Source organism: Giraffa tippelskirchi, chromosome 6, assembly GCF_054371585.1.
Source record: "Giraffa tippelskirchi isolate mGirTip1 chromosome 6, T2T-mGirTip1v1.2.pri, whole genome shotgun sequence".
NCBI classification, from domain to species: domain Eukaryota; kingdom Metazoa; phylum Chordata; class Mammalia; order Artiodactyla; family Giraffidae; genus Giraffa; species Giraffa tippelskirchi.
The window spans coordinates 76,063,245-76,591,521 of record NC_137280.1 but is presented as its reverse complement, the minus strand read 5'-3'; the positions used below and the strand labels follow the sequence as shown (position 1 = coordinate 76,591,521).

Below are 528,277 nucleotides of genomic sequence, written 5' to 3'. Positions count from 1 at the left end.
ACCATGTGATCTGGCAGCCTGCCTTCAGTAAGCAGCACACTGACAGATAGTTTAATTCCTTAAGGGTTGAATTTCCAAAATGAAAGTCATAAAGTGAGCTTTCTCACCATAGGGCTCTGCTGCTGTGAAATGAGGAAAAATTTATGACAGAATGAGTCACTCTCCGCAGTGCAACTTCTGCTGCTGCAGAAATGCTGCCTGTGTACCTGTCTCCCACAGTCATCATACAGATGGGCTTGATCTCCACTGTGGAGTCTGTGAGCTTCCCTATGATTAATAAGACCTCTTCTCAGACAGAAGGTTTCCCCACATCTACTACACATGTAAGGTTGCTCTGCACTGTGGGTTCTCTGATGTTAAGTGAGGTGACAGCTTTGTTGGAAGGATCTCCCACATTCGGTGCATTTGTAGGGCTTCTCTCCAGTGTGGATTCTCTGGTGCTGGAGGAGGGACAGGAGTGCCCTGAACACTCTCCCATACTTGGTGCACATATAGGGCTTCCCTCCCTTGTGAACCATCTGATGCTGAGTAAACTGAGAATGCTGGCTGAAGTCCTTGCTGCACTTGCTGCACCAGTAAGGCTTCTCATCACTGTGGACTTTGAGATGCTGAACGAAGGAGGAGAAGACACTGAAGGCCTTCCCATACTTACTGCATGCATAAGGGCTCTCCCCATTATGTATTCTCTGATAGTAGATGAGATGTGTGCTCTGGCTGAAGGCTTTTCCACACTCACCACATTCATAGGGCTTTTCCCCTTTGTGTGTCCTCTTGTGCTTAATGAGAGTGATTATCTTTCCAAATGTCTTCCCATACTTGTCACACTCGTGGTGCCTCTCTCCAGTGTGAACCCTCTGATGCTGCACCAGGGAGGAGAGCACACTGAAGTCTTTGTCACACTCATCACACTCATAGGGCTTCTCTCCAGGGAGAATTTGCTGATGCTGAATAATGTGTCCCTTGTGACTGAAGGTTTTCACACACTCATCACACCTGTAAGGATTCTCCCTGGTGTGAATTTTCTGATGTGGGATGAAGCAAAGGTGAGCACTGAAGAGTTTCCCACACTCATTGCAGACACAAGGCTTCTCTCCAGTGTGAACCTTCTTATGTTGAGTAACCTGTAAGCACTGACTGAAGGATTCTCCACATTCATTACACTCATAGGTTTTCTTCATGTGTGAGTTCTCTGCTGTTGGATAAGAGAAAATCATGTGCTAAAGGCTTAACCGTACTCACCACAATCATGGGGCTTCTCTCCAGAATGGGTTATCTGATGCTGTCTCCAGAAGGCCTCCCCACACTCCACACATGTGTAGGGCTTCTCTGCACTGCACATCCTCTGATGATGGATCAGGTTGGAGACATAACTAAGGGCTTTTCCACACTGACTGCACTCACAGGGCTTTGCCCCAGAGTGAACTGTACAAGGCTGAATGTAAGGTGGATGTATACTAAGAGCTTTCTCACGTGTGTCACACTCATGGAGTCTTTCTCCAGTGTGAGTGTTACAGTGAATTCTCTGATGCTCTGAGCAAAAGCTTTTCCATACACAGCACAGTTTTCAAAGGGTTTTATGGACTGTTAATGCTCTGGTTCTCACTGAAAACTGAACTCTGCCTGGTCACTTTCACAAACACATCTGCATGACAGGCTCATTCTCCTACACAGACACCCTGGAAGTTAAGGAGGTCCACACTTGGCTGCAAGTTTTCTCCACATGACACACTCTGTGAGAGACTCTCCCTGAAGATGGCTTGCAGTTTTTGTCAGGATTCACATCTGCAGTGCAGTCTTCCTCAGCAGCACTGAGCTCTGGGCCCCTCTCCTCTTTGTAAGTCCTCACACCTGCCACTGTCACTGGCCTGAACTGGGTCTTCTGGTGGAATTCCTCCTTCAATCCCTCTACTGGAGGTTTTTCCCAGCAATTCTGTATCCTCCCTCCATTTTAGACATCTCTTCAAAATCAGATCCCTTGGAAATACTCCTTACGTGTCCTGATTTTGTTCTCTGGAAGTCCACTTTTTCAGAGATTTCCTGCTTTGGAGTCAATTCTGTATTTTCCATCCTATATTCACAGCATAAAAGAATGGAAGAAAGAGTTATTCATGTTTTATTGCAGAAAATACTTAAAAGCATAAAGTAGGAACACTATATGAACCAATTATCTCCTAGGATGATTTGGATTCTCAGAATACAAAACCAAAAAATGACCTCACTGGGAAGAGAAAAGAGAAGGCAAGGACAGAGAAGCAATCGCTCAGAGCCGTGAAAGCTGGCATGGGAGGGAGGGAGAGAAGAAACCCAAGGTCAAAGACCTCCCTCTGAGATGGACTAACAGGCACAGATGGGGCAGGAACTTCCAGGTGTGACCTGAGGGAGAGGTGCCCTCGGAAAGTGAGGAAGGAGACTGGCAGGCGTGGTTGTCCATGGCTGACACTCAGCAGGCATTCGAACATTTATTGATGTCGGGACCTGCCCAACATCGAACTGACCTGAGGGAGTGGTGCTGTAGAAGAATAAGGAAAACAAGACTCAGAAATAAAGTGGGGATCAGGGGACTGATGTGGCATCAGGGGATGCCATTCGCAGGCAAAAGCCCAGATCCTAATCCTTGCATGCTTTTTATTGCTAACATCTACTTCCTTGTACGTGCTCTAGAGATATGTGTTTTTTACAGTCAGATCTGGGATAAAGATATACAATTCAGAGTCCCCAATGTCAAACCTTCAGGCCTTTCATGACTCTGTTTAGCCCTTCAGCTAGTGATGACCCTTCTCAGCAACCCCCTCAAGGCTCTGGTTATGAGAACAGTCACTAATGGTTTTCCATCAGTCACATCAGTACTTCAATATCTTGTTTTCAAGATGTTTTTCCACGATGTACTTTTTACTGCTCCCAGCCCTTCACCTGGAGGTGATGAGAAAGTCATTCTTATTTTTCAAAGAAGCCCTGTTAATTATAGTACAGGCCTGTGTATAGCATATTCCCTACAGTTGAAAAATAAATGTATCATTAATAACTTATAATGAATGAAAGGCATACAGAGTTCATCACTCTATTACACTATTCATTATAGCAGGAAAAATTCTTTGATCTAGACAATTTGGTTACACAGAAGTAAATTATGGAAAATAGAAAAAAAAAACAGAAAGAAAGAAGTGATCTACCATTCAATAGCAGGTGCAGCACAAGGTGACAAAGCCAAACGTGTACATCAGTGCATACCACATGACTCCAATGTGTAAAAGTACCTGAAAATTTGTAAAAACTATGACACAACAGAATTCTGTGATTCAATGAAAGGGAATTTACCAAAAACAAAACTACCTGTCAAAAAGCACTGAATTATGTGACTACAAAGCCTGTGGGAAGATAAACCTTGTGAGAACTGTGAGAGGGAGGCCTGTTCTGAGAGACCATGAAAGCACAATGGACTCTCTCTTTTGAAAACAGTGGTTATTATTATAGCTGTGACTATCAGACTGTTTAGTCAGAATGGAGAGACTGGGCTGAAAATATTAACAGGGTAGACTCTAATATGGGCCAAGTCATCTTTGCAGAACTTCTTCCAGTGCTTCAAAGGCATTGATTCCACTATTCAAGTCTGGAAGGTAAAAAGCAAACAACAATTAATTCCAGAAACAAAGGAGAAGCCTAAGGGGGCAGGTCATAGATGGTAAAGGTCCTGAATTCTTGTGGCTTCTCTCAGGGGCATCTGAGGAGTTAAGAGTCCTCCACATTCTGGGACTAGAGTGTGAAAAGATGATCCTCATCAAGAGGTGTTATTTCACCAACTAGGAAGCAGAATGAAGACTGTGATAAAACAAGAGACCACAAAACAGAGTGACCTGTGAGTTGAGAAGCAGTGTCTCACACCAGTTCATGCTGCCTTGGATGTTGGGAGTCCTTGGTTGCCTGTTTGTATGTTATGTATTTTAAATTTTACTATTTCTTTAGCTCTTTTCAAAACATTGAAGTATAATTGATGCCTGTTTATATTTTATTAAAGCAATAAAAAATACTTGTGAACTCTACAAATGTTTTTATAAATCAGAAATGCATTTGAGTGAGATGGTGGCTATAAGGCCAGGACACCCCTAAATGACAAATTTTGGATGTCTTTACCTAGAGTTATTTGGTTTTTTGAAGCAATCCCCTTGTTTTTGCCCTATGTAGAAGATATTTTATTGCTGGGTGTTCTTTTTGCAGGACTAGAGGAAGGATATGGAAGGATCAGCTGTCTTCTGTATTTAGTTTTTTTAGCTGGTATCTAAGGATTCAGGTTTGACTTTTTTTTAATCCTTCATAAGTGATAGAATATTTTTCATCAGGAGGTGTAAAATGTCTTGTTGTCTCTCTTTTTGTGATATTAGTAGCCAATAAAAATTATAATTTATATTAAGTTTAAAAATTGGCACGTGCCACAATTACCAAAGCCACATACAACAACTACTGAAGCCAATTTGCCTAGAGTCGTGCTCTGCAACAAGAAGCCACTGCCATGAGAAGCCTGAACACTGCAACTAGAGTAGCCCCTGGTTGCCACAACTAGAGAAAAGTCCACATACATAAATGAAGACCCAGTGCAACCAAAAGAAATAAAATGAAAATTTGGAATTGCAGGAATTTCCTGGCAGTCTAGTGGTTAGGACTCAGCCCTTCCATTACTGGGGCCTGGATTCAGTCCTTGGTTGGGGGACTGAGATGTCACAATTTGAGAAGCACAGTCAAAAAATCAGCAAATTTTTAAAAATTGCAGTTTCAAAATACTAATATCTAATTTGGGCTTCCCTGGTAGCTCAACTAGTAAAGAAGCCACCTGCAATGCAGGACACCCCGGTTTGATTCCTGGGTCTGGCTGATCCCCTGGAGAAGGGATAGGCTACCCACTCCAGTATTCTCGGGCTTCCCTGGTAGCTCAGATGGTAAAGAATTGCCTACAATGCAGGTAGACCTGGGTTTAATCCCTGGGTTGGGAAGATCCCCTGGAGGAGGGCATGGCAACCCACTCCAGTATTTTTGCCTAGAGAATCCCCCATGGACAGGGGAGCCTGGCAGTCTACAGTCCTTTGAGGTCACAAAGAGTTGGACAAGACTGAGTGACTAAGCACATACACAATTTCTAATTTGGTCATTCACTCTTTTTTGGCTAGAACTTCTATGAAGGAACTTCCACTCATCAATTGTCTAGTTATCCTAAGAGATAACACACTTAGTAAAAGCAGAATCAATCCTTTATTCTTTTATTTGCCAGTTTTCAGAATAACAGATCAAGTCCCTAGCATTCCTCAAAGGGGACCAGTGAGTCAGGAAGTCTCCCCTGAGTATTGGACCAGCCCTAATAAGCCCTAAGACGAACCCCTAGATGTGACAAGGTGATCAAATGGCATTTTATCTGTCTACCAGAAGGAGACTTAATCCTCTTTCAAGAGTGTAACATCATATAAAGTCTCTATAGCTTTTAATCTATAATAATTAACAATTAAATGACAAGAAACCAGGAGGAAAATACACAACCAAAACAACTTCACAGATGATTCAGATATTATTAAGAAACAGTTTAAAACAAACCAAACAATGATTCGTGTATGTAAGAAAACAAAGAGCTACAGAATGCACTAGAAGTCAAAGGAAAATTAAAATTCAGAGTTCAATAGACAAGAGAATTCACTGGCAGATAGCAGGTAACAAAACAGAGGATTAGGTAACTGGAAAGTACATAAGTGAAAGTATTCAGATTAAAACACAGTGAGGAAAAAGCAGGATGGAGAATACAGAAAAGAGCATAAGGAGCGGGCACAACCAGGCGGAAAGCATGTTGTGAGTATCTCACAGTCCTGGGAAGAGAGGAGGAAAGGAACAAGTAAAAGAAATGGTTTAAGAAATGTTGGCCTAGGTGATCCAGTGGTTAAGAATCCACCTGCCAGCACTATTTACAATAGCTAGAACATAAAAGCAACCTAGATGTCCATTGACAGATGAATGGATAAAGAAGCTGTGGTACATATACACAATGGAATATTACTCAGCCATAAAAAGGAATGTATTTAGTCCATTCTAATGACATGGATCGGAGAAGGCAATGGCACCCCACTCCAGTACTCTTGCCTGGAAAATCCCATGGATGGAGGAGCCTGGTAGGCTGCAGTCCATGGGGTCGCTAAGAGTCGGACACGACTGAGCGACTTCACTTTCACTTTTCCCTTTCATGCACTGGAGAAGGAAACCCACTCCAGTATTCTTGCCTGGAGACTCCCAGGGACGGCGGAGCCTGGTGGGCTGCCGTCTATGGGGTCGCACAGAGTCGGACATGACTGAAGCGACTTGGCAGCAGCAGCAGCAGCAATGACATGGATGAAACTAGAACCTATTATACTGAGTGAAATGAGTCAGAAAGAGAAAGATAAATACCATATTCTAACACATGTATACGGAATCTAGAAAAATGGTACTGAAGAATTTACTTACACGGCAACAATGGAGAAACAGACAAAGAGAATAGACTTATGGACATGGGGAGAGGGGAGGAGAGGGTGAGATGTATGGAAAGAGTAACATGGAAACTTACATTACCATATGTAAAATCGACAACCAACAGGAATTTGCTGTATGGCTCAGGAAACTCAAACTGGGACTCTGTATCAACCTAGAGGGGTGGAATGGGGAGGGAGATGGGAGAGAGCTTAAAAAGGGAGTGGATATATGTATACCTTTGGCTGATTCATGTTGAGGTTTGACAGAAAACAGCAAAATTCTGTAAAGCAATTATCCTTCAATAAAAAATAAATTAATTAAAAAAAGGATCCATCTGCAGCCCAAAGTAATAAATAAATCATAATAATAAATAAATAAAAGATTTAGGAATTTATTTTTAAAAAAGAAATATTGGCCTACATTTTCCCACAACTGGCTAGTGTCTATAAGCCATAGATTCAAAAAGCTTGAAGAATCCTAAGTAAGATCAATGCAAAGAACACACTCAAGGGTATAATATGGTCAAACTGTAGAAAACTGGAAAAAAAAATATCAAAAGTAGCAAGAGGAAAAAGATGTATCATCTTCAAAGCAAAACAATACTGCAGACAGACTTTTCAACTTCAGAAGTGGGAGATAGCAGACAAAAGGACAATTTTAATGTACTGAAGAAAATAACTGCCAACCTAGTATTCTAGGTTCAGCAAAAATATTCTTCAAAATTGAAAGCAAGGACACTGTGATGACAGTAGGATGAACTCTGTGAATCTATATCACAGCAGAACACAGCTGGCAAGAATCATTAAAACAGAAAATCCAGCCCAAACTAACAACCTTCTTAATGTCTCTGAAAATTGTACTAAGGGTGAATAGCAAATGAAGAAATGTTTATTCAACAAAATCTACTAAAACTTGGTCAGAAAAGCAAGAGTGTGTGGCATCTGAACCATGACTCATTGCACACCTGCCCAGCTCAGCATGAAGGATGCTCCGCTGAGGTGTGACTGAGAAGGGGCTTCCTCTCTGCTCCACATTCAGGGAAAGTGCCCACATCTCGCCAGGTTAGGCTGCCAGCATTTATCACCCCCTCCAAGTCCATCTGTTGATATGTTGCTACTGGTGAAGAGCAGAAGGCAATTACTAACAGCTCCCAAAAAAATGAAGCAGCTGGGCCAAAACAGAAACAACACTCATTTTTGGATGTGTCTGGTGGTGAAAGTAAAGTCTGATGCTGTAAAGAACAATATTCCATGGGAACTTGAAATGTTAGGTCCATGAATCAAAGTAAATTGGACATAGTTAACCAGGAGATGGAAAGAGTGAACATCAACATCTTAGGAATCAGTGAACTAAATGAATGGAAATCAGTCAGTTCAGTCACTCAGTCGTATCTGACTCTTTGCGACCCCATAGACTGCAGCACACCAGGCCTCCCTGTCCATCACTAACTCCCAGAGTTTACTCAAACTCATGTCCATTGAGTCAATGATGCCATGCAACCATCTCATCCTCTTTTATCCCCTTCTCCTCCCGCCTTCAATCTTTCCCAGCATCAGGGTCTTTTCAAATAAGTCAGTTCTTCGCAACAGGTGGACAAAGTATTGGAGTTTCAACTTCAGCATCAGTTCTTCCAATGAATACCCAGGACTGATCTCCTTTAAGATGGACTGGTTGGATCTCCTTGCAGTCCAAGAGACTCTCAAGAGTCTTCTCTAACACCGTCAATTCAGTTCAGTCGCTCAGTCGTGTCCGATCTTTGCGACCCCATGAATCGCAGCAAGCCAGGCCTCCCTGTCCATCACCAGCTCCTGGAGTTTACCCAAACTCATGTCCATCAAGTCGGTGATACCATCCAACCATCTCATCCTTTGTTGTCCCCTTCTCCTCCTGCCCCCAATCCTTCCCAGCATTAGGGTCTTTTCCAATGAGTCAACTCTTCGCATGAGGTGGCCAAAGTACTGGAGTTTCAGCTTCAACATCGGTCCTTCCAATGAACACCCAGGATTGATCTCCTTTAGGATGGACTGGTTGGATTTCCTTGCAGTCCAAGGGACTCTCAAGAGTCTTCTCCAACACCACAGTTCAAAAGCATCAATTCTTCAGCACTCAGCTTTCTTCACCGTCCAACTCTCACATCCATACATGACCACTGGAAAAACCATAGCCTTGACTAGACAGACCTTTGTTGGCAAAGTAATGTCTCTGCTTTTTAATATGCTATCTAGGTTGGCCATAACCTTCCTTTCAAGGAGTAAGCGTCTTTTAATTTCATGGCTGCAATCACCATCAGCAGTGATTTTGGAGCCCCCAAAAATAAAGTCTGACACTGTTTCCACTGTTTCCCCATCTATTACCCATGAACTGATGGGACCAGATGCCATGATCTTAGTTTTCTGAACGTTGAGTTTTAAGCCAATTTTTTCACTCTCCTCTTTCACTTTCATCAAGAGGCTCTTTAGTTCTTCTTCACTTTCTGCCATAAGGGTGGTGTCATCTGCTTATCTGAGGTTATTGATATTTCTCCTGGCAATCTTGATTCCAGCTTGTGTTTCTTCCAGCCCAGCGTTTCTCATAAGGTACTCTGCATATAAGTTAAATAAGCAGGGTGACAATATACAGCCTTGACGTACTCCTTTTCCTATTTGGAACCAGTCTGTTGTTCCATGTCCAGTTCTAACTGTTGCTTCCTGACCTGCATACAGGTTTCTCAAGAGACAGGTCAGATGGTCTGGTATTCCCATCTCTTTCAGAATTTCCCACAGTTTATTGTGACCCACACAGTCAAAGGCTTTGGCATAGTCAATAAAGCAGAAATAGATGTTTTTCTGGAACTCTCTTGTTTTTTCGATGATCCAGCAGATGATGGCAATTTGATCTGTGGTTCCTCTGCCTTTTCTAAAACCAGCTTGAACATCTGGAAGTTCACAGTTCATGTATTGCTGAAGCCTGGCTTGGAGAATTCTGATCATTACTTTCCTAGCATGTGAGACGAGTGCAATTGTGCGGTAGTTTGAGCATTCTTTGGCATTGCCTTTCTTTGGGATTGGAATGAAAACTGACCTTTTCCAGTCCTGTGGCCACTGCTGAGTTTTCCAAATTTGCTGGCATATTGAGTGCAGCACTTTCACAGCATCATCTTTCAGGATTTGAAATAGCTCAGCTGGAATTCCATCATCTCCATTAGCTTTGTTTGTAGTGATGCTTTCTAAGGCACACTTGACTTCATATTCCAGGATGTCTGACTCTAGGTGAGTGATCACACCTTCGTGATTATCTGGGTCGTGAAGATCTCTTTTGTACAGTTCTTCTGTGTATTCTTGCCACCTCTTCTTAATATCTTCTGCATCTGTTAGGTCCATACCATTTCTGTCCTTTATCGAGCCCATCTTTGCAGGAAATATTCCCTTGGTATCTCTAATTTTCTTAAAGAGCTCTCTAGTCTTTCCCATTCTGTTATTTTTCTCTATTTCTTTGCACTGATCGCTGAGGAAGGCTTTCTTATCTCTCCTTGCTATTCTTTGGAACTCTGCATTCAGATGGGAAATATGAAGCATCAATTCCTCGGTGCTCAGCCTTCTTTATGGTCCAACCCTCACATCCATACATGACTACTGGAAAAACCATAGCTTTGATTAGACGGACATTTGTTGGCAAAGTAATGTCTCTGCTTTTGAATATGCTGTCTAGGTTGGTCATAACTTTTCTTCCAAGAAGCAAGCATCTTTTAATTTCATGGCTGCAGTCACCATCTGCAGTGATTTTGGAGCCCCCCAAAATAAAGTCTGTCACTGTTCCCGTTGTTTCCCCATCTATTTGCCGTGAAGTGATGGGACCAGATGCCATGATCTTAGTTTTCTGAATGTTGAGTTTTAAGGCAACTTTTTCACTCTCTTCTTTCACTTTCATCAAGAGGTTCTTCTTCGATTTCTGCCATAGGGGTGGTGTCATCTGCATATCTGAGGTTATTGATATTTCTCCTGGCAATCTTGATTCCAGCTTGTGCTTCATCCAGCCCAGCATTTCTCATGATATACTCTGCATATAAGTTAAACAAGCAGGGTGACAATATACAGCCTTGACGTACTCCTTTTCCAATTTGGAACCAATCTGTTGTTCCATGTCCAGTTCTAACTGTTGCTTCCTGATCTGCATACAGATTTCACAGGAGGTAGCTCACATGGTCTGGTATTCCCATCTCTTGAAGAATTTTCCACAGTTTGTGGTGATCCACACAATCAAAGGCTTTAACATAGTCAATAAAGCAGAAGTAGATGTTTTCCTGGAACTTTCTTGCTTTTTCAATAATCCAACGGATGTTGGCAATTTGATCCCTGGTTCTTCTGCCTTTTCTAAATCCAGCTTGAACATCTGGAAGTTCATGGGTCACATACCACTGAAGCTTGGCTTGGAGAATTTTGAGCATTACTTTGCTAGCATTTGAGATGAGTGCAATTGTGCAGTAGTTTGAGTATTGTTTGGCATTGTCTTTCTTTGGGATGGAATGAAAGCTGAAAAATGAATGGGAATGGTTGAATTTAATTCAGATGACCATTATATCTACTACTGTGGGCAAGAAACACTTGGAAGAAATGTAGTAGCCCTCATAGTCAACAGAAGAGTCCAAAATGCAGTACTTGGGTGCAGTCTCAAAAATGACAGAATGATCTCAGTTTGCTTCCAAGGTGACCCATTCAACATCACAGTAATCCAAGTCTATGCCTCAGTCACTAATGTGATGACTCTACTCATGGACATCACCAGATGGTCAATACTGAAATCAGATTGATTGTGTTCTTTGCAGCTGAAGATGGAGAAGCTCTATACAGTCAACAAAAATAAGACCTGGAGCTGACTGTTGCTCAGATCATGATCCCCTTATTGCAAAATTCAGGCTTAAATTGAAGAAAGTAGGGAAAGTCGCTAGGCCATTCAGATGTGACCTAAATTAAATCTCTTATGACTATACAGTGGAGGTGACAAATAGATTTAAGGGATTAGATCAGGTAGACAGAGTGCCTGAAGAACTATGGTTGGAGGTTTGTAACATTGTATAGGAAGCAGTGACCAAAACCATTTCAAGGAAAAAGAAATATAAGAAGACAAAGTGGTTATCTGAGGAGGCTTTACAATAGCTGAGGAAAGAAGAGAAGCAAAAGCCAAAGGAGAAAGGGAAAGATACACCCAACTGAATGCAGAGTTCCAGAGAAGAGCAATGAGAGACAAGAGAGCCTTCTTAAGTGAGCAATGCAAAGAAATAGAGGAAAACAATTGAATGGGAAACACTAGTGATCTCTTCAAGAAAACTGGAGATATCAACAGAACATTTCATGCAAAGATGGGCACAATAAATGACAGAAATGGTAAGGACCTAACAGAAGCAGAAAAGATTAAAAACAGATGGCAAATATACACAAAAGAACTATAAAAAAAAAAAAAGGTTTTAATGACCCGGATAACCATGATGGTGTGGTCACTCACCTAGAGTCAGACATCCTGGAATATGAAGTCGAGTGGGCCTTAGGAAGTATTGCTACAGATAAAGCTCGTGAAGAGGATGGAATTCCACTTGAGCTATTTCAAATCCTAAAATATGATGCTGTCCAAGTGTTGCACTCAGTATGTCAGCAAATTTGGAAAACTCAACAATGGCCACAGGACTGGAAAAGGCCAATTTTCCCAGTCCCAAAGAAAGGCAATGCCAAAGAATGCTCAAAGCACTGTATAGTTGTACTCATTTCACATGCTAGCAAGGTTATGCTCAAAATCCTCAAGGTAGGCATGAACTGAGAACTTCCAGATGTAAAAACTAGATTTCAAAAAGGCAGAGGAAGCAGAGATCAATTTGCCAATATCTCTGGATCATGAAGAAAGCAAGAGATTTTCAGAAAAACATCTACTTCTGCTTCATTGACTATTTTAAAGTCTTTGACAGTGTGGATCACAACAAACTGTGAAAAATTCTTACAGAGATGGGAGTACCACACCACCTTACCTGTCTCTGGGGAAACCTGTATGCAGGTTAAGAAGCAACAATTAGAACTGGGCATGAAACAATGGGCTGGTTCAAAATTGGGAAAGGAATACATCAAGGCTGTATATTGTCACCCTGCTTATTTAACTTATATGCAGAGCACATCATGTGAAATGCCAGACTGGATGAATCAAGCTGGAATCATTGCCAGCAGAAATACCAACAACCTCATGCAGATGATACCATTCTAATGGCAGAAAGTGAAGAGAAACTAAAGAGTCTCTCGATAAGGGTGAAAAAGGAGAGTGCAAAAGCTGGCTTGCAACTCAACATCCAAAAGAACTAAGATCATGGCATCCAGTCCCATCACTTCATGGCAAATAGGAGGGGGGGAAAGTGGGAGCAGTGACAGATGTTATTTTCTTGGGCTCCAAAATCACTGTGAATGGTGACTGCAGCCATAAAATTAAAAGACACTTGCTCCTTGGAAGGAAAGCTATCATATATCTAGACAGTGTGTTAAAAAGCAAAAACATCTTTAAATAACAGAATTGATAACTGAGCAAGGAAACGTAACTTGGATTGTAAAATTCTTGCTTTAATAAAAATTCCTTAAACAGTGCAAAAAAAAAAAAAAGCAAAAACATCACCTTGCCAATAAAGGTCCATATAGTCAAAGCTATGGTTTTTCCAGTAGTCATGTACAGATGTGAGAGTTGGACCATAAAGGAGGCCGAGCACTGAAGAACTGATGTTTTTGAACTGTGGTGTTGGAGAAGACTCTTAAGAGTCTCTAGGATGGCAAGGAGATCAAACCAGTCAATCCTATAGGAAATCAGCCCTGAATATTCATTGGACTGATGCTGAAGCTCCAATACTTTGGCCACCTGATGCAAGGAGCTGACTCATTGGAAAAGACCCTAATGCTGGGAAGGATTGAAAGCAAAAGGAGTAGTGGGGTGGCAGAGGATGAGATGGTTGGATAGCATCACCAACTCAATGGACATGAATCTGATCACACTCCAGGAGATAGAGAAGAACAGGGGTGCTGCCGTCCACGGGGTCAAAAAGAGTCAGACATGACTTAGCAACTGAACAACAACAAGAGAGACAGCAAGTCATACAAGAAACCTGGATCTACCTACAGAAGGGAGAAGATCTGAGAAAGAACAAGTAAAGGTAAAAGAAAATCTTTTACTTGTCTTATTCCTAATTAAAACGAAAGGTCACTGGTTTTCAGAATAATAGTCTTGACAGTGTATTGGGTAACTGTCGCATTTGTAAGGTGGATGGTAGCAGTGTCCTGAGGACAAGAGGGGAGTCGGGACTGGGTTCTAAGTACCTGTGTTGCCTATGAGGCAATGCAGTGTTATTTGAAGGTAGACTTACATTAGTTCTAATACACACTGCACACTCTAAAACAAACCTTAAAATTCTTTTAAAAGTATCATTGATATGCTAGGTAGTAGAAAAAATTGAATCCAATAAAATGTTCAGTTAAACCAGAGAAGACAGGAGAAGAGGGCGTGATTTCTAAAAATAAAACAAGTGTAATGAATAAAAAACAGTAACTACCATATTAATAATCACCTTAAAAGTGAATGTCTAGCTACACCAATTGAAAGACAGAGACTGCCAAAGCAGATAGAAAAGAAAACCTAATTACACATTGTCTGTAAGAAACCCACTTTAAATACAAAAACACAGATTAAAAATAAAGAAAGGAGAAAGGCATACCATGCTAACACTAACGAAAAGAAAGTTGGAGTATCTATATTGATTTCTGACATCGGAGCAAATAAAATTATCAGGGACAAAGAGGGGGTATTAAATAGGACAAAGGGATCGTGTCGACAAGAAAACACAAGGCTCCTTGCCGTGTATGCGCCTAACAACAGAACATCAAATACTTGAGACAGAAACTGATAGTACAGCTCACTTACCAACAGCATTTGCTCACATCCTGTTTGGGTGTCAGATTTTGGTATTCTTGCAATAGTTCAAACCTATCATTATTATATTTGTTATGGTAATGCACAATTAATGATATCTGATGTTTTTAATACTACATGACTTGCTAAAGATTCAGATTATGGTTGGCATTTTTAACACTATTTTTATTAATGTACGTACACTGTTTTTTAGACGTAATGCTATTGCACACTTAACAGACTAATAACTTTTATATTCACTGAAAAACTAAAAAATATATGTGACTTTTATTGTGTCACTTGTTTTATTGTGGTAGTCCACAACTGAACCTGTCATATCTCCAAGATGTGCCTGTATTTTAATTGCATTTTAATTACTTTTTTTATCTTTATGCTTTATGTTGGGGATTTCACTATTTAAAATTGCCCCAAGCATAGTGCTGAAGTGCTATCTAATGTCCCTAAGACCAAGGGAACTGTGATGTGATGCCTTTTTGGAGAGAAAAATGTGCTAGATAAACTTCACTCAGTAAAAGTCATAGTGCTGTTGGCTGAGTTCAATGTTTAGGAATCAACAGTATATAGTAAATAAGGTGTCTTTAGAGAGAAACACGCATAAAAGAAGGTCATGTATTGATTGGTTGATGATGTTGTGACCAGAGGCTCCTAGAATCCTAACTGCATTTCTCCCAGGAGCAGCGGTTTGTTATTCCCTAATTCACTGTTCTCAGCTACTTTATAGAACTACCAGGAATGATGAGAATTGACTGTACATAAATATTTATATCTTAAACAGGCTAGGGGAATGTGCCAAGGAAAGACTGTATCAGTGGAGACTAGTGTGTCTCAGGAGATAGGAAGCTGCCATGATGGTTGAGAGTGAAACGTTAGGAGTGGTTTCTGGAGTGGCTGTGGGGGTGCAGATAGCCAGGCACAGCTAGATGAAGGCTAGCTGTCCATTTTCTGAGCCTTTGTTACATACCAGGGTGGGAGGCAATGGAGAGGAGATTTGATGACATGGAAGACTAGACTTTCTACTTCTTTCTTGCTAAAGTTCTGCAAACACCTACTGCCTGATTCTGGGGGTTTGAACAGGTGCTCATATTGTCAGGGAAGCAAAATGAGGTGGCTGGTCAAGCAGAGGGCAGTGGAGGTTTCAGGGGCCTATAAGGAGAGGAAGTGGGGGGTGAGGCCCAGAAGGCTGGCAGATCAGCAGGACCAGAGCAGAGTGAGATCTGAAAATAGTTGCCTTCGCATGATTTATGGGGCATGTGCTGGCTGGAAGTCATGGACTTTATGCTGGAAGAAATAGAAGATTTCTAGGCAGGAGAGCAACACAGTTTTGTTTTCTAAAGACCACTCCCACCACATGGTGGTTCAGAAAAGACAGGAGGGAGGCAAAGTGCAGCCAGAGAGATGAACGAGAACTCGAACGCAGTTCAGGCCAGACACAGTGTGTGTTGTATGATGGAGAGGGGTGGAGATTATTTAGCAGATAAACTAGCAGATAGGTGGTGAAAGTAAAGTTCAGTTCAGTTCAGTTGCTCAGTCGTGTCCGACTCTTTGCAACCTCATGGACTGCAGCACACCAGGCTTCCCTGTCCATCACCAACTCCCAAGTCTTGTTCAAACTCATATCCATTGAGTCAGTGATGCCATCCAACCGTCTCATCCTCTGTCATCACCTTCTCTTCCTGTAAAATAAAGTCTGATGCTGTAAAGAACAATATTGCGTAGGAACCTGGAATGTGAGGTCCATGAATCAAGGTAAATTGTAAGTGGTCAATCAGGAGACAGCAAGAGTGAACATCAACATTTAAGGAATCAGTGAACTAAAATGGACCGGAATGGGCGAATTTAATTCAGATAACCATTATACCTACTACTGTGGGCAAGAATCCTTTATAAGAAAGGAGTAGCTCTCATAGTCAACAAAAGAGTCCAAGATGCAGTATCTGGGTCAAATCTCAAAAATGACAGAAAGATCTCTGTTCGTTTCCAAGGCAAACCATTCAATATCACAGTAATCCAAGTCTGTGCCTCAACCACTAATGCCAAAGAAGCTGAAGCTGAACTGTTCTATGAAGACCTACATGACCTTCTAGAACTAATACCAAAAAAAGATGTCCCTTTCATCATAGGGGACTGGAATGCAAAAGTAGGAAGTCAAGAGATACCTGGAATAGTAGGCAAATTTGGTCTTGGAGTACAAAATGAAGCAGGGCAAAGGCTAATAGAGTTTTGCCAAGAGAACGCATTGGTTATAGCAAGCACCCTCTTCCAGCAACACAAGAGATGACTCTACACATGAACATGACCAGATGGTCAATACTGAAATCAGATTGATTATATTCTTTGCAGCTGAAGATGGAGAAGCTCTATACAGTCAGCAAAAACAAGACCAGGAGCTGACTATGGCTCAGATCATTAACTCCTTATTGTAAAATTCAGGCTTAAATTGAAGAAAGCAGGGAAAACCACTAGGCCATTCAGGTATGACCTAAATCAAATCCCTTACTATTATACAGTGGAAGTGACAAATAGATTCAAGGGATTAGATCTGATAGACAGAGTACCTGAAGAACTATGAACAGAGGTTCACAACATTGTACAGAAGGATGTTATCAAAACCATCCATGAGAAAAAGAAATGCAAAAATGCAAAATGGTTGTCTGAGGAGAGCTTACAAATAGCTGAGAAAAGAAGAGAATCAAAAGGCAAAGGAGAAAAGAAAAGATATCCCCATCTGAATGCAGAGTTCTGAAGAACAGCAAGGAGAGATAAGAAAGCCTTCCTCAGTGATCGATGCAAAGAAATAGAGGAAAACAACAGAATGGGAAAGACTAGAGATTTCTTCAAGAAAATTAGAGGTACTAAGGGAACATTTCCTGCAAAGATGAACACAATAAAGGACAGAAATGGTATGGACCTAACAGAAGCAGAAGATGTTAAGAAGAGGTGGCAAGAATATATAGAAGAACTATACAAAAAGAATCTTTATGATCCAGATAACCATGATGGTGTGATCACTCACCTAGAGCCAGACATCCTGGAATGTGAAGTCAAGTGGGCCTTAGGAAGCATCACTGCGAACAAAGCTAGTAGAGGTGATGGAATTCCAGTTGAACTATTTCAAATCCTAAAAGATAATGCTGTGAAAGTGCTGTATTCAATATGCCAGCAAATTTGGAAAACTCAGCAGTGGTCACAGGACTGGAAAAGGTCAGTTTTCATTCCAATCCTAAAGAAAATGTCAAAGACTGATCAAACTACCGCACAATTGCACTCATTTCACACGCCAACAAAGTAATGCTCAAAATTCTCCAAGCCAGGCTTCAACAGTACATGAACCATGAACTTCTAGACATTCAAGCTGGATTTAGAAAAGGCAGAGGAACCAGAGATCAAATTGCCAACATCCGTTGGATCATAGAAAAGGCAAGAGAATTCCAGAAAAACATCTACTTCTGCTTTATTGACTACACCAAAGCCTTTGACTGTGTGGATCACCACAAACTGTGGAAAATTCTGAAAGAGATGGGAATATCAGACCACTTGACCTGTCTCCTGAGAAACTTGTATGCAGGTCAAGAAGCAACAGTTAGAACTGGACATGGAACGATGGACTGGTTCCAAATTGGGAAAGGAGTACGTCAAGGTTGTATATTGTCACCCTCTTATTGAACTTACATGAAGAGTACATCATGCAAAATGCTGGGCTGGATGAAGCACAAACTGGAATCAAGATTGCTGGGAGAAATATGGCAATTGCTGGGAGAAATATGCAAGAAAGTGAAGAGAAACTAAAGAGTCTCTTGATGAAGGTGAAAGAGGAGAGTGAAAAAGTTGGCTTAAAACTCAATATTCAAAAATCTAAGGTCATGACACCTGGTCCCATCACTTCATGGCAAATAGATGGGGAAACAATGGGAAAAGTGACAGACTTTTTTTCTTGGGCTCCAAAATCACTGCAGATGGTGACTGCAGCCATGAAATTAAAAGATGCTTGCTCCTTGGAAGAAAAGCTATGACCAACCTAGATAGCATATTAAAAAAGGTCCGTACAGTCAAAACTCTGGTTTTTCCAGTAGTCATGTATGGATGTGAGAGTTGGACCATAAAGAAGGCTGAGCGCTGAAAAATTGATGCTTTTGAACTGCGATGTTGGAGAAGACTCTCGAGAGTTCCTTGGACTGCAAAGAGATCAAACCTGTCATCCTAAAGGAAATCAATCATGAATATTCATTGGAAGGACTGATGCTGAAGCTGAAGCTCCAATACTTTGGCCACCTGAGGTAAAGTGCCAACTTGTTATAAAAGACTCTGATGCTGGGAAAGATTGAAGGCAGGAGAAGGGGACGACAGAGGGTGAGATGGTTGGATGGCATCACTTTCAGGAGTTTGAGCAAGCCCTGGGAAATGGTGAAGGACAGAGAAGCCTGGTGTGCTGCAGTCTATGGGGTCACAAAGAGTCAGACACTACTTAGTGACTGACCAACAACAAATTAATAGGACTCAGTGACTGACTGGGAGTAAGGGCTGTGGAAGAAGAAGCATCTGGAGTGAGGTGCAAGTTCAGGCACCCATATCTAGGCTAAGAAGGCTTCTGCAGGAAGTAGTTCTGGGCCAAGTCATAGAGAGATTTCACAGCCAAAGAAGGCAGGGAAAACCCCCTTAGGATCTGGAATTTAGTCACCTCCAAAACTCTCTCCCAGAACTTAAAGACATCCTAACTGTGGTTGTTTTAAAATATGTCTGCTGCTGCTGCTAAGTCGCTTCAGTCGAGTCCGACTCTACGTGACATCATAGACAGCAGCCCACCAGGCTCCCCTGTCCCTGGGATTCTCCTGGCAAGAACACTGGAGTGGGTTGCCATTTCCTTCTCCAATGCATGAAAATGAAAAGTGAAAGTGAAGTTGCTCAGTTGTGTCTGACTCTTAGCGACCCCATGGACTGCAGCCTACCAGGCTCCTCCATCCATGGGATTTTCCAGGCAAGAGTACTGGAGTGGGTCACCAGTGCCTTCTCCAAAACATGTCTACAAAAAAATAAATAAAAATAAAAAACGTCTAAAACATCTTTGGTATTACTCCCTGAAGAGAAAGCCTGAGCTAGAACCAACCAGCTATGCTTTGCTAGATTCCTGATCCTCAGAAACTATGAGTTAATGAATGTTTGATATTTTCAATCTGCTAAATTTCCTGGTAATTCGTTACCCCTCAATAAAAACCTAATATGTTAGCCTTTTGAGTTGGCCAAGAAGTTCATTCAGTTTTTTCCATAAGATGGCTCTAGTAGTGCTTAGTTGTCTTTAACTTCATTGTAAGCAATTTTGTTAGGTTGCATTGTGACAGCTGTTGTATGAGTGTGCATTTAAAACAACTTATCAAAATTGGTGAATCTTTCTTTTTTTTATTCAACCACTGTGAGCAGCATGTAGGATCTTACTTCCTCAACCAGTGATCAAACCTGTGCTTCCTGCAGTGGAAGCACAGTGTCTTAACCACTGGACAACTAGGGAAGTCGGTGATTTTTTGTGTAACCATTTTAATATTAGAGATGTTAGGGGGAAAGCAACATTTTTGGCCTATTATGCTTTATTATTTCAAGAAAGGTAAAAACACAACTGAAATGTAAAAAAAAGATTTGTTTTCAGTATATGAAGAAGGTGCTGGGACTGACTGAATGTGTCAAAAGTGGTTTGTGAAGTTTTGTGCTGGAGATTTCTCTCTGGATGATGCTCCACAGTAGGGTAGACAAGTTGAAGTTGACAGCCATCAAATTGAGACCAAGCAAATTACAGCATGGGGGAGATAGCCAACATATTCAAAATATCCAAATCAAGCACTGAAAATCAGTTACACCTGCTTGGTTATGTTCATCACTTTGATGTTTGGGTTCCACATAAGTGAAAAAACCTTGACTATATTTCCACATGTGATTCTCTACTTAAACATAATGAAAACTTTGTTTTCAAAACAAATTGTGATATGCAATTAAAAGTGGATACTATACAGTAATGTGGAATGGAAGAGATCTTGGAGCAAGCAAAATGAACCAACACCAACCACACCAAAGGCCAGTCTTCATCCAAAGAAGGTGCAATTGTGCAAATTGTGATGGGAGTGGAAGGGAGTCGTTAGTTATGAGATTCTTCCAGAAAACCAAACAATTAATTCCAACAAGTACTGCTCCCAATTAGATCAACTGAAGGCAGCACTTGACAAAAAGTGTCCATTAGTCAACAGAAAATGCAAAATCTTCCATTAGGATAATTCAAGACTGCATGTTTCTTTGATGACCAGGAAAAAACTGTTAGAGCTTGGCTGGGACATTCTGATTCATCTGCCATATTCACCAGACATTGCACCTTCGGATTTCCATTTATTTTGGTCTTTACAAAATTCTTTTATTATTTTTAATTGGAGGAAAATTCTTTACAATGTTGTGTTGGTTTCTGCCATACATCAACATGAACCAGTCATAGGTATACATATGTACAATATTCTCTTAATGGAAAAAATTTCTATTCCTTGGAAGACTGTAAAAGTCACCTGGAACAATTCTTTGCTCCAAAACATAAAATGTTTAGGAAGATGAAATTATGAAGTTGCCTGAAAAATGGCAGATGGTAGTGGAACAAAATGGTGAATAAATTGTTCAATAAAGTTGTCGGTGAAAATGGAAAATATGTCTTTTATTTTTACTTAAAAACTAAAGAAACGGGCCTCCCTGGTGGCTCCGTGGTAAAGAATCTGCCTGCCAACACAGGAGACACGGGTTCAATCCCTGATCCGCAAAAATCCCACCTGCGCTGGGGCAACTAAGCCTATGCACCACAGCTATTGAGCCTGTGCTCTAGAGCCCAGGAGCTGGAACTATTAAAGCCTATGGTCCACAACAAGAGGAGCCACCACAATGAGAAGCCCATGCACACAACTAAAAAGTAGTCCCCATTCAACACCATTGGAGACAAGCCCCTGCAGCAATGAAGACTCAGCACAGCCAAAAATAAATAAATAAATGGTAAAATTAAAAAAAAAAAAATGAAGGAACTGTCGGGATGAGCAAACTCTACTTTCTGATACCACCCATCCTCTTGCCTCAGGAAGCAACTCAGATTTCACTGACAAGAATGATGAACAGCACCGCGCACTCCCGTCCTCCTGATGCTTGTGAAAGAAAGTGAAAATGAAGTCGTTCAGTCGTGTCCGACTCTTGTGACCCCATGGACTGTAGCCTACCAGGCTCCTCTGTCTATGGGATTTTCCAGGCAAGAATACTGGAGTGGGTTGCCATTTCCTTCGCCAAGGGATCTTCCCGACCCAGGGATCGAACCCGGGTCTCCAGCATTGTAGGCAGACGCTTTTACCGCCCGAGCCACCAGGGAAGTCCCTGACGCCTGTGGTGCGGGGCCAACAGCGGCTGTGCAGTGGGGTGGCCCTGGGTAGGGAGCCTGGAAGCGCAGGGAGATGGTGCAGACCACACAGCAGCGTCCGGGGAAGGCCGCGACACTGCGACACTCCTCCGAGGGATGAGGGGGTTCCCTCAACCCCCGAACCCCTTCCCACCCCTGCTTCCACTTCTCTTGAAACAGAAGCCGCCTGCGTTGCGGTCCGGGGCCCCACAACCCGTCCACCTAGCCGTGAGGCTCGCCTCCGCCCTCCTTCCTGCTTCCAGACCAGCCCCGCCAGGGCTGCAGCTCCTCGGAGGACTTTGCTGACCACTCCCCGCCCTGCTGGGGCCACTGTTACAGCGTCGCTCTCAATGACAGCTATTCATGTCTGTTTACGGGCCTTCTTTATTTTATTATTTATGTATTTTTAGCCGCGCCGGGTCTTTGTTGCTGCACACGGGCTTTCTCTACTTGTGGCCAGCAGGGGCTACTCTCTAGTTGCAGCCGCAGGCCTCTCGCTGCGGAGGCTTCTTCTGTTGCTGAATTCAGGGTCTAGGCTCCGCTCCGTCACCAGTTGCCGACTGGGGGCTCAGCTGCCCAGGCACGTGGAATCTTCCCAGACCAGGGATCCAACCCGTGTCCCCTGTGTTGGCAGGCAAGTTCTTAACCGCTGGGCCTCCAGGGGAGCCCCCTGTTTTCCCACTGTTCCCGCCCCACTAGCAGGTGAGCTTTAAAGGTACGTTCCCTTGAGTAGCGTGCCTTCATCCAGAGCAGTACCTGCAACCTCTTCCGTATCTTGCCTGGAGAATCCCAGGGACAGAGGAGCTGGCGGGCTACAGTCCATGGGGTCGCAAGAGTCGGACACGACTGAGCGACTAACCTACCACCACCACCACCTGCAACCTAGTAGGTCCTGAGTGCATCTCATCCAGGCGGTGCTCCGAGCGCCCGCGCCCCGCCCACCGCGCGCACAGCCCCAGCGCCGCGGAACTCTGAGACGCAGACTTGTTTCCCAGGGAGAGCATTCGGCGAGGGACCCGAACCCTCCTCGATCCCGGCAGCAGCGGATGGCGGTGAGCGTTGTGCAGGCGCGGAGCGGATGGCGGGGCTTTGGTCGGTCGGCGGCTCCTCATGACCCTCGTTCTCTCCCCCTTTCCCCAGGCTCCAGGACATCCTGCTCGGGAGACAGCGGAAGCCCCAGGTACTGCCCGTGCACCCTGCAGCCCCTGGTTCCCCAGGCTGCTTCCTAGAGCCCCGAATTCTTCCACTGGAAGGCCTCATCCAGTCTGTCTGCTTAGGGCGCCCTACGTGCCGTGACGCTGCCTCGAGGACCACGCAGCAAAAGAAGAAAACCCGGGATGGGGCGTCTGTTGCCAATGGAAGCGGGAAGACCCCAGAAAAGCAGGCCCCAGAGGAAGCCCCCCTAAGCGCAGAGGCCCAGGCAAGGGCGGGAAGGGTGAAGTCCCGGGCGCGTTCTGGGCGGGAGCCCGCCTGTGGGTGTCGTCCCGGATTTACAGCGGGAAGTGAATGAGATGCTGCGTTTTGGGTTCCTGTGGTCTGAGACTGGAGGCCCCAGCGCCCCGATGCCCGCTCACAGTCACTATCCACAATCTATCACAGGCTGAGCAGCTGGCTTGGGAACTGGCCTGGTGCGTGGAAAAGCTGGAGCTGGGACTGAAGATGCAGAGACCCACCGCTAAGCAGAGTGAGGGCCCGTCTGTAGAGTTGGGGGAGGGAAACGGTGACAGTCCTGTGGCCTCAGGTGTTGCCAAGGGATGGAATTGTTGCCTTTGAGGTGGGACTCTTGGAAATGAGGATAGAGGTTACTAGTCCTTTGTTTACATCTGCAGGAGAACAAGCTCTTGGGGCAATCCGAACCCTGCGCAGCCAGAGAACCCCCCTTCCCCGGAAGAGGCAGCTGATGCGCTCTTTGTTTGGGGACTACAGGGCTCAGATAGAAGCCGAGTGGCGCGAGGCCCTGCAGGCTCTCAGGACTGGTGAGAAGCTGAGAACTGGTTGATGAAGAACTGCCTCGTTCAAGGGGGCAGGAGGAAAAGCCTGGGCAGTGAAAGGGGGAAGCCTAGAGCAGCGGAGCTGCCAAGATGGAAGTGGGCTCAGGGAAGCCGCGGGGAGAAAGCCTAGGGCGCCTGTCACAGAACTCTGGCTTGGACTAGGGAGGCGAGGCGGGGAGAGTTAGTGAATCTGATTCTTAAGGGTGTGTGATGATAGTACTTACCTTACAATTTTGAGAAGCCAGTAAGTTAATTTTTACAGTGAGGTTAGAGTTGTATGGGCAGTTAATGTTTGCTATTATATTCAACTCTGATACTGCCCCTGTCTTCGCTTACAGCTGCCCACTCGGCCCAGGTGCAGCCTGTAGGTGAGGCTGCCAGAAAGAAGAGCCGAAGAGTCTGCAGACCTCGTCCAGAAGGAAGGTCCAAGGGCACCTCGGATACTTGTGATGAAGAGTTTAGGTTTAATTTCTTTTAGCTTCTTCCCTATTCCAGAGTGGCCACCTCTGCAGTGGTGCAGGGTTTCTCTCAAGTGCAGCACTTCTCCAGGAATGCTGTGGGGCAGATGGGAGACCTGCATGTTGGGTGCTGACAAGCCCAGGACCCCGTTTACAAATGGGGTTTTCGGCTGAGATGTCCCTCCTGCCAGAAGAGGGAGGTTCCTTTAGATGGTTCTACAGTAGACTCAAGTAAGCGTGGAGAGTTTTTCCACAGAGAGAGTGGGAGGTGAAACTCAGGTCGTAATGCAAGCAATGGGGAGTGGATATAAATATAGATGAATCTTCACTTATTCACCATCTGTTCATCTCCTGCTGTGTGGCCTGGTTCCTAACAGGCCATAGACCGGTACTGGCCCAGGGGTTGAGGACCCCTGTTGTAGAAGACTCGCAGCAGTCTCAGGAGCAGACTAAGTCGGTGTTAATAAGGGTTAGTGGGGAAGCTATATAGTTGTACACTGGTGCTCACTTATGGAAGGGTGTCCTCTCAAGTGGTGTGGCGCTCCATACCATTGAGTCCCATTGCTGTAATAAAATTGTTTCTTATAAATGTGGATAAGCAAAAGCGTGTGCTGTCTAACTGTGCTGTTACAGGAAATGTAGATGAGGTGGTATCAGGCACTGCTGGGTCCAGGCTCTCACCCCAGGGCTTGGTCCTTTATATCGCCTTCATTCCTGAGCAGGTGTCATCCTCAAGGAGCCAGTGTATCCCCCAGCAGCCCAGGCTTTGTTCTGAGGAGCAGGTAGCTTCCTGCCCTAAGAATCCCAGCCAAACATCAGCACTGAATCTCTGGGCAAGCTCTGATGTCAGCTGCTCCCGGTGACAGTCCCAGGACTTATGCATTAAGTTGAGTTTTCGTGGTGGTTTCTCTTGTGACTGTGATGCCATCTTTGGTAGTGTCTCCCAAACTTGCAGTAGGCAGATACCCAGAGCCCACCTGCCTACTCAGCATCTCTGCTTTGGTGTTTCACAGATACTTCACACTTCACATGTCCACAACATCTGATTAGTCCCTAAATCTGTCTTCTGCTTTTCAGTGAAGGGCACTACTGCCCACCGAGTTTAGGCCCAAAATCTATGTCATTCATCTCTGCAAAAGGAGTTCCCAGATCCAGTTCCAAGGAGTGAGTGAGTGTGTGTCTGTGTATGTGAGCGTACCTTGGCTTCTTCACACCAACAGCAATTCCTGGATGTCGGCACCATGTCCAAAATTCAACTCAGTTATGACACTATCTACCCAGTCAGATTCCACAGGAAAGTGCTCAACCTCACAAGACCCAGCTCTGCTTCACGCACCAGTGGCAAGTCGAGGTTGTTACCTGTACTTCTGACCAACTGGCTACAAATCAGCTTCCTGTGACCCCCTTCTTTGGTTCAGAGAACTCAGGAAAACATGTTTACTCACTAGATTACCAGTTTATCACCAGGATGTGAGTAACAGGCAGATGAGATACAGAGTGCCAGGCATGAGGAAAGGCATGGAACTCCATGCTCACCACCCAGAAGCTCTGTTGGTTTCTATGGAGGCCTCATTCACAGACACCATCAGTTCAACCTCCAGCCCATCCCCGCTCCCTAGAGGTGGAAGTTTTTAACCCTCTAATCACAGGCTTCATTTTGCCAGCAAAGTGACACCTGACATCTCTCTCCACCAAGTGAGGACACACTGAGGTGGCTGTACTTTAGGCCTGGGGAAGAACCCTGACCAGGAGCTAAATCAGCCAGCACACTGGTCTTGGACTTCTCAGCCTCCAGAAATGTGAGAAATAAACGTAGATTTTAAACCACCTGGTCTGTGATATGTCGTTATGGCAGCCTGAGTGAACACACCGTTCAGTGGGTAGGGGAAAAAAAAAGGCTTTTCAAAAATGTTATAGGGAAACTGTATATCCACATGCAAAAGATTATAAAGTTGGACCCTTACCTGTTAAGATATATAAAAAATTAGCTCAAAACAGATCAAAGACCAAACCATAAGACCTAAAACTATAAATCTCTTTGAAGAAAAGATAGGGGCACATCTTCATAATAATGGATTTAATAATGATTTCCTGAATATGACACCCTAAGCACAGGCAACAAGAGAAAAAACAGGTAAGTTTTTGGTTTTGTTTTGGCTGTGCTGGCTCTTCACTGCTGTGCAGGCTTTTTCTCTAGTTGCAGTGAGCTGTGCACAGGCATCTCCCATTGCTTCTCTTGTTGAAGAGCAAGGGCTCTAGGGCGAGTGAGCTCCAGAGCACAAGCTCAGAGTTTGGTGCACAGGCTTAGTTGCTCCAGGGCATGTGGGCATCTTCCCGGATCAGGGATTGAACTCATGTCTCCTCCACCGACAGGCAGATTCTTTACTACTGAGCCACCAGAGATGCCCTAGGTAAGTTGAACTTCATAAACATTAAAAACTTTTGTGAATGAAAGGACACTATCAAGAGAGTAGACAGAAAAGTCATAGAATGAGAAAATATTTGCAAGTAGTATTAATCTGATAAAGATTACCCCTTTAATATGGATAGAATGCTAGATTTCTAATTAAAAAATAGACATGCAACAAAGGTTTACTGTATAGCATAGGGAACTATAGTCAATATCTTGTATAACCTCTGATGGAAAATAATTTCAAAAATAGTATGTGTATCTGTATAACTGAATCACCATGCTGTGTACCTGAAACATTGTAAGTCAACTTCAATAAAATAATTTTTTTTTTTTAAAAAAGGGAAATTACTCCTACACCTCAACAACAAAAACAAACAGCCTAATTCAAAAACGGGGAAAGGGCCTGAATAGACACTTCTCCAAAGAAGACAGAAATAAATGGTCAGTAACTGCATGAAAAGATGCTCAATATCATTAGTCATCAGAGAAATGCAAACCAAAAGCAAATGAGATACCACTTTACACTCATCAGGATGACTATTATCAAAACAATGGAAAACAACAAGTATTGAGGAACACATGGAGAAACTGGAACCTTCATGAACTGACAGTGGGGATATAAAATGGCACTGCCATTGTGGGAAAGTTTGGTCATTCTTCAAAAACTTCAAAGAATTATCATATGATCCATCAACTTTATTCCTGGGATTATACCCCAAAGTATTGGAAGGATGGAAAGTACAAGCACAGATTTGTACACCAATGTTCACAGCAGCATTATGCAAAGTCAACAAGCAGAAACACCCGTAACCCATCAACAGATGATGATAGGTGAACAAAACATGGTATCTGCAAATAATGGAGTATGCTTCAGCCGTGAAGAGACCTTACGCTAAGTGAAATGAGCCAGGACACAAAGGCAAATGTGTGACCTCACTTACACGAGGTACTTCAGAGTAAGCAAATTCTTACGAGAGAATAAGGAAAAGGGGAAGAGGACAGAGTTTCTGTCTGTAGTACAAGTTTTGGAAACATATTTGCTGATGGTCATACAACACTGTGAATGTATCTAATACCACTGAGTTGTACACTTAAAAATGGTTAAAATGGTAAATATAATGCTTTTACTGGAGAAGGAAATGGCAACCCACTCCAGTAGTCTTGCCTGGAGAAACCCATAGACAGAGGAGCCTGATGGGCTACAGTCCATGGGTCACAACGAGTCGGACATAACTGAGTGACTAATACACAATGTTAATACCACAATAAAAAAGGCAGTATCAACTCTATTAAATGACACAGGAAAGTATGAACAACATGCTGTTTTTAAATTTACAAGGTGTAAAACCACATAAACACGTAGAACTCTCCAGTGTGCGTTTTCCAGGACTGAGGAAACAGGAGCCGCACTTACAAGTTCCATAAGACTTCTCTTGTGGATGCTGTTCTGAGTGTCTGGACACAACCTACGCTGATCACAGTAGTGGTGAGTTCTCTTTCTAAGGGTAGGTTGCAGGGCTTCTCCCTTTTGCTTAACTTTTTCCACTCAATTTCTCTAAAATGAACATGCACTGCTTTTAAGAAAAGAGGTTTTTTAAAATTAGAAGTGCCTGTTCACCTGTGACACCATGTGGACAGTAAGTAAAGAGACGGTGGTCATGCAGGGGAAGTGCACCATAGACCTTGGGCCTCCCGACTGTCACAGGGAGAAGTCTTCCCGCAGGTGAATCCTCTGGTGCTGGGACATGTTGGAGCTGTGCCGGAAGGCCTTGCCGCACTCACCACATGTGTAAGGCTTCTCCCCAGTGTGGATCCTCCGGTGCTGCAGGAGGTACGTGCCCTGGCTGAAGGCCTTCTTACAATCAGCACACTTATATGGCTTCTCTCCGTGGTGTGACCTCTGATGGTGGATGAGTCTGGAACTGTTGTGGAAAGCCTTCCCACACTCACTGCACTTGTAGGGCTTCTCTCCCGTGTGGATCCTCTGGTGCTGGATGAGGTGGGTGCTCTGGCTGAAGACTTTGCCACAGTCATTACACTCATAGGGCTTCTCTCCGGTGTGGCTTCTCTGATGTTCAACAAGCTTGGTTTTTTGGATGAAGGCTTTCTCACATTCATTACATTTATAGGGTTTTTCCCCAGTGTGAATTCTTTGATGCTGGATCAGATTGGAGCTCTGGGTAAAGCCTTTGCCACACTCTTTGCACTCGTACGGCTTCTCTCCGGTATGGGTCCGACGGTGCCGGATGAGGATTGAGCCGTCGCTGAAGGCCTTCCCACAGTCACTGCACTTGTAGGGCTTCTCCCCTGTGTGGATCCTCTGGTGGTAAATGAGGGAGGAGTAGGCACTGAAGTGCTTCCCGCACTCGCTGCACTTGTAGGGCTTCTCCCCAGTGTGGATCCTCTGATGCTTCATGAGGTTGGGCCTCTGGTTGAATGTCTTCCCGCACTCATCGCAATGGTAGGGGATCTCTCCAGAGTGCATCCTCCGGTGACTGATGAGCTCACAGCTCTGGTGGAAGGCCTTCCCGCACTCTTCACACTTGTAGGGCTTCTCTTCACTATGAAGTCGCTGGTGCTTGACAAGGTTAGCGCTGTACCTGAAGGCCTTTCCACAACAACCACAATAATGCAACCTTTTCCCAACAGGAATTTTCTGATCTTCTTTAACAACTAAATTTGCAGGGAAAATTTCCCCTGAATCATGAACTATATTTGTTTTTTTGTACCTGTGTACACGTTTATGGTTATTAAGGTATGATCTCTGTTCAAAACTCTGCTCACAAATATCACATTTGTGAGGTCTTGGATCAGGGACAGGACTTGACCCCGACTTGAGGTTTTCTCCAGTCTCTAGGCCACACTCCTCATTGGCCAGTGTGACTAGCCTGGGGCCTCTCTGCTCCCCAGGCCTGTCCAGGTGCCCCACTGGCTCCCTGACACGCTCATGGGCTTCTCCTGGCTCAGGTCCCTGGAGAACACTCCCCCTGAGTGGGTCCAGTTCTCTCCCAAACAGCATTTCGCCTGAAGTCACCTCCTGGTTCTCAGTCCTGGTCCCATGAGCTGAAACAACAAACATCTCAGGGTCACCTGTTCTGACTCTGGAAGGAAGGTAAAAGATGCTGTCAACCACCTGTGGACTACCAGGTCCACCATCTCCAACGTCATGCAGACACAAGAGCCTGGCACTCAGAGGCTAAATGCCTTGCCCAGGGCTGCAATCACAGGGCAGCGCAAGCACTCGCCCAACTCTTAACACCCGACTTTCCCTGCACACCAGGCCCGCTGGGTGGGACTGCAGGACACCCGTCCTCGTCCCAAAAGGATGGAAGATGGGAGCTCCGCAGCATCACAGAGACCAGAGCAAGGAGGGGCCCTGGAGGACACTAAGGATATCTGACGAAGTGAAAGCTGAGCAAGTCTATGGCCGCCCGACAGCAGCTGATCCACGCCAACATCCACAGTGGGAAGCGAGCTGCCTCCCTGGGAGCAGAGAGCACAGCTTGCGCTAATGGAGGATGAGGGGGACAAGCACACAGGCGGGGTCCCTCAGGCTCCCTCACAGCCCACGTCCGTTCTCAGGGCTCTCCCCACGGTCCTGAGAGACCACCCATGAGCCACCAGCACTTACACTCCAGACGCCACAGAGGATGCCCTCATCTGAGGCCTTGTCGCCACCCTTCCTTTCCTGACAAGACACACAGAATGACTCCACGTGCGGGAACACACTCATCAGAAACTTGTTCTCTGTGAGCCAAGACACACACACACACAACACCCCCAAGGTGGGGACAACCAAATGCCTTGCAGAAGTATAGTGGACAATACCCTGCGGTATGTTCATGACAGAACAGCAAATGGTGATGAGACCAAACTCCACACAACACGGCAGCCCTGCCCTGCAGGAGTCAGAGAGAAGGCCCTGGGGAGCTATGGGAGATGACCAGAGGCCCTGTGGTCTCCCAGGGAGAACTAGGAATGTTCTCTATTTTGATCTAATGGGTGGACTGTTTGTATAAATTCACTGAGCTGTAAATAGGATTTGTCTCATTTCTGTAAGTATTTATATCTGAAGAAACAAATTTACAAAAGAGAAATTCAAGTCCTTTGAGCCAACAGTTCCTTCCAGGGACACTGGGAAGATACCTGCAAGACAATACTCTCAGGTCGTCCACAGCAGTGAGTCTAGAGAACACCCTTCCCAAGTACCTCCAGTAAGCACAGGAACACAGAAACAGAGATGAGTTCAATGAAAAATCAGCAACCCAGCAATGCACACAGATCACTGCATTCCTGCTAGCAAGTGATGTATGTGTGCAGGCGTGGACCAGATGCCACTGGAAAAGGGACAGCAGGCGCACACCAGCACACATCTGTATCTGGGTGATGAAATCCAGAGTGATGTGTACCCCCTGCCTTTCCTGCAAAAGTCTGTAACCATCCAGTGGGTTAACTTAGAGGAGGGCAATGAAGTGATGTTCTTCACTGTAGGCCCGTCTGACCACCTGATGCTCCTTGGAAGGCAGGACTCTGGAGGGCAGGGCTCCATGGGGTCCCTCACAGCACACCCAAGTGTCCTCCCCTCTTCTCCTCTATCAACACAGCCCCCTCTCAGCCTTCTACAAGATTCAGCTCAAGAATTACCCCGTAACTGAACAACAAAGATACTGTGCTACATGGGGTACACAGCCATTATTTTGTAATAATTTTAAAAGGCATATAATCTGTAAAAATACTGAATCACTAAATTGTACACCTGAAACTAACAGAACACTGTAAATCAACTATATTTCAATTAAGAGAAAGAGCACCCAGGTTTCGCCAGACGCCACATCCAGGGCCGCTGCACTGGCCATCTTCCTCCAAACCCATGAGTCAGTTTGGTACCACATTCTGTGGGCCTCCACACACGCTTGTTCAGCAGGTGAGTTGAGGTGGCAGCCCCCCACGCACCTGAGCCATCGATGCTTGGTTGCTCTACCCCATGCATGTCCAGGACCCACAGCTCATCCCCTCGTTCCAACTGTACAATCACCTCCGGCTTGGGACCTGCAAGTCCAGCTCCTGGGAAGGAGATGGGGCGTGGGGTGGGTGCCACGGACACAGTGCGGGCACACCCTAGACTGGCAAGGGAGAGGACATACACGTGCGGGGGTGAAGGGAAGTCTAGATACTCCCTGGAGGGGTGGGCATGGGCGTGCAGATGAAGATCTGAGCACAAGGGCTCTCTCCACCAGGAGGCTCATCTGCCTTGGGCCTGGGGAAGGAAGGCAGTCTTATGCGGGGCTGCCTAACCAAGCCACACCAGGGGCCATCTGCTGTGCAGACCAGGCCTGCCTGGGACCAGAGTCAGTAACAGGTATCTGTGAACCCAGGGGATGAGGCCCCCAGCTCAGCCCCTGCTCAGCCCTCAGCCCCCAGGGCTGTTTCTTGAGTTGAATCCCAGCGAGGGGCCTCACCCAGCGATACCAGGTTCCTGTAAGTCTCCAGCATCACTTCCTTGTAGAGGCCCTTCTGAGAAGGGCCCAGAAGGCCCCACTCCTCCTGTGAAAGGAGCACGGCCACGTCCTCGAAGGTCACTTCAGCCTGTAACAACAGGAGCTACTGAGGCCCAGGCATGGTTCAGGCTGGGCCCTGGGCTAGAGAAGTAGCACAGGGGTGACCTCAGGCCTGACCCCCGATGTGTGGCCTGGAGTAGTTGGGGGAGGGGTGGGCCCTGACCCTTTGGTTGCTGAGCCAACCCATTCAGGGAGGCTAGGCAACCCCAAGGTCACCCTCCCTCTGCTCAGCACCCCTCAGCATCCCACACCAGAGAGGCCTGATAGTTTGCTAAGGCCGAGTAGACAGGGAAGCCCTGGGAGAAGATCTTCCGCCTCCCAGGGAGGACAGATGCTCACCTGAGGCAGGGCACACAGATGCAAAGTTGCCATCCCCTGGTACCCTGGGCTTCCCGGGATGGATGCAGCAGCCAGTCACTGCCTGGCCCCTCCCGCAGTTGGCCTCAGCACTCAGCCTCCCAGGCAGACTCTGCTCCCTGCAGACACGTGCATCATTTCAGATCATCTGCCCTACCTCCTCCAAGGCACAGAGTTGTCTCATTCAGGTGGAGAATGGAGAGTCATTCACTTTATATGAAAGAATAAATATAACACATTAAGGGCTGAGAAGGAAAGGGAAGTTAAAAAAATTTAACAGAAAGCAAAAAGCAAAGGCAAAGATTAGGAGCCAAAAAATACAAAATGAGTAGAAGTCAGTCCAATGGATGGGTAACTGAAGCAAAAGGATTAAACTCACCTACTGGACGCAAAAAACTCCCCAAGTAGATACACAAAATGCACCTATATAACCTAAAATAAAATACAGAGAAAGGCGAAACATAAGGCGGACCAAAGAAACAGTAATTAAAATAAAGCTACAATGGCTATTATTTACCTTCTCTGTATTTTTAAAGCTCTTTATTGGAGTAAAACATTTACACAGCAAAGTCAACAAATCCTGAACACATTGCTCAAAGGGTTCAGCTCACAGAACCAGCCTGTCAGCCCTCCAGCAGCTGCAAGCTCTGCCTGCTTCCTGACCCAAGGGAGAGCCGCTACCCTGCCTCTCACCACCACAGACCAGGGCCCCAGGGACTCCATCAGACTAGCTATGCCTTCTACATTCTCTGCTGGCTTCCTCCCTTTGGCACACTATTTGCAAACTTAATATGTATTGCTGCATGTGGTTTAACAATATTTATACCAATCAAAACAAAACTCAAACCAATAATCATTATTAGGAACAAAAGCAGACACTGCATGTTAATAATAGGAAAAATCCGCCAAAAAGTTGTAACTATAAACACATGTATCTACCAACAAATCCTCAAAGTATAGATAGTCAGAGCTAAGTGCAGTGCCAACAAGAAACATACAAACCCTCCCCTGCAATGAGAGATTTTAACACACTTTCCTCAGAAGTGAGTGGATCAAGTAGAGAATACCTACTTAAAGCATAGAGACTACATACACATTTTTCTTTCAAAATGTACACTGAATATTTTAAGAAATACCACATACCAAGCAAAAAAGAAAGTTTCAAAAAATTCCAAAGACTGGTATTTTTTGGCAAACATTCATATTGTGGTTCTACTATCTGATTAAGTTTTTAAAGTACCCCTTCAAGGAAAACATAAGAACAGAGACTGAAGGGAAAACGGAAATAAAGCTTACCTGAGGAAAAATGTGCATCTTTAACACATTTATTTTAACAAAGGGATTGAAAGAATAATCTAAGCATTAAACAAGAAACCAGACACAGAATAAGAAAGCAACTCAAGGAAAGAAGATGAAGAAAATAAACATGATTTAAAGAAACAGAAAATAATCTCAACCTTGGTTCTTTGAAAATGCTAATAACATCTGGCAAGTCCAATATGGGGAAGGGGAAGAGATGGAAAAGGAAACACTATTTTAAAGAACAAAAAAGGGAACACAACTCTACATATCACATACAGCAGTGGTTTTCAGAGTGCGAGCCTAGCCCCTGGCAGTCCCAGCACTCAAGTCTGGTTGGTAGCAACCCTAAGGTAACACAACAGAAGCGTTTGCATTGGTCAGTGACAAGATGGGGATGCTTGCTCCCTCACTCCGCTGCTGTAACAATGCACCAAAGACCCCAGTCAAAGCATTAAGTCACAGAAAAAGAAGCAGATGCCATAGTTCAGTGGTTAGAGAGCACAGGTCTGATCTTGGGTCGGGGAACTGAGATCCTGAATGCTATCACTTGACCAGAAAAGAAAAGAAACACAAGCCATAAAGATTGGAAGAGAATAGACAAAATCATCATTGAGAATGATAAGACCATCTACATAAAAAATGCAAGAGTATTAGCCAAGTGTTGGGATGATAAAGTTCAACAGGACTGCCATATAGAAGGTCAACAGGCTAGTTAATATCACTCCTGTGTACTAGTAATCAGCAACCAAAAAACAGCTTTCACAACACCTACAAAAACTACACAGCACCTAACAAAAGATATCTATGTTTATGAACAAAACTTTACAGAAGGACACTAAAAAAAAATAACACCTATGGAGAAGTAGACAGTGTTCATAAACAGGAGGACTCAATATGAAAATATCAATTCTCCCCAAATGAATCTATTAATTCTACACAATCAAAATTGCAATAGGACTTTCCTGGTGATCCAGTCGTTAGGAATCCACCTGCAGGAGACATGGGTTCAATCCTTAGCCTGGGAAGGTCCCACGTGCCAAGGGGCAATTGAGCCCGTGTGTGACAACTACTGAGCCTGCTCACTCTAGACCCCAAGAGCTGCAATTAATTACTGAGCCCACAGGCCCTAGTACTCTTGCCTGGAGGATCCCATGGACGGAGGAGCCTGGTGGGCTGCAGTCCATGGGGTCGCTAAGGGTCGGACACGACTGAGCAACTTCACTTTCACTTTTCACTTTCATGCATTGGAGAAGGAAATGGCAACCCACTCCAGTGTTCTTGCCTGCAGAATCCCAGGGACGGGGGAGCCTGGTGGGCTGCCGTCTACGGGGTCACACAGAGTTGGGCACGACTGAAGTGACTTAGCAGCAAGCCCTAGAGCCCAGGCTCCACAAGAGAACCCACTGCAAGGAGAAGACTGCACCACAACCAGAGAAAGTCCAAGCAGCAACGAAGACCCAGTGCAGCCAAAAAAACAAAAAAACAGAACATATCATGATATCTGAGCACAATGACTAACTATCATGAGTCATGACCTAAGATTAACCAAGGAAATGCCAAAGAAGAACTCAGGCAGAGCCACGCCCTACCAGATATCAAGTCTTATCATAGGGCTGTAGTCATAAAAGTGAAATACAGTTGTCCCTAACTGTCCATAGAGAACTGATTCCAGGACCATGCTCAACTGGGTATCAAAATCCAAAAATGCTCAACTCTCCTATATAAGCTCCATGCTTATACTACGACACACTTGCAATGTTAACAGCAATGCACCATTCAATAAATGGGACTGGCATAACTTGATTCTCCACAGGCAAGTAAAATTAGATCCTGCCTTCCACAGCACACAAAAATGTATTTCAGACAGGCTGAAGGCCTGTTTCTTAAGAATGTTTATGGCTATTATAAGAAAATAATATAGAAAACACAGAAAAAATTGCTTAATTTTACTCTATCAAAAAAAACTTCTGTATGAGACACCACAAAATTAAAAGCAAATGGCATGATGAGAGAAGATATTTTCAAACATACTTAATAAAAGTTATGGGCTTCCCAGGTGGCTCTGCAGTAAAGAACCTGCCTGTCAGTGCAGGATATAGCAGGTTTGATCCGGGTGGGGAAGATCTCCTGGAGAAGGACATGGCTACCCACTCGAGTATTCTTGCCTGGGAAATCCCATGGAAAGAGAAGCCTCATGGACTACAGTCTACCAGATCGCAAAGAGTCGGAAATGATCAAGCGACTAAACAGCAGCAACAATAAAAGATATACATAGGATATATTTAAAAATAAACAAACAAAAATCAATATTTAAATCAGAATTCCCTGGTGGTCCAGTGGTTAGGACTCTGTGCTTTCACTGCTGAGGGCCTGGGTTCAATTCTGGGTCCTGGTCAAACTAAGAGCCCACATTCGCTGCCCAACTAAGGCCAAACACCACAACTACTGAGCATTCCCTCAACTAAAAAGAAGCCGGCTGGTCTCAAGGTAGATCATGCATGCGACAACGAAGACTCGATGCTGCCAAAAATAATCATTATTTAAAAATAAAAAATAAGGCCACTCAACACACACAAAATAAGCACAGGATGAAACCTAGTAAATCAGATAAAGAAATCAAACTGTCCAATAAACATCTTAAGATTTTCAGTGTAATTAAGAATTAGGAAAACGCAAATTAGAACAAGACTTCTCATCACCACAGATAAGGGAAAACATAAAATGCTTCACAATGGGCTTCCCCCCATGGCTCAGTGGTAAAGAATCTGCCTGCAATGCAGGAGACTCAGGAGACGCGGGTTTGATCCCTGGGTGGGGAAGATCCCCTGGAGAAGGAAATGGCAACCCACTCCAGTATTCTTGCCTGGCAAATCCCGTGGACAGAAGAGTCTGGTGGGCTACAGCCCATAGGGTCACAAAGAGTCGGGACACGACTGGGAGACTGAACACACGAAGGCCTGAGAAACAGGGACTCTCAGAGTCCCGCAGGCAATCTGCTAGTCACTCTGGAAACCCACATGGCCCTACCTGGCAGAGGTGAAACTCTTCGAAGCCCTGCGACAGGAAACCAAATTGAAGGTACGTGCCCTTTAGAAATTCCTGCTAATGCATAAAAGACGACGCACAAGCATGTTCCTGCATTATCTGTGTACAAGCAAAAAGGATTTTTTAAAGCGACATATTAAAAGCAGAAACCTATGGGGTAAATAAAAAGGTTTCAAACCTTGAATAAAAGCCTCTGAGAAGAGAAACGGAAATCTGGCTGCGGGCAGAAAGGTCTCAGCGTTAGAAGCAGAAACCCGTGGGGAGGGAGAAACGTGCGGGGGGCGGGGCCCGCAGGGGGAATGGGGAGGGGGCTGCTGCGGGAGGTGACAGGAGCTTGCGCGCGGGCGTGAACCACCCCCCGGCAGCTGGAGGCCCCCGAGTCAGGAGGCGGACGTGGAGAAGGGCCGCGGTAGGGCGAGGCCGGCGCGCGCGGCGCTTGGTTACCGGCAGCATCTCACTCCGCGGAAGCAGCCCCTTGGGGCGACGCAGAAGGGAAGTCCGGTAGAGAAACCAGGACTGGCTTGGGGCCGGTGAAGGAGGCTCCACCTCGGTAGAGGGACCCGGCGAGGAACGACCCCAGCGGGGAGGGACCCGTGGGGTTCGAGGCCTTCGGGTGGGACCCTCGGCGGGAGATTTGGTGTCGAGGGAACGTCCCCGCCCCGCGTCCGGGGCGCCCCGCGGCCGCCCCCGCCCGCAACCGCCCACACTCACCTCAGCGCCGCCCAACAGCGGCTGACGGACCACACCCCGCCTCCTCCTGATGCCCTGAGAACCTAAACCCGACCGGAAGTGACGATCCTTCCTCCGAGATCCCGGCAGGAGGCGCCTTCCGGTCGCTCTGGGAACAGGACTCCGCGTATCGGTGGTCGGCCGTCTAGAGGAACCTAAAAGCTAAGCCTTAGGTCCAAAAGCTGCCGCCAGTTGGCAGTCTGGACTCACGACCCCGAGGCTTTGCAACGAAGGCTAGGCGGAGGCTTTTGGTGCTCAAGATTCCAGAAATTCTTCTTTTCAGTGACAGGCTTCCTAGACAGCCTCTCAAGGCCCTACAACTAAGATCAGGAAGGCCCTTTCCTTTACAGCTAAAGGCAGAAAAGTACACCCATGTGATCACTCAGAAAATGAAAATGCTTCCCTGGTGGCTCAGACAGTAAAGAATCTGCCTGCAATGCGAATTTCATCCCTTGGTTGGGAAGGCCCTGGAGAAGGGAATGGCAACCCACTCCCATATTCTTGCCTGGAAAATCCCAGGGAAAGAGGAGCCTCATGGGCTACAGTCCATGGGGTCGCAAAGGTTCACACACAAATGAGCAACTAACACACACACTGGTCAGAGTAGCCCTTGTTTTAAACCACTGTCCCCAGCACCAGCTCCTGTAAATGGGGCCTTAATGCTCCTGGAGCAAACCCTCCCTATTGGCCAGCCCCCTGGACAAAGACCCAGGCCACTTTACCCAGTAAAACAAGCAAGTTATGTCCTGGCAAACATGTCCAGTGCCCTTTTCTCCAGGAAGTTTACAGTCCTCATGACAGAGGTCCAAGCAACAATGGGTCTAGGTGTAGGTGGCTGAAGGCAGGTGGGGCCCCAGAAAGGCAAGACCAAAACTGAAGTTCACGCTAGTGACAGGCATGGACCATGAGAACAAGGAGCCACCTGGAACCAGTGACACCCTGTCACCCAGGAGAGACCCTGCCACACAGCATCCCAAGACAGTGAAGGTGACCAGCTGCTGTGAACCACTTAGGAAGGCAGCTGCCAGTACCTTCCACCCAGGCTCTAGAGGAGCATCCTGCCTCAGCCAGCCCCATCCACCACGCACCCTGTCTCCGTACCATTACCTTACCCCTTACTGCTTACCATTCACTCCCATGGTCAGTTACCCAGTGGCTTGCAGCTCTTGCTTTCACATCAGCTCACATGCGGATCCACCAGGAGCAGGACACTCTAGATGGCCTCTGGAAGCACGGGGTCCTGTCCCTGTTGGGCCCTCACTCCACATTGGTGCCCAAGCCAGCATGACCCTATCAGGTTTGACCAGTCCATCATTTAAGTCCCAGACAAGGTGCAGGTGAGCTGTCACCAAAAAGGAAGCCAGTCTGGGGAGAAGTCAGTCTGGTCCTTCCACTGCAGGACAGAAAACCCTGACCCTTAGCCTGTGTGTGGCACCAGGGGCACCACTCATACCCAACAGCACCCAGACCCTCAAGACAAGTCAAAGGTAATGAACGGAGTGGGCTTCTCTGCTCTACGTGTCAGGGTGGGGGTGGGCGCGATTTCCAAGAGGCAAGGTGTGAAGCGACCCAGCAGCCTCACCCCGCCAGAGCCTCCACTGTTCCCCGGTGCACAGGGCACTCCTTGGAGTGGGGACCCTTCCCTCCGAAACCACAGAAACACACAGCTCAGTTGTGAAAAGAAACAAGCTTTATTGAGCCACAGCCCTAGTTCTCCTTCTCCTGCACAGTCTTGGTTCCCCGGAGACGCCCAGTCCGGCGGGCAGCAATGAGACCCACTTTCCGGCCAGCAGGGGCGTCTCTGCGGATAGTAGAGGGTTTGCCAATGTGCTGGTGGTTGCCACCTCCGAAGGGATGCTCAACAGGCTGCAGGAAGAAGGCGATGGTGAGGTGGGGCTGACCCTGATCTACCTCAGGAGGGCTTGGGAACTGGCAGAATCAACCGGCCTGTGCTTACAAACTATCACCCACCTCACACCACAGATCTCCCACCATAAAGAGGAGACACTCCAGGAAGGAACTTGTCCACCCAGTCTCACAGCGCTCATACACTGAATACTGACCCCACTGTCCACTTCTGGGCTACTTACGTTCATGGCCACACCCCGCACCCGTGGCCAGCAGTTCCTCTTTGCCTTATACTTGTGGTAGGCACGGCCGGCCTTCAGAATGGGCTTGTCAATGCGGCCACCTCCAGCCACCACACCTGTTGGAGACCAAGAGACTCAGGGAGATGTATCACCCACCCCACCCAGCACTGGGGGACACTCCCATCAGGCAGAGCATCCCCTGATGTATCCTTGCCAGTGCCCCACCACCATGTGTCGTTCAGGATCACATGATCCCAAGAGCCTCAAAAATGCCTGGAAATCATCACCAAGCAGTAAATCCTGTTACAGCCTGTCAGCTAGGGCTTCCCTAGTGGCTCAGACAGTAAAGAATCTGTCTGCAATGCAGGAGACCTGAGTTCGATCTTTGGGTTGGGAAGCCCTGGAGAAGGGAATGGCAACCCACTCCAGTATTCTTGCCTGGAGAATTCCATGGACAGAGGAGCCTGGCAAGCTAGTCCATGGGATCACAAAGAGTTGGACACAACTAAGCAACTAACACACACAGCCTGTCGGCTGACAAAGTTTCTTCAACTGCAGGGTAGCTAAACCAGGGCTTTACTCACATCGTCTGGAATGCCCACCTTGAGCCATGGCTCTTCAGAAGTCCTCCCCTTTGCAGGGTCTGACACTAGGCTCCTCCCCACCCCAAACAGGACAGCTGGCCCGGCCCACCACTTCTCTGCCACTGTTTTGCTTATTCTGTGAGCACACCCTCAAGAGCCTCCCCCAGGCAGGACTGGATTTGCCACACGGATTCAAAGTTGTTGTCAAACAGCCAACAAACTTGAGTACATGCATTTCAACATACTGTGTGGCTTTAACCAGGTAGCCCACAAAAGCAAAAATCATCTAAGTCTAGGTTATCCCAGAATGCAGCTAAGCCTCTCATTCAACACCCAACCAGGAGTTAAACAGGAACTACTGCGTCCACTTAACAAGTATTCTGAGTTAGACCACACATTGTGCTCAAGCTTAAAAAGCCCCTTGAGTGAAGCAGGCAGCTGGGCCCCTGTCTAGCAGCTGACTGTCCACAGGAGACCCACAGCATACAACCGCTGCCTTCCACTCACCGACCACAGCTCTGTTGGCAGAGGAGATGACCTTCTTGGAGCCCGAAGGCAGCTTCACTCGCGTCTTCTTTGTCTCAGGGTTGTGGGAGATGACTGTGGCATAGTTTCCGGAGGCTCTTGCCAGCTTGCCTCGGTCACCAGGCTTCTCCTCCAGACAACACACGATTGTGCCCTCAGGCATGGTGCCCACGGGGAGCACGTTGCCGATATTGAGCTGGGCTGCAAGAGAAAGGTGGTACGTCCTCGGCACTGCTTGCCAAAACCAAGGCCAGTCTCCTCCTACAGCTCTCCGGGACGCTTGGCCCAGCGGGTGTCCCCAAGTGAAGGCTGCTGCCTCTACGTTCCTCCCTCAACCTAAGCTATAAACCGCAAGTCCCTCCCCATCAAGACCCTTCACCTCGGCGCGGAGCTCACCCTTTTTGCCACAGTACACGAACTGGCCGGTGTGGATGCCCTCAGCGGCGATGAACAGCTCTGTCCGCTTCTTAAACCGGTACGGATCCCGGAAAACCACTTTGGCAAGGGGCGCTCCGCGGCCCGGGTCGTGGATGATGTCCTGCGGGTCGAGGCGGCGTGAGCGGCTTGGGGGTCCCGCTGGGCGCTCCGCGCCCCCGCCCGGCCCACGCCCCGAACCTTCACGATCCCCTTGATATATCCGTGTCGCTCGGCGAAATCCACGGCGCGCAGGCGCGCGGCGCCCTTTCTGTGCTTCACATGTGCGCGGAACACGGAGCCGGCGCCCTTCCTCTGCCCACGGATCACGCGGCCCATGGCGGCGGTCTGGAGGCAGCTCACGGTCAGCGGCCGTCCGGCCCAGGCATCCCCACAACCCGGGCTTCAGGGGCCCCGCTCCCTCAGCTCCTACCTCCCGCCCTCAGGACCCTCCGCGTCCCCAGCCCCAGTCGTGCGCCCCAGGGCTTTTTCCAGAGTCAGCTAGGGTCCTTGCGGAGCCTAGAACCACGGGGGGGGGAACCGGATGGCGCCGGATGGCACCAACACGTCCTACCTGCTGCGGAGCGCGGCCGAAAGAGGAGAGACGGCCTTTGAGAGCCGCCTTATCTTCCGGGGTGGGGCCGAGAGCCCTCAACCTTCCGGCCAAGGGCCGCCGCAATGCACGCCGGGACTTGTAGTTCTATGGCGGTCGCCCGCAGCCCCTCCCGAGCTCCCGGCCCTCTGCGCAGCCGCACTGAGTTAGACTGGCCTGCGCTGCAGTTAAGACCCGCGGGTCTGGCGGGGAGGCTGCTCTCTAGTAGAGGGGCTGCGGATTGGGCGGGCAAGGCTACCCGGCAGGGAGTCTCCAGCAGGATACATCTTTCTTTCTTTCGGAGAGGAGTCTTCTGGAGAAGTAGGAGGAGTCCTTCCAGAGAAGGTCCCTGGAGTTAGCAGAAGACGAGGTGGAACCCCTGAATGATAACAGAGTAGGCGCAGGGGAGAGTTTAGTGATCAGGGCTCGGGGTGTGCAGATGAGGCCTAAGGGGTGGAGCCGGCGAGGTAGGGAGAGAGGGAGGGCGGGGGTCTCACGGAGCAGAGGGGCTTGCGCTTGGGACTGCGGGGTGGTGTTTTTGCTCCAGTGTGGTCAGGTGGGCCTCGCAGGGGTGGATGCCAGGGAGACATCGGAAGATGACAGGAGCAGGAAGGAAGTGGCCATGTGGCCACCTTCTGAAGCCACGAGGGAGCAGAGGGGACTGTGCACGAGGCCCATTAAGAGGCAACAGGCTGGGCTTGTCAGGGAGAGCCCACCAGGGGCAGCACTGCCCACAGCAGGGCCAGAGCTGAGAGGCACCTGGATCTCCTTGGGGCAGGGTGAGGGGTTTTGGGGTCAGCTCCACAAAGGCCTGGAGGACCAGAAAGTCAGAGGGATGGAGGTGGGGACAGTGCTTGGACTTGTGTGCTTGGCACTTGTGACTTGTGTGGGGTCCCTGGGATGGAGTATGGGGGAGGGGAGGGGCAGAACACACGGCCCTCCACTCTCCCTTTGACGCTAAACTGGCTTCCCAAGCTGTGGATGCAGCCAGAATGAGGCTGACCAAGCCCACTCCAGGCTTGTGTCCAGGCTCTCACCACAGTCTGGGGTCGACAGGGGTAGCAGTGCAAGCACACGAGCCAGGGCGTGTTTGGTAGCTGTGAGCCCCCACTGGGGGCCATGGGCCCAGGGAAGCCTGAGACATGCTGTTCCAGGGGTCGTGCTCATGTGGACTCCTCCCTAAGGCCTACCTTGAGGCACATGTGTAGACTCAAGGGAGGGCAGCTGATGGTGGGGCTTGGAAGGTGCACACCCCTGCCTCATGCTTGGTGCATCTATGCAAAGATGGTAGTACTGGCTGGCGAATCTCCACAGTCCCAAGATCTGTGCCTCAGCTCCCCTCACTGGCCTGAATGTCGGCTTCCACATGAGGCCACTGAGCCTGACATACAGCCAGGTCTCTGCAGATCCGGGTCATTCAGGGTGGTGAGGACAGCCTCCCTGGGCATGGGGTTCTCAGACCTTCAGGAGGGGCCCAACTGCCTCTGTCCACAGATAAGGCATTCCCCACACAGTGCCTTTGCTCATGCTGGTCAGCTGGGGTGCCCTCTAATACCACCGAGGTCCATTTCCTTTAAAAGTTTTTCTTAAATATTTCTTCTCACACCTACACACAAGTAATTTGGGATAAACTCAAGTAACCATGCCCCTCTTCTGTCTTGTTCAGCTATGCTCTCCACGCTAGCATCTCTGGCAAATAACAGAACCCTATACTCCTGCTGTCTTTCATGGGAACAATAATACTACCTACCATAAGATCACTGTGAGAGTTAGATGAGTGAATACGCACGAAGAATATAAAGTAAGCCTACAAAAATCACCAGGGCTGTAGAAGTCAGAGGGGCCAAGCTCAGGCACAGACAGGAGAGGTGGCCTGAGAGAGTGACCAGGGAGAGCACAGGGAGCCTTCAAGGTCCTGGGCAGGATCAGCTTGTTGACAAGAGTTGTGCTGCATGCTGAAGGTGTTTTTATCTCCTTTCTGTGTATTCTACTTCTAAAAACGGTGTTTTTTTTAAAGTGTGCATGGGGGGCTTCCCTGGTGGTCCAGTGGGTAGGACTCCACACATCCACTGCAGGGGGCAGGATTCAATCCCTGGTCTGGGAACTGGGAGTTCACGTGGTACAACTAAAGAGCCCACATGCCTCAAGGAAGATGGAAGAGCGTGCATGCCACACTAAGACCCAGTGCAGCCAAATAAATATTAGAAGAAAAATTAAAAACCATTCTCTGAAAGTCCCACCTACAGCGATGAATGCTGGCCTGAGGTGCAGACAGGCTATTGCCTCTGCGCTGTATCAGACAGTGGGCCCTCTGGCTTCAAGGCTCCTGCAACCCCACAGCAGAGCCCCCCCCACACACACACACCACTCAGTGGTCATCTGGTCCCACACTGCAGGTCAGGCCAGCCGCTGTGATATTATCTGCATTTGGGGGCCTTCTGGGAGCCTCTTGGATATTTAGGGGTTGTGTATGGGGCCTTCTTAACTTACTTGTCCCTTTCCGTGAACAAATAGCTCTTCTGTTCGCTCCACCCTTTCCCGTGTTCTGCCCACGTGCTCTGTGTTGTGTATCTGGAAACTCATCCGCTCTCCTAATTTATTGTTCCACAGAAGAACTGAATATTCTGGAATTGTCCAGCAAACACACACAATAGAGCCTTTATACTTTCACTTTGAGTTAATTGCTGCTCATTAACATAACCATAATGGAGATTTTCTTCTGATTTTGAAAAAATATTAATGACTTCCCTGATAATCCAATGGCTAAGACTGTCTGCTCCCAATGCAGGGGCCTGCATTCGATCTCAGGTCAGGGAACTAGATCCCACATGCTGCAACTAAGACCTGGCACAGCCAAATATATATATAAATATATTAAAATATTAGCAAATTTCTGAAGTACTTGCAAAATGTCTTCTCACTAATAAGCTAAGAATGTACTTAAAGAGGTACCCTTTTTCCAAACAAAGTGCATTTTTAGCCCTGACATTTTTTTTCCAACTTTTTAAAGCATGGTAAAATACACATAATATCTGCCATCTTAGTCATCTATAAGTATGCAGTTTAGTGGTATTGGGCTTTCCTTGTGGCTCAGCTAGTAAAGAATCCACCTGCAATGCAGGAGACCTGGGTTCAATCCCTGGGATGGGAAGATCCCCTGGAGAAGGGAAAGGTTACGCGTACCAGTATTCTGGCCTGGAGAACTCGATGGACTGTATAGTCCATGGGGTTACAAAGAGTCGGACAAGACTGAGTGACTTTCACTTTCACTTTCGGTGGTATTAGGGTTAGGGTTAGGAGATGGGCCCCTGGGCTGGACACCTGGTGTTTGTCAACTGGAGTAAAATTCAAGCTTTGTTCTCACCCTGACACTTCAAGGACAAAGCTAGTGCAAAAAACTGAGCTTTGTTAAAGAAATGAAATGACCACTCTTGAGGTTAAGGAAGACTTCTCTGTCTGCACTTGCACAGGAAGGCTTCATGGGGGTCAAAAAGCAAGGGAGCCCCACTCCATTACAAGTGTGGACATGCACCCACAGTCCTCTGCCTTGGGATCCATCTTAGAAAAGAGTTGTGCACACATATTGGGGAGGGTCCAAAGACCAGTCAGGTGTGAAGAAAGAAACAAAATAATTGGCAAAATATAAACAAAGACCCCAAACACTAGGAGAGATAAGAAAGCCTTCCTAAGTGATCAATGCAAAGAAATAGAGGAAAACAATAGAATCAGAAAGATCAGAGATCTCATCAAGTAAATTAGAGATATGAAGGGAACATTTCATCCAAAGATGGACACAATTAAAGGACAGAAATGGTATGGACCTAACAGAAGCAGAAAATATTAAAAAGAGGTGCAAGAATACACAGAACTATACAAAAAAGATCTTAATGACCCAGACAACCACGATGTTGTGATCACTCACCTAGAGCCAGACATCCTGGAGTGCAAAGTCAAGTGGGCCCTAAGAAGTGTCACTATGAACAAAGCTAGTGGAGGTGATGGAATTCCAGTTGAGCTATTTCAAATCCTAAAAGATGATGCTGTGCAAGTGCTGCACTCACTATGCCAGCAAATTTGGAAAACTCAGCAGTGGCCACAGGACTGGAAAAGGTCAGTTTTCATACCAATCCCAAAGAGAGGCTATGCCAAAGAATGCTCAAACTACCTCACAATTGCACTCATCTCATACGCTAGGAAAGTAATGCTGAAAATTCTCCAAGCGAGGCTTCAACAGTACGTGAACCAAGAACTTCCAGATGTTCAACCTGGATTTAGAAAAGGCAGAGGAACCAGAGATCAAATTGCCAACACCCGTTGGATCATAGAAAAAGCGAGAGAATTACACAAAAAACATCTACTTTTGCTTCACTGACAACACTAAAGTCTTCAACTGTGTGGATCACAACAAACTGGAAAATTCTTCAAGACATAGGAATACCAGACCACCTTACCTGTCTCCTGAGAAACTTGTATGCAGGTCAAGAATAAACAGTTAGAACTGGACATGGAGCAACAGACTGGTTCAAAGTTGGGAAAGGAGTACGTCAAGGCTGTATATTGTCACCTTGCTTATTTAACTTATATGCAGGGTTCAGTTCAGTTCAGTTCAGTCACTCAGTCGTGTCCGACTCCTTGCGACCCCATGAACCACAGCACACCAGGCCTCCCTGTCCATCAGCAACTTCCGGAGTTTACCCAAACTCATGTCTATTGAGTCGGTGATGCCATCCAACCATCTCATCCTCTGTCGTCCCCTTCTCCACCTGCCCTCAATCTTTCCCAGCACCAGGGTCTTTTCAAATGAGTCAGTTCTTCGCATGAGGTGGCCAAAGTATTGGAGTTCAGTATCTGTCCTTCCAATGAATGCCCAGGACTGACTTCCTTTAGGATGGACTGGTTGGATCTCTTTGCAGTCCAAGGGACTCTCAAGAGTCTTCTCCAACTGATGATGCAGGGTACATCATGCAAAATACTGGGCTGGATGAAGCACAAGCTGGAATCAAGATTGCAGGTTAGGAAATCCTGCCTGCACAGCATCACTGAGCACTTCCAGCTGTATTAGTGCCATTGGAATAATAATCTTGACATGGTGGTGAAAAAAAAAAAGATTGCAGGGAGAAATATTAATAGCCTCAGATATGCAGATGACACCACCCTTATGGCAGAAAGCAAAGAGCAACTAAAGAGTCTCTTGGTGAAACTGAAAGAGGAGAGTGAAAAAGCTGGGTTAAAACTCAACATTCAAAAAAGGAAGATCATGGCATCCGGTCCCATCACTTCATGGCAAAAAGATGGGGAAAGAATGGGAACAGTGGCAGGCTTTATTTTCTTGGGCTCCAAAATCACTGCAGATGATGACTTCAGCCATGAAATTAAAAGACACTTGCTCCTTGGAAGAAAAGCTATGACCAACCTAGACAGCATATTAAAAAGCAGAGACATTACTTTACCAACAAAGGTCCGTCTAATCAAAGCTATGGTTTTCCAGTAGTCATGTACTGATGTGAGAATTGGACCATAAAGAAGGCTGAGCACCGAAGAATTGATGCTTTTGAACTGTGGTGTTAGAGAAGACTATGAGAGTCCCTTGGACAGCAAGGAGATCCAACCAGTCAATCCTAAAGGAAATCAGTCCTGAATAATTATTAGAAGGACTGATGCTGAAGCTGAAGTTCCAATACTTTGGCCACTTGATGTGAACAACTGACTCATTAGAAAAGACCCTGATGCTGGGAAAGATTGAGGGCAGGAGGAGAAGGGGATGACAGAGGATGAGATGGTTGGATGCCATCACCAACTAGATGGACATGAGTTTGAGCAAGCTCCAAGAGTTGGTGATGGACAGAGAAGCCTGGCGTGCTGCAGACCATGGAGTAGCAAAGAGTCGGACATGACTGAGCAACTGAACTGAACAGAACAGAAACAAAGACCCAGAAGGACTGTCCTATATAAGGGATTCACATCACCTCCATACTGTGCTCCTCCTCACTCAGGTGTGTGTCTCTGCCTAGCATCTGACTTACTGTGCTCCTCCTCATTAGAGAGCATCTTCATACCATTTCTCTCCAGGTGTGTATTTCTGCTCTGCTTCTGTCTTGAATAAACATTGTTTCTCTGTGTGCTTTCCCATACATTTGGCTGTCTCTAATAAACTTTGTACCTGTTTTTACAGTTTTCACCTCCTTGAAACATTCTTACTTTCAAACGGAGGAAAGAGCCAGGGTCACTTTAGTTCTAGCCCCTAGCCCCTGGTGGCTAGGATTCCTGGTTTTCATCCAGGCTACCCAGATCCAATTCCGAGGCAGAGAACTAAGATCTCTCTTCAGAACAGCTCACTGCTGTTTCCAAGATCAGTATTAAGTATATGCGTACTGTTGTGCAACCATCACCACCATCCATCTCCAGCACTCTTCATGTTGCAAAACTTGGGTGGTCATATGGTAATTCTATGCCTAATCTTTTTACAACCCCCCATACTATTCTCCATAATGGCTGTACAAATTTACATCCACACCAGCAGCATAAAAGTGTTGCAGTTTGTTCACATCCTTGCCAGCACTTTTTCTTCTGTTTTTGTTTTTTTACAGTAGCTGTAATGGGTATGAGCCCTGACTTTTTTAACTTGCAGGATCCTGAAAGGAAGCAGCTTTCCTCTGGGAAAAGAGTCCAAAAGCACTAGTGACAATCTGGTGAATGAATTTTTTGAAAAGTGCCTCTCTGAATCCCACTTGAGCCATATTTTTCCATATATCGGCTCCATCTTGATTAAGCATGAATCCCTGTCCTGAGCAAAGGACATGTTTCATTTCTGGAAATTCTGTTTTTCAGCTTTTATCTTCATCTAAGGAAAAGTAAGATTGCTGACCCACAGGTTAGTTGGTCTTTCAAACAAGTTTCTACCGAGCATGTGAGGTCATTGTTGAGCCCAGGAGAGTGAGGCAGAATGGAAACCTCATGGGCCCTGCCTTCAGGGATTCAGTTCCGAGTGGGAAAAAAGGTTGAGTACAGGGGCTGAGCCGGACAGGAATGGGTGGTGACAAGGCCTCTTTATGCTGGGCACACGCCTGTCACCTGGGCCCGCGGCCCACCTCCTCAGGCCACCTCCAGCACCTCGTTCATTTTGCTCTTAGGACCCTGAGCCCCTGACCTCAGATATACTTTCCTAGGAGACTCAGGGAACTTCTACTTCTGTTCAGGGTTCTAGGGTCTCCTGGTTCCTCCTGCCAGCTTTTGGGCCAAGCAAGGCTAGGTCCAAAAGGTATTCCTAGAGATAGCAAAGGAACCCTTAGAGCTAGGTGTTGACACAAACCAACCAATCCAGAGCCCATACTCCTGATTATCTCCTTTACAAGACTCTCACATCACACCAGTGCTTCCCTGCCCTAAGTCACACCAGGGTCAGGTATCAAACCACTGGAGATTACCCAGTAGCCTGCAGCCTGCTGAAATTATTCAAACATACAGCCCTAATCTTCCTCAGTGTCCTTGCCCTGCGTTGCCCATTCCTTTCGCAGAAATCCCAGTAAAGGCTCTTGGCCACCCCTTCCCTCCTCTCTTTCACTTCCTGACCAACCCAGTGCTTCCCTGTGTGGCCCCGCATGGTGTGCCCTGCCTCCTCCCATTTCTAGACACCTGTGAGTATAAAAATCCATCTGCACTTCTGACGTCTTACCCTTCCTGATTAAAACAAAATCCACGTACATTTTAACTCACCAGGAGATTCCTGAGTGTTCAGGGATAGTGACAGCCTTCAGCGGCTCTGTCCCACTTCACTGAAAGTGTTATTTCCCTGTGCCATCTACTAGACTACAGAAAGTGGTCTTGGAAACACATCTCTTTAAAAATATATATACATATTTTGGCCACACATCTTGTGGGATCTTACTTCCCCAACTAGGGAGTGAATCTGTGTGCTAGGCAGTGACAGTGTGGAGAACTAATGACTGGATTGCCAGGGAATTCTCGAAGATAATTTAATTATTTATTGATTGATTTTTGGCTGTGCTGGGTCTTCGTTGCTTTTGCGTGGGCTTTCTTTAGTTGTAGCAAGCAGGTCTACTCTTTATTGCCATGTGTGGGCTTCTCATTCTGGTGGCTTCTCTTGTTGCAGAGCACAATCTCTAGGCACGTGGGCTTCAACAGCTCTTGTACCCCGGTTCAGTGATTGTGACATACGGGCTTAGTTGTTCCGAGGCATGTGGAATCCTCCCAGACCAGGGATCAAACCTGTGTCCCCTGCTTGGCAGGTGAACTCCCATCCACTGCACCACCAGGGAAGTCCTCGAAAATAAGTTTCAAGCTTGGCTTTTCCCCTGGGAACACTTACAGCTCAGAATCCTAATCCCAGGCTGGAAATAGCTGGAAAGTGATCTGGGTTTGCCCAGAGAAGAGGCACTGTGACCATTTAGGGAACATGCAGGCCCCTGGCTGTTAACAGTCTGTTTGCTCAGTGGGTCCCAGGCTCAGTGAGGATTATGGAACTCAGGTGTGGAGGCCCTGGAATGGCCTGCAGTGGACAGACACAGTCTCCTTCACCACGCACCCACGTAGCACCCTCAGCACCCTGGTCCCCACACCTCCCACACTGCCCAGGTGTCTGCTGGGTGGACACTCTGGGTCAGACTCTTGTGGCAGCTGAGGTGGTTCTGTCATCGGTCTGAAGATCCCAGTGTCAGCCCTGGCTCCCCCTCTTGCTCCCTGGGTCAGCCTCACCTTGAGTAGGAGTGCTCCCCTCACCTTGAGGGGCTAGGCTGGGGCCCAGGTTTGCCAGGACCTCCTAGCTCAAGATGGTGTAGTGTGATGACACTCCAGCAGAAAGGGGACCCAGTAGGTCAGGACACCAGTGAGCTCAGGGTGCCTGAGTACTTGGCTAGGGGTTACGGTTAAGAAGCAGGTGTACACCCAGTCCTTTCCCATTCTCCATTTCTTCATCTATTCATCCTTTGCACAGATGATCTCAGAGTTATCAGGGAGGATGTGGAGAGGGGAAAGCTGAGAATTGTTCGCCATCTGGAGGCATGGGGTGGGAGACCCAGACCACATCGTGCAGGCGCCCAGGGCAAAGAGCTGGTTCCTCTGAGCATACTAGATTTTCCCTTCCACCTCCCCTAGGAGTCCGTCCAGGAACTGATTCTGTCCACCTCCTTCCTTGGGCTTGCGCCCATTCACTGCAGCTTTGCCAGGAACCCCAGGGTTTGGATCATCAGTGAGGCTGGTGTCAGGGGCCCTCCCCGCAACCTTGCCGCTCCAGGGCTGTCCAGTGTGAAAAGTTCCAAGGGCCCGGACCGCATGGGAAGCTGTGGCCTCCAAAGACGCCCACAGCGTCCTCCCCAAAGCTGAGGGAGCTGGCCGCCAAAGGGGAGGCTCCTACTGAGTCCCAAAGAAGTTGGGGTGCCCTCCCTCTACACACAGGACCGCGTGGGTCTGGGAGAACACCCAGAACAGGCTGCCCCAGGAGCCAGACGAAGCTGGGATGGGAGAAGGCACAGCGAGGAGCAGCCTTGACCTGACACCCGGGCGCACCGCCCTTCGCCTGAGGGCCCACCGCCTCCGGTCTCTCGGTGGGTCCTAGGTTGTCCTGCTGCCTCGAGCCCCGCGAAGCAGCCAGGGACCCCAGCCAGGCGTCCCGGTTGACGACCCTGCCCTGGGCCTATCCTCCTGGTGGTCCTCACCCTTCCTGCAGCCCTCCCTGCCTCATCTTTGGGCTGTTGGTGCCCCTCCACACTCTGCGGTGCCCGCGGCCCTAGACATCGCCACACCAAGGACAGGAACACCTACTCTCTCCACACGGCTCCTCCGCGCCCCACCTGGCCGCTCGCCCCCATACTCCACCGGGCACAGCTGGGGCAGCGGCGTCTCTGTAGTCCTGGAGCCTGGAACGGGCCCAGCAGGCGCGTTCTGCCCGGCAGCAGCCCGCACACAGACCCAGTGCGGGGACCAGCGGCCCGGACTGTGACCAGAGGTGCGCGGGGCCGGCGCGGGCGATCCTCAGGCCGTTCTCCTTCGGCTTCGTCCCGGTCTTCTCCCTGCCCCCAGGCCACACCGCAGCGGGCCCGAGCCCTCGCTTTCCCTCGGCTCCAGCCCCGCCCTCCTTGATCTGTGGCCACGCCCTTTACCGGATTCCTCCCCGCCCTCTCCGGGCTCTGTCGGTTCCCAAGCTACCTGGCCCCACCCCTTCTCCGGCTCCCCGGGTTGGGGGGCTGGCTGGGAACCACCGAGTCGGCTGAACCTCCGAACAGCCCAGAGCAACCGGAAGTCTGCGGGGCCGAGCGTCCGCGAGCGTCCGAGGCCCGTTTCCGGCGTCGTCGCGCTGCTAGAGTCTCTGGCTGGCCCCGGGAGGGTGAGTCGGTTCTGAGGGTGTAGGTTAGGGTCGGGGCGGCCCACGTGCTCTCGCCCTCATGCTAAGAGGTTTCCTACCGGCCCCCGCGTCCTCCCGCCTCCGATGCAGCGGGCCCCGCGCTCCCCCGGCCTCCGCGGGGAAGCGCTGGCGGAGCGGGCTGCTCTCAGAGCCCGTTGGCCCCGGGTAGGGCGGTGGTCGAGCCTTGGCCGTCTTGGCCGGGAAGAAGCGGCAGGGGTCATCCCGCAGATCCGGCCTCGCGGCAGCCTCGTAGTCTTCCCTCCGGTTCTAGGCATGCTCCGGGGCATCCCTGCTCCAGCCTGCATAACCATCATCTTCCTCGCGGGCACTCTTTTACCCTCCCTCACTGCTCCTCCAAGACCTAGACTTCGTGAAGGTGGCCAAAAGGGCTGTCTTGGGGTAGTAGGCTGTGTATCTTGTCTGAATTCTGGCTGCCACTTAGGGCCTGTACTTCTCTACAGAGGGCCCAGGATCCAGCACTGGGAAGCACATGCCTGCTGCTGGCCAGACCCAGGTGAGGAACCGCTTGACAGTGGTCACTCTGTCTGAATCAGTTCATGGCCTAAAGCTTCTTCCCTCAAGCCACTTTTGGAGTCAAAATCTCCCCTAGGAAGTCCACTTCTCTTTCTGACCTCCCAGGGGGATGCCAGGGGAGGGGTCAGATTTTTGTAGGATGGTTGGAGTGTCAGGGGGGTCAGGTGTCCCCTCCTCTTTTCCCTGCAGTCCATCCTTCTGGTTCCTGTCTACTCCAGCTGCCTGTCACATCATGACTCATCTTGCTGCCTGAGATCTTGCCCCACTGGCTCATTCAGCCCCAGTCCTTCCTGCCTCTGGCCCTTGCACACTCTGTTCCTGCTGCCTGCGAGTTCCTCCCCACCCCCCTTAGTACCGAGTTAGCACCTAGGGGAAGTGACCCATCAGACTAAGTCAGAGTTTCCTAGTTTAAATGCTTTCTGAGTCCCTTGTACTTGTGCTGTCATCACAGTTGTAATTTTGGTTTGTTTGCATGATCAGTTAACTCTTTCCTCCACTAGGCTGCTCCAAGAAGGTAGAGTCCCTGTGCGCTGTTCACTATCACATCCCTATTGCGTAGCCAAGCTCCTGGTACACGTGGCAACTACCCATTACATGTTTGTGGAGTAATTCTTCCATGTCACACTCTCTGAAAGATGCATGAAGTTTCGGAGGGCAGATACTGTAGTGCTACGGCCATTTTGGCCCCACCACAAGTCCCTGCCAGAGAACACTTGGAGTTGGAAGTAAAGGATTGGAGGACGCGGTACCCCCGTGATTAGTCTGGAAGTAAGAGGTTGGGGCTTCCAGGATCATGACCTCTGACTCTTTGGTAACTGCCAACAGGTCTCTCAGCCAGGACACGTGGATTCCCACCCACCGAGCCTCATGGTAGGAGTCTGACTTCTCCTGTTCCCTCCCTCATCTTGTGAGGCCCCTACCTGCTCCTCTGGGCACCCACCGTGCCCAATGGTCCTGGACCTAGACTCTCAGCCTCTTGCTGACCCCTTGCCAGTTTCGGGTGTCTCCAAGGTAGTGAGCAAACCCTGCTCAGATTGGGCCTGCCTGAGGCTCTTGGGGGAGCGCTGTAGATCCCCATGGTCTGGGTCCCTCCCTCTCCTCCATACTGTTCCTCCCCTTGATTTGATTTGATTTTGTGGCCACACTGCACAGCTTGCAGGATCTTAATTCCCTGACCAGGGATTGAGCCTGTGCCCCCTACAGTGGAAGCAGAGTCCTGACCGCGAGACGGCCAGGGAATTCCTTCCTCCCCTCGATTTTAAAACCAAAGGGGCCTGGTGACTGTCTCACTCAACCTTGTGGTCTGTGGGCTTGAGACAGCCAGGAGACTGGTGTGTGTCCTTTCAGGAGGCTGTGACATTTGGTGATGTGGCCGTGCACTTCTCGCGGGAGGAATGGCAGTGTCTGGACCCTGGCCAGAGGGCTCTCTACAAGGAGGTGATGCTTGAGAACCACAGCAGTGTGGCTGGACTAGGTGAGGCTTTATTCAAACACCCCTACCCCTTCCATCATCCGTCAGTACCCACCTATTTTAGCCTCTGTTAGAAGCTGCAGATCTGGAGGCCATGTGGTCGAGCCCTCATGGGCTAGGCAGGGGATGGGGCTGTGAGTCCTTGTGGGTCAGAAGCTGACCCCAGGAGGAGTCTTGGTGAGCCACGCAGGCTCCCAAGTTTGCATACGTCATGTGATTCAGTGCTTACAGGGTAGGTGGACTTGCGGTCTGAGTGAGTAGAAATACAATCCAAACTTGAAATAGCTTAAACAGCTACTCAAATTTTCAGTTTTTCTAGTGTGTACTTATTCAGAACACTCTTCATTTTTAATGTCTGTTATGTTTGTATTTGTTTCCCTTATTTATTTTATTTTTGCAGCATTTTTTCACAGTGTTGACCATGATTGATACTGCCATGAGACTGTTATTTCATCTTTCAGAGACCCAGCTTGTGGGTTTTGGGGAGCAAGAGGGGCAGGGCGCTCCGTCACTGAGTCTTTCCACCTTTCTTCCTTCCTTCCTTTTAATTTATTGGGTCTGCTGTGTTGTTTCTTTTCTTTCCTTCGTACCTTTTGGCTGTGCTCACAGTGTAAGTGGACTTCTAAAAATTAGATAGGTGGACTTTCTGCCTGAGTGAATAGAAATAGAATCCAAACTTGAAATAGCTTGAACAGCTACTCAATCAGATTTCTTGTTGTTTCTTGAGTTTAGTATTTTCCTGTTCTGTGTTTACCATTCTTGTTTCTAGTTGGTATATTTAAAAACATGAAATTTTATGCATAAATATCACTTCAGTGGCATCCTACATGTTTTGACTCACAGTAAATACAGTTGCCACTTACTAACTCATCACATAGTTTCCGGATAGTAATAGTTTTGAGCCACCCATTGTGATTGCCGTTGTGTCCAGCTGCGCTTAGATCAGGTGCAGTCTGTGGTATTGTTTCATGGCCTTTGCCCAACGCCCTTGCTGGCTGCTCAGGGACGTTTCTCTGTGAGCAGCACACGTGTGCTTGGCAGGAACCTGTTTCCTGTTGAGTGTGGGGTCCTGCTGTCACCTGAGCCTTTAACCTTCTCTGCTTGCTGCCTTCTCCACCCCATGGCTGAAAACCTGAGGAGTGCTCTAACCAGAGGGCTTGACCGGCCCTTGGGTGGGCTGGGAGCACTTCACACAGCTGCCCCATAGCATGGGGGCTACTGGCCCCAGAAGGCAGGTGCCAGGGGGGTGCCCGCTGGTCTCTAGCCCTCTGCTGAAGCCCTGGGCTCTGTGTGAGGACTCGAGGCTGGGGCTGCTGGCTGATGATTGGGCTTCACACCTTCTGATTTAAAACCCATTTTGTTGGTTGATTTGTTGTTGTATTGTTTCTTAAGCAACCCTACCTCTTGGAGCATCCCTGAGGGAACTGAGGGAAGTGCTGGCTGTGCCTGCTTCTCTCCCCGTGGGGGAGAGCTGCCCTGTGTTCTGCAGACTTGGGTGACAGGACTCCCTGGCGATCCTGGCCCTGTCTCCATTTGCAGCAGGGCCAGACTGGGAGTCCACGTGTTCCTCTCTGTCCAGCCTCAGGAGGCAGCAGGTCTGGACAGGAGGCCCCTGTACTCCAGTAGCCCCCAACCCTTCACTCCTGGGGACCAGGGAGAACTGAGCCCTGAGCTGCACTCCCAGCCACAATGATGCCGTCTCCTCCTCTGCTGCCCCCACAGCAGGATTCCTGGTCTTCAAGCCCGAGCTGATCTCCCGGCTAGAACAGGGGCAGGAGCCATGGGTCCTCGACCTGCAAGGAGCAGAGGGGAGAGAGGCAGCCAGGACCACCCGGACAGGTGAGGCTTCTGGGCACAGAAGGGATTTAGGGTCCCCATGGGGGACCGAGCATGGGCTCGGGTGGGAAGCTGGAGGGGGACCCCAGAGGCCATCCATGCAGCTTTGCTGAGCTGCCTGGGAATGCTGTGGGGTGGGCCTAGAGGCGTAGGCCAGTCATGGGGCAGCCTCAGGAGAGACTAAACTACAGAAAAGCAAGGGCATAGAACTCTTGTGCATTATGGCAAGACAGTTTGTTTTTGAACCACGTTTTGTTCAGTTTGAATTTTACTAATATTCTTACTAAGCAAAGGCATGCGTGTGACTCTGAGCAGCTGTTTGCCTGCCACTGCCATGCTCCCTCCAGAGTTTCATGGGGTCTGGGTGACCCCAGCCTCTCAGATAAAGTTCCAGGGCTGTGTTGGTATCCTGAAGCTGCTGTAACAAAGCACATAGACTGGAGGCTTACCACAGCTGAGATTTACTGTTCCTTAGTTGTGGGGACTACATGTCCAAGATCAAGTCACAAGCAGTGTCGTGTCACCTCTGAAACCTGTAGGGGAGGATCCTCCCTGCCTATTCCAGCTTCTGGTAGCCCCAGGTATTCCTTGGCTGGTGGCCACATCCCTCGAAACCTCCGTGTGGAGGGCAAGCAGGGAGGTGGGCCCTCTGGAAACCCCCAGGAAGGAGGCGTCAGTGTAGTCACTGTGGCCACCTGGAAGTGGAGGGGCAGGGCAGCAAGGGACGGACACAGCAGTGTGAGTCAGAGGGCATGAGTGGCAGCGGCTGGAGGGTGTGGAGGTCAGGCCTGGGTCCCTGCTCAGAACCCCGTCCTGTAGGCAGCTGAGGCTCACCTCTCTTGGACTCCCCCCTCCCTGTGTGCCCCTTAGCAGCTCTTGTGCCTCATTTTTCTTAGTACATAACACCCCTCTGTTCAGTTTTCAGTCCCTCTTTCCTCCTCACTCTACTTCCTCTCACAGGCACCCTAATCCTGCCTCTTATCCTCCACCGTCTTGGGCTCACTTGGCTTCTTTGTGGGTTTTTCGTCATACTCATTCCGTGAGATAACCTTTCCTCCACATAGAGTGGCTCTTTGCAGTCTTCCAGGTATATAGTAACTGAATGAATGCATTAAGCATGAACAGAACCAGATTTTGACCACTGTCAAAAAGCATTGACTTCTCATCACATCTTTCCAAATGCTCAGTACAGCCTGTCCTGGGACGGGGCTCAGTCCCAGGGGTGGTATGCCCCCCCCCACCCCCTAGTCTCCTTTTTCTGAGCATAGGGGATTAGCAGCAATTTGCTTCCTGTTCATTTCAGATTCTACAGTTGGAACTGATGGTGAGCAGGCCTGTGAGGACATGGACAGTCTTAAATCAGAATCCAGAGGGGTCATGGTCAAAACCTTGCCCCAGGACTTTCCCCAGAGTCGTGGCTTTGGAGACACCTTAGATCCTGAAGACTGTTCACAGAGACAGCCAAGCTCCCTCTTCCATAAAAACTTCTTGAACATGGGGACCACGGCTCCCAGGAAGGCCTTCGCCAAGGACGAGTTCCAGGGTCATGGCGAGTGGGGGATCAGTGGCTGCCTAGGTAATCAGCCTCATCAAAGTCAGGGGTCCTTCCGAAGGTGTGATGTATGTGGCAGGAGTTTGCAATCTCCTTCAGATGTTGCTCTGCACCAGGAAATGAATACCCAGCAGAAACCCAACATATGCCAAGAGTGCCAAAAAAAGTTATCTGATTGCTTTCAGGGGAGACATCCGAGTAGCTTGCCTGGAGAGAAACCGTATGAGTGTAGGGAGTGTGGGAAGGTCTTCAGGTTGTGCTCACAGCTTACTCAGCATCAGAGGATCCACACTGGAGAGAAGCCGTTTAAGTGCACCGACTGTGGGAAGGCCTTTCGCCTTAGCTCAAAACTTATTCAGCATCAAAGGATTCACACTGGGGAGAAGCCCTACAGGTGCGAAGAATGTGGAAAAGCCTTTGGGCAGAGCTCCAGCCTCATCCATCATCAGAGGGTCCACACGGGAGAGAGGCCCTATGGCTGCCGGGAGTGCGGGAAGGCCTTCAGCCAGCAGTCTCAGCTGGCCAGGCACCAGCGGACTCACACGGGAGAGCGGCCCTACTCATGCCGGGACTGTGGCAAGGCCTTCAGCCAGAGCTCAACCCTAGCTCAGCACCAGCGGATGCATGCTGGGGAGAAGCTTGAGCTCCCAAAAACCCCGGAGAGTCCCAGCCTGGGTGCACGTCAGAGGATGCATGCTCCCGAGAAGCCATTTAAGTGTGACGAGTGTGGGAAGGCTTTCCGGTGGGTCTCCCGCCTGAGTCAGCATCAGCTGACACACACTGGAGAGAAACCTTATAAATGCAACAAGTGTTCAAAAGCCTTTGGTTGCAGCTCACGGCTTATTCGCCACCAGAGAACTCACACTGGAGAAAAACCGTTTAAGTGCAATGAGTGTGGGAAGGGCTTTGTCCAGGGCTCACACCTCATTCAGCACCAGAGAATTCACACTGGGGAGAAGCCGTACGAGTGCAGTGACTGTGGGAAGGCCTTCAGCCAGAGCTCGAGCCTCATTTACCATCAGAGGATCCATAAGGGGGAGAAGCCCTATGAGTGCCTCGAATGTGGAAAAGCCTTCAGCATGAGCACACAGCTCACGATACACCAGAGGGTGCACACAGGCGAGAGGCCATATAAGTGCAGCGAGTGTGGGAAGGCCTTCAGCCAGAATTCCACCCTTTTCCAGCACCAGATTATCCATGCCGGGGTGAAGCCCTACGGATGCAGTGAGTGCGGGAAGGCCTTTAGCCGGAGCTCGTACTTGATCGAGCACCAGAGGATCCACACTCGTGCCCAGTGGTACCGTGAGTACGGGAGCACCCTGGAGGCTTCCACCCACACAAGTCGTAGGAGAGTTAATACTGTAAAGAAACTTCACAAATGTAATGAATGTGAGAAAATATTCAGGTGGCGGTCGCATCTCATTATCCACCAGAGAATTCACACTGGAGAAAAACCTTACAAATGTAATGAATGTGGCAAAGCTTTTAATAGGAGCTCAAGGCTTACTCAGCATCAGAAAATTCATATGGGCTAGACCACTTACCTTTACAAATGTGTATAAATGTGAATAAACTTACAGCCTTAACTTATTTGACATGGGATCTTTTACACTGAAGATTTAGAACACTGGGGAAGATTCAGAATTGCTCTCTTAGGGAGTGTTGAGATGCATACATGGTGTATGTTTTTGCTGACACGTTTGACCTTATCCCCTTCAATAAAGCTCGTGTCTCTCACATCAGGGTGACACGTGTAGCATTTGAGTTCTCAGAAGGATGACCCTGGGCCTTGCAGAAGAGGCATGAGAAGAGCCCCAGCAGCCCCACCAGATGAGTGGGATGAGAGAAGTTACCCAGGACGTCTTCCTTAGGCCCCAGGTACTCAGACTGGTTTCTGCAGCAAGGATGTGTTTGCACAGGGCTGCTGGAGGGGTGCCGGGATCCCCTTCTGCTCTCCTCACCGGATGCGCCTTGCAGAGCAGCCCTTCTCTTCGGGGTGGTGCTGGGTCCATGCGGGCACGCCAGGAGCAGCACCCAGGCTTGGGGACAGTGTTCCTGGCCTGCCATAAGTCCGGAACCCAGTGGCCTCCCTGAGTGTTGTCTTACAGTGGTTACAAGAATGAAAGAGCAGCCCTGAGGACGCCACCAGAGGCCGGGATGTGTGTGGTCAAGTTGCTGCTGGCCAGATATCCTCAAAACACCAGCCACACGGACCACCAGAACTGGAAGGTCTGCAAGCAGATGCGTGAGCTGGTGCCTTTGCACAGGCCGATGGGTGGTGGAGACGCCTGCTCACCAGGATCAGCATGGGGATGTGGCCTCACGGGCCCCACAGGTCCCAGGGCAGAGGGCCCGTGGGTGCCAAGCACTGGGTGCCAGTGAGCAAGCCCGCTCCGCTGGCATTGCCTCCTGCTCAGGTTTTCTCTGCCAGCACGGCCTGGCTTGGGTCGAGTGGTCAGAGCACGTGGCCATCGTGTCACCAGCGGGAAGAACGTGCAGGGAACATCACTGCTCTGGTTGACTGACAGGCTGGGCTGCAGAGCGGCTCCTGGAGCAGCTCCTCAAGGCCTGTGAGCCGCAGGATGAGGCTGACTGTGCAGCAGTGGTTCCCGCATGGCCTAGGGCCCTGGTCTGTGCAGGGGGACTCAGGATGAGGAGTGTCACCAGCTGCTACCCAGGACCACCCCCTGAGAACTGGCGATCTTTGGCACCATTACCTATAATCACAGGGCAAAGGGCTGTCTCCCGTAAAGGGGCCACTTCTCCCATGTCCGACAGGTGACCCTGAGGTCACGTGAGGATTTATTGCAGCAGGACTTGGGTCATGGCTCACAGGTTGGTTTAAGCCTGGGTCCGCCTTGTGTGACGTGGCCCAGCAGCAGCCTGTGGGTTTCTCTCCGGGAACAAGTGCCAGCCGCTCCAGGTGCCTGGAGAGGTTGAGACAGCAGAGTCCAGGATGATCTCAGCAAGTAGACGGGACTCAGCCCCCCAGCAGCTCAGCCTGATTGGCTGCTTGCCTGGCACAAGGTGTGTAGGTCGCAGCACTGTCTTGGGACAAGGATTGCCCCACCTGCGACTTCGGTGTGCTCCTGCCCTGGGTAGGGGGCACCATGCAGACAGTGTGCCCTCTGCAGCAGTTGTGACCCCCCACTCCACCCACAACTTGTGTCTGAAAGTCAGTGCAAGAGGGCAGGGACCTCTACAGATGCCAGAGGTTACGTCCCCACCTCAGGTGCTGTGCTCAACCAGGTGGTCACTGCTTTCAGAGCCGGGCAAGGTGGGCACCTCTAAGTGGGCCGTATCTTAGGCCTTTTGAGCCACCTAACAGTGGGACAAGATCAAGGTCCTGGGTGGACATGCCACACCCCCACCCTCTGCTGGTGCTAGGAAGGTGGTTTGTCATTGGATGGGCCCTCCCCACAAGGGAGTCCTGGCCACTTCCTGGTGATGATGCACAAAGGGGTGCAGGGCCTCTGGACTCCAGAGTCTGTGCCACAAGATGCTTGTCTTCCCTGATAGCACTTGCAGGCTAGCCAGAAAAGGCAAGGACCCAGCCTTAAACATGCTCCAGCACCTGGACTTGGAATCAACATGGTCCCGTTGGGGGCTGGCCCACTGTGTGCCCCGCAGGCCAAATGCAGCCATGTGCCCACGTCTGTGAGGCCTGGTGATCAGCCTGAGGACACTGACCTGGGACCTCCACAAAACCTGAGCTGGAGTCAGTCCTGTAAATGCCCGCATGTCTGAGAAATGTAATCACAGCCAGCCAAGGAGGCTTTGCTAATACGGCAGCTGCTTCTGATCTGACAGCCTCCTGCTTTTGCTTCCAGGCCAGTTGGCAGGGCTCCTGACCACGTGGGCTTGGTGCTGCTCACAATCCATGTGTGCTTTAATCACCTTCAGAATTTTCATGTCCCTGTTTACCTGGTAACAGGCCAAAGAACTAAGAATGATTGTTAACATTTTTAAATGGTTGGGGCGGGGGAAAGACTATTTTGTGACATTTGAAAACTACATTGAAATCAGATTTCAGTGTGACCAAATAAAGGTTCTTCGAACACAGCTGGCCCTTTGCTTGCAAGGTGCCTCTGACCGCATGGCAGTCCTGCCTCCAGCCTTTGAGGGATTATTTTTCCTCTGTTCTTTAGTGTGTTTTGTTCACTTAAATGTCCCAGGATAACCAATAATTCAATAGAAATAAATCTCAAGCCCTACATTCCAGCCTGGAATACTGGCTGCAGAAGTATTGGGTGAGGAGTCTCCTTAGCTGCAACCACGTGAAAAAGGCTTGTGGTGTCTGTGTCACCTGGCGACATTGCATTCAAACTGCTGCTGCCTAGGTCAGAGACCCCAGAGCACGGAGAAGGGTCTTCGTACTTTTGTGTGTGTGCTGGGAGGAGAGGAGAGGGCTGCCTGCCAGATGTGGGAGTTCTGGACTATTCTATCCTACTTCCAAGCTGTATTTCCCAATTGGGGCTTCATTTTTAGAATTTTAAGAATTTCTGGGACTTTATTGGCACTCCAGTGGTCAGGACTCAGCTTTCTCCTAGATCCCACAAGACACCCAGCATGGCCAAAGAGAATTTCCAGAATGCTTACAGAATAGATTTTAAAATACTTTGGATTTCTCTTTTGGAGACAATAAATTAAACTCATAATTTTGACCTGAAATTTGTCTTAATTATCAGATAAGCTTTATGATGCTTTGAGCATTCTGGAAGCTTCACTAATAAAGTGGGTTGTCTGTGCAGAGCCCAGTGGGTTTTCACATCTGTGTGTCTCCTTGTGGATGTGGCTTGCACTCAGAGCCCAGAGGTTTGTTGAATGAATGCTGTGTTTGAGGTACATCCAAGCTTTGAGGTGAAGCTTTAGAGACCCAGAGATGAGAGAAAATGCTCTAGCACCAAGAGTTTCTACAGAGGTCTACATAAGGTCAAACATCTGCTCTCTGCAAGGTCTTGTTCTTGTCGGGACAAGGGGGCAGGGCCAGCCCTGCATCCAAGTAGAGACTGAGCACAGGTGCAAGTGGACAGTTGCCCTGCAGCCTGAGGGAGCCCTGCAGGTGCGCAGGGAGGTGCAGCATTTAGAGCCACCCTCACCCCACCTGGTTTTGCATGGCCCTGGCGCTGAGAACGGTTTTTCTGGTTTTGGCTGTGCTGGGTCGCAGTTGTAGCATGCAGGATCTTTTAGTTGTGGCATGCAGGATCTAGATCCCTGACCAGGGATTGAACCCGGGCCCCCTGCACTGGGAGTGTGGAGTCTTAGACACTGGACAACCAGGGAAGTCCTAAGAATGGGTTTTAAATGGTTGAAACAAATGTTGTGACGTGAAATTAAAATTTCAGTGTCCATAGGACATTTTATTGGAACACAATCATGCACATTGGTTTCATTTTCTCTGGCTGTTTTTGAGCTACAGTGACAGAGCTGACAGAATTATGACCTGGAAAACTAAAATATCCTCTAGCCATTTAGAGAAAAGGTCACCACACCCAATGCAGGTGAGGAGGGCCACCTCTGCTGGCCTGCAAACCTGTGCCCCACAGCTGGAGGGACCTATTCCAGCTGGATCACGTCTACCTCCCTGCACAGCCAGAGGCTGTGCACGGTCTCAAGGCTGGTGGCCCTCATTACCTGGCTCTGTTCAGTGCCAGGAGCCAGCAATCCTGGGAACACCCTGCCTCGGCTTCTCACAAAACCTCTCTGTACAGTGATGCCTGTGTCAGTGTTTGCCTGTGTGCGCCTCCTTGAGACAAGCACAAGGGCTCACAAATGGACAACCTGGGGTTGGCAGTATTAGAGCTTCAAGAGCTCATCGGAGGGCAAGGTGAGAGGTCAGCGTAGTCAGGGCCCACCACATCCAGCCTTCCGAGGATGGAGGTCAATGTTCTGGTCCAGATGTTCCTGACCAGTGACTTAAAAGGCACAGATGGTGCCTTCTGGGGGTGGGGGAGAGAAGCAGGTGAGCAAGCGGAGCTCTTCACCTCCAGTTACTGGCCTGGACCCCTCAAGGGTGGAGATTACAGCACTGAGTCTGCTGACCCTCCAGGGCCTGGGGAGGGGACTAACAAGGTGGACACAGCCACGTTGCTGGCTGGGGAGACAGCTGGACTACCCTGGCTGGGAGCACAAGGACAAAGAGGTCTCTGTAGCCTGGCAGGCAAAAGGGTGTGCAAACCCTAGTCCTGATGTGTGGGGCTCTGAGCCTCTGTCAGAAAAGCACCTCTGCCTGCCAGATCGGCCAAGAGGATGAGGTGGGCTTCAGTTGAGAGCTCTTGTCCTCCCCCAGGGTCCCTCGGGAAGGGACCCTGTGTGTGTTCCTGCCAAGCACGTGCCTTAAAATCACGGAATCATAGCCATGGGGCCTTTCTGTGGCAGTGGAGCTCAGAGCTGGGGCCCCTGGGCCAGGCTTGGACTCCAGGCCTCGTTCCTGGTTGCACCAGTGAACTTTGCTATGCTAACCAGCAAAACAGACATCCCCCAGCCTGCGGACTTCTATCCTGAATGCGTGTCCTCATTCGGGCCAGCAGCCTCAGGGGATGGCAGCCAGCATGGAGAGCCTCTCTCACCACCAGGTTCACATGCCCAGAGAAGTCAGCAGATGGACAGGTAGGAAGGGAAGTTTGGCAGAGAACTGACCACCAGCTCCCCGATCAGCTGTCCTTGGGCAAGACTCAGACCTCTGTGCGCTTCATCACCACATCGCTGCCTTTGAGTTAACGGGTTACCATGAGCCTGGAGGAGCGCCTGCACCGGGTAGCCCCTTCCACCTGTACCTTCTCCCTACTCGGCTGCGTCGTCAGGGCTTGGCCCATAGGGGGCGCGCAAGGACGTGCTTTGGGAAGTTAGGGAAGTCATGTCCGAATCTTTGGGACTCCGAGGACTGCAGCCCGCCAGGCTCCTCGGTCTACCGTGCCATTGTTCCAGGCAAGAATACTGGAATGGGTAGCCATTCCTTTCTGCAGGGGATCTTCCCAACCCAGGGTTCGAACCCCTGTCTTCTGCATTGCAGGCGGATTCTTGACCATCTGAGCCACCAGGGAAACCCCTAGGGCTTTAAAATGGTCGCTTTTTTTTTAACACGATGCTAAGGAAAACGCCAACACAAAAGGCTACACAAGGTATGATTCAATGTGGAAAATGGTCACGTTCTGCCTTCTCTGTTCCTACTTCTGAACAGTTTTAATACATAAAATCCATTTACAACTTACTATTGATATCAGTGATTAAACCAATTTTGTTGAAATATAGCTGATTTACAATGTTGTGCTAATTTCTGCTGTACAGCAGTGATTCAGTTATACATACATATTTTCCATATGATTTATCACAGGATATTTAATATAGTTCCCTGTGCTGTACAGGAGGATCTTATTGTTTTTCCATCCTGTACATAAGTTTGCATCTGCTAATCCCAGAATCCCAATCCTTCCCTCCTCCACCTCCTCACCCTTGACATCCACAATTCTGTTGTGTCTGTGTTTTGTAGATGTGTTCATGTGGTATTTTAGATTCCACATGTGATATCATATGTCTTTCTCAGACTTCATTCAGTATAATAAAATTGAAAAAAAAAAAAAAGGAAACTCAGAAGTTGCTCTGCTCTGAATGTTTGTGTCAAATGATCTAATGCCAAATGTGAGAAGGGGGGCCTTTGGGTGTGCTCAGGTCATGAGGGTTGAGTTCCCCCCCTCTTTTTTTTGGAGTCCCCTCATGTGTCCTCTCTCCACATAAGGACACCGATGTCTGCAGCCAGGACCAGGGCTCCCTGACCCTGCTGGCCCCAACTTCAGCCGTCCGCCCTCCGCACTGTGAGAAATCGACGTCTGCTGTTTGACGAGCTGCCCAGTCTCTGGTGCTCTGTCTGCCAAGCCTAAGAGAAACTCAGCACGCCCACTGAAGGAGTGTGTGCTCTGCAGCCATTAGACCATCATATTCAGGGAGAGTTAAATGAACAGAGCTGTGTTAACACACAGACACAGCACACACCATAAGTTCAAATCTGGTCAAGACAGTTTCTCCATGGCTGTCTATGGGCAAAGGAGCTTTTTGATTCTTCTTAGTTTTGTTTTTATTTTTTAGGGTTTTCCAAACATACCATAATAAGTACATATTCCTGACACATGCCTGACGGTTGAGGAAGAAGTCATAGCAAAGAGAGCCTCCATCACTGGTTGAGGCAGACATGGTGCTCAGGTTACTGTGCAGGTCCTTTTGGGCAGGCCTAGGCAGCAGCGAGGATGGCCCAGTCCAGCTCCTGTCCTCAGGGAAGAAGGGCCCAGGATGCTGGCTGACGCTAGAGACATGGGGAGTCCGCAGCCCTCGGCTGAGCCAGGCCTGAGCCCCACTTGGGGCCTGGCTAGGGAAACCCCAGCTCTGAGTGCAGCCCCCAGGGTACCTCCTCTTCTCTGTCCCTTTGGCCCCAACCTAACTTGCTGAGACACTCGCTCAGGGAAAGGCCTAATTAATCAAGATCATGGGAGCATTCTGGAAACAGCAGAGGAAACACTGCTGCTCTTGATGGGTTCTGGCACAGAGTCGGGGCAGGAAGGGGGTGCTGGGGAAGGCTAGGGGCTTTCAACACAGACATGACAGGATGCCAGGTGGGCACACAAACCCAACTGCTATTTTTCAGAGGAAGCTCCTGCCTGATGCTTGGGCCTATTAATCCCACCAGGCTGTGACCTGGTTTTCTGGTAGAGCAAACCACAGAGGCAGGGACACTGCCAGGCCCCCTACCTGGGGTGCAGTTATGCCGGAGGGGACAGGGCTGGTCACGGGCTCTGCACACTGCTGTCCTAAAGGCACTCAGGAGAGACCTGTGCTTCCCCCCTTCCCAGCACTCTCCCACCCCTATGGACTCAACTGCTGAAGCCCAAATCCCTGCTGAGCCTGTATTTAAAAATGTGGCCTTCAGGGAGATGATTAAGGTTGGATGAGGTCAAAAACAAAGGGCCCTGATCCCACAGGACTGGTGCCCTCTTAAGAGGAGGAGAGCGCTCTCTCACACACACTCACACACTCTGTCACATACACACACATGCATACACATGCAAAGAGTGAAGTCCAAAGGTCGGGGGAGAGGCCTCACCAGGATCTGACCATGCAGGCACTCTGACTCCAGCCTCCAGAACTGCGAGCAAGTCATTTCTGTTGTTCAAGCCACTTGGTCTATGGCGGTCTGAGCTGCCTGAGCCACCCAGCCACAAGACACCTGCTCCCCTCTCCGCTGCCACCACCAACTTCAGACTCCCAACCCCTATCCTGTGGCCTGCCCTCTGCAGTCAACACAGTATCCGGTGTGATCCTCTAACATGACTATCGCATCACACGCATTTCACTCAAAGTTGAGCCGAGTTCCCAGAGAGGCAGGCCCTCGGCCTGCCCCTGCGCCTACACTCACCTTCTCCCACTTGGCCACAGCCCCGCGGCCACAGGCTTTCCCTCTGCGCAGTGTCCCTGCCTCCTCTTGGTTCAGGAATCACATCCTCAGGAGGCTCACCCCAAGACCTGATTTAAAGTGCAGCCCAGCTCTCTCATCGCCCTGCCTCCCATTTCCGGAGGCTACTCCACCTCCGGCAGCACTTACCCTCTCCCCAGGCTACACTGCTTGTTTTTATTACACATTCCGTAATGCCTTTAAGGTCAGGGATTTAAGACAGGAAATGAAATGTGCACCCTGACACACACAGTCCCCAAGAGCAAAGGAGCAATAGCTCGGATGCTGCACAGGGCAGGCTTAACAGCCTGTCTCCTCACAAAGGCCTTGGCCTGAACCCCAGACCCCATGTGGGCCCACCAGCGCAGTGGGTGCCCTTACCTGGCAGCAAGACTGACCAACCGCTGTGGAGAGGGCGCATGAGGTTTGATGCCTACCCAGGAGGACATACTTTTTTTTTTTTTTACAGTTGCTTTACTTCCAAAAAAAGGGAAAGACACAGCTGTCTACTTCACTTATAGAAAGACATGGTTACACTCCCTCACTGGAGTGCCTTCTCAGAAGGGCGGGCTTTGCTCTGGAGCCCCCATCTGAGACAGCCGCCTGGGCGACCAGAAGGCACTGGTGGGAGGCTCAGTCCTGCAGCTTGTGCTCGCACCTCTTCTCCAGGTCAGCCATCTCCTTCAGGACCAGGGCCACGGCAAACCGCAGCTCCTGGAATTTGGCCGTGGGAACCTCAAAGCGGAGGGCAGACCCGTCCGAGAGCTTCAGGTGCATCAGGACGCTCGGCTGCAGGGAGCGGGCCAGGGCGCTGGTGGAGATGGCGACATCCACCCTCCACCGAAAGTTGGCGACGTGGGGCAGCCAGGCCCCCTGCTGCCTGGCCACAGAGTCAAGGAGAGGCCGCTGGCTACCAAACACCACGCTGGCCAAGTCCACAACCAGGTCTTGGGGGATGCAAAGCTCCTGGAGCTGGTTCTTGAAGGTGTCGGGCTTCAGGCTGGCCGGGGGCAGCCGGAGGGCCTGCTGGAGCAGGGTGTGTGTGCCAGCTATCAGGGCACCCAGCTGCTCCTCGGGCAGGTCGGCGCCAGCCCTGAGGTGCCGCACAGCCTGCCGGCAGTCTTCTCCCTGCAGGCTGCTGACCACCAGCTTCAGCAATTTTCTGAACATGGCCCTGTCCAAGTCCCCCAGGAGCCGGGGCATTGCTGCCACTTCTGGGGGCAACTGGGACCCCAGGAAACTCACGCAGTCACTGTGACTGTCACCAGGGCGATGCAGATGTGCAGTGGCAGGACCCACAGCAGACATCGATGCTTCCTGCTCTTTGACAGGCAGCCTAGTAGGAGGTCCCAGCTGAGCCGGCCTGGAAGGGGTGCGAGAGAAGCCCAGTGACTCCCACACTCTTTGGGCCAGTGAATGAGGACTGACAGGGTCTCCACCTCCCAGATGCTGATGGTATGAACTACTGATGACAGCCAGTGTGACCGGAGGTCCCCTGGAAACACGTGGCAGAAGGCCCTCTCTAGTCCCTGCAAGAGGGGAAGCAGAAAGCAGCTGAAAATGGAGATGAGGTGAGGAGAAAAGGAAGAGAACCAGGAAAAGGAGAGCACACATGAGTTCTTCAAATAAACATCGGATTAAAGAATGAAAGAGAAGCGAGGTCCAGAGAACACAAGGACACAACAGCCACTGCCACTGCCGACTCTGAGGCCATTCATCTACTCTGCCTCCGCGCCTCGCGCGGCTCTGCCACCGACAAGGAAATCAGGCGCAAACAATCACTCAGGTCGAGGATCAGAACCCAGGCTCCTTCACTCAGAAGTCCCTGCTGTTTTCGCACAGCACTGGGGGACCAGACGGGGCCTCTCAGGCAGGACGGGCTAAGGTACACACGGCAGCAAAGATGGGGGCAGTATCTAGAGAAAAGGGCTGAGAGGTTACCTGAAGGCCGGCACAACGCCCCACCCCTGGTCCTGCAGGAGCACCCTGCGCACCGCAGCCGCGCCGAGTGCCGAGCAGAGCCGTCCTCTGCAAGACGGCCAGGGGAAAAGAGGGGCTCTCCAGGCTTCCTCGCACCCCGCTCTCCCAGGAAGGCCGAGCGCCCCTCACCCTGGCCATCAGCGACCAGCCACTGCCGGAACTCGGGGTTTTCCTTCAGGGCCTGGCCTGTGCCGGGACAGCCTTCCACTGCCCCGCCGCCGGCCGCTCGGGCTCCGCTCCCGGGAGACCAGTGCGCTGCCTCCAGGCTCGGAGGAAGGAGCCCCCGAGGCGGCCTCCCAGCTTCGCCAGAGCCACCGCCCTACCAGCGGTCAGCGATCTTCGGCCCCGCCCCGAACTGCCGTATCGGCTTCCTGCCTCCCGTGCGCTCGCCGTTCCACGGGCAGGGCGGCCCTCTCCCACCCTGCAGCCCGCTCCCCGCGTTGCCTCCACACCTTACACCCGGTCCCAAGCCCGGAGCAGCACCGCGAATAGCCGGAAGAGGGCCTGGTTCGCGGAACGGACTGAGAGGCGACGCTCGCCACGCCCTTCCCCTCTCCACGGGCCGCTCTAGGGCTGCTGGAGGACTGCTCTCGGTGCTCCGCGGTCGGAGGGGCGAGACCCAGGCGCCGAGTCCGCGGGAAGCTCTGCGGTGTCCGCGGCCAACTCTGCGGTTTCCGCGGCCGGCTGTGGACCCGAAGAGACGCGGTCGGCTCTAGGGTGTGGGGGCGCGGGAGGGGCTGAGTGCAGACTCTGGGCCGCGAGGCTCGCCTGCACAAAAATGTGAGCGAGCTTCGCCTCTCAGTTGTTCACTTTGAATGGGTAAATTGACGGGGTGTGCATTTATCTCCATGGAGTGATATTTTAGAAGTCAATGAGGGGCGTTCTTTGGCGTTCAAGTGGTTAGGATCTCGGCGCTTTCACTGCCGTGGCTCGGGTTCAAGACTCTTCAAGCCGCGGGGTGGGACCCCCCCAAAAAGTCAATGAAAACAAGGCAGACAAGTCCACAAAATGAGCAAGGGGGTTGAATAGACATCTCAGAGAAGGACAATATAAAATGCTGATGAGCACCTGAAGAGACGTTGGGCTTTGCTGGCCATTAAGGAAATGCAGGCAATGGCACCCCACTCCAGTACTCTTGCCTGGAAAATCCCATGGACGGAGGAGCCTGGTAGGCTACAGTCCATGGGGTCGCTAAGAGTCGGACACGACTGAGCGACTTCACTTTCACTTTTCCCTTTCATGCACTGGAGAAAGAAATGGCAACCCCCTCCAGTATTCTTGCCTGGAGAATCCTAGGGACGGCAGAGCCTGGTGAGCTGCCGTCTATGGGGTCGCACAGAGTCGGACACGACTGAAGCGACTTAGCATAGCATAGCATAGGGAAATGCAAGTGGAAGCCACACAGTTGCCATTTCACACCATCAGTGTAGATACAATCAGACAAATCATGTGTTGAATGTGCCCTACCCCTCAACTCTTATGTAGAAACCCTAATCCCAGTGTGACCCTATTTGGAAATTGGACTTTTTGGGAAGTATTTAGGTCAGGATGGGATTAGTGTCCTGAAGACTTAAAAAATTACACAATATGAGAGTTGTGAGTTAAATTTTATTGCGGGCAAAATGAGGAGTACAGCCTGGGAGACAGCATCTCAGATAGCTCTGAGAAATTGCTCCAAAGAGGAAGGGAGGAGGTCAATATATATGTGATTCTGGTGAAGAGGGAGTATATGTGATATTTGTTGCAGAAGCTTTCTGCTAGTCACAAGGAGAAGTGGTGACTTGTGAACCATGAAGGATTTTAGTGCTTTTCTAGATATGAGGAGATACAAGAATTGGGCTCATAAAATCATCTTCTGAAGATATCTACTTTAGACCTGTTCTGCCAGTTTTTCCCAGAGCACAGAGAGCCTCATTTCTGCTCTCTACTCTCAACTCTTTTCAGAGGGTGTTGAAAATCAGCAGCTCCAGCAGCACATGATTTAATCCTTGAAGAGGAAGCTGACAAGTGCCAATTTGTAGCTGACAACCCTTTAAGAAGAGACAGAGTGGTGACTAGCCCTGTCGACTCTGAGAACACAACCAAAAGCTGCCCTCTTCCAGGGGATCTTCCTGAGTTAGGGATCAAACCCATGTTTCCTTGCATCTTCTGCATTGACAGGTGGCTTCTTTACCAATAGCACCACCTGGGTAGTCCTGAATGGGGCATGTTCAAGCCTTATTCTCCACCATGGTCTGGCTCATCTCCCCTACCAAACCACAGGTAAAGAGTCTGCAGATGGGAGTTATGGTCTTGCTTGGAGCCCTAGTGTTTGCATTTGTAAAATGAAAGTTTTTTTTTTTTTTTTATCTCAAAGGGCTCTAGAGTTCAGCCAAGGAGGGTACCTCAGGAGCTAGCAAGGCAGGAGCTTCCAAGTGGTCCTAGTTTTGAAAATTGAAATTAATGATGTCAGGTTTACTGGGACAAGAATGTCTGTAGGAAAATTCACAGTTAAGCACCAAGGAGAGAGGGAGTACCCCCAGGGCTAAAAAAGAGGAGAGAAATAGAAACCAGAGCTTCAAACTTGGAAATGATGCTGTGGCAGCTCTGGGGCCTTGGCCAACATGGAAACGATCATCGAAAAAGCAAGAGAGTTCCAGAAAAACATCTATTTCTGCTTTATTGACTATGCCAAAGCCTTTGACTGTGTGGATCACAATAAACTGTGGAAAATTCTGAAAGAGAAGGGAATTCCAGACCATCTGACCTGTCTCTTGAGAAACCTGTATGCAGGTCAGGAAGCAACAGTTCTAACTGGACATGGAACAACAGACTGGTTCCAAATAGGAAAAGGAGTACGTCAAGGCTGTATATTGTCACCCTGCTTATTTAACTTATATGCAGAGTACATCATGAGAAATGCTGGGCTGGAAGAAACACAAGCTGGAATCAAGATTGCTGGGAGAAATATCAATAACCTCAGATATGCAGATGACACCACCCTTATGGCAGAAAGTGAAGAAGAACTAAAGAGCTTCTTGATGAAGGTGAAAGAGGAGAGTGAAAAAGTTGGCTTAAAGCTCAACGTTCAGAAAACTAAGATCATGGCATCTGATCCCATCACTTCATGGGAAATAGATGGGGAAACAGTGGTAACAGTGTCAGACTTTATTTTTTTGGGCTCCAAAATCACTGCTGATGGTGATTGCAGCCATGAAATTAAAAGACGCTTACTCCTTGGAAGGAAGGTTATGGCCAACCTAGATAGCATATTTAAAAGCAGAGACATTACTTTGCCAACAAAGGTCTGTCTAGTCAAGGCTATGGTTTTTCCAGTGGTCATGTATGGTTGTGAGAGTTGGACGGTGAAGAAAGCTGAGCGCCGAAGAATTGATGCTTTTGAACTGTGGTGTTGGAGAAGACCCTTGGACTGCAAGGAGATCCAATCAATCCATCCTAAAAGAGATCAATCCTGGGTGTTCATTGGAAGGTCTGATGTTGAAGCTGAAACTGCAATACTTTGGCCATCTCATGCGAAGAGTTGACTCATTGGAAAAGACCGTAATGCTGGGTAGGATTGGGGGCGGGAGGAGAAGGGGACGACAGAGGATGAGATGGTTGGATGGCATCACCGACTCGATGGACATGGGTTTGGGTAGACTCCGGGAGTTGGTGATGGACAGAGAGGCCTGGTGTGCTGCAATTCATGGGGTCGCAAAGAGTCGGACACGACTGAGCGACTGAACTGAACTGAACTGACTCCACGATAGTGGTGGGAACTGAGGCTCCTCCAGCGCTGGAACTCCAGAGGGCTCTTATCCTCTGTGTAAAGATGAATGAGAAAACATTCCATTTCCTTGCACCGAGATGCTGGGCATCTCCATGAGCAAAGGAGATGGAGCTGGGAGTGCAGGCAGGCCAAGGTAACTAGAGTTCAAAGGGAGCAGAAGAAACTACTGATACTGCAAACTGAAGTAAGCATTCACAAGCAAGCATTTGGAGGTATCAAAAACTTAAAATCATATCTTTCAAAACTAAAAATGAAAATGCACCGCCTCAGAAAAAAAAAAAAAAGAGAAAAAAGGAAGAAATGCAATGAGTGATCAAATGAAGGAAGGGAACTTTTTAAAAAGTTATTCTCAAGCCATATATCCAACCTACTTCCAGATGGTTCAGGAAAAAACAAGAAATATAAATGTGGAAAAAGTTAAAAATTGATTAACCTGAATTAAGGTTATCTGGGAGTTCTCTGCATTATTGCAACTTACCTGTAAATCTTAAATTATTTCAAAATAAAAAGGAATCTCTCTGCCAATGCAGGGGACACAGGTTGAATCCCTGGTCAGAGAAGATGCCACAGGCCTCGGAGCAATTAAGCCAGTGTACCACAACCACGGAGCCTGTGCTCTAGAGCCCACACTGAAAAAAGAGAAGCCACTGCAACAAGAAGCTACCACTCATTGCAACTAAAGAAAGCCCACGTACAGCAATGAAGACCCAGTGCAGCCAAAAAAAAAAAAATCTAAATCTATGTGATCTAAAAGCAATAAATACGGATTTGCAGAAGATAGCTATCCAAATACCACAATACCTGCTTCTTTTCCCATACTTATGAAACAAATTCCATGGAGTCAGGAGAAACAAATAAATAAATAAATTGTATCTCAATAATGCTGTTAAAAAAATTTTGTTTCAAGTCAGGCTGTCTTATTTTCCAGGCACAAAATCAAAGGATGTCTGAAGGCTGTTTAACATCTCAGCAGCCAGCCTTCTGCAGGGGAGGAATAAGAGTGGGTGTGGGTGCCACCAGTCACCTGTAAACTTCCTAGGACCAATGGAGATGAACCCCTGGCCCTGTCAGAGGACTACAGAGTGACTTGGGCCAAGATTCTCAATTCTGTGCTCAGCGTCTCCACCTGGAAGACAGAATGATGACAGTGCCTACAGAAAAGGAAAAATTAAGCCAAGCCTAGTATGCTGAGGAGTGTTTTGTGTGATGCAATATTCAGGAAAATTAGAGATACCAAGGGAACATTTCGTGCAAAGATGGGCACGATAAAGAACAGAAATGATATGGATGTAACAGAAGCAGAAGATATTAAGAAGAGGTGGCAAGAATACACAGAAGAACTGTACAAAAAATGTTTTAATGACCCAGATAACCACAATGGAGTGATCACTCACCTAGAGCCATGCATCCTGGCATGCGAAGTCAAGTGAGCCTTAGGAAGCATCAGTAGGAACAAAGCTAGTGGAGATGATGGAATTCCGCTGAGTTATTTTAAATCCTAAAAGATGATGCTGTGAAAGTGCTACACTAAATATGCCAGCAAATTTGGAAAACTCAGCAGGGGCCACAGGACTGGAAAAGGTCAGTTTTCATTACAATCCCAAAGAAAGGCAATGCCAAAGAATGTTCAAACTACTGCATAATTGCACTCATCTCACACACTAGCAAAGTAATGCTCAAAATTCTCCAAGCCAGGCTTTGACAGTACGTGAAACAAGATCTTCCAGATGTTCAAGCTGGATTTAGATAAGGCAGAGGAACCAGAGATCAAATTGCCAACATATGTTGGATCATAGAAAAAGCAAGAGAGTTCCAGAAAAAATCGACTTCTGCTTCATTGACTATGCAAAAGCCTTTGACTGTGTGGATCACAACAAACTGTGGAACATTCTTAAAGTGATGGGAGTACCAGACCACCGTACCTGCCTCCTGAGAAATCTGTATGCAGGTCAAGAAGCAGCCGTTATTACCAGACATGGAACAATGGACTGATTCAAAATTGGGAAAGGGGTATGTCAAGGCTGTATATTGTCACCCTGCTTATTTAACTTATATGCAGAGTACATCATGCAAAATGCCAGGCTGGATGAATCACACGCTGGAATCAAGATTGCCAGGAGAAATATCGATAATCTCAGATGCCCAGATGACACCACCCTTATGGCAGAAAGCAAAGAGCAACTAAAGAGTCTCTTGATGAAGGTGAAAGAGGAGAGTGATAAAACTGGCTTAAACCTCAACATTCAGATAACTAAGATTATGGCATCTGATCCCATCACTTCATGGCAAATAGATGGGGAAACAATGGAAACAGTGACAGACTTTATTTTCTTGGACTCCAAGATCACTGCAGATGGTGACTGCAGCCATGAAATTAAGAGACACTTGCTCCTTGGATAAAAAGCTATGACCAACTTAGACAGCATGTTAAAAAGCAGAGACATTACTTTGCCAACAAAGGTCCATCTAGTCAAAGCTATGGTTTTCTGGTAGTCATGTATTGATGTAAGAATTGGACTATAAAGAAGGCTGAGCACCGAAGAATTGATGCTTTTGAACTGTGGTGTTGGAGAAGACTCTTGAGAGTCCCTTGGACTGCAAGAAGACCCCACCAGTCCATCCTAAAGGAAATCAGTCCTGAATATTCATTGGAAGGACTGATGCTGAAGCTGAAACTCCAATACTTTGGCCACCTGATGCGAAGAACTGACTCATCGGAAAAGACCTTGATGCTGGGAAAGATTGAAGGCAGGAGGAGAAGGGGACGACAGAGGATGAGATGGTTGGATGGCATCACCGACTCAATGGACATGAGTTTGAGTAAACTCCGGGAGTTGGTGATGGACAGGGAGGCCTGGTGTGCTGTAGTCCATGGGGTCTCAAAGAGTTGGACACGACTGAGTGACTGAACTGAACTGAACTGAACTTACCCTCTCCAAGGTCATAAAGATTCACCTCTCTATATTTTTTTCTATTAGTATTTAGGTTTTACTTTCTTCTACTTTTCATATTTATGTAGATAATCTATTGGGAATCCAATTTTATACATATTAGATGTGGATCCAGCTTCCTCTTTCTTCATATAGTTCCTCAAGAAAGAATATATTTTTAAAAATAATATATTAAATAATCAATCTTTCCCCATTAGTTTTTATACATTAGTGAGATTCTCATTCTTTTTTTCTGTCCCATTTGTCTATTTGTGTTCCTGGGCCTATCAAGTACCACTGCTTTGGAGTAGCTCCTAACATCTGGTAGAGTACCTGCCTGTTGAATGTCCTCTTTCAAAACTGAACTAGCAGGAACTTCCCTAGTCGTCCATTGCTAAGACTGTTCGCTCCCAATGCAGAGGGCCTGGGTTCAATCCCTGATCAGGGAACTAGATTCCACCTGCTGCAACTAAATAAATAAATTTAAAAAGTAAAAAACTAGCTATTTGTAGACCTTTATTCTTCCATGTGTATTTTTAAAATATGTTTTTCATAGTCCTCAAAAAATCTTACTAGAATTTAGATTTTTAATATATGTATATATATTAGACCACTTTAGTGAGGATTGACATCTTTACGGTTTTACGGCATCTGGTCCATGAACGTAGTATGTTTCTCCATTTATTTAGGCTTTTTCTTAAGATACTTTGATAAAGCTTTTAAGTGTCATCTGTAAAGGTTTTAATTTGCTTAATTTCCACTTGGTTTATAGCTTCTATTGGTGAAGTGAAGGGCATTTCACTTTCCATCATATTTTCCAGTTGGTGGTTTCTCAACTGTAGAGAACCATGTTGGGTTTTGTGAGCAGATCTTATTGAACTTACTGATCCTGATACTTTGTTGTCCATATATTTTCTGTGTAGAATTTCATATTATCTTTAACTTTTGATACTTCAGGTTATTCACTTCTAATCTTTAGGCTCTTTTTTTTCTTTTATTGTTGCATTGGCTGAGCACACCCGCCTACCCCCAACCCCCCGACGTTAGTTAGCAGCTTTTCTTTTTTTAACATTTATTTATTTGGCTGTTCCAGGTCTTACTTTGCGGCACCTGGGATCTTCAGTCTTTGTTGCTGCATGAGGGATCTTTAGTTGCAGCATGCTAACTTTTAGCTGGGGAATGTGAACTCTTAGCCACAGCATGTGGGATGTAGTTCCCTGACCAGGGACAGAAACTGGGCCCCCTGCATTGGGAACACAAAGTCTTAGCCACTGGACCACCATGGAAGCCCCAGTTAGCATCCTCTCTCTCCTGATCTTAAAGGGTTTATATCCAAATATTCTTCATTGAAAATAATTTGTGTGGTATTTTGGTAGCTTTTATCCAGTTCATGAAGTTTCTTTTTTATTCTCAGCTAGGAATTTTTAATCATAAAGAGATGCTGACTTTTATCAACAATTATGAGGAGCTGATTTTATCCTTAGTCTGACCATATGATAAATTGCACTGATAGATTTTTCTGATGTTATATTCTTTTTACATTCTTGCATATGCTTCTGTATTTTTGTATGTGGACATTCAGTTAACAGTGTTTATGTAGGAATTTCACATATATGTTTACAAATAAAATGAGCTTAATTTATCCCAAACGACTAATGTATTCCTCCCTCACTTCCCCTTTGGTAACCATAATATTGTTTCTATGTCTGTGAGTCTGTTTATGTTTTGTAAATAAGTTCATTTATATATTTTTTAAAAATATTTATTTATTTATTTATTGGCTGCACCACATGGCTTGTAGGATCTTAGTCCTCTTACCAGGGATTGAACCTGGGTCACTGCAATGAAAGCACCAGGTCGAAACCACTGGACCACCAAGGAATTCCCTGTATCATTTATATATTTATTTATTTTTCCCATATCAGTTTTTCAGACCCACAAATAAGTGATATCATATGGTATTTGTATCTTTTTCTGACTTACTTAACATAGTATGGTAATCTCTAGGTCCATCCATGTTGCTGCAAATGGGATGATTTTATTCTTTTTTATGACTCAATAATATTCTATTCCCTGGAGTAGGAAATGGAAACCCTCTCCAGTATTCTTGCCTGGAGAATCTTATGAACAGAGGAGCCTGGCAGGCTATAGTCCATGGGGTCACACAGAGTCAGACATGACTTAGCACAGCACCAATATTCCATTGTGTGTGCATGTATATATATATATATATATATCACATCTTCTTTATCCATTCATCCCAAATTAATAGTGTGGGATTAACTGATACTACTACATATAAAATAGGTAAACAACAACGACCTACTGTATAGCATAAGGAACTATACTCAATATCTTGTAATAACCTATAACGGAAAAAATCTGCAAAAATTTGTATAACGGAATCATTTTGCTATACAATTGAAACTAACATAACATTTTAAATTAACTATACTTCAACAAAACAAAACAAAACAATATGATGGTGAAAGTGAAAGTGTTAGTTGCTCAGTCATGTCAGACTCTTTGTGACCCCATGGACTGTAGCCCACCAGGCTCATTTGTCCATGGAATTCTCTAGGCAAGAATACTGGGGCGGGTTGCCGTTCCCTTCTCCAAGAGATCTTCCCAACCTAGGGATCAAACCTGGGTCTCCCACATTGCAGGCAGATTCTTTACCATCTGAGCCACCAGGGAAGCCCCAATATGATGATGAGGTACAGGCAAGTCTTTGTGAAGAATGGTCATCTGGGGACCTGAGGACCTGGCAGGAAGAAGTGGAGTCAAAAGAGGTGTTTTGTTTTTAAATATTTATTTTTATTTATTTGGCTGTGCCAGGTCTTAGTTGCAACATGCAGAATCTTTTATTTTCATTGTCATATGTGGAATCTTTGATTTCAGCTTGTGATCTCTTACTTACGGAATGGGAAATCTTGGTTGCAGCATGAGGGGTCTAGTTCCCCAACCAGGGATCAAACCTGGGCTCCCTGGTTTGGTAGTGCAGTCTTAGTCACTGAACCACCAGGGAAGTTATGGGTTTTGTGTTTATAATGAGAAATATCAGAGTGTCTTTGTATGCACATCCAAATAATATTAATAAAACACAGAGAGACAAACAGATGATGCGGAAGAGCAAACAGCTGAAGAAAATCTTTGAGAATCGAGGAGGGAGTAGATTCCAGTTCACCAGAGGAGGGCCTGCCTTGTATGGGAGCAGGGAAACACTGCCTGCCCATTTTTAGGAGGGAAGGTGAAGGGCAGGGATGGATTTGGGCAGGCCTTTGGGTTTAGTGATAAGAAAAGGGTTTTTTTTTTTCGTATCTGCGAGGTTCAACTGTGCTTAGTACCTCAGTCGTATCCGATTCTTTATGACCCCATGGGCCGTAGCCCACCAGGCTCCACTATCCATGGAATTCTCCAGCCAAGAATGCTGGAGTGTGTTGTCATTTCCTTCTTCAGGGGATTTTCCTGACCTAGGGATAGAACCTGAGTCTCCTGCATTGCAGGTGAATTTTTTATCATCTGACCCAGCAGGGAGGCTCTACTAGAAAGGCCTAAGAAATACCTATGTTCACTTTGGAGGGTGGGAGACTTATCCTCTGTAGGAAAATCACAGGATTGCCAAGGAGGTATAGTGCTCCATCTGAGTTTAAAGTGAAGCCAGCCAGCTTAGTTACGTGATGTTTCTGCAGTACTTGTTATGGAGAATGGTGGGGTTCATCCAGACTGGGCTTTCTCAGGTGTACACAATGGAGGGGAGCTAGAGACAGGGGAGTAGAGACCACTGGTCCTGTCCATGGGAGTTCAGCATGAGGATGGGCCAAAAGGGAAGCCAGAGTGGTGATGGAGTCTGGATCAGGGAGCCAGGAGGCAGAGAACTGCTGCAGCAGAGCTCTGAGGGAGTGAACTGCAGGAGGGAGGTGGGACTGAACTGAGAGCTCTTGAGCTTGAGCTTTCAGCCTTTGTAGTTCCTGGTGTTGAAGGATCTGGGCTGTGGCCACAGAGTGGTATGGGCTTCTGTGTTTTGTTGTGAGAGTTTCAGGCTGGTTAGATTCTATCTGTACCAACATGGAAGTCAAATACTACAACTTCTGGAAATGAATATTGTCTATGTAATAACCATTTTCTAAAAGCCTGAAGAACAGGCTAAACGCAGGTTAGAAAACGCTAAAGAGAACAACGGTGAAACCGAACTGAACAATTACGAGGTTAAGATGACAGAGCAAACAGAGAAAATCTTAGAGACATGGAGGACACAGGCCGTCCAGTTTATCTGACAGACACATAGGGAGGTCCCATAGGATGGAAGAGCCGATATTTTAGAGACAATGGTCGGTAACTTTTCAGAATCGAGGAAAAGTGAAATATTTTCTGGGAAGGTAAAATTACACCAAATCCACACTGACACGTAGGAAATGTCAACTGCACCGTACAGAAGGGGATCGGAAGAATCTCAGGGGCGACCGCACAGGCAAGGTCGGCGGCGGTGCAGATGGCGGGGCGAAGGGGGCGCTTCGGCGTCACCTGGCCAGTGGCCGCCCCTCTGCGCCCACCGGACCCTGTGCGACCCGCGCCGTGGACGCCCTAGCCCGCCCGCCACTGCCCAGGACTCGCGCGGACCGCACGGGGGCCGCACCCCGCCTTGGGGGCGGGGCCAGAGCGAGTGTACGCCTACCTCCCGGCAGGCTGTGCGCGCCCCCGCCGGACCCCAGCTCCCGAGGTGCCGCGCGCGGCGCACGCGCCAGAGCCCCGCGGCGGCGCCCCCTGGCAGGCAGGGCCGCGCGGCGCGGGGGCGGGGCCGGAGGCGGGGGGTTGCGCTGGTGACGGGTGGACGCGCGGCCGCGGCGGACTGGGCGGCGGACGGGGCCGGCGGCGGCGGAGGAGGCGCGCGCCGAACGGGCGGCGGCGGCGGCGGCGGCGGCGGCAGCGCTGCGAACAGCTCCCGTGCGGCGGGCGAGCCGAGATGAGGGGTTATGGCGGCACGGCCCGCGCGCAGCCTGCGGGTGAGAGCGCGGGCGGTGGGCGGCGCGGGCCGGGAAGATGGCGGAGAGGCCGGCGCTGCGGTCCCCGCCCCTCCTCTCGGAGTCCCCCGGCCCGGCCCGTGGGGATTCGAGTCCGCGCCGCCCGAGGGGCGGGTGGGCTGCGGCCGGCGGGGGCCGGGGGCGCGGTTGGCCCAGGCCGCCTGGGGCCAGGGTGCGAGTGGGTGTGGGGTCAGGCCTGGGGGTGCGGGCGGGTGAGGGTGCCCGGCTCGGGTGCCGGCGTGAGGGTGCCCGGCCCGGGGGTGTGAGCGTGCCTGGCTGAGGGTGGGCGTGAGTGGAGTGCGGGGACTGAGCGCGGGGTCTCGGTGCGGTTCCGGGGCGCAGTCGGGGCGCTGCGGGGCCAGGGAGTCGGGACGCGTGTGACTAGGTGCCAGCCGTGGCCGCCGGCCCAGCCGATCGGGCCTCTGGAGCGGAGCGGGCAGGGGCGTCCCCGCCTTCCCCCCACCCCCGGTCGCCCTCCGGGAACTGGAATTTGCTCGATTGCCCACGGGTTGCAGGATTGGTGTGGGTGGAGGAGGTGTTCCGTGCGAGGGCCGAGATCGAGGCAGGCTGCGCGCATCCTGGGGGTCAGGACGTCTTTTATTTTAAAACGTGCAGCTGACTGCGAGGCCGTGGCAACTGTGGGTGTGTTACATGCTGCTCCCACCAGCAGCTGCTGTGGGCGCTGCGCAGCCTTCAGCAACTGAAATGCGGAGCCCCTCCACCCGCTTCGGTGTCGTAGGGTTTAAGCAAACCTCCTGTGACCTTTGCAGAAACCTACAGTTGCAAGGCTTCGTTTTCCTCCCCTACTGCAGACAATAGGAGATTTGTCTTTGAGGCCAGCGAGGGGAGTTGAACCCTGTACATCCTGGGTGCCTCTGTAAACAGCAGGTGGTTCGCGGTCAGCGGCTCCCCTTTCACAGTGAGCAAGGTGTGTTTCTCGCTGGGGGAGGGGAAGGAGATTTGATAGCTGTGACTGTAAAGCAAGGAGACTCATTCCGTAAAGCAGCTTGGCGTGGACTCTGTGACCTGAGCCCTAGCTGGGGAATGAGCAGGGCCTGTGTCTCCCTGCCCACACTTTGTCTAGTCAGCTGTCTTGCCCAGAGGCTGGAGAACAGAGAGGAGAAGAGGGTGGGTTCTGGAGCCAGACTGCCTGCCTTTGAGTGGCAACTCTTCTGGTTCCTGGCTTTGTACTCTGCCTCTGCTTACTCATCTATAAAATGGGTGGTTGTGGGACTCTGAATTCATCGTGCCTGGTACTGTGTCCCTCTTGAGAAAAGTCAGGAGCTATTTATTATGGCTGCCAAGGTCTGGTTTTCAGGAGGCACTTGCTGGGTCAGCTGTTTCATCTTGCTACTGCTGCTAAGTCAGTTCAGTCGTGTCCGACTCTGTGCGACCCCATAGACGGCAGCCCACCAGGCTCCCTCATCCCTGGGATTCTTCAGGCAAGAACACTGGAGTGGGTTGCCATTTCCTTCTCCAATGCATGAAAGTAAAAAGTGAAAGTGAAGTCGCTCAGTCGTGTCTGACTCTTCGCAACCCCATGGACTGCAGCCTACCAGGCTCCTCTGTCCATGGGATTTTCCAGGCAAGAGTACTGGAGTGGGCTGCCATTGCCTATCTTAGCTTAACACTGACTTGAGGTCTGTGGCTCTTTTTTCTTACACAAGCTGGGGAGAAGCATATTTGGAGAAGCAAGTCTTCATAAAGGTAAACAAGGGACAAATCGCACATGCTTAGATTATCATATAGAACTGTTTAAAAAAATCTTTTTAGAAGAGAAAAGCTTCTGATGAACTAATCTAGAATCTTGCAGTACTTATTGTCCTAGGAAGTAGGTAGGATCGTTGCTGACAGAAATGAGAGGCCGAGCAGTTCTTGGGTAGTTCTCTTCTTGAGTTAAACTACCAGAGCCATTGTTACACTTTCCAGTGTTACACTTGTGACAGAAAAGATACGTTATTGACCAACTCTAAGTAACAGTGAGGGCATAGGCACCAGAAAGCAAAGACTTGGCACTACCGGTGCTGTGATGTTCTGTCTTGCTCAGTGTTGGGAGGAATAACTTAACTTGCTTCAGAACAAAGTGGAAAAATTTGTCATGTTTCCCAAGGAGATGGTTCTCCTTCCCAGATCCTAGACTCACTCTGATCACTTCATCTCGTCCTCTTTGTCTCTGTCACACTGAGACGAGGGGAAACCCCCACTTTAAGTAGAGTCTTTTGGCATTTGTGGAGTTTAACATTGAGAAAATTTGATTTTCAGAACAAATGGTAAAGAAACAGCTTCTGTGAGCAAAGTTTAAAATATCTAAAGATAGATTTAAAAACTTCTCTCCTGCATGTGTGCTGAATGGGCTGCCCTCCAGCAGTGGTAACAATGAACACGGTGTCTTATGAAGCTTCTACATGGTTCTTTGGTGCTTTTGAGAAAAATGTACATGTAATATGTTCTCAGTGAAATACCTAGTTTTAGTAGTAACTGCCTTTGCTGTGCTTGTTCACTGACCCAGGTGGCCATTTGTTGTGGGTCTTATATGTTCCCTCTTAAAGTTAGTTCTGTGGGTGTCCTGTCTGAGAAGCATAGCCCGGGGGCGCAGAGCCCTAGGCCTGGGACACCTGGCAGAGCTGAACTGGATGGGCCTGCCCCCAGCCCTCTTCTGATACTTCCTTGTTCCTCTGGTGAAGTCTGCACCTTCAGCTGTTGGCTGGGCCTCCTGCCTCCTGCACCTGCCTCTCTGTGCCTTCTGCCAGCCCCTGGGACTGCCCTTGATGTTATCTGGCAGCTGTGGCCTGCTCCTGAGGTCGCTTCCGACCCTCCCTGCCATTCTGCAGCCACAGCGTTCCACCCTGTGGAGAAGAACCGCCCCCCTGCAGCCCTGGCTCACTTCTGCTTCTGCTGTGCTCCTGTCTGCACCTTCCCACTCTGCTCCAGATGAGGGTCTGTAAGCTGCAGCCACTGACAGCCCGCTGCCTGTCTTTGTAAATAAAGTTTTATTGCAGCACAGCCACACTGGTTTATTTTTATATCAGCTGTGGCTTCTTTGGCAAAATTGACTAGTTGGAACAGAGACTTTATGGCCCACAATGCCTGAACTGTTTAATTTCTGGCCCATTTCCAGAAAGTTTGCTCTAGAAGTTCAGAGGGAAAAGGCTTGCAGGGGCTGCACTGTGAGGGAAGGCTTCAAGGAAGAGGTGGTCTTTGAGCTACACCTCCCTCACAGCAGGTGCGTGGGGGCCAGGAGTGAGGACTTTGCAGCAACACAGACAGAGGGTGTGTCAGGTTTTGGAGCAAAGGCAAGAAGGTGAGTTATGTGTGGTTTGAGGGGTAGAAGGTTATGTGAGGAATAAGAGGAACTAAGAATAATGTGAAGATGTCTGAACTCAGCTGAAGGACTGTAGAGTTTAGTTCTCTGGCTATAGGAGCCACTTCAGGTCTGTGAGTAGGGGAAGTCCTGGTAAAATGATTCAGGAGGTGTGACTGGCAGTGACACATAGGATGGATTGGAGAAGGAAGAAATCAGGGACTTTGTTGGCCAGCTTTCTCTAGAAGGATTGCGGCAACAACTCAACAGAGTTTTATTTCTAGCTCACATTTCATTTGCTTGTGGCGCTTTTCTCTCAAGTCTTCATTTGCAGACTCAGGGGCATGCCCTTGTTTGGGAGATGCTGTTCTTATGACAAGAGAGTGGTAGAAACTGTCTCATTGAGCTTCAGTGGAGAACTGGCAACTCAGGTTCTGTGGCCAGAGCAGGTCACCTGGCCGAGCTTCGGAGAGGGGTAGGATGCTCTTCCCAAGGAGGGAGTGGGAGGCTGCAGGATGGACAGCCCTCTTCCAGGGCGAAGGTGGGCTCACACCTGGAGACAGGACTAGGACCCCCTGGTGGGGGAAGTGAGCCTGCTCAGTGCCCTGGCTGGGTGGCAGGGCCAGCCTCACTTCCTCTCTTGGCCTCCCTACCTCCTGCTTCACTTCTGGCTTTGGCCATGGGTGCCCTGGGCCCATCATCTCCAGGTTCCTGCCTGGAAGCTTGGTGCTCTGGGTCTTTCCCCAGCCACCGTCTCCTGCCCTCCACGTCCTGCTCATTGTGAGTCCACACTTCCTCTGTCTGGTCCACTTGCCAAGCGGGCCTGGGCGCTGTCCCGCGGGCACTCTGACTGTGCCTCTTGGGTGGGCTGCCTCCCTCTGTCTTCCTGCAGGTTTTTGGGGGATGTGTCAGGATGGTGGTTCTCATCCAGGGGTGGTTTGCCTCTGGAGATATTTTTGGTTGTTCCAACCAGGAGCAGGTGCAGCTGGCAGTGTACATGCGGAGGTCAACATGCCGTGACACCCTGGATGCTCCAGGGCAAGGAGCAGGCTCAGGGCGTGTCCGCCAGTCACACTGCTGCATGGTTCTCCTCAGAGTCCGGTGCCCCGAGACCATCCTCCATGGCCTGATGTGCCCCCACTAGCATCCTGTTCTCCGGCGACCCTGGCGAGTGCCACCAGGCCCAGCCCCGCTCTGCATTCCCTCCTCCCCTGAAGCACGCAGAGCTCCTCTGCCCCCCCCCCCCCCCCCCCCGGAGCTGTCCAGGACCTGCTCTGTCCCTGGGCAAGGCAGGCTCCACACAGCCTCCAGTCGTCCCCCTCTGCACAGGGAGTCCTCGAGGGCATTCTCACTTTTGTGTCTCAGGGCTTTGTGCAACAGTTCCATTGTGTGTTGGCATCAGCAGGGATGAGTGGCTGTGGGTGGGGGTCACCCAGGTGCTCTTGAGGTTGACACAGCAGTAGGCAAGATGCCTTTATTGGTTTGCCCTTTTTGGCTGCTTCCAGGTACCTAAGGTCTCTCATCTCTTGCTTTCCTAAGTGTGAATGTTTTAATTCTCTTAGATTTTCTTTATTTTCGCTCCGCAAGGGGTTAAACATTTTTTCAGCTCAATAGTGTATTCAGGATGTGAAGATATAGAGAGTGCATAGTTAAGCTGTCTGTTGCTTGCGTTTTCTGCCCTACAGGCCTGGTCTGGTGGAGGCACCCCCTACATCTCCTCCTAGACGCTTTGTAGCTATGCCAGCAGATACATATAGGTAGTATTTCCTGCTCTTTTCTTTTAACAGTTTCCCAACTTTGCCTTTTTAACTAAATGTGTTTGGGAAGTCACTCCATATCGGTACTTTTTTCAGTTCACTGTTTTTCATGACTGGCTGTGTGGAGGTGCTGTAATTTAACTAGCCACTGCTGGTGAAGAATATCGTCTTTTGTGCAGTTAAAATAAGGCTGCAGGAACAGCATGGTGCAAACGTGTGGATGTGCCTGTAGGGCCCATCCCTAGAAGTACCACCTCTTTCTTTAATCACTGTTTATTGTGTTAGATCAGGTTTTGCTTTTGTTCCTTTATGTCTTTAACTCTGTACTTTCTTTGGTCATTTGTTTCTTCCAGGTATCCGTCTATGTTTAAATAATATAGTATGGTCAGCCTAAATGAGCTTCTCAGTTGGAAACTGGCTCACCTTTCATGTGTTCTTATTGGTAAGAGTGACTAGGAAAACATATCCACACAGAAACTTGTATACAGATGTTCATGGCAGTATCATTCACAGCCCAAAAGTCCATCAAAAAGGGGAAACAGCCCAAAAAGGGGAAAAGGGGAAACAGCCCAAAAGTCCATCAATAGGTGAACAGACAAAGTGTGTTCCGTCCATATAGTGGAATATTAATTGGCAATAAGAAGACATGAGGTACTGACTTATGCTACAATGGGGATGAATCTTAAACATTATGCTGAGTGAAAGAAGCCAGACACAGAGATCTGGCTTTGTATGGTTCCATCGCTATGAAGGGCCCAGACAGGCAAATCCATAGAGACAGGAAGTGGGCTCGAGGTGCCAGGCCTGGGGGATGACAGCTGAGGCGTATGGGTTTTCTTTTGGAGCAGTGAAAGTATTCTAAAATTGACGTCGCTGAAGGTTGTGCATATCAGAGAATGTGCTAAAATAGTCCGAAAATCTATGCTTTAAAATGGGTAAATTCTAGGGTATGTGAATTATATCTCAATAAAGCTGTTAAAAATAAGAGTGACTAGGATGTTTCACAAGGGAGCTTTCCAAGGTGGAGGCCAAGGCCTTAGTGTTGACTCCCTCCCGGGGTCGTGGTGCGGAGTCCGGTGGGCTGCACGATAACCCCGAGTCAGTCCCTGAGGGGCAGGCCGAGGGGACGCAGCACTGTTTGCAGCACGGAAGCCTTGAATTTGGCCTTGCCACCGCCCTGAGGGGTGTGGTCCATCACAGGTGAATGAATCGGTCACATCACTTTGCAGCCAAGCCTTGGCTCGTGTCTGAGGGTTAAGACTTGCATCTACTCCATCTGTCTTCCAGGGGTGTTGGGCTGCAGCATGACTGAATTTCAGAGGATGCTGTACACTGCTGAGCATTACACGTGTGTTAAGGTCCTAAGAAGTTAATTTCAACAGCGGGAGGCCAAGTCAGCAGAGCATGTTTCCCGCCCTCTTGCAGGCTGATGGACCCTGAGCGTGGCTGCAGTGTGAACAGGACCGTGGCCGCAGAGTGCTGCCCCAGGCCTGGCACGCCTCGGCTAGCCTCCGCTGCTGGGGCCTGTGTGCTTCCTTGGCTGCCCTTCTGTGTTTGTTCTGCTGTCTCTCTCAGTCCTTTCCTAACGTTCCTGCAGGCCCGGTGTGAACCAGAGGCATGGGGTCTTCCTTCATGGGTTGAACTTCACAGGAATGTCATCCCGAGATACTGCTGGTAGTTCTGTGACAGCCCCTTCAGCCACTTGCTGGGACTTCTCTAGCGGCCAGCGTGTGTCCCTAGCCATTGGGATTGTGTATATTATGATTATACAGTGGAAGTGACAAATAGATTTAAGGGACTAGATCTGACAGACAGAGTGCCTGATGAACTATGGACTGATGTTTGTGACATTGTACGGGAGACAGGGATCAAGACCATCCGAATGGAAAAGAAATGCAAAAAAGCAAAATGGTTGTCTGAGGAGGCCTTACAAATTGCTGTGAAAAGAAGAGAAGCAAAAAGCAAAGGAGAAAAGGAAAGATCTTCCTATATGAATGCAGAGTTCTAAAGAATACCAAGGAGAGACAAGAAAGCCTTCCTCAGCGATCAATGCAAAGAAATAGACGAAAACAACAGAATGGGAAAGACTAGAGATCTCTTCAAGAAAATTAGAGATACCAAAGGAACATTTCATGCAAAGATGGGCTTGATAAAGGACAGAAATGGTATGGACCTAACAGAAGCAGAAGATATTAAGAAGAGGTGGCAAGAATACACAGAAGAACTGTACAAAAAAGATCTTCATGACCCAGATAATCACGATGGTGTGATCACTCACCTAGAGCCAGACATCCTGGAATGTGAAGTCAAGTGAGCCTTAGAAAGCATCACTACAAACAAAGCTAGTGGAGGTGATGGAATTCCAGTTGAGCTATTTCAAATCCTGAAAGATGATGCTGTGAAAGTGCTGCACTCAATATGCCAGCAAATCTGGAAAACTCAGCAGTGGCCACAGGACTGGAAAAGGTCAGTTTTCATTCCAATCCCAAAGAAAGGCAATGCCAAAGAATGCTCAAACTACCGCACAATTGCACTCATCTCACACGCTGGGAAAGTAATGTTCAAAATTCTCCAAGCTAGGCTTCAGCAATACATGAACCATGAACTTCCAGATGTTCAAGCTGGTTTCTAGAGAAGGCAGAGGAACCAGAGATCAAATTGCCAACATCCACTGGATCATCGAAAAAGCAAGAGAGTTCCAGAAAAACATCTATTTGTGCTTTATTGACTATACCAAAGCCTTTGATTGTGTGGATCACAATAAACTGGAAAATTCTGAAAGAGATGGGAATACTAGACCATCTGACCTGTCTCTTGAGAAACCTGTATGCAGGTTAGGAAGCAACAGTTAGAACTGGACATGGAACAACAGACTGGTTCCAAATAGGAAAAGGAATACGTCAAGGCTGTATATTGTCACCCTGCTTATTTAACTTATATGCAGAGTACCTTATGAGAAACGCTGGGCTGGAAGAAACACAAGCTGGAATCAAGATTGCCAGGAGAAATATCAATAACCTCAAATATGCAGATGACACCACCCTTATGGCAGAAAGCAAAGAAGAACTAAAGAGCCTCTTGATGAAAGTGAAAGAGGAGAGTGAAAAAGTTGGCTTAAAACTCAACGTTCAGAAAACTAAGATCTTGGCATCTGGTCCCATCACTTCATGGGAAATAGATGGGGAAACAGTGGAAACAGTGTCAGACTTTATTTTTTTGGGCTCCAAAATCACTGCAGATGGTGATTGCAGCCATGAAATTAAAAGACGCTTATTCCTTGGAAGGAAGGTTATGACCAACCTAGACAGCATATTAAAAGCAGAGACATTACTTTGCCAACAAAGGTCTGTCTAGTCAAGGCTATAGTTTTTCCAGTGGTCATGTATGTACATGAGAGTTGGACGGTGAAGAAAGCTGATTGCCGAAGAATTGATGCTTTTGAACTGTGGTGTTGGAGAAGACTCTTGAGAGTCCCTTGGACTGCAAGAACGTACAACCAGTCCATCCTAATGGTTGTTCATTGGAAGGACTGATGTTGAAGCTGAAACTCCAATACTTTGGCCATCCCATGTGAAGAGTTGACTCATTGGAAAAGACCCTAATGCTGGGAAGGATTGGGGGCAGGAGAAGAAGGGGACGACAGAGAATGAGATGGTTGGATGGCATCACCGACTCAATGGACATGGGTTTGGCTGGACTCAGGGAGTTGGTGATGGACAGGGACGCCTGGCGTGCTGCGATTCATGGGGTTGCAAAGAGTCGGACACGACTGAGCGACTGAACTGAACTGAACTGAAGCATGTAAAATACAAATTTCCCAGCCTGTAGACTTCACATTGTCTGTCTCAGGTGCACGTGTATGATACGCGTTAATCTGGCTGCACTGGATCTTCGTTGGAGCATGCGGGATCTTTAGTTCCCTGACCAGGGATTGAACCTGGGTCCCCTGCATTGGGAGCACAGAATCTTTTTCACTGAACCACTGGGGAAGTCCCTGATGAGTGTTGCCTTGTGGATGATTGCTCTAGTTATTTTATTCTCATTAACAAATCACCCCACAGCTTAGGGGCCTAAAACAGTCTTGTATTATCACTTCTCATGGTTTCCGTGGCTCAGGAATTTAGGAGACACTCAGCATGGGATATTGTGTGACTCCATTTCAGACGGCGCTAGGGAGGGATCATCTCCAAGCTCCCTCGGGTGCACTGGAGTCTGACTGAGGGGCAGCCAGGACCCACTTAGCGGGCTCCCCAGCACAGCACCTTGCAGCTAACGTCTTACTGGTGGCCAGAGCGTGTATCCCAAGAGCTAGCAGTGGAGCTGCAGCTTCTTTTGCAGCCCGGTTTCAGTGGTCACAGTGTCACTTCTTCCCCATTACGCCCGCTAGGAGGGAGTTAGGTTGGCCAGCTGTGGTCCAGGAAGGTGGATTCTACTCTGCCCTTTTGTCTAGGCCTGGGGTCCAGCAACCTGCTGGTGTGCTTTCAGACCACTGATCTTGCTCTCTTCGGTGGTAGCTGTTAGGACATTCAGTCCTTCATGCAGTGAACCTGGCTGTGGGTTTGTTTTATTTATGACAACAAAAATGTATATGCATGCATCATGTAATACTGTTGCTCCAGAAATCATTGTCTGGTGCTGCTCTCACTGTGTCTTCTTCAGGGGTTCTTCTCCCCAGCACAGTGCTTCCCTGCTTGTTTCTCAAGCATTCGACATGAATTTCAGTCCTGCCCTCTAGTTCACTTAACTTAAGTAGGTAATTCTTTTCCACATGCACCAGCACTCCTAACCCAACACAATTTAAAGTTGCTTTCAGGTTGCTGTTTTGTTTATGAGGAATGACGAGAGACTGTTTTCAGATGCGTGGTGCAGAGGCAGCCACGGCTCGCGGGTGGGAGACCAGGCTGCTGAGAGCTGGTGTCAGAGGTCACTTGGGGATGGTGAGCAGGGACTCAGGCACTGGGGGTTGGGGACAACATCCCTGGGGGTCTGCAGCAGTGAGAACGAGGACAGATAGCAGTTATAGGGGTTTAACATGTGGACAGACTGTCTCCCCCCCTTTCCCACACTGACACATAAGAAGGGTCAGAACAAACACTCCCAACTGTGCTCCATCGAGCCACGACCCCCAGGAAGTCCTGGGGCCAGGGTGAGGCTCAGTAGGAGGTGGGGCGTGTTCAGGGGGAAAGGACGGCATGAGCGAAGGCCCTGAGGTTACTGACATTGGGTGCAGCAGGAGCAGAAATACTCCCCTCGCAGCGCGGGTGCAGCGCCTGTGGGGTCAGAAGCAGGCTGATGGGGGTGGGTTTCCAGCCCAAGTCTTCTGACTGCAGGGCTCACCTTTCCCTGACGCTGGACGCCTCTGCCCAGTCCACCTCCCAAGAGGGCCCATGCGGCCTGTGCCTCAGCGGCCCGTGCCTCAGCAGCACGTGCCCAGGACACTTCGGACGTACACAGCAAGTGTGCTAGTCACTCAGTCGTGTCCAACTCTTTGTGACCCTGTGGACTGTCACCTGCCAGTCCTCTCTGTCCATGGGGTTCTCCAGGTAGTAACACTGGAGTGGGCTGCCATTTCCTCCTCCAGGGGTCCTCCTAAGCCAGGGACTGAACCCGCGTCTCCTGCTCAGCAGGCGGGTTCTTTCCTGACTGAGACCCCAGGGATGCTTCTCCCAGCTGAATTTCAAATCCAACCTGATGTTTTTTCCCCTGCATGTTGTTCTGAGGAAATGTTTGATTTAGTTTTTTTTTTTTTAAACCAAAATGGTTTATTTCTCAAAAGGTTTTGTTTTCTTTTTGGATTTACATTTTATTTATTTTTTAAAATTAGTTTATTTATCTATTTTTTAACTTTACAATATTGTATTTGTTTTGCCATACATTGACATGAATCCACCATGGGTGAACATGTTTTCCGCTTCCAGAATCCCCCTCTCACCTCCCTCCCCATCCCATCCCTCTGGGTCATCCCGGTGCACCAGCCCCAAACACCCTGTATCATGTATTGAACTGATTTAGTTTTTTGACATAAGTAAAATTTTACCCCTTTAATAACCATTAACTGAAATACATGTTAGAATAAATATATGATTTATGAACTTTAAAAAATTTTATCAACGTTTAGTTGATTTACAGTGTTAATTTTTGCTGTACAGTCACATGATTCAGTTATACATATATATGTATATATACTTTATGAACTTTTAAACTATCAAAACTCAAAAGATATTCTACCAAAAAATGTTAATCAGGATGATTTCCATAGGGGTATGTCTGTATTTGTAAAGTGGTTAATGTTAATAGATGATGAGGTTAGGAAATTATTCTTTATTTTGAAATAATTTCTGTGGTGAAAATGAAATTTTAATTAATTAAAATTTCTAAAATCCAGCTCCTACTTTTCCCGTAAAGATAATATTTTAAAGAAAGCATATTGACTTTCAGGTGAGGATGGCAGGTTGAACCTATGCACACAGTTTCAGTCTCCCAAACACCTGCTGAATGGACAGAAAGGTGACACTTAATAGATCAGCTCCCAGGGCCAGGGCGAGTAAGGGGAGGGAGACAGATCAGGACGATTTGGAAGCCAGGAGGAGACCTGAGGACACCAGGCTGTGTGCTGCGGCAGGAAAGCCGAGACTAACCCTGTTGGCACCCCAGGCTCATCCGAAGGCTCCCAGGAGCTCGAGGCAGCGAGAAGAGACCACAGTGAGGAGCAGAAGATGGGAGGCCGACAGGAAGGACCAGGGAGATTTGAGACAGACCAAATGGAATCTCTAGAAACAACCCTAACCCACTGGCTAAATGTCAGATTATAAGTAGCTGAAGAGAGGCTTTGTGAACTAGCTGAAAGGAATTTAATGAGAACAACACAGAGTTGACAGGATGAGAAGCATGACAGGGTGACTGAGCCTGGGGGACGGTGCACCCCTGAGCTGCCGTCCGGGGGTCACCTGAGCCCTGGCTGGGGCGCCACGCCAGGGGGGCAGGCGGTCTTTCGCTCTGGGTGAGCGCAGGGAGCCCGCTCCGGGGTTCTGAGTGAGTCCTGTGGGGGGCGAGCCAGCAGCTCTGGGGTCCAGACATCAGCATGACCCCGAGGAGGACGAGGTCTCTGTTGAGACCCCAGGGCTGGTGGCTCAGGACACGGCAGTGCGCATGCGGGGCTGGTGGCTGAGGCCAGGGCAACACCAGGGAGGGCTGGCCACACCTGGACCCGCAGGCAGTCTCTGCTCGGGACGGCTGGGGGCCTGAGAGAGTCCTCTGCTCAGGCTGCCAGTGATCTGGGGGAGGTTTAAGCTCTCCCGCCACAGCTGGATTTGGGTCTCCTTGCCCGGCGATGATGCCTGTGTTGTCTTCCCCGTGCTGGTCCTTTGTGGTGGGGGGCCGTCTCTGGGCACCGCTGCCTCCTCCAGGCCTGCTGTCCAGCTCTGAGCGTTTGCTGCTGTTTCCCCATCGTGTGTCCCAACCTTGATGAGCTCCAACAGTTGCTTTGTGCTGGACGTTACTGATGACCACGGTTAGGGCCGTCCTGGACGACATCCACCTTGAGGCCAATGTGACACAGGCTAGGTGGGAGCCTGTGTGTCCCCGACCTGCGTCACCGCTCCTGAAGCGCCAGCTCTTTCTGCGGCCTTGGTGAGCCCTCCTTACTTTCCTTTGTGCTGCAGCCGGGAGGGGCAGTGCTTGCCGCAAGCCAGGCCTTTGGTGCTGGAACAGACTGGAGATGCCCTTCTGCTGTGCCCTGGCTCCTGCTCCCCTCCTCACCCTTCCCTGCTCCCCGTGACAGCAGCAGGTGAGGGGCGGGGGCATTAAATGGCCCCTCGAGTGCTCTGTTCGTCACCAGTGTGACCCAACTGTGGGACAAGGGATTGTTGCCCTCTCATTTGGCTCCTCCCAGAGCTGTCTGCATCAGGCCTGGGTGGATCCAGGTGCCAGGTGGTCATTCAACTTTTTCTACTGTTTATTTCTGCCTCTTTTTTTTTTTTTTTTGAGCAGCCTCTCCCTGTTGGGGACAAAGCACCCAGCAGCTTCAGGCCCCAAACCCAGGCTGGGACTTAAGCAGGCAGGCCACGTCCTTCCCCGTGGTCCTCTAGGACGTTGCCGCTTCACTGCGCCTGTCACGTGGGGCGGAATGCAGGCAGGGCCTGGGCTCAGACACCTGGAAGGCCTCAGGGAAGGGATCTGCTAGCAGAGAAGGGAGAGAAGTATAGATGTGTAGATGGACAGCCCGGCCCAGCTGCAGGGCATGAGGTCAGACGCTGGCCTTTTAAAAACGGGGGTCTCATTTTCTATCCTGTGAGGTGAGGACAGACACAGCTGCTGTGTTCTGGATGAGAGGGGAAATGTGATCATGCTATTAGAGCTCTTGCCAAGTGTTTGCTGTATACAGTAGGTGCTCAGTAAGTGATGCAGCCAGGTCGAGGGCTGTGCCTGTTTAGATGCTGAAACAGGCAGTTTTGTGAAGGAAGTGTGTCTTCCGGGCCTGGTTCGGGCAGCAGCATGGCGCACTCACGCTGCCTGCTGAGCTGCGGGTTCCATACTTCCTGCCCCGTCTCACCCTTATAGTTGCTTGCGAGGTGACTGCTTGTGGTCTTCTTGTGCCGACAGAAGGCTGTCTCCGTCCTGACCTGCTGTCCTGGCTGTGCTGCCCGGGGAGCACAGACGCCCCTCCCAAAGCTAGGGGAGGGGCGGTGCTCAGGTGCAGACCAGTGCATCTGGGTGACTGCGCGTCTAGGTTTCTAGATTCCCGTAGAGGTGACATCCTGCAGTAGCTGCAGCCCCACCTGCTCGAGGCACCTCCCAACGCCCGCCCAGGCCCCTGCCTTTGGAAGCACTGCCTACATCTTCCTTTTTCCTGTGAGCTGTGACCCCAGACAACTTCTGGAGTCAGGTCTTCTCATTCACTGACCGCTGTGCCCCAAGGCTGGGGCTGTGACTGAGCAGCTGGTCCTTTGACCTTTGTTGGGACCTTCGACTTTTGTGCCCCTACAGAGTCTGTTTTCAGATGTTCCTAGGATGGTCCCTGAGATGAAGCCTGATTCGCATGTGGGCTCTTCTTTCTCACGGATGTGAGACCCCCACTCCTGGAGCTGCATGGCCTTCTCGCGGACCAGGATGTCTTACCCGTTCTTGACCGTTGCAGTTTCATCTTTATGTTGAATGTATCTGGATATTTAAACATATGGTTTGATGGTCTTTGTCTTACCTAGACCACCGCCCATTTGTGTTTATGAAAATTACTGTGTTTGAATTTATTTCTACCATCTTACCTCATACTTTGTTTGTCCTGTCATTGAGAACAGATTCCTCTTTTCTCCTTTTGGACTAATTCTTTTTTTTTTCTTATCTAAACTGGAATTCACTCACTTGACTTCCCTCGTGGCTGCCCTGGGTATTTTAACACACAAAATTCATTTATCAAAATTTAATGGATATTTGTACTCCTCTCCAAACAGTACAGAGCTCTTAGATACTTCCTCCCAGCTCCTGCTTCCTTTGGGTGGGAGGGCTACATTTCCTACCTGATGCCTTCAGGGTCTCAGCCTTGGGGTATCTCCGGGGGTCATCACCTAGGCACGTCCAGGGCTTTCTGTCCATTCCCCTGCCTTTCCTGAATGGTACAGATGCTCCTCAGATGCACATAGCAGAGGGGTGCCTTGATTCCCATTCCTGGTTTTACTTGGCTTTTGGCCTCCGGGGTTCTGAACTTTCTTCCCGTCTCATCAGCAGATTAAATTTTTTTTTTCCTTAGTTTAAAACTGTCATAATAGTGTGTGTTCTCTCTTAAGAGGGTTGGTCAGAGCTATATGTTTCATTATTGTGACAGAAATGGCAGTGTTCTCCAAAGTCTTTTCTCCCAGGAGGTCCTGGGGCTAGCCTCCTGTGTGTGTTTGGGGGGGCTTGTCTGCAGCATGAGGGCCCCAGTTTTCCCAGTGGCCTGGCTGGCTTGGACCTGCCAGGAAGGCACTGTCTCTCCTGTTATTGGAACTTGGCTCCTTGGTTTATTGGTGCACGCTGCAGTCACATGTCACACATGTGTCACATGTCACACATGAGTCACACGCTCAGGAGTCTCACACCCCATGCCATGCAGGCTGCAGGGGCAGAGAGGCCTGGTTGTGGGCCAGGGTACCGCTTGGCCCCAGCCTGCTGGGGGCAGTGCTGCTGGGCATCAGCTGGTCCAGCTCCTGGGGCTTGTGCTCCAAATGGAGCCCATCAGGAGCCAGCCCCGAGCATGTCTGTTCTGCAGCCCACGGAGGGAGCTGGGCTCAAGCACCTGCTCAGCCACTGGTGACTGAGGCGCTCCTGCAGCGGGGTGGTGAGGAGTGAGCGGCAGTCCCCGGGGCTGCAGCCTCGGCCTGGCAGGTCTGTGGGACGGGGAGGGGCAGCCCTGCCTGCAAGGTGGGGGAGGGTGCCCAGTGACCAAGCGAGTTCACCTGCAGCTGCACTGCAGGGGCTCAGCCAAGGGCGACTGTCCACACGTCCCAGTGAATTTTTTGTGAGTTTTTCGTGTGTCTCTACTTCTCCTCCAGCCAGATGCTTTTCAAGAGGTGGGGCTGCAGAGCTCAGGTGTGGAGCCGGCCTAGGGCTCCCATTGGCGGCTCCAGGGCCTGTGCGCAGGCAGGGAGGTAAGAAACCTCCTTCAGGTGTGGGGTGTGTGTGAAGCGTTTTGGGGAGCTGGCCAGGACAGAGTGAGGGTGGCCGGCGGCCATTCAGTCACCCGTGGAAACAGGTAGAACATCCACACCTGCAACTAGAGAAGGCCAGACCCGAGACTGAGCAGCAGGGCAGGGCAGCGAGGGGTGTCCTGTCTCCAGTCTCGACCACGGAAGCCTGGCGGAGGGCTGGGCTGACAAGAAGCGCCCTAGGGAGCAGCTGAGCGCCGACGCTCAGCCTGTTGCCGCTCCTGTGCTCTTGTCCCGCAGTGTTTCCAGGGGCTCCCTTTCCTCAGGGATGCTCTGTTTTCTCCTGGGTGGGGGCAGACGGGTCCAGGAGTGAGCACAAGAGAGTCTGATGCTGGATTTGCTGAGTTTCACTGGAAACTCAGGTCCTCTCACTGCAGTGAGTGCAGTGGACTCACTGAACGGAGGTCTGGGTGCTCAGTGAGCACTGGCCGAAGGCGGTGCTCTGACAGTCACAAGGAGGCCGTCCTGCTACAGGAGTGCCGCTGGCTTCTCCCGCTAGAGTCTAGGCTCGCTCTGCTCACAGCACAACAGGCCAGGGAATCTTCGAGGTGAGGTGCTGAGGCAAGGAGTACTTTATTCAGAGTGCTGAGTGACCAAGAAGATGGCAGACTAATGTCTCAAAGTGACCATCTTGCAGGGGTCTGGGTGCCAGGTTCTTTTATGGATCAGAGATGGGTGGGAGGTGAGGAAACAAAGTAAAAAGGCCATTAATCTTGCGAACATTTCCTAGAATGGCAAGCCTCCAGCAGGGGGTTGTGTCATTTTCGTCCTTCCTGCCGTCTACAGGTGGACAGGGTTCTGAACAAAGGCACTTTAGTTTAACAGTCAGGGAGAGGGGCAGGATTCTCTGAGACAGGCCACTATGTATGATTATAATAACAAGAGCAACGAAAAGCAAGTCAAAGAAACAGTTTCAGCATGGACTCAGAATTGACTTCTCCCTGCAACCCTGCCTTTGTAGGGATCCTGTCTCTGTCCTGCTGCCTGGGGTCACTGCACCACCCCACACCCCTCCCTGAAGCCCCCACGGGGTTTTGTGGGCCAAGGCAGCTGGGGGCTGGGGGCTCAGCCTGGGGGGGTAGGGACTGGCTGCCCACTGGTCTCTGGGGCGACAGGAGTGTCAGCGTGGCCCCCCGCGACCATGCAGACCACAGCCGTCTCGCACTGTCCTCCTAGAGCCAGGGCACCGTATGGGGCTGTTTCCGTCACGGGCCAGACCGTGTGCAAGACCCTGGCTCGTGAACACATGACAGAGACTCTTCTCTCTAAACAGTCCTGCAGGGGCCTCATGTCTGTTTTGTTGGTGAGGGAAGCCCAGGAAGGCGAGGAAGGGGACGTGCCCTGCGGGTGAGCAGAGCAGGGTCTGTGTGTCCTGATGGCCTGCGCTTGACCCCGAGGCCAGGCCAAAGCCGGGTGCTGGCCCCATGGTGGCAGCTTTCTGGGTGCTAGAAGGGTAGCACTAGCCTCCGAGATTCACTGCCCGCGTGTCCAGTTGACTCCACACAGCCATGTCCTTTCTGTATGGGTACATCAGACATCCTTTCCCAGAAGGGTCTGAAAAGTCAGTTCTGACCTATAGGTTGATTCTGTGACTTGCCGAGGGGTTGGGTCACAATGTGGAGCGTAACAGCGTGGCTGGGCGCGGGAGGAGGGGAGTCAATGAGAACAGCTGAGCGGGAGGCGCGGAGGCGGAAATGCCAGCCCAGCCTGTTCTGAGCCGGAGAATGGGGCCTTGTGCCTCCAGCTCAGAGCCAGGCTTTCAGAGCTTGAGACTGAGTTGGGCTCATTGTTCAGAACTTGGAAAACTTATTAAAAACAGCATGGAGAATGGAACGCAGGCCTTCTGGAAATGATGGCTGAGCAGAGACTTGTTTATTCTTCTTCCCTCCCTGAAACTCGCTGAAATGGACAAAAAGAATGAAAACTGGGTAACGGGATTTAATCTACAGTGAATCTGAGGGTTAAGCACAGCCGGAGAATGGTGTCGGCCAGACAGGGAGGAGGAGAAAGCCAGAGCCTCAAGCAGGGTGCAGTTTCCCCATTGGAGCACTTGGGAGGGACCGTTGATGACATTTACTTGGCAGAAAGAGGTCTGTGGTCTGGGTGGGCCTTGGGGTAAACCAGATGTAGGTGGGTGTCTGGTGAGAGATGAGCTGAAGGAGGAAGGCCCAGGTGTTCCAAGTGCATTTTCTACAAGAGCCAGATTCTTAGGGGGTGAGGTGGGGGAGGGAGGGGAGGTGGCCCTCTCCGAGGATGTGCTGGCAGGGCCTTGGGCCTCATCCCCCTTATGGTGGGGCTGAGAAGAGGCCCCCCAGTGAGTCACCTTGCAGGTGGGCAGGTGGTCACCTCAGAGGAGCTTTGGCAGGAGGGCCTCCGGATGCCCGTGGAGCCAGCTTCCAGCCCGTCCCCTCAGCGCTGCGGAGGTCGAGGCCCTGTCCTCACTCCGAGACCAGGCGACTCTTGATGGAACCAGAGGAAGAAACGTCTGGTGTGTTTGAGGTGCTGCTGCACACAGCGCGCCAGCCTGTGCAGAGCAGAGCCGCGCGGGGCTTCCTGGGAACCCAGACGGCCTTACCGGGTGCCGGTGCAACGCTGTCTTCAGTTGGAGTTGGGTTTCTGTCACTTGCAACCAAAAAATGTCCTAAGACCAGAAATTCATTTCCAGAGCAGAGCCCGTAAAGAAATTTGGCAATCAAGCTTTCAGGTCAGGAGCAGCACAGCCGGCGGAGGCTCCCCATCTCTGGCCTGTCCCTGTCCTCGTTTACAGACAGTGACCAGGAGCCAGAGTGGGAGCCTCGTGCAGATACCGGGACAAGGAGGGGAGGGAACTGAGCACTTGGGAGAAGTGGGGGGGGGCGGGTGCTGGCAGAGCCGAGAAGGGAGGACAGGTCTGTGGCAGCCACGAGAGCCCACAAGCAACGCAGACACAGGGCAGCTGCTGCACAGAGGACTGCGGCCCCGGACAGCTGCTCTGGTCAGAGAGAACGGCCGCACAGAGATGAGCAGACGGAAGATGGTCAGAGACTGCGGGGTGGGGAGCTGTGGTTGGTGCTGGAGCCTGGAGAAGAGGCCGTCCAGGGAGGGCCAGAGACGCCCTGGGTTGGAGGGCTGGCTTGCATATTGAAAGTCGGGTTTGGGAAGAACTGGGTGTGAAATGAACAGCACGGCCCAGGCCATGGTGCCCAGACAGAACCCTCTGCTCCAGAGGGAGGGCCGTGGGCAGGGCCTGGGGGTGCCCTTGGGAGGAGGGTCCTGGAGTTGGAGTGTCTGCAGCAATGGTACTCTGCAGGGGATCTTTGTCTCTTCTCCCCATCTTTCTTACTCGTGTGTCATTATATCATCTTGGACTTATGGACATTTACTTTATACTTCGCATTACAATTGAGTATGACTTTTTTTTTTCTCAAAACGTTCCAGCTTTGGTCACTGGGAGCTCTTTTATTTGGCACTGCTGTCCCTTTGACAGGCCCCTTCACTGTGGGGCTGTGTTTTTGTCTTAAGTCTTCCTAACCTTCTGACTCTGCACGACTCTCCCTCCAGGGTCATCATGTCTGTTTGCTTTCCGCAGTCTCCGAAGATTCTGGGCGTCAGTGTGGGAGCTGCTCTGCCTGTTGTTGCTTTTAGGCCCTCTCATGTGTTTGTGTGAACTGACCTATGTACACACGCACGTATGTCCAGATCTCCACATTACAGTAAAGGTGGGCGCCTGCCCAGGACTCCACCTCCAGTCCACCACCTTGTGGGTTCTGGATGCCTCCCTTCCTGGTTCCTCACTGTCCGCTGCTGCTGCTCCCTGCTCCTTCAGATGTCTCCCTGAAGCGGGAGGCATGTGAATGGAAAGGTGTGAAAGCAATGGCATGGAACCCGGAGAGCTTTTGTAAACCAAGACAAGCGCGATGGTGGTCCGGGGCGCTGGTGACTCCAGGTCAGGCTTCCGTCTCTTACCCCGGAGAGCCACACCCACACGCCGCTGCAGATGCCTGAGCAGGTCTGGGTGGCCTCAGCGGGCCCCCTGCACTGGAAGCAGCGTTGCAGAGGCTGGGCTGTGGTGCCCCGGTGGGAGGGCTCCCCTGTGCCCGCAGCCCCTATGTGCGCGCCCGCAGTGGGTCTCCCCTGTCTCTGCCACTCGGGTGGGCATGCCAGTGTCCTAGGGTGCTTTTGGTTAGCATTTCCCAGTGACGAAAGAGGCGGGCACAATTCTCTCTGCGTTTACTGGATGTTGTTTTAAGTGTGTTTTCAAGTCTTTTGTCTTTTTTTCTGTTGAGTATTTGTTTTCTCTTATTTATTTCTAGGAACCTTATATGAGTTGTGTAAATAGTCCTTTGTTACGTCAGATAGGTACACACGCATATGTAATGCATTATACATATTCTGTGCAGCAAATATCTCCCACCCAGGGTTTGTGTTTTTACTTGTAATGGGAAAAAAATGTTATTTTTAAAAATTTTATTGAATTATAGCTTATTTACAATGTTGTATTAATCTCTGATGTACAGTATGGCGATTCAGTATACATATATATTATGTTCTTTTTCCTATTCCCCATTATGGTTTATCACAGGATCTTGAATTCAGTTCCCTGCTATACAAGAGGAGTTTATCCATCCTATACTCCTGTACAGTAGGAGTTTATCCTTCCTATATATAGTTTGCATCCACTCATCTCAAATTCCCTATCCTTCCCTCCCCTACACCTCGCTTTGCCAACACAAGTTTGTTCTCTTTGTCTGTGAGTCTGTTTCTGTTTCATAGACAAGGTCATTTGTGTTGTAGTTTATATTTCACATAAAAGTGATATCATATGGGATTTGTCGTTCTCTTTCTGACTTACTTCCCTTAGTATGATAATCTCCAGGTCCATCCATGTCGCTGCAAATGGCATTATTTCACTGTTTTTTATGCCTGAGTAATATCCATGATGGTAAAGATTTATAAACAGAGGTTCTTAGTGTTGTAGTCCAATTTTTAATGCTTTTGCGGTGAGTGGTTTTGTGTCTGATTAAGTGTACCTACTCCAAGATCACAAAGATTTTCTTCTACGTTTTCTCTAAAAGTCTTATTGTTTCACTTTATTTATCTATTTTTGGCTGGGGGGTCTTCACTGCCATGCGCAGGCTTCTCCAGTGTGCGTGCTCAGTTGCCCTGAGGCGTGTGGGGTCTTAGTTCCCTGACCAGGTGTGGAACCCGTGTCCCCTGCACTGGAAGGCGGGTTCTTAACCACTGGACCACCACGGAGGTCCCCTTATTGTTTTGTCTTTAATGTTTAGTAGGGGTCAAGGGTCATTGTTTCCCATGTGTAAATTGTGCCAGTACAGCACCGTTTTGGAACAGCCCCTCGGTTGTAAATCCGGGCCCTGTGTGTGCGTAGACCACCCTCGAGTGCTGCCCAACCTCTCACTGTGGACATCCACCTGGAAGCACCAGTGGGTGGTGCTGTCCCTGTTCAAAGGCTGCTCTCAGAGGAGCAGGCAGCTCGCCCAGAGCCAGCTGGCAGGGGGTCTGAATGCCCTCCCTGGGGGCCAGGCAGGGGCCAGATTCTGGCTGGGTTCAAGGTCGGGTGCTACGTTCTCACCAGCAACCTGGGCCATGAAAAGGGCTGGGCTGGCTGTTACTGGTGCCCCAAACCCCAAGGCATAACAGTGTGGCTTCTGCTGTCTTGTAGGGCGATGCCTTCCTGACTGATGCTGGAGGGCGTCCCGATGACCAGCTGACTGCTGTCTGCCTGGGTCCTGAAGAAGAGGCTGCCATGTCCCAGACGCAGGACTACGAGTGCGAGAGCCAGCATGCTGGCCTGCTGGAGTCCCGCATGTCAGGGTCCAGCACGAGGTGAGGAGGCTGACCTGCGGGACCAGCGGAGCCGGGAGCCTTTTGCTCAGCTCGGCAGCAGGCACATGGGACTGGCCCGCTCCCTGTCCCTCAGCCACTGCGCTGCGGGCTGGGGAGGGTTTCTCCGTGGGCAGTGGACACCCTGCCAGCCCTCAGCTGGGCCCTGCCCCTTAGGCCCTCTCTGGGCGTCCATGCCGAGGCAGGCAGCCACAGATGGTCACTTTTGTTTGTGTGATTTATAGCATAACTTGGGAATAATTCCACAAGTTGAACAAAGAAGACTAGTGCAGTGTACATCAGGGCCCCTGACCCGGGTTCACGCTCTGGCGGCTGTGTGGCCACTGCTCCCCCAAGCCTGCTGTGGGTCACTGGCGGGGTGGGGCCTGTCCCCCAGCACAGGGTGCACCGTGTGGCCTGAGGCTCCAGTCTCCTGCACTGCCGTCTGCCTTTGGCCCCTTGTTCCCTGCCTCCTTCTTGGCATTTCCGGCCCCTCCAGCACTGCTCACCCACGGCTGCTGCATGTCCCCTGGAACATTTCCACTTCCTGTCTCTGTGTTTTGTGACACTGACATCTTTTCAGTGGACAGATTGAGCCCTTGGTTTGGTCTGTCGGCGGATTTCTGAGCGGACTGTGTTCCTCTGCACGGTCACGGCCACCTGCCAGCCCTGCTCTCGGGACAGTGGCTGTTTTTCCAGCCCCTGCGCTCCTCACCAGCTTTGGGGCTTCCACCCTCTCTGGGCCTTCCTGGGGTGGGTGTGGAGCCGGCCGGCCTCCCAGCCATGGCACCCGGCCTACTCTCGGTGGCCAGTGCTCAGCGTCTTGCATTCACTTGAACCTCTCCGTGTGGAATCTCGAGTTCTGTTGTTTTACGTGGTTTGTCATTTATTCCGCACTACGGATCCTATTGCAGGGCCCCGTGTCACAGGGGACATGTTTGGTCACACTCGCCTCCCTTTCTCCTAGTAGATTGCCTGGGACACACTTGGCACCCATTAGGCTCTTCTGGAAGTGAGTCTTTGAACAGGTCATTGTCTGAAGTGAAAGCCTCCAGGACTTGGAGAACAGAAAGGCGGTTGTCCATGCAGCCCCCTGGGCACTGGGGAGAGGCTGCTGCCGGTCATACCCAGAAATCGCCGTCATCTTGAGTCTTCTTCCCACTTCATGCCAGACACTGTTGCCAGATGAGCCTCCCTCAGACTCGACAGCTTCCACAGTGTGGCTGGCCCACGGTGGCCAGTCCGTCAGCCGCAGGTTCTGACCCTTCTCAGCCACATGCCCTGTGACTGAGCGTCCTGTGCCCTGCCGCTCGCACTGACTGGTGCTTGGCGTGGGCGACACTGACCCCGGGACAGGCTCGGTCCACTCGAGTCTGTACAGGGCCTGCTGTCCCCCTTGGCCATGGGGTCTGCTGTGTCCCACCTTGCTACCGACCCTCAACAGACTCCAGGTTCCAGCATATTCTCTGCCCCCTGGGTCCCTGGGGGTCTTCATTAAAAGTGCTGTGGGGGGCACCCAGAACGTTCTTCCGAGAAAACGGGGTCCTGCCCACATGCACACAGCAGTGTGCTGAAAAAGAACCAGCTTCTTTTCTTTATTCAGAGAGAATTACCACCAGTAAATTCATTTGAAAGTGTATTTAGAGCTGTAAAAGGAATTGTTACTGCTTCCCTGGGGCTCACAGTGTTCAGTCCAGTACTTTCTGAGCATCTCTGCTGCTTCCTTGGGCACCTCCGCCCTTAGTCCCGGCTGATCACACGCCGCAGCTTGCGGGGCAATTTAGGCCATCAGCTGAGGGCGATCGCAGAATTCAGAGCTTCCTTCTTCACAGGAGCGAGATCTCCAGGCCCTTTTGTCTCTGTGAGGAGTGCCCTCGGGCAGTGCCTTCTGGCTGCCAAGTGTGGGGGGCTGTGTCCTCAGGCCAAGAGTGGACGGTGACCTCTGAGCTGTGTTGGGGGGATCTCCATCCTGGGGGGACAGGGGGCACGAGGCTTCCCAGTTAAAAGAGCCAGGTTCCCAAGTTTAGAAGTTTGCTCTGTCCTCTGTGTGGAGAACAGCCAGCCAGCAGGCAGGAGCAGACGAGTTGGGCTTCACACCCTCGCTGGGCAGGTTGATGGCAGTGGAGGTTGGGTCCAGGAGGGGCCTCCAGGGACATGTATGACGTGGGCACACGTGAGCCCTCCTGCCCACTTTCCGCATGCACTGGCCTTGCAGGGTCACTAGAGATCAGAGGCCACGCGAGGCCTGTGGGGCCCAGAGATGCTGCAACCTGAGGGTGCTGCTGCGGGGCTGCCCTGCCCTCTGCGTCAAGGACACCCTCTCACGGCCCCGTCCCTCTAGCCGTCCGATCCCACAATGCCTGCCCAGCCCTGCCCCACCTTCTGCAGGATGGCGGGTTAGGCAGTGGTCCCATGCTTGCAATCACGGAGCCCCGGCGCCCTCCCCCACTGAGCTGCCTAGTAAGACCATGCCGCGGGGGTTGCTGCTCAGACATGGCCAAGCCCCGCAGGCTGGTCCCTCCTGTGTTCCCTCCTCCAGCCCTCAGGGTCCTCAGGGCTCTCCCTCTCTATTGCTCCCTCATTTCCTGCCCCCTCTGTGGCTCCACACCCTCCAGCTGCTGTACCCTGCCCACTCGGCCAGCCTGCCTTGGCTCTGAGAGCTTCCAGAAGATGCTGTGGATCCAAAAGAGGCCCCCAAGCCTGCAGGGCTGCTGCGTGGCATGTGTGTGTGTGTGTGTGTGTTGGGGGCTCATATCTGGGTGTGAATGTGTGTGTGTGTGTTGGGGGGGCTCATATCTGGGAGTGTGTGTGGTGGGGGCTCATATCTGGGTGTGAGTGTGTGTGTGTGTGTGTGGTGGGGGCTTATATCTGGGAATGAATGTGTGGGTGTGTGGGTGTGGTGGGAGCTCATATCTGGGTGTGAGTGTGTGTGTGTGTGGGGCTCATATCTGGGTGTGAGTGTGTGTGTGTGTGTGGTGGGGGCTTATATCTGGGTGTGAGTGTGCATGGGTGTGTGTGTGTTGGGGGCTCATCTGGGTGTGAGTGTGCGTGTGTGTGTAGGGGGCTCATATCTGGGTGTGAATGTGTGTGTGTGTGTGTGGTGGGGGCTCATATCTGGGTGTGAGTGTGTGGGTGTGGGTGTGTGGTGGGGGCTCATATCTGGGTGTGAGTGTGTGTGTGTGGTGGGGGCTCGTATCTGGGTGTGAGTGTGTGTGTGTGTGTGTGTGTGGTGGGGGCTCATATCTGGGTGTGAGTGTGTGTGTGGTGGGGGCTCATATCTGGGTATGAGTGTGTGGGTGTGTGGGTGTGGTGGGGGCTCATATCTGGGGGGGGTGTGTGTGGGGGGCTCATCGCCCTGCAAGGTTCTGCCTTCTCTCTTCCCCTTCCTAAGCACATCTGGCCTCAAAGGGCGGAATGAGGTTCTCAGAGAAGATTATCAGCACTGTCCCCTCAGCCCTCTTCTAAAGCCCACCTGTGCTCCCGCCTGGAAAACTGGGCCTGCAGCAGAGGGTAAGGAGCGGGGTGCTCCCCTTCTCTGCAGGCCCTGGAAGCTTCTGACCATCCTAGTGCTGGTGAGGACCAGGGCCATGACAGAAGTGGTATTTAAAGGATTGTACTAGTGTAGAAACTTGGAAGCAGAGTCAGCTGGAGCACACTGTGGTATCAGACACATTGGCATTCAAATTGCCTTATTCTGAATAGTTTTAATTTACACTTTTTTTTAAGGACCTTAGCTGGATGACAGTCCTGTCTTCAGGGCGGGGTGTACTTTGGGGGCTTCTGAGGGGAACCAGCTCTCCTTTTGACTGGGGCAGTGCAGCGATGTTGGCGTCCCCTCCCACTGCGGGTGACGGGTGGCACTGGCAGCCTGTGGTGGCTGCTGCTAAGAGCAGCCAGGCATCTGGGAGGGACGTGGCGCCGTCTGGGAGGACAGTGAGCAGTGCCCATGGCCCAGGCCCCTGAGGATGAGGAGCCAGAACCCAGGGCATCACTGATGTGGGGCCCGGCCGAAGACCCCGCCGCCCAGGGCTGGGCCCTGATGAGTGTTTAGAAAATCAGGAGTGGATGGAATTTAGGTAAGCTTTGCTTTTACTCTGTACGTGACGAGATTTCTTGCTTTTGAGGCTGGCAGACACGAGGAAGGTCTGGTGCTGGATACGCCGTTCCGCGGACGTGGGACCCAGAACATGTGGCCTGATCCTTGGTCTCGGGGTGGGTGGGGTCCCCCAGCCCTACTAACGCTGCCCCCTCTGCCAGGCTGGAGTGGGTGGAGATCATTGAGCCGCGCACGCGCGAGCGCATGTACGCCAACCTGGTCACCGGCGAGTGTGTGTGGGACCCGCCCGCCGGCGTGCGCATCAAGCGGACCAGCGAGAACCAGTGGTGGGAGCTCTTTGACCCCAACACGTCGCGCTTCTACTACTACAACGCCAGCACCCAGCGCACCGTGTGGCACCGGCCGCAGGACTGCGACATCATCCCCCTGGCCAAGCTGCAGACCCTGAAGCAGAACACGGAGTCGCCGCGCGCCTCGGCGGAGAACAGCCCCGGGCGGGGCAGCAGCGTCAGCCGTGATGGCAGCACCAGCTCATCCCTGGAGCCCGAGCTGGACCCCGGCGACAGGGTGCAGGAGCCTGTGGGCCGCGCCAGCCGGCAGGCCGCGCCAGGGGCGGCGAAGGACGAGAGTGGCAGGTGAGGCGGGCCCCTGCACCCTGCCGCCTCTGGGGGGCCACACGCTCCCCTGTGCCCACCGAGGTGGAGCTGGCCAAGGCCCCCAGGGCCCTGCCGGGGCTGGAGTTTCTCCAGCTGATCGTGAAATTGTTTGGTTCTCTCCACTGTGGGAAGTGCTCCCGTGATGGGGCACCCCAGAGCTGGCCCCCCAGAGCTCCTGCGATGGAGGGGTGCCATCCCCAGGCCCACCGGCCTGTTGTTCTCTGGACGCAGATCCATGGGGGTCTGTTGGCTGGCCCCACCTGACTCCAGGCCTCCCTGCCCGACCTTGAGTGACCTCGCCAGCACCGAGGGAGGGAGGCGAGGGCATCACCCCTGTTTTGCAGAGGGGCAGAGCACTGTCCTGGGAGCCCCTACAGTGTTGGTTTGTCCAGCAGCCCCTGTGGCTGTTTTCCCTCCTGGTCTTGCAGACAGTGAGGCCGTGGACACCTGGCCTCCCACCTCCTGCTGGCCTTGCATCTGGATGTCTCCCCCCACTGCTTGTGTGCCCCAAGTGCCCATACGGCAGAGCCCGAACCCCAGGGAGCTGTTCCCCAGAGCCAGCACTCAAGGGTCCCAGTCCAGAAGAAATGGCTGGAGGGCATGTGACCTGGATAAACCCAGACAGGCTGGAAGTTACCAGAAAGAAGCCACAGAGGAACAGGAATGGGACATGGGCCTTGGAGACCAGGCAGGCTGGGTTTCAGCTGAGAACAGTGAAAGTCACCAAGTAGTCGAAAGCCGACTTAGGCTGTGGGTCTGTTTGCTCCTGGGAGGGTGACATGCCAGGCCGGGGGTGCAGCACGTGTGCTGAGGGTGTGCAGGAGCCTGGCACGCACAGGGCAGGGCTGTGGGCAGGGGCCTGGGCACGCGGGCCGGAGCGGCCTGAGAGGTTGCTGGGGGTCGTCCTCACGAAGCAAAGCCTGGGATGGTCCCCAAGGTAAAAGCAAGCAAGTGAGGTTTAAAGACAGCCCTGCATCCCTCTGGTGTTCTGGCAAGCTCAGACCAGTGTCGCTGCTTGTCCAGCAGACGTGACAGCCTCTGGGCCCAGGTCACCCACGACAGCATTGCTAGTGGTGATTGCTGGCTCTTCTCTGCAGGCAGGTGAGGGACTGGACTCTTCTTAGGTTCTGTTAGCAGATGTCCTGGGGGAAGGGGTGTCCTCTTCCCAGAAGTGTCCGGGGTGTGATATGGTGACTCGGATCATGGTGTTGCCTTCGCATCGGCCTCCCACAAGGAGCTTAGTTGGAGGTGTATTAGAATTGTGTTTAAACTGTGGGGCAGGTTGGGGGACTAGGCACCTTCCTTGCGTCGTCTTCTCCTATTCATGAAGATAGTACATTTTATACATTTTTCCGCAAAGAACTTGCGTTTTTTAAAGGTTTATTTTTAGATACCATATAAAGTCATATTATGTGATCATTACTGGTATTCAGGTACTACTTTTTAAAAATTCGTTTTATTTATTTATTTTTGATATTGCTGCATGGGCTTTTCTCTCGTCTGGTTGTGGTAGCAGGCTTTTCATTGCACGGCTTCTCTTGTGGGCACGGGCTCTGGGGCGCGTGGGCTCTGGTAGTCATGGAGCACAGGCTCAGTAGTTGTGGTTCCTGGCTCTGGAGCACGGCCTCAGTAGTTGCAGTTCCTGGCTCTAGAGCACAGGCTCAGTAGTTGTGGTGCAAGGGTTTAGTTGCCCCGTAGCACGTGGGATCTTCTTGGGCCAGGGATCGAACCCATGTTTCTTGTGTTAGCAGGCAGATTCTTTAGCACTGAGCCACCAAGGAAGGCCCCAGATGTTATATTTATATGTCAGTTCTGTTTTTACCCTTGTTGAGCTCCCATTACAGTCAAACGCACTGTCTCTCCAGAGTTGCCTGTGACTCCACCAGCTGTCCTAAGCTGGCTGCTCTCTCCTAGGAGGCAGGGCCAGGGAGGCTCGACCTCGTGCCCAGGCTGCTGGCCCTGCGACACTGTGCGTCAGGCTGGGACATCCCTTTCTCTTACTAGGCTTCTCAGTGTGAATGGATGGGGAATCCTATCCAGTATGTTTCTGTGTCTCTTGTGGGTTCAATTTGCCGCGTCCTGTTCTCAGCACCTGTGAATGTGACCTGGAGACACAGGGTTGTTGTGGATGTCATTGGTTAAGCTGAGATGGGCCCTCCTGCAGTGGGTAGGGCCCTGATTCCTCAGGACTGTTGTCCTTGCAAGAACACGGAGATGCACAGGACGACACCCTGCCGGCCAAGGCAGACAGTTTCTCTTCTCTGTTAGCTCTAGGGTTCTCTGTGTGTTTGTTAGGTCAGATATGTTAATTGTTTTGATCTGCCGAGACATATGGATTCTGGAGGTGAAGTCCCCCGGGTGGTGGAAGTGGTCTGTCCTTTCTTCCTGTCTTGCACTGCTGCCACCCTTCTGCGTGGAAGCTGTGGGTCGGCTGCAGGCAGGTTTGCAGTCAGGTGTTCCCAGCACGTTTCCCTGTGTCGTATCGCTGATGCTTTCTGCCTTGACTTGTGCTTTGGAACCAGGGTCAGCCACTCCCCCATGGTTAGTATTTGCCCCTGAACAGCCGTCCTTCTTGCTGTGTTAGGTGTGTTTCCTCCTCAGGGGCCTCTAGGATCTGGTCACCTTCATCCGTCCTAACACTTGGCCTTGGTGGAGGATGTGGTGTCACCTCGGCTCCTCCAGACCAGGCCCTTCCTGCCCCTTCCTCCCATGCGTTCCCATGTGCCGCACACATGTGTTGCTGCCCAGCATGTTCCTGGGTGCCCCCCAGGAGATTGCCTTCACCCCGCAGCCTGGGGAAGCCCGCACCCCCGCTCTGCTTCTGGGGCCCACTGGGGGCCTGAGGCGAGTGCTGGGCAGGCAGAGCCTCGGGTGCGAGGTGGCTGCTTCTGCAGACTTGCTCCTGCTCAGTGTGCAGGTGGCCTTTCCTCACAGACCCCCTCATGCCTGCTGATGGGTCCCTGGAGCCCTTGATTTTGATGCAAGCAAGTTCACTGTAATTTTCACCTTGTTTGTTTTTAATGTTTTGTTTAAAAAGTTCTTTCCTGGCCTTGGTCCAGAGGTATTTGCTTATGTGTCTTGTGTTAACTAGTGGTTTCTTGCACGTTGCAGCCTGCATCCACCCACACCATGTGCCACTCTCTCCCCGGCCACGCTGTCCATGTGCTCTCTCAGGGACCATCACCTCTCAAGCCTCAGCGCTGGGAAACATTCCTGTCTCCCTTGGTATTTACGACCATCTTAGCTAATTGTGGGCTTTCCTTCTACCATTGAAGACCTGGAGTTCCAGCTCCTCAGAAAACCCAGGTGGCTTTGCATGCTTAATAGACTACAGTTCAGTGTGAACATAATGTTTGTTTGCACTGAGACACCAGAACATTCGTGTGACGGGCTTTATTGCACTGGTCTGGAACCAGTAGTGTAGCTCAGAAAGCATGTCTCCTGTGTGGGAATGGGGATCTTGTTTCTTGTTCCAATTTCTGCAGCCTGAGGAGATGCTAAAGCAGCTTGATGGTGCTTGTGACTCAGACATCCATTGTCATCAAAGTGACTCTGTTGCAGTCTTGATGTCTCATATAAGCACTGTTTGCCTTATAATTTTAGGTTGAATTCATTGAGAAACATTGTCAAATCTGAAAAAAAACCCTCACATTAGATGTTTGATGATAGTACTTGAGTAGAATCTTTTCTCAAACAGAAAATTTCAGTATTCGTTCCCAGGTTTCGGCACCAAAAAAAAAAAAAAGAAAGAAAATTTCAGTCTAGGCCATGAGTTTTTTAAAAATTGCAGCAAAGTTTTCTTTTTTCAAGCTTTTAAACTGCTGTGTAGTGGGTCAAGTTGGGATTCTTCCCATCTGTTTTTGACACAAAACTGTGGGATCAGTGACAGCCGAGTCTAGGAGGGCGGAGGATGCTGGTGGCCTGTGTTGCTGCCTCATGGCTCACGATGGGCTGCTGAGCGCCTGCCTGCTGCTGGGGCTCGCCGCGCCCCCTCAGCGCCAGCCTGCACCCTGTGCTGGTCCCCAGTGCACGTTGTAAGCATGGTCAGTCATGACCCATCTCAGCTGCACTTCAGGTTGGACTGAATTAGGTGTTTCCTCAGTTTCTTTGGTAGTGATTTCACCTGTAGTCGTTCCACAGAGATGACTCGCAAAGGCCAGTTCTCCAGTCCTGTCAAGCTCAGCTATGACTTCTTAGTGCAGTGACAGTGTGAGTAGCGCCAGGAGCCCCAGGCCCCGCCGGGCCCCGCTGACCGGGCTCTCACTGTGCTCCGCTCTCCCAAGCACTGTCCGTGCCCCGAGGCTGCTGGGCTAAAGCAGGCTTGTTTCCTCTGGACACGTCTGCTCAGCGCTGCACTCGGCAGAGTTTAATACTTGTTGTCGGTGAGTAGCGTGCTTGCTCTCCCTGATGGGCTAACATGAGCCGCTGGGACGCACACGTGGTGTGCAGGTCCCTCCCGTTTTCATTGAAGTAATGCTGCTGTGACGGGATTCCTGTCCTGGGCTCTGACTGCCGTGCACCTTGCAGACACTCGAGCAGGGCCGTGTGTCTTTCTGGCCCAGCGGCACAGAGCCTGCACGCCCCCAAAGGCAGAGCCGTCCAGGCCCCCGTCTGTCTAAGGCGTGGCACTGTGGGTGGCAGATCGGCCATGTAGGGGCACTCAGGCCGCTGAGTTGTGGCCGCACACTGGGACCTGCGGTGTGCTGAGTGGTACGGCCACCTTCTCTGGCCTCTGCTGTGGCCACACAGGACTGTGGTCCCATGACGTGTTCCTGACAGACACTGGAATTTGAATTGCATGTAAATTTCACACACCAAAAAATTTCAGTTTATAAACCATTCGTTGCCCACCTGCTGTACAAAACCAGCCACTGGAGCTGGATGAGGCTCACTGGCTGTAGTCAGCTGCCCTCCAGCCTGAAGTGGCCAGCACAGGGGGCCTGGCGACCAGGCCTGAGCCATTCTGCACCCCACTCCGTGTCCCCTGGGTCCCAGCCCAGCCTGGAGCCCAGCCCGGAGGCCACCAGGCAGAGCTCCAGCTCCTTGCTGGGCCTGGGGCTATCCCGGGTGAGGACAGTGCGTTCCACTGGGGCACCGTGGGATGGGGTGGCGAGGGTGCAAGAAACCCTGCCTGTGTGCGGGCAGACCTGCAGCAAGAGCTGTGGTGAGAACTAGAGGACCGCACCCTCTTTCTGAGAAGTGAGAGGCGTGCGCTATGGACCTGTTATGTCTCTAAGCGGTTGTACTTGTGTTCACGTCTCCTGTTCACTCTGCTGCATTTCAGCTCCTCACCGTCAGGAGTGCTCCTTGAGAAGGACTACGAGGTTTACCAGGACTACAGCACAGACGGCCACCTTTTCCACTGCAGGTAGGCCCTGCCTCAGGCCTGGCCGTCTCCTGGCTGCGAGTGCTTTTCCTGGTAGCCCTTGGGTGAGCTGGAGAAGGGTCTGGCCCAGCAGGAAGCGACCAGCTGGACATGCAGAGTGCTCTGGGCCCTGCCCTGGCCCGTGGGACACAAGGAGAGGCTGTCGGGCCACTGTGCGGTGTGGGGCACTGTTGTGTCCACGGTACTGGCCCTGGTGGATCCCTTGGAGGTTCCTTAGTGTGTGGTCCCCCCCTGGAGCCTCAGGCACATCAGAGTGATTTCCAGGCCACGTCAGGAAGACTGGTGCCCACCGAGTAGGGCAAGGAGGCTGGCCGCCCTCGGGCCTGGGTTGGCCTTGCTGGACATTGGGGTTTCCAGATACGATGCTCAGGACCCTGGGCACAGCAGCAGCAGGCTGAGCAGGGGCCACCCCTTGGTCAGCTTGTGTGTCCAGGCTGGAGCAGGCACCTTGTCCTGTAGCCGATGGGGGCTGCCCGGGGGTGCTGGACCCCTGGGGAGAGGGATTTGGCGGTTTGCTCAGTTGAGAGATCGAGACTGGGTTTGTTGATACAGGGAGGGATCTAAGCCTGTCTGGGCCAGCAGTGTGGCTGTGTCCATGGGAGTCCTCACTGGTCACCGGGAGACTCGGGTTTGACTGGGGTTTGTGGGCAGAGAGCTGATGTGGTCTCGTGGCCTGTGAGCGGGGCCTACGTCTGGGGTGGAGGCTTCCCTCTGAGGCTGTCCCAGGTCCCGTTTACCTGCTGCTCTTTCAGGGCACTGAGCATGGAGCAATGCTTCCCTGAGGAGGCGCCTCCTGATAACAGGCGAGAGGCAGTGGGAGGGGGTCTTTCCCCCGGGTGCCTCCTCCCCAGCAGAGCCGACAAGGAATTGGGGCAGAGAGAGAAGGCCAGGCCTCCTGCTGGGACTGGAGTTGGTGGTGAGGGACTCCAGGGGTCGTCCTGTGGGAGGGGAGGTGATCAGGGGCTGGCAGAGAAAGACAGGACTCTGGCTGGGTCTGGGGGCACTGAAGGGCATTGGCTCTCCATGACCCAGGCCGTGTCTGGGCTGCTGGGGGCATGTTTCCCTGAGACGGGCCGGCACCTCCTTCCTCCTGCCCCGTGGCTGCCTCTGCCGCGGCTCCTGGAAGTGCTCTGGGTCGGGTCACCACCCCACCCTCCTATCTGGCTGCTGCAGCCCTGCCCGCATTTGTCTCCCATGTGCCCCTGCTGAACCAAGGGCGTGATTTTCCACATGTCCTGCTTTCAGTCCTCGTGAGAACTCGTGAGGACACAGGGTGGAAGTGGGAGGTGATGCCCCACAGCCCAGGAACCACAGGCTGGAGTTCAGCCCCAGATCTCTCAGACTCCAGAGCTGGTTCTCCAGGTCTGCGGGCGCGCTGCCTGCCGTCCTCCTCTCTGCTTGGCTGGTCTGTGCGGCTGGCCAGGAGCAGCCTCGGGCAACCAGGAGCTGAATTCCCGAAGGGAGCTGCCTCCCAAGCCCTGCTCACTCTCACCCTGGTTCTCTCAGTCCTGCCTTAACCAGGGCCAACAGTTAGGACTCGTGGCTCAATCAGAGGACAGAGGCACAGGACCAGACTGCACAATTGGTTTCTTAGGACACTTGGGATTTCTACTCTCTGTGATGGTGGATTCACTTACCTTACACCAGCCTGTACAAGAACAAAATAGACCAAATTTCCGCAGGTGTCAGAGATCCAAGAGGAGCCAAGACCTGTGACTGTGGTCTGACAGTTGGTGCAGTCCAGAAGACGTGATACTGCCTCAGGAGCCTCAGAGAGGACAGGAATGCTCTGAACAAGTCTATGCACACAAGCTTGTTAACCTCTGCAAAATAAACCAATTCCTTAAAAGATACAGTCTGCCAAAACTCACAAAAGAAATAGACAATCTGAATAGGTCTATATCTGTTAAAAAGAGATTGAATCAATAATTAATAATCTTCCAAAAAAGAAAGCAGAAGTTCTGAATGGGTTCGCTGGTGAGTCTTACCAAACATACATGGAAGAAATTTTATGAGTTCTCTACAATCTCTTTCAGAAGATAGATGCAGAGGGAATACTTTCTCATTCTGTGAAGCTAGTATTACCTTAACATCAAAATCAGAAAAACACATTACAAGAAAAGAAAACTACAGACCTGTCTCTCTCATGAACATAGATGTAAAAATCTTCAAAAAAATATTAGGAAATGAAATCCACCAATATATAAAAAGAATTATATACCATGACCAAGTGAGATTTATCCTAGGTATGCAAGGTTGGTTCAGCATTTGAGAATCAATATAACCCATTACATCAGTAGGCTGAAGATGAAAAATCATAGCTCAGTTGGTAAAGAATCCGCCTGCAATGCAGGAGACCCTGGTTTGATTCCTGTGTAGGGAAGATCTGCTGGCGAAGGGATAGGCTACTCACTCCAGTATTCTTGGGCTTCCCTTGTGGCTCAGCTGGTGAAGAATCCACCTGCAATATGGGAGACCTGAGTTCGATCCCTAGCTTGGGAAGATCCCCTGGAGAAGAGAAAGACTCCAGTATTCTGGCCTGGAGAATTCCATGGACTGTACAGTCCACGGGGTTGCAAAGAGTTGGACACGACTGAGCAACTTTCACTTATGATCGTATCAACAGTTGCAAAAAAAGCATTTGATAAAATCCAACAGCTAATCATAATTTAAAGACAAACTCAATAAAGTAGGAATATGTGTGTGCTTAATCGCTTCAGTCCTCTTTGCAACCTCATGGACTGTAGCCCACCAGGCTTCTCTGTCCATGGGATTCTCCAGGCAAGAACGTTGGAGTGGGTTGCCATGCCCTTCTCCAGGGGATCTTCCCAACCCAGGGATCAAATCTGTGTCTCTTACGTCTCCTGCATTGGCAGGCGGGTTCTTTACCACTAGCGCCACCCAAAAAGAGAGGAACTCCCTTAACTTGATGAAGGATATTGATGAAGAATATCTACAAAAAAATTTACAGCTAATATCATACTAGTAGTGAGAAGCTCAAAGCTTTTCCACTAAGATCAGAAGCAAGGCAAGGGTTTCCCTTCTGACTTCTGCTGCTCAACATCATATTGGAGCTCTTTGCTAATGCACTAACACAAGAAAAGGAAATACAGGGTATACAGGTTGGGGAGGAAAAAATAAGACTGTCTTTGCTTGCAGATGACTTGATCACCTATGTAAAAAATCTTAAAGAATTGACAAACTCCTAGAACTAAGTGGTTGTAGCTAGCAGTAAGATATAAGCTAAATATGCAAAAGTCCATTGCTTTCATATATACTAGCAACAAACAAGTGGAATATGAAGTTGGAAACAGTAGCATTTATATTAGTATTACCCAGAATGAAATACTTAGGTGTAAATGTGACAAAATATGTACAAAATCTATATAAGGAAAACTGTAAAATTCTGATGAAAGATATCACAGAAGAACTAAAAATGTGGAGGAAGGACTCCAACTCTTTCCAACTTGACCTGTAGATTCCATGCAGTCTCAGTCAGAATCCCAGCATGTTATTTTGTGGATATTGACAAAGTGATAATAAGATTTCTCCAGAGAGGCAGAAGACCCAGGACAGCCAACACAATACTCAAGGAGGACAAAGTTGGAGGAATAATACTACCTGAGTCCTAAGACTCACTATAACGCTGTTGTAAGCAAGACAGGGTGGTGGTGTTGGTAAAGAATAGATAGACTAATGGAATAGAATGGAGAGACAACCAATAGACCACCATAAATATCATCAGCTGACCTTTGACAAAGGGGTAGAAGCAATGCGGTGGAGCCAAGATGGTCTCTTAAGAGACATTGCTAGAACACCTGGACGTCCACATGCAAGAAAGTGAATCTGAATACGGACTTTACACCCTTCATGGAAATTAACTCAAGATGGATCACAGACCTGAATGGGAACACAAAACTAACTCCTAGAAGGTAACAGAGGAGAAAACCCAGATGACCTTGGATTTGGCAATGACTTTTTAGGTATAACATTAAAGGCACAATTCATGAAAGAAACAATTGATAAACTGGACTGTGTTAAAATTAAAAATTTCTGCTCTGTGAAAGACGAACTAGGAGGAAACATTTGCAATAGACACAAATGATAAAGGACTGTAATCTGAAATATACAAAGAATTCTTAAAATGCAAGGGTAAGAAAACAACCTGCTTTTAAAATAGGCCAAAGAGCTGAACAGACACCTCACCAAAGAACCTATACTGTTGGCACAGAAAGCATATGAAAGATACTCCACATCACCTGTCAGCAGGAAATGCAAAGTAAAACAAGAGTGAGATACCTCTGCACGCCTATTAGAGGAGCCAGAAGGCAGACACTCTGACACCAGGCACTGGCGAGGGTGCCGAGCAGCAGAACCCGAGTTCAGTGCCCGTGGGAACGCAAGAGGATGCAGCCGCTAACACTGAACACAGGGACTTCCTTGGGGTCCAGTGGTTAAGAACCCCCTTCCAAGGCAAGGGGAATCAGGTTCAATGCCTGGTTGGGGAACTAAGATTCCACATGCCACAGAGCAGCCAAGCCCATGCCCTACAAGTACTGAGCCCGTGCACCACAGCTGCTGAGCCTGTGTGCCACGACTAGAGAGGCGCCTTCACACTACAGGGAAAGACCCAGCATGATGCCATGCAGATTTCATGTACTACAACTAAGACCCGACTCAGCCATAAATAATAAAGTATATATTTTTAAAAACCTGAATATACTCTAAATGATTTGACAGTACTGCTCCTTGGTATTTACGGAAAGGAGTTGACATTTTATGTTCATATCAAATCCTGCACACGGATGTTTATAGCATCTGTATTCATAGTTGCCAAAACAAGATGTCCTTCAGTAGGTGAATAGAGAAGTAAACTGTGGTCCACCCAGACAATGGTGTATACAACACTAAAAAGAAATGAGCTGTCAGCCGTGAAGAGTCACAGAGGAGCTTGAGTGCATGTCACGAAGCAAAGACGCCAGCCTGAGAGCCTGTACACTGTGTGATTCCACTCCTGACATTCTGGAGTCAGAGTGTGTAGGTTTTCAGATTACCTTCTTTGGAGGCCAAAGATTTGCTCATTGATTTGGCTTCAGATTTGCCTCCTACAGAGACAGTGGAAAAGATCAATAGTTGCCAGGGATTTGGGGAGGGGGATGAACAGACAGAGCATGTGCATTTTGGGGGCAAAGAAAATGATTTGTACAACACTGCAGTGGTGGAGTCTCTACATTCATGCAAACCCACAGAACGTACAACAGTAAGAGTGAGCTCTAACAGCAACTAAGAGCCTTGGTTGATTATAATGTGTCAGTGCTGATCCATCAGTTGATAGCAGATGTTCTGTCTTTTATGAGATGTTGATAATTGGGGAAGCTGTGTGTGAGTAGGGGCGGGGGTGCGTGGGAAATGTACATTTTTTTCTGCTCGGTTTTGCTGTGAACCTCAAAGTACTGTTAAAAAAAAAAGTTAAATATCAATAGATATTCTAGAACTGAAAAAACTATAATAAAAAAACTAAGAACTCAGTAGATGGGTTCTTAAAAGTTTAGTAAATTAGACGGTAGATCAGAAAAAAGTCTACAGTGCGGAGAGGCCAGGGGATGGGAAGCACAGGACACAGTCTGAAACCTTGTGGAGCTCAGTGCAGAGGACAGCACCTGACTCCCAGAGAAGGAGAGAGGAAGCGGGATGGAGGTAATATTTTAAAAGATATGGTCAGGAGTTTCCAGAAATCATAAAATATGTCAGACCACAGACTGAAGAAGTGCTGTGAAGCCAAGACACTGACACAAAGTTTCCAGATACTAAATGTAGAAAGTGAAAGTTGCTCAGTCTTGTCTGACTCTTTGCAACCCCGTGGACTATACAGTCCATGGAATTCTCCAGGCCAGAATACTTTGCCTTCTCCAGGGGATCTCCCAACCCAGGGATCGAACCCAGGTCTCCTGCATTGTAGGTGGATTCTTAGAAGGAAGTCTTTAAAGAAGCTGGGAGTTTCTTGAGGGGGCAGGCAGAAGCAGGGAGCCTCACGCACTGCTCCGGGCCTCTTGGTCTGCCCTGTCGTGGCTGGTACAGCTGTGGGACATGGGGCTGACCGTTAGTTGGTGGGCACGGTGTGTGGTCAAGTCCCTGTATTGCCAGGGGCAGTGTCCCCCATGTTGTCATCAGGCAAGTGAGACTCAGAAGAGCCTGAATGCCCCGGGTGCCCCCTGCTAGGTGGAGGGGCCAGGATCTGGGCACACAACTCCCCGAGGCCACGGGTGCCCTCAGGAATGGGGAGCGGTTTTATTGCCTCTGTCTAGGTGCAGAGTGCTGAGTGTGACAGTGGGCAGTGCCAGCAGGGCAGCCAGCCTTTCTGGACTCACAGGGGCCTGTGGTTGGAGTCCAGGGCCTGAGAGGTGCTGTGCTGCGGGAGCGGGCCGGGTGCTGAGCCCAGGATTCCAAAGCCACAGAGGCCTCTGGGAGTCCCCTGGCCCCCGGCGCTTCCGCCCAGGAGTAGTTCTGTGCCTGGTTCTGGCCTGGGACCAGAGCAGAGCCTCTCACAGGGGCCCTGGAGGAGCATCCCCAAGGGCAGCAGCAGGAGAGCCCCCGGAGGGCTGCCGGGCCGACCTGGGAAGTATGTGAGGGGGGCTCCCAGGCCAGGGGGGCAGCTGCTCCAGGTTGCACGACCCGGGGTCAGGGCCTCAGCAGTGAAAGGTTCACAGCTCATTACAGCACCCGGCAGTACCAGGCCCCACAGCCTGCAGCCCCTGGGGTGGCTGTGAAGAGGACAGTGAGAAGTGACAAGGCCTTCTGGGCCTGACCTCAGACCCCCATGAGGTCAAGGAGGGTGGTAATGGGTCCAGGCTGGCAAGGGGGTCAGATTTCCACTCCCCCACCCCAGGGAACTTGCTCCCACCAGACTCCCCTCAGGTAACCTGCCCCCCTTAGGACCTTCTCAGGTAACCTGTTCCCTCCAGGACTCCCCTCAGGACCCCTCCCAGGTAACCTCCCCCCAGGACCGCCCCCCACATAACCTGCTCCCCCCAGGGCTCCCTCCAGGTAACCTGCCCCCTGGCCAACTCCCCAGGTAACCTGCCCCCAGGACTCCTCCCAGGTAACCTCTCCCCAGGAGCCCCCCCCCAGGTAACCTCCCCCAGGTAACCTGCCCCCAGGTAACCTGCTCCCCTCAGGATCCCCTCCAGGTAACCTGCTCCTCCCAGGACCCCCCCAGGTAACCTCCCCCCAGGATGCCCTCCAGGTAACCTGCCCCTAGGACCCCCCCCCAGGTAACCTGCCCCCAGGACACCCCCCCCAAGTAACCTGCCCCCAGGATTCCTCCCAGGTAACCTGCTCCCCCCAGGGCTCCCTCCAGGTAACCTGCCCCCTGGCCAGCTCCCCAGGTAACCTGCCCCCCCCAGGACCTTCTCAGGTAACCTGCTCCCCACCCCCTACCAGGACCTCCTCTCTCCGCTGGAACTCGGGCACCAAGGAGCGCATGCTCATCAAAGTTGCCGACAGGGAGCCCAGCTTCCTCTCCCCCCAGGGCAATGGCTATGCCCTGGACAGCCAGCCTGGGGGTCGCTCCCGAAGACCCTCTGGAGGACAGCACTCGCCCAGCCTGCAGACCTTCACTCCTGACGCGGACAGCCCCGTCTTCTTCCCGGAGCGGAGGCCATCGCCTTTCCCAAAGCGGGCTGAGCTAGGGAGCTGCTCCCCGCTGCTGGCCCAGCCCCGCCGGCCCGCCGGAGACTCGCAGCCTTCCTCACCGCGCTACGCCTACGAGCCCCCCCTCTATGAGGAGCCCCCTGTGGAGTACCAGGCCCCGCTCTACGATGAACCCCCCATGGACGTGCAGTTTGAGGCTGGCTCACCCCGGCGGTCTCCTGCCCGCAAGCCACCTAAGCCAGCCTCCACGTCGCCCTACCAGCAGCTGGTGCTCACCAGGCAGAAGTGCCCTGAGCGCTACCTGAGCCTGGAGTACAGCCCTGCCGGCAAGGAATACGTGCGGCAGCTGGTGTACGTGGAGCAGGCCAGCTCTAGCCCCAAGCTGCGGGCAGGCCTGCGACACAAGTACACGCCTCACCCGGGGGGCGGCTCGCTGTCCCTGCAGCCTAGCCCCTGCCTGCTGCGCGACCAGCATCTGGGGGCCACGTCCTCGCTGGGGGTCGTGTCTGGGGACTACAGCAGCATGGAGGGGCCTGAGCTGCGGCCCGCCCCGCTGCCCACACCCCTGCCCCAGGCCCAGGACGATGCCATGTCCTGGTCTAGCCAGCAGGACACCATGTCTTCGACGGGCTACTCCCCCAGCACGCGCAAGAGGAAGAGCAGGAACCCCTCCGTGTGCCACGCTCCCAGTGCCCCGCCCGCTGAGGGCCCCGGGGACTGCGGCCCGCTGGGCCAGCAGCCCCTGACGGAGGAGCGGCCTCTGTGCGGACCTGGCCTGGTACCCCTGAAGCGCGCGGAAGGGGAGGCGGGGGACGGGGAGGGCCCCCGGGGCCCAGCTGAGCCCTTCCTGGCACAGGCCCGGCTGGCCTGGGAGGCACAGCAAGCCCACCTGCACATGAAGCAGAGGGGCAGCTGGGACTCGCAGCAGGATGGCTCGGGCTACGAGAGTGACGGGGCCGTGCCGCTGCCCATGCCTGGGCCCGTGGTGCGTGCCTTCAGTGAGGATGAGGCGCTGGCCCAGCAGGAGAGCAAGCACTGGCAGAGGGGTGCCTTGGACAGACTCGCCTTCCCACAGGTCCTGCTCGAGAAGAGCGTCTCTGTGCAGACCAGCCTCGCCTCTCCGGAGCCCTACCTGCACCCCTCTCAGGTAGGCGCTCACAGGTGGGTCCTGGGCAGGGGTGGGGCAGGTAAGCACCCCGAGACGTGGTGTGGCCTCACGGTTCCTGGCAGGCCTGAGGACAGACGGTAGATGGCCACCGGGGTCTCTGCCAGCACAGAGGTCTCTCACCTCGGCTCCTGGTGAGGCCCAGCCCGTGCAGCCTGGTCACTAGGGGGCCAAAGGCATGTCCTGATTCCAGGACACAGAGGCAGCCACCCACCCTCTGCGCCCTGAGCCTCTGCCTCCCAGCTGTGAACAGGCACAGTGAGAAGCTGTGCAAGTGGAGTGCCGGACGCTCCTTGGTGGCCAGAGACTCCCGGGGCCAGGCTCCTTGGGTGCACCCTGAGCCCTGATGCAGGGGACATGCCATGCCCAAGAACCAGGACGTCTTAGGTGGCCAGCATCGCCTGGGGTAGGGCCACTTTAGTGCCCTCCAGACAGGAGAGTTCAGAGCAGCGTCTCTGTCTGTGGCTTGTAACACAGGAGGGCATCAGGACAGATGGGCAGGGCAGGGGCGAGTGGTGGGTGGAGTGTGGGCAGCTGTGTCCTGTGGCACCCAGCTCCCAGCCTGATCTGGATGGAAGGACACGTGGGCTCTGAGGGCCTGACTGAGGTCCATGCCAGGTGTTGCCAGGGGAGGTGGCTCCCTGCTTTGAAGACCAAGGGTTGGGAAGGCTAGTGCAGGTGTGGCCACGACCTGCCAGGAGCCCCCCGAGAGTACTGAGTGAGTGAACTGTGGGGGCATCCCGGCCCTACCTCTGATGCCTGGGAATCCTTGTTGTGTCTTTGTTGGGGAGAGAGGTGCGGCAGTGCTGGCCCAGAGAAGGTTGCATTCCTCTGTCAAGCATGGTTGGCGTCTGGGGCTTTCTGTGTCCTTGAGGGGCTGCCCTTCCCACTTGAACCAGCAGAAGCTACAGCGCCCTCCCCCTGGGCCTCCCCACCCGGCCACACGAGCACCTCCCACTCCCAGACTGTGCTAGCCCCACGACCCTCGGTTTCTGGACCAGGGCGGGTGCCTCCCGGAGGCCGAGGCCCCAGGGAAAGGTTGGTCCCGTCTCAGCCTCGTGAGGCGCTTAGACCAGGGTGAGGAGGGCGGACCCTGGGCTGGGTGGGCAGATGGGTGAGGACAACGGACATGGACTGAGGTGGGCAGACGGGTGAGGCGGGCGGACAGGGGCAAGGAGGGCAGACATGGACTGATGGGGGCAGACAGGTGAGGAGGGCAGACATGGACTGAGGAGGGCAGACATGGGTGAGGTAGGCAGACGGGTGAGGAGGGCAGACATGGACTGAGGTGGGCAGACAGGTGAGGAGGGTGGATCTGGGGCGAGGAGGACAGACATGGACTGAAGGGGGCAGACAGGGGCGAGGAGGGCAGACATGGACTGAAGGGGGCAGACGGGCGAGGAGGGCAGACAGGGGCGAGGAGGGCGGGCAGGCACTGAGGTGGGCAGACAGGCGAGGAGGGTGGACAAGGGTGAGGTGGGCAGAGCTGAGTCCCAGGCTTCTCTCCTCCAGCAGCCTCGGGGCCCGTGTGGGGCGGGGGCCACAGCTCTCCAGTGGCTGGCTCACGTGGGCCCCTCTGTCCCCCAGTCTGAGGACCTTGGTACCTGCGTCCAGTTCGAGAGCAGCCGGCAGGCCCGGAGTGTGATGCCCAGCGCCAGCTGCGTGTTCCCCACCTTCACGCTCCGCAAGCCATCCTCGGAGACTGACATCGAGAACTGGGCCTCCAAGCACTTCAACACCCACACGCAGGGCCTTTTCCGGCGGAAGGTGTCCATTGCCAACATGCTGGCCTGGAGCAGCGAGTCTATCAAAAAGCCCATGATTGTGACCAGTGACCGCCACGTGAAGAAGGAGGCCTGCGAGGTCTTCAAGTTGATACAGATGTACATGGGCGACCGGCGCGCCAAGGCAGACCCGCTGCACGTCGCCCTGGAGATCGCCACCAAAGGCTGGAGCATGCAGGGCCTGCGGGACGAGCTCTACATCCAGCTGTGCCGGCAGACCACTGAGAACTTCCGCCTTGAGAGCCTGGCCCGCGGCTGGGAGCTCATGGCCATCTGCCTGGCCTTCTTCCCACCCACGCCCAAGTTCCACTCCTACTTGGAGGGCTACATCTATCGGCACATGGACCCTGTCAATGACACCAAAGGTAAGGACGGCCCGGGTGGGTGCTGGCTCTGCCACCAGCTCAGGGACGGCTGCGGCGGGGCCCCTGCCTGGGCTCAGTGCTGGGCACACGGGCAGCAGGTGCACAGAGGCACCGCCTCTCGAGGGCACACCCTTGGCCTCTGCACGGACGCAGGGTCCTCAGGGAGCCCTTCTCGGCACAGAGGCCCTGAGGAGCAGGCGTGCTGCCGTGCCAGCCTGGCTGACAGGTGCAGGTGTGTGCGCCCCTGCATCCCCACCAGACAGCGTCCGCTCCCTCTGAGGCCCCATCCCAGGTGCCCTGCCTGATGAGGGCACTTACTGCATCCACGCCGGCCAGGCTCACGCTGTCCCTTGAGGCCATTTCAGGAGGGCTTCTGAGAGCAGCAAGGAGCTGGGCACTTGGCCTAGTACCAGGTCTGAGGTGACCAGCAGGCTTTTGTGGTGCTGTGAGCTGAGATGGCCCTGAGCTGCTTCAGGGGTCAGAGGTTGGGACTGTCACAGACAGCGACCCGCCGACGGCTGCCTGGGGCTGAGTGCAGGCTGTGTCTGAAGGCCATGGGTCAGGTCTCCGTGGCCCCGACCTGACCCGCGTCGGGAGGACTCCGGGCCACAGTCCTCCCAGCCAGGTGGTGCACGTCCTGGGCCTGGGCCAGCGCCAGGGTAGGGCTGCAGGAGCACCTGCCTGTGCAGCAGCTGTCAGCCACCCTGTGCTCCGGAGTGTCCTCCGTGTTGTAGATGGCTTGAGGGGAGTGGTCACCTGTCCTGGTCTGGCTGGGGCCTTGCCCCTGCCCAGGTGTGGGTGCCGAGTCACGTGCACAGTGGGGAGGGCTGCAGGCAGTGTGGGTCCTGGGAGGCGCGTCAAGCACAGGGACTGTCCAGCATGCCAGCCGTTTGGAAGCAGATCTCGGAAGCCTTGACATTTTCACTCAGGCATGCGCCTTTGGAAGCAGGATCACTGAACACCACAGACAGGTCTCCCCAGGTTGCTCCCTGGGTGAGGCAGGCGGCTGGGTTTGTCTCGATCCTCTCAGACCTTCCCAGGAGCAGGTGGGCCCTCAGTAGCTTCATGGTTCACCTCACCCTCTTCCAAAAAGGCCTTGAAATGTCCCTGCTGTGAGCTGGAGGTTTGGAAGTGTGTATCCACCACTTAGCACGCAGCCCACGGGGCTCCAGCAGTGCTGGCTGAGTGGCAGGTGGGTGAGGGTGGACAGAGGCCAGAGGCTCCGGGCCGACCTCTCTCTTGCCGGGGTGCTCGTGCAGAGCGGGACACTGTCCAGCAGGACACGGCCGCTGGCTCTGAGGTCAGTGAGCCTCCGTCCTGATGGCTGTGGCATGGGAGCAGGGTGGAGTCGAGGCTCAGCCCGGCAGCCATGGTTTCCCAGCCCCGCTGGTCTCTGTCCACAGACCACACTCGATCTGTGTGGTTCTGCTAGATGGGCCCTGTGTCTGGGCTGTGGGGTCTGGTCTTACATCAGTGGCACAGGGTTGCCCTCCCGTCAGAGCCCTGTCTCCAGCTGTGAGACCCACTCCTGGGTGAGCAGCTGCTGCTTGTCACCAGCCCAGAAGAGCGGCCTCGAGAGAACGTGGGTGCTGGCTGCTGGTCAGAAAGATAGGCCCCCTCAGCCCAGGGGGACAGGCCTGTGCCTGGAAGGACATGCAGTCTGTCCCGGGAGCAGTGGTGAGGGCAGAGCTGAGCTGGCTCCCACGTGCGGGGCCTCACCCCAGCCTCTCCCTGCCTTGGCCTCAGAAGCTGTAGTTCGTCTGCCAGCATGGGTGTGACGTCTGCTGTGTGGTCATGATCTCGAGGGACCAAGGTACCCCACAGTGAACCCAAGTTCACGTGAGCTCCCGCCCCCTGGCTTAACCTTGTCTCATGTGGTCACACCTTTGTGCCAGCCACCCCCAGGTGACTCACAGCTTGTGTGCCCCAGACCCCCCGAGCATGCTGTCAGCACAGGCGTCCTGGGGGTTTGCGACAGCAGGCTGACGGCAGCTCCTGCAGGAGCACCCTGAGGGACACTCAGTGCGAGTGCCGCATGCCTGCAGCAGGTGTCTATCCTCCGGGTAAAGACGGCAGGCTGAACACGTGCATTCACTTGCTTCCCACCGTGAGTTCATGGTAAAAACAGGGAAGGAATCTTCTAAAGACAAACAAGGAAACCTCACAAGGAAATGTGAAATACTGCAATCACTGTGGACAATAGAATGGCAATTCCTCAAAAGATTAAAAACAGAATTAGCATAGGACTCCACACTTCCACTTGTCAGTATATACCCAAAATAATTGAAGGCAGAGACGTGAATAGATATTTGTACGTCTCTGTTCATAGCACCATGTTCACAACAGCCAAGAGGTAGAAAGCAGCCAGGTATCCATTGATGGATGAACAGATAAAGTAGAATGTCATGTGTACGTACAGTGGAGTATTATTGAGCCTAAATCAGTTCAGTTCAGTTTAGTCACTCAATCGTGTCCGACTCTTTGCCACGCCATGGACTTCAGCATGCCAGGCCTCCCTGTCCATCACCAACTCCCGGAGTCCACCCAGACCCATGTCCATCGAGTCGATGATGCCATCCAACCATCTCATCCTCTGTCGTCCCCTTCTCCACCTGCCCTCAGTCTTTCCCAGCATCAGGGTCTTTTCAAATAAGTCAGTTCTTTGCATCAGGTGGCCAAAGTATTGGAGTTTCAGCTTCAACATCAGTCCTTCCAATGAACACCCAGGACTGATCTCCTTTAGGATGGACTGGTTGGATCTCCTTGCTGTCCAAGGGACTCTCAAGAGTCTTCTCCAACACCACAGTTCAAAAGCATCAATTCTTTGGCGCTCAGCTTTCTTTACAGTCCAACTCTCACATCCATACATGACTACTGGAAAAACCATAACCTTGACTAGACGGACTTTTGTTGGCAAAGTAATGTCTCTGCTTTTAAATATACTGTCTAGGTTGATCATAACTTTCCTTCCAAGGAGTAAGCGTCTTTTAATTTCAGGCTGCAATCACCATCAGCAGTGACTCTGGAGCCCCAAAAAATAAAGTCTGACACTGTTTGCACTGTTTCCCCATCTATTTCCCATGAACTGATGGGACCAGATGCCATGATCTTAGTTTTCTGAATGTTGAGCTTTAAGCCAACTTTTACACTCTCCTCTTTCACTTTCATCAGGAGGCTCTTTATTTCTTCTTTGCTTTCTGCCATAAGGGTGGTGTCATCTGCATATCAGGTTATTGATATTTCTCCCGGCAATCTTGATTCCAGTTTATGTTTCTTCCAGCCCAGCGTTTCTCATGGTGTACTCTGCATATAAATTAAATAAGCAGGGTGACAATATACAGCATATATACAATACAATATACAATATACAGCATTCTTATCTATGATGAACTATGGGTGGAGGTTCCTGACATTGTACAGGAGATAGGGAGCAAGACCATCCCCAAGAAAAAGAAATGCAAAAAAGCAAAATGGCTATCTGAGGAGGCCTTACAAATAGCTGTGAAAAGAAGAGAAGCAAAAAACAAAGGAGGAAAGGAAAGATATACCTATTTGAATGCAGAGTTCCAAAGAATAGCAAGGAGAGATAAGAAACCCTTCCTCAGCAATCAATGCAAAGAAATAGAGGAAAACAATAGAATGGGAAACACCAGAGATCTCTTCAAGAAAATTAGAGATACCAAGGGAACATTTCATGCAAAGATGTGCTCGATAAAGGACAGAAATGGTATGGACCTAACAGAAGCAGAAGATATTAAGAAGAGGTGGCAAGAATACACAGAAGAAGTGTACAAAAAAGATCTTCATGACCCAGATAATCACGATGGTGTGATCACTCACCTAGAACCAGACATCCTGGAATGTGAAGTCAAGTGGGCCTTAGGAAGCATCACTACAAACAAAGCTAGTGGAGGTGATGGAATTCCAGCTGAGCTATTTCAAATCCTGAAAGATGATGCTGTGAAAGTGCTGCACTCAATATGCCAGCAAATTTGGAAAATTCAGCAGTGGCTATAAGACTGGAAAAGGTCAGTTTTCATTCCAATTCCAAAGAAAGGCAAAGCCAAAGAATGCTCAAACTACTGCACAACTGCATTCATCTCACATGCTAGGAAAGTAATGCTCAAAATTCTCCAAGCTAGGCTTCAGCAATACGTGAACTGTGAACTTCCAGATGTTCAAGCTGGTTTCTAGAGAAGGCAGAGGATCTAGAGATCAAATTGCGAACATCCGCTGGATCATCGAAAAAGCAAGAGAGTTTCAGAAAAACATCTATTTGTGCTTTATTGACTATGCCAAAGCCTTTGACTATGTGGATCACAATAAATTGTGGAAAATTCTGAAAGAGATGGGACTACCAGACCATCTGACCTGTCTCTGAGAAACCTGTATGCAGATCAGGAAGCAACAGTTAGAACTGGACATGGAACAACAGACTGGTTCCAAATAGGGAAAGGAGTACGTCAAGGCTGTATATTGTCACCCTACTTATTTAACTCATATGCAGATTACATCATGAGAAACGCTGGGCTGGAGGAAGCACAGGCTGGAATCAAGATTGGTGGGAGATATATCAATAACCTCAGGTATGCAGATGACACCACCCTTATGGCAGAAAGTGAAGAAGAACTAAAGAGCCTCTTGATGAAAGTGAAAGAGGAGAGTGTAAAAGTTGGCTTAAAGCTCAACATTCAGAAAACCAAGATCATGGCATCCGGTCCCATTACTTCATGGCAAATAGATGGGGAAACAGTGGCAACAGTGGCTGACTTTAGTTTTCTGGGCTCCAGAATCACTGCAGATGGTGATTGCAGCCATGAAATTAAAAGACGCTTACTCCTTGGAAGGAAAGTTATGATCAACCTAGACAGCATATTTAAAAGCAGAGACATTACTTTGCCAACAAAGGTCCGTCTAGTCAAGGCTATGGTTTTTCCAGTAGTCGTGTATGGATGTGAGAGTTGGACTATAAAGAAGGCTAAGAACATAAGAATTGATGCTTTTGAACTGTGGTGTTGGAGAAGACTCTTGAGAGTCCCTTGGACTGCAAGGAGATCCAATCAGTCCATCCTAAAGGAGAACAGTCCTGGGTGTTCATTGGAAGGACTGATGTTGAAGCTGAAACTCCAATACTTTGGCCACGTTATGCGAAGAGCTGACTCATTGGAAAAGACCCTGATGCTGGGAAAGATTGAGGGCTGGAGAAGAAGGGGACGACAGAGGGTGAGATGGTTGGATGGCATCACTGACTCAATGGACGTGGTTTTGGGTGGACTTCGGGAGTTGGTGATGGACAGAGAGGCCTGGCCTGCTGTGGTTCATGGGGTCGCAAAGAGTCGGACACGACTGAGTGACTGAAGTGAACTGAACTGAAAACCCGCCAGGACAAAGACAAGGGAAGAGGAAAAACAATCATGTTTTGGAAGCTGAAAAGCAAATGGACAAGTGGCTGGAAACTCACTTGGCAGACCAAGAAATATGGATCCCCAGCAGGTGGTGGCGAAGCTGAAAAGTTGAAGCAGTTGGCAAACTCTGAAAAGTTCAGCAGTAGGGGCAAGCGTCCTCCAGCAGTGGTAAGGAATTGGGAGTGACCATGGAACTGAAAACAGAGGGACTAGTTGAAGGTCTGTTTAAGAAACAAAGCACCTACAACGGAGCAGGCATAGTTAAAGTCTCTGGACCCCAGAGCAAGTGTGTTAGTCACTCAGTTGTGTCCGACTCTTTGGGACCCCGTGGACAGTAGCCCACCAGGCTCCTCTCTCTGTGGGATTCTCCAGGCAAGAATTGTAGAATGAGTGGCCATTGCCTTCTCCAGGGGATCTTCCCAACCCATGGATCAAACCCAGGTCTCCTACATTGCAGGGAGATTCTTTACTGTCTGAACCACCAGGGAAGCCCAGAGCATCTGGACTCAAATCTCAGCCACTTTTTAAAAATAGTCCATATCCTGAGCCATGAGGCTAGTCTCAATAAAAGTTAAAGAATATGAGTCAAAGAAAGTGTGGTTACAATGGAATTAAACTGAAAATCAGCAACACAAAGATATCTGGAAAATCCTTGAGTATTTGGAAACTAAACATGATTCTGAACAATTCATGGGTCAAATAAAAATGAAAAGAGAATGTAGAAAGTATTTTGAACTGAAAGAAAATAGAAACAAAACATGTTAAAATTAGTGTGATAGAGCTAAAGCAGTTCTTAGAGGGAAACTTACAGCACCTAATGTCTGTACTAGGAAACATCTTAAATCAAGTAGCTCCTACTTTGAGAAACTTTAGAAAAGAGAGAGAGGAGATTATGCCAAAAGGAGAAGAAAGGAAATGATTAGAGTAGAAATCAATGAAAGAGAAAACAGAACAAACAATGTGGAAAATCAGTGAAAGAAAAACCTGGTTACTTGAGAAGGTCAACAAAATTAACAAACCTCCAAACGGACTAACCAGGACAAAAGACATAAATTACCAATATCAAGAATGAGAGATGATATCACTACAGATTCAACATATGTTGAAAGGATAATAAGAAAATACTGTGAGCAACTTTATGTCAGTAAATTTGACAATTTAGAGGAAATGGACAAATTCCTCCAAGGACACAGGCTACCAAAGATCACTCAGTAAGAAATAGATAACCAGAAAAATCATATATCTACTAAAGAAATTAAATTAGGGCTTTAAAACTCTCCCACAAAGAAAATTCCAGGCCCAAATGGCCTCACTAGAATTATCAAATGCTTGCTTGTGTAGCAATTCTTTACCAACTCAGAAAACAGAAGTGGAGGGACTATGTCCCAGTTCTGTCTGTAGAAAAATTAGAATAGAACATTACCAAAAATTTGAAAAAAATTAAAAAAAAGCACAGATAGTATCCCTCATGAACATAGTACAAAAACTTGACAGTATTTTTAGCTAACTGAATTCAATAATATATTAAAACGATAACGCATTTTGTGTAAGTGGGGTTTATCTAAGAAAGGAAAAGTTGCTTTAACGTTCTAAAAATCAGTCAGTGTGATTTGTCATATTAGCAGAATAAAAAAGAAAAAATCATATGAGTGTATCAATAAGTGGAGAAAAAAGCATTTGACAAAATCCAGCATTCCATTCCTGACAAAAACTCTGAACTGGGAAGAGAAGGCAGCCTCTCCCACCTAGCTACCTGTTTATCTGCCCAAGCCCTGTCAGCAAGGGCAGTGCCACCCCGTAGAAGTGAGCACACCTCTCCGACAGCTCTTGGTCTCTAGCATTTTCCATGAGAAGGAACCAGAGCTCTGTGGAGAAGCAACTGATTCTAAGGCTGGAGTTGGGAATGTACATATTGTTCGGTTGCTAAGTTGTGTCCGACTCTTTGTGACCCCATGGACTGCAGCATGCACGCCAGGCTTCCCTGCCCTTCGCTGTCTCCCGGACTGTGCTCACACTGATGTGCATCAAGGGGAGGAAGTGCTGGAAGGGATGAGGGGAGACAGAGGGCTGTGTTACAGAACACAGCTCCCAGGGCCAAAGCTGGAGCACTGAACAGCAGAATAAAGCATATTGGATTATAACCCAAAGTGTAATTAGGTAGATAACAGCTTTCCCATGCAGAAGAATTACAAATAATTTATGTAGGTAAGAGGGCCCACCGTGACGGGAGGTAGCTCCCACCTCAGTGTGGACCGTGCACCCTAACTTCCTTCTGGAGCATGGGACGAGGGAGGAGGGGCTGCATCAATGGTGCGGAGTGGGAGGCGCCTGGACCGGCCAGAGAGGGGAGCCTGGCCCCCTTCTTGCTCAGCGCCCCCTCAGCCCTGGAGCGCAGCCATGTAGGAACCCCACGGCTGGCCTCCTCGGGGTTCTCCCCACCCCTTCCTTTCTGTCTGCCAGAGGGTCAGGAGCTGACCACAGTCCCTCCCCACTGCCCGTGGGCATCTTGCTGGCACCTCCCCAGACACATGGCCCGGACAGGCCCTCACACCCACCCGTGTCCCGAAATGTGAGCAGGACACTCACCCTCACCCCTTGAGGAGCCCCGCAGGCTGGGCCACCGCCCCCCAGCTGCAGGGGTCAGCCCCGCGTGGGGCCGTGGGGGCTCGTGTTCCTGTGCTCTGTGGCCTCACCCTCTGTTTGCTCCCCAGTGACCCAGCACATGAAAGCGCTCCTGGAAAGGAACACTAAGAAGAAGTCCAAGTTGAGAAAGAAACCCAAGCCTTATGTTGAGGAGCCGGATGGTAGGGCCTCTCCCGCAGCCCCGGGCGCTGCGCTACACAGCTCTGCTCTCCGGCTCGGCCACCTGGCCCCCTCTCTCTAACCACTTCTGGGCTGGGGCATGGGGGGGCACTAACTGCCAGGCCTCCTCCAGAGGGGGCTGTCGACAGGACTTCCTGGGAGAGGCCGCACCGCCCTGTCCCGGCCTCCGTGGTGCTCAGGATACTGCGGTGTGCATGCTGGGCCTGCAGTGTGGAGGGGCCTGCTGGAGGCGGCCCCTGGTGCGGGAGTGCCCTGGGGGCCAAGCCTGGCCTCAGTTCCCTGGCAGGGCCCCCAGCACACTCAGGGCTTCCCCAGCCTCCCTCCCCCAGCATTCCCATCCCTGATCTTCTCCTGGACCCTGGCTCAGGAACCCCACCCCTGCCCAAGCTCCAGGGAAGCCCTGTTAGCCCAAGGCTGTGCCTCCCCGACCAGGAGAGCCAGTGGTCCATTGCTGTGCTGTGAATTGCTTCTCTTGCCACCAAGGTCCTGGGACCAGCTCCCAGACCGCCTACACCCAGTTACCCACACTTGCCCCACTCTTCTTCCTCTGAGAAGTGCCTGGCTGCCTGTTGCCTGTGCCAGGAGAAAGGGGGCAGCTGCCATCTGGGATCCCAGGGCGCCCTTAGGCCACTGTTGTCAGGGGTAGGAGCAGGAGAGGTTCTGAGCTCCTATCCGAGCCTGTCTGTAAGAACAGTGTAGCCGTGAGGGGGCTGGGGTGATCGGAGCCCTGAGTGGGTCGGAGAAGGGAGCCAGACCCTTGGGGCCCCACAGAGCACATGCCAAGAGGCAGCAGGTTCTGGCCACACTTGGTGGCCTTTGAGGTTCATGGCCTGGGCCCTGGCATAGCAGCAAGGCTCTGGGAGAACTGCTTTGTCAGCTTCTGGACGCAGGGCTCAGAGCAGAGTCCCCCACACCTCCAGAGGGTTCCCTGGGCTCAGAGCAGGGTCCCCCACACCACCAGAGGGTTCGCTGGGCTGGACGCTGGGCACTCAGCAAACACCCCATAGTCCTGGCCCAGGAGGATGAGCCCTGGGACTCCAGCAGTGGTGGCTCTCGGCTGAGTCCTCACTCTGCCAGATTCTGAGGCCGGCCCTTAACGGGCCCCCGTCCCCATCCAACAGGTAGGGAATCAGGCCGGGAAAGGCTGCGCCGCCACCACCAGGTGAGAGGTGTGGGAAGCCTCATGAGGCCCTGTGGCAGGAGGTCAGGGCAGGTCTGCCCATGGGCCCCAAGCGCAGGGACAGAAGCAGTCGCCCAAAGGAGGGGGGCTTGCACCCAGGATGGGGAAAGTGAGCGCTGCTGCCTGCTGCTCCCAGTGCTCAGGGTGCAGCCAAGGTTCCTTTTGCTTGAGCGTCATCCCCTCTCCCTGAGCCCAGAGCTTGCCCACGTGGGCCACATGGGCCAGTGATGGAAGGTTCCAAGCTCTGTGTCCCAGGTGGGCTAATGGGAGGCAGCAGCTAGGATCTCTGCCAGGGGTCTGTGGGTCCCCAGGGACCTGAAACAGATTCTTCAGGGTTTAAACATCTAGAAGAAACATTTGTTTTCATTTTGGTTCCTCTAAAATAGAACACCATTACCAGTTACGACAGCTGTTCTGTGATAACTAGAAATGAAAAGGTTTTCATGGATGTGACATGTTTGTGTTCTTCACACTGAGGTTCAAGGATCCCCACGTCCTCAGACATCTCAAGAAACAGCTTCCTTTGAAAAAGACTCTGTGTTTGGATTTGAGGCTCGGGTCAAAGGGCCAGAGGCCCTTAGGCAGGTGGCACTCAGCAGAGGCTGAGTCTTACAGGGAACGGGCTTGACCTGACCCTGGAGGCACAAGGTCCAGCCCCTCTGTCTGTCCATGGCCTGGGACAGCCCGGCCCAGGTGGCTCCTCTGTCCTGTTGCTCCTTCCCTTGCCTGCCTGGGCCAGGAAGGATGTGCCGACATTTCAGACCTTCCCTGGACTAGGTCTCCTCCCAGCCCCTCTTCCCCCCAAATCTGGAAAGACCCCTGGCCAAGGTGCTCGAGGCCTTGCCCTCGGATCGCTGGCTCTGCCACCTCCATGACCACCAGCTAGGCGAGGGCTTCTGCTGCCAGGGATGGGGTGTTAGAAAGCCTCCCTCCTTGAGAAAAACGACACGTCCTCTCATTGCCTTCAGCCCTCAGGTAGAGCCCTGAGTGGTTCTTCCCCAGCCTTGCCCTCCCAGCGAAACCCAGGTTCAGGACTTGGGGCATCCACTCCACACTATCCCCCTCTCACATGGGCCAGGCCCTGCGCCTCCCTCTCCCAGACTCCTGCCCAGGCAGTCTTCAGCCAAGTGAGCATGGGACCCTGTGGGCTGAGGCCTCGCCCTGGTCTGTACAGGGCCTCCTGCTGGAATCAGGGCTACAAGAAGGGCTGCAGTCCAGCCAACCCAGAGCTCCGTCCTGTGTGGCCCAGGGCAGTGGGTGCCGAGTGCCCGCAAGCCGGCTGCACACAGAAATCTCCCTTCTCGGAGGCTCCCCAGGCCCTGCCCTAGACGGCCTGCCACTTCTCCAGGGAAACACCGCACCCCCAGCCTGCCCTTACTCGCTAGGGGGAGGGTTGGGTGGGTTGGCAGAGGGTTTCCTTCTGCAGTCTGGCTCCTCTGGAGGGGAGGGCAGTGCTTCCTTCCCTTCCACATAGGTTTACTTCAAAGCACAGCCCAGGAGAGTAAAGCCCTGGGTGCCCACGTTCTTGCAAGAGCCACCTCTCTTCCCACCTCTCGCTGCTGCTTCTCTTAGTCACTGGTTGGCCTGCAGCCCCTGCTCTTACATGTCCACACCAAGCCAACTGGTACCATTCTTTTCCAGGGGTGGCAATAAGCACATATGCCAAGTACTGTTACCACAAGCTGCAGAAGGCAGCCCTGACCGGGGCCAAGAAGGTATAAACTCCCTGCACCGCCGGGCAGAGGTGGGCGGGCACCCTGTGCTGGTGAGGCCCAGACAGAATCCAGTGGGAGGTGGGGCTGCAGACTTGGGAAGGGGGCAGGTGGTGAAGTGAATGGCTCACAGGGCAGAGGCAGCCACTTGGAGCTTCTGGTGCTGTAGGTGGCCCAGCAGGAAGCCGCCATGTTGACTTGGGGGCCAGGGAGTTGGGGTACCCTGGCTCTGGCTAGGCAGAGGCCCGGGGCTCACAGGAGAGGCGGGTGAGCCGGGGGTAGGCCTCGCAAGGGTGTCAGGATGGAGGGCTGGGCTCTTGGCCACACTGGCACGGAGCACTGGGCTGCCTTTGCAGGGGCTGAAGAAGCCCAACGTGGAGGAGATCCGACATGCCAAGAATGCGGTCTTCAGCCCGTCCATGTTTGGCAGCGCACTGCAGGAGGTCATGAGCATGCAGAAGGAGCGCTACCCTGACCGGCAGCTGCCCTGGGTGCAGACCCGGCTGTCGGAGGAGGTGCTTGCGCTCAACGGTGACCAGACGGAAGGCATCTTCAGGTGCCCTGCAACCTGGGCCCTGGGTGTGGGGGCCTCGGGCGTCTCCACCAATCTTGGGCAGTCAGGGCCACTGGGCACTGGGTCCCTGCCTCAGAGGAGCACTTCCAAGAGGCCAGGATGCCAGAGAGAGGCACCTTGGAGCAAATGGAGAGGCTGGGCACAGGACTGTTCCCCCTGAACTACATCATGCCCGAACCCAGGCAGGGGAGCTGGTCTGGGACAGTGATCCTGCAGAAATGGCCACCAGGGCCCCAGAGGGCACTTGGACAACAGCCATGGGCAGGGCCTGGAAAGATGCAACTCTCAGCAAAGGGTCCTCACCTGTGAGTGGCGATGATAGCCCTGCCCCATGGGGGTGGCACATGGCCAGTCACCTGCCGTCATGACTCACCTACCCAGGACAGGTGGGGAAACCAGCGTGTGGGTTTGGGCCTCGGGGGTCATTCTGAGGAAGGGATCTCCATGGGGGTAGTCAGCAGCAGGATGAGGGCCTGGGGCCGGGGGCCCCAGCCACACCTCCCCTCCGGTAGGAAGGAGGTCATTTGGGCAGAGAGGGGTCATGAAGCCCTGACCTGGAGCAAGCCCAGCTCTTCCTCCCTGAGACCTGCCATGTGCTCGGCAGAGTACCTGGGGACATCGATGAAGTGAATGCCTTGAAGCTACAGGTGGACCAGTGGAAGGTGCCTACAGGCCTGGAGGACCCCCACGTCCCAGGTGAGCCCCCAGCCCCCTCAGCAGCAGGAGCAGCTGGAATGCTTCAGTCCTCCCTGCTCCCCATGGAGAAGGGGCAGCCCTCTGATCCATTTCCAATGCAGAGGTCCGCTGCCGTTGGTCAGTCTCTGTGGCTCACAGTGGCTGCACAGCCCTCTTGATAAGTCCGCTCTAGAACATTTGCATGTCCTTCAGGACAGTGTACCCACGCTCAGGGTCAGTCATGGCGGTCAGGACTAGGAGCCCACTGGCTTCTGGCCAGGCAGCCCACACCGCTGTGTGGACACCTCCAGTCTGGTCCTGCCCCCTCGACGCCAGCACACACACACCGCCCCCCACGGCCCCGTTCACCCCTTGCTGCTGCTGGTCCCCGACCGCCCCGCACAGCTGAACACCCCGCGCTGTGTTCCCAGCGTCGCTGCTGAAGCTGTGGTACCGGGAGCTGGAGGAGCCCCTGATCCCGCACGAGTTCTACGAGCAGTGCATCGCACACTACGAGAGCCCCGAGGCCGCCGTGGCCGTGGTGCACGCGCTGCCCCGCATCAACCGCCTGGTGCTGTGCTACCTCATCCGCTTCCTCCAGGTAGTCGTGGCACCCCGCCCCTCCGCGCTGCGCCCCGCCCCCTCGCCCACCTCCCTCCGCCCCGCCCCCTCCACGCCCCGCCCGGGCCACTCCGAGCCCGGCTTTGGCCCACCCGCCACTCCCCCGCAGGTGTTCGTGCAGCCTGCCAATGTGGCCATCACCAAGATGGACGTCAGCAACCTGGCCATGGTGATGGCGCCCAACTGCCTGCGCTGCCGCTCAGATGACCCGCGGATCATCTTTGAGAACACTCGCAAGGAGATGTCCTTCCTGCGCGTGCTCATCCAGCACCTGGACACCAGCTTCATGGAGGGCGTGCTATAGCGCGTGGGCACCGAGGGACCGAGGGTGGGGACGAGGCCTGTCCGGGTGCGCCTGGGCAGGGGGGCATGCGGGGAGGGGGGGGGATGCCCTAGACGCGGAGGTAGCATGCCGGCTCCGCCCATGCCCGCCCCAGCCCTGGAACCCCCATCTCCCCCACCCCGGGCCCTCGGCCTGAAGGCGCAGCCGGGGCAGAGGGGCGGAGGGAAGGGCGCCTCCGCCCCGCCCCCGGCCTCTGGCTGGCTCGTTAGGCGCGGCCCCGCCCATCGCCAGCCGCAGGTCGGCCTCGAGAAAGTGCCTTCTGTTTCTTGGAGCTAAGTGACACTGCCCCTCCCGGCCGGCCCGAGAGCACAAACGGCCCTCCCTGGGGCAAGCCGTCTCGCTGGGGTGCTGTGCTTAGCCTGGTCCCGGCCCGGGCCCAGCCCGGCTACCCCTCCCTTCCTCTGCCCTCCCTCTGACCTGGGGGTCTCCTGGTCTGCGACTTTCACCCTCCCCAATTTCTCCCGCCCCTCTACGCTATCCCCCCCGCCACCTGTGGCTTCCAGCGTGGTTACTGTACAGGAATTTGGGGTCTCCAGGGTTCTGGGCTGTCCACTACCAGAGCAGAGTCCAGCCGGTCCAGGGCCCAGTAGGCTCTCTGGGCGGGAAGGAGCCTCCAAGCCAAAGTCCTCCGGGGTGGGGGGCAGGGTTGGGCAGGCATTCTTGGGGCAGGGTGGGGGAGGGGCAAGAATATTTTTTCTTCTTGTAACTATAAATTCAGAATTTATCCCGCATCCCAACCCGCCTGTGTATAGAGATATAAATAGAGCGAAAGATATAAGAACTAAATTTGCTAATGACATAATCTTAACCCAAATGCTATTTATTTCTGAGTCGTCCTCCCCCATCCTCTACAGACAAGTTGCCATCATTCCTTAATTTTCTTCTCCACCTTCTTGGCTTTGACCAAAAAGCGAATCCTGCTCTATCCCCGCCCAAGACCTGCAGCAGATAAGAAGGCAGGAGCCCAGAGCAGGGGACCAGAAGGGCACCAGAGACTGTCCTTCCTCAAGGCCAGAGTGCGCGAGGCAGGGTGAGGATAGGGAGGCAGAAGTACCTAGACTCTGTACATTTTCCATTTTGGAATTTTGAGTTTCAATCGTTGTAAAACTTAATTTATCCCCAGTTTATATATATATATATATATATTAGAGTTGAATTTTTATTTATTATTAAAAACAAAAAAGCCCAGCCCTGCCGAGGCCCGGTGTCCCCTGGGAGAAGGTCCTCGGTCCGGTGGTCTCGAGGGTTGGGTACCGGCAGCCCGGCCAAAGACTCGCTCTGACGCATGGACTCGAGAGGTGACAACACTTTGTGTGAATAAAGTACGTATGGATACTTGTGAGTCTGTCGCCTCCCATTCCTTCCAGTGGCAACGAGGTTGCCGGTGTGGGCACCCGGGTGGACGTAAGAATAGGGGGAGCAGGGAGGCGTTCGGGGAGGAGAGGAAGGTACCTCCTGGGGATGGGGCGAGGCACGTGAGATACTCCACTTAAGCCCGTAAGCTCTGCTTGACTGCCTGCTGGGGGGTGGGGGGGTGAGCGGGGTTCTGACCCATCTTAGGCCTAAGCTGGCATAGGCTTTCTGGGCGGTGTTTATTCACCACCTGCCTTCAGCCACCCTCACACGCTGGCTGCCCAGCCGGGCCGGCTTCCTGGGGGCGGGGGTGCACTGCACGTATCTCGCTCACGTGAGGACTGTCAGTCTCCGCGGGCGGAGGGACAGGGCCTCCATGCCCAGCGACCTCCAGGCCCAGCCGATGTCCCTGTTCCCGAAACCGACCGCACCTGCGTCTCACACTAGAACCCCAACGTCGGGCGGTCCCGCCCGCCACCCTTTCCCCAGCCGGAACGCTGGGCGGCGTGCCCCTGACACCAGAAAGGGAGAGGGTCGGGAACGCCTGGGGTTGGGAGGAGAGAGGAAGGAGTTGGAGTGGGCGTGGGACGAGTTCCGTGGCCGCCGACGGAACCCAAAGCACGAGGTTATGACCGCCGGGGGACCGGTGTTCCCACAGCACCTGCCCCTCATGACCTCCGGCCGTTTCCGGCGCATGAGGAGGATGTGGGCGATGAGCAGGGTGCTGCGGCCCTGGGCTCTAATCTTGGCGCGGTCCTCGGGAGTCCGGACCTACGCTGGGGGCGGGGGCGTCTCCTACACGCAGGGCCAGAGCCCAGAGCCTCGGACGCGCGAGTACTTTTACTATGTGGATCATCAGGGCCAGGTGGGCGGGGGCGAGGTCTTTACAGTTAGGCAACCCGGCCTCCCGGGTCGCGCTGGAAACACTGGGACGCGCGGCTATGGCCTCAAAGGGTTAGGCCCCCAGCGGACAACGTCCCACGCGTGGCTGCGCCCTCCGGGCTTTGCATCCCCCGCCGCCGCGCCTGATTCAGAAGCCCTGGCGGTGGCATCCACCATACACACAAGGAAGCAACTCAGAGGGCCTCTGCGGAGGAAGTGGCACATCTCATTAGAAACTAGAAGGGAGGAGGGAAGAGGCGTGGAAAGGGCATGCCAGCTGAAAGAATCTGTGCTTGAGGAAGTAAGGCGGGGGGCGCGGGATAGATGTGGGGGGGTCGGCAGGGCTCCCAGGTTTATCTTCCACGCGCCTTCCTGCACATGGTGTGCACGGACGAGCAAAGAAAGCGGACATCAGCCCGGGCTCAGGCCCACTAGGGCCTTCTCGCCCTGGGACAGCTGTCTCGGGCTGCTACTCAAGGGCCACGGTCTGCTTCTCTGCAGCTTTTCCTGGACGACTCCAGAATGAAGAACTTCACCACCTGCTTCAAAGGTACCTTTGCTCCTTCCACCCCCACCTTCCCTCTTCCTTCGGGAAAGGCTTTTAAGGGTTCGCGCTGCCCAACCTGCCAGCCGTCCTGCCCGCGTTAGGAGGCTGGCCGTACTGTGCTTAAAAGCCCCCTATCTAAAGTGAGGCCTGGGCGGCTGTCCGACAGCCGGCGCAAGCCCTTGGTGTGGCCCAGGGCGAGCTGCCTGCCTGGGGCAGTAGGGCCCCGGGGACTCGGGGTCTGGCATGCTGAGCAGTCACGCCCTTTCCCCCTCTTCCCCGCAGACCCGCAGTTCTTGGTCATGTTCTTCTCCCGCCTGAGACCCAATCGCAGCGGGCGCTACGAGGCCTCCTTCCCCTTCCTCTCGCTCTGCGGCAGGGAACGCAACTTCCTACGCTGCGAAGACCGGCCCGTGGTCTTCACGCACCTGCTGGCCGCGGGCCCCGCGTCCCAGCGCCTCTCCTACTGCGGCGGCGGCGAGGCCCTGGCTGTGCCCTTCGAGCCGGCGCGCCTGCTGCCCCTGGCCACGAATGGGCGTCTCTACCACCCGGCGCCGGAGCGCGCGAGCGGCGTGGGCCTGGTGCGATCGGCCCTGGCCTTCGAGCTCAGCGCTTGCTTCGAGTACGCGCCAGGCGCGCCCGAGCTGCCCTCGCACGTGCGCTGGCAGGGCCGCCGTTTCGCACTCACCATGGACCTGGCCCCGCTCCTGCTTGCTGCCCCGCAGCCCTGAACAGTGGACCAACAGCCGCTGGCACCCGCAGCGCCCCGGGCCGCCTCGCTGCGCACGCGCCACCAGGAGAGCGCGCCGGCCGAGTGCGCGTGCGCGGCGAAGGTGCGCCACGGCCCCGCCCCGCCAGCGCTGTCCGAGGTGGCGCCGCGGACCGAGTCCGGACGCCGGCAGGGGCGGGGTCTGGGGGGCCCTACTCCCTCCACACACCCCCCGCCTGGGGCGTTTTCGTCCTCTGGTCTGCCCGGCGCTCGCGACGGCTGATCGGGGCCGCCGGGCGGTAGGCGCGGGGGCTCCAGTGTGCGACCCCGAGCGGCGCCCGTCCCTACCCCGCCGGGTGCTGCTCTGTGGGCCGGGGTTCGGCGGGGGAGCCGCGCCGCCGGAGCGTCAGGTGAGGGGGCGCCCGGCCCAAGGTCAGCGGGCGTGGGGCGGGATCAGGACCCATCCCGGCTCTGTCTCTGGAGACTACCGAGAAGGGCGTGCGACCTGACGGGGACCACGCCCTGCCCTGAACCTGCCCTGGACAGACCACGCCGGAGGGGATGCAGGGGGCGCCTCCGGAGATCAAGGTTCGGGCCTCGCACTGCGCGGAAGAGCGAAGCAGGGCTTCCTCCATTATCCCTTCACTCACCCCTCCTCGCACAGATGGGCCCCCTGGAGACTGACAGCTGTTGCCAAATCCAGTATGTTCACCCCACTTCCTACCCAGTCAGATTAGGAGGGTTTCCGCTGGGTTAAAGTATTTCTGAGCTAGCCTCCCCTGCTCTTCCTGCTTGAGTCCTCAACCATGCCCAGGCCAGCTCTTCCACACGTATCAGCATCTAGGGGGTGTTCACGTGAGCAGCAATCCTCTTAAGTCCTTAAGAGGAGGCCAAGAATCTTCTCCGAGAGGCCTTGCTGCTGAAAGCTGGGTGGGCACCCTAGGCCAGCCCTTTTGCTGAGGGAAGTGGGTCCCAGGGGCTGAGAATGCCCCCCAACTTCTTGGGGTTCACACACATTCTGAGACATCTGGGAATTGCCTCTGCCTAGACCAAAGCAATTAAATTAAAACTTTCACTGTGCCTGCTCGTCTTCAGTGATTTTAAATAACCATGTGAGTTAAATTTAGAGCAAGATTTAAATAAACACCAAGGCCACTTGGTAACTTTCCACATGACACACTCTTCCTAGTAGGAGACCTGGTGAACAGGGAGGTGTTCAGAGCAGAGACCATTTGAAGTGGAGGATAGCTGATGGCACACCTCAGCCCCACCATCCAACTGGACTCATTGTGCCTTGAACTAGACTCAGGTCTTCTCTTTCTAGGATCACAGCTGCATGTGTATAAACCCCAAAACAAAACCCTACACACTTCAGAGTCTAGGAGGTCACTGAGCACAGAACCTACTTGGCAAACTACACTAGAAACTCAGTTGGTGACCCAAAGTTCCTTCTTTCACAGCCCAGTCATCCCAGGGACCCACCTACCCCCAAAGATGGATGCATCTTTCTAGGAGTCAGCATGGAGAACACAGGCCCCACAGATGAACCAGCTTTCCTATTTGTCTCATCCTCCAATTCCCTAGAAAGTTCCCTGAGAAAAAGTTCTGATTATAGCTAAGCTCTTCTACCCACTCCCACCCCAAGTAGGGCAGGGCCAGAGTCCTCCATTTTCCTGTGGCTGGTGCCCCCCTGAGATGAGTTGTGCCCATGCCCTCAAGTCACAACAGGAAAATCCGGGCATTGGGGACACGGCATGAGTTCTAGGGATAAAAATGACGAGAGTAAATTCTGGATCAAAATTAGGTGAGGACAAGGACAAACACTAGCAGCAGGGAGACTTGTGCCCTGTCCTGAGCTTACACAAAGGACCCCTGATCTGGGCTCTGTATCTTGAGGTCTCATGCCAGTGCTCAAGAGTGAGTTCATGCAGATCAGAGGATGTGTCTGCTCAGAGCCTATTCTTTCCCTCCTAGTCCATGTTTTGGTGACTGACCCCGAACTTTACCCAAGTGTTCCCAAGCCCATACCAGCCTCTTGCACCCAAGATCCAAGGAGAGGCTGGATGTTGGGTCGTAGAGGGCACTTAGTCCATGTGTCCACGTGCATGAGCAGGAAACCCTTCAGTACCAAGCAGATGGGGGATGGGGAGAGAAAAGTGTTGGGGTGGCATAGGCTTCCCTCCTGTGGCCTGCATGGCAAGACTCTGAAGACAAGAGAAATCCTAAACTGAAACCTGATGCTCCAGATCTTTGCCTTTTTTTTTTTAAGCTTTTTATAAAGGAAGGCAATGAAATTTTATTTTACCAATTTCTTAAACTGATTTCAAGCTTCAAAACTCAGGGTGTGTGCCTCCATTCATGCTTTTCGCTGGCTCTCAAATGTTAGGGACAGGCCTGCCAACCTGTGTTTCAGGAGGTGCATCCCATTGGGGCCGGACTGTAGGAAGGCTGCTGAAAAGGCTGCAGGTTCGTGGCCTGCGGCCCGTCCCGCGGGAGATGGCCCCAGGGGCGCCTGCACTGCTGCTCTTGTCGCTGCTGTCACTGCCGGGTCTCCAGCCTGGTGCTGCCGGTTGCCCCGCCGCCTGCCGCTGCTACAGCGCCACAGTGGAGTGCGGTGCTCTGCGGCTGCGCGTGGTCCCGCCTGGAATCCCACCCGGGACACAGGTGGGCACCGCGTGGGGCTGCCGGGCTGCGGACAAGGGGTGACAACGAAACGGAGGGATGGGTGTATCAGCCTCCCGGTGGGTGAGTGGGGCTTCCTAGGGAAAAGAAAGATTTCCGCCCCCCTCTCCTTCAGTGGGGTAAGCGCCGTCTCTCCCTCTGATACAGACGCTGTTCCTGCAGGACAATAGCATCGCGCGCCTGGAGCCGGGCATCCTGGCTCCCCTCGCCTCCCTGCGCCATCTCTACCTGCACAACAACAGCCTACACGCCCTGGAGTCGGGCGCCTTCCGTGCGCAGTCGCGCCTGATGGAACTGGCGCTCACTGGCAACCGGCTGCGTGGCTTGCGCGTCGGCGCTTTCGCAGGCCTGGCCCAACTGCGCGTGCTCTACCTAGCTGGCAACCAGCTGGTACAGCTGCTGGATTTCACCTTCCTACACTTGCAGGTAAGGTGGGAGGAGTGTGCAAGAAGGGTAGAGGTCCTTCTGCACTGCCACCTGCCCTACTGGGCTGGAGTAGTGAAGGGGAGAAAAGGCAGCCCAGGCTAGTCTGGTAAGAAGGGGACCTGTTCCCCAGGGCCCTTTTCTCTGATGATCTGTCCCTGCTTCAGCGACTGCAGGAGCTGCATCTGCAGGAAAACAGCATTGAGCTGCTGGAGGACCAGGCCCTGGCTGGGCTCTCCTCACTGGCACTGCTGGACCTCAGCAGGAACCAGCTGGGCACCATCAGCCGGGAGGCCCTGCAGCCACTGGCCAGCCTGCAGGTCCTGCGCCTCACAGGTAGCTCTTCTGGGAGCAAGGGGCTCTCATGAAAAGGTTGCTTCCTTGGCCACAGTGGTGGCAGTAGGGAGCCAGCCAGCTGTGGAGGGGACTCCAATGGCAGCCCTGGGGGGTGGGCAGCACTACCTACCCACAGCCATGATAGAAAGCTGCTAGAAACAAGGGTGCTGGTAGTGTCATAGTTGCCTAAGGAAGACAGAACATGTATAAGGCCCTGAACAAACTAGACAGAGCTGGGCGGCCTCCATATTTTTAAGACAGGAGAGGGCCTGCAGGAAAAAACTGGAAACATGACCAGGACTGGGGACATTCCCTCCAGACAGCGCCTGAAGACAAAGCTGGCAGGATGTGCAAGGTCTTAATGCTGGTGGGATGTCTATGTGAACACAGAGGTTCCCCTCAATAGCAAAACTTGTGGCAGGGAGAGATGCCAGGAACAAGAGCTTTCTCAGAGTCTGGTGAAATGAATCAGACATGCATCACAGAACAGAATTTGGGGGGTATGGGGGTGGTGGGTGGGTGCTGCCCACTCTAAGGAGCCCCCTGTCAGAGAGAGGTGGCAGGGGTCCCCCATAGTGTGAGGTAAGAAAGGGGCTCCTGCTCTTGCCAACAACCCCAACTGTACAGGCTGTGTTCCAGAGCCACCCCTGAGCTATATGCCTGCTGCTGCTCTGCCCACAGAGAACCCATGGCGCTGTGACTGTGCCCTGCACTGGCTGGGAGCCTGGATCAAGGAGGGAGGCCAGCGACTACTCAGCTCCAGGGACAAGAAGATCCTGTGTGCAGAGCCCCCGCGCCTGGCACTTCAGAGTCTCCTGGAAGTATCGGGAAGTAGCCTCATCTGCATCCCACCATCTGTGCACGTGGAGCCGCTGGAGGTGACAGCTAACCTGGGTGAGGACCTGCGGGTGGCCTGCCAGGCTTCAGGCTACCCGCAGCCCCTGGTGACCTGGAGAAAGGTGGCGCAGCCTCGCGAGGGTGCGCCGCGCGCCCAGGCACAGCCGGAAGTTGGGTGGCGGGGCCCAGGAGGTCTCAGGGCCTCCGACACCGGCAGCGGCATGCTTTTCCTCACCAACATCACCTTGGCCCACGCTGGAAAGTATGAGTGTGAGGCCTCCAACGCCGGCGGCGCCGCCCGCGTACCCTTCCAGCTCTTGGTCAACGTGTCCCGGCAACAGCAGCTGGCGCCCGCGCCGCCCCTGGCCGGTGGCCCTGTCAGCCACGAGCCCCTGCCCGAGGCGGGCAGCATGGCCTTCCGTGCCCTGGGCCTGGCCACACAGACGGCCATCGCGGCTGCCATCGCGCTTCTGGCGCTCACAGCTCTGTTACTAACGACCATGATCTGCCGCCGGCGGCGCAGGCGTAAAAAGGCGCCAGGGCCTCCCGGGGAGGGAGCGCTCTTCGTCAACGACTACTCCGACGGGCCCTGCACCTTCGCGCAGCTCGAGGAGCTCCGCGACGAGAGGGGCCACGAGATGTTCGTCATCGACCGCTCCAAGCCGCTCTTCGCCGAGGGCCCGGCGGAAGCGGCCGAAGCGCCTGGAGTCGCGCAAGGCCTCCCGCTGCAACCCCCCTCCGCCTACGAGATCCACTGCTGAGGGGCGGGGCGCGGACTGATGACGTAAGCCCCGCGGATTGGCCGGCCCTACCCACCCCGCGCATGCCCCAGCGTGGTCAGTAAAGGGTGGAAGCTGCGCAGTGTAGCGAGCTGTGTATGTGGGTTTAGGGCCCCGGGCGGGGAGGGAGCACCTGCGGACCCCTGCGAATCAAAGTCCTGGGACGCGAACGGAGGGTGCCCAAAGGTAGGCTCCCAACACCCGACTGAGACCCTCCAGAAATGATTCCCCCACTTCCCAAATTAACCCAACCTCCAGCTCTGCGGGTCTGCCTCTGGTCCCACCGCCCTTTTGTAGGCCTGGACCTCTGAGATGTGGGAGAGGACCGATTGTGGACATGCCCAGTAAAACGGAGAGGAAGCAAACCAAAGACACGGTCCCCAGTGACCAGGCTGGGGATGACAGAACAGGAGACAACTCACTCTAACCAATTAGGGCAGAAAAAAGTCACAGATTTAAGTTCTAAGCACACTGCACGTTTGTACCTTTAAGACACCCTCTGGCACCAAAACCCAGAAGAGGTAAGAGGCCCCAGAGTGCCTAAGATCCCAACCCTCCGTGAAGTAGGCCCCTGTCCCCACTTCCAACCCAGAGCAATCTGCTCTTGGGGAGGGCCTAGAGGAAAACATCATCTCTCAGCTTGAAGACCCCAAGACACTGAAGGGCAGCTAAGTGCAGCCAAACCAAGCAGGGCCATGTAGGCCTGGAATCCAGCCCTCGGGCCCACAGATGGTCAACCAGCCAGGGGAGCAGGCGCAGGACAAACTGCACACGGTGCTGCAGAAAGCATGGGGAGGCTCAAGGCAAGCCCTGGGGCAAAGAAATCAGAGGCCTCTGCCATTGTGTCAGGCCTCCAGCAGGGTTCCAGGATAGGCTCTGCCTACCCAAGGGGCAAGGGGCCTCCAGCAGCCCTGGACCCCGGGACAACCTCTCACCCAGAGCCTGGAGGTCACAGGCTGAAGTAGTCTGCAGCCAGGCGCCCGTAGATGTCTGTGGTCCAGAGCACGTGTGCACGGCCTGAGGCCAGTAGCAACTGGTGCAACTCAGCCTCCACACGGGCAAACTTCTCCTCATTGATGGAAGCTTCCAGGAGGACAGAGGCAGGTGGTGGCCAGGGCAGGCCCTCATAGCAGTCCACGGGGAAAGGGTGCACCACTGTGCGCAGCTCAGCCTGCACCACTGAGTCCCGCAGTAGCTCCCTGAGCCCTGCCACGGACAGTGGGTTGCCATAGAGGCCGAGGTAGCGGAGGCTAGCACAACGAGTTAGCACAGGGAGTGTGGCCAGCAGCTGGGTATCAGCAAGCTGGCACTCGGTCAGCTCGAGGTGCAACAGTGTGGCTGCTGCTGCCTGCAACAGACCCTGGAAGGGCTCCAGCTGGCTCCCAGACAAGTCATTGCCACTCAGGTCCAACTTCTTGAGGTGGATAGCATGGGAGCTCCGTGCCAGGAAACGCAGGTCCTCAGGCAGCAGGGCACAGAAGGCTAGCTCCAGGCTCTCCAGGGGGCTCTGCAGGGTGCTGGGGGGGGTGGGGACACAAGGGGTCACAAATAGGCAGAGCCAGGGGAGGGTCTGCTGGAGGTAAGGGAGAGGCAGGGCCATAGCAGGGTCCACTCACCTGAGCAGCTGGTCCAGCCGCCCTGAGAGGAGAGAAGAGCCCATGCTGAGCTCCCGCAGACAGGTGAAGCGGCCCATCTGGGCCAGAAAGTAGCGGAAGTTATCCTCACCGTCCACGGAGGGCTGCCGAGAGTCCCCATGCACATAGTGCAGCCGCAGGCTGGCCAGGTGCTGGAAGCGGGCCACGTGTGGGATGATGACAGATAGGCCACGCAGGCCCAAGTTGTTGAAGCGCAGGTCCACGCGGCGCAGGCAGCCTGCATCCAGAAGCTGCAGCAGGGCCACGGTATTGCGCATGGGCAGGTCCTCAGCCCGCAGGTCCCGACAGCAGAGCCGCAGCGGGCTGCCTACGCTGCTGCGGAGTGCCTCCCGCAAGAATGCATAGGAAGCCCGGTTCACCCGGAGGTCCACACGCACCTCCACAGGAACAGGGGCCAGGCCAGGCTCTGCAGTCCTGCCCTGCTGCTGTGCGATGCACGTGCGGGCCACAGCTGCCGTGCAATCCCACATGCTCATGGTGCCAGGGTCCTGCTCCACGCCGTCATCCAGGAGGCCCGTCATATCCAGCACCCGCAGCGCATGCTTCCTAGGAGCATAGGTTGGCTGAGGCAGGAGACAAGGGAACAGAGCCCACACCCACTCCCAGCCACCTTGGGACAGAAGCAACAGGCCTATTTCTGCACTGAGCCCTTGCACCAGCCTGGAACCTCTTGGGGGACCCACTCTGCATCCCCCTACCAGGCCTGAAGGTCCCTCCAGTGAGCACATACCTGCAGAGGGGCTGCGTGCCAGCCTCAGTCTCCGGGGTGTGGAGCCGGGCAGTCAGGCCCAGGATCACGGCTTGCATGCTCTCTGTGCTAGGCCGCTCCTGCAGCAGGGCTCGGCTGCAGTGGGCACACTCCTGCAGCAGCTGCTGGAAGCTGAGCAGTGGGAAAGGCCAAGTGTGCACCAGCTCACGCAGCACTACCGTCTTCTTGTCCATGAAGGCCACTTTGAACAGCAAGGGGAAAAGCTCTCGCGGCAGCAGGGGCAGGGCCTGGCAGGCAGCCGACTGGCACTGGAGCACCTGCCGTGTGCTCAGGAACACGAGGGTGTGCATGGCGCTGGGCCAGGCAGGTCACCTGCAGGGAAGTGCCCTTCAGTGGGGAGGACAGACTCCAGCCCCACACCCTCCATGCTGGTAGTGGAAAAGTTCAGCCTGGTGCTCGGACCAGAGCAGAGAACCATGGCTCTGATGAGCAAGTGCTAGATGCCTCGCAATAGGCTGAGTGAAGGAGAAAGGAGAACAAGGCCACCCTCCATCCTGGGCCCCCAGAAGCATGGGGGCCTCTCTAGGGAGACAGAGCCACCAAGCAGCATATAAACAGCAAGGCACCAGAGATGACCAGCCTGTCTAGGTGTGCTTTGATGGCTGCTGCTCTGCAGGGCACACCATCTGTTTTTCAGGCCTTCCAAATCACAAAGCCACTTATCAAGAGATCCTCCCCTTCTTAAACATAGGAAAAAGCCAACCCCCACCCACCACCCTCACCCCTGGCCAAGCACTAGAAGGATGAGATAATCCCAGGGGCTGGAAGGTGCATCACAGCACCCTCTCTCAGCCGCCTCACAAGCTCCTACAGGCTGCCCTTGGATTCTGCACAGCACAGCAAAGAGTAGTTGAAACTATAGATATAGTTTAATAAACAGCAGGACAAGTAGAAAGGACCAGAACCCAGTGAACTCGGAGTCTGAAGAGCTAGAGTAACCCAAGCCCTCAACATGTTCTGACTACTATCTTTCCGGAGCACTGTCAGGCGTGGAGACCCTTAGAGATTTACAGAAAGAAAGAATGCCTCACCCATCGAGGTCCTTGCCACCTGTGTAAATGTCTCTTTTCCCTGGAGAACCATGTTAAGTGGACAAGTATCAAACCCATGGGATTCAAAGACCCCAAACTAGGGGCCTTTCCTGAGATGGGTAGAGACAGCTGTCAAACGTATATCCAAGCTGACAAGAAGCACAAAAGAGATACCTGAGGCCACAAGGTACCTGCATGTCAGCTCTGCTGCTGACTTACTGTGTGCCAGGCACCTCATCCTCAAAACTGCCTCCAGGCCACTTCCCTGAAAATGTTAGGAAATTAAGACCTAGGCCTTGCCAGACAAAGGTCACAGCCCGGGTAACGAGCTTGGGAAGGGTGGCAGCCTGGCCCGAGCCCCAGCTCTTGCGGACCTCATACACAAGTCCTTAGGACGCTGGTTCCTGAGAAGCCCGGGACGTCAAACCTCGGTCTTGCTCTGCCTGAGGGCAAATCTCGCGAGGACGATTCATACCTCGCTGTGACAGGACAGACCAACCGAGCACCTGTCACAAGAGAAAATGAAAGCAGCCAGTGTGGTCACTATGGGAGGAGTCTCGGCGTGGTGGCCGCCGCCCCCTCCCACCGGCCCACCGCTCCAGCGTTTCCCTGAAGACGCCCCCGCACGGCTCCTCCGGGCCTCCAGCGGCGGGACCCCGTCAATTCGAAGCCCTCCGTCTCTCTGGTGGGGTCTGCCTCTCGAAGACGGACCGTCGGCCCCCAGGACCCAAGGCCGCTCAGCTCGGCAAACGACTCGGGTCTTCCCCTTCCCGCAGCCGCCCCGCCCGGGTCCCCCGCCCCCGCCCCCGCCCCCGCCCCCGCCTCCGCCTCCGCCTCCACCTCCGCCTCCGCCTCCACCTCCGCCTCCGGTGTGGCGCCGCCCCGAGTGCCCGCACCCTCCTTGTGCGGCCAGGCAGAGAAGGAGCCGCAAGCCGCCGTGCTCCGTCCCCAGCAGGTAGCCCGCGCTCACCCGGACCCAAGCCTCTGCCACCGCCGCCGACCCCGCCTCGCCGTACGTCGCGCCCCGCCTGCACGTCGCGCGCCGCGATGACGTAAACGCACCTCATTGGTTGCTTCAGCAGAGCCCCGCGGATTGGCTGCCCCAGCCCGGGGGCCGCCGCGGTGTTACGCCGCCAACGCCGCCGACCGTCCCCATTGGCTGGCGGTTGGCATCGCCCTCTAGGCGGGAGATTCGCGGGGCGCCAAGCTTCCGGCGACCATGGAGAGGCTGCAGGACGTGCGGGAGCGGTTGCAGGCGTGGGAGGGCGCGTTTCGGCGGCGGAGCGGGCGGCGGCCTGGCAAGGTGCGGGCTGCCCGTGGGCGGGGAGCTGAGGGCGCGGCATCCGCCTGACGCGTTCCTTTTACAGGAAGACGTGGAAGCGGCGCCCGAGGAGACCCGCGGTGAGCCCGCGGGCGCGGGGTGGAGGGAGTAGCCAAGGCCGTGGGCCGGAGGCAGGAGGCCTCCACGCCCCTTCCCAGGGGAATCCTGACTCCTCAACTCTAATCCCCCGACTCCGCTCTCAGCGCTGTACCGAGAGTACCGCTCCCTGAAGGAAGCACTGGGCCAGGCCGGCGGCCTCGAGCTTCACGGCTCGGGGCAGTCGCTTCCCGCGGCGGCCAAGCAGGTAACTGGGTTCGACATCCCAACCTCTGGGTCAACATCCTGTATGCCGGACCTGGGAGGAGTCATGACCCAACCTCTGTGGAGCACAGAGCAGGGGAAGGGGGGGCGTGGAGGAAGGGCAGCCCCTTCTCGGTTTTCTCGGGGGTGGAGACATCTCTGTTCCCCCTCGCACACCAGGTTCTCGAGTGGTTTAGGTCTCTACTGTCTCCTGCAGATGTTGGAGCCCAGTTGCTGGGGGCACCACTTGAATCGGGCTGCGACCCAGAGTCCCCAGCCTTCATCAAGGTGGAGCCCTGAGGAGTCTGCGCAGGACTATGGGAAGAGGCTTAAGGCCAACCTAAAGGGCAGTCTGCAGGTAAGGGTTGAGGGCCCTGCAGACAGTGTATCCAGCCTGGGTCCAGAGCTGCAGGTGGCCCCAGGCAGAATTACCAGATACCCATCCCTATCAAGTCTCTCACAGGTAGTCACATGCTCACCTGTGCATACAGCCAGCACAGCTCCTCAGAGGAGCTCAAGGTCAGCCTCTACCCTCAGCTTCCTTTATGTCCCAGCCTTTTGCTTCTCACTTTACCCAGCTGTTACAGGTGGGGCCTCCAGTACATATGAGTCTGTAGCACCCCAAGGGCCTGAGTTCCTGCTTGCTTGTCTCCCTCCCAGGCTAGGTCAGCCCTGGGCCGAATACCCCAGCTTGCACAAAGATCCTCCTCCAAGATCCCTTCACCGGAGCCACCAGGCACAGCAGCTGCCCCCATCTCTCCAGAAAACGTCAATGAGGTGCTCCCTCAGCCTCCCAGGCCCCAGCTGAGGCCAGGCCGGCTCCAGCAGCTGAGGGCATCCCTGAGCCTGCGACTGGGCTCCCTTGACCCTGATTGGCTGCAACGGTGTCACAACAGGACCCCAGATTTTCTGGAGGTTCCCAGGACCTGCCAGCCTGGCCTGGGTGCAGAGGATTCACAGCTTCTGACTCCAGCTGTTGTGTCTGTTCTCAGCCCCAGTGCTGGTCCTGAGGTGCCTTTGCAAGGCCCAGAGGCTCCAGCCCTACCAGCAGCTGGTGTCAGTGCAGGGAAGTGTCAGCCTGGTGACCGTCAAGGCAAGAAGCGGAGACAGAGTGGGGAGCTGGAGGGAAGCCTTGCACAGACCCAGCAGGGCACCGACCAAGCAGGACCCCTGCCTGAGGGAGCTGGGGACTGTCCAGAGCAGCCTGTGAAGGCACAGCCCCCAGGCAGGATGCCAGCCTCCAGGTATCATTGCTGTAACCTCCCAGCGAGGCTGCCCTCAGTTGAGCCAGTGTGGAGAGGGCTGTGGGCACTGCCGAACTGTGCATTTCTTCCAGATCTGCCATCCAGGACGGGGGGAACTATGTGCGGCTGAACATGAAGCAGCGATGCTATGTGCGGGGCCGGGCCCTGCGGAGCAGGCTCCTTCGCAAACAGGTGAGGAGGTGGTACCAGGTGCTCCTCCCACCTGCCCTGCTGCTCGCCCTGTGACCCTCTTTTGTGTTCCTAACCAGGCATGGAAGCAGAAGTGGCAAAAAAAAGGGGAGTGTTTTGGGGGTGGTCAGCCCAGAGCCCCAGCCCAGGATTCTTCTTCCCAGCGTGGGCAGCTCAGCCACTGGGCATCTCGATACCCTCAGCCCGGTGAGGCCTCTGCCCTGGACTCCAGCCTGCTTACAGGGGTGTCGTGCTCTTTGGGGAGGCAATTCTGGCTCAAGCAAAGGCCCTACTAACTCCCTGCTTCTGGTCCAGAACCTCTCCTGGCCCCTCAGAAGGAGGATGTCAAGGCTGCAGATGGCGTACAGACCCAGCCCATGTTACAGGAAGCGTCCCTGAGGACAGCTGCAGCTTGCTGCCAACTCTCTGGTGAGTGAAGAGGTGGAGGAGAGGCTGTAGCAAGTTGCTTTCTTGGTACTATGATGCCAGACCAGCCCAGGTTCCTATTCTGTTCATCTGTTTTCAGCAGGCGAAGACGACACTGAGCCTGGGGCGCCTGAGCTGCTGGTGCCCATGCCCATGGCACCCTGTCCGCCTCTTTCCGTGCCTCCACTCTACCCACCGGGGCCCTCGGGTCAGGTGGCAGGTCAGCAGATGCCTAACAGCCCAGGCCTGGATGGAAGGGTTAGGACGACTCAGAGCCGAGCTGACTGACACCTGTGTCCACAGACACGCCGGCTGAGGTATTTCAAGCCCTGGAGCAACTGGGACACCAAACCTTCTACCCTGGGCAGGAGCGTGTGGTCATGCGGATCCTGTCTGGTGAGTTGGCTGGCAGGAGCATGGTGGGGCTGAGGCCAGGCTGCAGGACGGCTGTCTTGACTCTTGGTCACACTCAGGTATGTCCACCCTGCTGGTACTGCCCACGGGGGCTGGTAAGTCCCTGTGCTACCAGCTCCCAGCGCTGCTCTACTTCCGGCGAAGCCCCTGCCTCACCTTGGTCATTTCTCCTCTCATGTCACTCATGGATGACCAGGTAGGTGGACAGGGCCGATGGACACATGCAAAAGGCAAGGACTGGTATCCATGGCTCTGCCGACCCACTTGGGCTGCTGTTTCTTGCCCCACCCCCACCCCAGAGCTGCATGTTATCAGGCCCTTGTCCACTCTGTCCACAAATTGGCAGTGGCCCAAAGACCCAGTCCCACCCACCAGAGGAGCAGCTTGGTAGGAGCACCCCCACTGGGACCCATCCTCAGTGTGCCTCAGTCAAGGCCCACAGGTAGCTCTGGACTCTGCCCCCGCAAAGGGCCTGGAGGGGAGCCAGCAGTAGTTGTTGGGTGAAACCATGCTGGAAGGCCTTTGGGAAAGGGCCAGGGCCATGCAACAGGCTGTGCTCCTGTACCTGCAGCTCTCTGGCCTGCCCCCCAGCTTGAAGGGGGCCTGCATTCACTCAGGGATGACCAAGAAGCAACGGGACTCTGCCCTGCAGAAGGTGAGGGGGCCTCCCAGGGCCAGACAGGCCGAGCAGCGGGCGGAGCCGGGTGCCGCTGCTGACCAGCGGGCCTCCTCAGGCTCGCGCGGCCCGTGTGCAGGTGCTGATGCTGAGCCCAGAGGCGCTGGTCGGGGCCAGGGGCGGCACCCTCCTCACTCAGCTGCCGCCGATCGCCTTTGCCTGTCTCGACGAGGCCCACTGCCTCTCGCAGTGGTCCCACAACTTCCGGCCCTGTTACTTGCGTGTCTGTCAGGTGAGCCTTGGGTGGGTGGGGCAGTGAGCAGACCAGGGAGGGTAGGTTGGCTGTTTAACCACTCCCCTGCACACAGATGCTGCGGGAACGGATGGGTGTCAACTGTTTCCTGGGCCTCACAGCCACGGCCACACGCAGCACTGCCCTCGACGTGGCCTGGCACCTGGGTGTGACCGAGGAGTCCGTGCTCAGAGGGCCAGGTACCATCCCTGCCAACCTACACCTCTCTGTGTCCTCGGACAGGGACCTGGACCAGGTAAGCGTGCGTGCGTGGGCCTGGCGGCGGCCCTGCCTCCCAGCTCTCTGCAGTGACCTTCGTCCCCACAGGCGCTGGTGACGCTGCTGCGGAGTGACCGTTTCCAGGCTCTGGACTCCGTCATCATCTACTGCCACAGGCGAGAGGACACGGAGCGTGTCGCCGCCCTGCTGCGCACCTGCCTGCGGGAGGCCCGGGACATGGGGCCCCACGGTGAGGTGGAGGCAAGCCTGCGCCCAACAGATGCGCCCCAGGCACACGCCCCGCCTGACTGCCCTGTGTCTTCTCTGCAGGCCAAGCGCTGGAGGCTGTGGCCGAGGCCTACCACGCTGGCCTGTGCAGCCGTGAGCGGCGGCGGGTGCAGCGGGCCTTCATGGAGGGCCGGCTACGCGTGGTGGTGGCCACGGTAGCCTTCGGGATGGGGCTAGACCGGCCGGACGTGCGGGCTGTGCTGCACCTGGGGCTGCCCCCCAGCTTTGAGAGCTACGTGCAGGCGGTGGGCCGCGCGGGGCGTGATGGGCAGCCGGCACACTGCCACCTCTTCCTCCGGCCCCAGGTGGGTGCCCACCCCACCCCTCACATTTCCCCCAACCCCGCCCGGGGCTGTACCCCACGTTCACACCACGCTGCCTCAGGGCGAGGACCTGCGGGAGCTGCGCAGACATGTGCACGCCAATGCTGTGGATTTCCTCACTGTGAAGAGGCTGGTGCAGCGCGTGTTCCCTCCTTGCGCTTGTGCCCGGCGGCCCGCAGAACAGGAGGGCGGCAGGAGTGGGGAAGTGCGCTTAGCTGAGTCCCCTGTGGCTGTGAGCACCCAGGATCCTGGCCAGTCCAGCATCCTACACACACCCCGGTGCCCGGGCCACGAGCGGGTGCTCCCAGTGCAGCCAACCATGCAGGCCCTGGATATGCCGGAGGAGGGTGAGGAGCAGGGGCATGTGCGGTGGGGCTGGGGGGTCCCACAGGCCCCGAGTGAGCTCTGCTCTGCCCGCAGCCATTGAGACACTGCTGTGCTACCTGGAGCTGCACCCACAGCGCTGGCTGAAGCTGCTGGCACCCACCTATGCCCGCTGCCACCTGTGCTGGCCCGGGGGCCCCACCCAGCTCCAGGCCCTGGCCCGCAGGTGAGCACATGTCCTACCTGAGCTGTCGATGGGGACAGAGGACAGGGCTGCCGATCACACGCCGCCCCCCCTGGCACAGGTGCCCCCCACTGGCTCTGTGCTTGGCCCAGCAGTACCCCGACATGAGGAGGGGATGCAGTTCTGTGGAGCTGGATCTGGTCGAGCTGGCGGACTCTATGGGCTGGGAGCTGAGCCCTGTGCGGCAGGCTCTCCTCCAGCTGCAGTGGGACCCAGAGCCTGGGACAGGTGTGCCCACCCCCAGCCCCGCTTGCCACCCGCTCCCCACCCCTCCGCCAGTTTCTGACACCCTATCTGGCAGGTGTGCCACAGGGCACAGGGGTGCTGGTGGAGTTCAGGGAGACGGCCTTCCACCTGCACAGCCCGGGGGACCTGACGGCCCAGGAGAGGGACCAGATCTGCGACTTCCTGCACGGCCGTGTGCAGGCCCGAGAGCGCGAGGCCCTGGCCCGCCTGCACCACACCTTCCGGACTTTTCACAGGTGCACGAGGAGGTGGGCAGGGCCTGGGCCACCCCACCCTGCCCCAGGCAGGCCCCTCTGACAGGCTCTTCCTTCCCCAGCGTGGCCTTCCCCAGCTGCGGGCCATGCCTGGAGCAGCCCGCCTGGGAGTGCAGCAGCAGGCTCAAGGCCTTGCTTAGTCACTACTTTGAGGAAGAGTCAAAGCAGCTGGGGGGCCTGGAGGCAGAGGACGACCCTGAGCTGGGACAGGACAGGGTGAGTGTGAGGGCCCAGAGAGGTGGCTGCAGAGTATGTGCCCATCTGCGGGCACACACGCGCCTCCTGGCGCCGTGGCAAGCCATGCGCAACACTGAGCTGTGCAGAAGAGCAAGCAGTGGAGGCCGGGCTGGCCTGACTATGCCCCCCACAGCTCCAGGACTGGGAAGACCAGATCCGCTGGGACATCCGCCAGCTCCTGTCCTCCTGGCCAGAGCAGCAGTTCTCAGGCAGGGCTGTGGCCCGGGTCTTCCATGGCATCGGTGCGGACCTGGGAGGCCTAGCCCTGAGGGAGGTGGGGGCTGGGGGCACACCTGGCCCAGAATCCTCAGCCGCTTCTCCTCCCCCTGCAGGGAGCCCCTGCTATCCGGCCCAGGTGTTTGGGCGGGACCGGCGCTTCTGGAGGAAGTACCTGCACCTGAGCTTCCCTGCTCTCGTGCACCTGGCCACGCAGGAGCTCCTGCTGTGGGGCCGCTGACCACCCTCCCGCAGAGGACCCAGTGCCCCCATGTCTCACACAGGGGCCTGAGAGGGGCTGCAAGACCACAGCATGGGGGTGGCGGGTGTAGTAGGTCCTCAGGGTAAAGATGGAGGGGGATGCAGTGATCAGGACAGTAACCCACCACCCCGAACACAGCCCACCATCAGGAGTACAGGAGCAGGGAGGCCCCAAAGTGCAGAATAAAAGCTGCTTGAGTTGTTTTCAGGATCCTTCCTTCCCCTGGGAACAACCCCATAGTCTGGGGATGACTCTGCACAGCACCTGTCCCAGAAGCACACTCCACTTTATTGATAAGTCCGGCCTTCCAGCTCAGGCCAGGGTGCTGGGCGCAAAGCCCAGGTACAGCATGGGGATGGCTGAGAGAGCTAAGAAGAGAGAGAAGCAGAGGCGTGGCCCCAGGCTATCGGCCAGGGCTCCCGCTAGCGTGCCCACCAGCAGCTTCCCCAGCAGCTCCAGAGTGGCCAGGAGACTGTAGTGTGTGGCCTGTGGGATGGAGGGAGGATGTTACATCAGGCCTGCTTGGACTCCAGGCCCAGAGCCCCCAATGTTGCAGCCATGTCCCTCACCTGCAGGGCACTGGGTGCCAGCTGACTGCAGCGCATCATCATGGTGAAGGTGGTGGTTGTGACCAAGCCCCCCAGGAGGTGCTGCAGACAGAGGCTCAGCAGGGCTGCCCCTGGGAGAGTGGGGGTCAGTAGGGCCCAGGACCCCAGGCTCCTCCCCGCTGTGGCCCACCCCTCACCTCTCAGAACAGTGCCAGGGACAGGGTTGGCTCTGGGGCTATTCAGCTGGAAGAGCAGGGTAGTCTGGAAAGCCAGGCCCCCAAGATGGAACTGAAGCACTGACCTCAGGAGGGGCAGTGGCGGCCTGAGGGGGAGACGGGGCAGGTCAGAGGGTACAGGGAAGGAGAGGGGAGCAAGTGGGTAGGGTGCACTGAGGGGCTCACCAACGCCTGGCCAGCAGGACCCCACCCAGGGATGAACCGGCGATGGAGCAGAGCACAGCACCCACACCATTCCACAGCCCCAGCTCTGGGGTGGAGATGCCACCGTCCAGCAAAAGCAGTGGGAACAGGCCACTGGCACCCTGCTCACCTGTGGAGAGAAAGTCAGTATGGGCGGCCTGCCCTGCTTCTCCACCTTGGCCTCATTCATGCTCCCCCAGCCCTGCCTCTGCTGAGCCACAGAAGCCAGCAGACAGCCCTCAGGTCAGACCCCACAGAGGGAAGGCAGTCCTGCACCAGTTCTGGGGACCCACCCGTGCTACTGCCTGACTCACCCAATTTGTAGGTGAGCACGAAGCCTGCTGTCCACAGGGTCCCAGGCACGGCCAGCAAGTCCTGCTGAAGGTGCAGGCTGGGGCTGGGGTGTGCTGAGAGCAGGGGTGCGAGCGGCTGTCGCAGGGCTGGTGCCACCCAGGCCGCAGCCGCGGCCAGCCAGTAGGTGGAGGCCAGGAGCAGGAACAGCAGTGTCCAGGAGAGCGCAGGCAAGAGGGCCAGCAGCCCGCCGCTGGCCAGCGCGGCCCCCAGCTTGTAAGCAACCACCTGCACAGTATTGCCGGGGCCCAGCTCGGCCGGCTCCAGGAGCCTCACGGCCAGCATGTCCAGAGCCACGTCCTGCACAGCCGCAGCCAAATTCAGTAGCAGAAGCAGTGCCGCCACCTGGACAGGCAGCGCGGCCCCGCCGGCAGGAGGCAGGGCTGCCAGCAGCCCGCACACCAGGCCCAGGGCAGCCGTGCTGAGCGCCAGCCAGCCCCTTGGGGAGCCCCACGTGTCTACCAGCGGGGCCCAAACGAGCTTGAACAGCCACGGCGCGTACAGCGCCTTGGCCAGCCCCACGCGCGTCAGGGAAAGGCCGCGGGCGCGCAGCAGCACGGGGAGCAGGCCTGACTGCAGGCCGTAGGGCAGGCCCTGCACCAGGTAGAGGCCGGCCAGAGGGAGCAGCTTCCCGCGCATGGCCAGGGGGCGCGGCCCTGGGGTGGGGGCCGCGTTCAAGGCCAGACGGGTGGGATGAGGGGTGCCACTAAGAGCAGGGGCAGGGCCGTTCCCAGGGAGTCCGGTCCGGTCGAGTCGCGACGGGGTTAGGCGTCACACAGCGGCATGACGGGCTGGGTCAGGGGTGGCCACGCTGGCATCCGCGACCGCGCCTTCGGGTCCCCGAGGAGCTGGCTGTCTCGGTGGCGGGGCTGGGTAGCCCTCGCGCGCCACAGCGCAGCCTGGAAACGAGGCGGCCATAGAGGACACGAGCGGGCTAGAGCGCCGACAGCCCGCGCGCGCCCCCGGTGGCCGACTGGCTTGGAACGTCGGAAACCGGGGTCCATTCAGGTCCCTCCCCGGCCGTCTGATCTGGCTCCCAGAAGCCCGTCAGCTTCCGAAAGTGCCGCAGGTGTCCCACCTGGGCCCTGGTGGCTGCAGGTTCCGCTGGGTCGCCTAGCAGCCCCCACAGAGAACCAGTCGTCTCAAGCCCCACTGTCTGCGGCTGCTTCCTTGGCTCCGGTGCCCCTCAGCTCCCTGAGCTCGTGGTCTCAGCGCCCTCTGTAGGCCGGTGGCTGAAGAGGGTCGTGGAAGGCCGGCGCTTGTGGGAAAGGCCTGAGCCCTGTTCATCCCAAGGATGCATTCGGCTGCTGCTCCAAAAGCCCTCGTGTCCAGTGAGGAGGCCAGAGAGCCTGTCTAGGCTCCAGCTGGCCTGAGCGGGGGGCGGGGGTGGGTGGGTGGGGGTGTGGGTCCTTGCCCCCCAAGGGGAAACCCGAGCCTGAGTGCGGGGTCTCACACAGCCTCCCCAGCTCAGAGCTGTGCTGATACTTGAGGACACCTGAGGCCCAGGGGAGCTAGTGGAGCATGCACTGTGGTTAAGAACCCCCTCCCGAGCTGAGCTGGGACCTTGTCCAGTAGTCTCCCCAAGCCTGTGGGTCTCTGAAGCCAGCCAACCCTTAAACCAACTCATAGGCACTTGAGCCAAGACCCTTGGTCAGCTATCGAGGCCATGTAGAGTGAGTTTCCTGTCATTTCTAGGCATTTTGGGGGCCCAGGTTTCCTCTTCTGTGAAATGGGGACTAAAGTGCCCACCACAGAGGACCCACAACAGTGATAGTAGGTGCTCGTCCTTGAGGGCCCGTGTCAAGGACTTATTGTTGGCTGCCCACCTGGGTCAGTCCCCAGCCTGGGTCCTTCAGGCTAGTGCTCCAAAGGGCAACTCTTCCTCACCATTTTCTGAGCTCTCTTCCCCCAAACCTGCCCCAGCTCTTTTCCAGCTCAAGGACTGCATTTGCACGTGGATGTCACACACTCCACACACAGCATGATAAAAGTGACCCATGTGCCCTTCCTGCCCCCACCCCTTAGCCAACATCGTTCCTCCTCCAGCCGTCAAAAGTGGCAGAACCACTGTCACCTGCACCATTTGGAGAACCAAGACACCTTCCTCACCCTCTCACGGTCACTCAGGTCAGTTTCCCGCTGCCAACTCTGCCAGTTCGCATCCAGCCAGCTCCATCCTGTAAGAATGTCCACTCCTCAGGAAACCCTCCGTGACCATTCCCCCCCAGACCCCCAGGCCTACACAGAACCCATACAGAAACGCAGTCAGGAGTGGACAGGCTGCGAAGGTGTACACGGGTGTGCACGCAGCCTCCAAGCAGCCTGGCCAGCCCATTGCTTTATTAGGGCCTGCGGAGGGGCAGGAGCTCGGGCACACAGCCAGCAGGAAGGAGCAAGTCCAGAGGCCCCAGGGCCGAGTGCCCTCAGTCGGAGGTCGTCCCTACTGGCCGGCCTCCGGCCTCTGGCGGGTCCTCAGGAGTACTCGCTGGTGAACTTTGCGTGGAACTGGCTCAGCTTCTCCAGCAGGGGTCGCAGCTTCTCCATGGGGGGCAGAATAGTCATCCTAAAAGAGGGAAGAAAGTAAGCGAAGGCGAAGGCGGTGGCGGTCGAGGGGAGGGGCTGCGCAAGCAGGGCCTCACCGAAAGTGGTAAGTGCCTTCCCGTTGTCCGAAGCCACTCCCAGGCACCACACAGATGCCAGTCTCCTCTAGGAGGCGCAGGCAGAAGAACAGGTCGGGAGCCAGGCCCAGCTCCTGGGGGGTTCGGGGGGAGGATGGGAGGGGACGGTCAGGGAGAACGTCCCCGGCCCCGCGCGCCCTGCCCAGCCTGTCAGTCCCGCACGTCGTACCTGAGCGCGCTGCACCGCACGCGGGGGCAGCTGCACGCGCGGGAAGGAATACATGGCGCCCTGCACTGGGTTGCAGCGGATGCCGGGAGCTTCGTTGAAGACCTGCTCCGTGAGCTTGGCCTTGGCCGCCAGTTCGGCCAGCACCGCCCGCCTCTCCTACGGCCGAGGGGGGAGGGTTGGTCAAGCCAGGCCGAGGCGCGGTGCCCCGACGCCGGCGGCCCCGCCCACTCACCGCCTGGAACCTCGCGAAGGAGGGGTCAGAGGGAGCAGGCGGGCTGACAGCCACGTCTAGGAGGACCTGGCCCGGGGTGGGCGGGCACAGCCGCACGCTCCGGAGCTTCTGCATCTGCTGCTTCACCGCGGCGTCCATGTTCACCACCTCCACGTAGCCGCCGCGGAAGCCGCACCTGCGAAGCGAAGGCGGGCGTCGAGGCAGGGCCGGCAAGGAGAGGGCAGCCTGGCAGCGAAGAGAGCCCGGGCCCCGCCCAGGTTCTGGGCCCAGCCGGCCCAGCCCGCACGCACTCGCCCATGTAGCCCTTGGAGATCGAGTGGAAGGAGGCGAGCTCCTGTCGCGCCGCGTACGGCGGCCCCATCTCCGTGAGCACTTTCTTGAACGAGTGGAACTGCGAGCCCTCGGCGTACACGTTGTCTTGGTACACCTGGACGGGCGGCCGGGAGACAGCGGCCGCGTCACCAGGGCGTGCGCTGCAGCCCGCCGCCCCCTCCCCGCGGGCGCCCCTCCAGCACCTCATCGGCCAATAGGAAAAGCCTCTCCTCAAAGGCGAAGCGGATCACGTCCTCGATGCACTCGCGGGTCTGCACCTGCCCTGGGGCGTAGGGGTGCGACAGGTCCGGGGTCAGCCGAGGGGGCGCTCTGCTCTGCGCAGGGCAGCGGGCGGAGGGGAAGGCTGACCCAGGCGCGGCGGACAGGGGTGCCTGTTCGGGCCGGGGTGGCGGGGCGGGGACGGGTGGGGTCGCGCACCAGTGGGGTTCCCAGGGTTGATGACGCAGAGCGCGCGGGGGCGGCAGTGGTCACGCGCCTGGCGCAGCGCGCGCCGCAGCTCGGCCACGTCGAGCGCCCAGGCACGCTCCTCGTCCAGGTAGTAGTCCACCTGCACCGCGTTGAACTCGGCCAGCGCGGCGGAGTAGAGTGGATACTGAGGGATGGGAATGAGCACGCCCGTGCGCGTGCGACCCTCGCCGGTTACCAGCAACTTCAGCACCGTCTGCGGGTGGGATGGGAGGTGGGGTTGGTGGACCCTCCCAGCTGCGCACTAGGAGCCGCGGTGGCTTCCCGCACTGGCCCCTGCCTACCACAATGGCATCGCTCGCCCCTGTGGACAGGAAGATGTTATTGGGGTCGGCGGGAATGCCTCCATCGCGCTGCTCGAGGTACCGCGCCACGTCCTCGCGGATCATCTGGACGCCAGCGCTGATGCTGTAGGCCCCTGAGCGGGGGGGACGGGGCAGGAAGGTCGGGGTGGGACAAGTGAGGTCCCCTCGCTGCCCTCGTGAGGAGACCCGCCCCCTTCCAGCGGCGGGCCCACCCCTCTACCGGGACAGCCTCCCTCCAGCTCCTGCTCAGGCTCCCCCACCCCCAGGGCTTGGGCGGGTTCTGGCGCTCACCCAGGCTGTGGCCCCCACACGCCTGCAAGATGCGCTCCGCCCTCCTCTTGGCGTCGTCGGGGAAGTCAGGGCTGTTCAGGAGATCGGGGTGGACGCAGAGGGCCAGGACCTGGGAGGAGCGAGTGCTGGGGCCAGGGTCCACAGGCTGGTAGGGGGAGGGTGCAGGGCAGCGCTGAGCCTCACCTGGCGCGGGAAGGTGATAGGGATCTGCCCCATGGCCTGTGCGTCCCCGATGTTGGCACGGATGACCTCGGTGAAGGGCTTCTTTATGCCCTGGAGGGAGGTGGCGTATGCAGTGAAGGGGAAGCTTATCACTTCCACAGGCCTTGTCTCCTAAGGCTGGGGGCAGGTGTGGGGGGGGAGGACTGCCCAGGGCCCTCTTGCCAGGCCCCGGGGTGGTGGGGGGTGGGACAGGAGAGGGGTGGGGGACCGCCGGGGCCCTCTTGCCAGGCCCAGAGGTTCAGGGGTCGGGGGGGGGATGCCCGGGCCCCTCTCGGCAGGTCCAGGGGCCAGGACCATACCTGGCGCAGCTCCTGCTCCAGCTCCAGGGCCCGCTGCACAATGGGGCCTCGCACCGCGTACTCTACCCTCCGGACACAAGGATTCATGGAGTCCAGTGTCAGCACCTTCTCCTTCAGCCCATTTGCCTCCTGGCTGTGCTCACCTGCCCTCAAGGCCATGACTCTGCTCAGATGGGCAGGAAGGAGGCTCAGGAGGCAGCAGATCCAGAAGCAGGGGTGAGGTCAGCCGGTCCAGGCTTGGTGGGCCAGGGCTGGGAAGGGGGAGCCTGGGAAGGGGGTGCCCTCTTGGCTGCAGCCTGCTGGCCCCACTGAGAGGACAGAATAGGCTGAAGAAGGAGCCGGGCTGCCAGGCCCCGCCCGCCTGGGCACAGTTCTGCCCTGGGAGCCACAGGGAGTGGGTGAGAAGGCAGGCGGGGCTTGGGGTGAGGCCCGGTGCCCGCCCAGCGTCCCCAGGACAGGGGGCAAGAGACCCACATGGGGCAGGGACAGGCAGAAGGTGCCTGAGGCTCCATGGGATGAGGCCTGGGGGCGGGGAGGGGGCTAAGAGTCCTGAGGGGTCTGCAGAACCAGGAGGGCTAAGCCCCGAGCGAGCAGGAGTGAGGCCCGGGGCCTCAGCATAGTTACCCCAGTAGGGCTTGGCCGAGGCCCAGCCCTCTTGGACCCCCCATCTTTGCTCCCGGCCAGCAGAGCAGGCCTGTCTCCCAGGTAACTGAGCCAGGCCTCAGGAAACTTGGGGCTGTTGGGGGAGGGGAGCGAGGCTTCAGACACGGGTTCCACTTGGCCCTCCTGCACTGGGGACCAGGCCTGGGCCAGCAAGAGCCCTGTGTTTGGACCTTGGTCCCCCATCAGTGCTGCAAGGCTGGAGTCTCTGGGTTGGGGTGCTGGTGGGGGGCAGGGCAGCTCCGCGCCTTCACAGGGCCCTTGGGACACCTCTGAGGCTCTGGGCTGCTGTCCTGCCCTTTCACCAAACACGTACCAGCCTGGAGCTGCCCTTGGGCTGCACCAGGGGCAGGGTGACCTAAGCGGCCCCTCCCTGAGGCTCCTGATTGGTGCAGAGAGTGGGAAGGGAGTTGTGATAAGCCTCAGGGCCCACCTCCGAAGGCCCTGCAGGGAGCGATAGGCCCCATGTGGCCTGCCCAGCCCCAGGCTCCGACCCCTCGCCGAGGGTCAGGGAGCACCCTCTCAGTGGAGCTGGGCAGGCCTGCGGCGCACCGGCCCCTCAGCTCCCATGGGCGGGAGAGGAAACCGGAGCCCAGGCAACTGGCCTCTCACCTCGCGCCTCCTGCTCCGTGGCCACCGCTGCCTCCCAGAGCGCAGGCCTCTCTAGCCCCCAAGCAGGAGCGCAGGCTGATACGAGCCCAGCCTCAGGCGGAGCCCGCCTCCTCCCGCCCCCTGGCAGCAGGGCCCAAGTGGCAGCTGTGGTGGCAAGTGGACCCTGGGCAGCCGCCCCGGCCCACACGCTAAATTTAACCTGCAGCCTCCCCCCAACCCTGCTCTGCTGGGGACACCCCTCCAACCACTCATGCTCAGGGAAGGGCAGGACCGCGGACCCTAGGCTGACCAGCTAAGTGTCCAGCAGAGGGGGTGACCCCAGCCCATGGCCCCCAGCACTCGTCGCCAGGCCAAGCAACCTGCTAGGGACAGACAAGCTGGCAGGACCCCAGCCCTCCCAAGTGAGGCCCCTAAGCGGCCCTGTCATCCCAACGCATCATGCCTGGCCAGCTCAGAGCCTCTTTGCCAGCCCAAGCACAAGCTGGCAGCCAGGGCCCCAGGGCTGCATGCCAGGACCCGGGAACCCACCCCCGACAGGGAGGCTTCTGACATGAGCCTTGAACCACTTTGCTCTGCTGGCTCTGGCCAAGATCCTTACGGGAAATACCCTCTCCTCTTCTAAGCCAGGATCCTTGCCCTCCAACGAGGATACCCTCAGCCCTGGCCCCCAAGGAGTATCCTTCCAAAGCTACTTCTTCCGCTCAAGAAAGCAAAGTATTACAGAGGGGCCTCCAGGAGCCTGGAAGGCAGGGTGCTGAAGGGCCAGGCTTCTTGCCTGATGGGCATATGCCCCACACCCACGCGAGGCTGGGCACCCCAAGCGAGCCCCAGCGTGCGCTATGGGCCTCGGGTGCTCATGGGGCAGGCGCACCCAGGCCCAGCAATACAGCCGCTCCCTGCTGGCAACAGAGGCCCAGCTGAGACACGCAAGGCAGTGGCAGAATAGCCCTTTATCGAGAGTCATAGAACAACACTAAGGTCTCTGCAGCCAGGTGCCTCCCAGGTACAGCTTCTGCCCCAGGTCTGTGCCTCAGGGAGGCTGGCAGCCTGGCCCGGGACACGCACTGGGCACGCAGAGCAGGGGTCCAGGGCTGGGCAGTGGGACCTTCGCCACCCCAGCCACCAGCCCCTCACATGAGCAGGCAGCACGGTCTCTTCTCCACGGGGGCCTCCTCTGAGGGGGCTGAGAGTTTGAGCAGGGGCGGGTCTCCACTCGCCCTGCAGCCACTTGCCGGCTGGGGGGCCTCAGTGTCCACAGGCAGGCCAGCCTCAGCGGCCTCGGGCCCCTCAGGTGGGAGTCGTTGCAGCTTGGCAGCGGCCCGCTGGCGCTTGAGCTCTGCCAGGGTGTGGTGGGCCTTGGCGCGCACCAGGGCATCAGGGGAGGCGCTCTCCAGGGGACTCAGCTGGTAGGAGACGCTCCGGTCCAGCCGCTTGGAGTACAGGTGCCGTCCCAGAGGGCCCCCCACTCGGCCGTTATGTGGCCTGGCCTCCTCGGGGTCCTCCTCCTGTGGGGAGCATGGCCCGGAGGCCATCAGCAGGCACCCCCTGGCCTGGGGCCCCAGGCAGCACGGTGGTCCAGGAGGCGAAACAAGGGTGGGGGCAGAGCTGACCCCCGAGCGTGTTGCTCTTGTGTTTGAGGACAGGGTCACTGGCCCCACCAGGGTGTGTGGGCAGGCCGGGCTCACCTCCCGGGGCAGCGGCTGGAGCTCTGTGTCCGTCTGGCGGTCCTCATCCTCTTCTGATGGCTCGGGGCTGGCAGGTGGGGGCTGCTGCCACACGATGGCCTCCTGGGCGTGCTCCCTGCGGTACAGGCTGGTGCGCTGGGTCAGGCTCACCCGCCTCACCACCTTCCTGGGGGCGCAAGGAGAGGGTGGGGTAAGACATCGCCTTCCCTGCGCACTCTGCCCCGGCTCCAGCAGGCACCCTGGGCTGCCAGCTGACCTCAGCAGGGACAAAGCCCCGGGCCTAGCCCACGGGGCGGGGCCGCGGGGGCCTGGCGGAAGGGGCGGGCACTCACCCACGGCTGCCAGCGCTGGAGGTGCGGCGGCGCAGCAGGGAGCGCTGGCGGCCCTGGGCGCGCAGGAGGGCGTCGTGCTTGTGCTTCAGCTCCAGCAGCTTGGCGCGCACCTCCTCGTCCCCGCACACGTCTGCGGAAGAGCACCGAGGGTCATGGGTCCCGCCACGTGCCCCCTACACCGCGAGGACACGGCCCCCGGCTCACCGAGAGGCGTCTCGTCCATCAAGGACTTGCTGTTCAGGTCAGCCCCATGTGCCACGAGCAGCTCCACCAGGCGCACCTGTGGGCCGGAGCGACGGGGCTGCTGAGGCCTGCGGAGCCTGCAGGCTCGTCAGGCCCCGCCGCCCGTGGCCGCTCACCTGGCCCCAGTAGGCCGCTGCGTGCAGCGGCTCCCAGCCGTCACGGTCCTTGGCACTCAGGCTGGCCCGGTGCTCCAGCAGCAGGGCAGCCACCTCGCTGAACCCGTTGGCCACGGCAATGTGTAGCTGCAGGCACACCGCCTGCACCTGAGTCCAGGCTCCGCTTGCGGGGAGCACCCTCCCCCGCCCGGGTCCGGTGCGGCGTCCTCACCAGCGTGGCCCCGTGGTCCTGGGGGGCCTCGAGGTCCGCCCCTGCCTGCAGCAGGTTCCGGATGTCCTCCAGCATGTGCAGCTCTGGCAGGGCCCGGGCCTGCTCAATGCTGTCCTGGGTGATGCCTGCAGGGCGGGGCACTCAGGGCTCACTCTCCCAGCGCACCCTCCCCCACCGGGGACCAGGCGGCCCGCACTCACCGCGGCTGGCCATGGCTGTCTCCAGGCAGTCCAGCGTCTGCTCATCTTCACACAGGTCGTAGGGCATGTTCCCATCCGTGTTGACTGCCAGGAGGTCAGCACCACTGTGGAGAGGATGGACAGGGTGCTGGTCACGAGGCCCCTGTGCCGGGAGGGAGGCCCCCGCCTCGGGCCGCACCCTATGGGGCTGTGTCCAAAGGGCCCAGGCCTCGGCTGAGGTGAGAGGCAGCCCCGCTGGATGCCCCTGCATCTGTCCTTGGGTTGCTGGACTGTCGGGTGGTCTGAGCTCCCAGCCCCTGGCTCCCGTGAATGTGTCCAGTGGGTCCACCTGCCCCAAGGGGTGCCAGGATTCTGGGTGCCCCGGGCACTCTGCAGGGAGCAGGGTGTCCTCTGTGGAGAGGAGTGGAGTGGGGCTGGGGGCTGCACATCCACCCCTCCCCACGCCCAGGCATCTGTGTGTGAGTGGGGGGACGGTCATCCACCGACACACCCACCACCGATGCCCTCCAAGGCCAGCCGAGGTGGGGCTCCTGGCGAAGCTGACCATGCTCTCCATTCACCAAGGCAGCCCAGCCCTGCTCTGCCTTCCCTGTTAACGGCCCACACTGGTGTCCAGGTATCCCCTTGCCAATTCCTCCCTTGTGACTCTGACCAGAGTAGCATTTCTGCACAGACCTTGGGAAGGTCAGACAACCAGAATGGGAGGTCAAGGCCTGGCCTCGGGGAGTTCCCGCGGGCGGAGCACCATGCTGCCCTGCGGGGTGCCAGTTCCCTGCAGAGGCAGCACCTTGGCCTCTGCGGGCCCCAGCTATGTGCACGGGGGGTGCAGGCAGAGCACGCCAGGGCAAGTGGAGATGGAGACCCAGGGGAGAAGCCTGAGCTGTCTCCCCACATGAGCGCCCCCTGCAGGGAAGGTCCTGCCTGCCCCGGCCTGAGAGAGATGCCCACTCCGGCCACCACACTCCCAGCGGGCCCTACCGAGCAATGAGCAGCTCCACCAGGCACAGGTGGCCACAGGTGGCCGCGGCGTGCAACGGTGTCCAGAACTCGCTGTCGCGGGCATTGACCTGGGCCCCAGCCTCCAGGAGCTGCTGCACCATCTCCCGGAAGTCGTCGATGCAGCTCTGCGGAGCACGTGGCCTGAGTGTCCGAGCCCCCACCGTGGCCCCGGCCTCCCCTCCCACTGCCAGCGGGGCTGACCTGATGCAGGGCCGTCAGGCCGTCCTCATTGGCCAGGTCAGGGCTGACCCCACTCTCGAGGAGCTGGCGGACTGCGGGGAGGACAGAGCGGTCAGGCTCGGGAGCAGAAGTTGACCGCAGGCCCGTGCATCCTGCTCAGGCCCCTGCCCAGGGCACCCAGGTCACGTGCTGTGCTGTAGCCAGGAAAGCAGAGGAGCACAGAAGGCAGGAGGGACCCCAGAGCCCAGGCCGAGGGCTCAGGGCTGGGGCCCCAGACAGGGTAAGAACAGCAACCCCCTGCCTCAGCCTCAGCCTCAGAATGCCTCCCCATAGGGCCTTCCAGCCTTCTGACTCCTCCCAGAAAGGGCCCCCCAGGCCTGAGGGCAGGCATGTACCCTCAGACATCCCTCGGTCAGGTCCCGTGTTCCCCCAGCCTTACATGCACACACACGCAACCCTCCCCTGGTACTTGCAGGCCACCCCCTGTACCTCGGTGGCCAAGACTGAAGGCCCAGGGTACCCAGGTCTGGCCCTCCCCAGCTGCACCCCCTGCCCACAGCTCCTGTTTGCTGGCTGACCCACAGCTGCCGTGCCCAGCCCCCCTTCCCCGCTCCAGGCACGCCCTGCCCCTCCTTGCCCTCTGCACCCGAGCTGCCACAGTAGTGGCCCCGCCCTGGAGGGAGACAAAAGAAGCCCTCAGAGCCTCCCTGGGAGGGCAGAGAGGCTGAGCGTGTGGGCACAGGGCAGTGGCAGGAGGGCGGTCCTGCCCAGCTTGTCCTCCAGGAAGGCTCCGAGGGGGAAGGGAGAAGTCAGAAGCAGAGCTGAGGGCAGGCATTGAGGGGGGCCTGCTGGGCAGCCCTGCACCCTGGGTCTAATCTGCCGGGGGAGGTGGAGGTGCGTGTCCTTTATGGAAGCAGAGGCTCAGAACCCAGTCAGGCAGGCGTCGTGGGCAACTCCTAGCACCCTGGCCAGAAGCAGAGAAGGCAGCGGCTCCCAGCCCACCCCGCCTCGGCCCCAGTCCCAACAGGGCTCTCTGCAGGCTGCCCTGGGCTCCCACCAGGGGGCTGCGGCTCCCGAGGCCTGAATGAGGAGTGGGGACAGGGCTGCCAGCCAAGCGGGCCCGGACTTCAGCCACACTCACCTTCTTCCAGGTCATTCCGGGCAGCCGCCTCAAGGAGGGTGACACTGGGTGGAAAGAGCACCCGCTTCCGCGGCTGGTCCTGTGGCGGCACCCCTGGGCCCCTCCGGCCCTGGGCCTCCTTCTCAGCCTGGGCCCACATTTTCACCTGCTGGGCCCGTCGCTTCTGGGCATACTTGAGCCGCTCCTGTGTGCTCATCCTGCCCACCACGGGCATCTCGGCCAGCAGTTCCAGGTGCTCGGCCATGGCGGGGGTTGCCTGCCAGGGGGGCTGCAGGGGGCACTGGCCGGGGCAGCGTGGGGGCCAGGCTGGGCCTGAGGTGGGGGGCAGCTGGCTGGAGTGGCGCCCTCGGGGGCATCCCCTCCCGAGGTTCGTGGCCTCTTTGCCTGGCAAGGCTGGGTCAGGAGGCCCCACACTGTGACCAGGACCGGGCAGGCGTGAGGGCCGCGGGCCCCAAGCAGAAAGGCAGCGTGGGAGGGCACCTGCAGCCTGCCTCCTGGGGCCCGAGCACCTTGTCCCCTTGATGGGCAGGGCCTCCCTCCCGTGTGGGGTCAGGAGCACACCCTGCAGGAAGCAGGCGGGACCTGGCCAGCGTCAGTCCAGGGTCTGAAGCTAATCACGCAGATGATGAGGCTGCAGCTCCCGGCTCCTCACACAGGGGCAGGGCAGGGCACACACCCCTGGGAACCCAGAGAGCCCTTGTCTTACAGTCTTAGGAGACCAGGTGGGGTCTTGGGACAGCCATGGCCGGGCCTTCCTCCCCGGCCTCCCCCCAGCACTCCCAGCCTTCTGAGGGTCAATGCTAAGAGGAGGTGCGGCAGGAGGGAGGGCTGGGCAGCCACTGGTCAGGTGTGTGTCCAGAGTCCCTGGGTCCTGGCCCCCGGCGCCCGGGGCTGATGCTCTCTAGGCAGGCAGGGCACCCAGGGCCCGGCAACCGTGTCTTCAGGAAGGGCCCCCTTTGGAGTAGCCAGTGGCCGAGCTGCACAGGCAGGTGCTCCCTCCCGCCAGCCTGAGAGAAGGAAGCAGGAAGGCATCAGCGCTGGATGGGGACAGGCCACCCCGAGCCCCGCCCTGCCCACAGAGAGCCTTGCACGCCTGCATCCTGGCCCCACACTCAGCGTTTCTCGGCAGCACGCCCGCTCACAGCAGGCCTCCGGCAGGGCGGCCCCTCAAGGCCCCACGTTGGCCCTTGACCCGTGTGCCCTCGGGCTGGGCTAGGCAAGGTCACTTTCTCCTGCAGCTCTGCCAGACTCCTGAGGGCTGTGAGGCCTACAGCCCTCCTGAGGGTGCCCAGGCCACCCTGCTCCTCAGCTGCAGAGGGTGGAGGGCACAGCCTGTCCTGGCCATGAGCTGCTCACCGCCCGAGTATGGGCCTCTTCTGTGCCAGGCTTTCTAGCTCAGGCCCCCTCAGCTGTCCTGAGCTACATGCAAGCCTTGGCGTGTGAACATGGGCGCAGCAGCCTGCCTGGCCTGGGAGCTATCAGGACAGACAGGCGGGCAAGCAGCCGGGCTGGGGCACAGCCCCACTATCCCCACCACGGACTGTCCTGCCCAGCACCCCTGGTGTGGTCACTGGGCACGGTCTCAGGACACTGCTCAGGAGGCCGTGGCTGGGCTCCACCTAGAAGGTGCCCCCCGCAGCTCAGCCTGCCCACTGGGAGTCCCCATTCCCACTCGGACAGACCTCCTGGCCATCTAGAGACTGACCAGCCTTCCTTTGACCAGACTTGTACTAGTGAGTGTCCCTTCCTTCTGGAAGGAAACCGTCCTGGGCCAGGTCAGGTCAGACCTCTGCAGCCCAGGGACCCCAGTGTACCCAGAGCCTCACTTCTCGGGTCTGCCTGGCCCTGGACTTGGCCGGCACTCCGCTATCCCTTCTGTGAGCCAGGCCTCAGAGGCTTCCTGGGGACAGGGTGGGGGACCAGTGAGGCCAGGAACGAGCTCTCCAGGGAACACCCCTGCTCCGGGCAGCCCACCCCCTGCTGGCCAGCTCTGCTGACTGCAGGGCCGGCACAGGAGCTGCCCAGACTGCCTGCTTGGGTCTCCCAGTCTCCATGTCCTGCCTCTGCCTGCTCCCCACGCACGAGGCCCAGGACAGACCCAGGTGTGGCAGGGCTTTCTGCCTCCCTGCTGGCCTCTCACAGGTCCCTCATGCTCCCCTGGAGTGACTGGGCACCCCCTCCTGCCCACATGTGGGACGTGCATCTCTCTGGAGTTGGCCTCGGGGCTTGCCAGGGAAGCCAACCTGAAGAGCCTGCCCCACAAGACCACAAGGAAGGAGTGAGGCCAGCTGCCTTCTGCCTGGGCCAGCCTGGGCCTCGCCCCTACCCTACCCCTACTGCCTAGGGGGGCAGGAAGGGCGGGGGCTCGACAGAGACCTGCTCCCTGTGGTCCCCACACCCTCGGCAGGCAGTGAGTGCTGGAGATGCTGTCGGCCTGCTGGGCTGCAGCGGTGGAGTCGGGCACTCACCCCCACTCTGGGGGCCCACCTGCCTGAAACCCCAGGTCCCCTCTGGGTTCCTTCAGCAGTGCTCCTTGCAGGAAGCTGCCTGAGGGCAGTCTCTGTATGACCTTGGGCCTCTGGACTGCCTCCCCTGAGAGAAAGGTGACCCATCGGCGTCCAGGGACCCCCGGCAGTGGGCGTCCATCCTGGGAGCGTCTCCATGGAAGGCAGCATGGTGCCCAGCCCCTGCGCCCGGCTAAGTCTAAGCTCTCTGCCCGCCCCTCCAACCCAGCCACTGCCCACCCCCCCACCCAGCCTCTGCCCTCCCCCCCACCCAGCCTCTGCCCTCTGTGCCACCTCCTCCAGCCACAGTCCAGGAACAGCCCCCCAGAGCCGAAGACTCACCCCTGACTGAGCCACAGAGACCAGCACAGCTCGGCAGAGTCTCAGCAACTGACCACCTCACCACACGCAGGCTGAGGGGGGCTGAGCAGGGCAGCTGCAGCCTCAGTCCACAAATCTTGCCCCAAGACTCCCTGGAATGTCAAACAGAGATAATATGGGCGACTTTTCCAGTTCTCAGCTCCACGCCTGGGGTGTGAGATGAGGTGGGAGGAGCTTTCTGGAAGGACCACTGAGACTGCCCCCCTCCTCTGAGCCAGCACCAGGGGAAGGTCTCAGAGTCTGTTGGGAGTGGCCCTGGGCCCTCAGGGTGGACAGACCCACGCCCAGCCTGAGTGCCTCAGGGACCCCTCTACACCCACAGCCACTCTGCTCCAGCGTCTCCATCCTCCACCTGGGAAACTGAGGCCAGGCCTGAACCCTGGTGCTCTGCTGAGACTCCCCCATGCTGCCTCACGCCCACACCCAGCATCTGTGTGAGAATCAGGGTCAGAGCAAGAGCCCAGCGCCAGGGCAGCCGGGACCTGCGGGGTGGGGGTGGGGGGGCAGGTGGGGTGTGACCTGCAGAGATGGGGGGCCGTAACCTGCGGGAGGGGGAGCCGGGACCTGTAGGGATGGGGGGGCCGGGACCTGCAGAGGGGGGGCCGTGACCTGCAGAGATGGGGGTCCGTGACCTGCAAGGATGGGGGGGCCGTGACCTGAGGGGAGAGGGGACTGTGACCTGCGGGGAGGACATGACCTGCGGGGTGGGCTGTGACCTGCAGAGAGGGGGCTATGACCTGCGGGGGGGGGGCGTGATCTGCAGAGAGGGGGAAGGTGGGGAGGGAGGGTGCCCACCTTCCCACAGGTTCTGGCTGCTGGGGCTGGTCTCTGTGGCTTTATTGACAAGAGTGAACGGTGGGGCAGGCGTGCTCCTCGCTCCAGGAAGGGTGAGCCGTTCGACACCACCTGCAGAGTCACACAGAGATGCGCCCTCAGCAGGGGAGGCCGTGGGGCCAGGGCTCCGTGGCCAAAACCCTGAGTCAGAGCTGACCCCGCCTGGTCACAGGCAGAGACTGGAATGCAGGACTCCCAGGTGGCCGGGCCTCATCCTGGGCCAACCCCTGACCCCACTCTGACTCTGGCCTCCCGGCCCCCGCCCAGCTCACCTGGGACGCCACCAATCCCCCCCTCACAGCAGCCGCCAATCCCCCCCTCACAGCAGCTGCCAAGGGCACGAGTCTGCCGGGGGTGCCTGCCGGGCCTGTCCCTGGGGCCGAGAGCCGGAACCTGGAGGGAGGCCTTGGGTCAGTGCTGCTTGGGGACAGGCCCGACTCCTAACCCTTGTCTGGCCGCGCCACTTTGGGGGGCCCTGCGTGGGGTGAGGGGCACGGGCCTCGGTGCAGGCACAGGCTGGCACCGCGAGGAGGAGGCCGCGGTACCCGGGCCCTGTGCTGGCCCCGCGATGGATCCACCTGGCAGGCTGGGGGCGCGGGTGGCCCCGGCTGCGGGGGGACAGTCTGCGGAGCCGTGAGTGGCTGAAGGCAGGGGCTGGGACCGAGCGGCTGGACAGTGGGCAGGGGTGCCCACGCTGGCGCGGCAAGCACGGAAGGCCGGGTCTGGGGGTGTTGCCAAGGGCGCCATCATCACAACACGTGTGCAGAGCAGCCCCCAGCAGGCCGGCTCTGAAATGCTCCAGAGGCTAGACCCACAGCAGCTCTCAAGCCCTCCTCGTCTACCTCAGGGTCATGACGTGAGGCCCTGAGGGGTGTATGAGGGAGCTACCTATACACCACCATGAAAGGTCACTAAGAAACAGTGTTCAGCGAAGAACCAGGGACTCAAAGTCTGTACGTGAGACACAGCTTTGCTGTGAATACACCTTTAAACCTGAAGCAGCGACACAGGACAACAAGAGACACCCAGGCAGGCCCAGAGGGCTGCGGTGCCGGTGGTGCCGGCGGCGGGGCGCGGCGGGGCGTGGAGAGCTCGGGCCACTCCTGCTGTTTGGCTTCTGAGCCGCGTGAGGGCAGATCTCCTCAAAACAATGCTAAGTGCTCTGTCTGGGGAGGGCAGGTGTGAGCTCGGCTGTCAGGTATCCGGCCAGGCCTGGGGGGGCGGGGACGGAACAGGCCCAACAGGCTGTGGGAGCCACAGAGGCTTCCAGATGCATGAGAGGTGTGATCGGATTCCGGAGCGGAGGCCCCGGAAGGAGACACGTGGGGACCCACATGCCCGCCTGACGGGGGGGGGCGTGGGGGGGCAGGGGAGCACCACGGGAGGAGGGCCAGCAAGGGGCAGATGGAGGAGGGAGGCCCCCGAGAAGTGGGATGGGGAGCATCCAAGGTGAGCAGGGCCACGGGCGCCCCTGAAAGAGGGTCTGGAAGGGAGGGGTCTGCAGAGGCACAGACGGGGGCACTGTGCAGGGCTGGGAGGGGTCTGCAGGGGGCACGCAGGGCAGGACGCACCACAGACACAGCCGTGCAGAGGGACAACCGCAGGAGGCCCGGACCATCCATGTGGCCCCAGTAAGGGGTGGGCCTTTCTAGCCTGACACAAAACCCAGAAACCAAAAGGGAAATTAACAAATCCCATCCTGCTAGGTTTTTTTAATGTCCGCACTGTGAAAACAAAACAAAGCCTATAAAATCAAAAAAAGGATGGTCAACTGGGTAAAAACACTTGCAGTAAACAAAACAAAGTGGTCCTCACATCAGTTACGACGGCTGCACACAGAGACGGAGCACAGATTCCACTGGAAACACCAGGCCTATAATCAATCAATACAGGCAAGCTGGAAGCAGGACACACCAGTGTGGGGAGAGCCCTGCCCACTTGTGGACAGCATCCACGGCTGGATCACAAAGATTGAGGGCATCAGCCATGAGAACGTACCTACTGAGTGCCTACTGAAGTGTAGAGAACCTTCGACCTGCTCAGCCAAGGTGCCACCCTGCAGGCAGCACGCCCAGCACGCAGGTGGTCTCCTCACGTGATTCGGCCGCAGTCCCGAGGCAGGGCCCTGCCACCCGAGAGCCTCTCCCAGCATGCGAGGCAGGCAGCACACAAACTCCAGGAGAGAAGTGGCCCTGCTCCCAGCCCTGACACCCCCCCAGAGTCAGGCACAGCTCAGTCTTTGCTCTCTCCCTTCCCGCCAGCCTTCTCTGAGGGCTGGTTTTTCTCTCCCCACCTCACCCCCAGGCCTGGAAGTGCCACCCCGTTCCTCACTGCAGCCTGCAAGCCCCTGAGTCCTGGCTGACACGTCCACTGGCTGCACCGACCACCCACCCCAGCCCTTGTGTGGGCATCGTGCCCCATAGCTGTGTCAGGTCCAAATTCCTGGTGGTCTCAATATCCCTGTGGACCACCCTTCAGCCCCTGCCCCTCGGTGATGACCTCATCCTCGGCCTGAGTGGTACCCTGGACCCCATCACCTCCAAGAACTCCCCCAACCCCCAACTTTCATTTCGGTTCCACAGCTGGGTTCTCTGCCGCCACCCTCTCTCAGCTCACTCCTGACCGCAGCACCCCAGAGCCCCAGCCTGTCTTATCCTCAAACAGCAGCTTCGAGCTCAGCCTCACAGGCTCCCAGGCCCTGAGCTTGTGGGAAAGTACTGCCTGGCCCAACACGATGGCTTCGAGTCGGAACATACCAGCCAAGCTGCGGACTGAAGACGACACTCAGACTTGACAGCCCCAAAGCCTTCTTTTCCCTTTTCCCTTATCCTCACATTCAGCTGCTGACATGTTTCCTGACAAGACAGAAGCCACCAGAAAAGGACATCCACCTCTATGAAAAAGCCAGCAACCACGGAGCCACCACAGGGCCTTCCCAGGCCTCGGTGCCCACCCACCCCCCCCACCCCCGTTCCAGGGCCCTCCGGCACCCTGGGGAGGACCCAGGACCCAGGCTCCCAGCACCAGCTCTCTGCTCCAGCCCCTTCCTGTCAGCAGAGTGATGATCTCAACATAATTCAAGAAACAACAAATACCACTGGAGGAGACGAGGATGCTTGCTACCACTAGCTCTACTCATATTGTATTGAAGGTTCTAGCTGATGCAACAGGGCAAGAAAAAGCAATAAAAGCAGTAAGAATAGGCAGGGTGAGGGACGTCCCTGACGGTCCAGTGGTGAGGACTCGGTGCTTTCACTGATGGGGCCCAGGTTCAATCACTGGTTGGGGAACTAAGATCCCACAAGCCAGATGCTAGGCCAAAATATATACACACACACACGTATATGAAAGAATAGGACGGGTAGGAAAAAACTCAATATTTGAGAATGACATATGGCGTACGATAAAACCTGCGAAGTCCTAAAAAACTATGAGAATATAAGAACACAGCAATAGTGATAGAGACTAGGCTGATGTACAAAAATCAATTATATTTGTAAACGCCAGCCAACAACAGTTAGAAGATAAAATTGTAACGACACTATTTATGTCCAAAAGCGTCAACGTGTATGAATAAATCTAATAAAAGATGTGCAAGGCCTCCACACAGAAGACCACTGAAACTTCTTAATGTTCACAAGAGAACAACCAAAAGGGACAGACCACACGTAGAGGTCAAAAGATGCTGAACCATAACGATGCCATTTCTCCCCAAATTCACCCAAGAATCCCACTAGTTCTATTTGAAACTCAAACTAATTCTCCATTTAGCAGGGAACGCCAAAGGGCAAGACTTGTCAGTAAAACCGTAAAAAAGGACAACATGAAGTACTTAGAGAAACAGAGCGAGGGGACAGAAAGGAGTCCAGAAGCGGCTACGCAGTTACGACAGTACCCTTCAGCAGAGCAGGGAGTCTCACTGAACATGGTGGGCTGGCCGCACACATGGAGACACTCACCTTCACCCCCGCCCCAAGCTGTGCATCCACACATGACAGGTGAAGACGGGACCATGAAGACCTGACGCCAAAAGCACAGCCTCTCGATGAATGAGACAGGTCTCAGCACACCCACAGCGTTCTGTCCTGCAGAGGAAACAGGCTGTAGACCAGGCAGCAGAATGTGCCGGACCCCGCGGCAGAGCCTCGCGCGGTGCCTGCCCCTTCACCCCACAACCACCCCCCACAGCGCCACAGCCGCAGCTCCTCCCAGGTGGACCTCCGAGGGACGGGCGGCAGGCGACCCACACAGTCACCTGGTGCCCACCTCCAGAAAAGAAGGAGCACCCAGGCCAAATGAAGTGTGGGCAAAGAGGCCCAGAGAAAGACACTTGGCTGGTCTGAGGACTTGGGGGCAGGTAGGCAGGTGTAGGGAGGCACAGGGCACGGCTGGCCCTCACCTGGAGGCGCAGTGACCACACTGAAGGTGAAGCCGGGCACCAGCCCAGGCCACTCCCTCCAGCCCGCTCCTGCCCAGCCCCTCTGGGCCTGCACCTCAGAGCCGCTCCCTCCAGCCCGCTCCTGCCCAGCCCCTCTGGGCCTGTACCTCAGGGCCACTTCCTTCAGCCCACTCCTGCCCAGCCCCTCTGGGCCTGCACCTCAGGGCTGCTGCCTGCTGCCTGCTCCTAGTCTGGGGTCCAGTGCTCTCCACACTCAGCCCCGGGGCATTGAAAACGCAAGCCTCAACCCAGTCACCTCTGGCCTGAAATGGTCCATGGGGCTTAGCCAACCCATCGAATCCCGGGCTGGGCCCGCTCCCAGCCTGGTCCTCAGCGGCCCTGCCCACCGCCCCACTATCAGGCCAGGCTGGACCTCCTGTCGGCCCTGCACGCCCTACGCCCTGCCTCTCAAGCCTGGAGGGACGGGGATCCCTGTGCCTGGGATGGGCTTTTCCACACAGCCTCCCGCAGGGTATCGGGGTGGCTTCTTAAAATCTTTTTATTGTGTGATACGGTGAAAATGAATAAACAGAAACCTTATTTAAAAATCCAGGCAGGGGACCTCCCCAGTGGTTAGGACTCCACACTTTCACTGCAGGGGGCCCAGGCTCAATCCCTGGTTGGGGGACTAAGATCCCACAAGTCATGGGGCGGGGCCAAAAAGATAAATAAAAATAAAACAAATGAAATAAGATGGAGTCCAGCGGCCAAAAGGGAGCACTCTCATACCCTGTCACTTCCCTTCAATTGCAGACCGCACAGGGGCAAGGTTACTACAACACTACCTGGCAGGAGGAAAGCAGATTTTCTCCCCACCTGGCAACAGTGCAGCCAATGAGAAGCCGCCACACCCAGTTTCCTCCAAAGGGCTCTGTTCATAACAGCCCCTCACACTCCCCTTCTCCTCTGTAAGTTTCCTCTCCTTTGTCCTCTGCACTTGCCTGTGGTTCCCTATGGGCTACAGGTCCTGACTTGCAGTTGTTTGCTCCTCTGAAATAAATCCATTTCCCTGATAAAATAACTGGCTGTTTTAAATCAGTAATACAAGTCCTGAAAGTGCAAAAGTCACAACACACATAAAATGGAGATGCAAACCCATCTGAGCTCCACTCCATCAGGATGGCGCCAAGCAGCTCTGAGCCCTCCTACACTACTCCATGTAGGAGGTGATCACCACCTCGCTTTTCTTCATGCCAACAACCTCCATGCCCCTCCAGAGCTCAGGCTGGTGCTGACAGGCTGGAGTTTCAAATGGAGCTGTGCCCCGTGCTCTGGGCTGCCTCACCCCCACTGTGTGGGACCCACCCACTCCAAAGTGTGTAGCTCCAGGCTTTCTGCCTTTGGCTGAGTAACAGCCCACTAGGGGCCTGTCTGCACAGCCCAGGGCACACTCTGATGGGTGTGGGCCTGTGAACACCCTGTCCGCAGACACTGGTGTGCAGCCCCCAACCGCAGGCTATGACATGAGTCAACAGACCTTACCACTGCTCTCCAAAGCTGTACCAGTTTCTACTCCCAAAAGCGATGGGGAAACATTCCAGTTGGTTTTATTCTTTTTGTCACTCTTTGCGCAGTGGTCAGTTTGCAGTTGTCTGAGTATTAATGAGATGAGACATCTTTCTGAAGACAAGTCTCCTATATTATCTTCTAAAAGGAGGCTAGTCTGCATCACATTTAGGTCTGTAGTCCACCTGGAGCTAATGTTTGTGTCTGGTGTGAAGAAGGGAATCTGTGGAGTTTTAAAATATGCCTACAGAGTAAGTGACACTCCTTCCTTCAAAAGGTAGACCTAGTTCCCCCCACCTTAAGCGTGGGTGGTGGCACTTCCACACTTGCTTGATACCCAAGGTTAGAGTGTGAAAGGCACCCTGACTGCACCCCTGCTCTCCTCCAGGCTACTCACTCTGGGGGAAGCCAGCCACCCAGAAGCAGACCCTTCCCCCCAGTCAAGCCTGCAGATGTGGGAGAGAAGCGCTGTACTTGGGGGCAATTTGTTGGACATCAATATATAACTAGTACAGGCTCCAATTTCATTTTTGTTCCATAAAAGTGATAAAGTGTTAGTCACTCCATCCTGTCCGACTCTGCAACCCCATGGGCTGTAGCCTGCCAGGCTCCTCTGTCTGTGGGGTTCTCCAGCAAGAATACTGGAGTGGGTTGCCCTTCCCTTCTCCAGGGGATCTTCCTGACTCAGGGACTGAACCCAGGTCTCCTGCATTGCAGGCAGATTCTTTACCATCTGAGCCACCAGGGAAGCCCCTTTTGGTTCTATATTTATATCCAATTGTCCCCGCACCATTATTTAAAAGTTGCTTCTCTCCATGTTGTTCTGCAGTGCCACTTTGGTAATAAATTAAGTTCCTATACATATATGTGATCCAATGGACGTGAGTTTGAGCAAGCTCTGGGAGATAGTAAAGGACAGGGAAGCCTGGCGTGCTGCAGTTCACAGGATCGCAAAGAGTCAGACACGACTTAGTGACAGAATGACAACATACATGTGCAAGACTTCTGACTCTGTCCCACTGGTCCCTACAACATCCTACCCGCTGTGGCTTTGTGATGAGTCTCCTCTCTGGCTCCCCAGCCCTCTTTCTTGCTGGGGGCGCTCAGTCCTGCTCACCTTCTGGCCTCAGCTGCCCTTCTGACCTGCCTGTGAGATCTGAGTCCTTTCTCAGACTCCCACAGGAAAGTGAAGCTCTTTCAAAGCTGTGACCTACAAACGTGACATGGCTTAGCTACAGCTGCCCAGCCTCCATCCTGTGAGGGACGATGACCCCAGGACACTGGCACATGTGTGTATGTGATGCTGGCAGCCCCCTTTGCCTGGGGCTGCATGCACTGGAGGTCATTTGGACCATGTGAGAAAGGGGCTGCAAGCTCAGCAGGAGTGTTGTGGGGGCTGGAAAATCTGGAAGAGTCCCTCACCAGAAACCAGGGGAGCCCCAAAGCTCCCTCCTCCATTGCCTTTCCCTCAGCCACCCAGCCCCTAAAGAAATCTAAAGACCAACTCACAGCAAGGTGTGAGAAGTCTAGATGGCCAAATGAAAGAAGTTAGGCAGCTGGAGGCATCTGCATGTCAAAAGAACCAAGGACAGATCCCAGCCCTGGCCACTCTCACTGCCGAGGGCCTGGGTTCAATCCCTGGTCGGGGAACTAAGATCCCACAAGCCACACAGTACAGAGGGGGTAAAAGCCCAGCTCTCTCTTAGCTAAGAGGAGAAAGGACGGCTTCCAGAAGCCTGAGCAGCACACCTTCCCAGCGGCCAGGCTCCAGGCTCGACGTCCTGCTGCCCACAGCCACACCAGCCTCATGATTCCCGTGCGGTCTGGAAACGAAGGCCTGTCAATTCAGCAGTGTCCAAACCAGAATATCGGAAGTGGGCTTTGGAGAGGGCAGCGTTGTGACCCTGGGTCTGCTCTCTGACTGGATGCTCGGCCTGAGGCAGCCCAGGGCCAAGAGCTACGAGAGGAAGAGGCGCCGAGGCCTCACAGCCTTAGAAGAAGCGATGCGTGGGCTCTGGATCGCCACGGGAGCATACACGTGTCCCCACGAACCAAGGAGAGCTAACGGTCAGCTTACAGGTGCCTGACGTGAGAGGGAAGGACGGTGAGGGCCCCACGGGCGGGGGGCGGGGGGAGACACGACGCTGCGCAGGGAGAGGGCTGCGCAGGGAGAGGCGTCTGGAGTGGCCTGAGGCCAGGAACTCTGCAGCAGACTGGAAACACAGGACACTGCCCGACTCTGAACCTGACTGCTCATCCAGGGTCCCGTGAGGGGCCAGCAGGTGCACAATGTCTGCATCTGCTCTGCAGACAGAAAGACTGACATGTCTCCAGAGTCTGCACCACAGGGCACTGCACTCGCGTGCAGAGTAAAACATCACTCTGCCTACCACGCAGTGTGAAACCAAAGGCGTGCTGCACTTCCAGGTGTACAAACAGAAGAACTGGAGGCCGGGACTCAGCTATTTGCACACCAATGTTCACAGAAAAACTGTTCACAATTACTACAAAGCAGAAACAACTCTAGTGCCCAATGCCAATGGACAGATGAAGAAATAAGATGTGGCACATATACATACACAATGGAATATTCAGCCATATAAAGGAATGAAATCCCACATGTCAGAAATGTATCAAATAAAAGGACACGTGTATGATTTCCTTTTATATAATAGGTAAATTCAGACACAGAAAGCAGGGGCTGGGCCAGGTGGTGTAAGGAAATAGTGTTGAATGGACAGAGTTTCTGTTTCAGGTCATTCAAAAGTTCTGGACATTGAGAGTGATGATAGCTGCACAGCACTGCAAATGTATTATTCAAGTAAACAGACCACATGCTGGAATGCAACACAAGATTCAGCGAGTTTACATGGAATGAAAGCATATAGAGAATGTTTACTGACCACAGCAGAATTAATCGAGAACTCAATAACATAAAAATATCTGGAAAAGTTCCCCAATATTTGGAAACTTTAAAGCATACTTTTAAATAACCTACAGGCTAAAGAAGGAATCAAAATGGAAAGTAGAAGATATTTTGAACTGAATGAAAATGAAAACACATCAAATACTTAGATGCATTTAAAGCAGGGTTTAGCACTTCCTTAGTGGAAGAATCCACCTGGTAAAGAATCCGCCTGCCAATGAAGAGGACACGGTTTGGTCCCTAGTCCAGGAAGATCCCACGTGCCAGGGGGCAAGAAAGCCTGTAAGCCGTGACTACTGAGCTTGTGCTCTGGAACCCTCAAGTTGCAACTCCTGAAGCCCACACACTACAACTAGAGAATAGCCCCCGCTCAGCAATAAAGACCCAGAGCAAACAAAAATAAATAAATAAAACAAAGCAGGGTTTAGAAGAAAACTTCTAATTCTGAATACATAAATAATAAGGATGGTCAAATCAATGACCAAAGCTTCCAACTTAATAAGAAGCTAGAAAAAAAGGAGAAAATTCAACCCTAAGTAAGTGAAGGGAATTAATAATAAGAACAAAAAATAATGAAACAGAAAATGGGGAATTTCCTGGCTGTCCAGTGGTTGGGACACCATGCTTCCACTGCAGGGGCCACAGATTCAACCCCTGGTCAAGGAACTAAGATCCCGCATGCCTTGTAGACCAAAACAAAGAGAAAGAAAACAGACAAAAAGAGAATATTGAAACTAAAAGTTGTTCCTTTGAAAATATTAATAAAATCAATATGACTCTCACTGAACTGATCAAGAAATGAAGACAAAAATGAACAAAATCGTAAAAGAAATACAGGCTATCACTACAGACCCTACAGACAACTAAATGGGAACGTTCTGAACAATTTATGATCATAAACTTAACAACTTAAGTCAGGGATCAACAAACTACAGCCTATGGATCAAATCAGCTTACTATCTCTTGTGTAAATAAAGTTTTATTAGAAAAAAACATGCTCATTTGTTCACGTATGGTCTGTGGCTGCTGTGTGTTACACAAAGAACTGAGCAATCACAACAGAGACCATATGGCCTGAAAAGCCTAAAATATTTACTATTTGGCCCTTTATATATATAAAAAAAAATTGCCATGTTTGACTTAGATAAATGGGTAAATTATCTGAATGAAACAAATTATCAAAATGGGGTCAAGAAGAAATAGAAAATCTGAACAGCCCTATAACTATTAAAGGAATTAAATTTCTAATTAAAAACTTTCCCACAAAGAAACTCCATACTTTGCTATTTAAAATAAACAAGCAAATCAATAGAAGCAGAAAAAGACTTGGAAAAATTCAGTATCCATTCATGATTTTTGTTTTTCTTTCTTTATTTTTTTTCCATTCATGATAAAAAAAAAAAAAAAAAAAAACCTTAGAAAACTAGGAATAAAAGGAAAACCTCTCAATCTGATAAAACCCTCCGGACTGAGAACAAGGTAAGAGCATCGACTCCTACCACTCTTACTCAACACTCAACCCCCAGCCCGCGCACTAAGGCACGAAATAAAAAACATACACATGGAAAGGAAGATAACTCCTTAGATGCAGGAGGCATATAGAAAGATCTGTAGAAAATCCTTAGAAATCTATAATAGGGCTACTCGAACAAATGAATATATTTAGCAAGGTTGCAGGATACAAAGGCCAGTACGCCAAAATCAAATTTATGTCTCTGAACTAGTAACAAAGGATTGGAACATGTAAAATGTTAAATATATCATTTGCAAAATTAGTGTCTCGAGACGGAATGGGCGCTGACACTGGCTGCTAAGGGCAGAGCCTGGTCTGCTGGTGCTACTGCTGCTAAGTTGCTTCAGTCGTGTCCAACTCTGTGCGACCCCATAGATGGCAGCCCACCGGGCTCCACCGTCCCTGGGATTCTCCAGGCAAGAATACTTGAGTGGGTTACCATTTCCTTCTCCTGTGCATGAAAGGGAAAAGTGAAAGTGAAGTCGCTCAGTCGTGTCCTACTCTTAGCAACCCCATGGACTGTGGCCTACCAGGCTCCTCCATCCATGGGATTTTCCAGGCAAGAGTACTGGAGTGGGGTGCCATTACTTCCCCTCAATACGGCTTGAACGCAGTTAATCAATCACTTCACTTGGACTCAGTTAACCACTTCTAAGGAACAAGCGGAAACAAAGCCTGAAACCAGGAGGTACCAGCTCCGGACCAGGTCCTGGAGGGCAGTGCAGTCTCTCGCTTGCTCGCTTTCTTCCGGTTCACGGGCCTGAGGGGTAAGGCTGCCCAGCGGCCGGGAGGGCGGGGCCAAGAGCCTCGCCCGCCCCCAGGGAGCCGCCTGGCGGAGCATCCCCACCACAGCGAGAGACCTGCAACCAGCACCACCCAGACAAGCCATTGTACAATTCCTGACCCACGGCAGCTGTGAGAGAAGAAAAAGTCATTGTTTTAAGTCATAATGTTTAAAGGTAATTTGTTTACAGCAATAGGTAATACATACAGAGACCTACATAAATGGAGAAATATGTACCATGTTCTACATTGTTACAATGTCAATTCTTCCCCTAACAGATCCCTAGCTTCTGGTACAATCCCAATCAAAATCCCAGTAAGCTCTTTTTGAGAAACTGACAAGCCAACTCGCACATTTACATAGAACTATATCATATCTTGAAGAGCCAAAATGATTTGAAAAAGAAAAACCAAATTGGAAAACTACATTATACTTGACCTCGACTTATTTTAAAGCTAAGATAATCAAATCTGCAGGATATGAGCAATAAGATCAATGTATAGAGAATCCAGAAGCCCACCCACACATACTGTCAGCAATGGAATTAAGGTAACACAATGGGGAGAGGGTGGCCTTTCAAAATGGTGTTGGAATGCCCAGATATCCAAGGAAAACAATGACCCCTGACCTCTTGACCATTAAAGAAAGCACAAACCATAAAGAAAAAAAATGACAAACTGAACTTCATCAAAATTATAAGTATCTGTCTAAGACACTGGTGACAAAATTAAAAAGCCACAGACTGAGGACATTTTTTCAATACTTGTATCTGGCAAAGGACTTGCACCCTAAACATATAAGGAATTCTTAAAGCTTGATGAGACAACCCATTTTTTATGGGTAAAAGATCGGGACACTTCACAAAATAAGATATACAAATGGCCAAGCAGGCAAATGAAAAGATGTGCAACACCATTCATCATTAGGAAATGGCAACTCAAGCCACAACAAGCCATCAACACTCACAAGAAGGGCTGAACTTTCAAAGAATGACAAAAGGACATGGAACAACTGGGAATGTAATATGATTTCCCATTTTAGAAAATAGTTGTGGCATTTTTGTATAGAGTGAAATACAAGTACGCACTTCAACCATCATTTCTGTCATCTCAACCCAAGAGAAATAAAGTGTATGTCCATACAAAGACTGATAGACATGAATATTCACAGCAGTTTTATTCACAATAACCAAAAACTGGAAGGAACCGAAATATCCATCAACAGGTGTGTGTATAGAGTAAATAGTGTACCTATACAATGGAATACCAAACTGTCCAACAAGAAAAACAGAATGAACTATGGAGACATGCAAGCAATCTGAATTTCCAAAACGTCCTGTCTGGCGAAAGGAAGTCAGACACAAAAGTGTTCATCCTGTATGCGTCCACTTATGTGAAATTCTAGGAAAAGAAAACAGGGACAATGAATCTATAAAAACAAAAGCAGATCAGTGGTTGCCTGGGGCAGGGAGGACAGAGGACTGAGCACAGGGAAAGGGACTTTCAGGGATGAGGGAAATGCTCTGTGTCTGGATTATGGTGGCGTTTACAAGGAGCATACATCTATCAAAACCCACCAAATTATTTTATATAGGTGCCTTTTATTATACATAAACTACACCACAATAAAGTTGGATGTAAAAAAATAAAAGTATACAACCTAAGTCTTCCCCTGGCCTCTAACTCCGCATGATCTGGCCCCTCCTGGCCTTGTCTCCTCCCACACCTCTCTCCAGTGCCCACTCAGCACTGGCCTGCTTCCTGCACCTCAGGGACCTCAGCTCCATACCACAGAGGCTGGGAGCTGAGCTCGGGAACCACACTCTGGGTTTAAAGTGCCAGGAGCTGAGGGCACTGGTCAAGTTTCTTGACCTCTGAGGAAATCAGTTTCCTCATCTGTAAATGGAATAATAGTACCTTCTTTATAAGGTTCTTACGAGGATTCAGTGAGCTAAGACACAGCACTTTTTGGTGTCTGGCACAGGGGCTGGTAAACTGACCCACTGTCTGTTTTGGTATGGTCCATGAGCTGAAAATGGTTTTGACTTTAATGATTGGCAAAAAAATAAAAAGAAAAAGAATATTTGGTGACACATGAGTATTATGTGAAATTAAAGTTTCAGGGTCTGTCAATAAAGTTTTGTGGAAACAGAGCACATTCGCTTGCATATTGTCTGTGGCTGCTCTTCCACAAAACGGCAGAATAGCTGCCACAGGGATCACATGGCCTGCAAAGCCTGAAACACTGACTCTCTGGCCCTTCATGGAAAAGCTCTGCCGACCCCTATCCGACACCTCATCGTCGCGCCCCTTTCTGTCAGCTGTGCCTTCTGTCTGGAAAGTTCTTCACAAGATCTCAGCATAGCTCCCTCCTTCCTGAAGCTCAGATCCCAGTTTAAACGTTGCCTCCTCAGGTCCCCTGCAGTCAACCCATCACTCTGCTGTGTGTTCACCCCGCTTCCACTGTTGGCACTAGTCACTGTTTTCTTCCCCAAGCCCCGGGCCTGACCTGCAGGAAGTACCCACGACCGCAGGAGCTGATGGGTTCCCGACACTGAGGGATGACGCAGAAGCAGATGCAGGTGACTCCGAGCCCAGGACTGAGCCACTGGGTGGATGAACTGTCACTCAGCTGTGAGTGCAGCTGTCCCAGGGCTGGGCTCGGCACTGGGATGCAGAGCTAGCGATGGTGACACATGCAGTACCCACTCGCCCTGAGCGCAGCCCGGAGCAAACGCAGGAGGCCCGTGGCCACAGCAAAGCTGGCCGCATGCCCTGCCAGCGCAGAAGGGCCATCCAGACCTCCCAGACGGTGGGAAGGGTCTGCAGGAGCTTCACCTGAGTCCTGGAGGCTCCCAGGGCTCACCTGCTACTCCTTTCAAAACAGGAGAAGGTTCTGGGGGTGGGTGGGGGTGAGTCTTACAAAGGACCCCACATAAAACCCACCCAACAGCAGTGATCAGATCAAAGAATGACCAAGGTCTCGGGCAGTCCTGGCAATCTTTGTGTCTGTCACAGCCGCCTGGGAAGCACACAGCCCAGACTCGCTGTCTGCCGGCGGGCCTCACCACATGGCCAGCACAGGGCCTAGCAGCCGAGCGCCTCCTCCTCCCTGACCCCTGCCATCCCAGGCGTCTGTGGAATTAGACTTGACTGTCCCTCTCTCTCCTTTTTTCTCAATCTGATGTGCTGGCAGGGCTGTTCCTAAGGACACAGAGCTTGGAAAGGAGGCGGAGGCTCACTCTCTCCCATCCCCGCCTCCTCCACCACTACTGCAGGGGTTCAGGAGGGTGGAGACCCAACACACATGGCAAGATGACAGGAGTGGGGCAGGGGCACAGGATGGGGGTGAGTGAGCAAAGACAGGCGTGTTGTCCTGCAGTCTCTGAGGAAGGATGTTCAGCAGGGACAAGGATCAGATCTGCATTTCAGACCCATCACTCTGGTGAGAAGGATGGAGTCAAAGCGCTGAGTCGGAGCCCGGAAGAGCGGCCAGGAGCAAAGGCTCCCATCCCAGAAGGAGGTACAGGCTGCTGGCAGGAGAGATTGACAGGATGGCCAGGATCTGGGCCACTAAGGAGGAAGTCTGAGGGAGGCTGGAGGTAAGAGAAGACACTACCACCCAGACATCTTGCTTTGGCTAACAGGTGGACTGGGGCAGAGGCACTGGAGTGGGGAACTCTTGGGGCACAGATGCCATGCTGGGTCACCACAGGCTCACCTGAGACTGAGGTTCCAAAGCTGCACACAGTGAGATTCAGAAATCCCTAGAATACAGACCCCAGCGTGGAGCCCACAGGTACCAGGGCCTCTCGCTGGGTGCCTGCCAGCCCAGGAACCCTCCGGGAGAGCAGAATCCAGGCAGGTGAGGGATGAAGCCAGGGCAGGTCCGCGGAGAGCCCACAAGGAAGGAAGGACAGACCTACTGATGCTGCTCCATCCCAGCTCTGAGCAAGAGCCGCTGGCACAGGGGAGGCAGGTGGGGAGCTGGCTGCTCAGAGCGCCCCCTAGGCAAGGATCGCGAGGCCAGCGCGGTCCAGGATCCGTCAGGGAGCCACCTGCCCGTGAGGCGACTCTCTCCAACCTAGGGCTCCCCTCGCTGCCACTAAAGTAAGCCAAGAAGCCAGCCAGGGGCACAGAGGCCCTCCACAGCTCTCCCAGGGGGAGCCCCCAGCATCGCCAGGGAGCATCTCAGGGAGCAGAGTGGGGCTGAGAAGAGCAGTGCGGGCCCCCACTCCACCCCCAAGCTAAGGACGGGAGAGGGAAAGGAAGGCCCAGAGCTCTGGGAAGGGCTAGCCAGAGCTCGGCCCTGGCTCCCGCTCCCCCACACCTGGAACGCCTCCGCACCCACGGAAACTAACCCCACTGTCGCCTCAGCCTCCACTGCAGGACAGGGAGGGGGCCCGCTGGCGTGGACATTCCCGCCCAGGCCAGAGCGCCTCCGAAGACGCGCGGGCCGGCGCTCGCCGCACAGCGGTGGCTATTCCCGCCCGGACACCAATCTGTGGCCTGGAGCCCAGGATCCCCACAAAGAGGTCACTGGAACCCCTGGAAGTTTAGGAACTTAGCCCAGAAAGGCCCAGGTTTTTCCTCTGGCCTCACTCCAAAGCACACACGAAACCTGGCAAGCCCCTTCTCCGCAGGCCCGAATATCCTCAGCTGAAACGGAGGTAACTGATGCTGCCTACCTGGCCAACAGGTTACACGGCTGAAAACAACCCCGCATTCGGCTCAGCCGCGAACAGGGCCCCGGCCGGGCCTTCACGGCCGCCACTCCAGGAGCCTTCCCGACCCTCAGCAGCGGCGCCGAGCCGGGCCTGGGCGGCCTCCCGCCGGGATCCCGGCCTCTCAGCCTCCCCGCCCGCCCGCAGGCCCCGGAAGTCCGCGCCTCACCTTCCGCCTCGCGCCAGCAGCCACCTCGCAGCCGATCGGAGCAGGTCCGCGGGTCCTTCTGCCCAGCTCTCCTCCCGGCGCCGCGGGGGCGGGCCCGCGCCCGGCCCTTGCCATGGCAACGCGAAACTTCCGGCCCGCGCGCCCCAGGGCCGGAAGCCGCTGCGCGGGGCGGGGCCGGAGCGCGCGGGGGCAGGGCTTGCCCAGAGCTACCCGGGAGGCTGCGGACCGCCGCGTGGGCAGGGGGCAGTGATGGCGGGTCGGACAGGGGAGGGTCTGCTGGGGCGAGAAGCACAAGTAGTCACAAGTTTACCAGGAGGGTGGTCGTCTGATTACGCTGATCTTTTAAGGAAGGGTCTGAGTTCACTCGACAAAGCAGGGGCATTACGGGGGGAGAGCATGCGCCAAGGTGGGAACAGTTGAGGTGGTGGTTTAGGAGGGCGGGGCCCGCTCGGTGGGGTATCTGCGGTCAGCGAAGAGTAGTCGGGACGTGAGGCGCCTTGAACGCCAAACCAAGAGCTGGACTTTATCCTGGAAGCAAGGGAGGGACAGTGGAGGAAAAGCGGTGACTTAGACGTGTTGGAGAAAAAGACCTCTCAATGACTGAATTGGGCTAGGAGACACAAGAACCTGGAAACGGACAGGACTTGAAGAGGTGACATGGGAGTCCAGAGGAAGCCAGATGAAATCTGAAGAATCTGATAATGGAGTTAGCAGTGTAGTACCCCAACAACATCATCTCAGCCCCAGGCTTCCTCCTCCAGAGCACCCATCCCCCATCCCTTCTCTTAGCACCTCAGTGAGAGCAGCGCACCCACTGTAGGCTCCAGATTTTCAGCCCTCTAAGGGTATAACTGGGGGCGGACTGGGCAGAGGGAGTGCTGCTGCTGCCCAAGAAAAATCTTGAGTAAAGTGATATAAAGTGTGTCCCTGTGCTTCCATGGCTTTCTTGGGTCTGGGGGTTCTAATAGCAACACCCCACCACTGCTGGTATCCTGGGCCTGATAAATCCCTTGTGCAAACTTGCCCAGTCCTCCTCAAGGGGGAACCCAGGCTTTGGGGTAGCATACAGAGCAGGGTACAGAGCACTTGAGAGGCAGAGACACAGATCGGGCCAGGGAGGAGGTGAGGGGACAGAAGGGTATGGGACCAGGAGAACCATGTCTCAGGGTTGCTGCCAAACACACTTTTCCAGGGCCGCACCTTTGGGCCAGGCCCTGTGCCTGGTAAAGCACTTAGAGGCTCTAGCCAGGCCTGAGCAGGGGGTGCTGGCACCACAGGCTTCATGGGGCTCAGCCTCCACTCCTCCCAGAGTGCCCCTTCTCCACTCAGGCCAGACCCCACCAGCCTGGGGAGCATCTCCCTCCTTCTAGTGTAAGCCACAGGGCACTGGGAAGCCCTGTGTACCCACACATAACACAGCTGTCCTCACTCCTGCCCAGGGTGATGCCAAGTGGTCCTCCCAGGCTCCCCTGGGCGGGGACCATGATCCACAGAGATGTATTCTCAAAGCATGGCCCCAAGAGGTATCCAGTAAACCCCTATGGCTAGAAGGCCTTCCCCTCCATGCACACCCACCCAGGGGCACTACCTGAGTGCCCCAGAGGACCAAGTGACTTCCTCCTCTGGAAAACTTACAAAGGATCTGGACCCAGAGGCCCAGAAGAGGGACAGAAAGACAAACGTGCTTCCAGGAAGTTCTCTCAGGCCAGGGAGGTCCAGCTTTCCCGGGGCCACTGAAGTGCAGAGTGAATGCACAGTGAGGACCCACTGTTGACCAGCACCAAGGAAGGAGGGAAAGTGGCCTCCAGGACCTGGGGAGCCCTCTGGGGCCCTGCAGCAGCCTGTGGGAAAGTCCCTTGAGTCAACTGTATCTGTCTCTTATTTATGAGGTTTCCTCCAGGAAACCCTCCCAGACCACCACTCAAGTCCTCCTAGCTGCTTGGCCTTGAACTCTGGGCAGGACCCACCCCTTCTTGGCAGCTCATCTTGGACCAATCACTCCTCTGCCAAATGGGAGCCTGAGATCTGTATGGGATAAAATGTGTGTCATAAGCCCCTTCCACGGACTTTTCTTTCCAGCTCTAGGGGGGTGCCCAAGGCAGCCCAGGGGTGAGGAATGAGGCCTGGGTGGCCGTCGCAGCCCCCACTGGAATCTTCCCTGCCCTTTCCCTCCCTTCCAGATTAACCGAAACTGCTAATTGTGGCTGCCCCCAGCACGCTCCCCTCCCCCATCGCGTATTTCTGCCTCCCCTCCCCTCCCCCTTCCATCCGAATGATAAAGGGCTTGGCCCGCCAGCCCCCGCCTGGCCTCAGGTCCCAACTCTGCCTCACCACACTGCCACGCTACCCTGTGCCCAGCACCCACTGCCCGGCTGGGCCCCTGCCCACGTTTCCTGCTTCCCCTGCATGGGGCCCTGCAGCAACCCCCGCCTGGGGCTCCCCGAGAGGGATTCGCCCTCCCAGCCCCCCAAGAGGAGGAAGAAGAGATACCTGCGGCATGACAAGCCCCCCTACACCTACTTGGCCATGATCGCCCTTGTGATCCAGGCTGCACCCTCCCGCAGGCTGAAGCTGGCCCAGGTGAGAGGACCCCCGCCCGCTTTCCCTCGCGCTCGGTGATCAGACCTGTGCCCCTACGCGTCCTCCAATGGCCTGAGGCCCAGGCTCCGGCCTCCACCCCGACCTGTCTGTCCCCAGCCATACCAGGGGGGGGCCAGTCCCGGCCTGGGCACCCAGGGAGAGAGCTAAAGTGCTTGGGCAGACCCCTTCTTGGCGAGGCAGGCCACACAGTGGCGAGGGGAGGGGCAGCGTTGCCCCCGCCTGCGAGCCCTGGCTCACGGCGCCCACCGCCCACCCGATGGTTTCAGATCATCCGTCAGGTCCAGGCCGCGTTCCCCTTCTTCAGGGACGATTACGAAGGCTGGAAAGACTCCATCCGCCACAACCTCTCCTCCAACCGGTGCTTCCGCAAGGTGGGGCAGGGCGAGGGTCGGAGCCTGGGAGCTGGACGCCGGCGGAAATCCTGATATCCGGGGTCGTGCGGCCCCACCCAAGCCTGCTCCCCTCCCCCACCAGGTGCCCAAAGATCCCGCGAAGCCCCAGGCCAAGGGCAACTTCTGGGCGGTCGACGTGAGCCTGATCCCGGCCGAGGCGTTGCGGCTGCAGAACACGGCCCTGTGCCGGCGCTGGCAGAGCAGGGGTGCGAGAGGAGCCTTCGCCAAGGACCTCGGCCCCTACGTGCTGCACGGCCGGCCCTACCAGCCGCCCAGTCCCCAGCCGCCGCCCTGCGAGGGCTTCAGCATCAAGTCTCTGCTAGGGGACTCAGGGGAGGGGACGCCGCGGAGCAGCAGCCCCAATCGGTCAGGCTCAGAGCGCTCAGGGGAGGGAGAGGTACCTGCTGCACTCCTGCCCTCTGAGAAGCCTCTGTGGCCCGTCTGCCCCCTCTCAAGGCCCATCAGAGCAGAGGGGAAGACTTACCAGGGGGACAACAGCAGGCCCTCCGTCCTATCCTCTGAGCCCAGGGCCTGGCCTCTCCACTTACTGCAGGGCACCTCAGACTCTGGGGTCCTCTCTGGTGGAGGTCACAGGGCCTCGTTGTGGGGGCAGCTGCCCACCTCCTACTTGCCCATTTACACTCCCAACGTGGTGATGCCTTTGGCCCCACTGCCACCCACCTCCTGCCCCCGGTGCCCTCCCTCCACCAGCACAGGCTATTGGGGGGTGGCCCCAGAAACCCATGGCCCCACAAGGCTGCTCTGGGATCTAGATGCTCTCTTCCAGGGGGTGCCACCCAACAAAAGCATCTATGATGTGTGGGTTAGCCACCCCCGAGACCTGGCTGCCCCTACCCCAGGCTGGCTGCTCTCCTGGTATGGCCTGTGATGCTCCCAGGGCAGAGGCTGCTTTCCTCTGCCACCCTCTCCTGCCACCCTTAGGCTTGTTGAGGAGAAACCAAGGTCTGTGAGACCAGCCACGCTGAGAGTCCACATGTTTATTGGCTGCCCCAGAAGAGCTGTGGCCCAGCAGGGCATCACCCAGCCCTGGTGGTTAGGTGTGCCTCTCCTACCCCTAGAGGCAAGGCTGGATGGAGCAGGGCTCTGCCTGGAGTAGCCCTTCCTTTCCCCTTCCTGGTCCCACCTCCAGTTCTCCCTTCTGTCCATCCACCCATCCATCACCAGCTGTCACCTCCCCACCCTGGCTCAGGCTGGGGGAGGGAAAATCTAATGGGGCTCCAGCCTAAAGCCCTGTCCTCCCTCAGCTGTTGCCTGGGAAAGAGGAAGCACCTTTGCGGGGAAGGGGATCGAGAATGGAGACCCTACTTGGCTTTGGTGATGGTGGTGGGGAGGTAACAGTAAAGAATAGACAACATTTCAACGCAAGTCTCATGTGGTGATGGGATAGTGACTCTGGTGACCACTTGGCTGCAGTCTGCCTCTGCGGCCCTGGGATCCCCTGCTGTGCGCGGCGATAACAGCAGATGGTGATAAGGGGTGGGGGGGAGGTGTGATCATTCCCCAGGCGAGCACTCCTCCAAGGCGGGAGAGGAGGGTGGGCTCCGGCAGTCTGGGGGCAGCGGCCCCCAGAGGTCAAGGAAGTCATGAGGGAATAGGGATTTTGCTGCCTCTGTCCGCAGAGATGTAACCCAGGCTCCATGGGCAGGACTAGGAAGGCAGGTCCTCCGGCGGTGCCAGGGCCGAGCTGGAGCCGCTGTCTAGGCCAGGGCTTGGAGGGCTGCCCGGCGACGGCGTAGGGGTGCAGAGGGTCCCGGAGAGTGGTGTGTCGGTGCTCAGGGAGGAGGGCGTCCCGGAGCGGGGGGCCCTGCGGGGCCTAGCTGGCCCCAGCTCCACTCGGCCCACACGCTCAGCGAACTTGAGCGAGCACACCGTTTCGCCGAGATCCTCGGGCCGCGTGGAGATCTGCGGGTAGCGGCGCTGGTAGGCGTGCCCTGGTGGGCGGCGCCTGGCATGCAAATCACCACCCTCCCCGCCGGCCGTCCCGCCCACCTGCAGCAGCAGCACAGCCGTGGCGCCCGGGCCCAGCGCCGGCTGCAGCAGGCGCGTGAGCTGCGAGTCGCGGAAGGGCACGTGGGGCCGGCGGGCCCGCAGCGCGGCCATCACGCCTCCCAGCGCCAGCAGAGAGCGGTTGATGGTCCGAGCCTCCCGTAGACGCTGAGCGCCGTCCCGGTCTTCCTGCGACGTGCCGGCCGCCCCCGCCTTCCAGGCGCGCTCGGACCCCGCCAGATCGACGAGGTGCAGCGTGCCTGCAGGGGCGAGCGAGCCCGGCGTGGACGGAGGCCCGGCGTGGGTGCAGCAAGGCCCCCGCAGGGCTCAGGCGCCGAGGTACCTGCGGTGCCGGGACCGCGCGATGCCGCCGTGCGCAGTGTCAGCGTGACCAGGGCGTGCGAGCGAGAGCTGCGCTGGTTCATGGCGGTGGCGGCGGTGGCCCGGTTGCTCCTCCCCAGGCTCAGCATCTGCAGGACGGGCGGACATGGGCTGGCCCGCGCCCCCGGTGCGGGTACAGGGCCGCGGCTTGGAGAGCTGCGGGGCCCCACTGGGCAGCCTCACCTGGTGCAGAGACTCCAGATTGGGCACGTCCCAGTGGGTGAGGCCGGCCACCTGGATTCCCCCCTGGCCTGCTGGGCCCTGCCTCACTGCCAGGCGCTGGGGAGGCCCTGGGGCAAGGAGGTCCCTGGTGAAAAAGGGGAGGGCTCCGTTGGGGAATCTGGGGGGTGGAGACAGAAGAGGTTTGGGCTGGGGGCAAGACGGGAGGCACCAGGTGCCTCTGACCTGACAGCCTCGTTGTAGATCTCCACCATGCTGAGGGTCACGCGGTGCTGCCCGTCTGTGCCCATCTCCCGGAACAGTGACTGCAGCGCCCTAGGAGCGATGCCGGGGTCCTCGGGCGGGCCCTGGGGATGGCGTGGGGTGCCTCAGCAAGCTCACATCCCAGCCCCTGGCCCCGGAGCTCCCCAACTGCGCCCTTTCCCACCTCCATGCTGTAGGTCTTCCCCGTCCCTGTCTGACCGTAGGTGAAAATGCAGACACTGTAGCCCCCGAGGCAGGACAGCACAGCAGACTCCAGCTCCCTGAAGACCTAGGGGTGCAAGGGGTTTGGAAGCGCCCTAAGCCTGGGGCAAGGTGTGAACATAACTTGATTCCCCTGGGAGGACACTGGCTTTAGGGGAACGTGGGGGAAGTGAGGATCTCCCAACAGACAGAGGAGGCTCCCTGGACAGGGTGGCATTTGTAAGAATTTGCCAGCCAAAGAGGGAAGGAACGTGACAAATAGCAGGAACAGGTGATGCAGAGTAATAGAGTCCTGACAACTGACTGCTTAGGAGACTTGGGGGTGTAGCAGTCAAGGGTCCAGACCCTAGGCTCAACGGCCAGGTTCAAACCCTGGGTGTGATGGGAGGCAAATCACTCATCTTTTCCTCTGCGAGGTAGGGACTGTAGCGGCACCTGTTGTGAGGATTAAGTGAGAATGTGGGAAGAGGGCTAGTGTAGCACGTGGCACATGAAGGATGAACCCAGAGGACCCATGGCTGGGGGGTGGCAGCAGCCAGGATCCTGAAGCCGGGCCCTGGGCGGGTACACAGAGGCAGATAAAGGGGACATGGAGCTGGGACTTGGCATCCTGCTGGCAGCTGGACACCAGCAGCAGCCTCCTGAGCAATAACATGGTCAGCTTCCATGCCCAGAAGGCGTCTGGTAACTGAGTGGTGCTGTCTGAAATGCTGAGTGCCAGACACTAGAGCAGAACCCAGAACAGCCAGTGAGGTGGCTCAGATTCCATGGCTAGAAAGGAGCACCGGGGGTGCTCCTGCAGAGAGAGGGAACACAAGTGAGGGAGCTCAGTGCCAGATGCCTTTAACTCTTTCCTCCAGAACCAGAGGGCCCTGTCCACCTGGAATACAGTGGACAAAGGGGCCCCTGTCCAGGGCTGCAGCTGGCATGGAGGCTGAACACAGGGTAGGGGTGGTGTGGGGGTAAATGGAGGTAGGTGGGAAACAGCTGTGGTGCCCCAGGAAGTGAAAGAGGGAGCCCTGGCCACCTGCCAGGCACTCTAACCATAGTCTGATCTCTGACAGCTCTGCCTCTCACCTCACCCTCCCAGCTCTCAGCCTCATTCCTAAGCTAGGGAAGCTCCAGCTGCACAGCGTGTGTGCACTGGAGAGGGTATGTGGGAAGCAAGGTGGTGGGCACTGGGACTTAAGCCTCTGCTTTCCAGCTCCCTGAGTCTGGCAGGAAAGGGGAGGAGGGCAGCATCTGAGCAGGGCATTGGGAGAGCCCGGGTGTTAGAAGCTCACCTGTGCTCCCCACTCCCCCGACCACAAAGCAAGGAGGGGTACCCCCCTCAGATCGGGCCAGTCTGAACGCTGGGCCAGGGGAGTGGACAGCCAAGGAAGCCTGAGGGGCGGAGGTCCCCGGGCACAGCAGGCCCCAGCCGTGCCCTGCAGCCCTGCGGGACTGTCACCTCACGCATGCTCTCCTGGCACAAAGTTGCTTTTGAAAACGTTAATCTTCCTTTAAGCCATAATCTGTCTTCCCTGGCCTTCAAGACCTTGGTGGGTGGATGTGAAGGAAAAACCCTGGGAGGAAAGCAGATGCCCATCTAGGATGCCGGCCCTGCTCCCAGGCCGTCCGGCTCCCCTCCCTTCCTTGCTGGAGTCCAGCCACCCTCTCTCCTAGGAGGGCGGACAGACAGGAGCCTCCTCAGGACTCCAGGGGATCTGAGAGACAGTTGACACAGACCCAAGGGTGGAGTATCACCTCCTCCTGGCTGGCGTGCGGGGGGAAGACCCAGTCCAGGCGGAAGCGACGCTGATGCCCTCGATAGCAGGTGGTGACTGTGCCCCCTGGGCCGGGCTCTAAGCTCACCAGGCTGGAGGGTGTCCCTGGCCTCAGCCGACACAGCACACGGATGTTTCCTGGGGTGGAGATCAGGTCCAAGGGCTGCCTCCTAAGTCCTGAAGTGTGAAGAGCTTCCACGTCCCCAACCTCTATCACGCCAGTCCTTTGCTCCCCAAACCTGCTGTACCCTTGAGCTCCAGCAGCCGCCCTGGGCATCCAGGGAGAGCCCCCTGACGTGCCTCCGCGACTTGAGTCCCAGCCCCATCAGCTGACAGTGCCCCCAGAGCCCAGGAAACCTGGGGGAACAGAGACGTGAGGGAGGGGCCGGCACAGGGAGGGGAGGCAGTGGAAACAGCTGGGGGATGCAGTGCTGAGGGCAGGATCTACTGTGCGGGTCCCCAGCTGCAGTGATCTACCACTTTCTGTGGCTTCAGGCCCCGGGGGCGGGGCGGGGGAATCTCTCAATGGCCTGGGATGGAGCTCAGGGACCTGAGGAGAATGGTGGCTCCTGGCAATCCTGTGAGAGATCCACCGTCACCCCAGTCTGCACAGGGCACAGTCACTCTGGCTCCAGAGCCCCTGGTCTCCATCGGAGCAGATACCACCCTGGGACTGGAAAGGAGGTGGGGACAGGGGCTCCCCAAGGGAAGGCCAATGAAAAGGCTGCCAGAGAGCAAGTGCGAGGGAGGGAGCAAGCGGTCCTGACCTGTCCCTGGGCTTCGCTCAGAGAACCCTGGCAGCTCTGGGTAAAGGTGCTGACGAGCCCCCGGAGGTCCCCACAGCCCTGACGCAAGCTGGCCATGCGAGCACGAAGTCCTGCAGGGGAAGCTGTGGTGAGGGGAGGCCAGACCCCACAGCTCGCCACGCGCTCCACAGCCCCGGAGCTTACCTGCCAGCTGCCCTCGCATCTGCTGCAGCTCCCTCCTGCAGTTCTGCTCAGTCTCCTGCTGGAGCTGCCGGAGGGCCCCCCGAAGGCCCTGCAGCTGCACCTCCTGCACCCCTAGCTGCCCCAGCCAACCCCACCCCTGTCACTGAGGAAACAAGCACTTACCAGGCTCTGCCTCAGACACCCCCTTCCCAGCGCCCCAGACTTGCCAGCCCCTGGGCCCAGTGCCCACCTGGACTCGGAGAGCTTCCGTGGTGTCCTGGGCTTCTTGAAGCCGCCCCCGGAGCTCCAGCAGGGCTTCTGCCTCCTCCTGCAAGGGGAGTAGGAGCCAGTCAAACTGTGGAGGCAGGAGGCAACTGGGGGGTGCACTCCAGCTGCCCCATTTTATGGATGAGAAAGTTAAGAGAGGGTTGCAAAACTGGTCATACATCCATGCCTCCCAATTCCATGCAAGGTTCCTTTCCCCAAGTCCTTCTGCTCCCCTGGGGTCAGCCACTGGGAGGAGCCTTGGAGTGAAATGAGGGGATTCTCAAGTCCCCCCCACCCCTTTTAAAAAAACACTTATGAGGCTCTGTGGGATCTTCAGTTGCAGCATTCAGACTTTTAGTTGAGGCACGTGGGATCTAATTCCCTGACCAGGGATAGAAATGGGCCACCTGCATTAGGAGTGCAGAGGCTCAGCTCCGGGAGCACCAGGAAGGTCCCGGCATCCATCTCCCGAACAGGGCTACTGGGCACTTGCTGCCCACAGCCTGAGTCCAGGTCTGAAGGGTCAGAGCGTGAGTCCTGAGAAAGCACAGGCAGTGCTGCTGGAGACCAGGTGTGTGGGAGCCCCAGGTTGTAGGGATGGTCACAACTGAGAAGAAGGATACCTGGGGGGCCCTGGTGTTGGGGGCAGGGCCCCAGTGCAGCAGGAGGTCCCGAGTAAGGCTCAAGCTCTGTTTCAGGGCTTTGTTCTCCAGAGTCAGATGCTGAACCCTTTTCTCTGAGTCTGTTGCTCCCTGGGAGAGGAGCAAACTCTCAGGACTCGCCTGGAAGCTGGGACCCTCTCGGGGCCTTCATCCAGCCCCCACCCAGCAGCCTCACCACTCCCAGGCGCAGCTGGCCCAGCTCCTCCTCCTGCTGTTCCAGCTGCTGCTTCAGCTCTTCCAGCTGGAAAGGAGGGAGGGGCACCGGGTGGAACACCTCTTTCCAGGCCCCTCCCAGACGCCCAGGCCCCACCTGCTCTGGACTCCTCACCTGTCCAAGGATGAGCTGTTCCAGCCGCTGCCAAGCCCTCTGGTCCTCCTCCAGCTGAGGAGGCTGCTGTCCCTGGGCCTCACCCCTTGACGAAAAGGAAGGGCTTTCTTCTTGCAGTGGGGACCCTGGGGTGGAGTGGACCCAGTTAGAACAGAAGAGCTCTGTGGCCTGAAAGGGGGCCCCTCACATCTGACTGCTTGGGTTCTGGGGGGCGTAACCCCTGGACAGACTCCCTCTTCAGCTCACTGCTCCTTACGCACCAGCGGGAGGAGGGTGCTGCATCCCTAAGACAGGCTGCGTCCCCTGGGACAGGGCCTGCCTGCCCCTGGGACTTCGAATCCATGCCAGGAGAGCCAAGAGTTGACCAGTCACCGTCAAGAGTGGGGGAACATCACCCGGCTGAGAAAGAAACAGATATCAAAGTGGAGAACAATGGGGGCCGGGTGGAGGGAAAACAGGGATGGATGGTGACCAGAGGACCTGGGGAGACAGAACAGGTTGCTGGAGGAGTTTCAACTGCTCACCTTGCTCAGGTCCGGAGGAGTCCCAAAGCTCTCTTCTGCCCCCAGCTGGACTGAGAGGAATTCGGCAAGACGCACGAGAGCCTCTTCCAGGGAGACCTCCGCCGGACAGCGCTCGGCTCTCCCTCCCAACCCATCCTCGGCCTCCGAAGAGCCTGCGAGGCCAGGGGGCGGGATGGGGAGGCGCGCTGGGTCTTGTGTCGGACACGAGGCCACCAGCCGGCGCCTGCCAGGTCCCTCCCTGCATCTCCCGACAGCGTTCCCGATGCACCAGCAGAACCTACCGACCAGGCCGGTCAGCTCGGTCCACAGCTCTGCGGTTGGCTGGTCGGCGCGGCGGCGACTCCCGGGCTTACAGCGGGCGCTCTAGAGAGGCAGCGAGGGAGAGGAGAGGCCCTGAGAAGAGGCCAGGCGGCCCGTGGGGTTCCTGCCTCCGGGGACTGAGCCCGGGGGCTGGCGCCGGGCTCTCAGCCTCCAACACCAGAGACAGCTCTTCGGCAGGGGGCCCTCCCCCGCGTCAGCGCCCTGGGACCTGAGAACCGTTCTCGGGAAGGGGGTATCCGGACGAGCTGAGCGCTCCCTCGCTCACCTGGGCAGGGTTCCCAGCGTCGGCGGCCGCCGTGGCCCCGCCATCCCTGCGGAAGAGGCTGTAGAAGATATAGATGAGCAGCGAGTAGAAGGCGTACATGGGAGCGCGGGGCGGCAGAGGGGCTTCACGCCGCCCCGCGTCCCCGCGCCAACACCGCGCCCGCCCGCTGCAGAGCCCGTGCGCATGCTCCGGCGGCCGCCCCCTCGGCGCAGCCCCGCACCCTCTCTTCCAGCATCATCGCTACCAGTCCTCCGCGGAGGACCGCGCGCGGCGCCAACTCTCAGAGGCTGCTACCCGCAGACGTCCAACCTCCCTACCCGCGAACCCCCTGCTCGGCTCCTCCCCTCAAGGCCCGTCCTCCGCCCTTTCCAGGCCCCGCCCCCGCCCCTTCCTCAGCCCCTCCCCTAAAAGCACCTCCCCTCATCGCCCCTTCCTCAGCCCCTTCCCTCACCACCCCTTCCTCAGCCCTTCTCTCCACCGCCTCTTCCTCAGCACCCCGCTCCCCTAAAAGCCCCTCCCCTCCCCGCCCCGCCCCTTCCTTCAACCCCACCTCAACGGCCCTCTCTTCACCGCTCCTTCCTCGAGCCCCCTCCCTCCCCATAAACCAAGGGCTTGCGCGTCCCTTCCCAAGCCGAGACCCACCTCCTCCTAGCCCCGCCCATCTCACTTCCAGCAGGCCCCATCTCACCCCCGGGCCAGACTCCCTGGCCCCGCCCCTCACCCCACCCCCACCCCACCCCCGCCGCTCTAGTCGCCACTCTTCTCGTTGGTCGCCGCAGGCCGGGCGCGAGAGGCGGAGCAGAAGCCCGAGGGCGGCGCGGTGGGCTGGTCTGGGCCTCCTTCTCGCCGCTGCGTCGTGGTCGCGCAGCTCTGCGGCCTGAGTGCTGGGCTGTCGCTGTTTCCCGACTGGGTTCTGAGGACGGCGCCTCCCCGAGCGCAGGGCCCTGCACCCTGACTTGGGTTCCAGGACGCCAGAGATAACGCCCATCCAGTCCAGGCTCCACACTGCATTTTCCCTTCCCGGCCGATTTAGGCCCTTCTTCCCCAAGGTTGTGGCGTCAGGGGTCCCTCGAGTTTCGGATGAGCCTACAACAGTATTTAGAAATGGGATTCTGGAACCTGGGAGTCCTGAAGAGACACCCTTAGGGCTCCCCATCGCCGGCTTCTACATTCTTCTCCAAAGTTGAGGCTCCATTTCCTGTCCCCTTAAACCCACTACCGCCTGAGGTGTCATGGCCCCCAGGCCAGGGGGCGAGTGGAGCTCCGCCCTGTCCCACCTGGCGCTGGGAGCGGTGTCTCTGCATGCAGCTCTGAGCACTGCCCAGGTGAGTACATTGGGGCGGGGCAGGGGCGTAGCCTACTCCCAAATTCCTAGAGGGTGGTGGGAGGTAAGTGTGTGGGCCAGGCTTCTGTGAGGCCTCCCAGACCCTCCCCTGCTTAAAGGGAGGTCCTGACCTCTTTTCCCCACATTTCCCTTCCCTGTGTTGACAGGCAAATCGAGGGGCCGCTGCTGGTTTCTTGCTCCAGGCCCTGGCTGCCGCCACCATGCTGGCTTCAGGGCTGGGCACGGAAGAAGATTGTCTTGCTGGAGCCTGGGTGGCCACTGTCATTGGCCTGCCCCTTCTGGCCTTCGATTTCCACTGGGTGAATGGGGACTGCTCTTCCGCCAACCTGCTTCTGGGAGGAGGCATGGTGCTGGCAGTGGCTGGTGAACACCTTGGTGCTGAGGGCCGCTCTGTGGCTGGTCAGGCAGTGGTGCTGGTGGTCGCAGTGACCATCCTCATTGTGGCCGTTTTCACAACCAACTCTTATGGAATGTGGGGGGGTGTGATGCTGGGTGCTGCAGGTCTTCTGAGCCGGCTGGAGGAGGACAGACTGCTGCTGCTGCTGCCGCCGAAGGAGGACATCTGTCGCTGGGCCCTGGCCGGGGGCAGCTGGGCCTACCACCGGGCCCTGCACACACAGCGCCTACAGTGGGAGTGATGGCTGGAGACCACAAGGCGAGGCTTCTGCCCAGCTACCACCTTCCCACTAGCGATAGACTCTCCTTCCTAAAGCCAGCTTTCTGCAGATTGACTATCTCCCTCTCTGGCTCAGTGTGAGGACTTGCCCAAAACCAAAATGAGGGGGACGGGGTCCCAGGCATGTTCTCAGGCTTGATTTGGGGCAGGCCATGGTTGTGGATCCAGAGAGGCTTGGTCTCCAATAAATTTTAGGGATTTAGCAGGAATATGGACTCTGCCTCTTCTTTAGCCAGATTGAGGAGTCTTGCAGTGAACTTTGTAAGGCTTCCAGGGCAGCAACTGGTTTTCCTGAGCAAAAGAAGGCAATGTGCGGGAACCAGCTCTGGGGGTCTCCCTCAACTTGGCCTGACAGGCACTGTTGTCAGGAGGATTCCTGGACTGAGAAGATACAGGAGCCCTTGCTCTCCTGGGACACGATGGAGTTATGAATATCCTTGCAAGGTCTGGCTGGTGGTCCTCTGAGGCACTGACCTTCACTGGCCGCCGGCTGGGATGAAGGCAAACGAGGTCCACAGCTGTTCACGGAAATGTACATCCCCTCCCAGGGTTGACTCAACCTCTACCCGTTTGCCCTTCGGCCTGTGCAAGGCAAGTCCTGATTGCCTAAGACCCTCGGTTTCCTTAGTAGACCGCTCTGCAGCTCCGAACCCCAGGGTTAGGAAATGAGTTTGGGCAGAGAGGGAGAGGTAGCCGGCAGTTTCTCGCTCTGGTGAGCTAGGCTAGAGCCCCGCGCACGCAAGCCTGGGTGTCTGGGGACAAAGGCGCAGAGACATGTAGACGTGGGAGTCCAAGGTTGCCCTCCGTCCCTGGGCACCCAAGGCGTTTGGTCTGGACCTGGAGTAGCGGGAAGCACAGCTCTCACCCGGTACTGGACGCCAGGACTTCCCCCGCTCGGGTGAGCACCCCTCTGGGGGTCGCCCGGGACCACGCCCACCTTCTGCAGGGGCGGGTCCTCGCGTGTCTATTGGGTCTGGACGACTCGCTGGCTCGCCCGAGAGGCCTTCCTATTGGCCTCACGCAGCTCACGTGACTGGGAGAACGAGGGGGCGTAGGCGGAGGTGGAAGCGGGGGGGGGCGGGGGAAAGAGCGCAGCGAAAACAAAGATGGCGACCGCGCCGGGGTCGGTGGCCGCGGCGGCTGCGGGGCTACGCGCGAGCCAGACCCACTGAGGCGGCGGCGCAGGGAGCGGGGCTGCGGGGTCTCGGCGGCGGCGGCGGCAAGAGGGCAGAGGGAGCGCGCGGCGCCCCTAACCTCCAGCCGCGGGAGCGCGCCGGCACCTGCCCGCCGGGCCGGCCGGCCGCAATGTCCGGCGCCGAGGAGGCTGGCGGAGGCGGCCCGGCCGCGGGGCCAGCCGGCTCCGTGCCGGCCGGGGTCGGGGCCGGGGCCGGGGTCGGGGCCGGGCCCGGGGCGGCCGCGGGGCCGGCGGCGGCGGCGGCGCTGGGTGAGGCGGCGGGGCCCGGGCTCCCAGACGAGGCGGGCCTGGCCGGCGCCCGGCAGCTGCAGGAGGCGGCGGGCGACCCCGACGCGCCGCCCAAGAAGCGGCTACGGGCAGCCGAGGCAGCCGAGGCGGCGGCGGCGGCGGCGGCGGCGGGCAGCGGGAAGCTGGAGGAGCGGCTCTACTCGGTTCTGTGCTGCACGGTCTGCCTGGACCTGCCCAAGGCCTCCGTGTACCAGGTAGGGCCGCCGGCCCGACCCCGATCCGGCTTGGCTCCAGCCCCGTCGTGGCCGGCCCCCCGGCACCGCGTCTCGGAGGCCAGGCCGGAGCCCTGGGGCCCAGAGATGGGACTCTGGCGTCTGTTCGGAAGCTCCTTTCTCGTCCTCTGGCAACTTTCTTGTCTCTTGCTCGCACCCCCCTTTTTTTCCCCTTGTTGTGACTGCCCTTATACCCTGATGGGACCCTCCTGTCTCCTACTTAGACACCCCTTCTCTTTCCCGCTTCCTCTGCTGCCTTCTCTTCAGCACTCTCCAGCCCACCTTCAAACTGACCCCAGAGAAAGCTGGCGACAGATGCGGGCTCCTCCCCACTTCCCTGCCTGCTCCCGGCAGCCCTGAGCTCCCTGGGCTCCAGGAGCTCCTGGTCTTGGCTCTTCCTCAAGAGTTCTTGTCAGTTTCTTTGCAGACACCCCCCCCCCCCAACTTGTCCTCATGCTCGTCCTGTATTCCTTTACCCTTTGCAGTGGAAAACTCCCCTTCCCCTTGTCATTTATTTCTGGAAAAACTTTGAGAAGAGAAGGGCTCACGTCCTTGCCTTCCTCCACCCCTACCCTCACTCTTGGTATGGATGAACTGCCTACCTCAAGCCCCACAGCCTGGGCCCCTTCCTCAGCCCAGCCCAGCGCCTTCTGGACGTGCTTTGCCTCAGACTGGGCTTCTGCCCCGTCCCTCCTCACCCACACCAAGCCTGGCTTCCTAGGCTACCAGCACTCCAGGAGATCTGTCCACTTCCTTTCTATCTGAAGAGGCAGCCTAGTGGCTGGACTCAGAGTCCTTAAGCAGCTCAGGCCTACCAGAGAGAGTACTTGACCCAGGGGGATCCTATTCATGCAGGGTCACACTCTGGTCCCAGGGTCACTGTGCAGTGTTCTGCTTTCTGTGCTGTCTGTCTTTCCACTCCAACCCCCATCTCTGATTTCCCTCCCCCAACTGCTTTGAGGAACTCTTGTCACCTTTGTTTGCATTTACAGGAGCTGGAAATGACTGATGAGGCCTTGTCCCCCTGCTTGCGCTCAAACTGGGGGTTGTGGTGAGAAGGCCATTTTTGTGTTAAACAGTGCAGGGCTAGTGTGGATTGTCATTTCCCAGCTTCTGGATCTCTGGCTCCTTCTTGCTCTGGCAGGAGGCTGCTTGGGATGACCCCAGTGTGCTTGGATGATGGAGAGAGAAAAGAGGAGGCATTGGTGGGGAAGTGGATTGTTCCTTGGGAGAGGACACTGGTTTTCCACCCACCTTCCTGGGCTTTGGGAAGCTCCTGGCCAGAGATCCTATCTCACGGGTACCACAGGCCTCCTGGCTCAGTACAAATGGGGGTAGTGCTTCTCATAACCCCCTCAGGCTTTGGGTAGCACCTGAGGACATGTCTTTCTTCTTACCCTTTTTGGTTGCCCATGATCTTTTGATTCTTCCAGAAGGACTCTTCCCTGGTCCTTGAGTGAGACTCTGGGAAGCCAAGCCGATGGTGGGGAGTCCCAGGGGAATTTGAGGGTGCCTCGTCTCCCCTCATGTGAGTGGGCTGGAGCTGGACCTGGCATGAGAACAGGCCATGCGGTGCTGGCTCTTGGTCCGCTCATCACAGCTGCATATCTGCCTTTGGCCAGAGCTGCTGATGACCGGGTCTCTGAATCTGGCTGGTTCAAACCGGCCCACACTTTGCCGGGAGCTGAGCTCTCTCCTGGCCTGGCTGGAGGCAGGCGGCTGAGCAGCTCTGATGAAGGATGAAGGCACTGTGGCCACGTGGTCCGTGGCCTTGCCCATGACCTCATGGGCTCTGCTCAGTGCTTACCCAGGAATGGGCCTGCTGAGCAAGGAGAGCCACGGATGGTGCCTTCGCTGGCCCTCTGCCTCACCTCCATCCTTCCCCAGTGACACCAGGCCTTGGCAGGGAGTGAATTTCCTCTCATCTCTAGAGGCTTGAGAAAGCTTTAGAGCATGTGGTCAGTGGGAGAGCCATTGGCTCTGGAAGAGTTGGCCAGAGCCCTGCAACAGGTCAGAACTCACTTTGGCTCCTCAAAGACTTGCTGTGGGACGGGGGCCCCTGGTGTGGATGCACAGCCGTGTGCACACTGGAGCCTGGGGTGAGTGGGGCCCCAAGGGAAGGCTTCTTGGTCATTCCTTGCTGCGAGCAGTGTTCCACGTCACCCACACAGCCAACCTGGGTGGGGTCATTGATGGGGGAGAGGTCGAGATGGACCTGGAGCCCTGCGCCATTTTCTCCTGGGAGGATCTGGGCAAGGATGGCATGGGTCCTGCATGTGCTGCCTTGAAATGAGTGGACGCAGAGCTCTCTGCATGTCCCTGGTTGGGGCCCACTGCTTGCTGTGTCTTCCTGGCCTGGGCTCGACCTCTCCACTTCTGCTGGCTCTCTTGGTGAGTTATGTTGACGAGCTGTCTGGAGCGCTTGCCTCTGGCGTTGTGGTATATTTTGCTGTCTGTTCCTATAGGCAACATTTAGCCTGACCCCAACCAGGACACGTGGCTTGGGGCCGGCACCAGCTGTGCCATGCATCTGAGGGCTGTTGCAGTTGGTGCCCAGTTCTGGGGTGAGGAGAAGAGCCAGTGACCGTGCTGAGCCCTCGTGCAGTGCCTGGTGCTGGGGTGACTGGGTGTCTCCATAGGCCTCTGGATGTAGCTGGGCACTCAAGAACTCAGGAGCTTGCTCTCTGGCCACCAGTTCCGGCCTCTGTGCCTCTGGGGAAGCCTGGGTAGTGCTGAGAGCAGACACGGTGGTGTGCGTGGGCTTGGTCACCTGTCCCTGATCGGAGCCCCTTGCCCACACACAGTCCGCCACACCACCTGGGTTGGGAATCTTGCTCTGGAGTCAGACCAGGGCACTCATGCAACTGGTTCTCACTGTGGCCTTTGTTAGGTTGGGTCAGGTCAGGATTGCAGCAGGTACAGCAGGTGCTGACTTTGCTGTTCTTATCTGGGTGTTAGATGCATCCTTGGTGACTGGCCTGACAAGGTATGCAGCCACTTTCCAGGCCCTTGGGTAGGCACAGCAGCGGGCAGCCAGGTGGGGGTAGGAGGCCAGGGGTGCAGCCAGGACAGAGGACAGGAGCTCTGCGCTGGGGGTGGCGGGCAGTGGTGCTGCACCTGCTCTGCTTGCAGTTCTGGGGCCCCAGGGTGCTGTGACCCGGCTCCTCTGCCATCTTCGGGGGAAACAGAGCTTCAGCAGGTGGGCCTGGGGTGCTGCTCCCACAGCTGACCCCTGACCCCCGTCCAGGCTCTCCCCAGCCCTTCACGTGAAGCAGACCTGTCCCTGACCCCGCTGATGTCAGCGAAGGCCCTGAGCTGCAGACCAGCCTCTGAAGGATGGGCCCAAGAGGCTCTCCCACCTCGACTTGGTTCTCAGCCAGGAGAGCGCCTGTATCCCCATCAGGGTGGAGGAATTGGGGCCTCTGTCACTGGCTGTGGCGCCAGCTGGCCTGGTACCTATGTCCACTGCCTCCGGCCTGAGCCCCCTCCAGCCCTTTCCTCTGGCGCCTCTTCTGCCTGGGGGCCCTCTCCGGTTCTTTCCCCTCACGCTCCCGCGGGCCCTGCTGAGGCAGCACCCCGGGCCGAGGCTATCGTCTCCTTGCTGTGGGATGCCTTTCCCGCCCCACCTGCCCGGCCAGTGGCACCATCTGCCCTGAGGGAGGATTGAGGCCGTCCTGCTGTGCCTTCTGTCCCCAGCAGGCCTTGGGTCAGCCCAGGGCCTCAGTCACCTGGTGGGCGGTCCTGTGGGTGAAAGACCCCTGAGGCAGGGGTGGCTCCATCTCTGCCTGGATCCTGGCCAGCGTGGGTACCTGCCTTGGGGATCGTGTGAGTGCTCCGCCTCAGCGCCTGTCGACCTGCCCTGTGCTGCAGACTCTGTTCACGGTGATGTTCAAGGGGTCTCCAACGGGGCTGCCCATCCACGTGGCTGGGGGTCCTCTTCTCCAGTGCCGAAACTGAGCCGGCTGCCTCTTTGAGAACCTGTCTGCTTAGCCGTCCACACCAGGGGAAGAACCAGTCTGTGGCCATGAGAAGTTGTGCTTGCTTGAGCTGGCAGTCACCTTGGTCCAGGCAGCAGTCCTGGTTCCCGCCCAGGTCCCCAAGCCTCGAGGGTGAGGGGTCAGAAGCTGCTGGCCTGGAGCTTCAGCCCTGAAACCTGGGGGAAGGTTGGAGGCCTGGCTTCCCCTGAGAAGGGGTCTTCTGCGTCTCTGGATGAAAGAGGTTGAGGAGACTTTGGACGGAGTGTGCAGAGGTGTGAGGTGCCATGAGGCTCTACTGGGCCAGGTGACGGGAGGGGGTGCGGCTCCAAGCGGGCTGAGAGGCACTTAGATGGTTGGTGCCTTCACTGTGCTTGGAGGGTGGGCTGGTCCCGTGAATCTGAGTTCTGAGCCTGCCTTCAGTGGTAAGCAGTGGCGTTTAAGGGGCACCCCAGGGTTTGAGGGGACCATGCACTCCAGGCTATAAGGCCTACTGATCAAGGACTTGGCCCCCAGAAGCTGAGGGCGCTTTGTAAGACCTGCTTTTGTCCCAGGGTGCAGGGCCCAGGGCTTTTCCTTGAATGCAGACACTGCCTTCAGCTCCCCCAGGGAAAAGTGGCTCAAGCAGAGGCCTGACCTGCACGGCCTGGCTGCACTGGCCAGGTGATGACCTAGGGGGCAGGTGCAAATGCCCCCTTCAAGGCTGTTGCAGAGGGACTTGGCTGGAGAACCCAGTGGGAGGGAGGGCGTTTGTTGAAGTCGCAGGCTTCTGCCTGGACCCCTTCCTGAGTCTCCTGACCTGGGCAGGGCTGTGCAGAGGCCCGCTGGTGGTGGCAGAGTTAGTTCTGTGCCTTCATGTGGTCCTGTCATACCTCTGCTGCACGTGGTAAGACCAGCTTGTTCTCATTGAAGTTTTTTTGGGGGGTGGGGGGGCCGCAAGCTTGTGGGATCTAGTTCCCCGGCCAGGGATCAAACCTGTGCTTCCTGCAGTGGAAGCACGGAGTCTTAACCACTGGGTCTCCAGGGAAGTCGCTTTACCTTACATGCTTGAGAAAATTGAGGCCGAGAAACGGAGGTGACCAGTCTGTGTTCGTACTGCCAGTGGCCTGTGGGGTCTGGCCAGCCAGGAGCCACCTCCCCAACCCTTCCTGTCTCTCAGGTCTTCCTGGCAGGTGGTGGGCAAGCAGCCCAGGCTGGGTGCTGCAGGAGCTACTCCGGGGCAGGCCCAGGCTCTCAGGGGCTTGGCCCTGGCAGTTGTGTGGGGCACTCGGGCCTGCCCTGGCTGCTGCTGTCCATCAGAGGCTTGGCACACAGCCAGTGCTGGGCTGAGCCCTATGAAGCCCAACTTCAGGCTGGGCAAGAGGCCCTGCTGCCTCGGCCAGGCCTGTGTGCAGAGTCAGGTCTTGCTTGGGGGTCCAGGGGGTCCTGGGTGGTGGGGAGGGCTCGAGTGTGGTGACTGCGGAGAGACCACCAGGCGGGTCACCCGTTGTCCACCCAGAGAGTGTCCTTTGGGTGGCTGGTAAGGGACTAGCTGTGGATGTTTGCTTGTCCCTCAGCCAGGCCAGCAACACTGGTTCGCCGTGTTCCATCTGAGAGCTGAGCTCTTAGGGCTAGAGGGGCTGTCACCCCATCTGCCCAGACACCAGGAGAGGGCTGGTGCCTGTGTTAGGTCTAGAGGCTCTGGGGGGCCAGACAGGAGCTGGCCTGGAGCAGGGGTGCTCCTGCAACCTCTGGGTTCTGAGGGGAGGCCTGCAGGCCACCCCACCTGCTCCCGAGCAGTGGGCTTTCAGGACAGGGCCGGGAGTGAGCGGTCACACACCGGGCAGCCTTGCGTCCCTCACGAGGTCCCCAGACCCCATCCCGAGGCTCTTGCCCTCAGGCTCATGCTCTGGCTAGACCACCAGAGACCAGAAAAGTAAGCTGGGCCAGGCCCAGCAGCAGCTGTTGCTCTCCACTCAGACCCTTGGGACCTGCCTGAGGGCATCTAGAACTAGCGTTGGCCACAGAAAGTAGTGTGGGGTCCACAGGCCCTGGGGTCTCAGCGTCCGGCGGAGCTCCCTCCCTGGGGTGCTGGGCAGGTGTGGTGCTGCCTTGCCTGGTGCTTCCTCCTTCCATGGGTCAGCGGTCAGGTTAGCAGGTTCTGCTCACCTCTCTGCCTCTGTAGACCACAGCAACCCTCTCTGTGGATGTGGCTTGGTGCAGCCAGGCCCTCAGGCCCACCCGCGCGGGGGCTTGGAGAACACACCTGACCTGGGCGGGCAGCAGCAGCCTGTTGTGCCCGGCCCCCACTGTCCTCGCCACTCAGACCACTCTGGCTTCTTCACTGACTCGGGGGGCGGTGGATGGGACAGATTCCTTTTCTGCCCTGACTGTTCTTGGAACCAGCCTCACCCCCACCCTCAGCCAGCCTGCATGTCCAGAGCAGACCCTGCCAGGCTCCCCCCTCATCTCACACACTTTAACCTTTCATCTGACTTAGAAATTGAGAGTTGAGTGTGACTGATCTAGGGCATTTGTGTGGACCTGAATTCTGTGTCTGAGGCCTTTGTCCCTGGCCCCGTCAGCCTTCAGCACGTGGTTCCCTCACCCACTAGACCCCAAGCATAGCCCGCGGGTGCCGAGAGCTCACTTGGCCTCCTGCAGCCCTCAGCTCCGTGCCTGGAGCGATGGGATGGAGGCTGGTGTTCACTGAGGACCCACCTTTTGTGGGCATGGCCTGGCAGTAGCCCTGGTCATCTCAACTTGCAGAAGGGTCCTGGGCCCCAGGGGAGCTGGTGGGCGCACTGTCCGCCTGCTCATCCTCTGCCCTGGGCGTCTCCCAGGGGAGGTGGGTGCCCAGAGGGGGGGCACCACACTCCCACCCAGGCTCAGCGACCACCCAGTGTGCCCCAGAGGACATGGCTTGTCTGCTCCTGCACCTCTGGTTCCCCTGTGGGCCTCTTCTACCCCAACCCTGTGAGTCCCTGCAGACCTGAGCCCACAGCCTGTATGTGTCAGTGGCACCAAGTGGGTGCTCCAAGGATGTGTGGAGCACCCTCCCTCAGTGAGGGAGCTGAGCCGGCAGCCCGCTGTCCACACAGCAGGCCCCCAGGCTGGAGGGGAGGTGGACCACCGCAGCATTTGGGCCTTGGCTCCACAGGCTCAGAAAGGGAGGAGCCGGCTCCGAGGCCGAAAGCCAGCAACCCCCTGCAGACGCACGCTGCCCATGTGCCCTGTCCCAGGCCAAGGGCCTCCTCATCTGCCCGGGCTGTGCTACCAGCTGTCAAGAAAGCTGCTGGCAGGAGCCAGCCCTTCTGGGGACGGCAGCTGCCTTGCCACCTGTGCCGGCTCAGGAGGCCAGTGTGGTGGGGCCTGGGTGAGGGTGCACCTGCCAAGGGTGGGAAGCTGGCCGGGAGCATGTGCGCTCAAGGTGTCCCTGAGTCAGGCTCTGCTGGCGGCAAAGGCCACCTCAAGACCTGCCCTCCCCCCATGGGGCCGTGTGGGCTCCGGAGGCCAGCCCTGTGCTTGGCAGACCGCTGCCTGTCTGCGGCCCCTGCAGCTGCAGCCCCGGGAGGGGCCAGCCATGGGGCGAGTGCGCCTCTGCCTGGTCCCGCAGGTCTGTGAGCTTCATCTCCCTTTCCTTCTCCGCAGTGTACTAACGGTCACTTGATGTGCGCTGGCTGTTTTATCCACCTACTAGCAGATGCCCGGCTGAAGGAGGAGCAGGCCACGTGCCCCAACTGTCGTTGCGAGATCAGTAAGAGCCTTTGCTGCCGCAACCTGGCTGTGGAGAAGGCCGTGAGCGAGCTGCCCTCTGAGTGTGGCTTCTGCCTGTGCCAGTTCCCCCGCTCTATCCTGGAGAGGCACCAGAAAGAGGAGTGCCAGGACAGGTGAGCATCTGGGCCATCTGGCCTGCCCGCCTCCAGGCCCTGACAGGGCGGGGTCAGCGGGCAGCTGCTGGGGCGGGCAGAAGGTCCCACAGACAGGGCTTAGATCCGCACCTGGCAGCCCCTGGAGTCACCCTGGCCCTCCAGGGTTCCTCGTGGCCATGTGGTGACTTCTTCCTTGGAGGCTGTCCTTGGCGTTCCTGGGCGAGTAGAGTGTGGTCAGCCTAAGGGCTCTGGGAGCGTGGCGTGAGGGGGCACTGGCTCCCCAGTCCCCTAGGGGGCCAGGCCACTGAGCCTCCCTGGAGTGGAGCCATGCAGGGCTCAGGACCAACGTGGGGGTCCCACCCCAGTGGGTGTGGGTGGTGTGCACACCCACAATTCACACACCCTGCTCCTTCCCAGGCCCTCCTGAACTTTGACCCCTTCTTGGGGCTGGCACACAGGGTATTTGTCCTTCAGAGAGCAGTTGGCATCAGCAGGGCTGGGTGGAGGCACCCCTTGGGAGGACCCCTGGCACGGCCACCTTGCATGGGCTGGGTGTGACCACAGTGCTCACCGCCTCCCCAGGGTGACACAGTGCAAGTACAAGCGCATCGGCTGCCCGTGGCATGGCCCTTTCCACGAGCTGACGGTGCATGAGGCCGCGTGTGCCCACCCAACCAAGACGGGCAACGAGCTGATGGAGATCCTGGATGAGATGGATCAAAGCCACCGCAAGGAGATGCAGCTCTACAACAGCATCTTCAGCCTGCTCAGCTTTGAAAAGATCGGCTACACAGGTGAGGCGCCCTGACACCCGCTGCACCCCACACGTGCTGGGGCGGGGCCAGCAGCCAGGAGCCACGGCAGATGCACCCGGTGGCCAGGCTCTGGACGAGCTCCTGGCGCGTGGGTGGATGCCTCGGGGAAGAGGGCTGGAGGCTGAGCAGGGGGGCTGGGCAGGACCCCGGGGGCCCTTGCATGGCTCTGCAGAGGCCCCTCTCCCTGGCATCCCCACCCCGGTCCCGTGACCCCGGCAAAGTGGTGTCCTCACTTCGGGGGGCTGCACGGCCTTGGGACAGGTGGGGTCTCACTGGAAGGTGGGTGTGTCTGGGGAGCTCCAGGAGCTGAGGGCCTGCCCTGTGGAGCCAGGGGCAAGAAGAGCAGTCGTCACGTCGGGTCCTGCCGACAGGCAGTTACTGCAGTGGTCGCGGGCTTCCTGAGGCCAGTGAGAAGATGGGCAGGGCCGGGGCACCAGAGCGAGCTGAGGGGGCCCGACTCAAACCGCAGAGCCGGGAGTGGACGCCCAGGGATGGGCAGGCTGGACTGCGCTTGGGCCCGCTGGATCTCCTGGGCTCTGCTGGTCAACACCACTGCGTTTGGACACTGGGGAGCAGGAGTCAGGCCAGAGCCCACTCTAGACAGAGGATGACAGGAAGCCTGTGCTCGCTGGAGCTCACGCCAGGCAGCTGGCTCCTCGTCAAGGGCAATCTCAGGCAGCAGTCAGACCGTGCTGCCTGGGCTGGGCCTGGCTCCATGCGGGCCTGCGGAGGCCCAGGAAGCCAAGGGTCTGGCCTCAGCAGCAGCAGGCCATGGCTCTGGTTAGTCGTAGTCTCGGCTGCCGTGGTGGGCACCGTGTCCCAGACCACCCAGGCCAGGCCTGGAGAGTCCCTGTGGACCAAGGAGGCATGACTGCGGCAGTGGCCGGGAAGGGAGGATTGGCCGCCTCTGCAGAGGGACTTGCCGGCCAGAGGCCACGGGCTCTGCTGTGAGGACTGTGTGGCAGCAGTCACCGCTGACCGAGGGGCCCTTCGGCCAGCCGGCAGAGCCCAGGACTGGGCCCTCAACGGGGCTGCGCCTGGAGGCTCAGCACGGGCTCCGGGGCCACGTGCCAGCCCGGCCACCGGCTTTTCTGGCAGCTCTGTATCGGAACCAATAAAGTGCACTTTTTCACAGAACTGCATCCTGTCTGTGTGTCTGCTTACCCCGGCCCCCTGGGTGGGGCCGCTCCCCCTGTGGGGCCCTGGGGGGTGAGGAGGGGGCCAGTGGGGGTCAGGCCACGCTGGCCACTCTCCCCTCGCAGCCTCTGGGCTCCCTGCCACTAACGAGTGTCACTTCTGTTTGTAGTTGTTCCCCCAAAGCTTGCGTGCGCCTTCGTTTGCCCTAATGGGTTTGATTTGCCTTGTGACAAGTAGAGCTGCCATGTCCGGGTAAGTTGCCTTCCTCCCTGGCCGAGCCCTTCTCCTCGGCCGGCCAGGAAGGCGCCACCCTGGCCCTGCCCACTCTGACCGCTGGCCCCCGGCCTGTCTGTCTCCACAGAGGTGCAGTTCCGGCCATACCGCACAGACGACTTCATCACGCGTCTGTACTATGAGACGCCTCGGTTCACGGTGCTGAACCAGACATGGGTCCTGAAGGCACGCGTGAACGACTCGGAGCGCAACCCCAACCTTTCGTGCAAGCGCACCCTCTCCTTCCAGCTCCTGCTCAAGAGCAAGGTCACTGCGCCCCTGGAGTGCTCCTTCCTGCTGCTCAAGGGCCCGTACGACGACGTGAAGATCAGCCCCGTCATCTACCACTTCGTGTTCACCAATGAGAGCAACGAGACGGACTACGTGCCGCTGCCCATCGTTGACTCCGTGGAGTGCAACAAGCTGCTGGCCGCCAAGAACATCAACCTGCGGCTCTTCCTGTTCCAGATTCAGAAGTAGCGGCCCTGCTCATGCCCGCCACCGCGGGTGCACCGCGCCCTTGCCCATCTCAGCGGAGAAGCACGGACGGAAGCGAACCCTGGGATGTCTGCATGTGTGCGAAGGTGGGAGCCCCCTCGCCCTCTGCCCCACCTCCCCTGTCCTGGGCGCCGGAGGCTGGGCCCCCGAAGAGGAGACACTGCTCAGGGACCCAAGGGGTGTGACGTGGCTCAGCAGCCTGGCCCCAGCCCCCAGCGTGCAGTGGGCCCCACGCCTGCTCTGGGCTGCACACCGGGCCACCCACAGCTCCTGGGCCGGGCTCGGGGGCACTGACTGCAGACAGCATATTTGATTGCAATTAAAAAGGCACCCTTGTTTCCTACTTTCTGTTTTGTTCAAGAGGAAGGCGTGGCTATAGTTGGACAGGATGGGGTCTTCAGTTTGGCCAGGGTCAGAGCCCGCCCCCCAGGAGGGACTTGGAGTCTCTGTCCCCTCTGTCGTAGGCCTGCGGGAGCGAGTGGTCAGTTTCCCCAGCACACCCACCCCCAGCTGCTCCAGGGAGGCAAGACTTAGCCACTGGGCTCAGCAGGCTTTTCGGAATGCAGGGTGATTTTCTGTCTCCTCCCAGGAAAATAAACCCTTTACGGGCTCTTGTCTAAGTTACACAAATTTAGCAAAAGAGAATCCCATCTTCTGTATTCAGCCTCAAGGACTCAGCGTCTCCAGGCCCTGAGGGGAGTTTTGGGGTGTGCTGGCGGTGAGCAGGCCTGGCTGGCTAAGGGTCTGAGTGGTCCAGCCGCCCCCAGGCTGCTCTCAGGGACCATCCTCTGGTCCTGCAACCAGTGGAAGTCAGCGCTGGGCAGGGTGGTTCCTCCCCCTAGGGAGCTGGCGCTGCCCTCCCCACTGCCGCCTGCCCCAGGGCATAGGCCTGTGGGCCTCACGGGGAGGAGCCCTGCCTGGTATCCTGAGGCCTGCTCGGAAAGAGAGAGTGCAGGCCCTGCTGAGACCAGGCTCCTCCTCCGTGCTTGTGGCTTCAGTACCAAAGAACTGGTTCCTTACCCCCAGGCCAGCTCACCCCGGCCAGAGCAGCGCCTACTGGCCTGGCCCCCTGCAGGCTCGGTGGGCAGGGCCACCCTAGCCTGTCTCGGGGGGCTGCTTGCTCTCCCAGCCCTCTGGTGGGAGCTGAGGAGAGGGGTGAAGGAGCTGTGGGATACAGCTTGAGCCCAGTTCCTAGTGGCCGAGGCAGCTCTCCCAGGCCCAGGGCTCCCCTGTCCCCCACCCAGGGCATGGTGCTGGCAGGAGACGACTCCTGCAAGGCCAACTCAGCCTTGCCTCCCCTCCACAGAAAGACTCCACCCCAGCCCCGGCCCTGGCCTATCCTGGTGTGCGTCTGGCCCAGGCATACCCTGCTGTGGTCCCACTGCTCTCCAGGGCTGCCCCCACTTGCTGGTGGGCACAGGCAGTGACATTCAGGTCCATGCAGGCTGGGTCTTCTGTGTGTGGAATGGTGCCATAACACCATATCAGGTCTTTTGGGGCCAAACACCCTCTCTGTGGGTTCCAAAGTGACTATATGGGGGGGGGGCGGGGAGGACAGGGCAGGCTTGCCTGATCTGTGTGTTTGGGTGCCTGTGTGAAGCTGAGGCAGCAGAGGGCCAAGCCGCCTGGCAGCTCTCGTGGGTGGGCAGATGAAGGTGTGTGACTGGGGCGAAACCAGGGCTGGGCAAGCCACGCTGCGTGTGTGGGGAGGGCCGGGAGGAGCGGCACTCTGCCGCCCCAGGCCAGCTACGCACAGAGGGGGCACGGTCCAGGAGCTCCAGTGGCCTGAGAGCCAGCACTGGGGTGGCTGGTGTCCAGGCAAGGCTTTCCCTGTAGGGGTGTGGGTGTCTAGGGGTGCCCGAGACCACTCATATACCCACGGCCCACCCTGTGACAATCGCCTCAGCAGCTGAGCCTGACAACCTATGGAGCCGGGCACCCTGGGACACTGTAGTGTGTTCTTGGCCACCGATGGAGGCTGGTGCCATGAACCTGCCTGTGGCATCTCACCAGGAGTCACTGGTTTACTGGAGGGTGTCCAAGTCATGTTGTTAGAAAGGAGAAGGCACCGGCAGTCTGTCTCCAGGATCCCGGTCCATCTTAGCATCCTGAGCTGGTGAGGGTGGGGGTGCAACCTCAGCAGATGCGGGGGCAGGCCTGGGGGCACAGGTCGAGCCCCACTTCCCCCTCTTACCCCACTTCCTTTTAAACACTACATTTCTTAGCCCAAAGTGAGACATTTACAAAAATAATAAAAAATAATTTTTTTAAAAGAGGAGTCAAGAGGTGTTTTTACCACATACTATGTTGCTTTTGTGGTCTGTATTCTCTTTGGATATTTTCTGTCTGTATCTATAGTTTTTAAAAAGTTCCAAGCCAAGTTTTGTTTGTATTTCCTTACAAGACAGCCTCACAGTTGGGCCTCCCAGCCAGGGGCTGAGGCTGGCCCCAACCCACAGTCTCCCCACCCCAGGCCCCCAGCTCTTGCTGGCAGTGCCTCGGATGCGCACCCCTGTCTGATGGGTGGGCAAGCCAAGGCTAGAAAAGCTGGGTCCTCTCTGAAAGGGGATCAGGCCCAGAACCTGAGCTGCCCTGTGGATGCTGGTGCTGGAGGGCTGGAGGCACAGAGGTGTCAGGTGGCGCCCTCCACGCTCAGCCTGTTTGGCTGGGACACTCTGTTCCCACGGCTTGACTCCCCCATCCCCACCCAGCATCTCACTGTGCCCCTGGAACCTCACTGCCCGGCTGCCAAGCAGCCACCTTGGTTTCCTGCCCCGTGGGATCCAAGTTGGGGGGGGGCAGGGGGCAGGGGAGAGCAGCACACCCTTCGAGGAGACTGAGAAGAGGCCCTCCTGCAACTCCTCAGGCTTGGCCTCACCGCACCCCTGCAGCCGCCTACTGGCCCTGGGCAACCCTCCCTGGACCCGCAGACCAGCCGCCCCCCATACAGCTCCCTCCCCAACAGGCCCTGCCCATCTACTGGCTGGGAGTTTTACCCTATTGAGTCTCATTCCATTTCTGATTCTTTGGGACCCAATGGACTGTAGCCCACCAGGCTCCTCTGTCTATGGAATTCTCCAGGCAAGAATACTGGAGTGGATAAGCATTCCCTTCTCCAAGGGATCTTCCTGACCCAGGGATCAAGCTCAGGACTCCTGCATTGCAGGCAGATTCTTTACGGTCTCAGGGAAGCCCCATTTCATTTACATTTGCCTCCCAGTCCTTCCAGACCTCCTCTAGGGCCTTTGGGGCGTCAGCCCTGGCACCTAGGGCCCAGGGACCCGCAGTGGCAGGCGGGGACAGAGCCCCAAGGCCTAGCAGGTGTTCGGTTCTCCAGGCACGGGGACGGGCATTTAGAGGTCGCCAGGGCTCCCCACGCCCCGGATCTCCTGACTCTGAGGCCACAGCGCTCCAGGCTTGGATCCTGCCCCCTTTACCTCTCATGCACACGACGGTTTTGCAGTTTTAACGAGCGCACGCTGAGTTTTCCAGGAATACAACCGTCGAGCACAGTGAGAAGTTCAGTTCATTTTGGAACTCAAAACCCCCCTCCCGCCGGCAGCACTGGGCGTCGGAGTCCCCGCGTGTGAGGACTCCGGCGCGTTCGCGGCTGATGCAGGTTCTGCGGGGACACAGATCCGAGCGCCCAAGTGCCCGTGGTCCCCAAGGCCTCCCTCTCCTCCCCTGCGAGGGCAGTGCGTTCCTCAGGCCAGGTCGCGAGGGTGTACAGAACAGCGGCAGCAAGCGGCGGGAGCCCGGGAGACCTCACCCCAAGGGCGGCTGCGATCGTGGGGCGGGGCCCGGGGGTCGCACGCGTAAGACCCGTGTGCTGAAGGTGCCTTCCGCGCTTCGAATCCCAGCGCAGCCCTACTACAACTCCCAGGATGCTCTAGGCGCCTGGACTACACTTCCCGAGATGCTCCGCGGCAGGGCCGGGCCTGCGCGCGGGGCCTGGGAGGGCGGGGCCGCCGCGCCAGCAGAGAGCGCGGGAAGTCCGGAACCCGGGGCGCGACGAGTGCAAGATGAACCTGGAGCGCGAGCTTCGCCGTGAGTCCGGGGAAAAGTGCCCGAGCGCGGGACCTGGAGACGGTCCTGGCCCTCCCGGGCGGAGAAGCTCAGCGCTCAGGCCTCGTCCCTCTCTCTGCAGAGCTGAGCAAGGCCAAAGCTAAGGCCCAGAGGAGCGGGCAGCTGCGGGAGGAGGCCTCCGTTTGCCACCAGCTAGGGGAGCTCCTGGCCAGCCATGGTGCGTGGGGTGGAGTAGGGGCCCTAGGGGCCTGGGACCGGGAGGACCGGGGGCGGGGGCTTCCTGAGTGCCGGCTGGCCGCCATCCCACTGGCCTTGCTGCCCCTGGCCCACTGCCCAATCGTACTGAAGCCTGTCCCGCTCACCCAGGCTGCTACGCGGAGGCACTGCGAGAGCACCAGCAAGAGCTGCAGCTCCTGGAGACCACTGACGACCCCCTGGGCTGCGCTGTGGCCCACCGCAAGATCGGGGAACGGCTGGCGGAGATGGAGGACTACTCCGCTGCCCTGCAGGTGGGCGGAGACTGGCCCGCCCCCACGCTGGCCACAGTCAACTCTGGGGCTCTCATCTCCTGGGGGCGGAGCCGGCGGGGTCTCTGCTGTCCAGGCCTCTGGCTGGAGGGAAGAGGGGACATGGTGTGATGAGGCTTCAGCTTCAGAGAGCCCTACACCAGCCGTGATTACCTGGTCCTTGGATGCACGCACCACAGCCTCTCCTGGGAGCATGGCTCCAGAAACCACTAATGAACATGTTACTGGAGCTGAAATCACAGGGGGATGGCTGGGTGGGGGTCCAGACCCTTTGTCCACACAGAGCTGCCCTGGCTTCTGTGGCTCCCGCAGCACCAATGACTCCCAGTCAGTCTCTCCTCGCATGTGGTGCCACCGTCCCCGCAAGCAGCGCTTGGCATAGAGGAAACAGTGTGTGTGCAGCCTGGCTTCAGCCTGCTCCTGGGGGTTTGGGGGACATGTGGGGCTTGCTTGCAGTGGAGGTTGGCTCATAGCGGCTGTTCTTCTGTGCCCCCAGCACCAGCACCGCTACCTGGAGCTGGCATGTGCCCTCTCCAACCATGTCGAGCAGCAGAGGGCCTGGGCCACCATTGGCCGCACCCACCTGGACATCTATGACCACGACCAGTCCCAGGATGCCTTGCAGCAGGCGCAGGATGCCTTTGAGAAAAGCTTGGCTATCCTGGATGAGAATCTGCAGGGTGACTGCCCCTGGGCCTGGCCCTTCCCCACTTTGCCTCCTGTGCTCTGCAGGGAGAAGAGGCTACAGCCTTGCTGCCCATGTGGCAGGTCCCTTGTCTAGGTTCCTCCCTTTGTGAGGCTGAGACTGGCTCTCAGAAGCCCCCCCCCAACCTTTGCAGCCCTGCAGAGCCCGTGCTCCTCCTGACTCTTGACCTCGGATCTGGCTGCCTTTGCTCTTTTCCCTCCACTCTATCTGCAGCAGAACCCCTGGTACCTACAGGGAGAGGCCAGAGGATGGTCAGGGAGGGGCTGGAGACCCCGAGTGGGGATGAGACACTGAGTGTCTGCAGGGGCGTCTTCCAGGTTCACTGCCCAAGCGAGAGCTGAGTGAAATGAGGACCCGAATCTACCTCAACCTGGGCCTCACCTGCGAAAGCCTGCAGCAGGTGTCCCTCTGCAGCGCCTACTTCAAGAAGAGCATCTTCCTGGCCGAGTAAGGCCCTGCCAGGCCCCAGAGGGAGCTGGGTTCCTGCTCCTGGAGGAAGTGGCTGGGGCGAGGGCAGCCAGCGGGCTCACTCCTGCGCCCCGTCTGTCTCCTGGGAGCGGAGGCTTGGCTTGGTTTTGTGGGCCCGGAACCCTCAGTGTGGTCAGTGGGTGCCTGCTCTGCTGTCGCTGTGCAGGAGCCCCGGCACCACCCCTGTCCCCCCACAGGCAGAATCACCTGTATGAAGACCTGTTTCGAGCCCGCTACAACCTGGGGGCTATCCACTGGCGGCGGGGTCAGCACTCACAGGCCATGCGCTGTCTGGAGGGGGCGCGGGAGTGCGCGCGCATCCTGAAGCAGGGCTTCCTGGAGAGCGAGTGCTGCCTGCTGCTCTCGCAGGTGCCCTGGGCTCAGCCTTCGGGTGGGCGTGGGCCTTCAGGGGCCTGCGGGCTTACCTTCCCTTGCCCCCCAGGTCCTCCTAGACCTTGGGGATTTCCTGGCTGCCAAGAGAGCCTTGAAGAAGGCCTATCGGCTTGGCTCTCAGAAGCCTTTGCAGAAGGCATCAGTCTGCCGGACCCTGAAGTATGGTGAGCCTAGGAGGGGCCCCGGGGGTTCGAGCCCCCAAGAGAGGGTAGGGAGGGCTCCTTCCTTCAGCAGAGGAGGCCTGGGCATGTGTCCTTGGGGAGGGGGCACCATCGGGAGGGGGCCTGTCCCCCCCACTTCCTGTTGGGAGGGGTCTCACTGTTCTCTGAGCGTCCATTCAGCAAGGAGTGTAGGAGGCACGCTGGGTGGTCAGGAGGCTGAAGCCGCCCTGCCTAACGGGGCTGGAGTGTTGACAGCACACGTGGCCTAGTGGGACTGATAAGTGGCCTGGTGTCCTCCACTGATAAGTAATGGTCACCAGGGCCCCTGCCTGCATCCCTGCCACAGGCCAGTCCCTACCCTGAGCTGACCGTAGGTGGTTCTCTTGCTGCAACCCCATGTGGTAGCCCCTCCTACCACCCCCTTACTGGGGGTGAGCAGAGACTGGGTCTGGTAGGTGGTGAAGCTGGGTCAGGCCCAGGCCAGCCACCCCTGCATAATAAGGCTCTTTCTGGCAGTGCTGGTGGTGGTCCAGCTGCAGCAGCAGCTGGAGGAGTCCGAGGAGAGTGACCCCCAGGTCGCCATGGGCGTCTGTGAGCAGCTGGGGGACCTGTTCTCCAAGGCAGGCGACTTCCCCAAGGCCGCTGAAGCCTACCAGAAGCAGGTGCGTGCCAAGCGGGCATGGCGGACGGCGGGGGCTATGGGGGATGGTACAGGCCTGGCCTCACGGCGGCTGCCCCCCAGCTGCGCTTTGCGGAGCTGCTCAGCAGGCCAGGGCCCGAGCTGGCTGTCATCCATGTGTCCCTGGCTGCCACCCTGGGGGACATGAAGGACCACCGCCAGGCCGTGCACCACTACGAAGCGGAACTGAGGCTGCAGGAGGGCAACCCCCTGGAGGTGAGCAGTCATGGCCCCGTCCCGCCTGAGGCTTCATCACAGGCCCGCCACCCTCGGGCATGGGCACGGGGGGCTTTTGCCCCCCCAGGGCAGCCACCCTCCATCTCGTGTTTGGGAGCGGGGACCACAGCCGTCAAGTTCATGCTTCTCCTCCAGGAGGCCAAGACCTGGTTGAACATTGCGCTGTCCCGCGAGGAGGCCGGCGATGCCTATGAGGTGCTGTCGCCATGCTTTCAGAAGGCTCTTGGCTGCGCCCAGCTGGCCGGGCAGCCTCAGCTGCAGGTGAGGAGCGCCCGCCCGCCTGCGCTGGGATCCCGCACACAGCTTCCCTGGAGCCCGACTGTCTGCAGTCCTGTCTCGCCCACCGCCCTGAGCTGGGTGCCCCCTCTCCTCAGAGGCAGGTCTTGCGGCACCTCCATGCTGTACAGCTGAGGCTGCAGCCCCAGGAGGCCCCCGGCACCGAAGCCAGGCTGCAGGAACTGCAAGTGGCTGGAGATGAGGACGAGGACGAGGGGGAAGGGGAGGACGAGGAGAACGACGACGCTCTGGAAGCCATGGAGCTGGAGCTCTCCGAGAGTGGTGAGGCTCGTTCCCTGGCGCCTGCTTGGGGCAGCTGGGGCCAGCTCATGGGCTTCTGACGCCTGAGGAGGGAACAGCTGGGCACTCGGCAGGTGGAAGAGGGACGCTGTCCACTCGGCAGTTGGGTGAGAGGAACCCACGGTGGAGAAGCAGGTGCTGGGAGGGCGGGCGCCCCGGAGGCAGCGGGGCTGGGCGGGAACAGGGGCATCATCGTGCAGTGGAGGACACCTGAGCGCCAGGCCAACTACTCTCACCGTGGGTGGGACCCAGGAAAGAGACAGCGGAGGTCTGTGCCTGGGGGATACTGACCCACAGAGCGGTCTCGGCTTGGGAGGCCTTGGCGCAGGGACTGGCTCACGCAGCGTGGCTGGCTTGGCTCTGCTGCAGAGGACGAAGCCGACACGTCCCTGCCACTGGAGGAGGACGAGGAGCTACGAGGCTGCTTGGGCCGGCAGAGGGTGAACAAGGTGAGGACCGCAGGCCAAGGACAGCAGTGACACCCTCCCGTGGTCACAGGTGCCATCTGGCCCCTCACGTCTCTGCCCCCACCCTGGGCTGTGCCCACAGTGGAGCCGGCGAAACGATGTGGGAGAGACGCTGCTGCACCGAGCCTGCATTGAGGGCAGGCTGGGCCGCGTCCAGGACCTTGTGAGGCAGGTAGGCACCCCACCCTGCAGGCTGGGCCGCGTCGAGGACCTTGTGAGGCAGGTAGGCACCCCATCCTGCAGGCTGGGCCGCGCCCAGGACCTTGTGGGGCAGGTGGGCCCCCCGCCCCCCTGCCGGCCATGCTGTCTCCCCAGGGAACAGGGCAGGGCTTGAGGCCAGAGCCAGCACTGGGGACCCTGTCCCTCCTGGTGGGGAGCATCTCCCTCTGCTGTGACCTGGGCCAGGCCAGGCTGAGGGGTGTGGCCATGGGGCCCTCCGCAGGCTTCCGTACTGGGGAAAGGCCAGACTGGTGTGGGCACTCGGGGCCAGGCTCTTTCCCATTCTTGGTCACAGGGCCACCCCCTGAGCCCTCGGGACTACTGTGGCTGGACACCCCTGCACGAGGCCTGCAACTACGGGCATCTGGGTGAGCATGGGACAGGAGTTCTGGCCTGTGATGGGGAGAGGAAATGGGTCCCTCCTGAGAGAGGGCCTGGAAGCCAGCTCACGCACCTGTCCACAGACATCGTCCGTTTCCTGCTGGACCACGGGGCTGAGGTGGATGACCCAGGTGGCCAGGGCTGTGAGGGTATCACGCCCCTGCACGATGCCCTCAACTGTGGCCACTTTGAGGTAGCTGAGCTGCTCATCGAGCGAGGAGCATCTGTCACCGTCCGAACCAGGAAGGTGAGTGGACGTAGGGCAGGTGGGCGTGGGCGGCGGTGGGTGGAGCTGCTGCTGCCAGCTGTGCCCAACTGATACCCCCAGGGCCACAGCCCGCTGGAGACACTGCAGCAGTGGGTGAAACTGTACGGCAAGGATCTGGATAATGAGACGCGGGAGAAGACAGCTGCCATGGGGAGGCTGCTCCAAGTGGTCTCCTTGGGTCGAGGTAAGCGGGGCCCTCCTCTGCCCCTGGGGATTCTGCTCCTTAGTCTGAGAGTCTTGGGCCCTAGGTGGCGGTCATGTGCCAAGACACTGTCTCACAAGAGATTGCTCTCTCCGCAGCTCCCCACAACTCCCGGGCTCCGCAGACCCTCCCAAGTAACCATCTGTTTGACCCTGAGACCTCTCCTCCCTCAAGTCCTTGCCCAGGAACCCCAGAGATCTGTGAAGCCAGTGCCAGGGTGTCCCAGGGGCTGACAGTGTCTGCTATGGCCAGACCTTGGAGGAGCAGGTACAAACTGGCCAGCAGTAGCAGCTCAGAGGGCGAGGACACCGCTGGCCCTTCCCAGCCCACCCAGAAGAGGCCCCGGCACGCAAGCCCATCACCGCAGACCAAGGCCCCAGTGCCCGGGCCCGCCAGCGACAGGGAGGCAGCCACAACAAGTGCCTCTTGGGCAGCCTACCGGGCGGCCATCCGCAGCGTGGGCAGTGCCCAGACCTGCCGCCTGGGCCCCAGTCCACTGCAAGGGCCCGGTGAGGCCCCCGTGCCCCAAGCGGCACTCATTCCTAAGAAGGAGTGCTTGGCCAGGGAGTGGCTAGAAGAAGACTTCCCGATGAGCCCCGGTCACCAGGGCCGCCGCCCAGCCCGCACCCAGAGTGGTGGGGATGGCGGCAGACACGGCGCCTCTGGCCCAGGCAGCGACACAGCACATAGGGCCTGGGCCCGGGCCTGGCAGAGCCGACTGCCCTATCTCGAGAGCTGGAGCACGCCAGTCAGAGCAGATGGAGCCGACAGCCTGGCCACACGGAGCCCCAACATCCCCAGGGCTGTGGCGCCCACTAGAGAAAACCCCACAGCAGGCCACCTCCCGGTGGGTGATCACGCCCGGGACGGAGTGCCGGCCAGGCTGCCGGAGAGGGGTGGGCAGGGGCTGGTCTCTCCTGGCTCAGCCCCTTCTTCCCTGTCCCCACCACTAGGGTCAGGCCCTGCCCCCTCCCATCCGAGTCCGAGTTCGAGTTCAGGATAACCTCTTCCTCATTCCCGTTCCACACCGGTAACGTGTCTTCTCCTGGCGCCTGCCTCATGGTGCCTCTGTGGGCTCTGTGGTGGGGGCGGTGCCCGGGGGCAGTAGAGGGCCCTTGTCAAGATGGTGTGAGACGTGTGATGAGAGCCCCCCCGGCCCTATCCCTCAGCCCTGGGGGACTGCTAGTAGGGAGGTGCCGGCAGGCCCTGGGGTCCCTAGGAGTGGCCCGGAGGTGCTCCGGTGTGCATGTCACTGGCAGGCAGGAGGAGAGGGAGGAGCTGCACACCCCCAGGTGGCAGGGCAGGAACCTGGCTGGGTCCAGTACTCAGCCCGCGCCCATGCCCACACAGGGAGGCCCACTCCGTGGCCTGGCTGGCTGAGCAGGCCGCCCAGCGTTACTACCAGGCCTCTGGGCTGCTGCCTCGGCTCTCCCTGCAAAAAGAGGGGGCCCTGCTGGCCCCTCAGGACCCCATCCCCGACGTGCTGCAGAGCAACGAGGAGGTGAGTGGCCAGAGCCAGGGCCCTGAGTTGCGGGTGTTCTCCAGGACTGGGGTCAGGGCTGCTCACTGCTGCTGCTTGCCAGGTGTTGGCTGAGGTGACTTCGTGGGACCTCCCACCACTGAAGGACCGCTACCGCCGGGCCTGCCAGAGCCTGGAGCAAGGTAGGGGTCCAGGCGGCCCTGTGGAGGCCTGGGCAGAGAACTAGGCCAGGCCCACGGCCTTCAGTCCCAGGACTCCAGGCATTGACCAGGGTCCCCCCGCCACACCTGGCCTCAGGGTTTCCTCCCCTACCTAGCAGCCACCTAGCGTGTAGGTAGTGGGGCCAGGAGGTGGCCCCGTTGGGAGGTGGGTCAGCACCACCTGCCCTGGCTCTGCAGCGTGTCTCGGGGCCCCGAGCTCCACAGAACTGTGGCTGCCCTGGAGCACGAGCTGGAGTGGGGGGCGGGGTGCTGCCTGACTGGCCACCGCTGAGTCCCAGGGCAGGACAGGTGGAACCTGTCCTGGTGACACCATGTCCTTCCCCAGGGGAGCACCAGCAGGTGCTGCAGGCCATGGAGCACCAGGGCTTAGCCCCCACGTTCAGTGCCTGCTCCCTGGCACTGTGCCAGGCCCAGCTCACGCCACTGCTGCGGGCCCTGAAGCTGCACTCGCCGCTCCGGGAGCTTCGCCTGGCCGGGAACCGGCTGGGTGATGGGTGTGTTGCTGAGCTGCTGGCCACCCTGGACACCGTGCCCAGCCTGACCCTCCTCGACCTGTCCTCGAACCACCTGGGCCCTGAAGGCCTGCGCCAGCTTGCTGCTGGCCTCCTGGGGCAGACCACCTTGCAGGTAAGAGGCGTGGGGAACAGTGGGCAGCATCTGAGTGTCCACATCCAGTCCATCCCTGACGGGGAGGTGCGGTGGAGAGCACTGGCCGGCACCCAGGTCCAAGTGGCGAACACCAGACCCTCTGGGGGCCCTGTGTCTCCCACAGAACTTGGAAGAGCTGGACTTGAGCATGAACCCCCTCGGGGATGGCTGTGGCCAGGCCTTGGCCTCTGTCCTGCGGGCCTGCCCCGTGCTTTGTACCCTGCACCTCCAGGCCTGTGGCTTTGGCCCCAGCTTCTTCCTGAGCCATCAGGCGGCCCTGGGCAGCACCTTCCAAGGTGAGCTGCCGGCACATCCACTCCCCAGCCCAGGGGTTCAGAGAGCCTCAAGCATAGGGCTCCTGGGGCACCAGCTCAGCTCTTGGGAGTAGGTGGTCATGGGGGTGGCTTGCTTGGCCTGGGCAGCCGCCAGGACCCAGACCCGGTCCCAGCTATACTGCAGGCCCAGCCCCATGGCTCCTCAGCTCTGAGCATTTTGTTTGTGGGAGACGATTCTACCTGCAGTCCCAGCACCGAGAGGCAGGAAACTGGGCATCTCCAGGGGGTTTTCCACAGAGGCCTGAGCTAGGAAGTGGGGCTCAGAGCTGGGAGCACAGCAGAGGGGAGGAGGGGCTGGGACTTGGGTGATAGATGGAGTGCCCCCCCACCCCTCCCCATCATGCGTGGGTGTCCCAGTCTTGGGGCCACCCTGTCGTGAGTAGGGACAGGTTGGGTACCCAGAAGTGGTGGGAAGAAACTGAGCTCAGCAGTCTGGTGCTGCCCCCTCCCCAGTGTGAGACCCTGGGCTGGAGACCCGATTTCCCAGTGCACAGAACCGCGGGGACAATGACAGCCTCCCTTGAGGGTCACGGGGGCTCTGGGCCCAGGCCTGGGGGCAGGGAGAAGCCTGATGGAGGTTCTGGCCTCCATGTAGACACCAAGTGCCTGAAGACACTGTCCCTGTCCTACAATGGCCTGGGCCCCACTGCCCTGGCCCAGGTCCTGGGGAGCCTGCCAGCCCACAGTCTCCTGCGTCTGGAGCTGAGCTCTGTGGCCACCGGCAAGAGTGACCTAGGCCTCACGGAGCCCATGGTTCACTACCTGAGCCAGGTATGAGTTCAAGCGGGGCACTAAGCCAGAAGCACCTTGACCCCCAGGACTGGGGGTGGGGGAGCTGGGAGAGAGTGCAAGTTGGGAGAGAACAGGGGTGGGGAAAGCTTTCTATAGACCTCCTTGCCTCGGGCTCTGAGGTCCTAGCCAGGAGGAAAGGCACCTGGGTGGGGCGGGTCTCCTGAGATCACTTCATGGTGTGCCAAGTATGACCCACTCCTCTGGGAAGAAGCATTTCCTTCTGATTTGCAGACATGGAGGGGGACGCCGACCCCTCTGGCTTCAGGGGTCGGACAGACTTCATCATTCTCAAGGAATGGGGGCGGTGTCTGGCACCCTGGGTGCAGGGCCTCTACTGGGAGTCAGGGAGGGCAGGTGTCCCCCTCCGTTGTCTAGGAAGGCTGCGTCCTGGAGCACCTGAGCCTGTCAGCAAACCACCTGGGCGACACAGACGTGAAAGCTCTGAGCAGGTAACGCTGCCACTATCCTGCGGGTATAGTCTCATGCCTGGGCGCCTGGGGAAGCTGGGGCCTCATGACCTGCATTCCTTGGGCTCTCTCATCCCTCTGCTGGGTCCTCTCGTCACCCTGTGCCATGGCCCATGCCAGGGCCACTGCTCCATGGCCTCCAGCTTCAGTGGCTGTCAGGAGTGTCTGGTGCACCCCAAGCCATGGGGTCACCGGGGCAGCTTCCCCTCGTGACGGAAACTGACCCCCAGGCTTCTGCCCTGTCTCAGATGTCTCCCTCTCTGCCCCTCACTGGTCTCGCTGGACCTGTCTGCCAACCCTGAGGTCAGCTGTGCTGGCCTGGAGGAGCTCCTATCTACCCTCCAAAAGCGTCCCCAAGGCCTCAGCTTCCTGGGCCTGTCAGGTGAGCTCTGGGTGTGGCAGCAGCACCTGCCCAACTGGAGCTGGTGACACAGCCCCTGCTTGGGGACCTGCCTGAGGCCCAGGTGCCTCTGAAGGGGCCGTCCTGCCACTAGCCAGACTGCAGGGTGGAGCTGGGGCCCCTGGGGTGCTCAAGTGGAGGACAGTGCCCAGCATGCCCAGAGGCAGGTGGGAGCCTCACCCCTCAAACCGCAAGGCGGGAGGAGCATGGGCCTCTGCCTCCAGCCTGCTCAGCTCGACCCTCAAGACCATGGCTGGGAGACCTGCTGCCGCAGGGACTTTTTCGTTCCTGTTGTCCAGAGGGAGGGAGGGGAGGTCAGCCTAGAGTGGCAATACCTGCCTCCGAGGGACCCTCCTGCTTCTGGCCAGGGCTACCCTGACTGTACCGTCTAGGCCTGTGGCCTGACTTAGGTCGTTCTCTGGCCACACCTAGTACAGGACCCCGTCTGGAGAACGACCCTAGGGAGGTGCATTTGGGGAACTGGTGCGTCCTGCTGGGGCTGGGGGCAGGGCAGACCAGACTTGGCCCTCCAGGAGAACCAGGGCTGGGAGTGGGTGTGCACACTGGGGACCCCTGGGTTCTTCCTGCTCCTTGCCCCCTGCCCTGCAGGGCCAGGCTGGCTCCTCCAGGAAGGCCCTCCTGAAGGCAGGCTGGTAGGCTACCTACCCTCACTCAGCTGTGGGGCTGCTCCCCACACATCTGACTTCCTGGCACCTGCATGCTCTCACCAAGCCCCCTGCTGGGTACTCTGTGGTCTCTGAGGATTGAGCCTTGGCAGTTCAGTGTCCTGAGACTCCCAGGAAGCCACGCTGGGTCCATCTTACAGACAGAGACATCAGACACTGTCAGAAGCACAGATACGAACGCAGTGTCTCCTATAGCCGACCTCCCTCCTGCCTGACCACTAGCTGTGGGAGGGGTCTGCAGTCCTAGGCAGCCTCTGGGAGAGCACCCTCCATCCTTGAGAATGACTGGGCCTCTCCTGGGCTTTGCTCATGCCCCTCACTGCAGCCCTCAGGGCCTCAGGGGAAGTGTATATCGTCCCTAGGGCCACGCTGGTAAAGAGAATAGTCCTATGAGACCCGAGACAAACCCCACTGGCTCCCGTGGGCCTCCCCGCCACTGCACCCTGCCAGGAGCAGCTCCCCAAGGCTGACTTCTGCCTCCCCTTTGCAGGCTGTGCTGTCCAGGGCCCCCTGGGCCTGGACCTCTGGGACAAGGTTGTGGCGCAGCTGCAGGAGCTGCAGCTGTGCACCAGACGTCTCTCCGCTGAGGACCGGGATGCCCTGCACCAGCTGCTGCCCAGCCAGCTGGGCCCCAAAGTGTGCACCCTGGACCAGGGCCCCAAGCTCTTCTTCAGGCACCTCTGACTGGCCAGCCCCATGGTGTGCCCTCCCCACCCACCCAGGCGTCAAATAAAGAAGCCACTGCTGCCTCCACCCCCTCTGCTGCTGCTCCTTGGAAGGCAAGTGGGAGGTGGAAGGCAGGGTTGTGAAGTTTAGAGCCCTCTGGAACTGAGCATATTACTGGAGCAGGTTCTTCTGCCCCTGTAAACAGCGAGCCAAAACCCAGAGACACCAAGGTTTGCAGCAGAGGAAGGATTTATTCACAAGGCAGCCAAGTGAGGTGACGGGAGGACAGGTCTCATATTTGCTTCCTCAAAGGCAAGGGGCTGTGACATTACAGTATAAAGAAGCAGGTTGGGGGAATTCCCTGGTGGTCCAGTGATTAGGACTCCGCACTTTCACTGCCAATGGCCTAGGTTCGATCCCTGGTAGGGGAACTAAGATCTCACAAGCCTCAGTGCCCCCCTCCCCCCAAAAAAGCAGGATGGTCTTAGGTGTGGGGAGAAAACCTTGGAGGCAGGGAAGAGGTGAGTTCATCTGTTCTGCAGAGGCACGTCTGAATTATTTGCTTCTTCATGGGACACATTAAAAATGGCGGCACATGATGGGGTGGGACTCTGCAGGCAAGAGGTCATTCACTGGACCCCGGAGCAGGGCCAGTTTTAGCGTCGGACATGCAAGCTTTTATATCAACAATTAAAGCAAGCTCGATCCATTAAGACAGGTTACAAATGGAGGGCCTGAGGGAAGGCCTAACCACTCCAGTGTTCTGGCCTGGAGAATTCCATGGGCTGTATATGGTCCATGGGGCGGCAAACCTTCACACAGTTAACTTTCAGTGTTTCTTCAGTTTCATATATGTGCGCATGCACATTCTTTTTCAGATTCTTTTCCATTATAGGTTATTACAAGAGACTGAATATAATTCTCTACGCTATACAGTAGGTTCTTGTTTATCGCGGGGTTCTTAACAAGCGGTAAGACAAGCTCTGAGGTTTCCGTTACCAGTTTCTGTTAACCCTGTGGGGCAGTTTGTGGGGCAGTTTCAAGGGGAGATCTGGCCGCTTAGAGGCGCTCCAGAGGAACGCAAAGCCGGCCCTCCGCAGCTTCCTTCCCAAGGACAGATTCACCGGCAGGCAGAGCTCTCAGGGGGCGGGGCGTAGCCAGCGCGCAGGCGCAGACGGCGGGGACTGGCTCAGGTGTAGCGTGCGCAGGCGCAGACGGCGGGGCCTGGCGCGCAGGCGCGGGAGCAGATGTCCGGCGCGCCCCGCCCCCGCGCCATCACTGGGACCTGCGAGGCAGTCCAGGTACTCCGGGCCAGGGACGGGTGGAAAAGGTTGTCTTACCAAAACCCGCGGTCTTCGCCACGCCGCGGAGGATCCTCTGCGCCCCTGCTCCTCGCTCCCCGTCTCGGAGGTCTGTGTCCCGGGCCCCCGGGTCTGCTGGCTCTACCCGGGACTCTGGGACCGTCTCCCGGGCCTGCGCGCCCGGCGCTCGCTGGGCTTTCTCTGGGAGCTCGCCGTCCTGCTCGTTCAGGGTGACGATGCTCAGCGTGTGGCCGCGGGCCTCCCCTTTTGTGGCTGAGTGGGGTCCCGCTGTAGGGCGACAGCCGAGCCCCTGATTGCTCCTGGCCGTCCGACCGCCTCACGGTTGCTGAGCGATCTCCGTGTCCCTGCCCCGCCCCCGCCGCGCCCTGCTGAACTCACAGCCTCTTCCCCCAGGCCTCATCCCGCCTTCCCGCTGCACTGCCTCCGCGCCGGCTCCCGGGGCTCAGCACGGGCTGCTTTCCCGCTACCTTGATTCACCCTCAGCCTTTTCCTGTAGGGTGCCACCCACCCCCTCAGTGCCACTGGGTCAGCCTGCCCGTCCGGGCCGCTCCCCTGACCTCCAGGCGCCTCTGCTACCTCCTTGGAGCCTGCGGAGCCTCTCAAAGCCCACACATCCAACCCGTAGTACACTCACCTACTTTCCGCACATACTCTGTTTACCTTCTCCGTGTCAGTTCATCTCACAGTCACGGTGCCTTTGGTCCGAAAATAAGGGTGTCGTTCTTGAGTGATTTTTAATTTTTACCCATTTTTAAATTCTCCATTGCACCTGGTGGTTCCATCTCCAAAGCACCTCTGAACCTGGCCCCAGCCACCGCATCAGCTTCTCAAGTGGGCAGGGTTCCTGCTTCCACTGTCTGCTCAGCTCACTGCCCATCTGGTTCCCTGAGGACTTGTCTCCAATCGTCCAGTGACTCCAGCTCGCTGCGCCAGGATAAGCCCAGACTCCTCTCAGCCTGTGAGTGGTGTGTTCTTTGACATCCCCCCCCAACCCGCCTCTGTCCTCATCCCCTGGACTGTCCTCACTCAGAAAGTTCACCCCAACCCCCGTTGGTCTGTTGCTCCAAATTCATTCCTGTGAGAAGACATGCTTGGGGTTGTTTTTTTAAGAGGTTGTGTCATATGTTCTCTTCCCCAGGTCACTCCTCCGGTGGCTGCAGCATCTTCCTCTCTCTCCCGGTCACCAGACTCAGAGCCAGCAGGATGTTTCATGGGATCCCAGCCACTCCTGGCATGGGAGGTGAGTATGGCCCATGCTGGGCCCAGGGACCCAGAGGGCCGAGGCTTCCAACTTGCAGAGGCCAGGGGTTGCCAGCAGGCTATAAGGTCCGACACTACAAGGTCCCAGGGGGTACCCAGGGGCCCAAAGACCTTCTCCAAGTGGGGTCAGCTGGACGCACCTTCTCCAAGTGGGGTCAGCTGGACGCAGAGATGACACCTGTATTGTGGCTGGACTTCAGGGTGTCTCAAGTATCCTGGAGTCCTCAAGCCAGAGAGATGGTTGCAAAGCATGTGACAGACATTGTGTGCCCACAACCATGTCATAAACAAGTTGTGGTCACTCAGCTGTAGGATCAGTAGCTGAGCAACAGGGGTGAAATGGAGCACCAGGCCTGGCGTGCAGCCCCTGGACCCAGAGGCCTATGCTCTGCTTGGTCCCCCCCAGATTGAGCGGGGCCTGTCCTCTGCTTGTGCCTGAGGGGGGCCTGTCCTCTGCTTAGGTCTGAGGGGAGCCTGTTCTCTGCTCGGGTCCCCTGCAGAAGACAGGGGGGCCTGTCCTATGCTCGTGCCTGAGGGGGGGTCTGTCCTGTGCTCGGGTCTGAGGGGAGCCTGTCCTTTGTTCGTGCCTGAGGGGGGCCTGTGCTCTGCTGACATCCCCTGCAGACTGAGGGGGGCCTGTCCCCTGCTCGGGTCCCCCACAGACTGAGGGGGGCTGGGACTGAAGTTCCTCCAGCTCCTATGGGACGTAGCACGGGGGAGGCTTTGGGAGGGATGCTGAGATGGGGCTGGGGCCAGGGTGGCGGCCAGGCTAGCTGGGGTGACCTTCCACTCTGCCTGTTCTGTCGCAGCCCCTGGAAACAAGCCGGAGCTGTATGAGGTGAGTGGTGGGCACCCTCCTGGCCACGTCAGCTGTGGTCCTCACCCGCGTTGTCCTCTCAGGCCCGGTAGCCTCGCCTGTGCTGCTGGCCGACCCTCCATCTGGTCTCCCAACAGGAAGTGAAGCTGTATAAGAATGCTCGCGAGCGGGAGAAGTGAGTCCAGACCCCAGGCTGCCTGCCTCCCCCACCCTGGGGGTCAGCCTAGGGAAACAGGTCCCCAGAAGCCTCTGCTCGGGGTGGGGTGAGGAGGCAGCCAGACCAGAAGCTCTGCCTCAGTGGCACCCAGGCAGGGCAGGCAGGTGTGCTCGGGACCTCGGCTTCCTGCCTGGACAGCCGCGCCTGAAGTCTGCGCCCCCTCAGGTATGACAACATGGCGGAGCTGTTTGCGGTTGTGAAGACGATGCAGGCCCTGGAGAAGGCGTATATCAAAGACTGCGTCACCCCCAACGAGTGAGAGCCCACCTCCCCGCACCACTGGCCCACCCTCAGAAGCTCGTTTCTGGCCTCCAGGGCCAGGTGCTCAGTGGGGAGGGAGGACAGGCAGTGCGGGGGCAATGCCTGTGTCCGGGCAGGGGTGAGCCCAGCCCTCTCCAGGGTTCTGCCCCCACCCTGTTCCCCGGGGCCTCATCAGTAAGAACGCTTTGAAGGTGAGGTGGGGGCTCGGGCAGTCAGTCCGTGGGGAGTCGCTGGCCAGGCCTGGCAGCCTGCAGGTATGTGGGGCTTTGTCTAGTGTGGTCGTGCCCCCCAGCAGCACTGTGAGCTGTCCATGTGGGGGCACAGCCAACACAGTCCAGGAAACAGACTCAGGGACCTGGCTGGGACCTGTGTGGTGCTGCGCTGTGTGTCATCTTGCATGGTCCAGGCTGGTCCTCTGTGGCAGCCATGTTTTGGCCATTACCCCCGCAGCCCACCCCCTGCACCTTTCAAATATTCATCAGGAAGTCTCTGCCCCCATGGCCAGTCTCTGGCCCTTTATGTCTTGTCCATGCGAGCTGCCCTATATCTGGAAGGGTGGAGGATAAGCAGGAGGGACTGGGAGGCACTGGCCTGGCACTGCCGGTAGCAGCCTGGCCTCTACCCCCAGGTACACCGCAGCCTGCTCCCGACTCCTGGTCCAGTATAAGGCGGCCTTCCGGCAGGTCCAGGGCTCAGAAATCAGCTCCATTGATGAATTCTGCCGCAAGTTTCGGGTGAGTGAGCTACTCCTTCACCCAGAGGGACGAGGGCAGGCGTAGGGGCCCGAGGCTGCGGCCGGACTGCCCTGTGAGGCCCAGCCGTGTACCCTCCCTCAGCTGGACTGCCCGCTGGCCATGGAGAGGATCAAGGAGGACCGGCCCATCACCATCAAGGATGACAAAGGCAACCTGAACCGCTGCATCGCTGACGTGGTCTCGGTGTGGGCCCTGTGCGCATGCGCGGAACCACCAAGGAGGGGGTCCTCTGGTGCGGGGGCTAGGGGGCTGCGCTGAGGCCCCGCCCCATCCCAGGCCCACGTGGAACGTGTCCTGCGTTCCCACCCAGTAGCCCCCTGGCTTGGTGGGGGGCGGGGCACATGACCCTCCAGCTGAGGCAGGCAAGGGGCTGGTTGGGGCGGCCCTAGGCCCTGCTCTGCAGAGGAACCAGGGTGGTGGGGGTCTGAGCCGAGGGTCCGGGTCGTCACACATGCACACACTCGCTCCCAGCTCTTTATCACGGTGATGGACAAGCTGCGCCTGGAGATTCGAGCCATGGATGAGGTGTGGCCCTGGGCAGGGGGAAGGGGGAAGCAGGGTTCCGAGGAGCCAGGCTCCGGGCAGCGGGTCCCAGTGGGCGCTGTTCCCTCAGATCCAGCCTGACCTGCGGGAGCTGATGGAGACCATGCACCGCATGAGCCACCTGCCCCCTGACTTCGAGGGCCGCCAGACAGTCAGCCAGTGGTGAGTGCCTGGCCTGCCAGGCCCCCCAGCGGCCCCCCCAACCCGCACCCCTCCCCGCACCCCTCCCCCCCCCGTGAGCACACACACCCCCCCTGGGTCTATAGCTACACACACACACACGCCCCATAGTCCCTCTCCTGCTCACACACACCCAGGCCTAACCCCCACCACCACAGACACACACCCCTGAGTCCCATAGCTTTACACGCACGCGTGCACGCACACACACACACACACACACACACACGCTGCACCCTGTGCCCCGCAGGCTGCAGACCTTGAGCGGCATGTCGGCCTCAGATGAGCTGGACGACTCCCAGGTGCGCCAGATGCTCTTCGACCTGGAGTCAGCCTACAACGCCTTCAACCGCTTCCTGCACTCCTGAGCCCTGGTCCCCCAGGCCCACCTTGTACCATGGTTCCCGCTTCCCCAGACACCTGCTGTCCACAACCACCTGTCTGTGTCTGTTCGTGGCGTCTGGAGTCCCCTCTTGCCAATAAAGGTGTTTTCTGACCTCTCTGCTGCTGAGGGCGCTCCTCCCCCTCCAGCCCTTCCCTGTCTGTGCTCTCGGCCCTGGGAGCAGGCATTGGCCTCCCTGGTGGGCACAGTCTGACGGGCAGGCAGGGCTGACTGAACTTGCCTGCCACAGCCACCCGCAGTCTGAGAGCAGGAGGCTGTGCCACTGGGGCTTGGTGGTCTGGCCACAGCCCCGCCAGCACCTCCTGGCCCTGGAGACGGGCAGCTGGGGCAGGCTCACACCTTTGCAGCAGGGCCCATCCTCAGGCAGGGCTCACCGGAGTCCCAGCTGTTAGCTCACGGTAGCGCAGTGTGTCCTGCCGTCCACTGCCAAGGGCAGTCCTCACCTGGGAGCAGCTCGGAACCCCTGGACTGGCCTTCCCCAAAGCCTCGTTGGGGAAGCACCCCCTGCTCCCTGTGCCCACTCCAGGGCCTCGGGCCCATGCTGTCCAGATCCATGTCCTTCAGGCAGATAGTAGCAAACCAGAGACCAAGGCTATGGGTGCAAAGGTAGGTTACTTTCAGCAGCTATGGCCTTGGGATAACGGACAAGCCAGAGTTTCACTGTAAGATTTTCTTAGTGGTGCTTCTTCGTATCCGGCTTCTAAAGGCAACAAGGTAAAGTGTGGTATTTCGAGGGGGCAGTGAGAAGGTACACTCCCTGTGGACTCAGCATGAGCAGAGGATGACGGGAATGAGTGGGGTTGCTAGGGAAGAAAGAGAGGGGTGCAGGAAGATAGGCGGGGGTGGGGACTGGCCAGTGAGGGCTTAGGGTTGCACCCAGGAGTTCTGGATGCCGGTGAGGGTCTCAGAGGGGTGTGTGTGTGTGTGTGTGTGTGTGTGTGTGTGTGTGTGTGTGTGTGTGTGTGTGTGTGTGTGTGTGTGTGTGTGTGTGTGTGTGTGTGTGTGTGTGTGTGTGTGTGTGTGTGTGTGTGTGTGTGTGTGTGTGTGTGTGTGTGTGTGTGTGTGTGTGTGTGTGTGTGTGTGTGTGTGTGTGTGTGTGTGTGTGTGTGTGTGTGTGTGTGTGTGTGTGTTGGGGGAGCACAGCTCATGCGTGTGTGTGTGTTGGGGGAGCACAGCTCATGCGTGTGTGTGTGTGTGTGTGTGTGTTGGGGGAGCACAGCTCATGCGTGTGTGTGTGTTGGGGGAGCACAGCTCATGCGTGTGTGTGTGTGTGTGTGTTGGGGGAGCACAGCTCATGCGTGTGTGTGTGTGTCTCTGTGTGAGGGCAGGGTGGAGCTGGGGGCTGACCTTGTGAGTGTGGACTGTGCTGGGTGTGGTACCCACAGTCTCTGCTGCTGGTCCAGAGACGGCAGTGGGGAGAGAACTCGGGAATTGCACTCAGGCTTGAGCCTGGGGAGGCCTGAGGTTCCTTTGGCCTTCAGGGCTCCTCCCAGTGACCTTCATGAGAGAGTGGGTGGGGCTGAGGCCCAAAGCCCTGCTGTCTAGGGAGCCCAAGGGGCAGAGGGCTAGGGGGTCTCACTGCCTCCATCGGTCTCCAGAACCCTTCTCATGGGCCCCCACTGCTCCCGCCACCTCCACCTACCATTCTGGATTCTGAAAACTCTAGAGACCTGTAAGTGTGAAGAGTCCGTTCAGTTCGGTCGCTCAGACATGTCCGACTCTTTGTGACCCCATGGACTTATTAATTGCTAATTGGCACTTACCAAGAGTGTTGCCAACGACTGAACAACAAAGGGATTTGCCATCTGCCTCTATGGAGATTGAACCCCATGCTGCTATAGCTGTTGCCCTTCAACAACCCTGAGGGAGTTCAGGGTGGAGTGAGGCACTCTGTGCTCCAGGGAATTTGGTGGGACAGGTCTTTGTATAGCTGGATGTTTTTAGGAACAGATTTTATGATTTGAATCCTTTCATCTCATCACATCTAGAGAAGCATTAAATCCCTTCCTGGTGACATAAGATCCTCATGACTAACAAAAACCTTTTGTAAAATGAATGCTTCATGGTATAGAACTCCCCCTTCACCAAAACCTTATATATTGACTTTCCCCCACTGCCGCTTTGGAGCAGTCTCTCAGAGCTCTCTGAGATGCTGCTTCCTGGGCTGCAGCCCTCATTTTGCCGCAAATAAAACTTGAACTCACAACTCTCAAGTTGTACACTTTTTTTTTTAGTCGACAGACTGCAGCACGCCAGGCCAACCTGTCCATCATCAACTCCTGGAATTTACTCAAACTCATGTCCATTGAGATGGTGATGCCATCCAACTATATCATCCTCAGTTGTCCCCCTTCTCCTGCCTTCAATCTTTCCCAACATCAGGGTCTTTTCCAATGAGTCAGCTCTTCAAATCAGGTGGCCAAAGTATTGGAATCTCAGCTTCAGCACCAGACTTTTCAATGAATATTCAGGACTGATTTCCTTTAGGATGGACTGGTTGGATCTCTTTGCAGTCAAAGGGACTCTCAAGAGTCTTCTCCAACACCACAGTTCAAAAGCATCAGTTCTTCGGTGCTCAGCTTTATAGTCCAGCTCTTACATCCATACATGACTACTGGAAAAACCATAGCCTTGACTAGATGGACCTTTGTTGGCAAAGTAATGTCTCTGCTTTTTAATATTCTGTCTAGTTTGGTCATAACTTTTCTTCCAAGCAGTAAGTGTCTTTTAATTTCATGGCTGCAGTCACCATCTGTAGTGATTTTGGAGCCCAGAAAAATAAAGTCTGTCACTATTGACCACCGTTTCCCCATTTATTTGCCATGAAGAGATGGGGCTGGATGCTATGATCTTACTTTTCTCAATGTTGAGCTTTAAGCCAACTTTTTCACTCTCCTCTTTGACTTTCATCAAGAGGCTCTTTAGTTCTTCACTTTCTGCCATAAAGGTGGTGTCATCTGCATATCTGAGGTTATTGATATTTCTCCCAGCAATCTTGATCCCAGCTTGTGCTTCATCCAGCCCAATGTTTCTCATGATGTACTCTGCATATAAGTTAAATAAGCAGGGTGACAATATACAGCCTTGACATACTTTTCCTATTTGGAACCAGTCTGTTGTTCCATGTCCAGTTCTAACTGTTGCTTCCTGACCTGCATACAGATTTCTCAAGAGGCAGGACAGGTGGTCTGGTATTCCCATCTCTTCCAGAATTTTCCACAGTTTGTTGTGCTCCACACAGTCAAAGACTTTGGCATAGTCAAGAAAGCAGAAATAGATGTTTTTCTGGAACTCTTGCTTTTTCAATGATTCAACGGATGCTGGCAATCTGATCTCTGGTTCTTCTGCCTTTTCTAAATCCAGCTTGAACATCTGGAAGTTCACGGTTCACGTATTGTTGAAGCCTGGCTTGGAGAATTTTGAGCATTACTTTACTAGGGTGTGAGATGAATGCAATTGTGCAGTGGTTTGAGCATTCTTTGGAGAAGGAAAAGGCAACCCACTCCAGTATTCTGGCCTGGAGAATTCCATGGACTGTTTTGTCCATGGGGTTGCAAAGAGTTGGACACAACTGAGCGACTTTCACTCACTTACTCACTTGAGCATTCTTTGGCATTACCTTTCTTTGGGATTGGAATGAAAACTGACCTTTTCCAGTCCTGTGGCCACTGCTGAGTTTTCCAAACTTGCTGGCAAATTGAGTGCGGCACTTTCACAGAATCATTTTTTAGGATTTGAAATAGCTCAACTGGAATTCCATCACCTCCACTAGCATTGTTCATAGTGATGCTTTCTAAGGCCCACTTGACTTCACATTCCTGGATGTCTGGCTCTAGGTGAGTGATCACACCATCATGATTATCTGGGTCGTGAAGATCTTTTTTGTGTAGTTCTGTGTATTCTTGCCACCTCTTCTTAATATCTTCTGCTTCTGTTAGGTCCATACCATTTCTGTCCTTTATTGAGCCCATATTTGCATGAAATGTTCCCTTGGTATCTCTAATTTTCTTGAAGAGATCTCTAGTCTTTCCCATTCTATTGTTTTCCTCTATTTCTTTGCACTGATCACTGAGGAAGATTTTCTTATCTCTCCTTGCTATCCTTTGGAACTCGGCATTCAAATGGGAATATCTTTCCTTTTCTCCTTTGCTTTTCGCTTCTCTTCTTTTCCCAGCTATTTGTAAGACCTCTTCAGACAGCTGGAGAAGGCAATGGCAACCCACTCCAGTACTCTTGCCAGAAAGTCCCATGGACGGAGGAGCCTGGTAGGCTGCAGTCAATGAGGTCGCTAGGAGTCAGACACGACTGAGTGACTTCCCTTTTACTTTTCACTTTCATCCATTGGAGAAGGAAATGGCAACCCACTCCAGTGTTCTTGCCTGGAAAATCCCATAGACGGAGGAGCCTGGTGGGCTGCCGTCTATGGGGTCGCACAGAGTCGGACACGACTGAAGCGACTTAGCAGCAGCAGCAGCCTCAGACAGCCATTTGCTTTTGTGTATTTCTTTTTCTTGGGGATGGTCTTAATCCATGTCTCCTGTATAATGTCACGAACCTCCATCCATAGTTCATCAGGCACTCTGTCTATCAGATCTAGTCCTTTAAATCTACTTCTCACTTCCACTGTATAATCGTAAGGGATTTGATTTAGGTCATATCTGAATTGTCTAGTGGTTTTCCCTACTTTCTTCATTTTAAATCTGAATTTGGCAATAAGGAGTTCATGATCTGAGCCACAGTCTTGTTAACACAGGAACCTGGAATGTTAGGTTCATGAATCAAGGCAAATTGGAAGTGGTCAAACAGGAAATGGCAAGAGTGAACATTGACATTTTAGGAATCAGTGAACTAAAATGGATGGGAATGGGTGAATTTAACTCAGATGACCATTATATCTACTCCTGTGGGCAAGAATCCCTTAGAAGAAATGGAGTAGCCCTCATAGTCAACAAGAGTCCGAAATGCAGTACTTGGTTGCAATCTCAAAAATGACAGAATGATCTCTGTTTGTTTCCAAGGCAAACTATTCAATATCACAGTAATCCAAGTCTATGCCCCGACCAGTAATGCTGAAGAAGCTGAAGTTAAACAGTTCTATGAAGACCTACAAGACCTTCGAGAACTAACACCCAAAAAAAGATGTCCTTTTCATTATAGGGGACTGGAATGCAAAAGTAGGACATCAAGAAACACCTGGAGTAACAGGCAAATTTGGCCTTGGAGTACAGGAAGAAGCAGGGCAAAGGCTAATAGTTTTGCCAAGAGAACACACTGGTCATAGCAAACACCCTCTTCCAATAACACAAGAGAAGACTCTATACATGGACATCACCAGATGGTCAACACCAAAATCAGATTGATATATTCTTTGCAGCCAAAGATGGAGAATGATGATCCAGACCACATTTAAAAAATGTCTAGAGCGCATTTTATCTCCACCCAGGGATGGGCTCTAGGGCTGCTGTGAATATCATGCAGTGAACAAGGGCTTCTGGTGCTTGCTGGATGGGCTGATGCAGGAGGGACCTGGGGGTCTGCCCAGCACTGGGGGGGACAGGCAGGTGTGCAGGGAAGCTACTGACATGCTCTGGCGGCCCTGGGCTAGGAAGGAGGGGCTGGGGCAGACATGAAACAGAAACGTGGGCCCACACAGGCGCTGAGGCCCAGGGCCGTCCCAGTGGGGTCAGGCTGCACACAGGACCTGGGGGGCTGACCAAATGTCTGGGCTGAGACCTCATCCCTGAAGCTCACCAGGCCCAAACAGTACAGGATGAGGTGGGCTCAGCTCTGGCCGGCCCCACGGCCGTGGTGAGGTGGGGTAGGAAAAGGGACAGTTTGAGCCGGTGGACTTCACAACTGTGAGGGGGCCTGAATCTTTCCAGCTTCCCTCCTCAGTGACCCAGGGGTCCGGGAACCCTCAGGCTCTTCCCAAGCCCGCCACTTCCCTGATACCCTCAGGGCCCACGAAGGTCACCCTGTGGTGTGGGAGGGGCAGGAGCTCCGCCTGCCCAGAGCTCTGTGCTTGGCCCGGTGCCCTGCCCCAGGCAGCAGGGGACGCTGGGACAGAGTCCCGAGGCCTGGGCTCCCAGCTCCCTTGGAGCTTCTCCCCAACCCCAGCCACACCCCACAGGGTGAGATTCAGGGGTCTGTCCAATCAGGTATGGAAGGGGCCACCTAAACACTCCCTCTAGAAGGCAAGGCTGCCCTGAGACCTGCCTGGGCAGAGGCAACTGGCTCCCTGGGGTCTGCCCCTTTCCCCAGAGGGTCTGCCCCTTTCCCCAGATCGCCAACTAGGCAGAGATAAGGCCCAGGGGTTCAAAGGCCGGAGTGGAAGCCTGTAGGGAGGGGCAGGGCTGGGAGCCACACTTCTCCCCACCCCGAGCCCCTTCCGGGGTGGTGCGCCTGGTGGCAGAGGCCTGGCTCCTGTTCCCGTCTGTTTATGTGGGGCTTTGGCCATTTCCTGGGGATTTTCCCTGGAGGCGGTAGAGGGAGCATGACTCAGCAGCTTATCTCAGTTCCCTCTGATTCTGTTGTGGAATCCAGAGTCAAAAACACACCTTGGAGGCCACTCAAGACAGTGGAGTACAGTTTATTACGCCAGCTGGTCCAAGGGGAATCAGTTCCCAACAAGGACCCTGATGTTTCTGAGAGGCCCAGTTTTATACCCTCCACCACGTGATTGGTTACATATTAGCAACCTCTTTGTTGCATATGATTGAGTTTTACAACAAGTAGGACCTAGGAGAACAAACAATTAAGGTTAAAAGGGGGGACAGAGATTATACATCAAGGGGAGATGTCTCCATGGTTAATCTAACAGGCAGCCTGACCTCAACTACAATCTCCGTTTGTCACCTGTAGGGAGAGAAGTCTCCAGGAGACCCGGTTTTCACTAGCAACGGTTTCCTCACTCTTGGGCAGGGTTCAGGCCCAGGTCACATTCTGTCTTTAAGACTGATGACAGGCTTCAAGACGGAGTCTCTCCTGCTTTCCTCACAGGGGCTGCAGCAATTCCACCCTGGGAAATGCAACACAGCTCAGGATCCATACCCCCACCCCCAGGAGAGCTGCGGTGTGTGAGCTGCCTTGAGGGGGAAGATGCTGGGGGGGGGAGCGGGGCAGAGCTGTACCAGAGCTCTCCAGTGGGGTGGGGGGCAGGCCTGGCGGTACTCTCCTGGAACCTCTGCCCCAGATGCCCTTGGCTTGGGGGCAGCCCCTAGAGAGAGGGCCACGGGAAACAACCCCGGGCAGAAACCGAGTCCCCGTAAAACCGAGCTCCTCTGCCAAGTCTACGCTTAATCTCTCCACCCAAAATGTTATTCCCTTTTTTGTCCAACACCTGTTGTCAAGATTGAGAAGTTAAAGGGGGTGTGGGGCGGGGATGGGAACTAAACTGCACCCTGTAGGGCCCTTGCCAGTAAAATCCTTTCCAGGTCCTCCATTTCTCCTTGTAGGAAACAGGCTTCCTTCAGTCCCCTAAGACCTCTCCTGAATTCCGAAGGTCACGTTCAAATAGCTGCTAATTGGGGAAGGGCGGGACACAGAAACCAAGGAGGGGCAGTGGAGAAACCAGCCTTGGGGCAGGGTCTCCAGCTTTTCTGCCAGGACTAAGGTCCCAGCCCCACAACGGAGCCCAGGGACACCACCGACACTTCTCCACCAACCAATTAGGAGAAAGCCCTCTCCCCAGATTCTGCCTATTACAGACTCCCCCAAAGCCATCCAGAGATTTAAGGGATTTTGAACATGAGTCACCTGTTCTCCTAGCTCGGCACCACAATAAACCTTTCTCTGCTGCAAGCTTCAACCTCACCATGTGTCAGGCTCACAGACTTGCGTTCACTAACAAGACCCTTGAAGGACCAGAGGGGTGACCCAGGTCCATCCACCCAGGGACCCCGGCCTCACCCTGGGGCAGTAGCCCCGGGCTCAGGGAGGATCTGCCACTGGAATGGTTAACCCGAGGCAACGCCTCTGGCAGCCAATCACAGGGCCCTGCAGGAAATGCCTGGAGAGCCTTGCCGGGGCGGGTGGCTCCCAGCCCAGCCCCAGTACAGCATCGGGCAGCCCACGCGGCCTGCAGCCACCCAGGCAAGCACGGCTTACCCTGGGCTCCAGGTGCCAGGGGGCTGCAGCATGGCGCTCCCGGGCCGGCCCAGGCTGGGGCCGCTGCTGGCTGTGCTGGCCGCGCTGGCGGTGTCTGGGACGGCGACCCCCCCTGCTCGTCTGCTGACCCTGCTGTCCTCGGGCCAGGGCGCTCTGGACCGAGCGGCGCTGGGCGGCCTGTTAAATACACTGGCGGCCCGTGTGCAGTGTGCCGACGGGCCGTGTGGAAAGGTAACACCCCCAACCGACGGGTCCTCCGGCCCGGCCCCAGCCCAAGCCCGCCGCTCCACCCCAGGCCGAGGCCAGCTGCAAAGGACCCGGGCAAACTCCAGGAGGCGGGCCGCGCGGGTGGCCTGACGCCGGGCCCTGCCCGCAGGCCCAAGCCCACCCTCCTCTGCTCCCTTTCAGAGCCCCCTGCCCTCCCTGGGGAGGGTGGGGTACGGCTCTGGGATCCCACGGCTGCCCCCCCCACCCTGTCAGTGCCCTGCTCTCCCCCACCCCAAAACTGGCAGTGGTTCCAGGCAGAATCCTCCCTGGGATGGGGGTCCCCCCGTGTATGTGCCCTCCTGTCACTGGGGAGGGCAGGGGTCTGTAAGTGAGCCGACGGTGGAGGGCACCGGCTTGAAGGACAGGAGGGTGGCAGCCCTTGTGTGTGGCCCCTGCCCGCCCATCTGTGCCAACAGTGCCTGTCTGTGGACGACGCCCTGGCTCTGGGCAGGCCTGAGAAGCCCGGGGCCCCCTCGGGCCCGGCCCTGGAGCCCAGGTACATTGCCCGCCTCAGTGCTGCCGCCGCCCTCTACCTCAGCGACCCGGTGGGCACCTGCGCCGAGGTCCGGGCTGGCCGCTGGGCTGCCCACGCCGACGAGCTCCTGGTCCTGCTTGGGAGCCCCGAGGCCCTGAGCCCGGCCCTGAGCAAGCTGCTGCAGCGGATTCAGGCCCGTGCCGCCGGCCAGCCCACTTCTCAGCAGGTGGGGGCCTGGGCTGGCTGCCCAGGGGCACTGGGGGAAGAGGGTCCGAGAGGGACTGAGAAAGGGGACCATTCAGGTGGGGCTGGGCCTCAGCACCTTTCTGGGTGCTCGGGGAAGCCTGGGCTGGGGGGGGTCACAAATGGACGCTCACCACTGACTCAGGCAGGGCTGCGGGCTCCCCGAGAGGGCCCTGATCCTCAACAGGGCTGAGAAAGCTCCCGGGGCTCCAAGGAAGAGCCCAGGATGAGGCGGGGTGGAGACCAGTGGGGCCGGGCAGGGGAAGGCTGTGGTACCTGGGGTCCAGCGGAGTCCGGGGGGCAGCAGGGGCACCGCAGACCGAGAGGCCAGTGTGGCCGTGCTGCTCGAGAGACTGAGGCCAGCTCCTCCCCAGGCCTGTGTGGACCTGCCTCAGCTGCTGGGGGAGGCGGCAGGGGTGGGGGCTCCCGGCAGCCCTGGCCTGGTGCTGGCTGCCCTGCTGGACCACGTCAGGAGCGGCGCCTGCTTCCGCGCCCTGCCGACCCCCCAGTACTTCGTGGACTTCGTGTTCCGGCAGCACAGCAGCGAGAACCCCAACATCACCCTGGACGGTGAGGCCTGAGCTGGGGTACAGCGCTCTGAACCCCAGCATCCGCGCCCCTGGGGAGTGCAGGGCTGGAGGCCACAAACTCAGATTTTCACCTCCTGCCAGAGCTGGCGGCCTTGATGGAGCACCTGGGGCTGGGTGGAGCTACAGAGCCCCACGACGGCCACAGCGACCTCAGTCTTCTGGGAAAGGGCCAGGGCCCCGTACCCCTTGCCACCCCCAATATCAGCGCCAGTGCGTGGGACACGGTGAGCCATCCGTGTGCCTGAGTCCCAGAGAGAGGTGGGGGCCCATGGACCACTCATGGCCCTGAACACCAGTGTGTCACCCCCACCCTAGCTGTGCCTGAGTGCTCGAGACATCATGGCTGTGTACGGGCTGTCTGAGCAGGCCGGGGTGACGCCGGACAACTGGGCCCAACTGAGCCCCGCTCTGCTCCAGCAGCAACTGAGTGGGGCCTGCAGCCCTCAGCCCTCACTCCCCACCCAGGACCAGCTCAGCCAGGCCGAGAGTGAGTGTCCACCCTACCCTATAGCTGCGTCTGCCCAGCGGTGCCCAAGGGGCTGGCAGCGTGGAGATGGAACCAAAAAGGGAGGAGAAAGTAGCCGCTGGGCTGCGGAGAGCTGGGGCCAGGTCTGGCAGACCAGGCAGCAGGGTAGAGGGGCAACAGGGAAGGGAATGCTGCGAGGGAAGAGGATGGGGGCTTGAGGCCAGGGGCCAGCAGGAAGCCGAGGCAAGGACTGCACCTGACCGCCTGCAACCTTGGGGGGCTCCTGCTCCTCCCAGACTCGGTCTGGATGCCCCTCCAGGGAAAACAAGGGGCCACGGTTGGGAGACAGGTGCTCACTGTCCTCCCTGTTCAGGGTACCTGTACGGCTCCCTGGCCACGCTACTGACCTGCCTGTGCTCCCTCCTCGGGCTCGTGCTCCTCAGCTGTGCCAGGTGCAGCACCGCCTCCCACTACGTCATCCAGGCCTTCCTGAGCATGGCTGTGGGCGCGCTCACCGGTGACGCCCTCCTGCACTTGATGCCTAAGGTTGCCCCAGCCCGCCAGGGCCCTCCCTGACCCCTAATCTCTATCCGCCTGTCTGGGAGGAGGAGGTCCCAAGACACCCAGCCCAGTGTCCTCTGCCCACACCCCCACCAGGTGCTGGGGCTGCACGCCCACGACGGGGAGGACCCTGCCTTCCAACACACCTGGCACCTCCTAGCTGTCCTGGGCGGGCTCTATGCCTTCTTCCTGTTTGAGAGCCTCTTCAACCTTCTGCTGCCCCTGGACCCGGAGGTCAGGTGCTTGGGGGCTGGACGTGGTGCGGGGAGGGGTGGGGGAGGCACGGTGGATCTTGAGCTGCCATCCCCGCAGGACCCAAAGGATGGGGCCTGCAGCCATGGCCACAGTCACGGCGGCCTCAGCCATGGCGTGTCCCTGCAGCTGGCGCCCAGCGATTTCCGGCAGCCCAAGCAGCTCCACGAGGGCTCTCGCGCAGACCTGGTGAGCCCGCCCTGCCCAGCGTCGCTCCCCCTGGCGGAGCCCTGTATGCACGCTCCCAGTCACCCCTCCAGAGCTTCCGCCCCTGGCCTGATCTGGGGACCTAGCTCCGCGCGCGCCTCCTCACCGTCCCGCCCTGAGCCTAATGTACACGGCCCACCCCCCACCCCGTCTCCCCTCCAGGTGGCGGAGGAGAGCCCCGAGCTGCTGAGCCCGGAGCCCCTGAGACTGAGCCCAGGTGAGCCCTTAGAGAGGCCCCGGAAGCGTTGGGGGTCAGGGTCTCGGTGCGCGGCGCAGGCACAGGGGCGGAGAAGGGGGCGGAGACGCGGGCCCGGGGCAGACGCGCACCCACACCCGCCGCGTCCGCAGAGCTGAGACTGCTGCCCTACGTGATCACGCTGGGCGACGCCGTGCACAACTTCGCCGACGGGCTGGCCGTGGGCGCCGCCTTTCTGTCCTCCTGGAAGACGGGGCTGGCCACCTCACTGGCAGTGTTCTGCCACGAGGTGCCGCACGAGCTGGGTGAGCCTTGCGGGGTTCCCGCCGGCCGGGGGCGGGGCCTGCCCACAGCGGGGGTATGGGTGTGGCTGGTCGGCCGCGCAGGTGGGCTGGACTATCGGGGAGTGGGCGCGGCCCTCGACCTGACCCCAGCCCCGCCCTCGCTTCGTGGCTCAGACGGTAAAGAATCCGCCTGCAGTGCAGGAGACCCAGGTTCGATCCCTGGGTCGGGAAGATCCCCAGGAGAAGGGAATGGCAACCCACTCCAGTACTCTTGCCTGGAGAATCCCATGGACAGAGGGGTCTGGGGGGCTATGGTCCATGGGGTCTCAAGAATCGGACACGACGGAGCAACTAAACCACCCCCACCGCCTGCCCCAGGGGACTTCGCGGCCTTGCTGCACGCGGGGCTGTCGGTGCGCCGCGCGCTGCTCCTGAACTTGGCCTCGGCGCTCACGGCCTTCATCGGCCTCTATGTTGCGCTCACGGCCGGCGTAGGCGAAGACGGCGAGACCTGGATCCTGGCGGTGGCCGCCGGCCTCTTCCTCTACGTGGCGCTCTGCGACATGGTCAGAGCTGGGCGGGCCGGGGCTGCCCCGGGAGGCGCTGGGCGGGCGCTCTGAACCGGCTCTGACCCAGGCCCGTCCTCAGCTCCCGGCCATGCTGAACGTGCGCGACCGGCGGCCCTGGCTCCTTTTCCTGCTCCACAACGTGGGCCTGCTGGGCGGCTGGACCGTCCTGCTGCTGCTGTCGCTGTATGAGGATAACATCGCCTTCTGAGAGCTTCTGTCCCCTCTGCCCTAGGCTCTGGCTCCTGACCCTGGGCCGTCGCAGGCCTTCAGAAGCGCCGTCTCCCGGAGCGCCCCAGCCCCTCCCCCGCGCCTCGCTTCCCAGCTTCAATAAACGCTCTTGTCCTTGGAGCCCAGCCTGCTCGCCTCATCTCGCCTTCCCAGGAGAGGAAAGTTTCCCACCAAGAAAGTTCGAAAGGTGGGGCAGCCTCTCCCCACAGCAGTGCCTGGTGCCTGATGGGGAGTCAGGACCCTTGAGCTCAGGGCCCTCCAAGAAGCCAGCCTCAGACCCGCGTCTGTGAGGCATGTGAAGCTTGGGCCGTAGGTAGGACCAGGCGTCCAATCAGGACTGCAACCTCCCGGCCCCGCCCTCCTCTTCTGCTTCCTGCCCGCCGGCTGCTGCTCTTCCCAGGACTGAGCTACTTCAGTGCCTCTCGCTCTGTCCACCCTGGGCCCCTTTCTCCCACAGACACATCGCACATTGTTAGGGTGTGTGCCACGTGCCAGGCTTGGGTCTGAGGGTTCTGTAGTCGCTGACCTGCTCAGCCAGCACAGTTGCCCTGTGATGTGAGTGCGTCACTGCCCGTCCACCGCCGACGCGAGGGCTAGTGTCCTGGCCACGGCCCCAGCTTTGCCCATTCCCTCCTCTAGCGCATCCTCGGGGTGGCTCTGGCTAGTTGTTTCTGTTTTTTTAATTATTTTATTTAGTTTTGGCTGTGCTGGGTCTTCGTTGCTGCTTAGGCTTTTCTCTAGTTGTGGGGACCGTGGGCCACTCTCCAGCTGCGGTGTGTGTGCTTCTCATTGTGGTGGATTCTCTTCTTGAGAAGTATGGGCTCTAGGACACTTGGGCTTCAGTATTTGCAGCACATGGGCTCGGTCTTTGCGTCTCCCAGGCTCTAGAGCACAGGCTTAATAGTTGTGGCACACGGGCTTAGTAGCTCTGCAGCATGTGGGATCTTCCTGGATCAGGGATCCAACCCATGTCTCCTGCATTGGCAGGTAGATTCTTTGCCACTGAGCCACCAGGGAAGCCCTGGCTCCAGTTTTTTTTTTTTTTTTTTTTTTTAATGACTTCTTTTTTCATGCTCTCAGAACTTTATTAGGTGGAGTTTGAGCAAAAGAGAGAGAAAACCTCTGAGACAGTCACCCATCTGTTTCAGCACAAGCAGAACAGAGAAGCCTTTGGTTGGAGATGAAAATATCTCTGATTTTTAAATGGGGAGATGACTGGCTGAATATCTCTGGGCACAAATTCAGATTATTTAAAATATTTAACAAATATTTTTTAAAATATTTAACAAATTTTCCTCCAGAAGAAGGCAAGTCTCTGAGGACAAGACCGGACCAGAAGCAGGAGCCCTGGCTCCATATGGAGACAAACCAGCGCCACTTTTATGTTGGGTGAGGGGCAAGGGATATATCTCTGCTATTCCCAGATCAAGATCTGGAGGGAGGGGAACATGACAAATGATGAAAGGACCATTTTCTCAAAAAGCAAGGGATAAGGACACAGGGATGAAACTCAGACGCTGCTTTTCAAGGAAGCAAGATAACTCGTGACTCTTCATTGCTGTCTGACCCCAATACCTAAACTACTTTAAAGCACCCCCTTCAGACACAGCCCTCCAGGGGGCCATGTAGGCCTGAGGGCTGAGGGGGACGGGGGCTTATTTTGCTACAAGTGAAGGGGCTTGAGCGGGGAGGGTAGCAGCTACTCCTCACTCCCCTATGACTTCTGTCACAAAAAAACACCTGTAAATGCATGACATAAAATAGTGAATCTGGGAGACAGGCTTCCCACACGGAGGGTCTGCTGACCTGTGGACACAGTTACAGGCCTCAGTAATTCTAGGAAGGGCTGCTGGGGGCCCTGTGTTCTCCCAGGCCCATGATAAGCCCTGCCCCAGTCGACCTCTCTCTTCAGGGTTCAATTTTGTTATGACTTTTAAAGGGGCTGGTGTGGTTCAGGAGTCACACACCTGCCCAGGCACCCAAGTGACCCCTTTGTCCACAGCTCAAGTCTTGTTGCTGACATGACTAAGTGGGCAGGTATGGATGCAACAAACACATACTTCTGTGCCATTTTCTTGGCTTTGCCTTTATTTTCTTGTTTTATTTCTTAAGATTCCATTTCTTGGAAATTCCCTGACAGTCCAGTGGTTAGGGCTCTGAGCTTCCCCTCTGCACTGCAGAGGGCACAGATTCCATCCCTTCATTCAGTTCAGTCGCTCAGTCGTGTCTGACTCTTTGTGAGTCAGACGGCAGCAACCCCGCCCCCCCACCCCGCTTCCCTGTCCATCACTAACTCCCGGGGCTTGCTCAAACTCATGTCCATCGAGTCAGTGATGCCATCCAAACATCTCATCCTCCGTCGTCCCCTTCTCCTCCTGCCTTCAATCTTTTCCAGCATCTTCGTCTTTTGTAATGAGTCAGCTCTTCCCATCAGGTGGCCAAAGTATTGGAGCTGCACCTTCAGCATCAGTCCTTCCAATGAATATTCAGGACTGATTTCCTTTAGGATACACTGGTTTGATCTTGCAGTCCAAGGGACTCTCAAGAGTCTTCTCCAACACCACAGTTTAAAAGCATCAATTCTTCCGCGCTCAGCTTTCTCTATTCGATCCCTAGGCAGGGAAATAAGATCCTGCAAGCCACGCGGCGGCCAAAAAGGAAAAAAAAAAAAAAAAAAATCTTTCCCTTTCTAAATCCCATACCTGTTGGAGGGTACCTGGGGCGCGTCCCTGCCGAGTGAAGAGAGGTCTGCCTAGCTGAGCGTGGTGGTCCTGGCTCCAGGGCCCTTGAAGCGGGCAACTACCAGGCCTGGGGAGGGAGCAGTGGGAAAGACGGGCGAAAAGGTGTCCTCAGGGGAGGGGCTCGTAGAGGGGCACGCCAGGGCCGCGCGTCGTGAGCTCGCCTCGGGTGGTGGTGTCGGGGGGTCGTCCTGCGGCGGCAACGCTGAGCAGGGACAGGACAAGACGCCTCCAGGAAGCTCTCCTGACCCCTGTGCTGGTCGGGCTCCGCCACACTTGCTGCAGCCGCTGGGGCCTAATTCGGCACGTGTTTGCGCCCGGGGGGCTCTGCTCCCCCGGCCTCCACACTGCTGCCAGCATCTGGCAGGGCGCCTGAGACCGCGCCTCTTCTTGCGGGAGAGACCCTCGGCAGTGACCCCATTCTGGGATCCGGGGGGCGGGCAGGTCCCGACCAGCCAGCTCTGAGCCGCCCAGCCGCCGTCCGGCTTCCAGCCCGCTCTGCGTCCTCCTCAGTGAGACCCTGGATCTCCCGCGAGCTGGATTTTCGGGGCTCTGTATGTGGAGCCCGGCAGCGGAGCCGCGAGGCTGCCCCCGGCCGCCAGGGGCCGCTGTGCCCCCCGCGGTCCCCGCGCCTCGGCGGCGCTGCGCAGGCGCAGAACCCGGAACATCGGCGCGCGGCTTCCGCGTCCGGGCGGGCCGTGTTCGGCGCCGTACAGGTTCCCCGTCAGCCAGTTCCAACTGCCAGGTGGGCGGCCAGTGGGCGCGGGCGCGCCGGCCGGGGGGTCGCGGGTGGGCCGAAGGTCTCGCGCGGGCGTTCCTGCTCACCCTGTCGCCTTCCTGTGCAGCCCGAGCGCGGCGCCATGTACGCCGTGTACAAGCAGGCGCATCCGCCCACCGGCCTCGAGTTCTCCATGTACTGCAACTTCTTTAACAACAGCGAGCGCAACCTCGTGGTGGCCGGGACCTCGCAGCTCTACGTGTACCGCCTCAACCGGGACTCAGAGGTAGGCAGGCCAGCTGGGGCCGCCGCGCTCCGCGGCGAGGGGTGCCCGGGACCGAGGAGGAGCGGGCCGACGGCCCCGCGCTTGGTCGTGTCCAGGAACCACGTTCGTCGACCTCACTCTCTGTGGGGATCGGCGGCCTACCCTGGGCGTTTCATTTGCTCTTCCGGTTTTTCAGCAAATCACATGAACATGTACTGTGTGCTCGGTTTTAGCGATACGGTAGAGAACAAAACCTGCACAAACTTGGAGCAGGAGGACACCTGCTGACTAAGTACACGCGTGAGAACACACACCTGCGGACACCCTGCAGGGACAGCGAAGGAAATAGATGAGGGCTGAGGGATCAGAGGAGCCTCCTTTAGACAGAGTAGGCATTCGTTGGGGCAAGAACATTCCTGGCAAAGGGAACAAGGCTGGGTGTACGGTGGGGCAGGTTGTGGGTTGGTGGTCAGTAAAGTGTGATGAATCCCTCGGTGACGAAAACACCGGGGGTGCTCTGATTGCCCCAGGTGTGAGGGTTTTGGTGTGTGTGGGGGGTGGCTTCTTGCAAGAGGCAGCTTCGCATTGTTCTTGAAAGGGGAGTAAGAGCCAGATGCAAGGATGGGGAGGGGTGGGTTCCAGGCAGACGGAAGGCCAGTGTGCTGGCCAGAAGCATCTGAGGGTGGGCAGGGTTGGACTGGGGTGCGGAGTGGAAGTGGGGCAGGAAGGGTTGTCCTCTGCAGGGCAGAGTTCTGAGTAGGGGCTGGGGCAGCAGGGAGGAGGCTGCCTTCCCTGGGCACTTACTTCAGGACACTAGTGTTTGTTTTGTGTTAAATGTGTGTACTGCTGTATTAATCTACACATGACGAAGCAAGCAAAATACAGAAGGATGTATGAGAGGTTTGTGACTGTTTGTGTCACTAAATAATCTTAGTTTAAGCTTTTGTGATACAGCAGTTTTGAGATCAGTATTTGGCTTTTGTCAACATTTCAGTCAAAACTGAAAACGAATTTTTGCAAATAAATACATATGGCTCTACATTGAATGAGAGCATCTTTGCTGTATATATCTGATACTGGTTTTCAGTCAACTTTCAGGGACAAATTTAACGTTTTTACATCTGTATATGTTTTACACATGGGTTCACAGCCCCTTAACAGTCACTCACTTGTCTTTCTTGGGGTCATCTGTTAAGAGCCTGTTTTGTGTGGGCATCTTGGGAGGGGTTGGTGAGCTGCCTTCATGGCTGTGATTCTGAGGGTGGGGGCCACACGCTGCCAGTGCAGCATACGCTGGAGGCCAGAGTGCCTGTCACACCACCAGGATGGGATGGGGAGTGGGGAGCCAGGCGAGGTCTAAAGCTCACCTCCTTGAAAAGGTGAGATTTGAGTGGGTGAGGAGGAGCTGATGGCGAGAGCCTTGCAGATGTGGGGAGAAGAGCTTTGAGGCAGAGCGAAGGTGCCAGGGCAGTAGGGAGGGAAGAGTGGCTGGTCAGGGGGCTCACAAGGCTGGGTCGGGGCATCAGCAGGGCAGCCTTGAGGGCAGTCTTGGGAGCTGAGTGTTGACCCGAGGCCGATGGCGAGTTAAGGTTTGGGCAGAGGAGTGAGCTGATCTGACCCTTGTCTCCTGGGGTCACTGTGGCTGCGACAGTAGAAGGCGACTGGGCTGGGTGGTCATTGGTGGGGCAGGCAGGCAGGCAGGATAGACGGTATGTGGCGCAGGCAAGGGAGCGGAGCCGTGGGCAGTGCAGAGGCTTTGCCAGGGTTGGGTTTCAGGCCAGACTAACACTGCAGGTGAAGTTGCTGGCACCTGCGGGGGAGATGGTTGTGGGGTGGGGGGTGTGGGGGCAGGAGTGCACTTTGGATGTTGTCGGAGTACGCATTGCTGTTAGCAGCTTGAAGCAGCCGCCGGCACCTCGGTGTCTGTGGTCAGGAAGCCGGGAGCTCACCGTCTGCAGGCCCCACTGGGGTATGGTTTCTGCCATCTCTCAAATGCATGCATGCAGCTACTGGAGAAAGCGTCCGTCCTTATGTTGTGGCCTCCCCCAGGATAAGGGCTGAGAGACCCACCAGACTGGAAGCCATGGAGTCTTTCGTGACCTAATCTGGATGCTGGGCCCCGTGTTTCTGAGCCTCAGATGGGTCCTGAGACCTGGACGCGCTTGGGGACCCTGACGAGGAAGCTGGCGTCAGGCAGGATGTGGGCTGGTGAGGCCAGGAGCCCAGAGCAGGCGAGGTAGCACCAGTGGACGGAGACAGCTCTGTGGGGGAGATCTGTGCAAAGGGAAGGGAAGGAATGCAGCAGTAACTGTAAGAAAAGCAGGGTTTTGTGAGGTGAGTGAGGGCGCATTAGTGCTCTGAAGGGAAGGAGCACTGGGCAGCCCCCGCGTGGATCCCACCGAGACCCTCAGAGGCTCTGCGCACCTTTCAAGAGATGTGAAGAATTCCACAGAAGACCCTCAGCAGACCGGATGCGGCTGCTGGGCCTGAGTCAGGTGTTTGCTCCACAGCCTTTCAGTGCAGGGCAGCTTCCGGCTCTTGGACAGAGCGCAGAGTGTAGTGGCAGGAGGCAGCGTGGTGCCTGGGCGGAGCGCTCGGTGGCTGAGCCCGCTGGGGCCAGCCTAGTCACTGCTGCGGGACAGCCCGCCCGGAGCCTCAGACATGCGGTCACCAGGGTGGCACAGTCCTGAGGGCAGCCGGGAGCCAGGACGGCACCACAGGGCCCATGCGGACAGACGCCCGGCCAGACGCCCGGCCTCTGCTCGGTGAGCCCCGGGCCCGGTCTGGGTGAAGGGAAGTCACCCAGTCTCGCTCCACGGGGCTAGCCTGGTGTCTGACCGGCGGCCTCGTGGTGGCTGAGCTTCCTGGGCAGTGAGACGAGGCCGGGGCCAGACCACCCGGGGGGCACGGCCTCCCTTTTGAGGCTCCTGTACTTCAGAGCAGTCCCCAGTGGGACTGAAGAGAGGATGGTGAGCCCCGTGGGGCCGTGTGCAGTCTCTCCCAGGGAGCCAGGTGCATGGGCAGGGCCTGCAGGGTGGCAGCAGGGAAGGGAGAGGGTGCCAAGCAGGTGGTGGGCCTGGCGCTGGGCGGCGCCTGGCTCCGATCCTGGGCCCGCAGACCCCGGACAGCGGCCGGGTTAGGGAAGCTGTGTGCGTGAGGCAGGTGAGTGCTGCCCTGGGGCAGCTGTGACCTTTGAAAGGAAAAGAAATGTAGGAATGTAGGGCACTTCCCTAAAATTAATGACAGTCCCAAGTAAATAGAAAAGGTATCATGGACGGGAAGTCTCAATATTGTGGAGATGTCACCCCCCCCAAATTAATCCAAAATTGTGTCCTTTTTCTCAAAGTTGCAATAAAGTTTCTCAGTAGATTTATTCATCTTGATTCTCAGATTTACATGGAGGAGCCAGAAATCAAGAATGTATAATTTTAGATATGAACAGATGGAGCACTTGCCCTACAGGGTTGTCAGGAATGGTGTGTGTGTGTGTGTAAGCTGCATTATTAGGTACAGAAAGACAAATTTAAAAGTCACTTTTGGGGACTTCCATGCTGGTTCCACTGCAGGGAGTGCAGGTTCCACCCCTAGTTGGGGAACGAAGATCTCCACATGCTGTGTGGCCAAAAAGAGTTACTTTTGAACTGACCTTTTTGTCATGAAATATCCCTCTTTAATACTTTTTGCCTTAAGATCTACTTTGTCTAGTAGTAACTTGGCTACCCTAGTTTATTTTTGTTTCTTTAAGTCCTTGCATAGAATAACTTTTTAAAATCTGTGTTGTTATGTTTAAAGTGAATCAATAGCAAATAGTTGGATGTTGTTTATTATTCTGATGGTTTTTGTTGTCTTCTGGCCTGAGTGTTTGGTTTATTTATTTATTCTGTCATGAATGGGTGTAGTCTGTTATTTGAGGTAATTTCTTGTGTAGTTGGGTTTGATGCACCATCTTGCATCTTGCTATTCTTTTATTTGTTGTTTTGGATTGATCAGATATTTTATTTCATTTTATCTCTTTAAGAAATATTTTATTTCTCCATTTAGTTTTATTTATTTGGCTATGCTGGGTCTTAGTTGTGGCATGTGGGACCAGGATCAAATCTGGCCCTCTGACGTTGGGAGCATGGGGTCTTAGCTACTTACTGGGCCACCAGAGGGGTCCCTTATTTCATCTTTTCTGTTGACTTCTGGTTGTGCATTTTGTCTTAGTCTCTAATGAGTCACATTCGAGGTCACAGCAGTCTCTGGCTCGAGGGAGCCTCCCCAGACAGCCTAGAATCCTTGTAACCCTTCACCCTCTTTCCCCGCTCACTGCGTTCTGTTGTCACAGGCTTGCTCCTGCAGAACATTATACTGTTGTTGGCATTTTGGTTTTACATAAATTCAGACTCTCGGAAAAGCTGCATAAGCACAAGAATTTCCTGCATACCCTCATCTACAGTCCTGAACGTGTTGCCGTATCTGTCTTTTTCCCTGGGCCTGGAGGATCCCCTTGGCTTTTCCCAGAGGTCAGCACATCTGTTCATCCAGGCAACACCGCAGCACCTGCTGGGACCACAGGCCCATGTGAGTCCAGGCCTGGCCAGATCCTTGCTGTGGTCCTGGGCGCTGGTGTCGGCGGCTTGGAGAGGTGGGTGGCCGGCCAGCCTCCCACTGAGACACAGGCTTGAGGTCGAAGGTGCCGCCTCGCGCTCAGACCTTCCTCTGCGCTCGGGGTCTGTGGGGCGGCAGGGTGGCTGTGGCTCCCCTGGCTCACCCTCTCCCCACCTCCAGGTGCGCCTCCCTCCCTCCTCCTAGTCCTTCCTTCATTTAGTATCACACGTTCAGTGGTTCACAGTGCTCAGGAGGCTGTAGTCTTTTTTTGTCATCTGGGGTCTTCAGCCTGAAGACCTTCCTTTGGTAATTGTTGAAGAGTGTTTCTGATGTTGATGATCTTGGTCCACTTTTGTTTGTCTGAAAATGTTTTTATTTCAACTTCCTTTTCGAGGGATATTTTCATTGGGTTTACAATTCTAAGTTGACTGTTTTCTTCTTTCATCACTTTAAAGATTGTCTTTGGCTCCTGTAGTCAGTTTTAATGGAGGTGGCATCTTTGTTCTCCTCTGACTGCTTTTATGGTACTTGTCTTTGTCTCTGTTTGGTCTTCTGTCTTTCAGCTGTGATGTGCTTGGCTGTAGTTTTGTTTGTGATTGTCCTGCTTTGGAACTTGCTGACTTTGAATCTGTAGGCCGATGCTTCTCATCAGGACATTTGGTTATGTCTTCAGTTAGAGGTTCTGTCCTTTTCCTACCTCTGCCTTCTAAACTGCCAGTGGTGCAGTTTAGATTTAATTACATCCAGGTGTGTCTTAAAATTTGTTACATTTTCCCTCTGTCTTGTTACTGCACAAGAGTTGCAGTTGGTCTGCGTCTTGACCTTGTGTCTGGCCAAGGGAGACGGTGTCCTGGATTGGACCCATCGCCAGGGGCGACTTTCACGTTTAGTCCAAGTGTGTCCCTGCTAGAGACTTGCTGGGAATGACTTCTACTGGATTAAGGAAGTTGTGTTCTGAGGTTTGCAAGGGGTCTCTGTCATGAATGGGTCTCGTCTAACTGTTATCAAGGGCTCGACATAGCCACTGAAAACAATGCATGGTTTTTCTCCCTGCTTGAGGGTGGTGGGTTGTAACAAGGGGTGTTCCTGGGAGGCAGCTCAGTGGTGGTCTGGCCGCCTTCCCTCACCAGGGTTGTGGGCCCCGGGCCCACCTGGAGGACACAGATGGGATGAGGCCACGTCCCCTGTAGGGTCACAATCACACTCAGTTGGGCTCAGCAGAGCCGGGGTTCCTTCTTCCCAGCAAGCACGTGTCATCGCTGGCTGGCCCAGGGTTGAGTCTGAGTGGTTTGGGGGGGCACATACAGTGCTGTCCAGCCTTCGACCCTGAGAGCCCCAGTGTCGGGAGAGCTAGGGGCGCTTCCTGCGGGCTGGGGGCCTGGCCATCTCCAGGAGTACCTGGTCACCCGCTCCCCATTGAGGGCTCTTGGCCACAGGGCCAGTCGTGGGTAAGGTGGGCCTCTCACAGTTTTTTCCTTCTTTCTTCCTCCTCCAGGCGCCGACCAAAAATGACAGGAGCACAGGTGAGTACGCACAGGGTGGCTGCCCAGCCGTGAGCCTGGGGGGGGCGGTGGCTGGGCGTGGGTCCCAGACCCCTGTCCACTGGCTCTCCACAGAGGGGAAGGCCCACCGGGAGCACCGGGAAAAGCTGGAGCTGGTGGCTTCCTTCTCCTTCTTCGGCAACGTCATGTCCATGGCCAGCGTGCAGCTGGCAGGCGCCAAGCGAGATGCCCTGCTCCTGAGCTTCAAGGATGCCAAGGTGGGGCGGGGGCACGGTGGGGTCTGGGGGCTGTGGGGGTGGGCCCTGTTCTGACCTGCTGCCCCCAGCTGTCGGTGGTGGAGTACGACCCGGGCACCCATGACCTCAAGACCCTGTCTCTGCACTACTTTGAGGAGCCTGAGCTGCGGGTAGGACTTGCCTCCCCACCCCCCAACCCAGCCCCATGCCTCTGGGGGGGGCTCCTGCCTGACACCCTCTCCCACAGGACGGCTTTGTACAGAACGTGCACACGCCACGGGTGCGCGTGGACCCCGACGGGCGGTGCGCGGCCATGCTCATCTACGGCACGCGGCTGGTGGTTTTGCCCTTCCGCAGGGAGAGCCTGGCCGAGGAGCACGAGGGGCTCGTGGGGGAGGGGTGAGTGCGGCGGCAGGGCGGGGGCCCCTGCAGAGCCCAGGTCCACCCCACGCGGGCCCCCGCTGATGCCTGCTGCCCCCAGGCAGAGGTCCAGCTTCCTGCCCAGCTACATCATCGACGTGCGGGCCCTGGACGAGAAGCTTCTCAACATTGTCGACCTACAGTTCCTGCATGGCTACTACGAGCCCACCCTGCTCATCCTGTTTGAGCCCAACCAGACGTGGCCTGGGTGAGGGCCTGGCTGTGGCCATGCACAGGGCCTGCCGCGTGGAGGAGCCTGGCTGGTCCCCCCGGGGAGCGGGCCTGCTGTGCTGGTCCCGTGCTGACCCCTGTCGGCCCCCAGGCGGGTTGCCGTGCGGCAGGACACATGCTCCATCGTGGCCATCTCCCTGAACATCACGCAGAAGGTGCACCCCGTCATCTGGTCCCTCACCAGCCTGCCCTTTGACTGCACCCAGGCCCTGGCGGTGCCTAAGCCCATAGGTGAGAGGGGCCTGGGTTGGGGGGTGGTGTGGAGCGTGCTGGGCCCTGCCACCAGCGTGTCTGTTCCAGGCGGAGTGGTGATCTTCGCGGTCAACTCGCTGCTGTACCTGAACCAGAGCGTCCCTCCCTATGGCGTGGCTCTCAACAGCCTCACCACTGGCACCACTGCCTTCCCCCTGCGTGAGTGCTGAGGAGGGGGCCTGGGGCAGTGGGGGCGGCTGCTGGGCCTGGCTGACCTCCCCTGCCCACAGGCACCCAGGAAGGTGTGCGGATCACGCTGGACTGTGCTCAGGCGGCCTTCATCTCCTATGACAAGATGGTCATCTCCCTCAAGGGCGGTGAGATGTGAGTCCCCTCTCTGGGGCCCATCCTCCCTGGCGGGGGAGCGGTCCCCCTGCCCCAGCTCAGTGTCCCCTCCCGGCAGCTACGTGCTGACACTCATCACGGATGGCATGCGCAGTGTCCGGGCCTTCCACTTCGACAAGGCTGCCGCCAGTGTCCTCACCACCAGCGTGAGTGGGGTCTCGGAGGGCAGCCCTGGGCCCCGGGCCAGGCGGACCACACCCTCACCTGTCCCGCCCCCAGATGGTCACCATGGAGCCTGGGTACCTGTTCCTTGGCTCTCGTCTCGGCAACTCGCTGCTCCTCAAGTACACGGAGAAGCTGCAGGAGCCCCCAGCTGGCACCGCCCGTGAGGCTGCCGACAAGGTGGGCGCGGGCCCGTGGGGATGTGGCCCCTGCAGGCGGCCTCCAGGGTACTAACCCCCTGCCCCTCCCACCTCACAGGAAGAGCCGCCCTCCAAGAAGAAGCGTGTGGATGCCACAGCGGGCTGGTCAGGTGAGGGCTGGTTGGGTGAGGGCAGGCTGGTCAGGTGCAGGCTGGTCGGGTGAGGGCTGGTCGGGTGCCGGCAGGCTGTTCGGGTGCCGGCGGGCTGGTTGGGCGTGGGCTGAGCGTCAGGTGCGCGCTGGTCAGGTGAGGGCCACCAGGTGGGCTCAGGTGGGCTCTCGTCATGCTCCAGGGGGCAAGTCAGTGCCACAGGACGAGGTGGACGAGATTGAGGTGTACGGCAGTGAGGCACAGTCAGGCACACAGCTGGCCACGTACTCCTTTGAGGTGAGGTGGGGCTCAGAGTGGTCGCCTGGTCCTGGCCAGCCTGCCACCTGACCGCTGCCGTGCCCGCAGGTGTGTGACAGCATCCTCAACATCGGACCCTGCGCCAATGCCGCCATGGGCGAGCCCGCCTTCCTCTCTGAAGAGGTGCCCTCCCGGGGGAGGTGGGGCGGGAAGGGCTGCACAGCAGAGGTCCGATCCTCACCCCCGCCCCCGCCATGTGCAGTTTCAGAACAGTCCGGAGCCAGACCTGGAGATCGTGGTGTGCTCCGGCTATGGCAAGAACGGGGCCCTGTCGGTGCTGCAGGTGAGGGGCGGCGAGGGGACATCTCCCTGGCAGGGCCTGGCCGGACTGCTGACCCCTGCCTGCCCTTCCAGAAGAGCATCCGGCCCCAGGTGGTGACTACCTTTGAGCTCCCAGGCTGCTACGACATGTGGACCGTCATTGCCCCTGTGCGTAGGGAGCAGGTGAGTGCGCCCGGGCGGGCAACATCCAGCGGTGGTGCTGGCTTGCGGTGGGTGCCCAGGGCCGCGGGGCCCAGGAGCCCACTCTGTGCTGCTCAGGCTTGGTGCTCAGGCAGCCCGGGCTGGGCCGGGAATGCCTGCTCTCTTCTGTCTTCACAGGAGGAGACCCTCAAGGGGGAGGGGACGGAGCCAGAACCTGGTGCCCCTGAGGCCGAGGATGACGGGCGGAGACACGGGTTCCTCATTCTCAGCCGAGAAGACTCTACCATGGTGAGGCACCTGGAGCCTGGGCTGGGGCCTCGCTGTGAGAAGTGCCCCTCACTCACCGCTGCCCACAGATCTTGCAGACGGGGCAGGAGATCATGGAGCTGGACACCAGCGGCTTTGCCACACAGGGCCCCACGGTCTTTGCCGGCAACATTGGGGACAATCGCTACATCGTGCAGGTGTCGCCGCTCGGCATCCGCCTGTTGGAAGGAGGTGGGACAGGCCTCGGGCAGGCGGACCAGGGCCCAGGGCCGACACTTGCCCGCTGCCCTGTGCTGACGGGCCTGTGTCTGCAGTGAACCAGCTGCACTTCATCCCCGTGGACCTGGGCTCCCCCATCGTGCAGTGCGCCGTGGCCGACCCCTACGTGGTCATCATGAGCGCTGAGGGCCACGTCACCACGTTCCTGCTCAAAAGCGACTCATACGGGGGCCGCCCTCACCGCCTGGCGCTGCACAAGCCGCCCCTGCACCACGTAGGCGCCCTGCTGTGCCCCAGGGCCTGCTGAGCCCTGCCCGCGCCCCTGCCCCCGCCCCCGCCCCTGCCCTGGCTGAGCGCCCTCCCTCCCCGCAGCAGTCCAAGGTGATCACACTGTGCGTGTATCGGGACGTCAGCGGCATGTTTACCACTGAGAGCCGCCTGGGCGGAGTCCGCGATGAGCTGGGGAGCCGTGGTGGCCCTGAGGCCGAGGGCCAGGGTGCCGAGACCAGGTGTGTGACAGCGGTGGGGCGGGCGGGCACGGAGACCAGGGGTGTAAGGGCGGCGGGGTGGGGCGGGCGGGCCACACCTACGGCCTGTGATGCTGGCCTGCTTCTGCAGCCCCACGGTGGATGACGAGGAGGAGATGCTCTACGGGGACTCAGGCTCCCTCTTCAGCCCCAGCAAGGAGGAGGCGCGCAGGAGCAGCCAGCCACCCGCGGACCGCGACCCCGCACCCTTCCGGGCCGAGCCCACCCACTGGTGCCTGCTAGTGCGGGAGAACGGAGCCATGGAGGTGGGTGGCACCCTGCGCTGGCACCCCCCAGGCCTACCTGGCACCTGCCCCCCGCTAACCATGCTGCCCTACAGATCTACCAGCTTCCCGACTGGCGGCTCGTGTTCCTGGTGAAGAACTTCCCTGTGGGCCAGCGCGTCCTGGTGGACAGCTCCTTTGGCCAGCCCACCACCCAGGGCGAGGCCCGGAAGGAGGAGGCCACGCGCCAGGGCGAGTTGCCCTTGGTCAAGGAGGTGCTGCTGGTGGCCCTGGGGAGTCGCCAGCGCAGGCCCTACTTGCTGGTGAGTGCACGCGCGCGCCGGCCTGCCCACCCACCCGCGTGCCCTGCCCCCTGACATCCTCTGTCCCCAGGTGCACGTGGACCAGGAGCTCCTCATTTACGAGGCCTTCCCTCACGACTCACAGCTTGGCCAGGGGAACCTCAAAGTTCGCTTCAAGAAGGTGCAGTGACTGGCAGGGCTGGGTGTGGGGGCGGTGAGGCAGGGCTGGGGGCCCTGGCCCTTACTGCAGCACCCCCCAGGTCCCTCACAACATCAACTTCCGAGAGAAGAAGCCAAAGCCGTCTAAGAAGAAGGCGGAAGGGGGTAGCACGGAGGAGGGGACGGGGCCCCGCGGCCGCGTGGCGCGGTTCCGCTACTTTGAGGACATTTACGGCTACTCCGGGGTAGGCCGGCCGCTCTGGGGGGCAGGGTTGGTGAGGATGGGGCCGCCCCACACTGTGAGGGGGCTTCCTCACACTGTCCGCCCCCAGGTGTTCATCTGCGGTCCCTCGCCCCACTGGCTCCTGGTGACTGGCCGGGGGGCCCTGCGGCTGCACCCCATGGGCATCGATGGCCCTATCGACTCCTTTGCCCCATTCCACAACGTCAACTGCCCCCGAGGGTTCCTGTACTTCAACAGACAGGTAGGGAGGCCCCATGAGGCCCAGCTGGGCATGCCAACCCTCTCCGAGGACAACTGGGCGGTATCAGGTGCTGGGGCCCAAGAAAGAGGCCCTCAACCCATGGCTGGGAATGGGGGCGCCCTGGCATGGAGAGTCGCAGTGCCCAGAGGGTGGTGGGAGCCAACGTCCAGGAGGTGATGTGGGGCTGAGCGCTGGAGAGGCTTGGAGGATGGGGAGGTCGGCGTGGAGGGTGTGGCCCACGAGGGCACCAGCCGGGTTCAGTCACTGGTCTGCCCACTGGCCACCCAGCTCTGCCCAAGGTGCCAGGTGACCGGTCGGGGTGCCCACATACTCTGAGCCTGAGCTGCCTCATGTCACGAAGATGACAGCAGCGGCCCCACAGGCCAACGAGGACTTGGTAGACACTGGGGCACTTAGGACCGGGCTGGAGGGGAACCGCTGGGCCCTGTGCCTGGGTGCAGACGCTGGCATGGCATGCGTGTGTGTGTCCCACCCTGAGCCCGGCCTCATACCACACCCATGGCCAGCCCTGGGCAAACCTGGATGAAGGAACAGGAAGCCCACAAAGCGCAGGACAGCAGGCCACAGCCTCTGTTGCTGCCCATTCCAGTGGAGCCGAGGGCTGACCTGAGGGAGCCCTGGAGGCCTGGGTTCTGCGGCTCGGCCTTCAGTGGGCGCCAGGCCTCCCTCACCCCTGTGCCCACTCAGGGTGAGCTGAGGATCAGCGTTCTGCCTGCCTACTTGTCCTACGATGCCCCGTGGCCTGTCCGGAAGATCCCGCTGCGCTGCACTGCCCACTACGTGGCTTACCACGTGGAGTCCAAGGTCTGCCCCTACTCGGCCAGGGACTGTCGGGGCTGGGGGGCGCTGGCTCCTGATGCCCACTCTCCCCCAGGTGTACGCCGTTGCCACCAGCACCAGCACCGCCTGCACGCGCGTCCCACGCATGACGGGCGAGGAGAAGGAGTTTGAGACCATCGAGAGAGGTGCGCGGGGCCCCGGGCTGGGCCTGTCCTCGGGGCTCCTCCTCCCTGATGGTCCCTCTGTCCTCGCAGACGACCGCTACGTCCACCCTCAGCAGGAGGCCTTCTGCATCCAGCTCATCTCCCCGGTCAGCTGGGAGGCCATCCCCAACGCCAGGTGAGGCAGCAGTGGGCAGGGCGGGCAGGTGGGGCGGGGCGAGGTGGGGCGGGCCCTGATCGGGGCTCCGCCCACAGAATCGAGCTGGAGGAGTGGGAGCACGTGACCTGCATGAAGACCGTGTCTCTGCGCAGCGAGGAGACCGTGTCGGGCCTCAAGGGCTATGTGGCCGCCGGGACCTGCCTCATGCAAGGGGAGGAGGTCACGTGCCGAGGGCGGGTAAGTGACCAGCGGGGCTTCCGAGGCGGCCAGTGCCCAGCACCCTGACTCACCCACCCACCTCCCTGGCAGATCCTGATCATGGATGTGATCGAGGTGGTGCCTGAGCCCGGCCAGCCCCTGACCAAGAACAAGTTTAAGGTCCTGTACGAGAAGGAGCAGAAGGGCCCCGTGACCGCCTTGTGCCACTGCAACGGCCACCTGGTGTCGGCCATCGGTCAGAAGGTGTGCACCCCAGTGCCCCCCTCGCCACCCCCCAGGCACCCCCACCTACTCACTCCCCTGCCCACCCCCAGATCTTCCTGTGGAGCCTGCGGGCCAGTGAGCTGACAGGCATGGCCTTCATCGACACGCAGCTCTACATCCACCAGATGATCAGCGTCAAGAACTTCATCCTGGCTGCGGATGTCATGAAGAGCATCTCGCTGCTGCGCTACCAGGAGGAGAGCAAGACGCTGAGCCTCGTGTCCCGGGTGCGGAGGGGGCCGTGCCACATGGTGGGGGCTGGGGGCTGGCCCAGGCCGTCCTGATGGCCACCTTCCCCGGCCCTCCTGTCCCCAGGATGCCAAGCCCCTGGAAGTGTACAGTGTGGACTTCATGGTGGACAACGCGCAGCTGGGCTTCCTGGGTGAGTTTGGGGGCTGGGGTCCCTGAGACCCCTGGGTGTGCACAGGGGCTGACTCCGCTCTGATCCCCAGTGTCCGACCGTGACCGCAACCTCATGGTCTACATGTACCTGCCGGAAGGTGAGTGCTCCCTCCCTCCTCTGCCGGGCGGGGTCAGGCGGGGGTCAGGCGGGGGCCAGGCGGGCAGTGACCTCAGGTCCCTGTGGCCCAGCCAAGGAGAGCTTTGGGGGCATGCGGCTGCTGCGGCGGGCGGACTTCCATGTGGGTGCCCACGTGAACACGTTCTGGAGGACCCCGTGCCGGGGGGCCGCCGAGGGGCCCAGCAAGAAGTCCATCGTGTGGGAGAACAAGCACATCACGTGGTTCGGTGAGCGTGGGGCCACGGGTGGGGGCAGTGGGCCATGGCGGGTGCACCAGGCTCATCCCCTGTCCCCGCAGCCACACTGGATGGTGGCATCGGGCTGCTGCTGCCCATGCAGGAGAAGACCTACCGGCGGCTGCTGATGCTGCAGAACGCCCTCACCACCATGCTGCCCCACCACGCTGGCCTCAACCCCCGCGCCTTCCGGTGAGCCCACCCCCAGCCTGCCCAGACCCCCCAGTCAGCCCAGATCCCTCATGGCCTGTGCCCTTCGCACCCCCCCCCCCAGGATGCTGCACGTGGATAGGCGCGTCCTACAGAATGCCGTGCGCAACGTGCTGGACGGGGAGCTGCTCAACCGCTACCTGTACCTGAGCACCATGGAGCGCGGGGAGCTGGCCAAGAAGATTGGCACCACACCCGACATCGTGAGCCACCCCCCGCCTGCCCCCCGCCCTCACCTGCCCGACCCTCGCCCTCACCCAGCCCTCTCCCCGCAGATCCTGGACGACCTGTTGGAGACGGACCGAGTCACTGCCCACTTCTAGACCCCTGGATACTGCCACTCCCCCCACCCCCTTTTTGTACAAAATAAAACTCTTGTTTTCAGAAGAGTGTTGTGATTATTTCAGGGCCCCAGGCCATCCCCTACTCTAACAAATCACAGTCTCCCCCGGTGCCCCCAAGTCTCAGCGGTCTGAGCCTTGGACCTGGCTGGGCGCGTGGTGGGACGAGTGCTGTGGTCCTCCTGCCTGGGATGCCTAGGTCTCCAGGTACTTGTACAGCCCCTTGGTGTCAGGCACGATGCCCAGGTAGACCAGAACTCGAACCAGGAGACCAGTGAGCCGCATCGACAGGGTCTCCAGCCTGTGTGGGAGGAGGTCGGGGGGACAGGTTGGTAGGGAGTGGGCCCTGGCCTCCCGGCCTCTGTCCCCACATGCCAGCTCACCTAAGGGCCACTTCAAACTTGAATGTCTCCCAGACGACCCTGATGTGGCGCAGGATGCCGGCGCCGTAGATGCTCTGGTACATGGCACCCGCAAGGCGGCTCCAGCCCCGGACCGCGCTGCACAGAGACAGCATGTGAGGTCAGCGCGGCCGCCAGCCCCCGCCTGCCCTAGGCTGCGTGGGCCTACCTCCTGGCCATGAGGAAGTAGCGGTCCACCGGGGCGCCCAGGCTGCTGTGGATGGCGCGCACGGTGTTCACGTTGCGCAGCACGAGCAGCATGGAGCGCGGCAGGGCCTTGAGCACGGCCATGACCTCCTCAAAGTGCTCGCGGGCCATGTCCTGCATGTAGGTCGCCTCCTCGTGGCTCAGCAGGCGCGAGCGCCACAGCTGCCCCAGGCGCACGGGCCGCTGCATGAGCACCTCGGAGAACAGGAGGTAGTCTGGGGGGGCCTGAGCCAGGCTGTGCCCCCTTCGGGCCGCACACCCACCCCCCGGCCTCACCTTGCACTCCCAGTTCGGCCGCGTGCACCTTCATGGCCGCCTCGTCCCTCAGGATGATGGCCCGCCACAGCTGGCACAGGGCAAGCCGGTCCCTGGGGGCCCAGCAATGAGCGGGGGAGCCCAGTCGGGGGACATGCCCACCCCGCCCACAGACCCAGCTTACTTCTCGTCCAGGAACTGGTACAGCCCATGGTCCAGCAACACCAGCTGAGCCTTCCCGTCCGGGCCTTTCCGCACCAGAACTGGGGACGGGCGGGTTCTAGTTCCCTGGTTCTGGGGCGCAGCCCACGGCGCCCGCCCCTAGCCCTGGGGCTTTCCTTACCATTGCCGGGGTGGGGATCAGAGTGGATGAAACCCGTGTAAAAGATCTGTTCAGCAAAAGCCTTGATCAGCTTCTCTGCAATCTGGGCCGAGGACAGGCAGGGGTGGGGATGGGATCAGACCACATGCCATCACCCCAGACCCAGGCCACATCCTCCAGTCCAGCCCCGCAGCCCGGGACACAGCACTCACATCCTGCACCGCCAGCCCCATGCTCTTGATGGCCTCCACGTCATTGACCTTGCAGCCCTCATAGAATTCTGCCGTCAGCACGCGCTGGGAGAGAGCAGGTGTCAGAGCTCCGTGAGCCTCCGCACCCCCACCCGGGGGGCCAGCCCACCTTACTGGACACTCCCCAGTGCACGCGGGCACCACCCAGGGGGGGCCCAGCCCACCTTACTGGACGTGCCCCAGTGCACGCAGGCACCACCCAGGGGGGGCCCAGCCCACCTTACTGGATGTGCCCCAGTGCACGCGGGCACCACCCAGGGGAGGCCCAGCCCACCTTACTGGATGTGTCCCACGGGGCCCAGCCCCTTACTGGATGTGCCCCAGTGTATGCGGGCACCACCTGGGGGGCCCAGCCCACCTTACTGGACGTGCCCCAGTACACGCGGGCACTACACAAAGGGGGCCCAGCCCACCTTACTGGACGTGCCCCAGTGCACGTGGGCACCACCCAGGGGGCCCAGCCCACCTTACTAGACGTGCCCCAGTGCACGCGGGCACCACCCGGGGGGGCCCAGCCACCTTACTAGATGTGCCCCAGTGCACGCGGGCACCACCTGGGGGCGCCCAGCCCACCTTACTGGATGTGCCCCAGTGCACGCGGGGCACCACAACGTGGCGGAAGTGTTGCAGCTCCCGTGCACAGCGCTCAGCATTGTGGCCCTCGTTCTCGAAGTCCAGCTCCTGGGCCAGGGTCCCCTTGAGGTCCTAAGGACCATACAGGCAGTTGGGGGTCCAGCCTGGGAGCCGGCCCACCCCAGCCCCCTGCCCGGCGGTACCTGGAGGACCCAGCTGAAGCCGAAGCTGGGGTGCATGAGCTCCACAAGGTGCAGCAGGAGCTCCAGGGTGTGGATGTCGCCATCAAAGCGGTCCCGCAGATCGATGTACTGCACCTGCACAGGAGGCTTCAGGCAGGGCCGGCGGCCTGCACCCCGCACCCCCAACGTGCCCTGGGGACCCCTCGTACCTTCACGGCCACCACGGTGCCATCGTGCAGCCTGGCACGGTGCACCTGGGCCAGGCTCGCTGCGGCAATGGGTTGGTAGTCAAATTCCTGGAAGAGCTCATGGGGCGGGGCCTGGAAGTCTTCGAGGAACAGCTCATCCACCTGGAGGCACGGGCCTTGAGCAGCGTGGGGGACGCCATGGGGCCACACTGCCCCGCCTCGTGCCCCGGGGGCGGGCTCACCTCCCGGAAGCCCCGCATGAGGGCCTTGTCCTCCAGCACCCGCAGCGTCCTGATGTACTCGGGGGGCAGCAGGTGGTTGAAGGAGCAGAGCCCCTGGCCCAACTTTACGTACAGGCCCCCGTTGCTGATGGCCCCCGCCACCAGGGCGTCAGCCGCCCGCTGATGACATGCAGACATCACCTCCAAGTACCTCGGGCTGTTCTGACCACAGGCAGAGAGGGCAGGGATGGGGGCAGGCAGGCCCCTGCTCTCTCAGGCATGCCCACCCCACAGGCACAGGACGGGCCGGCCAGGACGCAGGCACAAACCTCCTCCACCCCACGCAGGATGACGTTCGTGCACCACCAGTAGTCCAGCGAGATCTGCAGGCCGACCCGCAGAGACCTGCCGGCAGAAGACGCCCTCAGTCCCAGCTGGCCCATGCAGCAGGCACCCCACCAGTGCCTCGGACGGCTGTGAGCACCTGGGGGGCGCCACGGGGCTCTCGGGACTGCACAGCCAGCAGGTCCGTCTCAGCTCCTGGGCTGGGCACTGGGCAGCCTGCATGCACGCCATCCCCTGGCCCCTGCACACAGTCTGAGGGGTCCCCAGGACCACAGGGGGCCCGGTCCCTAATGAGCAGATGTGCTCCTTCATTCTTTGATAGCACTTCTTACACAGGAAAGCCCACCCTTGAGCAAAGCCGCTCCTTCTGTGCACACGCTCACTCGGCCGTTGCACAGCGGCCCGGCCTCCTCTGCACTCAGCTGGGCTCTGTGGGCTGGAGCCCCGGGGTCGAACCCCAGAGCTGAGGGCGCACCGCGAGCAGTCCCACAGGCCCTGGCCTTCTGGTGCGGGCTGGGGTCATCGCTCCCTTCCGCAACCCAGGCTGTGGACACAGAAGCCTTGGATCTGGAGAGGGGAGGATCCGAAACCAGATCCCAGACCCTCACTGAGCACCACAAACCAGGCCCACGCAGCCACTCCAGCAACAACGGTGTCTGAGCACAGCAGGGCAAGCAAGGACACGGGTTTCTCTGAGCTCCCGGGACCCAAGGGAGCTGCCCTCCTTCCTGAACACTCTGTCCAAAAGCCAATGCAAGGTCTGCACAGGGGCTGACGGTGTGGTGCAGGTGGTGGGGTGAGGTCTACACTCAGGGAGGTGACCTAATAAGTCACTAATTTAGGGACGAGGGCAGCTGGGTGTCTCCCAGGTAGAGAAGAGATTACAGACACAGAAAGAGCGGAAACCAGGATGACCTGTGTTGAAAATGGAACGGCACGTTTACCACTGACAACGGGCTACAGAAGCAAACACCTGGAGTGCACACGCCCACAGTGCTTTGGCACGGGGCAGCCTGGGGCACAGCCCAGAGCAGCAAACGCTGGCGCCATGCCAGGGTCCCTGTCTGTCCTGAGGGTGGATGGTTGCAAGACTGAGCCTGGAGTGACTGTGGTGCCAGTGGGAGTAAAATGCTCGAAGGATGGATCACGTCGGAAGGATTCAGAGATGTCAGAGATAAAATGTTATAGGTTTGAAATTATTTACAATAAAATTGTAGAGATTAAAATAGAGGGTCACAAGTCAGGTGCGGGGGCTCCTACAAACCAAGCCTGAAGAGTTGCAGCAACCAGCCGGCGGTGACGCCATGTGCCGGTCCAGGCTGATGCAACCAGGGTTGGGGGGACACACGGGAAGACAGAGCTCCCTGATGGCGGAACAGCCCTTGGGGGTGGATGGGACGGCTGAGCCGGGAGGAGGAGCTCACCAGAGAAGCAGCGGAAGGGAAGGCGCTAAACCAGCAGCGACAGGAGGGGGCAGGGCACCCGCGTACGAGGGAAGCCAAAGGCCAAACGTGGGACAAATCACGAGCACACATCAGACGTATGCACGTCAGGGTTCGGCAAAGCTTTTCTTGGAAAGGTTAGACAGTGAACACCGGGTCTCAGGAGCAGCCTCAGCAGGGGAGTGGGGCGGGGCTGTCCTCCAAGGAGCTTGCTCTACGGAGCAGGCAGCACCTCAGCTCTTGTATACAGCACAGGGCCAGAGTGCTGACCCCGTGGTATCATAAGGCCTATCGGCCCGCAGACATGTCACGGTCCTCACACGATGCAGAATTAATGTGACCCCACTCCTGTAAACCCAGAGGTGTCCTGAGTGAGGCAGCGTTTGCCACACGCCACAGCCTTGGCAGTTGATGCTGGCCAGAAAGGACAACCGCGGCATTAGAGCTCGGGGTCTTCGCTCAGTCAGGCCTCCGGAATGCAGCTCTGGCAGAGACTCTGGACACTACAGTTGGGGACCAGAGGCAGGGGTGCGGAAGCTCTGAGGTGGGGCCACCCAGACCCCTCCAGGGCACCTTGCTCTTGTGCTGATTCTAATTTCACCTTTTTACAGTAAAAACACCAAAATCAATATGGTATTTTCTGAGCTATCCTAGGAAACTATCAAAACTGAGGGAGGGTGGGGACCCCCCCATGTGTAGCCCGTGGTTTGAGGGGAGGGAACCCATGGGGACTCTGGGACTCATGGCTGGTGTCAGACGCCCTGGGCAAGGGTGGGTGTGGGGACCGTGCCCTGAGCTTGAGTTTAGCCATGAGAGCCGAGGAGACTCTGAGGGCTGTTTCAGGCTGGAGGAGACTAGACACGGGCCCAGACGGATCCTCATGTGGAAAAGGGTGTTACTGGAGGGCCTGGTGACACAGGATGGGGTCTGAGGGTTAGAGGGTCACAATGTGTCTGTCACCTTCCTGATTGTGGCTATGGAGGAGAATGTCCTTGTTTAGGAAATACTCAAGGTTTCAGGAATAACAGGGCATGTTGACAACATATTTGTCAACATTTCAAAAAGAAAAAAGTTGTATTAGTCCAACTTCTTTGGACGTTTAAAACTGTGTCCAAACAAAACAAAACAAAACCCCACAGGAGTTGTAAAGTTAAAATTAAGTAAGAGGTGGGGTCAGAAATCACCCTCAAGCATCCTGGCCCCGTGAGCCGGCCTGGAGCGTGCGCTGTGTCCCAGTCTCCTTGCCATAGCACGGTCGAGCTGGGCCCGGCTTCCTGGGCTCCTGCCAGCATGTCGCAGGCTCCCAGGTCTCCAGGGGCCCCATGGTTGCCCTGCATCCACCAGGGCTCCGCCAGGCCCGTCCATTCTGGCAACTGTCAGGGCTGAGAGCTGAGGAGGCCGCGCAGCTGGTTGGGAAGGTAACTGCTCTAGCGCCCTACCACTCAGTCCCAGCTCGGCTTCTGAAAACTGGCTGTGAAGACCCTCTGAAGGAGGGAAGAGGAGTGCGTGGGCGTGCAGAGCCTGCACCTAACATGGGGGACAGCAGCATGTACGAAGTGGAAGGGGAAACGGCCCGGGCCCGCTGAGGCTGCGGGGATGGTCCCCGCCATCCTGCAGGCTGCTCAGGGGAGAGCTGATCCCGGGCTCGGACCCCCTCACCTCGAGGCTGTGGAGACTGGGAAACCCTGCAGGACACAGAGGCTCCTGCCGGGGACCTTCTCAGAAGGGCAACCAGGAGTTCCAGGCAGACCCACAGGTGGAAGGAGGTGATGTGCTTGTCTGTCTGCCCACCTGCAGCTGCTGCTGGGGTAAATCTCAACGAAGCTGCAACAAAACGCCCCAAGTCCTAGGCATCCTAATCCTCCACTGGGCACCGACCCAGGCCACCAAAGGGCAGCAGGGCTCAGAGCTGGTGGAGCAGGACACCCGCAGCGGCCTCCTCACGCAAGGCCACACAGGAGCCGCCTCGGGCCCTCGCCTCCCAGCCCCTCGGCAGGTCTAGGTGGGCTGAGGTCTCTCCCACTACGGGAGCTGGCTCTCAGGCCTCTGTGGGCAGGAATCTTGGACCTGGCTGGAGCAGGACACCTGCCCAGGCCTCTCCAGAAGGAAGACCGCCCACACCGCCCCCAGAATCCTGCCTGGGAGATGCAGGAGCGTGAGGCAGCCTTCAGTTTAAGGAGCCCTGGGCTCCAGAGGCCAGCAGGCATGTTGCTGATCCAGGCCACTGCTAGTGGAGGCAAGCAGGAAGCCCCCCACACCCTGAGCTCTCCTTGGGAGAGCTGGGACGGTCAGAAGGGAGACAAGGCAGCGGTCAGAGGTGGGGTCTGTGGGGACCACCCCGTGCAGATGGCTAGGGTCCCGTGGTGCTCAGTTGTCCCCCGGGAAGAACAGCGCCCGGGGAGCAGCGTCAGCGCTCCCAGCAGAAGCCTGCAGCCCCGGCCCCTACCGCGGCCACGCCTGCCCTACCTGCTGAAGCGCCCGACGCCGTCCACCACCAGCCGCATCCGCCTCCTCTCCTGGGCTCCCGCCGTTAGGTACCGCGCCCCAAGCAGCAAGGGCACCCCCAGCGCCGCGGCCGACAGCACCTTCCTCCACAGGGGCTGGGGCCTCAGGGGCCTGCATGGAGATGGGCGCACAGCCCAGTCACCCGGGCTGCTCCGTACCCCCCGGCCAAGGCCACAGGTGCTGCAGCTGCACTAGGACCTCGGCAGGCGGCAGCGACTTCGGGCGCTTGACCTCCGGGTCCAGGCCACCCCACTGAGCACCACAGATGCCCAGACCCCATGCGGGCTCCATCCTGCCCACTGTCCACTCAGGCCTTGGACCATCCTGCCCGCACCCTCGCTGCCCCCTGGTCTCCAACAGGTCCCAGACCGGGGCCCTGGCAGTGGGGGGCCGGCACATCCCGTCATGGGGAGGCGCGCAGAGAAGGTCCAGCCTCACGCCCCCCAACAGAGAGCACCCTGTATGGTGATGGGCACGTGCCAGAGGTGCCTGTGGCGAGCTCCCCACCTTGCAGGCGGGGCTGCGAGGTTCCTCCTGAAGAAGGTGGCAGGGGACGGCCAGGGCTTGGGCCTGCCCTGCAGCAGGGCCAAGTGGAAGTGGCAGAGCTGTGCCTGTAAAGGGAGCAGAGGGCACAGGGCTGGCGGCAGGAACCCCCCACCCGCCGCGACTCGTCACTGAGGAGCGTCAGTGCTTTCTGGGCCCACACGTCTGACTTGGGAGCAGCAACGGCTCTGGGTTCAGAGCACGGCAAGGGCACAGCGCCACATGAGGGAAGCAAGGCCGCGTCTGCACCAGGAGGCGGCCCTCCACAGGCCCTGCCCCCAACTCCCTGCAGGGTCCTGGGAGCCCTACTGCCTAGTTCCCCTTCTGAGACCAGCAGCTTCCCAGGGAAGGGTCAGGATCAGAAAGGAGGCAGGGCCTCGGGGGCTGGCGCTGGGCAAGTAAACGGACACAAGAATTCGTGTCTCTGAGCCCCCATGGTGAGACCCGGGGTGGGGGAGCTGAGGGGGGGCACAGTCAGGCGCAGACAGAGAAGCTAAGGCCCCACGCACTGCCCCATCTGAGGGGCGTGGAAGAAACCACAGCGCTCCCACGGCCAGGGGCAGCCTTCATCTCCCGACCATACTGGAGTACGACCTGAAGGGCTCTCAACCACAGGTTCCCCAACTGTAACCAGTCTCAGTTTTGGGGGAAAAAAAGATTTCGCAAACTAAATCATAGCCCACAGCACAGATGTTAACATTATTATTATGAAATCTGAGCCAAACAAGGAACTGACTTTCCAATCACTTTCTGGCCAAAGCACACAGCCCTGGAGACAATTTCAAGGCTACAAAACAACACAAAAGTCAAAGGAAAAGGTCCATGACCTACTGTCCTCAGAGGAGACCAGGGGCTGACAGAGAGCTCTGCTTCCCAAGGCCACCCACAGTGAGTGCAGATCCTCAAGGAAAACCCCGCAGAGGCCACAGAGGCAGCCTCGGGCAGACGGGCAGTGAGGGGCAGCCGCCACAGATGGGGCCCCCCTTCCTCTCCCTCACCCCCAGCCCACTGACAACACGAGCCTGTCTCCTCCCCAGCAGCGCCCTCCGCGCTATGTCCGGTGGAGACACACTGGCGCAGGCTCCCCCGGGCCCTCTCACCGCCGCCGTCCTGCAGCAGGAGGCGCGTGCCCCATATGTGCTGTGCTGGCCCAGCCGTGAGGCCTGGTCCTGGGACACTGGAGCTGCAGCCAGGTGGGGTGTCCCTGGGGACCCCAGGGGTTTCATGCAGGGAGGGCGCAGGAACAGGCAGGGCCAGATGCCCAGCAAGACCGGCTGCCGCCTAAGGCAGAGCTGGGGCTCTGGGGCGCTCAGGGGCGGCGTGAGGAGCCAGGCAGGACGAGCCAAGGCTGGTGCCCAAGTCAAGGGGCCACGACACCCCTCACTCCAGCCGCCTGCTTCTCCACCAGGGAGCGGTCTGCTGCAGCTCTGGTCTTCTCAGAGAGACCACAGACCCACGGAAAAAGAAATTACAATCATCGGCAGCTGGCAGCCCTGGGGCTTCTGGTTCATTGTCTGTGACCCAGAGAACTCCTGGGCGTGGCATACGCTTTACACAGCAGTCTGGCCTCTCCGGAAAGCTGTTCAGATCCACGTGTTGAGAACTACTGGTACCCGGCACAGGCACTTATCAATTCTCTCTCCTTGTAAATATTGGCTATTTTTCACTAGAAGTTTAAAAAAGAGCCGCAAGAAAAAACCTGGGAGGACTTGTACCAAATGCAAAGCATGAACCCTGACTGAACCTCAGTCTGAAACAAAACACCTCTGAAACACCTGTGGGACCACAGAGAGCAGAGAGCCAGTCAGGACTGTGAGGTGTGACGGTTCCTACGGTCATATCAGAGGATGCCCTCCTCCTTCAGGGGTGCACAATGAAGTGTCAAGATTATGCGTCAAGAGGTCTGCGACTTACTTTCAAATGGTCCAATGACAACACAATACGCATGGTTTCAAACAGAAACAGGTCAGTTGGAGCCAGATGCTAACACTGGGCAGACCTAGGTGGTAGCACCTGGGTAAGTAACTCTCGGGGACCCTATGCTTGAACATTTCCACAGTCACAGGTGTAGTGCGTCTGCCGCATTCTCCAGCCTGACCGGGAAGACGAGGCAGCTGGAGCGGGTTCAGGCAGACCTGGCACTGCCTGGAGATGCTCAGTTGTTACAACCCGGGGCGGAGGTGCTTCTGGCATCAAGGAGACCACTCAATGCCAGACACTGGATGGGCTCCCCAGAGCCTCAGGTTGAGCCAAGGCTGAGACCCAGGGCGGAGCCTGGAGCCAAAAGGCTGGGGCTGGAGTTGGAATCTGGGCTCCAGCACTTGCCAGCCATGCAGTGGGGGTGAGTTCCTTGCCTCAGTTTCCCTGTGGGGTGGGGACCACTGCCCTGCTGCAGTGCGGGTGAGTGAACTGACACTTGGAAAGCCCTTGGGCAGTGCCCAGTGTGGGGGCAGGCGAAGCACCGCCAAGGCCAGCCTGTGGTCAAGGAGCTTCCAGGCTCCTTGCTGCACCAAACTGCCCGCCGGTCCCCAGTGCCCTCCTGGGGACCCTCTTCCCAGCGACCCTGCCCTCCCAGCTCCGCAGGCCACCCCACCTAACACAAACAAGGAGTTATTCGCTGGGTTGAACTAAACTGAGAAAATAGACTATCGATCTTCTTTGATTTATGATGGGGTTAGGGTTAAACCCATCGTAAATTGAGAATGTCAGAAGTCGAAAATCCATTTAACACACTGAACTTACCGAAGTTTAGCCTGGTCTTCCTGAAACCTGCTCAGAACACTCACAAGGGGGCAAAACCATCTAGCACAAAGTCTGTTTTACACTGAAGCGTGGACCATCTTCTGTAACTGACTGCACACGGCACTGACAGTGAATACAGAACGCTGTCAGGGCACCCGAGTGCACCCTGGCGATTGCAGGCTGATGGGGAGCTGCCGCAGCCGCTGCCCAACATCAAAGAGAGCATCCACCTCCTGCCACTGGCCCAGGAAAAGGTCAAACTCAAAGCTGGAAGTAGAGTTTCTACTGAATGTGTATCACTTTCGCACCACGAGTCAGGGATCAACACGTAGAAAGTGTGGAGCAGTTATACACGCAGATAAAGAAACCCTCAGCTCTGGAGTGGACAGGCCGCTACCAAGTCCCAGTGGGGACGCACCCGAGATAGCGAAGGAAAACGGCCAAAGCTGACTGATAACAATTACCCTGAGGCGTTAACATTCAGAAGAAAGGAAAGGACAGATCCACAAGTTATTCTAGCCCCCAACGATCTGCAGGGGGAGGTCCCCGGCTGCCGGCGCCAAGGCTGAGGTGAGGGCCTGAAGGGGCTGCCACACCAGAGGGCAGGCACAGCGGCTCCAAGACCACGGCTGAGCCCAGGGTCACACCTCCTCCACCAGGGACCCCGCACACGTGCTCCGGGTGTGTTTCAGGGGCAGCAGGAGACTGCGGGCGAGGAGGGTGCCCTCAGAGGGCACTGCCATCAAGGCCTCCACCTGGGGAAGGCCCAGAGTCCACCAGGGAGACTCAGCGGGGCACATGGCGAGGACACTGCTGAAGGAGAAGCGTGTGCAGCCCCCGTCAGTCCTTCTCCAGGGGAACGGCACCCCGGGCCAACAGGTGCTGCAGGGCGGGGCAGAGTCCACGACGGCTGAGCCCTGCACCGCAGCACGGGCCTCTCCACCTGCCTCATCGACCTCACTCTGTGCCTGGGGGGCGACTCCCTGCTGACGCCCTGCCAAGCTGGAAAGGTGAAAGATGGCAGCAATAAAGTGCCTTGCTCAGGGCCTGGCACCTAACAGGTGTTCAACAAAAGGCAGACATTTCTGATGGCGGGGCTTATTTCCTCACATGGCACACAGCATAGCAGAGATGCCAGAGGCTGGGAAATCGCACCACTTCCCCAGCCCACACCCTTCCCATCCCCAAACCAGCCTTCGGTGAAACCCCCCAGGCAGGTGAAACCCCCCAGGCAGGGGTCCTGACAGCCACCAGGCGGAGAACACTGTCCCTGGAGTCATTAGTAGGAGAGTCCAGTGAGAAAAAGTCAAGTCACCTCACAAGTAAGTTTACACATCCTGTTCGTATTAAACACAGTTCTTTTCACAGGAGAAGGCTGAACCTGAATCACTGACTCTAAAGCTCAGGGCCCTGGCTGCTCCCACAGCCTCCTGACCACTGTCCACCACCGGCTGCGGCTCTAGAAGGGAAGCTGAAGACCAGTGTCCACAGCCTCCAGACACACGGCCAATGCCAAGGGGGCACGGCCAGAAAAGTAACGGCCCCTGACCACAGCCCAGAGCAGCGTTCTGCCGTTTTCTGAGGAATCAGCACTGCAGCAGGAGCTCTGGCCGCACTGCCTCATTCCCAGCCCCTCCCTCACTCAGTCGCCTGGGACGAACATCCCTCTGGCAGACCCTGCACAGCCGCGAGGAGCCTGGCCCAGGCCTGCTCTCCAGGCTGCTGTTCTGCCTGAAGGCCCCCACAGCCCCATTCACCAGGGTTCCTTGCCCACCCCACCCCACTGTCCTTATCACAGGAGCAAGGGTTAGCCTGCAGCCTTTCTCCCCATCAGGCTGGGCAGGGCCATCTCTTAATCATCTCTGAGATACAGCAGAAATTCTTTATCACAAACACTTGCTGACCTGAGATAAACGGCAGCTAAGTGGAGAAAAAGCCAGAACCCCACATGGCCCAGGCCATGCTACTGAGCAACAGGTGGAAGGCCGCGATCAGGTGAGACAGCAGCAGCTCCCCGGGAGAATGAGGCCTCTGCTGACAACACCAGAGCCCCCACGGGGCCCAGTGTGCTGGCTCATGCCAGCTGGATGCCGGCGACTCCCCAAATATCCCCACCACCCAAGGAACACCCTACGGTCACAGAGCCATAAATGCAGCAGAGCCAGCAGCCAGACCTTCCAGGAACCAGTCCAGGGCAATATCCATGCATCACATGTAACCTGCACCACACCCAGAGCGGCAGCAAACAGGTACAGAGAGGGCGCCTTCTCAGCAGGATGAACACACACCGCAGCCCTCCTGGGGCAGTCCTCTCACTCCCAAAGCCTCCTGCTTTGGGACAACATGAGAGGGGCCTTTTCTCAGCCTGGGCACACTGTGGTCATCTGGAACTCAGCTAACAATCTATCAGGTAACATCACTCAGACAGACACAACAGAGCTCACACACTCCGTGTGCACATCAACACAGAGCCACGAGCACCTGCGCTCATGTTTTAGGCACAAGCTGAGATGTTGGTTTTTCTAACACCCTGTAGATGAGACACAGCAGATTTGAAAAGTCACTGCAGATAAGCCAGACCCCAGGAGGAAGAAGCAACTGCTGAATCTCACTAGACCTGAAACTACAAAGAGGTGATAAGAATCTGGGCCGTGTAAGGGCAGGTCAGCAGCCCTGCGCACACAGCAGGAGAGTAAACCAAAGCACTGAGCGGGCACTGTTCCCAAGGTCAGGAGAGAGGCTGGGGTTGGGGCCCAGCAGAGGCAGTGGGGATGACCGTGAACACCCTGTCCTTTTCTTTCCTAGGGTCTCTGACCCTCTCAGCACCAGTCAGGACTCAGAAGCCTACTGGGCTTTGCTCTACTCACTGGTCATGAGCATCTCTTGCTTAAGGGCCAAAGCCCGCCTGCCCACTCCCGAGAGCTGCCTAGAGAACTGAGTGACCTGAATGACTGAAGCAGCTTTATAAACTATAAAAGACCAACTCACTGTCTCTGCCTGATTCTCAGACTAACACTGCTTCATCATCTCACTCACAAAACACCCTTGTGTAATGGAGCCACTCTACAAGCCACAGAAGCTAATGGACATTCATTTGTATTAACACCTAAACCCACAAGGCTAGGCTTATTAGAAAACTACAAGGTCTACAGAAAATTCCATGTTGAAAATAGTGATGAGCCCCACTCAGTCTCCTCACCTCTAAACCAGCCACACAAGAAAACGGCTAGGTTTTTGGAGAGGGAGTGGCTAAGACCTGGGTCAACCACTATGACACCCAGTTTGAAAGGTGCTAATTCAAACGACAGAGATACAATAAAACGGGAGGTCCCACGCGCGGGGGTAGGGGTAGCGGGACTGGAAAGGCAGCTGCCATGTTCAGGATCAAAAGAAGCTGAGTTAGGAGGGCAGCCCAGGGCCAGTTAGAAACCTAGGAAGGCCTGAGAGAAGGGGCTTTCGGAGACAGGGCGGGAGGAGAGGTGGCTCAGAGCCGGGCCGCAGCAGCTGTCAGCCCACCTGTCGCCCCCTCAAATCCCATCTCCCCAGAGGCGGGGGGCAGCTGTCAGCCCGGGATGACCCCGGCTGGGCTGGTGACAAGGGGAAAAGGGCGTCCAAGGGAGCAGGTGAAGAAAGGGCGGGGGGCCCCCTCTGAGATTCGGGCAGAGCCTGCAGCGGCGAGGGGTCTGAGGCAGACACGGGGCGGGCGGAGGCGATGGGCACCAGGCAGTCGCCTCGGGAATGGGCGTCTCCCTTGGGGAAGGGCGTCCGTGAAGGGACGAGAGGGTCGTCCCTCGCGGGGAAGGAGGCTTTGGACAGCAGCCTCTGACAAGCGAGGCTGCGGCGTGCGGCGGGGAATGCCCGGCTTCTCCCCCACAGGGCCTGGGGGCTGAAGCGAGGACCCGAGGACAGGCTGCCTGAGGGCTGTGACGGGCTCCTCCTAGAGCCCTGTGGGTGCCGGCCAGCCGGGAGGATCCCTGGGGGGAGAGGCTCGGGCCCTGCGGGTTCCGACCGGGCGACCCGAGCCGCGGCAGGGGCGCGAGCGCGCGGGGTCTCACAGGTCTCCACATTTTCGGTCCGTCGCTCGGCTCCCGCTTGCCACACGCCGAACACCCGCCGCCGGACCAGCAGGCCCTGCGGGAGGGGCGCATGCGCACGCGCGCGCCGTCCCGACGGGCGGGCGGGGACTGGAGGCCCCGCCCCGAGGAGTCCCGCGACCGCGGTGGAGCAGCGCCCCCTGGCGGCTCCCGGCCCACTAGCTTGAGGGCCAGGACAGGCGCTCCGTCAAGGCACGCTGTCAGACACCACTCGGTTCAGTTTCGTCGCTCAGTCGCTCAGTCGTATCCGACTCTTTGCGACCCCATGGACTGCAGCACGCCAGGCTTTCCTGTCCATCTCCAACTCCCGGAGCTTGCTCAAACTCACGTCCATCGAGTCGATGATGCCATCAACCATCTCCTCCTCTGTCGTCCCCAGACCCTGCTGTTGGGGTCTTTTCCCACCCCCAGTGGAAGCTGAGGCTTGGGGAGGTCAGCTCACCTGTTCCCCAGGAGTTCACAGCAAGGGCGGAAGCCGGGAGGGAGAAGAGACTAGGGGGTCAGCGCCGACAGCTGGAGCTGAACCCAGGGCTGAGAAGGGGCAGCCGTTACAGCCCATCATTTCAGTGCGATAGGTTAGGATGACTGCTCAAGCCTCGCTTTTCTTGCTGCAAAATGAGGTCCTGGCTCACAAGTTAAGGGTGCTAAGATATCACGCAGGCCACCTTAAGTTTGCTTTGCTAGACGTTATTATTAAAACTCTCAGATTGGACTTTCAAAGGCCTCCATTATTTGTTATCCCAGGTGAGAAACAATGTATACTATATGGGTGAATTTCTGTTTGTGAGCCTGCTAGGAAGAGGCCTTCCTGACTGCCTGTAAGGCATGGAGCACGAAACCCTGGGAGTGTTCTGTAGGCATTCGCTCCAGGAGGTTGACCCAGGTTCCCTAGAAGTGGCTCACACCTGTTAATGAGCCACCCTCTCGGTGTGGCCATTCACCAGGCCTTGGGCACACAGCAAATTTCTCCAATTCTGTCTTGATAAAACGGAAGATAGATTCTAACTGAACTTGTGCAAATATCTATGCTGCTGTGAAGAGTAAGACTCATACTAAGTCTCACTGTCAGAATCAGGGAGGTGAGTTAGTGAGAAGCAAGTGTTATTTATCGATTGATTCCATTTTTTGGCTGAGTCAGGTCTTCATTGCAGCCAGAAGGTTTCCATTGCCATGTGGCATGTGGGATCTTAGTGCCCCAGCCAGGGATCGAAACTGCGTCCCTTGCTTGGAAGCACAGTGTTAACCACTGGACCATCAAGGAAGGCTCTGCTAGTATAACTTTGTAGTAAGTTTTGTAACTGGGAAGTGTGAGAGATTACTGCAACTTTATTCTTTTTTTTTTTAGTGCTTTTAAAATTTTATTGCATCTATATATATGAAATATATGACTATGTATTTTTACATTATCTTGTAAATCCCGACCAAGGGATCGAGCCCCAGTCTCCTGCCTTGCAGGCATATTCTTTACTGTCTGAGCCACCAGGGAAGCCCATATGTATATACATACATGCTGCTGCTAAGTCACATCAGTCGTGTCCGACTCTGTGCGACCCCATAGATGGCACCCCAGCAGGCTCCCCCATCCCTGGGATTCACCAGGCAAGAACACTGGAGTGGGTTGCCATTTCCTTCTCTAATGCATGAAAGTGAAAAGTGAAAGTGAAGTCGCTCAGTCCTGTCCGACTCTTAGCGACCCCAAGGACTGCAGCCTACCAGGCTCCTCTGTCCATGGGATTTTCCAGGCAAGAGTACTGGAGATATACATACACACATATATACATAAATGCTTTTGAAATAAAATGCTTTTTTTCTTCCAGTTTTATTGAGATGTAACTGATGCTGCACTGTGTAAGTTTAAGGTGTGCAGCATGATTAGACTCACATACATCGTGAAATAGTCACTACAATACATTCACTGAACATCAATTATCTTGTATAAACAAAATAAAAGATAAAAAATTTTTTTCCTTATGTTGAGATCTCTTAGGATTTACTCTGACAAACTTTCATATGTAACATTCAGCAGTTAATTAATCATGTTGTACGTTACATCCCTAGTATAATACTTACCTTTTTTTGGCTGTGCCACTCGGCATGCGTGGATGTTAAGTCACTTCACTCATGTCCAATCTTTGCAACCCTATGGACTGTAGCCCACCAAGCTCCTCTGTTGATGGGATTCTCCAGGCAAGAATGCTGGAGTGGGTTGCCATACCCTTCTGCAGAGGATCCTCCTGACCCAGGGATCAAACCCATGTCTCTTAGGTCTCCTGCATTGGCAGAAGGGTTCTTTACCAGTAGTGCCACCTGGGAAGCCTGCTGCTCAGCATGCAAGATGTTAATTCATACCCCCTGCAGTCAAGCATGAAGCCCTAATCACTGGACTGCCAGGGAAGTCTCCCTAGTACCTGTCTTATAACTGGAAATTTGTACCTTTTGCCCACCTTTATCCAATTCTGCATCCCCCCACCCCTTGCTTCTGGTAACCACAAATCAGATCTCCTTTTCTATGAGTTTATTCTCGATGTATAATTAACCTACAACGCCAGTAGTTCCAGGTGAACAATGTAGTGATTCAATATTTCTATACATTATAAAATGATCCCCAGAGTAAGTCTAGTTACCATCTGTCAATGCACGAAGTTACTACTATATTATTGACTATATTCCCCACTGTATATTTCATACCTGTTGACTCACTTATTTTGTAACTGGAAGCTTGTACCTCTGATTAATTTCCCTCACCTATCTCTCCCCTCTGGCAACTACTTTTTGTTCTCTGCATCTATGAGTCTGTTTCTGTTTTCATATGTTTGTTTACTTGTTATGCTTTTTATTCCACTTATAAGTGAAATCATACGGTATTTGTCTTTCACTGTCTGACTTATTCCACTCAGCAAAATCCATCCATGTTGTCAAAACAGCAAGATTCCATTCTGTTCTATGGCTAACCATTCTCAGTTGCTCAGCTGTGTCCCACTTGTGACCCCATGGATTGTAGCCTGCCAAGCTCCTCTGTCCATGGGATTTTCCAGGCAAAAATACTGGAGTGAAAAAAAAAAAAAGAACACTGGAGTGGTTTGGCATTTCCTACTCCAGGGGATCTTCCCGACCCAGGGATCAAACCTGTGCCTCTTGTGTCTCCTCCATCAGTAGGTGGGTTCTTTACCACTCTGCTACCAGGGAAGCCCAAGGACAGGGTTCTGTGGCTAATACTCCATTGTGTGTGTGTGTGTGTGTGTGTGTGTGTGTGTGTGTGTGTGTGTAGATATAGATATAGATATATAGATAGATAGATAGATAAAATATGTGGCACATCTTCTTTATCCATTTATCTGTCAATGGGCAATTAGACTGTTTCTGTATCTTGGCTAACAAACATATGCTGCAATTAACATAGGGGCTTATGTATGTTTTCTAATGAGTGTTCTTGTTTTCTTCAGTTAAATACTCAGAAGTGAAATTGCTAGATCATATGGTAACTCTATTTTTAACATTTTGAGGAAACTCCATACTGTTGTTCACAGTGACTGTACCAATTTACATAACCACCAACAGCACACAAGGGTTCACTTTTCTACACACCCTCTCCAACACTTGTTTGTTGTCTTGTTGATAATGACCATTCTGATGAGTGTGAGGTGAGATCTCATTGTGGCTTTGATTTTTCTCATGACTGATGATGTTGAGATCTTTTCATGTGCCTGCTCTCCACAGGTATGTCTTCTTTTGTCTATTTTGGTCTTCTGCCCATTTTTTAACTGTGTTGTTTGTTTTACTGAGGTTGCATCATGTGAGTTCTTTGAATGTTTTGGATATTAATCTCTTGTTGGATATAACCATTTCAAAGGTCCATTCAGTAGGCTGTTTTTTCATTTTGTTGATAGTTTCCTTTACTGTACAAACACTTTTTAGGTTGATGTAGTCCCATTTGTTTATTTTTACTTTTGTTTCTCTTGCTTGAGGAGACATATTCAAGAAAATTGCCAAGGCTGATGACAATGTTTTCTTCTAAGAGATTAATGGTTTCAGGTCTTACATTAAGTCTTTAATCCATTTTTGGTTTATTTTGTATCTGGAGTGGGAAAGTACTCCAGTTTGAGTCTTAATATTTGTAGCATCCAGTTTTCCCAACACCATGTATTGAAGAGGTTGTCCTTTGTATATTCTCCTGCAGTGGCTGGCAGATTCTTTACCACTATTGCCACCTAGGAAGCCCCGCCACTCCTTTGCAGATTCTTGTCTCTTTTTCTTGTAGATTAATTGATCATTAAGTGTGTGGGTTTATTTCTGGGCTCTCTATTCTGTTTTATTGACCTGTATGTCTGTCTTGATTACTGTAGTTTTGTAGCCAACTATATTCTTTTAAAGATTGTTCTGGGGAATTCCCTGGCGGTCTAGTGGTTAAAACAGCACTTTTACTGCCAAAGATCCAGGTTCAATCTCTGGTCAGGGAACTAAGACCCTGCAAGCCATGTGGCATGGTACACACAAAAAAAGGATTGTTTTGGCTATTCTGTGTCTCCTGCATTTTGTTTTGTTATTAATATTAGGATTAATTTTTTTTTTCCAAAAAAGCTGGATGGAATTTTGATAGGGATTACTAGAATCTGTAGATCAGTATTGCCAAGTTAACAACAGGTCTTCTGACCTATGAATATTTACTCATGTCTTTCATTGTTGTCAACATTTTGTAGTTTTCCATGTACAAGTTTAGCATTTCCTTTGTTAAATTCATTTTGAGGTACTTTATTTTTTTGACACTACTGTAAAAAAATTTTCCTTATCGGCTGAACGTGTATCAAGATACGACTGATTTCTGTGTATCGATATTGTATTCTGCAAATTTTGGTTGAATTTGTTTTTGGTCCTAACAAGTTCTTTGTGGACTCCTTATGCTTTTCTATACATATAATCGTCATCTGAGGATAGGTTTACTTTTTTCCCATCTGGATGCCTTTTCTTTCTTTTTCCTGTGTAACAACCCTTGCCAGGACCCACAGTGCAACGCTGAACAGAAACAGAAAACAGACACCTTCATCTGCAGATCTGCCTGTTTCTCCTCTGGATGCCTGAGCACCCTGGCCTCTGCATCTCTTCACATCCCTCTGACCTAAGTCCGTGTGGGGTGGGGTGGGAGCTTGTGGGGGGACATGGGTAGCAGGACACCTGTGAGGGGTCAGGTAGGGGCTCTTTTGCAATGTTTTCTAATGAGCTCAGTTCTCCTGCCACGCTTGCAAAAGGAGAGGAAATATGAAGACAGAAACCTCCTCCAGGGCTTTCTCTGGATAGTCCAGCTAAAGAAGGTTCTGCCTCCTTCCCCACCTGGCCTGGCTCAAGGTTTTCTGAGAGGGTCCGACCTCCAGGAAACTCTCCTTTCCAGGGTGGAAGTGGTCAGCGAAGCATTCTGCTCAGGAGCTGGTGGGAGTGCCTAGGAGAGCCTAGGGCTCTTGACATGGGGAGTATGACAGGAGAGCCTGCAGGACGGTGACTAATCCTCCCCCAGGCATGGAAAGGTCAGCCAGTGCTTGGCGTGCAAACTTCTGAATGGTTCCAGATGCTTCAGAGACGAGAGAGGACCTCACAACTCTTGCAGCTGTGACAAATAGAAACCAACTCAACTTAAATAAGCAAGAAATTGTGGGCTAACATAACTTGGAAGTCCAAGGGGTTTAGCTCCAGGCAGAGCTGGCTCCTGGCGGCTGCAGGACACCGTCAGGATCTGGGTCTCTCTGCCCCTTGCTCTGCTGTGTGCGCACCGAGTAGCTTGGGTAGTTTTTACAATTCTTGGGGCGACTGACACCCCCAGGACCAACCTACTGGGTCCTTATTTGCTCCACAGGGCCACCTCTCCTCCCCCATTTCAACTGGTGTGGGCATCACAGCTGGATCAGCTGGGTCACCCACCCAGCCACGGGGGCGGGGGCCGGGGGGGCAGAGGGGTCTGTGATTAATAACCCACTAGAACTACAGTTGTCTCTGAGACCCCTGAAAAGTGCAGTGGAGAGAATGTCTGGGGTCTCCTTCAAAGTCTGAGAGATCCTTTGGGCAGAGCTGGGAGGCTGAGTGGCTGGCCACATGCCATCCAGCTGGAAGCATGGTGCCCAGGTGCAGTCCTGGGGGACACTCTGCTCTGAAGGGCTGGCATGGTGGGCTGCCCCCCTTCCCGGCTTCATCCCTGGGTGGCTGAGAGCAGGAAGGGCGTGCCAAGCGAGCTAGTGGCTCTCTAGGATTTGGCCCTGCGACCTTTCCTCCCCTTGTCATCTGGGCCCCCGCTTGTTTCCTTCAGGGACGCTGGCCGGAATGTCCCGGAGACTTCAAAGGGTGGCAGCTTCCTCAAACCCCCTCCAGCCCCCCTGCCCACCCCCCCACTTTGGGAGACCATGCACATTCCACGGAGCCTGGCACACTGGGCAGACAAACAGGAGGGCAAAGCAGAGACTCCTTGGACTCTCAACACAAGGGAAAGGGGGCAGGAAGGAACTGCAAGCCGTCCCAGGGTGAGCAAGGGACGAGGGCAGTGTCAGGGGGTGCAGGGAGGGATACACTGCCCATTTCATGCCCTCGGCCTCTGCGCGCTGCAACCAAAGGCAGTGTCCCTAACTCACAGCTGCCTGTCACCTTGCTTCCCAAACGCAAAAGGCACGTCAAGCTGCTGCTGCCCCCTCCCCAGTCCCGTCAGGTCAGGTGGCCCGGCAGTTAGCATCACTAGGGCCTGTCTTCAGGGCTGGGTTGTCTGAGCCCCGAGGGAACCTGGCCCAACTGAACGCTGGTTGGAGGGTCAAGGCCTGGAGAGCCTTCCCTCCCGCCAGGAAGTTCTTCCTGCTCAGCTGGTCTGGCCAAGGCCAGGGCGGAAGGCCTTGAGAAGCCCATGTGCTTCCTGAGTCAAGGACAGCCGGCCTCTGAAGTTAAGGGTGGGCATCCGGCGGGGGCTGGATGGCAAGGCAGGCACCACTGCTCCCAGAGTCCACACCCTGGGCCTCAGGGCCCCCTGTGGAACTGGGTGCCTTGTCTGTGAGAACAGGGTCTCTGTACCAGGCCACTGACACTGGACCACAGCTCAGGGCCCCGCTGGGACGCTGTTGTCGACAGGCCTCTGCTCCCGACCCGCCCAGGAGGCACAGAGGAGACAGCAGAAGCCCAGGCCCGGCCCCACAGCAGCCTCCATCCAAATCCCCCCTCCCAGACCCTCCCGGCTCGGGGCTCTCTGCAGGCTGCGCCAGCCCTGAGTGGGAGAGCCCGCCAGTCCAGGACAGCCTGGCTCCCTACAGACGCCAACAAGCAGAGGCCTGGACAGCCATCCTGGGGCCTTGGGGGCAGAGTGTGGATTGTGCAGAGCCAGGGCCATCTGCCAGCAGCCGCTGTCACGTCCACCTGAATAAAGGCTTGGGGCTTGGCAGCTTTGATCACAGGAGCTAAAACGGGACAGGTGGCTTGGGGGAGGGGGCGACATCCTTGGGCAGAGGAATCCCAAGACTGGTGGACCCTCATACCCGTCTTCTAAGTCTTGCTCACAGAGCCCTTTCCACGCACGGAACTGGCAACAAGCCCCTGGTGTAAATCTGCCCCCAGGATCCCCCATAAAGCAGCAGGGAAACACTGCCACACCCCAGCCACAGACTCGGTGACCAGCAGGCAGCCCATGTGGTCTGGCCCTCGTGCCTGGCTCGCCTGGCCCATCTCACAGCCTCTGGCTGCTGTAACCTGTGTGGGTCCTTGGCCCAGACCCCAGGCCCTGGGAGCAGGCCTTCTCTGTCCCTCTGGGCACTTCTCTGTGTGTAGAGGACAGAGTTCCATGAACCTGGGAACTCAAGACACTGCCTCAGGGAGCGGCAGCCCCTCCTGAATAGGTCAGACTACGGCTCCGGCTCCGGGTCACAGGAGGTCTATCTGCATAGCAGAAGTTGTTCCTGGGATCGACTCCAACTCATGGAATAAAAATGCTTTATTGTACAAATCCCACACAGGTCCTGGACCAAAGTCCACATTCCCAGCTGGGCCCTGGCTCTGAGGCTGCTGTGTCCCCCACCTGGCCTGCAGGGCCAGGTCGGCCTGTGGAGTGTGCAACTGTCTGTGAGCAGGCTGCATGTGAGGCGGGTCTCCCCAGGGAGTGGGCAGGCAGTCTCTGTGGCAGCTACACCCTGAAGACAGGTGGGGGGAGCAAAGTACCCCCCCACACTAGGCTTAGGGGCCACAGGGGTCCACACAGTCCTTCCCGCTGCGGAACACTTGGTAGATGCTGGTGGGAGGGAACATGGCCACGGCGCCAAGCAGGGAGCCCACCTGGATGGCCACGCCAGCGGCCAGCAACGCCGGCTGGCCGCCACCATGCAGCAGCGAGCTGGCAGCCACCTTCACGTACGAGAACACGCCCAGACACAGAACCCACGACACCACCTGGGAGGGTGGACACAGTAGCAGGCTGAGCAGAGATGCCCTGCTCTGAGGCAAACCCCTCCCAACGGCCACCCTTTTCGTTGCCCTGTCCCCAGAGTACTCACCACAAGAACGACCCCCGCAGAGGTGCCCACCAGGGGTGGGCAGGGGCTCAGGACTGCCAGTGCCATAAGGTAGGCCCCAAAGACCACGCCCAGCAGAGAAAGACCACCCAGCCCTGCCAGGGACCTGCCAAGGGTGAGTCAAAACTCAGAGCTGGCTGTGCCCGGCCCAGGCCCTCACCCCTAAATCCCATCCCGAGGGACCTGGGCTCCCTGTGTACCTGCATAGAACACCCATGGCCAGAAAGCAGGCAAGTGGGTTGGCAGCACTGCCCAGCACCACAGCCAAGTGGTAGGCGAGGCGCCCGTAAGGCAAGCAGGAATAGCTCTGCACAGCGGGCAACACACCGTTGGTCAGAGCGTTGGTCACAGCCAGCAGGCCCAGCAGCAAGGCACCATGGGTGGAGAGCAGCCTGGGGGCCACAGGTTCTGGGCTGGGAGTGGTGTCTGCCGCCGGGCTGGGGGGTTCCTGCAGGGGCGAGGCCTCTTCCTCTTCCTCCTCCTCCACTCCTGGGGCTCCCACCCGCAGGCCAGGCCCTGGGCCGCCCGTGGGTACAGATGGCGGTGATGGCAACAGCAACAAGAGACCCTGGAAAGCGGCAGCTGAAATGACCAATAGAGTGGACAAGATCCCAAAGAAGGTGCTGGCGGGAAAACGCTCTGGGAAGTCGAGAGGGGGCCCAGGGGTGCCATTGGTGGGGGTCGGTGGGCATTCGAGGCGGCCCACACCCTGCACTAGAGCCAATACACAGGGCAGCAGGGCGCTGAGGCCTTGACCCAGAAAGAAAGATCGCAAGAAGGGAGGCGGCAGGTGGCTCAGGAAGGGCAGGAAAGTGATGTTAGAGGCACAGCAGGCCAGCGCCAGCACGAAGGCCAGACCCAGGAAGGCCACGGAGTGCACCTGCCCCGCCACTGTGGTCACCTGTGGCCACAGCGGGGCCAGCAGAGCCGTGCCCACCACACTCAGCGCCTGCACCACCTGGATGGGGACCCGCTCGCCCTTGCCCGGGGCCAGCCGCCTCCACACGGTCACCACCAGGAGACCCAGGTTCCCCAGAGCCACAAGCACAGAGAGGTAGGAGGGGAGACTCCAACCTGCAAGGAAAGAGGCAGCCGTGTCAGGGGCAGGATGCCCAGGGAAGGAGAGCAGCTGCAGCCTCGTCCCCCGCCCCACCCCCCCACCCCCACCCCTACTCACCCTCGGGTAGGTCTTTCACCACCACAGGCAGCTCCACCCAGATACCATTGACTGCAGCCCATGAGCCCATGCCAAAGAGGGCTACCAGCAGGTGGGTCAGCACCAGACGGCCCAGCGGGGGTGCTGCCATTCAGGCCAAGGCTGGGGCCTCCAGAAGAGCAAAGATCACAGCCAGCTCTTCTTTTCCCCACCTAGGTCCAAAGAAGACGCTTCGGCTCTGGAAACTGAAAACCTGGTCTGGCTTGCAGGGAACAGGCTCGCATGCAGGATCACAACAGAAAAACACAAAACAGGAGTAAGGAGAGGACCAGACAGCCAAGACCTGGGATACTGAGTGGGGTGCCAGGGGTGGGGTATGGGAAGTAGGAGGGGCCAAGCAAACCAAGGACCCGACACCAGGATACACGTACCCCGTAAGCAGTCAGGGTAGCGGGAAGCGCCGAAGCCCAGGGGAGAATAAGTAAAGAGGGAGATGACCTTCGGGTCTGAGGGGCCGAGACCGCCGCCGCCACCACACTCGCGCCTACGAACACGGAACAAGGACTCGGGGACAGGGCGCCGCACACCGCTGCGGCTTCTGCGAGCCCCGGGACAGTCGGAGCTGAGTCGGGGCTAGGGGTATGACCGCGGCGGGCACCGCCCTGCCCTACGTCGAGGAGCGGCGGAGCGCCGACCAGTGCGCCCAGGTCCCGCGCCTTCAGATCCTGAACCCGCGCGCTGCCAGGCCCGGCGGCCGTCCGTCCAGCCACACTCTGAGGGCGCCGCCTCCGCCCCGGGCCACGACGGTAGAGCTAAGACGCAGCTGAGCAGGAGCGAGAGTCGCAACTCACCCGCCCTAACTCGGCGAGCGCGCTCTCCGGGCCGGGCCCAGCGCCGGAAGCCCCAGCCCGGAAGTCAGGTGCGGAGCCCCAGCGAGGGTCCGGCCCGAGGCCCAGGCCCCGCCCCAGGCCCCGCCGCGCCTCCCGCCCACGCCCTTCCGGCGCAGGGCCCGCCCCTTCCGCTCCCCGAGGGCCCGCCCCTTCCGCTCCCCGGGCGGAATCTGGAGGCCGGCGGGCGGTTATGGCTTCAGGGGCTGCAGGGCGGCCCCGCCGGGCTGGGCGCAGAGTCCGGGTCGTGCACCCGGCCGCGGCGCGGACCCGCTCGGCGGAAGACTGGTGGTGGGATCGACTTGCTCCGAGCGGCTCAGGGTACCACCTGCTGCAGTCGGACAGCATGCTGCTGGTGCTGCCAGGCCCGGGGCCCTCCCGCCCCCGCGCGCAGAGGCGCGCCGCCCGCCGAGCTCAGCGGCTGCGGTCCCCGGGGTCCCGCGCGGCCAAGGCCAAGCCCAGGACCGCGCCCGCGCCCGCGCCCACGCCGCTTCAGGAGCCCGACCCGGGCTGGGGCGACCGCATCCCCCTGGAAATCCTGCTGCAGATTTTCGGGTTGCTGGTGGCGGCGGATGGGCCCATACCCTTCCTCGGCAGGTACCCTAGGCCCTTTGCACGCAGCGCCGTAGCTCAGGCCGACCGCCCAGGCACTCGGCGGGGGCCTGAGCGCCCACACACGTGTCCGCGGCAGCAGTCTCAGGGTCTAGTTCGAACCCCCGGGGCCACACTTTGAACTGACCGCGGCGCTGTGAAAGTTGGGGGGGTGGGGCAAGTTCCTCTTAGTAAACCCCATAGCAGCAGCCAATGAGGGCTAGCGTCGGCCACAGACGGTCCGGCCCCTGAGCAAATCCTTTCTCCCAGGGCTGCGCTCGTGTGCCGCCGCTGGCACGAGGCCGCCTCCCAGCCTGCACTCTGGCACACCCTGACCCTGTCTCCCCCGCTGGCTGGCCGCCCTGCCAAGAGTGGGGCCAAGGCTGAGAAGAAGCTCGTTGCTTCCCTGGAGTGGCTTATGCCCAATCGGTGAGGAAGTCCATCTTTTTCTTACTCCCAAACATCACTTTTTGTGTTGTGTGAAAGCCCCAGGCCCCTTCCTGCATCCCTGCACCAAGGGGATGGGCGGGGAGAACGCTGGCAGAAGGGAAGCAAGGAAACAGCCTGCAGCTCTGCCTTTGCTGTCCGCCCAGGTTCTCACAGCTCCAGAGGCTGACTCTCATCCACTGGAAGTCCCAGGTACACCCTGTGTTGAAGGTGAGAGCGCGAGGCTGCCCTACACACCAGCCATGACACTCTGGGGTTACCCAGTACTTCCAGGAAGTGAGTCAGGTACCGTGGGGGCCAAGTGATGCCCCATGAGAATGCCTGCTTGGTTTTCTTTTTCTGGCATTTCCTCCAGGAGGGAGGAGTAAGAAGTGGGAGCACCCAGGTAGGCCTGGCATGGCCAGAAAGGAGCTCATTGCTGAGACAGTGAAGTGGCATTGGCACTAGCCATTGGTCTCTTTCCCTTGCCCTTCTCCAACCCCAGCTGGCCCTCTGTCTTCCACAGCTGGTTAGCCAGTCCTGTCCTCGGCTCACCTTCCTCAAGCTTTCTGACTGTCATGGTGTGACCCCTGACGCTCTGATCATGCTAGCCAAAGCCTGCCCTCAGCTCCACAGCCTGGACATACAGCACTCCATGGTGAGCCCTATGTTCCCAGGGGCCCCAAGGAACCCTGGGCTGAGGTGGCAGGTACCCCTGTGCTGGGTCCCTAGGTGGAGTCCACGGCTGTGGTAAGCTTCTTGGAGGAAGCTGGACCCCGAATGCGGAAGCTGTGGCTGACCTACAACTCCCAGACAACAGCTATCTTGGGTGCACTGCTGGTAGGTTGGTGACAGCCAGGAGCAGAGCTGGGTGCCAAGCCAGGGACTGCCACACACCCAACCTCATGTTCTCCCCACCTCTACAGAGCAGCTGCTGCCCACAGCTCCAGGTCCTGGAGGTGAGCACTGGCCTCAGTCACAACATCACTCCCCTCCAGCTGCCTGTCGAGGCCCTGCAGAAAGGCTGCCCCCAGCTGCAGGTACCTGACGCCCCACCTCTTGCACCTGTCACCCCCCTCCCCATCTGCAGCCTGGGCTTCACTCCCAGGTGCTGCGGCTGTTGAACCTGATGTGGCTGCCCAAGCCTTCCGGGCGAGCGATGACTCCTGGCCCAGGTTTCCCCAGCCTTGAGGAGCTCTGCCTTGCTAGCTCAACCTGTAACTTTGTGAGCAACGAGGTCCTGGGCCGCCTGCTCCACGGCTCCCCTCACCTGCGTTTGCTGGATCTGCGTGGCTGTGCTCGGATCACGCCTGCCGGCCTGCACCATCTGCCATGTCATGGTCAGTGCTTCCTGGGTGGCAGGTGGGCAGGCGGGATGCAGGGATCCTTGCCCACCCAAAGCTCATGCCCACTCCTCACCTCCAGAGCTGGAGCAGCTTCACTTGGGCCTGTACGGCATGTCAGACCGGCTGACTCTAGCCAAGGAAGGCAGCCCTCTGCTCACCCAGAAGTGGTGTCACAGTCTGCGGGAGCTGGACTTGAGTGGCCAGGGCTTCAGTGAGAAGGACCTGGAGCAGGCCTTAGCTGCCTTCTCAGGCACCCCTGGGGGCTCCCACCTGGCCCTGTGCTCCCTCAACCTCAGGGGCACTCGGGTCACGCCAGGCACAGTCAGGTTAGCAACCTCCTAGTTCCTTGGAGCCAGTATAGCTTAGCCCCCACCCTGGGTGGCCTGCCAGCTCCAGGGGTCTGAAAAGGGAGCCCATACTGGCCAAGCCCCTGCTTGGGGTTGGCCTCAGGGACACCCAGGGTATTGAGGGTGGGCCTTGATGGGTGTAGGGGGCATAGCCAGCTGTGGTGCAAGGGTAGTGAGGGCTCCCTAGACTTGTTCAGCCTTGCTGGTGCCTCACCTACCGTGGCCTGCCCTGCCCCCACAGCTCTGTGATAAGCAGCTGCCCAGGTCTGCTTTACCTCAACCTGGAGTCCTGCCGCTGCCTTCCCCGGGGCCTGAAGCGGGCCTACAGGGGCCCAGAGGAAGTCCAATGGTGCTTGGAGCAGCTACTCACCAGCCTCCCCTCTCCCAGCTAGGCAGCTCCAGGCCCCTCTGCCAGCCAGCCCTGCCCTGCCTCTTTTCCCAGTTTTGGATATTTGAGTGTTTTGTTATAATAAAACCTTTTCTGGAACTCTTGTGTGGTCTTTGGGATCAGAGTTGAGGGGACAGGGGTTGTTCCTGGGGGAACTATTTGGGGATAGCCCCCAGAGTTCCTGAGTTTGCCTGTGGCTGTGCCTTGCCAGCTCACTCCTGGACTGAGTGTGTGTGCCTGTGCGTGCCGCACCCTCAGGCACTAAAGTGAGCTGCCTCTGATTGTACCTGAGGCTGACTAGGACACCTGGCAATGGAGAGAGGGTGACCACGCTCAGCCATGGGCTCCTTGTGGGCACCTGCCTTCTGATTTCTCTCCAACTTAGGCCTGAGGTGTCTCACTCTTAAGGCTGACGGACCCGAGTGAGGGACAGGGACTCGAACACTAAAAGGCCATGACGCGGCGCAGGGACTGGAATACAACTGGGGCGGGGGCGGAGCTGAAGCGAAGGGCCAGGCCAGAGCCCCTGGCCTGGCCGGCTGTGGCCGGACTTGGCGCTGGAATCGCAGGCTGGACCTGCCTGCAGGCGGCCCTGGGCCCTACATGGGGCGGGCTGTTCCGGGCCGAGCCTTGAGGGAGCACAGGCCAAGTGGGAGACCCCAGGGGTGCCTGAGAAGGCAGCTAAGGCCTGCTCCAGGTCCTCACTGAAGCCCTGGCCACTCAAGTCCAGCTCCCGCAGACTGTGACACCACTTCTGAGTGGGCAGAGGGCTGCCTTCCTTGGCTAGAGTCAGCCGGTCTGACATGCCGTACAGGCCCAGGTGAAGCTGCTCCAGCCCTGGAGGTGAGAGGAGTGGGCATGAGCTTTGGGTGGGCAAGGATCCCTGCATCCCGCCTGCCCACCTGCCACCCAGGAAGCACTGACCCTGACATGGCAGATGGTGCAGACTGGCAGGCATGATCTGAGCACGTGATGTGAGCCAGGCTGTATAGGAGGCCTCCAGTGGGGCAGGGGCTAGCCGGGAAGTTCACGCTAACCACAACAGAATGGTCCCTTCTAGAACCCACTGCCTGGAGCTTCTAGAACCCGGCGCCACGCAGCCTAGACCGCCACCTGGTGTCGCTCCCTTGCCTTCGCCTCAGAGCTCTTGCCCCTTCCTGACCGCAGCCCTGGAGGCATTATTCTCCCAGGTATGAGCGTAGCTGTGGGCAGTGGGCAGTGGCATCAGACGAGCTGCCCAGCTGACCGCCCGTACCCGACCCAGGCCCCCAAGGGCCGGATCAGCGGCCTGCCTACGACCTCTTTCGGTAAGCCCTTCCAGCTCTGGGCCCAAGGACTCTTCTGCACCGAGCGCAGCCTCGCCAGGCGTCTCAAGAACAACAGTTTCTACCCGTTCACGCAGCAGCAACCTAACGGTGCGCGCGGACCAGAGTCAGGGACCGGGACTCGAACGCTGAAGAGGGGAGACGGGGCGGGGACTGGAATCCAACTAGAGTGGGGCGGGGGCAGAGCCAGGGGCGGGGCGGGGGACCCGAGGGGGCGGGACCAGAGTCCCGGTCCCGGCCTGCTGCGGCCCGATTAGGCGCTGGAACCGCAGGCTGGACCCTGACCGTGGCCCCGGGCCCTACGTGGGGCGGGCTGTTCCGGGCCCGAGCCCTGGCGCTGCCACCTCGGGCAGCGAGCAGGAGCCCGGTGTCCTCACGCGTCCTTGCCGCGCCGCCCCCAGTCTTCGTACTCGAGTACTACCTGGACACGCTGTGGAAGGGGACGCTGCTCTTCATAGTCTGCATCTTGCTCATCAGCTTCGACCTCGTGAGCGAGGTCTGAGCTCCCGGGCCCGCCCCCCCCCCACGATCTTCCTATCCCGGGGGCCCCGCACCACCCCGTCCCCAGCCCAGCGGCGGCTCATGGAGTCCCCGCGGCGCCCGCAGGTGCAGAAGCAGGAGACCTGGGGCTTCCCTGCCTACGGCGTGGGCGTGGGCCTGTGGCTTATGATCTCGTCGCTGCCGCGGCGCCGCCTGGTGCTGAACCACGCGCGCGGCGTGTACCACTTCTCCATCCAGGGCCGCACCGTGTGTCAGGGCCCCATGCACCTGGTCTACGTGCGCCTGGCGCTCAACTGGGACGGTGATGCGAGGGAAGGGCCGCGGACTAGGGGAGGGCGCGCAAGGGACGGGAAGCCACGTGGAGTGGGGAGGGGCGGACACGGAGGCCCACGCCCCGCCCCCGGAGCCCCGCCCCCGCTCCCCAGAGCCGGGGGGCTGAGCAACTTGCCCCTTACCAGCCTACCGAAGGTGCTTCTTCCAGCTGGTTCTGTGCGGCCACAAGCTGGAGCCGCTAGTGCTGGTGCAGCTGTCGGAGCGCTACGAGGTGCGTCCGACCTAGCCCGCCGCGGGCGCAGACACGCTTCTCTCCCCTCGGTCCAAAGGGACGCCGACCACTGTTTAGGCTCTTAAGATGGGGCCATTTCGCAGGTGGATGGTGCATACAATGGGCTCCTGGCCCGGGCCCTCAAGCTGGTAGCCGGCAGAGAGGGTGCCAGGGCTGACGGGCAGGGCTGGAGGTGCGGTTTGGTAAGGGGAGGGACGGGCAAGAGCTGACCTGACCGCCACTCGCCACCCGCTCACACAGCAAATGGAATACCTGGGCCAGTACATTGCCCGGAAGCTCAACATTAACTACTTTGACTGCCTGGCCACGTCGTACCGGCACGTGGTCCGCCACTGGCCGCTGGGGACCGCCTTCAGCCCGGGCATCGTGCTGCGCAAGGCTGGTGCCTACGACTGGGGGAACCCTCAGTGGGACCCGGACGTGTGATGCTGCCAGCAGGCACCCACTCCTCTCCCACTCCAGAAGGCGTTCTGCCTTCTCCTCCAGTCCTCCGCCTCCACCCCACCACTGGCCTTCTCAATAAAGCGACCTCTTGCTTCAAGCCTGGTGGTTTTCTTTGTGCGAGTCAGGGCTGCCTCTCCAGGATCCTCCTCTCCTGCACAGCTCACAGGGCCTCCAGGGAGCCTGCCAGAAAGCAACCAGGAGTTTGGGTTGGAAGATGGTGGTATGGGACTGAGCCTGACAAGCAGCCAGGCATCTAGGACACCTGTGGGACACACTGCCTTTCACGGTCAGTAGAAGTGCTGACCAATGAGCAGAATCTACGGTCAGAATCTGATTGGTCCAGTCTGGGCCAGTTGCCTTTTCTAGTCCAATCAGCAATGAGAAGGGCACAGCCAAAGGTCAAGCCCTGTGTCTACTGGTGAACTCCACTCCCCAGAGTTGCTGCTGCCCCCTGGGCCAGAGCTCAAGGCCTGCTGGGGGACAGGCCCACGGTACCCCTGGGGCATGCACCTGCCTGACTTGTGGGGCCCCAGTCCCACATTCTCTGAGCAGTGGGTGCTTTTGCTTCCTGGGTACTGGAGGCTGCTGTGGGAGCAGAGAAGTCAGCTCAGTTTCCTGTCAGGGTTTTCCCTCAGGACCATGCCCATGACCCCAGTCTGGTCTTTGTGCCTTATGCCAGCTTAATGTCCCTGGAACCAGGACCACCTGCATAATTTGCAGGGCCCCATGCAAAATGAAAATGCAGAGGTCCTTGTTAAAAAGTTATTAATTTCCAGATGGTAGCACTAGAGCATAAAACCAAGCGCTGGCTCCTGGACCTCACGTCACATGCTCGTGACACTGGCCCTGCCTGGAACCCTGGCTCAGCATTGCTCACTTTTTGGCTGCCAGCATCTCTGCCCATCTCTGGAGTGGAGTCTGGAGGCTAGGCGGATGGCTTTAGGCAATCCCAGGGAGCAACTGTTGTTCATGGCTCAAGGCTAGGAACCCCAACATCTCAGGAGGGGTTCTACCAGAAGATGGGCTCAAGAGGTTGGGCAGAACCCAGCCGTGGAGGTACTGGGATAGGTTGGGGGTCAGTGCAGCAAGGGAGGTAAGAAGTGTGGAGTATGAGCCAGGGGCTCGGCTGCTTGGCTGAGTGCCTGTGACTGAGCCAGGCCTGGGATGCCCAGGCTGTCTGTCAGATGTCAACAGGGGTTAGAAAGGCATGCCAGCTGCTTGGGCTCCAGAAGGCCGCTCGGTCAGTCAGTGAGGCTTTAAGGTTGTCTTTGGTTTCACCCAGTGACCCAAAGCCTCTGCCCACTTGAAGCTGATGACCTAAGGGTGACCCAGGTTGAAGCGCCTACTCCTTTGCTGGCAAAGTGGCTGGAGGAGGGTGGGGTTCCTTCAGCTAGGGAATCAGGGCTTTGCAAGGATTCAGCATTTGAGCTGATACGAGAAGTTGTGATCTTGTGGAGCTCTGGGGGAGAGACTTCTGGGAAGGGGGAGTGTGAGGGTGCGCTGCAGGGGGGAACTGGACGTGCAAGAGAAGACACAAGAAGACAGGCTGGGCTGAGGAAGGGGGCCGGGGCCTCAGGAAATCGCTGGGGAGTTGGAAGCACAGATGCACTGCCATCTGAGGAGGGTGTGGGGAAGGACCAGGAGGCTGCAGGAATTGTGCAGGGAGAGAAGGGCACAGGGGAACAGAATTGTGGGCAGGTCTGAGCTCCACTGAAGCCATAGCAGACAGGATTTGCTGGCGGGCTGGATGCAGGCTGGAAAGGAATCCAGGGTGGGACTTGAGCTGGGCAGGCAGAACAGTGAAGGAAGGACTCAAGGGTGGAGAACAAGTGGATACAAACAAGCACCCTGATCTCGGGTGCTTCAAACAGCAATGATGTAATTGTTGTCATGGTTTTGTGGGCTGGCTGGGCTCAGCTGTGTGGTTCTACTCCATATGTGTAGCTGGAATTGCTCATATGGCTGCATCAGCTGGGATCTCAGTTGGGGCCAGAATGTCCAAGATGACCCCCATCCTCTAGGGCCTCTTTTCAAGTGGTGTCTCAATATTCAGCAGACTATCCTGCTGCTGGTTTGCAAGAGGGAGAGTTATAAGCAGACAAGACCCAGTGTGCCACAGTGCACACCATCTGCAAGCATCGTTCATACTACATCCCAATGGACAAGCAAGTCATGTGGCCAAACCCAGAGCCAGAATGGGAAGGGTCTACCAAATGTGTGAACACCAGCAGGATCCTGGGAGCCACAAATATAAGTAGCCCACCACAGTCCACCATCTGACTCCTCCCAAGACCTCCAGCATCTCCTCCCATACCAGAACTCAGTTCAGACTGCAAGTCCAGGATCTTGCACCTAAGTCAAGTCCACATACAGATGAGGTTTCTCAGGTGTCCTTTCTTGGGTATGGCCCTCTCAGGGGTCACTGTCCTTCGCTGCCCAGTGCCCAATGTCTTGAGGCCCGTTGTTTCATCTATTTTGTCCAGTTTTTAAAAAATATTTATTTTTGGCTGCGCCGGGTCTCTGTTGCTGTGTGCGGGCTTTCTCTAGTGTGGAAAGCAGGGGACGCTCTCTAGTTGCTGTGCTCAGCCTTCTCATCGCGGTGCCTTCTCTTGTTGCCGAGTGTGGGCTCTAGGGTGCTAGACTTCAGTAGCTGTGGCTTGTGAGCTTACAGAGCACAGGCTCAGTGGCTGTGTTGCATGGACTTAGTTGCTCTGTGGCGCGTGGGCTCCTTTTGGACCAGGGATCGAACAAGTGTCCCCTGCAAGGCAGATTCCTAACCACTGGACCACCAGGGAAGCCCTATTTTGTCCAGTTCTCTAGTTGTTCCAGGTAGGGTGGTAAATCTGGTTCCTGTAACTGCACTCTGTGCTGGAAGTGACATCCATCTTAGTTTCTCTGGAGCTCAAGTATTCTGATGCTTAAACCAAGGCCTGACCCTCACCACCCTCTGCACTTTGGCTGCAGAGCTGGGAGCCTGCCTCAGTACACGCGACCAAGGGGCTGGGCCTTCAGTGGCTAGACAAAGCTCTCCGCCTCTTGCTGTCCTCCCTCTGAGACGTCAGTAGAGCTGAACCACAGCCATCCCACCCCCGGTCCCTTTGGTGATTGCTGCTCCTGCACTTCCTGAACACGAGGTCCTGGGCCTGCTGCCGCGTGTCCTCCCTGCTGTGTGATCCCTGCTCACCACTGGCCAAAGGTCTAACCATCGGACCTCGGCCTTCTGCTTGGGCCTGTCTGTGTTCCGCCTGCACCACTGGCGGGTCCTTGCTGCCAGCCAGGCAGTGGGCGAGTCTGCCCAAGTTCCTGCTGCCTGCCTTCTTGGACCGTTCGTTCCTGACTCTTGTCTGGGTTCTCCAAGAGGCAGCCACTGAGGCAGCAGTGTGAGGATGTGCCCCTTGGTCCACCCTGAGGAGGAAAGAGAGGAAGCAGGAGGGCCAAGGCCAGCCCAGCACCCTGCGAGGGCTCCAGCATCAGAATGGCTCACCAGAGACGTCACGCATCAGGCTGAGACGCCAGGCCTTTGCCTCCTGCACTGATCAGCCGTTGGGTGCTGGCCACCACTAGAAGGCTGAGACGTGGGGCCAGGGACAACCCCTGGAGCCTCTGACAGCTGAAGGTGTCCCTCATAGGCAATGGAGCCAGAGTCCTTCCCAGGAGGACCATACAGGCCATGTGTCATGTGTGCACCTCAGAGAAAAGTCCCAGGAGTAGCAATGGGGGATGGGACATAGGCCAGCAAGTGTTCAGAAGACCGACCAGTGCCCTTGGTGAGGAAGTGTAGTCTCAGGTTCCTGTGACAGTGAGAAGGTAAACAGGCAGCAGAGAGGAGGCCGCAAGCCTGGTCCTGTCTGGGGAGACCAGGGGAGGAGCCTGCTCCAGGCCATGGGCACCAAGTTCCAGAGCAGATGTTGAATGAAAGTGGCAACCCCGTGGCAAGGTCAGGGAAGCGAGAGTACGGGGCCCACACTGTATCAGGAAGTACAGGCTGCTGGGCCACCACCCACCAAGCCTCTCTGTAGCGCAGGAGGGGTGGCAGCCGACTGCCCGCTGCCAGAGCTGGCCTTTGTGGCCTTGGCGCTGGCCTTCCCCTGGTCACCTTCTCCCTTCTCCCCAGGGCTCACTCTGTCCCTGCTCTGGAGTCTCCTCTAAAACTCCCCAAAGAACGGTCCTGGACTCGAGTGCCCGGTGACTTGATCGGGCAGACACCATGTTAACACGTGGAACTCAGGCACAGAGGTGTTTCAATTCTTTGGGAGTTACAGCTCAGGCTGAGGATGAGAGATGGAGACTGAGTGGTTCTGGCAGCTGGATCCCTTGGACTGAGGAGGGACCTAGGCCACTTTGGGGTGGCTGGCTTCTCCAATAGGTCCTTGAGACCCTGGACACAGCAGGCTAAGGGGATGCCCCTCCCCACAAAGGAAGCAGGCAGGGCCTGGTGGGACTTCCTGGTATCCCCAGGCAGGGCTAGATTGACTCAGAGCAGGAGCTGGGGGTCTCTGATACAACAGCCAGGCCCACCTGCTCTCATGTCTTTATTTCCTAAGAGAAAAGTGGCATTTTGTGATGGGGGGAGAGACAGAAAGGAGCCCAGATTGGCTGTGATCTGGTCTTAGGTGATGGTGGTGACAGGCACACAGTCTGACGCTCTACACTTTTGTGCATATCTGATATTTTCTATAATTACATGTAAAAAAAAACCAAACCAAATCCCAAAACCTGAATTTTCATATTTGTGGTTTAATGTCTTTTCTGGTGAAGCCTCATTTCTTGTGTAGTAAAATACCTATTAACCCCTGAGGGTATCAGCATTTCTATTCCATACAAGTTCACCTAATACTAGTTGTTTCTACCATCAGAACAGTAACCATTGCTGTATTTACTGCTCTCATTTTCTACTACTTTGATGTTCACCCTTGTTTTTCCTGGTCTTTTCAGGCAGAAGGTTTCAGTTGTCTCATGGTCTGGCCTCCCCCTGTAGCTCTGATGTCCTGCCCCAGCAGGACTGGGTCTTCCTCCCCACCTTGTCCCATTAGCCCCTCCCAGCACACATCACATGTTCCTGTTGGGCAGTAAAGCCCCCCCCCATCCTGACACCCTCCCCCAGAGTCAGGCACAGCTCAGTCTTTGCTCTCTCCCTTCCTGCCGGCCTTCTCTGGGGGCTGCTTTTTCTCTCTCTACCTTGCCCCCACGCCTGGAAGTGCCACTCTCTGTTCCTGCTGCAGCCTGCAAGCCCCTGAGTCCTGGCTGACACGTCCATTGGCTGCACTGACCACCCACCCCAGCCCTTGCCGTGGGCATCGTGCCCCGTCGCTGTGTCAGGTCCAAATTCCTGGTGGTCTCAATATCCCCCTGGACCACCCTTCAGCCCCTGCCCCTCGGTGATGACCTCATCCTCGGTGGTACCCTCCAGGTGGTTCACCTCCAGGAACTCCCCCAACCCCGCCCCGGCATTTCAGTTCCACAGCCGGGTTCTCTGCCGCCACCCTCTCCCAGCTCACTCCTGACCGCAGCACCCCAGAACCCCAGCCTGTCTTGTCCTCACCCCTCCTCACCCGGTTTAGATTCCACAATCACTGCCACCCCTCCCGTGCTCACCCCTTGACTCAGATGCCTCTCAGTAGCTCACCTGGATAAACTCAACCCCTCTGCTTAACCCCACTGGCCTCCCTGCTGCTCCTCAAAGGCATAAATCCCATCGCCTCTGGGACAGAGGCCAAAGCCTATAACCACCTCGCAGGCTTAGTCCTCACCTTCTTCTTCTTCAGCTTGTTACTGCTCTCCCTCATGCACCTGTCCTTCTCTGGACCAGGGCTCCTGCCCACATACCCGCCACTCTGGCCTCAGGACCTCTGCATGGGTGGTCTCTCCCAGTACTATCCAGTCTCAGCAGCCCTCCACACTTTTCTCCTCCCAGGTCCTTCCCTCCTCCTGCTCTCATCACCGCAGCTTTCACTGGGTGGTGTCTGTTTCCTGGGCTGGACCATGGGCTCTAGGATCACAGAGATCAGTGTCTGCTGCCCCTGCCTCAAACAAGCACTTCAGAGCATGGACTGGTATTCAGTGTACATTAGTGGAGTGAAGGCAGAAGGGGCTCCAGAGAGAGCCACTGGAGCCGAGGGTGGGGCAGAGGGGGTGAGCAGGTGACCTGAGGGCCCTTAGGTGGGCATACATGGGGCTCCCGGCTCTGCTGGGAGCAGGGTGCTGAGGATACGGCACTGCGAGTCTCCCCCTACAGTCTGGTGTTTTGGTTACCTGGGACCTGCCAGGCCTCACATGCCTAGGAGCAGAGGCAGGCAGAGGAACACAGAACCAATACCAAATCCTTCCCATCTGACATGGATGAGGGGCTGTTGCTGCAATGTGAAGCAGTACAGGATGACTGAGACCTTCAGGCTGAAAGACTCCTTGGGGTGCAGCGCGTGCATACACCTGGGGTGCTGGATTGCACTGAACCACTGGGTCTGCCACCGAGACCCGGGTCTCTTCTTCTGTAGCAAGGCCCCTTATACCTCCAGCTCCCAGTGGAAGACTCATGGTGGCCCGAGGGGAAGGGGCTGTAACTTTCCAAAAGCATTAGTATCTCCAACTGTCCTTTCCCAGCCTCTCCCTGGTGGGCTGGACCCCATCGTGGGGCACAGTGACCTCGACCTCAGGGTGCCTGAAAGGAGGCAGGCGAGGAGGACTGGGTAATTGCTCACAGGCCCCATGTGCTCTCCACACCCTGGCCGTTGTGGACTGATGGCCAGGGCCTAGGCCCAGCTGCCCCTCCCTGCTGGGCGCCCCAGGGGCTGCAGGCTCTACCCACACGAGGGCAAGCAAAGGTGGCCCAGACGATCCCCTCGGGAGCGCCTGGCCAGGGGACACATGTGTCGGTGCTCTGACACCGCCCTGTCATCAAGAGCATTGGGAGCCAAGGGATGGGAAATTGACAGAGAGGCAGGAACTGGCACCAGGAGCCGGGAAAGGAGAAACAGAGAAGTTGACTGAAGGAAGACAGAAATGAGGGAAAAGCGAACGGCGATGGAGGAATGGAACTGAGGAGAGAGGTGCGGAGTGGGGCCAAAGGTCAGGGGAGTGAAAGAGGACGGACGAGGTGGAGGAACAAAAGCGCACGACAGACGATGGGGCGATGGGACTCACGGAGGGGGACAGGGACGCGGTCCGACAGCGGTATTGGGGCGGACTTTACCGGAGGTGGGGAGCTCCAGCTGAAGGGACTGAGCCTGGCACGTCCCCCTGGCGCCCCGAGGGTTCGTCCGGTAATTAGGCTTCGGTCCAGATGAGCCCCCCGTCCCGCAATCAAAATGCTAATTGGCCCCGCGCCTCCGGCTGCGCCTCCGCCGCTCTCCCTCCCCCCCGGGAAGGGTCAGGAATGAGCAGCTCGGCCAAGAGGGATCCCTGCTCCCGCCCCCACTGCGGGCCCCGCCGGCTGCGGCTCGGCGATAAGGGGGCGGCCGCGTCCCGCCCCTGCCCCTCGGGAGCACCCGCCACGCAAGATGAATATCCCGCCGCCGCCACAAAGCGGGCCTGCGGTCTCTGCCGCTCCCCGAGCCGGGCCGGCTCGCTCGGCTCTTTGGTTGCTACGCGAGGTGAAGTAGAGAGACCAGCGGGCGGCGCGCCCCCGAAAGCGCGCCCCCGAAGCTGCCCTCCTGCCGCGCGCCCGGCCGGGTCCGCGGGCCCGCGGAGCAGCCCCGCACAAGGTCACCGCGCGCTGCGACGGGTGCGCGCGCCCCCGCCTCGCACGCGCCCCCGCACGCGCTCCCGGTCGGGGCGCGCCCGCACACTCCCGGGGCCGCCCCTACGACCTTGGTCCCCAGAGACAGCGGGCCGCGGGGGACGCGCTTGGAGCAGGGAGACCCGAGCCACGGGCGGGGGCTCATGAGGGGACAATGGCGGAGCCGGGCCCTAACTGCGCGCGGCCATTGTGAGGCCCGGAACTCCCCGCACCCCCGCGCCATCCATTGGCCGCCGGGCCTGACGTCATGCGGGCTGCAAACTCGGGGCGGGCGGCCGGGGGAAGGGTTATCCGCCTGGTTGCGGCGCCGCGTGGGGGAGCTGCAGGCGCGCGGGAGGGCGGAAAACCACCAGTGAAACCGAATTTCTGGAGCAAGGGCACAGCAGACCCTCTCCGCCTTCACACCCCGCTCGCTGCGTCGCCTCTGCGCTCGACCTCCGCCCCTTGGGGGAAGAGCGGGGGTGCAGGAGGCCTCTCCAGCGGGCACGGGGTCAGCCCGGGTGACCGAGCGGCAGGGACACACTGCGACACAGGGTGCGCGCAGCACTTCCACAAGGAGCTTTCGCTGCCTCAGCATTCGCTGCTTCTCCGCTCGCCTCCCCCACCTGCCCCCGCAGATCCCTCGCCTCCACAACCGACAGCTGGGCTGGCCGGACCGACCATTCTGGGGTCCGCCGTGTGTTCTTCAAAGATCCCGAGTCCGGGCTCGTGGGCCAGAGGCCTGCTCCCACCTCTCCTCCCACGCCCCACAATGCTGCGGACGTCTGGGCCTCCGTTCCCGGAGCCTCTCGGGGGAACGCCACGCGAGCGGGGGCCGCGGCATCCCCAAGACCCCTCCCAGGAGACCCTGGCGGGGGCCAGGCCCCGCGGAGCCATTTCCGCCGTCCTCTCCCCCACTCGTCCCTCCCCCTGCCGTAGCTCCTGGGCTTTAAAAGCCGGAGGCTGGGCCGGGCCGCTGGCAGAGGCGGCCGCGGGCGCAGGAGGCTGGGCCCGGGAGCTGTCCGAGCGCCGAGCCCCGCCCCCGGAGCCCCTCTCCCTCCCTCCCACCTTCCCTCGGCCCGCCCTCCCCAAGCACCCCTCCCCCCAGGACCCCCGCCCCCCGCCCGCCGCCGTCGCCGCCGCCGCTCGCTCCGGCTGCAGAACAATAAAGCAAGCTTCCCAGAGACCCCCGCCGAGGACCCCCGCCCGGAGGCCGAGCCCCCGCGGCCCGCCCCTCGCCGCTCTCTCCGGCTGTGAGCGCCCGGTCGCTGGCCGAGGTGCTGGCGGGGCCGGAGCTGGCCGCGGTGCTGAAGCTGCCAGCACTACCGCCGCCGCCGCCTTCTCCAGGCCCCGCGCCGCTACCTCTGGGGGCATGGGGGGTCGCTGACTGAGGCTCCGCCGCGGCGGCGGGGGGGAGGGGAAGGGGGCCGCGGAGCCGGGCCCGCCCTGCACCCACTCGCAGCCTCCGGGCCCGGGACGGAGCCGCTCCCCCCTCTCCGCCCCCCCAGCCTCCTCCCCCGCCTGTCCAGGGGCGGCACTGCGGGCTGGGAAGCCGGGACCAGAGGAGGAAAGGAAGGAAGGAAGGAAGGAAGAGAAGAGAGAAGAGAAGAGCAGTGAAGAATAGAAGAAGAGAAGGAAGGAAGGAAGGAGAAAAAGAGGGGTCCGGAGCAGCAGAGGAGGCAACGCAGGACGAGCAGGCAGGAGAGAGGACGGCACCGCGCGGCAGCATCCAGAGGCCAGAGTGGGGACCCGTGCTGCCTCAGCCGCTCCTCGGATGGTGACGGGGCCCCGCCACGGCCGCAGCCCCCCCGCGTCCCGGCTCCGCAGGCCCACAGCGCCGGAGCCCCGCAGGAATCATGCCCAGATCCTTCCTGGTCAAGAAGGTCAAACTTGACACATTTTCCTCGGCAGACCTCGAGAGCTCCTACGGGCGCGCCCGGAGCGACCTCGGCGTGCGACTGCAGGAGAAAGGTGTGAATTGGGATGAGGCTGGGGGCAGCAGGCGAGGGGCTCAGTGCTGGAAGGGATAGAGGGTCAGAGAGTGGGGCCGGAGGGACCAGGAACCCCAGGCAATAGACTCGGAGGAACCAGAACCAGCAGGAGGCAGTGGCTGAAGTGGACTTGGGAGGGGATGGGGATGGGGGTGGGGAGAGGGGAACGCAGAGGCAGGCCAGAACGGAGCCAAGGCTGGGCAGGGAGAGTGTGGATGGAGGAGAGAACGTGGGGAACAGGGGTCAGGAACAGGAGGAACACACTGACCCGCGCCCTGACCAACACAGAATGGACCCTACTAACATGAGAGGACCCAGCAATGTATGCAAACCACACTCAGAAAACAGCCTGCCTCAGAACCCTCTTCTTTTCTTTGGCTGCACCTCTAGACCCCCTGCTAGGGCCAGCAGGGAAGTGCTAGGAGCTCCAGGGAGTAGCCATGTGGTCCAGTGGGGGCCGCCCACCTGTCGGGGCAGAGGCAGCAGCAGTGCCCCCATCCCTGGTGTGGGGTCAGGGAGAACGGTGTGGGCAGGTGGGCTGTGGGCAGGGAAGTCCAAGTGCTGGAGGCAGGGGGAGGCTCTTTGTGTCAGGTCGCCCAAATTCAAGGACAATTGCTAGCAAGTGGGCAAGGGGGCTGGGAGTACCAGCAGCCTGGGGTGGTAAAACAAATGTGACCTGCTGGGTGGTAAAACAAATGTGACCTGCAGGAGCATAAGCCTGTGTGTGAGCCTGTGTGCGCCCATGTGACTGCGTGTGGCCATGTGACTATGTGCACTTGTGTGTGACCCTGTATGAGTGTGTGCCTGTCTGTGTGCCACTACATGGGGCCATGTGACTCTGAGGCTGCTATGTGCCCATGTGACTGGCAACCCCAGCTGAGAGGGTGTCTGGTTGGCTGCATGTCTGACCCTGCGTGAGTAGGTGGTGCAGGCCTGGCTCAGGGTGCGGCCCACCCTGAGGGGACTCCAGAATTGACAGTCTGAGAGGCTGAGGGTAACTCTGAAGAAGCCAGACTCTGCGTCGTGTGGGGTGTGTATTTGTGACTTTGAGGTTGTGAGATCCATCTCATGCCTTGAGAATAATCGCAGTTGCAGACATGAATAATGCTTCCTGCCTGCAGCTTGTCCCTGTGAAGGTGTCTGCTGGTACATGCCCTGGCACTGCCTTCAACACAGCGTCTTCCTGGTCACCTTTCCTGGGGTTCAGGAAAGCCCCACAAAGGATTAGGGCCTGAGGGGAGGGGGTAATGTGGAACAAGGTGGTACCCAATGGTGCAGGATGACAGAAAGGAGTGGAGTGGGGAGAAACAGAGTGGATGGGGGGAGACAGGGCTGGAACGGAAGGTGGTCAAATCTAGTGAGTAGTGGGAGACCTGGAAGATGAAAGGGAGGCAGAATTCTCCAGGGCTTGTTGGGAGACCTGGAGCACCAGAACAGGGCAGCTGGACACAGGCTCTGGGCACGGTGGATAAGCCAGTGGGAACCGTGAGAGCAGGAGCGACGGGGTCCCTGGACAGGCGGTCTTGGCTTTGTGTGCTGCGGTTCTGCAGTGTGTTGCATAATCAAGGAAAACTGCTGAAGTGGGGAGAACCCGAGGGGGAGGGAGAGGGGGAGGGGAGGAGGGGAAGGAGGGCGAGGGAAGCGCCGCCCCTCCCCCCTGACCTTGAAGCTCCTCGGAAGGTGGGGGGGTGGGCAGCCGCGCCCGAAGATGCGAGCCTTTCCCTCCTCCAGCGAGGGCGGGGTGCAGCCCGGCCGGGCCCTGGCTCATCTCTCCTCTCTCTCCTCCCTTCCCTGCCGTCGCCACCCTCCCTGCCCCGCTCTCCCTCTGCCCCTTATCCTTTGTCCTCCCTGTTCCCTTCTTCTTGGCGGCCCCGGTGTCTCTCGCCACCCTCCTGTGTGTCTTGCCTGCTGCCCGGTTCCCCTCCCGCTGTCTGCCTGTCTGTCCGCCTCGGCCCTTAGGATACCTCAACGACTACGCGGGGCCCGCCTCCGTCTACGATGGCGATGCCGAGGCGGCCTTGCTCAAAGGGCCATCCCCGGAGCCCATGTACGCTGCGGCCGTGCGGGGAGAGCTGGGCCCGGCGGCCGCGGGCTCGGCGCCGCCGCCCACCCCGCGCCCGGAGCTGGCCACAGCCGCAGGTGGCTACATCAACGGCGACGCGGCGGTCAGCGAGGGCTACGCAGCTGACTCCTTCTTCATCACCGACGGGCGCTCCCGTCGTAAGGCAGCCAACACCAGCGCCGCCGCCGCCCCCTCCGCAGCCTCGGCGGCGGCCCCAGACGTCGACGGCGGAGGCGGGGTCGGGGCGGGCACGCGCGGTGCGGGGTCGGGGGCTGGGGGTCGGGGCGGCGCGCGCGCGGGGGCGGGCACCGAGGCGCGCGCGGGGCCTGGGGCCGGCAGCTCCGGAGGCCGGCACGCGTGCGGCGAGTGCGGCAAAACGTATGCCACGTCGTCTAACCTGAGCCGCCACAAGCAGACGCATCGCAGCCTGGACAGCCAGCTGGCGCGGCGATGCCCGACGTGCGGCAAGGTGTACGTGTCCATGCCGGCCATGGCCATGCACCTGCTCACGCACGACCTGCGCCACAAGTGCGGCGTGTGCGGCAAGGCCTTCTCGCGGCCCTGGCTGCTGCAGGGCCACATGCGTTCCCACACAGGCGAGAAGCCCTTCGGCTGCGCGCACTGCGGCAAGGCCTTCGCCGACCGCTCCAACCTGCGCGCGCACATGCAGACGCACTCCGCCTTCAAGCACTTCCAGTGCAAGCGCTGCAAGAAGAGCTTCGCGCTCAAGTCCTATCTCAACAAGCACTACGAGTCGGCCTGCTTCAAGGGCGCCGCCGGCGGCGGTGCCCCGGCCCCTGCGCCCACCGCGCCGCCGCATCTCAGCCCTGTGCAGGCCTAGGGCGGCGGTACCTCCGCCAGCCGGGTTGGCTCTCAGCAATACGGGCCCCCAGGGAGGTCTCCGCCGGCGACCAGGCGGAGGGGCCGGAGGGCGGGCCCCTCCTCACAGCAATAGGGGGAGGGGGCCCGGCCCCGCCCCGCCCGCCAGGGGCCTTCCCGGCCCCTTCAAGCAATAGGGTCCCGAGGGGAGACCCACCCCGAGCCCCCCTCCCTTCCCCTCCAGGGTGCCCCAGGCTTTTTCCCAGCAATAGGGTCGAGGAGACCCAGAACCGAACCTCATCTCCGAGTTAGGTCTCTGAGACCGGGGTGGGGTGAGGTAGGGAGCGCCCCCTCCTCCCTCTTCTGCGCCCCTGGATCGCGTGGCAGAGACTCAGGTCTTCCCCACCCCTTCCCAAGCCTTCCAGAGCCCGGCCTGCGGCCTAGACGTCGGGGAGTAGCAGCGGAGGAGGAGCAGGGTGAGAGGCGCAGAGGCTATCTGCGCCTCCTCCTCGGTGTCCGCTGAGCCCCGGGAGTGTTAGACGCGTACGGATCGGGGACTGGGGCGGACGGCGGCACCTCTCTCCCTTGGCTTCCTTCCGGGGCCTCAGTCCGAGCCGCTCTCCTACCCTCGCCTCGCATCCTCTGCCAAATCCGAATTCTTCCAGCCCAGCTTCCCAGGCTCTGTCCTCCATAACGAATAATAATGACGCATATCAAACCGCATGGACTTATCCGACCTCCTGAGACCCCGCTCCCGCCCTGCCCCGGGGCCCTCTCCCTCGTACCGGGGCATTCGGTGTTGGAGAACGGATTCCTGGGGCCCGGCAGGGCAGGCCTGGGCACTGCCCTCTACACACCTCTCTGTATTCGCTTTGCGGGTAAAGCCCCCTAGGGGGGTTGCGGATGCGTCGGGTTTTCCTTCTGTATTTGTACGTTTTATTTATGAATGGATTGCACTCGGATCCGGGAAGGGGTGCAGAGGCCCCTATCCTTCCCGCCGACGCCTGGGGCTTGGGATGTCCAGGATCATTTTCCCCGCCCCCGAACCCCGCCCACCTGGGCTCCGCCTCTCGGAAGCCGCAGGCCCCGCCTCTCAGAGGCCGGCCCCCTCCCCGAGCCCCAGACCCCGCCCTCACTCTGTTGCCAACTTACACCCGTCTATGCCAAAGCCTCGGCGGCGACCCCGCCCCAAGGGCCCGCCCCATTGGCCGCCGCCTTTGTGACGTCACTGCATGCAGCCCCAGCCCCCTTCCCGTCCCTTCCCGGAGCTGCCCGCTCCCAGTCCCTCTTAGTTAGTCCGAAGCCGACTATAGAGCAATAATGCGCACTGCATGCGAAGCTGCCGCCGCCTCTAGAGTTACTGAGAATCAGGTATCCCCCTGCCCTACCCACCCCATAGGCCCCTAGATCAGGGACGCTGCGCGGGGCCGGACGCGCAGACTTTCTCCCCCCTCTCCTGCTCCACCCTTCTTCCCCCCACCCCACCTACGGTGGAGGCCGGCGGGTGTAATGGTTTCAGGGGCGGGGCGGGGTGTTTGTCCCCAAGACCCCTCCTTCAGTCGTCCTTCACCCACCCATCCTTCATTAGGCACCTACTATGTGCCAGGCCCACTGCTAAGTCCGCCAGGGGTGCGGAGACCTGCCGGAAGGTGCATGTTGGTGAGGGATCCAACCGGCTTCGGTGGGCCAGGGATGGTCGCAGGTGCAGAGAGAGCCGCGGTCCCTAGACCCAAGCGTGGGCCCCTCACTCCTCCCCGCCCCAGCGCGGGGCCAGTGCTAGGCACAGGGGGGCTCTGCTTTGACTTGGGCCTGGGTCCTCAGCTCAGGTGGCACAGACCCGAGCCCCAAGGCCCAGCGCCACCAGGGCCACCCATACCGAATCCCATTCCTTCCAACCCCTGGCAATGGCAGCTTTGTCACGTCAGGCCAGGGCCCCAGGTCAGAGGACAAGGTGCATGCTGGAGCATTTGACCTGGCCAGCCCTATCCCAGTGGGTACCAGGCCCAGCGGCTCCCACAGGGGTGGACCCGGGCCTGAGGGCCCGGCACAGCAGGGCTAATGTCCAAGATCCCTCAATCCCAGCTCAGTGTTCACACAGCTCCCAGGCTGGGGTCTGCCCACTTGTGCTGGGCACACCCGCATGCATAGTCACACACAGGTGCCCCACCCTACCCTACACACCTATCTACCTACCTACCTACCTACCTAAGGAGAAGGCCGGAGGGCCGTGTGTCGGCCAGGGTCTCCCGCTTCTCCCCACAACCCGCCGCCGTGGAAAGCCATGGGCCCCCTCCCGCCCCCATAACTAAGCAGCACAATAACCGACTTAGCGAATTCAGGTAGAAGGAACGTTTAGGTAGCACCTATTTTGTACTGATTCTATGAGTAGGGCCCGAGATGCGGGGGCCCTCCGGTGGGGGCTGCGGCCGCCGGCCCGCCTTGCCCCCACCCCCGCCTGCACCCCGCCGCCTTGTACATACTCCCACCCGGAACAGGCCGGGATTTTTACTCGGGCCGCGCCCCTCTTCCGCCCCTGTTTGGGGCCGGGCCGGCCGGACAGACGGACGGACGGACAGACTTCCTTCCTAAGCACAATAGCACCAGCTCCCCGGAGCGCCGCACCTCCATGAGGAGAATAAATGCCACTCTTGATAGAACTTGGAGTGTCGGGCTGATGTATACAAGGCTGGGCCCGCGCCGCAGGAGACGTTGAGGAGTCTGGGGGGCATCTTTCTGGGCCTGCAGCACCTCAGAGGCCAGGCAGGTCCAGGCCCTGCGCTGGGAGTGGCAGTCTACCCACACAGCCCTGGAGTCATACCGCTGCCTTTTGCGTATGTGTTTTCTTTGGCAAGAGGACAGTCTTCCACCCTGGAGGGCTGGCTCGGCAGAGCAAATGCGAGAGGACACTCCTGAAGGCAAAGCAGTTGGCGTTCGTCCCGTGGCAGGTGAATCTTCTCTGTGCCAGGAAGTTGGGTGCCTAAGTCAAGTCTAGCCCAGGACTGGTCTAGAATGGCCACAGTGGGTACAGAAGGGCCTGTAAATCCTGTGGCCTGGGGTATTCCCACTCTTCTGGTAGGACCTCCTGCTGCCCCGACAGGCCCGACAGCCAACAGCAAGCCTTCCTCAATGCCACTGGAGAAATGGGGACTGCAGACCCCTTCCTGCAGCCTGCTCTCCACATCCTGACTCCCAGATTCAGGGGACATGTCCCCACACTGAGGAGGCCTTCCTTGGTAGCTGGACCAGGCTGGTTCTGGGGAGGAGATACCCAAGGAATAAGAACATCCCACTGCCACCCACAGCCCTTGGGCTCTAGACAGGATGAGTCAAGTTGAGAAGATGAATGGCAGGTCTGTGCTGGGCTCAGACAACAAAGGAACATAGACCCCTGCCCCAGCAAATGCCCTTGGCAACCAGATAGGTAGGCATGAGCTAAGAGGCTCCAAATCTTTGGAGACATGTGGTCAAACTGGATCAGTCCAGGATCAGCACAGCTGTCTGCACCCTAGCAGGGGGCAGGCCCACTAGACCCCACTGGTGTGGACAGCAGGAGAGCCTGACCTGCAGTAGACCTGCTGCTCAGGGTGGGATCACCTGAGGTGGGTGCCCCCTTCTGGGGAGCACTGTCAGCCTTAACAACCTCAGGATGAAAGCCCCCAGTATTGGTAGAGTTTAGGTAGGCATCATTGCCCAATCTGCATATGAAGATTCTGAGCCTCAGGGAGAGAAGCATCTTGCCAAGGGCTGCCTTTGACTTAAGCCCTGCCCCAATTGGGCTTCCCTGGTGGCTCAGACTGTAAAGCATCTGCCTGCAATGTGGGAGACCTGGGTTAAGTCCCTGGGACGGGAAGAATCCCTGGAGAAGGGAATGGCAACCCACTCCAGTATTCTTGCCTGAGAATCCCACCACGGACAGGGGAGCCTGGCGGGCTACAGTCCATGCGGTCTCAAAGAGTCGGACACGACTGAGCGACTAACACTTTCACTTTCTGCCCCAATACCCCACCCATCTGAACCTGAATACCCGAGTGGGTCCCATTGGCAGGAAGAGAGGCTCCTGGAGGCCCACTCCTCCCCAAGGCTCCTCGGCTTTGGGGCCTAGACTGACTGTTCCTGCCTCTCCAGGACTCTAATGGGCGGCCAGGGCAGACAACGGATAGAGGCTGCCTCCCCAGTGCCTGGGACAGGCCCAGCCTTGTCTCCACAGGTGTCCATGGACAGGACTTTGCAATCCAGAGGATGGGTGGTGCAGGCTGCTGACCACTGTGTCCAGAGTGTTCTCTCACGGGCCCAAGGTGCCTCCAACCTGGAGTCAGCCCAAGGCTCTTTCTAAATCCCCAAACCCTTCCAGCCCTTCATTCGGCCAGCCTGCAGATTCCTTGTCTCAAGCCAGATGTTGCTTCCACCAGGGGTAGATTCCTCACTGAGCTTTCTTCAACAACTCCTCACGCACACATTTGTCCCCAAACGACCCCACCTACCTTGACCTTTTCCCTCGTGCCTCTTCGCTGTGGCCCTGGCAGCACCTCACCCAGGATCCTGAGGTGCCAGGGCTATAGGCCCCGCCCTCCCCGGAGGCCCCGCCCTATATCAACCATGGGCCCCGCCTCCCTTAGGCAGGCCCCCGCCCCGCGTTGGTACAGAGGCCCTTCCTGATTGGTGCCTTCACAGTCCGTGCCTTCCCATTGGCTTGAGGCCCTGATCTCTTCTCTCTCAATTCCAGTGGTGGAACCCTTTGGTTCTCTCACGTCCCCGGTCAGATCGGTTCTCTTTGATGACCCTCGGCCCACCCTGGTCTCCTCACTCCTGCTGCTTCATGTTAGCCGACGGCAAGGAGCGGACACAGGGACACAGGGAGCCGCCCCCAACACGTACCTTCACTCGTCATTGGCTACTGTGCTCAGCCTCTTCAGGCCAACAGGCAGCCTGAGCCGTCAATCTCCTCCTCTGCCAATCAGCGTGCCAGCCGGGCCGGCCCTCTAGTCACGGAGAGGCGGGCTGGCGTGTCTACTGCGGGGGCCTGGGCAGGGGAGAGGTGGCCACCCTGGGAATAGGTGGGCATGGCACAAGTCCCGGGAAGCGAGGACTGCGGCCTTTCTCCCCCTCCATCCTCTGACTTGGTGCGTGTTTGAACAGCCTAAGCGGAGGAAAAGCGGGTGCTTACGGTGGTAATTAGTGGGTTCACGGAGCACGACCGCGCCGCAAGATGCACGTTCGGTAGAGGCGTTGGGTGTCAGCCTGACGTTAACGCATTAGGCATTTCACAAATAACTACAACCCCACACTCCGCGCCTGAGCTGAGAAATGACGAAATACTGCGTTTATAGAGCGGGACAAGGGGCAGGCAGGCAGCGGTCAGGGGAAGCTTGCAGCTGCCAGGAAGCCCCGCGTGTTCCTCTTCGGTTCGGGGTTGCACTTGCCAGGAGACTACAACTCCCAGGGTGCCCCGCGCGCCCACGGCGACCACAACTCCCAGGGTGCACCGCGCGCCACCGGACTACAAAGGTATGCGCGCCGAGGCCGCGGGCCTGTTAGCGGCTCTGGGAGCTACGCTTTCCAGGACTGCAGGAGGAGCCGGCAGTGGCGTAGTAGGGGCGGTGGCGGCAGTTGGCCAAGGGTCCGGAGGCGGGGCCACAGGCCTCGGGTGCTGCCAGCCCGGCGGGCCGCGACTTGGCCGCGGCGGGGTGCGGGCTGAGGCCATGGGCGACCGCGGTGGCGCGGGCGGTTCCCGGCGCCGGAGGACGGGGTCGCGGCCCTCGATCCAGGGCGGCAGCCGGCCCGCGGCAGCGGAAGAGGAGGTGCGGGATGTGGGCGCCGGAGGGGACGCGCCGGTCCGGGACACGGACGAGGACGGAGACGTAGACGTGGGCAGCGGCCACTGGGACCTGAGGTAGCGGTGCCCCTGACCCCTAACCTTTGACCCCTGACCCGGGGCCCCTGCGACCCAAGCTGGTGCCCTAGGCGTGTCGGCGGCGGCTCGGGATCGAGTCCTAGAGTCTGGCGCCGGGACTTTGCGTGCCCAGCTGTGCCCCTCGGGCCTCGGCGGGGAAAGTTAGCGGGAGGTCGGGGGCGGAGGGTCTCCTGCCCCTGACACCCAGGTACGGGGGCCGAGGGGAGGGCAGCGGCTCAGCTTCTAGACGCCCTTCATCTGCCTTCCTTAGGTGGGTTCTGAGGCTTTCCCAGGGTGAGCCCACCACTCACAGTGTCCTGTACCTGGAAGGTGATACGGGGATCCTTCCTGAGGGCTATGAGGGGTGCCTTGTGGGTTGATAAAGCTCCCGGAGGAGGAGGGTGGACCGGCGGAGAACAGGGGCAGGGGCAGCGCGAGGGGATTTCTCATCCCTTGCAGACCCTCCAGAGCATGGTCTTCACAAAGGTCCCTCATTTGTCACCCGGCGATTGGCTGGCCTGGGGTCCTGCTTATTACCAGCACAAATGCCTGCTCTAGGGTCAGAGTGGGTCCTGTAATGGGACCCTCACCCCTGGTTGGGGTACAGGGGAGGAGTTGGAAGTGTGCACACCCACAGGTGGGCGCCCTGCTTAGCTGAAGGACTGATGGGAAGGAGTGAGGGGAGCAAGCTGTGGTTGAAGGGGAGGATCTGACCCACGTGGGCATCGGCTAAGTCCTGCAGGCGGGCTCCAGGCCCCCCCCTTGCCATCCTCCACGCCCCTTCTCCCAGCCCTGACCTTCATCCTGGTCAAGGGCTCTCAGGGGCTCTGGCTTTGGGATCAGCTCCAGAGCTAGAGGTTATCAAGGAGGAAGCGGGCAACAGGTCAGTCAGTCAGCAAGGATTTGCTATCTTCTTCACTGGGTGCTGTGGGGAGGGGAGGGACAAGGGCAGCTGGGGTGCAGGCACTGTCCCTGCCCTTGGGGGGCACACAGTTCACCTGAGAGATAAGATAGCCTCGGCCCTGAAGAGTGAGAGCAAAGGTCGGGCGCAGAGTTCAGGATGACACCGCAGGGAGGGTGGCTCTTCCAGGGGTGCTGGCTTCCTACGGCCCGGGTTGGTCCTGAGTGGACCAGTGCTGCAAAGGCCAGGAGGCCCAGAGACCCCTCTGCCCACTCCTGGGGAGCTGGATTTGGGGTCACTTTGTATGAGGTGAGGGCAGGTAACAGCTTTCGGCCAAGCTGTCACCCTGGATGGGCCGTCACTTGCCTGCTCTACACGGGCCAGATGGCCAGAAGCTGCTCCTGAACTCTTGACGGCCCACCCTTGAGGTCTGGACCCTCGGGAAGAGGAGCAGTTGGTGGCGGGGATGGGCCACCGGAGCCCCTCCTGATCTCCAGGACACGCAGCTGTGTGCCTGTCCCCCAGGCCACACGCCGCAGGGCTGGGGGCCTCCTGGGGGCAGGGCCAGGCCTTGGTCTGGCTACTCTTGATGTCACCTCTGCCTCCCCGCCTCCTGGTCATCCTCCTCCCTCCTCTGCCTCCCGCCTCCCCGCCTGTTCCTCTCTCTTCCTCCTCAGGCCCTTCAGGACACTTCCTGCTCACCTAGGCCTGGGCAGGTGGGGTCAGGCTCCAGGTGTGAGCTCACTCCTTCCGGCAGCAGTGAGGTGCGGCTGGGTGCTAGAAGGAGGGCCGCTGCTGTTGCCTCGCCCCTGAGCGCATCCCTTCCAGGTCTTCCACACTCCCCTGTGCCCAGACGCCTGGTGTGTCCTCCAGCCATTGGTTCATGGGCCCTCCAGGCACAGCTTTCTAGTCCAGAGGCTCTCCCAGGGTCTAGAGGCTGGGTGCAGGAAGTGCTGAGGAGGTGGCAGCCAGGAGGCGAGCTGGCACCCTGTCCCTCCTTGTTCTGTCTGGCCCTGGAGCTGGACGGTATGCCCCCACACGTGTGATCCCCACTTGGGGCTGTGCCTCTGGGCAAGTTGGGAAGCTTGGTGAGCCTCAGTTTCCCCATGTGCCCGCCTCCCAGTGCTGATGTGCAGGTTGAATGAGGTGCCGACTGTGATGAGTTAGAATGGCCCTGCTGGCTGGGTGGGACTGGGGAGCAGGTGGGGGCCGCTGAGGGGGCACAGAGGCGTGGCTAGCACCTTGGTCAGGGGGAGGGTGATGGAGCAACTCTGGGTGAGGCCTCACCTTCACGCTGGCCATGCCTGCTGTCCTTTGTCCCACTGCAGTGAACTGTGCCATGGGGCTGGACCTCTGTGGGGATTGGGAGGCAGTGGGCTTCCTTCCTGCTCGGGACCTCTGACCTCTGGGGACAGGGCGCTGCCTGGGTGGGACGGTCAGAAGGCCGGTGGAGGGACCTGAGGGGTCTATGTGGTGGCTGGGGGCCGGCCTCGGGAACTCGACAGCAGGGATCTGGAAAAGCTTTAATAACATTACTTGTCAGGATTGGGAAATGCCACCCTTCCCCCACCTCCACTTTCATCTTAGAGACAGCTGCACATCCGGTCAGTGTGGTCTTCTTGGTGGCCCCAAGGTGGCAGGGGTCACACTGTTGTGAAACCGTCCCTTGGGCGTGTGGTGCCAGACGTGGACATGCAGGTGCTGATTGGCAGGTTGTAGCATGAGGCGGCTTTGGGACGGTTCCAGTGACAGTGAATGGGCTGGATCTGGGGGGTTCTGGGCAGGTGTATCAAGTGGACACCCCAACAGACTGTCCTCTTGGGATAGTTGGGCCTGGGAGCTCTGCTCGCCTCGCCAAAAGGCAGGCGCAGAGAGTCACGAAGAAGAGGGCCTGGGGGCTCAGAGCCCCACTGCGTGTGCAGCCCAGGACGGACCTGGAGCAGGTGCGTGGGCAGCCTGGGCCAGGGTGGCGGGGGGCCTGGTGTGGCGGGGAGGCACGGCCAGACTGTCAGCGCTGCCCGGCTGAGGATGCTGGCACCTCGTCCTCCCCAGCCGTCTGTCTCCTGGGTGCAGCCATATGAGAGCTGACCCCAGCCACCCCTGGAGGCTGGCTGTTCTCCGGTGCCCCACTCCTGGGGACATGTGTCCACAGGAGGGAAAGGGAAGCCCTGGCCTCTCCTCTTACAAAACCGGAGGCCTTGCTCAACGCCCTGGACGGCCTCCTGGTGGAGGGGCGGTTGGTGGGAGGTGGGGCTGCCGCTTAGAACCTACCAACGGGGCTGGGCCTGGGCTGGGCTGTGCCCCTCCACCTCTGCCTCGAGCTGAGGGCTGGCTTCCATCTTCCCCAGGCCCAGCACTGGGCGTGGGGCTCTCAGAGGTGGACCCTGAAAGTCCCCTGCTGGCTTCTGCAGTGGACTCCAGGCGCCTAGCTCTCGGGGGGGCTCGCGTGGCCTTCCGCCCAGGCAGGAACGTGGCACTCACCTCGCGAGGCTGCTTGAAAGCTGGGTCCTCCCCTCTGGAAGGGGCCAGTGTGCCTGTGTCCACTTGGACCTGTGTGGGCCAAACAGAGGGCATGGGTGGTTTGAATGGGGGCCCCTGGGCTCCTGGGGTGTCAGGAGGGACCATCTGCTGCGGGGGGTCTGCCCCCTTCTCACTCCTGTCCTGCATCGCCAGCTGGGCTGCCCGACCCCCAGCATGGACCCTGCCCGTGGGCCCATTGCACGTGGTGGTTTGTGAGCGCGGCAGCAGCGGCCACAGGCGGGCTCCAGGCCTGGGGTACTCCAGCCCCACAGAGCCAGCTCCTGTGGCACCTCCCCCCAACGCCCCTTCCCCCAGCGGGAGCGGCAGGCCCCCAGTGGCCCTGCCCGGGGAGGGGGCTGTGTGGGCAGTGGGGCGGCCTTGCTGCCAGAGGCTCTGCTCCGAGTGCCCGTCTCTGCCCTCCAGGTGTCACCGCCTGCAGGATTCCCTGTTCAGCTCTGACAGTGGCTTTAGCAACTATCGCGGCATCCTGAATTGGTGTGTGGTGATGCTGGTACGTAGACTGGCACCTTGGAGCAGGTGTCCTGACGGCCGGGAGCCATGGGCTCTGCTCCTGGGGTGGGTGGTCAGCGCTCGTGTAGCTGGGGTGAGTAGAGCTCTGTGCTGGCGGTGGGGGTCCCTGGAGCAGCCGTACCCCGGGGCCCCACGGGGAGCACGCTCACCCCGTCCCTGCTGAATCCCAGGAGATGCCTGCAGAGGGCAGCCTGGGAGCCTCTGAGCTGGGGCTGCGCCCTGGGGGGTCACTGGAGTCTCCCTAGCCGCTCTGTGGTAGGCATGGGGCAGGAGAGTAGGCAGGGATGGTCCCGTGGCCCTGGGTGGGGGATGGGTGCTCTGTGGGCCCAGGCCCTCCCTGGCAGCACAGATGAGTGGTCTTGGGGGTCCTCGCAGAACTTCCCCTTCTGTTCCAAATTGCCCTCGTGGGTGTGGTGTCCCTGGGTGGACGCGAACTTGGGGGAGCAGGATGAGAACACGCTTCTCAGCCCTCAGCTCCAGGCCGCGCTCCAGGCGGCCCCTCCCTCAGGCCTGAAGGGAGCAGGACTGGAGTCCTGTGTCCGCCTCGCTCTGACCTGGCTGAGGCCACTGCTGCGGGGCCCTAGTCCTCTCGGGAGCTGGCGGGGCCCCAGCAGGCCTGGCCAGCAGCAGCTGGAGTGCAGGGACCCCAGGGGCAGGACCTTCAGGGCGGGGCAGGGTGAGGCCCGTCTGGGCCCAGCCCCACCGCTCAGGGCTGATGTGGCGCGAGGCCTTCGCCCCTCCAGCTGACGTGTCTGCCTGCCCTGGGTGTGGCTCCCGAGGCTGCCTGTACCAGGGGCCCCCATGCTTCCGTCTGTGGTCCCGGGCGGTCCCCTGGGGAGCAGTGGGGGCCGTGTGCCAGTCCAGACCCAGTAGTCCATGCGTCCTGGTCTCTGGAGGCCGCTGCTGGTCCAGGACTGTGGCGAGGCAGTTGTGCAGGGCAGGCCCTCAGCAGCCTGTCTGTTCTCCTGCATCCCCTGGCCTCCTGGCCCTTTGGTGCACCCACAAAGCTCCCCTCCAGGAGCTGGGGCTGCCTGCTGCATCCTCTCTGCAGCCTGGGCTTCCAGGTGGGTGGGCCTCTTAGCAGCTCCATCTCTTACCTGTGGTGGGCTCTCAGGACAGGCAACTGCCAGTGGCCGACATTGCAGGACCACGTGTGTCCTGGTAAGCTGGCTGGTTAAGTGTTTAGGTGGGGGACGGTGTGGCAGGTGGCCCCCACATCTCTGAGCCTGTCACCTCCTCTGGAAGCCTTCCGGGTAGGGGTCTCCACCCGTGTCACCTGGAGAAGCCTCACTTTTCCACAAAGCCTTCTGCAACCCCCTGTGGGGCCTGAGCCTTGGGGTGGAGGAGGCGGCCCCTGCCCCTGCAGAGGGCAGCCAGGCATCTGGCCCCAGGCCACTGGCAAGAGCTCGTTGTGACGGGGGACCCGTCCTTTGCTGCTGCTGCAGGAGCGGCTGAGGCGGGTGAGGGCATGAGTAGGGGTGGAGACCCAGGCCCAGCTCCCCTGGCCCCTCAGGACAGGCCCACTCTTCCCACCACCCCACATCAGGTGTGGGCTCACCCCACCTGTGAGGATGGGCCGGCTGGCAGGGCGCAGCCCTGAGCAGGTGGCAGCACACCTGGCAGGCTTGGACTTTGCTGGGGCTTGGGGCTGTCACTGTGGCCAGGGGCCCTGACCCGCTCGGGGGGCCGGAGGACGGCCGCTGGGCAGCGGCTTGCTTCTGCTGTGGCGGTGCAGGCACCTGCTGTTACGGTCGGCTCGACGGGCGGGGTCTGCCTGTCCCTGCGCGGGCGCACACGGCATGGGTGGGGAGTCTCCGAGCTTGGCGTGAGGTCCCGCAGGGCTGGGCCTTCAGGATGGAGGCTGCTCTCCTGAGCTGTGGGTGCTGGCAGAAGCTGGGGTGGGTGTTCTGGGGCCGCGGCTGATGGTGTTGTGTCCCCCTCTCTCTCTTGCAGATCTTAAGTAATGCACGGTTATTTCTAGAGAACCTCATCAAGTGAGTGGGCCCTGGCCCGCCCTAGCCCCTGCCACCTCACCCCTCACCCACACAGACCCTCACCCACCCGCGTCTGCAGGTATGGCATCCTTGTGGACCCCATCCAGGTGGTGTCTCTCTTCCTGAAGGACCCCTACAGCTGGCCAGCCCTGTGCCTGGTCATTGGTGAGCTGGGTGCCCAGGCGGCCTCAGGCCGGCGGTGGGCGGGACGGGGCTGACCTGGGCCTGAACCTGCCCTGTGTTGCTTCTGTCCTCAGCTGCCAATATCTTTGCCGTGGCTGCGTTCCAGGTGGAGAAGCGCTTGGCCGTGGTAAGCAATGCCCTCACACCTGCCCCTTACCTGCCTCAAGGTCCTTACCAGTCGGGCTTAGGGCGGGCCACCAGCCAGTCCCACTGTTTCAGGGTGTTGGGCCCTGCGTGGCCTTCCTGGGAAGGGCTGCACCTCAGGCTCAGCGGCCCTTCCCCAGGGAGGTCCTGTGTCCAGGGAGGGGGGCCTGGCTGAGCGCTCTGCTTCCTACCCCAGGGAGCTCTGACGGAGCAGGCGGGGCTGCTGCTGCACGGGGTCAACCTGGTCACCATTCTCTGCTTCCCAGCGGCAGTGGCCTTCCTCCTCGAGTCCATCACGCCAGGTGGGCCCCCCGCCCCACCCCACGCTGTCTCGGCTGCGGGCAGTGCGGGGGCGCGGCCTGAGCTTGCCTCTCCCACAGTGGGCTCCGTGCTGGCCCTGATGGTCTACACCATCCTCTTCCTCAAGCTGTTCTCCTACCGGGACGTCAACCTCTGGTGCCGAGAGCGCAGGGCTGGGGCCAAGGCCAAGGCTGGTAAGGGCTGCCTCGGGCTGGGGCCACTGGGCTGCCACCGGCCACGGGACCGGCAGGGGCTCGGCTCACCCCCACCCCGTCCCCTGCCGCTTGCTCATAGCTTTGGCAGGTAAGAAGGCCAACGGGGGAGCTGCCCAGCGCACCGTGAGCTACCCTGACAACCTGACCTACCGCGGTGAGGACCCTGCCAGGGTGCTGGGGGGGGCTGCCCAGCGGCCTGGCTGCTATCCCTGCCCTCCCTTCCAGATCTCTACTATTTCCTCTTTGCCCCCACCCTGTGCTACGAGCTCAACTTTCCCCGCTCCCCACGCATCCGAAAGCGCTTCCTGCTGCGGCGACTCCTGGAGATGGTGAGGCGGGGCCTCGAGGGCCAGGGTGGGCGGGCCTGCCGGCACCAGGGGCTCAGCTCACTGTCCACTTGCTTCCTCCCCCAGCTGTTCCTCACCCAGCTCCAGGTGGGGCTGATCCAGCAGGTACGCGGGCCGGGCTGGGCTGCCCTGGGGGCCAGGGAGGGGGTCGGGCCTGGGACCGTCAGGGAGCTGACACTCGGCGCTTTTTGCAGTGGATGGTCCCGGCCATCCAGAACTCCATGAAGCCCTTCAAGGTGAGCAGGCAGGCCTGGCAGGGTGGGTTCCGGGGGCAGGGCTGAGGGAGCCAGCTGTGCCCTGTGCCCACAGGACATGGACTACTCCCGCATCGTGGAGCGCCTCCTGAAGCTGGCGGTGAGTGGCCTGGTGGGTGGGGGTGCGTGGGGGCGGGTGGGGCTGTCCTGGCACCTGGCACCCGCTTCCCACAGGTCCCCAACCACCTCATCTGGCTCATCTTCTTCTACTGGCTCTTCCATTCCTGCCTGAACGCTGTGGCTGAGCTCATGCAGTTTGGAGACCGCGAGTTCTACCGGGACTGGTGGTGTGTGGCCCCGCCGGGGCGGGGGCGGTGGGGGCCCGGCTGGGGCTGGGGCCTGAGCCCCTGCCCACTCCGCCCTGCCCCCGCAGGAACTCCGAGTCCATCACCTACTTCTGGCAGAACTGGAACATCCCCGTTCACAAGTGGTGCCTCAGGTGGGTGTGCGCCTGGGGGTAGGGGTGGGGGCACATGCCCCGGGTGCCCGGCCCACTGCTGCCTCCCCTGCAGACACTTCTACAAGCCCATGCTCCGGCGGGGCAGCAGCAAGTGGGCAGCCAGGACAGGGGTGTTCCTGGCCTCCGCCTTCTTCCACGAGGTCAGTGCACTGCAGGCGCGCCCTGCCCCTTGGGCGGGGGTGCAGGGTGGGGGAGCTCGGCTGACACCCCTTTCCCCCCAGTACCTGGTGAGCATCCCTCTGCGCATGTTCCGCCTCTGGGCCTTCACCGGCATGATGGCACAGGTGAGCAGCCCCAGACCCCCACCCAAGAGCCCGCCCCGTGGGCGCGGAGGCTCACTCTTGCCCCATGTCCCCAGATCCCACTGGCCTGGATAGTGGGCCGCTTCTTCCGGGGGAACTACGGCAACGCGGCCGTGTGGCTGTCACTCATCATCGGGCAGCCGGTGGCCGTCCTCATGTACGTCCATGACTACTATGTGCTCAACTACGAGGCCCCGACGGCTGGGGCCTGAGCCTCTCCAGGCTGGCCCCCTCACGGGTGTTAGCCTGCTCGCCTTGCCACCTGTGACTGGACTGGAGCCCACCCCCCACCTGGGTGCAGGGGAGGGGGCCTGGCTGGTGGAAGCTGCTTCCTGGCCCCCACGAGGCCTCTTTGGCCCTGAGGGGCTTCCTCCTGACGGGCGGCAGGCTCGGTGCAGCTCAGGACACGGGAGGTGCCCATGCTCTGGAAACCCTGCAGATCCCGCCCGAGGATCCGAATGTGTCAATAAAGTGCTGTGCACAGTGAGCTCCCTCAGCCTCCAGGGCACAGGGCTGGCAGGAGGGGGTGGCCCTCCCATGTGGGCTCCCTCAGGGCCCCCAGGGGCCATGCTGTGGGAAGGGGGCCCCAGTGCCTGGAGAGGAGCTGGGGCTAGGGTGACCCTCCTTGCCTCACAGGGCTCTGTGATCAGACTTCTTGCCCTGCGAGGTGGAGCCTCCGTGCTCCCAGGCCCCCTGTGCCTGAGGTCAGCACACAACTGGATTCAACTTGGGCCAGGCCAGAGGCCACAGTATGGAAGAGGGTCGAGATCAGGCAAACTTGACGGGCAGCAGAGACTCCAAGGCAAGGTTGCAGAGGTCAAAGAGGCTGCGCATACAGGCCCCCGTGGACAGACCAGTGCTGGGGTGCTCACCTGGGCACAGGGCCACTTGGATGATGCAGGTGGTCTGGCGCAGCCCTCACTGAGGGCCTCCTCTCTGCCCCCAAGGGGCAGTGGCTGGCCTGACACTGGGGTGTCCCCATTTTCCAGGCCCTTGGCTGGACGGTCCACACCAGGCAGTTGGGTGTGGCCCTTGGGATACCTCGGTCCCAGAGCCTACCGCTCAAGAACTTGGCAGCGAGGCAGGGGCAACCCTAGGCTGTTCCCCCCTCTAGTGGCTCTGCTGCCTGGGTTGGAAAGCCTGAGGCTGTGCCAGGCAGGTGTGCCCTGACAGGCAGCCGTGGCCCAATAAGATGGGTGCCCGAGGTGGTGCCTGGGCAGCGGACCCAGTTGTGCTGCCCCTGCCCCAACCAGAAGCCGCTCCAGCCCATGGTGGTTGTCTGGGAGAGGGAGGCTGGGGGGCTGGGCCCTGTTTGGTCTCCAGGGGGGTATAGGCAGCCTGTCCCTGACCCCTGCTTCCCAGGCAGCCACCACCCTGGGCCTTCCTCATTGGCAAGGACGGTGAGCAGGGCTGAGCTGGGGGTGCGGGGCACTGCGTGGGCTCCTACATCATGTGCACCTCTGCACCCCTGGCTGCCTGACTCAGGAGGTGGGTCTGCTGCTTTCACTCCAGACCCACAGTGCTGAGCTGATGCACCCACCTGTGTCCCACCTGGTCCTTTAGTGTGGACCTGGCCACAGGGATCCTGTGGGTCATGCTGATCCCGTCCTGGTCCCTTCATAAAGAACTCTTGAGCACATGCGGCCCAGGGGAGCCAGCAGGCTCTGGCGTGCTGGGTCCACCTGCCTCCCTCCAGCCCCTTTCGAGACCCTGTGCCCCTCAGCATCATGCTCCCCCCACCCCCCAGCACTCCAGCAGGAGAAACAGACAGGGAGACCACACACAGAGCTCGTTGTTTATAAATCTCTGCCTGGCTCATCGGTCTGTCCGTCCATGTATATATCTGTATATCTCTATGGAAGGGGAAAGGGGGACTCTCGTGTAAAAATCCAAAATACAATTCTGTGAACACCTGCGTCCTGGTCAGTCTGAGTGTGGCCGTGAAGCCCAGGCAAGCCGTGGCTCACAGGGCTACGCCCTCGGTGCTGGCCAGGGTCCATGCCTCCCTGCCAGCCAGGGTAGTCTAGCTCCCCAACACGAGCCCTGCCCAAGGCCGGCTCTCCTCCTGGGGCTTCTAAGAGACAGTGGGGTCCTTGGCTTTGGGGGGCTCTGAGCCTGTCAGCAGGGAGATGGTGGGGTCATCCGAGTAGTCGTCTCCCTCGGAGAAGTAGGAGCCCTCCCCCAGCTCGAAGAGCACCGGCAGGTCGCTGCTCCCCACGTCCACGGGGCCCGGGTCCAGCAGCAGCAGGGGCTGGGCGGTGTAGTGAACCAGCTGCTTCCCTAGGGGTGGGACTGGGTCAGGGTGCTGGCAGGTGGGGGGCAGGTGGGGGGTGGGACTGGGTCAGGGCACCGGGGTGGGGTGGGGCGGGGGGCTCGGTTCACCTGAGTCTGGGCTGCTTTTCTCTGCCTCCAGAGGTCTGGGGGGCTCCTGGGGAGAGAGGAGCTCCTGGATCTGGCAGGGCAGCATGAGGGAGCACGGTGAGGGCTCCCGCATGGCCCGTCCCCCCGCGACCCCCCCCGCCCGCCCTGCCTACGCACGCTGGCCAGGCTGCTGTCAAGGTCGGGCAGGCTCATGTCAGGCACCGTCACCGAGGGGCTGAACAGCTGCAGGGAAGGGGGGACGGTCAGACTGCCCTGGGAGTGGGGCGGGCAGGGCGCAGGGCAGGCAGGGCCGGGACTCACGTCCAGCAGGGTGCTGGTGTCCACGCTGAAGCCGTGGCTCGTCAGCATGGTCTGCAGATTGTCCAGGTTGGAGTCCATAGCGTCCAGGTGGTCGCTGAGCTCAGTCCTGGCCAGAAGGAGGGGAGCGGGTGATGTGGCGTCCAGGCACCCCCAGGTACGATCCTGCTGGCCCTTGCGCCTGGCTGCCAGCCCGCCCCGCTCAGGCTCACAGGAGGCCCTGAAGTGGGCCCCACCGCACAGCCCATCTGGGCCCGGTGGGGCTGGGACGCTTGGCCACCGGGGTGGTGGCTCAGGCTCCCCCCTCACAGCGAGGCCCCTTGAGGCCTCTGGCAGTACAGCAGGCTGGGCCGGCCAAGACGGCAGGGGGCTGAGGAATGCAGTGCTCAGGAGGGCTGGGGGCCCAGCTTTTGGGGTTCAGCCACGCTTGCCCTTCGCACTGGAGGACAACAGGAGGGGGAAGCTGTGCTTGGCAGGGTGGGGCCAGCCTCCCCCAGCGCGCCAGGAGAGAGACTGGGCCTGCCCTTGTGAGGCTGGCCAGCCAGTGACTCGGGGCACCACCTCGGGCCCCAGAGGAGGGGTGGGGGGAGTCTCTCAGCAGGCCGGGCAGGGGTCTGCTCTGAGGCTGGGGAAGGGCCCGAGCTCTGGCGGAGCCCTCCTCCCGCCCCAGTGGGACAGCGCTAACCCTGGGTGGACTCGGCCATGCAGAAAGGAGGAGGGGCAGGGGAAGAGGCGGGCGACCCCAGACATCTTTGGAGTGCGAGCCAAACTGCAAGATAGAAAGACAAGAGCCCCCCACTGCCGGTGGGGGCCAGGCGGCCTCCAAGCCCCCACCCTGCTCGCCCACCTCTGGGGCGGCAGGACAGACACAGACTAGGCAGCCTGAGGAGGGCGGCTTGGGGCAGGTGCACCCGGCACGCGCCTGGCTCCCACGGGGCAGGCGCTGCGGGACCCCCGGGCTGGCAGGTCTCCCTCCCCAGCTCTGTGCTCTGAGCCAGGTCGGCCAGCTCCCCCTCCGTGTCGAGGGCCTGCGGGCACGCATGTCCAGCCCTGCACTGTCCTCGTCAGAGGCCTGCTGTGCTTCCAGAGACAGCAGGGCGCGTGGAAGGCACTCACTTGTCCAGGCAGGCGACGCTGAGGCACTTCTCGGGGGCTGAGGCGGGCAGGGGAGAGGGGGGATGGCCCCCGGTGTCCAAGAGGGGGGTGGTGGAGGTGGCGGGCATGGGCTCACTCTCCCGGAGGATGGAGTCAATGAGGGTGGTCGGGGACAGGGGCGTCTCCACCATGGAGGACGGTCGGCCAGGGCTGGCATCCTCTGCCCGGGGGCTCCGTGGCGGGCTTGGAGGCTCCTCCTTGACGCGAACCAGGGGGCTGCTGGACAGGGGCCTGCCCGTGGGGCACACACGTCAGCGGGCGCCTCTGCCAGCCCCACCCACTCCTGCCTGCAGGGAAGGCGCTGAGCCGCACCTCTCATCTACACTCCTGCCCGCAGATGCCAAGGGGCTGCCGGGGGCCAGTTCGGTGATGTCGGAGATGATGGGTCCGGAGCTGGCGACAGCGTCTGGGGAGTAGAGGCTGGAGCCGCTGTAGGCTGGGGAGGGGGCCTGCCACCGAAGGGAGGTGAGCATGGGTGGTGCCAGCTGTGCCCCCACCCCCACCCCAGGCGCCCAGAGCTCACCGGGTAGGGGCCCGGGCCGTGGATGTGCTCCAGCGAGTACTGCCGGCTGTACTTGGGCATGGGGTGCGCGGGGCCGCCATCGTTCAGCATCAGCGGGCTGTGGGGAGGGGCGGGTGAGCAGTGGCCCGGCCTCACGGCCCCCGGGTCGCAGCCCCCGGGAGACGGGCGAGCCCTGTGCCTCACATCTTTCTCTTCACCCCGAGGATCCGGTTTGACTGCACCAGCGAGATGAGGAACTGGATGAGCTGCAGGGGGAGAGAAGGTCAGCCCGGTGCGGACAGGGTCCCCCTCCCCGCCGGCCCGGCGCACACCTTGTTGACGACTTTCTGTTGCTGGGCGTGCTTCTGCCGCAGGCTGGCCACCTCTCGCCACAGGGCCTCGTTCTCGCTGCAGCAGACCAGGCATGGTCAGCGGGCGGCAGGAGCCCCGGGACATCCTGCTCCACTGCGTGCCTACCCACAGGCCAGGGGCCAGGCCAAGACCCCAGGGCCCTCTCGGTCACGGTCAAGGTGGCAGAGCCTCCGAGCTCTCTGCCTGGACCGAGGATGGGGGTCCAGGGGATGGAGGCAATGCAGCTCTCAGGCCACAGGGCTGCAAGCGGGGGTTCTCCTGTGCCTTTAGGGGCTCAGAAGAGGCCTTAAAGAGTGCCAACGGCCACTGGAGCAGCCCACGCCCTGCTCAGCACCAGTATGTCCTCTTGACAGGTGACAGACCCTCCTACCCTCACTGTAAGAGGCGTCCCTGTCCTGAAGGCCAAGGTCGCCTGATCCTACCTCTGAATACCAGCCAGCCGTGCACTCCTGTTGGGCCCTGACATGAGTAGTTAGGCAGGGACTAGGAGCCTCCTCCATGGTCTGGGGGTGCAACAGCCTGCCCACCGAGTGGCTTTGAGGCCACCCCGGGCTAGGGTGCTTGAGGGCCCCAAGTACAGAGGAGGAGATCTAAACTGGCCGCTATGGGGGTCCTGGTGGTGGGGGTAGGGGAGCCTAAAGCTGGTTCTGTGGTGACCAGATGTGCCCCAGGGAGAGGGGTTCCAGAAAGAACCCGCAGTGCCTCCTGCACCAGGCCTCCCGAGAGGTGACACATGCTGACTGGCGCCAGGCGCATGTGCGGGCAGCGTGAGGAGCCCGAGGGCACAGCTGGCGACCCAGCTCAGGCCCAGCTCTTCTGGCGACCACAGGACCACATCTGACCCCACCTCCCAGGAAATGAGTCCAGCCTGGCAAGGGCCAGGAAGCTGTGAAGTCCAGACGTGGCCCCGGCCCGGGAATGGAAGGCCCAGAGCCCGCAGGACCAGGGCTGGGGGAGTGGCCTTGCCAGCACCACAGCCTCCACTGTCACTCTGCAGGAGGCCTCTCACGCCCCCACTGCCATTGCTCGGCAGGAAGTTCTTTCTGGAACCCTTTTCCCTGGGCAGGTCTAGTCACAACAGAACCAGCTTTAGGCTCCCCCCAGACCGGATCCCCCGCGGTAACCCCACCATCCCACATGAGGCACTCCCTGCTCCCACAGCGTCCCAGGACCTACTGCTTCATGGCCAGCAGCTTGGAGTCCATGCTCTCCTGCTTCCCCTTCATCAGCTGCACGTCGGTCAGCAGCTTGGTGACGCTGTCCTGGCGAATCTTTATGTCCTCGCTCCGCAGGGTGGACACCTGGGTCCCCGGGGGAGCAGTCACTGAGATGGCCTGGGGGCGGGGCAGGATACAGCAGAAAGGGCCGAGGGGCTGCTGGGGTGGAGGGGCCTTCGCTGGGGTGGCCGATGGGGGACGGCCGGCAGGAAGCAGGCTTGGCACAGCCAGGCCAGCGAGTGGACGCTGCTCTTGCCGGCGGCCTGGGCGGAGATCCGAGACCGTGGGGGGAGAACAGCTACTCACGCTGGTCACTTTCCTCTTGATGTTCTCGAGGAGCTGCTCCTGGCCTCGCAGGAAGCATGGGTGCTGGAACTCGGTGTCGTCCCTCTCTGGCTTGACCAGGCCACCCTGCTCAATGTGGACCACCTTCCGGAAGCCATCTGCGTACAATGGGGTCGGAGCAGTGCTGCCTCAGGGCTGGGGTCTTACCCCTCACTCCAGTGAGGCCCCTGCCCTGGGGAGGACAGAGGGAGGCTGCGGCGGGCGGGGCCTGGCTCAGGGAATGCCCAGCACTGCCCTCCCAGAAGCCCTGCCTGCAGTGGCTGGGTAGTCTTAGTCTCAGGGAGACACCCTGAGACACCCCTTCCCCTTCAGGTGCGTGGGCTCCGGGATGCGCGGGGCTGTATGCAGGGCCAAGGCAGTACACTCACACATGTTGAGCTGCCGCACGAAGCTAGCCATGTTGCTGTGTTTGAAGTACTTGGGCAGCACCTCCTTGGCAAACTGGCCCTGGTCCAGCACGTGGAAGCTGTTCCCGCTCTGCCGGGAGACGTGGGGGTCACCACAGCCCCTCATGCAGGGGCTGCACCCCACACGCTGGGCTGGGTGAGACAGTTTTCACCTGGGATCCCACATCCCTGCCAGAAGCCCGCTGGGTCACACCTCAGCACTGCGGGCCCTTCCCTGAGGGGCCCCATGTCAGCTCTAATCAGCAGTTTTCTCCTATGAACAGCTAAGACCCCAAATGGAGGCAGCCAAGGAGACGGGACCTAATTTCAGGTCCTTGGGAGGAAGACAACACAACTGTGCTCAGAACTGAAGCTTGGTGCTTCTTCTTCTGGCAACTGAGATGAGAACAAGATGGAAAACCCGCTATGCTGCTCCTCCATGTCCGTCCAGACCTCGGTCCAAAAGCTCCCAGGAGGGCCGTGGCTGAGCGGGCTGGGCACAGGTCCTGCTGGGGTGTGGGATGGGGTAGGGGGAGGAGCAGGAAGGTCCCCATGGTGTCAACACGGACACACATGCGGAAAGAACGATGAAAGTGTGTGAGCTGAGGGGAAGGGTGGAAAAGGGACCTCCTACAGCTTTTCTCCTCCATAGACACAATAAGAATACCAGCAAACAATGTTCGAGTCAACTTCCTCAGAACTCTGAAAATGACCCATGAGGAGAATTTATTCAAGAAATGGTTGAATCTCAGTAAGATCCGAGAACTGTGGCATTCTAACTTGCCATGTCCCTACCTCCTCTCCTGTAGCTGAGAAAGCTAACAGCTCAAATCATGGTGGAACAAATGTTCTGGCAGCCATGGGGCTGGGGCTCATTCAAGGCCCGCACAGTGTCTCCCTGGAAGGCTCCACCTCCAAGGCTGTTTTTGATTTGACCTTTTATGCTGAAGCTCTCAGCAGAAAAAGCCTTTGCCCTAGAGATGTTTGCTGAAAGCATCAAGAGGAAATTTTAAACTCATGACGAAAAAAAAAACTCATCACGCCGAACACAGTGGACCACAGATGGAGAAAACTGGCCAGCCAGAAAATGTAAAAGAGCTAAGAAACGAGATATCAAGAAGAGCTTTGAAAAGCTCCAGAATATTCCTGGCATCCAGAAGTCACCTGTGCATGTCCGGGAGAGGTCCAAGAAGGCTCTGTGTAAGCAGGAAGCTGAGGAGAAAGTCAGGGTGCCAACGACGTGGCTGGGAGCTGAAGGCACACCCAGCACACAGAGTCTGCTGCAGAGACTGGGAGATTTATTGGTTCCAGGCACTAAAGAACACTCCTGCTCCCGGCACTGCCTGACCACCGAGCTCACTGGGTAGACACATCAGTCATCACACACAGCAGAGAAGACAAATTGCCTAGAATTAATTTAGAAAAGCCACTAAACAAACGAACAGCAACGACAGGAAACTGCAACAGATCCTGGAGGGCGGGGAAAATACGATACTGAGTTTAACAGATGCCACATCATATTAATGGAAAACCTAATGTTCAACAAAAAATTATGAGACACGCAAAGAAATAAGGTATGATCCACACACAGGGAAACAAGCAATCAAAAGAAACTGTCCCTAAGGAAGCTCAGATATTGGACTTACTAGATGAAGACTTTAAATTCAAGTATTTGAAATATGTTCAAAGAACAAAATAAAAGAAATAAAAAAGCATCTAAAGAAATAAAGAAAAGCATAAGAATGATACCTCTTAGAAGAAAATATAATAAAGACAGAAGTTACAAATATGAAAAGTCCTGGAGTCGAAAAGTGTAACAAATTGGATTTAAAATTCCCTGAGGGGCTCAAGAGCAGATCTGGGCAGGAATAACGTGGGAACCAGCAAATGTGAAGGGGTATCGTCAACTGAGATCAGAAAGAGAAGAGAATGAAGAGAGTGACACAAGGGACACCAGCAGAGACCAACACACGCATAAAGGAAAGGGGCGGAAAGAATATCTACAGAAATAATGACCCAAACTCCCCAAATTTGATGAAAAATATCTGGCAAGCTAAACAAATTCCAAGAAGGATAAACTCAAAGAGATTCACATCTAGATATCCATAATCAAAAGACCAAGGAAAAATCTTTAGAGCAGTTAGAACCAACTCATCACACATAAGAAATCCCTAATAACAGCTCCTGAATATCCACTGGAAGGACTGATGGTGAAGCTGAAGTTCCAATACTGTGGTCACACTCATTAGAAAAGACCCTGATGCTGGGAAAGATTGAGGACGGGAGGAGAAGGGGACAACAGAGGATGAGATGGTTGGATGGCATCACCGACTTGATGGACATGAGTTTAAGCAGGCTCTGGGAGTTGGTGATGGACAGGGAGGCCTAGCGTGTGCACTCCATAGAGTCACAAAGAGTCGGACACGACTGAGCGACTGAACTGAACTGAATAACAGCTCATTTGTCATGAGAAACCATGCAGGCCAGAAGCCAGTGGGATGACATGCCAAAAGTGCTGAAAGATTTAAAAAGCCTTTTTCTTTCAGCTAAGAATTCTGTATCCAGCAAAACTATTCTCTGAAGATGCCTGGGAAGGCAGCTAAGGAGATACTGTGAACCACTCTCAGGATAAACAAAGCTTAAGTCATCTAAAGTCTCTGGAAATTGTCCTGAAGGCATATAACAAATGAAGAAACACTTATTCAAGAAAATCTAAAACTCAACAGAAACAGTGAACTATGGCATTTTTGGCCACAACCTCCTTCCTCTTCCTCCTCACAGAGTCCACCTGGATTGATGCCACACTCTGGGAGGCTCTGGCCTAGAAGGTGGGGATTTCTCACCCCTCAGTGTACAACCAGCACTTTCTGTATCCTCCTGAGAGGGTGAGGGGGCAGGCTACCAGCATCTCTCATCTTGCCCAACTCAAAGGTTGAGGGTCCCCTTCTCTATTCTGCCCTCACTTACAGAATGGAGTCTCTACCCAGGCATGGCAGGCTCAGAATACTGGGGCTTTGATCACCCTCACCCTAGTTAGCCTTAATTTCTTTTTCTTGTCTTAAGGTACTGGGTAGGACTTCCAGTACAAAATCAGATAGCACTGGTGAAAACAGATTTTATGCCTTGTTCTGATCTTATGGGGAAAGCATTCAGTAGCTTACCAATAAGTATGATGTTAGGTGTACATTTTTTGTTTTTGTATCAGGCTGAAGAAGGTCCCTGCTATTCCTAGTTTCCTGAGTGATTTTTTTTTCTTTAATATCACGAACATCAAATTTTGTCAAATGCTTTTTCTGAAACAAATAATATGATTGTGTGGTTTTTCTTTAGATTGTTAACATGCTGGGTTATACTGATTTAAAAATCCTGAACCATCCATACATTGCTGAGATAAATCCCATTTGCTGTGACGTTAGTCTTTTTATGTACTGCCAAATTTGATTTGCTAGTTTTATTCTTGCCTTGAGAACCCTATGAACAGTATGAATAGGCAAAAAGATACGACACTGAAAGATGAACTCCCCATGTTGGAAGGTGCCCAATATGCTACTGGAGAAGAGTGGAGAAATAACTCCAGAGAATGAAGAGATGGAGCCAAAGCAAAAACAACGCCCAGCTGTGGACGTTGACTGGTGATAGAAGTCAAGTCTGGGCGTGACTGGTGATGGAAGTAAAGCCTGATGCTGTAAAGAACAATATTGCATAGGAACCTGGAATGTTAGGTCCCTGAATCAAGGGAAATTGTAAGTGGTCAAACAGGAGATGGCAAGAGCGAACACTGGTGAACACACATTTTAGGAACCGGTGAACTAAAATGGACTGGAATGGGTGAATTTAATTCAGATGACCATTATATCTACTACTGTGGGCAAGAATCCCTTAGAAGAAATGGAGCAGCCCTCACAGCCAACAAGAGTCTGAAATGCAGTACTTGGGTGCAATCTCAAAAATGAAAGAATGATTTCTGTTCGTTTCCAAGGCAAACCATTCAATATCACAGTAATCCAAGTCTATGCCCCAGCCACTAAATGCCAAACAAGCTGAAGTTGAATAGTTCTATGATTACCTACAAACCTTCTAGAACTAACACAAAAAAAAGGTGTCCTTTTCATCATAGGGGACTGGAATGCAAAAGTAGGAAGTCAAGAGATACCTGGAGTAACAGGCAAGTTTGGCCTTGGAGCACAGAAAGAAACAGGGCAAGGGCTAACAGAGTTTTGCCAAGAGAATGCACTGGTCAGACCAAACACCCTCTTCCAACAACACAAGAGAAGACTCTACACATGGACATCACCAGATGGTCAATATTGAAATCAGACTGATCATATTCTTTGCAGCCAAAGATGGAGAAGCTCTATACAGTCAGCAAAAACAAGACTGGGAGCTGACTGTGGCTCAGATCATGAACTGCTTGTTGCAAAATTCAGACTTAAATTGAAGAAAGTGGAGAAAACCACTAGACCATTCAGATATGACCTAAATCAAATCCCTTAAGATTATACAGTGGAAGTGACAAATAACTTCAAGAGATTAGATCTGATAGACAGAGTGCCTGAGGACTTATGGACAGTTTCGTGATATTGTAAGAGGCAGTGATCAAGACCATCTCCAAGAAAAAGAAATGCAAAAAGGCAAGATGGTTGTCTGAGGAGGCCTTACAAATAGCTGAGAAAAGAAGAGAAGTGAAAGGCAAAGGAGAAAAGGAAAGATATCCCCATCTGAATGCAGAGTTCCAAAGAATAGCAAGGAGAGATGAGAAACCCTTCCTCAGTGTTCAATGCAAAGAAATAGAGGAAAACAACAGAATGGGAAAGACTGGAGATCTCTTCAAGAAAATCAGAGATACCAAGGGAACATTTCATGCAAAGATGGGCACAATAAAGAACAGAAATGGTATGGACCTAACAGAAGCAGAAAATATTAAGAAGAGGTGGCAAGAATTCATAGAACTATACAAAAAAGATCTTCATGACCCAGATAATCACGATGGTGTGATCACTCACCTAGAGCCAGACATCCTGGAATGTGATCAAGTGGGCCTTAGGAAGCATCACTATGAACAAAGCTAGTGGGGATGATGGAATTCCAGTTGAGTTATTTCAAACCCTAAAAGATGATGCTGTGAAAGTGCTGCAGTCAATATGCCAGCAAATTTGGAAAACTCACTAGTGGCCACAGGACTGGGAAAGTCCCGCCTTTCACTCCAATCCCAAAGAAAGGCAGTGCCAAAGAATGTTTAAATTACCACACAGTTGCACTCATCTCACATGCTAGCAAAGTAATGTTCAAAATTCTTCAAGCAGAGTTCAACAGTACGTGAACCAAGCACTTCCAGATGTTCAAGCTGGATTTAGAAAAGGCAGGGGAACCAGAGATCAAATTGTCAACATCTGTTGGATCACAGAAAAAGCAAGAGAATTCCAGAAAAACATCTACTTCTGCTTCACTGACTAGGCTAAGCCTTTGACTGTGTGGATCAAAACAAACTGGAAAATTCTTAAAGAGATGGGAATACCAGACCACCTGACCTGCCTCCTGAGAAATCTGTATGCAGGTCAAGAAGCAACAGCTGGAATCCGACATGAAACAACAGACTGGTTCCAAATTGGGAAAGATGTATGTCAAGGCTGTATACTGTCACTCTGCTTATTTAACTTCTATGCAGAGTACATCATCCAAAATGTCAGGCTAGATGAAGCACAAGCTGGAATCAAGACTGCTGGGAGAAATATCAATAACCTCAGATATGCAGATGACACTACCCTTATGGCAAAAAGCGAAGAGGAACTAAAGAGCCTCTAGATGAAAGTGAAAGAGGAGAGTGAAAAAGCTGGGTTAAAATTCAACATTCAGAAAACTAAGATCATGGCATCCGGTCCCATCAGTTCACGGCAAATAGACGGGAAAACAACGGAAACAATGACAGACTTTATTTTCTTGGGCTCCAAAATCACTGCAGATGGTGACTGCAGCCATGAAATTAAAAGACGCTTGCTCCTTGGAAGAAAAGTTATGACCAACCTAGACAGCATATTAAAAAGCAGAGACGTTACTTTGCCATCAAGGGTCCATCTAGTCAAGGCTACGGTTTTTTCAGTAGTCACGTTCACATATGGATGTGAGTTGGACCATAAAGAAAGCTGAGCATGGAAGAATTGATGCTTTTGAACTGTGGTGTTGGAGAAGACTCTTGAGAGTCCCTTGGACTGCAAGATCCAACCAGTCAATCCTAAAGGAAATCAGTCCTGAATATTTATTGGAAGAACTGATGCTGAAGCTGAAGCTCCAATACTTTGGCCACCTGATGCAACGAACTGACTCATTGGAAAAGACCCTGATTCGGGGAAAGATTGAAGGCAGGAGAAGGGGATGAGAAAGGATGAGATAGTTGGATGGCATCACCGACTCGATGGACAGGAGTTTGAGTAAGCTCCAGGAGTTAGTTATGGACAGGGAAGCCTGGCGTGTTGCAGTTTTGGGGATCACAAAGAGTCAGACACGACTGAACAACTGAAATGAACTGAGTGACTGCACTGAAAGTTTTATATAGGATATTGGTCTGTAATTTTCTTGGGACAGTTTCAGTCTAGTTATTTTGATCTAAAAATTTCTTTTTAGAAAGGTTCATAATTCTAGGAATTCTACTTCTTTAATAGACTCAAGACTAATAAGTTATCTGTCTCACCCTGGGTGATTTTTGACAGTTTGTGCTTTTCAAGGAATTGGTTCATTAAATTTACATGGAGTTCTCTGTTGTACTTCCTTATTATCCTCTTACTGCCTGTGCTGTCTGTTGTGATAAACCTTCTGATGGTCATCCTATTAGGAATTTACATCTTTTCTTCTTTTGTCATGCTACAAGTTACCAACTTTTTCAAAGATTCAGCTATTAAACTCATTTATCATGTTTTACTGTTTTCAGTTTCATTGGTTTTTCTTGTCTGTATTATTCTCTTCCTTCTGCCTGCTTTGGTTTTACTCTGCTCTTTTTTTTTTTAACTTTCATGTGGAAGCTTAGAAGCAGTTCTTATTTCCCTTTTGGCATGACTTTAGGTGGATCTCTCAGACAGGAAGCGTTTGGTGGAAGGATGGGGAATGTTGGCACAGCAGATGGAGATTCTCAGATGGAAGATGAGAAAGAAAGCAAGGCTCCTACGGAGGCTGCGCGGTCACGAGTCATGATGGCAGAGGCAGGTGCCACTGAGCCTGAGCTGTTTTAGGCAGTTAGTTTGGAGGTGCCTGGTTACATAGCCATAGATAATATAACCAGTACATACATATTCTGTAGTGTTTAGAGCACTGTATTTCCACTGTCAACAGCTCATTACTAGTATGTAGAAACAATTAATTTCTGTATACTGGTGTTGAAGCCTATGACCTCACTAAATTCACTCATTAGTTTTAATAACATTTTTGTAGATTCTTTGGGATTTTCTAAGTAAATAATGAGGCTTTCTATGAATATAGAGTTTTAATTTTTACTTTCCAATCTTGATGTCTTTTATGCCATATTGCCTGACCAGGGCACCCAATACACCATTATGCTTCTTCTGCCTCCACTGAGAAAACTGTCAATGTGAGTTACATCAGGTCTTGAGTATTGACCAGACTTCCACTTACAAGGTTCCTTCCAGCCCAGGCCTTACGCCAGCTCTACCAGGAAGTCAGTCTCATTCTTGTCCTGCTCTTCCACATACAATTTCCTTTTTTTTCCATGCTGCTTTTAAGATTTTATCTCCAACACTAGTTTTCAACACTTTGATAGTGACACGCATTGGTATATTTTCTTGTGTTTTTATCTTCTTTGCGAGTCAATGCAATTCTTAGATCTGTGGGTTTACAGTTTTCAAAAAAAAAAATATTCGGGAAAATGTCTAGCTTTTTCTAAAAATAAATAAATAAACCAGTTATTTCCAAAATTTTCCTCCATCATTTAGTCTGGAACTTAAACTGTGTGTCAGCCCATGTGGTATTAACCCTGTGAGGCTCTGCTCACTTTTTTCTCAGTCTTTCTTCCTCTTTGTGATCACTGTGGATAGTTTCTTTTGCTAGCATACTGTTCAGTGATCTTTTCTTCTGTAGTTTCTAATTAAGTTTCAATGACTTAATAAAAACAAGCTTTTTATGTTAGAATGTTAGATTTACTGAAAAGCTAAGACAGTAGAGTTCCTGTATGTCCCACACCTGCTCTCCCTGTTATTAACAGCCTGCACTAGTGCATTTGCCCCACATGTCATATCGATATGCTTCATCCTTAACCAAGGCCCTCATTTTTCTCAGATTTCCGTAGTTTTTACCGAACCTCCTACTGTTCCAGGACATCATCCAAGACAGTACATTACCTTCATGTCTGCTTATGTCATGCTTGACTAACAATTTCTCAGACTTCTCTGGTTTCTGATGACCTTGATGGTTTTGAGGACTGGGCTCGTATTGTGTAGAATGTTGCTCAATTTGGATCTATCTGATGTTTTTCTCTCATGATGAGTTGAGGTTACATAAGTTACATAAGGAAGACCACAGAGGTGGTGTGCCCAGCCCATCACGGCACATCAGGGCACACCTGTCAACATGACTCATCACTGCTGGCGGAGGCCTGCCTGTCTGGCGTCTCCCCTGTGCAACAGCCGCTCCCCCCCCGCCCCCCAGGACTTCTCGGCAGGAAGGCACTGCGTTTAGCCTCCAGTGAAGCTGGGGTTACAGGTCACCTCTTTGAACGGGGAGTGAACCTAGAGGTAACCTGTGGCAATCCTTCTGCAGCGGACACTTGTTCAGAGACCTTCTGCTCACCCGCCCTCCTTCTCATATCTTCTACTTCTCGGTCTTGAGGTTTTCGCTCTACATTCTTGTGCACACAGAGCGTTTTAATAACTGTTTTAACGTTCCTGCTACTCAGTTCCATCACACCTGGGTCTGTTACTGTAACTTCTTTGTTACAGGTGACATTCTCCAAATGTGGCCCATCTGTTAGTTTCAACTGGATCCCAGACACAGGAATGTCTGAGTTCAGTTGTCCTCCTTTCAAGAGTGCGGCACCCTCAGTTCTGAAGGAAGGGATCAGCCAGATCCTTTCAGGCTTGTCTTGAAGTTCGTCCATACCGCGTCGGGGCAGCTTTTCTCTGCGGCTAACCCAGCGGCGCCCTCAAGCCGCAGCTGTTCTGATGCGCCCGCCAGGCTCTGTACTCTCAGACCAGATCCTCCGCCCTGGCTGTGAGGACTCGGATGACTCGGCCAGCCCTGGGCGAGCCTGGGGTGCCCACCGCACAGCTCCTAGTGGCTGTTCTTTCTCTGGAAGGGCAGTTGCCCAGGTCTCACCCCACAGGCGGGTGAGGCAGCATTTAGCCGAGACCCACGGGGCCTCTCGCGTAGCTCCTCCTCACTAGTACCAGGTTCTGCTAACTCTGGCCACCTCAGCTTCACCAAAGGCCAGGCTCTCAGGGTTTGAACACTGCCACACAGAAAGCCTGGGCACGTGGAGCGAGGGCTCACCCGTCCTTTCATGTAACAGGCCTGAACACTGTGGGAGGGTGAGTCCATATTGGGTGTGTCCTGCCAGCCCAACCTTAAGGGCTATTAGAAGCCTGGGAGGCCTGCTGGTGAGTCCCTCACAGGACCCAACGCCTCTTCCCTCTTGCCTCAGGATTTCAAGGCCCCTCCTTCTCTGCTGACCTCATGTCATTCCTGCAGAAGGTCTTGGCTTACTCTTGGACACAAGAGGGACTAGTGATGTGACATATGGCAGGGGAAGGGAGAAGCCAACGCCCAGCTGCTAGCAGGCGAGCAATGCCTTTGCCCCTGAAATGCAGGGCTTAGTGAATATCCAGTCTTGCTGTAAATTTGGAGCCTGTGGCCCTATTTCCTACAGAATTGTGAACACCCTGAAACGTATACAAAGTCCTGCACATGTGCACATCTTTATAGATGGAGGGTCTCTGTCTGTGAGCAGGTTCTCCAAGGGCCCCACGTCAACAGGATTAACCACCACAGTGACTCCACAGTGGCCCACCTGCACTTTTCAAGAGCCTGCCCGGAACAGAAGGCCCGCCTTAGTCCTCCAGCCAAAGAGACTGGTCTGCGTGACGTGTTCTGGGAGTAGCAGGCACGTGGTGGGCACCCACGTGTGGTGAGAACACTAGTGCTGTGTGGACACGGCTACAGAGCAGCTCTCGGTCCCCTTCCTGGCCCCAGTCTTCTCCTCAACCAAGAAGGAGACTGCTCGCACCGCCCTTGCGTCCCTGTCTTACTCAGGGTCGAGCTCTCCGGCCGCCATCCCACACTCGGGTCTCCAGGCCCAGCTGAACGCAGGGGCCTCTGCTGACTCAGTCACCGCCGGGCCCAGGGGGAGGGGCTCTGGGGCGGCTGCCAGCGCTCCCAGGTAGGGAAACCCTGCAGCCAGGGGTGCAGACGTGGGTCCCTAGCCTGTGATACCCGATGGGGATGACTGCTCCTCCCAGGATGGATCCTGTGAGCCCCCGATCCCTCCTTCTCCTTAACAAAGAACTCTGAGCACACACAGCCTGTGGAGCCAGGTGGGCTCATGTCCGCTGTGTCCACCTACCTCCCTCCAGCCCCTTCCGAGACTCTGTGCCCCTCCTCCTCATACCCCCACCCCGCCCACCTCAGCAGGAGGGACAGACAGGGAGCCCGTCCTGTATAGATCTCTACCTGGCTCGTCTGTTTCTCTGTCTGTCTGTCCACGTATATATCTGTGTATCTCTACGGAAGGGGAAAGGGGGACTCTCATGTAAAAACTCAATACAATTCTGTGAACACGTGAGTACTGATCAGACCAAGTACAGCTGGGGCCCAGCTAAGAAAGCAGGTGGGGTAGAACCAGAGCTGGGACCCCACCGGTGTGGGCCTTGTGCTGCCCTCTACCCAGGAGACACGGCACGCAGCAAGGGCAGGCGTGAGCCACAGCGGTACACCAGTGAGAGACCAGGGACTCCGGGTCCAGTTCAGCCATCCTCCTGCTTTTCATCTGTGTTTCCTAGTGTCTCTGGGACTCAGTTTCCATGTCTGTAAAGGCCAGCTGTCACCTCTGCGCAGTGCTGTGGGAGGAGGTGAACTGATGCCCCGGGGCTGGGCCTCCTGCTATGTGGAGGGCTGGACAGGGTTGCCCGGGTCCTGGGTGGCAAGTCAGGGGGCACCAGGAGCCTCCAAGGCCCCTGGTGACCCTTGCAGCCTGTGCTGCATGCTAGGCACTCCTCCAGCCTTTCTCGGCCACTGCCAACCCCCAAGGGCAGGGCGGAGGGCCTTCTGAGGCCCACCTGGCTCCCGGCCGGGAGGAGGAGCGGCCCACCTGTTGTGGGAGCCCCAGGAACGATCATTGGCCACTTCGGAGTGGCCAGGTGCGACTGGGGCCCTCCTCGAGGAGTCCCGCAGAGAGCTGGCAATCTGACTGCAGGCTGCTCTCCAGCCAGGGCCTCCAGAGCGACCCTCTGACTGCAGGCGCTCACACTGGCCACTTGGGATGGGGCCTGGTTTGGCGACACCCAGCTGCTGGGCAAAGGAGGCCCTTGCTCTTAGGGCTTCACAGTGCCCACAGCCTAACAAGAAGAGCCTCCTTCAGCAACGCACACACCCTCCTACCTACCACTCTTAACCCTGTCTTGAGGCCAGACAGGCCTGATTCACGGAGCATCCCATAGATGCAGCTGCCACACTCACTAGGTTCCTTCCCAAGATTGTGGGGCCTTCGGTCCTGCAGGGCTGTCTGAGGCGCAGCCCTGGCCTATTCTGTGGTGGCTCCACACCGAGCAGGGTAACTGACAAGAGGTCTGGGAGGGAAGGGGAAACCAACACGACTCTCCGGGCAGGGCCTCAGACTGTGCGGAAGATGCACAGTGCTGCTGGGGCTGGAAAGCTCCCCCACACCGCCCCCTTTCCCTTGTCTCTGGGGCCAAACACAGGGTCCTTGGGGCAGAATGGGGAGAAAAGTTCCAGCCGGAGGGGAGGCACCAAGAGAACAGATGCCAGGACATTCCAAGGCCTCTGGAAGCCGACTCCGGGCTTCAAGACCGCAGAAGTCTCCCCCAGCAGACTTTCTGACAGAGGCCTCAGGCAGAGGGCCATCTCCTTTCTCAGGGACAGGCAGCTCCACAGCCCCTGCCTAGCCGGGAAAAGGGCTTCCTCCCACAGCTGAACCAGTGCTCAGTTTCTGTCCCGCCTGGCAGCACCAGCCCCCTGCCCGCTGCATCCTGCACCAAGCACATCCTGGTTGGCCTAAGAACAGAAGGGAGGGGGGTCAAATGCATGGGCTCCAGCCGGCTGCTCCCACCCCCTCCAGTTTAAGTTCCAGCAGGGCTGGAGGGTGGTGCAGCCACTGTGTGCGAGGCTGTGGCAGGCTTGATCCGTCCTGCTTTCCAGCTCTAAGGCCTCACTTGGAACACAGGAAGTGGGACCTGGAGAGCCAGCCAGCAGGGCTTTGCCTGCTGCCTCACAATCTTTAAGCAGAAACATCGAGCAGATCAAGAGGTGAGGCGATTATCCCAGTAGATTAAGCTCAGAATATCCCAAAGGATCTCCGATGCTCCTCCCCAACCTGGGTAAGAGTATTTCCTGGGAGTTTAGGAGAAGGGAAAAGAAGAGAAAGGAAGAATAAAGACAGAAACATGGGGCCATTTCCTTGGGTCAGTAAAGCTTAGGGCGTTGAACAAGGGGATAGTGGTAACAGGACAGGCTGTGGGGAAGGAAGCACAGCCTCCTCCTGGGGAACGCGGCGCACAGTTACAGAAACAGGCAATAGAGATGGAGCGTGGCACACTGATGTGTTACTGGGACCAACACAAAGTGTCCCCCACAAGGACGCTGCATGATTCTGACTTTCTTTACCCACTTTGAGGCAGAGCTTCAGCAAACAGCCCAGGAACCAGAGGACCCGGCCTCCCGCTCTGGGCTCGCCTCAGCTCAGACTGCTCCTCCTTTCTAAGAGCTTAACAGTGCGAAAGCGAAGTACTTAGGAGAGTCTGGGAGAGCCAGCATCTGGGCCCTCAGAAGAGCAAGTGTGTCCGGAGGCACCAAGAGGTTCGGCAAACCAGGGCGGCCCAGGCCGCTCATCTGCGGGCCCGTAGCTGTGGCTCCGGCCTTCCCCGCCCGGACGCAGATTCTCAGCCGCAACTCCAGATAGTCTCTGCTTTACCTCTGCAAGCGGGGGAGCTGTCCTGCCTGCAGGGTCAGACCATGGAGACGAGCCTGCTGCCAGGCAACTGGAGGCAGGGGCGTGGATAAAGAGGCCCCGAAGAAACGAAAAACCAAGTGGCTCTGGGGAAACCCAGCTGTGGTATCAGGACATGAGTTCGAGACCCACCACAACTTTAGGACGTTTTGCTTTGTTTTTCGCTCCCTTTCCTTTTCCAGTAGGGCAACGCCCTCCAACACTTGTGCCAAGCCCTCATTTCCTCGCAACAGCTGCCGACCCCACCACCCTGGTAACTCATCTGAGAAGCTGCGGGGTCACCTGGCCACCACGCTCGCTACGAAACTGGGCGCTGCCCTCAAGCAAGGCGCGCTTCCGCCGTCGTCTCAGTTACTCGGGGAGAGACCGAGGAGAGGCCCTTCCTGCCCAGACCGGGGCAGCGAGCACCGAGGGGAGGCCTCGGACGCTCTTTCCCGAACCCCCTGCTGCCCGCCCCCACACCCGCCGGCCCGGCGCGCCCAGCCCCTCACCGGGCTCCAGCAGATGAGCGCGTCCGTGTCCGGGTCGCTCACGAGAGTCCACAGCTTGGTCAGGAAGGCCGGGACGTTGCTGGGCCCCGCCGCGCCCGGGCCCACGGGCAGATCCATACCGGGCGAGGCGGGAGAGGAGGAGGTAGCGACCACAAAGAGGGGCCGAGGGCCGGGCTAGCGCAGCCGCCGCTCCTGCTGCCTGGGCCGCGCTGCCGCCGCCCGCTGCGCACACACGGCTCCCGGGCCTGGCATGGCCGCCGCCATCTTGCGACGGGCGCGCTCCCGCCGGCGCCTCTCGCCCCCGTCCCCACGACGCGCGCCCGCCGGCCCAGCCCACTGGGGCCCGCCCCTCGCCCTCTGACCCCGCGGGCCCCGCCCCCGGGCCCACGCGGTCGGTTAGCTGCCGGAAGTGGCGGCGCGGGTCCGGACCATCCCGGAGCATGGCTGGCGCGCGGGGCGCGGGGCGCGCGGTGGCGGCGGCGACAGTGGCGCGGCCCGGGAAGCGGCTGCCGGAGCCGGAGCTGGAGGAGGTGACCGCGGGCTGAGCGAACGGGACGGGGTGGCGCGGCTGGGCCGCACATGGCGGCTCCGGGGCGGCCAGCGCCGGGGAGCAGGGCCCAGGAGTGCGAGGAGGCGGGTCGCCGGCTCTCTGCTGGCGGTGGCCTCGTGGGGGCAGGGGGCTCCCGCTGCTCCAGGGGCGGCCGGAGTGTGGTTGGAGAAGTGTGGGCTGGAGCGAACTAGCAAGAGGGGCTGGCATCGTGCGCGTGGCCTCCCTAGCCCTTTGAATTGTGGTTCTTGCATTAAAGAGATTTGAGCCTGTTGGTACATTACTGATACGTCGGGTACGTTGTAAAAGAGCACGAGAATAGGAAGGCAGTGCCTGCTGCATTGGCCGCATTCTTTTTAAACTGCACTCAGAGCCACTCCTGCTATGCAGCGAAACCCCAGCTGGGTTTGGGGTGTTATCAGCCCTCCAAAGCTTGTCCAGCCGCGTCTCCCTAAGGGGGCACTCCACGTTGCTGGGTTGTCAGGCAACCCCTTCACCCTGACCAGTCCTACTGCTCTCCCGCCAGCAGGTATTCTGGGCACCAGGCTCGCCTGCTTCCACCACTCAGCTCTGTACCCTCAGCAGCCATTTGTGTTTGTGCCCAAGCCATTTGTGCCATTTTTATTTGCTGTTGTAATTGTGTAGCTTACTAAGCGTTGAAGATAATGTGTATCAGAGTCATTTCTGTGGAAGTTCAGTTGAGTGCTGCCAAATAATTGGTGAGTGCAGGCTTTCCTGTTAGCTGAGAGAATTAATAGCTGTTAAAAAGCAGAAATCTAGGGCTCTCCATTCGAATAAGTGCTTCTGAAAGTCTGTAAGTTCTTGTTTCCCCTCTCTAAGTGCATGTGTCTCGTGAACTTAGGGATTAGATAGTGTCTGGTTAGCAGACCTCCGCTCAGAGGAAGCTCTGGTCCTATCCCGTGGGGTGGTGAACCAGAACACTTGCTTTTAAGTAAAGTTGGCATCATTTTTATGTCTCTTCAACCAGTCTTTACAATTTACTGATAAACTGTCAGTCCCAATCTGGTTGGATAGAGTCCTCTTCTTCTGGCGGGAAAAGCGCCTCAGGTTGTGGTCCTCTGCCTGCCCCAGACCCCACCCCGTGCCCTGGTAGCTCTGGGGATGTGAATGCCAGAGCTACAGGGGTGGCTTTCAGGCTTGGAGGGTGGAGGGCTGGTGCGGGTGAAGTGATGGGAATTGAGCTCCTTGGAAAGTGCTGCTCTTGTGAGACTCTAACTGAATGTCTCCTCAAAGGGCAGGGGGCCTGTTGGCGGTGGAGGTGGGTGGTGAGCCAGGCCTGGGTTGGGTGGATGGTTTTGGTGGAGCTGGAGGCTTGTGGCCTGAGGGCCGTGGCCATGGAGGCTGGCCGCACAGGCTGTGGGTCAGCGCTTGGCGCCCGGTGGGTGGGCTTGGAGTCATCAGTGCCATGCCTCTTGCAGCCTTCTCTCCTTGGCGCTCCAGCTCCCAGCCGCAGGCTTGGCAGTGATCCTGGCCTCGGCGACAGTGACGGCGACAGTGAGGAGAGTGTGTTCTCAGGTCTGGAAGATTCTGGCAGTGACAGCACTGACGACCACGCTGCCTCAGAGGAGGAGGGGGCGGGGACCAGCGAGCAGCACAACAGGATGGACAGGAGCCCTGGGCAGCAGGTGGGTGAGCCAGGAGTCTCCCAAGGGCTCCCTGCACCCCAGATGACCACGGCCAAGATAGCGCCTGCCGGGCCTCAGGCTCTCTGAGGGCCCCCGGCACCGATCTCTCCCGCTCGGTGTACCGCAGGGCCTCCTCCCTCCTCCCTTGGGCACAGCAAGGGCGGGGCAGAACGCTGCTTGGAGCTGAGGAGCCCTGAGCTCTAGAGCACAGCCTGTGCTCTGTTCACAGTAATCCAGGAACCCTGATATTACTTCTCCTGGGTCTCAGGCTGTCTGCTAGACTTAGCTGTCGGCTGGCTTCCTCCGGGAGAAGCCGGAGGTGGGATTTCTGTGCAGTGACCTAAGGTGGGTGCCTCCTTGACAAAAAGTGAAATCTTCGATCGGCACCATTTGGGAGAGGAGGTGTCCCGTCCGCTCCCTTTACTCTCCTGGTGACCACAGTTCACAGCTGCACGGTCTTGCCTCTGTGACAGCCCTGTCGTGCTCCGCGTTAGCCTGCTCCTCGCGTCCTGAAGCCAACGCAGGGCTTCTCGCCTACAAAGCCTTCCCACCACAAGGGCCATTCGCTGGCTCAGGGCCCTCTCGAGGGTCTGCTGACCGCCTTCCCGTCACAGCCCGTGGCCGCCCTGTGTCACGAGGCCCTGCCGTGGGTCCTTGTGCAGCCTCGGCAGGGAGCGTCCCCACCCCGCAGCTTCAGGATCCACATAGTGGTGACGCTCCAGCGGCCCGGCTCTGTAATGGCAGCCTCGAGCTTCTGTGGTGCTGGCCACAGCCACGGCCCTGGTGTGGTTTATACGACGTGTGGTCTTAGGTGACTTGCGCCCCCGCCGCCTCCCTCACCACCATTTCTCAGCAGGGCTGCCTGAGCGGCCCCGCCTCAGCGGGGCTCCCAGCTAGTGTTTCACCAGCTCCATTCACCGCGCCCTCCGCAACCCTTGGGAGGATGCATCTGCAACCCTTGGCAGGACGCATCACCTGCAACTTGTCTCGAGGCTTCTCCTGTGTGGCCAGTGGCTGACACAGGAGGGAGCCTATTGTCTCTCTTCTGCTAAGAGTTCCATGGTGGAAGGGTCACTCTTCCGGGGAGCCCTGCCCCCTGATTCTGTGTGTTCCAGGTGTGTGGGCCGGGGGCCGTCCTCATCCTCACTTTTGGCGCATCCTCCACCAGCCTGCCGTCTCGCCGGCCTGCCCCACCCCACACCCCAGCCTCGCCCTGCACCCCCAGCAGCGTTGGGGGCACTTTGGGCAGTTTCTCTGTAAGGAGAGACGTCTGGCTCTTGTCATGGAGCGTATCAGGTTCTTTCCCATTCATGCTTGTTTAGGTCCGTTTTTTTCCTATTTCTTGTGTTTGGTTTGGTCCTTTCTAAAACATTTTTGTGGGTTTTTTCCTATTTTGTTTTCTTACTCTATCATACAAAAGTTCCCATTTCCATTAGTTCAGTCAGCTTGCCACTTTTCGTGGAATTAGCATTTCCTGGGTAACTTACATCGAGTTCTGCCCGAACTGTCTGTGCCTGGAGCTTAGGAGCTTACTGCGAACCCTTGAGCAGGAGGCACTCTTCTGGGAGTAGCAGGCAGGGAGCTAGGCGGGTCTGGTGCCCGGGGAGGGAGCAGGCCGTGTCTCACAGGTTGCTTAGTGAGGCCACCTCAGGCAGGGCACTCTGGGCCTGTCCCAGAGAACCCCGGCGTGACCCAGAGGCTGGAGCAGGGTCCCCCTCTGAAGCAAGGGGAGCTGTGCCCTGCCTGGCCCAGCATCAGATTCTCTTGTTTCCGGTGATGAGAGTTCAGGAGGACAGTGGTGGTGTCAGTCTGGGGTGACATGATGAGTGGGTTTGAGGGGTCCCACAGCACCCCTCGGTTGCTCAGAACCATGTCAACTTCTCCTGTGCTCCCAGAGCTCTGGTACCTCTGCCCTCAGAGGCTTAACACGTCCCATTTAGGGGTCACTCACAGGTCCAGGTGGTGTGACCTGCGTGGGGCTCTCACGTGCAGCAGGGCAGCTGTTCACAGCAGTCCTGGTGAGAACCTGGTGCGGAGGGCAGCAAGAGGGGTGGGCAGAGCAGCCCGCCTAAGACCCCCGCTGTGGGCTGCTTCCCCGGGGCCAGCACAGCAGCCGTAAGGCCCCCAGATTTGGGTGGGAGCACACAGACGCTGCCTCTCGTCAGGAAGAAACTCAAACCTTTGTAGCCGAAGTTAAAAACTGCCTCAGCCGTGCGAGGCTGCAGCCCCTCCCAGGAGAGGCCTGTCATGGTCGCCTGGTCCCCTTGGCTCAGACACGTGCCTTCAGAACCTCTCTTCCCTCTGGTCTTGCCCGTGGGCCCCCAGCCATCCACGTGGGCCCATCGGGGCGCCCACACCACGTACCTTGAGCCCATCTGGGGGTGGGTGTGGGTGGCTCGTGTGCCGTGTGGCTCTGGGCAGACCCCACCATCTGGTGCCTGCATCTGAGGATGTGGGGGCCAGGGCTGGACCGTGTGAGGAAGAGGAGGAGGAGGAGGACGCTGGGGCACCCCCGGTCTCCAGGCTTTGGAGGGCTGCACAGTGTGCTGTCGGCCTGGTCCCAGGGCCGCCGAGCCTGCATCATGGCTGCCCCCTGGTGGCGGCCGGCGGCCCTGCTGCGCCTCTGGAGGGAGGATGTCCCGCGCTCTGAGGAGGGCGAGCTGCCGGCTCTCTGGCAGGAGCTCGGAGACCCGCCGCTGGCTGTCCCCCCGGCCCCCTCCCCGGCCGAGCCCCCGCCCGTGTCTGGCTCCGGACGGCACTGGGGCTGCCACGCCTGTGGTCACTGCCAGGGCCCAGGACCGTGGCCTGTGGCGCAGGTGGTGCGGGGCCCCCGGGCCTGAGTGGCCCCATTGGTTCTGCAGGCTGTGGCCTGGCAGCTGCGGGCCGGCCTCAGGGTTTCGAGGACACTCACAGTGGCTCCCCGCCCACGCCCTGGGCAGGTGTGTCTGCTGGATGCTCTGGGCAGGGTGGGCGGGGAGCTTGGGCCGGGCTGGCTCCCTGAGCCCCCTCCCTACGGGCCGCCCGCCCAGCAGAGCTGACCCACTTTCAGCGGGCAGGGCTCCCGCAGCGCACAGCCTGGGGAGCAAGGGTGGGAGAGACGTGGAAACTGAATCTCGCCTTTTTCTGGCCTGGAAAAAAACTTACTCTCCCAGCCTCCTCACACGGAGGGAGAAGCCGGCGAGCGGGAGGAAGAGCTGCTGGGCGGCTTCTGGCTCCTGCCTGGGCAGGGGAGTGGGACTTTATGGCCCCCAGTGGGGGGTGGGGGGGATATGGGCTGTTTTCCCAATCAGTCCCAGTTCCGCGACACCCGATTCCCGTTCCGCCGGGGGAGGATCTGTTTTCCAGGTTGGGGTGTCAGTGCCCAGTGGCACCCACTCACTGGCCTGGTGGGCGGGGTCAGCCTAGGGCCAGTCCTCCCAGCGATCCAAGGGTGTGGGTGCCTCTCCAGGCCCTGGGCCAGCTGGGCTGAATGTGCCCTCCTCGGACTGAGGATCTGGCCCTAGGATGGGCTGGGGTGGCCCCAGTGCTGGTGGCCGACATCGAGAGCCTGGCCTCCCCTGGATGGACTAGCCCAGTTGGGGGTGACCCCGGCCTTTATCTGTTGGTGCCAAGAGACCACCCCTGCTTTGTCCTCTGACCCTGGGCTGGCTCTGGGCTCAGCTGGGCCTTTGAGCCAGGAGCCCTGCAGCTGTTTTTTTCCTTAAGGGGTGCGGGGGTGGCTCACCTGGTATCAGCCCCTCCCTGGGGTCTTCCCCCTGAGCTTGGATATCGCGATGGCCCTTGACAGAGAATCATCCTGGGTGGAACCCCCCTCCCCAAGAGACCCACTTAAATTGGGGGTGTCCACACTCTTTTCCTGGCAGTGGGACCAGGTCGGAGCTGCTTAGAGATTGCAGTGTGGGACCTCGGCCCCAGCGTGGGCAGGAGGGTCAGGGTGCCCTGGGCCCACGGTCTGTGCCGGGTCCTGAAGTAACCTCTCTCCCTCCCTCTCCTTCCCAGGCCAGGACCCCCTGCCCGCGGACGGAGGTGGCAAGCATGCCGGGCAAAGATGAGTATGCAGAGGACAGCTCTGACGAGGAGGTAGGCTGGGCCACAGCTGTCCCCTTGCAGGGTGGGCTGTGTGGCCACCGCGAGGCTCGAGTGGGCGTCCTGGCGTGGGGCCCCAGGCCTGTCTGGAAGAGCAGTTTCAGGGTCGGGGACACATGACTGCAGGAGTGTGTGTGTCATCGCGGGCAGGGCGGCTGGGCGCGGCATGGCCACCCCATGCCCATGTCTTGGCCCTGGGCTGTGGGTGTGCTGCTGGCAGGCGGGGGGGGCACCGCATCTTCTGTGGGGGCTGTGCTCACGCTCCAGGTGGGCATGGACAGGCCTTCCCCAGCAGCCAGCCTGTGCTGTCTCCCAGGGTGGGGATGGGGGTGGGGGTAGGGGGCAGGCTCGGCTGGCGTCTGCACTGGACCCCAGGGACAGGAGGTGGGCGCCCCATGCTCTGCCCCCTCCTCCCCGGTGTCCCGGAGGCCTGGCTGCCATGGCCCTGGGTGAATCTGGTCCTCCCTGTTTATGTCTCACAGGGAAAGCCTGCTGACAGGCTGGGATTCCCTGTCTGGCCAGAGGTGGCTACAACTCAGCTACCCGGGGCTGCCCATGGGTTCTCGGGGGGTCTGAGGCTCAGAGGCTCCCCGCTGGAGGTGATGGGTGCTCCCCTGCCCACCCCCTCACTGGTGTGTCCCTGCCCGCCAAGGGGCGTCTCCCCACTGCCCTGGCATGAGCCCCCCGGATGTGAGCCTCCTTGGGCTGGGGGGCCTGCAGAGACCGCGGTCCCCACCCCTACCAGCTCTTCCTGCCGCCTGTCAGGGGCTGTCCCCGCCAGGGAGACACGCGCCCCCTCCCCGCACTGCTCCTACCCCCATCCTCTGCTCTTTTGGCAGCAGCTGCAGGAGCCTTGGCCGTCCGCCCGATCCAGTCTCTGTGCGTTCAGAGAACAGAGACAAAACAAAATAAATTGGTTTCCTGGCCGGAGCAGCGGGCGCACTCAGTGAAGGGGGGCCGTGCAGCACAGCTCCCGGCCTGTCTCCCCCTCCCAGGGGCTCTGGCTGTCGGCAGCCACATCCTGTCGGCTACTTTTTTATATTCGGTATTTTGAGAAATCGATGATGATTGTAAATGGAGTGCAGAGGCCGAGGGAGGGGCTTTGGCCCGCCCGCGGGGAGGTGCTCCTGGCCTGCCCCGTTTTGGAGCCACCGCGGGGGCTGGGGGGGCTGCTTCCTCCAGCGATGACTATCCCATATGTGGGCCTGAGTGACAGCAGGAGCCGGCTTCTGCCAGTGCAGCCAGCCGCAGCCCAGGGGGCGGCAGGGCTCGGCTCTCGGGCCCAGGCCTGCCTGGCAGAGGCTCTCCTCCCTGAGAAGTGCCCCCCACCCTGTCACAGTGTCTCTGCAGGGTGGGCTTTAGGAAGAGGTTTGGGAGGCTGGGGTGGCGAAAGGACGGGCAGGGCGCAGGGACCCCCACCCCGGGCTGTGGTTGGCACCTGTGAGGGCCCACAGCCCCAGAACATTGGTCGTGGGGTGTTGGGCAGCCCCTTCTTCGCAGCATCCTTGGAGGTGGTCTGTGGTGCCAGGACCCCATGGCCAGCCTCCAGCAGTGGGCGGGGGTGTCTGGACAAGGGGTGTTCCTCGGGAAGGACCTAAGGGGTGGCGGCCTGGCCTCGCCTTCCCCAGGCCCTGTCTGAACTTGAGGCCTGGGCTAGGGGACCCTGGGGCTTCTAGGTGCTCTGATTGCAGGCTTATGCTGGGCCCGGCTTTGGGGTCCCCTGCTCTGGGCACTGGCCGGTGAGTGAGGGTTCCCCTTCTCGGGACACCCGTGTCCTGCGTCCTAGCTTGGTCTCGACGGTGCCATCCTCCTGGTTCTCACCCTGGGCAGCGCCTGGCCTGTGGCCCCTGGCCGAGCTGCCAGGCTTGGCGGTGGTCCCAGCTGCCGCGAGTGGGGAGCCCCGCCCCCGCCCGCCCGCGCCCCGCCCCCACAGACGTGATCTCATCCGGCTGCGGGGAGGGGGGGAGCGGGGGCGGTGGCCCTCGTCGGCAGTCCGGCTCCATCAAGCTGGAGAAACTGAGGCGGGGTGGGGGCGGGCCGAGAGCGCGGGGCGGCGGGCGGCCCCATCCGCTCTCCCGCAGGCGCCGCTGACGGCCTCCCGCTACCGAGCGGCAGCAGCCTGTTGGGCCCGCCCCGGCGCGGCGGCGGCTCGGGTTTCGAGCTGTTGTGCAGAGCGTGCCTCTCAGCTCGGCTGGGCCTCGTGGGCCGCCGGCCTCCCTGGCCGCCCCCACCCCCGCGACTGGGCTCCAGCCCGAGGCCTCGCAGGTGGCCTTGCGGGGTGGGTGTGGTGGCCGTGACCTCAGGGTGCCCTGGGTCCCTCTGCCAAGCACCACCTCTGAGCCAGGCCCGCTGTGTTCGGGTGTGCGAGGTGCCCTCCTCCCACCAGGACCAGCTGCCCAGGTCTAGTGGTCCCGATCAGGGGACAGCGCTCCCCTGGGGGGGCAGGGCGGGGCAGGTGAGGGTGGGGCGCCTTCAGAGCCCACTTGCCTCTGGCCTGGGTATGCGGGCAATAGAGGCCCGGCCTGCCATGTGCCCACCGGGAGCCAGTTTCCTGGGCTGCAGGAGCCCACGCTGGGGGTCCACGCTGGGACAGAAGGGGGTGGGGTCGCCCCAGGAGCTGGGGGCTGGCAGGCAGGTGTTGGAGGGGCAAGCCCAGTCTGAAAGTGGTTGAGGGCCTGGCTGCAGCACGGGGCCCAGGCGGGGCTGGCGCTGGAGGCTCTGGGCGAGTCCCCACAGTGGGATCTTGGAGGTGGCCGCAGCATGTGGGGCTCAGACTGGGCATTTGGCACTCTGCAGGGGCTGTGCCCGTCTCCAGAGATCCGAGGCGTTTCTGGGAGCTGCCACCCCACGTGGGGACACCCACGCTCCCTGGACAATGGAGAGGGTGGGGGTGTCTTGGGTATCTGAGGAGCAGGGGGCCTCCCCCCACCCCTGGGACCCTTGGTGGGGGCAGACTTGCTTCTTCGCCCTTCAACAGCCCTGAGGCCCTGATAGGGGCTAAGGAGTGGGCTCGGAGGGTCCCGGCGCCCACTCATGTCCAGAGGTTCAGCAGTGGAAGATCCTGCGGAGCAGGGGCAGTCTGACGGCAGGTTTGGGAGGGGGGCTCCAAGTCCGCGTTCCCAGCGCCCCGCTCCCACGGTACAGCGGGTGGGCTCTTTGCTGGCTTTGGCCTTCGGGACCAGAGGAGGCCCAGAGGGACCTGGTATTCTGCCTCGGAGCTGTCGCCCAGGGCTCCTCGTGTGGGCACCTTGCGGAGGTCCAGCTGCAGCAGGTGGCCTAGGGCACGCGGCCTGGCCGCCCCCGCCACAGAGGGCGCTTCGCGGGAGAGGCGGGGCGGAGGGAACACTGCCGGCATTGTAATCGGAGCGGGGCAAGGGGAAGAGCGCGCCAGAGTGAGGGCGGCTGACCCCACGCTCCCAGGGGACAGGTGGGAGAGGCGAACGAGGAGAGAGTGAAGGATTCCAGAGGTGGGCCGGCTTCCTCTCCCTCAGACAGACACGGGAGGGAGGCGGGCAGCGGGCCAGCGCCGTACCTGCAGTTCCAATCTGCGGTCCTGACAGCTGTAGCCACTTTGGGGAGGGGGAGGGGGAGGGGGCTCTTCGAGAGCGGAAAAATCCCAGCCGACGCATCAGCGGTGGCCGCGGGTGTCCGGAGCTGCGGGGTGCGGGGGGGGGGGGGCGCCACACGGATGCGCGTCCCTGTTCCCCTCCCCGCTCCCCGGAGAGCTCGGGCCGGGGGCGTCTGGGCCCTGGAGGGGTCGGCGGTCGCGGCCCCCGTGGGGTCACATGTGCTTCCTGGCAGCCGCAGGTGCTGTGCAGGGTGGGGGCGGGCTGGCCCAGGGCCGGCGGCCTGGTGGCGGGTCACGTGGTGCCGCCAGCAGCTCGTTCTCCGGGCTGGGGACAGGAGCTGACAGCCCGGCCCTGACGGCCATCGGAGCGTTTCCAGGCCTGCTTGGAAGCGGCTGTTGGCCCAGGGTGCGGGCCGTGCCCTCTTCCCGCTGCCGCACGGGGCGCGTGTGGGGCGTCGGGTCCTGGACAGGGAGTGGGGCCCTGGCAGACAGGGCCCTGGCCGCTGCGGTGGATGGCCGAGTGGACTCGCGCCCGCTGGGGCTCCGCCGGCCCACCACCCCCAGTCTGGTTTGAATTTCTGGAGTGGCGGAGGGTGACGGCGTGCTCCTCCCCGCCCCCGCCCCTCCTCTCCCGCTGGCTGGCGGGCCAGGCCCTCGGCCTCTGCTGCTACCGGTGCAGCTCAGGGAGCGAGTGGGCCCACTGCCCAGGCCTGAGGCCGGCCAAGCTGCAGCCGCTGTCGACTCCCAAGCCCGGCAGCCGAGGGCCTGGCCCCACGTCCTGTGCCAGGACCTACTGGCCCCGGGGACCGTCCCCGAGGCCTGTCCTCTCCTACTGACTTGGCGTCCTGGAGACACCCTCTAGCCTCACCTGCCTGTCCTTGTGCTCCTCGGGGAGTCCCCCATGCCCACCCCCACTTTTGTGTGGGGCATGCTTCCCACCCCTTGCGCATCTGCCCAGCTCTGGTCTGGCAGCTCTGCTGTGAGGTGGGCACCCGTCTGACTACACTTGACTGCCTGTCTATTGTCTCTGGGAGGATTTGTGAGGGGGTCTGGCTCTCACCGTGCCCAGGTATGCGTGGGTGAGGTGGGTGGTTGAGCGCAGGTAGCCCCAGACTGTCCCCACAGGACTGCTGGTGCCCAGTGGAGCAGAGGGCAAGCTTGGAGGCCCTCGGGGGCGCCCTTCCTAGGTCGGTTCTCTAAATGTGTTCAGTGCCCAGGACCAGAAGAGGTACCTTTACCAGCCCTTAGCGGGACCCCCACGTTCTGCCTGAGTCCTGGCTCTCTAGGCAGGCGGGGGCGGGGGGCTTCTGCAGTGACCGAGCGTGCCCTCTCCCCCTCCTGCCGGCCAGCTGTAGGCTCCTGCAGGATTAAGGAGAGGAAATTTGGGGTTGGGTTTCTCTCTGAGTGGAACCTGCCGTTGTGACTTTTTATCCTGTTACATTTCTATCAGATTGGACACAGCCCCCCCCCAACCCTTAATGGCTCTGGCTTTGAGAATTTCCTCCAAAATTACACCACTGCTTCCTGCTTCTTGGTTCCCTGGAGCCTGTCTGTTAAGAGGAGGGGGCAGCTCTGGCCCTGCCCTGTTGGGGTGCCCACGTGGGCCTCGGCACCTGGCCTCTCCTGGGGCCCCGGGTTGGGCCCTGGCACTCTCAGCCTGGCTGGCGGAAGTCAGGCTGGCGGCCAGCCTGGGGAGGGGGCCGCACAGCGCTGCCCCCAGCTTTCTTCTCTGCTGCGCCTGTTGAGCTCACACCACTAAGCTGTAACTGTCACCTGCAAGATTTTAATGGTCAGCCAGCTGTGCACAGCTCCAAGAGGCCTGAAGTGCCCTCCTCACGGGCAGCTGGGGCCTTCAGGTTAGCTGGGTGGGTGCAGTGGTGGCGGCCGGGTCCTCTGGTGTGAGCAGTGCTTCTGGGGCCGGCTGCACGGCTGGGGCCAGGGTGGGCACCTGGGGTACACATGGGCAGCTGCCACCTGATTCACTCCCTCAGGCCTGCACAGACTGGGGGCTCCTTCTGCCAGACAGTGCCCCCCTCCCTCACTTCCTGGGGCTTTGCGGGCAGGGGCTGAGGTGCCAAGGCCCAGGAGACCAGCACGTTGCACGCTGCACGCACTGCCCTCTCCTTCAGGGCGCCCAGACCCCTGGTGGCCCTTGGAGCGGGGTGAGGTGGAAGTACTCCCTGGCTTCATCCTGTCCCGCTCTGCCCCTTGCCAGGTGCTGGGGGCTGCCATCTTTCCTCGCCCTCTCCCCTCGTGGGTCTCCTCCAGACCCCATGCCGCAGTTCCCTGGCAGGGGGGCTGACCCTGAGCCCTGGAAAGTGGGGGCTTTCCCCAGCAACCAGGTGTCTCAGCCCAGGGTGGACGGGACATGAGCAGACCATAGCCCTGAGGGCGGGAGTGTGGGCTTGGGCTCTGCGGGCCGCTCCAGAGGACAGTGTGCGTCTGCGTTTGGAAGATATTGTTTTGTTTTTAATTATACAAAATTTCCAGACTTTATATTATCATATCAAAGACACAGAATGCTAGCACGTAGTGGCCAGAGGAGAACCAGGTAGCGAGCCAGCACGGAAAGTTCCAGTGGGGCCGGGCAAGTGCTGGGGCGGCTGCATGTCCCGCCGCCTGTCTGTCCATCAGCCCCACTCACAGCTGGGGCCGGGCTGGCCTGGGGGCACCCTCAGCGAGGCCTGTGCCTGAGTCAGGTCTGGGGGCTCTCCGTGGATGGCCCGAGATCGCCTCTAACTCCGGATCGCCGTCTTTCTGTCCCGGTCCTTGCTCTGCGGAGGGGAGGGCAGTGTCAGGGCCCAAGCAGAGGCCAGCGCCAGCCTGCGCCTCTGGACTTCCCCACAGGGTGCCCTGGAAGCACCCCCTTCCATGCTCACCCCAGCTTCCCCAAGCAGTGTAGAGAGGAGAGTGTGCTGCTGCACAGCCGAAATTGTAAAATTAAATCTCCCAGATGTTCAGGCCCCAGGAGCTCACGCGTGCTGTCTGGAGAGGAAATGGGGATTGGGGAGAGCCGCGCCGTATTTTCTCCCTGCTCACCCTGCTCTTCCGGTGCCACCACGCACAGCAGGCGCCGTAAATCAGAGCCGGCCAGCGCCTCCCGCAGCGGGGCCCTCTCCCCCAGCCCCCGAGCCTCTGCCAGCTTCCTGCCAGCGGATCCCACAGCCACACTGCTGTCTGAGTGGGCAGCCGGGTCCAGGGAGGGCAGGCAGGTGCCCGATAAGCCTTAGGCCACTGGTAGAGCAAGTGGAGCCCAGCGGGATTGTCTCACTGCCCCCAAGTCCCCTTCCCCTGATGGCAGGGTGGGTGGCCAGAGTTGCTTGATCAGCCCTGGTCTGGTCCCCTAGCTTTTTCCCCGTTGGTGCGGGCCCTGCCTTGGTCTCTTCCCTCTCTGTCTCCATGGTAGCCTGTGTCCTGAGGCCCCGGCAGCTCTGGCCGGGCCCTCCTTGTCTTCTCTCTCCCTGGAGCTGGGGCTGTGGGTGTCACCGGTGCTGCTGGGGGCTCTGCCTGCTTCTGGCCCCGCCCTCTCTGCCTGGCAGGTGTGGGCTGCAGGGGTGCTTTGGAGGTGGGGGACGCCCCATCCTCCTGGCCTCCTTTTCTGTGGACACCCCGTGGGCAACACTCACCAACTTTCTCTGGTTGCTGAGGCAGAAGGTGCAGATTTGTTTGGGCTGGGCGTTCTCGCCGTCACGGGCGGGGGTTGGGGGCGGCAGGGGCGGGGGGCTGCCGGCACGCGATGCGTGGAAGAAGGCGGGCCCCGAGTGGCACGGCTGCCCGTCGCCACAGGCCTCGCCTACCAGCAGCACGTTGCCCAGGTGCGAGATGTAGCTGGAGGCCAGGCGCAGGGTCTCGATCTTGGAGAGCTTGCGGTCAGCGGGCTCGGTGGGGATGAGCGTGCGTAGCGCGGTGAATGCCGTGTTCACGCTGTTGGTGCGGTCCCGCTCCCGCGCGTTCGCCGTGTGCCGCTGCCGGGGCTCGCGGCCCGGCCGCCCTCCGGGCCCCAGGCCGCTGCCCCCCGCCCGCCGGCCCCCGGCCCGTCTCCGGGTGCCCTGGAGGCCGCAGCGCGCCGCGTGCACGCGGCAGGGTTTCTCGTCTGAACCCGAGCTCTCGCTGCCTCGGTCCTCGTCCTCTGACAGCGGGCTCACTTCAGGGTACAGGTAGCGGCCGGGCGGCGCCGAACGCAGCATTGCGAAGGACATGGGGCCGGCGGCCGCCGTCAGCTCTGTTGCGCGCCGCACATGCCGCCGCCACTGCTGCCCAGGCCAGGGGCACGCGGGTCTCAGGGCTCCCGCGGTGGCGGCTGCGGCGCAGCGCGCACGTGTGCGTCCCGGGCTGGAGCGGGGCCGCGGGCCGGGCCTTTATAGCCGCGGCGGCCCCTCCCCCGCGCCGGCCCGCCCTCCTCCCCGCCTCCCAGCCCCTGGAGGCCGCTTGGAGCAGGGGCCCTCCGTCCCTCTGCCTTCTCTCTGCCTTCTCGAGCAGTGGTGAAGGGGCCTGGAGCATCCTGCTGTCTTTGGGGGGTGCAGGAGACTGGGCCCCCCTCCGGGGGGTGCGGGGCGCTGCTGCCTCCCCTCCTCCCTTTGCAGGGGGCGGGAGGGAGGGTCAAGCAGGACCCGTGACCCCGGCCTTCTCACTTGGCATGACCGCCTTAACCCAGATGCCCTGGCCCCAGCGCCTGGCCACACCCTGTCTGTCTTTCCCTCTCATGTACACTTGGGCCTTCTGTGCCCAAAAGAGGGCATGGAGGTGCTCTGAGGGGCTGGAGTCCAGCCCCAGCCCCCTCAGCTGCCCCCGTAGGTTTTCGTGGGGCTCACCTGACGGCACAGCCTGTCTTTCCTGCACCTACCCCTCCTGGCACCACCCTCCAGGTCTGGCTCCTGCCTGCACTCCTGCCCGGAGAACCCCACACTTGCACCCTGTTCCCCTGCTGAATGCTCCATGGGTCATCTCTGGGCCCCCCAACCACATTTGTCCAGTCCAGGGATGGCTGTGTGGACTTGAGGGCACAGGAGAAAGAAGGGTATTCCCATCAGTGGGCAGGGACCCGGGCACACCTGGAGGAGGGCGAGCGGGGAGGACTCAGGTCAGCAGGCTGGGGGCTGGGCAGGTGCAGAGGGGCCGCGCCCAGAGGGTCCTGTCCCTGTCCGGGTTCCCAGGTTGCCTGCTGTGGAGTCTCATTGGGGCCCCTCCCCCTGTGGCTACTGTTGCAGGAAGCGGCCGCCTGGGCAGCAGTCTCCGTGCTGGGTGGAGGGAGGGTGGCGGCTGGCAGGGGCCTCGACCAGGAATGTGTGTCCAGGAATGTGACTGCTCTGCCCACTGAGGGTGGGGTGGGGGCAGGGCTGGGAGGCCAGGGGAGCCCCTGAAAGTGTGCTGGGCTCAGTGCGGCGGACTTTTGTCTCTTCTTGGAGTGGGCTGGTGGGGTCTTCCCTGAGTCTGTGCCCTTGGCTACCCAGTTTTGCCTAAGGGCCCCGCCAGGGGAGGGAGCCCACGGGCGATGAGGTCACCCTTGCCTGTGGCTGCCCAGAGCCCTGGCCAAGGAATCCAGGGGGGAGGCTCTGGGGTTGGCACCACTTCAGTGGAAAATGTGAAGGTACAGCTCCGGCGCCTCTGAGGGTCTGGGGAGGGGGAGGACAGTGCTGGCCGCCCTGCCACGTCACACCCCGGGGAGAAGCTCAAGTCAGGGTGCCTGGGTGCTGCTCCTGCAGCCTGGAGGCCAGCCCCTTTGCTCTGCCTTTCCCCTTCCTGGCCTGTGTCTTCTGAGGGGCTTGGAGGGAGGGGTGGGCACGGTGGTTGTCCACTGCTGACTCGTCGGCCTCCTGCCCCAGGACATCCGGAACACGGTGGGCAATGTGCCCTTGGAGTGGTACGATGACTTTCCCCACGTGGGCTACGACCTGGACGGCCGGCGCATCTATAAGCCCCTGCGCACCCGGGACGAGCTAGACCAGTTTCTGGACAGGATGGACGACCCTGACTACTGGTGGGTGGGCGTGGGGCGGGGCCTGCGGGTGGGGCGGGCCTGCGGGGCGGGGCCGGGGACTGGGCTCTGACTGGGTCCCCCCAGGCGCACTGTGCGGGACCGGATGACGGGACACAGCGTGGGGCTGACGGATGAGCAGGTGGCCCTGGTGCAGCGGCTGCAGAGGGGCCAGTTCGGGGACGTGAGCTTCGATCCCTACGAGGTAGGCAGCAGCTGCTGGCCCTGGGGTTGAGGGCACCTGCAGGGCCCAGGCCTACCCTCCTCTGCTTGCCCCTCAGCCAGCTATGGACTTCTTCAGTGGAGACCTCATGATCCACCCAGTGACCAACCGGCCTGCCGACAAGCGCAGCTTCATCCCTTCCCTGGTGGAGAAGGAGAAGGTGGGTGTGGGCCATCCCGGGGGCACGCCTGCCTGCCCCACCCATGCCCCCCCTCACCCCGCCATCTCTGCAGGTCTCCCGCATGGTGCACGCCATCAAGATGGGCTGGATCCAGCCTCGCCGGCCTCGGGACCACACTCCCAGCTTCTACGACCTGTGGACCCAGGAGGACCCCAACGCGGTGCTGGGTCGCCATAAGATGCATGTGCCTGCTCCCAAGCTGGCCCTGCCCGGCCACTCAGAGTCCTACAACCCGCCTCCCGAGTACCTGCCCAGCGAGGAGGAGGTGGGCCTGGTGCAGGGTGGGGTCTGGGCTGGCCCCTGGTCTGGCTCCGGCTCCTGGCTCACTCCCTCCTCCACAGCACCTGGCCTGGGAGCAGCAGGAGCCTGACGAGAGGAAGCTCGGCTTCTTACCACGCCGGTTCCCGAGCCTGCGGGCCGTGCCTGCCTACGGCCGCTTCATCCAGGAGCGCTTCGAGCGCTGCCTGGACCTCTACCTGTGCCCACGGCAGCGCAAGATGAGGGTACGCGGGAGCGTCCGGGCAGGGGCGGGGAGTGGGGGTGGGCGCAGCTGACCCTGCGTCGTCTTCTCAGGTGAACGTGGACCCTGAAGACCTCATCCCCAAGCTGCCCCGGCCACGGGACCTGCAGCCTTTCCCCACGTGCCAGGCCCTGGTGAGCAGACAGGGAGGCTGGTGGGGAGCAAAGGCATCCCGAGTGTTTGGCCTTTACCGCCCCGCCCTTTTTCTGCAGATCTACAGGGGCCACAGTGATCTTGTCCGCTGCCTCAGCGTCTCCCCAGATGGCCAATGGCTGGCATCAGGTGGGCATGCGGTGAGGCAGCTCCACAGGGTGGGGGTGAGGGGGCGGGGGCTGGCCTGGAGGGCCAGGTACTGAGGGCCTATCTGCATGTCCAGGTTCAGACGATGGCTCGGTGCGACTCTGGGAGGTGGCCACTGCCCGCTGCATTAGGACCGTGCCCGTGAGCGGTGTGGTGAAGAGTGTCGCCTGGAACCCTCACCCCACCGTCTGCCTGGTCGCCGTGGCAGTGTGAGTCAGAGGCCTGCGGTGCCCAGGGTTGGGGTGGGGGCACAGACCCATGCCTGAGGGCCTCCATCTGGCTCTGACTGCAGGGAGAACACGGTGCTGCTGCTGAACCCGGCCCTGGGGGACCGGCTGGTGGTGGGGAGCACGGACCAGCTGCTGAGCGCCTTCACCCCACCCCCGGAGCTCGCTTCACAGCCCGCGCACTGGCTAGAAGCTTCTGAGGAGGAGCGCCAGGGCGGCCTGCGGCTGCGCATCCACCATGGGAAGGTGGGCGGGGCCCTGGGCGGAGGGCGGGGCCCTGGGCGGAGGGCGGGGCCCTGGGCGGAGGGCGGGGCCCTGGGCGGAGGGCGGGGCCCCGGGGAGGGGTGGACGCATCTCACCCAACCTCATCTCCCTGCAGCCAGTGACGCAGGTGACCTGGCACGGGCGCGGGGACTACCTGGCCGTGGTGTTGGCCACCCCGGGTCACACCCAGGTGCTGATCCACCAGCTGAGCCGGCGCCGCAGCCAGAGCCCCTTCCGCCGCAGCCATGGCCAGGTGCAGCGTGTAGCCTTCCACCCCACGCGGCCCTTCCTGCTCGTGGCTTCCCAGCGCTGCGTCCGCGTTTACCACCTGCTGCGCCAGGAGCTCACCAAAAAGCTGATGCCCAACTGCAAGTGGGTATCTAGCCTGGCGGTGCACCCGGCAGGTAAGGGGGTGTCCTGGTGGGGGGGTGACACTTGGAGGGCCACCAAGTCCCCACCACCGAATCTGCCCCCAGGTGACAACGTCATCTGCGGCAGCTATGACAGCAAGCTCGTGTGGTTTGACATGGACCTCTCCACCAAGCCGTACAGAGTGCTAAGGTGAGGTGCTGGTGTGCAACCGGTCGCTCCCTGCCCCCAACTCCTGCCTCACTGAGCCTGGTTCCTCCGGCCCCAGGCACCACAAGAAGGCCCTCCGGGCCGTGGCCTTCCACCCCCGGTACCCGCTCTTCGCATCTGGCTCCGACGACAGCAGTGTCATCGTCTGCCACGGGATGGTGTACAAGTGAGTGCCAACGCCCCGGCCTGCCCGCGCTCCCTGGGGACGGTTCTGCCCACGTCCTGAGTCTCTCCCTCCCCCACAGCGACCTGCTGCAGAACCCACTGCTGGTGCCCGTGAAGGTGCTCAAGGGGCACGCCCTGACCAGAGACCTAGGGGTGCTCGACGTGGCCTTCCACCCCACCCAGCCGTGGGTCTTCTCCTCCGGGGCCGACGGCACTCTCCGCCTCTTCACTTAGACGCCCTGCTTCCGGGGCGGGGCGGGTGAGGCTGGCCAGCACGTGTGCGCTGGACTCCCAATACAGAAATTTCTCCTGCTGGATAACCTTCCTGAGTCAGCTTCCTAACGGGGGAGGGGGCTGCTGGCCTGCCCACAGATGGGTCACATCACCATGTCACCTGTTCAGCAGCAAATGGCTTTATTGGGAAGATGGGAGTCAGCGACTTGACCACCCTTGTGTTCCAGCCCTCCTTTGCTGTGTGGGCCCAAGGCCTACCCACTCTGCCTGGGGCAGGGGACTCCTTAGGGCCTCATCTTGGACCCTCTGGCCTGCCAGGCCGGTATTGTGTGTTGGGGCAGCCTCAGGCCAACTTCACCAGGCGGCCCAGAGTCTCTGCAGCCTTTGCGCGCACCTCGGGGGCTGGGTCCTTGAGCAGCAACTGGAGTGCTAGGAGACAAGGAGCCGCTGCTGGGGGCTCCACTACGGCCCTTGGAGAACTGACTGAGCCCAAGATCCCGCCCACACCCCGCTAACAGCTGCGACTGAGGCTGCCCCCCCCCTTCCGGGCGCACTGAGCCTGGGGGCCAGGACCCGGAGGCTGACACCCCACCCTGTGCGTGGGGCCGCCCGCCCACCGCCCTCCTAAGACAGGCCTCTGCCGGGAGGGCTCAGGAGCCAACGGAAAGATAGTTTTTCCTTTTTTAGTGTTTTTTAAGCTCTTTTGGAACAGTTAAGAAGTTTCCGTGAATTACTAGAGACGATGAGGTCACCAGTGACAGGGAAAAAATCCTTGAAATCCAGGAAAATCACTTAGTCCCCCCTGGTGCCCACAGGGTCAGCGCAGCCCAGCGTGTTGCGGGGGTGGGGGGCCCTCTGGGCTCCTGGCTGTGTGGGGCGGGGTTGGCAGGACTGGAGCTCACCCGCGAGTAGCTGCTCCAGGTCCACCTGCGGCCGCTGCTCATCCTCCACGTGCAGCACCAAGAACCCTGTGGGGGTGGGGTCGCAGTCAGGGGCCAGTGGGGGTTGCTCAGGGGCCAGGGGTGGGACAGAGGTCAGGGGCCAGATCGGTGTGTGGGGGGGTGTCCGGGGCAGCCTCACCTGTGAGCATGGGGGCAGCAGCACGGACGTCCTCCCAGCTGCTCTTGAAGTAGAACAGACTAGTACTCAGCAAGCGGCCCAGCAGGTCGGGGAAGTGGCGCATCTGCGGAGAGGCAGTCAGGCAGGCCCCGCCCACGCCCCGCCCACGCCCCGCCGCCCCGCCCCTCACCAGGTGCTTGCAGGTGGTGTTGAGGAACTCTCCAAAGTGCAGGCCGCGGCCTTCCTGCAGGTGCTTCTGGAAGATGGCTGCCAGCTCCTCACACTCCAGGTTGGGGCCGCACATGCGCAAGGCGAACCTGCAGGCCTGCAGGGCACACGCTGAGCCACAAGTCTCTGAGCCGGCCAGGCCTACCCATCCCCTGCGCTGCTCACCGCGACCACGGGGGCCTGGGGGTCCCGCAGGTGCAACAGAAGGGGCGCCAGGCCGCCCACAACCTGCTCCAGGAAGACGTCCTCGCAGTCTCCACGGCAGGCCTTGTTGAGGTGCCCGAAGAGGCGGATGGACGCCGAACGGAACTCCATTCTTTCCTGGGCGACAGTGGGTGTCATGCGGCCATCCCAGCCCAGCTTCCTGGGCGACCCCAGGGCAGTGAAAGGGGAGCAAGAGGCAGAGTGAGCCGGGCTGGAACGGCCGGGGGCGGGGGGCAGGGGCCTACGCTATCGAAGAAGGGCCGGATGCGGACAGCGATGTGCAGCAGCACCGCGTGTAGGTCCCAGGCATCGACCAGCTCCAGCAGCCTGGCCAAGCCCACCATAGCCTCCAGCGCCACCAGGCTGTGCGGGTCGTCCCCGTCGTCCAGCCCACTGATCATGGCCGTCAGGAGTTGGGGGCCGTGGGTCCGCACCTGGGGAGGCCACACATAGCTGTGTCCCCAGGCCATGCCATGCCACGCCCAGCCGCCCACCCTCCAACTACCACCTCTGAGCCCGGGCCTGCTGCCCACCGGGTCTGCCCAGGTCTCCTCACCAGCTGCAGCTCTGTCCCTCCCTCGCCCAAGGGCAGGGCCCCAGAGGGCTGCCCAGTGGCTCACCTTATCTGGGGAGCCCAAGGCAACATTGGCCAGGCCGCGGAGCACCAGCTTGCGCACACGGGCACTTGTGTCCTTCTGCCGCGCTGTCAGGTTGTCCAGCAGCGACTCCAGGAGCATCAGGTCGTTCACCACGTTGCTGCTGAGCAGCTGGGGGCAGAGGCACTCTGACCACCCCCCACCCCCCAAATGCACTGGGCAGCATGGGTCCCCCGCCACTGAGGGGTCGTGGCTGAGGCCAGCAGGCCAAGCCTGGGCTCCTGGCTCCCCTTCAACCTCCCCGACCCTGACCCCAGCCACTCCCTGGCTCGCAATGCCTTGGTCTGGGGTGAGTTTTCAGGGTGGCTCTCCTGCCCCACCCAGGCCTGCCTGTAGGGGGTACTTCACACTGCCCACCCCCCGCCCCCAACTCATGGTCCAAAGCAAGTGCTCCTACCTCAGCCAAGAAGGCCGTGGAAGTGACCCTCTGGACCTCATACACGCTGCTCTGTGTTGCGAAGAGCACCTTCATCACCAGGGGCAGCCGGGGGCCCGCAAACTTTGCCATAGCGCTGGTAAGGAGGCACGCGGACAGAGGCTAGGGCCTTAGGCTGACCCGAGCATACCAGTCCCGAAGGCCTGGGAGCACGCCCGCCTCCCACCCAGCAGGTCTGGCCCGCTGGCGCCGCCCCCTAGCTGCCCCCGCACATCCTCCGCTGAGACACGCCCCCCCCGCCCCCCCCCCCCGCGCCTGGTCCGCCGCACCTACAGAACCCAGCTGCCCCACGGACTCCCCGCCTCCCCCACGCACTGCCCGCTCACCTGGCCAGCCGGGTGACGCCCTCCTCGTGCCCAGCCGAGGTCTTGAGCAGCTGCCAGCCCCCGTCCACCTCCATGCACTGCACCACGTCCTCGTTGCCACCACGGATAAGCACAGCCTGCAGCGCATCCACCGCAGAGCTGTGGAGACGTGGGCACGGGCTCGGCTGGTACTGGCAGGGCGCAGCTCTGCCCCTTGCATGCGCGTGCACACACACCCGCCTGTGCTCTTGGGAGATGTGCCCAGGGCCCCCCCAGCCTGCTACCTGCCAGCAATGTCCCTTCCCCTGGGCAGCACTGTGGACCCTCTGCTCTTGCAGGAGCTGAAGGGGCCCCAGCCTGTCCCCAGGCCCCAGGCCCCCCCACGGAGAGCCAAGGGGAAGGCACAGGCACAGCCAGCAGCACCAGGCCCGGCTCCAAGCCAGTGGGGCCTCACCAATGTGGCAGCTGCACCCCTACGGGGCTGGGACCGGAGCCACGGCCAACTGCGGGGTGGGGGCGCTGCAGGGTCTCAAGTTGGGGCCCTAGTCGGTGTGGCTGAGGACTGAGGCTGCAGTCAGGGTGGGTCCACTCGGAACCTGCCAACCCCAAGCACTCCCCAGGGAAGGCGCAGCTCGGGGTCATCTGGTGCCCAGCCTCCCGCCCCCCCACCCCTGGGAAGCTACTTCCAGCAGCTGACAGTCAGGGCCTGGGGATGCCAGGCCAGGCCCACTCACCTGCAAGGCTCGAGGCTCCGCAAAGCCAGGCCCAAGCTGGTGCTCCTCCTCTCCTTGGCCTGCAGGTGCCGGGGTGGCTGGACGCCCATGGTGCAGCTGACCCGCAGCAGCAGTGCCACAAACAGCTGGGGGTAGAGCTCCAGCACCGCTGGCCCGGACGCCGGGGCAGATGCGACCTCGTGCAGCGCACAGGTGGCCTGCAGACGGGCCACCTCAGCCTCCGCCCCTACCCTCAGGGCAGGCTCAGCGAACGCTGGACCCTGCGCCTGGGACAAAAGCCAGCCCACAGCCCCTCTTCCTTAGCAGACACCCCGCATCCCCCAAGGTCTTGGGCCCTGGGAGGGGCAGCCGTGGGGGTGGAATGAGGAGCCCAGCCCTGCCCAGCTTGGCTCGCGGGGCAGAAGGCAGGCCCGGGGCAGTGTGGCGGCCTTGGGGACCGGCTCCCAGCATCTGCTCTCGGCTCCTCAGCAGGAGGAGGAAATTCTTGCAGCTGCTTCACTGTGGAAACGCTGCCAAGCTGGGTTTATTTTTTTCCCCATAGGATGAAATAGAGTGGGCTCCCTTGGGGGCCTACACCTGCAGGGACTTTACGAGCCTGGGCTCACAGCTCGCTGGCTCCAGGGTCCCCATCAGCCACCAGGTGCCAGCAAGGCGCAACCCAGGCTCCCCATGGGGCCCTCTGGCAGGGGCCACGTGGCCCCTCACCGCCTCCTGGGCCCGCAGGGGAGGGCAGAGGGGGCAGTGTGTGCCAGCCCAGCCCCCACTCACTGCGAGGGGCAGCAGGGTGGCCACGCGGTCTGGCGTGCTGCTCAGCAGGAAGGCCCGGCTCTCCTTGAACGGGACGTCCCTGCTTATCTTCTCCAGGAGCAGCCCCAGAACCTGGGCAGTGAGGCTGGGCTCCAAGGCCAGTGCTCGCCACAGGGTGCAGGTGTGGCTGGAGGGGCAGGAGAATGACCCCTCTGAGGCCTCTGCCGGCCCTGGCTCACAGCCCCGGTGTGCCCACCGGCCTCAGCTCCAGCCAGGCCACAAACAGCACCCTGACTCCAGGCCCTGACCAACCCCTTCCTCCAACCCAGGGGCCTAACCAGGCAGCCTGATGGTTAGCAGAGACCCAGTGGTGGGGAGGTGTCCCCTGGAGCTGCCAGAAGCAGACACTGGGCTCCTTAGAGGAGACACTGTCACCCCAGCCCTGAGGACGCCTGCGGGTCACTTCTCCTGAGCAAAGAGCAGCACATAGCCAAAGAGGCATGCAAGTGAGTCAGGCAGAGGCTGCAGCAGGCCTGCGCAGCCCCAGCCCTCACACAGGGTGCAGCTGCGCGGCATGTTTACAGGGAGAAGTGACAGACTTCAGAGATCTAATCAGAACCAGAAATTCTAAACACAGTGCATTTGGAAGCAAACCAACAGCCCTTTAGAAATGAGACACGCAGTGCTGTGCTCGGTGACGTACTCGGCATCAGCCTGGACACGGCAGGAGAGAGAAATGGTGAACTGGAAGACGAGTGGAGAAAGTTGGCCAGAACCCCACAGGGAGGGGTCATCGGATGTTCAGAAGCAGAGGTGTCGGGGGCAAGGCAGTGGGGGTGAGCGCACATTCGAGTGGCGTCTCACAGGCAGAGGGGAGATGGTGTCTGAAGAGACAGGCTGAAAATTGGGAGAGCTGATGACAGACACTGACTCACAGGCTCAAGAAGCCAGGGAGCCCCCTGGCAAGACCAAGCACAGAAAGCCTCAGACCTCTCTCTTCTAGAAAGTGCAGAGCGCCATCAGCAAGGGACACCCAGTGCGTGTCCCTTGGCCTCAGCCACAGCTGGGCTCACAGGAGCCAGAAAGGACACATCCTCTTACTCGAACTAAAAGGAAGCATGTGCCAAGCTCGAGCTCCAAACCCAGCAACAGACCCGGAGAGGGATGGCTGAGTACACGCGGTCCAGACGCACAGGAGTGCAACTTCCAAACTAACTGAATGAAAAGTGAGATTGTAACAGGACCCTGTCTGTCTAAAAAAGACAGTAAGGAAGACAAAAAAGATCGAGGGAAGAAAAACAGGCAGCTGGTTCAATCCCAACCCTATCAGCGATCACGTGCGGCTATTTCCTCTGGGAGAGGGCCACCCCTAGAGTGGCAGCGGCAGCGGGCGAGGCAGCCGAGTTTGGGGAGTGGTGCCCTGCTGTCTGAGCGAGAGCCAAGCAGGCTGTGGGAGCCCCAATCGGGGCAGGTGCAGGCGCTTCAGGCTGCGGCCACAGGGAAGGATGCGCCTCCCTGTGCCCTGGCACGGGGGTCTCCAGATCACGGGTGCCGCCTCTGTCCACCACGTGGACCCAAAGAAAGGCATGCCCAGTGGGCCCTGAGCTCTGGAAGCACTGGGAGCAGAGCAAAGGCCGCCTGGAGGCCTCAGCGCAGGAGCAGGGGCCCCAGGGATTGTGGGGACTCGCAGGGCTCAGCACAGGCCCGGGTGTGGACACATCCTGCCCTGAGAACCCAAGGATGGCAACTGGTGGGTCACTGACGGGAGCTCGGGAGCCAGGGGTGTCCATGGCGGATGGAGACCCTTCCTGGCTTAAGCAGGGCCCTGGCCCAGGGTTCTGCTCACAGATGATGGTGGACGGAGGCCTGGCAGAGCACCAGCCCCAGAGAACTGACCAGCACTGCCCATGAGAGCAAGCCATCTCCACCTGGCCCAGTGCCAGGGCCTCCAGGCTTCCACACAGAGAGTTAGGGGGCCCACGAATACCTGGTCAGGCGGGGGGACACCAGAGCATCCACCCCTGCAGGCAGGTGGGCACCAGGTACCTGTCAAAGGGCAGGGGGCTTCCCAGAAGGCTGGACACCACAGCGGCGTGGTGGTGGGCGGCCAGGACAAACACACTGTGCTGTGCAGCCTGTAGGACGTGCTCCTCTCGGGTCTCCTGCAGCTTGGAGCGCAGCACGCTCACAATCTCGGGCACCTGTGGGCAGGCGGCGGTCAGGCCAGCAGCAGGGCATGCCCGCATGGGCACCGATCCCTGGGGCCAGGGAGGGCAGCCTCCCCCGACCCCCGGTGATGTCGGGGCTCCTCGCTGCCAGCCCTGATGAAGAAGAACAGGAGCCAGAGCCTTTAGGGACAAGGGAGTTGACTCACAGCCCCAGAGTCCATGTGGGAAGGGACAGGAACCCAAGAGGGGCCTGCTGGTGGGAGGTGCCAGGACATACGGACAGACACACACAGCCTGAGGGAGAAGAGTGGGAGGGCCAGGCCACGAGGGTGAGTGCTGAGGCTCACAGGGGAACCCTGCCTCGACCACTGCAGGCAGGACACACTGCCCACCGCTCACCGGGAAGTGCTCTGTCCCTCCTCCAGGCCGAGCAGGCCTTGGCTGGGAGGGGCAGGCTTTCCGGCCGTGGCGGCTGCATGGCAGCAGATGGGCAGCATGAGCACACGGCGGCCCGAACCAACGGGGTGCTGCCCCGCACCGTCCAGGCTGGACAGCTGGGAAGCGCCCTGATGTGAGGCGAAAACTGACGGCAGAGTGCTGGCCACGGTCCCAGGGACAGTGTTCCCCTGGACGGGGCCACTGGCAGTCGTGGGCTCCACCCCAGGGCAGGGCTGGCTGAGGACACGCCAGGGGCCCCAGGCCCAGAAGCAGAGGGAAGGGCCCGCCGAGCTCTGACGGGAGCCAAGCCCACGCGGGAACGGGCAGGGGCAGAAATGCAGGCACCATGTGTCCAGTCACCGTGTGTCCAGCCTGAAGGAGGGGCTCTGTCACCACAGTTCTCAAAGGATTTGTAAACATAACAAAGTCCTTCTCTTTCTATGACCTTGAGTCCAGAAGGCTGATGACCTTCTAAGGACCTGGACCTCTTTGCTTTGGCTCCGCCCATCAGCTCCGACCCTCGGCCCGTCCAGCTGCCTGACCAGCCGGCTGCCGCCGCCACGCGGAACAGCCATGTGTCCGAGTCCTGCTCAGGGAGCCTGGTGGGAAGGTGGTGCTGCGCCGACTGTGGCTGGGCTCTCATCTCGGCCGTGGGCGTGGGCCCAGTGATGTTTGTGGGCAGATGGGCTGTGATCATCCCATCCACGGTGCCGCTGGAACAGGCCACACCGTCTCTGGGGCAAGGAGCATGGTTTGCTCCAGTCTCCTGGGTGCTTTCTCGGCCATGAGGGGCAGGGCTCCCCAGAAGACCCCAGGCTTGACAGGCTGGCACTGGGGTGGCTTTCGAGGGTGTGGGTGATAGTGGCGCCCTGTGGAGGCCTGTCCCTCACCCCAGGTTCTCAAGGCCACTGGAACATAACTGCCCATATATATACTTTGCTGCATTTCAAATTTCTGCATGTTAGTCTTCCCTGTTTCCTTTTGCTCACTTGGGTGTACGTCTGTCTGAGACACTGTCTCAGCTCATCTGTCTCTGTTGTCTTTGCTTCTGCAGACTTTCTCAGCAGCGATACCCATGGGTGCCAAGAGCCGCCTGGACCTGCCTCTCTGGAGCCGTGATGGCACTCCAGCACTCAGGTGCGGCGGCTCTGGCTGCATCCGCACCGGGTTCTCAGCTTCCTGGGACTGGTGAGGGGGACCCACCCAGCCTCGGGGGCTCGCACCCCAGCTGCTGCTGCACGGGGCTCAGGGCCTCCTCAGGCCTGCTGGGCTGTTCCACACCTGCCCACAGCAGCCAGCGCCCGCATCTCCACACTGGGACCCCCCTTCATGGGGACCCCCTCCTTAACCTGCATAGGTCCTGCGGGCACAGCTGCCTCACCCAGGCACACGCCCAGGAGGAACCACTGGGCTGAGGGTCCCTCTGCCTCAGGTCTGCCGGGCGTCCCTGTAGAGCGGTGCTGCTTCCCACACCCCGCACGTTGGGAGGAAGCTGTTCGTTCCTGCCACGTCCATCTGCCCTCGACCCCCAGTTCCCTCTGCGCCCACCTGACCATCCTGGTGTGTTGGGGCAGGGGTCAGCCCGGTCAAAGGTCACTGAGTAGGACCCCTTTTTCTGGTTTGGTGTCAGAGAAACTCAAGTCCGACAGTGTGCAGGTGTCTCTGGGGGTCCCCCGCCAGGCTCTCAGGGCAAGAAAGGAAATGGTACCAATGGCACCAATGCCAGTGTCCCTGTCATGTGAGCTAGAGGGGGCTGCTGCAGACAGGCTGGAAGCGTGAGGCAGGGACACCGCCCTGGGGTGGGTGTGCTGAGCGGGTCTGCGGGCTGAGCCAGAGGAGGCAGCCTGGCAGCTCTGGAGGCTGGCAGCCGGCTCAGCACGCTGGGCCCAGGGAGAGGCACCCTGATTTATCTAGGACAGGCAGGACTCAAAACTACTAGGAAACTCCTAGGGAAAAATCAGAAATCTTCGGGACACTAGATTTGGTAATGACTCCTTGGAAGTGAGCCTCAAAGCACTACATGTGGAGCTGCAGCAAAGGACAAGATCTAGGGAGAAGACAACCTATGCACAAGCACCTGCCAGTCGTGTGTCTGATAACGTGTTAATTTCAGAGTACAAGCAGCTCCTACAGTTGCAAAATGACATCGAATCCAATAACCTGCCCTGGAAATGGGCAGGGACGTGGACTTCTTCTCCAAAGAAGAGAAACAAATGGCCGGCAAGCATATCCACATCACCCACTGCACAGGAAGTGCAAGTTGAAACCAGTATGACATGCTGCTTCACACACACTAGGGTGGCCAGTATCAGAAGCACAGGCATTGACAAGTACTGGTCAGAACCTCTGTGCCCTGCTGGTGGGGACATAAACTGGTGCAGTCACTATGGAAAACAGTACAGCAGTGCCTCTGAAAATTCAAAATAGAATCACCATAAGATCCTACAATTCCACTTCCAGATGTTCACTCAAAACAAAATAGGATCCTGAAGAGATATGCCTTTCACCCATGTTTACAGCAGCATGACTCACAACAGCCAAGAGAAGAAAGCAGACCAAGTGTCCATCAACAGAGGAACGAATCAACAAAACGTGTGCATATATATACAGACACCAGGACCACCAGTGGCCACGGCCTGTTCCCCTCCCCCGACACAGAGCCACCAGGGTACCTTTCCACCACTCAGAGCTGACCCAGGAGCCCCACTGAGTGCAAACTCAAAACCTTGGCCCGTCAACCCCTGACCATCGTCAACCCCTGACCATCGCTTGCAGTCACACCCTCCTCCATCCTCCTTCCACTCCCCGCCCCACACCCTCAGGCCTCGGCTGGGGCCCCACGTTCCCCTCCAGGCGCCACATCACACACACACCCTGCCTCAGCAGGCGGCCCCTCCACACAGGGCTTCTCCACTGGCAGCTCCTGCTCCGCCTCCCCGCCAGAAGACACCTGTGAGGGACCCATCTAATACAGGACTTGTACCCAGAATATACAAAGTACTTCTGCAAACGGGTAAGAAAAGCACAGACCACCCAGAAGAAAATGGCCAAGACCACTCTCCTCATGGAGGAGATCTGAGTAGCCAAGAAATGTGCAAGTGTTCCAGTTCATAAGCCAGAGAGACACAGTGCATGAAGGAGGTGGGACAGCCCCGAGGCCGTCTGACAGCCCTGGGACAGCGGCACAAAGGCCTCTCCTACGGCCCCACTTTCCTGGGCATGTCTCCAACCCAAATGCACCCTCAGGTCCAAAGGAGCCCGACTCCAGCAGCACTCTCCTGCTCTGACTGGGAACTGCCCAGCACTCACTGTGGTGGGCGGGGGAGGGAGTGACGGAGCAACCCACATGGGCCAGGCCTGGAAGACACACGCTATCCCACAGATGACGGCCACACAGGACAGACGTGAGGCGCCTTCCACACAAGGTGCGTCCCAAGCCCTGCTCTGTGCTGCGGGGAGCTTGTGGCACCCTGTGGGGCCAGCTGGGGTGCCAGGGGCTCTGGGGTTGGTGGGGCCTCTGCTCCTGTCTATGAACCCCAAAGTTGTGCACTTAGCACAACCTCCCTTTTCTGTTGCTATGCTTCACTTAAACAGGGAGCTTAAATCTTTGTCCAAGCATATGGGACCCCACCTGCTGGGCCATCTGGTTCATAGGATTCACGGGCAGCCGTGAATCTAGCAGTAATCTAGCAGTCACCTGAGCCTTGGAGCCTGTTCAGGCCTCAGGACCTGAGCATATCTGTCAGGGTGGCTGGCAAGCATGTTTGGGGACCATGTGGGCCGCCACGTGAGCTCATGGCCAGAAGGCCTCAAAGGTGATGATGGGATGGTGGATAGGGCAGGATCTAAGTGTCCCAGGCACCTCTGCTCTGGGCTGGACCTGCCGTGGAAGCCTCTGTGCCAGCACCTGGTGACCCTGTGGACCCCTGTCCTCACCAGCAATATGAGAAGGGCGCTCAGCCCGTGCTGGCTCAGTGCCCAATCACAGACCTAGCACTGGCCTTTCCCTTTCAATTGCCTTTTCTACCTTTACATTCTGAGCAGTTACTTTCACTTAGTTCAGTCTTCAAAGAGAAGAGGAAGATTTATCCAATCAGGCCCACAGGGAGAAGCGCAGAGTGCTGAGGGTCAAACCTCCAGAGTAGGCGTTGGGGTGAGGGAGTGGGGTGGGGAGCCCCAGGTTATCAGCCCTGCCCACCGGGGGCACTCCTGGCTGACTCCAGACATGACCACACCCACGCCCACACCCATGCCCGCCCCCGGGAGCTCTAGACCAGCCCCGCCCCCCAGGCCCCCCAGGCCCCCCAGGCCCCACCTTCTCCTGCAGCATGTTGCCCCGCTCCTTCAGCAGGCAGTTGATCATGACGGTGGCGGCTCGCGAGCAGTTCTTGTCGGGGTCTCCCAGGCCCTCAAACAAGGTTAGCAAGAGGCTGATGAGCTGATCTGGTGGGAGGCGCTTGGCAATAATCTAGGAGGACAGTTGTGTCAGGAAAACAGAGAGGAGGGGGTCAGCACACCTTCCGGGCATGGCATCCCAGGGACTCAGCTTCCCAGGGAAGGGCTGAGCCCTCTCAAACCCCTCCTCCAGCCTTTCCCACCCTCTTACAGGCCCTTAAAGCCTTTGGAGCTCCTGTCAGTGCCAGGGTGGGGTGGCCCACGCCCAGGACCCCTCCCCAGACTGAAGCCAGGTCTAGGTGCAGCCCATGGCCTCCAGGCCCAGGCCCCTGGAAGGGGGTCCCTGGGCACCTGCAAGGCCCAGGTCAGCGCCCTCCCGGAGGCTCCTCCTGACCAGCGGGGTAGGCTAGGAGTGGTCCTGGTATGCAGCCTCTCTAGAGTACAGAGTCAAGGGCAGATGGGGGCATGCTCTACCCTGGACTGCCCAGCCTTGGAGGCTCCAAAGAACCCTCAGCTCCTCCCACAACCCAGCAACAGAGGAGAGTCCCTGGCCTCTCTCCACATAACAGAGAGCAACCAGAAGTTAGGGCAGATAAACTCTGTACAGAGAAGAAATAAAATCACAGAAGTGGATGAATATCTAGAAAGTCTGACTCCAAACATGAAGTTCCCACTCCCTGGTCTTTGCCTCTCAATGTCTGAGCCCCCCTGACCCCCACAAAGGGCCCTGCTGACCCCTTTCCCTTCCATCTTCAGCAGGAGAGAAAGCCTCCAGACCCCTGAGGGCCACTTCCAGTCACCAAGTGAAAAAGAAGCACTGCCCTGGCTTAGGAGTTACAGGGTGGGCCAGGGCAGCTTTCTCAACCTCGTGGAGCCAGGAGCTGAGCTCCTGCCACCCCCTACTGGGCCCCGAAGGGTGGGCCCAGCAAGTGCAGAAGGGGCGGGCTGGTGCTGGACGTGGAACTCTGGTAAGACCTTCCTGCCTGCCCAGCTGGCACCCACAGAGCCCGTACGTGCAGGGAGCTGCTGCAGCAGCTGCTGGCAGATACCTGAGCGATGCTGTGGCAGGTGTGGAAGAGAATGGCGGGGTCAGGGTGCACCAGGCCATCCTTGAGGCTGAGGAGCTGCTCAGCCACCTCGTCCCGGTAGTCTCGTGAGAAGCCTGCAAGGTGGCAGGGCGCGTGGGGTGGGCGCAGGCCTTCCCTGGCCACCGGAGGCCCAGCCTCTGCTCCCTCATCCCCCCAACACATACACACAATGCTGCCCAGCCGGTGAGGCTCACCCTCGTAGCCCAGCTGCAGATACAGCAGGGAGTGGACACAGCTCACAGCCTCTTGGCGAGTGGCAGGCCAGAGGTCGGCGCACCGTGGGGAGAAGAGGCCAACGAGGAGGCCCAGGTTGTGGAAGGGCACCAGGGCCTGGAGAGGCAAATGTGGGGGTGCTGTGGGGACGCCGGGGGCAGATAGCCAGAGACGGCACTGGGGCTCAGGAGTCACTGGGGTGGGCAGGTACCTGCACCCCCTGGACCCAGATGTGGGCGGGAGTGTGACCAGAGGGCAGCCCTCCCCCACCCCAGCATGGGTCCCAAGAGGGACGAGAGCTGGGCAAGCAGGGGTGTGTGGACAGGGTATGGCCGGCTCTGCTCACTCCTCAGACACACGGGAATGCCGGCCCCAAAAGGCAAGGGGTGCTACACAAGCTCTTTCATCCCCATCGGGACTGGGCCTGTTCTTCAGAGCCTTTCCTGCTCTCCTCGAATACAGAGCCTCTCAACCCTGCTCTGAGCAAAGGGCCTTGCTTCCTACACCCCAAACCAGGGGACATCAGCTACCTACCCCCAACACACAGCCCCCACACAAGCGGCCTCCCAGGGAGGCGCCACCACGTGCCCCGCCTGGCACGGGCTCTTGAAGGGTGTGGGGTTCCAGGCTGCTACTCCTCCCGAAACCGGGGGGAGGTTGGACGAGGGTCGGGGGCCACCAGCTGCGTTCCTCTCCGTGAGGGCAGAGCCCTGTCTCGTCACAAACAAAAAATGAACTCCGGTTGGACCAGGGTTATGTGCAAAACAGGCTGTGGGGGAACCTGGGTGGGAAAGCTCTCTAAGCCAGCCAACAGACGATGCTTTGAACACGACAAAAAAATAAATACTGCCAACCAAAGAGCATCTCGCTTGAGAGTTAACGGCTTGGGGCCACCACCAGTGTTCACCTTCCTGCTGTCAGCAGCACAAGCCAGCAGGTGTCGAAATGGTGAGAAAGGCCGAACTCATGGCCTTTGTGAACGGCTGTGACTGTGTATCTGAAGAGCAGAGAATTAACTAAAAACTCGTTAAGAGTCACAGAGGAATCTTATTCCTTATAAACTATGCAGTTCCTACCAGTTCCTAAGTATCCAGAAGTTCAGTTCTCCTGCCTATCGCAATAAGGAAATGATTATGTACAGTGGAGACAGCAGCGACAGACCGTGCCTCTGCTAGGGCCGGGCGCCAGGGTGGACAGGTCCACCATTATCAGCACAGGAGCCCTCGGGACACTCCTGTCGAGGCGGGAGCGTGGGAGGACCATGCCAGTCTACCCTAAAGTCAGCAGAGCAACGGTCTTGTAAGAACAACTGTGAAGCTCTAACAAGGGAAAAAGAGCTGCTGAACCCCAACAAATACTGAAACGCAGTCACCGTGCGGCTCTGGGAGGCGCCCCTTCCCACCGCTCCAACTAACAGTGCTGTCTTCATCGTCGCACTCCAGGGGTTCACAAGTCCCCACCTTGGCCCGACCTGCAGCTTCTGCCTCCAACACCCTCCGCTCCTCCTCTCACATGAGGGCCCTCATCACCCTTCCCTGCATCGGGCTCCCAAGGACGAGGCTGCCCATCAGGTTCGATGCTGAGTGGCCAGCCCTGAGGACATCTGCTGACCTTTGTGGTCCTCTGTCCACAGCCCAGAAGAGGACAGTACCACTCGCAGCACTGGGCAGTGGGAGACGCAAGGGCCCCACGCTGTGGTTCCCAGGCCAGGGGGCGGGAATGGGGCGTGGAGGGGCCGCACGGGCCGCCCTGGGGCACTCACGCTGATCTGCAGGCGTTCTAGGAAGAACTGCAGCAGGCAGGCGCTCAGGCCGAGGGCCCGCACCCGCTCGTGGCCCCTCGGGGACTTGATCCACGGGCTCAGGTGCTGAGGAAGAAGGGGCTTCAATAGGTGCAGCTTGGGGCAGCCTCCCTGCCAGGCCACCCTCTGGGCACAGGGGCCAGCGTGCCAGGTCAAAGTGGGCCCCCTGGGCAGCGCCTCCCCCACCCCCTCGTTCTGTCCTGCTGGCCTGGCTCACAGCCATGGCCACCCATGGTGGACCCTCTAGCCATGCCCATGCAAGGACATGGCATTCCCAGACATGGGTCAGTCCTACCCCAGCCCACAGCCACCCAGCCCACCATCACGATGGCCTCAGGAGGTCAGGAGTGCCCATCTGGGGCACCTCAGGGTCTCGCTGTCCGGGCCCCACAATGGGTAAGCAAAGAGATCGAGCGCCAAGCCCCTGTCTGCTCAGGCTGCACCCTTCTGCATACACCCCAGGCCAGAGCCACTGGCTCACAGGCCACCCCCCACTTGCACAGAGCACCACAGCCCACCACACACCTCCACCATGACCTGCAGACCCTGGGGCGTCATGTTCCGCTGAAGGAGGTTCGTCAGCAAGTCCTTGAGGGCCTGCACGGTGTCCAGGTACAGAGACTGGAACAAGAGAAGCTGCCAGTCCTGTGGTAACCCCCCACCCGCAGATGGGGCCACTGTGGGGGCCGCTGATACCTCTTGGGGGCTGTTCCCCTCTCCCACCGCGGGAACCACTGATACCTCCTGGGGGCTGTCCCCCTCCTCTGGCTCAGGCAGCATGGCCATGACACTGTGCAGGCAGCTGTGAATCAGGTCTGCCTGCACATGCTCCTCCAGGGCGGGCTCCAGGGTACTGAGCCGCCAGTTAAGGCCCAGCGCTCACACAGAGGGGCCCCCCACAGCCACCCCTCCAAGGAAAGGATACACCAGGTACGTGCAGGCAAGCATGGCCTTCTTCCGAATGGGCGTCCTCAGCAAGTCTGGGGGCTCTGCTTTGATGAATTCCTGGGAGAGCAGCCGCAGGGCAGCCCCTTGGCCAAAGCTCCAGCTTGCCTCCTGGTTAGGCCCCACAACCCAGGTGCTCGGCCCTCCCCAGCCCACCCACACTCACCACCATCTGCGTCACCAGCTCCGCCTTCCTCGAGAGGTGGAAGGAGCCGCCGTGAGCGCTGCTGCAGATGGCCTGGGTGGCCATGCACACGCTCTGCACTAGGCTCAGTCTCAGGGCCGGGTCCTGCAAGGACAACTGGGCTGCGGGAGCCGCCGAGGCCCACGGGCTGAGCCCAACAGAAGGGAGCCACCCACAGCGGCGAAACCAGGCCGCCGGCCACTCTCCTGCAAGCCAGACGTGGACTCCCCTCCAGTCTACGGGCTCTCGGCCAGTCCTCCATGTGGGCCAAGGTGGGTCTGCGAAGGAACCCGAGGCCCTTGGCTGTGTGCCTGACCTGGGGGTCCCGGGGTCAGAACCCCAGGCAGATGACGGCAGGCTCGCCACACGCCATCCAGCTGCATCCCCCAGGTGGAGGGGATGCTGCTGCCCCAGCAGAGCCCCAGCAGAGGGCTGGCCCCAAGCTCTAAAGGGCTGAGTCAGAGAGAGAGGTCACAGAACAGCCCAGGCCCAGCCGACCCCAGGAGACCCAGGGTGGTGGGGCTCTGCTCTGAAGGGGACAGCCCGGCCGCTCCCAGAGAAGATTCCCAGGTTAGTGCCAGAGTCCACAAGGGAGTCGTGTTAGTGAGGCAGAGGCTGCTATCCTGGCTGCAGAACTCCCCCCAACCAGGCGCTGGCGGAGATGGAGTGGAGCCAGGAAAGGGTCACAGCCGAGGCCCCCGCCCGGCCTGGGAGCCACCACCTCCCCTCCTCTCCCCGACCTCCAGGGCCTGGGCCAAGGCAGGAGCTCCTAGGCCCCAGAGGGCCGTCCTGCAGGCCCTGCCTGAACTGGGACCAGGACGCCTGGGAGTGCCTCGCTGCCGCCCGGCCAGCCCAGACGGAGGAGAGCTCAGGCCCCGCACACTGTACCTTGGTCTCTACCTTTATCCCCAGAACCTGGATGACAGAAGTGAGACAAGTTACATGAGAGGCTCCTGAGGCAGCGCCCCGCCCCGAGCCTCTGAGACACTCAGACGCCCACCTTGGTGCTGAAGCACTGAGACATGTTCCGGAACACGTCCACCTCCACCCTGGCCAGCAGCAGCTCGCGTGGGGCCCGGGCCGCCACATGCCCGTAGCACAGGATCAGTGCACTCCTCACCTTGTCAGCCTCGCTCTCGCTCCGATCCTGAGAGGCCAGAGCTCTGTGACAATCACTCCCCCAGCAGGAGCCACACCCTCCGACCCCAGGTGCGAAAGAACGGCAGAGCCGGCATGGAGGAAGACGCCACTTGACCAAGGAGACCCCACGTCTGGGGCCAGTTGGGGACCAAGGGTCAGAGGGGAAAGGATGCGGGGGTGGGGACCACGGCTGGAGGGGCAAGCAGGAGGAGGGGCTGGAGGCTGAGAGCAACCAGAGGGCCGGGTGGGGTCCCCATCTTCGCTTGGGTGGCTGCCCAGGGCCCCTCTGTCCTAGGGGCCTGTTGATGCTACACCAGCCCGAGACCCCGTCACTGGTAACCCTGGTCCAGGGAGATGGCTAGGGAGGAGCAGACAGCTCAGGTGCTCCCCCCCTCACCGGCTTCAGCCCACCTGCAGCCTCCACCGGCCACCAGGGGGCAGACGACACACAAACCAGCAGTGGGACAGGAAGGGGCTGCTCCCACCCTGCTGCCCAGAGCCGGTTCGTTGCCCCCCACCCCAATCTGGGAGGGAGCCCACAAGCACCAGCCCCACCCATGAGGAAGCAGAGGCTGGAGGCCAGCTCCCTGCCCCACCCCCGGCCTGCAGGGCACCAAGCCCAGGCGGCTCCAGGACCAACGCCGTCTGCCCCCCCGCCCCGAACCTCAGCATGCTGGCACTGCAGCTAAGACAAAACCCTGGGCCAGCCCACCCCAGGCCTCCCTGTCGCCTGTCAGCCTGACCTCGCTACCTTAAAAATGTTGAAAATGCCGGCAGATTTTCTGAGTACGTCTGACTTCACAAAGTCTTCCAGCTGGGCCAGGGTGTCATCCAGGTGGGAGATGGCACAGATCCCAAAGCAACAGGCAAGGCCCTGGGGAGGCACAGGGGCACTCTCACCTGGGCAAGGTGGGCCAGAGAGGCGCGTGCACATGCGCACGCACACGCACGCACACGCTGGAGGGGCAGCCACCTCACGCTCCCTCTCCTCCTGGTATCTGGCCATCTCCAGCAGCTCCTGCAGGTGCTTCCTCACCACCTCCTTACTTGAAGCGGCACCCAGGGTGGTCCCGACACATTTGTACAGGAAGTTCTGCAAAGAAGCCAGACAAGGGGTGGCGCTGGCTCCCCAGTGGAGGGATGCCCCCACGACACACCACTGCAAGGGCCAGATGCGCTCTGCGCAGTGTCTGAGGAGCAGCAGGTGGGTGAGGAGTTCTGCGTCTCCAGCTGCCAGCACACAGCCTTAGGCTCTAGGTCCTGCCAGGACCTCAGCGGCCACCAGACAGGGTCAGGGAGCAAGAGACGGAATCAGGGGCCAGGCTCGAGGGCTGTGCCCACAGCACTGCTGGCGGTGTGTCCTCCTGCAGCTCCTCCTGGGGGAACTGGGGCCCCCCTCCCCCTTCCTCCTGGGGCCCCCCTCCCCGTGCACCTTCTCCAGGGGCATCCCGTTGTAGTTGGGTAGCTGCTTGCACATTTCCAGGCTCAGCTGGCAGACCCAGGTGTTGTCAGACACGACAGCCAGGGAGTCCCGGAGAAACTGCGGGCAGGAACTCTACCAATAAGGGCCGGGCTCGGCCTCTCACTGGCCAGACCAGGGAAGAACCCAAAGCCCAGGGTGCCACAGGCGGTGACCACAGGTCCTGTGCCATAGCTCCGAATGGCCGTAGGTAACTTTGAAGCCGAGACAGAAATTCTGGGTAGTCAGGTGTGCAGCACACGGGGCACTGAGGGCCTCAACCAAGCAGGGGACAGGACGGGGGGCTCTCTGGCCAGAGAAGCCCCTATGATCTGACCCCATCGCAGCATGCAGTCCTCACCCAGAGACACCCACCTGTCCCTCCGCCTCTCCCCACCACACCACCAGGTCACGGCAAGCACTGCCACTCTGGGAGGCACAGTGCCTCCAGCACCCACTGCCCCAGCCCTTCCCACTCAAGCCAGAAAGGGCCTGTGCCCAAAGCAGGCTAACTCTCGTCTCCTCCTCTTCTCTCACCATCAGCAGCTTTTCTTCCCACTCCTTCTGTGACAGGGTTTCTTCATTGTATTCTGAAATGACCAGTCACCCACTCAGCCTGGTGGACAGCAGGGGAGAGCTCAGAGTCCCCTCCACCAGGCCCAGGCCTCTTCGGCTCCAGGATAGAGGAAGAAAGGGCCCACGTCCAGTGAGCTCGTAGGCGACACCAGGCAGGGAGCATCTTTCCAGCCCACTCTGCAGGCCCTTTCCTGAACTACAGCAGAGGTGATTTCTTCCAACTTTTAAAACCCTGATCTCCAGTGGTTAGCCTTGATGCCAATGGGCAACAATCAGGGTCAGAGGAGGAGCGGCAGTGCCCACCCCTGGGCCTCACCATCCAGGTGCTCCAGCAGCAGGGGGATGGCGGTCGCCCACCGCTGACCCAGGGCTGGGTGGATGTCCCGATGCAAGACACTCAGGAGGCGCAGCGAGGCTGCCCCGCGACCGTCCCCCACATAGGGATTGGAAGACACGGCCTGCAGGAGGCAGAACTAGGGTCTCCACCAGCATCCTGGGCCACAGTGCTCCACCCGAGGCCGAGTATGGACACCCAGGTGGGGGCAAGGAGGCCCCAGAGACGTAGCTCCCCCAGTCCCTCCCAGAGTGCCCGATGGTCCTTCCCGGGGCAGTGACAGCACAAGGTGGGGCGACAGGGACTAGGGGAGCGTCCACTCCCCGCCGATGCCCCTCAGAGTGGGTGCTGCCCGGAGGCTACCGGGCTGGGAGGTGGAGCCGCTGAGGCCTGAGCGGCTGCTTACCAGGAGTCTGGTGGTGATGGCGTAGGGAGACGGGAGGCGCACTGCAGGGAGACAGACCACAGCACTCAGGGCCGCCCCCCTGGGGGGTGGGGGTGGGGCTGGGCTGGGGCAGGGGCACACCGTTGCCGTTGTACTGGATGAGGGGGGCATGGGCCCCCGCCTCCTGCCTCTTCTGGGCCAAGTGCACAAGGCTCCTGCAGAGCGGGCTCAGCGCCCCGGTGAAGCGCATGGGGACCAGGAACTCAAGCAGGTATGGCCAGAGGACCTGGGGGCAGTGCAGGGTGTGTAGGAGCCCAGACCCGCAGCGCAGCCTCCCCACACCGGGGCCTCCCCACACCTGCTCCCAGACCAAGGGGTCAGGAGCAGGGTGGCAGGCCCCCAGGGCAGGGTGCTCACCTCGCCCATCCTGTCCACGGTGGTGCTGACCAGGTAGAGGGTGCTGACGCTGATGGCCCGCACGCTGTCGGCCGACAGGGCCTCACTGTCGGCGCCTGGCTTCTGAGGCTGAGGGCGGGAGGGCAGGATGCTGTGCACTCTGCTCTCCAGGTCACCAGTCATGGGCTCTGGCCCTGAGGACACGGCCTGAACAGAAGTATGACAGGCCCTGCCCAGCCCCTGAGGAGGGGACCGTCCCCTGTCACTGGCAGGACACTCACTCTCCACTAAAATTGCCCAAGAAAGCCGGCTCCCTAGGCCGAGGTCCAGCGTCCAGACTAGAAAAACCGTGAGCATTTCCTGAGAGCCGCTGACCGCATCCTCACAGGTGGTGTTCGGTCCTTGTGGAATGCGATCACTGCCTGAGAAAATGCCATCCCCACCAAGAACACAGACAAGCCCTGCTGCCCCACGCACCAGTGGTTTCTCCCAGACCCAAGGAGACAGTGCTCCAGAGCCCAGCTCCCTGGAACCTTCCAGACAGAAAAGGACTCTATTCTCTAAATGCTGAGTCTTTAATTCATGCTTTGAAATACCGAAAAGCAAACACTGAAAACCAAGCGAAACTGGGAAAACTGCAATAACTGTTGGAGACATTTGGCACCTCTCACCAAGAAATTAAAGGTCGAGAAGAAAAAAATAGAGATATTTAGGGCCTGAATAGCAAGTTTTAAAGCATACTCTAAAAATATACATAAAATTTTATAACAAATACACACAAACAACGTTGAAAGCCTGTCTATTAGTCCAAAAGGAAAATCTCAAGAAACACTTAGAAGCAGAAATCTACACCTGGCCAGATTCAATGCAATAAAATTACAAGCCCACAGTAGCCACAAAAGGCTAATCACCTAGAAAATTATAAACATCCAAGTCACTGGGTTCTCGACATCCAGGCAAAGGCAGCTGTTCCACGTGGGGTGAAGAGTCTTTACAGCGAATGGTGCTGGGACAACAGGACATCCACGTGCAAAATACTGAGCCTGAACCCACATCTCACGTTAAACAAAATTAACTCAAGATGGATCACAGACCTTGTGTGAAACTTCTAGAAGCAAACATGGGGGAACACCTTTCTGACTTTGGGTAAAGAAAGGATTTACTAGTTACAACACCTGAAGCAAGAGCTATAAATAAAAACCCAGTAACGTTGACTTCTAAAATATTAGCACCTTTGCTTTTTGAAACACAATGTTAAGAAAATAAACACCTATGATCCAACAGATTTGTCAGAAAATATTTACAAACCATAAATCTGATAAGGGACTTGCATCTAAAATATATCAAGAGCACTTCTGTCCTAAAGAAGAAGAAAGGGAACAGCCCAACTCCAAAGCAGGTAAAAGCTGTGAGCAGGCACGTAGACACATGGATGCCAATATCACTGGTCACAGGCATGATGCTAGCCTGTCACAGTAGCTGGAAAATGAGACACACAGCACCGACCTAACCCCACGTGCCAACAGGGCTGCTACTGGGGCCGCGAGATGGCACAGCTGCTTTCGAAAACCATCTGGAAGCTTCTTACGAAATTAAACATCCCAGCGTCTCACAGCAGCTGCTTACACGGGGACAAACGCACGCCCTCCAGAAACCTGCACTGATACTTTCACGGGTGCTTTATGCACACTTGCCACACGGCTAGCAGCCTGGCACACACACCCAGAGCGCCACTCAGCGGTCAGACGACAAAGCACGGGTCCAAGAGACAACACCCGATGAAGGGGCAGAGGGATGGCGTGCCTTACCTCGGCCTCGGGGGGCAGCGCGCACTGCTGCACGACGTACTCGACCATGGCCTCGCCGCCAGGCTGCTCCAGGTAGCCGTGGTGGGCCATGGCGCTGATCACCTGCACCACCGCCCGCTTCACCTGCCCGGAGCGGGGGGCGCAGGAAGGGCCTCAGGGGAGCGCTGGACGTAGCGCGACGGCTCAGCAAGGGCGGGCATCTCAGCCCTCCCTCTGCCTGCACTCCCTGCCTTCCCCCAGCCCCTCACTGTGCAGGGCCCCTGCCGCCACGCTCACATCCCCAGGCGAGGCCTCCTTCCCTCCTCCGCCAGCCCCCCCAGCCCCCAGCCCCCCAGGTGCTGGCCTCGCTGCTTCTCTGGCTGCTCGGGGTCACTGCCTCCCTCGCTCCATCCAGACCCCAGCCCAGTATCCCTCTCTGGGACCCTCCCCCTGTCCTGGTCACACCTCTCCTCCCCAGATCCCAGGTCACACGTGTGTCCCGAGTGACTACGGGCTGATGGGTCTGGAGGGACTGAGCCATGTGGCAGCTTGAGGGCCCCTGGGCTGGGTGCTTCTGGCCACCGACACTGCGGGTGGCAGGCGCTGGCCCCGAGGGTGGCATAGGGGCCCTGAAACAGACACAGCCTTGGTGGTCGGGGCTCCATTCCAGTAGCTTCTGCGACTCTCACAGACAGTCCCCAAGAACGGGGTGCAGGATGGGCACAAAGGCTGGGGCAGCCCCAGGAAGGGGACCCGCTGCCGCTGAGTCAGAGCAGGGAGAGCCAGCCCCGCACTCGGCTCTGGGGTCACCACCAAGCTGTGGATATCCTGCTGGAGTTCAGGGTCCTGTTCCCTGAGGCTTCCGCTGCACCAAGTCGTGTAGCCATGTGACCTGGGTGGGGCATCAGGCCACCCAAAGGGCTGGATGCCGACAGCTGCATGACGGAGGCCTGACAGAGACCCATGTGAGCCAGCACGGTGCTGCCCACGGCTCCACAGGGCCAGGACAGGGGCTCCGAGTTAGAGCCCAGGCCGCCCCATGGGCATCTGTGGCTGACGCTCGCCTAGGTCTTTTTGGTGTAATGGCTCTTGAGTTCTGGGGGTTCTTCTAGAGAATGATCAAGCCCCAGGGTGGTCTTGAGAACTGCTTTCTAACTTCACGCCTGGTTAACGCATCAGGAGGAAGCCAGGGGCCCAGACACGCAGCTCAGCACACCCAGGCCTGCATGTGCCCGCCAAGGCCTGGTGTGCTGAGGCCGCAGCTGCCTTGTCAGTGGTAGCCGTACCGCCTGCAGCTGTGCAGGGCTGCACTAAGCTGCCCACTGACCCACCTTGTGGCTGGTGTCCAGAAGAGGGAGCTTCATGGAGGAGAGAATGAAGGGCTTCTTAACTTCCATTTGAGCAGCTGCAAGAAAGCAACAGGGGACTCAGTCTGCCTACCAATGGGCAGAGGCCGGGCAGCCCTTCCACCACGATGCGGGCCAAGCCTGTGTTGCGGGGCTCTGGCTTCAGTGTGGCCCTCTGCGTAGGGGGGAGAAGGCCACCTAACCACAGGCCTACCCATCTCTCTCCGAGGAAAAAATGACTTTTTTCAGAAAATGACATTATTTTATCCAATTAAGAAGCGAGGAGGTTGGAAGTTCCGGGCAGCAGAGCTGAGTCAGGGTCCCAGGTTCAAGTGTGGGGTTGAGGGCGCCTCCAGGATCATCAGGATCTTAGCACTACTCCCTGCTCCTGGCTCCAACCTGAAGGCCTGATGTGGCCACGGCCACTGTTTAGCAACCAAGACTCACTCACACACACACACACACACACACACACACACACACACTCAGGTGTGAAAACCATTCAGGCTTATTGCTGATTAAAACTGTTTAAAAGCAAGAAACCTGAACTCTCCTATCCAGTTGTGAGGAAATCTTCAGACACATAGAAACCAGGGACTTTCTACAGAAATGGTCTCCACTCCTCCCAAAGGTCCACATCTAAGAGACAGTGGAGCGAGCTGTGCCCGTAGCCAGACCTCCACAATGAGGGGCACCCGCCGTGGATGGCTGCAGGTGCGGGGGGTCGGCAGGACTCAGCCACCAGCCCCCCAACACCGAGGCGCCATGACCCGCCATCTACAGCCCCTGCTGAGGGCAAACATCAGTGACGGACAACTTGCTGGCAGGCAGGTGAGCACCACTGCTGCAACTCTTCAAAAAGTAGGGAATTTTGCGAAATAGAAAGTTGGGGAAAGTATTTAAAGAACTCAAAGCGAAACTCTCCTTTTCATCCTGAAGATGGACAAGGCGGGCCTATCCCATTTCCGTTCCACAAGGTACTCACCCGCCGCATTGATGACGTGCCTCAGGACCTGCAGGGTGCCCACACGGGTCCTCTCGTTGCTGGTGTCCAGCTTGGGCAGCAGGAAGGCCAGCAGGCGGTCCGGCGAGCAGCAGGCTGTGGGGAAGTGCTCATCAAGACTGTCTTGCTCCCTGCTGGCTGCCTGCACCCCCCAGGCCCAGTGGGGAGGACAGACGCTCAGGGTGGTGAGCCCCCCGACGAGACCAAGGGCTCCGCCCGCATACCCAGCACGGTGAAGCAGCGCAGCACCTCCTTCTGGTTGCTCATCACCAGCGGGCTGGACGACTCCACGGGCACACAGATCTGTCCGGGACAGAGACACGGTCACCGACTGGAGGGGCTGGAGAGGGACGTCTCAAGCTTCCAGGAGGCTGCAGGCCCCTCAGGCGCGCTCACCTGGGTATAGGAACCCCTGCCTGTGCCCAGACATGCTCTCAGGCCCTGCGGTCGGGGTGGGGGGAGACGCAGGACACATAGCTGGCCCTCCTCCTACACTCCACCCTACCCACCAGCAGCCAGGAGAACAAACTCCCCAGTGACACTTCCTGATGAGAAAGGAGACAGCTGCCCACTTTCTCGGGCAGGATACGTGAGCACAAAAAGCACTGGAGTCTGTTTGACCAAACTGAGACAGAAAGGGAGCTGCCCTGGCGGGAGTGCAGGCAGAGGCTGCAGGCGGCTGCACCCCTGGGCCCCACTGCACCTCTGTGTGTAACATTCTGGGGCTGAGCTTTGGGTGGCGCCCCCATCCCCACTCAGCCCCCAAGCTTACAACAAAGGACCTGCAGGGCCTCTGGGCAAAGGGCTCTGAGGGGACCCTTTGGGAGAGCCCAGCCTCCCAACCAGGAGGGAGCCGCGGTGCAGGGACCACGGGCACCACCCCAGCCTGGCCCTGCCAGCTCCCAGGGGACTGGAGCGGGTGGAGCAGGTGTGGGCAGGGCCGCTGGGCTGGCTCCAGGGCCCAGGGCCCTGCTGCCCGCTCCCGGGGTCACTCAGCGACCCACGGAGCGCCTCCCACCAGGGCCGGGGTCCAGCGAGGGAGCAGCTTGGAAGCAGACACTCTGCCCCATCCCAGGGAGCCTGCAGAAGATGCGTGAGGTGCTCAGAACTCTGTGATGACTGGAGCGTAAACCACTGCTGAGTCCAGGCACTAAAGTTTGCAATGATCGGTTAAAAGGTGACAGATCAGAGAGATAACTAGTGACGAGGGCAGTCACCTGGAGAAAAGATAAAACTAGCTTTTCACTCTTTCTCTAAAATACACTCCAGACGATTAAACAGTATAGGGCAAATGAGAGAACCTAAAAACTCACTGCAGAATTGGAAATCCTTTTCTAAGTACAGCAAAACCTGGACTGTATAAAGAAAGACAAATGATGGCTTTAAAAAATTAAATAATGTTCCATGGCAAAAAATATCATAAACAGAGCCACAGATAACAACAAAGCAGAAACAAATATCTACATACATGACTGCTGCTGCTGCTAAGTCGCTTCAGTCGTGTCCAACTCTGTGCGACCCCATAGACGGCAGCCCACCAGGCTCCGCCGTCCCTGGGATTCTCCAGGCAAGAATACTGGAGTGGGTTGCCATTTCCTTCTCCAGTGCAAGAAAGGGAAAAGTGAAAGTGAAGTCGCTCAGTCGTGTCCGACTCTTAGCGACCCCACGGACTGTGGCCTACCAGGCTCCTCCATCCATGGGATTTTCCAGGCAAGAGTACTGGAGTGGGGTGCCATTGCCTTCTCCACATACATGACACAAGACTATAAATAACTGCTACAGACCAATATGGAAAAAAAAAAAACAAACCCTAAAATCAACAGAAAAACAAAAGCCGTGAATGGAAAGCACTAAGAAAAGGAAACATCCCACTTTCCTAGCTTCTCAGCTTTTCCACAAATATTCCCCTTTTAAACACCACCCCCACCCCACAGATCACACTGCTTTTAGTTTCAGGCCATCACTTTGTATTAAGTAAATAATACTCCATCTCTCATTTTTTCCTCACTTTTTCCCAAGTTGTAAACTTTTTCTCCACAGAGATCTTAGGCATTCTTCGCTAGGTTAATTCCCAGATACTTTACAATTAAGTTTCTGTTGCTATTGTAAACACCTTTTTTTTTTTTTGTACTTTCTAGCTGGTCACCACTGATGGGGGAAAATACTCTTGATTTTTACAGGTTGGTCTTGTAACTGGCAGCCTTGCTGAACAGAGTTCTAGGACTTGTAACCAGATTCAGTTCTTGTACGAATAAACTTCTAGATGAGTGCATCAACCATCCAGAACAAGTATCTGCTGGGAGCAGACACAGCGGGGGCCAGCACAAGGCAACCCCACTGTCAGGCCTGGGGAGCCTCGCTGCGCATGGGTAGCAGCAGTCCGCCAGGATGGAGGGTAGGCAGGCGGCCAGGCGAAGGCAAACCACAGGTCCGCCCTGGATCCTTCCCTTCTGCTTCTCTCCTCACAGGATTTACCCCAGGCCCTGCTGACACACGAGTGGGGCCCCTTCCTGCTCTGGACGGTAAGGGGAGGTGGTTGGCTCCCATCCATCGTGATGCAAGCTGTATCCATCACATGTATGATGCATGCTGATGGATCGGGTATTTAAAATTTACCAAGTGAGAGAAGTTCCTTTCCCATCCTGGTTGCTAAGAGTTTCAATGACAAATAGGTGCTGAACTTCTTCAAAAGCTTTTTCTGCATCGCTGAGATCAGAGAGAACCTTCCCACAGCCCCTCCCGCTGGGCCCCATGTGCGGCGAGTACGGTGTGGGCAGCCAAGTCTCCTCCGTGCATACCATCATGTCAGCTCACCTGCATGCGCCCAGATTTTCCTATGTGGTCCTGACTTGGAGTCAAAACCAGTCCCACAGAACCTGTCAGGCAGCTCCAGCTCCTTGTCTTATTTCCAAGCCCACCTGTGTGAGGTGGGGATGAGCTATCCCTCAGAAGTCTCGAAGAGGCAACCTGAACACCACTGGGTCCCGGGCGTGCTTTCAGAAAGGAAGGGCCTAGAATGCTGTCTCCATTTCTTCACTGCTTTAGTCAAATTTTCTATTTCTCTTCTACCAATTTTGACTTTTTAAAGATTTTTCTAGGCATCCATCCACTTCATAGTTTTTCATGCTCATTACGGCTGAGGAGCCCCCGAAGCCCTTTCTCCAGCAGATCCTTCAGGCCCTCCCCTTGCCAGCCTCAGCTGCGGAGGCAGCTCCTTTGCTCCACCTGAGCCCTGACCCTCGGGACCCACAGCCAGCACAGACGCTCCCCCTGCCCTGCCGGCCACCTCCTCCCCTCCTTCCCCCGCGCGTGGGGCTGTCCCGTGCCCCACTGCCTGAGTCAGTGTACCCCCAAGGGCTGCACCTAGACGACTTGGGAAGCCCGCAGGAGTCCACCTGGCTGGACCCCCGCCCTGAGTCTTGCTCCCTGGGCCCCCCAGCAGGCACTCCCACAGCAGGACCACAGCGCCTGGCCCCAGCCTGCTCACAACCCCCTCTGCCGGCCCACCTGAGCGTGCAGAGCGGCCAGGAGAGAGTCGAGCTGGACGTCCAGCGTGCGGCTGCCCACGCTCACAGCTGCCTCCAGGATCTGGCCGAGGCTCTGCAGGGAGGAGCGGCCCGTCAGAACCTCCTTGCCCTCCAGCCCCACCCCACCAGCCTCCCAGCAGAACACCACCCTGGGGCTGGAGTGAGGAGGGGGCGGTGCCAGGAAGGGTCCCTGTGAGGCCGGCAGGCCTGGCTCTCCAGCTCCGCCCGCGGCCCTCACTGAGGCCGACAGCCCACCAGGGCCTCACCCACTGAGGCCTGCAGCCGAACTGTGCGCACCTTGGACACGTGGACGGTCTCGGCGTGCTTCTTGTAGAGGGCGAGCACGCCAGGCAGCAGCTTAGGGAGCTGCTCCTCCAGCTTCTCGCTGGGGAGCAGGTGGCTCATGGGCCCCAGGGCCTCCACCACTGCGAGCCGGAGCTGGAGGGGGCAGGGACACCGGTCAGCAGTGGGGGGACAAGTGCAAAGAGTTCTCCACCACGGACCTAGAGCAGAGGCTCCTACAAGGCGGAGGGAGTGGGCCCAGGGAAAAGTCAGCAGTCAGGCCCCTCCCTGCTGGGTGGAGGCCCCAAGGTGGGGGTAGGGCCTCAGCAAAGCAGCCCATCGCTGCGAGGACCTGCAGGGGAGACCCCACAACACAAGGCTCGGCATGGGCAGGTGGACACAAATCTCTACCATGATCCTGTGGGATGGCAGAAGGGCCCAGGGGTCTACAGCAGAACCTCCAGACTGGGGAGGGAGAGGGTGGCCAGCAGGTGCAGCCACCAGTCCCCACCCACAGAGCGTACCTTCGCTTCCCGGCTCTGCAGCCACTGGTGGAAAAGGATGTCGTAAGCACCAAAGATGTCTGAGGCGAAGGCGTCCTTTCTGACCGTGGGGTCTGGGGCTTGGTCCAGGTTGGCCAGGTACTCCAGGGTGCTCTCACTGAAGCGCTGCAGAGCTGTGGCGACCCCAGCGGTGAGGCGGCAGGCATGGTCATGCTGGCTCTCACGCAGCCCCTCTAACATCCCATGCCCGCCTGCAAGACACCCTCCTGAGCACCCCAGCCAGGCTCAGGACTACAGGGTGGGGCATGATGAAGGGTCCCCTGACTTTCGTCCTTCCCAGAACTCAGAACATGACTTTTCTAGAAATTCAGTCTCTGCAGATGCACTAAGTTAAGACGAGGTCACAGTGGGGTGGGGTGGGGTCACAGTGGGGTGGGGTGGGGTGGGGTGGGGTGGGGTGGGCCCTAAACCCACCAGGACCCTGTCCTCGTAAGAAGAGAGACAGACATAGTGATGACGGAGGCAGATGCTGCAGTGATGCAGCCTCAAGCCCAGATGCCCAGATCGACGGGCACTTCCAGACACCAGGGGAGCCTGGAAGGACTCTGTCCAGAGTCACAGAAGGTGTGCGGCCCTGCCAATAGCCTGCTCTCAGACACTGGCCTTCTAAGCTGTAGAAGACAGCCCTGTGGTCTTAACCCCCTGATTTGTGGCCCTGAGTCACAGTGGACACCAGTACATGACCAACCTCCCCCAAATGCCCCTAGGCCACCACGTCTGCCTGCTCTGCGGTGCCCACCTCTCCCCTCACGGACACACCTGCCACATGCTTTCAAGGGCTGCTGTCCAAGATGGTGTGGGACCCCCAGGACATGTGCAGGAAGACCCAGATGTGTGAGGCTAGGTGGGGGTGCGATGCTGAAGGTGGGGAGCACCAGCCTTGGGGGGGGGTTGTGTCTGTGCAAGGGATGGTGCCGTGGATACCCAGGCAGGGAAGCCAGGGGACCCACTTTGGTGCAGACCTGAGTGGTCAGCAGGGCCTGGACTATGGGTCAAAGGAGATGATGGGACCATAAAGAGTTAGAGGCCAGGACCTGGCCACACAGCCCCACTGAGGCCTGGGGAGTGGAGGAGATAAGATCCAGATGGCTGGCAGGGGTGTCTGCTCACGGATGGGCCTCAAAGCCAGAGCCCACCCCCAGGATCTTGACTGACAGGATCACGTGCTCCAGCTCATGACCTCTGACTTGGACCACTTGCAAGGCTAATTTCTCAGCTTGGGCTTTGTAGCCCAACCCTCCGCCTACAGGAAGGCAGCCATGGTCACAAGCACTCAAGAGAGAACATATACGACTTCCCGGAGCCCACAGCGTCTGGCTGTCCTCCCACTGAGGATGCCTTTGGGGGGGACTGCTGAGGTAAGCCCTGGTCCCTGCCTGCCACCCCGAGCCCCGCATCACCCTACTCTTGCTCCTTGAGTTGTTCAATCAGGCTGCTGGTCAAGCTGACCAGGGCTTCGAGGTACCCTCTATGGGAACGGCTTTCAGGATAACAGGACATTACGTGGCCAGAAGTAGAAACCCACCCCGAGTTTCTTACCAGGTTTGAGCTTTTAATCAAGGACACACGTGCCTCAGGTAAACGAGCCACTCAGGCCCCTCCCCCAGCCTGACTTTCCTTATTCCAGAGCAAACACCGGGTTTGGGCCTCTCTCCACACACAACGTGTGCAGTGTTCCTCATGCACCCCAGGCCAGGGCCAGCCGGTTCTGTCCACTCCTCCAGACCCACGTGGCTCAGAGCCCACCACTCCCTCCATGAGCAGCTGTGTTCTGAGATAAGGACCGTCTGGGGTTTGAGTTCCCTTTTTCTCCAGGCCCAATTCACAACAGCAACCTCCACACCTCTTGCCACACATCCTGAGGCCCCCCGGCCTCACCACACGGGCCACACCCTTCCGGATCCTGGCTTCTCAAAGGACGTCTCTACACCTTCCTGCTCAGCGAGCCTCGGGGCAGGGTGCTGATTCTCAGGGGTGTCTTCTGCTAGAGCTTTCTAGCACTCTCCCTCAAGCAGAAGGCAAGCCCTCGGCCTTCTCCTGGACCACCTGCCCCGCAGAAGCTTCCTGAAGCGGGTGCGCGGAGGGCCTCTCCACCTGGGACAGCTCCCACGATGCCCCCTCTGCTTTCCCCATTCCTTCTATCCAGGGGGATTATCAAAGACTGGCTTCATGGCTTCACTTGCTAAGTCTTTTCTTTCCCTTCTGTTTTCCACATACTTGCATTTTGGCTCCATTGTCTAGAGGATTTCCTCAACACTTTCATTTCTACCTTCTATTTTCATCATGTTGCTAATTCCCAAGAGCTTTATCACATCGTCCAAACATAGCTTCTTCACAGCAATGTGATTCTGTTTCATGAATGCATCTTCTCGCGTCTCAATGAAATATCAACCAGATTTCCTCTCCTGCTTGTTTTCTCCTCCCTCAACTGTCTGCTTCCCCTAGTCTCCCTTTCTGTTTACTTTGCTGCTGCCTCTCTCATCAGACTTTCCTGGTGGGTGGTGAGCTGTGGTTGCCCGCCAGCGTTGGCAGTGTGTCCAGGCCAGCTGAGCACCTGTTGTCTGGGCCCTGTCCACCGACCTCTGGGGTCCTCCTCCCCGCCCTCCCCCTGCCTGGCTGCAGCATCCTGCAAGCTGGACAAGAACCTCTGAGTCACACATGCTCCTGTTCTTGGCCTGGTGGCCCACTTGTGTCACCTTCCTGCACAGTGAACACAATCTGCCCAGAATCGGAGACTGCCTGGAAAGACAAGAGGTCCCAGTCTTCTTGTGGCCCAACCAGGCCGCTGATGGGCTGATGTGGACCCTCCTGGCCTGACTGAGGCCACTCCATGGGCAGGACCATGCTTCCCTCAACTGCAGACCTGGAGTGCTGTCTGTGGCAAGGAGCACACACCTCAGCCAGCCGGTGGCTGCAGGCAGTGTCTGCTGGCCCACCCAGCCCTTCACACATGACATGGCAGCCAGGTGAGCACTGCAGGCCTGCAGCCTGTGAGGGGCAGGGCCTCCTGCACAGGGCTCTGCAAGTCCTAGGGCGATGCTAGCACCTCCCAGGGCAGCTGCCGGGCCAGGGACCAGCCCTCAGCTCCAACACAGGCTCTCCTTCTCCCTCCCAGCCGGGATGAGTGCTGTCCTTGGAGCTCTTTTCCCCCAGCCCCCACAGCTCTCCCCAGTCCCTTCTGTGTCCCCCCAACTGGGATGTATACTGTCCTTGGTGCTCTTCGCCACCCCACCCCTCAGCTCTGCCTCGGTCCTCTCTGTGTCCTGCTCTTGCACTCCAAGCTCAGCAGTGATTCCCACCCAACTGCTCAGGGATCCTGTCACAAGTTCCCTTTTCAGCAGAAACCAGGTCAAAGAGGGTTTCAGCCCAACAGCCTGTTATCATCCGCATGTGGGAGGGGCCCTCAAGAGGAAGGTGTGGAACAGAGAGAACGGGAACGCAGGGGCTCTGAGGGGCTAGAGCTCTTCCTAGAGTCCCTGAGAGCTGGGGAACCTGAACCCAAAGCCACCGTGAACAGATGGGCTGCAGCCCAAAGCCCTAGGCCCCGCATAGGAAAGTCCCCTGGTTTGCACAGAACAGGCAGCTTCACTGGGACACCTCTGTAAGCACCAACTCTCTGCTTGGCTACCAGCCTCCCAACCCTTGCCTCGGTATGGCCACAGCCTAACCACGTCCCTCTAGCCTGGCCACTGGGGTGGAAGCCCAGGACCTCTAACAGCCTGGGCTGCAGATTAAAAAGGGTCCTTAGGGCTTCCCTGGTGCTCCAGTGGTTAAGAATCTGTGTTCCAATGCAGGGGACATGGGTTTGCTCCCTGGTCCAGGAAGACCCCACATGCCTCGGGGGAACTAAGCCTGTGCGCCACAACTACTGAAGCTGGGGTGACCAGAGCCCGTGTTCGACAACAAGAGAAGCCACCGTAAAAGAGTAGCCCCTACTCTGCACAACTAGAGGAAGCCCTTGCCAGCAACAAAGACCCGGCAAAACCAAACATGCGTGCATGCGTGCTAAGCTGCTCAGTCTGTCTGACTTTTTGCGACTCTATGGACTGTAGCCCACCAGGCTCCTCTGGCCATGGGATTCTCCAGGCAAGAATGCTGGAGTGGGTTGCCGTACCCTCCTCCAGGGGACTTTTCTCAACCCAGGGATCAAACCCACAGTGACAGGTGGGTTCTTTACCACTAGTGCCACCTGGGAAGCCCACAACCAAAAATAAACTATTTAAAAAAGGGGATCCTGTCTTCATGGGGGCCTCATGGGCCTAAGTGTTCCCTCTCCCTCCCCTCAGTGGTACCAGCGGTTTTCCTGAGACTGGAGGGGGCGCTAGGGACACCAGGAAGACGAGGGACAAGAACTGTGTGCAGGCCACTAGAAGAGGCCAGGCTCCCTCAGGCCTAATGTTTCAAGACCCTCTGCTCCCCTCTATAGGAGTGCCCTCCTACGCATCAGGAATCATGCCATGAGGAACTGCCCATGGCACACAGAGAGTGGGAGAGTGAACACTCCCAGGATACCCAGGGAAATGTCACTCTGCCAACGCGAGCAGGGAGAGAAGTGGGTAGGAGCTCTGATCAGTCTCCTCCTGCCCCCCATCAAGTGTCCAGGGCTCAGGGGAGTATGGCATAAGGTCCTGGTGGGGGGGCGGTCCCAACAGCAGAGAAAAGCTGCCGGACAGTAGAGAAAAGCTGCCGGACAGCAGAGGTCAGGTCTCTACCTGCAGCAGTACCCACTCAGCCCCCACCTGCATCACCCTTCCTCTAATCGTCCCACCCTCCCCCTGCAGCCTGAAGGACCCCCAGGCCCCCACAAAGGAGCACTGGAAACAAAGACCCCCCCCCCCAACAGTGGGCAGGCCACATCCACCCACCACCCCGCAGAGGCCCTGTCTTACCACAGCAGAACACCACTTTCATTGAGTCGTGCTTGGCTGCGCCCAGCATGGGCAGCATGGTGCTGAGGATGGACGTCAGGAAGGGCACCATGCCAAACACTGCAAAAAGGGGCGCGTCACAAAGGCCCACGGCCACCCCCACCCCGCCACACACCTTGAGCTCTCTCTGCACAGCCTGGGGCATGTGGTGGAGCAACTGGGACCCGAGGAACCGAGGTGCCATCCAAAGAGCCTCTGAACATGCGAGCAGAGGGGCGGGGCCGCCACCTACCATTGGAGACGGAGAGGCTGGCGAGCGTGTGCACGGTGCAGGGGTGCGGCAGGAGCCTGGGCTGGAACTTGCTCAGCAGCTCCTCCATCACACTGCTGATGAACCGCCTCCCCACCGCCACCAGGACGCTGCTGGCAGCTTGCTGCCAATCAGAGACCAGCTCCTGTCCCCAAAGACCTCGACTGACACCCTGACCAAAGGAGGCAGACCTCACCCACCCCGAAGGTACCCAGGAGGAAAACTGGACACACTGCCTTCAGTTCCATTGGAGGACAGGTCACCAGTATTCAGGACGCTCTGGGGCTGCTGTGGGCAAGGCCCCAGGCTGAGCCCCGAGCCCCTGCACATTGGAGTCGGGCCCTGGTGCTCCTACATTCACCCTGAGCGCTTGGGAACACTGCTTTTCGCTTCAGTTTCCATCTGAGATGGCGGGGTGGCCTGTCCCACCCCACAAGGGCAGTCAGTACACAGGACCAAGGGGCCAGACCCGAGGCAGCCAGGCCAGGGCAGGTATCCCCCATACCTTCACTTTGGTCATCTCACTGGAGGCCAGGAGGATGATGGCCCTGGCCATGTCCTTGTCCAGCTCGCCGATGTGATTGCTCACAACTATCTCCATGGCCCTTAGGATCATCGTCCGGTATGGATACGCTAGCTGCAGAGAGAGATGGTGGAGGAAGGACCGGGACTCACTTGTCTCTCATGGCTCCTCCTCGAGCTCAGGAATGAGCCCTGGTCTCCTTAAACTGGGACAGTAGTGGGGGTGGTAGGGGCGGGAAGAGGCCCTGCCGGAGAGGAGGGGTCATCAAACTGGCTCAGAAACCCAGGGGCCCCGTCAGGACTTGGCTGTCCAACCCTGAAACAGCAGCTGACAGATGAGAGCCCAAAAGTCAAACAAAAGGAAAGACGGTCTTTTGAGACTGCAAGTCTAACTCCTAGGAATAAGCCTAAACCATGCACTGTGGAAACTGAAAATTATGTCCCACTACAGGGAGATAGGAGTGTCACAGAACCCTGTAGCTGGGACCAGGAAAGGTGGAGCTGGCGCAGCCCTTGGTGCTGTCTCAGCAGGACTGGACCAGTGGAGTCTGCAGTTGGGCAGGGAGCAGAGGCCAGGGCCGCTGGGCGAGGCCCTGTCCCAGGTGTGAGCACGTGTTCTGCTTACCGCGGGGACCCAGCGGCCCTCTCTCACTAGCTGGTAGGTGAGAGGAACGGTGGACTGGGCCTGAGCAAGGGCAACCGGACACGACAATGCCGACCACCCCGTCCCCCCACAACGGACCAACCCACAGGACAGAGTGAGTCACCTATGCAGGACTTGCCGCCTCAAGGGGGCCTGGACTTGCCCGTGCGACTTTCCACCCACAGCAGCCTGGCTGCATACTTCAGACCCACCTGGGCCACTGCCCTGCAGGCCCCGCCCCTCACCACAGGTCCCGCCCCACAGGCCTCACCCGATCCACAAGGAGCAATACCTTTTCATGCAGCCGCAGGTGCTCCTGGCAGGCGCTGAGCACCTCTGCTGGCTGTGACTCTCCGAGGGCGCACAGGGCGCCACATACCTGCTCCTGCACCCTAGGGTCCTTGTCAGTGACGGCGTCCAGCAGGATGGTGGACAGCCCTACAGGGACAAAGTCCAATGGCAGGGTCAGGCCCGGCCTGGGCCCACCACCTGGCTCAGCCTCTGAGGACTCAGGCGCACACACCACTCCCTCTGTCCACCATGCTGGCCGGGGTCTCGGGGACCCACTGGCCGCCTGCTCTGAGGTCACCTCTACCCCGACCTTCCAACCCAGGCTGTGTTTTCTCTGCATCTCTAGCCCGGCTGGATTGGAGCTCCTATAAAAAGCAGGTGGTGTGGGCTCGGCCCCACGAAGCCACTCCAGGAGGACCTCTGGCCCACACTCCGCCCTGGACAATGCCCTCAGCAAAGAGGCCCTGGCTGCAGGTACGGTGGCCAGTCAGAGTGACTGGCCCTGGGGCTTTTGTAGGAAAGGAGGAAGGCACAGGGACTCTCCCCCACGGAGCACAAACCCGCTGTGTCAGGCAAACGCTGTCCCCACACCAGACTGTGCCAGCATCGGCAGAGACAAGAGCTTCATTTTCTTTTCTAATGAAACCTTAAAGAAAGTGTGTTCAAGCAGCCATCACTCCTCCCAAGTGCATCTACTCAGAAATCCGCAGCATGCCGTGGAGGCCAGCCAAGGGGCCCACACTCACTCTTCACGTAGGTCTCGCTCATCACTGTGGCTCTGGCTTCTTCTCACCTCCTGGTGTGAACATGAACGCCTCTCTGCAGACCTGGAGTCACCAAATGTGCAACGTTTAAGTCACTGGCCTCCTCAGTTTACGAGCAGTTAGTGTGTTTGCGTAAAACACAAGATCAGATGAGGTTTGTTCTGGGGGACAGTCTCTGCCACACTATGGCTGAGTGGTGCGCAGAGGACAGGAGGCACCTGCTCCACCCCAGCAGCCAGCAGCCCTGCCGCCATGTGCTCGGCCCACAGGGGCTCATCCTGGCTGGCCCACAGAGAGGGCCAGGCCAAGCATGATCACCACCTCCACTGACAGCATCTTCCTTCACTCTGCACATAAGGCCTCATGCTGCTGATGGACTGTGCAGAGAGGGACCCCTCCCTGAGGGCCAAGAACAACTGTCTTGGTCACTGCGTAACCAGGACTCCCCCACTTCCTGCTGGCTGAACAAGACTGGACAGGCAGCTCAGGGATCTGGTGGGCTCTCTGGCATCTGAAACCAACCACCCAGACAGCTCACGGGATTTGAGAGTTGCAGCTTTCAAACACCATGTGCCTCAAAGCACCACTTGCAACAGATGGACCCAAAGAATAAAGCCCATGGAAGACGCAAGTGCTTCTGCACTTCCCCACATGGTCACAGGCTCCGACAACCAGTACAGGACTGCTTTCTCACACCGGGGTCCTGTATTTGCTGGGCACCACCTTCATTCCTGGGCACCGCCCACCCAGAAAAGGATGCGGGTAGAGGAAGCAAATGAGACAGGCCTCCACCTGCTCCCAAGCAGGAGGACACACTCGCTTGGCTGTGGTCACATGGGAAGGGGCAGTAAGAGGTGTCTGATGAGGGGGGGATTACAACAGGTGAGAACTCTAGATTGAGAAGGCACTCTGGTCCTAGGCATTCACCCGTCCCACCAAAACCTCAGAGCAATGACAGAAAAGATGCATGTTTTAAAAGAACAAGCCCACAAGGGCGCTAGAACACAAGAACAGATAAAATTAGCAGACCAGACACTTCTAGGAATCCCAGGCAGACAGAAGGCAGATGGAGAAGACTGGTTTGAGGCTGGTGGCAACAGCAAGGTGTTTCCCCTCTTTCCCTGGAAAGCACCTAAAAATAATAGGAAAACAATAAATAAAAACACATATTCCATTGGCAGCAGAGCAAGGAGGTGGCAAACCACCGCGCGCCTCCCCCCACTCCCCCGCAAAGGTGAAGGGCTGAAAATGCCACAGCTGTCAGGCAGGTATGAAGGTGCTGGCTGCAGGCTCCACAAAGAGCCATCAAGACTCTTCTCAGAGGCAGGCACCCCTGCACACGGAACCCGCTTACTAAGGTCCCTGGGCCAGTCTGGGTTATGAGGACGCAGCCCGCTCCTGGCGCAGGGGCTTTGCCTGTGAAAAGCCATAGCCACCCATCTCCACAGCCTCAGAGAAGATGGGTTGAACAGCTCCAGCTCCACAGTTTTGAGCATCCTTCATACAAATGCAGACAGCTATGGACACCCAGCTTGAGCAGGAGCAAACACAAGCATAAGGGACATCAGCTCCCAGCACGGCTGGGAGGAATGGACGTATTTGCCGCCTCAACCCAAACAACCGAAAAACTGAATGAAACACATGGAACCAGAGTTCTCAGGCTGATGGGCATCAGGAAGAAAGGGTGGGAAAGCCTGCGATCATGCCAGCTCATCACCTGAAGGGCACGTCCAGCTGAGGACAATGCAGAGGGGGCCTGGGAACAACTCGGGAGGCCTGGGTCTTGCTGGAGTCCACAGGGTCCAGTACCAGGAAGAAACTCAGAGGCCTGCAGAGGGTCCCCAGTCACTCAGCTGATTTACTGGCCAGCACAGGGGCAGCAAAATAATGTCCCCAAGGATGCCCATGTCCCCATCCTCAGCATGTGAGTATGTTACTTAGCTGAGACTTAGCAGATGGGGTCAAGGGCACAGACCTTGAGGCGAGGAAGTACCCTGGATTATGTGAGCAAGATCCGCCTTAGTTCTTAAGAGCAAACAACCTTTCTCAACTTAATCAGATGATGAAGAAGGGAGGAAAAAAACAAAGCATGGGAAGAACACCCATTGTGGCTGGCTGCGCAGATGGAGGCAGGAGGCCAGAAATGACCCAAGGCAGGGGAAGGAACCACCCAAAATGATTAGCAGAAAAATCCCTGGCAGCAGGGGAATACCACAACTCTCAGAGAGCTGGGAAGGGCAATCAGGAGGGTTTCAACTCAGTAAAGAAGTAAAACTAGGGCGTTCCCTGGGGGCCCAGTGGTGAGGATCCCAGGTTCCCACTGCCAGGGCCCAGGTTCAATATCTGGTTGGGGAACTGAGATCCTGCAAGCCAAGCTGTGCAGCCAAAAAAGGAAAAAGAAGAAAAAAGTAAAATGCCATTCTGGTTTCACCTACCAAAGCTAAAAGCAAGACCTGAAAGGATCAAACCGTTCCCAAGTAACTTAGACCAGCCCAGCACAAAGGTTGAGGATAACAAGAGGAACACAAAACACCAAGCACCAACAAACAAATAAAACAAAGAAAAATAACTCTCTGGCATCCAATCAAAAATGACCAGGCACGCAAAGAGGCAAGAAAACACAACCCAAATTTGCTCTATGGCTAAGAAACTCAGACAGGGGCTCTGTATCAACCTAGAGGGGTGGGATGGGGAGGGAGGTGGGAGGGAGGTTCAAAAGGGAGGGGATATACGTATACCTATGGCTCACTCAGGTTGAGGTTTGACAGAAAACAACAAAATTCTGTAAAGCAATTATCCTTCAATAAAAAAATAAATTAAAAAAAAATTAACACACAACCCATAATGAGGATGAATCAGTCAATAGATACTGAACTGGAAATGGTGCAGAGGAAAGAATTACTAGATAAGACATTTAGATTACAACTGTATTTCACATATTCCAGAAACCACAGGAAACACAAAGTATGTTAACATAAAGAGGCTAAAGTAAAAGAATGGGAGAAGAAACATGAGGCTGACGATAATCGCAAAAAAGCTGGAGGGGCTTCCCTGGTAATCCACTGGTTAAGAATCCACCTGCCAATGCGGGGCACACAGGTTCAATCCTTGGTCTGGGAAGACCCCACATGCCTCAGGGCAGTTAAGCCCATGCACCACAACTACTGAGCCTGCATGCTGCAACTCCTGAAGCCCACATACCCTAGAGTCCGAGCTCTGCAAAAAGAGAAGCCACTGCAATGAGAAGCCTGCACATTACAACTAGAGAGTAGCCCCTGCTCGCAGCAACTCGAGAAAGCCCATGCACAACAGTGAAGACCCAGTGCAGCCAAAAATATATACATAAATAATTTTTTTAAAGCAGAGTGACTATATTAATATTAGATAAAGTAGACTTCAGAGACATAATGACTATTTTTTTTAAAAATTAAGTCACTTTTTATTTGGAAAAGTGTATGTTTAATAATTGATTTCCTACTGGTTCAATCAACATTTTGCAAGCCCTTGTACACATCCAGTAAAATATTTCTGAAGCTTGTGCTTGGTCATCAGTCTGCTCTTCTCATTCTCCAGAATGATTTAAAATTTTAACTCATTTTAAGAGTTTTAAATGGCTCCCACACTGGCAGCCGCCCAGCATGATTCACTATGACGCAGCATTCTACAAATGAGACTATGCTGGTCTCCATACAAGGAGGCTTGGCCACCAGAAGCTGTCCCGGACCCTCTGAAGCCTGCCCTACAGGAAAGGTCCTCTCCTCCACTTTCCTAACCAACTTCTCCAGTTGGTAGTCACCTTCCTATCAACTAGAGTAAGATCCTCATGGGTTCCCTAAGTCTTTCTTCACCCTTACTCACTTCTGTATTTACTACTCCTATTTTCTACAGTGAGACAGTGGACACTGTATCATTGCTGTTGGTAGATAAGTAGGTCTTAAATTCATTTTCCAAACAAGACCTGTTCTATCTACATTTTCATTTAGGAGACTAAAAGCAGAGTCAGTTTGACTTCAAGGACTCTCTTTTCTTAGCAGAGACATAACAATTCTAAACATTTATGCACCTAATAACAGAGCTTTAAAATACACAAAGTCAAAACTAAAAAAATTCAAGGAGAAATAAACAAATGCAAAATACAACAGAAATTCCAACAGCCGTCTATTTGTAATTGTTAGAACAAGTGTACAGAAAATCACTGCAGGTACAGAAGACTTGAACAATACCATCAATCAACTTGGTTCAAGCAGTATTTTTATAACATTCCATTCATTAACAGCAGAATATATATTTCTTCAAAAAGCTCATGAAACATTTACCAAGACTGACTATATTCTGAGCAATAAAGCAAATCTCAATAAACCTAAAAGTATTCAAGTCATACAAAGTATGTTTTCTGTGCTGTTAGGGTGCTCAGGTGTGTCCAGCTGTTTGTGATTCTATGGACAGTAGCCTGCCAGGCTCCTCTATCCTTGAGATTCTCCAGGCAAAAAAATTGGAGTGGGTTGCCATGCCCTCCTCCAGGGGATCTTCCCACCCAGGGATCAAACCTGCGTTTCCTAAGTCTCCTGTACTGGCCAGCGGGTTCTTTACCACCAGTGCCACCTGGAAAGCCCCTGTTCTCTGACCACATGGGATTAAATTTGAAATTAATAAGGGAAAGCTATCTGAGAAATCTGAGTATTTATCAACTACTTAATATGCTTTAAAATAATTCATGAGTCAAAAAAATAAAAGCAAAAAATGAAATTAGAAAGCATTTTAAAGTGAATGAAAATCAACACATATCAAAATGTGTGGGAGAAATTAAAAAAAAACAATAAAAAAAATGTGTGGGAAATAAATAGCACTAAATGGCTGTACTAGAAAAGAATGACATTGTGGATCTGAATAACAGCAACTTCATTTAGCAGGGGAAGCCAGAGGGGGCAATCCCACATACACCACTCCAAGTGAATCACAAAGCCAACAAGAGGAGCCAAGACTTGCCTTCCCAGCAGGAAGTCATCTCTGCTTTGGGACAGGCCACAAGCGCAGCAGATGGGAACCTTCTCAGCTCAGAGAGTGGGAAGCCACCACCATCCTAAACACCCTTCCCTCCCATGGACTTTGCTTCAGAGCAACTCCTCCTTTTCCCTGCAAAGTAACTTCCTCTCCTTTGTTTGCTGGACTTGCCTATTATTGTTGTTGTTCCGCCCTTCAGCTGTGTCCGACTCATTGCAACCCCATGGACTGCGGAGTACCAGGTTTCCCTGTCCTTCACCATCTCCCAGAGCTTGCTCAAACTCATGTCCATCGAGTCAGTGATGCCATCCAAACATCTCATCCTCTGCCATCTCCCTCTCCTCCCGCCTTCAATCTTTCCCAGCATCAGGGTCTTTTCTAATGAGTCAGCTCTTCACATCAGGTGGCCAAAGTATTGCAGTTTCAGCTTTAGCACCAGTCCTTCCAATGAATATTCAGGATTGATTTCCTTTACAATGGACTGGTTTGATTTCCTTGAAGTTCAAGGGACTCTTAAGAATTTTCTCCAACACCACAGTTCAAAAGCATCAGTCCTTCAGCACTCAGTTTTCTTTATGGTCCAACTCTCACATCCATACATGAATACTGGAAAAACCACAGCTTCGACTATTCGAAAATTTGTTGGCCAAGTAACATCTCTGCTTTTTAATATGCTGTCCAGGTTGGTCATAGCTTTTCTTCCAAGGAGCAAGCGTCTTTTAATTTCATGGCTGCAGTCATCATCTGCAGTGATTTTGGAGCCCCCCAAAATAAAAGCCTCTCACTGTTTCCATTGTTTCCCCATCTATTTGCCATGAAGTATGGGACTGGATGCCATGATCTTAGTTTTTTGAATGTTGAGTTTTAAGCCAACTTTTTCACTCTCCTCTTTCACTTTCATCAAGAGGCTCTTTAGTTCCTCTTTGCTTTCTGCCATAAGGGTGGTGTCATCTGTGTATCTGAGGTTATTGATATTTCTCCTGGCAATCTTGATTCCAGCTTCTGTTTCATCCAGCCCAGCATCTTGCATGATGTACTCTGCATAGAAGTTAAATAAGCAGACTGACAAAATAAAGCCTTGATGTACTCCTTTTCTAATTTGGAACCAGTCCATTGTTCCATGTCCAGCTCTAACTGTTGTTTTTTGACCTGCATACAGATTTCTCAGGAGGCCGGTAAGGTGGTCTGGTATTCCCATCTCTTTAAGAATGTTCCACAGTTTGTTGTGATCCACACTGTCAAAGGCTTTGGTGTAGTCAATGAAGCAGAAGTAGATGTTTTTCTGGAATTCTCTTGCTTTTTCTATGATCCAGTGGATGTTGGCAATCTGATCTCCAGTTCCTCTGCCTTTTCTAAATTCAGCTTGAACATCTGGAAGTTTTTGGTTCACGTACCATTGAAGCCCAGCTTGGAGGAATTTTGAGCATTACTTTGTTAGTGCGTGAAATGAGTGCAATTGTGCAGTGCAGTAGTTTGAACATTCATTCACACTGCTTTTCTTTGGGATTAGAATGAAAACTGACCTTTCCAGTCCTGTGGCCACTGTTGAGTTTCCCAAATTTGTTGGCATATTGAGTGCAGCGCTTTCACAGCATCATCTTTTAGGATTTGAAATAGCTCAGCTGGAGTTAGTTTTATATAGTTTTTGCTATAGCATGGTTTTCCTGAATTGCAATTCTCTGCTATTCCCAGGTAAAACACATTTTTCTGGTAAAACAATTAGCTCTTCTAGTTTTAAGGTCAACAAAATTAAATCTTACCTTAAGAAATTATACACTCAAAAGAAGCAAAAGAATGAAAATAATAAATATCAGTATATAAAGAAATAGAAAAAAAAATCAAAGTGCCAAAGGCTAGTTATTTAAGAAGATCAATAAATTTGACAACCATCCTGCCTGACTGATCAGAAAAAAGAGGGACAACACAAATTACCAATCTTAGGAATGAGAACAAACAGATTCTACAGATATTAAAAAGATAATAAGAATATATCTAACTTGTGGAAGATAAATTTGACAATTTAAAATAAACAGATGAGTCAATTATACCTCAATAAAAAATTATTAAAATCAAAAAACAAAAGAAATAGACAAATTCCTTGAGACACAAACTATCAAAGCTCACTCAAGAAAAAATAGATTAAAAAAGAAAAAATAGATAAGCTAAGACTTCCCTGGTGGTCCAGTGGTTAAGACTCCACACTTCCACTGCAGGGTCCACAGGTTTGATTCCTGGTCAGGGAACTAAGATACCCCATACCATGTGGCACAGTCAAAAAAAAAAGAAAAAGGAAAAGGAAAAGAAAGAAAAAAATAGCCCTATATTTAACAAAGAATTGAAGCTGTAGTTAAAAGCCTTCACACAGAGAAAACTCTAGGCCTAGATGACTTCCCTGGGGAATTCTATCAAACATTTAAGGAAGAAACAATTCCAACTCTACACAGATTCTTCTAGAAAAACTAAACCTAAAAAGCACTTACCAACTGATTCTCTGAGGTTAGCATTACTCTGATAGCAAAACTAGACACAGATATTACAAACGATGAAAACTATAGATCAATATCCTTCACAGATGCAAAATTTCTTAACAATATTTTATCAAATCATATCCAACAACATGTAAAAACGATAATACCTCATGACCAAATTGGGTCATCCCATGAATGCAAGGTTGGCTGGGTATTTTTAACTCCAGCCACTGTAAATCACAAAGACAGACCAAAAAATAAAAACCATATAATCATCTCAATAAATGCAAAAAAAGCATTTGTTACAATCCAACATCCACTTATAATAAAAATTATCAACAAACAGGAACAGAAGGAAACTTCCACAATCTGATAAACAGCACCAAAGGGAAATCTATAGGAACATTATACTTAACAGTAAAAGACTAAATGCGATCCCTACAGGATGGGGAACAAGGCAAGCATGTCTGCTCTCACTAGTGTCACTATCAACTGGAGGTTTTAGCCTGTGTGATAAGGCAAGAAAAAAAAAAAAAGACATCCAAATTGAAAAAGAAGTAAAATTATTTTTATTCACAGGTGATGTGATCATCTATGCAGAAAATGCTACAGAATCTATAGTTGGAACCAGATCAATAAGTCATCTATCAAGATCACAAAATATAAAGTTAATATTAAATTTTTTAAAAATGTTAATATTAAAAACAACTGTATTTCCATATACTAACAATAAACAATCAAAAATTGAAAAAGCCACAACATCTGCCATTGAGCAAAAATTATATGAAATATTTAGGGACAAATTTGACAAAAGATGGACGATGCAGTAAAACTATCAAACACTGCTGAGATATAAAGGAAAACTTAAATAAATGGAGAGAAATACTGTACAAGGAAATCAATTCTTTGCAAATGGATCTACAGATTGAATGCACTCCAATCAAAATCCCAGCATGTTTTTTGTAGAAACTGACAGACTGATTCTAAAACTCATATGGAAATGCAGAGGACCTAAAATAGCCAAGACAACTCTGGAAAAAAAAAAAAAAAAGGAGAACCTATACTACGTGACTTCAAGAGTTATATGGCACACCACACCACTCGGTAGCAGACACACTTCACAGTTCACACCACTCAGTGACAGACTTACTGTGATCAACATCGGCCACCCCCCTCCTCAACCTGCTCCAACCCTTCATTGTGGGCAGCAGGTGCCCTGCTCCCCCTCTGAGAGCCCATCTCTGATGGCTGCCTCTCCTAACACTGTGTTGGCCACTTCCTCCATCCTGAGTGCTGGTCTTCATCAAACACAGGCCAAATCATGCCACACCACTGCTCAGCGGTCTTCACTGCTGCTCACAGAATCAAACCAACACCTTGGACAAAGACTTTTGCAACCCAGACCCAAGTCCCTCTCTGCTCCTCTCTCATCCCTCATGTTGAAGGCATTCTGAATGTCCTGGGCCAGGGCTTGGGCTCTTGTACATCTGCTTCTGCTGATCCCTACAAGCACCCCACCCTGTCCTCTTCACCCCACAGAACATATTCATTCCTCAGCGGCCAATCGCTTACCTCCCCCAGGACACTGTCACCCCTCCAACAGGTGACCAGGGTTCCCCCAGTCCTGGTTCCTACAGGGATGGTGGCATCCTTTCTGAATAGCAGATGTGCATGCGGATCTGCCTTCAGCCCACCATGCACACAGAGAAAGCTTTGGTTTATATTCTTAGCATATACACAATTTCAAAAAATAAGCAAAACACTGCTCATTGAAGGAAAAGACTCAAAATCCTCACCTAAGACTCAATATTATAAAACTGTCAATTTTCTTTCATCTATAAAAATGTGAATCAGGCTACTGGAGGGTTCCACTTGATAAAATGGTTCCAAATTCATATGGAAGAATAAACATACAACAGTAGCCAACTAAATTCTGAAAAGTCTGTGAACAGCAGGATTTGTCCTATGTCATGTTCAGTTCAGTTCATTCGCTCAGTCATGTCCAACTCTTTGCAACCCCATGGACTGCAGCATACCAGGCCTCCCTGTCCATCACCAACTCCCAGAGCTTGCTCAAATTCATGTCCATCCAGTCAGCAATGCCATCCAAACATCTTATCCACTGCTGCCCCTTCTCTTCCTGCCCTCAATCTTTCCCAGCATCAGGGTCTTTTCTAACTCAGTTCTTCAAATCAGGTGACCAAAGTATTGGAGCCTCAGCTTCAGTATCAGTCCTTCCAATGAATATTCCAGGACTAACTGGTTTGACCTCCTTGCTGTCCCTTGCTGTCCAAGGGACTCTCAAGAGTCTTCTCCAACACCACAGTTCAAAAGTATCAATTCTTCAGTGCTCAGCTTTCTTTATGATCCAACTTTCACATCCACAGATGACTACTGGAAAAGCCATAGCTTTGACTCGACAGGCCTTTGTCAGCAAAGTAATGTCTCTAATTGTAATATGCTGTCTAGGTTGGTCATAGCTTTTCTTCCAAGGAGCAAGCATCTTTTAATTTCATAGCTGCAGTCACCATCTGCAGTGATTTTGGAGCCCAAGAAAATAAAGTCTGTCACTGTTTGCATTGTTTCCCTAATTATTTGCCATGAAGTGATGGGACTGGATGCCATGATCTTCATTTTTTGAATGTTGAGTTTAAAGCCAATTTTTTCACTCTCCTCTTTCACTTTCATCTAGAGGCTCTTCAGTTCTTCATTGCTTCCTGCCATAAGGGTGGTGTCATCTGCTTATCTGAGGTTATTGATATTTCTCCCAGCAATCCTGATTCCAGCCTGTGCTTCATCCAACCCGGCCTTTTACATGATGTACTCTGCATATAAGTTAAATAAGCAGAGTGACAATATACAGCCTTGACATACTCCTTTCCCAATTTGGAACCAGTCTGTTGTTCCATGTCCAGTTCTAACTGTTGCTTCTTGACCTGCATACAGATTTCTCAGAAGGCAGGTCAGGTGGTCTGGTATTCACATCTCTTTAAGAATTTTTCAGTTTGTTGTGATCCACATAGTCAAAGGCTTTGGCGTAGTCAATAAAGCAGAAGTAGATGTTTTTCTGGAACTCTTTTGCTTTTTCGATGATCCGACGGATTTTGGCAATTTGATCTCTAGTTCCTCTGCCTTTTCTAAATCCAGCTTGAACATCTGGAAGTTCACGGTTCACATACTGTTGAAGGCTGGCTTGGAGAATTCTGAGCATTACTTTGCTAGTGTGTAAGATGAGTGCAATTGTGTGGTAGTTTGAACATTCTTTGGCATTGCCTTTCTTTGGGATTGGAATGAAAACTGACCTTTTCCAGTCCTGTGGCCACTGCTGCGTTTTCCAAATTTGCTGGCATATTGAGTGCAGCACTTTCACAGCATCATCTTTTAGGATTTGAAATAACTCAACTGGAATTCCATCACCTCCACTAGCTTTGTTCATAGTGATTCTTCCTAAGGCCCACTTGACTTTGCACTCCAGGATACCTGGCTCTAGGTGAGTAATCACACCATCATGGTTATCTGGGTCATGAAGATCTTTTCTGTATAGTTCTTCTGTGTATTCTTGCCATTTCTTCTTAACATCTTCTGTTTCATTTAGGTCCATACCATTTCTGTCCTTTATTGTGCCCATCTTTGCATGAAATGTTCCCTTGGTATCTCTAATTTTCTTGAAGAGATCTCTAGTCTTTCCCATTCTATTGTTTTCCTCTATTTCTTTGCACTGATCACTGAGGAAGATTTTCTTATCTCTCCTTGCTATCCTTTGGAACTCGGCATTCAAATGGGGATTATCTTTCCTCTTCTCCTTTGCCTTTCACTTCTCTTCTTTTCTCAGCTATTTATAAGGCCTCCTCAGGCAACCATTTTGCCTTTTTGCATTTCTTTTTTTTGGGAATGGTCTTGATCACTGCCTCCATATCATGAACCTCCATCCACAGTTCTTCAGGCACTCTATCAGATCTAATCCCTTGAATCTATTTCTCACTTCTACTGTATAATCATAAGGGATTTAATTTAAGTCATACATGGATGGTCTAGTGGTTTTCCCTACTTTCTTCAATTTAAGTCTGAATTTTGCAACAAGCAGTTCATGATCTGAGCCATAGTCAGCTCCCGGTCTTGTTTTTGCTAACTGTGTAGAGCTTCTCCATCTTTGGCTACAAAGAATATAATCAATCTGATTTCGGTATTGACCATTTCAGTGATGTCCATGTGTAGAGTCATCTCTTGTGTTGTTGGAAGAGGGTGTTTGCTATGTCCAGTGCGTTGTCTTGGCAAAACTCTGTTAGCCTTTGCCCTGCTTCATTTTGTACTCCAAGGCCAAATTTGCCGGTTACTCCAGGTATCTCTTGACTTCCTACTTTTGCATTCCAGTCCCCTATAATGAAAAGGACATCTTTTTTGGATGTTACTTGTAGAAGGTCTTATAGGTCTTCATAGAACCATTCAACTTCAGCTTCTTGGGCATTAGTGGCTGGGGCATACACTTGGATTACTGTGATATTCAACGGTTTGCCTTGGAAACGAACAGAGATCATTCTGTCATTTTTGAGACTGCACACAAGTACTGCATTTTGGACTCTTTTGTTGACTATGAGGGCTACTCCATTTCTTCGAAGGGATTCTTGCCCAGTAGTAGATATAATGGTCATCTGAATTAAATTTTCCCATTCCAGTCCATTTTATGTTATGTTAAAATGTACTAAAATGCTGCCATAATTAAAACTATGCCTTTGTTATAAGAGGCACACAAATCAACCGAACTGTACGGAGAGTCCAGAAATAAACACCAATAAGGAATAAAAAGGGAAAAATTTAAATAATAAAGACATTAGCCAAAAAACAGTGTAGGAACAGCTTGGTAGGCACTCAGGGAAAAAAATTAGTTTTCCCTACATCTTTCCTTACCCCAAAATAAGTGCTACATGGATATAAGCATCACATGTAAAAATTAAATGTAATCCTAAGTAGAAAATACAAGGACATATCTTATAGTCTTAGAGTAGGAAAGGACTTTCTAAGCCAGACACAAAACTCCACACACCTTAATGAAAGCTTTCAGTTGGACTATATGAAATTTTTTAATTTCTGAAAATCAGAAGCATACATAAACTCAAGACCACATCCATACATACACCTATGCCCACAATCGTACACTCTCAGACCTCACCCCATCCTCAATAGAGCATAAAGTAAATGAAAGACAAAATGGGTCAAATCATTCATTATAGGTATGACAAGAGCCTAATCTGTCTAACATTAACATGCACAGAAGTACACCCACATCAACAAGACAAACAGGAAGACAGGCAGCACAAAGAAGACCACCAGCCCAGGACTCCGCTTCCCGTGCATCCCCGCTGTCCCCCACTGCCCCGCAGGACTGAGGGGCGGGGAGCGAGGCCTGCAGTGGCTACACATAGGTGGGGACAGCCAGCGAGCCTGTGGAGTGTTCCCTACAAGCCCGAATGGTCGCACTCTGTGATGGGATTGTCCACCTTCTAACACCTGTCCACAGAAGCCCACAGAGTGTCATAAAAAACACATATGTCAATCAGGGATCTGGTTAGATTTGAAAAAACAAGCACTGGAAAAAAGTGGTAGCCAGGTAAGTATAGATTACCTGGGCTTGACTGGTTTTGAAGGTCTCCACCTGCGGCCCCTGCCCCAGGCCAGGAGGTCTGTAGAGCTGACTGACCTGTGAGCACAGTGCTGATGGCAAAGCCAGGTGAAACCGCCACAGAGAAAGGTGGCGCACAGACAGGGGAGGGCCCAGGAGGCCCCCTGCCTCCCGCGGGAAGCACCTTAGAGGCACCATCTCCTCAATCTGCATGACCAAGTAGGTCCAAGAGGGGCAGGCTGTGAGCAGCTGGTCAGCGGTGGGGTGGGACTCCACCAAGACTGGCTCCCACACTCCCCTCCATGCCTGCCCGCCTGCCCACCCTGATGCTCCTGGCACATGGCGCAGGGCAGAGCCATCAGGGCCTTCCCTCCCTGCACTGGACATACTGTAGGCCAGTAAGGAAGCAGCTCCCCCCTCCCCCCATGCTCACCAGTAGTCAGCATTCATTCAATGACATTTAGTAAATGCCCACCAGGTACTGCCCTGCCCACAGAGCCCCTGGCCTGAAAGATGCCTACTTGTATTTCGACTGCCACATGAGCTGACAAGCCTAACAGTAGTACAGGAGCACTTCACTGAGCTGGATGGGGCTGAGAATGGGATGTGGGAGGCCAAGGAGGGTCGGTCACATACCTCCCAGCCCAGAGGTAACAGGAGCTGGTATGGAAGGTAGGTGTGTGAGGGGAGACTGGGAAGTCAGGAGGCCCAGGGAGGGTCACAGGATTGCCCCACCAGGCCCATGGTCTTTCCCTCCCAGCACAGGAGCCAGAGCAGGAACCAACTTCCAGAGTCACCAACAAGAACCTGGGCAGATGACCTGGAAACACAGTCCACAGCTCACTGCTCACAGCTCCTGGAGAGCACTGCTTCTCAATGTAAGCCACGCCAGCGGCGTCACCCCTCAGAAGTGGTTGGCCCTCCGGCTCAGTGAGGAAGGAACACATCTCAAGACGCCTAGCAGCCAGCATTCCTTGAACAACAGCAGGAACTCCCCTGGAGCACCTGCCTCAAAAAGGTCAAGTAACTTGGCTCCATGAAAGGGGTCATGCAATCTGGGCTGCTCACTGGCACCTCGGTGACCCTAGGTCTGAACTAAGCACAGATACCTGCCTCAGGCACAGGCGGCGGCTATGAACAAGCAAGCACCCTGGGTTCCACCTCTGGTCTACTGGAGCCCTCAGCAGGCAGTCATGGTGGAGTAAGACGCAGCAACAACAATCCACGTCAGCCTGGACATTGATTTCAAGGTAACCAAGACAGCGCAACTTGGTCATTCCACTCTGGCAACAAAGAGAGACCTGAGGCACATGCTCACTTGAGTTGTGGCGGCCAAAAGCCCTGCTGACACCCTCATTCCCAGGCCCTCTGGCTGTCAGGGTGACCACATCACAATCCTGCTGCTGCTGCTGCTGCTAAGTCGCTTCAGTCATGTCCGACTCTGTGCGACCCCATAGACGGCAGCCCACCAGGCTCCGCCATCCTTGGGATTCTCCAGGCAAGAACACTGGAGTGGGTTGCCATTTCCTTCTCCGATGCATGAAAGGGACAAGTGAAAGTGAAGTCACTCAGTCGTGTCTGACTCTTCGCGACCCCATGGACTGCAGCCTACCAGGCTCCTCCGTCCATGGGATTTTCCATGCAAGAGTACTGGAGTGGGGTGCCATCACCTTCTCCGCATCACAATCCTGCCACCACTCAAGTGTCCCACTAGATGATTACCACATAGGTCTCCTGGGGCCCAGGGCCTACTGGCCATCTTCAGCTGGACCATCATTGCCACAAACCCAACAGCTCCAACACCATTGTCACCCGACCACTCCCCGATCCACACCTCACTTGCCTCTCCTGTGTCATCATGCACTTAGCTCTCAAGTCAGAAGTAGCATCACCCCTTCCTGTTCCTCCACCTCCGCCCCCACATCCTACAGTGACTCACCTTCTCCACCTCTACCACCTCCCTTTCCAAAGTGGCCCCCTCAAGCCAGCCTCCACCCCAACCCCGCCTGGCCCCACAGCAGACAGCCACTTCAGCTAACATTGCCACAGTAGTCCCCTCTGCCCCCTATACCCCTTTGTGCCTCATCGCCCTTGAGCTTTCCAGTCAGCCCCGCCCCTACCCCGCTGGGCTGGCAAAGGGGAACCTCTGAAAAGTGTGCAGATGGGAACTGCCATGTCCACAGAGCCCTCTTATCAGGCCCTACGGCTGCACTGCAGCTCAGTTGGCGCTACAGAAAACCGGAACCCAGAATTGGGCCTAAGAGTCCAGGGGCTCAGGGCCAGCCGTGGCCGAGCACCTCCAAGCTCTCACCCGGATTTAGAGCGGAATTTCCTGCAGCCTCTCCAGCTTCACGCCTACAGGGCATGACCAGTAACCCGCAGGACTGAGGACACATTACCTCCCGGCTCTGGACCGCCTCCTCCTCTCACGCCAGAGAGAAAGTAGAAAGAATACAATGGTCCCTGAGCTTTGGGACCCTCGGGTTTAGGATGAGTCTCCCACAGAGGACCCCCGTTCTCTCTCTGGGGAAGCAAGGAGGTGGATCACACGCCTCCGAAAAGTGACAGACTGAACGCCCCCCAGGGAGGGGCCAGACACGGGGGCCGAGTACCCCGAGTCACACCCTGGGAGGGGGCGGGCACGGGGGACGCGCTCCGCACGCCGGGCGAGTTAGAAAGTGAGCCGCTGGCCTCCCCGGCCGCTCTTCCGGGTTGTGACGCGGCAAATCCGGCTCCGCGCGGGGCTGGGCGCACCTGGGCCCGGGGAAGGGGGCGGGATCGGCCCCGCGAAGCCCGGGACCGTCCCTGCGCTCGCCTGGTGACCTTGGAGAGGCGCCCCCTGACTCGGTTTCCCGCGGCGGCCTGGCCAAGGGGGCGACCCGAAGGTCTGCGGCCTAGGCTTCCCCGAGGGGCACCTCCCCGAGTGACCGAGGCCGGCCCTGACCCCCGGGACCTGTCCGCCCTTTACCTGAGGAGCCGCCGCAGACGCGGCCGGGGCGCCGCCCTCCCGGCAGCCGCTGACCGGAGTGGGCGGGGCCACGCGACGAGCCCGCCCCCTGCCAACCGCAGCCCGGCGCGCGGTAACTTGGCCCCGCCCCCAAGCGATCTCTGCGCTCATTGGTCGAGAGAGAGTCCCTCTCGCGCGCGCTCGCGCTCTCGCTCTCTCTCTCCCCCTCTCTCCCCCTGCCCCGCACCCCGCCCACCGAACCCCAAAGAGCAGGAGTGCGCAAACTCCGCCTGGCCCTCGGCCCCGCCCCTGGCCGCCTTGTGACCACCACATCTGACTGTTGGGCTCCAGTCCAGCCGCCCTGTGGGCCTCAGGGGTTGCGGCAGCTTACTGCGTAGGTGAGGGACCCCGCCCGACACACCACGGTGATCCTGTCACACAGACACAGACCCACATACCCTGAGATACCTGGGGCGCCAATGTACGCAAAGCCAGTCCCTTTGCAAACACATACCTGTCCAGGTACACACGCCAGGTGGGCTAGACCTGGACACATGCAGGAACTGTCATGCCCTATGTCTCTCACACATGAACACCCAACAAACACCCCAGAGAGCCCAGGGCCACAGGCCCCTCTACACACAGGTACACACCTGCACACACGAGGCACATATCTAGTCTGCCAGTAGACCCTGGGAATCCAAATGTGAAGACACCGATAAAACTAGAGCAGAACACGGGGAAAAGGTTCTCTGACATAGATGGTATCAATGTTTTCTTAGGTCACTCTTCCGAGGTAGTAGAAGTAAAAGTAAAGCTCGACAAATGCGACTTAATCAAACTCACAAACTCACAAGGTTTTGCACAGCAAAGGAAACCATAAAACAAAGTGACAACCTAAAGAATGAGAGAAAACACTTGCAAATGATGTGACCAACAAGAGTTTTATTTCCAAAATACACAAACAGGTCATAGAACTCAATGTGTATATACACACAGACACACACACAATGTGTATATATATATATGTGTATATATATATGTATACACACACACAATGTATATATATATGTATATACACACAATGTATATACATATATGTATATAAATGGGCAAAGGCACTATGGAGAACAGTATGGAGGTTCCTTTATAAACTAAAACTAGAGCTACCATAGGACCCTGCAATCCCACTCCTGAGCATATATCCGGAGAAAAACATGATCTAAAAGGATACATATTTATTGCAGCACTGTTTACAATAGCCAAAACATGGACGCAACCTAAATATCCATCAACAGGGAATGGAAAAATAAGATATGGTACATATAGACAGTGGAATATTACTCAACCATTAAAAAAGAATGAAATAATGCCATTTGCAGCAACATGAATGGATCTAGAGAGTGTCATACTGAGTGAAATAAGTCAGACAAAGAAGGAGAAATATTGTATGACATCCCTTATATGTGGAATCTAAGAAGAAATGATACAAATGAACTTACCGAACAAAAAGAGACTCAACAGAAAACGAACTTATGGTTGCCAGTGAGGAAGGGATAGTTAGGGACTTTGGGAAGGTCATGTATACACTGCTATATTTAAAATGGATAACCAACAAGAGCCTATTGTATAGCACATGGAACTTTGCTCAATATTATATGTCAGCCTGCATGGGAGGTGGGTTTGGGGGACAATGTATGTGTATGGCTGAGTCTCTTCTCTGGTCACCTGAAACTCAGTTCAGTTCAGTCGTTCAGTCATGTCCAACTCTTTGCAACCCCACTGACTGCAGCACACCAGGCTTCCCTGTCCATCACCAACTCCTGGAGCTTGCTCAAATTCATGTCCGTTGAGTCGGTGATACCATCTAACCATCTCATCCTCTGTCCCCCCCTTCTCCTCCCACCTTCAATATTTCCCAGCATCAGGGGCTTTTCCAATGAGTCAGTTCTTCCCATCAGGTGGCCAAAGTATTGGAGTTTCAGCTTCAGCATCAGTCCTTCCAATGAGTCTTCAGGACTGACTTCTTTTACGATGGACTGGTTGGATCTGCTTGCAGTCCAAGGGATTCCCAAGAGTCTTCTCCAACACCACAGTTCAGAAGCATCAATTCTTTGGCACTCAGCTTTCTTTATAGTCCAACTCTCACATCCATGACTACTGGAAAAACCATAGCTTTGACTAGACGAAACTTTGTTGGCAAAGTAATGTCTCTGCTTTTTAATATGCTGTCTAGGTTGGTCATAGCATTTCTTCCAAGGAGCAAGCATCTTTTAATTTCATGGCTGCAGTCACCATCTGCAGTGACTTTGGAGCCCCCCAAAATAAAAGTCCCTCACTGTTTCCATTGTTTCCCCATCTATTTGCCATGAAATGTTGGGACCAGATGCCGAGATCTTAGTTTTCTGAATGTCAAGTTTTAAGCCAACTTTTTCACTCTCCTCTTTCACTTGCATCAAGAGGCTCTTTACTTCTTTGCTTTCTGCCATAAAGGGTGGTGTCATCTACATATCTGAGGTTATTGATATTTCTCCCAGCAATCTTGATTCCAGCTTGTGCTTAATCCAGCCCGGCATTTCACATGATATTAAGAAGAGGTGGCAAGAATACACAGAAGAACTATAAAAAAAAAGATCTTCATGACCCAGATAATCACGATGGTGTGATCACTCACCTAGAGCCAGACATCCTGGAATGTGAAGTCAAGTAGGCCTTAGGAAGCATCACTATGAACAAAGCTAGTGGAGGTGATGGAATAACAGCTGAGCTATTTCAAATCCTAAAAGATGATGCTGTGAAAGTGCTGCACTCAATATGCCAGCAAATCTGGAAAATGCAGCAGTGGCCACAGGACTGGAAAAGGTCAGTTTTCATTCCAATCCCAAAGAAAGGCAATGCCAAAGAATGTTCAAACTACCACACAATTGCACTCATCTCACACACTAGCAAAGTAATGCTCAGATTTCTCCAAGCCAGCCTTCAACAGCATGTGAACTGTGAACTTCCAGATGTTCAAGCTGGATTTAGAAAAGGCAGAGGAACCAGAGATTAAATTGCCAAAATCCGTCGGATCATCGAAAAAGCAATAGAGTTCCAGAAAAACATCTACTTCTGCTTTATTGACTACGCCAAAGCCTTTGACTATGTGGATCACAACAAACTGAAAAATTCTTAAAGAGATGTGAATACCAGACCACCTGACCTGCCTCCTGAGAAATCTGTATGCAGGTCAAGAAGCAACAGTTAGAACTGGACATGGAACAACAGACTGGTTCCAAATCGGGAAAGGAGTATGTCAAGACTTTATCTTGTCACTCTGCTTACTTAACTTATATGCAGAGTACACCTGAAACTACCACAACATTAATTGGCTATACACCAATACAAAATAAAAAGTTTAAAGTCTGTGGGAAAAACATGGGCAGAAGACCTAAATAGACGTTTCTCCAAAGAAGATATACAGATGGCCAATAGGCACATGAAAAGATGCTCAATATCACTAATTATTAGAGAAATGCAAATCAAAACTACAATAAGGCACCACACGACTCAGGATAGCCATCATTAAAAACTCTAGGGACTTCCCTGGTGGTCAGGTGGTTAAGGATCTGCCTTGCAATGCAAGAAACACAGGTACAGTCCCTGGTTGAGGAACTAAGATCCCACATGCTGCAGAGCTACAGAGCCCACAATGAAGATCCCACATGCTGCAACCAAGACCCAACTCAGCCAAGTGAATAAATTAAAAAAAAAAAAGTCTGCAAATAACAAATGCTGGAGAGGGTGTGGAGAAAAGGGAACTCTCCTCCACTGTTAGTGGGAATGCAAATTGGTGCAGCCAGTATGGAAAACAGTAAGGGGGTTCCTCAAAAAACTAAAAATAGAGTTGTTGTATGATCCAGCAATCCCATTCTAGGGCATATATTTGGAGAAAACTATAATTTGAAAAAATACATGTACCCCAGCACTATTTACAACAGCCAATACATGGAAACAGCATAAATATCCATTGACAGATGAATGGATAAAAATGTGGTACATATGTACAGTGGAACACTACTGAGCAATAAAAAAGAATGAAATAATGTCATTCGCAGTAACATGGATGGACCTAGAGATTACTATACTAAGTGAAGTAAGACAGAAAGATAAAGATAAATACCATTTAATATCACTATATGTGGAACCTAAGATATGACATAAATGAACTTACTTATGAAATAGAAACAAACACATAGAGAACAGACATGAGGCTGCCAAAGGGGAGGGGTTGAGTGGGCATTTAGAATTAACAGATGCAAACTATTGTATATAGAGTGGATAAGCAGCAAGATCCTACTGTATAGCACAGGAAACTATATTCAGTATCTTGTAATAAACTGTAATGGAAAAGAATATAAATATATATGTATAACTAAATCACCGTGCTATACACTAGAAACTAATACAACATTGTAAATCAACTATACTTCAATAAAAAATAAAACATTTAAAAAAATAAAAAAATCTTTTTATTAGTCTTCAATAAAAGATTTAAAAAAAAAAAAGCAAGTATATGCATTTGGGACCTTGGGATCTGGAGAGGAAAGCAGACAACAAGCAAGTCAACGATTCATAAGTTGCACAAAGTGCTGTAAAGAACTGCAGCTGGGGGCTGAGAAAGAGAGAAGCTGGGAGAGGAGCCCAGGTTCTAGACAGAGACCCTGGCACCCGCAGAGCCCCAGAGGCTGAAATCTCCTGGGTGTGCCCACAGACCAAAATGAAAGGAGCAAGTGGTGTTCCAGAAGCTCAGGAAAGGAAAAGCGATTGGAGAAGAAAGGGCCAGTCAGCAACAGTACATCCACAGCATTAACAACCTGTTGCATCTCACTGGATCCGCAGGGATCTGTGGGCAGGGGTGCTAGGAGGCAAAGTGGCCTCAGTTTAAACATGGGGGCAGGTTGGTCACTGGACAGTATGACAGGGATGGGGGGATTCTTTTTTCACAGAGAGAAGGGCTGCAGCCTGCTTCTGTCTTAGGGATAGAGTCCAGAGAGCGGGACAGAACTCTTGTAGACGGCTGATACAGCGTGCTGCTAAGCAGATGGAGCCTCGCCTCTGAGAAAGAGCTCCCACCCCCCAGGTACTGCATAGGCGGGGTGGGGGGGGGGCGGTTATCCAGAGCCCATGGAAATTGCCACAGGGAGGCTCATACCTGGATGGCTCACTCTCCCGTTGATGTCCCCATGGCCAGGGTCCAGGACTCTCCACCGGTCCTGCCCTCCCGAGCCTCAGCTGAACTTTTTCACTCCCAAGCATGCCCACAAGCTGCCCTTGCACAGATCACAGCATCATTCAACTTTTATTAAATTATTAAGACCAGGGACTTCCCTGGGCATCCAGTGATTAAGATTCTGTTTCCACTGCAGGGGGTGTCAGTTCGATCCCTGATTGGGGAACTAACACCCTGCATGCCGCAAGGCCCCTCCCCCTCAAAAAAGAGTATTAAGAGCAGTCTCTCTTCTGTAACAGTAAGCTCTGTGAGAAAGGCCCGTGCCTGTGACTGGCTCCCGAGGGCTTGGCACCAAGTCCAGCACAGGGAGGTGCTCAGCGATGCTCTGAAATAGATGGATGACCCGGGGTGCAGAGAGAGAGGAGAGTGAGCAGAGCTGGTGAGCACTCTGGACCCTGCTTGTCACCTATCTGAGCAACAGTCGCTGGCTTCCAGTTGTGTTCTGGAATGAGGGGGAGCCAGGGAGGCGGTGTAGGTTCCTTGCATCTCCAGCCCATGTAACACTTGGGTAACCATCACGAGTTAAATCCCCTCCCCTTGAAACACCCAGTTTCTCTCTTCCTAACCCCCATGGAGCAACAAACCAGCTAATCTGTCCATATTTTCTATCCTCCAGGCAATTTGCCAGACAAGGGCTGTGGGTGAGCCAGGGGATATCAGACACAAGCCTTGCCTTCCAGTGGCCCACAGTCCAACAGGGAGGAGAAAATGTCTCCACAGTTCACTTCCAGGCTTTCTAAGGCGTTCCCTGCAGAAGGAGTGCTACATGCACCACGGCTCCCGTGGGGACAAATCTGGCCTGCAGACACCATGCTATCCAGCTCACAGTAGAGAGACCATGAACTTGGCCCTTTTTTCGTCTGTAAAGGGGGCATCACTCGGTGGTGTTCACATTTGAAATCCTGGGTGTGGACTGCCTACCATGGGACAGGCACTTTGGTGTGCACAGAAGCAGGATTGTGGGAGGTGGTGGTTGCAGCTTCGAACAGCGCCCACAGGCAGCAGGCAACACAGCTCCCCTCTGAGTAACAGTGCTCACAGAATACTGCAGGGGCCAGGAGAAGGGGGGGCATGCTGGCTCACCTCTTTGAGGTGGGCCAGGGTTTCTCATTTCCTTGGGGATGTGTCATTGAGTGTGTAGAGCGCTCTGGGGGAATGGCCTGGTGCAACAGGCCCCAGCAGAGGAAGGTTGGGTGGCTTCAGGAATTCCCTGGCGATCCAGTGGTTAGGACTCGTGCTTTCATTGCTGGGTCCGAGTTCAGTTCTTCGTTGGAGAACTAAGATCCCCCATGCCGCGCAGCACAGCCAAAACCAAAAAAAGGCTGTTTGTGGCCCTTGGGGTTCTCACCCCATGGAGTGGGCCTCACACAGGGCAGGGCTGGTTCCAGCAAGATGTTCTCAGGGCAAGCAATGCCTGGGGAATAGAAGAACACTCATTTGAGGGCACAATGCAGGCACAGTTCTAGAACCTTCCATACTAGAATCTGCCCCTGCTTTCCCAGAGCCTGTCCAACCCCATGCCAGTCCATGGTTGTGTGGCTGTGTTAGCCTCCCTCCCCATCTCTGCTCTTGTCCCAGAGAGGCTTCAGAAATTTGGCTGCAGCCTTGAGAGCCTGCAGGCCCCAGCTGGCCTCCTGCAGTCCATCACCCCATCGCTCCACAGCGCATTGCTCCGTCCGTTTACAACCCATCATCCCATCCTTCTAACACAAGTCAGGCCTCAGCTGAACCTCCCAGAGTCCCTCCCCATGGCCCTGCGGGGTGCTGGGTAGCCCCAGCTCTCCCACTGAGCCCTGATTTTTATGAAGGCTGCCGGCAGGCAGAAGCTGGACCAGAGAGCCTTTCTAGAGCAGGTGCATGAATGCAGGGACAACGGCTACCTGCTGTCCTCCAAGAAGATTGGCTCTGGGGCCTTCTCCAAAGTCTACCTGGCCTACGCCACACAGGAGCGCATGCGGCACAACTCCAAGCTGGCCTCTGACCTGCGGGGCAAGTGCCATGCCATGGTGAAGCAGGCTCGTCTCCTCCCCATGGGGTGGGGGCTCCATGGTCGACCCTCCAGCCCAGCCCCAGTGGCCCCTGTCCTAATCCCACCCAGGGACCTCCCAGGTGCTCTGGCTTCTTCCTGGTCCCGCATCTTCCAGAAGGCCCAGGCTCTGGCAGGCTGATCCTTCCCAGTTCCTGGACCCCTTAAAGACATAAGTGACCAGGACAGGATGAGGGGGAAGGTCAGAGCTGCCTCCCAAGGCTGCTGCTCACCGAACCTTGCCCTGGTCAACTTTGGCCACATGCACAAAGGCCACGGGGCCTGTTCTACCACATCCTGTGCCCAGGGGGGTTGTGGCCTTTGCACAGTGGCCACCCTCCACCCCTACAGGTGGCTATCAAGGTCGTCTCCACCGCAGTGGCCCCTGCAGAGTTCTCCCGCAAGTTCCTGCCCCGTGAGATTTCATCACTCAATGCGACCTACAAGCACCTGAACGTGGTGGGCAGAGACCCCAGGCAGCCTGGCCCTTCCTACCTACCCCAGGCCCGCCCCTTCCCCTCCTGGGACCCTTATACTCGGGCCAACCCCATCCTGAGACCCCAGCCCCATGCACCCAAGGGCCCTGGTTGGGATGACGGCAGGTGGGCGGGGCCCAGAAGGTGCAGCTGTATGAGACCTACACCAACAGCCAGCGCACCTACTTGGTGCTGGAGCTGGCAGCCCACGGCGACCTGCTGGAGCACATCAACGCCGTGTCTGCTCACCGCCGCTGCCCGGGACTGGAGGAAGAGGAGACCCGCAGGCTGTTGTGGCAGCTGGTCAGTGCCGTGGCACACTGCCACAACTCAGGCATTGTGCACCGGTGAGGGCGCCACCCAGCCCGCTGCCCAGCGCGTGGAGAGACCTGCCTGAGCTCAGGTCCAGCCCCGCCTCCCCTTCCCCAAGCAGGGACTTGAAGTGTGAGAACATCCTGCTAGATGACAGAGGCTTCCTAAAGCTGAGTGGTGAGCCTGCGGCCCGGCCCCCAACCAGGGTCCCAGCCTGGGCCAGCTCTGATCACTTTCTTCAACTTCCGTGGGTCGCACATACCCCACTCTTGCCCCAAGCACAGGGCTCCAGCCTCTACACTGGTTTGCTCCAGACTTCTGACCCCAGTCTGCCTTGTCCTTCAAGCCTCCGACGAGGCCTGTACCCAACAGTTGCCCACAGCCACACTTGTAGTCACCCACACGCCCTGTGCCCACAGCCCCCGCTCAGGCGCCCTCTCTCTAACAACCCGCCCCGTCCTCCCTGCATGTCCCTTGCAGACTTCGGCTTTGCCAATCGCTCCAAGCTCAAGAACTCATTGTTGAGCACCTTCTGCAGCTCTGTGGCCTACACAGCCCCAGAGATCCTCATGAGCAAGAAGTGTAACGGGGAGCAGGCCGACCTGTGGAGCCTGTGAGCACCACACCAGGGGCTCCAGGACCCTGGGGGAGAGGAGTGGAGGGGGCGGGGAGGAGGGGCGGGCCCTGAGAAGCCCATGCCCCCAGAGGTGTCATCCTCTATGCCATGGTGACTGGGAAGCTGCCCTTCAAGGAGCGCCAGCCCCACCGAATGCTGTACCTGATGCGCCGGGGCCCCACCTTCCGGCCAGGCCTGTCCCCAGGTAAGCGCCTCCACCACGTGTCCCTCCCAAGTCCCAGCAGTGCCTGGAGAGGGGGCAGGAAGACAGACCTAGGTCCACAGAAGGGCTACACACGCCGTGGCATGGGGGACGCTGACCTGTTATCTTCCCCGGCCCAGGCTGGGAAATGGACTGCAGTGACGGAGGAAACTGGGGTTGGTGGCCCCATTCAGCTTGAACCCTGCACTAGCCCTAGGGCAGGCTGCCTCACCTCTCTCTGCCTGTCCACCCACGTGCAAAACACGGACACCCTCTACCCATTTGGGAAGACTGCCTGGGGCAACCCCACCAAGTGGCCAGCATTGTTGGCTGTGACGGCCGTGGGCTGGGGGCAGAGAGGTGGCGGGAGGGGGCCAGTATCGTGAGGCTGCAGCCTTGAGTCCTCGCCCTCATAGCACCAGGACCTGATCCGAGGCCTGCTCCAGCTGCGCCCGCAAGCTCGCCTGGGCCTGCAGCAGGTGGCCACCCACCACTGGATGCTCCCCGCCACACATGCTCTCCTCTGCACCACACTCAGTGCTACACCAGGTGTGGCAGGCCTACCTGGGTAGGCAGGTGGGAGGCTCCTCAGCGCCTCTCCTGACCCTCCCACTGCGATCCATTGCAGAAAAACCAGAGGAGCCCCAGCTCCGAACATCCCCAGACAATGTGGAGCCCCACGTGGACTCTGATCCCCCAAGGTCACTCCTACAACTGTGGCAACCCCAGCCACAGAGCACCCCTCATGAGAGTGCCTCTGGTCTGGTGCCTGAGCCCCCGGGGGCTCGCCCGAGACAAGGTGCAGACTCTGTGGGCTTGGGCTCTGGAGCACGGAGATGGCTGGTCACAAGGTGAGTTGCTCCAGGCACCCACTGTTGCTATGCTCCATCTGGAGCGTGCCTGGGCACTACCTGGTTAGCTGAGGGCAGGTGGGAAGGCGGGCATGAGGTCAGGTAAAGAGTTTATTCTGTAGAGCCAATGGTGTGGACTTCTCAGTGCAGGAAGAGGGCTGTTGGGGCATCTGGAAAACAGTCCACATACCTTTAGGCCAGAGCTTTAATATAATTGGGGGGAGGGGGAATGAAGAGGGGACCACAAAAGAGGAAGACCCCTGGTACCCATGAAGAACTCGGCTTTGATCTGAGCTCCAGTAGAGTTGACCCCAACTCTGGAGGTAGTACCAGGACTGAGGACACAGGGGGTGGGGGAGTGAGGGGGATGTTCTGTGGAGAAAAGCCTGGAAGGGCGGGAAACAGGGATCCTGGGCAGAAGATGGCACTAGGTTTGGTGGGAGGCCCAGGAAGGGAATACAGTGGGGTGAGAGACAGCCTGCTGGGCATGGGGCTGTGGACTTGAAGGCACCACGCATGGGGCCAAGGGGCTCCAAAGGGGCAAAGCGTACTCCAGGGGAAGACTTAGGCCAAGGGCAAGGCTGCAGGCTTATCAGCTTGGTGGACATGGGATCTGGGGGGCTGAGGCTCAGGGGAGTTGAGCAGGGAGAGGGCCTAGCTAGTCAGGGAGGGTGGGAGCATCAGGTCGGTCCAGGACTGGGAAGCAGCACTTGAGCTGCTCACAAAGACCCAAGGGCTGGGTCTGGGCATGAAGAGGAGGCAGCAGCAGCAAGTGCCCCGAGGATAGGCCAGGGGGGTGTAGCCGGGAGACCCCAACAGGCTGTGGCTGCTGAAACTCTCAACAGGTCAACCCTGTGAGGCTGGGTCTCAGACAGGGCCAGCCAAGGGCCCCCAGGGTGGAGGGACCTGGGGTGGAACTGGCAGCAAGGGGCACTGCAAGCACCCAGACCCCCAGAGCACCTGAGACTCGGGAAGCTCTAGCTGGCCCCTGAGGTCTGCAATGTTCTTCTGTCCAGCCCTCCACCTGGAGACACCTGAGTCAGAGGTCTGGGCCAGCCCTGGCTGAACAATCCTCCTCTGAGCAGCCAGCATTCTTGCTGGAAGCAACAGGGCACATGGAGGTGCCCTCAACCCTCAGCAAAGACCTGGAGCTTAAGGGCAGCTCTGCTTCTCAGCCAGATACACTCTCAGAGCAGGGGACAGCAGGCAGGCCTGGTCTGGGAGGACTGGACGGATGGCGAACAGAAGTGGGCCTGGAGCTGCTGGCAGGCCTCAGGGGCCTCACGTGGGTGCAGCTCCCTCTACTTGTGGCCCTGGGCCCAGCTCCAGCTCCTGCTGCTCCCGCTCACACTGCTCCTGCTCCTGGCGATCCTGCTGCTGCAGCTGCTGCTCAACCTCCTCCGGCACCTGCACCTCCATCAGGTTCTCCAGGCCACACTCTGGCTCGTCTCCAATAAGTACCTGCCAGCAGGGGAGGCATGTGGGCAGCTGGCTGGCATACCCTGGACGCCCACCCCTCCCCCAACCCTGCACCCACCTGGATGAGTTTCTCACAAGTCACCCGCACATCAGGCTCAGGCTCCCAGCTGTGCAGCTCTCGAAGGATCAAGTAGGCTCCCTGGTCCCTCACCTGCTTCCGACCAGGTGCCGTGGCCGTCAGCTGGAAGAGGGCAGAGGATACCCAGGCGTCAGTGTGCTAATGTGTATGTGTGTGTGGGGGGGGTGACATTAATGGAGCAGGACCCCTGCTCACCAGCATGATGGTCTCAATTAGCATCTTGCGGATGTCAGCGTCAGGCTCTCGCTGCTTGTCTGGTGGCAGGTACTGCAGATCAACAGGCAACCCTAGGGGTGAATTTGTGAGTCAGTGGGTCCCCATACTGGCCCCTGGGTCACTAGGGAGGACCCTGCCATTGTAAGGCTCATCTGTGCTCAGCAACTCCCTGCTGGAAGGTTTCAGAAGGGCCCTTATCTGGACATTTCCTTCTGCCTCTCCCCTACCGCCCCCCGCTCCACTCCTGTTAAACCAACCCTGAGGCTCGACCCCAGACACTCACGCTCCATCTCTTCCTCAGAGAAGTCCTCAGGCCCAGCCAGGGGCAGTAGCAAGAAGGGGAGAATGTCCACCTCAGGCCCAAGCAACCATTCATGATGTCCTGGGGAGAAACAGGAATGCAGGCCTGTCCAGAGGGGCCCCAGAGTACAGCCTATTCCTCCCATTCCCCAATAAGGCAGCATCCCCACCACGACTCACGGTGCTCGAAGCAGCAATTTCGCAGTGTTCCCACCACCCCGCCCCTGCGCACCGAGGAGTCCGGGTATTGGGTAAGGGGCAGCAGCCGCTGGACCACGCGCCTGGAGGGAAGGGCCATTCAGTGCCGTCCCTGCTCACTTCCAACCCCTCCCCGCGAGCGCCCTGAGCTTCACCTGTTGCGGTCCAACAGAAAAGCGCGGGTCGCGGGACGTTGGCTGAGGTTGGAAAGCACTGGTCCCAAGTAGTGCAAGGGCGCGCGGGCGTTGTACCCCGGAGTGCACAGCGCGCGCACCAGCCGCTCCAGGCCCGACTCCCCGGGTTCTGCGGCCGCCAGAGCCTCTATCAGCGCAGCGCACGGCACCGGCTCGCGGCTGAGGTTAGCCAGCACAGCGGCCGCCTCCTCGGCCCAGGGCCACTGTGGGTCCAACGCACAGCCCAGCAGGCGGACAGGAAGTCCGGGCTCGGCCGCCAGCAGCGGCTTGTGCAGGCAGAGGTCGGCAGCCAGATTGACTAGCGCGCGAGTGGCGTCTCGGGCTGGGGCAGGAGGAGGGGCCACCGCCAGCTCGACCAGCGCCCGCAGCAGTGACGCCTGGCCGGCCAGCAGCGTGCGGCCGGGGCCCGAGCCAGTTAGCGCCAGCACATGCTGCGCCGCCGCCGCCTGCAGGTCCGCCCGCTCCCCGAGAGCCAGGAAAGGCAGCAGCTTCGCCGCCTCCGCCTTCGGGCTGGTCTCCGACATCGGCGACCCTACGGGAGCTAGGCCATCGGCGGACACACTCCTGTCCGCCCCGTCCTTGCCCACGCAGGTCGGTAAGCTAGCGGAGGCAAGCTCAGCCGGGCCGGTAACCTACAGGTGGTCAGCGGCCCCGCCCACCAGGTAGCGGAAGCCACTGTAACCAATCCGAGGCCACAACTCTGCCCAAGGGGCGGGAACTGCGCGCAGAGGTGGGGCCACGTCGAGGCCCGGGGGATTGTGGGATTGGGTGCCGCCCGGAAGCCAGCGTGGGCCCGCGGTGAGTGTGACTGTCGCTGGAGGACTAACAGCGGCCTTTGGGGGCTCCTGCCGACCCTCTCATAGCGTACGTTGGCTCTCTTCCTTCGTGGGATTGGCAGAGATCTGTTTTCACTGGAAGAAAAGCATGATCAGTTACACTGATTGACTTTCTAGTGCATTCCAGACATAATCTCCGTTTGGTCGCGATATGTATTTTCGTTTTTGTTTATGGTTGTATTCAATTTGCTGAAGTTTTGTTTAGAATTTTTGCATCTCTGCCCATGAGGAATATTGGTCTGTAGTTTTATTTTCTCGTGATGTCTTCGCCTCGTGTTGGGTAATGTTGGCCTCAGAAGGATTGGAGAAAGTATTCTTTCCTTATGAATTTTGCGGAGGAGTTTGTCAACCTAACATTGCGTGCGTAGGTGCTAGTCGCCCAGTCGTATCCCATGCTTTGTGACCCCATGGACTATAGCCTGCCAGGCTCCTCTGTTCATGGAATTTTCCAGGCAAGAGTACTGGAGTGAATTGCCGTTTCCTTCTCCAGGGGATCTTCTCGACCGAGGGATTGAACCAATGTCTTATCTCCTGCATTAGCAGACGGATTCTTCACCACTCAGCCACCTGGGAATTAAACCTGTTACTTCTCCGTAAATGTTCAGTGAAGCCTGAAATTTTCTTTCTGGGAAGGTTTTTTAACTACAAACTCAATTCATTTAATAGAAATATGGCCATTCAAGTTGTCCTTTTCTTCTTGGATTACTTTTGGTAGTTTATGTCTTTAATTAGTCCATTGTTAATTGTCATAAAGTTTTTCCTAATATTTCCTTATCCTTTTACTGTGTGTATACTCTGTCGTGTTGTCACCTCTCTCGTCCTTTATATTGGCAATTTGTGTCTCCCTTCTCCTTTTGTCTTGCCAGAGGTTTGTCTGTTTTATTGATCTTAAAGGACCACCTTTTGAATTAATTTATTTTTATTGTTTTCTTTTTCAAGTTTATTGATTTCTACTTTGGCCTTTTTCCTTTCTTCTGCTTACTTCAGGCTTAATTTGCTGTTCTTTATTGTCTTAAGGTAGAAGCTGGGGTCACTAATTGGAGACCTTTCTTTTCTCATGTAGGGGTTTCCCCCCATTTGTTACCTGACTCATGGGTTATCTGTTATGTGCATTACTTTTCCACAGCTATATTCCCCTTAATAGGTGGATATTATTTTTGCCTCACACTAAGGTGCCGAGGCAATGGCACCCCACTCCAGTACTCTTGCCTGGAAAATCCCATGGACGGAGGAGCCTGGCGGGCTGCAGTCCATGGGGTCACTGAGTCAGACACGACTGAGCGACTCCACTTTCACTTTTCACTTTCATGCCCTGGAGAAGGAAATGGCAACCCACTCCAGTACTCTTGCCTGGAGAATCCCAGGGACGGGGGAGCCTGGTGGGCTGCTGTCTATGGGGTCGCATAGAGTCAGACACGACTGACACGACTTAGCAGCAGCAGTAGCAAGGTGCCAAAGTCCAGCTCCGGCAGCCAGGGAAATGCTCTGAAGGGATGAACGGGGTCGGCGGAGAGAATGATGCAGCCTCTCACTCAAAGCACTGGGCTGCATGTTTATTTTAAGCATTAGGTTTTCTTTTATACTTTTATAAAAGCATTAGGTCAGAGGTATGACATCTTCAGTTTCCCCTCACCCATATTTACTGTCTCCATAAATCATTGTTGTCCTTCAGAGTTCCCTCTTAAGTGTCCTTGTGATAACATTGTAACTCAAGTTTGTCTCTGGGCTATATACCACATTCCTCAGTTTATTTCTTATCTCTCTCTCCTAGTAACTCAAGTTCATCATCTCCTAAAAAGGCTTTTAGCTATTAGTATCTCTAAAATTCCTAGTTTCTATAAGCTATAGTAAAATATGCCAACACTACAACATACCTTAAACTTTTAGCTTCTAACTATTCTTAATTATTCCTAAATCCTAAACTCAGCAAACATTTCCCTTACAAGCAGGTTTCAGATAACAGTGTTTCCCATGGCCTCAAGCTGCGGCCTATGTGCTCATCCTGGAACATTCTTTGTAAAGGTCCTTGAACAAATGTAACTTTATGGATTATTTCCTGGGCAACTGCAGAAGGCTTTGTGCTTTCTCATGCAAGAACAATAAGCACCTTAACATACTTTCCAGCCAACTCAACCGAAGGAAGGAAAGGACAAGTCAGAATCACAAGACCTAACTCCTTCATCCCGGAACCGTGCCTGCGGGATGAGGAGAGGGGGTTGGGGCCGTGCCTCCATTTTGTCAGTAATGCCTAAAGCGGCTCCCAACACTAAAGGCTAGGATGAAGCCTCGAGGGGCCGTAGTGCCCAGGACAGCCAGTTGCAGGGAACAGTGTGCCCCTCAAGTCAGCAGGTCAGAGGTGCAGGAGCCTTAGACCCATAGGAAGAGACTTCATAGCCTCAATCCCAACCTCAACTTTCCTGAAAGTCCCCTGGAAACTGAGGAAGAGGGTAGACGAGTCCAAGGAAGTGCTGCCTCTCCAAGGCAACCACACAGAAGAGTTGAAAATTCCTCAAGATGTGGAATTAAAATATGGATAATCTAGATAAATGATGCCCTCTGGTGGGTACTTTTGACTGAGACAAAAATGTGCACCTTCAGGACCCATGCTTTGAATGATTCAAGGAAGTGTTTACACAAATCACCAGGTTCAGTCGCTAAGTCATGTCTGACTCTGTGACTCCATGGACGGTAGCACGCCAGGCTTCCCTGTTTTCCATCATCTCCTGGAGTTTGCTCAAACTTGTGTCCACTGACTCAGTGTTACTATCTAACCATCTCATCCTCTGTCGCACCATTCTCCTGCCTTCAATCTTTCCCACCATCAGGGTATTTTCCAGTGAGTTGGCTCCCTGCTTCAGGTGGTCAAAGTATTGGAGCTTCAGCTTCAGTATCAGTCCTTCCAATGAATATTCAGGGTTGATTTCCTTTAGAATCACCAGTAGGGAGCCTTAACTATTGCTAAGATGAATTAAAAGATCTGAAGTCATTGGAAGTGATTTCAAAGTTAAAGGAAACCCCATATAGCGTTGACCCAGAGACCGCAGTCAGATTCCCAGTTACCCCAGTTAACCCCAGTTACCCCAGTACCTTTGTGTCACCTCTTGTGCCCTTCAGGCAGGAACTGCTCTTCATGCCCTTGACACAGACCCCCAGCCAGCTGTCGTGTAGCATGTTCCTTAAACTGCATGTGTCTTGTTGCCTCCTGACTAGACTCAGGTTGTATCTTTCTGGCAGGAGTGCTCTGGAGGAGATGCTGGGTTCTTTTCTTCCTGTCCAATCGGGTAGCATGGCTTTGGTCTGTTGGAGAGGCTTGTCTTGATCACTTAATTAAGGTGGAGTGGCCCAAGCTTCTTCCCTGTCAAGTTACTCTTTTTCTTTTTGTATTTAATAAGTATTTTATGGGGGGATAATTTGAGGCTGGGTGGACACACTGTTTCTCAAACAACTTTCGCTCCCTAGTTTTTGCATGTATTGTTTTTTTCTCTGAATTAGTTATTACCATGATGGTTGCCAAGTGGCTGTTTTCTAATTTTATCATTTATTGTAGGGAAAAAAGCTTTCTCTTTACCTATTTATATCAAGGAAGATTCCTAGTTTATTCAAAGAAATATAATACTTTACTGTCATTATTTTGATCAAGTTGTCCTCAGTTTGGTCAGTGGAAGCCCCTTCAAGGAGGCTTCTGTGTGTTTTTTTAAAACAGCTTTATTTGAAATCAAACAGGACCCTGTAGGGCCTTCCTAGGGGGACAGACCCCCCTCCCCCACTGGAATGTGCCCCGCCTCTGTAGAAGAGCTTTAGCCTCCTAGGCCTTCCCCAAGTTCCAGTGAGCAAAATTATCAGAGAAGTGAGAAAATTCAAAGGCAAAAGCAGTCAAGCAATTCAAAGGAGTAATAGTTGAGCCATAAAACAAAGTCAAGGACTTCTTCACAAAGGCTAGAAGTCCTGAGCGATAGCCATGGAGTGGTTTTGCAGATACTGAAACCTCCTGCTGGTGGAAGACGTTAACTGCATGCTAACCACCAGCACTTAAGCCCCAGGCCAACTGGAACCTGAGAATTGATAATGCTGCCTGCAGTGACCCCACCTGGTGACCTCACTATCAACCAGTCAGAGAACTGTGCGCGAGGTAATCATGAAACCCATGACGTTCTTCCTCACACTGTCTTTAAAACCTTCCCCTGAAAACCTTGGGGAGCTCGGATCTTTTGAATGTGAGCTGCCTGTTCTCCTTGATGGGCACCTGCCCGAACCCTACACCCTCCTTGCCACCACCCAGTGTTCGCAAGTGGGCTTCCGGTGCATCAGGGGGCAGACCTAGTTCCATTTGGTTATGTGTTGAGATATAATTCAACATGGAATTCCATGGACAGAGGAGCCTAGTGAGCTATGGTCCATGGAGTGCCAGAGTCAGACAAGACTGAGTGTCCTACTGAGTGACTAACACACTTGAGATAAAATCAACATAACAGATCATCCATTTAAATTCCATGGTTTGTGGTGTATTAACTTTTATAAATAGTTGTAATATACATATCATAAAATTGACCATTTAACTCTTTTTGGGGGGGGCTGTACCACATGGCTTGTGGGATCTTAGTTCCTTTACCAGGGATTGAACCCTTACCCTTGGCAGTGAGAGAGCAGAGTCCTAGCCAGCAGACCACCAGAATTCCCATGTTTGTATTTTTTAAAGCATTTATTGCTTCTATAATTTGAACCATAGAGACATCAGTAGCAGCAGACTACCACAGGCCTCTCAATCCTTGTTTTAGGGGGCACAGTTCCTCTTTACAAGAACATCATGTGTGTCTATGTGTTAGTCTTTCAGTTGTATATGACTCTTTGCAACCTAATGGACTGTAGCCCGCCAGGCTCTTCTGCCCATGGAATTCTCCAGTCAAGAATACTGGAGTGAGTTGCCATTCCCTTCTTCAGGGGATCTTCCCAACCCAGGGATCAAACCCAGGTCTCCCACATTGTGGGCAGATCCTTTCCCATCTGAGTCACTAGGGAAGCCCAAAAGTGAAAGTGTTAGTCACTCAGTTGTGTCTGGCTCTTTTCGATCCCATGGATTGTAGCCTGCTAGGCGCCTCTGTCCATCGAATTCTCCAGGCAAGTGTACTAGAGTGGGTAGCCATTCCCTTCTCCAGGGGATCTTCCCAACCTAGGGATTGAACCGGGGTCTCCTGCGTTGCAGGGAGATTCTTTGCCATCTGAGCCCCCAAGGAAGATCATGTACTTAAAAAAACATCAAGAGCTGCCCACCGGAAGCCCTGTAACAAGACCCCACACAGGTAGGGGTTTGTGGGGAAGGTGTGAGCAACCAATTTTAACCACAAAACAATTGAGAAGGAACGTCAAAAGTCAGAGGCTGATGGTGCAAGAAAGAAGTCATTGCTCAGGCCTCCCAGCAGCAGGACGTGAAGAGCTAGCACTGGCCCTTCACACAAGCTGTCCTGATAGCCCGTGCGCACGTGGGCCCAGCGGGGGCTGGGTCAGGGCCCTGTGAGGTCATGGCAGTGCAGACGAAGGCTGAGGCCCTCTGAGACCCTGCACCTCCCAGACAAGGTCCGTCTCCTGGTGACTGAGGGGGAAGATCCAGAGGACACACTGCCCCTTTACTGCTTTTTAGGTAAAGCATGCAGGGCCCCTTCATCAGTCTTCTCCTTTCCAGCCTAGAGGTAGCAGAGCTCTGACCACTCCTGGTTTCACCTGCATCGAACGACTACAGGTTCCCCCACACACACCTGCCACCATCCAGACCTTCCCCTCTCCCCAGCCCACCTGTTGGTATCTCCCGCCCATTCTGACCCCAGCCCAGATCCTGTCCCCCTAGACCCCACCAGGCCCCTACACATGCCTCACATGTGCAACTGGCCATCAGCAGGTTCCCCACACACCAGACCCCCTGCCCACCTCAGTGGCCCCCAAAAGTGAAGGTGGCATCCAGTGTGTGGGTTGTGGTCTCTGGACTTTATTCCAGCCCTGAGCCTTGGCTGGGGCAAACAGCTGGCTGGAGAGCCGTGTCTTGACTCCATGCTAGAGGGAAGGGGGAGCCAGGGCCGGGCCAGGGCCACTTGCTGGGTCAGCGGTAGCTGTCAGGGTCTGTGTCATCTGGCAGAAAGTAGCGCTGCAGGGCAGGCTGCAGGAGCCGTGGGGGCAGCGGACGGGCAGGCCTGGGCCAGTCTAGGGGGAAAGGCTGCAGTTCCACCCGAGGCAGTGGCAGCTTCAGTATGCGGCTGGTGCTGTCCAGGGAGCGGTCCACCCAGAGCCGGGACAGCATTCGGCCTGGGGGGCCGGCAGGATGGTAAGACCTTGGTGTGGGGCAGATGCTTGGCAGGAACTGGGCTGGGCTGGGGTCCGATTTCCATCCCTGACCGCACTCACCCCTCAGTCTCATAGGAGACCTCTGGACCCTGGCATCCTGAAGCCGGAGGACGCGGTAGTGCCTGTTGGGTGGGGAGGTGGGCTTGGCTGAGCTAGTGCCTCAGCTGCCCTACACAGGCTCTACCCAAGCCTCACCCCGGAGCCCATGGCCTGCTCACCAGGGATCCAGGGACTGTGGCAGCACCATGCCATGGACCTGCCGGGGTGGGCGAGGGCATGGGGGAGGGCTGTAGGGCTCCTGGGGTAGGGGCCCCTGCTGCCGAATGCGCTGCTGCTCGCAAAAGAAGTTGAGTGCATCAATGGGCCCCAGGTCCAGCATTTTGGACTGTGACCAGACCGTGTGCACCAGGGGCAGCATCTCATGGGGTAGCATCTCACGGGGCAGCATCCCATGGGGCAGTATGGCGGGCACGGAGGACCGCGAGAAGACCTCAGGCTGGAAGCGCATCAGAGTCTCCGACAGCGTACGTCGGGTCCGCGCAAAGTGCAGCCGTGCCAGCATCTGCTGGGCCTGGGGCTCCAGGGTGGTCAAGTCTGACACCCCCGGTGAGACCACCAGAGAGGGTGTCTGGGAGACGTTGGAGGACATCACCGAGACGTGAACAGCTGCCCCAGAGAGCATCGAGATCTGCGACAGGGCCTCCTTAGAAGGGGGGTGAAGTCCTGAGGTCTCTGAGACATTGGGCAGCACCTCTGACAACTTGGCTACAGACAGCTGCATGGTCTCCATCTGCAGGAGAGGCGGCCAGGGGAGGGTGTACCAGGGTCCAAGGCAGAGACCCCCCCTTCCCCTCCTAGGAAGATCCTGGGAGATGGGGACAGGGTAGGGGAGGATGGAGGAGGCACAGAGCGGGAGCAGGGAGAGAAGCCTGCTGGCCTCACCTGGCTCCCCCGCACCCCCATCCCACCCCCCCACTCCACCCCACCCCCCGACTTGGGGAAAGCCTGGGGAGAAGACTAGAGGCTCCATGGGCAGGCCGCCCGCCCCCGCCCACCCAGACCTCCAGCTGCTGGATCATTTCCTCCAGCTTCTGGCAGCAGCGCCTGCGCAGTGTGGCCTTGGACTCGGGGTCTGGGCCCTGGACCCAGGTCATCATCTCCTTGAACAGGAAGCCCTGCGGGTCCTGAAGGCCTAGCCCGTCCAGCAGCTTCCTGAGCTCCGGCCTGGGGCAGGTGTGGGAGGTTTGTGGGCGGCCTCCCACAGCAGGGAGGGCGGGCGGAAGCAGGACTCACCGGCAGGGGGCTGGCGAGTAGAGGAAGTAGGACATCAGCTCCAGCACCACCTCGCGGGACTCCTGGGAGCACGCCAGGAGCAGCTGCAGCGCCAGTATCACAAACTGCTTCTGGACCTTGTCCTGAGCGCAGGTGGAGAGTGAGATGGGTGCCCCGCGCCAGGGGCGGGGCGGGGCAGGGCGGGCCGGCCAGGGGCAAGGCGCTCACCTGCAGGCTAGGGGGTTGCTCCAGGTTGAGCAAGTGCAGGAGGGTGCCCTCCAGCCGGCTACAGAACTCTCTGCTGAGGTCCGGCAGCAGCCGCAGCAGCGCGCGCAGCACGTGCACGCGGTCGGCCCAGGAGGCCTCCTCCAGCAGGTCCATGAACGTCGAGGCCAGGCCCTCCACCGTGCCCATCTGGGGGTAGGCCTGCCGAGCCCCGCCCCCTGCTGTCACCCCGTGCGCTCCAGCCTCCCAGCTCCCACCCCCGAGCCCGTGCTTCCAAGACTCCCCCGAACCTGCAGGGTGAAGACGGGGAAGAGCTTTTTGAACCAGTTCTGCTCAACGAAGAACTGCAGGAACTTCGGCAGGTGCCCGTAGCGCTGCTCCCAGCGCAACTGCGCGTAGTGGAACTGGGGCTGGTGGAGGTAGGTCTCGGTTCTGGCGGTGTTCTCGCGGGTGCCCTTGACGCTCAGGATAGGGTCCTTGGTGCTCTAGGGGCAGCAGCAGCAGCAGCTGCAGACCCTGCCTCCCCAGGCCGCCCCTGCGCCGCGGCCCGGCCCAGCCCCCGCCGCCCACCTGCAACCGCGGCCTCATGGGCACCAGCAGCGGATCAGAGGGCGGCCTGTGCGGTGGACTCGGGGGCTCCGAGGCCCAGTTCAGGTTCGGCTCCTCCTCGTCCTCGTCCTCGTCCTCGTTCTCGTCCTCCTCGTCTCTCAGCCACGGGATCAGCTTCTGCTGCTGCTTGGCGCGGCGCCGCCTGATGCCCTGCGCCAGCCACAGGTCGTCCTGGCCCCCGCGTTGCTGCAGAGGGAGAGCCAGGCCCTGGCCGCGGGCGGGGCCGGGGGAGGGGCCCGCCCTCCCGCCCTCCCGCAGACCCCGCCCCGCCGCTTGCCTCACCTTGCCTGCAGGGTTGCCAGAGAGCCAGCCGAGGGCTCCGAGGCTGCTGACCTCCTCGGGCGGCCACATCTGCTGCAGCACCACCGAGTTGGGCACGCAGCCCGGGAAGCGGATGGGCCACCGCCAGTACTGCGGGCGGGGAGCAGCAGGCCAGGCTGAGGGCCTGAACTCCGCCTACCCCAGAGACCACCCTGGCGGGCACTGGCCCCATGTCCAGGAACTGAGCCAGGCTCACAGCCCTGTTCATGACCCCAGTCAGGAAGAGAGAACCTCCCAGAGTCAGGCAGAAAGGCAGGCAGAGTGCTGCCCACTGTGGTGGCCGAGAAGGGAAGTCCAGGTGAAGCTAGCCTTTGGGAGCCCTGACACCCACACGCTCTGCACCGGCTCAGCCCCCGGCCATAGGAGGGACCTCCTCTCACTGCCTGGGGACAGGGTTCAATCCCTGGTCAGGGAACTAAGATTCTACAAGTTACGCACAGCAGCCAAGAAGGAAAAAATGGAAGGGGGCAGTAGGAGCCCCTGGGGGGGTGGAAGGGGGCAGTAGGAGCCCCTGGGGGGGTACTGGGGGCTTGGGTAGATGGAGTAGCAGCTGGAAGGTTCAGTGGGGAGTGCCAGACGCGAGTGTCGGGGAGGGGCTGGGCCTGTCTGGGCACAGTGGGGAGGTGGCTCCCAGTGACTCCGCGCCCCTCGGGGGGTGGGACGATGGTGTCCCACGCACAGTCCAGAGGTCTGGGAGCAGCTGCAGCCCGGGCAGCTGGCAGAGCCTCTGGTCTCCCCAGAGCCTGGTCCTGGGTCCTGGCCCTTTGGCAGCTGGTTCCCAGAGTGTGAGCAGCAGCTGTGAAACTGGACTGGGGGTGGGGGTGCGAGTGGGCCTGGCCCTCAGGGCAGAGTTGGCACAAAGGTGCGCAGCCAGGGGAAGATGGGGTCCCCAAGAAGGGCGCCCTGTGGAGGAAGGCGCCTCTAGCTCAGCCTGGGGCTCTCACCTTGTAAGGATGGATGGTGGCAGGGAAGAAGCCCCTGAGGTTGGAGAGAAGCTCCTGGGGCCGCCTGTCCAGCAGCCAGGGGGTCTGGGGGGGGACAGGACAGGGGCCTGGGGCTCCAGTGTCCCTGCAGCTCTGCCTCCAGGTGGCAGCCTCCTCCCGCCAAGCCCTCACCCTGCTCTGCTCCAGGTAGGGGGATGGTGGATCCCAGGCCAGAGGCTTCTTGCTGAGACGCTCCCACTGCAGCTGCAGGTCCAGACTGAGGCCCAGCTCGCAGCTCAGGGAGGAGCTGGCCAGTAGCTGGGGTGGAAGGAGGAGTCAGAGGGTGGGGGGCGGGAATCATGAGGTGAGGGCAGGGGTGGGAGGAGTGGGAGGCCTCACCTGGGATGCTCTGCTGTGCACCCTCTGGTAGGTGGGTGGGAGCGGCAAGGGGACTCGGGGAGGGCGGACAAAGCGCCTGCCCAGGGTCCCCACGTCCTGCAGTGGTGGGGCTTCAGTGCCCCCGAGAGCAGGGCCATCTCTGGGCTGGGCACTTGGGTCCCAGGTCTCTCTCTCCACTGCGAGGGCCACCGTGCCCCACTGCTGCTGGGGCTCTGCTTCAGAATTCAGACCCTGGGGGGGCGGGGCACACAGGCAGGTCAGAGGCCCAGGGCACAGGGAGGTCCGGGGAGGCCCCATGCTCACCAGCAGGCTTGGGCCATAGATTAGATGTAGGTAGTTATCAAAGGCCTCCTGGCGCTGCTGCCAAGTCAGCTGGGGCCGGGCTGCTGGGCTCTCCAGCCCCAGTCTCAATTGCTGAAGGTCTTGGTCTCGGGCAACCAGGACTTCCAAGTCCTGGGGTGGGGATCAGGGGTCAGCTCACTCTTCCTTGAGCCTTGTGTGCCACCCAGACAAGTGCAGGGATCCCAGGCCTGCCCCAGGGACTGAAGGGGAGGGCCCTGAGCTTGGGGGCTGGGGGGGCACTGGGATCCACCCCACCTCCTCCAACACTGGCTGCTGAGGAGCTGTTGTCTGGCGATGGATGAAACACAAGGCTGTGCTGCAGATAGGGAGGGGCACAAGTGGGACACGGATGGCATTGCCAGTGGGGTAGGGCAGAGGCTGGGCTGGGGCCCCCGGGTGGGTGGCTAGGCCCCTGGTGGGGAACCACGAACAGTCAGGACTGGGATGGGCTTGTGGTAAGTGGCCAAGGGGCCTGGGAGCTCTGGGGTCTCCTGTGGGGGCATGTGGCCAGGCCCTGACCCAGGGGAGCCGGGTGGGGGCCTCTGGGACAGTTCAGCCAGGCCTCTCGGCAGACCTGAGGCTGACCACCCCATACAGGTTGGCGAGCCTCTGTAGCTGGGCTGAGGTCAGTGACTCCTGGCTGGTCAGCGGCAGTGGAGGGTCATCCACCACATCAGGGACCTCTTGGCACAGCTTCTGAACAGGGAAAGGAGCCTGGAGCCCTGGCCTCGGCAGCTCGTCTGCCCACAGCAGCCCCGCACCACCCACCTGTGCTCACTGCACACCTTAAGCAGGTAAGATGTGGGCAGGTAGAGTCTGTGGTCCACCAGGCAGAGGCGGGAGCCCAGTGCCAGAACCAGGTCCCCATTGTTGCTGCAGAAGGTCAGGGCCTGAGGGGCACCATTCAGATGTAGGAGCCTGGAGGGGGAGTTCAGGGTGGGAGTCCAGCCCTGCTTCTCTGAGTAGAACACCAAGGCAGGAGCAGACGCAAGTCCCTGGCCACCCCTGCACCCCCTCCAACTGCCGGGCTCGGGGCGGGGGGGAGGGTGGAGGCAGGAAACCCCAGGCAGCTGCTCCCCGCCCCCACCCCTCCCCAGCCCACCGCAGCAGCCGGTTCTCCGCTGTCCAGATGCGGATGGTGTGGTCCAGGCTGGAACAGGCATACAGCTTGAGCATGGGACAGCAGCACAGGCCTGGGGGCCAGAACTCAGCTTTAGGGGCCAGAGCCATCTGGAGGCCTGGGCTTCCCCTCGGCCCTGCCCCCTCACCGGTGATGTGGTCTGTGGGGTCGTCCTGGGGCCGGTGATCACAGCGAGGGCTGCTGCCCAGGCCAAACTGCACCAGGCCGTAGGTGGCGCTGTTCGGGTCCTCGAAGCCCACGGTGACGCACTTGCCAAGGGCGCAGAGCACCACCGCTGGGTGGCAGCAGCAGAAGGTGCACAGGAGACTCAGGCTCTCCTCCGCATAGGGGAAGACGCGCCACATCTTCACAGTCAGGTCTCCCCCTGTGCGGGCAGGAGCCACGGTGGTGCCTCTGGGGAGGGAAGGAGTCCCCGGCCGGCCATGGCGGGGGAGGGGGGAGAGGTACCAACCAGAGGACACGATGCTGTTCCAGGTGGACGCGATGGCGGTGACGGGGCCTGGGCTGTGTGCCTCCGTTCGGAAGACCGTCTTCGAGGAGCACAACTCGAGTATGGACAGGGTGCCATCAGTGTGCCCCACCACGGGCAGGTACCTATTGGTGACCACGGCCCGTTGGCATGGGCCCGGCTGCCTTGCCCAGCCCCGGCTGGCTGCGGCACTCACCGGTTTTTGTCCTTCCAGGCCCAGGCCACGTCGCTGCAGCACAGCTCGCCCTTGTACTGGCGCACTTTCTCCCAGTTGGCGAACGCGCTGGCGGGGTCAGTGAGGTGGCTGTAGAGGTGCAGGCAGCAGGGCTGGGGTGCAGGTGGCGGTGGTGGGCACAGGCGGTGTAGCACCCGCATTGGGGAGCGTGCTGCGTTGGCGCACAGCAGGTGCCCGGCGCGCGTCAGCACCCACAGCGCCTCGCGTGGCAGGCAGTAGGCCACGGCGGCCGCGCAGTCCTCGGGCTCCAGCAGAAGCACGCTCACGGTGCTTCCACCAGAGACCGACACCAGGTAGACTGAGCCGTCGGTGCAGGCGCACACGAGGCGCGCGGGCAACGCCGTGTGCGGGGCGGTGGGCGTGGGCAGCGCTGGCGCCAACTGCAGGTGGAGCACTGGTGCAGACAGCTGCGCCAATGGCGAGTAGAGCTCCCGCGCACGCCACAGCCCCACGCTGCAGGCCCCCAAGGAGAGCAAGGGCCAGCCCGGACCGGCGGGGGCCAGCAGACGGCTCACACTCTCCGACGGCATGCCGCGGCCCCAGCAGGTGAGCGCCACCTCACCCACCTGCGCCGCTGCCTGCAGGTCCCACGTGCGCAGCGTCCCATCCTGTGAAGCCGACAGCACCAGAGCCGTGTTTGGGAGCACGGCCACCGCGGTCACCGGGCCTGCGGGAGGGGCGCGTGTCACTCGTGCTTCCCAGGGACCGAGGAAGTGGGAGCCTTCGGTCAGGCTCGCGGCCAGGGTGGAGAAGCTTGGCAAGGAACCAGCAGACATTCTGTGCCAGGGGCTCCTGAAGGCAGAGGGCCATGCCCAGGATGGAGGGAGAACATGGCCCAGCGCACCTCTGTGTCCCACGAACACCATCCGGATCTGCCAGTCAGCCTCCCACACTTTCACCGTGCTGTCCCGGGAAGCTGTCACCATGGCCTCTACCTCTCCACAGTACACCAGGTCGAAGATGGTGCTGAGGAGTGAGAGGGAGGCCAGGTGGACTCAGAACTGCCGTGTGTGTATGTGTGTGTGTGTGTGGACTGCCGTGTGTGTGTGAGAACTGCCGTGTATGCGCACGCTCATGCGCGCACCTGCACCTCTGACGACTGGATTTCTGTCGCAGCCTCGCCTCATGATTTCCGCCCTCCCTCACCCGTCCCTGGGCCCCCCTCACGTTTTGTGCAGATTCCGACGCACATCTGTGAGAGCCAAGGTTTGCAGATCAAAGGTGAGCACGGCTGAGCCATAGGCTCCGAAGCAGCATGGGTAGTGATGGGGAGGCCGAGGCCCCAGAGCCAGACAAGCAAGTGCACCAGAGAGGCTTGGTGGTAGCTGCAGAGGTGACCCGTGGGGAACCAGGCAGCGGCCCCCTGAACGGAACTTCCAGAGCACCAGGTTTCCGCCTGCCTCCGCCACCAGCAGCAGCCCGGGATCTGGCACTGGCAGGCAGCAGATAGGCTCGCGGCCTGGCACCCCGTGCTCCCCTGGCTTACTCAGCCACAGTAGGCTAAGGTCGGACCTTAGTATGGCCAGCCCCACTGGGCCCCAGCCCACAAAGCGGCCCACAGTGCCCAGAGGGCCCAGCACCGCCACTAGCCCTGTTAGTGCAACCGGAGCCAGCAGCTTCTCTCGTGCCCAGCCATCCTCTCTGTGCAGGTGCAGGCAGCCTGCACCGTCCAGCACCACGAAGCGCCCGCCCACGGGGTCCTGTGCCACCGAACGCAGCCCAGCTGCCACCTCCAGGCGCCGCAGGGGTTCCAGCCCATGCGTCAAGCGTGCCACATGCAGCTCAGCTCTCTTTTCCTGTGGGCCAGGATCAACAAGACTGCAGTGAACTTGGCGGGGGCCAGGGGTTGGGGGTAGGCGGGGCACCTGCCTAGGGGTGCCAAGAGGACCCCGGCTGGGATCCTACTGGGGACCCCTAGGGGAAGAACCAGGTCAGCAAAGAGGCCTTGACACAGATGCTATGGCCAAGCCGCACCTTTTCCACAAAGGTCTGGAGGCCTGTACGCAGGAGCAGCCACAGCTGGCGGGCACGGGCACTCAGAGCCATGTTTTGCCACTGCGAGTTGTTGGTAAAAAGCTGTGGGGCCGGCTCCGAAAATGGTGACTCTGTGAACCAGCAATGGAAGCCGTCACAGTGTGGCCTTGGGCCCCTAACCCTGGAGGTCGTGGGTAGCCAAGGGCCCTCCTGGGAGCGCTGCCCAGTTAGGATACTGCCCAGGGAGCGCTGCGTTCCCCGAGGACAGAATCTGTGCCTCAGTGAGCCCAGGCCACCTCACCCCTCTCTTCCTTGAGGAACCCCGGGTCCGGGACTTTGTAGATGTCGGCCTCATATGGGTCTTGGTCTAGAATCAGGTGGTCGCCCTCTACTGTAGAGGGGTTGCTTGCATCCAACACTTCGGACTCCATTTCAAAACCCGGCGGGTCCAGGCGGCTCAACAGCCCCTAAGACCGTTGCTAGGATACCAGCCGAAGCAGGCCCCGCCCTCGACGCAGGCCCCGCCCCGACGCCTCGTGAGTCCAGGTCCACACTAAGTCACAAACTTTTATTGGAAACAAACCAGCTGCAGCAAAGTGACACTCAGTGCACGCTGCCCAATGGGCAAGGTGGGGGGTACAAGTGGGCAGATGATCCCTGGGACCACTTGCTGGGTCTCCTGCCCTTCAGGATGGAGTGTGAAGGCCCAGGCCTGACCCCACACAAAATACAAAAATAAACTCTGCGGTCCAGCTGCCCCTGCCTGTGTCAGTTCGTGTGAGCAGGGCAGTGGCTCTTCCCACCAGGCCCTGTGCTGTCTAGTCCAGCCACAGCGTGGGCAGCAGCAGCCTGTGGGGGTGAGTGGACAGCCACAGGTTAGAGCCAAGGGCTAGGCAGGCATGGCCTGGGGTGGGCTGGTGCTGTGGCAGCGCCAGGACCTGGGCCCTCAGGTGGGCAGGTCCAGGCACTGTTCAAAGCTGAGTGAAGATAGGGCCTCTGCTTCTCCTCTTCACATACAGATCACCGGGACCCTGCACAAAGGGTGGCATGCAGTGAGCTTTGAGGAGTCCACACCCAAGGAGCCCAGGCAGAGGGGGCCCCACCCTGCCCACCCCAGGGTCCATGGAGGGAGGCTGCTGGGGCAGTCTCACACCTGTCCTCTTCCATGGTTCCGGTCTCCTCGGGCCCACCCTCGCTGCCTCCACCTCCACTTTCTTCCTCCTCCTCTTCCTCTTCTTCCTCCCCAAGCTCCATGTCCAGCTCGTTGCCTGCCTCCGAGGGAGTGTAGGTGGATCCACTGGGGAGAGCGGAGACCAGTCTTAAAATCACCTGCCCCCAGCCCCCAGCCTACTGCTGATTCCACGGAGAATGTCCGAGAAGGAGAAAGTTAGGAATGGGGTGGGGGAAAAGGTGTGTGGGACAAACAGGGAGATAGGGGAGGGAGGGAGACAGGTGCCAGCCAACCTGATAGAGCGGCAGCTGAAGAAAACAATCCGTTTCAGCCGCTTGTTGTAGAAGAAGTAGTTGAAGGACCAGAGGCTGCCATCTTCCCCGAAAGGGTCTGAGTCCAAGTCTGGGTTGTAGCTGGGGAGTGGGGAGTGAGACGACGTGTGTGGTCCCAGTGCCACAGAGACCCAGGACCCCCCTGCAGGGACGCCGGCCCACCTGTAGATGTCACATTCAGCCAGGCAGATCTCCTCATCCACCGCGTTCCACAGTTGCGGCTTCAGGGCCTTGAAGTCCTCCCGGACGGCTGAGAACAGGCTGCAGTTGACTGCGTTCACCACCTAGGATGGTCACAGTCAGGGCTGACGAGGAGCCCAGCAGCAGGAATGAACCAGGCTGAGCACGATAAGTTAGGGAGGACACCTGGGATGGCTGTGGGCCTGCAGGTCCCTTCCCCGACCCCACCCTCACCCAGCTGAGGCTAGGCTCCCGGCTGAACTCATGGCTGCGGGCTGTGCTGAAGTCGTAGTCCGGCCGGAAGGACTCATTGAGCGTGGCAATCAGGTAGAAGAGGGTCTTGCGGCTGCACTTGTCGCTGAGGGGGCCCTCATCCTCACCACCTTGGCTCTTACTCAGTCTGCACAGAGACAAGTGTCAGTCCAGTGCTGGCCCACTCGCCAGTCCCCTGTGGGCAGGCCCTGCCCCCCGCTCACCTGCTGGGACTGAGGCCCGAGGTCTGGGGTGGGGACAGTGCCTCCAGCACATGTGGCTGGCCCTCCTGGCAGAACTGCTTGAACATGTGCTTGTCGTCACCCGCCATCTTACACGAGTAGCTCTCAATCCTAGAGACGCAGGCAGGACTGTGGAGCATGCCACCTCCCAAGCTTAACCAGAACCAGTGCAGAGTGGCCTCTAAGAGGCCAGCCCCCAGAGCCCCAACCTCACCTGCCAATGATGTGTGCATCTCCCGTCTCCACGGTCAGCTGCGAGTTAATGGCCTCGAAGCTGGAGTTCTCCAGCAGCTTCATGTCCTCGGGGAGGGGTCTGTGCTCCAGAGGCTAGTGCTGCCTGAGGACGGAGATCAGTCCATGGGAATCTGGCCCGTGGGGTTCCACTTTCAGCCCTCCTCGCAGTAAGAGGCGCTGCTGTAAACAACTTGGGCCCCTCCTGCAGCCTGCTTCCAGCCCTTCAGCACTGGCAGGAGAGACGGTAACAACGGCAAGTCCAGGCCCCAGCTCAGCTACGCCTCCTGCACCTCACAGTTCTTTGGCCAGCCTGGGGTACCCACCGGGGATCCTGCTAATCCCGGGGACGCTGGGTTAGTCTCCCTCAACACTCTCCATCCCACCAAGGAGGGCCCTGGGAGTTAGCGAAGGGGCGTGACTCCTGCAGTCCCCCTCCAGCCAGAGTGAAAACCCGCTCCCGGTAAGGAACCAGGGCATCTGGGGCTCGGCTCTGCCGTCACTTCGACGCGGCGCTCTTCCCTGTTCTACAGATGGCTTTCTAGTGAGGGAGAGAGGAAGCCCATGAGCCCCTCCGTTTTCCTCCAAAAGTATGAGAGGGGGCGGAGAGAGGCCCCGGGGCCCCCGGAGGGTCGGCCTGACAGGCTGCTAGGGCGCTCCAGCGTCCGCCGGCTCCCGGGGGGAAACCCCCGCCGGGGCGCAGGAACTACGCGTCCCAGGCGGCCGTGCGCCTCGAGGTGCGCGCATGCGCGACGGCGCGAAGCCCGCTGGGCACTGCAGTCCCGACAGCCCGGGTCGCCGCCGGGCGCAGGGCGTACACCTACCTGCTTGCGCCGCGCTCAATCGGGCCAGGCCAGACTCGGCAGGGTCAGGCCGATGGGTGTCGGTGTGGCTGAGAAGGCGGGGTGGGCCTCGCGCGGCGCGGGCTCCTCAAGAACGGGCGGAGGCGCCGCGGCCTCCGCTCGGGCCGCACTGTATCCGGGGAAAGAAGCTCCGCGGCGACGTCCCGTTACTCCCGGCCCTGCCGGCCCCTGCGGGCTGCCACCGCGACATAGCCTCGCCCCTGCACGGCGCCCTACTATCGCGACCGACCTGTCCGCCGACCGCCACAGAGGGCCCGAGCAAGCGAGCGAACGACCTCTGCCTCCCCTAGCCGGACAACAACAAGCGTCTGCCAGGCCCGGCCCCACGCGTCTGAATGGCCCGCTCCAGCCGCCGGAACCGGCAGCTCGCATAGTCATTGGGAGCGGCATCCGCCGCTCAGTCCCAATGTTCGCTCCTACTGGATATGATTCCTGTCTGTCATCTTCTCGGCCGTGTGAATCCGCCTCCCACCCTAGCGCTCATTGGCCGCGGCCCTCGCGGCTCCGCCCCCAGTGGCTTCCCAGTCCCCCCGAGGGCCTAGTGGACTAGTGAGGTGTGGGTGGGACGCTGCAACCGTGTGAGTGGCGGGAGGTGGGCTGCGGCCCAGAAGGGTCTCGGGAGCAACGTTCGGCTTGGGAGCCAGATGCTGGGTTCACTAGGACCGCCGAGCTCAGCCGCAACCCAAGCCTCTAGGGCCTTCCAGTCGTGGCCAGTGCTGGCGTCTCTGACTCTCTGCCTGGAGTACAGGCCTCCAAGCCCAGCCTCACCCGCTTGTGTCGGGAGACCTTCGGGCGAAGCGCCATCGTGGGCGAAGCGGGAGCGGCAGACGGCTCCGACGCTCGGGCAGCGCCCGGAACCCCAAGCTTGTGGTTACAGTTTCCTGCCGGTGTAGGCGTTCAGCGACCCAAGGCCACGGAAGCGGGCTCGGGGGGGCAGTGCGGGGGCCGGACCGGAGATGGCGCCGCCGCCGGGAGGCACGACTGGGTGCTCGGACCCCGGCTCGGCCGCGGTGCTCCTGGCCGTGCATGCAGCGGTGAGGCCGCTGGGCGCCGGCCTGGACGTGGAGGCCCAGCTGCGGAGGCTGCAGCTGAGTGCGGACCCCGAGCGACCAGGGCGCTTCCGGCTGGAGATGTTGGGCGCGGGCCCCGGGGCGGTGAGTGGGGCCGGCGGGGGCGCGCCGCCTGGCCGCTGAGTCTGAAGCCAGGCTCTTCCGTTTGCTAGCCGCGTGCCGTTATCTTTTCCTTGCTTCTGTTTCCTTGTCTGTAAAATGGGGATAATGCTAGTACTTCCCTTTGTAGGATTACTGTGAGGGTTTCATAAAATAACACGAGTAAAAGGCTTAGGACATTGTAAGTAGTCGACAAACGTTACCTCGTATTCCTTTGATTATCATTCAGTATGTGCTGGGGAAGGTACTGAGCCTGGACTCTCCCTCTCCTCAGGTCAGTTTGGAGTGGCCCTTGGAGTCAGTCTCCTACACAGTCCGAGGCCCCTGCCAGCATGAGTTGCAGCCTCCACCGGGAGGGCCTGGGACTCTCAGCCTGCACTTCACCAACCCTCAGGAAGCTCAGCGGTGGGCAGCCCTAGTCCGAGATGCTACCGTGGAAGGACAGAATGGTCAGTGCCCTGGAGTGAAGATTCACCAGGCCAGGGCCAGTATTTGTTCTGCAAGAGGGCAGGAGTAGCCCCAACCCCCTAGGCTTGGATGGGGGGAGTAATGGGGAAAGCTGAGCCCCTCTTGCCCACTGCTGGGGTTCTGGGAGCACTCCCAGGAGTGAGGAAGTAGAGAAAAGGAACAGAGACCGAAGGGCTGGAGCCTCAGTGCCAGACAGGTGTGGAGGGGCAGCGTACGCAGGCCCTCAGGACCAGGGTGAGAAGACAGACTATCAGAAGCATGGAAGATAGTCAGTGGGAGAGTGACAGGCTCAGATTCAAGCTTCTGAAGACTGGTGGAGCCTTGCATTCGTGTGGGTGATGCAGACAGGGCTGGAGGGAGGAAGGATGTTTCCAGAGATGCTTAGGAGAGGAATTGGCTGGATTTCTTGGAGGTTTAAATGGAAGAGTTAATGTTTGAGAAGCTGGAGGGAACAGTCGCTGCAGAGGGCCTGTTTGGGAGGGCATAGAAGTGATCAGATTCTTAAACATGTGGGAGGGAAAGGAGGTAGGAGGAGCTGGGGTTCTGAAGAGGAAAGGTAGGGGGTAGAAAAGATCAACCAAGGTCACTAGGAGACAGAAACAAGAAGAGGGTCCGGCAGGCAGCCAGTGCATCAGGGAAGGAGTTCACAGATGCTACAGATGAGCTGGTGAGCAAAAAGCACACAGTGAGATGGAAGAGAGGTCCAGACAGCAGCATCTGCAGAGGAAGAAAGGTACTTTATTTCCATGCATTCATTGGTTAGTTGGTTCACCACGTGTGTATTCTGCACCTATAGTAAGTACTCTTTCAGGGCCTTAGAGATTCCAGGCAGGCCTGGTGCTGGGTGCTCGGGAGCCCTGCTTATCTCAGTGGGCAGACAGCTCAGAATATTGGGGCAAAGGAGCTGCATCCACACCACATGGGCAGGGCATCAAGTGGGAGGTAAAAAGGGGAGCCAGTGGCACGCTCAGGGCAAGCACCAGCTGGAGAGGGGTTGTTTGGAATGGGAGCAGCCCAGGGTGCTCTGTGCTGATGGCAGAGCCAGGAGAGATGTCCGAGTTCTCTGAAAGGCGGCCACCTTGACTGCAGGACTCCTGGAGACCTCTGCTTGCTCTGCTGTGAGGCCCAGGGAGCCTCCTGGCTGGCTGAGAGGGCTTGTACAGGCCAAGAGAAGTGGCCCAGCCCCTGTGGAGGAGGGCTGCAGGTGGGACTGGGCAGCAAAGGAGACCAAAAGGACTCTAGAGCCCAAGAAAGAGCCAAGTGCAACCCTGAGTGAAGTCAGCAGGGATCTCTGGGGTGTGCAGGGGCCAAGACCGGGCAGAGGTCTGGCTTGCAATGTGGCCAAGGCAGGGCCCTGGCATGGACTGAAGTGAGGAGGGAGGAGACAAATGTACTGGAAGCCTGAAGTGAGAGGGCAGAGGCCTGGGTGTGTACTCCGTGGGGGGCCAGATCTCAAACAGACCACCAGCCCACCCCACATCTTTCCTCCTAGGCAGTGACAGCCTGCCCTCAGCCCTAGGCCCAGAAACACGCCCTGTCTCCCCACCCAGTCCCCTTGAAGTGCCCACACCCAAGGCTCCCCAACCCAAAGTGGATCTTCCTTGGAGCCCTGGAGACTTGATGGAGAAAGGTAAAGGCAGGCGGCTGGAGGGGCTGGGGGAAGCAGCCACAGTGGGGCTGCGACGGCTCTCTCTTTCCCTGCAGAAGAGCTGGCAGGGTGCCTGACCCGGGCCGTAGAGGGTGGGGATGAGAAGGGAGCAGCCCAAGCAGCAGCCGTCCTGGCACAGCATCATGTGGCACTCAGGGTCCAGCTGCAGGAGGCCTGCTTTCCTCCTGGCCCCATCAGGTAAGGCCTGGGACCTCTTTCTCACCTTGACCCCCAGGCTTTTAAGGTGCCCCATCCTGACCTGTGACCTCCATTCTGGCCCAGGCTCCAGGTCACAGTTGAAGACGCTACGTCCTCTGCCCACGTCTCACTGCAGGTTCACCCCCACTGCACCATCGGGGCCCTCCAAGAGCAGGCGAGCACGTGGTCTGGAGAACTGGGTGGGGGATGGCGGGAGGCGGCCTGGGTGACACTCCGACACTCCGGACCCAGGTGTTCTCAGAGTTCGGCTTCCCACCGGCCGTGCAGCGCTGGGTCATCGGGAGGTGCCTGTGTGTCCCTGAACACAGCCTCGCTTTCTATGGGGTCCGGCGGGACGGGGACCCTGCTTTCCTCTACCTGCTCTCAGCTCCCCGAGAAGCCCCAGGTCAGTCCTTGATTGGGGCGGGATGAGGAAGGTGGAGTGCAGCCTGCCACGGTCCCAAGTCTCACCCCCTCTGTCGCAGGACGCAGTCCTCAGTGCCCCCAGAAGGTGGACGGGGAACTAGGCCGCCTGTTCTCTCAATCATTGGGGCTGCCCCCAACCCCTCAGCCAGCCAGCTCCAGCCTGCCCAGCCCCCTTCAGGTGAGCAGGGACTGGGCAGGGTGGCCTTGGCACTGTGGGCATTGAAAGCGGGTGAGCAGCAACCATGTGTTCACCTTCCCCAGCCCGGCTGGCCCTGCCCTTCGTGCACCTTCATCAACGCCCCAGGCCGCCCCGGCTGTGAGATGTGCAGCACCCAGAGGCCCTGTGCTTGGGACCCCCTTCCCACAGCCTCCACCCAGCAGCTCCCAAAGGTACCAGCAGCAGAGGCAGGGAGGGGACGGGACAGAACAAGCATAATGACCCATCTTTCCCTCCTTCCAGGTCACACGGAGAGAGGATGGCCCTTCCCTTCCAGCCCCAAGGTCCCTGGACCCCCTCCTGAACCTCTCAGGGAACCTCTGCTGATTGTTCGCTGAGGTCATTAAAGACACTTCTGAGCTGGCCACGTGCCCTTTCCCTGTTCCTTCCTGCAGCCTGGGAGGATGGAGGGCAGATAGCCCTCTCAGAGGAACCCTGGCAGTCTTGGGTGGGTGGGGCCTTCCCAGAAGAGCACACTTGGAATGCAGGTCCCAAGACCTGGGGGCCTGGCACCGAGATTCCCCAGGTGCCAAGGGTGGGCAGGGCGCCCCCTGTCTGCTGACCCCTGGGCTGGGCCTTCAGCTGACCGGCCCTTCAGACACACACCCTGCCCTCCTCCTCTTGGCGCTCCCCCTCCCCACCCTGGCCCTGTCTCCTCTAGGCTGCTTCAACCCTGGCGCCCCTTACACTCCCTGCTTGGGGGTGAGAAAAGCTCTGAAGCAAAGAGCCCTGGGCTAGGGCCACAGGCCACTGCCAAGAAGCAGCGCCCTGGCCTTCCTACCACTGACAGGTCCATGGCTGTGTAAACCTGGCCACTCCCAGCCACCCTGTGGACTGCCAGGAGGGGCCATCCCCTCACAGAGATGGGGACCATCCTGTTTACAGCAAGCACCTCCAGCTGCCCAGCCAAGAGACCAGGAGCTCCTTCCAGTGGCCTCTGCCTGCCTCTGCTTCCTTGGCAAGGCTGAGAGCCTCCTCTCCCAGCCGCCCCAGTCCTAGGATCAACTCCTAGCTCCTACTTGAGGCCAGCCTCTCCCTAGTTGATATGCACCAGGGCTCCCTGCTGCTCTCAGGATGAAAGCCCAGTGGTTTAACTGACACCGGTTACTGCAGCAGGGCCCAGGGACCCCCTCTTCACCTGTGACCAAGTACCACCACTCTAATTAATGTTGCTCTTCTCTAGTTCTCTGCTTCCTGTCCTATATTCAGTGCTGACTGGACTCTCAGCCAACAGTCCTGCAGGGCAATCCTGACCACACTACACTGGACACCCCCGGGAGCTCTCAGGGCAAGGGTCCCAGTCGCATCGTGTGTGTTTTGTGTGTGTGTGTGCACGCACATGCATGCACATGCTAAGTCGCTTCAGTTGTATCTGATTCTTGTGACCCCATGGACTGTAGCCCGCTAGGGTCCTCTGTCTATGGGATTCTCCAGGCAGGAATACTGGAGTGCACTGCCATGCCCTCCTCCAGGGGATCTTCCCGACCCAAGGACTGATCCCTCGTCTGGTGGGTCGTTTACAGCTAGCACCACGTGAGAAGCCCAGAGTCCCCTGCAAACCTATACTCCCATCACACAATAGTTCAGGTCAGTGTGTTGAGAAACTTAATTTATTTCCACAATGGGCGCTGAACGATCTGGAGCTGGAGCTCCCGCCCCTCCCCCTCTTGTCACAGAGGAAGAGGGGTTTGGCCAGGAGGGCTTCCTGAGACCTCAACAGGCTCAGTGTGGCTCCCAGGCTTGAGAACCCTGAAGCTCAGGACAGCAAACAGACACTGGGCAGGGTCACTTGGGCGGCCGATAGGCCAGCTTTCGGCTCTTCAGGACTGACCACTTATGCCGCTTCATGGCGTAGACCAGGGGCAGAAGCAAGCCCATCATCAGCAGCATCTGGGGATGAGGCAGGCTCAGAAGAGGTAGGCAGAAAGGACCCCTGCTCAGCTCCCAGCTTGTCCCCAGGCCCACTGTGCCCCTCGGCCCAGTGCCTTCACCTTGAGCCCCATGCGTTTGCGATGGTCGTGTTCTGGTTCAGCTGCCCAGCGGAGGAAGGTACACACGTCCTTGGCTACCTGGGACATGGTAGCTGGGGTGCCTGGGTCAAGGACAAGTGGTCTAAGGGCTGTCCAAGAGGGGTCCCTGCCCAAAGCTTCAAAAGGGATAGGACCCAACCCCCACCCCCAGTACATAGATGGCATGAAAATGACCCATGAGTCTCCTCACACATATATAGTGCCCCAAACCAAGGAAGGTGCAGGACCTCTTGGGGCAAGAAAATGGAAAGCAGGACGCAGCTTGCCCACCCCCAGGGTGGGGGCCTCTCACCATCGTCATACTCCAAGACCTCACTGTAGATTGGAGGGGCCATGCCAATGGCCTGGCCAGGAAAATAAGGGTTGAAGTAGAGGCCTTCTCGCAGCGACACCCCAGTGGGCGGCTCACAGTAGCCCGTGAGCAAGGAAAAGATGTAGTCCTCACCACCGTGCCTGGGACCAGAGAGGAGTGTCCTCAGCCCCTGGCGCGAGGTGGGCCTTCCCCACTCCCCACACCACCCTGCCGGCAGCCCCTTACCTAGCTCGCACGATGTAGCTGAGGTCAGGCGGCAGTGCTCCGTTGTTGGCTGCTCGCGCAGCCTCGGGGTTGGGGTACGGTTTGGGGAAGTAGTCAGACAGCTTCCCTGGGCGCATGAACATCGCCCCATCCTCATTGGGGCCATCCTGAACCTCCACCTGCCACCAAGAGCCCCATCACAACCCTGCTGTCCAGCACAGCAGGAACCCCAATCCTTGGGTCCTCTGCATGCCCGGTGCCCACCTCCTCAGCCAGCGCCTTGGCTTCATCCTCTGTGTAGCACACGCCCACCAGGTGGCGGTAGGCCACGTAGTCCATGCTGTGGCAGGAGGAGCACACCTGCTTGTACACCTGGAAACCCCTCCGGATGCTGGAGAGAGAAAGAGGGTCAGGGGCGCCAAGGATTCCACCCCACCCGGTCCACCCATAAACTCCCCCGGCCAGCCACACACCTGGTGTGGTCCAGGGAGGAGAGGAGGCCACGGTGGGACCACGGATAGCTGGGAGGGTGCAGCTCCAGGTCACTAGCACTCACGGCAGAATGCAAAGTCACTGCCAGCCCTGCACTCCCTGCCGCCAGCATGCCCAGCGCTGACAGAATCACTTTCCGGCCCCGAGATAGGCCAGTCTTCGACGACAAGGACACTGCCTGCAAGAGTCCCGCTCAGCGCCTTTCAGAACACCACCCAGCCCTACCTGGGGATCTGACTCTCGGCGCCTACTTCTCCCGACTAATGCAGCCAGCACCGGCCACCTCGCGCGCCACTGCCCTCCCCGCCGCGGACCCCTCGACCCGCTCCGTCCCCGAGGAGGGGAAGTGAGGCGTGCTCTTGGATCCTGGGCCGGGAATCAGGCCGAAGTGAGCAACGGTGCGGGGACAGGCCAAGGTCACAAGCAGCTGCCGAGGTCAGGCTGAGGTCACTTCAGGACGCGGGCCCAGTCTGGGAGGCCAGGGCCGGAGCAGGCCTTGGCGCGACCCCCGGGGAAGCCCCCAGTCCCGAGCCGGCGGCGAGCCCGCCCCGCCGCCCCCCACGCTCGGCACCAGGCGCTTGTGCTGCTCAGAGAGGTAGAAGCCACCCCTGTTTCCAGGCGCCCAAGATCAGCAGGCGGCGGGGGTCCGGCTGGGGCGGGGGCCCGGGTGCGGAGGCCGCTCCCGCGCCGCCAAGTCCGCGCCAGGAGCCTCCCCGCGGTGACCTTCAGCGGGATGCTGGGCCGCGCGGCGGCCAGGTTCAGGGTCAGAGCTCACCTGGGGTGTCCGCAGTGGGAGCTGCCCGGGCCGCGCGCCACACAGCAGACCTCGGGCCCGCGCGCCCGGCAGCCCCGCGCCCCGGGGGCCCACCATCGCCCCGCGAAGGGTAGCCGCCGCCGCCGCCATCTTGGCCCTCTTCAGGGCGGCCACCGCTCCCGTCGGCCTCTGCGGCGGCAAAGGATCTTAAATCCCGCGATAGCCGGGAGGCGCGTGAGGGGGCGGGGCGAGGGCGGGGCGAGGGCGGGGCGAGGGCGGGGCGGGCTCTGTCCTTCAGGGCTGCGCACCGCATCGCCGCGCTACTCCAATCGTCGCGGAAACTAGCGGTTGTGCAAGTCCCTGTTGCGTCTCTCTGTTGCCGTGACAACGCCCAACTACCTGGTTACCCTAGTACCGCCGCTGGTCTCTCGAAGGCTCAGCTGTGCTGCGCACCTACGCCTAGACGCCCCCAAACCGGAATCCACCGCTTTATTGCACGCTTTCGTCCAGCAATATTTCCCGACCTGGAGCGGTGGAAGAACACCTTCATTGCAAAGAATTGCCATTATTTAACCAGTCTGATGCCCCCTGGAAGACCCCACTTGCCAAACCTACTCAGCTTCTCCAGAGTTGTTAGCCTAACTCCCGAGACTGTTTGTTGAAGGCAATTCTGGCAAGTGTAATTTCAACGTTGTAATTTCCCCGAGGCAATGGAGAACTGGCGCAAGTAATAGAATAACCAAAAAGCTTGAAAGGAAGAACAGGGGAATACAATGTCCACAGGGCGCTCAGACGGTGAAGAATCTGCCTGCAATGCCTGCAATGCGGGAGACCTGGGTTTCATCCCTGGGTTGAGAAAATCCCCTGGAGGAGGGCATGGCAACCCACTCCAGTATTCTTGCCTGGAGAATCCCCATGGACAGGGGAGCCTGGCGGGCTATACAATATATGGGGGTCGCAAAGAATCAGACACGACTGAGCGACTAAGCACAGCACAGCATGTATTTCCAGAATACAGAAGATCCCAAACATAAGTAAGACTGTGTATATATATACTTATGAAAGACCAGAAAAAGCCCTAAGTGCTCACGTCTGGCTAACCTTGAGGCTCTGTGCACAGTTGAAGGCTAAAGCAGAGTTGTAAACTCCCTGGCTGAATTCCGAGGCATGTCCCACATGCACCCAGAGCCACTTAGAAAAGATGGAGGTTTATTGGTTATGAAATTAAAAGACACTTGCTCTTTGGAAGAAAAGCTGTGACAAACCTGGAGAGCGTATTGAAAGCAGAGACATCACTTTGCCAGCAAAGGTCTCTCTAGTAAAAGCTATGGTTTTTCTAGTAGTCATGTATGGATGTGAGAGTTGGACCATGAAAGAAGGCTGAGCTCTGAAGAATTGATGCTTTCGAACTGTGGTACTGGAGAAGGCTCTTGAGAGTCCCTTGGACAGCAAGGAGATTAAACCAGTCAATCCTAAAGGAAATCAGTCCTTAATATTCATTGGAAGGACTGATGCTGAAGCTGAAGCACCAGTACTTTGCCCACCTGATGTGAATAGTCAACTAATTGGTAAAGTCCCTGATGCTTGGAAAGATCAAAGGCAGGAGGAGAAGGGGGCAAAAGAGGATAAAGTGGTTGGATGGCATCACCGATTCAATGGACATGAGTTTGAGCAAACTCCAGGAGACTGTGAAGGACAGAGAAGGCTGGTATGCTGCAGTCCATGGGGTCAAAAAGAGTGAGACATGACTGAGCAACTGAACAATAATTGGTTCCAGACACTTAAGGAAATTTCTGTCCAGTCATTTATCTGACCACTAAGCTAACCAGGTAGAGACTTCACTGGCTACCCATGACAAATAGTAGACTTACTTGACAGAATTAGTTGAGAAAAGTCACTATACAAACGCAACTACCACAGCAGCAGCAGCAACAAAATCTGGAATCTAATGTCCAGAATTTCCACTTTGTATCATTAAAACCAGTCAGTCCTAAAGGAAATCAACCCTGAATATTCACTGGAAGGACTGATGCTGAAGCTGAAGCTCCATTACTCTGGCCCTCTGATGCAAAGAAGCAACTCATTGGAAAAGACCCTGATGCTGGGAAAGATTGAGGGCAGGAGGAGAAGGGGGTGACATAGGATGAGATGGTTGGATGGTATCACCGACTCAATGGACATGAGTTTGAGCAAGCTCCAGGAGATAGTGAAAGACAGGGAAGCCTGGCATGGTGCAATCCATGGGATCTCAAAGAGTTGGACACGACTGAGTGACTGAACAACCACCACAACAAATCATTTAAAATGTCTAGTTTTCAACAAAAAATTATGTGACATCTAAAGAAAGGAGAGGGTCTGGCCTATAAATGGGAATAAAAAGAACCAATCAATAGGAACTATTCCTGGGGAAACTTAGCTAAATATATTCAAAGAAGGGGGGCTAAATATGATATATACGTCAGTTCAGTTCAGTTCAGTCGCTCAGTCATGTCCGACTCTTTGCGACCCCATGAACCGCAGCACGCCAGGCCTCCCTGTCCATCACCAACTCCCGGAGTTTACCCAAACTCATGTCCATTGAGTCGGTGATGCCATCCAGCCATCTCGTCCTCTGTCGTCCCCTTCTCTTCCTGCCTCCAATCCTTCCCAGCATCAGGGTCTTTTCCAATGAGTCAACTCTTCGCATGAGGTGGCCAAAGTATTGGAGTTTCAGCTTCAACATCAGTCCTTCCAATGAACACCCAGGACTGATCTCCTTTAGGATGGACTGGTTGGATCTCCTTGCAGTCCAAGGGACTCTCAAGAGTCTTCTCCAACACCACAGTTCAAAAGCATCAATTCTTTGGCGCTCAGCTTTCTTTATAGTCCAACTCTCACATCCGTACATGACCACTGGAAAAACCATAGCCTTGACTAGACAGACCTTTGTTGGCAAAGTAATGTCTCTGCTTTTTAATATGCTATCTAGGTTGGTCATAACTTTCCTTCCAAGGATATATACATACTACTACATATAAAATAGATAACTAATGAGGACTTTCTGTATAGCACAGGTAATTCTACTCAATACTGTGTAATGAGTCACATGGGAAAAGAATCTAAAAGAGGGGATGTATGTATATGTATATGTATAACTGTTTCACTTTGCTGTATAGCAGAAACTAACAAACAACATTGTAAATAAATTATACTCCACTGAAAGTATAATTTTTTTAATAAAAATTTAAAAAGTATGTTCAATGAACCATAATATCTAAAAAACTAGAGGAAAGTATAATAATGTCTCATGAAATAGAGAAGGTCAATAAACAGAAATTACAAAGAGAATCCAAATAGAAATTATGGAGTTGAAATGTACAACAATGGAAATGAAACATTTTACTGAAGGGCTCTACTGCAGGTTTGAGTAAGTAGATGAAAGAATTAGCAAACTTGAAGTTAGGTCAATTGAGATTGGTCTGCAAAACAAAAAAAAGAGAGAAAAATTAACAGAGCCTTAGCGACCTGTGGGACATCACTAAGCATACCAACCTATACATAATTCTCAGGAGTGATGGATAAAGAAAGAAAGAAAGGGACAAAAAGAATATTTAAAGAAATTGGGACTGAAAACTTTCCAAATTTGATTGAAAAAAAAAAAAAGTATGTATTCTACACATACAGGAAGTTAAAGAACCCCAAGCAGGATGAAGTAAAAGAGATCCATACCTGTACACATCATAAATTGTTAAAAAGCAAAAAAAAAAAAAAAAAAAACAACCTTGAAACAAACAGCCAGAGAGAAGTGACTCATCACATACAAGTGGTCCTCAATAAAATTAACAGAAAATTTCATACCAGAAACCATGGAGGCCAGAAGGTGGTGGTATGACTTGGTTCAAGTGCTGAAAGAATAAACCAGGTAAATCTGCCAACCAAGAATTCTATATCTGGCAAAACCATCTCTCAAAAAAAAAAGGAGGCAATTAAGATATTTCCAGATAAACTGAGAGTTTGTCACAAACACCCTGCCCTCCAAGAAATACTAAATGGAGTCCTTAGGCTGAAATGAAAGAACACTAGATGATAACTCAAATCCACATGAGAAAATAAAAGCACCAGCACAGGCAACTACACAGACAAGTACAAATCCTTTTTGTAACTTTTTTTTCTATCTGATTTAAAAACTCCTGCATAAAAGCAATAATTATAAATCTATCAGTACAAGGAATTCCCTGGTGGTCCAGTGGTTAGGCCTCTCTGCTCTCACTGTCAAGGGCCTAGGTTCAATCCCTGGTCAGTGAACTAAGATCCCACAAGCATCACAGTGTGGCCAAAAACAAAAAACCTATGTAGACAGACACACTATATGAGATGGAATCTATGGCAATAAATAAAGAAGGGGGAAACAGTTATATAGGAGAAACATTTTTTAACACAATTAAAATTAATTTAATGTCAATCAAAATCAGATTGTTACAAATTAAGATGTCAGTTGTGATCCCAAAGGCAACCACTAAGAAAATAACTCAAAAAATATAGTCAAAGAAAAAACAAAGGAATTGAAATGGTACACTGTAAAATATCTAACACACACACACAAAGACAATAATGAAGAAATTGGGGGGGAGAAAGACATAAGACACACAGAGAACAAATATCAAGATGGTGGTTTAGTCGCTAAGTCATGTCTGACTCTTGCAACACCACGGATTGTAGCCTGCCAGGCTCCTCTGTCCATGGGATTCTCCAGGCAAGAATACCGGAATGGGTTGCCATTTCCTTCTCCAGGAGATCTTCCCAACCCAGGAATCAAACCCAGGTCTCCTGCATAGCAGACAGATTCTTTACCTACTGAGCTATGAGGGAAGCCCAAATATCAAGACAGCAGATATAAATTGTACTATATCATTAATTACGTTAAATGTAAATAGATTAAAGTCACCAGTTAAAGGGCAGAGCTTAGAATAATGGACTTTTTAAAAGTCATGATCCAACTATACAATGCCTATAAGAAACACATTTTATAGTCAAAGACATAAATAGTAAAAATTTGGAAAAATATATATCACACCAACAGTAACCAAAGGAGAGTTAGAGAGGCTATACCAATATCAGACAATATAAACTTTAATACAAATGTTGATACTAGCATTAAAGAAGGACACTTTATAATGGAAAAAAAAGATCAGTTCATCAAGATGATAGTTATAAAGATATATTAGACTAACAGAGCCCCAAAATACATGAAGCAAAACTGTACAGAATTGAAGAGAGAAACATAACATTTAACATAACAGTTGGAGACTTCAGTACCCCACTCCCAATAATAGATAGAACAAATAGACGGACCATCAGGAAAGAAAAAGAAGACTTGAGCAACACAACAAGCCAACCAGGCCTAAAGACATCCATGTAACACCCCACCCAACAACAGAAGAGTACATATTCTTCCCAAGTGCACATGGAATGTTCTTTAGGATAGATCAATATGTTAGGCAATAAAACAAGTCTCAATAAATTTAAGAGTAGTAAAATCATAAAGTATGTTTTCTGACCACAACAGAATGAAATTAGAAATCAGTAACAGAAGGAGAGTAGGGGAATTCACAATTATGTGAAAATTAAATAACATACTCCTAAAAAAATAATCCAAAGAAAAAAATCACAGAAAAAATTAGAAACTACTTTGAGATGAATGAAAATGAAAACACAACATATCAAAACGTAGCACCATCAAGAGAGGTGCTAAGAGGGAAATTTAGAATTCTAACTTACTGTTATTAGACTTCCCCAGTGGTACAATGGATAAGAATCCACCTGCCAGTGCAGGGTACATGGGTTCGATCTCTGGTCCAGAGAGATCCCACGTGCTTCAGAGCAACTAAGCCCATACACCACAATTACTGAGCCAGTCCTTTAGAGCCCACAAGCCGCAAATACTGAAACCTGCTAACCGTCACCCTAAGTGCTTGGTTACGATGGAAAAGGCATTAAATTTGTGAGTGGAAGACAGGAACAGAAAGTCAGATTCAGTGCTATCCAGGGTTTCAAGCATCCACTGGAAGTCCTGGAATGGATGCCCCACAGATAAGGGATCCTATTTGTTCTTATCAAAGTCCAGTTTCCAGAAACCCAGAGACAGAAAATAGGGTAATGGTGCCAGGCTGAAAGGGGAGCGGGGGTAGTGTTTCTTTTGTGTGCAATAAAAATGTTCTGAAGGCAGGAGTTGGTCGTGCAGGTCTTGGAGAGCAAGGTGAGGAGGCTTAATTTTATCCTGGATGCAAGGGGAATCCTTGGAAGAGAGGCAAAGTAGACTCCAGGTCCAGAATTGGGTGAGGGCACAGGGAGGAGGGGCATGCAGAGTAGGTGTTCAGGTTGGGAAGAGATGACTTAAAGGGGACTGTGGCACATCCAGGAGGCAGAGGTGACATATGTGGCCTCAGAAGAGGGGCCTAGACAGGAGGCAGGACTTGAGTGTGGGCATGAAGGCAGCTGGAGCCTGGAAAGGACCCTAAGGCAGCCCTGGAGCCCCCACCTTGAAGCCCCAGGTGGAACAGGATGACTTGGCAAAGGGTCTGAGAAGAGCACAGAGTGAACCTGGGACAGCCAGCCAACGGCAGGGCATCTGCAGAAGGCCTGGTTGTGGGGAAGCTGCTGTGTGTCCTGAGCTGGGTGCTGCACCCTCGACCTCCCAGTCCTCAGCCCGTATCACCAGCTGTAAGCCCCAAGGATAGCGACAGGCTGGACCCCAAGCTTCCTGATGGGCCTCCAGGAGGGCTTCCTCTGATTCTTTCCTTCTTTCCTTCAACAAACGCAGGTGTATATTCTACCTTTCCAGTCCTTGGCTCTGCTGGAAAAGAGGCAGAAAGTAACAGAGTCCCTGCCCCACAGAGCTCCAGTTCTGGGGCGTGGGAGGCAAGCTGCAAAGGAATATCGAGTACTTCTTACTAAGAATTAGTTATCAACACAACGGATATGCACAGTTGTAGATGCATACACACTTCTAGACGCTTCCAGCTGGCAACTGCCTGAGAGTTCCTGGGTGGCTCAGCAACAGTCCTCTTTGTATGAACTGGACTGAAGTGTCAGAAAACTCCAAATAATGACTCAAACATGTTAGAGATTTGTTTCTCTTTCTTGCAGATGAAGCCTAGTTTAGCAGCCCAGGGCCTTGGAGGGCCAGGAGCCCCCCTCCTGTCTCCCCTCGCACACAGGGTGGGCTGCAGTTTACATCTCTGATGTGCTTCATTCCACATCCCCAAGGACAGGAAAGAAGCAGCTGTTTGATGTCTGCATGGATTCACCCTATGGATGGCCACAATAAGGACAGAAATGGTATGGACCTAACAGAAGCAGGAGATATTAAGAAGAGGTGGCAAGAATACACAGAAGAACTATACAAAAAAGATCTTCATGACCCAGATAATCACGATGCTGTGATCACCAACCTAGAGCCAGACATCCAGGAATGCAAAGTCAAGTGGGCCTTAGGAAGCATCACTATGAACAAAGCTAGTGGAGGTGATGGAATTCCAGTTGAGCTATTTCAAATCCTAAAAATGATGCTGTGAAAGTGTTGCACTCAATATGCCAGCAAATTTGGAAAACTCAGCAGTGGCCACAGGACTAGAAAAGGTCAGTTTTCATTCCAAGCCCAAAGAAAGGCAATGCCAAACAGTGCTCAAACTACCGTACAATTGTACTCATCTCACACGCTAGCAAAGTAATGCTCAAAATTCTCCAAGCCAGGCTTCAACAGTATGTGAACTGTGAACTTCCAGATGTTCAAGGTGGTTTTAGAAAAGGCAGAGGAACCAGATATCAAATTGCCAACATCCGATGGATCATCAAAAAAGCAAGAGAGTTTCAGAGAAACATCTACTTCTGCTTTTTTGACTATGCCAAAGCCTTTGGCTGTGTGGATCACAACAAACTCTGGAAAATTCTGAAAGAGATGGGAATACCAGACCACCTGACCTGCCTCTTGAGAAACCTGTATGCAGATCAGGAAGCAACAGTTAGAACTGGACATGGAACAACAGACTGGTTCCAAATCGGGAAAGGAGTACCTCAAGGCTGTATATTGTCACTCTGCTTATTTAACTTATATGCAGAGTACATCATGAGAAACACTGGGCTGGATGAAGCACAAGCTGGAATTAAGATTGCCGGGAGAAATATCAACAACCTCAGACATGCAGATGACACTACCCTTATGGCAGAAATTGAAGAAGAACTAAAGAGCCTCTTGATGAAAGTGAAAGAGGAGAGTGAAAAAGTTGGCTTAAAGCTCAACATTCAGAAAACCAACATCGTGGCATCTGATCCCATCACTTCATGGCAAATAGATGGGGAAACAATGGAAACAGTGACAGACTTTATTTTTTTGGGCTCCAAAATCACTGCAGATGGTGACTGCAGCCATGAAATTAAAATACATTTGCTCCTTGGAAGGAAAGTTATGACCAACCTGGACAGCATATTAAAAAGCAGACATTACTTTGCCAACAAAGGTTTGTCTAGTCAAAGCTATGGTTTTTCCAGTAGTCATGTATGGATGTGAGAGTTGGACTATAAAGAAAGCTGAGCACCAAAGGATTGATGCTTTTGAACTTTGGTGACTCTTGAGAGTCCCTTGGACAGCAAGGAGATCCAACCAGTCCATCCTAAAGGAAATCAGTCCTGGGTGTTCATTGGAAGGACTAATGCTGAAGCAAAAACTCCAATACTTCAGCCACCTGATGGGAAGAACTAACTCATTTGAAAGACCTGGGAAAGACTGAAGGCAGGTGGAGAAGGGGACGACAGAGGATGAGATGGTTGGATGGCATCACTGACTCAATGGACATGAGTTTGAGTAAACTCCAGGAGTTGGCGATGGACAGGGAGGACTGGCGTGCTGCAGTCCATGGGGTCGCAAAGAGTTGGACACGACTGAGTGACTGAACTGAACTGGACTCACCCTTGCAGCTTCTGCTGAGGTCCAGGGGCCTCTGTAGTCACATGACCTCACCTGGCTGCACTTAGTCCAGGAGTGTCTTTACTCACGGTGCCCTGTACTCATGCCAAAATTAGGGTTCCATGACTGAGGGAGAGCAGACACCCTCAGCGTAAACCCTGTAGGACCTTATACTCAGCCCTTGTACATCCCATCTGTATCTTGAGAGCCTGACATTTTCTTTATTAAATGTGTGGCACAAGTGACGTTAATGAAAATCAGTGCCAAAATCCAGTTCTGCAAAGGTAAGCTCAAAACAGCTAACAGTCGTTTGATGAGGTAACATATTTCCGTGATTTGTGTTTTAAGTGACTGCTGAAGTCTAGTTAAAAATGGCTGATAGAGGCCGAAGCCCAGGTAGAATGCCCGGAAGGGGTTTTGTATTAGATGCCGGTCTGCAGAGTCAACAGGGATACCACAGCAGAGCCGAGATCTCTTCTGCCTTGTAAGACGGGAGCCCACAGACCAGTGTTGCCTGCCTGACCAGGGGAGAGTCCTGAGAGAGGCTAGCCTGGAGGCATTTCTGGGGGTGCAGGGGGGTGGGGGCTGCAAGTCTGCCCAGCCTCAGGATCTGGACAGATTTTTCAACAGGAAAAGTGACTAGAAGACAATTAGGCCAAGGGCAGGCTGCAGTCACAGTGGTCTCCAGCATCCTTGCTCCAGCCCACCCCCAACAATCTGGACCCAGGGTGCCCGTACCCTTTAGTGCTGAGAAGTCCCAGAGTAAAGCCCTCCAGGGGCTGGCCCTCTCCCACTGTGGATTCAGGGACCCCTAGGTGTTGAGGGAAGTCTCCCACAGGCAGAGGAGCCCCACCACAGAGGCAGGCCTGGGTGGGGGGTCTGGGGCCTGGAGCTTCCTCCTTGGAATGGTCCCAGGTCACCCCACTTCAGGACGTCGTGCCAAGGGAGGCTTCCTGAGCTGGTGCACTCCTTTCAGCACTGAGTCTTGCGGGACTGTCCTGGTCTCACTGCCCTGGCAGGGCACCTTGACTCTCGGCCTCGTGCGGCCCTGGCATCACCAGACGGCCACACTTTGCTTTCCTCCCCTCCCCAACAGGCACTGGACATCCCAGTCCCTCTCAGAAGGCTTGGTACAGCCTGAGGCCTCTCTGTGTAGCAGCGCGTCAGTGCCCTGCCCCTCGGTACTCGGGTCGTCCCTGTCCCGTGGGCTGTCGCTCTGGGTGGAGCTGGGGGTGCTCAGCGGTTCCATCCCTGTCCCATCTCTCGTGGGCACTCCCAGGAGACTGGGAGAGGGGCTCCTCCTGCTGCACCCCAAGCCCACATCAAAGTTCTGGCCGCCATTCCCCACACCTGGGGCCCCCTGTGCAGGGATCCAGCTGTATCCCGCATCCCCTTAGTTCCATCACTGGAGATGGCGCTGTGGGGGTCTCTGGGCGCTCAGCTCCCCTCAGGCCCCCAAGCTCTGCCCACTATGCTTCCTCCTGCTCAGCACTGGACCATGACGCACAGAGACCCCCCAAGCTGGGAGAATCCACTTGGAGCTGCAATCAGGTCTGTCCACCCAGGCTCTCCTCCCAAGGCTGGCATTGGGGCCCTCACTCCTGCCACGCGATGTGGACCAGAAGCGGCCGAACAGGGTGCCAGGCCCTGCAGGCAGTTTCTCACGACAGGGCCTATGGCCCCACATACACAGCAGACAGCGGGCAAAGAGCCCAAAGGACAGATGAAAGAGAACTGTTTATTTCCCAGGAAGAAGAGAAGGTGGGGAACTCCCAGCTGCCTCCGTCACTTCCAGAAGAGCACGTTCCAGAAGAGCAGCCAACAGGGGTAGAGGCCCAGAGCCAGCAGCGGGAAGAGCAGGGCGCCATAGGCGTGGTGCTCCAGCACGCCCTGGGCCAGCGCGGACAGGAAGAGCTGCCAGCCTTCGGCCAGGGAGAGTGGTGCCTCCTGCAGCTCCCGCCACAGGAACAAGCTGCCCAGGAGTGTAGCTGCTGGGCTCGTCAGCACCAGCAGGGCAGCATAGAGTGGCCTGGGGGGGAAGCAGAGGCACCAAGCAGGGGAGGAGGAGGAACGTGTGATGTGGAAGCTGTGGTAAGGGGTGCAGGCTCTGCAGTGGGGGCTGAGCATCACGTACCGGGGCCCAGCGGGCTTGGTGACTGCAGCAGCAGGCACCATGCTGGCAGCCAGTAGGAAGCCCAGAGAGAAGTTTGTGAGGGTGATGCAGGCCAGCTGTAGTGCCAGGTAGATGAGGGCCACCAGCTTCAGCGCCATCCAGCCCCTGTCTGGGGCCTGTGTGCTCACCACCCTGCAAGGCAAGGGGCTCAGAGGCAGCCGCCTGCACGTCCAGGGTGCACCTGCCCACGACCAGCCCCGCTCCTCACCGGTGGGTATTGTGTGGCAGCGCCAGGCCAGCTGCGTAGATGGCCAGCAGGGTCAGCACTACAGCCTCGGCCTCAGCCACGGGGAAGTGCTGGGTGGCCATGTGTTGACCTAGCACTGGTAGGATGTAGAGTGCCAGGCCCATGGCCTGGGAGACCAGCAAGGGTGCCACAAGCGAGGCCAGCCCCACGCCCTGCAGGGCACACAGGCACTTGGAGACGGATCCTAGGACTAAGGGAGTCCCAAGGACCCTCCCCATCCCACTGCAGCTGAGACTGAGCAGCAGCAGTAATTACCACCTGGGACCCTAAAAGCTCACCCCAATAGCAGGAGGGGAAACCATCACCTGTGGTAGAGGGTGGGAGGGACTGGACCCAGAGGTCCCCCCAGCCTCCTCAGGACCCACTCCAGCCTCATGCAGCTGCATCCACAGTTCCAGAGCATGGAAGAGTCAAGGACCTTGACGAGAGATGTGATGGGCTCTGCCCAGTGGGGGGCCCAGGGCTCACTCCTACTCCCCCGCCCCGAGGATGGAGAGCTCTCCCCAGCCTAGAGTGGGGGGACCTGAAGCCAGCCACAAACAGACAGTGGAGGCAGAGGATATCTTGAGACCGAGGACCAGGAGCAAAAAGCCAGCGGCCGGCATGTAGAGGCCGATGGAGACGAAGCGTGAGAGTGCAGGGAGCAGGTAGAAGAAGAAGGACTGGTGCAGGCGCTCCAGAAGATGGTTGAGCTTGCGGAACATACCCTCCAGAGCCCTGTTGGGTGTGGGCCAGGGTCACAGACGGCCAGACCCCCAGGCATCCACTCACTACCCTGCCCCAAGCATGCAAAGGGGAAATCAGAAGCCACTTACTTACTTGCCCACTGCCACCAGATCATACTTATACTGGCGGAAACTATTGATGCCACGAAGGGTCAAGGCCTCCACGCGGTAGCGCAGGAAGAGGCCATGGGCACCGTGGGGGCAGCCGGAGGCCTGCTGCAGAACCATGAGCAGCAGCGTTTGTACACTCTGCAGTGGCCCATCTATTGAGGTCCAATCCTGAGGTTGCAGCTTAGAAGATTTGGGGACAAAGTCAGATAGGCCCGATACACAGGTCCCATGTTACCCAGGCAGGTGGCCCTACCTTGCCCTGCAGTGTGCACAGCAGCCCCCCTTTCTGGCAGAAGGTCTGGAAGAGGTTGAGCAGGTCCAGGTTGGGCAGCTGTCCATTGAGCCCCTCCACGGCCACGTCGAGGCTAGTGACCACATCGCTGCTCAGCTCCAGGGCCACGGCTGCCTGGATGGCCCCAGCCCGCCCCTGCAGGGGCGATGACTGCATACCTGTGGAAGCAGGTGAGTGAGCTGCCAACAAGGGGCCAGTGAGGACAGTGGCCCTGGGAGGGGCCAGGGCCGGACAAGAGCACCCACCAGTGACATTGACGTCGTGGTAGGCTTCAAGCCAAGCCTCAGTGCCCAGGAGGTCGTGTTCCGTCACCAGAAAGATGATGTCTTTGGCCCAGTAAATCTGCCCTAGAGACCAGAAGCGGGTCAGCAGGGTCTGAGGCGGTGGCTAAACCCTCTCTTGCCAGCAGGAGCCCCTGAGCCTCACCCCGGAAGTGGGCAGCGAGAGCCAGCATCAGCCCGACAGCCTGGCTGTTGGTAGAGTCAGGGCCACAGGGCACGATGAGCACCAGGGACTCCGTGCTGGCAGCGCGAGGTGCTCGGAGGATACCGTACACGTTGATGCCCGATACCATCTGCACGCAGTATTGGGGGGGGCCTCAGCACGACCGCACTCGAAGTGGCTGAGAGCCTCCCCTTCTAGCCCTAGAATGCCTACCAGTGATTGCTCTGGCCCCAGGACATCCCCCCACCCACGTCCCCTCAAGGTGTTTCACGGTCGCAGGCACACCCCTCCCCCACAATACATAGCGCTCGTGGGTTTCATCTGGAAAGGGCAGTTTCCGGGAGAAACTCTGCGTGTAGACCTCCAGCCCCACTGACCGCATCGTACGCTCCAGCCAGGCCACTGGCTGAGCCCTGGAGACACAAAGAGAGCTTCTGAGCAGAGTTCACTGGCCTTAACTGGCATTGCTTCCCTGATAACCATGGCTCTGCCGCTCACCCCAACTTCCTGCGGTGGGCAGCAAAGTCCCGGGCAAGGCTCCGGGCACGGTCTCCGCCCGCAAACTGCTCCTCCACCATGGTGGAGCCCATGGCGTTCTCCGAGATGTAAGTGCGCTGCGTCAGTGGCGGGAAAGCCAGCGCCAGGAACCAAGTGATGCCCGCTACGTAGCTCAGCACGCTGCAGGGAGAGGGACGGAGGGACCACCGGAGCGTTAGAGGCCCTGACGCTGTCTCTGCACTGGGGGTGGAGGGGACATATCTGCGGGACCTGGACCGAGTCCTGGGATCCGAGACGCCCGACGGGAGAGCTGAGCCCCAAGCCTGAGGCCCCGACTGATCCCGGTGGGCGGGTGGGGTCGGGCGCGAGCGGTCTGAGGAGCCTCTGCCCCTGGGGCCCCGCCCTCACCAGAGCGATGCGTTGAGGCGCAGCACGAGGCGGGCGAGGGCGCGCCGGCGCACCGGGTCAGACAGGAAGCCCATGGCAGGGCCGGGCGGCTCCGGGACAGCTCTCCCACCGCCAGTTACCGCGGCCGGCCCCGCATGCCGCTCCTGTCAGACCCGGGGTCCGCGCCCGCCCGTACTTCCGGTCCCGACAGCCTTCGCGCCGCCGCGCATGCCCAGAGCAGAACCGCTGTGGAGGGAGCGGACCCGGGTCCTGGATCCCCGCCCGCGGAGAGCGGCCTCCTAGTAGGCTGCCCGCAGTGTGCGGCGCTGGAGGCAATAAAAGACTACCGGCCGCTCGAGAAAGCTCGGCTCCAACTGGAATCAGAGAAGGGTGATGAATAGGGCAGCTGGGAGTAAAACCAGAAGCGGCGATCAGAGCAAAGACTGTAAGATTTCTGAAGGTGCTACCGCTGGCACTGACCGGTCTGAGTGCCGCGGTAGGAAGTAAGGGGGCTTCCGCGGACAGATAGGTCAAGGCGCTGGCGGGTCCATTCCTACGGATGTCGGTCACCGAAAACAGCCGAATGGAATCAAGCATGTGCCCAGAACCGAGATCATTGGGGTCAGATGACCACAGGGAAGCAGTGCATGAGACTACTGGCCAAGGGGTTTCAAAGGAGCTGGGGTGTGTTGAGTAGAAAGTGGGAAGCACCCCTGTCCAGGCCAGGAGGTGCCTGGGATACTAGAGAAGCAGCAGACCCTTGGTTCAGGCTGCAGGGGCTGGTGGTCAGGGCTCAGGTCTGAGATGGAAGAAGGGGGAGCCTGAAAAGGAAGGTGCAGTGGTTGGGGCAGCAGGGAGTGTCTGACTTAGGGTCAGAACTGAGAAGACTCCAGGTGACATTATGTGTCTGTTGTACTTTTGGAGCCCAAGGTAAGTAGCAGGACAGGCCCAAAGGGCTCCTACGGGGCAAGAGACCCTTCAGTCCAAGCCACAATCCAGAGGATGTGGGACATGGCCCCCACATGATCATAGTGAATAAACAGAGCTACCCCTCAGGACTTGTGCTCAGGACTCTGGATGTGTTGGGATGAGAACGACAGAATCCATGGTCCTGGGGCGTGGCTCGTTACACCAGGCCATGTCTCACTGCTCAGCTGCCTCAATCCCTTCTTGGCCCAGGCTGCTTTCATCCAGGGACATCCCCCTTTCTTCAAGGTGCTCACCTGAAGCACCCTGGTGAGCAGGGTGAGCAGGACTGAGGCTGTAAGGAGTGTGTAGTGCATGTCTGGGGGGGGGGGCGCGCACCCTTAGTCATTGCTGGAGCTAGCACCAGGCCAGGATCCAAGGGCAAGGAAGTGGGGTTGGGAGAGATAAAAATACAGTGGAAGGTGCTTGGGTTTATTCTGGGCCTGGCTGGCCATGTGCTTAGTCCCCCAGCAAGACAGAGGCCTCTTGTACATGCTGCCTGACCACACGGTCCAGTACGGTGTGTACATCCCGGGAAGCCCGGGCAGCGGCCTCTAGCACCTGCTCCAGGTGGTCCTCATGCAGCCTGGCATCCATCTCAAGCAGTGCAATCTGGCCTGAGGCCGGTAGCAGGGCCAGGGCCAGCTGGGGGCCCCCAGCTGCTTCTTCCACGTGGCTGAGATCTGCCAAGGCTGTTCCATCCACAAAGCCAGCTGAGCAGGCACACACAAAGTCCCGCATGGGTATCCCCGCGTCCAACACTGCCAGCGTGGCTGCATTCACACAAGCTGCGTAGGTCCCGCCGTCTGCCTGCAGCACCTGCAGGGACCCGCCCCCCCCCCCAGTGGCATCAGTCCTTCAAGCCGCTGACCCCTAACCCCTCCCCTTGTCTCTCTTCCCTCCCCAGGCTGAGGGCTGCTGCCTGCTCACCTGCACATAGATGTCAATCTGGGAGCGTGGGTGCAGCTGTGTAAGGATGGCTGCCTCGAAGGTCTGACGCAGCTGCAGACCCATCTCACAGGACTTGCGGTCCCCGTGTGGCCGCCGCTTGCGCTCGCCTGTGCTGAAGGTTGCAGAACTGTACTGACAGTTCACCAGGGCCCGGTCAGGCAGGGCTCGTGCCCGGGAGCCTCGGATCTGGGGTAGGGTGGGGGAGAACACATGAGCCAGGCCCTTCCTCCCTCTACCTCCAACATCCCAACAAGCAACCACTTTACCTGCAAAACACAGCCTGAGGGAGGGCCACTGGGCCAGGCTCTAAGCCACCATCACCCCTGGATCTCTTTCCTGACAGGCCTCCCTGTTTCCCCCCTTGACTCGTCCTCTCTCGACCCATGCTTCGTTTGTACGAGAGTCTGTTTACATATATCAAGTCTGATTCTACCTCCTCTACACAATACATATACTGCTTACCTTCCGAAGGGTTCCCACCATGCGTGAGATAAAAACCCTAAATCTTTTCCCTGTTTACAAAGGTCCTGAGTTCCTGCTTCCCTAGAAATCCCTCAGTCTCATTTGGAATTACCCCTGCTCTTCCCCTTCACCAGCCTTTCTGCTCTGCAAGCGTGTCATGCTTACTTCTACCTGTCTGGCCTTAAATCTCCAACGCTGGAGTGGTGATAAAGCCAAGCGGTGTTATTATTAACAGTCTTTGTATTCACGAAGTTTATGTTCCAGTGAGGAGACAAACAGTGAGAAATAAGCTAAACTCATGTCTGAGGAGGCGGATGCAGGAAACCAGGTAAGTGTGTGGATGTAAAGGAGGGAACTTGACGGGTAGGGTGGGGTGGGGTGAGATGTCACCCGGAGGTGACATCGGAGTGGAGCTGAGAGGTGAGGGAGCGAAGGGGAGCGGCCCTGGCGGTTTTAGGAGTAACAAAAGGGAGTGGCGGCGGCGGGAGACCGTGGCCTAGGGGTAAGGCAGGCACCGTCGTGCAGGACACTGTTAGGTCTTTGGCCGCGGCCCCACAAGGCGGCGCGCGCCAGCCTCACCCCCGAGGCCACCGCTCAGCCTGGTAGTCCCGCACAGCCGCAGCTGCCGCCCCCGGAGGAAGCCCGGCTCGCCCGCGCCCACTCGCCTCGTGAGGCCCGTAGACCACCGCCAGCGCCTTGGTGTTGCCCTGTTCGATGTAGGCCGAACCATCGGCCTGCGCGAATACGCCCATCCGCGCCTGAATCTTGCGCAGCTCCCCAGCGCGCCGCCCGTCCACTCGGTAGCCCTGGTCCGACAGGAGCTCCAGCCCAGCCATGCCGCCGGGATGCTAGCCCTGCTTCAGCGCTCGGCGGAACTACAATTCCCGGTAGACCCACTTCCGATTCCCGAGGCCTACGGTTTCCGGGGCACCGACTCCAACTTCCTGTTCCGGAGCCCTGCGATTCTCCCAGAGTTCCCGAGGGCACCACATCTCATTTCTGGTCCTTGCGAAACTGTGGCTGTGGTGCGCACGGAGGGGCCCCTGTGGCCTTTTGGGGTACGGGCTCGCGGCTGCGGGGCTGGAGGCCTGCTCGACGTGGAGTCGCCTTGTCGTTTCTTCCGGGTTGGTCGTGGGAGCGGCTCCTTCTGCCATCCAGGCCTGCCCGTCCCACGCCGCCTTGGTCGCCGCCGGCCCGGGCCCGTGCCGGGACCCAGGGTGGGGGGCTCCCGCTGCGCGCCGCCTTTCCCTCTGCCTCTCCGCTGAGCCCCGCGCTCCCCGCACCGCTGGCGCACCTTTACTTCTGCTTGACGCTTGGCATCTCCCTCGAGGTTCGCGGGCTATAGCCGCCACTGCTGGTCTTAAATGCAGCTATTCTCCCAAGCTGAGACACGCTCTGTTCTCTTGTGTTGTTTTTTTTTAACCGTTGAGTTTTTACATTTGTCCGTTTAGAAAGCAGACATATTTATGTTGTACGTACACATGGTCATATTTTTTAGACCATATTTTTTTTAGTTTCAATTTTCCATGTTGCCTTGGTTCTCTGGACGCATCCTCCTATCCACTATAGCTTAAAAAATGGTTCCATGTTTTTCTCCACACTCATGATTACATCCAAGTCACACACAGACACATGTACATGCAGTTAGTTGTACATGTACAACCATATAGTGGCCTTTGGAACTCTGGTTATTTTTAAAAATGGGGTTGTTTCATACACTTCTGCATTTAACTCAAAAATATTTTACCAAATCTGTCCAAGTAATCCTGTGGAACTCTTACTAATTTTCTGCTTGATACGAGTATCAAGTAATAAGTAGAATGTACCCAGCAGCCACCCCATTGTGGGCAGTGGATGTGTGTCCCGGTCTCCGGGGGCTGGAGCAGTGACTTTCTGAGTGAAGACTGTGTGGGAGTTACATTCTCCCTCCTCTCTCACCTGGAATAAATGTTAAAAGTTTTTTGCATAATCCTTGCCGCTTCAGAGGGTTACTGCCCTTCCTCTTGCATTTCCTGGCGTGATGTAGTCCAGCATCTTGTGTCAGTCAAGTGCTCTGGAACTGCAGAGGGGCTCACAGGAAGAGGGATGAGATGTTTTCCTCCACAGCTGCCTCCTGTTTCCACGTCCCTCTTGGTCAAGGTCAACATCAGGGAGCTCATTCTGCGGCGCCCCCCCCCCCAATCTGCATTATTCGAGCTTCCCCGGTGGCTCAGATGGTAAAGAATCTGCCTGTAGTGCAGGAGACCTGGGTTTCATCCCCGAGTTGGGAAGATTCCGCTGGAGAAGGAAATGGCAACCCACTCCAGTCTTCTTGCCTGGAGAATCTTTCGGACAGAGGAGCCTGGTGGGCTCTAGCCCATGGGGTTGTAAGAGTCAGACACAACTTAGGACTAAACTTAGGGCATTATTCAGCCCCTCTGCAGTGCTTAGAGACCAGATCCCATGCTTCAGGTTTGAACATGGAAGGATAAATCAGCAGGGCTGTGACACTGACCACAGGGAGGCGACATTCACAGGGGCTGAGGACAGTGTGCATTTGGGGATTTCCTGGCTATGGTCACTGCAGATGGTGACCAGCATTGTCGTGAAGCCTTCCTCCCTCACATCTTTGGTGGCAGGTGCTGGCTGTTGGCCAGGACTCAACTAGGGCTGTGAGAGACAGCACACCTTCATGTGGCCTCTCCATCCAGCCTGGGCTTCCGCAGAGCGCGGCACCAAGGTGGCCTCCCAAGACAAAGTGGGTATTTGTGGCGTTCTAAGACCTAGCCTCTGGAATTCAGGTAGTGCCACTCTTGCCAGACGTTGGGTCAAGGCAGTCAGTCACAAAGGTCTGCCAGACTCAAGGGGAGGTGACATGGTCCCCCCTCCCTGCCCATAGGAGCAGTTCAATGTCAAGCTGTGGGAAGAGCAGGTGGAACAGACATGCTGTGGTGGACTTGGGCCTAAGTCCCAGGCACAGTATCCCCTCCGAGGTGGTCTAGAATACTGCCGCACGAGGCCTTGTCGCTGCGCCTGATCCATGGCCGTGATGGCCATCATCTGCTTGGCTGTCCTCACCCTCGGCTCTTCAGCTGGACTGAGCAGGTTACCGGTGGAGTCACACAGGCCTTATTCTCAGTACTGTGGATACTTCTGTTTCTGTTCTCACTAGGTCAAGATTGCTGTAGTCCATTGACTCAGGTGGAAGCCCCCGGGTGCCCTGCCTGTTGCATGGTTGGCCCTAGCAGCTCAGGATAATCAGAATAATGCTGGTTCTGGGCCTAAGAAGCACAAAGTGACTAGGGGGTGGCTGTTCCTTCCACATCAGTGCTCGCCTTACTGTGCCCCACATGGAAGTGTCCCCCCCACCCCCGCCTGCCCCCAGCAGCATCTCTGGTTTAAGGTACAGGCAACTCAGGAATGAGAACTTCGTTCTCAGCCCTTTGTATTCTAGTCACAGCGTACACACCTGGGTGGATTCAGGTTTGAGGGGTATGAAGCTATATAAATTTGGGAGCCGTGTTGAGGATCCCCAAGAGCAGCCCTGGCCCTGGATTCAGTTATTTACTAGAACTCACAGAATTCAGAACACAGAACTGTATTCATGACCAGGATTAGAGGGAAAGGATGTTAATGAAAATCAAAGGGAAAAGCCTGCTAGGGCAAAGTCAGAGGAAACCAGATGCTCCCTTCCAGAGTCCTCTCCCTGAGAAATCTCGGGACACTCTCCATCCCCCAGCAACAAATTGCAACATGGTGTGTGACATGCTGGCCACCAGAGCAGCTCACTGGAGACTCAGGGTTCAGGGTGTTCATAGGGGCTGGTCACAGTCATAGGCACCCTCTGCCTGGTATGTGCCTGGACTCCTAGGAGGAAAGCAGGGGTTTAGCATAAACCACATTTGTTTGTACAAAGAGTTGAGGTGCAGTGAGCCCTTCTCACTGGGGAATGGCAGGAGCCCTCCTGAAACCTAGGTTCCCGGACACACAAACTTTGCAACGTCTTCTGAAGGAGAGCCATCTCTGGGCCCTTTTTAAGAAGGAGGACAAGATCATATATCCAAAATAAAGGAAATAGAGTGAGGAAAGAAGTCCCAACACAAAACACTAATATTTTTTTTGGCTGCACTGGGTCTTTGCAGCGTGAGGGCTTAGTTGCCCTGCAGCACATGGCACATTAGTTCCCCGACCAGGGATTCAACCTGCATCCCTTGCATTGGAAGGTGGATTCTTAACCACTGAATCACCAAGGAGGTCTCAACGCAAATCTTTAAAGTTGACTGATATCACAAACATCACAAAACACAAAAAAACAATGTCCTCAATTAACTTCCTGATATATTTCTCTAACATGTTTCCCCTGTGCTTTTCAGATGCAAAATCTGATGGCCTCTTAAGATGGTGACACTTTCTTGATGTCCCCTTCTATATATAGAGAGAGGATAGTTTAGTCTCCCCTCTAACATGTTTAATCAAATATTATTTTTATAACTTAGCTATAGCCAAAGAATAGCAAGGAGAGATAAGAAAGCCTTCCTCAGCAATCAGTGCAAAGAAATAGAGGAAAACAATAGAATGGGAAAGACTAGAGAGCTTTTCAAGAAAATTAGAGATACCAAGGAACATTTCATGCAAAGATGGGCTCAATAAAGGAAAGGAATGGTAGGGACCTAACAGAAGCAGAAGATATTAAGAAGAGGTGGCAAGAATACACAGAAGAATTGTACAAAAAAGTTCTTCATGACCCAGACAATCATGATGGTGTGATCACTCACATAGAGCCAGACATCCTGGAATGTGAAGTCAAGTGGGCCTTAGGAAGCATCACTACGAACAAAGCTAGTGGAGGTGATGGAATTCCAGTTGAGCTATTTCAAATCCTGAAAGATGACGCTGTGAAAGTGGTGCACTCAATATGCCAGCAAATTTGGAAAACTCAGCAGTGGCCACAGGACTGGAAAATCAGTTTTCATTCCAATCCCAATGAAAGGCAATGCCAAAGAATGCTCAAACTACTGCACAATTTCACTCAAATCACATGCTAGTAAAGTAATGCTTAAAATTCTCCAAGCCAGGCTTCAGCAATACGTGAACCATGAACTTCCAGATATTCAAGCCGGTTTTAGAAAAGGCAGAGGAACCAGAGATCAAATTGCCAACATCCGATGGATCATTGAAAAGCAAGAGAGTACCAGAAAAACATCTATTTCTGCTTTATTGACTATGCCAAAGCCTTTGACTGTGTGGATCACAATAAACTGTGGAAAATTCTGAAAGAGATGGGAATACCAGACCACCAGACCTGCCTCTTAAGAAACCTGTATGCAGGTCAGGAAGCAACAGTTAGAAATGGACATGGAACAACAGACTGGTTCTAAATAGGAAAAGGATTACATCAAGGCTGTATATTGTCACCCTGTTTATTTAACTTATATGCAGAGTACATCATGAGAAACGCTGGGCTGGATGAAGCACAAGCTAGAATCAAGATTGTCGGGAGAAATATCAATAACCTCAGGTATGCAGATGACACCATCTTTATGGCAGCAAGTGAAGAAGAACTAAAGAGCCTCTTGATGAAAGTGAGAGAGGAGAGTGAAAAAGTTGGCTTTAAACTCAACATTCAGAAAACTAAGATCATGGCATCTGGTCCCATCACTTCATGGCAGATAGATGGGGAAACAGTGGCTTACTTTATTTTTCTGGGCTCCAAAATCACTGCAGATGGTGACTGTAGCCATGAAATTAAAAGACGCTTACTCCTTGGAAGGAAAGTTATGACCAACCTAGATAGCATATTAAAAAGCAGAGACATTACTTTGCCAACAAAGGTCTGTCTAATCAAGGCTATGGTTTTTCCAGTGGTCATGTATGGATGTGAGAGTTGGACTATAAAGAAAGCTGAGTGCCGAAGAATTGATGCTTTTGAACTGTGCTGTTGGAGAAGACTCTTGAGAGTCCTTTGGACTGCAACGAGATCCAACCAGTCCATCCTAAGGAGATCAGTCCTGGGTGTTCATTGGAAAGACTGATGTTGAAGCTGAAACTCCAATACTTTGTCCACCTGATGCGAAGAACTGACTCATTTGAAAAGACCCTGATGCTGGGAAAGATTGAGGGCAGGAGGAGAAGGGGACGACAGAGGATGAGATGGCTGTATGGCATCACCGACTCGATGGACATGGGTTTGGGTGGACTCAGGGAGTTGGTGATGGACAGGGAGGCCTGGCGTGCTGTGATTCCTGGGGTCGCAAAGAGTTGGACATGACTGAGCGACTGAACTGAACTGATAGCTTAGGAGTAAAGTTGTTTTTAGGTGACAGCCCCTTTAGCTTGTTCAGTCACTCAGTCATGTCCAACTCTTTGCAGCCCCATGGACTGCAGCATGGCAGGCTTACCTGTCCTTCACTATCTCCTGGAGTTTGCTCAGATCCATATCCATTGAATCAGTGATGGTATCCAATCATCTCCCTTTAGCTGTGTTTGTTAGTTGCTTAGTCGTGTCCGACTATTTGCAACCCCATGGGCTGTAGCCTGCAAAGCTCCTCTGCCCATGGAATTCGCCAGGCAAGAATACGTGAAAGTGAAAGTCATTCAGTCGTGTCCGACTCTTTGTGACCCCATGAAATTCTCCAGGCCAGCATACTGGAGTGGGCAGCCTTTCCCTTCTCCAAGGGATCTTCCTGATCCAGGGATTGAATCCTGGTCTACTGCGTTGCAGGCAGATTCTTTACCATCTGAGCTACCAGGGAAAGTCTTTATCTAATATTGTGTACATTCTCAGAATTGTTAAATTTGAGAAAACCTCTATCAGATTTCTTTTACATATGATCCCTAAGATTTCTGGGCCTTTAGGGGCTATTTATCACATTTTAGATGTTTTTTGAATTGAAGACATTAGCCAACTCCATCAGCCCAATGTTGGTGATGCGCAGCACAGGGGCGGCTGTGTTCCTGGGAGCCACCCCTGTACCAGAACGACAGCAATACCTGAACGACACCAGGGAGCGTCTGCTCCTTCCTCAGCCTGCCTGAGCAGAGCCCACCATGCCCCCTCCCATCCCCAATAGCAGGGGAAGAAATGACACAATGCTGGGTGCAGTGGGAAGAGATAGTCTTAACCTCACTGTGATGACATGGTTTTGCAAATTTTACAGAGTGTACAACCCTGTGAACACTCTGCTGAGGCCCTGACCTAGAGGGATCCTGAGCTTCGTGACTTCACAGTGAATCTGGCCTTTGCCCCAGACCCTCGGGGCAGCATGGATGCATCTCAGCAGTGGTCCATCCTAAGAGGGGTCAGCGGCCAGTTGGCAGAGTTACTGATCTATTGCAGGAACTCTGGGCTGTGACCAGCAGGCTCCTCCTTGGCCTTGTTGCTGTTGCTGTTAGTTCATTAGTTCCAGGGCTCGTCAGGAGTGGTTCTGTGGAGTCTGTTCCTCCATGGTGCACAGCTTCTCACGTCACTACTTAGCCTCCCCCCCTACTTCTTACAGTCAAGCCGGGCTGCCGAGAAGTCGCATCTGAGTCAGCAGAGCGTTCAGCCACCTGCTGGGCAAAGGTTGTGCTTCAGCTCCCGAGCCAGTGGTGAGCTGTCCTTTGCTGATGAATCAGGGTACAGCTGGGGAACACTTTCAAGTCTGCCCCCCATCCAGCCGGCATAATAGGCTGAAGAATACCCGCAAAGGTAGCTGGGTCCTGATTCCCGGAAACGTGAATGTCACCTTCTATGGCAGAAGGAACTCTGCAGATATGATTAAGCTAAGGGTCTTGAGAAGGAGCGTGTGTGCTGGAGTATCCACAGGGCCCCCATGGAAACATGAGTGTCCTTTCAAGGTGGCAGCAAAGGGGTATTTGGGTGCAGAAGAGCAGGAGAGGTGACCTTGGAGGCAGAGTTGTGGACTGAGGCAGCCACAAGCCAGGGAGTGCTGGCCATTGGACACAGCAAGGAACAAACTCTCCCCAGGACTCTCCGGAAAGAACTGTCTGTTATTTTAGCCCATAAGACTCAGTTTGGACTTCTGGCCTTTAGAGCTGGAAGAGAATAAATGTCTGCTGTTTTAAGCCTTCATGTTTCTGGTAACGTGTTTGAACTCTTAAGTAACTTCTCCTCACTGAGACCTCCACTGTCCTCAGCTCGACACTCCGCCTGCTCTGCCATGTTCTGGAGCTGCTAGTCCTTCCGCCTAGGGTCTTACCCTGGGTGGGGTCTGGGGGAGCCAGGCCAGTGGGAGCCTGCCCCTCCCAGAGTGATGCCCCGACCCATGGGTGGTGTTGAGGGGGAGGCCTTGTCTTCTCATCTCATCTTTCCCAGGTTCCTCTGCCTTACTGGCTAACAAGTGGAAACTGCAGTGAGCAGGCCTGCGAAAAGGAAAAATCGATATGAAATAAATCATAATCATAATGGAAGAAATGACTCAAAATATGGCAACTACACAGAACCATCCTGTTAGAAAACAGATGGGGAGAAGGAATAAAGGCCTTCATATGTTTTCAAGTACAAACCCAGTCGTTGCCTTTGAGGGGGCTCCCCTGCCCTCAGGAACTGCCGTCCTTATTGTCTGCTGGGGCCTCCCTGCTGCCTGCCCCACCCTGTTCCCTGAGGTTGTGGTCCTGAGCGTGGTGCCTCATCTGGGGTGCCTGTCCTTCATGGGACAATGACACTACCTGCCACCTGCACAGGAGGACCTCCTGTGCTTACCCTAAGGTGCTCACGGGCTTACCCCTCGCCCCCAAGCTCTGACCCACCAGAGTCTCAGGTCAGTCCAGCTCCTGCTGCTGCTGGGCCAGACACACCCCCTCCCTCAGGGCAGCTCAAACGTCCACCCTCCTGCCCACTTCAGAGGATGTGCTGGCCACCACCACCTCTGGGATTGTGCCCAGTGACCCAGCCCCACAACCTGGCACGAGCAGCTGGTGGCCAGCGGGTGGCCAGTGGGGAGGAGGGACGCCTGAATCGTTCAGCTCCTGTCCTGCAACACCACCATGCTAGGCTGGGACCCAGAACCTTCTGTCTGCCAGGAGGGGCTTCCGGGAGGGACTTCCAAGTCTGGGGCAGATCTGGGCTCCTCTACTCATGAGCCAGAGGCCAGAGGGCGGGGGGTGCCCTGCTCAGGGTGCTCGGAACTGCTGGGTCCTGGCTCTGAAGCCCCGGAATGTGGCTGCGGTGGGGGCTGGGGAGCCACTGACCTCACAATGGTGGGGTGCGCTGCCCCCTGGACAGCCCGCCGGCTGCCGGCAGCTGCTGCCCACCGCTGCCGGGCATGTCCCTCCTCAGCAGCTACGAGGGCCTGCGGCAGGAGATCCAGCGGCTGGCACAGGAGAATGAGGAGCTGCGGCGGCTGGTGCAGCTCATCCAGGAGAACCAGGAGCTGAAGCTGGTGCTCAGGAACCGGGGCAGCAGCCTGAGCTTCTGTGGCTCCGGGCTCCTGGCTGAGGTGGCCGCCGGCCCCCGGCTGCCCCGGCGCAGAACCATCAAGTTCAAGGATGTGGAGAGAGGTGCGCGCCGGGCCCGGGACTCTGTGGGGGCCGCAGGCTCCACTCGTTCAGCCGTGTAGCAAAGTGGGGGCCCCTTGTGCCCCTGGGCCACGTCCTGTCAGGTGCTGACAGGGGCTGCGGAGGAAGAGGGGCTGGAGCAGGGACTCTTTCCGGGGTGCAGCAGAGGCGGACCACAGGGAGGGAGCCATGTGGCTGCCCTTCAACCCCCCAACATACGGGGGACGCTGAGGTGGCCGGAGGCCTCAGTTCAGTGGGGAGCCCCGCCGCAGCTGGGGTGCAGCCCGGAGCCTGCACCCTTAAAGCAGCCCACTTACCTCTCTCCTCCTGGGACCAGCCTTCAAGGGCCAGCAAGGGTCAAGAGAGTGCAAAGCCAGGGGTGGGATGGGGGCCAGGGAGTGGACGATGTCCCTACCTGTCTGGCTTCCTGTCTGCGTGGTCCCTGAGGTAAGGGGGCCCCCCTTCACCTGCTGCTGCTCTTGGGAAGCCCCCTATCCCCCACCGTTCCTTTTCTGGAGCCCTTCACAGCTTGAGCCCACCTCAGACCTGGGCAGGCACCCAGGCAGCTTTCAGTCCACAGGGGAACACGCCGGGGAGGGGCAGCCATCCTCCCACGGGACCGACCTGCTGTCTGGCCACATCAGCACGAGTCGGCCAGGGAGGGTAGTGTGGAGGGCCTCCTGCCCACAGCGCCTGTGGGGAGTGAAGACTTTCTCCAGGGCTCGAACCCCTGGCTGCTGGGGCCCTCAATTCCAGCCTCCTGCGTAGCTCCCCGACCTCCCCGCCCCCGCAACCGCGGCGCGCTGGGGCGCAGTCCGAGCTCGTCTGGGCAGCCTGCTCCCCTCTCCCGGGGCACCTGGAAGAGGGTTCCCGGGGCGTTCACGCCCAGCGAGCTCCGGGCCGGCGCAGGGCCGAGGGGCCGCAGAGCCCAGGTGCCCGCGGGCCGGGCCGCGGGGTGGGGCAGTGCCGGCACAGCGCCGCCTCCGCAGGGATCGGCAGGGAGACGCCCGCAGCCCTCTGGCCCAGCTCGGCCCCGCCCCGCCGTACTCGGGATGGCTCGCGGCCGAGGGTGGGGACGGTTCCGGGCCACCCGATCCTGACGCAACTGGAGAGCCCGGAGCGCCGGGACCGGTCGTGCGGGGGGCGGGTCCCGCTTCCGGGCTGGGGGCGGGCGCGGGCAGGCTGCCGAACGGAGGGCGAGCGACCCAGAGCCGACAGGCCAGGTGGGGACCCTCCCCGCTCCTCTCTCCGCACCCCTTGCCCCCGATCGCCCCCGCTGCGCGCTCCTCCTCGCCTCCCGGCCCCCGCCCCGGCCGGTCGTCTGCGCAGGCTCCGTCCAGTCCCCGTCCCCTCTTGCTCCAAGGTCGAGCCTTCGGGCAGTGGGCCTTCTCTCATCTGCCCCCAACGCACGTGCTTCTTCCTGCTTAAAGGGTCCCTAAACCCCAGCCCGAGGACTCTCGCTGCACCTCCTCCTCGAAAGTCCTGCTCCAGGAGGCCCTGGGTTTCCGCCGCAGGCCTGGGCGCTGGAACTGGGGAGTGGGCACAGGGGGCATTAGGCCCAGCCCGGACTTGCCCAGCTCCGACTCCACCCAGGGCCCCTTCTGGGCCTGGAATCCCGTCCTCTCCCCATTCCAGCTCTGCTCAGGGTTACCTGCCTGTGGATGACCCCCAGCCCCCTCTGCTGACCCACTGCCTCTGGCTAGTTCTCCCAGGACTGCCGGCTGAAGAGTCGCTGCTGGACTCCAGCCCCATCACCATGGGTGGCCCGGAGGGGCGCTTCCATTTTGCCATCGACCGTGGAGGCACCTTCACAGATGTCTTTGCCCAGTGCCCAGGGGGGCACGTGAGGGTCCTAAAGCTGCTCTCGGAAGACCCTGCCAACTATGCAGACGCCCCCACTGAGGGCATCCGCCGTATCCTGGAGCAGGTGGGCAGGGCAGGGTGGCGGGTGGAGGGGTCTCGGGGCCAGAGGCCTGAAGGCTGACCACGTGGTTCCAGGAAGTGGGCGTGCTGCTGCCGCGGGACCGACCGCTGGACACCAGTCGCATTGCCAGCATCCGCATGGGCACCACGGTGGCGACCAATGCGCTGCTGGAACGGCAGGGAGAGCGGGTGGCACTGCTGGTGACGCGGGGCTTCCGAGACCTGCTGCACGTGGGCACCCAGGCCCGCTTGGACCTCTTTGACCTGGTGAGCTCATCCACGCCAGCGGTGGCTGACTCCGAAGAGCACGTTTTCCCTGGGGTGCCCGGGCCCCTCGGGGAGGGCAGTCCTTGGAAGGGTCAGTGCCAGCCCAAGGCCACAGCTGATAGCAGGCTCTGGGCACTCGTGGTGGGATGCTGCGTCCCCCCCAGCCCTGAGTGGCCACGTGTTGTCCTGGGCCTGTCCTCTGCTCTGCCCCATCCTGGATGCTGACCCTCACCCCCTCTGCGGGGTTCTGGGATGGAGCAGCTCCGTGAGGGTGGACAACTGGCAGCACTCAGATGCCTGGGGGCAGAGAGCGGCCCCGGGTGGGCCTTCCTGGGGCCACCCAGTCTGACTGTCTCCTGGGACCATCTTGTCTGACTGTGTCTCCTGGGGCTGTGGACTGACCCGCTGGGACACATCCCCTCGCCTGCATCGCCCCATCCACGCAGGACCCCAGCAAGGACCCTCAGGCCTGGGCCTCCTCTGAGCCTCTGCCCGCCCTCAGGCCGTGCCCATGCCTGAGACGCTGTACGAGGAGGTGCTGGAAGTGGACGAGCGGGTGGTGCTCTATCGAGGGGAGCCAGGTGCTGGGACACCCGTGAAAGGTACGGGGCCGAGTGCTGGGGGCGGGGCAGCAGGCCCTGACAGCCTTTGACCCCGTCCCCGCGGCTTCCCCGCAGGATGCACAGGGGACCTGCTGGAAGTGCAGCAGCCTGTGGACCTGGGGGGCCTGCGAGGGAAGCTGGAAGGGCTCCTGTCCAGGGGCATTCGCAGCTTGGCCGTGGTGCTCATGCACTCGTACACGTGAGTGGGCTGTGTGGGGGGGGCGGGGACGCGAGGCTGGGGCCGGGGGCCGGGGGCCGGGCCGGAGTGCGGGGGACGGGGCGCGGGCGGGGCGCGGGTCTCAGTGGCGCTCGGTCCTCCTAGGTGGGCCCAGCACGAACAGCAGGTGGGCGCCCTGGCCCGGGAACTGGGCTTCGCACACGTGTCACTGTCCTCGGAGGCCATGCCCATGGTGCGCATCGTGCCTCGGGGGCACACTGCCTGTGCCGATGCCTACCTCACGCCCACCATCCAGCGCTATGTGCAGGGCTTCCGCCGTGGCTTCCAGGGTCAGCTCAAGGTGAGATCCCCTCCCTGACCGCCCCTGGCCCACACCACCCCTCCCCTCACCGCCAGCCCGCCCACAGGACGTGCAGGTGCTGTTCATGCGCTCCGACGGTGGGCTGGCGCCCGTGGACTCCTTCAGTGGCTCCCGTGCTGTGCTCTCCGGCCCTGCCGGGGGTGTGGTTGGTTACTCAGCCACCACCTACCGGGTGGAGGGCGGCCAGCCTGTCATCGGCTTTGACATGGGAGGTATGAGGGCCCGAGGGTGGGGCCCGAGGGTGGGGCCCGGGGGGCCTCAGTTGCCGGCTGGGCGGCATCTGGGTCTCCTTGCTCCCCACCCCCACCAGGCACATCTACCGACGTGAGCCGCTATGCTGGGGAGTTTGAGCACGTTTTCGAGGCCAGCACGGCTGGTGTCATCCTCCAGGCCCCCCAGCTGGATATCAACACGGTGGCAGCTGGTGGAGGCTCCCGCCTCTTCTTCAGGTCAGCGCCATCCCGCACCTGTGCGGGGACCCCCAGCCCCTCCTCTCAACCCATCTCCAACGCCGGTCCCCTCTCCAAAGGTCGGGCCTCTTCGTGGTGGGGCCAGAGTCTGCCGGAGCCCACCCCGGCCCCGCCTGCTACCGAAAAGGTAAGCGCCGGCATACTCTCCGGGAGACCCTTCCCGCACAGCCCAGCCTCGCCTCCCCCACCTCCGCCACCCCCCTCCCCACTGGCCACGCCTGGCGCCCACCTACAGCCTCCAGCCCCCACACTGTGCACACCTCCCAGGGGGCCCTGTGACAGTGACGGATGCTAATCTGGTCCTGGGTCGCCTGCTGCCTGCCTCCTTCCCCTGCATTTTTGGGCCGGGAGAGGACCAGCCACTGTCCTCGGAGGCGTCTCGAAAGGCCCTGGAGGCTGTGGCCACTGAGGTCAACAGCTTCCTGACCAACGGGCCTTGCCCGGCCTCCCCGTTGAGCCTGGAGGAGGTGGCCATGGGGTTTGTGCGTGTGGCCAACGAGGCCATGTGTCGGCCCATCCGTGCACTCACGCAGGTACGCCCACCGCTGCCCTTGCCTGTGGGGGGCATGGGTGAGCCAGGTGGGTGGGTGGGGCCACTGATCCCCTTCTGGTTCCCCAGGCACGAGGCCATGACCCCTCGGCCCACGTGCTGGCCTGCTTTGGGGGAGCTGGTGGGCAGCATGCTTGTGCCATTGCCCGGGCCCTGGGCATGGACACTGTGCACATTCACAGGTGTGTCTGGGTGCAGTGCGTGGGTCTGGGGGGAGGCCCACTTTGGGAGGCACTGTACCCACCACCCTGCCGTCCTTGTCCTGTAGGCACAGTGGGCTGCTGTCTGCACTGGGGCTGGCCCTGGCCGACGTGGTGCATGAGGCGCAGGAGCCCTGCTCCCTGCCCTACGCTCCTGAGACCTTTGCGCAGCTGGACCAGAGGCTGGGCCGCCTGGAGGAGCAGTGTGTGGAGGCCCTGCGGGCCCAGGGCTTCCCCAGGTGGGGCTCTGGGGGCTGCCAGGCCACCTCACTTGGGGTCCCGTCAGCGGCAGTTGGGGAGGGCAGGGCTCTGAGAGCTGGAGAAGGTGCCCCCACCTGGCCCCCCTTGCGAGTGCCCTGCCTGCCACCATCGCAGGTCCCAGATCAGCACCGAGAGCTTCTTGCACCTGCGCTATCAGGGCACGGACTGTGCCCTTATGGTATCTGCCCACCAGCACCCGGCCACTGCCCGCTCGCCCAGAGCGGGTGACTTTGGGGCAGCCTTCGTGGAGAGGTATGTGACCTCCGCCCCCAAGGAGTCCGGGCGCGCGGGCTGACATGGCTGCCATCCCTGACAGCCTCCTCGGGACACAGGTACATGAGGGAGTTTGGCTTCATTATTCCCGAGCGGCCGGTGGTGGTGGACGACGTACGGGTCAGGGGCACCGGCAGCAGTGGCCTTCGCCTCGAGGACGTCCCAAAAGCCCACAGTGGGCCTCCCCGGGTAGATAAGGTTGGTGATCCCGCCTGTGCCCACCCCCCCACAGCCACTGGGACACGAGGACAGGCGTGGAGGGGGAGATGCAGGGAGAGCTCCTGGCCTAGAACCCTGCTCACCCTGCACTCTCCTCAGATGACCCAGTGCTACTTTGAGGGGGGCTACCAGGAGACCCCCGTGTACCTGTTGGGAGAGCTGGGCTGTGGGCACAAGCTTCAGGGGCCCTGCCTCATCATTGACAGCAACAGGTGGGCTGAGGCCTGGCTGGGGTGGGGGTGCATGGGGTGAGGGCCAGGGGGAATTGTGGGGCCCTGGTCGGGGGTGGTGGGCGATTCTCTGGCCCCAGCTGCAGGAGTCTGGAAGACTCTGGGGTCCCTTCACGGTTGGGATGTTTCTTGGTCTGGGCATATGGGGTCCCTGATTGGGTGGGGGTCTGGCCTGGCTCCTCCAGCTCCTCTCCTCCTCTGCCCCCAGTACCATCCTGGTGGAGCCAGGCTGCCAGGCAGAGATGACTGAGACTGGGGACATCCGCATCTCTGTGGGGGCTGAGACAGCCAGCATGGTGGGTGCACAGCTTGACCCCATCCACCTGTCCATCTTCTCCCACCGCTTCATGAGCATCGCTGGTGAGTGGCTGCACAGTCCTGCTCCCCTGCCTGCTCCCTGAGGTGCAGGGTTGGGCTCTGCACACGGGGCAGTGTGTGCTGGGGTGCCTGGCAGGGCTGTGCAGGGAGAAAGTGCTATCGGAGGAAGGGCAGAAGCGGAGCCTCTGAGCAGTGGGGCAGGCAGTGTGGCCCTGGCTCCAGGATGGACCTGCTGAACCTGCAGGTCTGGGTCAGGGGGGCACTTTTCCCCTACCAGCACCGTGTGATCTGGGCTCTGCACAGGGAACCCAGTCTCAGGGTCAGGCTAGGTGCTTGCTGGGGCCACCAACATTGGGTTCTTACTGCAGGAGGCAGGGTTGATGGGGGCACTAGGCAGGGCTGGGGAGGGAAGGGCTGCCCTTGGCATGAGCAAGACATGGTCTGGCCATGTCCTCACGTGTCTAGGTAGACCGTCACCCGCTTTGGGTCCTGGGTCTGGGACTCAGAGGCCTTGAAGGTGGTGGGCCCTGCCCCCTGTAACCAGGTCGGGCTGTGGGTGGCATGAGGCCAGCGGGCATCTGGTCACTCTGTGCCCCCAGAGCAGATGGGCCGCATCCTGCAGCGCACGGCCATCTCCACCAACATCAAGGAGCGTCTGGACTTCTCCTGTGCCCTCTTTGGGCCTGATGGGGGGCTGGTCTCCAATGCCCCTCACATCCCCGTGCACCTGGGTGCCATGCAGGAGACGGTGCAGTTCCAGGTTTGGGGGACCCCTTCCCCTGACCCCCCTACCCCTCAGCCCTGCCCCCTCCCCACTCTGCACCTGTCTCCTGGCTTCAGATCCAGCAGTTGGGGGCTGACCTCCACCCCGGTGACGTGCTGCTGAGCAACCACCCCAGTGCGGGGGGCAGCCACCTGCCAGACCTGACTGTCATCACACCGGTGAGGGGCGCTGCCCAGGGACCCGTGGAAGAGGGCCCCTGGAGCTGCTGACCGTCGCTCTCACCCCTAGGTGTTTTGGCCGGGCCAGACACGGCCTGTGTTCTATGTGGCCAGTCGCGGGCACCACGCAGACATTGGGGGCATCACACCAGGCTCCATGCCCCCCCACTCCACCAGCCTGCAGCAGGAGGGCGCAGTCTTCCTGTCCTTCAAACTTGTGCAGGGGGGAGTCTTCCAGGAAGAGAGTGAGTGGCACTGAGCTGGCACACCTGTCTGCTTCCTGCCCGCCTTCCCCCCAGGCAAGCCTCCAGGCTGGGGGAGCCAGGCGGTGATCCGGCAGGGTGGTTGCACAGTATCTCTCAGAGATAATCAGAGGCGCTGAGCTAAGTTGTGCCTGGGCCCAAGGAGGCCTCAGTGGTTTGGGGGTGGGGAGTTGGCCAGGACACCCAAGGGTGCAGGAGAGGGAGAAGCCTGCTTCAAGGTGGGCAGCTGCTTCTGTTTATAATTCGTGCAGGGTTTGCATTGGGTTTGGGGGCTGCAGAGAAACAGGGGTTTGGGGGCTGCAGAGAAACAGGGGTGCCAGGGGCTGGAGAGCTTCCCTGGGCCTGGGTCAGGGGAGTGGGTGGTGGGGCAGCTGTGAAGGGCTTTAGCTGGGCCTGAGCTGGTCTGCTGGTGCACCGGGCGAGCCCCCTGCTGACGTGCAGAACATGGAGGGTCCGAGGATGGCCTGCAGGCCAGGCGGGGGGTGGGGTGGGGTGAAGGCTCTACCTGCCCTGGGGGATGCTGAGCCTCAAGCTGGGGACAAGGGTGAAGGTGGTTTGGAGGTCAGGGTTGGTATCTGGTGAGATTTGGGCATGGGGAGGGAATGATGTTTGGACAGCTGTAGGATAGAGGTTCTGGCTCTGCGGTCACTAAGGAGGTGGGGCAGCAGCTTCTGTGGGACCTAGGGGCAGGATGGCCAGTGTGAGGCTGCCAGGGGCGAGAGCCCCGGGGCATCTCAGAGTGAGAACAGGTGATGGGGGCAGGGTGGAAGGTGGGGTGACAGGACCATGCGCTGCTGTGGGTGCTGAGGACACAGATAAAGCGGCCAAAGCCTAGCTGCTGCCTTGGTCAGTGTCGGGTGGGGGCAGAGGGCAGGGATCCCTGAGGGACATGAGCAGGCAGAGGACCTGGTGGCCAGGGAGCCTCAGAGAGGACCCTGACCCAGACTCAGGAGAGGCGCTTTCCCGAAGCACGGAGTGGTCCTTGGGGTTGAACCTGTACTGCTTGCCAGGGGTGGAGGCCTTGTCCAGGTCTGCCGGGGCCGGGGGTGGGGGGACAGACAGCCATACTGATGCTCTTTCAAAGTGATGGGCCGTGGCCGTGAGTAGTGGGCCCTGGCGGGGAGGGTTAAGTAAGGGAAGTGGTTTTTCCTCTTGGTGGGGGGCCTAGAAAAGGCTGGAGAGTGGGCCAGTGGGGAGGTAGGGCAGGAGGAATGGAGGTGGGGGGGAGTTTGCTCAGGAACCTGCCCCCTGCCCCTGCCCCAAGTACCTCCAGCCCATGTGCGGTCACAGCAAAGCTACCTGTCCATCCTAGGGTGTGCTGGGGGACTGGGGTGTGAGAAGGTTCAGCCAATGGGGGAAGAGTCAGCAGAGTAGTAGAGAGCCAGCACTGGGCCGACACGTGGAGCCTGCAGTGCCACGGCAGAGGAGCAGGGCACCAGGCGGCCTGAGACTCGCAAGTGGCTCAGTGGCAGTCCCATCTGTTCAGCAGTGACCGAAGCCCTGCGGGCGCCAGGCAAGATTCCAGGCTGCAGTGGGACACGGAACCTGCACGACAACCTGTCGGATCTGCGCGCCCAGGTGGCGGCCAACCAGAAGGGCATCCAGCTGGTGGGCGAGCTCATTGGGCAGTACGGCCTGGATGTGGTGCAGGCCTACATGGGCCACATTCAGGTGCGCTGGGGGCAGCAGCGCAGGGCAGCTCTGTGCTCGCCCCCAGGCGGGTGGACAGAAGAGGAGGGGGCACCTGGCCCACCCAGTAGGGGCATGGCTGATGCTGAACTCCCCACCAGGCAAACGCAGAGCTCGCTGTGAGGGACATGCTCCGGGCCTTTGGAACCGCCCGGCAGGCCCGGGGCCTGCCCCTGGAGGTGTCTGCAGAGGACCACATGGACGACGGCTCTCCCATCCGACTCCGAGTGCAGATCAACCTGAGTCAGGTCAGTCTTGGGAGGGGGTACCTCCTCGGGCATCACGGGAACGCCCGCCGGTCTGCTGACCTCTCCCCCACTCTGGTGGGCAGGGTAGCGCGGTGTTTGATTTCAGCGGCTCAGGGCCGGAGGTGTTCGGCAACCTCAACGCGCCGCGGGCCATCACGCTATCTGCGCTCATCTACTGTCTTCGCTGTCTGGTCGGCCGCGACATTCCGCTCAACCAGGTGCGCGGGGCTGTGCTGTGTGCAGGGACAGCGGCTCCACCCCAAGCCCGCGTCACCCCGAGTGAGCCCAGGCGAGGTCAGCCCAAGGTCGGCCTGATCCTAGGGAGCAGGATCCTAGGGATCCTACTGTTGAGAGCCGCCCTCTGCCCTCAGGGCTGCCTGGCGCCGGTGCGCGTGGTGATCCCCAAAGGCTCCATCCTAGACCCTTCCCCCGACGCGGCCGTGGTCGGCGGCAACGTGCTCACGTCGCAGCGCGTGGTGGACGTCATCCTGGGCGCCTTCGGGGCCTGCGCCGCCTCCCAGGTGCGGCGGGCCCAGGGGACCCTCTCTGCGACCGGAGGCGGCGAAGGGCTGCGGGCGGCAGGGAGGGGCTGCACCCGCAGCCAGAGCAGCGACCCCTTGCCCCTGCCAGGGCTGCATGAACAACGTGACCTTGGGCAACGCCCACATGGGCTACTACGAGACGGTAGCTGGCGGCGCGGGCGCGGGCCCGAGTTGGCACGGGCGCAGCGGCGTACACAGCCACATGACCAACACGCGCATCACCGACCCCGAGATCCTGGAGAGCAGGTGACCGCGCGGGGGGGCGGGGCCGGGCGGCGCGGGGGCGGGGCCGGCTGGGCTGAGCCCGGGACCGTGCAGGTACCCGGTTATCCTGCGCCGCTTTGAGCTAAGGCTGGGGTCCGGGGGTCGCGGCCGCTTCCGGGGCGGCGATGGCATTATCCGCGAGCTGCTTTTCCGCGAGGAGGCGCTGCTGTCTGTGCTGACCGAGCGCCGCGCCTTCCAGCCGTATGGCCTGATGGGTAAGTGGTTCCCTCCTCCCCCGCCCAGCCCCCATCGCCGCAGGGGGTCTGTTCCCCCACTCACCTCCTGTCCCATCCACCCTCCTATTTCCCCACTAAACACCCCCCCCCCCCCCGCCCCGTCTCTAACTTCCTTGTCTCCTGAGCCACTCCCACCTTGCCTCTTCCTTCAGGGGGTGAGCCCGGGGCCCGGGGCCTAAACCTACTCATCCGGAAGGACGGCCGGACAGTGAACCTGGGTGGGAAGACCTCGGTGCCCGTGTACCCCGGGGTAAGGACTGCGGCCTGGACTGTCCCATCCCCACTCCCCACCCCCCCACCCCCAGTGGCCCTCATCCCACAGAGAGTGAATGGAATTGCGGAGATAAGCGGAGACCGAGTTTTAATTTGGCTCCTGCAAGAATAGGGGGCCTAAGACCCCGGCTCCGTGGTCCAAGCTGGCCGATATGGACGCGCTGTCCGGTGGGGATGGGCCTGCAGTGGGAGGCAGGGCAGCGCCAATCCCATGCTGATCCTGCTCCTCTGCTCCACAGGACGTGTTCTGTCTCCACACACCAGGCGGTGGGGGCTACGGGGACCCGGAAGACCCCGCCCCACTACCGGGTTCACCCTTGCAGCCCCTAGCCTTCCCTGAGCGGGGCAGCGTGTATGAGTACCGCAGGGCCCAGGAGGCTGTGTGAAGGAGGGCCCACACAATAAAGATCCCTGAAGTCGCCTTTTCCCCTGGCTACTGGCCAGGCTCACGTTCTGTGTCACCCGCCGTCTTTCCACCCATTCTGGCACCTGTCTCCTGCGAGCTGGCCTTAGGAGGACGTGGACACTCGGAGCCGAAGTCCCACGGCCAGGTGGTCTGTGAGCCCGGCCAGGGCAGTGCTGAATGTCACCTGCTCCACCTCCTGCAGGGCGGGAGGCAGGTTGGAGAGTCGCCCTGGCGCGGCAGGCCTACACCCTGAGCTCTGGCACCTACCGGGCTCAGAAGGCCTCCAGGCGCGCTGCGGTAGGTGATGTAGTCCAGGCGCCGGCCCCGCCAGGACTCAGCTGGGGAGCCTCCCCGGGGAAGGCCTGCCAGGTAGCGGCGGCGCTCTTTCTTCTGCTCCAGGGCCCTGAGGAGAGGCCGTGTCACCAGGGTCAGGGCAGCCCTCCTTCTCGCCCTTGTCTGACCCCCAGGTAGCCACTCACCTTCGCAGCATCTCCGGCGAGCAGGCCACGGAGCGGCGGAGCTCGGAGGGTCTCAGCAACGTCCCTGGGGTGGGCGGGGAAGGGCGGTATCAGTGGGCGCCTCCACAGAGCCCTCCTGAGGTCTGCCCGCCTCCATCCGGGTGCCCCGCCCCGGCGTACCCAGGGCCCAGGGCTGCTCCCGGCGCGTGCCCAGCCGGCAGGGGTCCCGGAAGCAGCTGAAAAACTGGTGCTCCTGCTCCTGCTGGTGGTCTGTGGAGAGGCGGCGCTCGGGGTGTGTGCGTGTAAGTCTGTGCGCGCGGGCGCGGGGCGGGGGGGAGGGGGAGTTTGGGGGGGCGGGCCGTCTCACCTAGCGAGCAGTTGTCGAAGTTGAGGTCACCCAGGAGCACGCTGAAGGCCACGGTCTCCTCACTCTGGCGGCTCTCCGCCTCGAACTGCTCGGCCCAGTCCAGGAGCACTGTCAGCTGTTTGCAGCGCAGGAGCCCGTCCTCTGCGGGGCCGGGCGGAGGAGCCGGTGTCGGCATCCTGGACACCCAGCTTAGCCTCCCGCCCCATCCCATCCTGATCCGTAAGCCCACCGAGGGACTCGCGGCGGCTGGGGCAGTGAATAAACTTTGCGAGGAGGGGAGGCGCTGGCCAGGGTTGGGACTCGCCGCCGCCGCCGCCACGCAAAGGGGCCGCCTCCTTACGAACCCGGCAGGGCTCACCACTGGGCGCGTGCAAATGTGTGCAGTGCAGGAAGCCCACGACGCGGCGCCCGTCCAGGATGCCCAGCTGCGCCTGCAACACCACGGACCTTGGCACTCCTTTGGGTGTTCCACTCCATGCCCCGCCCCTCCCTGGTCCGGGAGCGCCACGGCCAGGGGACAGGTACCTGCGCGGAAAGCAGTCCCTTGGAGGCCAGAGCATCCTCGCCACGTGCGTGGGAGAAGGACTGGAAGGCGGCGCGCAGTAGCGGATAGCGCGAGGCCAGCAGCAGCCCACTGCCCAGCAACTTGAGATGTAGGCCGGGCTGCAGGCCGAATGTGCCCACGTCGTACAACACCGGGCCCAGATTAGCTGCCAGGAGGCTCACCAGGCGTCGCTCTGCGCGAAGATCGAACGCCTCCTGCAGGCACACGAAGTCCAGACTCGCTGGCATGGCGCCTGTCAGCACCCCGCCCGGCATCGCCTGCACTGGCGAACCGCAGCCCGTAGCCACATAGGGCGAACGCCGCAGCCCGGCGAGCAGCACAGCGCCCACGGCCGCGGCCCGCCGCTGCGTGTGCGGCAAGTTGTTGAAGCCCGCCAGCCCGTCGGGGAGTAGGTACAGGTTTGCGCTGAAGAAGCCGAAGCTGCGCGCGGGCTCAGTGCGGGGGCACCAGGGCGCAGGGGGCGCCCAGCACCGCGGAGGGGGCTGGTAGCAGAAGGGGCGGCGCCAGCCCTGCAGCAGCAGCCGGAGCAGCAGCGCCGGGAGAGTCAGGGGCAGGGCCGAGAGCAGCAGCAGCAGCAGCGCGCCCCCGGCGCCCGCGGCTGTTCTCAGCCAGCTCTGCTCGCTCCGGCTCTCGGCCGGAGCCCAGCAGCTGGTCCAGGGCCCAGTAGGCCGGGAAAAGCAGCGCGCGGGTCAGGCGGTGGAGAGCGTGCAGCACAGGGTGCGGGAAGGGCGAGGGTCGTAGGGCGCAGGGCGTCGGGGGGCCAGTCGGGCGGGAATGGCATGGCGCACGGGGCTCCTCGGCAGCGTGACTCTCCGACGACTCATTGGCTTCCAGCGTGCGAGTCGATCCGTGCGTTCGTCCGCGGGAGCTGCAGGGCAGTCGCAGGGGTCAAGGCCACGCGGCACAGCTTGTGCGCGGGGCCGGGAAGGCGCTGTGCCCGCTAGCTTGGGGGTGCGGACGCTGGCGGAGCCGCCCGGGAAACCGCCCTCCGCTCACTCGCGTGGAGTCTCTGCGGCCGTTGGAGAGAACCAAAAGGAAAGCGGAAGGGACCCTGGATCCGCCCCAGAAGCTCCTCTCCCCGCCCTCCCCTAAATGCCGCAAGGAGAACCCCCAGCCCCCAGCCACGATCCCCAGCCGCGGACCAGCGCGGCTCCTGGGTGCAGCCCACACCCAACGGAGGCCGACACTTTTTAACGCGGGCCGGCGCGGAGGCCGGACGGGAGTGCGATGCGCGCTGCATCCAGCTCTCTGCCTCCTTCCGCCAGTCAGCGTGCAGTGGCCCTTCGCTCCTGCTGCCCAGACTGCGGCGTATACCCCACCCCGACCTGTGCCCCTGTTCGTGACGTCCAGCACCTGAGTACGAAGATACGCCCACAGATGAGGGGCAGACTCGAGCAGCCTAACCAGCCTCCAGCTTTGCGCCGGCTCTGTGGCCCTACGACGAGAAACTTCCAATCTAGGGGAAGGACCGTTGGTTCGGCTCTGCGCGGCCGTCCTGGCCCTCCAGGCGGGGCCCGCGAGCCAGATGGGAGCCACTTTGTTGGGTCCCAGGACCGAGCTGTGTGGCCTTGTTCAGGTGCTGCCTTGCCCTCTGCTCCCTGGGCCCCCATCTTTCGAGCTGCGAAGAGGTTCCTAGAGCTCCTATGGTTGGCTCCTAAATCGCTCTGAAGCTTGGGCCAGGGTTGCCTTTCCGGCCTGCCGACACCGAGAAGAGGCTCTGCTCCCCACCCCGCCCCGTTTTCCAGAAATCCCGGATCCCCGGTAGAACTCAAGGTCTGGTGCTGGGTGTGCTTGTTCCTACCGTCTGTCCTGTCGTTCAGCCTTCTCAGCAGACAGCTAGGAGCATCTACAGCTCTCTGCCTGTCTGTACGCAGGGGCCTTCCCTGCCTTTCCCAGGGGCCTGACTTTATCTGCTGAAGTAGGAGGCCTGGGGGGAGGGGAGTAAGGCTGCAGAGAGGCAGCAGCTCTGAGGCCAGAGATCCCAGCTCACCCTAACCCCCTCTCCTCTGTACCCCCTTGCTGGTAGCTGACATGAACCCATGGCCGGTGGCTCCTCTGTCCCTTAGTGATCATTGGGCTGGTGGGCAGCGGTGCTCGGGGAGCCTCCTGGCTGGGGTCCGCATCCCCATCACCACCTCTGGCCTCCTCCCCTTCTGCAGGAAGGCCCTCTCCACTCCTCATGCAGGTCCTGAAGGGACAAGCACCCTGGCCTACACTCGGCATCCTGCACTCCCCACCAGCCCTCCCCCTCCGAGTCTATAGGTTACCTCCCGTGTCCCCTCCTACCCCACCCCACTCCAGCTCTCCTGTTCTGCTCTCCTTGCAGCATGTGCTGCTCAGCCGCACCCCTTCAGTAGAGGGGAGCTGCCCTCCCAGCTCTGATTCTCCCAGTCTAGTCCCTTCCTGCGGGAGCCTTTGGCCTTGCAGGGCCCCCACCTCCCTGGGCTGCCCAGTGCCCAGGTGTGAGTGAGCCTCTCTCCTGGCTCCCCTCCCTTTAATGTCCCCCTGCCCTTGATGAGGGTCCAGAAGTCATGTCTCCACTCTCCTTGTCCCTGCCTAGTGCAGAGGGAGGCACTCCTGTGCCTACAGCCTCCTCTGGAGCCCACTCTGCCTTCCGGTCTGGGCCCAGGCCTCACCCCGGCCGCCAGCAGGTGGCCAGGGCTGTGCGCACACCACCTGCCAGCTCGGCTCCTTCTCGCTTCCTGCTCTGGCCACTCCAGGCCTCAGGCCATGTGAGGGGAGGTGTGGGGCCTCTGGAACACCCTCTCAGCAAGACAGCTGTCAAACTTTGGTCTTGGGGCTCTCTCCGGGGGCCCGAGGGGCAGGAGCCCTCAGGGCAGACAGGACGGAAGGGCCCCAGAGGAGGTGGCAGCAGCCAGGAGTACGTGCCTGGGCCCAGCGGCCAGTGGCCGAGGGGAGCTTTAATGGTGGTGTCACCAGATGAACATGGGCTTGCCGTCGTCCTGGGCCAGCTGGCTGAGGCAAGAGAGCAGCAGCAGTGCGTCGGTGAGCATGCTGGGGTGCACAGTCTCCACCAGCACGCGCTGCAGGAAGTCCACTGTGTAGGAGCCGCCCTCAGACGCGGCCAGCTCTGGCCGCTCCCGCAGGATGCCGTAGGCATTCACCAGCTGCTCCGTCAGTGCCGGGTGCACCCGCCCATTGTAGCCCAGGCTCTGCAACCGGTTCATGATGCTCACATAGCGCTGCGTGAGCGTCTGGCACAGCTCCTCATCCAGCTTGTGGTCAGTGGGGTTCAGGGAGGCCTGAGGGGACAGCAGCGGTCAGGGACCCTTGGCTCCACCCTGGGCCATGAGCAGGCAAGCATGTGGGGGTGAAGGAGGCTGCAGGGGTGTGGTTCCACCAGGATCACGATCGGAGGGCGGGCCCTGCAAGGAGGTGTCCTGGAGGACCTGGCCGAGGCGCCTCGAGGGGTCCAGGGTGGGGGGAACCCTATGGGCTGAGGCTGAGCACAGAGGTTCCAGCGGCCCCAGCACTGGCTCCATCCACCACCTGGAACCGGACTGAGCTGGGGCCACAAGCAGCAGAGGATGGAGGGCGTGGCTGCTGGTGACGAGACACCAGGGGACCTCTCAAAACCCCCAGGGTTGCCTGATCAGGAAGACGCCTCCCAGGGTCTTTCCCAGGCCTCCTCCTGGGTCCGGCCCTCCTACCTCTCAGGCTTTTCTCCAGGCCCCCCTGTCCCAACACCCCATCCTTAGCACTCTGTGCCCCCACCCTGTGGGGGTCCCTTCCAGCCCTCATGATGTGCTGACAACCCCAGGCCCAGAGCCAAGGCCCTGAGCCCCAGCACTGAGGTCTGCTGTCACTTGGCTGCCGGCTCTGGTGTCTGGGCCTGGGGTCCATCTTCACCTACTTTGTCCCTCCCAGGCCAGCCCTGCACCCCCCTCCCAGCCCCTCCCTCCACGGCCTTCTGGTGCCCTCAGCTTGAAGTTCTGCTGAAGCAATCTCGAGGTTCTTAATTTTTGAACAAGGAGTGCTGTGTTTTCCTGTGCACGTGGTCCTGCAAATTCTGTACCTGTCACTGGTGCCGCTGCCCCCGGGCCCAAGAAACAGTGGGTTGGCAGTGCATGGAGTTGGCTTGGCCACAGAGCCCCTGTGTGGTTCCCGCTGCTCCAGCTCCAGGTCCAGGGCTGACCCAAAAGGCTCCCATTTGGCCCTGCTCACCCTCTGCCCCTGGTTCCCTAGACACCACCTGCTAGGGTCGCCCAGTCCGCTCAAGCATCGCCTTCTCCAGTTAGTTCCGTCTGCCCCTCCCTGGATGGTCGTGTGAGCGGAGCACCAGGCTCATGTTAGGGTTCAGCCAAAGCGACCTCTGACCTCTGGCAGGGGCAACCCTGAGCCACCTTGCAACACTGGGACAGGCCTGTTTTCCTGACCTGGGTTTCATCTGGCTCCATCTGCCGGAGGCCAGCAAGGTGGAGGCTGGAGTGTTGGAGTATTGGCGGAAGTACTGACTTTCTTAAACACTGATAAATTGCCTTACATTCTACCTCCTCTTCTTGCTTCTTCTCTGGAGAGTTGCCATTTACAGCTGTGACTGAAATTGCCCAGTATAAGCAGTAACATCAGGCAGGGTGAAGAGTGGTGGGGAAGGGGAGGACTTGCACAGCCCAGGCGTCTGAAGGTCGAGCTTATTTCCATTTAAATGGGCAGTTTCAAACAACTAAAAACCTCTTTCCACAGTTTGATGTCTACATGGGCAACTAGACTTTACCTTACAATTTAATGTAATCTTTGCCAACTAGATATCAGATGCAGCATTTTAGAGACATAAATATTGTGCTTCTCTGTGTCATGTGCCCATTTTTGAATAGCCATCACACCTGCACCCATGACACAGCAGGAGTGGTGGCTGCAGTCCAGGACAGTTCAGTTAAGTTCAGTTGCTCAGTCAAGTCTAATTCTTTGTGACTCCATGGACTGCAGCACACCAGCCTTCCCTGTCCATCACCATCTCCCAGAGCTTGCTGAAACTCATGTCCATTGAGTCGGTGATGCCATCCAACCATCTTATCCTCTGTCGTCCCCTTCTCCTCCCACCTTCTATCTTTCCCAGCATCAGGGTCTTTTCCAATGAGTTGGTTCTTTGAGTCAGGTGGCCAAAGTGTTGGAGCTTCAGCTTCAGTATCAGTCCTTCCAGTGAATATTCAGGACTGATTTCCTTTACGATTGACTGGTTTGACCTCCTTGCAGTCCAAGGGACTCTCAAGAGTCTTCTCCAACACCATAGTTCAAAAGCATCAATTCTTCAGCAATCAGCCTTCTTTATGGTCCAACTCACATCCATATATGACTACTGGAAAAACCATAGCTTTGACTATTCACAAATTTGTCAGCAAAGTAATATCTTGACTTTTTCATATGCTGTCTAGGTTGGTCATAACTTTTCTTCCAAGGAGCAAGCATCTTTTAATTTCATGGCTGCAGTCACCATCTGCAGTGATTTTGGAGCCCAAGAAAATAAAGTCTGTCACTGTTGCCATTGTTTCCCCATCTATTTTCCATGAAGTGATGGGACTGGATACCATGATCTTCCTTTTTTGAATGTTGAGTTTTAAGCCAGCTTTGAGCTAGCTCCAAGAGTTGGTGACGGACAGGGAAGCTGCAGTCCATGGGGTCCCAAAGAGTTGGACACAGCTCAGCAACTGAACTGAACTGAAGCCAGCTTTTTCACTCTCCTTTCACTTTCATCAGGAAGCTCTTTAGTTCCTCTTTGCTTTCTGCCACAAGGGTGGTATCATCTGCATGCCTGAGGTTATTGATATTTCTCCCGGCAATCTTGATTCCAGCTTCTGCTTCATCCAGCCCAGCATTTCTCATGATGTACTCTGCACATATGTTAAATAAGCAGGGTGACAATATACAGCCTTGACTTACTCCTTTCCCAATTTGGAACCAGTCCATTGTTCCATGTCCAGTTCTAACTGTTGCTTCTTGACCTGCATACAGATTACTCAGGAGGCAGGCAGGTGGTCTGGTATTCCCATCTCTTTAAGAATGTTCCACAGTTTGTTGTGATCCACACAGTCAAAGGCTTTAGCCTAGTCAATGAAGCAGAAGTAGATGTTTTTCTGGAATTCTCTTGCTTTTTGTATGATCTGATGGATGTTCGCAATTTGATCTCTGGTTCTTCTGCCTTTTCTAAATCCAGCTTGAACATCTTGAAGTGCTTGGTTCACGAACCGTTGAAGCCTTGCTTGAATTTTAGCACTACTTTGCTAGTGTGTGAGACGAGTGCAATTGTGTGGTAGTTTGAACATTCTTTGGTATTGCCTTTCTTTGGGATTGGAATGAAAACTGACCTTCCAGTCCTGTGGCCACTGCTGAGTTTTCCAGATTTGCTGGCATATCAAGTGCAGCACTTTCACAGCATCATCTTTTAGGATTTGAAATAGCTCAGCTGGAATTGCATCACCTCCACTAGCTTTGTTCACGGTGATGTTTCCTAAGGCCCACTTGACTTTGCACTCCAGGATGTCTGGCTCCAGGTGAGTGATCACACCATCATGGTTATCAGGGTCATGAAGATCTTTTTTGTATAGTTCTTCTGTGTATTCTTGCTACCTCTTCTTAATATCTTCTGCTTCTGTTAGGTCCATACCGTTTCTGTCCTTTATTGTGCCCATCTTTGCATGAAACGTTCCTTTGGTATCTCTAATTTTCTTGAAGCGATCTCTAGTCTTTCCCATTCTATTGTTTTCCTCTATTTCTTTGCATTCATTGCTGAGGAAAGCTTTCTTATCTATCCTTGCTACTCTTTGGACCTCTGCATTCAGATGGGTATATCTTTCCTTTTTTCCTTTGCCTTTTGCTTCTTTTCTCAGCTATTTGTAAGACCTCCTCAGAACCATTTAGCCTTTTTCATTTCTTTTTCTTGGGGATGGTATTGATCCCTGGCTCCTGTACAGTGTTACAAACCTCTGTCCATAGTTCTTTAGACACTCTATCAGATCTAATACCTTGAATCTATTTCTCACTTCTACTGTATAATCATAAGGGGTTTGATTTAGGTCATCCCTCAATGGTCTAGTGGTTTTCCCTACTTTCTTCAATTTAAGTCTGAGTTTGGCAATAAGGAGTTCATGATCTGAGCCACAGACAGCTTCCAAGACAGGTCAGTTCAGTTCAGTCGCTCAGTCGTGTCCGACTCTTTACAACCGCATGAATCGCAACACGCCAGGCCTCCCTGTCCATCACCAGCTCCAGGAGTTTACCCAAACTCATGTTCATCGAGTCGGTGATGCATCCAACCATCTCATCCTCTGTCGTCTCCTTCTCCTTCTGCCCTCAATCTTTCCCAGCATCAGGGTCTTTTCAAATGAGTCAGTTCTTCGCATCAGGTGGACAAAGTATTGGAGTTTCAGCTTCAACATCAGTCCTTTCAGGACTGATCTCCTTTAAGATAGACCGGTTGGATCTCCTTGCAGTCCAAGGGACTCTCAAGAGTCTTCTCCAACACCACAGTTCAAAAGCATCAATTCTTTGGTGTTCAGCTTTCTTTATAGTCCAACTCTCACATCCATACATGACCACTGGAAAAACCATAGCCTTGACTAGATGGACCTTTGTTGGCAAAGTAATGTCAGCTTTTTAACATGCTGTCTAGGTTGGTCATAATTTTCCTTCCAAGGAGTAAGCATCATTTAATTTCATGGCTGCAATCACCATTTGCAGTGATTTTGGAGCCCAAGATAATAAAGTCAGCCACTGTTTCCACTGATTCCCCATCTATCTGCCATGAAGTGATGGGACCAGATGCCATGATCTTAGTTTTCTGAATGTTGAGTTTAAAGCCAACTTTTTCACTCTCCTCTTTCACTTTCATCAAGAGGCTCTTTAGTTCTTCATTTTTTGCTATAAGTGTGGTGTCATCTGCATATCTGAGGTTATTGATATTTCTCCCGGCAATCTTGATTCTAGCTTGTGCTTCATCCAGCCCAGCATTTCTCATGATGTACTCTGCATATAAATTAAATAAGCAGAGTGACAATATACAGCCTTGATGTACTCCTTTTCCTATTTAGAACCAGTCTGTTGTTCCATGTCCATTTCTAACTGTTGCTTCCTGACCTACATACAGGTTTCTCAAGAGGCAGGTAAGGTGGCCTGGTATTCCCATCTCTTTCAGTTTTTTCCACAGTTTATTGTGATTCACACAGTCAAAGGCTTTGGCATAGTCAATAAAGCAGAAATAGATTTTTTTCTGGAACTCTCTTGCTTTTTCGATGATCCAGTGATGTTGGCAATTTGATCTCTGGTTCCTCTGCCTTTTCTAAAACCAGCTTGAACATCTGGAAGTTCACGGTTCACATATTGCTGAAGCCTGGCTTAGAGAATTTTGAGCATTACTTTGCTAGCGTGTGAGATGAGTGCAATTGTGTGGTAGTCTGAGCATTCTTTGGCATTGCCTTTCTTGGGACTGGAATGAAAAGCAGGACTTTTCCAGTCCTGTGGCCACTGCTGAGTTTTCCAAATTTGCTGACATATTGAGTGTAGCACTTTCACAGCATCATCTTTTACGATTTTGAAATAGTTCAACTGGAATTCCATCACCTCCACTAGCTTTGTTCATAGTGATGCTTCCTAAGGCCCACTTGACTTCACATTCGAGGATGTCTGGCTCTAGGTGAGTGATCACACCATCATGATTGTCTGGGTCATGAAGATCTTTTTTGTATAGTTCTTCTGTGTATCCTTGCCAGCTCTTCTTAATATCTTCTGCTTCTGTTAGGTCCCTATCTTTTCTGTTCTTTATTGTGCCCATCTTTGCATGAAATGTTCCCTTGGTATGTTTAATTTTCTTGAAGAGAGCTCTAGTCTTTTCCATTCTATTGTTTTCCTCTATTTCTTTGCATTCATCACCGAGGAAGGCTTTCTTATCTCTCCTTGCTACTCTTTGGACCTCTGCATTCAGATGGGAATATCTTTCTTTTTCTCCTTTGCTTTTCACTTCTCTTCTTTTCTCAGCTATTTGTAATGCCTCCTCAGACAGCCATTTTGCTTTTTTGCATTTCTTTTTCTTGGGGATGGTCTTGATCCCTGCCTCCTGTACAATGTCACGAACCTCCGTCCATAGTTCATCAGGCACTCTGTCTATCAGATCTAGTCCCTTAAATCTATTTCTCACTTCCACTGTATCATAAGCGATTTGATTTAGGTCATACCTGAATGGTCTAGTGGTTTGCCCACTTTCTTCAATTTAAGTCTGAATTTGGCAATAAGCAGTTCATTATCTGAGCCACAGTCAGCTCCTGGTCTTGTTTTTGCTGACTTTATAGAGCTTCTCCATCTTTGGCTGCAAAGAAAATAATCAATCTGACTTCGGTGTTGACCATCTGGTGATGTCCATGTGTAGAGTCTTCTCTTGTGTTGTTGGAAGAGGTTGTTTGCTATGACCAGTGCGTTCTCTTGGCAAAACTCTATTAGCCTTTGCCTTGCTTCATTCTGTACTCCAAGGCCAAATTTGCCTGTTACTCCAGGTGTTTCCTTGACCAAGACAGGTCAAAGGTCGTCATAGTGGGCCTTGCTGACATCAGCAACACAGGGATAACCCACAGGGCAAAGATGGGAAATCCCCAGCTCAACTTGTAAACCAATGAAAACCTAAACCTTTGAAATAGGTTTTTCTTGGAACTTGACAGACCCTGAAATTCACATTGAAGAGCAAAGGGCCGAGAGGAACTACTACAGTCTGGAAGAAGGATGCCCAGGGTCCCTCTGCCACAGGATTAGGACATCCTCTCCTGGCAAGGCTGGACGGGAGGACCCAGAGCCCACACATGTGGACTGGAGGAGGGAACTGAGGCCGGGATGGCAGCTCCAGCCTTAAACACCTTAAATAAGACTTGAGAACTACAGAAAAATAAAAAGGCAGATAATTCTGGCCACAGGAAAATTAAAAACCTAACCGAAGGACACCTTAACAAACAGAGAAGGCAAGTGCAACCCCGGGGAACTGATGAGCCCACTATAACCGAAGGTCATTTCTGCCCACTCAGACTGAAGCCCACAGCTCATCCACGGAGGAGGACGGCGCGAGAGGAAGGGGCACAGAAGCCTCAGTCCCCGCGGATGAAGGCTGAGAGGCAGAGGCTGCCACGCCCACCAGCGCCCCACCCCCGCGCCCCCTATGGGCGAGTCGGTGGGGAAGGGCGCGCCTTAGCTCATCTTGGGGGGCAGGGACCAAAGGTGTCCAGCCCACGCCCCACCCCGCCAGGCTCCCATTCGTTAGCGCCTAGTAAACGGTGGCGGCAAGGAGAAGTGCCCAGATGCCTTTGGGAAGCACCGTCCTCCGCGTCCCTCATGGGTAGCGGGCTCAGTGGACGGCAGGCTGGGAATGCACTGGAATTAGCCCAGCCTTAATGGCCACCAGGCCGCCAGCTGCTCAGAGGCTCTGAAACCGGCCTCCTCGGTGTCCACCCGTGACTCTTGAGGACTCAGACCCCGCGGGGAAGAAGGCTGAGTTCTCAGTTCTGCCAGCCTGGGGAAGGGCCCTTGGGAGCGGGGCTCGGAGGTCCAGAGGCCACGGCAGTGAAAAGGCCAGGAGCGCACATCTGACCCTGCGGGGCCCTTGCTGCTCTGCCCTCTGGGAAGGCCTCCCATGGGGCTGGGACACAGGCCCCTGCAGCTGGGCACCCTGGACACGTGCTGGCCACTGGACTGAGCACTGGGCTTCCTGCGTCCTGGGCGCCCTCAGATTCTGCTGTGCTCTGTCTGGCTGGCCCCCAGAAGCCCCTTGAGAGCCAGCAAGCTCCTCATCCCTGCAGTGGTGGGCGGGCCCTCCGGTGGCCAGGTGGGACGGGCAGGACACACCTGGATGATCTTCTCCGGAATGTTGGAGACTGTGAAGCCATAGAGCCTCACACGCTCAGGGAAGATGCTGGACAGGATCCTGCGGTCCAGCTGGAAGGCGATCTCCCCCACCAGCCTCTCCCAGGCCAGCTGCTTTGATTCTGGGGACAACAGGGGCGGACAGAGTGGTCAGTGGCTGTGGTCAGCAGCCCAGGGGGTGCCTGGGAGGTCTCCGTGGGCAGCGGAGGGGACCCCAGCCTCGCGCTGACCTTGAGAGCTGTTGGGGAACTTGCTGCTCTTGCGGTGGGCTAGCTTCCGCTCCAACTCCAGGATGCTCTTCTGAGACTGCTCTGGGTTGCGTGGACCATGGGTGTCGGTGACTGAAGCTGGGGAGGACGAGGTTCGCAGGGAGCAGTGGGGGTTGCGCAGAGGGGAGTGGGGGGTGGGCGAGGGCCGGGATGGGGAGTGGTGAGTCCTGGCAGAGGGGTGCGGCATGCTTGAGGGGGTGTAGCTGGTGGTCGCTGGGGGGGTGGGGGTAGGGGCAGAGGCAAGGATGGCGATGTTGGAGGCAGTCAAGACAGGGAGAGAGGCAGGGACCACTTGTCCCTGGGGGCCGTCAGGTTGTGTCTGGGCATCTGAGGTGCCATAGCTGAAGGCTGTCACGGGGCCCGGAGTGCCCAGGGCACCAACAGGGGTGGAGGTCTGGATGGGTGCACCCACAAATGTCATGCCAAGGGGCTCCGGCTCCTGGGTTGGCTGGGGGTGCTCAGTGGAGAGTGGGACTAGTGATGTGTGGGAGGGGTAGAAAGAAGAAGAGGCAGATTAGAGCCAGGCCGGACCAGGGACTGGCCTGGCAGGGCCCACCCCCCCGTCCTCGCATCTGTTACCTTTGGAGGTGGCAGCAGGTCCCCCGCCAGCCGAGGGGTGGGGTCCCGGGGGATATCCTCGGAGCTGCTCTGCCAGCTGCACTTGTGGGGCCTCTGACAGCACCAGATTATTCGTGGGGTTGGCCAGAACGTTCTGAGAGACGCCTAGAGGGGCGGCCATGGAGGTGAGCAGGGGGCTGCTCAGGGAGAGGACCCCTGAGCCTGTCATAGGGGGCATCAGGGGACCAGTGGAGGGCAGGCCCAGGGAGCTGGCCGGTGTGCCCCCTGAGGACACTGCCACGGGGCCCGCCAGGGGGCTGCTGGGCGTCAGGGAGCCGGTGGAGGGCCGGCCCAGGGAGTTGGCTGGTGTGCCCACTTGGGGCACTGCCAGGGGGCTGGCCAGGTGGCTGCTCAGGAGGCTGGTGAGTGGGCTGCTCTGGGAGATGGGCCCCGGGCCGGGCAGCAGCGTGTTGAGAGGGCCTGCCAGGGGGCTCACGATGGGGCCTGCCATGGAGCTGGGCTGCGGGCTGTTTAGCACGTTGGCCAGGGGTGCCAGAGCCACAATCCCCACTTCTTCCAGGACGGGTCCATTTGCTGGTGCCGGGGACGGGGGCAGGAAGACACCTAGGGGACACAGAGAAAGCACTGAGACACCAGGCTCTCTCCCACTGTGGCAGGGCCTGGCCCACGAGGCCCATCTGCCTCTGACGAGCTGACCAACTCTCTCTGAGCCTCACCTCTAGGCGGATCCCACGCGAGGGTCTGGCTCCTCGTCTCTGTCCTCTGAGGGCACCTGCTTCCTCCCAGGATCACCTCCCTAAACGCCTGCCCCTGCTGCCAGGACCTTCCATGCTACCTGCCCCTCAGACGGACCACTGCCCTGAGCTGCTCACCCCTCGCTGAAGAGGGGACGGTCTGAACACACAGGTGGCCAAGCTGACCCCTCTGTGCCCTGGTGGAGAGAGGTGGGCCTGGGACTCCTGACCACTGTCCTCCTAAGGACAGCCGAGCCTCACAACATGAGACACCCTCAGGGGGCCGGAGCTTGAAGTGGCTGGAGCCCAGGGTGTGCCTGGCCCCTGCCTACCTGTCACAGGGGATGCGGGTACAGGAGGGCCTGCTGCTCCCACCCCTGCATGTGGCCTGGGGGCCTGTTTGCCCTTGGTTCCTGAGGAGATTGCCCTGGAATGGCCGAGTGACCGCTGTTTGAGGGAGAAGTCCCCTGGGGAGGGCACAGGAAAGGTTTCTGTGAGGGTGCAGTTTGATGGAAAGCTTCCACATTATAAAAATTAAAAAAGCAGAACATGCTTATTATAGGGAAAGAATGGAAATACAGAAAAGTCAAAAAGCGATGAAAACCACTGGTTGACCTGTCACCCCACAGTGCGTCATATCGCAAAGCTCTGTGTGTGTGGCCTTGAAGACGTTCTCTGCATGGTTATGGGATCAGAGACTGGCAGACCCCTCTGTAAGGAGCTGTGAGGACCTTCTCCATGTGTCTGTGTGGGTCAGGGGCTGGAAGACCCCTCAATGAGGAGCTGTCTACAGAGCTCCAGCCTTCCTGGCCACTCCTGCTGTAGCAGCTCTGTCATTGCCGCTTGAAAGCAGCCATGGACAACGTGGAAACAAATGGATGTGGATCCGTGGCGGCAAAAATTCATGAATGCTAATATTTGAATTTCATGGACTTCTCCTATGTTGTGAAATAGTCCTCTCCTTTGATTTTTCTCTCAGCCCTTTAAAAAAAGGTGAAGCCAGCGGTTCCTGGCTCCCAGGCCACGCACACGTGTGTAGTGACTGTATGTCCCTGTGTCCTTATGTGCCCTGCCTCTGGGAGATGCTCTCTCCAGCTGTGTCATTCTTGGAAAACAGTGCTTATTGTGGCCACAGTGGTTTCCATCTTGTGTACATGCCATTATTTATCGAGCTGATTTCAGTTGGGGGATTCTATTGATTCCAGTTTTCCCAGTGACAAAAATGCTACTATATTAATTTTTGTTATTTTTCTCCCCCTGAAAACAGACATTTTACAGGTTCTCAATGCACATTGCCAAGCCTCTCTGCTTTAAGACCCCTTAGAACATCTGATGTTCCCTTAGAAGTCCTGGGAGTTGTACATTGCTGCTACACCACCAGGATGTCCTGCCAAATATTTTAAGTTTTGTTATTTTTTTCAAACAAATAAATTACAATTTCAGAATCCAGCAGTCTTTGATGATTTCTTGTTTTGACTTTTTGGAATTTTTGCTTTAGGGTTGAGGAGACGGTAAAGCTTATGGCCCAAAGGGAAGAGCCCATGGGGAGGAAGTGTGTGAGGGACTGGGCAGCAGTAGGGCAGAGGTGACAGTGCATAGAGATCCGAGCTGAGTGTCTGTCCTTCTCAGCCTATCTCCTCTTCCAGGAGCCTAGGCTCTGGATGACTCAGGCAGCATCTCCAGGACTCGGGAGAGAAGACAGTCTCTGCACTGCCAGGTCCTCATGGTCTCTGAGACCATCTCACTGACTCCCCCACCACGCCCTTGCCTCTGTCTTTGTGTTGGCTGGTCCCATTGCAATCTGCCTACAATGCGGGAGACCTGGGTTTGATTCCTGGGTTGTGAAGATCCCCTGGAGAAGGGAATGTCTACCCAATCCAGTATTCTGGCCTGGAGAATTCCATGGACTGTATAGTCCATGGGGATGCAAAGAATTGGACACTACTGAGAAACTTTCACTCACTCATTTCTGCCTGGACTGCTCTTCCTGTGTGCATGGTTGGCCCCACACTGCCACTCATCCCTCACGTGAGACCTTCTCAGGGAGGTGTTCCATCCAGAAATGCCAGGTTCCTCCAGGCCACCTGCTCCTTCCCCTCTCCTGACTTCCTTCTTGGCACTTATCTTGCTCTAAGACACTCTACATCAAGTTGCTGGTTTGTCCTGGTTCCCTCAAATTGCATGGAAACTCCATGAAAGCAGGGCTTTTTTTGTGTGCTGCTGTTTCCCTGTGCCTGGAACAGTGCTTGGGCCACAGGAAGTGTTCAATAAATATGAAGAATATGATTATATACGCTGCTGCTGCTGCTGCTAAGTCGCTTCAGTCGTGTCCGACTCTGTGCGACCCCATAGACAGCAGCCCATCAGGCTCCCCCATCCCTGGGATTCTCCACGCAAGAACACTGGAGTGGGTTGCCATTCCCTCCTCCAATGCATGAAAGTGAAAAGTGAAAGTGAAGTCGCTCAGTCGTGTCCGACTCTTAGCGACCCCATGGACTGCAGCCTACCAGGCTCCTCCGTCCATGGGATTTTCTAGGCAAGAGTACTGGAGTGGGGTGCCGTTGCCTTCTCTGATGATTATATATGAGCACAGATGAAACCTGAGATTTAAAAAAGGGTCAGTTTAGAAAGTGAGAGGATGGAAAAATATATTCCATGCAAATGGGAAGCTAAAGAAAGCTGGAGTGGCAATCCTCATATCAGAAAAAATAGACCTTAAAGAATATTACAAGAGATACGGAAGGACACTACATAATGATCAAGGTATCAATTCAAGAGGAAGACATAACAATTGTAAATAACTATGTACCCAACATAGGAGCACCTCAATATATAAGACAAACACTAACAGACATAAAAGGAGAAACTGACAGTAACACAAGAATAGTAGGAGACTTTAACACCCCACTCACACCAATGGACAAATCATCAAAACATAAAATTAATAAGGAAACACAAGTCTTAAATGATACATTAGATGCAATGGATCTCATTGATATCTTCAGGACATTCTATCCAAAGGCGGAAGAATACACCTTCTTCTCAAATGCACATGGAACATTCTCCAGGATAGACCACATCTTGGGTCACAAATCAAACCTCAGTAAATTTAAGAAAATTGAAATCATATTAAGCATCTTCCCCAACCACAAGGATATGAGACTAGATATCAATTACAAGAAAAAAACAGTAAGAAACACAAACACATGGAGATTAAACAACACATTTCTAAATAACCACCAGGTTACTGAAGAAATTAAAAGGGAAATCAAAAAATTTCTAGAAACAAATGACAATGAAAACACAACAACTCAAAACCTATGGGATGCAGCAAAAGCAGTTCTTAGAGGGAAGTTTATAGCAATACAATCCTACCTCAAGAAACAAGAAAAACATTGAATAGACAACCTATTATCTATTAAAACAACTGGAAAAAGAAGAACAAAAAAACCCCCAAAATTAGTAGAAGGAAAGAAATCATAAAGATCTGAGCAGAAATAAATGAAAAAGAAATGAAGGAAACAATAGTAAAGATAAATAAAACTAAAAGCTGGATTTCATCAAAATTAAAAGCTTCTGTGTTTTAAAGCACATTATCAAAAAACTGAAAAGACAAAATGGGAGAAAGTATTTCCAAATCATATATTTGATAAGGGACTTATATCCAGATTATATAAAGAACTCTTACAACTCAATAATAAAAACCAAATAGTCCAATTTAAAAATGGACCAAAGATCTGAACAGACATTTCTCAAGGACGATATGAAAATGGCCAGTAAATACATGAAAAGTTGCTCAACCCATTAGTCATCAGGGAAATGCAAATTAACATCAGAATGATATACCACTTCAAACCCACTAAGATGGCTGTAATCAAAAAGTCAGAAAATAAGTACTGGCAGGATGTGGAGGAACAGAAATGCTCCTACATTGCTGGTGGCTATGTAAAATCATGCAGCTCCACTGGAAAACAACCTGGCAGTTCCTCAAAAAGCTAAATGTAGAGTTATATAGGACACAGCAAATTCACTCCCGGATATATAGTCAAGAGAAATGGAAACTTATGCACACAAAAACTTGTATGTGAAGGCTTCAGTTCAGTTCAGTTCAGTCGCTCAGTCGTGTCCAACTCTTTGCGAGTTGTGAAGGCTTACAGCATCATTATTCATAATAGCCAAAAGGAGGAAACAAAAGTCCATAACTGATGAATGGATAAACGAATGTGGTACATCCATTAATGGAATATTATTCATCCATAAAAACAACTTCCCCCATCTCCCACCTAGAAGTACTGATTCATGCTACAACATGGATAAACCTTGAAAACATTATGCTAAATGAAAGGAGTCAGCCATAAAAGCCACTTATATATGAATCCACTTATATGGAATGTCCAGAACAAACAAATCCATGATAGCAGTGAGTAAATTAGTGGTTGCTTAGAGCTCAGGATGATTGAGTGGTAGGAATGTGATTGCCAAAGGATTTCTTTTTGGGGGTGATGAAAGAGTTCTAAAACTGATTATGGTGGTATTTGTACATATCTGTGCATATATCAAAAATATTAAATTGTACACTTTAAATGGGTGAGTTGTATGGTATGTATGTGAATTATATCTTTGTTTGTTTATTGGCCTTGCCTTGTGGCATGAGGAATCTTAGTTCCCTGACCAAGGATTGAACCTGTGCCCCCTGCATTGGAAACGCAAAGTCTTAACCTTTGGACCACCAAGGAAGTCTCGTGAATTATATCTTAATAAAATTGCTATTAAGAGAGGAGTAACAGGCAAATTTGGCCTTGGAGTACAGAATGAAGCAGGGCAAAGGCTAACAGAATTTTGCCAAGAGAACGCACTGGTCATAGCAAACAGCCTCTTCCAACAACACAAGAGACGACTCTACACATGGACATCAGATGGTCAATACTGAAATCAGATTGATCATATTCTTTGCAGCCAAAGATGGAGAAGCTCTATACAGTCAGCAAAAACAAGACCAGGAGCTGACTGTGGCTCAGATAATGAACTACTTATTGCCAAATTCAGAATTAAATTGAAGAAAGTGGGCAAACCACTACACCATTCATGTATGACCTAAATTAAATCCCTTATGATTATACAGTAGAAGTGAGAAATAGATTCAAGGGATTAGATCTGATAGACAGAGTGCCTGAAGAACTATGGACAGAGGTTCATGACATTGTTTAGGAGGCAGTGATCAAGACCATCCCCAAGAAAAAGAAATACAAAAAGGTAAAATGGTTGTCTGAGGAGGTCTTACAAATAGCTGAGAAAAGAAGAGAAGTGAAAGGCAAAGGAGAAAATGAAAGATATACCTATCTGAATGCAGAGTTCCAAAGACTAGCAGGGAGAGATGAGAAACACTTCATCAGCAATGAATGCAAAGAAATAGAGGAAACCAATAGAATGGGAAAGACTAGAGATCTCTTCAAGAAAATTAGAGACACCAAGGGAATATTTCATGCAAAGATGGGCACAATAAAGGACAGAAATGGTATGGACCTGACAGAAGCAGAAGATATTAAGAAGAGGTAGCAAGAATACACAGAAGAACTATACAAAAAAGATCTTCATGACCCGGATAACCACAATGATGTGATCACTCACCTAGAGCCAGACATCCTGGAATGTGGTCAAGTGGGCCTTAGGAAGCATCACCATGAACAAAGCTAGTGGAGGTGATGGAATTCCAGTTGAGCTATTTCAAATCCTAAATGATTCTGTGAAAGTGCTGCACTCAATATGCCAGCAAATTTGGAAAACTCAGCAGTGGCTACAAGACTGGAAGGGTTCAGACTTCATTACAATCCGAAAGAAAGACAATGCCAAAAAATGTTCAAACTACTGCACAATTGCACTCATCTCACACGCTAGTAATGCTCAAAATTCTCCAAGCAAGGCTTCAACGGTACTTGAACCAAGAACTTCCAGATGTTCAAGCTGGATTTAGAAAAGGCAGAGGAACCAGAGATCAAATTGCCAACATCTGTTGGATCATAGAAAAAGCAAGAGAGTTCCAGAAAACCATCTACTTCTGCTTCATTGACTGCCAAAGCCTTTGACTGTGTGGATCACAATAAACTGTGGAAAATTCTGAAAGAGATGGGAATACCAGACCACCTGACCTGCCTCTTGAGACATCTGTATGCAAGTCATGAAGCAACAGGTAGAGCTGGACATGGAACAACAGACTGGTTCCAAATTGGGAAAGGAGTACATCAAGGTTGTATATTGTCACCCCGCTTATTTAACTTATATGCAGAGTGAGTGAGTGAATGAAAGTTGCTCAGTTGTTTCCAACTCTTTGCGACCCCATGGAGTATGCAGTCCATGGAATTCTCCAGGCCAGAATACTGAAGTAGGTAGCCTTTCCCTTCTCCAGGGGATCTTCTCAACCCAGGGATCAAACCCAGGTTTCCTGAACTGCAGGTGGATTCTTTACCAGCTTAGCAGCAAGGGAAGCCCTATATGCAGAGTACATAATTCAAAATGCCTGGCTTGATGAAGCACAAACTAGAATCAAGATTGCTGGGAGAAATATCAATAACCTCAGATATGCAAGTGACACCACCCTTATGGCAGAAAGTGAAGAGGAACTGAAGAGACTCTTGATGAAAGTGAAAGAGGAGAGTGAAAAAACTGGCTTAAAACTCAACATTCAAAAAATGAAAATCATGACATCTGGTCCCATCACTTCATGGGAAATAGATGGGGAAACAATGGAAACAGTGACAGACTTTATTTTCTTGGGCTCCAAAATCACTGCAGATGGTGACTGCAGCCATGAAATTAAAAGATGCTTGCTCCTAGGAAGAAAAGCTATGACAAACCTTTGTAGTGTATTAAAAAGCAGAGATACTGCTTTGCAGATAAATGTCAGTCTAGTCAAAGCTCTGGTTTTTCCAGTAGTCATGTATGAATGTGAAAGTTGGACCATAAAGAACACTGAGCGCCAAAGAATTGATGCTTTTGAACTATGGTGTTGGAGAAGACTCTTGAGAGTCCCTTGGACTGCAAGGAGATCCAACCAGTCCATCCTCAAGGAAATCAGTCCTGAATATTCATTGGAAGGACTAAAGCTGAAGCTGAAGCTCCAATACTTTGGCCACCTGATGGGAAAAACTGACTCATTTGAAAAGACCCTGATGCTGGGAAAGATTGAAGGCAAGAGAAGGGTCCAAGAGAGGATGAGATGGTTGGATGGCATCACTGACATGAGTTTGAGCAAGCTCTGGGAGTTGGTGATGGCCAGGGAAGCCCGGCATGCTGCAGTCCATGGGGTTGCAAAGAGTCAGACACGACTGAGCCACTGAACTGAACTGAAAATTGTTATTAACAAAAAGACTCATTGGAGGCATTTAGGGTTGCAGTAAAGACACAAGCAAGGTTCAGGGGCCAATTTAAGTGCATCCCTGGATGGCACTGCACGCTCTGTGGGTACAGCTCCTGGGGGAGAGTGTGTCCACTGCTTGGAGCCAAGACTGTTGTGGCCTCAGTCGTGGACACAGTGTCCACAGGTTTTTGACCCATAACGGTCAGTAACGAGAATCTCAGGAGCGGCCTGTTAAAATTTTGGCTGGGGGGTGGGGACACTTGAAAGCACAGAGTCCTCACCACAAGACTACAGGGGAATTCCCATGAACAGGAGTGTCCGGAGCCAACAGTGTCCTGGATCCCAGATAAGGGAAGGGAAGTCGCTCAGTCGTGTCCGACTCTTTGCGACCCCGTGGACTGTAGCCTACCAGGCTCCTACGTCCATGGGATTCTCCAGGCAAGAATACTGGAGTGGTTTGCCATTTCCTTCTCCAGGGGATCTTACCGACCCAGGGATCGAACCTAGGTCTTCCCACATTGGAGGCAGACGCTTTAACCTCTGAGCCACCAGGGAAGTCCAGGATCCCAGATAAGCCTTGGTTTAATGGATTTCAGTCCTACAGTTTTGTATTCTCAAGCAAAAGGTGCAGGTGATTGATTGTTTTAATCTTATTATAATTTACGTTTTACTGATTTAGATTTGTGAGTCGAAATGTTTCTAGGTACTTTACTACATGTTGTTATTGTTTAATTAATTTGTATCTGATTCTTTTGCAGTCCCACTGGACTATAGCCTGCCAGGCTCCTCTGTCCATGGGATTTCCCAAGCAAGAATACTGGAGTGTGTTGCCATTTCCTTCTCCAGGGGATCTTCCTGACCCAGGGATAGAAGACACATCTCCATTTGGCAGGTGGGTTCTTTACCGCTGAGCCACCAGGGAAGTCCCATATTACTACATACAGTATTAAAAACTTAAAAGAGAGCTTAGATTCACTGCACTTATTTATTTTATACATAAGAATTATTTAGGGTTCAGGAAGCTTTGTTTGTTACATCGGATAATTAAAGTGTTTTTTTGTTTGTTTGTTTGTTTTAAAGCAAATGTCTTATATTTACCAATGCAGTTTACAGTGTTTCCTACTCGGGTCTCCTGCCCCTCATCGCGTCTGTCAGCACGTGGCCGCCATATGCTCTCGGCCGAGTCCAAGCGTCTTCTCCCCAGTCGGCCTCAGGCTCTGGGCGGCTGAGCCTCCGCAGCCATTGCTCCCAGGCCTGCCCACCGCCCGCGGCTTCGAAGGCCTCGGAACCTGCCTCCCGCTCGAGAATGCCGGTCCCACGAGGACCCGGCCGGGCCCACACCCGGGTAAGGGCGGCCGGGCCACCGAGATCCCAGTCCTCATGGGGACGGAGACGTGGGACAGTCGAGGTGGCAGAGGTCCAGCTGGGTGCCCGGAGAGGGTTGGGCGCCCTCGTGGGCCCTGACGGGGCGGGGCGCGAGCGTAGGGGCGGAGCCAGGGTAAGAGGTCAGCTCGAGGGGCGGGGCCTGTGGGCGGAGCTATCGTCCCGGGGCTGCCCTGGAGGCGGGGCCAGAGAGTCTAGGAGGTAAAGAATTGCTTAAGGCCGAACCCCGGGAGGCCCAAATGACCAGTGAGCAAGGGCTGCCAGAGCCAAGGTTCAGAGGGCCAGAGGGCGGGAGGACGAAAGAGAGGAAGGTATTGACAGATCCTGAGAGGCAGCGGGTTCTGAGGTGGGGGCAGAGGTCCCGAAAGGGAGGCAAGGGCTGAGGGTGAGCTGGGGTCCTGAGAGGGGTGGGGGGGTTCTGAATGGGTGGGTCCTGAGAAGGGAAGTTCTGAGGGGGGAGGATTCTGAGGGAGAAGGATTCTGAACGGGGAGATTCTGATGGCGGGTGGGTCCTGAGAGGGGTGAGGGTTCTGAGGGGAGGTGAATTCCGAGGGAGGACGAGTCCTGAGGGGGCTGGTTCTGAAGGGAGACAAGGGTTCCAAAAGGAAGGCAGTTCCTGAGGGAAGGATGGCTTCCCACTAGGGGTGGAGCTGGGCGGGTTAAATCCCTAGGGTGGGGTGTTGGGTCAGGGGTGGGGTGTAGGGTTGGAGTGGGGGGATGGGGTAGTATTAGGCCCAAGGTAGGAAATTGGGACTTGGGGGAGGATGGGTCTTGATGGGGGGACGACAAGAACACAGTTCCTGAGGTGAGGAAGGAGGCCCTGACCAGGTGACAAGGTAAAGACCTTTGGTTAGTGAAAGCTCCGGATTAGGGGGAGGGGGATGGAGTTTGTGTGGAGCAGGGCTGGTAAAAGGCCTTTTGAAAAGTGGGAAAAGACAGCTACCTGCCTGAGGAAACTATTCTCTCCATTTTCTCATTCACTCTTCACCTCACTTGGTGGGCCTTTCCTACTTACAGTGGGGTTGAAGTCACTCTAGTCAAGGTTAATAATGCCAAACCATTAGCACTTTTCTTGCTTGACCTCTCAGGCAGCCTTTATACTGTTGACAATTCTGTCCCCTTTGAAGCTGTCTCTTGGCATAGTGGTGACATTACATTTTCGAGGTTTCCCTTGTCTGTCTGAATGCTCCTTTGCCAGCTTCTCTACCTGTCCTGACTCAAGACTTGTTCTCACAACCTCTTCTTACTGTTCCTCTCTCTTCGCAAATAGTCTCAACCACTCCTGTGACTTCAGTTATCAAGGACTCTTGGATCTTTTCTCTCTAGCCCTGATTTCTCCTTTGAGCCTCAGGCTCATATCTCCACTCCCTCCTAGATGCTGCAGGTGGCTGTCATGAGAATATCTTAGAGCAAAATACAACTTATTCTCTTCTTCCAAGATTGGATTTCCTTCTCCCAGGCTCACCCTTACTGAGAGCACTAGTGGAGGCTTATATATGATATGTCAATATAGTTAAAAGTTATCAATCAAGCTAACAAACTATTAAATTATGTTCTACCTGCTTACCTGAAAAATAAAGCTCTGTGACAACCTGGAAGGTCAGATTTGATAGGACTCTTGTACTCCCTGGGGTTCTGTGCCAGAATGTGGTGGCCTGGGGAGAGCCACCCCCTGGCCCCTGGGCCTCATCCTACACCCCTTCTCTTCCCACCTGGGCTCTGTCCTGCACCATGAGGGGCCTGGCACACATGATGTGAGCACCCACAAGCCCAAGCTGACATCCTGTGTTCCTCCTAATGGGAGAAGGGTCAGAGGACTAGACTGGAGGGTTTAGGAGGTCGTGCTGTGCACAAGAGTAAGGAAAGAGAAGAGTAGGCCCAGAAAGAGGAATCAAAGATCAAGTTCATAAGAGCATATTGAGACTAAGAGCCTGACTCTATGAGGAAGGCCAAGCACAAGGAACGGGCAGGGGGAACAGGCAGGGTGGGGAGGTGAGCGGCCGAAGATCCGCTGAGGCAGCTGCAGAGATCTGCCCTGGCTGCTGTGGGAATGGAGGGCTCTGCGGTTCCAGGAAGTGATGCCCTCAGTCCCCTCAGCCAGAGCAACAGACACATTCTGGACTCTCATTCCTCACATCTGAGCTGTTCATTTTCTTACTAAGTCACTTGAATCAGTCTCTCTCCACCGCTAGTTCACACCATCATCTCCTACCTGAATGACTCAAGAGCCGCAGTCTAATCCATTTTCCTACCTTACTCTCATCTCCCTTGACTCCATTTCCCCACAGCAGCGGGAATGGTCTTTCGGAAGCATAAATATGATTACTCCTTGTAGGAACCCACCAGTGTCTGCTCATTGCCTTTGGGATTAAGTCCAAGCTCCTCAGTATGTCATTCGCAGTCCTCGGTATCTGAGCGCTGCTGGCATCTAACTCCATCAGCACCTCTAACTGACCCCAAGTCCCTCATGTACACTCACAAATGCAAGCAGTACACACATACCTCACATTAGCACACATACCTCACACTAGCACACATAACATAAACACACTCTAATACCCACACACCACACACTCATACATGTCCCACACTAAAACACACATTCACAAACGTACTTACACATACTATTCTATTCTATCAAAGTACATGATTATCCACATACTATAAACATAGCAACTCAAGACACTCACATATACCACGCATACTGCACTCACACATTCACACACACACACCTTTTTTCATACTTGTACAACACACACTCCCAAGGCGCACATACTATACATACTAGTTGCTTACCCACCTATACCACACACTCCACACATATATCACACTATACACTCACAGGTCATACACACTAACACCATGTTCACATGTCACACACACCCCACTCCATACCCACACTCACACACTAAACAACATGAACACACCACAGGCTTTAACAGCACAATCTGTTTCTCACTCCTGCAACCTTTGGCCCAGGCCTTTGCACAGACTGTTCCTCCTCCTGGAATGTCCCTTTCCCCCTTCAGGGCCAGCTGTCTGGGCTCATCACCAGAAATCTTTTCCTAACCCTCCAAGCTTGACCCTTCAGGGTTGGGAGAGCAGAAGTGGTCCAACAATTCTCTCAAGAACAAAACCTAAAAGAAGAAGGCTTGCTTGGTTAGCTTGGGAGTTGCGAATCACAGGCTAATTTCTTAAAGTGTTCAGTTCAGTTCAGTTGCTCAGTTGTGTCCAACTCTTTGTGACCCCCACGGACTGCAGTATGCCAGGCTTCCCTGTCCATCACCAACTCTGGGAGCTTACTCAGACTCATGTCCATTGAGCTGGTGATGCCATCCAACCTTCTCATCCTCTGTCGTCCCCTTCTCCTCCTGCCTTCAATCTTTCCCAGCATCAGAGTCTTTTCAAATGAGTCAGTTCTCCGCTTCAGGTGGCCAAAGTATTGGCGTTTCAGCTTCAGCATTAGTCCTTCCAATGAATATTCAGGACTGATTTCCTTTAGGATGGACTGATTGGATCTCCTTGCTGTCCAACAGACTCTCAAGAGTCTTCTCCAACACTACAATTCAAAAGCATCAATTCTTCAGTGCTCAGCTTTCTTTATAGTCCAACTCTCACATCCATACACGACTACTGGAAAAACCAAAGCTTTGACTAGATGGACCTTTGTTGGCAAAGTAATGTCTCTGCTTTTTAATATGCTATCTAGGTTGGTCATAGGACTTCCCTCGTGGCTCAGACAGTAAAGCGTCTGCCTATAATGTAGGAGACCCGGGTTTGATCCCTGGGTTGGGAAGATCCCCTGGAGAAGGAAATGGCAACCCACGCCAGTACTCTTGCCTGTAAATTCCCATGGGCGAAGGAGCCTGGTAGGCTACAGTCCATAGGGTCGTAAAGAGTCGGACACGATTGAGCGACTTCACTTTCTTTCTTTCACTTTCTAGGTTGGTCATAACTTTTCTTCCAAGGAGTAAACGTCTTTTAATTTCATGGCTGCAATCACCATCTGCAGTGATTTTGGAACCCAAGAAAATAAAGTCTGTCACTGTTTCAATTGTTTCCCCATCTATTTGCCATGAAGTGATGGGACCAGATGCCATGATCTTAGTTTTCTGAATGTTGAATTTTAAGCCAACTTTTTCACTTCCTCTTTCACTTTCATCAAGAGGCTCTTTAGTTCTTCTTCGCTTTCTGCCATAAGTGTTGTATCATCTGCGTATCTGAGGTTACTGATATTTCTCTTGGTAATCTTGATTCTAGCTTGTGCTTCATCCAGTCCAGTATTTCTTGTGATGTACTCTGTATATAAGTTAAATAAGCAGGGTGACAATATACAGCCTTGACGTACTCCTTCCGCAATTTGGAACCAGTCTGTTGTTCCACGTCCAGTTCTAACTGTTGCTTCTTGACCTGCATACAGATTTTTCAGGAGGCAGATCAGGTGGTCTGGTATTCCCATCTGTTTAAGAATTTCCACAGGTTGCTGTGATCCACACAGTCAAAGGCTTTGAAATAGTCAATAAAGCAGAAATAGATGTTTTTCTGAAACTCTCTTGCTTGTTCGATAATCCAGTGCATGTTGGCAATTTGATATCTGGTTCCTCTGCCTTTTCTGAAACCAGCTTGAACATCTGGAAGTTCACGGTTCACGTACTGTTGAAGCCTGGCTTGGAGAATTTTGAGCATTACTTTGCTAGCGTGTGAGATGAATGCAATTGTGTGGTAGTTTGAGCATTCTTTGGCATTGCCTTTCTTTGGGATTGGAATGAAAAGCAGGACTTTTCCAGTCCTGTGGCCACTGCTGAGTTTTCCAAATTTGCTGGCATATTGAGTGCAGCACTTTCAAAACATCATCTTTTAGGATTTGAAATAGTTCAACTGGAATTCCATCACCTCCACCAGCTTTGTTCGTAGTGAAGCTTCCTAAGGCCCACTTGAGTTCGCATTCCAGGATGTCTGGCTCTAGGTGAGTGCTCACACCATGGTGATTATCTGGGTCATGAAGATCTTTTTTTGTATAGTTCTACTGTGTATTCTTGCCACCTCTTCTTAATATCTTCTGCTTCTGTCAGGTCCATACCATTTCTGTCCTTTATTGTGGCCATCTTTGCATGAAATATTCCCTTGGTATCTCTAATTTTCTTGAAGAGATCTCTAGTCTTTCCCATTCTATTGAAGTGCAACATTTCTTAAATATTGTATCTCCCCGAGCATATCATTTTTGTTGCCCTGTCTGTTGTCTCGGAATCATGGATGGTAGACCCTTTCAGAGGAGAGGGAACTTTGTGCTTGTGACCAGTAAGGGAGGACTGTGAAGCCCAGTTCCAGACCACAGCGAGGCTGGGAGGTGGGAAACCCAGTGGGCAGAAAGCAGGGGGAGGCAGCTTCCAACTGGTACTGGACTGTAGGGGAAGGAGCCCAGACCTGAGGGGGAGTAGCCTCAGGTCAAAAGGTCAAGTTCTTAATCAGAAGCATGCCTAGTTTAGAGTGAGCTGAGTTCCAGGGATTCCTTGGCCTGATTACCACTTCTAGTGAATAGGGAAAAGCCCAGGTGGGCAGGCTGGCTGGAGGGCAGGGCCTGAACTAGCCTAGGAGCTGAGACCGGGTAGGATGACCCCACTGAAGGTGTCCTTGGAACTCAGAAAGAGAAGGGTTATCAGTCCCAAGTGCCATGCAGCGACTTCCCTGGCAGTCCAATGGTTAAGACTTTGCCTTCCAATGCAGGGGACATGAGTTCGATTTCGATCCTTGGTCAGAGAGCTAAGACCACACATACCTCGTAGCCAAATAACCAAGTGGCACACAGAGTTTGAGAAGGATGCGGCACCTAGGAAGCCACCTGTGACCTTTCTAGAACAGCGGAGTGTCAAGGTCCGCTGCAGAGCTATAGAGCCTTAAGCAGTAGAGACTGAAAGAGCAGAGTCCTCTTTCAGTGAAGGAGGCTGGCTTCACACCTGTTGATGAGCAGAGTGGAGGTGGGGGCAGCAGGATGGCAAGGAACAGGGCCTTTGATGGAGTGGGGTCTCCACAGGGGTGCGTGGACACCAAGTGTGGGTGCAGAAGTGCTCCTGGGAAGGAGGCACACAGCCTTATCCAGGACAGGAAGGACGTTGTAGAGACAGAGAGGATGTGGATATAACAAATGTGAAGGCATTTCGTCACCTCCTCACCAGCATGCTGTGACAGCCTATGGCCACACCCTGGGCAGGTCTCCCTCTGATTGCTTCAATACCAGCCACTCCATGCCCACAGCTTTCTGTTCTCTTGGTGCATCCCTTTTTGCCATCCCCACACTCAACTGTGCAGCCTCTCTGGCTTCCTGGCCTCTAAACACCCTCCTGGCCCAGTCCCTAAGCTCCAGGCCTAACCCTGAAGGTCATCACTTTAACTGCTTTTCTGCAAACGCCTCTAACTTCTTTGCCAGTTTTTCTGTCTCATCCCACTCTCAACACCCTCTCCAGCCCCAGGGGTATCACGCGTTAGTGATTTCAAACCTCAAGCTTCGGTTCTGGTTTCTCTCCTTGGCTTTTAGACTCAGGTGGCTAGTTGCCTTCTGCTCTCCTCGGAGTGGAGAGGAACAGGGGAGAGGCCTGGGGTACTGAGGGAGGGGCGGAGGGGAGGGTGGAGGGGCGAGGTGGAGAAGCTGAGGGTGGGTGCTGTGTCGGGTCCCGTGGGGCAGCATGTTTGGATTTCAGGGCTGGAAAATTCAATCTGTGGAGCTGCTTGCAAGTTCACCTGAGGGGAGGGTTTGGACAAGGGTTCCTGCTGTCAGGCGAATGGGGCTGGTACCTAGTTTTGTCCTTTTATCTTGACTGTCCTGTGTCCTCGCCTCCCCTCACCAGGGGGCCTGCTGACCCCATGTTTGTTGCTGTCTACGCCCTTCTCCCCAGACCTGAACACACAGACTCCCTCCCTTATGGTTGCGGTCTCACCCTTCCCTCCCTGCTTTTCTTGAACTCAGGCCTCTTGCAGTTACCCTGGTGTGGAGAAGCGCTGGCCGCCGCCTCACTGAGCCCACTGCTGAACCCGCTGATGCCCAGGCCACCCGCCTGTGTCTTGATCGCTGACTTGAGCTCGTAATTCTCCCGAATGAGCCGCACCAGCTTCTTCAGTTCCTCATTTTCCCGCACCAGCCTCTCGATCTGATGCCGAAGCCCCTCATAATTGGTGAGTAGAGACATGCCCCAGGGCAGCGGGAAGGGTGCGGCCCTCAGGAGGGCGCTGCACCTGGAGGCTGCCCAGGGCCTCGGGCCTCGCCCGGGCTGGAGGAGGGCACCAGAGTTTGCAAGTTGCAAGGCTGGCCCAGTGGGCCTGGGTATTGTGAGGTCAGAGGCTGCACCTCCTCCGTGCTCTCTCTGCTCTAACAGGCTCAGCTCTCCAAGCCTACAGGCCTATGTGCCAGCCCCCTGTAGCCTGGAATGTTCCACCCCTTCCCTGTCCAGCCAGCGTTCCTCTCAAGGTGCCTCCCCTGTGGAGCTTCCCCATCGCCGCTCTCTAGGCTACCCCCACAGACATGTCCTCTGTCACAGCACTTGCCTGGGCCTATGCAGTTAGCTCCTTAGCCTGTTTCACTCACTTCACATCGAGGGCAAGGACTGTGTGACTCACCAGCATCCAGCAAAGGCCCAGGTACCGTGAAGGTAGATGACCAGTGAACATCTGTTGAATGAAAACTCGTCACCTTCCTTCCTAGAGTGGGTGCCCTTTCCTCGGGATCTTGGATTTAGTTGTCAACCTCCTCTTGGAGACATTCTGTCTTGGACACCTGGACACCCGGCGATGCTTTCTTCTGGCTCCAGGCACTCAGAGCCTTTCTCTGGCGGCTGGCCCAGGGGCTCCCTTGTCCAGGTACTCGGCTCCCTACAGGTTGGAGTTTCCATTTCTGTTAACTCAGCTCCCCTATTCCAAATTCCCCTGCGGTGCCCCTCCTGTGCCCATTATTCTCTGGATTCTTGAATTTTCCTATTGTCCTTCAAGAACCCAAGACTGCATTCCTTATCAGCTTCTAAGAACGCAGATCTCTGAGTCCTTATAGCACTTCCCCCTTTTAGAGCCATCTACTAAGAAATTTGCAGGTCTGAACTTGGCAGCTGAGTGGGGCCATGTCCTTGTGACCTCCACTGGCTCTGTGAGTATCTGCTCTTGAACAGGAGGAGGTGGTGACATCTTGGTATAAGCCAGAGCGCTCATGCTTGACAGGAGAGTCAGGGTGAGGATGGAGTCGAAGATCAGCCAAGGCTGGGGTCAGTCTGAGCTGAGCATTCTACCTGGATCTCACAATGGGAGGCCTACCCCCACCCTCCTCCAACACCCCAGACTGTAATCCTGGCTGAATCACTCTGGCCCTGGGGACCAGGGCTGAGCTTTCTTTAGAGGAGATCTCCTCTCCACGTGCTCTGCTCTTAATAGAACATCTCTGCTGGGATCTCCTCCAGCATGTGAAAATAAGCTTATCATGGTCCAAGCCTCTTCCACCTCCAGTATTATCTCACTGTTGGCCTCTCCTTGGGTTGATGTCTTCTTTGCTGTCTGTGATGGTTACATTTTCTGTGTCAGCTTGGATGGGCTATGGTGCTGCCTAGGAATTTGGTCAAACGCTAGCCTAGTCATTGCTATGAAAGTTGACTTTAAGTAAAGTAGATTATCCTCAATCATGTGCGTGGGCTTTATATTGGGTTAACCAACTGAAAGCAATCATTTGAAAGCCTTAAGAAGAGAAAACTGAGGTTTTTCCAGGGAAGAAGTAGTTGTGCTTCAGCACTGTTTTAGAAATTGTCTGAGTTTCCCGTCTGCTGGTCTGCTCTGCAGACTTTGGACTTGCTATTTCCAATTGTGTGAGCCAGTTCCTTAAAATAAATCTCTTAGTATGTAAGAACTCTGATACACCATCTGTATTTCCCTTTGTACCAGTACTGCTTTCTTTATATATGTATATAGCATCAGCTATATGGAGGGCATTGTACTAGAAATTGGGGGTTCAATGTCATAATCAGGTATTGTCCCCACCTTACTGGCCATATTGAGTACAGAGGAGAGCAGCTGTGAATCGAACAATCACACATAAATGTCAAATTACTGCTGTGATGAATGCATGGTGCCCAGAGAAGGTATGGTGGGTGGGTTAGACCCAGTCAGCTAAGGGCAGCCTTCCCGGAGGAAGTGACGATTGAGATGATACGAGGGAAGTCTCTGGTGGGAGAAGAGCTTTCTAGCAGGCATAACGGTCCATGCAGAGGCCCCAGGTCAGTGCGCTCCATGGAAGGAACTGAAAGAGGCTGGCTGAAGTGATGGGCAGGAGGAGAAGAGCTGCTGTGTGTGCGCAGTACGACAGAGGGCCCAGACTCTGACCCGGCCTGGTGGCCGTGGGGCTGTTGATCTTCATCCTAAGGGCCTCGTGAAAGCTTGAAGGGCTTTAAGAAGGGAGTGTGGGAATGGACTGGAGAGAAAGTCGCTGAGTGGAACATAGTAAGGAGGCTGCCACAGTTACCCAAGCAAGCAACGCAGGTGGCTTGAGCATGGGTGGTGCCAAGGAACAAAGTGGATGCGGTGAGAAAATTTCGGTGGGTACTGGGTGGCCTGGTATCCAGCATGGGTGTGAACAGGGCCAGCATCACAGTTGCTGGCATGTGTGCTAGAGCCGCTGGTGACACCAACCCAGAGGGAGCAAGACCAAATTTACAGCAAAGACCCCGAATCAGGCTTGGAAGTGCTGCTGAGAGTGGGTTGAAACCTGCAAGGAGTTCATTCAAGGAGGCAATGCTTCCTGCTCCAGTCCCAGGGGAGAGCTCGCCGTGTATGCTAGAGAGATATCATTTTGGGTTCATCAGCTTTTAGACAGCAAATGAAGCCACAGGAGTGGGTGAGGTCCCCCAGGAATCAGTAAGTCAGAAAGGTAACAGGCTTTAGGCCTCCTGTGCCTCAAAGAGCAGCACAAGCCTGCAAAGAGCACAGGCCAGAAATGCCACGGGGACTTGCATTCCCCTCGGGCTCAGCAGGAATTCTCTGCAGACAAAACTTCAGTGTTTTCCCACTCACTTACGCTGAGTCAGACACCCTCTGGTGTTGGGCCACTGGCTTTTGCACAGTTTGTCCCCATTCAGATTTGTCTCATCAGATTCTGCTCAGCATGCCAGCTTGGCGAGGCCCTCAGGGATCTTTGCTCCCATCTTGGCTGAGGATGCTCTGTAGGTTTAACAAGCTCCCTTTTAAAGCCATCTTCTCAAGAGGATGGTTGAAGAACAGGGACCCTTATTTAACCTGGAGCCCTCTGTCTGCACTCCCTTTCACTTCTCGTCCCCCTTGTGGGGAGGGGTCAGTCCGCATGTGGCCAGCGCACGTCGAGCAATACCGGCTCGCAGTCACATCCTGGTGCTGATGGCAAGCTCCTGGGAGGGATCTGCCCAGGCTGTGCCCCACAGGGTCAGCTGGCACCTGACTACCAGCACCCTCCAGTGCTGCTGACAGTCCTAACACCCCCCGGCCCAGGCAGATGGTACAGACATCTCCTCCTCTGGGCGAGGCACCGAGGCACCACCGTCCAAGTGCCTGGGCTTCCCAGGTCCTCACAACCAGCCCATGCTTCCCGCCTTTTCTCAGCTGTCAAAGTTAGGCTTTGGGGCAGGCTGCCGAGTCTCTGGCCTGCTCTTCCTGCCTCCAGCCTCAGCCTCTCTGCACAGCTTCCAAGAGGTCTTTCTGACCCTCTGTTGGATGCAGGCTCCACTTGGGGAAGACTCGGGCGCTGTTGTGGGTTGACGAAGGCTATAGCACCTGCTGCTCTGCACCCCTGAGCCCAAGACAGGCCCCAGAACACAATAGGTGCTCAAGAAAGACACAAACTTCTTTCCTCTTTTCTCAAAGAATTCCCAACGCAGAGCTGGAGAAGGCACGCTGGCTAGTGGTAGAAACAGGCCAGGTGCTAGCTGAGTGTCTGAGGATGAGCCTTTGGGTTTCTGAGGGAACGGCTGCCTCTCCCTGGCTCTAGAGGCCTGGGGAGGCAGTGGCCTGGGAGGAGCAGGGGACTCTGTGCACCAGCCTGGGGTCCTGCTGGCCAGAGTCAGGGAGAGAGCCTCAGAGGAAAGCCTCTCCAGGTGCTGGTTAGAGGCAGAGTGTTCTGGGAATGAGACCTCGGTCACCAACGGGGGTCATCCCGTCACCCCTCATAAAGGGCGGGAGTTAGAGGCTAGGACAGAGGCAGGAGGGCTCTGTCAGGCCCTAGAGCCCGGCAGCATCTCCTGTAGGGCCCTCTTGGCCTCTTATGAAGCATCATCCGAGGGCAGCAAGAAGGAGGAGGGAGGGGTAGCATTACAGAGGGGAGGGGGCTGGGGGTGTGTGGTTGGGGTTCAGGCCCTCAGACTCCAAAAGCCTCACCCCAGACCTGTGTCACTCCTCACCCTGACCCTTGGTTGACGTCTGCTCCTACCGTAGACCCCAGCGTGGGAGCCCACCTCAGGTCCTCCCATCGGCAGCATGAGTGGTTGCGCGTCGGGCCTCAGCTTGGCCATGTGGCCCCAGCGGGCCCCATCCACATGCCTCTGTCCCTTCATCTGTCGTGGTGGGTGATGTGCTACCTCCTCCCCCTGCTGTGTGAGGCCCAAATGAGGTGACGTGTGTAAAACAGCAAGGGCTGCGACTGGCTCAGGGGAAGAACTAAATGCATTTTCCAATCAGCCCATGGATCTTGACAGCCTGTCAGGTGCCAGGCACGGTTGTGGGGACAGCAGGGAGCAAACAAGGAACCTCTGCTCTCTCTGGCTCCATTTCCATGGCCAGGAGCTGCCCAGGGCTGGGCAGGCCTGAAGCTGGAGGAGGAGGGGGAACTGCAAGCTCCTTGGCCCTCCTTGACTGGAGGGCACTCTCAGAGCCTGGGAGGGGAGACAGAGGGGCATGGAGTGGGGGACCCTAGCCAAGGACCGCCTGCCAGTAAGGTAAGGGGTGACTGCGTTCATGTGGCCTTCCAGAGCCTCAGTCCCCCGTCAGCCAGCTCGTGACGCCGGCTTGTAAGGCTTCTGTTGGGACCCTGCATTCGGCTATCTGCTCCACGGCCGGTGTCACCGCCACCTCTCACCACTGCAGGGAACCCAGCAGAAGCCTGCTGCCTGCTGGCAGGCGCGTGGGCCATCAAGAGAGAGAAGGAGGTGAGGATGGTGGTGATGCAGGGCGGGAGGAGGAGTGATGTGGGGAAGGGTGAGCAGGTGGAGATGACGCCCGCAGTGCAGAGAGGTCAGAGGGCCTCTCTGACAGGCAGCTCTTGGCAGGAGATGGGAGGCGGGTGTGGGACAGGAAGTGAGAGTTTTGAGGGCAAAACCTTCCTGATGGAGGGACAGCCAGTGCAAAGGCCCTGGGCATGCGAGCAGCTGTGGTGCACTTTTTAGACCTCCCAGCAGGCCTGCAAAGTGGAGGGGAACAAGCCCTGAAGAGAGAGGTGGCCACGTAGAGACAGAGGCGAGGTGTTGAGGGGGACGCAGGGACTTTGGATCTTGCACCTGGTGAGATGCTGAGGCTTGGAGGGTTTTGAGTGGAGGAAGGCGCTTAACAGACAGTTCACGTGATTATATGACCTGTGACTGGGGCTGCAGGACACTCGTCACTGTTAGGTCCTCAGGTCTACTTCCAGCGTTTCCTGGGCTCTAAGTGAGCCCCACAGAGCAAGTTCACAGGCCCTGCCTGGCCCGGCCGCCGCCCTCACTCCTCGGCCTCTGGGTAAAGTCCAGACGTCCCCGCCTGCCCGCACCTCCCACCCGCACCTCCTTGCACACACCGACTTCTGCCTGCTGCACACCTCCCCAGCTCTTGCTCATCTCCTGTGAGCCGTGTCCATCCCTGCTCTGGGTGCCTCTGCAACAGGCCCTGGCCAGCCCTGCAGCTGAGGGCAGACCCGCTCCCAGCCCTCAGCTCAGTCCAATCTGAGTAGAACCGTCAGGGGCCTTTCATCAGGAGTCTCTGTGAACATGGAGGGAAGTGGCAAGAGACCAGGCCACCTGGTTTTAGGCCTGAATCTGGAGAGTGGTGTTTAAATCTTGGCTTGCCTTTTGCTGGCTGGCTGGGAGAGGCACCATGAGGTCACTGCAGGCAGGGCTGTCACCTTTGGGGAGTGAGTTTGTCTTGAAGGTCAAATGACCCAGAGGTGAGGTCAGGGCCTGCATGTAGGGCTCGACACCTAGTTGCGGTGACAGACTTTGGACACTTGGGGTCTTCATCTGCCCACGCTCAGGGCTTGCAGAGGAATAGCTGCTGTAAGGGGAGCAACTTGAGGCCGGCAAGCACACACCAGGTTGCGCTGATAAGCTCACCAAGCTGAGGGTCAGATAGTGGGACTGACACAGGATTAGAGCCCAACCTGTGGGCATTGGCCATCCCCATCATCTGCCACTCAGGCCTCCCTGCCCTTGGCCCGGAGGCCTCCCCAGCTCCCATGCCTGCAAGTGAGCCCTGGGTGAGGCTCTGGGCCAGGGGTCAGCTTATTCATCATCACCTGGGCTCTGGCTGGATCTGGGTGGCACACTTGCCCCTACTTCTTCCTGTGATATTTTTGGCCAGCCCTTACTGCCTGGTCCTAGGAATGTGTCTCTTCTCTCTTCCCTTCTGCAGCGGACGAGAAGTAAAGACTTTCTCAAACCAGTTTCCTCAGAATCTGCCACGGAGTCCCGGGTTTGTGACCTGAGGCCTTTCTAGAGCTAGGCTCATTTGCTTGGTGGTGGTGACGGACACCTACTTAGGCCAATCAGTGTTCAGCCTCCCTGCTCCAACCCTCTCTCCATAGCATCTTCCACCACAGCGTTTCTGGTCGACATCCCTCAGGTGGGAGACTCTGATCCCAGGACCCTCTTCAGCCCGTGTGGGTCCTTGAGCCACAGCTTGAGGAATTTCATGATACAATTTTATGATGTAGTTGTTGTTATTTAGTCTCTAAGTCATGTCAGACTTTTTTGCAACCCTATGGATCACATCCCACCAGGGCTCCTCTGTCCATGGGGTGAGTACCCTTATTTGGTTCAGCTGGATCTCTTAGTTTGTGGTGTTACTGAAAAAATCTGGTTACAGGAGGGAGTCCTAAAAAAATACAGTTTTGCTAAAATGCTTGTTTTGAAAATGTGAATTTGTTTCAACATGATTGATGTATTTGGGAACAATTTGAACACAGGCAGATTTCTTTTTCTCTCTTTTTGGCCGCACTGTGTGGCATGCGGGATCTAAGTTCCCTGACCAGGGATTGAACCCATGCCCTCTGCAGTAGATGTGTGGAGTCTTCACCACTGGACCTCCTGGGAAGTCTCAAACTTCCTTTGTTTACGTGCAATTTTGTTTATGAAAAATAGGTGAAAACAGAAAGTAAAAACTGCACCCAGCTGAATGGACCACAACCACCTAGAAATGTGCAAGACACACACCTCAGACATCTGCCAGCTGCTTCAGTTCACCAGTCAGCACTGTGCTGAGCCACACCCCCTACATCCATGTTACAATTTCCCATCCAATTTCAGACACTTCACAATAACCCACAAGCCACAACCTTTCCCCCACCCACTTCTGTAAACTGGCTTCACGTCTTCTTCAAGGTAAATCCCACATTTATTATAGTATTCCTGTATTTCTTAACCACATAACATATGTAAACCTGTGTTGTCATTTTTATCACGTTGTTAAGACTTTTTGAATGTGTCATTGGTGACATTTTTGCATACTGTGCTTCTAGCCCCATTTTCCTCAAAAGTCTTGTGGCTTTTCTCGTGCTGGTTGGACACAGCGGAGCTGCTGGACTCTGGTGATTCCCGAACCTCTGGAAACCACAGTCTGTGAACTGGCACTCAGCATCCTGCCTGCTGCTCCCGATGTCCCCGGGATGGAGTGCTCCTCCAGGCGGCCGGGACACTATCCCAGGCCCCTTGAGGAAATCACCCGTGGGAGGACTAATCCTTTTTCTGTGGGTGTCACCTGCACCTTGAGGGAGCCCTCCCATTGCCACCGCACCTCCACACTGGACTCAGACAGTGCTGTGTGCTCTTTAATACACAAGGCAATCCAAAAAGGACGAGACTTATGGAGCACCAACTGTGTGCCATGTGCCCTGCTGGGCACCCAGGTGACTGTGGTGGTACCACACACATCACGGAGAATTACAGTGAGTGGGGCACACAGTGGGCGAGGGCTTGCCTGGGGACACTGAGGCAAAGGCCATCTGGCCCTGGTGGGGCGTCAGGGGCTCGTCCCAGAGGAATGACTTCTGAAGATCTCATCTCTCAGAAGGAGCTAGGTTAGCGGGCTGTTGCTTGGGGACAGGAAGGGGAAGGTACAGAGACCTGGAGTCCAGGGAGTTTGGTGCAGCTGAGGTGTGCAGAGGAGGAACTGAGGGGTGCTGAGCGGTCACCAGGGGCAGACCACTCAGGGCCCTGAGGCCCCGTCAGAGAGCATGGACTGTATGTATCCTGGGTTGTGGGTGGTGGGTGGTGGAGAGCGCTGCTCCTTTGAAAGTGTGTGTGTTGGCTTCCTCAGCTGTTGCGTGGACAGCGTGGTGTCAATACCAAAATGGTGAGCCCTCCTGGGCTGTGCTGGGCAGTCCAGCACCACATTTGTTCAGCCCAAACTGGGAAGTGTCCCTGTGAGAAACTCTACATCTTCAATGAGCAGTCAACAAAGAATATTTTAGTTTCAAATGTACTTTTAATTATTGTTAATTTTCAATTTAGTTACTTTGTGGTCAGAGAACAATTTGTTATAATATTGTTCCATGTAGCTGTCATTCTTTCATTTTGATATGTACAATAGTTTATACATCCATAATCTTGTCTGTGGATGTTTGTTTTGCTACTATGAACAGACACCATGAACTTTCTTATACATGTCCTCAGGCGTACATGTGCAGAAATTTATCTTGGACATATCTAGGGGTAGAATTCTGGGTTGTAGAAATGAAAGTTTCCAACTTCACAAGATAATGTCAAATTGATTTGCTGTTTGACTTACTTACCAGCAAAGTATGAAGTGATCCAGTTGCTGTATATCTTCTCCAGAACTCAATATTGTCAGACTTCTTGATTTTTTTCCAGTTGATATTAACTGATATCTCTGCAGTCTTGATTTCATTCAGCCAGTCAACAAATGTCTATTGAGTGCTTACTCTGTGCCTGGCACTGCTTTATGACTAGATTTGCAATCCCTTGATAATTTATGAGGTAAATGTGTCCTCATGTTTCATGGCCATTTGTGAGATACACATTGCCGTGTCCATCGGGGGTCTTCTTAGTCTATTAAATATCCGATCCCACCTTCAAGACTACCAAAGACCACCCTTGCAACCATCTGTTCAGACATGCAGGGAACAAAGATGGCCAGCATTGGGGCTACATCATCTTTTTTCTGAAGCAATCACGGAGTGATCTTTTTAAAAAGTATTTATTTGTTTATTTATTTGGCTGCACCAGGTCTCAGTTGCAGCACGCGAGATCTTTAGTTGAGGCAGGGGAACCCTTAATTGCTGCATGTGGGATCTAGTTCCTGACTGGGGATCAAACCTGGGCCCCCTGAACTGGGAGCATGGAGTCTTGGTCTCTGCACCTCCAGGGAGGTTCCCATGGAGCAGTTTATATAGCCATCAAGACTACATGTTTGGATCTTAGGTGCTAGCCCACACACAAGGGGATGAAATCCACACTGGGCAGGGCTTCTTGCAACAGTTACATAGACCTAGCTTCCAGAGTCTCCACAAGGGACATACTCTGCTTCAGGAGTCACTTTCCTCCAGGAAGCTCAGGGTTATGGCTTCTCTCAGGCATTCATGGTTCATTTCTAGTTTCTCTCTGTCCACACGCAGTTTCCAATAGGGGTGATTGTTACCATAAGCAGTGTCCCTAGTTAAATCATTAACACTCTGCCTGTATCTGGTTACCAGGGAACATAGCCAGAGAGTTACCCAAAGGTCAAATTCTCAAGCAGAAGAGGAAGTGGTTTGTTAACCTTTTGCCCACATTCATTGGAAACAAACAAACAAACAAACAAACTTCATTGAGGTGTAATTCTCACACAATAAAATGTACGCATTTTAAGCAAACAATTTGATGAGCTTTGAAAAATGTGTGTACCATGTAATCACCACTACAATGAGGTATAGAATTTTTCTGTTACCCCCAAAGTTTCCCTGTGCTTTTTCCTAGTAATCCTCACTTCCCATCCCTGGTCCTAGCAGGTTAGTCTTCTCTGGAGGAGTAATCAGACAGTGTACGTTCCTTTGTGTCTGGTTTCTTTTGTTTAGCCTGGCGTTTTTGAGAGGCATCCTTGTGGCTGTGCGCGTTACTAGTTTTTTCCTTTTTATGGATGAGTCATATTCTGTTACATCACTATCACAATGAGTTTATTCCTTTACCTGTCCCTGGACATTTCAGTCATTTCCTTTTTTTTTTTTCTTTGGTTATTATGAATAAAGCTTCTATGTACACGTGTATATAAATCTTCGGATAAAAATATAGGAATAGAACTGCTAGATCATACAATTCAGTTCAGTTCAGTCGCTCAGTCGTGTCCGACTCTGCGACCCCCATGAACTGCAGCACACCAGGCTTCCCTGTCCATCACCAACTCCTGGAGTTTACTCAAACTCATGTCCATCGAGTCGGTGATGCCATCCAACCATCTCATCCTCTGTCGTCCCCTTCTCCTCCCACCTTCAATCTTTCCCAGCATCAGGGTCGTTTCAAATGAGTCAGTTCTTCGCATCAGGTGGCCAAAGTATTGGAGTTTCAGCTTCAGCATCAGTCCTTCCAATAAATATTCAGGACTGATTTCCTTTAGGATGGACTGGTTGGATCTCCTTGCAGTCCAAGGGACTCTCAAGAGTCTTCTCCAACACCACAGTTCAAAATCATCAATTCTTCCTCACTCAGCTTTCTTTATGGCCCAACTTTCACATCCATACATGACTACTGGAAAAACCATAGCCTTAACTAGACGGTCCTTTGCTGGCAAAGTAATGTCTCTGCTTTTTAATATGCTGTCTAGCTTTGTCATAGCTTTTCTTCCAAGGAGCAAGCATCTTTTAATTTCATGGCTACAGTCACCATCTGCAGT

At 56.7% G+C, this 528,277-nt stretch overlaps 42 protein-coding genes, 9 long non-coding RNA genes and 1 other non-coding gene across 377 annotated transcripts in view; 24 read left to right on the top strand and 28 right to left on the bottom strand.

The window, feature by feature from the left end:
• The window catches only part of C6H8orf33 (chromosome 6 C8orf33 homolog), a 54,700-nt gene extending 29,851 nt beyond the window's left edge, over nt 1–24,849 (top strand). For 2 of the 5 annotated variants that reach the window (XM_081497557.1, XM_081497558.1), the window contains 6 exons: nt 22,792–22,848; nt 22,937–22,976; nt 23,074–23,216; nt 23,396–23,480; nt 23,626–23,772; nt 24,126–24,849. In XM_081497557.1, the coding sequence (XP_081353683.1) occupies nt 22,792–22,848; nt 22,937–22,976; nt 23,074–23,216; nt 23,396–23,480; nt 23,626–23,772; nt 24,126–24,265 (612 nt within the window). In that variant the 3' untranslated portion in view covers nt 24,266–24,849. Of the gene's footprint in view, nt 1–22,791; nt 22,986–23,073; nt 23,232–23,395; nt 23,481–23,625; nt 23,773–24,125 lie in introns of those variants that run through there. The other 3 variants (XM_081497561.1, XM_081497559.1, XM_081497560.1) reach the window with 3 other exon arrangements.
• A 2,487-nt stretch (nt 24,850–27,336) lies between these two features.
• ZNF34 (zinc finger protein 34) lies at nt 27,337–37,711 on the bottom strand. 50 transcript variants are annotated; one of them, XM_081497539.1, is made up of 9 exons: nt 37,365–37,650; nt 37,099–37,137; nt 36,903–37,019; nt 32,953–33,005; nt 32,556–32,783; nt 32,118–32,244; nt 31,803–31,915; nt 31,612–31,722; nt 27,337–29,721 (listed from the first exon to the last, which is right to left on the bottom strand). In XM_081497539.1, exons 8-9 carry the CDS (start codon nt 31,646–31,648, stop codon nt 28,358–28,360), a joined length of 1,401 nt encoding a protein of 466 aa, XP_081353665.1. In that variant the 5' UTR covers nt 31,649–31,722; nt 31,803–31,915; nt 32,118–32,244; nt 32,556–32,783; nt 32,953–33,005; nt 36,903–37,019; nt 37,099–37,137; nt 37,365–37,650; the 3' UTR covers nt 27,337–28,357. The 50 variants fall into 50 exon arrangements, with proteins under 50 accessions (XP_081353665.1, XP_081353677.1, XP_081353640.1 ...); XM_081497551.1 differs by having other exon boundaries at nt 32,556–32,692; nt 36,903–36,974; XM_081497514.1 differs by lacking the exon at nt 31,803–31,915 and having other exon boundaries at nt 37,632–37,711.
• A 1,610-nt stretch (nt 37,712–39,321) lies between these two features.
• RPL8 (ribosomal protein L8) lies at nt 39,322–41,894 on the bottom strand. The gene is made up of 6 exons (XM_081497499.1): nt 41,837–41,894; nt 41,464–41,610; nt 41,245–41,386; nt 40,831–41,049; nt 39,740–39,855; nt 39,322–39,515 (listed from the first exon to the last, which is right to left on the bottom strand). Exons 2-6 carry the CDS (start codon nt 41,599–41,601, stop codon nt 39,357–39,359), a joined length of 774 nt encoding a protein of 257 aa, XP_081353625.1. The 5' UTR covers nt 41,602–41,610; nt 41,837–41,894; the 3' UTR covers nt 39,322–39,356.
• A 3,080-nt stretch (nt 41,895–44,974) lies between these two features.
• On the bottom strand, nt 44,975–51,952 carry LOC145509210 (uncharacterized). Its single transcript, XR_014055912.1, has 2 exons — nt 48,015–51,952; nt 44,975–46,617 (listed from the first exon to the last, which is right to left on the bottom strand). It is a non-coding gene; the product is annotated as an uncharacterized LOC145509210 (long non-coding RNA).
• On the top strand, nt 51,374–62,978 carry ZNF7 (zinc finger protein 7). Of its 21 annotated transcripts, none has more exons than XR_014055908.1 (8): nt 52,149–52,193; nt 52,673–52,725; nt 53,571–53,615; nt 54,093–54,219; nt 55,942–56,055; nt 57,356–58,906; nt 59,348–59,482; nt 59,713–62,978. XR_014055908.1 is itself a non-coding variant. In XM_081497390.1 (7 exons), exons 2-7 carry the CDS (start codon nt 52,702–52,704, stop codon nt 59,350–59,352), a joined length of 1,869 nt encoding a protein of 622 aa, XP_081353516.1. In that variant the 5' UTR covers nt 52,149–52,193; nt 52,673–52,701; the 3' UTR covers nt 59,353–62,978. The 21 variants fall into 21 exon arrangements, 18 of the variants coding, with proteins under 18 accessions (XP_081353513.1, XP_081353516.1, XP_081353520.1 ...); XR_014055907.1 differs by having other exon boundaries at nt 55,939–56,055; XR_014055909.1 differs by lacking the exon at nt 52,673–52,725 and having other exon boundaries at nt 55,939–56,055.
• A 4,516-nt stretch (nt 62,979–67,494) lies between these two features.
• Nucleotides 67,495–69,524, bottom strand: COMMD5 (COMM domain containing 5). 6 transcript variants are annotated; one of them, XM_081497493.1, is made up of 2 exons: nt 69,476–69,524; nt 67,495–68,572 (listed from the first exon to the last, which is right to left on the bottom strand). In XM_081497493.1, the coding sequence occupies exon 2, from the start codon at nt 68,349–68,351 to the stop codon at nt 67,677–67,679; it is 675 nt and encodes a 224-aa protein (XP_081353619.1). In that variant the 5' UTR covers nt 68,352–68,572; nt 69,476–69,524; the 3' UTR covers nt 67,495–67,676. The 6 variants fall into 6 exon arrangements, with proteins under 6 accessions (XP_081353619.1, XP_081353616.1, XP_081353617.1 ...); XM_081497490.1 differs by having other exon boundaries at nt 67,495–68,406; XM_081497491.1 differs by having other exon boundaries at nt 68,985–69,496.
• A 10,992-nt stretch (nt 69,525–80,516) lies between these two features.
• ARHGAP39 (Rho GTPase activating protein 39) lies at nt 80,517–137,507 on the top strand. Of its 6 annotated transcripts, XM_081497363.1 has the most exons (13): nt 80,517–80,725; nt 102,143–102,306; nt 106,561–106,995; nt 112,301–112,384; nt 119,843–121,037; nt 121,128–121,199; nt 122,805–123,366; nt 131,483–131,575; nt 134,416–134,489; nt 134,843–135,042; nt 135,665–135,756; nt 136,167–136,336; nt 136,466–137,507. In XM_081497363.1, the coding sequence occupies exons 1-13, from the start codon at nt 80,696–80,698 to the stop codon at nt 136,658–136,660; spliced, it is 3,366 nt and encodes a 1,121-aa protein (XP_081353489.1). In that variant the 5' UTR covers nt 80,517–80,695; the 3' UTR covers nt 136,661–137,507. The 6 variants fall into 6 exon arrangements, 5 of the variants coding, with proteins under 5 accessions (XP_081353489.1, XP_081353488.1, XP_081353491.1 ...); XR_014055906.1 differs by having other exon boundaries at nt 119,843–121,199; nt 134,843–135,001; XM_081497362.1 differs by having other exon boundaries at nt 119,843–121,199.
• LOC145509209 (uncharacterized) lies at nt 125,669–140,256 on the bottom strand. The gene is made up of 2 exons (XR_014055911.1): nt 140,167–140,256; nt 125,669–126,669 (listed from the first exon to the last, which is right to left on the bottom strand). It is a non-coding gene; the product is annotated as an uncharacterized LOC145509209 (long non-coding RNA).
• C6H8orf82 (chromosome 6 C8orf82 homolog) lies at nt 138,441–141,267 on the top strand. Of its 2 annotated transcripts, none has more exons than XM_081497476.1 (3): nt 138,441–138,917; nt 139,436–139,484; nt 139,764–141,267. In XM_081497476.1, exons 1-3 carry the CDS (start codon nt 138,456–138,458, stop codon nt 140,207–140,209), a joined length of 957 nt encoding a protein of 318 aa, XP_081353602.1. In that variant the 5' UTR covers nt 138,441–138,455; the 3' UTR covers nt 140,210–141,267. The 2 variants fall into 2 exon arrangements, with proteins under 2 accessions (XP_081353602.1, XP_081353601.1); XM_081497475.1 differs by having other exon boundaries at nt 138,441–139,235.
• Nucleotides 140,303–145,323, top strand: LRRC24 (leucine rich repeat containing 24). Of its 8 annotated transcripts, none has more exons than XM_081497435.1 (6): nt 140,303–140,597; nt 140,734–140,889; nt 142,601–142,851; nt 143,032–143,295; nt 143,460–143,628; nt 144,310–145,323. In XM_081497435.1, exons 3-6 carry the CDS (start codon nt 142,684–142,686, stop codon nt 145,224–145,226), a joined length of 1,518 nt encoding a protein of 505 aa, XP_081353561.1. In that variant the 5' UTR covers nt 140,303–140,597; nt 140,734–140,889; nt 142,601–142,683; the 3' UTR covers nt 145,227–145,323. The 8 variants fall into 8 exon arrangements, with proteins under 8 accessions (XP_081353561.1, XP_081353557.1, XP_081353554.1 ...); XM_081497431.1 differs by having other exon boundaries at nt 143,017–143,295; nt 143,469–143,628; XM_081497428.1 differs by having other exon boundaries at nt 143,017–143,295.
• A 352-nt stretch (nt 145,324–145,675) lies between these two features.
• On the bottom strand, nt 145,676–149,708 carry LRRC14 (leucine rich repeat containing 14). Of its 23 annotated transcripts, none has more exons than XM_081497446.1 (6): nt 149,540–149,708; nt 149,074–149,205; nt 148,874–148,964; nt 147,630–147,980; nt 146,861–147,445; nt 145,676–146,761 (listed from the first exon to the last, which is right to left on the bottom strand). In XM_081497446.1, the coding sequence occupies exons 4-6, from the start codon at nt 147,956–147,958 to the stop codon at nt 146,194–146,196; spliced, it is 1,482 nt and encodes a 493-aa protein (XP_081353572.1). In that variant the 5' UTR covers nt 147,959–147,980; nt 148,874–148,964; nt 149,074–149,205; nt 149,540–149,708; the 3' UTR covers nt 145,676–146,193. The 23 variants fall into 23 exon arrangements, with proteins under 23 accessions (XP_081353572.1, XP_081353567.1, XP_081353582.1 ...); XM_081497441.1 differs by having other exon boundaries at nt 148,891–148,964; XM_081497456.1 differs by having other exon boundaries at nt 148,919–148,964.
• A 178-nt stretch (nt 149,709–149,886) lies between these two features.
• Nucleotides 149,887–156,316, top strand: RECQL4 (RecQ like helicase 4). Of its 13 annotated transcripts, none has more exons than XR_014055905.1 (23): nt 149,887–150,002; nt 150,067–150,100; nt 150,224–150,324; nt 150,538–150,678; nt 150,981–151,564; nt 151,657–151,756; nt 151,834–151,960; nt 152,069–152,182; nt 152,280–152,399; nt 152,483–152,575; nt 152,653–152,789; nt 153,165–153,248; nt 153,328–153,501; nt 153,578–153,757; nt 153,829–153,970; nt 154,051–154,313; nt 154,393–154,678; nt 154,752–154,881; nt 154,961–155,127; nt 155,262–155,381; nt 155,462–155,615; nt 155,770–155,878; nt 155,969–156,316. XR_014055905.1 is itself a non-coding variant. In XM_081497353.1 (23 exons), the coding sequence occupies exons 1-23, from the start codon at nt 149,919–149,921 to the stop codon at nt 156,091–156,093; spliced, it is 3,606 nt and encodes a 1,201-aa protein (XP_081353479.1). In that variant the 5' UTR covers nt 149,887–149,918; the 3' UTR covers nt 156,094–156,316. The 13 variants fall into 13 exon arrangements, 11 of the variants coding, with proteins under 11 accessions (XP_081353479.1, XP_081353477.1, XP_081353478.1 ...); XM_081497353.1 differs by having other exon boundaries at nt 152,283–152,399; nt 153,349–153,501; nt 155,201–155,381; XM_081497351.1 differs by having other exon boundaries at nt 152,283–152,399; nt 155,201–155,381.
• A 65-nt stretch (nt 156,317–156,381) lies between these two features.
• On the bottom strand, nt 156,382–158,323 carry SLC33A2 (solute carrier family 33 member 2). Of its 2 annotated transcripts, XM_081497477.1 has the most exons (5): nt 157,396–158,323; nt 157,064–157,211; nt 156,860–156,984; nt 156,684–156,793; nt 156,382–156,600 (listed from the first exon to the last, which is right to left on the bottom strand). In XM_081497477.1, the coding sequence occupies exons 1-5, from the start codon at nt 158,069–158,071 to the stop codon at nt 156,427–156,429; spliced, it is 1,233 nt and encodes a 410-aa protein (XP_081353603.1). In that variant the 5' UTR covers nt 158,072–158,323; the 3' UTR covers nt 156,382–156,426. The 2 variants fall into 2 exon arrangements, with proteins under 2 accessions (XP_081353603.1, XP_081353604.1); XM_081497478.1 differs by lacking the exon at nt 156,860–156,984.
• A 1,374-nt stretch (nt 158,324–159,697) lies between these two features.
• Nucleotides 159,698–163,751, bottom strand: GPT (glutamic--pyruvic transaminase). 8 transcript variants are annotated; one of them, XM_081497418.1, is made up of 13 exons: nt 163,699–163,751; nt 163,051–163,162; nt 162,427–162,589; nt 162,089–162,178; nt 161,906–162,014; nt 161,594–161,727; nt 161,262–161,505; nt 161,027–161,106; nt 160,802–160,938; nt 160,512–160,686; nt 160,280–160,435; nt 160,072–160,184; nt 159,698–159,995 (listed from the first exon to the last, which is right to left on the bottom strand). In XM_081497418.1, exons 2-13 carry the CDS (start codon nt 163,092–163,094, stop codon nt 159,905–159,907), a joined length of 1,536 nt encoding a protein of 511 aa, XP_081353544.1. In that variant the 5' UTR covers nt 163,095–163,162; nt 163,699–163,751; the 3' UTR covers nt 159,698–159,904. The 8 variants fall into 8 exon arrangements, with proteins under 8 accessions (XP_081353544.1, XP_081353548.1, XP_081353551.1 ...); XM_081497422.1 differs by having other exon boundaries at nt 161,594–161,613; XM_081497425.1 differs by having other exon boundaries at nt 162,427–162,569.
• An 878-nt stretch (nt 163,752–164,629) lies between these two features.
• On the bottom strand, nt 164,630–188,667 carry PPP1R16A (protein phosphatase 1 regulatory subunit 16A). Of its 10 annotated transcripts, none has more exons than XM_081497410.1 (14): nt 188,379–188,667; nt 176,484–176,609; nt 172,486–172,596; nt 171,652–171,782; nt 168,806–169,812; nt 167,686–167,756; nt 167,464–167,609; nt 166,486–166,589; nt 166,286–166,410; nt 166,075–166,200; nt 165,920–165,995; nt 165,716–165,845; nt 165,384–165,549; nt 164,630–165,203 (listed from the first exon to the last, which is right to left on the bottom strand). In XM_081497410.1, exons 5-14 carry the CDS (start codon nt 169,047–169,049, stop codon nt 164,829–164,831), a joined length of 1,563 nt encoding a protein of 520 aa, XP_081353536.1. In that variant the 5' UTR covers nt 169,050–169,812; nt 171,652–171,782; nt 172,486–172,596; nt 176,484–176,609; nt 188,379–188,667; the 3' UTR covers nt 164,630–164,828. The 10 variants fall into 10 exon arrangements, with proteins under 10 accessions (XP_081353536.1, XP_081353542.1, XP_081353537.1 ...); XM_081497416.1 differs by having other exon boundaries at nt 168,806–169,117; XM_081497411.1 differs by having other exon boundaries at nt 176,484–176,625; nt 188,584–188,667.
• A 2,322-nt stretch (nt 188,668–190,989) lies between these two features.
• On the top strand, nt 190,990–192,949 carry FOXH1 (forkhead box H1). The gene is made up of 3 exons (XM_081497487.1): nt 190,990–191,163; nt 191,451–191,555; nt 191,659–192,949. The coding sequence occupies exons 1-3, from the start codon at nt 190,990–190,992 to the stop codon at nt 192,463–192,465; spliced, it is 1,086 nt and encodes a 361-aa protein (XP_081353613.1). The 3' UTR covers nt 192,466–192,949.
• KIFC2 (kinesin family member C2) lies at nt 192,560–200,409 on the bottom strand. 11 transcript variants are annotated; one of them, XM_081497372.1, is made up of 19 exons: nt 200,314–200,409; nt 199,672–199,729; nt 199,367–199,448; nt 199,086–199,237; nt 198,822–198,960; nt 198,562–198,686; nt 198,409–198,474; nt 198,195–198,323; nt 197,555–197,632; nt 197,326–197,440; nt 197,143–197,252; nt 196,624–196,732; nt 196,356–196,513; nt 194,572–194,676; nt 194,370–194,491; nt 194,148–194,271; nt 193,927–194,053; nt 193,587–193,843; nt 192,560–193,499 (listed from the first exon to the last, which is right to left on the bottom strand). In XM_081497372.1, exons 1-19 carry the CDS (start codon nt 200,352–200,354, stop codon nt 193,245–193,247), a joined length of 2,352 nt encoding a protein of 783 aa, XP_081353498.1. In that variant the 5' UTR covers nt 200,355–200,409; the 3' UTR covers nt 192,560–193,244. The 11 variants fall into 11 exon arrangements, with proteins under 11 accessions (XP_081353498.1, XP_081353504.1, XP_081353503.1 ...); XM_081497378.1 differs by having other exon boundaries at nt 200,222–200,315; XM_081497377.1 differs by lacking the exon at nt 200,314–200,409 and adding an exon at nt 200,123–200,177.
• Nucleotides 200,410–200,466: 57 nt separating this feature from the next.
• Nucleotides 200,467–201,901, top strand: TMEM276 (transmembrane protein 276). Its single transcript, XM_081497504.1, has 2 exons — nt 200,467–200,996; nt 201,163–201,901. Exons 1-2 carry the CDS (start codon nt 200,904–200,906, stop codon nt 201,652–201,654), a joined length of 585 nt encoding a protein of 194 aa, XP_081353630.1. The 5' UTR covers nt 200,467–200,903; the 3' UTR covers nt 201,655–201,901.
• LOC145509212 (uncharacterized) lies at nt 200,700–201,199 on the bottom strand. Its single transcript, XR_014055914.1, has 2 exons — nt 201,127–201,199; nt 200,700–200,757 (listed from the first exon to the last, which is right to left on the bottom strand). It is a non-coding gene; the product is annotated as an uncharacterized LOC145509212 (long non-coding RNA).
• Nucleotides 201,902–202,771: 870 nt separating the features above from the next.
• Nucleotides 202,772–214,278, top strand: ZFTRAF1 (zinc finger TRAF-type and ring finger containing 1). 7 transcript variants are annotated; one of them, XM_081497486.1, is made up of 5 exons: nt 202,772–203,006; nt 203,257–203,369; nt 210,992–211,230; nt 211,795–212,006; nt 213,526–214,278. In XM_081497486.1, the coding sequence occupies exons 3-5, from the start codon at nt 211,010–211,012 to the stop codon at nt 213,915–213,917; spliced, it is 825 nt and encodes a 274-aa protein (XP_081353612.1). In that variant the 5' UTR covers nt 202,772–203,006; nt 203,257–203,369; nt 210,992–211,009; the 3' UTR covers nt 213,918–214,278. The 7 variants fall into 7 exon arrangements, with proteins under 7 accessions (XP_081353612.1, XP_081353611.1, XP_081353610.1 ...); XM_081497484.1 differs by adding an exon at nt 213,334–213,416 and having other exon boundaries at nt 202,913–203,369; XM_081497485.1 differs by lacking the exon at nt 203,257–203,369 and having other exon boundaries at nt 202,772–202,815.
• A 3,660-nt stretch (nt 214,279–217,938) lies between these two features.
• TONSL (tonsoku like, DNA repair protein) lies at nt 217,939–229,027 on the top strand. Of its 3 annotated transcripts, none has more exons than XR_014055903.1 (26): nt 217,939–217,982; nt 218,083–218,178; nt 218,328–218,470; nt 218,985–219,168; nt 219,512–219,641; nt 219,860–220,031; nt 220,105–220,219; nt 220,733–220,878; nt 220,959–221,111; nt 221,268–221,393; nt 221,507–221,690; nt 222,078–222,157; nt 222,258–222,347; nt 222,690–222,762; nt 222,859–223,022; nt 223,104–223,227; nt 223,344–224,092; nt 224,199–224,275; nt 224,596–224,746; nt 224,829–224,907; nt 225,272–225,573; nt 225,719–225,890; nt 226,525–226,700; nt 227,101–227,170; nt 227,437–227,570; nt 228,765–229,027. XR_014055903.1 is itself a non-coding variant. In XM_081497347.1 (26 exons), exons 1-26 carry the CDS (start codon nt 217,958–217,960, stop codon nt 228,956–228,958), a joined length of 4,113 nt encoding a protein of 1,370 aa, XP_081353473.1. In that variant the 5' UTR covers nt 217,939–217,957; the 3' UTR covers nt 228,959–229,027. The 3 variants fall into 3 exon arrangements, 2 of the variants coding, with proteins under 2 accessions (XP_081353473.1, XP_081353474.1); XM_081497347.1 differs by having other exon boundaries at nt 227,097–227,170; XM_081497348.1 differs by lacking the exon at nt 222,258–222,347 and having other exon boundaries at nt 227,097–227,170.
• Nucleotides 229,028–230,198: 1,171 nt separating this feature from the next.
• Nucleotides 230,199–234,795, top strand: VPS28 (VPS28 subunit of ESCRT-I). Of its 4 annotated transcripts, none has more exons than XM_081497501.1 (11): nt 230,199–230,241; nt 231,053–231,220; nt 231,401–231,502; nt 232,332–232,360; nt 232,477–232,514; nt 232,722–232,811; nt 233,446–233,551; nt 233,654–233,755; nt 234,044–234,097; nt 234,186–234,277; nt 234,546–234,795. In XM_081497501.1, the coding sequence occupies exons 3-11, from the start codon at nt 231,466–231,468 to the stop codon at nt 234,661–234,663; spliced, it is 666 nt and encodes a 221-aa protein (XP_081353627.1). In that variant the 5' UTR covers nt 230,199–230,241; nt 231,053–231,220; nt 231,401–231,465; the 3' UTR covers nt 234,664–234,795. The 4 variants fall into 4 exon arrangements, with proteins under 4 accessions (XP_081353627.1, XP_081353626.1, XP_081353628.1 ...); XM_081497500.1 differs by having other exon boundaries at nt 232,296–232,360; XM_081497502.1 differs by having other exon boundaries at nt 230,199–230,350.
• Nucleotides 234,796–241,271: 6,476 nt separating this feature from the next.
• LOC145509211 (uncharacterized) lies at nt 241,272–245,980 on the bottom strand. The gene is made up of 2 exons (XR_014055913.1): nt 242,805–245,980; nt 241,272–241,716 (listed from the first exon to the last, which is right to left on the bottom strand). It is a non-coding gene; the product is annotated as an uncharacterized LOC145509211 (long non-coding RNA).
• On the top strand, nt 242,744–247,262 carry SLC39A4 (solute carrier family 39 member 4). The gene is made up of 12 exons (XM_081497399.1): nt 242,744–243,035; nt 243,488–243,772; nt 244,164–244,359; nt 244,461–244,603; nt 244,695–244,866; nt 245,219–245,391; nt 245,503–245,640; nt 245,719–245,847; nt 246,028–246,082; nt 246,214–246,366; nt 246,724–246,911; nt 246,994–247,262. The coding sequence occupies exons 1-12, from the start codon at nt 242,835–242,837 to the stop codon at nt 247,120–247,122; spliced, it is 1,962 nt and encodes a 653-aa protein (XP_081353525.1). The 5' UTR covers nt 242,744–242,834; the 3' UTR covers nt 247,123–247,262.
• Nucleotides 247,263–250,563: 3,301 nt separating this feature from the next.
• Nucleotides 250,564–264,769, top strand: CPSF1 (cleavage and polyadenylation specific factor 1). 19 transcript variants are annotated; one of them, XM_081497331.1, is made up of 38 exons: nt 250,564–250,625; nt 250,726–250,884; nt 256,949–256,976; nt 257,070–257,212; nt 257,281–257,361; nt 257,439–257,590; nt 257,673–257,819; nt 257,934–258,073; nt 258,143–258,253; nt 258,325–258,418; nt 258,498–258,585; nt 258,659–258,781; nt 258,860–258,911; nt 259,093–259,187; nt 259,257–259,331; nt 259,411–259,491; nt 259,563–259,652; nt 259,809–259,919; nt 259,988–260,129; nt 260,213–260,391; nt 260,493–260,626; nt 260,736–260,910; nt 260,985–261,191; nt 261,262–261,351; nt 261,431–261,574; nt 261,662–261,814; nt 262,523–262,639; nt 262,710–262,800; nt 262,870–262,954; nt 263,032–263,173; nt 263,246–263,398; nt 263,545–263,646; nt 263,735–263,801; nt 263,872–263,919; nt 264,011–264,166; nt 264,238–264,367; nt 264,450–264,588; nt 264,661–264,769. In XM_081497331.1, exons 2-38 carry the CDS (start codon nt 250,741–250,743, stop codon nt 264,706–264,708), a joined length of 4,257 nt encoding a protein of 1,418 aa, XP_081353457.1. In that variant the 5' UTR covers nt 250,564–250,625; nt 250,726–250,740; the 3' UTR covers nt 264,709–264,769. The 19 variants fall into 19 exon arrangements, with proteins under 19 accessions (XP_081353457.1, XP_081353455.1, XP_081353453.1 ...); XM_081497329.1 differs by having other exon boundaries at nt 263,530–263,646; XM_081497327.1 differs by having other exon boundaries at nt 263,470–263,646.
• ADCK5 (aarF domain containing kinase 5) lies at nt 264,764–279,027 on the bottom strand. 5 transcript variants are annotated; one of them, XR_014055910.1, is made up of 15 exons: nt 278,959–279,027; nt 272,126–272,229; nt 271,580–271,729; nt 267,656–267,731; nt 267,348–267,548; nt 267,127–267,267; nt 266,939–267,052; nt 266,736–266,867; nt 266,124–266,207; nt 265,933–266,014; nt 265,774–265,852; nt 265,611–265,702; nt 265,297–265,559; nt 265,110–265,226; nt 264,764–265,027 (listed from the first exon to the last, which is right to left on the bottom strand). XR_014055910.1 is itself a non-coding variant. In XM_081497400.1 (15 exons), exons 1-15 carry the CDS (start codon nt 278,968–278,970, stop codon nt 264,922–264,924), a joined length of 1,743 nt encoding a protein of 580 aa, XP_081353526.1. In that variant the 5' UTR covers nt 278,971–279,027; the 3' UTR covers nt 264,764–264,921. The 5 variants fall into 5 exon arrangements, 4 of the variants coding, with proteins under 4 accessions (XP_081353526.1, XP_081353527.1, XP_081353530.1 ...); XM_081497400.1 differs by having other exon boundaries at nt 265,297–265,549; XM_081497401.1 differs by having other exon boundaries at nt 265,297–265,549; nt 267,348–267,543.
• Nucleotides 279,028–286,927: 7,900 nt separating this feature from the next.
• SLC52A2 (solute carrier family 52 member 2) lies at nt 286,928–289,638 on the bottom strand. Of its 12 annotated transcripts, none has more exons than XM_081497473.1 (7): nt 289,344–289,638; nt 289,104–289,216; nt 288,694–288,884; nt 288,418–288,590; nt 287,717–288,084; nt 287,499–287,622; nt 286,928–287,419 (listed from the first exon to the last, which is right to left on the bottom strand). In XM_081497473.1, the coding sequence occupies exons 3-7, from the start codon at nt 288,821–288,823 to the stop codon at nt 287,132–287,134; spliced, it is 1,083 nt and encodes a 360-aa protein (XP_081353599.1). In that variant the 5' UTR covers nt 288,824–288,884; nt 289,104–289,216; nt 289,344–289,638; the 3' UTR covers nt 286,928–287,131. The 12 variants fall into 12 exon arrangements, with proteins under 12 accessions (XP_081353599.1, XP_081353598.1, XP_081353589.1 ...); XM_081497472.1 differs by having other exon boundaries at nt 289,524–289,638; XM_081497463.1 differs by having other exon boundaries at nt 287,717–288,590.
• Nucleotides 289,639–289,734: 96 nt separating this feature from the next.
• Nucleotides 289,735–292,756, top strand: FBXL6 (F-box and leucine rich repeat protein 6). 2 transcript variants are annotated; one of them, XM_081497406.1, is made up of 9 exons: nt 289,735–290,156; nt 290,421–290,579; nt 290,744–290,789; nt 291,103–291,234; nt 291,309–291,416; nt 291,503–291,616; nt 291,685–291,916; nt 292,002–292,248; nt 292,511–292,756. In XM_081497406.1, exons 1-9 carry the CDS (start codon nt 289,753–289,755, stop codon nt 292,659–292,661), a joined length of 1,593 nt encoding a protein of 530 aa, XP_081353532.1. In that variant the 5' UTR covers nt 289,735–289,752; the 3' UTR covers nt 292,662–292,756. The 2 variants fall into 2 exon arrangements, with proteins under 2 accessions (XP_081353532.1, XP_081353531.1); XM_081497405.1 differs by having other exon boundaries at nt 290,744–290,807.
• Nucleotides 292,757–293,760: 1,004 nt separating this feature from the next.
• Nucleotides 293,761–295,589, top strand: CATSPERQ (catsper channel auxiliary subunit theta). Of its 3 annotated transcripts, XM_081497497.1 has the most exons (5): nt 293,761–294,072; nt 294,384–294,478; nt 294,589–294,784; nt 294,942–295,027; nt 295,289–295,589. In XM_081497497.1, the coding sequence occupies exons 1-5, from the start codon at nt 293,850–293,852 to the stop codon at nt 295,472–295,474; spliced, it is 786 nt and encodes a 261-aa protein (XP_081353623.1). In that variant the 5' UTR covers nt 293,761–293,849; the 3' UTR covers nt 295,475–295,589. The 3 variants fall into 3 exon arrangements, with proteins under 3 accessions (XP_081353623.1, XP_081353624.1, XP_081353622.1); XM_081497498.1 differs by having other exon boundaries at nt 293,761–293,964; nt 294,589–295,027; XM_081497496.1 differs by having other exon boundaries at nt 294,589–295,027.
• Nucleotides 295,590–305,001: 9,412 nt separating this feature from the next.
• On the top strand, nt 305,002–308,100 carry SCRT1 (scratch family transcriptional repressor 1). The gene is made up of 2 exons (XM_081497488.1): nt 305,002–305,177; nt 307,157–308,100. Exons 1-2 carry the CDS (start codon nt 305,063–305,065, stop codon nt 308,098–308,100), a joined length of 1,059 nt encoding a protein of 352 aa, XP_081353614.1. The 5' UTR covers nt 305,002–305,062.
• A 2,636-nt stretch (nt 308,101–310,736) lies between these two features.
• LOC145509177 (uncharacterized) lies at nt 310,737–312,923 on the bottom strand. Its single transcript, XR_014055899.1, has 2 exons — nt 312,560–312,923; nt 310,737–311,331 (listed from the first exon to the last, which is right to left on the bottom strand). It is a non-coding gene; the product is annotated as an uncharacterized LOC145509177 (long non-coding RNA).
• Nucleotides 312,924–313,572: 649 nt separating this feature from the next.
• On the top strand, nt 313,573–322,606 carry DGAT1 (diacylglycerol O-acyltransferase 1). 5 transcript variants are annotated; one of them, XM_081497311.1, is made up of 17 exons: nt 313,573–313,968; nt 317,813–317,900; nt 319,874–319,914; nt 319,994–320,079; nt 320,172–320,224; nt 320,508–320,543; nt 320,669–320,735; nt 320,836–320,910; nt 320,982–321,085; nt 321,170–321,208; nt 321,298–321,339; nt 321,413–321,457; nt 321,532–321,644; nt 321,731–321,796; nt 321,870–321,957; nt 322,039–322,101; nt 322,176–322,606. In XM_081497311.1, exons 1-17 carry the CDS (start codon nt 313,586–313,588, stop codon nt 322,329–322,331), a joined length of 1,545 nt encoding a protein of 514 aa, XP_081353437.1. In that variant the 5' UTR covers nt 313,573–313,585; the 3' UTR covers nt 322,332–322,606. The 5 variants fall into 5 exon arrangements, 4 of the variants coding, with proteins under 4 accessions (XP_081353437.1, XP_081353434.1, XP_081353436.1 ...); XM_081497308.1 differs by having other exon boundaries at nt 320,438–320,543; nt 320,622–320,735; XR_014055897.1 differs by lacking the exon at nt 321,870–321,957 and having other exon boundaries at nt 320,438–320,543; nt 320,622–320,735.
• A 1,294-nt stretch (nt 322,607–323,900) lies between these two features.
• On the bottom strand, nt 323,901–342,733 carry HSF1 (heat shock transcription factor 1). 26 transcript variants are annotated; one of them, XM_081497279.1, is made up of 15 exons: nt 342,444–342,733; nt 339,441–339,491; nt 328,758–328,866; nt 328,351–328,487; nt 328,004–328,161; nt 326,788–326,863; nt 326,660–326,721; nt 326,477–326,573; nt 326,266–326,402; nt 325,915–326,184; nt 325,484–325,567; nt 324,802–324,907; nt 324,658–324,723; nt 324,502–324,571; nt 323,901–324,399 (listed from the first exon to the last, which is right to left on the bottom strand). In XM_081497279.1, the coding sequence occupies exons 1-15, from the start codon at nt 342,558–342,560 to the stop codon at nt 324,194–324,196; spliced, it is 1,746 nt and encodes a 581-aa protein (XP_081353405.1). In that variant the 5' UTR covers nt 342,561–342,733; the 3' UTR covers nt 323,901–324,193. The 26 variants fall into 26 exon arrangements, with proteins under 26 accessions (XP_081353405.1, XP_081353406.1, XP_081353413.1 ...); XM_081497280.1 differs by having other exon boundaries at nt 328,004–328,128; XM_081497287.1 differs by having other exon boundaries at nt 323,901–324,391; nt 328,004–328,128.
• A 124-nt stretch (nt 342,734–342,857) lies between these two features.
• BOP1 (BOP1 ribosomal biogenesis factor) lies at nt 342,858–361,040 on the top strand. 2 transcript variants are annotated; one of them, XM_081497277.1, is made up of 16 exons: nt 342,858–342,973; nt 344,430–344,636; nt 348,636–348,716; nt 358,113–358,267; nt 358,352–358,469; nt 358,546–358,647; nt 358,721–358,933; nt 359,010–359,171; nt 359,242–359,322; nt 359,401–359,470; nt 359,565–359,697; nt 359,781–359,961; nt 360,095–360,383; nt 360,456–360,540; nt 360,617–360,724; nt 360,804–361,040. In XM_081497277.1, exons 1-16 carry the CDS (start codon nt 342,884–342,886, stop codon nt 360,955–360,957), a joined length of 2,229 nt encoding a protein of 742 aa, XP_081353403.1. In that variant the 5' UTR covers nt 342,858–342,883; the 3' UTR covers nt 360,958–361,040. The 2 variants fall into 2 exon arrangements, with proteins under 2 accessions (XP_081353403.1, XP_081353404.1); XM_081497278.1 differs by lacking the exon at nt 344,430–344,636.
• SCX (scleraxis bHLH transcription factor) lies at nt 354,941–356,574 on the bottom strand. Its single transcript, XM_081497325.1, has 2 exons — nt 355,917–356,574; nt 354,941–355,064 (listed from the first exon to the last, which is right to left on the bottom strand). The coding sequence occupies exons 1-2, from the start codon at nt 356,487–356,489 to the stop codon at nt 355,026–355,028; spliced, it is 612 nt and encodes a 203-aa protein (XP_081353451.1). The 5' UTR covers nt 356,490–356,574; the 3' UTR covers nt 354,941–355,025.
• Nucleotides 361,041–361,116: 76 nt separating the features above from the next.
• On the bottom strand, nt 361,117–412,872 carry MROH1 (maestro heat like repeat family member 1). Of its 50 annotated transcripts, none has more exons than XR_014055891.1 (44): nt 412,809–412,872; nt 397,784–397,886; nt 396,737–396,817; nt 395,992–396,137; nt 395,040–395,171; nt 394,517–394,679; nt 394,246–394,344; nt 389,318–389,469; nt 388,809–388,949; nt 388,492–388,584; nt 385,209–385,287; nt 384,967–385,080; nt 383,967–384,040; nt 382,657–382,779; nt 380,870–380,977; nt 380,594–380,738; nt 380,474–380,514; nt 380,050–380,191; nt 379,695–379,747; nt 379,131–379,238; nt 378,672–378,791; nt 378,450–378,572; nt 377,559–377,705; nt 377,447–377,473; nt 376,541–376,663; nt 376,355–376,434; nt 376,171–376,282; nt 375,955–376,050; nt 375,391–375,495; nt 373,610–373,745; nt 373,377–373,489; nt 372,248–372,400; nt 367,373–367,527; nt 365,348–365,513; nt 364,580–364,776; nt 363,867–364,004; nt 363,502–363,616; nt 363,069–363,215; nt 362,694–362,882; nt 362,410–362,565; nt 362,207–362,333; nt 362,038–362,140; nt 361,860–361,925; nt 361,117–361,386 (listed from the first exon to the last, which is right to left on the bottom strand). XR_014055891.1 is itself a non-coding variant. In XM_081497227.1 (44 exons), exons 3-44 carry the CDS (start codon nt 396,756–396,758, stop codon nt 361,301–361,303), a joined length of 4,947 nt encoding a protein of 1,648 aa, XP_081353353.1. In that variant the 5' UTR covers nt 396,759–396,817; nt 397,784–397,886; nt 412,809–412,872; the 3' UTR covers nt 361,117–361,300. The 50 variants fall into 50 exon arrangements, 43 of the variants coding, with proteins under 43 accessions (XP_081353353.1, XP_081353354.1, XP_081353376.1 ...); XM_081497227.1 differs by having other exon boundaries at nt 362,207–362,341; nt 375,955–376,074; XM_081497228.1 differs by having other exon boundaries at nt 362,207–362,341; nt 375,955–376,065.
• LOC145509178 (uncharacterized) lies at nt 389,768–393,586 on the top strand. Its single transcript, XR_014055900.1, has 3 exons — nt 389,768–389,920; nt 390,499–390,714; nt 393,151–393,586. It is a non-coding gene; the product is annotated as an uncharacterized LOC145509178 (long non-coding RNA).
• LOC145511831 (small Cajal body-specific RNA 15) lies at nt 400,666–400,788 on the bottom strand. The gene has a single exon (XR_014058206.1).
• A 6,270-nt stretch (nt 412,873–419,142) lies between the features above and the next one.
• Nucleotides 419,143–425,661, bottom strand: HGH1 (HGH1 cochaperone). Of its 4 annotated transcripts, XM_081497313.1 has the most exons (10): nt 424,970–425,661; nt 424,797–424,897; nt 424,600–424,698; nt 424,296–424,387; nt 424,080–424,202; nt 423,892–424,003; nt 421,652–421,737; nt 420,744–420,825; nt 419,940–420,041; nt 419,143–419,473 (listed from the first exon to the last, which is right to left on the bottom strand). In XM_081497313.1, the coding sequence occupies exons 1-10, from the start codon at nt 425,530–425,532 to the stop codon at nt 419,337–419,339; spliced, it is 1,497 nt and encodes a 498-aa protein (XP_081353439.1). In that variant the 5' UTR covers nt 425,533–425,661; the 3' UTR covers nt 419,143–419,336. The 4 variants fall into 4 exon arrangements, with proteins under 4 accessions (XP_081353439.1, XP_081353440.1, XP_081353441.1 ...); XM_081497314.1 differs by lacking the exon at nt 420,744–420,825; XM_081497315.1 differs by lacking the exons at nt 419,940–420,041; nt 420,744–420,825.
• On the top strand, nt 420,437–426,442 carry LOC145509174 (serine/threonine-protein kinase BRSK1-like). Its single transcript, XM_081497324.1, has 7 exons — nt 420,437–420,544; nt 420,735–420,908; nt 420,995–421,050; nt 421,354–421,486; nt 421,579–421,694; nt 422,320–422,542; nt 423,559–426,442. The coding sequence occupies exons 4-7, from the start codon at nt 421,443–421,445 to the stop codon at nt 423,578–423,580; spliced, it is 405 nt and encodes a 134-aa protein (XP_081353450.1). The 5' UTR covers nt 420,437–420,544; nt 420,735–420,908; nt 420,995–421,050; nt 421,354–421,442; the 3' UTR covers nt 423,581–426,442.
• A 5,359-nt stretch (nt 426,443–431,801) lies between these two features.
• WDR97 (WD repeat domain 97) lies at nt 431,802–440,578 on the bottom strand. 15 transcript variants are annotated; one of them, XM_081497265.1, is made up of 24 exons: nt 440,386–440,578; nt 440,085–440,215; nt 439,278–439,906; nt 438,955–439,076; nt 438,072–438,777; nt 437,858–438,000; nt 437,534–437,770; nt 437,368–437,458; nt 437,051–437,183; nt 436,840–436,961; nt 436,521–436,581; nt 436,227–436,376; nt 435,924–436,154; nt 435,717–435,842; nt 435,546–435,629; nt 434,563–434,691; nt 434,242–434,466; nt 433,962–434,156; nt 433,675–433,872; nt 433,468–433,589; nt 433,230–433,398; nt 432,393–432,964; nt 432,235–432,296; nt 431,802–432,135 (listed from the first exon to the last, which is right to left on the bottom strand). In XM_081497265.1, exons 1-24 carry the CDS (start codon nt 440,513–440,515, stop codon nt 431,933–431,935), a joined length of 4,971 nt encoding a protein of 1,656 aa, XP_081353391.1. In that variant the 5' UTR covers nt 440,516–440,578; the 3' UTR covers nt 431,802–431,932. The 15 variants fall into 15 exon arrangements, 14 of the variants coding, with proteins under 14 accessions (XP_081353391.1, XP_081353388.1, XP_081353394.1 ...); XM_081497262.1 differs by having other exon boundaries at nt 432,393–433,039; nt 433,236–433,398; XM_081497268.1 differs by having other exon boundaries at nt 432,235–432,321; nt 433,236–433,398.
• On the top strand, nt 436,863–440,838 carry LOC145509179 (uncharacterized). The gene is made up of 2 exons (XR_014055901.1): nt 436,863–437,059; nt 437,881–440,838. It is a non-coding gene; the product is annotated as an uncharacterized LOC145509179 (long non-coding RNA).
• On the bottom strand, nt 440,632–443,665 carry MAF1 (MAF1 negative regulator of RNA polymerase III). 3 transcript variants are annotated; one of them, XM_081497322.1, is made up of 8 exons: nt 443,317–443,665; nt 442,476–442,724; nt 442,244–442,372; nt 442,002–442,167; nt 441,750–441,871; nt 441,549–441,668; nt 441,238–441,381; nt 440,632–441,115 (listed from the first exon to the last, which is right to left on the bottom strand). In XM_081497322.1, the coding sequence occupies exons 2-8, from the start codon at nt 442,556–442,558 to the stop codon at nt 441,094–441,096; spliced, it is 786 nt and encodes a 261-aa protein (XP_081353448.1). In that variant the 5' UTR covers nt 442,559–442,724; nt 443,317–443,665; the 3' UTR covers nt 440,632–441,093. The 3 variants fall into 3 exon arrangements, with proteins under 3 accessions (XP_081353448.1, XP_081353447.1, XP_081353449.1); XM_081497321.1 differs by having other exon boundaries at nt 442,476–442,598; XM_081497323.1 differs by lacking the exon at nt 441,238–441,381 and having other exon boundaries at nt 442,476–442,598.
• Nucleotides 443,666–443,903: 238 nt separating this feature from the next.
• SHARPIN (SHANK associated RH domain interactor) lies at nt 443,904–447,846 on the top strand. 4 transcript variants are annotated; one of them, XM_081497319.1, is made up of 9 exons: nt 443,904–444,509; nt 444,799–444,973; nt 446,485–446,622; nt 446,697–446,838; nt 446,923–446,974; nt 447,091–447,244; nt 447,324–447,442; nt 447,526–447,654; nt 447,725–447,846. In XM_081497319.1, exons 1-9 carry the CDS (start codon nt 444,312–444,314, stop codon nt 447,806–447,808), a joined length of 1,191 nt encoding a protein of 396 aa, XP_081353445.1. In that variant the 5' UTR covers nt 443,904–444,311; the 3' UTR covers nt 447,809–447,846. The 4 variants fall into 4 exon arrangements, with proteins under 4 accessions (XP_081353445.1, XP_081353443.1, XP_081353446.1 ...); XM_081497317.1 differs by having other exon boundaries at nt 446,923–447,013; XM_081497320.1 differs by having other exon boundaries at nt 444,799–444,977; nt 446,489–446,622.
• Nucleotides 447,847–449,073: 1,227 nt separating this feature from the next.
• CYC1 (cytochrome c1) lies at nt 449,074–451,449 on the bottom strand. Its single transcript, XM_081497214.1, has 7 exons — nt 451,296–451,449; nt 450,502–450,698; nt 450,293–450,419; nt 450,050–450,207; nt 449,804–449,964; nt 449,473–449,573; nt 449,074–449,371 (listed from the first exon to the last, which is right to left on the bottom strand). The coding sequence occupies exons 1-7, from the start codon at nt 451,422–451,424 to the stop codon at nt 449,267–449,269; spliced, it is 978 nt and encodes a 325-aa protein (XP_081353340.1). The 5' UTR covers nt 451,425–451,449; the 3' UTR covers nt 449,074–449,266.
• A 10,484-nt stretch (nt 451,450–461,933) lies between these two features.
• Nucleotides 461,934–465,284, bottom strand: GPAA1 (glycosylphosphatidylinositol anchor attachment 1). 3 transcript variants are annotated; one of them, XM_081497209.1, is made up of 12 exons: nt 465,114–465,284; nt 464,706–464,885; nt 464,509–464,620; nt 464,190–464,337; nt 464,009–464,110; nt 463,725–463,921; nt 463,455–463,651; nt 463,199–463,352; nt 462,935–463,036; nt 462,597–462,787; nt 462,350–462,520; nt 461,934–462,244 (listed from the first exon to the last, which is right to left on the bottom strand). In XM_081497209.1, exons 1-12 carry the CDS (start codon nt 465,185–465,187, stop codon nt 462,001–462,003), a joined length of 1,872 nt encoding a protein of 623 aa, XP_081353335.1. In that variant the 5' UTR covers nt 465,188–465,284; the 3' UTR covers nt 461,934–462,000. The 3 variants fall into 3 exon arrangements, with proteins under 3 accessions (XP_081353335.1, XP_081353336.1, XP_081353337.1); XM_081497210.1 differs by having other exon boundaries at nt 462,941–463,036; XM_081497211.1 differs by having other exon boundaries at nt 462,941–463,036; nt 463,455–463,576.
• Nucleotides 465,285–465,331: 47 nt separating this feature from the next.
• LOC145509160 (uncharacterized) lies at nt 465,332–469,437 on the top strand. Its single transcript, XR_014055885.1, has 4 exons — nt 465,332–465,776; nt 466,966–467,200; nt 467,606–467,799; nt 467,997–469,437. It is a non-coding gene; the product is annotated as an uncharacterized LOC145509160 (long non-coding RNA).
• EXOSC4 (exosome component 4) lies at nt 466,470–468,335 on the bottom strand. Of its 2 annotated transcripts, none has more exons than XM_081497213.1 (3): nt 468,133–468,335; nt 466,989–467,195; nt 466,470–466,877 (listed from the first exon to the last, which is right to left on the bottom strand). In XM_081497213.1, exons 1-3 carry the CDS (start codon nt 468,199–468,201, stop codon nt 466,518–466,520), a joined length of 636 nt encoding a protein of 211 aa, XP_081353339.1. In that variant the 5' UTR covers nt 468,202–468,335; the 3' UTR covers nt 466,470–466,517. The 2 variants fall into 2 exon arrangements, with proteins under 2 accessions (XP_081353339.1, XP_081353338.1); XM_081497212.1 differs by having other exon boundaries at nt 468,137–468,335.
• A 5,110-nt stretch (nt 469,438–474,547) lies between the features above and the next one.
• Nucleotides 474,548–477,990, bottom strand: LOC145509161 (uncharacterized). Its single transcript, XR_014055886.1, has 5 exons — nt 477,802–477,990; nt 477,361–477,638; nt 476,640–477,062; nt 475,649–475,811; nt 474,548–474,998 (listed from the first exon to the last, which is right to left on the bottom strand). It is a non-coding gene; the product is annotated as an uncharacterized LOC145509161 (long non-coding RNA).
• OPLAH (5-oxoprolinase, ATP-hydrolysing) lies at nt 476,645–487,675 on the top strand. Of its 15 annotated transcripts, none has more exons than XM_081497198.1 (27): nt 476,645–476,948; nt 478,649–478,872; nt 478,944–479,135; nt 479,582–479,737; nt 479,813–479,936; nt 480,060–480,255; nt 480,323–480,488; nt 480,587–480,725; nt 480,806–480,873; nt 481,014–481,279; nt 481,366–481,478; nt 481,565–481,735; nt 481,872–482,009; nt 482,090–482,228; nt 482,349–482,461; nt 482,688–482,839; nt 483,397–483,557; nt 483,638–483,739; nt 483,810–483,984; nt 485,492–485,673; nt 485,793–485,939; nt 486,023–486,157; nt 486,311–486,460; nt 486,570–486,727; nt 486,800–486,960; nt 487,134–487,231; nt 487,494–487,675. In XM_081497198.1, exons 4-27 carry the CDS (start codon nt 479,647–479,649, stop codon nt 487,638–487,640), a joined length of 3,492 nt encoding a protein of 1,163 aa, XP_081353324.1. In that variant the 5' UTR covers nt 476,645–476,948; nt 478,649–478,872; nt 478,944–479,135; nt 479,582–479,646; the 3' UTR covers nt 487,641–487,675. The 15 variants fall into 15 exon arrangements, with proteins under 15 accessions (XP_081353324.1, XP_081353321.1, XP_081353310.1 ...); XM_081497195.1 differs by having other exon boundaries at nt 485,489–485,673; XM_081497184.1 differs by having other exon boundaries at nt 476,647–476,948; nt 479,638–479,737.
• On the bottom strand, nt 487,326–490,660 carry LOC145510793 (sphingomyelin phosphodiesterase 5-like). The gene is given in 9 exon segments (XM_081502993.1): nt 487,326–487,856; nt 487,928–488,063; nt 488,140–488,203; nt 488,299–488,388; nt 488,486–488,626; nt 488,844–488,916; nt 489,011–489,698; nt 489,700–489,918; nt 490,605–490,660. Coding segments are annotated over 9 exon segments (1,560 nt in total). The 3' UTR covers nt 487,326–487,763.
• Nucleotides 490,661–491,932: 1,272 nt separating this feature from the next.
• On the bottom strand, nt 491,933–518,450 carry SPATC1 (spermatogenesis and centriole associated 1). 9 transcript variants are annotated; one of them, XM_081497200.1, is made up of 6 exons: nt 517,197–517,484; nt 501,816–501,950; nt 500,750–501,352; nt 500,132–500,644; nt 499,884–500,023; nt 491,933–492,313 (listed from the first exon to the last, which is right to left on the bottom strand). In XM_081497200.1, the coding sequence occupies exons 1-6, from the start codon at nt 517,399–517,401 to the stop codon at nt 491,984–491,986; spliced, it is 1,926 nt and encodes a 641-aa protein (XP_081353326.1). In that variant the 5' UTR covers nt 517,402–517,484; the 3' UTR covers nt 491,933–491,983. The 9 variants fall into 9 exon arrangements, with proteins under 9 accessions (XP_081353326.1, XP_081353329.1, XP_081353332.1 ...); XM_081497203.1 differs by having other exon boundaries at nt 500,132–500,248; XM_081497206.1 differs by lacking the exon at nt 517,197–517,484 and adding an exon at nt 509,936–510,320.
• Between the last annotated feature and the right edge of the window lie 9,827 nt (nt 518,451–528,277).

What these genes read in the sequence shown, in the direction of transcription:
- FOXH1 (XM_081497487.1), top strand. Translation starts at nt 190,990, where the DNA reads ATGGGGCCCTGCAGCAACCCCCGCCTGGGGCTCCCCGAGAGGGATTCG. An exon ending in GCAGGCTGAAGCTGGCCCAG is followed by an intron (nt 191,164 to 191,450) that starts GTGAGAGGACCC and finishes CGATGGTTTCAG; the next exon opens with ATCATCCGTCAGGTCCAGGC. An exon ending in CCAACCGGTGCTTCCGCAAG is followed by an intron (nt 191,556 to 191,658) that starts GTGGGGCAGGGC and finishes CTCCCCCACCAG; the next exon opens with GTGCCCAAAGATCCCGCGAA.
- CPSF1 (XM_081497332.1), top strand. Translation starts at nt 250,741, where the DNA reads ATGTACGCCGTGTACAAGCAGGCGCATCCGCCCACCGGCCTCGAGTTC. An exon ending in CAAAAATGACAGGAGCACAG is followed by an intron (nt 256,977 to 257,069) that starts GTGAGTACGCAC and finishes GGCTCTCCACAG; the next exon opens with AGGGGAAGGCCCACCGGGAG. An exon ending in GAGGCCATCCCCAACGCCAG is followed by an intron (nt 262,955 to 263,031) that starts GTGAGGCAGCAG and finishes CTCCGCCCACAG; the next exon opens with AATCGAGCTGGAGGAGTGGG.
- SCRT1 (XM_081497488.1), top strand. Translation starts at nt 305,063, where the DNA reads ATGCCCAGATCCTTCCTGGTCAAGAAGGTCAAACTTGACACATTTTCC. An exon ending in CGTGCGACTGCAGGAGAAAG is followed by an intron (nt 305,178 to 307,156) that starts GTGTGAATTGGG and finishes CTCGGCCCTTAG; the next exon opens with GATACCTCAACGACTACGCG.
- SLC39A4 (XM_081497399.1), top strand. Translation starts at nt 242,835, where the DNA reads ATGGCGCTCCCGGGCCGGCCCAGGCTGGGGCCGCTGCTGGCTGTGCTG. An exon ending in CCCCAACATCACCCTGGACG is followed by an intron (nt 244,360 to 244,460) that starts GTGAGGCCTGAG and finishes ACCTCCTGCCAG; the next exon opens with AGCTGGCGGCCTTGATGGAG. An exon ending in AGGGCTCTCGCGCAGACCTG is followed by an intron (nt 245,848 to 246,027) that starts GTGAGCCCGCCC and finishes TCTCCCCTCCAG; the next exon opens with GTGGCGGAGGAGAGCCCCGA.
- ZFTRAF1 (XM_081497479.1), top strand. Translation starts at nt 202,998, where the DNA reads ATGTCCGGCGCCGAGGAGGCTGGCGGAGGCGGCCCGGCCGCGGGGCCA. An exon ending in AAAGAGGAGTGCCAGGACAG is followed by an intron (nt 211,231 to 211,794) that starts GTGAGCATCTGG and finishes CCGCCTCCCCAG; the next exon opens with GGTGACACAGTGCAAGTACA. An exon ending in TGAAAAGATCGGCTACACAG is followed by an intron (nt 212,007 to 213,525) that starts GTGAGGCGCCCT and finishes CTGTCTCCACAG; the next exon opens with AGGTGCAGTTCCGGCCATAC.
- RPL8 (XM_081497499.1), bottom strand. Translation starts at nt 41,601, where the DNA reads ATGGGCCGCGTGATCCGTGGGCAGAGGAAGGGCGCCGGCTCCGTGTTC. An exon ending in CGTGTACTGTGGCAAAAAGG is followed by an intron (nt 41,050 to 41,244) that starts GTGAGCTCCGCG and finishes TTTCTCTTGCAG; the next exon opens with CCCAGCTCAATATCGGCAAC. An exon ending in TGCGGGGTGTGGCCATGAAC is followed by an intron (nt 39,516 to 39,739) that starts GTAAGTAGCCCA and finishes TTCTTCCTGCAG; the next exon opens with CCTGTTGAGCATCCCTTCGG.
- EXOSC4 (XM_081497212.1), bottom strand. Translation starts at nt 468,307, where the DNA reads ATGGCTGGGCTGGAGCTCCTGTCGGACCAGGGCTACCGAGTGGACGGG. An exon ending in TGGTCTACGGGCCTCACGAG is followed by an intron (nt 467,196 to 468,136) that starts GCGAGTGGGCGC and finishes ACCCTACCCCAG; the next exon opens with ATCCGAGGCTCCCGGGCACG. An exon ending in AGATTGACATCTATGTGCAG is followed by an intron (nt 466,878 to 466,988) that starts GTGAGCAGGCAG and finishes GGGTCCCTGCAG; the next exon opens with GTGCTGCAGGCAGACGGCGG.
- CATSPERQ (XM_081497496.1), top strand. Translation starts at nt 293,850, where the DNA reads ATGAGCGTAGCTGTGGGCAGTGGGCAGTGGCATCAGACGAGCTGCCCA. An exon ending in GCTTCGACCTCGTGAGCGAG is followed by an intron (nt 294,479 to 294,588) that starts GTCTGAGCTCCC and finishes CGGCGCCCGCAG; the next exon opens with GTGCAGAAGCAGGAGACCTG. An exon ending in AGCTGTCGGAGCGCTACGAG is followed by an intron (nt 295,028 to 295,288) that starts GTGCGTCCGACC and finishes CCGCTCACACAG; the next exon opens with CAAATGGAATACCTGGGCCA.
- FBXL6 (XM_081497405.1), top strand. Translation starts at nt 289,753, where the DNA reads ATGGCTTCAGGGGCTGCAGGGCGGCCCCGCCGGGCTGGGCGCAGAGTC. An exon ending in CCCATACCCTTCCTCGGCAG is followed by an intron (nt 290,157 to 290,420) that starts GTACCCTAGGCC and finishes CCTTTCTCCCAG; the next exon opens with GGCTGCGCTCGTGTGCCGCC. An exon ending in CTATCTTGGGTGCACTGCTG is followed by an intron (nt 291,417 to 291,502) that starts GTAGGTTGGTGA and finishes CCACCTCTACAG; the next exon opens with AGCAGCTGCTGCCCACAGCT.
- SPATC1 (XM_081497200.1), bottom strand. Translation starts at nt 517,401, where the DNA reads ATGTCTCTACTCACCAATTATGAGGGGCTTCGGCATCAGATCGAGAGG. An exon ending in CAGCGCTTCTCCACACCAGG is followed by an intron (nt 501,951 to 517,196) that starts GTAACTGCAAGA and finishes TGCCCTCCCCAG; the next exon opens with GGGACTTCTCCCTCAAACAG. An exon ending in TTCCGGAGAAGATCATCCAG is followed by an intron (nt 492,314 to 499,883) that starts GTGTGTCCTGCC and finishes CTGTCCCCTCAG; the next exon opens with GCCTCCCTGAACCCCACTGA.
- ADCK5 (XM_081497400.1), bottom strand. An exon ending in TCATGCGGGGCTTCCGGGAG is followed by an intron (nt 267,268 to 267,347) that starts GTGAGCCCGCCC and finishes CCGTGCCTCCAG; the next exon opens with GTGGATGAGCTGTTCCTCGA. An exon ending in TGATCCCCACCCCGGCAATG is followed by an intron (nt 265,853 to 265,932) that starts GTAAGGAAAGCC and finishes GCCCGTCCCCAG; the next exon opens with TTCTGGTGCGGAAAGGCCCG.
- ARHGAP39 (XM_081497362.1), top strand. Translation starts at nt 80,696, where the DNA reads ATGGCGGCACGGCCCGCGCGCAGCCTGCGG. An exon ending in CAGACGGAAGGCATCTTCAG is followed by an intron (nt 135,043 to 135,664) that starts GTGCCCTGCAAC and finishes TGTGCTCGGCAG; the next exon opens with AGTACCTGGGGACATCGATG. An exon ending in ACCTCATCCGCTTCCTCCAG is followed by an intron (nt 136,337 to 136,465) that starts GTAGTCGTGGCA and finishes ACTCCCCCGCAG; the next exon opens with GTGTTCGTGCAGCCTGCCAA.
- BOP1 (XM_081497277.1), top strand. Translation starts at nt 342,884, where the DNA reads ATGGCTGGCGCGCGGGGCGCGGGGCGCGCGGTGGCGGCGGCGACAGTG. An exon ending in AGGACAGCTCTGACGAGGAG is followed by an intron (nt 348,717 to 358,112) that starts GTAGGCTGGGCC and finishes CTCCTGCCCCAG; the next exon opens with GACATCCGGAACACGGTGGG. An exon ending in TGAGCTTCGATCCCTACGAG is followed by an intron (nt 358,470 to 358,545) that starts GTAGGCAGCAGC and finishes CTTGCCCCTCAG; the next exon opens with CCAGCTATGGACTTCTTCAG.
- DGAT1 (XM_081497308.1), top strand. Translation starts at nt 313,586, where the DNA reads ATGCGCGCCGAGGCCGCGGGCCTGTTAGCGGCTCTGGGAGCTACGCTT. An exon ending in CCTCGAGTCCATCACGCCAG is followed by an intron (nt 320,544 to 320,621) that starts GTGGGCCCCCCG and finishes CCTCTCCCACAG; the next exon opens with TGGGCTCCGTGCTGGCCCTG. An exon ending in CCTCCGCCTTCTTCCACGAG is followed by an intron (nt 321,958 to 322,038) that starts GTCAGTGCACTG and finishes CTTTCCCCCCAG; the next exon opens with TACCTGGTGAGCATCCCTCT.
- GPAA1 (XM_081497209.1), bottom strand. Translation starts at nt 465,187, where the DNA reads ATGGGCTTCCTGTCTGACCCGGTGCGCCGGCGCGCCCTCGCCCGCCTC. An exon ending in TCTCGCTGCCCACTTCCGGG is followed by an intron (nt 464,111 to 464,189) that starts GTGAGGCTCAGG and finishes TCTGGTCTCTAG; the next exon opens with GGCAGATTTACTGGGCCAAA. An exon ending in TGTGCACACTGCAGGGCAAG is followed by an intron (nt 463,652 to 463,724) that starts GTAGGGCCACCT and finishes AAATCTTCTAAG; the next exon opens with CTGCAACCTCAGGATTGGAC.
- C6H8orf82 (XM_081497475.1), top strand. Translation starts at nt 138,456, where the DNA reads ATGTCCCTGTTCCCGAAACCGACCGCACCTGCGTCTCACACTAGAACC. An exon ending in AAGAATCTGTGCTTGAGGAA is followed by an intron (nt 139,236 to 139,435) that starts GTAAGGCGGGGG and finishes GCTTCTCTGCAG; the next exon opens with CTTTTCCTGGACGACTCCAG. An exon ending in CTTCACCACCTGCTTCAAAG is followed by an intron (nt 139,485 to 139,763) that starts GTACCTTTGCTC and finishes TCTTCCCCGCAG; the next exon opens with ACCCGCAGTTCTTGGTCATG.
- PPP1R16A (XM_081497410.1), bottom strand. Translation starts at nt 169,049, where the DNA reads ATGGCCGAGCACCTGGAACTGCTGGCCGAGATGCCCGTGGTGGGCAGG. An exon ending in GCCTGACGGCCCTGCATCAG is followed by an intron (nt 167,610 to 167,685) that starts GTCAGCCCCGCT and finishes CGTGCTCCGCAG; the next exon opens with AGCTGCATCGACGACTTCCG. An exon ending in TCCAGCGCTGGCAGCCGTGG is followed by an intron (nt 165,550 to 165,715) that starts GTGAGTGCCCGC and finishes TTGCGCCCCCAG; the next exon opens with GAAGGTGGTGAGGCGGGTGA.
- GPT (XM_081497418.1), bottom strand. Translation starts at nt 163,094, where the DNA reads ATGGGGGGTCCAAGAGGGCTGGGCCTCGGCCAAGCCCTACTGGG. An exon ending in CTCGGCCAAGCCCTACTGGG is followed by an intron (nt 162,590 to 163,050) that starts GTAACTATGCTG and finishes CCATCTGAGCAG; the next exon opens with AGTCATGGCCTTGAGGGCAG. An exon ending in GTGCGGTGCAGCGCGCTCAG is followed by an intron (nt 160,185 to 160,279) that starts GTACGACGTGCG and finishes CGAACCCCCCAG; the next exon opens with GAGCTGGGCCTGGCTCCCGA.
- TONSL (XM_081497347.1), top strand. Translation starts at nt 217,958, where the DNA reads ATGAACCTGGAGCGCGAGCTTCGCC. An exon ending in CCTGGAGCGCGAGCTTCGCC is followed by an intron (nt 217,983 to 218,082) that starts GTGAGTCCGGGG and finishes CTCTCTCTGCAG; the next exon opens with AGCTGAGCAAGGCCAAAGCT. An exon ending in ACTACTCCGCTGCCCTGCAG is followed by an intron (nt 218,471 to 218,984) that starts GTGGGCGGAGAC and finishes CTGTGCCCCCAG; the next exon opens with CACCAGCACCGCTACCTGGA.
- SLC33A2 (XM_081497477.1), bottom strand. Translation starts at nt 158,071, where the DNA reads ATGCGCGGGAAGCTGCTCCCTCTGGCCGGCCTCTACCTGGTGCAGGGC. An exon ending in GTCCTGCTGGCCAGGCGTTG is followed by an intron (nt 156,985 to 157,063) that starts GTGAGCCCCTCA and finishes TCTCCCCCTCAG; the next exon opens with GCCGCCACTGCCCCTCCTGA. An exon ending in CCCTGGCACTGTTCTGAGAG is followed by an intron (nt 156,794 to 156,859) that starts GTGAGGGGTGGG and finishes CCACTCTCCCAG; the next exon opens with GGGCAGCCCTGCTGAGCCTC.
- LOC145509174 (XM_081497324.1), top strand. Translation starts at nt 421,443, where the DNA reads ATGAGCAAGAAGTGTAACGGGGAGCAGGCCGACCTGTGGAGCCT. An exon ending in CCGGCCAGGCCTGTCCCCAG is followed by an intron (nt 421,695 to 422,319) that starts GTAAGCGCCTCC and finishes GATCCATTGCAG; the next exon opens with AAAAACCAGAGGAGCCCCAG. An exon ending in CGGAGATGGCTGGTCACAAG is followed by an intron (nt 422,543 to 423,558) that starts GTGAGTTGCTCC and finishes TCTTCTGTCCAG; the next exon opens with CCCTCCACCTGGAGACACCT.
- SLC52A2 (XM_081497463.1), bottom strand. Translation starts at nt 288,823, where the DNA reads ATGGCAGCACCCCCGCTGGGCCGTCTGGTGCTGACCCACCTGCTGGTA. An exon ending in GGTGAAAGACCTACCCGAGG is followed by an intron (nt 288,591 to 288,693) that starts GTGAGTAGGGGT and finishes CTTTCCTTGCAG; the next exon opens with GTTGGAGTCTCCCCTCCTAC. An exon ending in GCCATGGGTGTTCTATGCAG is followed by an intron (nt 287,623 to 287,716) that starts GTACACAGGGAG and finishes CACCCTTGGCAG; the next exon opens with GTCCCTGGCAGGGCTGGGTG.
- SCX (XM_081497325.1), bottom strand. Translation starts at nt 356,489, where the DNA reads ATGTCCTTCGCAATGCTGCGTTCGGCGCCGCCCGGCCGCTACCTGTAC. An exon ending in TCAGCAACCAGAGAAAGTTG is followed by an intron (nt 355,065 to 355,916) that starts GTGAGTGTTGCC and finishes TCCCCTCCGCAG; the next exon opens with AGCAAGGACCGGGACAGAAA.
- TMEM276 (XM_081497504.1), top strand. Translation starts at nt 200,904, where the DNA reads ATGGCCCCCAGGCCAGGGGGCGAGTGGAGCTCCGCCCTGTCCCACCTG. An exon ending in CAGCTCTGAGCACTGCCCAG is followed by an intron (nt 200,997 to 201,162) that starts GTGAGTACATTG and finishes CTGTGTTGACAG; the next exon opens with GCAAATCGAGGGGCCGCTGC.
- HGH1 (XM_081497313.1), bottom strand. Translation starts at nt 425,532, where the DNA reads ATGTCGGAGACCAGCCCGAAGGCGGAGGCGGCGAAGCTGCTGCCTTTC. An exon ending in CTTGTGAGAAACTCATCCAG is followed by an intron (nt 424,004 to 424,079) that starts GTGGGTGCAGGG and finishes CCCTGCTGGCAG; the next exon opens with GTACTTATTGGAGACGAGCC. An exon ending in CCAGCTCCAGCACCAAGTAG is followed by an intron (nt 420,042 to 420,743) that starts GTGCGCTGGCTG and finishes CTTGCCCCGCAG; the next exon opens with GTCAGAGGCCAGCTTGGAGT.
- MROH1 (XM_081497215.1), bottom strand. Translation starts at nt 396,758, where the DNA reads ATGAGCGAGACCTACGTGAAGA. An exon ending in TGCAGAGCCGGGAAGCGAAG is followed by an intron (nt 388,950 to 389,317) that starts GTACGCTCTGTG and finishes TGCCCCCTCCAG; the next exon opens with CTCCGGCTCGCAGTGGTGGA. An exon ending in CCGTGGACAGGATGGGCGAG is followed by an intron (nt 380,739 to 380,869) that starts GTGAGCACCCTG and finishes CACTGCCCCCAG; the next exon opens with GTCCTCTGGCCATACCTGCT.
- KIFC2 (XM_081497368.1), bottom strand. Translation starts at nt 200,354, where the DNA reads ATGGGGCCTGCTGGAAGTGAGATGGGCGGGGCTAGGAGGAG. An exon ending in ATGGGCGGGGCTAGGAGGAG is followed by an intron (nt 199,730 to 200,313) that starts GTGGGTCTCGGC and finishes TATCTTCTACAG; the next exon opens with CCTCTTCCGCAGGGATGGCG. An exon ending in ACGCTGGGAACCCTGCCCAG is followed by an intron (nt 199,449 to 199,671) that starts GTGAGCGAGGGA and finishes CTGCCTCTCTAG; the next exon opens with AGCGCCCGCTGTAAGCCCGG.
- LRRC24 (XM_081497427.1), top strand. Translation starts at nt 142,684, where the DNA reads ATGGCCCCAGGGGCGCCTGCACTGCTGCTCTTGTCGCTGCTGTCACTG. An exon ending in GAATCCCACCCGGGACACAG is followed by an intron (nt 142,852 to 143,016) that starts GTGGGCACCGCG and finishes CCTCTGATACAG; the next exon opens with ACGCTGTTCCTGCAGGACAA. An exon ending in TCACCTTCCTACACTTGCAG is followed by an intron (nt 143,296 to 143,459) that starts GTAAGGTGGGAG and finishes TCCCTGCTTCAG; the next exon opens with CGACTGCAGGAGCTGCATCT.
- OPLAH (XM_081497183.1), top strand. Translation starts at nt 476,714, where the DNA reads ATGTCCCTCCTCAGCAGCTACGAGGGCCTGCGGCAGGAGATCCAGCGG. An exon ending in TGCTGGGACACCCGTGAAAG is followed by an intron (nt 479,738 to 479,812) that starts GTACGGGGCCGA and finishes GCTTCCCCGCAG; the next exon opens with GATGCACAGGGGACCTGCTG. An exon ending in AGGAGACGGTGCAGTTCCAG is followed by an intron (nt 483,558 to 483,637) that starts GTTTGGGGGACC and finishes TCCTGGCTTCAG; the next exon opens with ATCCAGCAGTTGGGGGCTGA.
- ZNF7 (XM_081497379.1), top strand. Translation starts at nt 52,296, where the DNA reads ATGCAGCGGGCCCCGCGCTCCCCCGGCCTCCGCGGGGAAGCGCTGGCG. An exon ending in CTGCTGCTGGCCAGACCCAG is followed by an intron (nt 52,726 to 55,938) that starts GTGAGGAACCGC and finishes CTGCCCCCACAG; the next exon opens with CAGGATTCCTGGTCTTCAAG. An exon ending in AGCCAGGACCACCCGGACAG is followed by an intron (nt 56,056 to 57,355) that starts GTGAGGCTTCTG and finishes TGTTCATTTCAG; the next exon opens with ATTCTACAGTTGGAACTGAT.
- MAF1 (XM_081497322.1), bottom strand. Translation starts at nt 442,558, where the DNA reads ATGAAGCTGCTGGAGAACTCCAGCTTCGAGGCCATTAACTCGCAGCTG. An exon ending in GATGCACACATCATTGGCAG is followed by an intron (nt 442,373 to 442,475) that starts GTGAGGTTGGGG and finishes CTGCGTCTCTAG; the next exon opens with GATTGAGAGCTACTCGTGTA. An exon ending in TTCAGCTGCCGCTCTATCAG is followed by an intron (nt 441,382 to 441,548) that starts GTTGGCTGGCAC and finishes CGCTCTCCCCAG; the next exon opens with TGGATCCACCTACACTCCCT.
- CYC1 (XM_081497214.1), bottom strand. Translation starts at nt 451,424, where the DNA reads ATGGCGGCGGCGGCGGCTACCCTTCGCGGGGCGATGGTGGGCCCCCGG. An exon ending in GGTCTTGGAGTATGACGATG is followed by an intron (nt 449,574 to 449,803) that starts GTGAGAGGCCCC and finishes TCCTTGACCCAG; the next exon opens with GCACCCCAGCTACCATGTCC. An exon ending in GCAAACGCATGGGGCTCAAG is followed by an intron (nt 449,372 to 449,472) that starts GTGAAGGCACTG and finishes CCTCATCCCCAG; the next exon opens with ATGCTGCTGATGATGGGCTT.
- VPS28 (XM_081497500.1), top strand. Translation starts at nt 231,466, where the DNA reads ATGTTTCATGGGATCCCAGCCACTCCTGGCATGGGAG. An exon ending in AGCCACTCCTGGCATGGGAG is followed by an intron (nt 231,503 to 232,295) that starts GTGAGTATGGCC and finishes CGGCCAGGCTAG; the next exon opens with CTGGGGTGACCTTCCACTCT. An exon ending in GACTGCGTCACCCCCAACGA is followed by an intron (nt 232,812 to 233,445) that starts GTGAGAGCCCAC and finishes CTCTACCCCCAG; the next exon opens with GTACACCGCAGCCTGCTCCC.
- COMMD5 (XM_081497493.1), bottom strand. Translation starts at nt 68,351, where the DNA reads ATGTCTGCTGTGGGTCCTGCCACTGCACATCTGCATCGCCCTGGTGAC.
- ZNF34 (XM_081497521.1), bottom strand. Translation starts at nt 32,588, where the DNA reads ATGGCAACTTTGCATCTGTGTGCCCTGCCTCAG. An exon ending in CAGGAACCTGGTATCGCTGG is followed by an intron (nt 31,723 to 32,117) that starts GTGAGGCCCCTC and finishes TCTCCTTCCCAG; the next exon opens with GAGCTGGACTTGCAGGTCCC. An exon ending in ACCAAGCATCGATGGCTCAG is followed by an intron (nt 29,722 to 31,611) that starts GTGCGTGGGGGG and finishes TTGTTGTTTCAG; the next exon opens with CTCATGGGACCAGGACTGAG.
- WDR97 (XM_081497262.1), bottom strand. Translation starts at nt 440,515, where the DNA reads ATGGAGTCCGAAGTGTTGGATGCAAGCAACCCCTCTACAGTAGAGGGC. An exon ending in CCCCACAGACCACATCACCG is followed by an intron (nt 437,459 to 437,533) that starts GTGAGGGGGCAG and finishes TCTGGCCCCCAG; the next exon opens with GCCTGTGCTGCTGTCCCATG. An exon ending in TATGGGGTGGTCAGCCTCAG is followed by an intron (nt 436,582 to 436,839) that starts GTCTGCCGAGAG and finishes CCCTATCTGCAG; the next exon opens with CACAGCCTTGTGTTTCATCC.
- SHARPIN (XM_081497317.1), top strand. Translation starts at nt 444,312, where the DNA reads ATGGCGCCGCCGCCGGGAGGCACGACTGGGTGCTCGGACCCCGGCTCG. An exon ending in TGGAGACTTGATGGAGAAAG is followed by an intron (nt 446,623 to 446,696) that starts GTAAAGGCAGGC and finishes CTTTCCCTGCAG; the next exon opens with AAGAGCTGGCAGGGTGCCTG. An exon ending in AGCTCCCCGAGAAGCCCCAG is followed by an intron (nt 447,245 to 447,323) that starts GTCAGTCCTTGA and finishes CCTCTGTCGCAG; the next exon opens with GACGCAGTCCTCAGTGCCCC.
- LRRC14 (XM_081497446.1), bottom strand. Translation starts at nt 147,958, where the DNA reads ATGCACACCCTCGTGTTCCTGAGCACACGGCAGGTGCTCCAGTGCCAG. An exon ending in GGCACGCAGCCCCTCTGCAG is followed by an intron (nt 147,446 to 147,629) that starts GTATGTGCTCAC and finishes CTATGCTCCTAG; the next exon opens with GAAGCATGCGCTGCGGGTGC. An exon ending in CGGCTGGACCAGCTGCTCAG is followed by an intron (nt 146,762 to 146,860) that starts GTGAGTGGACCC and finishes CACCCCCCCCAG; the next exon opens with CACCCTGCAGAGCCCCCTGG.
- RECQL4 (XM_081497350.1), top strand. Translation starts at nt 149,919, where the DNA reads ATGGAGAGGCTGCAGGACGTGCGGGAGCGGTTGCAGGCGTGGGAGGGC. An exon ending in GGGACTCTGCCCTGCAGAAG is followed by an intron (nt 153,249 to 153,327) that starts GTGAGGGGGCCT and finishes GGGCCTCCTCAG; the next exon opens with GCTCGCGCGGCCCGTGTGCA. An exon ending in GTTACTTGCGTGTCTGTCAG is followed by an intron (nt 153,502 to 153,577) that starts GTGAGCCTTGGG and finishes CCCTGCACACAG; the next exon opens with ATGCTGCGGGAACGGATGGG.
- HSF1 (XM_081497279.1), bottom strand. Translation starts at nt 342,560, where the DNA reads ATGGATCTGCCCGTGGGCCCGGGCGCGGCGGGGCCCAGCAACGTCCCG. An exon ending in CAGAGAAACAGACGAGCCAG is followed by an intron (nt 328,867 to 339,440) that starts GTAGAGATCTAT and finishes GTCTCCCGGCAG; the next exon opens with AGCGGGAACAGCTTCCACGT. An exon ending in ACGGCCCGGGCCCCTACCCG is followed by an intron (nt 326,403 to 326,476) that starts GTGAGCTCTGGG and finishes CTTCGGTGGCAG; the next exon opens with GCCCCCTCCCCAGCCTACAG.